The 576,716-nt window shown below is 43.0% G+C and overlaps 1 protein-coding gene and 1 long non-coding RNA gene across 13 annotated transcripts; one reads left to right on the plus strand and one right to left on the minus strand.

Moving 5' to 3' along the window:
* The first annotated feature begins 38,236 nt into the window (after positions 1 to 38,236).
* On the plus strand, positions 38,237 to 413,318 carry SLC4A4 (solute carrier family 4 member 4). Of its 12 annotated transcripts, none has more exons than XM_077276720.1 (29): positions 38,238 to 38,973; positions 46,153 to 46,226; positions 139,203 to 139,276; positions 219,071 to 219,253; positions 289,028 to 289,163; positions 319,888 to 320,048; positions 320,923 to 321,102; positions 322,877 to 322,918; positions 326,346 to 326,444; positions 329,148 to 329,224; positions 348,875 to 349,032; positions 354,202 to 354,289; positions 355,714 to 355,868; positions 356,129 to 356,242; positions 361,424 to 361,598; positions 365,819 to 365,952; positions 366,149 to 366,420; positions 373,882 to 373,961; positions 377,862 to 378,053; positions 381,013 to 381,126; positions 382,554 to 382,715; positions 388,817 to 388,995; positions 390,550 to 390,622; positions 395,796 to 395,864; positions 399,220 to 399,393; positions 400,892 to 401,053; positions 405,588 to 405,684; positions 408,816 to 408,895; positions 413,182 to 413,318. In XM_077276720.1, the coding sequence occupies exons 2-28, from the start codon at positions 46,168 to 46,170 to the stop codon at positions 408,860 to 408,862; spliced, it is 3,456 nt and encodes a 1,151-aa protein (XP_077132835.1). In that variant the 5' UTR covers positions 38,238 to 38,973; positions 46,153 to 46,167; the 3' UTR covers positions 408,863 to 408,895; positions 413,182 to 413,318. The 12 variants fall into 12 exon arrangements, with proteins under 12 accessions (XP_077132819.1, XP_077132825.1, XP_077132835.1 ...); XM_077276727.1 differs by having other exon boundaries at positions 408,819 to 408,895; XM_077276735.1 differs by having other exon boundaries at positions 405,588 to 405,678.
* Positions 198,924 to 260,312, minus strand: LOC143787775 (uncharacterized). The gene is made up of 4 exons (XR_013218463.1): positions 260,206 to 260,312; positions 230,534 to 230,713; positions 202,227 to 202,332; positions 198,924 to 201,418 (listed from the first exon to the last, which is right to left on the minus strand). It is a non-coding gene; the product is annotated as an uncharacterized LOC143787775 (long non-coding RNA).
* Positions 413,319 to 576,716: the final 163,398 nt, after the last annotated feature.

Below are 576,716 nucleotides of genomic sequence, written 5' to 3' on the forward strand. Positions count from 1 at the left end.
AGGATCAGGTTGCGGTCAATTCAGTTACCACTTCCCCAGAGTTTGTAGTCGGTTTAGTTACATAGCTAGTCCTACTTGTGATCCTTGCCACTAGGATCATAACAGTACAGCCGGCCGGTAAAGTGTTAATTGCATGGCAGAAGCAGGAGAAAAGAAGCCTTGAGAATTTTTTTTTTTGCCGTGTGTCTAGCTAGTGTGTGTCTAGCTTCTCTCCTCCTCTTAATCTTGGTGTGGCTCTGAACTCAGCTGCTGATATGGATATTCAGAGTTTGGCCTCCAGTGTAGATCATCTTGCTGCAAGGGTACAAAGTATTCAGGATTTTGTTGTTCACAGTCCTATGTCAGAGCCTAGAATACCTATTTCGGAGTTGTTTTCTGGAGATAGATCTAGGTTCCTGAATTTTAAGAACAATTGTAAATTGTTTCTTTCTTTGAAGCCTCGTTCCTCTGGTGATTCCGTTCAGCAAGTTAAAATTATAATTTCTTTCTTGCGTGGTGACCCTCAAGATTGGGCCTTCGCATTGGCGCCAGGGGATCCGGCATTGCTCAGTGTTGATGCGTTTTTTCTGGCCCTTGGATTGCTCTATGAGGAACCTAATCTTGAGAACCAGGCTGAAAAAGCGTTGTTGGCCCTCTCTCAGGGGCAAGATGAAGCAGAGGTGTACTGCCAGAAATTTCGGAAATGGTCGGTGCTTACTCAGTGGAATGAGTGTGCCCTGGCTGCAAATTTCAGAAAAGGTCTTTCTGAGGCCATTAAGAATGTCATGGTGGGGTTCCCTACGCCTGCAGGTCTGAATGAGTCAATGACTCTGGCCATTCAGATTGATCGGCGTTTGCGGGAGCGCAAACCTGCGCACTATTTGGCAGTGTCTTCTGAACAGACACCTGAGTCTATGCAATGTGATAGAATTCTGACCAGAAGTGAATGGCAAAATTATAGACGGCAAAATGGGTTGTGCTTTTACTGTGGTCACTCAGCTCATGTTATCTCAGCATGCTCTAAGCGCAAAAAAAAGGTTGATAAATCTGTCACCATTGGTACTTTACAGCCTAAGTTCATTTTGTCTGTTACCCTGATTTGTTCCTTGTCATCTTACCCGGTTATGGCTTTTGTAGATTCAGGTGCTGCCCTGAGTCTGATGGATTTGTCATTTGCCAGGCGCTGTGGTTTTGTTTTGGAGCCTTTAAAATTCCCTATTCCACTAAGGGGAATTGATGCTACGCCATTGGCTACGAATAAACCTCAGTACTGGACACAAGTGACCATGTGCATGACTCCTGTTCATCAGGAGGTGATTCGCTTTCTTGTGCTGCATAATTTGCATGATGTTATCGTGTTGGGTCTGCCATGGTTGCAGACTCATAATCCAGTCCTGGATTGGAAAGCAATGTCTGTGTCAAGTTGGGGTTGTCAGGGAATTCATGGCGACGCTCCTGTGGTGTCAAATGCTTCATCCACTCCTTCTGAAGTCCCTGCGTTTTTGTCAGACTACCAGGATGTATTTGATGAGCCCAAACTCAGTTCTCTACCTCCTCATAGGGATTGTGATTGTGCTATAAATTTGATTCCTGGTAGTAAGTTTCCTAAGGGACGACTTTTCAATTTGTCAGTGCCGGAGCATGCTGCCATGCGGAGTTATATAAAGGAGTCTTTGGAGAAAGGACTTATTCGCCCCTCCTCCTCCCCTCTTGGTGCGGGGTTCTTTTTTGTGGCTAAGAAGGATGGTTCTCTGAGACCTTGTATTGATTATCGCCTTCTAAATAAAATCACGGTCAAATTTCAGTATCCTTTGCCATTGTTATCTGATCTGTTTGCTCGCATTAAGGGGTCTAGTTGGTTCATCAAGATAGATCTTCGTGGTGCGTATAACCTTGTGCATATTAAGCAGGGCGATGAATGGAAAACTGCATTTAATACGCCCGAAGGCCATTTTGAGTACTTGGTGATGCCTTTTGGACTTTCTAACGCTCCTTCTGTCTTTCAGTCTTTTATGCACGACATCTTCCGCGAATATCTGGATAAATTTATGATTGTGTATCTGGATGATATTCTGTTTTTTTCTGATGATTGGGAGTCCCATGTTAAGCAGGTCAGGATGGTGTTTCAGGTCCTGCGTGCCAATGCTTTATTTGTGAAGGGCTCAAAATGTCTTTTTGGAGTCCACAAGGTTTCTTTTTTGGGTTTCATTTTTTCTCCTTCTACTATTGAGATGGACCCAGTCAAGGTTCAGGCTATTCATGACTGGACGCAGCCTACATCTGTTAAGAGTCCTCAGAAGTTCTTGGGTTTTGCTAATTTTTACCGTCGCTTCATCGCTAATTTTTCTGGTGTTGTTAAGCCTTTGACGGATTTGACCAAGAAAGGTTCTGATGTTACCTAACTAGTCTCCTGTGGCTGTGGAGGCCTTTCGGGAGCTGAAGCGCCGGTTTTCTTCGGCTCTGGTCTTATGTCAGCCAGATGTCTCTCTTCCTTTCCAGGTCGAGGTTGATGCTTCCGAGATTGGAGCGGGGGCTGTTTTGTTGCAGAGAAGCGCCGATGGCTCTGTGATGAAGCCATGTGCTTTCTTTTCAAGAAAGTTTTCGACTGCCGAGCGGAATTATGATGTCGGTAATCGGGAGTTGTTGGCTATGAAGTGGGCATTTGAGGAGTGGCGACATTGGCTCGAGGGAGCTAAGCATCGTGTGTTGGTCTTGACTGATCACAAGAATCTGATTTATCTCAAGTCGGCCAAGCGGCTGAATCCTAGACAGGCTCGTTGGTCGTTGTTTTTCTCTCGTTTTGATTTCGTGGTCTCGTACCTGCCTGGTTCGAAGAATGTAAAGGCTGATGCTCTTTCTAGGAGTTTTGTGCCTGACTCTCCTGGAGATTCAGAGCCGGCTGGTATTCTCAGAGAAAGGGTGATTTTGTCTGCCATCTCCCCAGATTTGCGACGAGTGCTGCAGGAGTTTCAGGCGGATAGACCTGACCGTTGTCCACTGGAGAGACAGTTTGTCCCGGATAGATGGACCAGCAGAGTTATTTCCGAGGTTCATTCTTCGGTGTTGGCGGGCCATCCTGGAATATTTGGTACCAGAGATTTGGTGGCCAGGTCCTTTTGGTGGCCTTCCTTGTCGCGGGATGTGCGTTCCTTTGTGCAGTCTTGTGGAATTTGTGCTCGGGCTAAGCCTTGCTGTTCTCGTGCCAGTGGTTTGCTGTTACCTTTGCCTGTCCCGAAGAGGCCTTGGACGCACATTTCCATGGATTTTATTTCGGATCTCCCTGTCTCTCAGAGAATCTCTGTCATCTGGGTGGTGTGTGATCGTTTTTCTAAGATGGTCCATTTGGTGCCCTTGCCTAAGTTGCCTTCCTCCTCCGAGTTGGTTCCGCTGTTTTTTCAAAATGTGGTTCGTTTGCATGGGATCCCTGAAAATATTGTTTCCGACAGAGGATCCCAGTTTGTGTCTAGATTTTGGCGGACCTTTTGCGCTAAGATGGGCATTGATTTGTCTTTTTCGTCGGCCTTCCATCCTCAGACGAATGGCCAAACCGAACGAACTAATCAGACCTTGGAAACCTATTTGAGATGTTTTGTTTCTGCTGATCAGGACGACTGGGTGACTTTTTTGCCATTGGCCGAGTTTGCCCTTAGTAATCGGGCTAGTTCTGCTACTTTGGTTTCTCCTTTTTTTTGTAATTCGGGGTTTCATCCTCGCTTTTCCTCGGGTCAGGTGGAGCCTTCTGACTGTCCTGGAGTGGATGTTGTGGTGGATAGGTTGCATCAGATTTGGAATCATGTTGTGGACAATTTGAAGCTGTCACAAGAGAAGGCTCAGCGCTTTGCCAACCGCCGTCGCAGTGTGGGTCCCCAACTTCGCGTTGGGGACTTGGTGTGGTTGTCTTCTCGCTTTGTTCCTATGAAGGTCTCCTCTCCTAAGTTCAAGCCTCGGTTTATCGGTCCTTATAAGATTTTGGAAGTCCTTAACCCTGTGTCATTTCGTTTGGACCTCCCAGCATCGTTTGCTATTCATAATGTGTTTCATCGGTCGTTGTTGCGGAGGTATGTGGTGCCTGTGGGTCCTCCGGTTGAGCCTCCTGCCCCTGTGCTGGTTGAGGGAGAATTGGAATACGTGGTGGAGAAGATCTTGGATTCTCGTATTTCTAGACGGAGGCTTCAGTATTTGGTTAAATGGAAGGGCTATGGTCAGGAGGATAATTCCTGGGTTGTCGCCTCTGATGTTCATGCGGCCGATTTGGTTCGTGCCTTCCATGTGGCTCACCCTGATCGCCCTGGGGGTTTAGATGAGGGTTCGGTGACCCCTCCTCAAGGGGGGGGTACTGTTGTGAACTCTGTTTTCAGGCTCCCTCTTGTGGTCACAGGTGGTATTGTGTGACTTTTGTTTTGGGCTCCCCCTGGTGGCTTTGTTTGTTATCCTGCGGGTCTGTGGCTGATCAGCTGCCTCGTTATTCACTTGGGAGTTTCCTATTTAGCTCTGTTTCACTTCCACTTGTTGCCCGCTGTCAATGTACTCAGTGCTATTCTGATTACTCCTGATTATCTTCGGTTTCAGTCTCTTCAGGAGAAGCTAAGTTCTGTTTAATTATTTTTTGCTCATCAGTCTGCAATATGATTTCTGTGTATGATGAGTTTAGTCCAGCTTGCTAATATGTGATTTCTTCTGCTGGTTTGCTCTGGGGTACAGAGTTGCTTCCCCCGCACTGTTAGTTGGTGCGGGGGCTCGAGCGATCTCTGCGTGGATATTTTGAATAGGGTTTTTAATTGACCGCACAGTTCCCTTTCTATTTTCTGCTTTCTAGTGTTAGCGGGCCTCATTTGCTAAATCTAATTTCATCTCTGCGTTTGTGCTTTCCCCTTAACTCACCGTTAATATTTGTGGGGGGCTATTCTATATCTTTGGGGTCATTTCACTGAGGCAAGTGAGGACTTTTGTTCCCTCTAGGAATAGTCAGTTTCTCAGGCCGTGAAGAGACGTCTAGGATTTTCAGGTAACGTTCCACGGCTGCCTATAGTTGTTTGCGGATAGGATCAGGTTGCGGTCAATTCAGTTACCACTTCCCCAGAGTTTGTAGTCGGTTTAGTTACTTAGCTAGTCCTACTTGCGATCCTTGCCACTAAGATCATAACAAGGTTGTGAGATTAGATAGGGAATAGAGGCAGGTGAAGATGTGGTCTAGTGTTTGCCTGTATGTGTGGGTGGATGTGGAGGACCACTGAGTAAGTCCAAAGGATAAGGTAAGGGACAGGAGTTTGGAGGCTGCTGGCTTGCGGTGTCAGTAGGGATATTAAAGTCGCCCATGAAGATGGTGGGGACATCAGCAGAGAGAAAGTGAAGAAGCTAGGTGGAATATTGGTCAATGAAGGCAGTGGCTGAGCCTGGGGACGGTATATGACAGCCATTTGGAGATTAGAAGGAGAGTAGAAACAGAGAGAGTGAACCTCGAAATAAGAGAGGATAAGGGAGGGTGGGGGTTGGATAGGGTTGAAGGAGCAGTTTTTAGAAAGAAGGAAACCCACGCCTCCACCATGTCTGTTGCCAGAGCAAGGAAGGTGGGTAAAGTGGAGGCCACCGTAACTCAGAGCAGCAGGGAGGCCATGTCGGGGGGCATCAGCCAGGTCTCAGTGAGGGCCAGGAAGGAAAGGTTCCGGGAAGTAAAGAGATCGTTGATAATGTGGAGCTTGTTGCAGATGGAGCAGACATTCCAAAATGCTCCAGAGTGAGGAAGCAGGGAGATGGGGATCAGTGGCACAGATTTTAAGTGTGAGGGATTGTGGTAGTTCAGATGTACTAGTTAGAACAGAGGAAAAGGAGTACATGGGATTCTGGGGTGCAGTGGGTATTCTGGATTAAGAGATAGTTCAGATGTACCAGTTAAAGCAGAGGAAGAGGAGTACATGTGATTCTGGGGTGCAATGGGTATTCTGGATTAAGAGATTGTTCAGATGTACCTGTGGATGAAAGCAGATGGATCAGGGCATGACAGCATGAAGGAGAATATACCATGGGTTACCATTCTGGTATATTTCTGATGTTACACTTGAAAGATGTCACACTTCAAATGATGTCACATCTAACCAATCAAAAAGACGGATATAAATAACCATGGTACCGCTGAAAACGTCATCTTGTCCCGCAAAAAACAAGCCACAATACAGCATCATAAGCAAAAAAATAAAAAAGTTATAGTCTTCAGAATAAAGCGATGCCAAAATAATTATTTTTTATATAAAATAGCTTTTATCGTATAAAAGCACCAAAACATAAAAAAATTATATAAATGAGATATCGCTGTAATCGTACTGACCTGAAGAATAAAACTGTTTTATCAATTTTACCAAACGTGAAACGGTATAAACGCCTCCCCCTAAAGAAATTCGTGAATAGCTGGTTTTTGGTCATTCTGCCTCACAAAAATCGGAATAAAAAGCGATCAAAAAATGTCACGTGTCCAAAAATGTTACCAATAAAAACATCAACTCGTCCCGCAAAAAACAAGACCTCACATGACTCTGTGGACCAAAATATGGAAAATGTATAGGTCTCAAAATGTGGAGACGCAAAAACTTTTTTGCTATAAAAAGCGTCTTTTAGTGTGTGACAGCTGCAAATCATAAAAATCCGCTATAAAAAACGCTATAAAAGTAAATCAAACCCCCCTTCATCACGCCCTTAGTTAGGGAAAAATAATACAATTAAAAAATGTATTTATTTTCATTTTCCCGTTAGGGCTAGGGTTAGGGCTAGGGTTAGGGTTAGGGCTAGGGCTAGGGTTAGGGCTAGGGTTAGGGTTGGGGCTAGGGTTGGAGCTAAAGTTAGGGTTAGGGTTGGGGCTAAAGTTAGGGTTAGGGTTGGGGCTAAAGTTAGGGTTAGGGTTGGGGTTAAAGTTAGGGTTAGGGTTTGGATTACATTTACGGTTGGGATTAGGGTTGGGATTAGAGTTAGGGGTGTGTCAGGGTTAGCGGTGTGGTTAGGGTTACCATTGGGATTAGGGTAAGAGGTGTGTTTGGATTAGGGTTTCAGGTAGAATTGGGGAGTTTCCACTGTTCAGGCACATCAGGGGCTCTCCAAACGCGACATGGCGTCCGATCTCAATTCCAGCCAATTCTGCATTGAAAAAGTAAACAGTGCTCCTTCCCTTCCGAGCTCTCCCGTGCGCCCAAACAGGGGTTTACCCCAACATATGGGGTATCAGCGTACTCGGGACAAATTGGACAACAACTTTTGGGGTCCAAGTTCTCTTGTTATCCTTGGGAAAAAAAAAATTTGGGGAGCTAAAAATCATTTTTGTGGGAAAAAAAAAGATTTTTTATTTTCACGGCTCTGCGTTGTAAACTGTAGTGAAACACTTGGGGGTTCAAAGTTCTCACAACACATCTAGATAAGTTCCTTGGGAGGTCTAGTTTCCAATATGGGGTCACTTGTAGGGGGTTTATACTGTTTGGGTACATCAGGGGCTCTGCAAATGCAAAGTGACGCCTGCAGACCATCTAGATAAGTTCCTTAAGGGGTCTACTTTCCAAAATGGTGTCACTTGTGGGGGGTTTCAATGTTTACGCACATCAGGGTATCGTCGTACTCAGGACAAATTGCACAACAATTTTTGGGGTCCAATTTCTTCTCTTACCCTTGGGAAAATAAAAAATTGGGGGCGAAAAGATCATTTTTGTGAAACAATATGATTTTTTATTTTTACGTCTCTGCATTATAAACTTCTGTGAAGCACTTGGTGAGTCAAAGTGCTCACCACACATCTAGATAAGTTCCTTAGGGGGTCTACTTTCCAAAATGGTGTCACTTGTGGGGGGTTTCAATGTTTAGGCACATCAGGGGCTCTCCAAACGCAACATGGCGTCCCATCTCAATTCCAGTCAATTTTGCATTGAAAAGTAAAATGGCGCTCCTTTCCTTCCGAGCTCTGCCATGCGCCCAAACAGTGGTTTACCCCCACATATGGGGTATCAGCGTACTCAGGACAAATTGTACAACAACTTTTGTGGTCCATTTTTTCCTGTTACCCTTGGTAAAATATAACAAATTGGAGCTGAAATAAATTTTGTGTGAAAAAAAGTTAAATGTTCATTTTTATTTAAACATTCCAAAAATTACTGTGAAACACCTGAAGCATTAATAAACTTCTTGGTGTCACACTTGGGTATTTTCTATCATATAGACCCCTCAAAATGACTTCAAATGAGATGTGGTCCCTAAAAAAAAAATGGTGTTGTAAAAATGAGAAATTTCTGGTCAACTTTTAACCCTTATAACTCCGTAACAAAAAAAAAATGTTGGTTCCAAAATTGTGCTGATGTAAAGTAGACATGTGGGAAATGTTACTTATTTAGTATTTTGCGTGACATATCTCTGTGATATAAGGGCATAAAAATTCAAAGTTGGAAAATTGCGAAATTTTCAAAATTTTTGCCAAATTTCCATTTTTTTCACAAATAAACGCAGGTAATATCAAAGACATTTTACCCCAATCATGAAGTACAATGTGTCACGAGAAAACAGTGTCAGAATCATCGGGATCCATTGAAGCGTTTCAGAGTTATAACCTCATAAAGGGACAGTGGTCAGAATTGTAAAAATTGGCCTGGTCATTAACGTGCAAACCACCCTTGGGGGTAAAGGGGTTAACATTGGGTATGCAGGTCATGCGAATGTGTGCAGATGCCTCTGCATGCGCCGTTTTGATGCTGTGCCGACCACAACAAAATGCAACATGTTGCGTTTGGCGCAGTTCGGTGCAGCCTCAAAGTGGCGCAAGCGGAGGCATCCACATACATTCACATGGCCTGCGTATCCAATGTTAAAGATAGGTGGATCACCCCCAGGCGCAGGGCAGTGGGGTACTCGGTACCGGTTCCCTTCTGTCTTGGTTCTGGGGATGTCACGGTGGCCCGACCCCGTCCATGGCCCTGCTAAGGGGCATCCAATTAAAGGGGTGATGAGTTTGTCAAGTGTTCGTGACGCCACCTGTGGTATTCGGTCAGGATGACCGACGCTGCTGAGGGGTCCGCTGGGGTAATGTTATGGCAGCTAGATGGTATACCTTCCCACAGGTGAAGTATGTCCCCAGGGCTTCCCAGTAAGGTAGATGATGATGGTGTAGGTCGCAGTGAATTATGAGGACACAGGGTTGCAATCTCTTTACCTTTTACTGTAGACTTCAGCATCCACAATCCAGAGCACTGCTAACAGGGCTGGCTGAATCCAGCTGGTCCGAAGGCACATCCAGAGTTCCCTTTGCAGGTGGAAATCAGTAGCCTTCCTACTTGCGCCTGTGTGTTGTAGTACTTCCCTACTGAGCACCACGGGATAGTCCTCACAACTGTCGTGTATGTTTCTGATATTCTCTTTCTACGTCCCCCAGATGATATGGCTAGGACGACCCGTATGACGGGGTAGGCCTGGAGCTATTTTATAGGGACCCTAGAGACGCCCCTCTCCCACAATTTGCCTCCATTGTCTTCATTAGGTTAAAGGTTGGACAGCCAACTTGGAATTCACTGCCCTGCCATAGTTTGAAGTAATGCGTAGAGCCTATTACTCCCTCGGTTGTTCCAGCCACCGGCTACGTGCCTCAGAAGGATGTTGCCGATCTTAAGGCAGAACTCCTCCCGGTATTGTCTCCTTGTGCTGTGATCTCGTTTCTCACTTCTCCACAATATACTCCACTTCTTGTCCTTTCTTAGGATGCTGCCGCAATGAGGTGCAGGTGCAGCTCCGTAACGTTCTATCTCTCGCTCAGTCTCTGCCAGGATCCACCCCTGACAGGGACCTCTGTCTACAGCTCAGATGTTCCTCCTTTTCTCCCTGTCTGCCTGACTGGTCTTTCCTGGGTCTCACCCAGTAGCATTCTCCCTAACTTCCTATCAAACCCCCAGTTTTACCCGAGTGTGAGGAGTGGCCTAATACATAGAACCCTTTGCTCCCCCTGGTGGTTGGAGTGTGAAGTGTAGTGTGTGACTGTGATACCTGGTCAGGTGAACTACTTTAGTGCCATCAGACGTACCATCACTCCCTCTGGTGGAAGAACAACAATACTGCAATGACCAGGACTCTGGGGCGTTAAATCCAGTACTCCCGGACTGGGAAAAGAAGAACAACAATACATGTTAGCAAAAGACATACAACATTTTTAGAATGCTGTAAACAATTAAATATAACAGTGCTTCCCTTTATGGGAGGTGAGGACACTTGAACGTTGCAAACAAAAACATATTTACATTGTGCTTAAGGTTTTAAATAACACTTATTAATTAACTAACTATAAATAACTGTTATTACCCAGCCGGGCATACTATCTACTAAGTGTAAACTTTTTCCTTTAAGGGCGTATACCCACTAAAGGCATGCTATGAAACTCACAAGTGCAAATTATCATTTTCTTTATTTTTCTCTTTTACTTTCACATATGCAGGACTATCTATCTACCCCTACGGGCCTACTGCATCTCTCTTCAGCTTTTCTCTCATAAAATTCTAATATTACTTTAACTTCAGTTTTATTCAAAGAACATTATCAACATTTCTATTCCTTATTACTATTTTTCTAACTACATACTACTACTATGTAAGAACATTATTACCTATCTATCTATTTAAGGCAACATTATCATGTTTTAAGCTAAGTGCAACAATTGAACATTCCCTTTAAGGGGAAACCAAGTCTTTTCTGAGGTAGTGCAAACTCTCAATTTGCAAGTCAGTTTAAAAGCAAGAACTTCTGCGCTGTAATCAGGAACAGTCTCTTCAAAAGCTCTTCTTTTTGTAAAACCAGTAGGGAGCACCTTTAAGAAGTTGCAAACTATATACAGCAACAGTTTGTGAATCAATCACCGTCCATGATTCGGCAGTCTTTTTAGAGCAATGATGAACTTGTGCAAACTGGAAACAATAGGGATCCCGGGTCAACAAAGGGATCCATTTAAGAATTAACCCTAAACGGGTTTAAAGCAGCAAAAATATGGAAACAAACAGTAAACTATTTACTGTACATACTCAGGTTTCCGAGGTTCATCCTCATAGTAGGTTGCAAGGCATCAGTTGGTAGGGAACACTTCCTGACTGGGAAAGCTGCGGTTCTGTGTTCTCATCTGATGCGGTGTCAATGTCGTTGGTTCGCTTTTCAAATGCGGTCAAGTCACTAGGAGTCTGGGTTCGAATGTCAGTTTTAGTGGCAGGTTCAGTAGTAGAAATGATGCACACAGTGGTGGTAGTGTTGGGATTCGCTAGTTCAGAGACTAGAGGGTTGATGTCATTAGTCTTAGTTGTGGCAGCAGGTAGCACTGCTATGGGACCTATCAGCAGTCCTTCGGTCACTGAGGCAGGGTCGGCATTCTTACCTGCCTCAGCGGTGTCCTCGATGTCGGCTGGCTCTGCTGGCGGCGGCGTCCGCGACGGTGTTGGCAGCGGCTCCTGTAGCGAAGTAGGGAGCGGTGGCGATGTTGAGGAATCCTCCACAGGTGTCATCCGGTATGCGGCCCTGGTGGTTACCCACATCTGCAGGAGCTGGTCAATCAACTCCTCCATTCCGGCCTGCAGAGAGTCGGTGTCAACGGTGGAGGCCTGGTTCCGGTGCCCTTCCGGGTAGCTGGGGGAGTCCTCTGCTCTGACCCCACGCTCTGGTCCTGGGCAGCTCGCCATGGTGTCCTCCACGTAGTTCGCCTCTTCCTGGTCCTTTTTCCGCTCTCTCCTCCGTGGGCAGTTTCGCTTTCTTTGTCTCCGCTCGCCATTGAGGATCAGGAGGTGGATCTCGGCTGCTGACGGACACGTCCTCAAGGTACAGAAATATTTAGACTGGGTGGCCATTGTTCTTTGTGCTTCTCAGTTTGTTCACACCCACAACTCCACGCCCTTCTTCTTCTCCTGCGCTCCTCGTGGCGCTGTAATGGTGGCGATTTTGCCGGGAATTTTTGGCGGCAAATAGCAATACACAGTCTTTGCAATAAATCACAGTTCCAATAAAGTTCTGACACAGTTCTTAGGCACACATGACCTGATTTTCAGGCTTAAGTAGATCCTGTTCGTGACGCCAAAGTTGAATCGCCCCCAGGCGCAGGGCAGTGGGGTACTCGGTACCGGGTCCCTTCTGTCTCAGTTCTGGGGATGTCACGGTGGCCCGACCTAGTCTGTGGCCCTGCTAAGGGGCGTCCAATTAAAGGGGTGATGAGTTTGTCAAGTGTTCATGACGCCACCTGTGGTATTCGGTCAGGATGACCGACGCTGCTGAGGGGTCCGCTGGGGTGATGTTATGGCAGCTAGATGGTATACCTTCCCACAGGTGAAGTATGTCCCCAGGGCTTCCCAGTAAGGTAGATGATGATGGTGTAGGTCACAATAAATTATGAGGACACAGGGTTGCAGTCTCTTTACCTTTTACTGTAGACTTCAGCATCCACAATCCAGAGCACTGCTAACAGGGCTGGCTGAATCCAGCTGGTCCGAAGGCACATCCAGAGTTCCCTTTGCAGGTGGAAATCAGTAGCCTTCCTACTTGCGCCTGTGTGTTGTAGTACTTCCCTGCTGAACACCACGGGATAGTCCTCACAACTGTCGTGTATGTTTCTGATATTCTCTTTCTACGTCCCCCAGATGATATGGCTAGGACGACCCGTATGACGGGGTAGGCCTGGAGATATTTTATAGGGACCCTAGAGACGCCCCTCTCCAACAATTTGTTTCCATTGTCTTCATTAGGTTAAAGGTTGGACAGCCAACTTGGAATTCACTGCTCTGCTGTAGTTTGAAGTAATGCGTAGAGCCTATTACTCCCTCGGTGTTCCGGCCACCGGCTACGCGCCTCAGAGGGATGTTGCCGATCTTAAGGCAGAACTCCTCCCGGTATTGTCTCCTTGTGCTGTGATCTCGTTTCTCACTTCTCCACAATATACTCCGCTTCTTGTCCTTTCTTAGGATGCTGCCGCAATGAGGTGCAGGCGCAGCTCCGTAACGTTCTATCTCTCGCTCAGTCTCTGCCAGGATCCCACCCCTGTCAGGGACCTCTGACTGCAGTTCAGATGTTCCTCCTTTTCCCCCTGTCTGCCTGACAGGTCTTTCCTGGGTCTCACCCAGTAGCGTTCTCCCTAACTTCCTATCCAACCCCCAGTTTTACCCGTGTGTGAGGAGTGGCCTAATACATAGAACCCTTTGCTCCCCCTGGTGGTTGGAGTGTGAAGTGTAGTGTGTGACTGTGATACCTGGTCAGGTGAACTCCTTTAGTGCCATCAGATGTACCATCACTCCCCCTGGTGGAAGAACGACAATACTGCAACAACCAGGACTCTGGGGCGCTGCATAGGTACGCAGGGCAACGCAGCACGCAAGGAGTATTAGGTGTAGCGTAGGCAGGATTTCAGGGAGGAAGAAGGGTGGAAGTATGCTGCCATCAGCAGCTCTCCCGTACGCTAGTGTGAAACCAGCCTAAGATCAAAGAATAGGGCTAGGTGTGAGGAGCATGTACATATCAATATGCATTCAGTAAATTTGAAGTATGATACATGGAATAAAAGTTAAGGAAAAAAGCAGCAGCATACCACTTAAAACAGAGGAAGAGGAGTACATGGGATTCCGGGGTGCAGTGGGTATTCTGGATTAAGAGATAGTTCAGACGTGCCAGTTAAAACAGAGGAAGAGGAGCACATGGGATTTTGGGGTGCAGTGTGTTTTCTGGATTAAGAGATAGTTCAGACATACCAGTTAGAACATAGGAAGAGGAGTACATGGGATTCTGGGGTGCAGTGGGTATTCTAGATTAAGAGATAGTTCAGATGTACCAGTTAGAACAGAGGAAGAGGAGTACATGGGATTCTGGGGTGCAGTGGGTATTCTGGATTAAGAGATCGTTCAGAAGTGCCAGATAAAACAGATGAAGAGGAGTACATGGGATTTTGGGGTGCAGTGTGTTTTCTGGATTAAGAGACAGTTCAGACATACTCGTTAGAACAGAGGAAGAGGAGTACATGTGATTCTGGAGTGCAGTGGGTATTCTGAATTAAGAGATAATTCAGACTTACCTGTGGATGAAAGCAGATGGATCAGGGCATGACAGCATGAAGGAGAATATACCTTGGGTTACCATTCTGGTATATTTCTGATGTTACACTTGAAAGATGTCACACTTCAAATGATGTCACATCTGATCAAGGTGATATCTGACCTGCTCCATTCCACTTATACCATTCAAGTGTCCATGAAATGAAGCCAGGTGAGAGAGGGAGAGGGGAGGAGGAAGGAGGAGGAGGACAGTTCACGGCAGGGAGCAATTAACAGATTGCAGTTATTAGAACATTTGACTAGCATCAAAGCTGAGAAAAGAGACAGAATAAGATGGAACGATAGGGCTAGGTGTGAGGAGCATGTACATATCAATATGCATTCAGTAAATTTAAAGTATGATACATGCAATTAAAGGGAACCTGTCACTCCCCCAGGCGTTTGTAACTAAAAGAGCCACCTTGTGCCGCACTAATGCTGCATTTTGACAAGGTGGCTCTTTTAGTTCGGGTCCTTGGCACTGCTGCAATAATCGCTTTTGAAATTTGTTCCTCATACCGTGAAATTGTCCTGGAGGCAGGTCTTTCCCCCGAATCTAGACGCCTCACAACCGTCAATCATGGCCTCTGCACGCCGGGCGCCGCCTCCTCTTCCTTCAGTAGCGTCCCCGGCGCCTGCGCTGTTGTTTTTTTTTCGGGCATGAACAGTTGCGCTGCTCTTTGAAATTACAGCGCAGGCACCGGGGACACTAGTGAAGGAAGAGGAGGCGGCGCCCGACCATTCAAGTGTAATATTGAGATCACATACATCCATGCACGCACTGTGTGATGCACGTTACACAAGTCTGGAATAGTGGCTCGAAAAAAGGTAAGGAAGCCTCAAAAAAGAAAGGTGGACAGTAGAAGATTGGAAATGGATGATTTGGAGTGATTAGATGAATGTCAATAGACTAGGCTCTAATGTGTGCAAATGCGCCTGGAAGAAACAAGAAAAAAGGGGGCTTACGGATCGAGAAATTGAACGAACTGTCAAGTTCAATGGAGGAAGCCGGGTGATATGGGGCTGATTAACAGCCAAAGACATTGGATACTTGACCAGGATCAACTGTGGCATCAGTGCTGAGCTATATGTGAGTATCTTACAAGATGAGTTACTTTGTACACTCAAGTGCTATGGGTATGAAAAAGGCGACATAGTGTTCAAGCAGGACTACGAACTGAGGCGTGCGTCGAGATTGGAGAAGAAATGGTTCATTGACAATGAAGTAGATGTGCTGGATTTGCCTCCACAGTCACCACATCTCAACCCATTCAAACAGTTGTGTGTAGAATTGAAGAAAAAACTGTATACATACTGCAGTGCGCAGGCGCCGGCCTCTCTGACCTTTCCCGGTGCCTGCGCACTGCAATACTTTGCTCTGTCCGCAACAGGGCAGACAAAGTACGCCTGCGCCGGAGCTGCGGCAAGAAGACAAGAAGAGGACGTCATCTGATGAAGATAGGAGGCACTGGACCCGGACCGCGCCGCCCATCGGACCCGGACCGCAGCGGGACCGCCCCTGGGTGAGTATAATATAACCTTTATTTTCTTATCTTTCAGGATACATCAGGAGCTTATCTACAGCATTACAGAATGCTGTAGATAAGCCCCTAATGCCGCTGGCCGCAGCTCATATACGATTTTTGGGGTGACAGGTTCCCTTTAATAAACATCAGGGAACATTTATCATTGAGTTTGCACCAAAATATAGCGCCAGCTGTTCTTATAACTTTAAGATGTGTACTTACTTATATTATACCCCCACTTTCCACACTTATAGAAACATACAGGCCATTAACACCCAGAAACTTATGAAGAACTTGCAGTCCTCATTGGCCCCAATCTCCTCCATCTCATGTCCTGATTCTGCTCTGAACCATTACAATGAAACCCTGCAAAGTGCCCTGGATGAAGCTGCTCTGTTATGACCCCAATGGCGAGGGTCTCAGAGGTACGTGGAAGTCTGCAGAATACAAAAATCCAGCTCATAGGGCAGTGGTAACTGGGTTGACCATATATCTACTCCTAACGCCAACACTAGAAGTAGCCGGGGATCATTCCTACGTTGATTCTAGATGACACGCTCCAGCCGGAGAATCTAGCTACCCCTAGTAGAGGAAAACAAAAGACCTTTCTTGCCTCCAGAGAAGGGGACCCCAAAGCTGGATAGAAGCCCCCCACAAATAATAACGGTGAGGTAAGAGGAAATGACAAACACAGAAATGAACCAGGTTTAGCACAGAGAGGCCCGCTTACTGATAGCAGAATAAAGAAAGGTAACTTATATGGTCAACAAAAACCCTATCAAAATCCACACTGGAAATTCAAGAACCCCCGAACCGTCTAACGGTCCGGGGGGAGAACACCAGCCCCCTAGAGCTTCCAGCAAAGGTCAGGATATAGATTTGGAACAAGCTGGACAAAAATACAAAACCAAAACAAATAGCAAAAAGCAAAAGGCAGACTTAGCTGATATAACTGGAACCAGGATCAGTAGACAAGAGCACAGCAGACTAGCTCTGATAACTACGTTGCCAGGCATAGAACTGAAGGTCTAGGGAGCTTATATAGCAACACCCCTAACTAACGACCCGGGTGCGGATAAAAGGAATGACAGAAAAACCAGAGTCAAAAAACTAGTAACCACTAGAGGGAGCAAAAAGCAAATTCACAACAGTACCCCCCCCTTAGTGAGGGGTCACCGAACCCTCACCACGACCACCAGGGCGATCAGGATGAGCGGCATGAAAGGCACGAACTAAATCGGCCGCATGAACATCAGAGGCGACCACCCAGGAATTATCCTCCTGACCATAGCCCTTCCACTTGACCAGGTACTGAAGCCTCCGCCTGGAGAGGCGAGAATCCAAGATCTTCTCCACCACGTACTCCAACTCGCCCTCAACCAACACCGGAGCAGGAGGCTCAGCAGAAGGAACTACAGGCACAATGTACCGCCGCAACAAGGACCTATGAAATACATTGTGAATAGCAAACGACACAGGAAGATCCAGACGAAAAGATACAGGATTAAGGATTTCCAATATCTTGTAAGGCCCAATAAAACGAGGTTTAAATTTGGGAGAGGAGACCTTCATAGGAACAAAGCGGGAAGAAAGCCATACCAAATCCCCAACGCGTAGTCGGGGACCCACACCGCGGCGGCGGTTGGCAAAGCGCTGAGCCCTCTCCTGTGACAACTTCAAGTTGTCCACCACATGATTCCAGATCCGCTGCAACCTATCTACCACAGAATCCACCCCAGGACAGTCAGAAGGCTCCACATGACCCGAAGAAAAGCGAGGATGGAAACCAGAGTTGCAGAAAAAAGGCGAAACCAAGGTGGCGGAACTAGCCCGATTATTAAGGGCAAACTCAGCCAACGGCAAGAATGTCACCCAATCGTCCTGATCAGCAGAGACAAAACACCTCAAATAAGCCTCCAAAGTCTGATTGGTTCGCTCCGTCTGTCCATTAGTCTGAGGATGGAAAGCAGACGAAAACGACAAATCAATGCCCATCCTACTACAAAAGGATCGCCAGAACCTAGAAACGAACTGGGATCCTCTGTCTGACACAATATTCTCAGGGATGCCGTGCAAACGAACCACGTTCTGGAAAAACACAGGAACCAGATCGGAAGAGGAAGGCAGCTTAGGCAAAGGAACCAAATGGACCATCTTGGAGAAGCGATCACATATCACCCAGATAACGGACATGCCCTGAGATAGCGGAAGATCAGAAATGAAATCCATGGAGATATGTGTCCAAGGTCTCTTCGGGACAGGCAAGGGCAAGAGCAAACCGCTGGCACGAGAACAGCAAGGCTTAGCTCGAGCACAAGTCCCACAGGACTGCACAAATGACCGCACATCCCTTGACAAGGAAGGCCACCAAAAGGACCTGGCCACCAGATCTCTGGTGCCAAAAATTCCCGGGTGACCTGCCAACACCGAGGAATGAACCTCGGAAATGACTCTGCTGGTCCATTTATCCGGGACAAACAGTCTGTCAGGTGGACAAGACTCAGGCCTATCAGCCTGAAATCTCTGCAACACACGTCGCAGATCCGGAGAAATAGCTGACAAGATAACTCCATCTTTAAGAATACCAACAGGATCAGCGACTCCAGGAGCATCAGGCACAAAGCTCCTAGAAAGAGCATCGGCCTTCACATTCTTTGAACCTGGTAAATACGAGACAACAAAATCAAAGCGGGAGAAAAACAATGACCAGCGGGCCTGTCTCGGATTAAGGCGTTTAGCAGACTCGAGATACATCAGATTTTTGTGATCAGTCAAGACCACCACACGATGCTTAGCACCCTCGAGCCAATGACGCCACTCCTCAAATGCCCATTTCATGGCCAACAACTCCCGATTGCCCACATCATAATTTCGCTCGGCAGGCGAAAACTTCCTGGAGAAAAAGGCACAAGGTTTCATAACAGAGCAACCAGGGCCTCTCTGCGACAAAACGGCCCCTGCTCCAATCTCTGAAGCATCCACCTCAACCTGAAAGGGAAGTGAGACATCGGGCTGGCACAAAACAGGCGCCGAAGTAAACCGGCGCTTCAACTCCTGGAAAGCCTCCACGGCAGCAGGAGCCCAGTTAGCTACATCGGAGCCCTTCTTGGTCATATCCGTCAACGGTTTCACAATGCTAGAAAAATTAGCGATAAAACGACGGTAGAAGTTAGCGAAACCCAAGAACTTCTGAAGACTCTTAACCGACGAGGGCTGAGTCCAATCAAGAATAGCTCGGACCTTGACTGGGTCCATCTCCACAGCAGAAGGGGAAAAAATGAACCCCAAAAAGGGAACCTTCTGTACACCAAAGAGACACTTTGAGCCCTTGACAAACAAAGAATTTTCACGCAAAATTTTAAAGACCAACCTGACCTGCTCCACATGCGAATCCCAATCATCAGAAAAAACCAAAATATCATCCAGATAAACAATCAAAAATTTATCCAGATACTTCCGGAAAATGTCATGCATAAAGGACTGAAAAACTGAAGGCGCATTGGAGAGCCCAAAAGGCATCACCAAGTACTCAAAATGACCTTCGGGCGTATTGAATGCGGTTTTCCATTCATCACCTTGCTTAATGCGCACAAGGTTGTACGCACCACGAAGGTCTATCTTGGTGAACCACTTGGCACCTTTAATCCGGGCAAACAAGTCAGACAACAGCGGTAAAGGATACTGAAATTTGACAGTGATCTTATTTAAAAGCCGATAATCAATACAAGGTCTCAAAGATCCGTCCTTTTTTGCCACAAAAAAGAATCCCGCACCAAGGGGGGAAGAAGACGGACGAATATGTCCTTTCTCCAGAGACTCCTTGATATATGAACGCATAGCGGTATGTTCAGGTACCGACAGATTAAACAGTCTTCCCTTAGGAAACTTACTGCCTGGGATCAAATCTATAGCACAGTCACAGTCCCTATGAGGAGGCAGTGCACTGGACTCAGACTCACTGAAGACATCCTGATAATCAGACAAATACTCCGGAACTTCCGAAGGCGTAGAAGAAGCAATAGACACAGGCAGGGAATCCCCATGAATACCACGACAGCCCCAACTTGAGACTGACATAGCCTTCCAGTCCAGGACTGGATTATGGGTCTGTAACCATGGCAGCCCTAAAACAACCAAATCATGCATTTTATGTAAAACCAGGAAACGTATCACCTCGCGGTGTTCAGGAGTCATGCACATGATAACCTGTGTCCAATACTGCGGTTTATTTGCTGCCAATGGCGTAGCATCAATACCCCTAAGAGGAATAGGATTTTCTAATGGTTCAAGAGTAAAACCACAGTGCTTAGCAAATGACAGATCCATAAGACTCAGGGCAGCACCTGAATCTACAAACGCCATGACAGGATAAGACGACAGTGAGCAAATCAAAGTTACAGACAGAATAAATTTAGGTTGCAAATTACCAACGGTGACAGGACTAACAACCTTAGCTATACGTTTAGAGCATGCTGAGATAACATGTGTAGAATCACCACAGTAGTAGCACAAGCCATTCCGGCGTCTATGAATTTTCCGCTCATTTCTAGTCAGGATTCTATCACATTGCATTAAATCAGGTGTCTGTTCAGACAACACCATGAGGGAATTTGCGGTTTTTCTATCACATTGCACCGAATTAGGTGTCTGTTCAGACAACACCATGAGGGAATTTGCGGTTTTGCGCTCCCGCAACCGCCGGTCAATTTGAATAGCCAGTGCCATAGTATCATTGAGACCTGTGGGAATGGGAAAACCCACCATAACATTCTTAATGGCTTCAGATAGGCCATTTCTAAAATTAGCGGCCAGTGCACACTCGTTCCAATGTGTCAGCACGGACCATTTCCGAAATTTTTGGCAATACACTTCAGCCTCGTCCTGCCCCTGAGACATAGCCAGCAAGGCCTTTTCTGCCTGAATCTCAAGATTGGGTTCCTCATAAAGTAAACCGAGCGCCAGAAAAAACGCATCAATATCAGCCAATGCCGGATCTCCTGGCGCCAGCGAAAAAGCCCAATCCTGAGGGTCGCCCCGTAAGAACGAAATAACTATTTTTACTTGCTGAGCAGAGTCTCCAGATGAACAGGGTCTCAGGGACAAAAACAATTTACAATTATTCACAAAATTCCTAAACTTAAACCTGTCTCCGGAAAACAGTTCAGGAATCGGTATTTTAGGTTCTGACCTAGGATTTCTGATAACATAGTCTTGTATGCCCTGCACACGAGTAGCCAGCTGGTCCACACTTGTAATCAAGGTCTGGACATTCATGTCTGCAGCAAGCATAGCCACTCTGAGGTAAAGGGGAAGAAGAAAGAAAAAAAAAAAAAAAAAAAAAAACTCAGAATCTTCTTTCTTATAATCCCTCTTCTGCAACGCATTAAACATTTAATACTGGCCTGGCAAACTGTTATGACCCCAATGGCGAGGGTCTCAGAGGTACGTGGAAGTCTGCAGAATACAAAAATCCAGCTCATAGGGCAGTGGTAACTGGGTTGACCATATATCTACTCCTAACGCCAACACTAGAAGTAGCCGGGGATCATTCCTACGTTGATTCTAGATGACACGCTCCAGCCGGAGAATCTAGCTACCCCTAGTAGAGGAAAACAAAAGACCTTTCTTGCCTCCAGAGAAGGGGACCCCAAAGCTGGATAGAAGCCCCCCACAAATAATAACGGTGAGGTAAGAGGAAATGACAAACACAGAAATGAACCAGGTTTAGCACAGAGAGGCCCGCTTACTGATAGCAGAATAAAGAAAGGTAACTTATATGGTCAACAAAAACCCTATCAAAATCCACACTGGAAATACAAGAACCCCCGAACCGTCTAACGGTCCGGGGGGAGAACACCAGCCCCCTAGAGCTTCCAGCAAAGGTCAGGATATAGATTTGGAACAAGCTGGACAAAAATACAAAACCAAAACAAATAGCAAAAGCAAAAGGCAGACTTAGCTGATATAACTGGAACCAGGATCAGTAGACAAGAGCACAGCAGACTAGCTCTGATAACTACGTTGCCAGGCATTGAACTGAAGGTCTAGGGAGCTTATATAGCAACACCCCTAACTAACGACCCAGGTGCGGATAAAAGGAATGACAGAAAAACCAGAGTCAAAAAACTAGTAACCACTAGAGGGAGCAAAAAGCAAATTCACAACACTGCTCCTCCTATACATAGAGCAACTCGACACAGACGGCGACAACCGTGGCACACGCTGCAAACACGTTTCCTGCAGCGGTGCTCCAGGTGCGCCGAACGTCTGTGGAGAAAATCTAATCTACCCGAAGATTTCATCCATTATAAGTTCATGCTAAAAACATACAACTCTGCCCTTCACCTCTCCAAACAAACCTATTTCAACACCCTCATCACCTCACTGTCCAATAACCCTAAACGTCTCTTCGACACTTTCCAGTCCCTACTCAACCCAAGAGAGCAGGCCCCAACCACAGATCTCCGCGCTGACGATCTGGCCAATTACTTAAAAGAAAAAATTGAGCACATTCGACAGGAAATTATCTCCCAATCTCTTCATACCAGGCACTGTCCTCCCTCCCCCACTGCATCTAGTTCACTCTCTGACTTTGAACCAGTTACTGAAGAAGAAGTAAGCAGGCTCCTTGCATCTTCTCGCCCGACCACTTGCACCAGTGACCCCATTTCGTCACATCTCCTCCAGTCCCTTTCCCCGGCTGTCACCTCTCACATAACAAAAATATTCAACCTTTCCCTCACTTCCGGTATTTTTCCCTCCTCATTTAAGCATGCCATCATACATCCATTACTTAAAAAACCCTCCCTCGACCAAAACTGTGCCGCTAATTATAGACCTGTCTCTAATCTTCCCTTCATCTCTAAACTCCTGGAACGCCTGGTCCACTCCCGTCTTACCCGCTATCTCTCAGATAACTCTCTTCTCGACCCTCTTCAATCTGGCTTCCGCTCTTTACACTCTACTGAAACTGCCCTCACTAAAGTCTCTAATGACCTACTAACAGCTAAATCTAATGGTCACTACTCCATGCTAATTCTCTTGGATCTTTCCGCAGCATTCGACACTGTGGATCATCAGCTCCTCCTCACTATGCTCCGCTCCATTGGCATCAAGGACACCGTTCTCTCTTGGTTCTCCTCCTATCTCTCTGACCGATCCTTCACTGTATGTTTTGCTGGTTCCTCCTCCTCTCACCTTCCCCTTACTGTTGGGGTTCCTCAAGGATCAGTCCTAGGCCCCCTCCTCTTCTCTTTGTATACTGCCCCTATTGGACAAACAATCAGTAGATTTGGGTTCCAGTACCATCTCTATGCTGATGACACCCAATTATACACCTCTTCTCCTGCTTTCACTCCGACCTTCTTAGAAAACACCAGTGATTGTCTTACCGCTGTCTCTAACATCATGTCCTCCCTCTATCTGAAACTGAACCTGTCAAAAACTGAACTCCTCGTGTTCTCTCCCTCTACTAACCTACTTTTGCCTGACATTGCCATCTCCGTGTGCGGTTCCACCATTACTCCAAAGCAACATGCCCGCTGCCTTGGGGTCATCCTTGATTCCGAGCTTTCATTCACCCCCCACATCCGATCACTGGCTCGCTCTTCTTATCTGCATCTCAAAAACATTTCTAGAATTCGCCTTTTCTTACTTTCGACTCTGCAAAAACTCTTACTGTTTCTCTTATTCATTCCCGTCTGGACTATTGTAACTCTCTACTAATCGGCCTCCCTCTTACCAAACTCTCCCCGCTCCAATCTGTCCTGAATGCTGCTGCCAGGATCATATTCCTCACCAAGCGTTACACCGATGCCTCTACCTTGTGCCAGTCATTACACTGGTTACCCATCCACTCCAGAATCCAGTACAAAACTACTACCCTCATCCACAAAGCACTCCATGGCTCAGCACCACCCTACATCTCCTCTCTGGTCTCAGTCTACCACCCTACCCGTGCCCTCCGCTCCGCTAATGACCTCAGGTTAGCATCTTCAATAATCAGAACCTCCCACTCCCGTCTCCAAGACCTTACACGTGCTGCGCCGATTCTTTGGAATGCACTACCTAGGTTAATACGATTAATCCCCAATCCCCACAGTTTTAAGCGTGCCCTAAAAACGCATTTGTTCAGACTGGCCTACCGCCTCAACGCATTAACCTAACTATCCCTGTGTGGCCTATTAAAAATAGAAAAAAAAACCAAAACACATAATCAGGTTCCTTGCATCGTGTTCTCATACACTTTATGCAGTTAATAGCACTCTGTGTCTGTACTGCTACATACTTAGGCTGTTAACTGGTTCATGCAGCTTTACATGAACACCTGAGCCTTACACTATGGCTGGTCCAAATAACTAAAGCAATTGTCACCATCCACCTCTCGTGTCTCCCCTTTTCCTCATAGTTTGTAAGCTTGCGAGCAGGGCCCTCATTCCTCCTGGTATCTGTTTTGAACTGTGATTTCTGTTATGCTGTAATGTCTATTGTCTGTACAAGTCCCCTCTATAAGTTGTAAAGCGCTGCGGAATATGTTGGCGCTATATAAATAAAAATTATTATTATTTATATTATTATTATTATTATACCCTGATGTTAGCATGTTTTACCACACAATTGGTGGTCTTGTATTTATTTCTATGTGGCTACATAGAGGGCCCTAAGAATGATTTTCTCTGGTGGGCCCAAGATTCTCTAGTCCTACACTGAGCACTAGTGACCTCTGATTTCTGACTAGTGATGCCAATAAAAGGTGAATATGGCGGCAGACAAGTACAAGACTACGGTCAGAGACCTTAGATTAGAAGCACCTCTCCAATGCTGGAAAAACAAACATAGATACAGTATATACAGTAATTTGGTGAACTTATTGTGTGCTCTATTGTATTTGACATAGTTCTGGTTTTGAGAATATCTTTCCCATGGATCTAGAATTGTATCCTACTTAGGGTACTGTCACACAGTGGCACTTTTGTCGCTACGACGGTACGATCCGTGACGTTCCAGCGATATCCATACGACATCGCTGTGTCTGACACGCAGCAGTGATCAGGGACCCTGCTGAGAATTGTACATCGTAGCAGATCGTTTGGAACTTTCTTTCGTCGCTGGATCTCCCGCTGTCATCGTTGGATCGGTGTGTGTGACACCGATCCAATGATGCGTTCGCTTGTAACCAGGGTAAACATCGGGTTACTAAGCGCAGGGCCGCGCTTAGTAACCCGATGTTTACCCTGGTTACCATCGTAAAAGTAAAAAAAAAAAAACCGTACATACTCACATTCCGGTGTCCGTCAGGTCCCTTGCAGTCTGCTTCCCGCTCTGACTGACTGCCTGCCGGAATGTAAGAGCAGAGCACAGCGGTGACGTCACCGCTGTGATCTGCTTTCACTTTACGGCGGCACTCAGTCAGAGCGGGAAGCAGATGGCAAGGGACCTGACGGACACCGGAATGTGCGAAAAGTTTGAATAGCCCCTTTTCGCAGCACCTTTTCTAAATCCAAAATAAAAAAAAGAAATAACATATGTGAAATTGCCACTTCTGATTTTTATGCATGTAAATATAAAGTTAATTAACAAATACTGTAAACTCGGTGAAGAACAAAAAAATTTTGCACCCCCAAATAATGGACTAAAAAGCAATCAAACGATATGCCACCCAATAAAAGATGAGCGAAACTTTTGAAATTAGAATTCAACGACTTCTCCAAATTTTCCCCATTTGCAGTAAACTAATCTGTGTGAATTTCAATACAGGAGAGGAGAGAGAACCCAGCTGAACATTAGAGTTAACAGGCGGGAAAGACTGGATCCCACTGACCATAAGAGCTTACAATTTACAAGCAAGAAACAAGACCACGCTGGCCATAAGAGGTTACACTGCACAGGAGAGAGTGGACCATAACAGCTTGCACTCTACAGGATAGAGAGTGACTTATCCAACGACCCTGGAGATGGAAAACGATTCTGCAGTTCTAAATGTGTTCTGCAGGGAATCACTGATCTGTGATGACCCAATTACTGACCACCACTGTACAAGGTATGATAACCCGAAATATGTCATAGCTGCAGGTCATTTTGGTGAAGCCTGTGCAGTAATGCAAAATGATGTTTGCTTGCTCTGTGTTGCTTCAGCAGTATGGGAAATGGCTACGGAGAATTTTATTTTTGTGGCCTGCGAATCATATTTCAAAATGTTCGAATTTAGATGAAACTGATTATTTCTTGAAATTCTACTTAAATTCGATCCTCTGTGAATCAATCCGCTCATCTCTTACCTCAAATGATACCAATAAATACTACAGCTTACCACTAGTGATGAGCGAGTGTGCTTGTTACTCGAGTTTTCCGAGCATGCTCGAGTCTCAACCAAGTATTGGCGGTGCTTGGATGCGATGCTCAGATCCCTGCCCCACATGATGAGTGGCTTAAAGAAAGATGCAGTGATTGCCTGCCATACACGGTTAAGCTGTAGTTATGTTTATTGGCTGTATTACAGCCACTCAACATGCATGGCAGGGATCCAAACATCGCATCCGAGCAGCGGCAATTAGGGTTGAGCGACCTTTACTTTTATAAGATCGGGTCGGGTTTCACGAAACCCGACTTTTTCAAAAGTCGGGTCGAGTGAAATCGGCCGATCCTATAAAAAAGTCGGGGTCGGGGTCGGCCGAAACTCGAAACCCAATGCAGTGCATTGGGTTTCCAATGGTTCCCAGGGTCTGAAGGAGCGGAAACTCTCCTTCAGGCCCTGGGATCCATATTTAAGTGTAAAATAAAGAATTAAAATAAAAAATATCGCTATACTTACCCTCTGACGGGCCCTGGTACTAACTGGGAACCTTCCTTCCTTAGAATCAGCCTTCCAGGACCTTGCGGTGACGTCGCGGTGACGTCGCGGCTTTGTGATTGGTCGCGCGGCCGCCCATGTGACCGCTGCGCGACCAATCACAAGCCGCGATGTCACCGTGACATCACCAAAGGTCCTGGAAGGGCTGATTCTTAGGAAGGAAGGCTGCCGGAAAGAAGCAGGGCGTGTCCGAGGGTGAGTATATACCTAATAGGAATATACTCACCCTCGGCTTCGTTCCGGCAGCCTTCCTTCCTAAGAATCAGCCCTTCCAGGACCTATGGTGACGTCACGGTGACGTCGCGGCTTGTGATTGGTCGCGCAGCGGTCACATGGGCGGCCGCGCGACCAATCACAAGCCGCGACGTCACCGCGACGTCACCGCAAGGTACTGGAAGGCTGATTCTAAGGAAGGAAGGTTCCCGGTTAGTACCAGGGCGCATCAGATGGTAAGTATGGCGATATTTTTTATTTGAATTCTTTATTTTACACTTAAATCTGAATTCCGATACCAATTCCCGATATCTTAAACATATCTGGAATCGGTATCGGAATTCCGATTCCAGATTCAGAAGATCGCCGACTTCATGGCCAACCCCAGACAGGGGTCGGGTCGGGTTTCATGAAACCCGACTTTGCCAAAAGTCGGCGACTTCTGAAAATTGCCGACCCGTTTCGCTCAACCCTAGCGGCAATACTCGGTTGAGACTCGAGCATGCTTGGAAAACTCGAGTAACGAGCACACTCACTCATCCCTACTTACCACATAAAAACAAGCCCTCGTCCAATTCCACCAATAAAGAGACTAAAAAGTTAGTGATTTCAGAAAATGGTGACACAAACAAAACTATTTTTTTTTACTGGAGACTGCAGTAAAATTATTCGACTTTGGCGTTCCCCTGCCATTTTTGTGCAGCTCCAACAAAGTGGGAAGAGCTGAGGCAGGATGAGGACATATTGCTCTAAAAGATGTTCAGAGCTTGGGCCTAACCCTGCTTTATTCTTCTCCACAAATCTATCCCTGACCTGTCTGGTGTGTTACTTGGTTTTCATGATGCTATTTGATCCCGAATGTTCTCCAACAAACCTCTGAGGTTTTCACAGAACAGCTGTGGTTATACTGAGAATAAATGACACATAGGTGGATTCAATTTACCAATTATAATGATGTGACCTCTGGAGGCAATGGGTCTATCAGGATATTATATAGGGGTATCAGACTACAGGAGGCTGAATGCAAATGCACATCACTATATTCAGATTGATATTTTTAAAATATTTAAGTTTGTTGGTGTAACGTGAAAAAATGTGGAAAATTTCACGGGGCATGAGTATTTTTTCAAGGCACTGTGTGTGTGTGTATATATATATCCTATAAATATACTTTAAAAGTTACTAGAAGTTCACAGATTTTTTTCAGTGTAGAGTTTTGTGTTTTCTTTTTAGAACAACTTTGCTTCCTTTTTAAACTTTGTCCGATGTTCTAGGACCACTAACCATCTCAGTGAGTACTTCCTTGGCAATAAGAGACGGAGACAAAGCAGAGGAAATGAGTAATGTACCAGCAGTAGACTTGCCTATGGATGCTCACAAAGGAAAGTGTTAATATAAATAATACATTGCTAAAATGTGAGCCAGATCATGGAGCTACACTTTCACCGTCAAATATTTCCGTATGGAACACCTTATTAACAGCAATCGTAGGACAGGAAAGTACACACATTTCAGCTCTTAATATACTTACTATTCTAAGTGGGCTATATTTATACAAAACAAATATACAGATAAAAGCCGCACAGCGCATCCTCTCAGTAGTTACTATATATGAGTAATGCATTAGTGATGGTGATGGCAAGCAAAAATGCATTATTACTTGTAGGTTTTCATCTAATACTTCTACTACTACAATTGCACTTGATATTTTCTATTTTTTGTATTATGAAAAACTTTCAAAACTCCCTTATTTCATAATTTACAGTGATAATGCTCTTCAGATTGAATTATAAAGAGCCAATTTTTTTTAACTTCCTGACGAAGCCTCGCGTTTTAACTTTTTTTTTCACTAAAGTTTAACTTTAGCCTCAAATTTTTCATTTTTCTAAGGAGTAATAGGAAAAAGAGGACATTAATATTTGTTAAACACTTTCTTATAGTTGTGGGGATATCCCATATGAAGTTCGAAGTTACTACATATAATTTTGTTCTACTCATCACTGTACCGCCGGCAGTGCAGATGTAACCCACTTGTCTCCAGCTTCACAAGAGGCTACTGTTTGGGCACACAGGAGGGCACAGAAGGAAAGAAGGAAAGGAGCGCTATTTGACTTTTGGAGAGTACATTTGGATAGGATACAGTGCCTTGAAAACACATCCATACCATGTGAACTTTCCACATTTTGTCACGGCACACCCACAAACTGGAATACAACTTATTGGGGCTTCATGTGACACACCAACACAAAGTAGCAAGTACTTTGTATGACCACTGTGGACTCAAACATATTCATCGTGCACGCCAAAGTCACTCACTTAGCACATGAGCATGCTCGGATAATACACCTTATCCATGCACATTTGCTCATAACTAATGACCACTTTTTGGGGTATGTCTTTACCAGCTTTGCACATCTACAGGCTGAAATGTTTAAAATCCAAAAGAAAATGTACTCCAGAACAAAAATTGAAAAAGGTATAATTTTTATTAAATAGAAAACACATGAGATCACATAAAAAGTCAAGGTTTTAAAAAAGTGGGAAAACCATTACCCACTATAAAGCCATAAGGAGGCTGCACATAATAAATACATCTAGTAATGGTCCTCTGTCCCCAATAGAGAGACCATGTAGTCATGGTGTCTCATCAGAAAGCACAAAAATAAATAAACTCTACAAACTAAACAAAAAAAGGTGCAGAAAGTATTACCACCTAGTGGGTGATGGTGCCAGCCCTAACGCACATTTCGGCATCAGCCTTCATACGGGGGTGAAATGTTTACCCATTCTTCTTTGCAAGTTAGCTCTAACCCAGTGAGATTGAATGGACAGTATCTGTTTAGGGTCGTTGTCCTGCTGGAAGGTCAACCTACACAACATTTCAAAGTCTTTTGCTGCCACAGATTTTACTCCAGGATGGCCCTGTATTTAGCTCCATCCATCTGCTCCATCCATCTTCACATCAACTCTGACCAGCTTCTCTGTCCCTGCTGAAGATGGTGTTTTCAAGGTGATGTGCAGTGATAGTTTTCTGCCTCACATAGCATTTTTAATTTAGAACTCTAAAAGTTCTACGTTAGTCTCATCTGACCAGGGCACCTTATTCCACATGCTAGCTGTGTCCCCTACATGGCTTTTTGCAAACTACAAGCAGGACTTCAAACATGATTTTCTTCTTGCCACCCTTCCATAAAGGCCAGATTTGTGGAGTATACAACTAAAGGTACCTTCACACGAAACGACATCACTAGCGATCCGTGACGTTGCAGCGTCCTGGCTAGCGATATCGTTTCGTTTGACACGCAGCAGCGATCAGGATCCTGCTGTGATGTCGCTGGTCGCTGAATAAAGTCCAGAACTTTATTTGGTCGTCCGATCGCTGTGTATCGTTGTTTGAAAGCAAAAGCAACGATACCAGCGATGTTTTACACTGGTAACCAGGGTAAACATCGGGTTACTAAGCGCAGGGCCGCGCTTAGTAACCCGATGTTTATCCTGGTTACCAGCGTAAAAGTAAAAAAAACAAACAGCACATACTTACATGCGTCCCCCAGCGTCTGCTTCCTGACACTTACTGAGCGCCGGCCCTAAAAGTGAAAGTGAAAGCACAGCGGTGACGTCACCGCTGTGCTGTTAGGGCCGGAGCTCAGTCAGTGTCAGGAAGCAGACGCTGGGGGACGCATGTAAGTATGTGCTGTTTGTTTTTTTTACTTTTACGCTGGTAACCAGGATAAACATCGGGTTACTAAGCGCGGCCCTGCGCTTAGCAACCCGATGTTTACCCTGGTTACCCGGGGACCTCGGCATCGTTGGTCGCTGGAGAGCGGTCTGTGTGACAGCTCTCCAGCGACCAAACAGCGACGCTGCAGCGATCGGCATCGTTGTCGCTATCGCTGCAGCGTCGCTTCGTGTGAAGGTACCTTAAGTTGTTCTATGGACAGGATTATCTCACCTGAACTGCGGATCTCTGCAGCTCCTCCAGAGTGACCACAGACCTCCTGGCTGCTTCTCTAATCACTGCTCTCCTTGCTGAGGAGGTCAGTTTAGATGGACAGCCATGTCTTGTTAGAGTTCCCACAGACGTCCCCAAAATCTTGTAAAAAGTCTCATTAAAGAGTCTAAGCTGTTATAGCTTCAAAGTAGCTATTAATGCCTATGGATTTAGAATGAGATGTCATAAAAGCTGTAGGTGTAATTTATAGGACTTGCCGTACTTATGTCTATATGGTGTAAAAAAAAAGAGAGTAATATTTACTCTGTTTTAACTAAGTATTTTCAAAGCATTTGTTTATCAGTAAACGTGTTTATATGCTGAGGTGGGTATTTAGCTATATACACACACACATATACCGTGTATATATATATATATATATATATATATATATATATATATATATATATATATATATATATATATATCTCTATATATATATATAATGTGAATATACAGTATATATATATATATATATATATATATAAATACTGCACTCTAGGCTATCTTCCATCAGTAAACGTGTTTATATGCTGAGGTGGGTATTTAGCTATATACACACACATATACCGTGTATATATATATATATATATAATGTGTATATATATATATATATATATATATATATATATATATATATATATATATATATATATATAAATACTGCACTCTAGGCTATCTTCACTCTGTGGCAACGGGATGTGACCTAAACCATGCCTGCATTGGTTGGCCTAAATCCTCACAAATTTTGAAGTAATACCTCAGTTTTACCATTCTTGGGTGTCAGGTCCGAGCATTCCTACATGAACAGTTTCCTGGAAAGTGGATTGGTCGTCATGGGCCAGTTGAATGGCCACCAAGGTCTCCCGATCTGACCTCCTTAGACTTTTATTTTTGGCATCATCTGAAGGCAATTGTCTATGCTGTGAAGATGCGAGATGTGCAGCATCTGAAACAACGGATAATAGAAGGCTGTGCTAGCATTTCTTCTGCTGTGTTGCTATCAGTGTGTCAAGAGTGGGAAAAGAGGGTTGCATTGACAATCCAACACAATGGGCAGCATTTTGAACACATTTTATAAGTGGTCATAAACTTGTAAATAACTCATGAAAGAATAAAGTTACATTAAAACCAAGCACACCACTGTTTTTCTTGTGAAATTCTCAATAAGCTTGATGCATCACATGACCCTCTTCCCATTTAAAAAAATATAGTTGGATCCAAAATGGCCAACTGCAAAATGGCCGCCATGGTCACCACCCATCTTGAAAAGTTTTCCCCCTCCCATACACTAATGTGCCGCAAACAGGAAGTTGATATCACCAACCATTCCCATTTTATTTAGTTGTATCCATATAAATGGCCCACCTTGTATATCCGTGTGGCACTTCACTACAGTGTATCTGTGTGGTACTTCACTACAATGTATCTGTGTGGCACTTCACTACAGTTTATCGGGGTAACACTTCACTACAGTGTATCTGTGTGGCTCTTCACTCCAGTTTATCCATATGGCACTTCATTACAGTGTATCTATGTGGCACTTCACTACAATGTTTCTGTGTGGCACTTCACTACAGTGCATCCATGTGACACTTCACTACAGTGCATCCATGTGAGGCACTTCACTACAATGTATCTGTCATGATCCAGACCGAGTTTTGAGTCTTGCCTTCCATTTTCCCTGTCTGATCATGTCAGGGGTTAACTTTTCTCAGTCTCAGCCTGGTCTCAGGTTTGCTATTTAGCCCAGCTGTGTCCTGCACAGGGGTGGATTAAGGGTAGCCAGGGCCCCGGGCTGTTCAGACACTGTGGGCCCCCCCGGTCATGTGACGGGGGGTCATGTGACGGGGGGTCATGTGACGGGGGGGCCATGTGACTGGGGGGCCATGTGTCGGGGGGCCATGTGTCGGGGGGTCATGTGACGGGGGGGTCATGTGATGGGGGGTCATGTGACGGGGGTCATGTTATACCCGAACCAGATTATTCCAGAAAAAGGGCTGGGCCCTACTCTACTGTAACCTATTAAATATTTGTTAAAATCTGCAATACAATTTAGGTATATTTTGACCAATAATATCACATACAAGGAACAAATACCACCGCACCATGACCAGACCACAAATTACAACCACAGTGATCGAATAATATCACATATAAGAAACAAATACCACCGCACCATGTCAAGACCACATATTACCACCGCTTGTTGACCAAATAGCACATTCAAGGGACAAATACCACAACACCATTTCCAGACCACATATTACCACCACATAGTGACTGAATACTACAATACTGATCAGTAATTAAAAAAAACAAAAACGAAAACCCAATACTATCACCATAAGTGGCAGTATTCACAGGATATCTGTACTTAGTATGCAGTGTCTGTGTAGAGGTAATACAGAGATCACTGGTGGTATTATACACAGGAGCTCTGTATATAATGTATAGGTAATACAGTGATCACTGGTCACATTGTACACAGGACCTCTGTATATAGTATACAGTGTATAGTGTCAGTGCATAGGTAACACTGACTCACCAGTGACGTCTCTAGGTGAAGTCCTTCATCTTTCATCCAGCACAGACCGCCATCATTTCTTCCAGCCAGGACTCGTTTCTGCAGGAAATAACACAGTTATCTCGAGCTCTGCTTGCAGAACACAGTACTTAATTTTTCACAACTTCTACATTGCACCACATGGAGAAAAAAAGGTGATATAGTGTCACTCTGCACAGTAACAGGACCGCCCCCCCCCCCCCATATAAAACAGTATACTCAAAAAATAAAATAAAAACATCACTGCAGTAATAATATCCCTTAATTAGCCCCTATGGTAATAATATTCCCCACCCTGGCCCCATGTGTCTCATTCCTGGCTCCAGCCATATGTTCTCCCATCCTGCACTCATGAGTATCCATTCTACACCATATGATCTCCCCATCCTGCCCCATCTGTCTCCATCATATCCATCCTGCCCCATGATCCTATCCTGCCCCATGTCTTTCATTCTGCCCCGTGTCTCCAAGCATGCCCCATATCTACATTCTGCCCATGCCTCCAGTCCTGCCCCCAGTGTGTCCAGCATAATACCCCCAGTGTGTCCTGCAATCTGCCCCAGTATGTCCAGCATATTGCCCCAGTGTCCAGCATTGCCCCCAGACAGTGTCTCCAGCAATCTGCCCCAGTGTCTGACTCCAGCATATTGCCCCCAGTGTGTCCAGCATTGCCCCCAGACAGTGTGTCCAGCAATCTGCCCCAGTGTGTCCAGCATATTACCACCAGTGTGTCCAGCAATCAGCCCCAGTATGTCTAGCATTGCTCCAGTGTGTCCAGCAATCATCTGCCCCAGTCTGTCCTCCAGCATTGCCCCCAGTGTCTCCAGCATTGCCCCAGTGTGTCCTCCAGCATTGCCCCCAATGTCTCCAGCATTGACCCAGTGTGTCCAGCAATCATCTGCCCCAGTGTGTCCTCCAGCATTGCCCCCAGTGTCTCCAGCATTGCCCCAGTGTGTCCAGCAGCATTGCCCCCAATGTCTCCAGCATTGCCCCAGTGTCTCCATCATTGCCCCTGTGTGTCCAGCAATCATCTGCCCCAGTGTGTCCTCCAGCATTGCCCCCAATGTCTCCATCATTGCCCCAGTGTCCAGCATTGCCCCAGTGTCTCCAGCAATCTGCCCCAGACTCCAGCATTGCCCCAGTGTGCCCAGCATTGCCCCAATGTGCCCAGCATTGCCCCAGTGTGTCCAGCTGCAGGCTGCAGCAATCATCTGCCCCAGTGTGTCCTCCAGCATTGCCCCAGTGTGTCCAGCAATCATCTGCCCCAGTGTGTCCTCCAGCATTGCCCCCAATGTCTCCAGCATTGCCCAAGTGTCTCCAGCATTGCCCCAGTGTGTCCAGCAATCATCTGCCCCAGTGAGTCCTCCAGCATTGCCCCCAATGTCTCCAGCATTGCCCCAGTGTCCAGCATTGCCCCAGTGTCTCCAGCAATCTGCCCCAGACTCCAGCATTGCCCCAGTGTGCCCAGCATTGCCCCAGTGTGTCCAGCTGCAGGCTGCAGCAATCATCTGCCCCAGTGTGTCCTCCAGCATTGCCCCAGTGTCTCCAGCATTGCCCCAGTGTCTCCAGCAATCTGCCCCAAAACTCCAGCATTGCCCCAGTCAGTGTCTCCGACTCCAGCATTTCCCCAGTGTGTCCAGCAAATTGCAATCATCTGCCCCAGTGTGTCACTGTCACTGACTGACTGCAGTGTCCAGCATTATAATCCGCCCTGGGCCCTGATTATTGCCGTTACTTAGTTAGGTCATGGTGGTTAGCAAAATAAAAAAAAACAAAAATCGAGTTCTCCTCACCTGACCAGCGCTCCAGCGGCAAGCTCCCTCCAACAGCGCACACTCGCCGGCGACTGACAATGATGTCAGATGCCAGCGAGTCTCGCGACTTGTGTGCTGCGCCTGCGGCCGGCTTCAGCTGCCAGCCTCCAATTGGCTGGCTGGCAGCTGTTGTTAACTATTGACGTGCGGGCGCGCGCCCGCACGTCAATAGGAAACCGCCGCAGCGGCGCCAGTAGCGGTAGGGGCCCGGTGAGCAGATGAGTCGGGGCCCGATGCGGGCCCCCTCTCTCTGCCCTCCAGGTCCGGGCCCATAATGATACTTACATATGCGGCGCCAGTCAGTCAGGGGGGCACGACCATGCACGGTGCACTGCAGACAGTAATGGCGGCGGCCGGCGGGCAATCTGTGCGGTAGCCCAGGGCCCCCCCACACCACTGGGCCCTGGGCTACCGCCCATATTGACCCTCTGATAATCCGCCCCTGGTCCTGCAGATCATGTCAGTTATTGTTTTTGCCTAGTGCTGCTGTAGCTGGCTCTGATTTGTCCTGCTACATTAGCTGTCTGAAGCCATGTCTCTGTTTTCCCCTGTTCCCGTCTTGACTCAGTGTCTCCCTTTAGTGTGCAGACTCCCTGGTTTGACTTGGCGTGTATCCTGACCCGTTTCTCTCCTTTGGCTTATCCAGTCCTGACTGTTACTGATCCCCTGGCTTGTCTCTGACTGCATGTTTGCTTATTCCTTTGGTACTGTGCTACAGTCTAGGATTTGACCCGGTTAGTTTTGACTATTCTGCTGCCTCCTGTGGTAGCCTCACTGTTGCACTGCAGGTAAGCTCTGTTTAGGTGCAGTCCTGCTTCATCTCTACTGCCATCTAGTGAAGCCTGCACCTTCCTGCATTGCAGCAGCATGACACTATCTGTGTGGCACTTCACTACAATGTATGCATGTGAAATTACAATATATCCATGTGGCTCTTCAGTACAATGTTTCTGTGTGGCACTTCACTACAATGTTTCTGTTTTGCACTTCACTACAATGTATCCATGTGGCACTGCACTACAGTGTATCCATGTGGCACATCACTACAGCGTATCTGTGTGACACTTCCTGCAGTGTATCTGTGTGGCACTTCACTGAAGTGTATCCGTTTTGCACTTCACTACAATGTATCCATGAAGAACTTCACTAGAGTGTATCCATGTGGCACTTCACTACAATGTATCCATGTGGCACTTCACTACAGTGTTTCCATATGGCACTTCACTACAATGTATCCGTGTGGCACTTCACTATTGTGTTTCCATGTGGCACTTCACTACAATGTATCCGTGTGGCACTTCACTACTGTGTTTCCATGTGGCACTTCACTACAATGATTCTGTGTGGCACTTCACTACAGTGTATAGATGCGGCACTGCACTACAGTGTATCTGTGTGGCACTTCACTACAGTGTATCCATGCAGCACTTCATTGAAGTGTATCCGTTTTGCACTTCATTACAATGTATCTGTATTGAACTTCACTACAGTGTTTCCATGTGGCACTTCACTACAATGTTTCTTTGTGGCACTTCACTACAGTGTGGCACTGCACTACAGTGTATCCATGTGGCACATCACTACAATGTATCTGTGTGGCACTTCACTACAGTGTATCTTTGTGGCACTTCACTACAATTTATTTGTGAGGAACTTCACTAGAGTGTGTCCATGTGGCAATTCACTACAATGTATGCATGTGGCACTTCAATACAGTGTATCCATGGGGCACTGCACTAGTGTATCCGTGTGGCACTTCACTACAATGTATTCATCGGGCACTTCGCTACAATGTATAGGTGTGGCACTTCCCTACAGTGTATCCATGTGGCACTTCACTACAATGTATCTATGTGGCACTTCACTACAATGTATCCGTGTGACACTTCACCACAATGTATCCATCAGGAACTTCACTAGAGTGTATTTGTGTGGCACTTCACTACAGTGTATCCATATGGCACTTCACTACAATATATCTGTGTGGCACTTCACTGCAATGTATCCATGTTCCACTTCATTACAATGTATCCATGTGGAACTTCACTACCATGTATCCGTGTGACACTTCACCACAATATATCCATGAGGAACTTCACTACAATGTATCCGTGTGGCACTTCACTACAATGTATCCATGTGACACTTCACTACAATGTATCCATGTGGCACTTCACTACAATGTATCCATGTGGCACTTCACTACAATGTATCCGTGTGGCACTTCACTACAATGTATCCATGTGGCACTTCACTACAATGTATCTGTGTGGCACTTCACTACAATGTATCCGTGTGGCACTTCACTACAATGTATCCGTGTGGCACTTCACTACAATGTATCCGTGTGGCACTTCACTACAATGTATCTGTGTGGCACTTCACTACAATGTATCCATGTGGCACTTCACTACAATGTATCTGTGTGGCACTTCACTACAATGTATCCATGTGGCACTTCACTACAATGTATCTGTGTGGCACTTCACTACAATGTATCCATGTGGCACTTCACTACAATGTATCTGTGTGGCACTTCACTACAGTATATCCGTGTGGCACTTCACTACAGTGTATCTGTGTGGCACTTCACTACAATGTATCCATATGGCACTTCACTACAATGTATCCATGTGGCACTTCACTACAATGTATCTGCAATGAACTTCGCTGGAGTGTATCTGTGTGGTACTTCACTACAATGGATCCGTGTGGGGAATGGGCTGTGTAGCACAAAAAAATCTTGAAAATGGAAAGGAACTGAAAGTTGTAGAATGTGCTATTTATACAGCAATTAGATATTTTTGTATAAAATTGGAAAGCCTCTTTAAGAAAGTATTGTGTGCCCAATTCTTCAATAATGGCTGTATGGTCATGTTGAAATAAAAAGTAAGCACAAAGTGATCTATTAGTAAACAGCACTCACTACTACCTTACCATGTATCCTTACCGTGTGACTTCATAAAGACACACTGTCTCCTAGCAACACCAACAGTTGGCACTACCCGCTCAGTATTTTGACACCTAAGTCCCTAAAGATGAAATAGAGGTGTGTGCTGAAAAGTGCCATCTGCTTCAATATCAGGAAGAAGCAAATATACAGGGAAAGAGTGAAGCAATAAGTGACTGCACCATGAAGCATTGGCACCGTGTCACCTTGCATCCTTGCTTTGTGACCTCACAAACAGGTGACACCGATGTCAGGTAGCAGAGAAACTTCCTGGCTCCCCCCAACACCACCTCCTCCATCCCTCCCGGCACCCACACTAAATAATTCATGGTTAATAAATACTAGATTGCCAAGGGAGGAGGAAAGGGAAGAAGAAACACTTGGAGCATTGATCCAGAACTGATACAACTTCTAGCTGTAGTAAAAAGTCTGAAGAAGTAGTAAGGAAGCCTGGGGTCCCATCAGTGACTCTACAGGCTTTATATCTAGATCCCTTTATATATTAAATGAGCAATAGAGACGAACCAGGAGCTGTGCCCATGTCACTACCCCCCAGCCCTGCCCAGGCCACTCCTTCCTAGCAATGTAACTCAAGAAGGGAGGGAATAGTGAAGGGAGGCAGACTCATGTCACTATTAAATGTGAAAGCACAGGAGTCTCAATAGCAAAGCTGTAGTGTGCAGCTTTCCCAGGGTTGTGCTGTCTTTCCTATACACCCTGATGCTTCTCCGTCTGTGTGTCCTCACCCTGCTGTACTACTCCTTCTCCTAGTATCCCAAGTGTCCGAGTCACTAGCCACCACAGACAGAACAGTAGTATAAGGATATCGGTGGGCTTCCCTTACTAACTCAGTAGCAGCTGGTCCTGCTTGCTCTTCTACTGAAGCTACTTCCATGAACAACAGGATCTAAACCTTTTACACAGCTTCATTTTTATTCCCTTATTACTTCCATCACTCGACTTGGAGATACAAGTGAATGTGAGGAGCGCAGCAGCTTGTAGGATTGTGGTGACACCATACCAACGTCAAGGTAAGAGTGGTCCTTTTAACCATTCCTGGAAAAAAGTTGTTTCCATCCTTCGGCTCTTTAGATGTTGCAAAACTACAATTCCCAGCAACGACTTGAAAGTTTTGCCAGTATTCCAGAAGTGGAAGTTTGTAACATCTGGAGAGCCACAGATTGGAAACAACTACTATCTTGGGGACGGCAGGTTGCTACGTTTCAGTCTTGACTGCTCCTTACGAGAGAAAGTGGTATGAAAGTTTGTGGAGTGATATAGTGCACCTTATTCATGTGTCATATTTGTGTTAGCATCGCAGGACCAAAATTTCTATTAACATGCATCATGCAACCTTCATCATTGCCGTCCGTCCTTAAGTTCTCAGACAATTCGCAATAGGGGGCGTTTTTTTCCAATGTTCGTGATAAAATAAAACTTAACGATTTTTAAATTTTTTGGGAAACTGAAGCAGGGTTGTCAACGTAACTTTTTTTTTTTTTTCAGGACGGCTTATCAAAAATTCATGGACAGGCGATATTTTTTAAGGCCATATTGGAAACCCATAATAAATCATTATGATTATAAGTGATCCATGTCTACAGCCCGCAATTATGAGATGAAGACATCAGCTGCATTCATTATAAACTGTAAAATAATGATGATTACAGTCAAAATAATCTGCATAAGCTTCTTCAGCTTTAAAAAAAAATCATGGGAGCCTTCAAATTATGGTACTGACAGGGCAAAAAAGTGCCCTATTTTTACGGACTGTCCTGGAATTTATGTACGGTTGGCAGTCTTGAGCTGGAGGAGCTTGTTCAAATCCTTGTGATTGTAGTTACTACCATCTTACAGTGAGCACTGCCAATGCGAGCAGGAGTTTGGGAAAGTTGTCCAGGTAGAAAGAAATAAACAGGTTGACAACTCTGCATAGAACGATATACTGTATTTTTACGTAAACTAACTCACTATCTCATGGGCTGATCAGTGTGACAGCATTCATGGGCTATCTTTATTATGACTAATAGACGTGTGACAGCTTTCAGTAGGCACTGTGCAGCCGGGCCGTCAGTACAAAGCACCAGCCACGCACCCTCCTCCTGGCACAGCAAGTGCAACCAGAGACCATGAGCAGCTTCTAAATGACATTCAAAGCATGAGTGCTTAAAGATCATGTGCAGCGTAATACAGCTTTAGGGATCATGTGCAATACACTGCTACCTAGCTCTAATGCCCTGTAAGGCTTTTTTAATATCAAAATAATACAAGATCAACATAGCTCCACCAGCAAACACAGCATAATGACAGACGCTGGCTTCCCCTCCTGATGAAATGGTTAAAAAATGGCTTAAAGAGATTGGTCACATTTTAATGCACAGGCGACCTACACAGGAATCCTATAGGTTAGAAGAAAAGGCATTTAAGAGGCATACATAGGTCATGTGCGAGCTACCATAAGACTGATGACTTCTGGTAATAAAAGGCTTCATTATATGTGCGCAGAGACTATATAAAAGCAGAGAACAGCTTCTCACAGATCACATGTAATACAAGTCCTGAGCTCAGAGTTCACTTAGTGCTACATTTCTCGGAGGTCAAATCTGCTCCATAAACTAGAAAAAGTTCCAATGTGCCTCACATTTTCTTAGAATCTGCAAACAACACCAAGTTTTTTAATGTACAGGTAGTCCTCGACTTACGACGTTGATCCGTTCTTACACAGCATCGTAAACCGAATTTCGATGCAAGTCGGACCATACATTCATACAGTACTGTACCATAATAACAGTACAGTACTGCAAATACTTAGCCTATCCAAACACCTATCCTAACATAGTACCCTACATAATTAGGGTGTTATGGTGTGCAGGAGATTCATTTTCCTCGTGTAACCGGGTACAGTGTACAGTACTGGACTCTATTCTTCTGCCACTGCACGTAGTTGCATGTAGTTCGACTTACGACGCAAAACCGTGTAAGTCGGAATGAGGCATCGTATAAAGCATTGTAACCACGAAACGATGTAACTTGAGACCGTTGTAACCCGAGGACTAACTGTATTAGTCTCATTGGAGATGTATTCCAGCAGAAAACATTCATTATCCATCCATTTAATATGTGGAAAATGTTCAATCAGTGGTGTCCAACCCTTCGGGTCATCCTTAATCCCTGTATAACTAGACAACTGATCCATGCAAATTTATCAACATGGGGACTTCTTAGTTTTAGTTAGAGATGGGTCCCGTAGTCCAACTTAAAACTATCTAACACATGTTAGCAGTACAACCCTTTGGCCCCTCCACAATCGCTACATAGCTAGGTGGTTGACCCATACAAACGTCTCACCATGGGGACTTCCAAGTTTAGTTGCAAATGATCCAAGTAGTCAAACCTACATCTCTCTAACCTTTTCAGGGGTCCAACCCTTTGCCCCCTCCATAATTGCTATATAGCTAGGTGGCTGAGCATACAAACTTCTTATCGTTGGGACTTCTAAGTTTAGTTGCAGATGATCCAAGTAGTTAAACCTACAGCTATCTAACATTTGCAGGGGTCCAACCCTTTGGCCCCTTCACAATCACTATATAGCTAGGTGGTTGACCCATACAAACTTCTCACCGTGGGGACTTCTAAGTTTAGTTGCAGATGATCCAAGTAGTCAAACCTACAGCTATCTCACATTTGCAGGGATCCAACCCTTTGGCCCTTCCACAATTGCTAGGTGGCTGATCAATAGAAACTTCCCACCATGGGGCCTTCTAAGTTTTAATTGCAGATGTCCTGGTAGTCAAACTTCCAACTATCTAACATATGTCTCCTATGTAATGGATAGTCTATATGTTTTCAGCTGAAGTACCCTTTAATAGGTAAGCCAGTGATTTATTCATAAAGGTTCACACATCAATCAGACTGGATCAAGGTGGTCACTCCACACCTGTGTTATAGAAGTGTCCTTCAGCAGTTTCACCGCTATACACATGACAGATTTCAGGCCATTTCAGTATGTACAAGTGATAATAGTGGTAAATGCCATCAGATTAGACTCACACAAACCTAGTGTTGCCCGATATAATTTATAGAAATAGCATTGAATGGTGGTCTAAAATTATCGTCATACGCTTTATTCCTATCTCCAGAGATTTATTACTGTTTTCCCCATGACTTATCTATTGTATATACACATGACGTACATTTCATCAGCCTCTGCCAGTACCCTATTCCCCATATGCATTCATAATCCAGTGGGAAAAAGCTATATTTTTATATCCCAGACATCAAAAACCTCACAAAACATTGCTGTATAACCTTTCATTAATGGAGACTTGCAGCTATACTTTCTTTTGGAGTCATTAAAGTAATGTAATCTGATGGCATAAATGTCTCATAGATTGCTGGTAATAATTCAGTCCTGATGACGATGCAAAACTACAATAGAAATCTGACTCGGCTGTTACATACATACACAGTGACACTATGGACGTCAATGGCAGATCAGGACGTCTGTAATCCTTATGTAGATAGAGAGTAATATTTCATATAGGTGTCAAAAACCTGTATCAGTGGTTCTGAAGTGCAGGCAGTGACGGCATCCTGGAAATTGTTATTCTTGCCCGTCACTGGTTTAGTTTATGTTATTGGAAAAAACTTTCCTGATAACTTTCCATATGATATTTGTTCCGTAGGGTTTGTGCACACAATATCTTTTTTCAGGCAGAATCAGCCCTAAATCTGCCTAAAAAATCACAGCAAAAGCGTTGGAAAAAATGACATAATGCACAGCAATGTGAAAATGACATTGCTGTGCACAAATTCCAATTGATGTCACTTCTTTTAGCTACTTCAGGGTTTGGAAACCTTCAAGAGGTTAGTAGAAGTGATGTTCATTCTTACATATACTTGAAAATGTGAGAACAAAAACAGTGGCAGATCCGCCACAAAAAACCAAGACACTTCAGGAAAATACACATTCCCTTAGGGCTTTTTTTTGTTCGTAAAAAATGCTGCATTTTACAGATTTGCCGCAATGAATGAGATTTCTGAAATCTCATGCACTTTGTTTTTTTTACCCTTGTACTTTTTCAAGTCTGCGACATGTCAATTCAGAGTTTTTCACCCATTCTACAGAATGTATCAAAAGCGCAAGTAAAAACACAACGAAAATGCAAGTAAAAACTCATCAAACGATGCACGATATGTACATTGTGTTATTCCTGAAAATAGACAAGTGTTTAGTGCAGAAACATCTGATGCAGTTTCACGTCTTCACATCACCTTAAGGAGAAATATAGCCAAGTTCTCCTAGTCCTGTTTTCCAACCATCTTCACCAGCTGGCCTATATCCCTAGCTCCCTAGCTACATTCAGGATAGACGTGAGCCATTAGCTTTCTTGTGATGTATCAATTACGTGGAAGCTAAAAGGTCTGTTGTATGTCATGTTAACGAATCTAGGCTGATATAATTAGCAAAAGCACCACAAATGTAATTCATAAAGGAGGATCTGTGTCGGTGCAGTCATATTTTAAGAACCCTTCCATGTCAGTCATGGAAAACCCTTTAGGTGACCAAAACGATCTTCCCAGATTGGCTCTTCTGATTAGGATAATGTAAAGGGTCCTTTTCTGCCTGCATCAGCAGTAAATCAGAGCCCATTCATGTAATGCAATATTCGTGAGGGTTTTGTGGCCAGCGTTCAGAAAAAACCCTTTATGTTTTTAATACCATTAACTATAGACAAGCGAATGATCACTGATCTTTCAGTCGCTAACCATGGATGGCATGGAACAATGACTGGGATCATGGTCAATTAATTATTCGAGAGATCATCATCCAGAGTAAAAGGTCCCATCTATTCCTGGATATTTTGAGGAACCCGCTTCATAATCATGGATTTTAGGATCTTTCACTGGTCAGATAAACATAATATTAGATATATGTAGAACATTTTTACCTTTAATCATGAAAAGCCACATGTAAATGGCCCCTAGACTGAAGAGCAGGCACTGCCAGATTGCATGGCAGCCATGGCCATGAAGAATGGTATGGCCTACAAGTTATGTTTTTAGGTACTGGGCACTAGGCTTAGAGTCTCTGATAGTGAGGGACGCTATATGTGATGACTTGTTAGAGATCACATGGCCCAGAATATAATTTTTTGCACTGTGATGTATTTTGCGGTGTGGGAAAATAATATAAGCTAGTTTTGGCAAGTTTTCAGCGCAATTCATTGTGTTGGAGTGATAGTCCTTTGTATGCCAACCATCTATTCCAGCCAGAAGATGACAATCTCTAGAGCTAATTGAACTAAGATGTCACTATATTTGCAGTATATATATATATATATATATTGTACATATATATTATGTATCTTAGCAGATCACAGTTACTATACTGTGTGTGTCCGCAGATGCTTGATTCTATCAGGATCCCATAAGCTGGTTGGCGGGTGATGCCTATGAATGTGATGTGAGGCTGAGGAGTCCCTATCAGTTACACCATTGAAATCAATATGGTGCTGTGTGTTCCTGTCACTAAGGAATACATGATCTCAGTGACACAAGCTAGTCCCTGTGTGAAAGACTTACCAACTTTGCTTTAGTAAGTCTCATCTTCACTACGACTGGAAGGGAAGATGCTAATCAAGGCCTTTATATCTGGATAGATTTCAACCAGACAGCACTCCGGTCCGTACCGAGTTCCTAGAGAGTTCACCCTGGTTTATTAATAGCTTGTGCATTTACTACATTACTATAATGTACGTTTAGACTCTGTGGCACAATATACTCCATTCCACACATGATAAGGAAATCCATGGCCCTCTGGGTAACCTATACATGAGAGGGACTACGTGGCCAGTACTCTATGACTTAGCATGTAGAGGCATATTCTTCACACATTATAAAGAAAGTATACATTGAATCCTTGATCTGAAAAGTACCCTTCCTCTAGATGTCCTTCAGGTGGCATCCGGTCATGGTAGCTTACGGGCAATGGTTGTAGTATACTTAGGTTATAGCTTGTGTATGGGCTAAAAAACAATTTACAAACTAATTATCACCTATAGATTCTTGAAAAAACCTTATCCCATTCACTCCAAAAGAACATAGTAAACCAACCAGGGTTGGACTTTGGCCACCATTTCCCTTACAACAGGACCAGCTTCCCACACGTATAAATACACACAACCAGCACTTCTACTGAATGTGTGTGACAACTAAAGGTCCGGTTACAAAGACTGACCATAAATCACAACAACAGAATAAAACTGTCGAATGGCAAACTTTTATCGTTTGGCGGTCATTAGAATGCCTGTTTAAACAGGCAGACCAAAAGTCAATGCTGCGCACTGAGCAATCTATACACGACCACTCACTGTGCCTTGGCTGCCATTGTTCTCATCTGTGTGAGTCCTATTTACACAAGACGATGCACTACCGAGAGTAATGATTTTTTATGCAGCATAAAAGATCGTTTCATCCTTTTTTTTAACAATCATTCACAATTATCTTGTGTTGCAGACGCACTTGACAAAAGAGATCTAAAAGTCACCTTAGTTATTTGTCCTCATGTGTCCTAACCATTAAAATAGATCAAAAAATGAAAATCGAAAAAAAAAATTCATTTTACACTGCAGATGACAGGAAAACATAAACACCTTATTTACATGCAAGTCATTCTGTAGAAACACCTAGTAGAAAAAAAGCACAAAAGGTGTAGATTATAATGACTCTTAAAGGGTATTCCCATCTCCAAGAGCCTATTCCAATATGTAGTAGGTGTAATAATAATAATATTAGCAAAAAGTAGCATAAAAATTTGCATATTGGGTGCACTAAATAAAAATACCCATATCTTTAAAAACAATATGGCAGATTTAAAAACAAACATACAACCGAATACTCAGAAGAGAGCAGTAGAAATAAAATAAGAGCAAAGACCGGTCACTTTTGGTAACAGGTCCTCATTAAGTACTGTTTGCCATGGAGATTCATAAGACATTTTTCGTGCTGGTTTCACTGGGCCACTGTCAACTATTATGTAGATGGAATTACTTTATTTCAATATGTAGGCATCTCCTGGCTTCATTCTGTCAAGTTCCACCCATTTATGATGGTATGAGTGCCTGAATGTTGTGTATGGACCTTCCGGAATTAGGGACACTTTCCATTGTTTTATCTGATAGCAAATAATGGAGAATTTTTCCATACAGGTGTCCAGGCTTAACATGACATCACTTCATGTCGGAGGAGAAGGAAGGCAAGCCAGGAGAACCCCTGAAATTGGGTAAGACTTTGGGTGTGTAGACCACCTAGCTAAAAACCAATGTATGAATAAACATAAGAAACTGTCAGGGAAGTTAGTGGTCAGTTATAGAGGACGGTATAGTCCCCAACCTCGCGGTGCATTAGTGACAGGCATTCCTGGAGATATTGTGTTTCAGTCCTATTGATATCAGTTGTCATTGTACATCCTGGGCCAGTTCCAGCTCCATCTGGAAAGCAAAAGGCTTATCTGGTATTTTATTCAGCTTATGAAGTGGAAATTTCATTGCTTGATAAATGTTTGAAGTCTGTTTAGTTGCATAATATCCTGAATCACAAGATGTATGCGGAGTAGTGACCTGAGTAGAAGTGTCAGATTGGATTGTGTTATTGTATCCAGTGTAATAGGCTGCATTATCCCATGAGAACATTTACTTTCTGTGAGGTCTAGGTTAGTTCTGGGGCCAAGGGAGATTAGTTTTTGATCATTAAAAACACTTTATGACTTAAAGGTGTACTGTCTGCTGATCACACATGCCAATTACTGGCTGATAAATCCTCTTCTAGAATCGTAGCTTTTGTGTTTAGATCTTGAATCAGCTAATCACAATATTACAGTTCTTACCTAATATTATTTTTTGCATATTAAAGGGAACCTGTCACCCCCCCCCCAGGCGTTTTTAACTAAAAGAGCCACCTTGTGCAGCAGTAATGCTGCATTCTGACAAGGTGGCTCTTTTAGTTCTGGGTGCTGTAACTGCCGAAATAATCAGTTTTGTAATTAGTCCCAAATACCTTTTCTTCAGTCAAGGAGGCAGGCCTTTCCCCCCTGCTGCAGACGCCACACCGCCGTCACTCAAATCTTCTTGGCGCCGGGCGCCGCCTCCTCATCGCTGTTTTGAAATGATCCGGTGCCTGCGCTCTTTTCTCCTGCCTTGGGCAGGCGCAGTGAGCGCTGCCCGTCTGTCCTCATATGTAGTCTAGCTGACTGCGCCTGTGCGGCCGCCCTGCCTGTGTATCCCAGCCCCGCAGTGTCTTCTGATTTATTCTCACTGCAGGGCTGGGATTCACAGCCGGACTGCGTCTGTCGCTGATTGTTCGCGGCTGGCCAGGCGTGACCAATCAGTGAAGCCAGGGCCGGCTCCAGGTTTTTGAGGGCCCCGGGCGAAAGAGTCTCACAGCCCACGTAGCATACAACACCGCCCACGCAGTATATCACACAGCCACATAGTATATAGCACAGCCACGTAGTATGTTGCACAGCCACATAGTATATAGCACAGCCACGTAGTATATAGCACAGCCACGTAGTATATTGCACAGCCATGTAGTATATTGCACAGCCATGTAGTATATAGCACAGCCTACGCAGTACATAACACAACCCACGTAGTGTATATAGCACAGCCCATGTAGTATATAGCACAGTCACATAGTATATTGCACAGCCACGTAGTATATAGCACAGCCTACGTAGTATATAGCACAGCCCATGCAGTATATAACATAGCCACGTAGTATATAGCACAGCCACGTAGTATATTGCACAGCCACTTAGTATATAGCACAGCCTACATAGTATATAGCGCAGCGATGTAATATATAACACAGCCCACGCAGTATATAACACAGCCCACGTAGTGTATATAGCACAGCCCACATAGTATATAACACAGCCCACACAGTATATAACACAGCCCACGCAGTATATAACACAGCCCACGTAGTATATAGCACAGCCCACATAGTTTATAGCACAGCCTAAATAGTATATAGCACAGCGACGTAGTATATAACACAGCCCACACATTATATAACACAGCCCACGCAGTATATAACACAGCCTACATAGTATATAGCGCAGCAATATAGTATATAACACAGCCCACGCAGTATATAACATAGCCCCGTGATGATGTAGCGGTCTCGCGAGACCGCTACATTATCTGGAGTCATTGCTGCAATGCATTCTTGGGACCAGAGCGTCACGAGGAGCGGGAAAGGCTGCCGCGGACACCGGAACGTGAGAATATAATGTTTTTGTTTTTTTTAATTATTTTTAACATTATATGTTTATACTATTGATGCTGCATAGGCAGCATCAATAGTAAAAAGTTGGTCACACTCACAGGGGTAATGGCAGCGTTAATGGACTGCGTTGCACCGCGTTATGCCGTGTTGTAGCGCAGTCCGTTTAACAGACTGCTAAAACGCTATGTGGGCGCTGACTGGAGGGGAGTATGGAGGGGGCACTGACTGGAGGGGAGTAGGGAGGGGCCAATTCGTGGCCGGACTGTGCCTGTCACTGATTGTTCACGCTCAGCCGGCCGTGACCAATTAGCGACGCGCAATTTCCGTGACAGAGAAAGTGCACGCCAGTAGTAATTGATAAAGGCTTTTTTGAGCAGATTGAGATCAGATGGTTGTTTTGCCTGATTCTTAAAAAAAAAGTAAGGCAATTACTTAGTCATGACTATATCAATGTCAGCAAATATCACCTCTTTATATTTTGTTGCACATTTTTGTTATATAATCTTTTTAATTGTTTGTGTGATTATCACATGTATCTTTTTTTTAGCTTTATTTGGGTTGACACATGTCTCTTCCTGTTGCCCCAGTGTCTAGCAGTCAGCAGAAAATAACAAGGTCTAGCTTGTTAGAATATTTTTTGACGTCTTAGCATTTTTTAGTGGTGACATTATGATGACACTTCATTTTGACTGACATGGCATAGGTTTTTTCCATAGAGACTTTAATGTTAGATTGCTGTAAATTGCTGCCATATACAATCTATCTATCTATCTATCTATCTATCTATCTATCTATCTATCTATCTATCTATCTATTATCTATCTATCGCATATCTATCTATTTATCTATCTATTTATCTAAAGTGGCATGTAACAGTTGGGCACCCCTGGTCAAAATTATTGTTGTGAACAATTGAGCAAGTTGAAGATGAAATGATCTCTAAAAGGCCTAATTTTAAAGATAAAACATTTCCTTTGTATTTTAGACCACAAAAAATCATCTTTTTACATTTTAAAAATTACAAAAAGGAAAATGGGCCAAAGCAAGAGTTTGGGCACCTTGCATGGTTAGTACCTAGTATCACCACTTGTAAATGCTTTTTGTAGCCAGCCAAGAGTCTTTCAATTCTTGTTTGAGGGATTTTCATCCATTCTTCCCTGAAAAATTCTTCCAGTTCTGTGAGGTTCTTGGGTTGTCTTGCATACACTGCTATTTTGAGGTCTAACCACAGATTTTCAATGATGTTCAGATCAAGGACTTTGAGGGCCTTTGTAAAACCTTCAGCTTGTACCTTTTGAGGTAGTCTATTGTAAATTTTGACGTGTGTTTAGGATCATTATCCATTTGGAGAAGCCATCCTCTTTTCAACTTCAGCTTTTTTTACAGATGATACTACAGGGTGGGCCATGTATATGGATACACCTAAATAAAATGGGAATGGTTGGTGATATCAACTTCTTGTTTGTGGCACATTAGTATAGGGGTGGGGGAAACTTTTCAAGAGGGGTGGTGACCATGGCCGCCATTTTGGATTCAACTTGCGTTATTTAGGTGTATCCATATAAATGGGCCACCCAAAGTTTGCCTCATCACTGAACATAATGTTCTGTTTAAACAGAGGGTTCTGTTCCAATTTTTGTTTTGCTCATTCTGAAAATTCAGCGCCCCTATCTGGGTCATCCTCGTTGAGATGCTGCAGCAGCTAGATTTTGTAAGGGTGCCATTTGTGAGTAGCTAATATCTGCCAAAAGGATGTTCGACTGATGCCAGATTGGCGCTCTGAATTTGCAGAATGGGCAAAACAAATATTTGAACAGGACCCTCTGTTTACACAGAGCATTATGTTCAGTGATAAGGCAAACTTTTTTGTGTGGCCCATTTATATGGATACACCTAAATAACATGGGAATGGTGACAGTTTTCTTGTGTAGGGTGTCTGTATGTGGGCCATGTATGTTCAAGAATTTGTTGAAATTTCATTGAATCCATTCTTCCTTCTCCCCTTGAAATATTCCCTGTGTCATTTTCTGCAACACAACCCCAAAGCATGATTGATCCACCCCCATGCTTAATGGTTAGTGAGAGGTTCTTTTCCTGAAATTCTGTGCCCTTTTTTCTCCACACATATCTTTGAACGTTGTGGCCAAGGAGTTCAATTTTATCCTAATCGGTCCACAGGACTTCTTTCCAAAATGCATCTAGCTTGTTTAGATGTTCTTTTGCATACTTCTGACACTGAATTTTATGGTGAGGATACAGGAGAGGTTTTCTTCTGATGACTCTTCCAAGAAGGCCATATTTGTGCAAGTGTCTCTGAAAACTAAAATAATTTACCACAACTTCAGAGTCTGCTAAATCTTTCTGAAGATCTTTTGCATCAAGGGGGTGGAGGGGTAGGGGCTCTGATTTGCCTCTCTAGCAATCCTGTGAGCAGCTCACACTGAAATTGTGCTTGGTCTTCCAGACCTTATATTGACATCCACTGTTCCTGTTAACTGCCATTTCTTACATTTTCAACTAAGGAAAGGGTAACTTGAAAATGCTTTTTTTATCCTCTTGTAGCCTTGTATACCTCCACCATTTTCAGCTTCTTAGAAGAAACCATGGCTGCTGTTTTTTGCATAAGGTCAGAGAAGGCTGGGTTTTTATAAAGCTGGGAAATTTGGATCACCTGGCCTTTCCTGACGATGATAGTGAACAGGCCATAACCCTGACAGGCTAATTAATGTCTGAAACCTTAGTCAAAGTTTCTCCAAGAGTGCCTAAACTTTTGCCCATTTTAAGGTGGTGGAGCAGAAGGGGGCATCATCCAGCCCTGAGAACTAGGATGATATCTTTGAAGTTCTTTTCACATTTCATGGTTTACCCACATTTGGTTGCTATTGACTTCCTCATCTTTACTTATAGACTGAACATGCGCAGCTCTATGCCAGACAGTTGCATATATAGATTTTATACTATATACAATGCAATAGACATATGTTTGAAGAATTCTCTTGTATTGAAAAATATGTACCATTAGAATTGAGCAATTTTTTTGAAATTCTAATTTTCTACCTTCAGTGAATTTTCCTAATTCACTGTGTATCAAATGTATTCAAAAGCATCCAATATCCCTGAAAAAAATGTATATGGAACTATTTTCTTTTCCTCACACACTAATCTTCACTGCTGTGATGCCACATCTATCTGTGCAGTTTCTTCATTGTTTTATGTTTTTTTCCCTTATCTTTATGGTTAGTTTTGATGTCCTATCCAGATTCACCATAAAATGGCTGCATTTCATGCTTCTTGTATTTGTATACAAGCTATGATCGTTCGTCCTAATTGGCTCTGTTATACCATGTGATGTGATAGCTGCAAGGCTTTATGATGAGGCCCACCCTCATGTGATTATTCCCTTGTTATTCCCTGGTTAATTCAATGTTCTATAATGTGCACAAAGGCGAATAACAAATTGCTCAAATTTGTGGGGTTTAGCAAATTCCTAAAAATTCAAAACAATCTTGATTTGCATCAAATTGTTTTACTCTTCAATACAGTAATAATAATAATCTTTATTTTTATATAGCGCTAAGATATTCCGCAGCGCTTTACAGGTTGCACACATTATCATCGCTGTCCCCGCTGGGGCTCACAATCTAAATTCCCTATCAGTATATCTTTGGAATGTGAGAGGAAACCGGAGAACCCGGAGGAAACCCACTCAAACACGGGGAGAACATACAAACTCTTAGCAGATGTTGTCCAGGGTGGGGCTTGAACCCAGGACTCCAGCGCTGCAAGGCTGCAGTGATAACCACAGTATACAGTACCAACATATACTGCCTAGATATATGGCATGATCTTGACTAAACATTATGGACACCTGTGACTTATACACAGGGAGAATTTCCAGACCTGTACCATGAGCATAAGGCAAACATGAGGAGTGAACATAGCCAAAACCAGTTTCAACTGTCAAAATAAATGATAAATTATACTTTAATCCTTAGAATCCTTCAGCCCTACAGTGAGTCAAGGTGTCTATTGTTTAGTCTAAGGTGGAACTAACCCAAGTTGACACCATGTATACTGATAGCATGATGGTATAATGGTAGTTTATTAGTTAAGATGAGCAAACCGTTCAAGGTTCGGCTTGGTTTGGATTTAACGAATGGACATCCGTTCGCCAAAACCCCATTAGGTTCAATGGGAGGCAAAAACCAAACGCATAGGCAACACCTTAAGGGGTGACAAAAAGCTTCCCAAACATCTAAAATTAGGGGCAGACACCAGGAAAAGTGGCATCAATTGACCTACAGTAGGAATTCGCAAATGGCACAGCAGCAGTCAGACATGGAGCTTGCATGAGGTATCAGGCTCTGGCCCAGCATTTACAGCTTGGAATTGGAAGTTTTAGTGAGGATCTATTGGTTAAATGAGCAGTATAAGCCTTCTTAGGTGGGAGACCTCACACCTCATGCAGCACCTCCAATTTTTTTTTTTTTATTCCAGCCACACTCAGATGGCACAAACATGAGTTTTATAGACTGCTATTGATAGAAAAATGTAAGAATAGTAACACAGATAGTTGACTGATCAATTGACCCACAGTAGAACCTGTTATAATGGCACAACAGCAGTCAGCCAGGGGCCATGCTTGAGGTATCAGGCTCTGGCCCAGCATTTACAGCTTGGAATTGAAGTTTTAATGAGGTCCTGGTGGTTAAGCGAGTGGTGTAAGCCTTCTTAGCTGGGAGACCTTACACCTCATGCAACACCTCTAATTTTTTTTTTTTAATTCCAGCTACACTCAGATGGCACAGACCTCAGTTTTATAAACTACTATTGATTGAAAAATGTAAGAATAGTAACACAGGTAGTTGACTGAAAGTAAGTGCAGGCCTGCCTGTCTTGGAGACGTTCTTACACTGGAAACCCACCAGATAGAGATCCAACTTGGAGTCTGACTCTCCACATTTCAAAAAAATAATTGTCACACAGAACTTTAGTGGCATCAATTTCCACAGAGTAGAAACAATATAATAGGCCTCTGACACACCTTCCACCACAGTCAACCCACCTGATGGAGACCAAACTTGGAGTCTCCACATTTCAAAACATAATTGTCACACACTACTAAAGTGGCATCAATTTCCACAGAGTGGGAACAGTATAATAGGCCTCTGACACACCTTCCACCATAGGCAACCCACTAGATGAAAACCAATCTTGAAGTCTCCACATTTTAAAAAATTGTTTGTAACATCAGCAGCAGTATCAACAGCAGGCACAAAAGACACCACAAAGATGGCAAAGACTGCAATAATGCAAAATCAATACATGACAGTAAAAATGACACCACCGCCTAGTCTGCCCAATGTGCGACTGGGGTGCAAAAGTCATCGGAGATCCATGACTTGTTCATTTGAATGAAAGTTAGGTGGTCTACACCTTGCAGGGACAGCTGGATGCCCTTTTCCATCAGGACACCAACAGCAGCGTTGAAAACATGTTCTGAGAGAACGCTGACTGCTGGACATGACAAAACCTTGAAAGCGTGACAGGTGAGCTCAGGCCACTCTTCCATTTTTGAAGAAAAAATGTCAATGGTCCAAACCCCCCTTGATGGCATTGATATTGAGCTCCAGATACTCCTGGACCATCCTCTCCAGTCATTCACAATGTGACAAACTTGTACTCTCTTTTGCTGGTGCACGGGCTGGTTTAAAAAAATGTGTTAAACAACTCACAGAAATTGCTTACGCCACTTACACTGCTGCTGCTGCTGATGTTTTGGCGATGACGACTTGATGTTCCCGGGGTTGGACATCTTCAACTGGGATGCACACTGTGTGCCTCACTGCTGTCTTGGGGAAAATCACTCTTAAGATTGTCTACAAGCGTATTTCGATACTCCAGCATGCGCGAGCCCTTTCCAGGATTGGAAGCATCTGGCTAAATTTACTCTTGTACCGTGGATCTAACAGAGTGGCAACCCAGTAGTCAACAGTATTTCTAACTCTAAGAATACTGGCATCATGTTGAACATAGTGCATCAAGAAGGTGCTCATGTGTCGGGTGCTTCCATGAGTTCCAAGTCCATGTTGTGTTGGTGACGGGGTAACACTCATGGTTGCTTCCTCCGTCCCCTCCCTCTAACTATGGAAAACAGAAAGCGTATCATTATCCTATTCATCTCTTGACTTATGCGTAGTGTTGAGCGATACCGTCCGATACTTGAAAGTATCGGTATCGGAAAGTATCGGCCGATACCGGCAAAGTATCGGATCTAATCCGATACCGATACCCGATACCAATACAAGTCAATGGGACTCAAGTATCGGACGGTATTCCTGATGGTTCCCAGGGTCTGAAGGAGAGGAAACTCTCCTTCAGGCCCTGGGATCCATATTAATGTGTAAAATAAAGAATTAAAATAAAAAATATTGCTATACTCACCTCTCCGACGCAGCCTGGACCTTACCGAGGGAACCGGCAGCGTTGTTTGCTTAAAATGCGCGCTTTTACTTCCTTCCGTGACGTCACGGCTTGTGATTGGTCGCGTGCCGCCCATGTGGCGACGCGACCAATCACAAGCCGTGACGTCACGGGAGGCAGGAGACGCGCGCATTTTTAAAATTACGTCACGTAATTTCAGGTCCTGAATGCAGAAATAGGCATCAGGACCTGAAATTACGTCACGGCTTGCTGTGATTGGTCGCGTCGCGGTCACATGGGCGGCACGCAACCAATCACAAGCCGTGACGTAATTTTAAAAATGCGCGTGTCTCCTGCCTCCCGTGACGTCATGGCTTGTGATTGGTCGCGTCGCCCATGTGACCGCGACGCGACCAATCACAAGCCGGAACGTAATTTTAAAATCATGAATGCCTAGAATTAGGCATTGAGGACCTGAAAATTACGTCACGGCTTGCTGTGATTGGTCGCGTCGCGGCCACATGGGCGGCACGGGACCAATCACAAGCCGTGACATCACGGAAGGAAGTAAAAGCGCGCATTTTAAGCAAACAACGCTGCCGGTTCCCTCGGTGAGGTCCAGGCTGCGTCGGAGAGGTGAGTATAGCAATATTTTTTATTTTAATTCTTTATTTTACACATTAATGTTGTTTCGATACCGATACCCGATACCACAAAAGTATCGGATCTCGGTATCGGAATTCCGATACCCGCAAGTATCGGCCGATACCCGATACTTGCGGTATCGGAATGCTCAACACTACTTATGCGTCCATCAACTCATCCTCATCAATTTGTTCCTTGGCTCCTGCATCTTAACTAACAGTTTGTCTGGTACTATGAGCCTCCTTGAACACTGTAAGCCACCCTCCCATGGCACCCCCCTGTGCGACGACAGTCTGGAAATTTGAGATATTGTTATCCCTTCCGATAACTGTTGTGAACTATACCTTTTGGCTCCCTCTTGTGGTCACTAGTGATTTGGCACTTGGATTGTCTTTTACCAGGTTGGTACTCACCTGCTTCGTTAGACCATGGGTGTTGCTATTTAAACTTCCTGGATTCTCAGTCCAGTGCCTGGCCTCGTTGTAATCAGTTCACTTCTGTTTGCTCCTGTCTTCAGGTCCTGGTTCTTTGCAAGATAAGCTAAGTCCTGCTTTCGTACTTTTGATCATTTGCATTGTTCTTATTTTTTGTCCAGCTTGTACAAAATGTGATTCCTGATATCGCTGGAAGCTCTAGGGGGCTGATATTCTCCCCCCACACCGTGAGTCGGTTTGGGGGTTCTTGGATATTCAGCGTGGATATTTTGCAGGGTTTTTTGCTGACCATATAAGTCTTCTTACTATATTCTGCTATTAGTCAGTAGGCCTCTCTTTGCTAAATCTAGTTCATTCTTACGTTTGTCTTTTCTTCTTACCTCACCGTTAGTATTTGTTGGGGGCTTGTATTACTTTGGGGTCTTTTCTCTGGAGGCAAGAGAGGTCTTATTTTCCCTGATAGGGTTAGTTAGTTCTCCGGCTGGCGCGAGACGTCTAGAATCAACGTAGGCACGTTCCCCGGCTGCTGTTAGTGTTTGCGCTAGGTTCAGGTATATGGTCAGCCTAGTTACCACTTCCCTAGGAGCGAGTATTTATGTTTTGCAGACTTTGCGGTAATCTCTGAGGTCCCCTGCCATTGGGACCATAACAGTATGCCAGGCCAATAAATAGTTAATGCATTGCTGAAGTGGGATTAAAAGAAAAGAAGTTCGGAGTTTTTTTTTTTTTTTTCTTCCTCCCCTTTATCTCTGAGTGGCTTGAAACTTTGCTGCAGACATGAATGTTCAGACCTTGATTACTAGTGTGGATCAGCTTGCTGCACGTGTGCAGGGCATTCAGGATTTTGTTGTTAGCAGTCCTATGTCAGAGCCTAAGATACCTATTCCTGAGCTGTTCTCTGGAGATCGATTTAAATTTAGGAATTTTAGGAATAATTGTAAATTGTTTCTATCTTTGAAACCTCGTTCGTCTGGAGATTCAGCTCAGCAAGTAAAAATTGTTATCTCCTTCTTGCGTGGCGACCCTCAGGATTGGGCTTTCTCGTTAGCGCCAGGAGATTCGGCATTGGCGGATGTTGATGCATTTTTTCTGGCGCTCGGATTGCTTTATGAGGAGCCTAATCTTGAAATTCAGGCAGAAAAAGCTCTACTGGCCATTTCTCAGGGCCAGGATGAAGCTGAGGTGTACTGCCAAAAATTTCGGAAGTGGTCCGTGCTTACTCGATGGAATGAATGTGCTCTGGCCGCAAATTTCAGAAATGGCCTTTCTGAAGCCATTAAGAATGTGATGGTGGGTTTTACAATTCCTACAAGTCTGAATGATTCTATGGCGCTGGCTATTCAGATTGATCGGCGTCTGCGGGAGCGCAAATGCGCTAAACCTCTGGCGGTGTTGTCTGAACAGACACCTGTCTCAATGCAATGTGATAGAATCCTGACTAGAACCGAACGACAAAATCATAGATGTCAGAATGGGCTGTGTTTTTACTGTGGTGTTTCTAAACATGTTATATCAGCATGCTCTAAACGCCTAACCAAGGTTGTCAGTCCTGTCACCATTGGTAATTTGCAGCCTAAATTTATTTTGTCTGTGACTTTAATTTGTTCATTGTCTTCCTACCCTGTTATGGCATTTGTGGATTCAGGTGCTGCCCTGAGTCTTATGGACTTGTCGTTTGCCAAACGCTGCGGTTTTGTCCTGGAGCCTTTAAAAGTTCCGATTCCTCTCAGAGGAATTGATGCTACGCCACTGGCGGAAAATAAACCGCAGTATTGGACACAAGTGACCATGTGCATGACTCCTGAACATCGGGAGGTGATTCGTTTTCTTGTTCTGCATAAAATGAATGATTTGGTCGTTTTAGGTCTGCCCTGGTTACAGACCCATAATCCTGTTTTGGATTGGAAGGCTATGTCTGTGTCAAGTTGGGGTTGTCAGGGAATTCATTGCGATTCTCCGCCGGTGTCTATTGCTACTTCTATTCCTTCAGAAGTTCCTGAGTATTTGTGTGACTATCAGGATGTATTCAGTGAGTCCAGGTCCAGTGCTCTTCCTCCTCATAGGGACTGTGACTGTGCTATAGATTTGATTCCTGGCAGTAAATTTCCTAAGGGACGATTATTTAATTTGTCTGTACCCGAGCATGCCGCGATGCGTTCTTATGTCAAGGAATCTTTGGAGAAGGGGCATATTCGTCCATCCTCTTCCCCTCTCGGTGCGGGATTCTTTTTTGTGGCCAAGAAAGACGGGTCTTTGAGACCTTGTATAGACTACCGGCTTCTGAATAAAATCACTGTTAAGTTTCAGTATCCTTTGCCACTATTGTCAGACTTGTTTGCTCGGATTAAGGGTGCCAAGTGGTTCACCAAGATAGATCTTCGTGGGGCGTACAACCTTGTGCGCATTAGGCAGGGAGATGAATGGAAAACTGCATTCAATACGCCCGAAGGTCATTTTGAATACTTGGTGATGCCCTTTGGGCTCTCTAATGCCCCTTCAGTGTTTCAGTCCTTTATGCATGATATCTTCCGGAAGTATCTGGATAAATTTTTGATTGTGTATCTAGATGATATTCTAGTTTTCTCGGATGATTGGGATTCTCATGTAAAGCAGGTCAGGATGGTGTTTCAGGTTTTGCGTGATAACGCTTTGTTTGTGAAGGGCTCAAAGTGTCTCTTTGGAGTGCAGAAGGTTTCCTTTTTGGGTTTTATTTTCTCCCCTTCTGCTGTGGAGATGGACCCAGTCAAGGTCCGAGCTATTCATGATTGGACTCAGCCCACGTCTGTTAAGAGTCTTCAGAAGTTCTTGGGGTTTGCTAATTTCTACCGTCGCTTTATCGCTAATTTTTCTAGCGTTGTTAAACCTTTGACGGATATGACCAAGAAAGGTTCTGATGTGGCTAATTGGGCTCCTGCAGCCATGGAGGCCTTCCAGGAGCTGAAGCGCCGGTTTACTTCGGCGCCTGTTTTGTGCCAGCCTGATGTCTCACTTCCCTTTCAGGTTGAAGTGGATGCTTCTGAGATTGGTGCTGGGGCTGTTTTGTCGCAGAGAGGCTCTGGTTGCTCTGTGATGAGACCATGTGCTTTTTTCTCTAGGAAGTTTTCGCCTGCTGAGCGGAACTATGATGTTGGTAATCGGGAGTTGTTGGCCATGAAGTGGGCATTTGAGGAGTGGCGTCATTGGCTCGAGGGTGCTAAGCATCGTGTGGTGGTCTTGACTGATCACAAAAATCTGATGTATCTCAAGTCTGCTAAGCGCCTGAATCCTAGACAGGCTCGTTGGTCATTGTTTTTCTCTCATTTTGACTTTGTGGTCTCGTACCTGCCTGGTTCGAAGAATGTTAAGGCTGATGCTCTTTCTAGGAGCTTTGTGCCTGACTCTCCTGGAGTCTCGGAGCCGGCTGGTATTCTTAAAGAGGGAGTAATCGTGTCGGCCATATCTCCTGATTTGCGACGTGTGTTGCAGAGATTTCAGGCTGGTAGACCTGACTCTTGTCCACCCGACAGACTGTTTGTTCCTGATAAATGGACCAGCAAAGTCATTTCCGAGGTTCATTCCTCGGTGTTGGCAGGGCATCCGGGAATTTTTGGTACCCGAGATTTGGTGGCTAGGTCCTTTTGGTGGCCTTCCTTGTCACGGGATGTGTGGTCATTTGTGCAGTCCTGTGGGACTTGTGCTCAGGCTAAGCCTTGTTGTTCTCGTGCTAGCGGGTTGCTTCTGCCCTTGCCCGTCCCGAAGAGGCCTTGGACACACATTTCCATGGATTTCATTTCTGATCTTCCGGTGTCTCAAGGAATGTCTGTCATTTGGGTGGTGTGTGATTGTTTTTCCAAGATGGTCCATTTAGTACCCTTGCCTAAGTTGCCTTCCTCTTCCGATCTGGTTCCTTTGTTTTTTCAGAATGTGGTTCGGTTACACGGCATTCCGGAGAATATCGTGTCCGACAGAGGATCCCAGTTTGTGTCCAGATTCTGGCGATCTTTTTGTGCTAAAATGGGCATTGATTTGTCGTTTTCATCTGCCTTCCATCCTCAGACTAATGGTCAAACGGAGCGAACTAATCAGACACTGGAGGCTTATTTGAGATGTTTTGTTTCTGCGGACCAGGATGATTGGGTGACCTTCTTGCCATTGGCGGAGTTTGCCCTTAATAATCGGGCTAGTTCCGCTACTTTGGTTTCGCCATTCTTCTGCAACTCTGGTTTTCATCCTCGTTTCTCCTCGGGTCATGTTGAGTCTTCTGACTGTCCTGGGGTGGATTCCGTGGTGGATAGGTTGCAGCGGATTTGGAATCATGTGGTGGACAACTTGAAGTTGTCACAGGAGAAGGCTCAGCGTTTTGCCAACCGCCGCCGCGGTGTGGGCCCCCGACTTCGTGTTGGGGATTTGGTTTGGTTGTCTTCTCGGTATGTCCCTCTGAAGGTTTCCTCTCCTAAGTTTAAGCCTCGCTTTATTGGTCCTTATAAAATTTTGGAAGTTCTTAACCCGGTTTCTTTTCGTTTGGATCTTCCGGTGTCGTTTGCCATTCACAACGTGTTCCATAGGTCTTTGTTGCGGCGGTACGTTGTGCCTGTGGTTCCTGCTGTTGAGCCTCCTGCTCCGGTGTTGGTTGAGGGCGAGTTGGAGTACGTAGTGGAGAAGATCTTGGATTCTCAACTCTCTAGACGGAGGCTTCAGTATTTGGTCAAATGGAAGGGCTATGGTCAGGAGGATAATTCCTGGGTGGCCGCCTCTGATGTTCATGCGGCCGATTTGGTTCGTGCCTTCCACGCTGCTCATCCTGGTCGCCCTGGTGGTCTTGGTGAGGGTTCGGTGACCCCTCCTTAAAGGGGGGGTACTGTTGTGAACTATACCTTTTGGCTCCCTCTTGTGGTCACTAGTGATTTGGCACTTGGATTGTCTTTTACCAGGTTGGTACTCACCTGCTTCGTTAGACCATGGGTGTTGCTATTTAAACTTCCTGGATTCTCAGTCCAGTGCCTGGCATCATTGTAATCAGTTCACTTCTGTTTGCTCCTGTCTTCAGGTCCTGGTTCTTTGCAAGATAAGCTAAGTCCTGCTTTCGTACTTTTGATCATTTGCATTGTTCTTATTTTTTGTCCAGCTTGTACAAAATGTGATTCCTGATATCGCTGGAAGCTCTAGGGGGCTGATATTCTCCCCCCACACCGTCAGTCGGTTTGGGGGTTCTTGGATATTCAGCGTGGATATTTTGCAGGGTTTTTTGCTGACCATATAAGTCTTCTTACTATATTCTGCTATTAGTCAGTGGGCCTCTCTTTGCTAAATCTAGTTCATTCTTACGTTTGTCTTTTCTTCTTACCTCACCGTTATTATTTGTTGGGGGCTTGTATTACTTTGGGGTCTTTTCTCTGGAGGCAAGAGAGGTCTTATTTTCCCTGATAGGGTTAGTTAGTTCTCCGGCTGGCGCGAGACGTCTAGAATCAACGTAGGCACGTTCCCCGGCTGCTGTTAGTGTTTGCGCTAGGTTCAGGTATATGGTCAGCCTAGTTACCACTTCCCTAGGAGCGAGTATTTATGTTTTGCAGACTTTGCGGTAATCTCTGAGGTCCCCTGCCATTGGGACCATAACAGATTACCATCTCTAAAACTGTGCAGAAGAGTGTTGAGGACCTTCACCTGTGCCCATTCCGAAAGCGTGATTTGCATCATATCCAGACTGCGTTGGCCCAGGCAACATATGCAGAGTGACATTCCACTGTGTCAGAACAATGCAGATCAAACGGTTATCCGGTAGGCTGAAAGACCTGTGTAGCGATGCAAGTCGATGACCAGTGGGGTACGATCGTCAGAAGTGAGCACACAACGATCCTGATTTCTGCAGCAGCACATCCAGGCTGGGATAGTGACATTGAGTATGTTGTACCACTAGGTTGAGGACGTGAGCCATGCAGGGCACATGTGTGAGGTTGCCACAGCGTAGGGCCGCCACCAGGTTTGCACCATTATCATACAGCCTTCCCGGGCTCCAAGTTTAGTAGACACAGCCATGGCTCTCAGCCTGGATACCTGTCCACAACTCTTGAACTGTGTGACTGCAATCTCCAAGGCATATTAATTTAAACACTGCCTGATTGGGATGATCCATGGCTGTGCAGTACGGAGGTGGGGGAGATTCTATCTGCACTGTTGAAATGAGTGTCTGACTAAGGGAGAGGTTGAGGGCACAGATGGAGTTCCTAAAGTAGGTGGAGGAGGCAGAAGCAGTGGAGGAACAGTTAGATACAGAGGTTTGTCCCGCAAGTCTTGGGGATTCAAAGACTTGTGGAGCAGCCCCTTGAACGCCAGCCCCCACTGCCACTAGAGTCACCCAGTGCCTAGTCAGCAAGATGCAACACCCCTGCCCATGTTTGTTCGTGCAGGTGTCAGGGGTGAAATACACCCTGGCAGACATATATTTTTTCAGGGAACGGGTGATGTTATCGGCGACATGCTGGTATAACGCAGGCACAGCTTTCCTTGAGAAGTAATGGTGAACGGGCAACTGGTACTGGGGGACTGCGATGGGATCAACTTTCAGAAACCATCTGTATCTACCAATCAGAAAGGCTGCATTTCGCTGGCCAACAGATTAGAGATGGTGGAGTTTAAGCTCTTGGCTAGGCTATGTGTAAGAGGAAACATTCTTTTATGTGACCACACCTGTGGGATGGAGAGCTGGCTGCTGTGCTTTGCTGCTGTGCTGACAGAGGGCAAAGTATGGAGAACAGGACAAACTACTGGACTATGAGCGAGGTGCAGGTGGAGATGTTATGGTGGATTGAGTAAGATGTGCTGTGCTAGGTGACACAAAAGCAGCAGTCATGTCTACTTCCGGCTGACCGGCACTCACTCACTCCGACTGTGGTGGGTAAACAATTGTACTTTCTGCGGCCAGAGACCAGTGTTTGAACACTTGGAATGGTGACGGAGGAGGAAGAAGCAGCAGATGGGGTTGCCGGGACGGCCGGTGGTTAGCGAAGCCCGTTAGTCTACATTTTAGTGCAGTGAAATTGCCACACTATGGCATGTTGATCACGCATTTGCCGGTTCATGCATGTATTTGTCAAATTATTGCAATTTTTGCCTCTACTGAGTTTTTTTTTGCCAGATAACGTGTGTTGGGTCATCCTTTGCGGTCTCAAAAAATTCACAGGCTAGACAACCCTTGCGCCCCTGCGAACTGCACACTTGCGACCGGTGTTGGCCACAGGCAGAGTTAGGGAGGAGGATGCAGTGCTTGTCGTGGTTGCGTCACTTTGTGTCTGTGTAAGAAGCTGCAACGTATCCTCCCCATCTGCCTCCTATTCCACCTCCTCTGCTGAGCTATTCAGCTGCATACCTCTGGATTCACTCCAAGTGGGATCTACAACCTCATCATCATCCTCTCTGTTCTCACACTCCTCACCCTGAGAGTCACCTTCCTCCTCTTCCTGCCCTGACAGCATAATACGGTTTGCATGCACCTCTTGTATCTAAGTCTAATCAGGATCACCTCTACCCTTGGTTGCTAATGTCTGGTGACAAGGGGCTGGATTCTGCTCAGACCCTACTTTGTCCAGCCCCAGATCCAGCATGAAAAAGTTTTGGGTATAGGTGCAAATGCTTTCCTCCTCTGGATTCTGTGATTCTTTGGAGCAGACCTCTGATGCCCATGGAATATAATATGTGAGCAGCTCTTCAGCATGGCCCTTCTGAGGTTCCCTACAGTCAGTTGGGCATTTGGACATTTTTAACGAGGTGGGAAACCTCGGGTTCCACCTCTGAAGATTGTACTATGTGCAATGTCTCCACGGTACGGATGGGCGGCGGTGTCGCCGCAGCGGCGAAGCCGCTCGGCGCTAAGCCCCGCCCCCTTTCTGGGATGCGATCATGCCGGATGTGTTAACTCTTCACATCCGGGATGATCGCTCTCTCCCATAGCGCCCTGTGATATGCCTTGCGGGGACGCTGCGTCCCCGCAAGGTGTACGGGCATGCTGCGATCTGAAAAGACGCGCAGCATGTCCGGAGTCACAGGGCCGCCGCGTGCGGGTTTCCATGCATAGTGGAGACGGGATTTCATAAAATCCCCTCCACTATGCTGGAACATCTGGACGCTGCTTGTTTGACGCTGCAGCGCTGCGCAGCGTCAAACAAGCAGCGTTTCCTGAACGTGGAAACATACCCTTAAGGTGTAGGAAGAGGAGGAGAGACTACTTGAAGCAGCACTTGTCATCCACTCGAGCACATGTTCTATCTGAGCCTCATTTACAAGGCGTACCGTTGTGAGGCTGCCAAAGAAAGGGAGTCGAATAGGTCAGCCAGTAACAGATAGGATGAGACGGTGTTTGTTCAGTTGAGCTTTCATTCACATTGACACCTAATCCACGTACACGTTGAACACCAAGCCTATTTATATAGCGCCAACATATTCCACAGCACTTTACAGTTTGCACACATTATCATCGCTGTCCCCTAAATAATCTAAATCCTCTATCAGTATGTCTTTGGAATGTGGGAAGAAACCGGAGGAAAACCACACAAACATGGAGAGAGCACACAAACTCCTTGCAGATGTTGGCCTTGGGATTTGAACCCAGGACTTCAGCGTTGCAAGGCTGCAGCACTAACCACTGAGCCACTGTGGTACCCATACTAAATGAACAATCACTATTTATTTTGTTAGATAGTATGCCTGAACAACACTGTTATGCCTAACGATTTTTAAGTTGAAATAAAGCTTTCTGATTTGCCACTGAAACACAGTTTTATCACAAATGATTTGGAGTAGCTAATTGGGCCTTGTGGCTGCACCCCAATATTGGGCCTAATGATTTTTACGTGGAAATCTGGTCTTCTGATTTGCCACTGAAGCACAGTTTTAGCACAAACGATTTGAAGTAGCTAATGGGGCTTCACACAGGATAAGTTCACTTTCAGCACCGCACTAGCGCAGGAACGACCACTCTGCACTTTGACACTAAGCAAATGGCACCAGCAAAACAAGATGTCTGCTTTTTATATGGCCAGGGATATGTGACTTTGGCAACGAATCACAGAAGACCTTGTGTTATGACATTGTGGATGTTTCTGCGCCCTAATTGGTTGCCGGAATCAACACACATAAGTTAAGGGAGCAAAAAAAAAAAAGCGTCTTCCACTGCTGTAACCTCTCCACATGCTCCTCGTCCCCCCGCCCTCATCATACAGCACCATTTTCATAGCCATAGTAACAAAAGCATTAGTGGAAATGTGATGATTTACCAAACTGTGACCGACTTTTGCTGACTTTGAGTAAAAATGCTCGTGAAAGCGAATCCGAATATGCTCCTTCCAAATTTGAGATTGGCGAACGTTTTCTGAACACGTTCGCTCATTTCTATTCATTAGTTCTCATCACTTTGCTACACAATGCAACTGGAAAGAGTTAATGTTATTCCATTTATCTAAGGCACATTTAGATTTCTTCCCATAATTATGAAAGTCAATAATTTAAAGGCTCAGCTGATACAGACAGTATAGGGACAAACAATTGTTAATGGGATCATTCTGCCTCCATATTAGTCTTATAATCACCTTCAGTTTGATCATGATGCTCCCGCCAACGCAGTCCACATAACCAAAATACATGATTTGCTGTCACCATCTACCAAGTTCTAGACTAATAAGTATTCAATACTGATATAAAGGTATCGAAACCCACCCCCGAGGTGTCTAAGGACACACTCTTATGCAGGGTCTTGTTACATATGTTAATGTAAATAAAGATGAGAAAAAATACAAAAGCATAAGAAAAAATCTAGACTAAAGACCTAAACAGTAGTCTTTTCTACTGCTCTTCAGGAAAAATATTCTGAGGAATACAATATATTATCCTGACAGGCTTACAGTGATGGGAACAATTTAAATGTTGTGACCCTATTACCTGATTGTAGCCTTTTGCATTCCTATAATAAAGGTTTAGAATTCTGATGCAGTGGTGTACCTAGAACAAGGAGGCTCAACAGCAAAGACTAATGGGAATCTGCCCATAGGATTTCTCCCTCACCCCCAAACTATTTAAATGTACATGTGGCTCCTGCTGTCCAACCATACCTTACCCAGTCAGTCAGGTCCTCAGTTACTGAGAAATCAATGTTTAAATAGATATGCAAATGAGGCTGAAGTGCTTTCAGCATTTGGAAGCTCTTCTTAAGGCTCTTCTCTTCCGAGCTCTAATCCTGTCCTGCGCTGCCTTCTTCTGCTTGACTGACAGCTCCTTTGCTGTATGGCTTCTAGAGAAAGAGCTGTCAATCAAGCCAAAGCAGGTGGAACTGGGTGCGGAACAGACCTAGAGTGACAGAGGCTAGAGAAGAGCTTCCACTGCACCGAAAGCTCTTTAGCCTCATTTTTACACCAATTTAAAGGAGTATTCCCATCTCCAAAATATTGTCCCAATATGTAGCAGGTGTAATAATAATAATATTAGCAAATGCCTCCAATTAGAAATGTAGTATACTTCTTCTGATTCGCTATGTCGCTTACTTCATGTGCGGGGCATTGCACTAGCCTGGGTATCCATGGTTATGACCACTCAAATAGTGAAATTTAGTTGCTAATTGTCATAACCATGGATACCTAAGCTACTGCAATGCCCTGTACATGGGGTACGCGACATAACAAATTAGAAGACCTACACTACATTTTTAGTTGGTGGTATTTGCTAATATTATTGTTAATATGCCTACTACATATTGGGGTAGGATCTTAGAGATGGGAATACACCTTTAACTGCATATTTCTGGGGAACTGAGGAACAAACTTTCCAGTTAAAGGTATGTGTGGACTTTGCAAGACCTACATGTTGTGGTGCAGTGACCCCTGTGGCAGCTAGGGGGCGCTGTGTGTGCTCTTTCGGATATGCATGGAGGCATATTTGTTGTTATAATGGTGGTGGAACAGAGTCTAGCAGTGTTGTGAATGGCCGATATGTGTCGCAGAGGGAGTCTGCGTAGTAAGTCTGATGTAACGTGGTTGTTCTGGGACCTGTAGTCCCTCAAGTTTGTGTAATGGTGTATAGTTAGTATGGGAGACTTACTAGGCTAGTTGTGTGAGATGGGCGGGACAATCTAGCCACACATCCACACTCCCATGGAGGGGTGTGGTTTCAGGGTATATAATGTGACCAGGGTGTGGGTCACATGGTCTCTGAAGGTCCTGGAAGTATGTGTTGGATTTCCTGGGAGGAGGAATCCTGAAGAGCTCATACCAGTGTGTTGGATTTCCTGGGAGTAGGAATCCTGAATAGCACCTGGTGGGACTTTGCTATTGGTGACCTGGGTATTGGACGGACCCAGCTGGGGATGGACGTCCTGAATAGTACCCGGGCTGGCCACCTGTGTGATCCTGAGTAACCTGGGTGTTGGGAGGTCCTGGGAGTAGGACCGGATCCCTGAATAGCACGAGGTGTGGACCGGGATCTGCAGAGCCAGTGACAGCTACTGTGTGGGGAAGCTACAGTCCTTCGGTGGGTCTGGACTGACTAATGTGTGCCGGCCAGGCAAGTTGGTGATCCCTGTGAGGCAGCTTACCCGGAGGAGTGGACTGACAAGGAGTCAGCAGGTGGAGCAGGAGCTCCCGTCAGGTACTATACAGACTGTTAGTGCTTGTGAAGTTCTATGAACTGTGTGGTCTCCCACGGCAACTGAACAGAGTGAGGTTCGGCGTGATTAGAGACTGCGACCCAGAGTCATATGTGCTGTTTGTGACTTGGGACATTGGTGAAGTGTACGGCGTACGGACACCCATGGTAACTGGGTGAAGTGAGAGGTCCAGCATGTTTAGTGTCCGTGAGTCAAAGCCGTAAATGAAGTGTTTAAAACTGCAAGTTAATATCACCAGTTGGTGCCTGTTGTGTTTCATGAGATGTACATAATGAACTGTGCATAACCCGGTTTATGAGGCTTAATAAACCGTATGGACTGCTTTGTTTAAAAAACCGTGCCCGTGTGCTTGAATCCCGTGCCAAGCGAGTGTCCCCCAATACACTCAGTAAGAGCAATCTTACAATGTGCATATAAATAATTTGGGTGGGGGTGAGATCCTGCTTACAGATTTGCTTTCAATTGGGCTCCCATAGTGGTGGCATGTTTTCCGTCTAGAATAGAGGACCCCAGTGTTTTTTGTTTCCCCCTGTCATGTACTTTTAGTGAACTCAAAACCACCAAGCCAATTTGTTTGCTATTGGTGCAAAGCCCAGGAAGGGGAACTCCTGCATCAGGTCTTTTACCAGATATCAAAGCGGGCAATAGGACCGACATAGGCTTAGAGTCATTGATCTTGATCTAGAAGTCACAGCGATCGCCGTTATCACCATCGCCCAAGCCAATGTGGCACATAGATCCATTCCTAATATATGTACCGCTTAAAGAAGCCCTCCTCCCATCAAAGTTTTTATCCTCTTAATAAATTACAATCAGCATATTATAGAGCACTGTGTACTTTCAGTTGCTCACTTTACCTTTCTACCCAGTTAATTCTTCTCTTTTCCATTAGGTCTATGACATCACATGATTAATGACTGGCCAGCTGAATCCTACCAAGCTCCATGTAGAAACAGGAAGTTTCTTTTCCCTGCATGAGTCACCTGGCTCTTTAACCCATTCACGACATGCGCCGTACTATTACTGCGCATGTCGCGTCTCCCCCCTTTGATGTGGGCTCCAGGGCTGAGCCCACATCAAAGTCGCAACATGTCAGCTGTTTTGTACAGCTGACATGTGCGCGCAATAGCGGCGGGTGAAATCGTTATTCACCCGCCGCTATTAACCTGTTAAATGCCGCTGTCAAACGCTGACAGCGGCATTTAACTACTGCTTCCAGCCGTGCGGCCGGAAATGAGCGCATCGCTGACCCCTGTCACATGATTGGCGGTCGGCGATGTGTCAGGACAGTAACCATAGAGGTCCTTGAGACCTCTATGGTTACTGATGCAGGCCTGCTGTGAGCGCCCCCCTGTGGTCGGCGCTCATAGCAAGCCTGCATTTTAGCTACATAGCAGCGATCTGATGATCGCTGCTATGTAGCTGAGCCGATCGAGTTGTGCCAGCTTCTAGCCTCCCATGGAAGCTATTGAAGCATGGCACAAGTAAAAAAAAAATGTTTTTAAAAATATTAAAAAATATAAAAAATATAAAAGTTTAAATCACCCCCCTTTCGCCCCATCCTAAATAAAACAATAAAAAAATCAAACCTACACTTATTTGGTATCGCCGCCTTCAGAATCGCCCGATCTATCAATAAAAAAAAGCATTAACCTGATCGCTAAACAGCGTAGCGAGAAAAAAATTTGAAACGCCAGAATTACGTTTTTTTTGTCGCCACGACATTGCATTAACATGCAATAACGGGCGATCAAAAGGACGTATCTGCACAAAAGTGATATTATTAAAAACACCAGCTCGGCACGCAAAAAATAAGCTCTCACCCGACCCCAGATTTTTTTTTTTTTTTTAAGCAAAATTTAGAATTTTTTTTCACCACTTGGATAAAAAATAACCTAGACATGTTAGGTGTGTATGAATTCGTAATGACCTATAGAATCACAATGGCAGATTAGTTTTAACATTTAGTGAACCTAGCAAAAAAGCCAAACAAAAAACAAGTGTGGGATTGCACTTTTTTTGCAATTTCACCGCACTTGGAATTTTTTTCCCGTTTTCTAGTAAAAGACATGGTAAAACCAATGGTGTCGTTGAAAAGTACAACTCGTCCCGCAAAAAATAAGCCCTCACATCACCATATTGACAGAAAAATAAAAAAGTTATGGCTCTGGGAAGGAGGGAAGTGAAAAACGAAAATGCAAAGACGAAAAAGGGCCGCGACTTGAAGGGGTTAACTCCTGAACCAGCTGCTCTGCTCTTCCCCCTTCCAAGGACTTTGCAGTCATGTAGAATTTAAATTCTAATGATAACTCCTAAAGGGAAAAGATATTTCCTGTTTGTACATAGAGCTTTGAAGGATTCTGCTAGTCTGATTTTAATCACATGATGTCATAGACCTAATGGAAAAGAGAAGAATTAGCTGGGTAGAAGGTCAAAATGAGCAATTGTAAGTAAACAGTGCTATATAATATGACTGCAATATAGTAAGAGTATAAAAATTTTGGTTGGAGGAGTGCTTCCTTAATGCTCCTACATTGTGGGGTCATTTATATTAGGGGGAATATTTCCCCTTACATAAAAGCCTCAAACATTTTTAACAGTAATATAACAATAATATATTGAATACAGCGGTGGCATTATGTGAAATAAGGGTCAGACATGACTGATTTTAGAGGTTATTTTAGAGAAACAGAAGAGTTTCTCAACAGCTTACAATCCTTCCCCTATGAAAATACATACACTGCATGGGCAGCATGGTGGCTCAGTGGTTATTGTGGCTTTACAGCGCTGGAGTCCAGGGTTTAAATCCCACCAAGGACAACATCTGCAAGGAGTTTGTATGTTCTCCCCGTGTTTGTGTGGGTTTCCTCCCACACTCCAAACACATACTGATAGGGAATTATATTGTAAAGTGCTGTGGATTTAATGGCACTATATAAGCAGGTAAAATAAAGAAATACATGACTGGCCAAGCTGGGTTTGCATTGGTATGGGGGAATTGGGAGGAATAGCTGTCAGCCAAGCAGATGTTCAGCCATCTAAATCCTGGTTATGATCTGTACATACAGGTCCTTCTCAAAAAATTAGCATATAGTCTTAAATTTCATTATTTACCATAATGTAATGATTACAATTAAACTTTCATATATTATAGATTCATTATCCACCAACTGAAATTTGTCAGGTCTTTTATTGTTTTAATACTGATGATTTTGGCCTACAACTCCTGATAACCCAAAAAACCTGTCTCAATAAATTAGCATATCAAGAAAAGGTTCTCTAAACGACCTATTACCCTAATCTTCTGAATCAACTAATTAACTCTAAACACATGCAAAAGATACCTGAGGCTTTTAAAAACTCCCTGCCTGGTTCATTACTCAAAACCCCCATCATGGGTAAGACTAGCGACCTGACAGATGTCAAGAAGGCCATCATTGACACCCTCAAGCAAGAGGGTAAGACCCAGAAAGAAATTTCTCAACAAATAGGCTGTTCCCAGAGTGCTGTATCAAGGCACCTCAATGGTAAGTCTGTTGGAAGGAAACAATGTGGCAGAAAACGCTGTACAACGAGAAGAGGTGACCGGACCCTGAGGAAGATTGTGGAGAAGGACCGATTCCAGACCTTGGGGAACCTGAGGAAGCAGTGGACTGAGTCTGGTGTGGAAACATCCAGAGCCACCGTGCACAGGCGTGTGCAGGAAATGGGCTACAGGTGCCGCATTCCCCAGGTAAAGCCACTTTTGAACCATAAACAGCGGCAGAAGCTGTTGCTAAGTGGTCCCAAGTACTTTTTTCTGATGAAAGCAAATTTTGCATGTCATTCGGAAATCAAGGTGCCAGAGTCTGGAGGAAGACTGGGGAGAAGGAAATGCCAAAATGCCTGAAGTCCAGTGTCAAGTACCCACAGTCAGTGATGGTGTGGGGTGCCATGTCAGCTGCTGGTGTTGGTCCACTGTGTTTCATCAAGGGCAGGGTCAATGCAGCTAGCTATCAGGAGATTTTGGAGCACTTCAGGCTTCCATCGGCTGAAATGCTTTATGGAGATGAAGATTTCATTTTTCAGCACGACCTGGCACCTGCTCACAGTGCCAAAACCACTGGTAAATGGTTTACTGACCATGGTATTACAGTGCTCAATTGGCCTGCCAACTCTCCTGACCTGAACCCCATAGAGAATCTGTGGGATATTGTGAAGAGAAAGTTGAGAGACGCAAGACCCAACACTCTGGATGAGCTTAAGGCCGCTATTGAAGCATCCTGGGCCTCCATAACATCTCAGCAGTGTCACAGGCTGATTGCCTCCATGCCACGCCGCATTGAAGCAGTCATTTCTGCCAAAGGATTCCCGACCAAGTATTGAGTGCATAACTGAACATTATTATTTGATGGTTTTTTTGTTTGTTATTAAAAAACACTTTTATTTGATTGGACGGGTGAAATATGCTAATTTATTGAGACAGGTTTTTTGGGTTATCAGGAGTTGTAGGCCAAAATCATCAGTATTAAAACAATAAAAGACCTGACAAATTTCAGTTGGTGGATAATGAATCTATAATATATGAAAGTTTAATTGTAATCATTACATTATGGTAAATAATGAAATTTAACACTATATGCTAATTTTTTGAGAAGGACCTGTATAATGCGTTGGTATACTATGTACAGTAAGTTACGCACAGGACCGGACTGGTGAGCAGGAGCATGAGTGGGCCCCTCACCCTATGTAAGCAGAAGCTGTCACAAGACACCCGAGTCACTAAATACAAGCAGAACTGTAATATTTGCTTGCTGCTGAACAGTGGGCCCCCAGATTCACTATTACTGGTGGGCCCTCACCTTTGCAATCTGACACCGGTTACATAACAGAATGAAATCTGACATAATATGGAATTTTGTATTTGAAGTCGTGTTCCCTCAAACATAGGTTTGTTTTCAATGGGTATCTTATATTTCTTCTTCCGCCTTCCACTAAAGGAATGGTATCAAGTTGCAGCCAGCATGATAAACTGCACTTTCAATTACAATCAAAGCCTGAGAGTCTCTGCCAGAATGGCAATTTCCAGTCTGCGGCAAAGAGCACAAAATATTCGTGGAGATATACCGGCCTTCTCTTGACTTTACTGGTTCAATGTGCTACCTCTGATAAGATACATGATATTACATTACACCGCTGGACTTCGCCTCCTACAAATGTTGGAGTGCCGGAATTGATATAGTTATAAAGTGTAGTTATCGTCGGTCCACAGCCTGCGCCACAAAGTCTAGATAATGCCATTATACTTAGTGTATCTACATGCCTTATAGAAGACATTTCACCAGTCCTAAAGGATCCAATATTTGGTCTTTTATTCCCGTTGCGCCCAAAGAGTATACCATTTTCATTTTTATTTTTTTTTTAAATCCATCATACATTTCCAGAGATATGGGCCTTTTTTTGCTACGTTTTATGATCTCTATGAATGGGGCATGTGTCACAGGATTCTCTAGGGGTATGTCTTTAGACTCTACCTTTTAGCCATGCCAGCTAAAAAGGCCCTTGACTTTTGAAACATATGGCTGATCAAAAAACAAAGAAAATATAACAAGATACGCAGTGGAAATAAAATATTAGTAAAAAATGGCGACTTTTGACCTGAAGACAGATCCACTTTGACCTACCGAATCACAAATTGTTTGGTTGAACTTTCCACATTTGCAAGACAGGTTTGTAAATGGTATAAGAACATTGGTAAGTGGCAATTCAGGTTACCTAACAGGTCACAATCCAGAATAACCAAGGTGGACGTTCCACAAGTACCAGCAGTGGAGATGCACAGGGTCCATAGATAAAGTGACCCATTGCTACACTAGGCTAATTTTACATATCTGAGTATGGACCTTGATAGATGGACTGGCAACGGGTCTCCTGGCCTAAATTTAAAAGCCTGATAGGCTTATATAGGTCTGTCAAATACCAGTTTGGAGGCCCATGACCAATTCATACATACTGATGTGTAAAACCAGCCTTACCATCAGCTTTCTAATGTGCTAGATTGAATGTATGCCCATTAGCTACGAAATTTTAAAAGTTAATTATTAGAGAGACATAATGGTAGTGCTCTATGATGAACGATATATAGTGCTTGCACAGGGGCCCCCCGTTGTCTATGTCTGCTGTTGGTCTGGTGTACACACTGTTGTAGTATGAATGTCCTTCAAATATAAAAAGCTACAATGTGTATAAAGGTGTTTTTCGGTTTCATAATAAGGATTGCTCCTTCCAATAGGTGGCATTTGAGTTCTAGTTCTCTTCCTCTCTGAAGAGACAATTTGCATATTTAATTTCCCAGACGAGCATGCATGGCTTCTAAGTCTCTTCACTCTGACATGCTAGGCCTGGCATGTCACTTTCCACAAGGACTACCATTACCCCTTAGATCCCTGTCTTAAGCCTTTATACCTAGCCAAATCAGATCTCATACTTTGCACTGATGAGGGGCAATACCCGAAACACTGTCTGAAAATTGAGATTTTGCTTAGGCTTTTTATCCTAAGTCATATGGCAAGGCTTGTTAAAAGGTCATTGACCTACTTCCAGTAGGTTACACTAGAGTTCTAGTCCTCTTCCTCGTTGAACAGGCAATTTGCATATCCAGTTTCAGAAAAAAATCTGTTCCCTAGTTGTAGTTTGTTTAAAAAAAAAACCACCCTCCCTGGGTCCAACACTCAGACTCCGCCACTGTATTGATATGTTATTGTCTTCAGTGCTGACGACTCTTTGACAGCGCTGTAGCCAATCAGTGAGTTCAGTGGCTCTGAATGTGTTGTGCTGTCAACAGAGCCGCTGAGCTCAGTTATTGCCTGCAACGCTATAGTGCTACAGACAATAACAAGCAATGGGAGCAAGAGCGGAGACTCAGCCCTGGACCAAAGAGAGTGCGTAAAGCATAGTTTGTTTGCTTTTAAGGCATGGGTTTTCCAAAATGGGAAGACTGATTTAATTTTGCCTGTACACATGAGCTTGGGGTGAGGATGAGAACCTTATGGTGACACATTCATTCAACAATTGTGTTCGATCAGGCATCTCAAAATCTAAAAGATTTGCTGGTACTTCCATGCTGTGTACAAGGAATGCTTTTACACTACTTTGATGGTCTTTTTTACATCTCCTTTTATGATGATCAATATCATTATTGATAGATATGCATACAGGCTCAGACTGCCACAGAGGGGAACAGGGGAATCCTCAGTTAGGCCCCTGTTGTGAATTTGCTTTTTGCTCCCTCTAGTGGTTACTAGTTTTTTGACTCTGGTTTTTCTGTCATTCCTTTTATCCGCACCTGGGTCGTTAGTTAGGGGTGTTGCTATATAAGCTCCCTGGACCTTCAGTTCAATGCCTGGCAACGTAGTTATCAGAGCTAGTCTGCTGTGCTCTTGTCTACTGATCCTGGTTCCAGTTATATCAGCTAAGTCTGCCTTTTGCTTTTTGCTATTTGTTTTGGTTTTGTATTTTTGTCCAGCTTGTTCCAAATCTATATCCTGACCTTTGCTGGAAGCTCTAGGGGGCTGGTGTTCTCCCCCCGGACCGTTAGACGGTTCGGGGGTTCTTGAATTTCCAGTGTGGATTTTGATAGGGTTTTTGTTGACCATATAAGTTACCTTTCTTTATTCTGCTATCAGTAAGCGGGCCTCTCTGTGCTAAACCTGGTTCATTTCTGTGTTTGTCATTTCCTCTTACCTAACCGTCATTATTTGTGGGGGGCTTCTATCCAGCTTTGGGGTCCCCTTCTCTGGAGGCAAGAAAGGTCTTTGTTTTCCTCTACTAGGGGTAGCTAGATTCTCCGGCTGGCGCGTGTCATCTAGAATCAACGTAGGAATGATCCCCGGCTACTTCTAGTGTTGGCGTTAGGAGTAGATATATGGTCAACCCAGTTACCACTGCCCTATGAGCTGGATTTTTGTACTCTGCAGACTTCCACGTTCCTCTGAGACCCTCGCCATTGGGGTCATAACAGGCCCCTATGAAGAAGTTCTAATGACTACTGCTATTACCAGGACTGCCACCAATTTTTGAGCCCCCTTGAGACTACGCACAGGCTCCACGCCAGTTCTGCCTCCACCCCTCGAACCTTCCACAGTCCCACCGACCACTCTTGGAAAAACTCCACTTCTGCCCCACATCCTCACCAATCACACATTAACAGTTCCCATTGAACACCATATCACATACATAGCCATCAGCTTTTGTTTTGTTTGGCCAAAAGATTTTTTAAGTCACCATAACGACAAGTTTCTTTTGGCAGGGCCCTATTCTAAAAAATTAAAAATTTCTTAAAATATCCAATACTCTTTTTAGGTATATTAGGGAATGTGTTGCATTATTTTTTTTTAAATTACCAATAATACCACATACAAGGGACAAATACTGTTACACTATGACTGGACCACATATTTCCAACCACATAGTTACTGTATAATACCACATACAAGGAATAAATACTGCTACACCATGGCTGGACCACATATTCCAATCACATGGTGACCGAATAATACCACATACAAGAAACAAATACCACCACACCATGACCAGACCACATTTTACCACAACATATTGACCAAATACTACAATACTGATCATTAATAAAAAAAACACATTTCTAGTATTACCATAAGTACAATTTTACACAGGAGCTCTTTATATATTGTAAGTAAATACAGTGATCACCAGTGACATTATACACTGGAGTTCTGTATATAGTGTCAGTGTACAGTTATCCAGAAATCACTAGTGGCATTATACACGAGCTCTATATATATTGTCAGTGTACAGGTAATACAGTGAATATGATGACATTATCCACAGGAGCTCTGTATATACACTGCTCAAAAAAATAAAGGGGACACTAAAATACCACATCCTAGATATCACTGAATGAAATATTTGAGTTGCATATCTTTAATCATTACATAGTGAAATGTGTTGAGAACAATAAAACATAAAAATGATTAATGTAAATCAAAATGAATATCGCATGGAGGTCTGGATTTGGAATGATACTCACAATCAAAGTGGAAAATCAAATTGCAGGCTGATCCAACTTCAGTGGAAATGCCTCAAGACAAGGAAATGATCTTCAGTTGTGTGTGTGTTGCCTCCATGTGCCTGTATGACCTCCCTACAATGCCTGGGCATGCTCCTGATGAGGCGGCGGATGGTCTCCTGAGGGATCTCCTCCCAGACCTGGACTAAAGCATCTGCCAACTCCTGGACATTCTGTGGTGCAACGTGACGTTGGTGGATGGTGTGAGACATGATGTCCCAGATGTGTTCAATCGGATTCAGGTCTGGGGAATGGGTGGGCCAGTCCATAGCTTCAATGCCTTCATCTTGTAGGAACTGCTGACACACTCCAGCCACATGAGGTCTGGCATTGTCCTGCATTAGGAGGAACCCAGGGCCAACCGCACCAGCATATGGTCTCACAAGGGGGTCTGATGATCTCATCTCATAATGGCAGTCAGACTACCTCTGGTGAACACATGGAGGGTTGTGCAGTACTCCAAAGAAATGCCACTCCACACCATTACTGACCCACTGCCAAACCTGTCATGCTGAAGGATGTTGCAGGCAGCAGATTGCTCTCCACGGCATCTCCAGACTCTGTCACATCTATCACATCTGCTCATTGTGAACCTGCTTTCATCTGTGAAGAGCATAGGGCGCCAGTGGCGAATTTGCCAGTCCTGGTGGCAAATGCCAAGCCTCATCTGTGGACGTCGGACACTCAGACCATCCTCATAAAGTTTGTTTCTAACCGTTTGTGCAGACACATGCACATTTGTGGCCTACTGGAGGTCATTTTGCAGGGCTCTGGCAGTGCTCCTCCTGTTCTTCCTTGCACAAAGGCTAAGGTAGCGGTCCTGCTGCTGGGCGTTGCCCTCCTACGGCCCCTCCACCTCTCCTGGTGTACTGGCCTGTCTCCTGTTAGCGCCTCCAGCCTCTGGACACTATGCTGACAGACACAGCAAACCTTCTTGCCACAGCTCGCATTGATGTGACATCCTGGATGAGCTGCACTACCTGAGCCACTTGGGTGGGTTGTAGAGTCCTTGTCATGCTACCACGAGTGTGAAAGCACAACCAACATTCAAAAGTGATCAAAATATCAGCCAGAAAGCATTGGTACTGAGATGTGGTCTGTGGTCCCCATCTGCATTACCACTCCTTTATTAAGTGTGTCTTGATAATTGACAATAATTTCCATCTGTTGTCTATTCCATTTGCACAACAGCACGTGAAATTGATAGTCAATTAGTCTTGCTTCCTAAGAGGACAGTTTGATTTCACAGAAGTTTGATTTACTTGGGGTTATATTCAGTTGTTTAAGTGTTCCCTTTATTTTTTTGAGCAGTGTAGTATACAGTGTATAGTGCAAGTGTACAGGTAACACACTGACTCACCATTGACTTCTCTAATTGAAGTCCTCTTCGATTCTGTTCTTCATCCAGCGTAGACCGCCATCACTTCTCCCAGCTAGGCTTGTCTCTGCATAAAATAACACACAGTTATCAAGAGCAACACTTCCAGAGCACATTTCCCACTTTTTCCCCAACTTCAACATTGACAACAGCTGAATACAGACATGCACCCACCATTAATATATAATTAGCTACTATGCAGTCCGCCATACCAAATATAAATTGTAATCCACCACTGTTCCCCCACTAACTATAAATAGCCACGTTCCTAACCAATAAATATACAAATTAATTAGAACCTGTATTCTTTCCCCGATTCATTAGCAGTTACAATCCTGCATCTTCAATGCCCCCCACTCTGTACCTCCCACTCCCCTGATTCTTTATATTTACATGCCTCCCTCAACCCCAATTCATTAAATCATGTCCCCTTTCTCTCCCACTCCCATCCTCAATACAGCATCATTTGCTCTCCCCACTCTCAATTCATTATCATTTGATCTCCCATACAATGGTAAGGGCAGTCATGCCCTGATGGTGGTCCTGGCTATTGTACTTGATTCACAATTTGCAGAAAAGGATATCATCTAATCATTCATTAAACAGGCTAGCCAAATTAACATTACATAGAAGCAAAAGTAAGTTTGTGTACCAGGGTCAGGTTATTTTTGCATGAAGCTGAACCGTGGGCCACAAGAATCAGTTACTGGAGGGCCTTTGCCAACCCAGTCCGATACTGTATGCATACAACCCATGCTAATGCCATCCAAGGCTGTCAATGTAACCACAGTGTCTGCCTTCCTTGCTGACTATGAAGCATGAGGCAAAGCTTCCAGCATTGACAAAGGTTGTGTAAAAGATTATGTATATTAAAATAAATTTTGGGTGGTGGTATGAGCCCCAAGATACCTGGGGCTTATAGATCTTTCTGCAGCCCATAAAGAACAGTTTATGTCATGTCTTATGTTCCACCACCATTACACCTCTATAGGATGACATTTCTAATGTTGTTTTCTGATGTGTAGAGTGCACATTTTATCAGTAGCAATTTATAAGGTGTATCTAGCATAGTTGATGCTCTCGTAACCCTTTCAAGACTTGGTGGTTTCATATTTTTGCCCTTTTTCTTCCTACCCTTCTTCCAAGAGACATACTTTCACATAACTTTCTTATTTCTTCATCAAAGGCTTGTTTTTGTGGGACAAGTTGTAGTTTTGTGTGACATCATTGATTTTTCAATATATTATGCTGAAAAATGTGAAAAGATGGGCTAAAATGAAAACAAACTTAACTATAATATTATTTTGGGGTTTTGTTTTTATGGTGTTCCGTCTGGCTTAAAAATGACCAGACAATATGATTTTCCAGGTCAGTAATATTACAGCGATACAAAACTTAGAAAACATTTTTTTATATTTTAGCCTTTAACAATTTTCTGAAGCTGGAAAAAATAAATTGGTTGTGTTGCCGTTTTCTGAAAACTGCATTGTTTTTATTTTTCTGTTGATGGAGTTGTGCGAGGGATTGTTTTTTTTGTGCTGAGCTGTAGTTTTATTGATACTATTTTGGAGTACATATGATGTTTTATTTGCTTTTAATTGTATTTTTGGGGTACTGAGGTGAGCAAATAAATGGTAATTCTGGTGTTTAATTTTTTGGAATATACTGTAGTGTTAAAATTATATATTTTGATTGGTCTTTTACAGACATGATGATATCAAATATTTTTTAACATTAATTATTGAATGGGGTAAAAGGTAGTGATTTGAACTTCAACTTAGTTTTACAATATTTTCAAGGGTTCAACATTGATTCCTTAGGAAACTTGAACCTGCGATCATTTCATCGTTCATACTGTGTACCACAATATTGCAATGCATGGTTTAGCTGACATTTCTCCTATGAATCCCAGCCCACAGCTGTGTTGTTGGGAGGAGAGGATAGGAGTTTGATGTGAGTCGATGTTTTGCATATGGGCAAACAAGCCTTTTAGGTGCTTTGATACAATTGGTTAGACTGATGATTGATCTTCATTAGTGTTGAGCATTCCGATACTGCAAGTATCGGGTATCGGCCGATACTTGCTGTATCGGAATTCCGATACCGAGATCCGATATTTTTGTGATATCGGGTATCGGTATCGAAACAACATTAATGTAAAAATGTGTAAAAGAGAGAATTAAAATAAAAAATATTGCTATACTCACCTCTCCGACGCAGCCTGCACCTTACCGAGGGAAGCGGCAGCGTTCTTTGTTTAAAATTTGCGCTTTTCTTTCCTTTACGTGAGTCCCGGCTTGTGATTGGTTGCGTGCCGCCCATGTGACCGGGACGCAACCAATCACAGCAAGCCGTGACGTAATTTCAGGTCCTTCAGGATTTTAAAATTACGTTCCGGCGTTGTGATTGGTTGCGTCGCAGTCACATGGGCGACGCAACCAATCACAGCAAGCCGTGACGTAATTTCAGGTCCTTAAGGATTTTAAAATTACGTCCCGGCTTTGTGATTGGTTGCGTCGCAGTCACATGGGAGACGCAACCAATCACAAGCCGGGAGGCTGGACACGCGCCCATTTTAAAAAGCGCGCGTGTCCAGCCTCCCGTGACGTCACGGCTTGTGATTGGTTAATGGCGGCCATGTTGCCGGGACGCGGACCAATCACAGCAAGCCGTGACGTAATTTCGTCACGGCTTGCTGTGATTGGTCCGCGTCCCGGCAACATGGCCGCCCTGACCAATCACAAGCCGGGACTTCACGTAACCAAGTAAAAGCGCGAATTTTAAACAAACAACGCTGCCGGTTCCCTCGCTGAGGTCCAGGCTGCGTCGGAGGGTGAGTATAGCGATATTTTTTATTTTAATTCTTTCTTTTACACATTTATATGGATCCCAGGGTCTGAAGGAGAGTTTCCTCTCCTTCAGACCCTGGGAACCATCAGGAATACCGTCCGATACTTGAGTCCCATTGACTTGTATTGGTATCGGGTATCGGTATCGGATTGGATCCGATACTTTGCCGGTATCGGCCGATACTTTCCGATACCGATACTTTCAAGTATCGGACGGTATCGCTCAACACTAATCTTCATACTTAATCCATATCTATTATGCCCATTATTAAAGGGAATCTGTCAGCATGTTTTTGTTATGTAATCTGAGAGCACCAAGATGTACTTACTGGGCTGTGTTTTGTTTTTTCAATACAATCATTGTTTTACCAGCAGGAGATTATTACTACAGGACTATGTATCACACGTCTCCTAGTCCAGCCACACCCCCAGCACTGATTAGCAGCTCTCTGTCACTATACAATGTACACAGAAAGCTGTGGTGTGGTTGTACACAGCTTAACAACTGAGCTCTGGTAAATCTGCAACAGAGAATCTGTGATTCTATTATAACCGCTGCACCCAATAAACTAACCGATGCATCGCTGGAATCAATGACTCCAGTTTGGACTTGGAAAATAGGCTTAAAAATGATGATATGGCCAAAATATTCACTTGCCTAATAATTCTGTGTGCAATGTGAAACACTGATATATGGTGCTGCACCTTACAGACATCACAATCTTCATTCCCTATCAGTATGTTTTTTTAAGTATGAGAGGAAACCAAAGAAACCCGCAAGAAAACCATGTAAACACAGGGAGAACATACAAACCCTATGCAGATGTTCTCCTTGGTCTGATTTGTACCCAGGTCCCCATTGCTGCTGACAACGCTGCTAATCATTGAAGAATCCATCAATAAATTTCCATCAGAGTCCAACAGTCATGCTTTTTCTAAGTGGCTTCTCTATTAGGAAGTTCCTTCTTTCATTGCTTGATGCTACATAAAACAGGAACTTCCAGATATAAACAATGACTTACTATTCGGACAGAGCAGTGCGGCAGTACTGTTTGCGATATTTTATTTACGAGGTGGAGATGAAATACTATGGACCAATTCATTAAGATTGGCATTTCATACATCAAGCCCTAAAAGCAGGGGCTGACTGGCCCAGGTGGCAAAGAGGCAAATGCCCCCCGGGCCGCTCCCCCAGCAGCTGTTCAGGGCCGGCTGCCTGGTGGTGGCTACAGCCACACAGCAAATTGTGCGCAGCCATGTCTGCTGTACTGTGACGTGGCTGGCAGCAGACACAGCCGCATCACAGTTAGCACACACGTCTGCGCTGGGGCCAGGAGCTATGCTTGGCTGTCACCTTGACGGCTGCACAGCTACTGCTCCCTTCATGTTCTCTTATACTTCCAGGTTAGCTGTTGGACATGCGCGATGGCGTCCTCACGCACACGCCGACATGACCCGAATGCTAGGAGCAGAGAGGCACTGCATGGGAGCGACTGGTGAGGTAAGTATGAAGAACTTTTTTGTTTTCTTTATAAAATAAATTTAATGGTGGGTAACTGCAAGTTATGAAGTGAGGGGTGTAAGGAGGCTGCACATGATAGAATTTGTGGGTTAAAGGAGACTGCACATGATGGAGTGAGGGGGTAAGTGGGGCTGCACATGAAGGTTGAGTGGGGCTGTACATGGAGTGGGGCTGCACATGATGAAGGGGAGTGGGGCTGCACATGATAGTTTAGTGGATAAAGGAGACTGCACATGATGAAGTGGGGAGAGCGGGGCTGTACATGATGGAATGGGGCAGCACATGAAGGGGGATTGTGCATGATGAAGGGGGAGTGGGGCTGTACATGAAGTGGGGGGTAAGGGGGACTGCACATGATGAAGTGGGGGGTAAGGGGGACTGCACATGAAGTGGGGGTAATGGGGACTGCACATGATAAAGTGGAGTGTAAGATGGACTGCACATGAAGTGGGGGGTAAGGGTGACTGCACATAATGAAGTGGGGGGTAAGGGGACTGCACATGATGAAGTGGGGGGTAAGGGGACTGCACATGATGAAGTGGGAGAAGGGGACTGCAGGACTGCACATGATGAAGTGTGTCTGATGTGGGACTGCTCATGATGAAATGGAAGGGGGATAGGGGGTTGCAAATGATGAAGGGTCACTGCAGATGAAGTGAGGGGGTAATCGGGGACTGCAATGAATGAAGTAAGGGGACTTCAAATTAAAGTGGGGGGACTGCAAAATTATAAATTCAGTGTGAGGGACAGGGGACAGCAATTTAATTGAAGGTGGGGAGAGCAAATGATCAATTGAAGAGGGTGGGGAGAGCAAATGATGATCTAGGGGAAGAACAAATAATGAATTTTAAGGGTGGGGAAGTAAATGATGTATTGAAAGGGGGGTAGAGCAGTTGATAATGAATAAAGAGTAGGAGAGAGAAAGACATGACAATGAATTGGGGTGGGAGGGGCATGTAACTATAATGAATCGGGGTTAGGGTTAGGGTGGTACATAGTGCAGGGCGTTGAGGATGAAGTGACTGGTAATGCATTGGGGGAAAGAGTACAGGTGCTAATTAATTTATATATTAAATGGGGAAAGTGGCTATTTATAGTTAGTGGGTCCACAGTGGTGGATTATAATTTATATTTCGAATGGTCAGTTAATAATAATAATTATAATAATTTTATTTCTATAGTGCCAACACTTTACATTTTAGAGGGGACTTGTACAGACAATGGACATTAAGCATAACAATAAACACATAGATCAACAGATACCAAAAGGAATGAGGGCCCTGCTCGCAAGCTTACAATCTATGAGGTTGCATAATAACCAATTATATATTTTGTGGGTGCACTCTGTATTCAGATGTCTAGTGTACACCATGTTCCAAATTATTATGCAAATTGGATTTAAGTGTCATAAAGATTTAATTGTTTTGTTTTTCAAATAAACTCGTGGATGGTATTGTGTCTCAGGGCTCAATGGATCACTGAAATCAATCTTAAACACATGTGATCATTAGTTTTCCAGGTGATTCTAATTAAAGAAAAACTACTTAAAAATTATGTTCCACATTATAAAGCAGACCACAGGTTTCAAGCAAAATGGGAAATAAAAAGGATCTCTCTGCTGCTGAAAAGCATTAAATAGTGCAATGCCTTGGTCAAAGTATGAAAACATTAGATATTTCACGAAAACTTAAGAGTGATCATCATACTGTGAAGAGATTTGTGACTGAAACAGAGCACAGACAGAGTTCATGCAGATAAAGGCATAATGAGGAAGGTTTCTGCCAGACAAATTCATTGGATAAAGAGAGCAGCTGCCAAAATACCATTACAAAGCAGCAAATAGTTATTTGAAGCTGCTGGTGCCTCTGGAGTCCTTCGAACCTCAAGGTGTAGGATCCTTCAAAGGCTTGCTGTGGTGCATAAACCTACTATTCGGCCACCCCTAAACAGTGTTCACAGGCCGAAACGGTTGCAGTGGGCCCAGACACACATGAAGACTGATTTCCAAACAGTCTTGTTTACTGATGAGTGTCGAGCAACCCTGGGTGGTCCAGATGGATGGAGTAGTGGATGGTTGGTGGATGGCCACCATGTCCCAACAAGGCTGCAACGTCAGCAAGGAGATGGAGGAGTAATGTTTTGGGCTGGAATCATGGGGAAACAGCTGGAAGGGCCCTTTAAGGTACCTGAAGGTTTGAAAATGACCTCGGCAAAGTATATAGAGTTTCTGACTGACAACTTTCTTCCATGGTATAAAAATCATCTTCATGCATGTCAATGCACCATCTCATGCTGAAAAGAATAAATCTGAGTCATTGGCTGCTATGGGCATAAAAGGAGATAAACTCATGGTATTGCCACCATCTTCCCCGGACCTCAACCCTATACAGAACCTTTGGAGTATCATCAAGCAAAAGATCTATGAGGGTGAGAGGCAGTTCACATCAAAACAGCAGCTCTGGGAGGCGATTCTGACTTCATGCAAAGAAATACAAGCAGAAACTCTCCAAATACTCACAAGTTCAATGGAGGCGAGAATTGTGAAGGTGATAACAAAGAAGGGTTCCTATGGTAACATGTGACTTGGCCTGTTAGGATGTTTTGGAGTTAAATAGCTTTTTTGTTCAGTGAATGTGACCTCCTAATGCTGCATATTCCACAAATTATCATTTTCAGTTCTTTAAAACAGATCAAATGTTTAGAAATTCTACTGTGCCTAATAATTTGGAACAGTGCATTTTGAGTTTTTATTCATTTTGGAGATTATACTGTTATCATTGGGAGGTTTCTCCAATAAAATTCGATGTATACTCTAACGGGTGATGACTTTTATTAGACTGACTGTCATTTGCACCGACCATTTAGGAAAATCTGAGAAAAATATAATTTGCATAATAATTTGGAACATGGTGTAGAAGAAAGGGAAAAAGTGGGGAATGTGGTCTGGAAGCCGTGCTCTAGGTAACTGTGTTATTTTATGCAGAGACGAGTCCTGGCTGGAAGAAGTGATGGCAGTCTGTGCTGGATGAAAATGAAAAGCAAAGATCAAGGACTTCAGCTAGAGACGTCACTAGTGAGTCAGTGTATTACCTGTACACTGACACTATACACTGTATACTATATACAAAGCTCCTATGTATAATGTCACTGGCAGTGGTGATCACTGTATTACCTGTACACTGACACCTTATACAGATCTCCTGTGTATAATGTCACCAGTGATCACTGTAATATCTTTACACTGACCGTAAATACAGAGTTCCTGTATACAATGGCACTTAGTGTTGTGCTTTTTTAAAATTAATGATCAGTATTGTAGTATACAAGTAGTAAAAGTTGTACACTCCCTGACAGAAGTAATGTCGCTTATCCATGTTATGTAAATAAAAGCTTATAACCAGAAGTTAAATTCATCCATTGGTTGCATAAATTATTCTTTTGAAAGCTGAAACCTTCCAAAATGTGGTTTAGGTTAAGAAAATAAATTGACATCAATGCAGAAATATTGATCAGTTAATGGACACAGAATGGTCAGATTTTAGCAAGACAAAAGTTTTGTCGCCTGGTCATATAATGCACCCAATCCTAGATTACATCCCCACCTGTGCTCAGTAAATGATCGGTTATTTAGTGTGTGTGTATAAAAAGAAACCCAGCACCCCAGACCTTCATTTGCACTGCAACTTGAGCTCTTGACAACATGCCAAAAATAAACCCTGCGACCAAAGCCTGGATTATCAAGAGGCTGAAGACCAGATCCACTGCAGAGGTGGCGGGCACCTTTAATGTGTCTCAGCGTCAAGTACAAAGAATTAAAAAAAAGATTTGAAGAGACTGGATGTCACGGGGGCACTGGGTAGACTACAGCTGATTACCCGGACCCCGCAAGACAACTGCTCACAAGGAATGTTTGTTGGTTAGAAAATCCAAAGCAAGCCCCTCTTCCACAGCAGTAGAGCTCCAACAGGTCTGGTCACCTCAAGTCCCTGTGTCAACTAGTTAAATTCACCGCACGTGACACGCCGATCATTAGCAAGGTGCGGGAGCGCCGCTTGTCATAACAGACACTGCAGGTCCACACTACTGGACAGGATCTTCCATAGGCGGACATTTAGATTACAATAGAGCTTATATTGCACCGCTGGGACTTTCCGCCTTCTCTGTGTATCACTATCTTAGCTGGAACAAGCGATTACGTGACAAAGGCTCTGGTTGAGCTGAAACGTTGTATATAAAAAATCGCAGATGCTGTAATATTCTGTTACACTCCCAGTTTATGTATACTAAATTTATACCAGACTTTGCATAAGAAACCTAGAGAGAGTGCAGTGAATTTAACTTTTACTGTTATTCTGGGCCATTGGTCCGTTACACCAGCACCTCACCATATTAAGGCTGAGTGCACACCTAAACCTTTACCTGTGTCAACTAGAACAGTTTGTAGGATTCTGTCTCAAAATGGCCTCCATGGTCGAATCAGTGCCCAGAAGCCAGCACTAACAAAAGGCAAATAAAAAACCGTGTGGCATTTGCAAACTCCCACAGCCTGCTAAATAGATGGACGCTGGAAAAGTGGCAGAAGATGGATTTCTCTTCAGTAGAATTACACCACAGCTGCCACAAACACTGCAGGAGACCTACTGGAGCCCGTATGGATCCAAAATACACCCAGAAGACAGTTAAAGGGAACCTATCACCCCGTTTTTTTCGGTATGAGATAAAAATACTGTTAAATATGGCCTGAGCTGTGCATTACAATAGTGTAGTTTGTGGACCCCGATTCCCCACCTATGCTGCCGAAATACGTTACCAAAGTAGTCATTTTCGCCTGTCAATCAGGCTGGTCAGGTCGGATGGGCGTGGCTTCTTCCCCCAGATATTGCGTAGTTTTCCGTTGGTGGCGTAGTGGTGTGCGCATGTCCAACGTCCCCAATCCTGCACGGGGGGGTGAAAATAGCAGCGATGTCCGTTATTCCATTGGTGGTCGGTGGGCGCGGCCATCTTCCTTTGGCCGCGCGTGCGCAGAAGCGGCGCTCTGCTGGCCGCAGCTTCAGGAAAATGGCCGCCGCGATCTCCATCTGCGCACGCGCGGCATCCCGCGGCCATTTTCCTGAAGCCGCGGCCAGCAGAGCGCCGCTTCTGCGCACGCGCGGCCAAAGGAAGATGGCCGCGCCCACCGACCACCAATGGAATAACGGACATCGCTGCTATTTTCACCCCCCCGTGCAGGATTGGGGACCTTGGACATGCGCACACCACTACGCCACCAACGGAAAACTACGCAATATCTGGGGGAAGAAGCCACGCCCATCCGACCTGACCAGCCTGATTGACAGGCGAAAATGACTACTTTGGTAACGTATTTCGGCAGCATAGGTGGGGAATCGGGGTCCACAAACTACACTATTGTAATGCACAGCTCAGGCCCTATTTAACAGTATTTTTATCTCACACCGAAAAAAACGGGGTGATAGGTTCCCTTTAAATTTGGTGGTTGAAAGATCATGGTCTGGGGTTACATTCAGTATGGGGGTGTGCGAAACATTTGCAAGGTGGAAGGCAATATCAATAGCCTAAAATATCAAGAAGTATTAGCTACCGCTTATATTCCAAATCATAAAAGAGGTCAAATTCTGCAGCAGGATGGTGCTCCATCTCATACATCCATCTCTACAACAAAGTGTCCTCCAGGCAAAAAAGATCAAGGTGCTCAAGGACTGGCCAGCCCAGTCACCAGACATGAACATCATTGAGCATGTTTGGGGAAGGATGAAAGAGGAAGCTTGGAAGACAAAACCAAAGAATGTAGATGAGCACCACAACTTCATTCATCAATGTTATGCAACATATATTTGTATTTTAAGTTAATTATTTGTCTGTGGGCAACAAAAATGTTGTCTTGCCAAAATCTGTCCATTCTGTGTCCATTAACTGATCAATATTTCTGCTTTGATAACAATTTATTTTCTTAACCTAAATCACATTTTGGAGGGTTCCAGCTTTCAAAAGAATAACTTATACAACCAATGGATGAATTTAACATCAAGTTATAAGCTTTTATTTACATAACATGGATAAGCGACATAACTTCTGTCAGGGAGTGTATGGTGGCATCATTGGTCTTTGTATAGAATGTAGTTTCATGTAGAGGTAATGGTGATATTATAATATTATGAATTCTCTGTGTAGTGGTGATAGTACTAGGCACTGTGTAGCTGTATTGTTGTATGTTTGTAAGTAAGCTCCGTTATGGCACCACATCTAAGCAATAAGCTTGGTTCTGGTACTCTATCAACGTAGTAATCTAGATTATGGTACTGTATGTATGTCGTAATCTCAGTTCTGCTCCAGTTTCTATGTAGCAGACTTGTTTCCATGTAGTAGACTTATTAAGCTCGGTTCAGCTCCTTTATCTCTGTAGTAAGCTCGGTTCTGCTCCCATATCTCTGCAGTAAGCTCGGTTCTGCTCCCATATCTCTGTAGTAAGCTTGGTTCTGCTCCCTTCTCTCTCTAGTAAGCTTGGTTCTGATCCCTTATCTCTGTAGTATGCTAGGTTCTGCTCCCTTATCTCTGTAGTAAGTTTGGTTCTGCTCCCATATCTCTGTAGTAAGGTCGATTCTGTTCCAATATCTCTGCAGTAAGCTCGGTTCTGCTCCCATTTCTCTGCACTAAGCTCGGTTCTGCTCCCATATCTCTGTAGTAAACTTGGTTCTGCTCCCATATCTTTGCACTAAGCTCGGTTCTGCGTCCATATCTCTGTAGTAAGCTCGGTTCTGTTCCCATATCTCTGTAGTAAGCTCGTTTCTGCTTCCTTATCTCTGTAGTAAGCTCGTTTCTGCTGCCATATCTCTGTAGTAAGCTCGGTTCTGTTCCCCTATCTCTGTAGTAAGCTTGGTTCTGCTCCCATATCCTTGTTGTTAGCTCGGTTCTGCTCCCATATCTCTGTAGTAAGCTCGGTTCTGCGCCCATATCTTTGCAGTAAGCTCGGTTCGGCTCCCATATCTCTGAATCTAGTAAGTTCAGTTCTGCTCCCATATCTCTATAATAATCTCTGTTCTGCTCCCATATCTCGGTAGTAAGCTCTGTTCTGCTCACATATCTCTGTAGTAAGCTCCGTTCTGTTCCCATATCTCTGGAGTAAGCTCGATTCTGCTCCCATATCTATGCAGCAAGCTCCGTTCAGTTCCCATATCTGTGTACCAGCCTGTTTTTAAAGCCTGTTATCTCTGCTACTTTAATGCAGTGGCCAGATATAAGCAGGGAAAAGGAGGGCCACCGCAACACGAGGGCCACTGCCTTGTGATTGCCCCCCAGGCTGAAAATTGCCAGCCAGCCCCTGCCTAAAAGGCATATGCAGGAGTAAGATGTGCCGATTTCATTAGGAGCCGTACACTACTTACAGAATTCCTCACCTCATATCAGGGGCGTGCACCTCACCAGAAATATTACTCCAGTCAGAGAATGCCACCTCTTTTGCAAAACTTACTTGGGGGGCACAGTCACTCCTGTCTTGCCCCAGCTCCTCCCCAGCTCTGCCCATTTTGGTGGACCTGCCCGAAGCTGGTGTGAAAACCCCCCAAATCACAACTTTTTGCACACCAGTGTGTTGTGCAAAACTTTTGCAACTTTTCAAAAATGTTTTACACCAGTTTCCTCAAAACTTTAATGTATCAACCCCTATGTGTTTCTACTATTATTTCTTTGGAGATACTAGGATATAGTACTAGGATATAGTACTATCTGTTTTTACTTTTTTTGATATCAGAAACAGGAATATAAAATTATCTGTGGCCACTTCATTTACTGGGGAAATAAAATAAGGCAGTACGTATGTGATTTCATTATTTACTGAAAGAGATAGAATTCTAGTACTATCTATATCTACATAATTTATAGTGAGAGACAGCGAGACCATTCTACTTAAGACAGAGATTATCAAAAGCCTTCCTCAACAATGAGCTGGTACCTCACAGTTTATAAAGCACTCATTTAAGATATATTGTTCCCCCTAGTAAGTCCACCCTGCTGCACTGAACCCCAAGAATTAAAGATATAGTCTTGCAGTTGCGTAAGCTTTTGCTGTGCAATGGTTCTCTGCTAAAACAAGAGCATATTGTTTTCATGTAATTATTGTTTTGTACATGTTCCAATAATATAGCTAATGGAACTTTTAAAGAAGCACCCCTCTCACCTCTCCTAAATGTGTCTTCAATGTAGTGCTGATGCATGATAATACTTACCGATTGAGGTGTTCCCCAGTTTCCAGCACCGCTTCAGTCATCTACTGGATCATGTGACCACTCCTCTTCTTTGCCGGTGCACACAGGGACTGTTGTGTGGTGCGGTGCTATTTCCACCAGTGCAATTCTATGGAGCCTTACAAGGAGACTTCATAGACTTACATTAAGAAATTGACTTCTCGTAGACACATACACCTCTGTGTAATTTAGAAGAGGAATGGTCTCACTGGAAAGATGGCGGTCAGTATGTATTTTTATTGTATCGGCACTACATTACAGATACATTTAGGGAGGGTTCCGAATAGTTTTTTGGCAGTGATCACTTTGTTACATCACTATTGAAGAATAGCCAAGTGGTCTTTCACCAAGGGAAATGATTCAGTTGAGACCCTGTTTCCAAATTCTAAAAAATGGTGGAATAATACCTCAAGTCCTGAAGCCGGGAAATATCCAAATAAACCAAGACTAAGTACAACATAGTCTACAATGTAGAGAAGGAGGCAGGACCTCAAAAAATTCTAAACAAAGAGTTGTATTGATGTTCACAAACTGACATGTCTCACTGCAACTCATTTTTTTCAAACATGCTTGAAATGCCAAAATGTTGCATCGTGTGATCTTCATTATTACTCTTCATATGTAATTAGCACTACCTTCGTCTGTACCTTATGAAGTACTGTATGTCTCCAAATTCTGCCAATTTCTTATTGTTATCTTTGGCATGGCGCAGCACTTGGTGAACTCACTCCTCACCCGTCCCCTAGATATGCTTTTGGTTAAGTTACATATGAAAAATGAGAATATGATAGTATTAAAAGAAAAAAAAATAGATCTGGACAACTCTACTTGATATCTTTAATAGACAAAGCAAAGAACACTGATATCGATAACTTACCAAAAATCTTTATGACAGCAACAGTCAGCATTACTATCTTCTTTTGATCTTCCAGACAAAGCTGAAGATGACCTTTTGACATTACGAATCTGAGGTCACATTATCCTGCAATTGGCCGACTACCATAAAAGTCCCTTATCCTGGCATAATGCCAGGCATGTCAGATTATATTATACTTCTTCTATTGCATTCACATTGTGTGATGAACACAAATAGGACTTCAGGGTTTCCTTCACTCGTATACTATTTGCCGTGGTCCAGCAGCAGGATTCTCATCATAGATTTTTACTCTTCTGATTATTCTGCTCTTTAATGACAACCATTTCCACTTTATCAAATTGATTCATTCATTAGTTTAGACTTTCACATTGGCATCAGTCCATAAATATCCGCTTTCATGAAAGCCGCACAAGCTCAAATGTCCATCTGATCTGTTATATAAGACAGAAGAGGCTTTCTGCCAAAAAGGTGAATTTTCAGTCACCCATATTTCAATATGAGTGACTGTTGGTAAAATATCCTATCATATCTCTGTCTACTTTCACTTGGCTAGTTTGGTATTTTCTCAGTCACATACTATGCAGCTTTTACTTGCTTCTTATGCCATATACATTTCTAAATTAAAACCTAAAACCAAATATTATCACAACATAGTAACTTAATAATAAATCCATGCAGTTACATAATAATACCGCTAATCAAGAATAAAATAATACCTCCACACAAAAAATCCATAATGCCTCTGTGAAGGATGGGAGGTTTTAAGGATATGTGCACACGTCAGGATTTCTTGCAGAAATTTCCTGAAGAAAACCGGAAATTTTCTGCAGGAAATCCGCATTTTTTTTTTGCGTTTTTTCCCATTTTTTTTCGCATCTTTTTTAGCATTTTGCAAGCGTAATTAGCTTGCAGAATGCTAAAGTTTTCCAAGTGATCTGTAGCATCGCTTGGAAAACTGACTAACAGGTTGGTCACGCTTGTCAAACATAGTGTTTGACAAGTGTGACCAACTTTTTACTATAGATGCTGCTTATGCAGCATCTATAGTAAAAGAATGTTTAAAAAAAATAAAAAAAATAAAAAAATGGTTATACTCACCCTTTGCAGACAGCCGATATCCTCAGCGGCGTCCGTTCCTATAGATGGTGTGGTTCAGAACCTTCGATGACGTCGCGGTCACGTGAGCGGTCATATGACCGGTCTCGCGACCAATCACAAGACAGTGACGTCATCGCAGGTCCTGAACCACACCATCTATAGGAACCGAAGCGGCAGCATGCAGCGGTGAGAGGCGGGAACACTCCGGGGGCCATCGAAGGTGAGTATAGGACTATTTTTTATTTTAATTCTTTTTTTTGACCAATTATATGGTGCCCAGTCCGTGGAGGAGAGTCTCCTCTCCTCCACCCTGGGTACCAACCGCATATAATCTGCTTACTTCCCGCAAGGTGTGCACAGCCCCGTGCGGGAAGTAAGCAGATCAATGCATTCCTAGGTGTGCGGAATTCCGCATTTTTAATGAACATGTTGCTTTTTTTTCCGCAATGCGATTTTTTCACGGAAAAAAATGCAACATTTGCACAAAAAATGCGGAATACACTGTAAATAATAGGATGCATATGTTAGCGTTTTTTTTCGCGTTTTTATCACGTTTTTATAGCGAAAAAACGCGAAAAAAACGTGAAAAATACTGAACGTGTGCACATGGCCTAAAGGTACCGTCACACTAAACGATATCGCTAGCGATCCGTGACGTTGCAGCGTCCTCGCTAGCGATATCGTTTAGTTTGACACGCAGCAGCGATCAGGATCCTGCTGTGATGTCGCTGGTCGCTGAATAAAGTCCAGAACTTTATTTGGTCGTCCGATCGCTGTGTATCGTTGTGTTAGACACCAAAAGCAACGATACCAGCGATGTTTTACACTGGTAACCAGGGTAAACATCGGGTTACTAAGCGCAGGGCCGCGCTTAGTAACCCGATGTTTACCCTGGTTACCAGCGTAAAAGTAAAAAAAACAAACAGTACATACTCACCTGCGCGTCCCCCAGCCTCTGCTTCCTGACACTGACTGAGCTCCGGCCCTAAAGTGAAAGTGAAAGCACAGCGGTGACGTCACCGCTGTGCTGTTAGGGCCGGAGCTCAGTCAGTGTCAGGAAGCAGAGGCTGGGGGACGCGCAGGTGAGCATGTACTGTTTGTTTTTTTTACTTTTACGCTGGTAACCAGGGTAAACATCGGGTTACTAAGCGCGGCCCTGCGCTTAGCAACCCGATGTTTACCCTGGTTACCCGGGGACCTCGGCATCGTTGGTCGCTGGAGAGCGGTCTGTGTGACAGCTCTCCAGCGATCAAACAGCGACGCTGCAGCGATCGGCATCGTTGTCGCTATCGCTGCAGCGTCGCTTAATGTGACGGTACCTTAATGGTAGCACTATCCTCGTGAAACGTGCCTAGCTGTAACAGGATATCTGGCTCAGCAGGGGGGGCAGCCTTCTCAAGCTTCAGGAAAGAAATTCACACCCCCACCAGCACGCTAGTCTCCATGATCCTACAGAAAACCCCCCTGCTGGATATCATGTGGTTAGACAGCTATGATTTCATAAGGAGAATGTGGATTTATCGTTCATCATACCTGCACACCGGGTACGTTTTCTAGATCTCTGGAATGGGCCAAACATCTTCCAGGGCCTCAATCCATTCTAGCACCACAGGGTGGGGAGATATATAGAATTGCTACTAAGAACCAGATAAAAAGATGTGTCTGGTGTTAACGAGTAGCAGTGGCTTGGCCGAATCTGATTTTGCCAAAACCGCTTCCTAGGATGATACATTAAAGGGTTATGACCCATTTTAGGTTCTGGAGTTTTTAGCTGCTAGAGGCAAGGGGAGGGGATTTAGGTTCAGCCCACAAACCAGTAGGGGAGTGACCCAAAGGGGATAAACACTAGTGTAAGGCCATGTCTTCTCTCTAGTGCTGTGGAGGAACAAGCTGGCAGCCCATGCCCTCTGTGGCACAGCACACACATGGTTTAACATCAAACCGGTAATTTGCCATAATCTATCTTTTTATATCTTTTGTTTCACGACTATTGTATTTGAATATCGGACCATTGTATATGTATAATCATTGTGTATATAGTGTATTGTCTAGTGTGCCCATAAGGCAATTAATATAATTAATATTAATATAATTTAACCTTGGGCTGCTCTTTTGTATCGTCCACAAATCCACACATCCATTTCTTGGTTTAACTTTATATGCAAATTGCCTCTTCTGAGAGGCAATTTGCATATTTAATTTCCCAAAGGAGCATTGCACGGCGAATAAGCCTCCTTACCTTGACAAGCCAGCTGGTATGTCACTCTCCATAAGGAGAAACGTTACCCCTTAGCTTGGAAAGTTAAACCAAGGGGTCTAACGGGGCTGGTTTCTGGCCCGATATAATCACATTAACAGACCGGTCTTATACCTAACAAAGGACAGAGGGAAGTCCTACCAGGTTGGCAGCATCCCCTTTTATTGGTGCTAATGAAAGGGGCCTCTCAGACTGTCAGAATTGTGAGCGAGTGTGGTGCCACGTCAGTGACTGTGTGGCTCACACCCTCTCACTCCCTGTGCCTCCCTGGTCCCATGTGGACAGGGGAGTGTCTATGTAAAACTGTTCCAAGCTGACCTTACATGTCCCTATAGGATGCTGAACATCACATTGGTGAAAGTGGGGAGGACGCACTATGTAATTCTTCTGACGTAATAGTGACGCCAGTGGTGAGGTGTGGGTTCATCATCTGTGGTGACAGCGGTGGGATTCTGCGTGATCTCTCCTTTGACATTCTTCACATGTTCCATTGCAGCACCACATATACCAGCACAATATAGCACTGATACGGTATAATCATGCTGTAGACCATATACTGTATAACTGAAAACAATGCAGTCACTAACACGTGACATCTCTGATTGTAGTCATTCACTTTCCATTGTCATCTCTATCTGGCCTAGACCGCCATGGCACAGAGTGCCTAACACAATATTATTGTCTCACACAGGAATAGTGACATCTACTACCATTATCGTAGTTTCGTCTTTTGTGTCCCACATAGTAAAAGTGCCCTCTTAGTGACTTCCACACTAGAATAGTGCCTTCCACACTGGAATAGTGCCACCCCTATGTGCCTCTCTGATTGCCCATTTATTTACCCTGCACTTGCATTGTTCCCACATACAGTAAAATGTCTGGCCCACGGCCATCTCCATGCTAGGAAAACACAGCCCCCATGATAACAATCCCTCTCCAACATCTATCCCAGGACATGTCAGCTGTTTTGAACAGCTGATATGTGCCCAGAACAGCCGTAGGTGGAATCGCGATCGACCCGTGGCTATTAACCCGTTAAATGCCCTTGTCAAAAGCTGACAGCGACATTTAACAAGCACTTCCGGCAATTGCGCCGGAAATCTGCCCAACGGCGACCCCCGTCACATGATAACTGGTCAATGGTGGATTAGCATGATAACCAGATGTCTCCTGGAGACCTCTCTAGTTGTCACTGCTGGTTTTCTGTGAGTGCTGCCCAGAGGTTGGCGCTCATAGCAAGTGAGTAATTCTGCTACATATAGGCGAACTGATCATTGCCTTTATGTAGCAGAGAGAATCGGATTATGGCAGCTTCTAGTCTCCCACATGCCAAAAGTAAAAAAGAAAAAAAGTTTTAAAAAATATAAAAAAAATTAAAAAAATATAAAAGTTCAAATCACCCCATTCAAAATAAAACAATTAAAAAATCAAACATACATATATTTGGTATCGCCGCCCTGAGAATCGCCTGATCTATCAATAAAAAAAGGATTAACCTGATAGCTAAACGGCGTAGAGAGAAAAAAATTCAAGACACCAGAATTCCTTATTTTTTTGGTCGCTGCGAACAGGCAATCAAAAGATCTTATCTGTACCAAAATGGTATCATTAAAAATGGCAGCTTGGCGCGCAAAAAATAAGCCCTCAATCAACCTGAGATCTTGAAAAATGGAGACCTTACGGGTATCGGAAAATGGCGAATTTTTTTTTAACAAAGTTTGGAATTTTTTTCATCACTTAGATAAAAAAGAACCTAGACATATTAGGTGTCTATGAACTCGTAATGACCTGGAGAATCATTATGGCAGGTCAGTTTTAGCATTTAGTTGAACCTATTATAAAAGCCAAACAAAAAACAAGTATGGGATTGCACTTCTTTTGCAATTTCACCGCACTTGGAATTTGTTTCCCCTTTTCTAGTACACGATATGGTAAAACCAATGGTGTCATTCAAAAGCACAACTCGTCATGCAAAAAAAAAAGCCCTCACATGGCCATATTGAAGGAAAAATAAAAAAAGTTATGGCTCTTTGAAGGAGGGGAGCAAAAAATGAAAATGCAATACCTCTGATTGTTAAGTGGTTACTTAGTCAGTGCACCCATGCCATATTACATCCGCTTTTCTTGCTCTTCTCTGAGAGCACTATTTATGGCTCCTGCCTCAAATTCTGAGCTGCTGCTTCTCATGGCATAGCTTTAGGAAAGGCTATAGCAACTCTAGCATCCACAACCTGTCCCCTCCCTATATCTCTGAGCTAATCTCCGACTATCTTCCCTCATGTAATCTTCGATCCTCCCAAGATCTCCTATTCTCCTCCACACTTATTAGTTCCTCACACAACCGCCTCCAAGATTTCTCACGAATATCCCCTATCCTCTGGTATTCCACACCTCAACACGTCCGACTATCCACCACCCTCAGATCCTTCAGACGGAACCTGAAAACCCATCTCTTCAGGAAAGCCTACAACCTGCAATAACCATTCTGCTGCCTCACCACCACCCGAGCTGCCACCTCACCACCACCCGAGCTGCCGCACTCCCGACCTTCTGTCTCTTCCCCATTATCCCATAGAATGTAAGTCCGCAAGTACAGGGTCCTCTCCCCTCTGTACCAGTCTGTCATTGTAAATTTATTTACTGTAAATGATATCTATAACTTTGTATGTAACCCCTTCTCATGTAAGGCACCATGAAATTAATGGGGCTATATAATAAATAATAATAATAATAATAATAACTAGCAATAGATATCTTGGTAAAAGGATTGGACCCTTTCAATGTAACAGGGCCAGTGGTTTTCCTAAAATATCAACTGCAGGAACTTTGGGACATCCCAGAATGAGGACCTTGAGCAACGTCCAAGTGTTAGTTTCTTATTTATTTTTGTTTAAAAATGGGTTTCATTACATTGCAGGGGATTTTTTCCAAATTAACCACCATTGGGGCCCTTGCCTAAAATGTGGTGTATTTTTCTTTGTACTGTATTTAGTAGTTTGTGGAGTGAGTGTAGTGGTTTATTCAAATTAAGGAACATACTGTATGTAGAAACTATTTGCCATCTTGGCACTTAAGTGGCCAGACTAGTCCTTAAATTCCAATAGTTCCTTTGAATTATTCCAGGGCCTTTGACCCGGCTGGCTACAGGATGGGGATTTTCTTTTTACATGACCTATTGATTAGTGGTCACTCCCTGTAGACACAGCAGCGGGAATATTCCGTACATACAGTCCTCTCATTCGTTTGCTGTGATTGCTTTCTTAGTTGTAATAAAATCAGACACACGTCATGTTAAGTGTATTTCTTCACTCTGATTGCTGGAAATAAATGAGGACTTTAATACACATGTCACACCACTTCCTTCCTGTCCTGTTAATGGAAATATATCTAATCCTCGACAGGAGTAGTTGAGTTCAGACTTGATTTAGACTGTATGCAGTCTGTGGCTATGTAACAGTATGAAGAATATCCTGGCTCCATAGGTTTGTGTTACACTTCACTACATTTCATAGGTGTCATTATGTTGCATGTTCATAGTGATCTCATTGAGTTTCAGTAATTATAGGTTTGCAGGAAAGTCTTAATTCTTGAGGATTCAGGGTAAATCCTTGATGTCACATACTACTAAAATAAAACAATAAAGCTTAATACACACAAAAAAGCAAAGGCACAGCTTTCATAGAAAGTATGGAAAAAAAATTAGGAGATAGTGGGAAGTAAGGGGCGAGTATACATTTACTGCTAAGAGAGTGTATATGAGGCCCATTGAGCTCTTCATGAAAGTGTAATTTAAATTTTTGAGTTTTGAGTCTCCTGTTTTCCTCTCCTTTTTCCTAACTTTTTCATTTTGTTCCATCAACATAGCCATATGAGGGCTTGTTTTTTTTGTGGGATGAGTTTCCGTTTCATTGACACCATTCATTTTACCACACCATGTACAAGGAAAATAAGAAAACAATTTCATGTGCACAAAATTTGATTTGTGACCCATACATTTTTTTATTTTTCCATTGATGGACCTCTGTTAGGGCCTGTTATTTGCTAAACAAGCTAATGTTTTTTATTAATTATATTTTGGTGCACATATGACTTCTTAATAGCTTTTATTGCAATTTCTTTGAGGCAGGTGAACGCAAATTTGCACTTGAATTCTTTTTTTTCTACTTCCACTATTTACCATACAAGTCAACTAATTTGACAGTTTTCAGTATGTATGTATGTATGTGTGTATGTATATGTATATATATATATATATATATATATATATATATATATATATATATATATATATATCAGTATATATCATTTCTTTTTCAAAACTCTTCTAAAATGTTTGACTTTTTTACTTTATTGTTTTTAGCCTCCTCAGGGGACTTGAATGTTTAATCACTCCGAAAAACTAACATGGCAGCCCCATATGTACTTTTAGTGGGCTATTGAAGTGCTGTCAGTGATTGACAGGAGCATTCAAGTGTTTACAAGTTCCATTCTCTGCTGTTACAGGAAGATGCTGGCTGTGTAATCATAACTGACATCTCCTGGTTATGATGCATGCTCAGCTCCTGAGCTTGTTCCATACACCTGCACCTCGACGTGTGATGTTCTACTTTTGCAGCAGAGAAAAACTGTTTCATTCATCTCAGTTTGATTGCTTTGGTGGCAATCACATGGATTTCTGCAAGTTCCCATCAGATGAATAGGACAATTGCCGAAATTTCTGCAACAGAAACTGCTACATGTGAATCTATCCTAAAAGGGAACCTGTTATCAGGTTTCCCATTATTTAACTGTTGCCAGCACATTATGTCCCAGTTAATTAAGATTATAATGACCCATTCCATGTGCCTTTTCATTCTGGCATACCTCTAAAAATTATCTTAATTCACGGCTCTTTTGCTTGGTATTCAGCACCAAGCGGTCTGATGGCTGTGCACTAATCAATCTCTGCGTCTGCTGTTACCTCGCAATCCCGGTGTCACCAGCATACCATGGCAGAGAGGGGCTAGAAGATCACAGCATCTAGTTACACGAATCCCTGCACTGATTAGAACTGCTTCACCTTCCTATTAGCAGTGCATGTTTTCCTTGCTATGTTATTGCAAGGGTTATTCAGTTCTGTTTATCTCCTGGAGCTCTCCATCCTGAACTCTAAGCTATTCTGTGTTGGTCACTCCACTCTGGTATATATGCTCACCTTTTGCACTATGGGACTTGCCAGTGATAGTTTACCACTACCTGGTTTGAAGTTGAAGGAGAAGTTCTGTGTTTGGAGTAGGTGGTTAGAATGTTTTTCAGGAGATTTCTGCGTGGAGTTAGTTTGTGTGTGTTTATCTCCCTATCATCTACCCATTTGGTTTGTCTTTCCTATTCCTCCCCTGATTCCCACTAGGTGGTTTGTTGAGTGTATTTGTATGATTGTAGTTTTCTTTTATACCTGTCTGATTACTTCTGTCTGTCAGATTTGTGTAATCCTATACACTTTGTCCCATACCTCCCTGGGGTGGGGAGAGGGATCAGAGAAGAGTTTTTTTTATTGGAGCATAGCAAAATAGAGCAGGAGATGAGAACATACAGGAGAGCAGTGAATAAAGATATTTCTGAGAGGTATGCTGAGATGCAGAGGTGAAAGCAATAAAACGTTATGACCCTAATTATGAAGGATATTATGTGCTGGCAGAAATGTAATGGGAAACCTGATGACAGGTTCCTGTTATGGTAAGTTCACACAACAACTTATTCAGGTGGATTTGAAGAATGTCCTCTATGTAATAAAAGCATTCTATGTAAAAAAAAAACAACAAACTGTTCATATACAGTACAGACCAAAAGTTTGGACACACCTTCTCATTTAAAGAGTTTTCTGTATTTTCATGACTATGAAAATTGTACATTACAATGAAGGCATCAAAACTATGAATTTACACGTGGCATTATATACTTATAAGCTCACCCCAAACCATCTCGATTGGGTTCAGATCTGGTGACTGTGGAGGCTAGGTCATCTGGCATAGCACCCAATCACTCTCCTTCTTGGTTAAATAGCCCTTACACAACCTGGAGGTGTGTTTGGGGTCATTGTCCTGTTAAACAATAAATGATGGTCCAACTAAACCGGATGAAATAGCATGCCGCTGCAAGATGCTGTGGTAGCCATGCTGACTCAGTATGCCTTCAATTTTGAATAAATCCCCAACAGTATCACCAGCAAAGCACCCCCACACCATCTCACCTCCTTCTCCATTCTTCACGGTGGGAACCAGGCATGTAGAGTCCATCCGTTCTCCTTTTCTGCGTCGTACAAAGTCACGGTGGTTGGAACCAAAGATCTCAAATTTGGACTCATCAGACCAAAGCACAGTTTTCTACTGGTCTACTGTCCATTCCTTGTGTTCTTTAGCCCAAACAAGTATCTTCTGCTTGTTGCCTGTCCTTAGCAGTGGTTTCCTAGCAGCTATTTTACCATGAAGGCCAGTTTCTTTGTAGCGCTTGATGGTTTTTGCCACTGCACTTGGGGACACTTTCAAAGTTTTCCCATTTTTTCAGACTGACCTTTATTTTTTAAAGTAATGATGGCCACTCATTTTTCTTTACTTAGTTGCTTTTTTCTTGCCATAATACAAATACTAACAGTCTATTCAGTAGGACTATCAGCTGTGTATCCACCAGACTTCTGCACAACACAACTGATGGTCCCAACCCCATTTATAAGGCAAGAAATCCAACTTATTAAACCTGACAGGGCACACCTCTGAAGTGAAAACTATTCCTGGATACTACCTCTTGAAGCTCATCAAGAGAATGCCAAGGGTGTGCAAAGCAGTCATCAAAGCAAAAGGTGGCTACTTTGAAGTACCTAGAATGTAAGACATAATTTCAGTTGTTTCACACTTTTTTGTTAAGTATATAATTTCACATGTGTTAATTCATAGTTTTGAAACCTTCAGTGTGAATGTACAATTTTCATAGTCATGAAAATACAGAAAAATCTTTAAATGAGAAGGTGTGTCCAAACTTTTGGTCTGTACTGTCCATTCAGGCTTTTGAGTATGTGTTTAATGACTTCAGGTTTCCAAAAATGTTAAGCAATTAAAAAAAGTGACCTGATCATTCTTCAGGCATTTTCCCCTTAGAAGACACTCCAATACAATACAAGTCATTGGGAAGGCTGAAAAGACACCATTGTCTTTTTGAGTGTTCTGCCAGCATTTTTTCTTGAAAAACCATTAGCGGTTTCTTCATTGTTGAATGCAGTTAAAAAAATCTCTACAAAATGCTAGTACAACAGATGCCTTCAAAACACTAAAAAAAACACTCAATGCTGTTAAAAAGCACTCGGTAAACTACCAAAAAACATTAAAAAAAAACCCTTCAGGAAAACAAAATGCCAGCATTTCCTGAAGCTGTTTTCAATCTTGTCATTTTTGTCAGCCTGAGGCTGGCGTCACACTGGCGAGTTTTAAGAAATGTATGAGCACAGAAAATACACTCGTAAAATACCGTATTTTCCGGCGTATAAGACGACTGGGCGTATAAGACGACCCCCCAACTTTACCAGTTAAAATATAAAATCTTCTTAAAAGTCGGGGGTCTTCTTATACACCCTATGTTGTCTTATAGGGCCGGTGAATATGTGCCTTTTGGGGGGGGGGGGAGTGATCCTGATGACGAGGGGGCGTCTCACAGGAAAGTGAGTATCCCCCATTACCTTATCGTAGCGGTGCAGCGTGGGGGTCTCAGTGCTGGGAGTGGCGGCGGCGGCGGCTGCTGTGCTCTGGTGCGGCGGCTGCTGTGCTCTGGTGCGGCGGCTCCTCTTCTGTGTGGGGCCTCTGTGCTGTGCGGTGGCGGTGGCGGCGGCATATCTTTATCCAGTTGGGGCTCCTCCGGCATCTCCTTAGCCCTGGAGGCCCCGCCGCAACTCCATGAGTGCAATGCAGCGGCCATTTTCCCGGAGGCAGCTCAATAGGTGCGATGCGGTGGCCTCCGGGAAAATGGCCGCTGCTCAGATTCAGATCTCGTCCCGAAATCTCGGGACACGAGATCTGAATCTGAGCAGCGGCCATTTTCCCGGAGGCCACCACATTGCACCGATGGAGTTGCGGCGGGGCCTCCAGGGCTAAGGAGATGCCGGAGGAGCCCCAACTGGATAAAGATACGCCGCTGCCGCCGCCACCTCACAGCACAGAGGCCCCACACAGAAGAGGAGCCGCCGCACCAGAACACAGCAGCCGCCGCCGCTCCCAGCACTGACACCCCCACGCTGCACCGCTAGGATAAGGTAATGGGGATTACTCACTTTCCTGTGAGACGCCCCCTCGTCATCAGGATCACTCCCCCTCCCCACCCACCATATACACCGGCGTACAAGTCGATTCCCGGCGTATAAGACGACCCCCGACTTTTAAGAAGATTTTCGGGGGTTAAAAAGTCGTCTTATACGCCGGAAAATACTACGCATAACACACGGCCCAATGATTCTCTATGGCCCAGTCTCGGTGAGGCGCCCTCTGCTGGATGTCCTCATATGAACTCGAGCGTGGGAACTTTTCCAAGGCTCCAGTTCATGAGGACATCCAGCAGAGGGCGCCTCACCGCAACTCAAGGTAACTTCAGGTCATTCCCCTGGAATCCATTCATTCCCGGGGGTTTTACAGCCACGAGCACTGCTTTAGCACAGCTCCTGGCTGTAAAATGGTTTAACCCCTTCAGATGGATTTACTTCATGGGACTTTGACCTGAGCGTCGGAAGGTATGTGATATTGTTGAGTTTTTATTTTTCCTTTGTTACAGGACGAGGGTCATCAGGTGGATTACCAGTATAATAAAATATTACAACAACCTGTGTCTTTATTTCATTAAAGTACTTGTAAAAAATGTGTGTGTTTTATTAACCATTTCGTACTATTGGATTAATAATGGCTAGGTGTCATAATTGAGACCTCTTCATTATTAATCTGGCTTAATGTCAGCTTACAATAGCAAGGTGACATTAACCCTTCATTACCCCATATCCCACCGCTACACGGGAGTGGGAAGAGAGTGGCCAAGTGCCAGAATAGGCGCATCTTCCAGATGTGCCTTTTCTGGGGTGGCTGGGGGCGATGTTTGTAGCCAGGGGGTGCCAATAACCATGGACCCTCTCTAGGCTATTAATATCTGCCCTCAGTCACTGGCTTTACCACTCTGGTGGAGAAAATTGCGTGGGAGCCCTCGCCAATTTTTTCCGCCATTTAACCCTTTATTTTACAAACTACAGCGCCCAAATTTTGCACATACACACTACTAACATTATTGGGGTTTTATTTCTCCATGACCCACTATATATCCAAGGTACTTAGCTTCTTCTTTACCCAAGGCACACGTCTTCGGGTTTATTGTAAACCCGGCCTCTCTTATAGCATCAAACACCGCTTGGACCTTTTCCAAGATGACTCTCCCAGTCTGGGCTAAAGATGACGATATCATCCAGGTACGCAGCAGCGTATGCCTTATAGGGTGCAAGGATTCTATCCATAGCCCTCTGGAAGGTCGCCGGAGCTCCCTGTAGGCCAAACGGCATCCGGACATACTGGAAACATCCATCTGGTGTAGAAAACGCCGTCTTCCCCTTGGCTTCCTCTGCCATGGGGATCTGCCAATACCCCTTCATCAAATCCAAGGTGGTTATGTACCTGGCGGGCCCAAGCCTTTCGATGAGCTCATCAACGCGGGGCATAGGATATGCGTCGAACTTGGAGACCTCATTCAACTTCCTATAGTCGTTGCAAAATCTCCACTCCCCATCAGGTTTTGGGACCGGGACAATTGGGCTCGACCAACCGCTCTTGGATTCCTCAATGACTCCAAGCTTCAACATACACTCCACTTCCTTGGAGATCACTTCTCGAAGTGCCTCAGGAATTCAATAGGGCTTCACATTCACCCGCACATGTGGCTCTGTCAGGACCTCGTGCTTTATGACCTTGGTGTACCCTGGCAACTCAGAAAACAGGTCCCTGTTCTTCTGGCGTAACTCCCGGCACTGCTGTTTCTGGGCCTTCGATAGCGTCTCCGCTATAGTAACCCCTCCAACTTCACCTTCTGGGTTGCTTAGCAAAGATGGAGTTACTGCCGGCTTTCTATCTTGCCACGGCTTGATGAGGTTGACATGGTAGACTTGGATTGGTTTCCGTCTACCTGGTTGGTGAATTTTATAGTTTACCTCACCAACCTTCTCTACGACCTCATATGGCCCTTGCCATTTGGCCAAGAACTTGCTCTCCACCGTCAGAACTAACACAAGAACTCGGTCTCCCGGTTTGAACTGCCTAACTCTTGCAGACCGGTTGTAGACCCTGACCTGAGCTTCTTGTGCCTGGAGGAGGTGTTCTTTCACGTTAGGCATCACCTTTGCAATCCTCTGCTGCATCAGGGCCACTTGCTCAATGACGCTTCTGTGGGGCGTAACTTCGGCTTCCCAAGTTTCTTTGGCTATATCCAGGAGTCCTCTCGGATGTCGGCCATATAGAAGCTCAAACGGTGAGAACCCTGTGGAGGCCTGTGGAACTTCGCGAATGGAAAACATCAGATATGGTAAGAGACAGTCCCAGTCTCTACCGTCTTTCTCTATAGCTTTTCTCAGCATGCTCTTCAGTGTTTTGTTAAATCTCTCAACAAGACCATCTGACTGGGGATGGTACACCGAGGTCCTCAACTGGGAGATTTTCAGGACTTTGCATAACTCCCTCATCACCTTGCTCATGAATGGTGTCCCCTGGTCAGTCAGAATCTCCTTCGGCAGACCTGTCCGGGAAAACACATGGACCAACTCGCGGGCCTCTTCGAGGAAGAATTTCTCAGAGGAATTGCCTCAGGATAGCGTGTGGCATAGTCCAGGATGAGTAATATATACTGATGGCCCCGGGCTGATTTAACTAAGGGACCGACCAAGTCCATGGCAATTCTCTCAAAAGGTACCTCAATAATTGGCAATGGCACAAGGGGGCTCCGGAAATGAGGACTGGGGGCAGTTAGCTGACATGTAGGGCAAGACCTGCAATAGTTCACTATTTCCCGGTGACACCCAGGCCAATAGAACCTCTGCACAACCCGTTCCTGCTTTTTTTCCACCCCTAGGTGTCCACCCAAGATGTGTGAATGGGCCATATCCAATACCTTCCATCTATATGGACCCGGCACTACCAACTGCTCTATCAACTCCTCCCTCATTTTCGTGACTCGGTACAACAACTCCCCATTCATGAGAAAATGCGGAAATCTTGTGTCTGCCCCCGGCTCCTGTGCAATCCCATTAATAACTGTGACATTATTAAAGGCTTCCCTCAGAGTTGGGTCCCTATGTTGGGCAGTCCCAAAATTTTCACCGGTTACCTCTAACTCCAGAATGTCAGATGCAGGGGACACTTGCTCCTCATCCCCAAGCAGGACACAAAAAGGAAACCTGTCTGTCTCTGGGTGTGGCGATACCTTTTTAGGGTTCATTGGTTCCCTACTCTTGCTAGTGACCTTAGAACCCTTACCCCACAAATCCCAAAACAAACAGAAATCCCGACCAATAATTATAGGGTGCAACAAGTCCCGAACGACACCAACTTCATGGGACTCAGTGCCACACGCCGTTTCAATATCCACCCTGGCCATAGGGTAGTCCTTGGCATCACCATGTATGCAGCGCATGCCGACCTTCTTTCCCGGGGGCAGGTGGAGAGGGAACGTGGCCATCAGCAGGGTCACTAAGCTCCCCGAGTCTAACAGCGCCGTTACTGCTCGACCGTTCACCTTTACAAAACACGCTTGAGGCCCCTCGTTGGGCGGGGGGTTCACACTGCAGGCTGGATATGCATAGTATGAACTACGGCATCCGATGCTGCAGTCCATCTGCTCAGTGGTCTGGGAACAACGGGCAGCTATATGTCCTGGCCCGTGGCACCTCCAGCAAATAATATCACCCGTAGGGACCTTGGGCACCACCTCCCCTGCCCTTTGTGACCTTGGACGCGCCACCCCTTTTTGGGACTCAGCACCTTTCTGGGACCCCCAGTACGGCATGGGCTGCCTCCCAAAGGAGCCTTCCATCCCTTGGTATCTCTCGACCAGTCCGATCAGTTTGTCGGCATTCTGGGGATCACCCTGGGCAACCCAAGTCTGTATGGACCTTGGGAGGGAATGCACAAACCGATCCATCATCACCCGTTCTACCATCTGTGCAGGCGTAGAGGACTCTGGCTGCAGCCATTTCTGGACCAGGTGCAACAGGTCAAACATTTGGGAGCGAGGCGGTTTGTCCCGGTGATAGGCCCAGCAGTGAACTCGCTGTGCCCTAACAGTCAGTGTCACCCCCAAATGTGTGAGAACCTCGGCTTTCAATTTGTGATACTCCTTGGCATCCTGCAAGGTCAAATCATAGTACGCCTTCTGAGGTTCCCCCGTCAGGTAAGGCGCCAATACCTCTGCCCACTGCTCTGGCGGAAGTTTTTCCCTCTCAGCGACCCTCTCAAACACCGTCAGGAAGGCCTCAACATCATCCCCGGGAGTCATTTTCTGCAATGCGCGTCTTACCGTCTTCCGGACGTGGGTGTCAACAGCCAAACCTGTGGTTGGGGCACTCGTCTTGCCCTGGATGGCGGTTGCCAGAAGCTGCATCTTCTGCCATTGCTCCTGCTGGTTCTGTTGCATCTGCTGCATCAACAGCTTGTTGGTCTCTTGCTGGTTCTGTTGCATCTGCTGCATCAACAGCCTGTTGGTCTCTTGCTGCCATTGCTCCTGCTGTGATTGCAACTGGACCAAGTGTTTCAGCAGGTCCTCCATTTTCCCCGGCAATGCTTGCTGGCTTACGACAGACTTGACCCAGGACATTCAATAACAGACTTACGTCTCCGCTGGGAACACTGCCCGCATGTCTACCACCAATTGTGGGGTTTCACTCACTCAAGTGCGACGGCTGAGACTTAGGAGGCATGTTCCATCAAAAGTTCAAAGGTTTATTCGCTTCATAAACCTCATAACAGAACAAAAAACAAATAGCTTTTAGCTTAGGCAAACAGGAGAAAACAAATGTTCAGTCCTTCAGGCTCAGTCCTGCAGCCTTAACACACTCTGGCGGCTAGCACCTCCACACCTATCTACTGTGTTAAGCATTAGGCTTTCTTTTATAGGTCTAACCACACCCAGAACCCATCACATGATCAGACATGTGGTTGTGACATCACAGCAGGTCCTGACACACATATAGGTAACTATGGCTACATCACAGCGGCAAGCCATCTATGTGACACATATCTCCCGTCGATTAGACACCCTTTAGCCATGCTACAATATATATATGTGTCTCAATAACATATAAATATATATATATATATATATATATATATATATATATATATATATATACATACTGTATATATGTTTTAATGAACATTTGAGCACATAAATCCATTAGATGTCGGTTTTGTAAGCCTGCAAGAAAATATCGCAGTACGGATGCCATACGGATTACATACGGAGGATGCCATGCGCAAAATAAGCTGACACACCCTGCCTACGGATGACATACGGATCAATATTTTGGGAACATTTCTCCATATTACAGCTGTAAAAAACGGACCGTATTGTCTTACGCTGAGTGTGACGCCGGCCTGAATAAGACGTCGGGTGAACATACTATACTGTAGATCCACTCTTCTCCTTGAGAACTGTTCATCTGCTGTGAACAGTTCTCAATCTTGACACAGGATGGAAAGAGTATAGGGAAAATCTTTCTTAAGGTGTTTGTAGGAGTGTTGTACATAACTACTAAAAGTGCAAACTAGGCTGGTTTCACACATTCGACTTTCACGGTCTCTGTATGGTGTAAATGAGGTTTGAGTCATGAGATCCACATCTGGTCCAGGCATTTCGGTTTGTACACTGCCCATACTCAAAGTTGTTCTCTTTAAAAATACTATCAAAATTTTTATTTTTGATCTCAATGATGTGCCTCCCGCAACTCAACGACTAAATGATCATAGAGTTCTACCTATCACAAAGCTGTCATATATTATTTAAACTTTTTGTAAAATTTTCAGGTTTATACATGTGAACTGCATAAACTAGAATCAAGATAATAACTAGTTAATGCCACAGTTTCAGTTGCTCATCTCCGGTGAATCACAGCTTGAGAATTAGAGTTTAGCATAAGGAGATTAGAAATGTGTATTTGTAGTGAAGTGCTTGGTACAGCAGTATAACTCATTGTACAAAATTGGAACCAAGGCTGCATTCGCACATCTGTGTGATACGTCCGTATGTTGTCTGTTTTTTTTCAGCTAGCATAGTGACTCATAGAGTTTCACTGATCTATTCACACATCCATAAAAACAGATCCGTATTTCCGGTCCATGAGACTCAGAGCATGTGCTACTCTCATCCGTTTTGTCAATCAAACTAGGCCATTAAAGTCTATAGGGATCATGAGACAAGGATGAAACTTGAAAACAGACTTTGCGCTTAAGAATTCCATCCTATTTTCATCTGTTTTCAACTGATTCATTGATAAGAGTCAATGGATAACAAATAGGGATGAGCAAGCACTAAAATGATCAAGTAACGAGTATAAATGGAATCAATGAGAAATCAGAGCATTTTTCCAGCAGATCCTATAAGGAGGTTTGGGGGTAGTGAAAATGTTGAAAAGGCTATACACTAAGGGCAAAGCCTGCCAAAAATAATAAGCAAGGTTTTCCTTATACTCTTGGCACCAACTGTAGTGCCTCATTCAAATACTAAGAAAGTGAAGTTGTGGTACTCCTACACTCAAAAAGCTCTGCACACAGTGCAAAGTCTGCCAAAAATTACCAGCAGGGTCATCCATACACTCTTGACTGCACCAAATGGAGTTCCTCATTCAAATACTAAGCAAATGTAGCTGTGGTACTTTTACACTCATAAAGCCTCTGTACACAGTGCAAAGCCAGAGAAAAATATAAGGAGGGTCATCCATAGATATATGAAAGCACCAATTTGAGTGTCTCATAAAAAATTAAGAAACTGTAGTTGTAGAACTTCTACACTCAAAAAGGCTCTGCATGCAGTGCAAAGCCAGAAAAAAGTTGTATGGCGGGTCATCCATACACCCTTGAAGGCACCAACTAGAGTACCTCATAAAAAAATTAAGAAAGTGTAGTTGCGGTACTTCTACACTCATAAAGGCTCTACCCACAGTGCAAAGCCACAAAAATATCTAAGAAGTATCATCTATACATCCTTGAAGGCCTCAGCTGGCGGGCCTCATTCAAATATTGAAGATTAAAAACACTTTCTGTGCTGCTGTTATCTGGTGGTGTGGAAATGTAGGGTCTAATCCAAGCTTTGTTCATTTTTATCAGTGAGCCTGTTAGCATTTTCTGTTGACAGGCGAAAGCACATGTCTGTTATGACCCCCCGGCAGCACTAAAAACCCGCTCATACAAAACGCTAGTGGTAGGGCACCACAACACCTCCAAGGCATAGAGGGATAGCTCATGCCAGGTGTCCAGCTTTGAGTCCCAATAGTTGATGTTTGAAGAGGAATTAGGGAGTACGCTGGTTTTGTCAGCCAGGTATTGCTTGACCATTTTTAGCATAAAAAATACCCGGTCATCAGGGCTTGGATGCTGGGAGGCTGTCATAAAATTGGCCCAGGCCTTTCACAGTGTACCTGTGCCTCTGTTGTACCTGGTGTGTTCTCCCTCACCTCTCCTCCTTGGTTGGACAAAGAAATTGCCTCCTGCCGCTAGTGATATCTGATGGGAATTCTTTCAACCTATTTCCCTCAATAGCCTTCTGGTATAGCACCATTTTAGTAGCCCTCTCTGCCTCAGGAATTCTTCTTGTAGTGTGTCTACCAGGGTGAACAACTAGTACTCTTTATTGATCAAGATTAATATAATGCGAGGGTTATGGGAAACACAGCGGTAAAAAAAGTTGGCCATATGTACCCAGCTCCCTACAGCCAACACTTCCCTGTCTTTCTGTCTCCTCTTTCTCCTCATTGCCATCCTCAATCCATCCATGAAAGAGAGACTGGATGAAGCTTGTGTGGATACTAGCATCTGTTGTGCTAGAAACTAGCTCCTGTTCTTCCTCCTCCTCTTCAGCCTCCACCTCCTCGTTGTTACCCAGTCCACGCTGAGCAGATGAGATCCAGCTGGGCTGGGTAGTATCTCCCTGCCTCATGTCTTCCTCGATTTTCATCTGGTTCGCACACAAAGCTTCAACTTTAAGGCCATGTGCACACGTTCAGTATTTTTCTCGTTTTTTCGCTATAAAAACGTGATAAAAACGCGAAAAAAACGCTTACATATGCCTCCTATTATTTACAGTGTATTCCGCATTTCTTGTGCAAATGTTGCATTTTTTTCCGCGAAAAAATCGCATCGCGGAAAAAAAAGCAACATGTTCATTCAAAAATGCGGAATTGCGGGGATTCCGCACACCTAGGAGTGCATTGATCTGCTTACTTCCCACACGGGGCTGTGCACACCATGCGGGAAGTAGGCTAAGTTCACACATTGCAGAATTGCCGAGGAAATTTCTGCGGCAATTCTGCGCCTCCTGCCGCGGGTATATCGCATGCAGAATTAGCATGCATATACCTGCAGAAAACTAGCGTTTTGCAAGCATAATTAGCTTGCAGAATGCTAGAGTTTTCCAAGCGATCTGTAGCATCGCTTGGAAAACTGACTGACAGGTTGGTCACACTTGTCAAACATAGTGTTTGACAAGTGTGACCAACTTTTTACTATAGATGCTGCCTATGCAGCATCTATAGTAAAAGATCGAATGTTTAAAAATAATAAAAAAAATAATAAACATGGTTATACTCACCTGCAGACCTCTGCGGCGTCCGTTCCTATAGCTGGAGTGCAGTGAAGGGCCTGCGATGACGTCACTGTCTTGTGATTGGTCGCGTGAGTCACATGAGCGGTCACGCGACCAATCACAAGACAGTGACGTCATCACAGGTCCTGAACCACATCATCTATAGGAACGGAAGAGAGATCATGCACTGGAGAGGCGGGAACACTTCGGGGGCCATCAGAGGGTGAGTATAGGACTATTTTTTTATTTTAATTCTTTATTTTTTACCAATTATATGGTGCCCAGTCCGTGGAGGAGAGTCTCCTCTCCTCCACCCTGGGTACCAACCGCACATGATCTGCTTGCTTCCCGCATGGTGTGCACAGCCCCGTGCGGGAAGTAAGCAGATCAATGCACTCCTATGGGTGCAGAATCGCCGCGATTCCGCAATTTTAATGAACATGCTGCGTTTTTTTCTGGAATGCGATTCCGCTCAGGAAAAAAATGCAGCATGTGCACAAAAAATGCGGAATGCATTCTATTACATAGGATGCTTAATGTAAGCGTTTTTTTCGCGGTTTTATAGCAAAAAAAGTGAAAAAAACACGAAAAATATGCTACGTGTGCACACAGCCGTAAGCAGATTATGTGCGGTTGGTACCCAGGGTGGAGGAGAGGAGACTCTCCTCCACGGACTGGGCACCATATAATTGGTAAAAAAAAAAAGAATTAAAATAAAAAATAGTCATATACTCACCCTCTGATGGCCCCTGAAGTGTTCCCGCCTCTCAGAGCTGCATGCTCTCTCTTCTGTTCCTATGGATGCTCTGTGTGAAGGACCTGCGATGACGTCGCGGTCTTGTGATTGGTCGCGAGACCGCTCATGTGACCGCTCACGTGACCGTGACGTCACCGATGGTCCTACAGATCGCTTGGAAAACTTTAGCATTCTGCAAGCTAATTTCGCTTGCAAAATGCTAAAAAAACGCGAAAAAAACGGGAAAAAAAAACGCAAAAAAAAAATGCGGATTTCTTGCAGAAAATTTCCATTTTTCTTCAGGAAATTTCTGCAAGAAATCCTGACGTGTGCACATACCCTAATTGTGAGCAGAGACTGTTTAAGTAGGCACAGGAATGTGATTGTTACGCTAATTATGGCATTATCACTGCTCACCATCTTTGTGGAGTCCTCAAAATTTTGGAGAACCACATAAATGTCAGACATCCATTTCCACTCTTTAGTTGTTATGTGTGGAAGCTTACAAGATTACAGACAGGCCTGTAGCTGACTTGCATTATCACACACAATCATGCTTGGTTGTAGGTTCAGCGGCGAGAACCACAGATTTGTCTGGTCTGTAAGGCTATGTGCACACATTGCGGATTTTGATGCCTTTCTGCTGTGTTTTTGGCCACACGGATTCGCATCAAATCCGCAGTGTAGTGCACAGCCAATGATAGTCTATGTTAAATTGACATTTGTTGTGGACATGCTGCAGAAAAAAACGCTCAGAATCGCGGCTTTTTTTTCCCGCAGCATGTCAATTCTTTTGGCGGATCTGCAGCATTTCTGCACCCATTGACTTCCATTGTGTCAGGCACAAACGCAGCAAACCCGCAGATGTAAAAAAGATCTGCTGTTTTGCAGTGGATAAAACGCTGCAGATCGGGAGGAGGGAGTGTGTGGCCAGAGTGTTGGCGTTGCTTTGTGCGTATATGTGTGTGTGTGCCATTGTCTGTGTGAATCTGTGTCTGTGTGCGGGTGTGCGCGGGTCTGTGTTTCTGTGTGTGTCTCTGTGTGTGTGCATGTTTGTGTAGGCAGCCATTGTCTGATAGGACTACTGCTCCCATCCCGCAATGAATTCTCACAGTGACAGCATTGCCAATGATGGGAAACTAGTCCCATCAGACAATGGCTGTGTTCATTAGTATAAAAAAAAAACCATACAGAACAGACAATGTTGGGTTGAACAATTAATAAATGTTCACTCTCTAGTTGCCTACTCCTGGCCTAATGGATATTGATCAGGTGCGCACCAAAAGAAATACACCACACAGTCAGATGTAAACTCTCCTTGATCAATCTATGGCTCAGCTCCAAGGGGCTTTGTTCAGTGAGAACACAAGTTTATATATCTCCTGTAATGGGGCTCAGTTAGGTCTAAAATGGGAGTGATCGGATGTATTCCATTGGTTAGTCGGTTGGGCAATGAGCAAGTCCATGGGAAGATCCATGAGGTCTTCAGGGTTGGTTGGTCCATGAGGTCATCAGGGTGGGCGTCACTGTGGGTGGATCCATGATGTCATCAGGGTGGGCGTCATCTTGGATATCAGCACATGGTATGGTGATACAGGAAATGGCAGCCATCTTTAGTGTCTCACTTCGATCTGAGAAAACTTATGTAAGGTTAAACAATACACGTTATGAGTTGCTTCTCTCAATCTCTTATGTCTTGAGGTTAATTAAATATTTAATCTTATGGCTCTCCTCAACAACAACATATAACATACAGGACATACACATAACATACAACACATAACATAGAGTACATACTCACCAATCACCTAGTCCCCGAAGCCCTCGATTCTCCTGTTATAAAAATAACATAATAAACCAACCTATATTTACCTTTCCGCCGTAGTCCAGTTAATAATGAGTGTCCCACGACGATCTCCCATGTAGAACAGTGACATCGGGTGATGTTACTGCTCTACAAGGGCCCCGCAATGAACTGACAGCGGGGGTAATCCTCTGTGATGTATATCACACTGCTGCCGGGAGAGAGGTCACTTAAGTTCATTCTCTCACCGGCAACGCTGTGTGAGAAAATTCCCACACAGCATTGCCGTAAAGCGAGAGAATGAACTATGGTAAACTCTTCAGTGATGCACTGCAGGAGCCATTGTCTCCCGTCAGTGTGTCACTGGAGGCCCTATAGAGCAGTGACATCACCCGATGTCACTGTTCTATAGGCTAGATCGTCGTGGGACACTCGTTATTAATTGGACTGCGTCAGACAGTGATTATATGGCTGGTTTATTATTTTTTATTTTTTGCAGGTGATCGATGGCTTCAGGGAATTAGATGTGGTTGGGTAGTATGGTGAAATTAAGAATATTAAAATAATTATTTCTGGCTGTTTTTTTTTACTCTTTCACTGCTGTAGGATTAGTAGGATAGGCTTCTTATTGACACCTCTCTATTACTAACCAGGCTTGATGTCACCTCAGAATTAAAATGAGACATTAACCCCTTATTACCCCATATGCCACTGCTACAGGGCAGTGGGAAGAGAGAGGCTAAGTGCTGGAATTGGCGCATCTTACAGATGTGCAATTTCTGGGGCGGCTGGGAGCTGGTATTTGAAGCCGGGAGGGCCAATATCGATGGCCCCTCTCTAGGCTATGAATATCAGCCTGCAGCTGTCTGCATAGCCTTTCTGGCTATAAATTATAAGGGGACCTCACGTCATTTTTTGGGGGGTCCCCCTATTTTAATAGCCAGTAAAGGCTAAATATACAGCTGTGGGCTGATATTCATAGCCTGGGAAGCTCCATGGGTATTAACCCCTTCCCAGGCTATAAACATCGGCCCCAGTCACTGGCTTCTCCACTCTGGACTTGAAAATTGCATGGGAGCCTACACAATTTTTTTTCCATTTAAAAAAAAATTAAACTGATATTGCTTTTAAGGCTGGGGTCACACTTGCGAGAAACTCGCATGAGTCTCGCACCTCAGTACCCGGCACTTTGGACTGGTGTGTGTGGCTGCATGTATTTCTATGCAGCTGAATGCTGCAGTGCCTGGTATTTAGGTGCGAGACTTGTGCGAGTTTCTCACAAGTGTGACCCTGGAGAATGCAGATTTTGTGTGTGTGTCTTTATTTATCTCTTTATGTACCATTTTACTATGTTTATTACTAAACATCGGGCTTGGTATTATCTATCTGTCTATCTATAGACATATCTATCTATTGATATATCTATCTATCAATATATTTATCTATGTATAGATAGCTCTATCTATAGATAGATACATCGATAGATGGATAGAAACACTACCGTTCAAAAGTTTAGGGTCATCCAGACAATTTTGTGTTTTCCATGAAAACTCATACTTTTATTAATCAAATGAGTTGCCAAATGAATTTAAAATCTAGTCCAGACATTGACAAGGTTCTGAAAAAGATTTTTATTTGAAATAATAATTTTCTCCTTCAAACTTTGCTTTGGTCAAAGAATGCTCCCTTTGCAGCAATTACAGCATTGCAGACCTTTGGCATTCTAGCAGTTAATTTGCTGAGGTAATCTGGAGAAATTTCACCTCTTGAATCCAGAAGCCCCTCCCACAAGTTGGTTTGGCTTGATGGGCACTTTTTGCGCACCATATGGCCAAGCTGCTCCCACAAGAGCTCAATGGGTTTGAGATCTGGTGACTGCGTTGGCCACTCCATTACAGATAGAATACCAGCTGCCTGCTTCTTCCCTAAATAGTTCTTGCATAATTTGGAGGTGTGCTTTGGGTCATGGTCCTGTTGTAGGATGAAATTGGCTCCAATCAAGCGCTGTCCACAGGGTATGGCATGGCTTTGCAAAATGGAGTGATAGCCTTCCTATTCAAAATCCATTTTACCTTGTACGAATCTCCCACTTAACCAGCACCAAAGCAACCCCAGACCATCACATTACCTCCACCATGCCTGACAGATGGTGTCAGGCACTCTTCCAGCATCTTTTCAGCTGTTCTGCATCTCACAAATGTTCTTCTGTGTGATTCAAACACCGCAAACTTGGATTCGTCTGTCCATAACACTTCTAATCTTCCTCTGTCCAATGTCTGTGTTCTTTTGCCCATATTAATCTTTTCCTTTTATTAGCCAGTCTCAGATATGGCTTTTTCTTTGCCACTCTGCCCTGAAGGCCAGCATCCTGGAGTTACCTCTTCAATGTAGACGTTGACACTGGTGTTTTACGTGTACTATTTAATGAAGCTGCCAGTTGAGGACCTGTGAGGCTTCGATTTCTCAAACTACAGACTCTAATATACTTGTCTTGTTGCTCAGTTGTGCAGTGGGGCCTCCCACTTCTCTTTCTACTCAGGTTAAAGCCTGTTTGTGCTCTCCTCTGAAGGGAGTAGTACACACCGTTGTAGGAAATCTTCAGTTTCTTGGCTCCAGATTCTCAACTAGCTCAAAGGAAGGTCAGGTTTATAGGTTCTCTAATCAGCCAAACTGTTTTCAGCTGTGTTAACATACTTGCACAAGGGTTTTCAAGGGTATTCTAACCATCCATTAGCCTTCTTACACAGATAGCAAACACAAAGTACCATAAGAACACTGGAGTGATGGTTGTTGGAAATGGGCCTCTATACACCAATGAAGAAATTGCATTACAGACCAGATGTTGGCTGCTAAAAGTCATTTACCACATTAACAATGTATAGAGTGTATTCCTAAATCATTTAATGTTAGCTTCATTGGAAAAAAACTGCTTTTCTTTTAAAAAAAGTGACCCTAAACTTTTGAACGGTAGTGTATATCTATAGATAGATATAGAGATAGATAGATCTATAGATAAATAGATATATCTATAGATATCTATCTATCTATCTATCTATCTATCTATCTATCTATCTATCTATCTATCTATCTGTGTGTGTAAACATTATTCTTCAATGGAGTATGTAAATAAAGAGGTTGGACAAGAAATGACATCACAATTCTTTTTTTTGTTCAATACTAGATCTTTATTTAGCTTTCAAAAATGCATACATATCTGCATGAAAAAAAATGCATCAAAAACGCACCTGCGTTTTCTGGCAAGAGAGGAGGAATCTTCACAGAAAACTCCACAGGCAAATCTGCAACGTGTGCACATACCCTAACTCCTTTCGATAACTCTGCGGCGGTGTGTAGTTTGTCACCTAGACAAATTAGGTTCAGCAGAGCCTGTTGCTGCTTCGCTGAGGCTGTACTGCAGAGCTTCCAGTTAATGACTGATGTGCTCTTTAATCATTAACCTCTTTAATACCTTAGATCACTGTGGATGTAAACATGAACCCCATCTTTGCTGTACACCACCCTTTCACTGCTCTGGACCTCCAGGGACTTTTTTTTTTCTTTTATATAGCGCTAACATATTCCGCAGCACTTTACAGTTACACATTATCATCGCTGTACCTGATGGGGCTCACACTGTTTCTACCCTTTTACTGGCAGGGGCCACTAAGGAGGGTGTCATTAGTCCTTTATCGGCTTAGGACAACCAGATATGTTTCAGATAATCCTGTTCTCTACCCTAGATTCATAGTCATTCTGAAAATCACTCCTTTTCTGTTATAGACCAAGGATGCAGAAATTAATGTCTGCACTACCCTAAATCATCTGAGTTGTGGATATTACCCTTCACCTAAATGTGCCCGATACAATGAGACCATGCTATGATGGATCTGCATACAATGTATGGCACTGTCTCGTATAATAACCATGATATTATCAAACCTATACCCCACTAAGGTCCATGCACCTGACAGGCAATGGTGCCATTGGCTATAATTACCCAGTGTAAAATGCTTTAGTTCTTCTCGCAGTGTCTGACACGCAGCAGCGATCAGGGACCCTGCTGAGAATCGTACGTCGTAGCAGATCGTTTGAAACTTTCTTTCGTCGCTGGATCTCCCGCTGTCATCGCTGGATCGTTGTGTGTGACAGCGATCCAGCGATGCGTTCGCTTGTAACCAGGGTAAACATCGGGTTACTAAGCGCAGGGCCACGCTTAGTAACCCGATGTTTACCGTGGTTACCAGCGTAAAAGTAAAAAAAACAAACCGTACATACTCACCATCTGATGTCCGTCAGGTCCCTTGCCGTCTGCTTCCCGCTCTGACTGTCTGCCGGCCGGAAAGTGAGAGCAGATCACAGCGGTGACGTCACCGCTGCACTCTGCTCTCACTGTACGGCGGCACTCAGTCAGAGCGGGAAGCAGACGGCAAGGGATCTGACGGACACCGGAATGTGAGTATGTACGGTTTGTTTTTTTTTACTTTTACGCTGGTAACTACGGTAAACATCGGGTTACTAAGCGCGGCCCTGCGCTTAGTAACCCGATGTTTACCCTGGTTACCAGTGAACCTCGGCATCGTTGGTCACTGGAGAGCGGTCTGTGTGACAGCTCCCCAGCGACCACACAACGACTTACCAACGATCACGGCCAGGTCGTATCGCAGGTCGTGATCGTTGGTAAATCGTATAGTGAGACGGTACCCTAACTCTGGCTCATAAATATGGACCCAAGATGTCAATGAATAATTGCATTGTGCAACACTGAAAAACACCTTTACCTTTTGAATGTGATGGTAAAGGAAGTTACTAGGTAAAAATTGTGTCAAGTGTTTACTTTGTGTAGTGGATTATAAGGGTAAATTCAGACACACCAGACTTCCACACATTTCTGTGATGGTCATAGCAGATGCAAATGCTGGAGATACCAAATCAAGCACATGAATGCAACAAATTATCGGAAATTTCTTCTGTTAATCTTTATGACAAAGGGTATTGATGAGTCATGCGTGATCCGCCCTTCACGTATACTTCCACCTCCTCCCATCCCAATCCCCTTAAATAACCAAACTACAGACCAGGATGGATTTTAATGGCCACAACAGCCTTTTTATAACAAATAACAATTATGACATTAAACTTGGAGGATGGCCCCTGATCTGTGACAGACAGTATGTATATAACCATATAACCAACTGCTGAGGCTGAATATTTTACCTCTAGTGGTTCAGCACCAGCTGTTGGCTATCCTTGCATTATTAACCTATACCACCACCACCGAGCCCTTCCACCCCCTTAACACAGAGTTTCCACTACCTGCCGCCACTTAAAGGATTCCACTTGGGAGTCCAGAACCTTGTGGGTTCCCCCACTGATCCACCATCTACAAGGAACCACCCCCCTTTTGCCACACTGCTGCAACATAATAAGGTTACCAAATAAAACTTTACAAGGAAGCAACCCACAATACAATACATTATTAGTAATTTTCTGACTCCTGTAGCTTCATATCAAAATATAAAATTAAAGGTAGGGTAGATGGGATTCCTAACTTGATCCAGTATGTGTCTAAGATGGTTGCTTTCTTCCTGGGCATCCCATTATATACCCCTTTTCCCTATTATCCCCTCCCCTACAGTCCCTCCACCCACCTTGGTGTTCACAATAGCTTCCCCTAAAAGATTAAACCCTTCCGTACCCCTCAACCACCTTCTCACTCAGATTTCCACCCCAACCCTGTCATGTCTGCCTCCCTTTTATGGCAGGGCCCCAGTATGGCCTCACTTTTTGAAAACACTATGGTCCTTTATACACATGAGACTAACGTTGGCCAAAGCCCCCTGATATTGACGAGTTTAGCACTCAGTGTAATGTGTATGGGAGCCAACAACTCTTGCCCAACAGATGATGTCAAGGAGATAAGGATTGGGCATTTCTGATTTTGGACTGTTAATCCTTTTGTTCTCTAAGAGATAAACAACCAAAAGAGACATCTGGCAACGGCTCTCTCAACAGAGTGAGAGCTCCTGTAAATGGAGGAGTCTGGAAAGATAGCTGTCAGCTGAACAATTGACCAAAATATGACAGCTATCTAAAGTGTGTGGGGGAGGAAGGCTGAAGGAGTTCACATTAAAGGGAACCTGTCACCACGTTTTTGGAAGATGGGATAAAAATAGCGTTAAATAGGGGCAGAGATGGGCATTACATTAGTGTGTTTGTTATGCGTTTATTACCCACCTAAGTTGCCGAAATACCTTTGCAAAGTCTCCGTTTTCGCCTGTCAATCAGGCTGGTCTGGTCAAAAGGGCGTCTTGTCTTCCCCCAGATTTTGCGTAGTTTTCCGTTGGTGGCGTAGTGGTGTGCGCATGCCCAAAGTCCTGAATCCTCTGCCAGGGGATTTAAAAGAGCGCGCTGTTCGTTTTCATTGGTGATCGGTGGGCGCGGCCATCTTCCTTTGGCCGCGCGTGCGCAGAAGCGGCGCTCTGCTGGCCGCGGCTTCAGGAAAATGGCCGCGGGATGCCGCGCGTGCGCAGATGGATATCGCGGTGGCCATTTTCCTGAAGCCGCAGCCAGCAGAGCGCCGCTTCTGCGCACGCGCGGCCAAAGGAAGATGGCCGCGCCCACCGATCACCAATGAAAACGAACAGCGCGCTCTTTTAAATCCCCTGGCAGAGGATTCGGGACCTTGGGCATGCGCACACCACTACGCCACCAACAGAAAACTACGCAAAATCTGGGGGAAGACAACGCCCTTTTGACCAGACCAGCCTGATTGACAGGCGAAAACGGAGACTTTGCAAAGGTATTTCGGCAACTTAGGTGGGTAATAAACGCATAACACACACACTAATGTAATGCCCACCTCTGCCCCTATTTAACGCTATTTTTATCCCATCTTCCAAAAACGTGGTGACAGGTTCCCTTTAAAGCAAATAGTTACCTCTGAATGTTTAAAACCACAAAAGACCCTAGTCATATCAGGTTTATGTACCATTTTGTCTGGTATTATCCAGATTTGCACCCCTAGACCAATATCCAGCCTCAGTTTGGTGATGGTAGTATATATTTCTTTGGAGTGTTGACCATTTGATTTTTTAAATATTTACAAATAAAGACATTTTAGGGTTGTTTTCTTTTGTGGTTTTAGGCTAAGTATACCTTTTTTTTTTTCAATTGGCTTTGGTTTTTCTACCTCTGAATGTCATCAGTAGATTGGTTTTACTCCAAAGCTGATCATATACTGTACATTTATTTTTATCTGCAGGCTATTAGCAGATTCAGCTAAGTTGGAGGAGATTTGCTTGGAATCTGATTTCTGTGGCGGCTAGGGTTGAGCGACTTTCATTTTTTTAAGATCGAGTAGGGTTTTGGGAAACCCGATTTTGTCCAGAGTCGAGTCGAGTGCAGTCGGCCGATTATCGCTAAAAGTCGGGGATCGACCGAAACACGAAACCCAATGCAAGTCAATGGGGAAGCATAGTCGGCAGTGAGTGGAGGCCAGGAAAACACCTACAGTGCCCATTTTAATGCCAAACACATCCATTCTTGTTTCTGAAGCTTGTCAATCTTAATTAACTTTATAATAATAGTTGGGCATAGGGAATTGGGGGTCATTTGGCAAAAGTTGTGGGGGGAGTAGGGCCGGCTCAAGTTTTTCGTGGGCCCAGGAAATGCGGACTACGTCACGGCGGTGTTGCAGGGAAAGGTAATTATTTAAAAGTTGCAAGTGCTGTGATCCTGAGCAAGCAGGGGGGGGGCCCACTCGTTCGCATTGCCACTGGCACAGGGCCCCTCAAAGTACGGCGGTGTGTTTGCATGGCGGGGGCGCCTCCCACCAGCAGCGACACTTTTGCGTACTCTGAGGGGCCCTGTGCCAGTGACGTCGCCAACGAGTATGCCCCCCCACCTGATGAAGGAACCTGCACTTTCATCTGCACCTTCCTCTTTGTCCCTGTGTAAGGTGGTATAACATGCGGGAAGGGGAACCTTACTTTCAGCAGGGACAGATTCTGGCTGTGTAGAGTACAAGGGGAATGTAGTGGTCTCGGTCAATGTACCAGCAGACTCATTTAGCAGTGGCTGGGCAATGGGCAGGATGAGGAGGAAACAGATATAGGGCCAAAGAATAAAGTAGGCTACATGCAGTTCAAAATTGGTAACAGGACTAAACAGGCGGCATTGCTTTGTTCAGTGGAGTAGCAAACCCAAGAGCAGCAGACACTGTTTCAAGGGCCTAACCACACTAGTAGGCCAAATGCAGTTTAATATCTGATAGTATAGGGCGAAAGCCAGAATGTGGAAGCTCAGCTTTGTTCAGTTGAGGACAACACCAGGGAGGGGCAGACACCTTTAGTAGGCCGGAAAAGCCTATTGCATTTTTTAAAATGGTAATTTGGAGCAGAAGGTTGAAGCTCAGCTTTATTTAGTTGAGGGCAACACCAGGGAGGGGCAGAAGCCGTTAGTAGGCCCTAACCACCATTTTTTTTTTAAAACCACTTAATGAGAGCCGGAAGGTTGAAGCTCAGCTTTATTTAGTTGAGGACAACACCAGGGAGGGGCAGAAGCCGTTAGTAGGCCCTAACCACCATTTTTTTTTTTTAAAACCACATAATGAGAGCCGGAAGGTTGAAGCTCAGCTTTATTTAGTTGAGGACAACACCAGGGAGGGGCAGAAGCCGTTAGTAGGCCCTAACCACCTTTTTTTTTTTAAAACCACATAATGAGAGCCGGAAGGTTGAAGCTCAGCTTTATTTAGTTGAGGACAACACCAGGGAGGGGCAGAAGCCGTTAGTAGGCCCTAACCACCTTTTTTTTTTTTAAAACCACATAATGAGAGCCGGAAGGTTGAAGCTCAGCTTTATTTAGTTGAGGACAACACCAGGGAGGGGCAGAAGCCGTTAGTAGGCCCTAACCACCTTTTTTTTTTTTAAAACCACATAATGAGAGCCGGAAGGTTGAAGCTCAGCTTTATTTAGTTGAGGACAACACCAGGGAGGGGCAGAAGCCGTTAGTAGGCCCTAACCACCTTTTTTTTTTTTAAAACCACATAATGAGAGCCGGAAGGTTGAAGCTCAGCTTTATTTAGTTGAGGACAACACCAGGGAGGGGCAGAAGCCGTTAGTAGGCCCTAACCACCTTTTTTTTTTTTAAAACCACATAATGAGAGCCGGAAGGTTGAAGCTCAGCTTTATTTAGTTGAGGACAACACCAGGGAGGGGCAGAAGCCGTTAGTAGGCCCTAACCACCTTTTTTTTTTTTAAAACCACATAATGAGAGCCGGAAGGTTGAAGCTCAGCTTTATTTAGTTGAGGACAACACCAGGGAGGGGCAGAAGCCGTTAGTAGGCCCTAACCACCTTTTTTTTTTTTAAAACCACATAATGAGAGCCGGAAGGTTGAAGCTCAGCTTTATTTAGTTGAGGACAACACCAGGGAGGGGCAGAAGCCGTTAGTAGGCCCTAACCACCTTTTTTTTTTTTAAAACCACATAATGAGAGCCGGAAGGTTGAAGCTCAGCTTTATTTAGTTGAGGACAACACCAGGGAGGGGCAGAAGCCGTTAGTAGGCCCTAACCACCTTTTTTTTTTTTAAAACCACATAATGAGAGCCGGAAGGTTGAAGCTCAGCTTTATTTAGTTGAGGACAACACCAGGGAGGGGCAGAAGCCGTTAGTAGGCCCTAACCACCATTTTTTTTTTTAAAACCACATAATGAGAGCCGGAAGGTTGAAGCTCAGCTTTATTTAGTTGAGGACAACACCAGGGAGGGGCAGAAGCCGTTAGTAGGCCCTAACCACCTTTTTTTTTTTTAAAACCACATAATGAGAGCCGGAAGGTTGAAGCTCAGCTTTATTTAGTTGAGGACAACACCAGGGAGGGGCAGAAGCCGTTAGTAGGCCCTAACCACCTTTTTTTTTTTTAAAACCACATAATGAGAGCCGGAAGGTTGAAGCTCAGCTTTATTTAGTTGAGGACAACACCAGGGAGGGGCAGAAGCCGTTAGTAGGCCCTAACCACCTTTTTTTTTTTTAAAACCACATAATGAGAGCCGGAAGGTTGAAGCTCAGCTTTATTTAGTTGAGGACAACACCAGGGAGGGGCAGAAGCCGTTAGTAGGCCCTAACCACCTTTTTTTTTTTTAAAACCACATAATGAGAGCCGGAAGGTTGAAGCTCAGCTTTATTTAGTTGAGGACAACACCAGGGAGGGGCAGAAGCCGTTAGTAGGCCCTAACCACCTTTTTTTTTTTTAAAACCACATAATGAGAGCCGGAAGGTTGAAGCTCAGCTTTATTTAGTTGAGGACAACACCAGGGAGGGGCAGAAGCCGTTAGTAGGCCCTAACCACCTTTTTTTTTTTTAAAACCACATAATGAGAGCCGGAAGGTTGAAGCTCAGCTTTATTTAGTTGAGGACAACACCAGGGAGGGGCAGAAGCCGTTAGTAGGCCCTAACCACCATTTTTTTTTTTAAAACCACATAATGAGAGCCGGAAGGTTGAAGCTCAGCTTTATTTAGTTGAGGACAACACCAGGGAGGGGCAGAAGCCGTTAGTAGGCCCTAACCACCTTTTTTTTTTTTAAAACCACATAATGAGAGCCGGAAGGTTGAAGCTCAGCTTTATTTAGTTGAGGACAACACCAGGGAGGGGCACACAGACAGACTCCTTTAGTAGGCCTGAAAAGCCTATTGCATTTTTCAAAATGGTAATTTGGAGCAGAAGGTTGAAGCTCAGCTTTATTTAGTTGAGGGCAACACCAGGGAGGGGCAGAAGCCGTTAGTAGGCCCTAACCAAAGTTGAAGGCCAAATGCAGTTTAATTTCTGATACTATAGGCCGAAAGCCAGAAGGTGGAAGTTCCGATTTAGACAGTGGAGCACAATTTGAATTAGGGACTGCAGACAGACTTAGTAGGCTGTCCCCTGTGGACCATGCATCCACCACATTAACCCATTGCGCCGTAATGGACACGTAATCTTCCGTGGCCATGCCTACAGGTCCATGCGTCTGTTGTCAGGTGCACCTTTGTACTCACAGATTGCCAGAGTGCATGGACAATGCGGTCTTCTACATGCTGGTGGAGGGTTGGGATGGCTTTTCTCGCAAAAGAAGTGTCGACTGGTTAGCTTGTAGCGTGGTACAGCGTAGTCCATCATGGCCTTATTAATAGTAAATAAAATATATAACTAGGCTCTATGAACTTTTAAATAGGTTCCAGGGGTACACGGGCAGCATTGGTGTGGTCAGTGGAGGAGTATTGCAAGTAGGGGCTGCAGACAGGCTATCAAAGGCCTAAAATAACAAACAGTAGGCAGTCATGGCAGTTTTACATCGGTTACATGGATACACAGGCAGGCACTCCAGGCAGCATTGTGGTCAGTGGAGGAGTATTGCAAGTAGGGGCCGCAGACAGGCTATCAAAGGCCTAAAATAACAAACAATAGGCTCATTGTAGTTTTACAGCGGTTACATGGATAGACGGGCAGGCAGCTTGGTGGTGGTGAGTGGAGGAGTATTTAAAGTAGGGACCGCAGACAGGCTTCAAAGGCCTAACATAAGAAAATGGGCTGGCTGTAGGCACTTTATAATTGGTTCCAGGGGTACACGGGCAGCAGTGGTCTGGTCAGTGGAGGAGTATTTAAAGTAGGGACCGCAGACAGGCTTCAAAGGCCTAACATAAGAAAATGGGCTGGCTGTAGGCACTTTATAATTGGTTCCAGGGGTACACGGGCAGCAGTGGTCTGGTCAGTGGAGGAGTATTTAAAGTAGGGACCGCAGACAGGCTATCAAAGGCCTAACATAACAAACAATAGGCTCATGATGGCAGTTTCACAGCGGTTACATGGATACACGGGCAGGCAGCTTGGTGGTGAGTGGAGGAGTATTTAAAGTAGGGACCGCAGACAGGCTATCAAAGGCCTAAAATAACAAACAATAGGCTCATGGCAGTTTCACAGCGGTTACATGGATACACGGGCAGGCAGCTTGGTGGTGGTGAGTGGAGGAGTATTTAAAGTAGGGACCGCAGACAGGCTTCAAAGGCCTAACATAAGAAAATGGGCTGGCTGTAGGCACTTTATAATTGGTTCCAGGGGTACACGGGCAGCAGTGGTCTGGTCAGTGGAGGAGTATTTAAAGTAGGGACCGCAGACAGGCTTCAAAGGCCTAACATAAGAAAATGGGCTGGCTGTAGGCACTTTATAATTGGTTCCAGGGGTACACGGGCAGCAGTGGTCTGGTCAGTGGAGGAGTATTTAAAGTAGGGACCGCAGACAGGCTATCAAAGGCCTAACATAACAAACAATAGGCTCATGGCAGTTTCACAGCGGTTACATGGATACACGGGCAGGCAGCTTGGTGGTGAGTGGAGGAGTATTTAAAGTAGGGACCGCACACAGGCTATCAAAGGCCTAAAATAACAAACAATAGGCTCATGGCAGTTTCACAGCGGTTACATGGATACACGGGCAGGCAGCTTGGTGGTGGTGAGTGGAGGAGTATTTAAAGTAGGGACCGCAGACAGGCTTCAAAGGCCTAACATAAGAAAATGGGCTGGCTGTAGGCACTTTATAATTGGTTCCAGGGGTACACGGGCAGCAGTGGTCTGGTCAGTGGAGGAGTATTTAAAGTAGGGACCGCAGACAGGCTTCAAAGGCCTAACATAAGAAAATGGGCTGGCTGTAGGCACTTTATAATTGGTTCCAGGGGTACACGGGCAGCAGTGGTCTGGTCAGTGGAGGAGTATTTAAAGTAGGGACCGCAGACAGGCTATCAAAGGCCTAACATAACAAACAATAGGCTCATGGCAGTTTCACAGCGGTTACATGGATACACGGGCAGGCAGCTTGGTGGTGAGTGGAGGAGTATTTAAAGTAGGGACCGCACACAGGCTATCAAAGGCCTAAAATAACAAACAATAGGCTCATGGCAGTTTCACAGCGGTTACATGGATACACGGGCAGGCAGCTTGGTGGTGAGTGGAGGAGTATTTAAAGTAGGGACCGCACACAGGCTATCAAAGGCCTAAAATAACAAACAATAGGCTCATGGCAGTTTCACAGCGGTTACATGGATACACGGGCAGGCAGCTTGGTGGTGGTGAGTGGAGGAGTATTTAAAGTAGGGACCGCAGACAGGCTTCAAAGGCCTAACATAAGAAAATGGGCTGGCTGTAGGCACTTTATAATTGGTTCCAGGGGTACACGGGCAGCAGTGGTCTGGTCAGTGGAGGAGTATTTAAAGTAGGGACCGCAGACAGGCTATCAAAGGCCTAACATAACAAACAATAGGCTCATGATGGCAGTTTCACAGCGGTTACATGGATACACGGGCAGGCAGCTTGGTGGTGAGTGGAGGAGTATTTAAAGTAGGGACCGCAGACAGGCTATCAAAGGCCTAACATAAGAAAATGGGCTGGCTGTAGGCACTTTATAATTGGTTCCAGGGGTACACGGGCAGCAGTGGTCTGGTCAGTGGAGGAGTATTTAAAGTAGGGACCGCAGACAGGCTATCAAAGGCCTAACATAACAAACAATAGGCTCATGATGGCAGTTTCACAGCGGTTACATGGATACACGGGCAGGCAGCTTGGTGGTGAGTGGAGGAGTATTTAAAGTAGGGACCGCAGACAGGCTATCAAAGGCCTAAAATAACAAACAATAGGCTCATGGCAGTTTCACAGCGGTTACATGGATACACGGGCAGGCAGCTTGGTGGTGGTGAGTGGAGGAGTATTTAAAGTAGGGACCGCAGACAGGCTTCAAAGGCCTAACATAAGAAAATGGGCTGGCTGTAGGCACTTTATAATTGGTTCCAGGGGTACACGGGCAGCAGTGGTCTGGTCAGTGGAGGAGTATTTAAAGTAGGGACCGCAGACAGGCTTCAAAGGCCTAACATAAGAAAATGGGCTGGCTGTAGGCACTTTATAATTGGTTCCAGGGGTACACGGGCAGCAGTGGTCTGGTCAGTGGAGGAGTATTTAAAGTAGGGACCGCAGACAGGCTATCAAAGGCCTAACATAACAAACAATAGGCTCATGGCAGTTTCACAGCGGTTACATGGATACACGGGCAGGCAGCTTGGTGGTGAGTGGAGGAGTATTTAAAGTAGGGACCGCACACAGGCTATCAAAGGCCTAAAATAACAAACAATAGGCTCATGGCAGTTTCACAGCGGTTACATGGATACACGGGCAGGCAGCTTGGTGGTGAGTGGAGGAGTATTTAAAGTAGGGACCGCACACAGGCTATCAAAGGCCTAAAATAACAAACAATAGGCTCATGGCAGTTTCACAGCGGTTACATGGATACACGGGCAGGCAGCTTGGTGGTGGTGAGTGGAGGAGTATTTAAAGTAGGGACCGCAGACAGGCTTCAAAGGCCTAACATAAGAAAATGGGCTGGCTGTAGGCACTTTATAATTGGTTCCAGGGGTACACGGGCAGCAGTGGTCTGGTCAGTGGAGGAGTATTTAAAGTAGGGACCGCAGACAGGCTATCAAAGGCCTAACATAACAAACAATAGGCTCATGGCAGTTTCACAGCGGTTACATGGATACACGGGCAGGCAGCTTGGTGGTCAGTGGAGGAGTATTTAAAGTAGGGACCGCAGACAGGCTATCAAAGGCCTAAAATAACAAACAATAGGCTCATGGCAGTTTTACAGCGGTTACATGGATACACAGGCAGCTTGGTGGTGAGTGGAGGAGTAGTGCAAGGAGTGTCTGTCCCAGTACTCCCAAAATATAAATAGATGTTAATGTCTCGCAAAACAACCAAAACAAAAAAAAAAGGTGGCATACTTAGGTACAGGGGTGGGCTCATCTACTGAGTTTCTGACATTGTAATTTGGCAGTAACTATTTAATGGTGCCAATATAGGACACAGACACAGACTACTTTAAGTTGCATCATAGATGTCTACAAATTTGTATTGTCAGTGCCAGACATTGAATGATGTCAGCGAATAGACTAAAGATTGGTGGAGCTGTGCGACATAATTTTGCACGTGGTAGAGCACATTTTGAGCTGGGGTAGGGGGGAACTCTCTTGAGGCCGGCGGGACCGCCCCAGGGCCCCTCATGTTACAACGGTGTGTCTGACGTTGGGTGCGCACCACCACCGCCAGAGACACTACATTGTACTATGAGGGACCCAGTAGCAATGCCGTCAACCAAAAGCGAGCACACCCACCTCTTCAGACAAACAGCAGTCTCACGGGTGCTTGCGCCAAGTCGCGATACCACGGCCCCGTGTGGGGAGTTTTGCCATTTAGGGAGGTGTAAACATGTCGTATGCTGTACAATCAGCTGCAGCAAATTAGACATTAGAAAAGTAATTCACAGGCAAGAGCTTTTCATAGGAAAGCTAGGTGTCGGCCGGGCAAGGTGGGGCAAAAGATTTCGAAATCCAGTTGTGGTTCATTTTAATGAATGTTAGATCGTCAACATTTTGGGTAGCCAGACGAGTCCTTTTTTCGGTTAATATTGAACCTGCAGCACTGAATACTCTTTCTGATAGGACACTTGCTGCCGGGCAAGCAAGCTCCTGCAATGCATATTCTGCCAATTCTGGCCAGGTGTCTAATTTGGAGGCCCAGTAATCAAATGGGAATGACGGTTGAGGGAGAACATCGATAAGGGATGAAAAATAGTTAGTAACCATACTGGACAAATGTTGTCTCCTGTCACTTTCAATTGATGCAGCAGTACCTGTCCTGTCTGCGGTCATAGCAAAATCACTCCACAACCTGGTCAGAAAACCCCTCTGTCCAACGCCACTTCTGATGTGTGCACCCCTAACACTCCTAGTCTGCTGCCCCCTGGAGCTTGTGTGAGAACGATCACGTGCGCTGTGTGCTGGGAATGCCTGAAGCAAACGGTCAACAAGAGTTGATTGTTTGGTTGCTAATATTAGTTCCAAGTTCTCATGTGGCATAATATTTTGCAATTTGCCTTTATAGCGTGGATCAAGGAGGCAGGCCAACCAGTAATCGTCATCGTTCATCATTTTCGTAATGCGTGTGTCCCTTTTTAGGATACGTAAGGCATAATCCGCCATGTGGGCCAAAGTTCCAGTTGTCAAATCTCCGGTTGTGATTGGTTGAGGGGCAGTTGCAGGCAAATCTACGTCACTTGTGTCCCTCAAAAAACCAGAACCCGGCCGTGACACGCAACCAATTTCCTGTGCCCCCGTGAAAGTTTCCGCATTAAAAATATACTCATCCCCATCATCCTCCTCGTCCTCCACCTCCTCTTCGCCCGCTACCTCGTCCTGTACACTGCCCTGACCAGACAATGGCTGACTGTCATCAAGGCTTCCCTCTTCCTCTGGTGCAGACGCCTGCTCCTTTATGTGCGTCAAACTTTGCATCAGCAGACGCATTAGGGGGATGCTCATGCTTATTACGGCGTTGTCTGCACTAACCAGCCGTGTGCATTCCTCAAAACACTGAAGGACTTGACACATGTCTTGTATCTTCGACCACTGCACACCTGACAACTCCATGTCTGCCATCCTACTGCCTGCCCGTGTATCCTCCCACAAATAAATAACAGCACGCCTCTGTTCGCACAGTCTCTGAAGCATGTGCAGTGTTGAGTTCCACCTTGTTGCAACGTCTATGATTAGGCGATGCTGGGGAAGGTTCAAAGACCGCTGATAGGTCTGCATACGGCTGGCGTGTACAGGCGAACGTCGGATATGTGAGCAAAGTGCACGCACTTTGAGGAGCAGGTCGGAGAACCCAGGATAAGTTTTCAATAAGCACTGCACCACCAGGTTTAAGGTGTGAGCCAGGCAAGGAATGTGTTTCAGTTGGGAAAGGGAGATGGCAGCCATGAAATTCCTTCCGTTATCACTCACTACCTTGCCTGCCTCAAGATCTACTGTGCCCAGCCACGACTGCGTTTCTTGTTGCAAGAACTCGGACAGAACTTCCGCGGTGTGTCTGTTGTCGCCCAAACACTTCATAGCCAATACAGCCTGCTGACGCTTGGCAGTAGCTGGCCCATAATGGGACAACTGGTGTGCAACAGTGTCATCTGCCGATGGAGTGGTTGGCCGACTGCGTTCTGTGGAAGAGCTGTAGCTTCTGCAGGAGGACGAGGAGGAGGAGGAGGGGGTGCGAACGCCTACAGCCAACTGTTTCCTAGACCGTGGGCTAGGCACAACTGTCCCTAAATTGATGTCGCCTGTGGACCCTGCATCCACCACATTCACCCAGTGTGCCGTGATGGACACATAACGTCCCTGGCCATGCCTACTGGTCCATGCATCTGTAGTCAGGTGCACCTTTGTACTCACAGATTGCCTAAGTGCATGGACGATGCGCTGTTTAACATGCTGGTGCAGGGCTGGGATGGCTTTTCTGGAAAAAAAGTGTCGACTAGGTAGCTCGTATCGTGGTTCAGCGTACTCCATCAGGGCTTTAAAAGCTTCGCTTTCAACTAAACGGTAGGGCATCATCTCTAACGAGATTAGTCTAGCTATGTGGGCGTTAAAACCCTGTGTACGCGGATGCGAGGATAAGTACTTCCTTTTTCTAACCAGAGTCTCATGTAGGGTGAGCTGGACTGGAGAGCAGGAGATCGTGGAACTTTTGGGTGTGCCGGTGTACATGGCAGACTGAGAGACGGTTGGAGACGGTATTGTTTCCGCCGGTGCCCTAGATGCAATATTTCCTCCTACTAAACTGGTGATTCCCTGACCCTGACTGCTTTTGGCTGGCAAAGAAACCTGCACAGATACTGCCGGTGGTGCGGAAAATGGTGGCCTTACAGTGACGGAAGGGATGTTGCGTTGCTGACTAGCTTCATTGGCCGAGGGTGCTACAACCTTAAGGGACGTTTGGTAGTTAGTCCAGGCTTGAAAATGCATGGTGGTTAAGTGTCTATGCATGCAACTAGTATTTAGACTTTTCAGATTCTGACCTCTGCTTAAGCTAGTTGAACATTTTTGACAGATGACTTTGCGCTGATCAGTTGGATGTTGTTTAAAAAAATGCCAGACTGCACTCTTCCTAGACTCGGATCCCTTTTCAGGGATTGCAGACTGAGCTTTAACCGGATGGCCACGCTGTCCTCCAACAGGTTTTGGCTTTGACACGCGTTTTGGGCCAGATACGGGCCCGGCAGATGGAACCTGTTGCGATGTTGATGCCTGCTGCGGCCCCTCCTCCACCTCCGCTTCTGAACTACTGCCGCCTGCACCCTGTTCCCCCAATGGCTGCCAATCGGGGTCAATAACTGGGTCATCTATTACCTCCTCTTCGAGCTCGTGTGCAACTTCGTCTGTGTCACTGTGTCGGTCGGTGGTATAGCGTTCGTGGCGGGGCAACATAGTCTCATCAGGGTCTGATTGTGGATCTGTACCCTGAGAGGGCAATGTGGTGGTCTGAGTCAAAGGAGCAGCATAGTACTCTGGCTGTGGCTGTGCATCAGTGCACTCCATGTCAGAATCTACTTGTAATGGGCATGGCCTGTTAAATGTTTCACTTTCTAAGCCAGGGACGGTATGTGTAAAGAGCTCCATGGAGTGACCCGTTGTGTCGCCTGCTGCATCCTTCTCTCTTGTTGTAGTTTTTGCTGAGGAGGACAAGGAAGCGACTTGTCCCTGACCGTGAACATCCACAAGCGACGCGCTGCTTTTACATTTACCAGTTTCGGAAGAGGAGGCAAAAGAGCTAGAGGCTGAGTCTGCAATGTAAGCCAAAACTTGCTGTTGCTGCTCAGCCTTTAAAAGCGGTTTTCCTACTCCCAGAAAAGAGAGCGTTCGAGGCCTTGTGTAGCCTGACGACGAAACTGGCTCCACAGCTCCAGACTTAGGTGGAATATTTTTATCCCCACGACCACCTGATGCTCCACTACCACTACCATCATTACCAGCTGACAATGAACGCCCACGACGACCTCTTGCACCAGACTTCCTCATTGTTTAAAAATCGTAACCAAACTAACTTTATTTGTTGCTGTCAAACAACTTACACGGTGAGCTATAACTTCAGTATGATTTCAATATCCCTTAACAGGTTGGTGAGACCACAAGGAAAATCAGGCACAATGTTACACACTCTGTTTTCTGTGACACCAAATCACAGAGATGACACACACGCAGGACTGTCACTCAAGCACTAATGTCAATATTAATCTCCCACCTAATTTATTTTTTTTTTTTTCTCTGTGAGACTTTAGAAACCAAATAATATTTAAAAAAAAAACAAAAAAACAAGGCTTTCTATGGCCCACTGAATGAGAGATGGCACGCACAGGAGTGGCACACAAGCCCTGACTGAGGCCAATATTTTTCTCCCACTGATTGATGTAGTGTTTTTGTGTTGAGGTTGATTTTAAAACACAAATGAAGGAAAAAAATAAAAAGGCTTTCTATGGCCCACAATTAGAGAGAGAGGTGGCACACCCAGGAGTCAAGACTGGCACACAAGCTGAAATGGCAATATTACTCTCCCACTGTTTTTTTATGTATTTTTTTTTTATTTTCAGGGAGACTTTAGAAACCAAATAATATTTAAAAAAAAAAAAAAAAACAAGGCTTTCTATGGCCCACTGAATGAGAGGGAGAGAGGTGGCACACCCAGGAGTCAAGACTGGCACACAAGCTGAAATGGCAATATTACTCTCCCACTGTTTTTTTATGTATTTTTTTTTTTTATTTTCAGGGAGACTTTAGAAACCAAATAATATTAAAAAAACCAAAAAATAAATAGGCTTTCTATGGCCCACTGAATGAAAGGGAGAGAGGTGGCACACCCAGGAGTCAAGACTGGCACACAAGCTGAAAGGGCAATATTACTCTCCCACTGTTTTTTTATGTATTTTTTTTTTTTATTTTCAGGGAGACTTTAGAAACCAAATAATATTAAAAAAACCAAAAAATAAATAGGCTTTCTATGGCCCACTGAATGAAAGGGAGAGAGGTGGCACACCCAGGAGTCAAGACTGGCACACAAGCTGAAAGGGCAATATTACTCTCCCACTGTTTTTTTATGTATTTTTTTTTTTTATTTTCAGGGAGACTTTAGAAACCAAATAATATTAAAAAAACCAAAAAATAAATAGGCTTTCTATGGCCCACAATTAGAGAGAGAGGTGGCACACCCAGGAGTCAAGACTGGCACACAAGCTGAAATGGCAATATTACTCTCCCACTGTTTTTTTATGTTTTTTTTTTTTATTTTCAGGGAGACTTTAGAAACCAAATAATATTAAAAAAAAAACAAAAAAACAAGGCTTTCTATGGCCCACTGAATGAGAGGGAGAGAGGTGGCACACCCAGGAGTCAAGACTGGCACACAAGCTGAAATGGCAATATTACTCTCCCACTGTTTTTTTATGTATTTTTTTTTTTTATTTTCAGGGAGACTTTAGAAACCAAATAATATTAAAAAAACCAAAAAATAAATAGGCTTTCTATGGCCCACTGAATGAAAGGGAGAGAGGTGGCACACCCAGGAGTCAAGACTGGCACACAAGCTGAAAGGGCAATATTACTCTCCCACTGTTTTTTTATGTATTTTTTTTTTTTATTTTCAGGGAGACTTTAGAAACCAAATAATATTAAAAAAACCAAAAAATAAATAGGCTTTCTATGGCCCACAATTAGAGAGAGAGGTGGCACACCCAGGAGTCAAGACTGGCACACAAGCTGAAATGGCAATATTACTCTCCCACTGTTTTTTTATGTTTTTTTTTTTTATTTTCAGGGAGACTTTAGAAACCAAATAATATTAAAAAAAAACAAAAAAACAAGGCTTTCTATGGCCCACTGAATGAGAGGGAGAGAGGTGGCACACCCAGGAGTCAAGACTGGCACACAAGCTGAAATGGCAATATTACTCTCCCACTGTTTTTTTATGTATTTTTTTTTTTTATTTTCAGGGAGACTTTAGAAACCAAATAATATTAAAAAAACCAAAAAATAAATAGGCTTTCTATGGCCCACTGAATGAAAGGGAGAGAGGTGGCACACCCAGGAGTCAAGACTGGCACACAAGCTGAAAGGGCAATATTACTCTCCCACTGTTTTTTTATGTATTTTTTTTTTTTATTTTCAGGGAGACTTTAGAAACCAAATAATATTAAAAAAAACAAAAAATAAATAGGCTTTCTATGGCCCACAATTAGAGAGAGAGGTGGCACACCCAGGAGTCAAGACTGGCACACAAGCTGAAATGGCAATATTACTCTCCCACTGTTTTTTTATGTTTTTTTTTTTTATTTTCAGGGAGACTTTAGAAACCAAATAATATTAAAAAAAAAACAAAAAAACAAGGCTTTCTATGGCCCACTGAATGAGAGGGAGAGAGGTGGCACACCCAGGAGTCAAGACTGGCACACAAGCTGAAATGGCAATATTACTCTCCCACTGTTTTTTTATGTATTTTTTTTTTTTATTTTCAGGGAGACTTTAGAAACCAAATAATATTAAAAAAACCAAAAAATAAATAGGCTTTCTATGGCCCACTGAATGAAAGGGAGAGAGGTGGCACACCCAGGAGTCAAGACTGGCACACAAGCTGAAAGGGCAATATTACTCTCCCACTGTTTTTTTATGTTTTTTTTTTTTTTTCAGGGAGACTTTAGAAACCAAATAATATAAAAAAAAAAAAAAAAAAAAAAATAGGCTTGCTATAGCCCACTGAATGAGAGATAGCACACACAGCAGTGGCACACAAGCCCTGACTGAGGCCAATATTTTTCTCCCACTGATTGATGTAGTGTTTTTGTGTTGAGGTAGATTTTAGAACACAAATCACGGAAAAAATAAATAGGCTTTCTATGGCCCACTGAATGAAAGGGAGAGAGGTGGCACACCCAGGAGTCAAGACTGGCACACAAGCTGAAAGGGCAATATTACTCTCCCACTGTTTTTTTATGTATTTTTTGTTTTTTCAGGGAGACTTTAGAAACCCAATAATATTTAAAAAAAAAAATAAATAGGCTTTCTATGGCCCACTGAATGAGAGGGAGAGAGGTGGCACACCCAGGAGTCAAGACTGGCACACAAGCTGAAAGGGCAATATTATTCTCCCACTGTTTTTTTAGGTTTTTTTTTTTTTTTTCAGGGAGAATTAGAAACCAAATAATATTAAAAAAAAAAAAAAAAAATAGGCTTGCTATAGCCCACTGAATGAGAGATAGCACACACAGCAGTGGCACACAAGCCCTGACTGAGGCCAATATTTTTCTCCCACTGATTGATGTACTGTTTTTGTGTTGAGGTAGATTTTAGAACACAAATCACGGAAAAAATAAATAGGCTTTCTATGGCCCACTCAGTGAGAGATGGCACACACAGGGATGGCACTGTAGCAGAAATGCCAATCTTAATCTCCCACAAAAAAAAACAACAAAAAAAAAAAAAAAACTGTCCTACAATTACTATCTCCCTGCAGTAATGTAAGCCAGGTATGGCAGGCAGCAATAGGAGTGGACTGATGCACAAATTAAATAAAAAGTGTGGAAAAACAGAAAAGATAGCTGTGCAGAAAGGAAGGAACAAGAGGATATGTGCTTTGAAAAAAGCAGTTGGTTTCCACAGTGGCGTACACACAGCAATACAGCTATCACGGAGCCTTCTAGGGCAGCCCAATGAGCTACAGCGCTGAGGGGAAAAAAAAATAAAAATAGCTTCCACAGTCCCTGCACACCGAAGGTGGTGTTGGACAGTGGAAATCGCTGCAGCACAAGCGGTTTGGTGGTTAGTGGACCCTGCCTAACGCTCTCCCTGCTTCTGATGAAGCGGCAGCAACCTGTCCCTAAGCTCAGATCAGCAGCAGTAAGATGGCGGTCGGCGGGAACGCCCCTTTATAGCCCCTGTGACGCCGCAGACAGCAAGCCAATCACTGCAATGCCCTTCTCTAAGATGGTGGGGACCAGGATCTATGTCATCACGCTGCCCACACTCTGCGTTCACCTTCATTGGCTGAGAAATGGCGCTTTTCGCGTCATTGAAACGCGACTTTGGCGCGAAAGTCGCGTACCGCATGGCCGACAAGCACAGGGGTCGGATCGGGTTTCATGAGACGCCGACTTAGCCAAAAGTCGGCGACTTTTGAAAATGATCGACCCGTTTCGCTCAACCCTAGTGGCGGCCATATAAGTACATTTTATAGCGTATGCATCCAAAATAAAGGAAGCCAGACACCGTAAATAGCTATTCATGCATGGCATACTGTAAATTCTAAAAGGGGAGATGGTATAAGCCACAAATCCCACTGAAATCTGCATAAATTAGGCAGCAGTGAAACAGAGAGTTACAGTCTGTTTATGTATGCCAATAGTCCTCTAAAGAGCAAGGTCCTTCTGCTCTATGGCCTCCATATCGATTAGATCAAACGCGATTTGTGGGCTTGGATGACTATCTAATGTGTATAGAGGCCTCCTGACTCTACCGCTACACATGATATAGGGGGAGATAAGGATCTGGCATGTCAAATTTTGGACTGATGATGCTTTTGTTTTCGGCAAGATAAACCAGAGGAGTCCAGTGCTCGGTATAGGCAGTAGATACTATAAACGCCAACCAAACAGTCGGCTGAACCATTGTTCCGCTGACAGTTATCTGCTGTGTATGGGATCCCATGCATTCAATATTTAGGATCTAGCTGGAACAATATGTATACAATTTACAGAATAGCACACAATATAGTTTTACTATAGTTTTGCACAATTTTTCCCAAGTCATAAGTGAGTGAGAGAATAAATGCATTGTGCTGTCTATTGTTTATGTGGTTTCACATCAGTCGATGACTTTATCGCAACTAGTTTTATGCCCGTAAAAATTATCAAATGGTTTCATATAAAGCAAGTATGTGAGCTATGTGGATGGATATCCTAACTTAAAACGTGACTCAGGTATTAGTCAATGCTAGATTATAAAACTCTACCCATTTCTCTAGTGCAAACACTTGTCTTCCTAATTTCCTTGTTCCCCATTACGAAATAATTTTTTTTTGCAGGTTGTGTAATGATTGTTAGAGGGTTCTTCTTTGATAGGCTTCTGATTTCTTGGTTAGGGTAAGGTCAGATGACCGTTCTCTCCACATCCGAGAAAAACGATCTGTTTATTCTGATCAGAGTTTAATCATAGTTTGATCAGAGAGGTATCAGTTATTCTCAGACATGGAGAAAAAAAAAAGATTCTCCTCCTTCTCTATTCTGGCCGCCCGCAAAAATCAGACTGAATTCAGATGCAGAATGCGGTTTCGAATAGCACTCGTCAGAGAAAATCGAGCCCTTAAAGTAATGCTTCACCATTGGTGTCATAACCAATGATTTAGTAATGTTATCTTAATCACTTCTATTGTGAGTGAAAAATATGTGACTTCCCAGGCTTCGTACTGCGGATCCATCAGGGGAACACAAATACTGTGTAAATCAGCCTCTTCATCGTGGGGCTGAGATCGGTCCTGATGGTGCCCACCAGTATATGTCTCTATCAGCAATGCAATTACAAAATATTATAAATGAAATAAAAATTTGTATGAGGTAATTGCTAATTATGTAGTTCTCTAATTAAATTAAGGTGGCACCAGTTCTCTTTCCTGTGACTTTTGGCAAAGCCATAGATTGTAAAGGTGATTGTCAAATACTTGAAAAGTGCCCATGGATGTTCTGCCCTGCTCTAAGTGTAGGAGCTGGGACAGCTCTGCCTAATCCTCAGATGTCAGCTTTCTGTCATCCCAGCATGTGACACAAAGCTTGCCTCTCAGCACAGAAGTATTAAGAGGCTGGAGTAAGCCAGGCTTCTTCTTGCATTCGTGTACGTTTGCTAGGGGACAATGCTTGCTGGATATCTTATTCTGCTGAGCAAAGAGGCCATGAACTACTACCAAGTAATTTTGGAAAAATGGAATCTGCTAAGAGTATGATTGCAATGTAAAAATGGCTTAAATGTCTTCTGATTGGGATTATGCTTTTGATACACCTGTCATCATCGCTAAAGCTCTAGGCCATCTTAATCGCAAGGCCTCCTGAGGTGGATATATCAGAGAGGGGATCCAGAATCAGGAGAAGAGGCCTCCTCGTAGAATATGAACAGCGGTGAACAGGTTAACCTGCCCAACAGTAGGGTATTGTCAAGCAGCTCGCTCAAGGAGAGGTCTGAGCACTCTTTTTTTCTGTTTTACTACTACAGGATGGAGGATGAGGCAGTTCTGGACAGAGGGGCTTCATTCCTGAAGCATGTCTGTGATGAAGAGGAGGTGGAAGGTAAGACTATGAATCTTTCTTTATGTAACATACTGCATATTGCTACCACTATGCTAAAGGGCATCCCTAAAATAAAATTAGAAGTAAATGCTATACAGCTGATTAATAGAAATATGAATTTCAGGTAACAACAAATAGAGCACTTAATGTCCTATAGTCCTAATTAGCAAATATGTTTTATATTGCAAACATATGACAGGCCTTGCAAACTATGGTATAGCGGTACTAAAACAAATATCAATAAATTATATTATTTGCTATTTCTATTTTTTATTTTTGTTGACTAATTCATAACTGTGATTGTTAGTTTTAGGGACCCACTTGTAGAGTGTCCTCTTAGTAATGCTCAGTTAATAAAATGCCACGCCCCACTGGAAGTCCCAGCAGCAGGACTTCTGGGAATCAAATGTAAAAGGGGGTTGATCAAACCTCTAAAGTCTGATTTTCTAAAAAATGGCTTCATCATGACTGTTAAAGGGGATTTCCTTTATGTAATTATTTGTGGCCTACTGTTAAGCTCTGGGCTTGCTTGAAATCATCGTTAAACGACAATTGCATTCATGTAACTAGTTCAAAGGTCTAAATCTTGCTGTCAGGTTCCTTTTAATTTAAGTCTGAGACCTTATTCTGAGATCTCATATACTTAAATAGAGAAATTGACTTCTGGTTCAAGCAGAAGATGTTGTGTGAGTCGGCTGGTCACAACTATGGTCACGTGATCCAGAAGAGGGATCGGAGCAGCACTGGAGATGGTGGAGGACATCAACTGGTAAGTATTCGAATGCATTAACATGCACAATGCCGATTGGTATCAGAGGCACAATTATCACAAACAAAATGCCGGATTGGTCCTTTAACTGTTTTGGAGCCATATTGAACAACACAATGTACACAATGTTAACAAAAAATACAAAGTAATGGAGTTTCCACGTTTAGATATTGGTAAAAATATATATTGCGTTCAAGTTTATGTTTCACAATAAATTGCTGCCAAAAGGGTCACAGTATAAAAATTGCTGATGTGCTTAGTAGGCAAAGTTCAATGTTTCCAGCCGACTTTTGTGATAGTGTTAGATTTCAGTAATGTTCCATATAAGTAAACGATGTGTCCTAAAGTCCTAAAAATGATTACTTCCAGCTGACTTGAACAATGGACATGGTGCAACCTGTTTGTACTACCTGACATGTTGGCTTGGTAAAAGGATTTAAGACATCTATGAAGTACTGTAGCTAGTGGTGTTTCTCCATGTAGGACATCTTGGCTTCTCATTCATAAAACACTCTGAAGAATCAATTTTTACACACATGTAGTACCACAAAGAGGTGACACCTCGTAAAATGCCCCTACCAGTATTACATGTAGTAACAAAAGCTAAGGGGTCACTCCCATGGCTGTTCGTACTATGATTCACATTAAGTGGGGACTGGGAATCACTATTTTCTGAAGGAGATTTATATCTTTAAAAGAAAATAAAGCTGTTCTTAAGCAGTTCTTAAGACTTGTCATCTGGCCCAGATAAGTTGTTGAAGCTCTTTTAATTAAGGACACACACACACATGAAATGTAGAACAAAAACACCGATAATATATTTTCTTCCTATACCAAACATTTTGTAAGAAACTAGTTATTCTCTGCATGAAACCATTTTAAAGGAAATATAAAGTTTTATATATGTCTCATATGTCAGAAGAAAAACTGGTTTTAGTCTGTAAAATACATCACATCAAGTTTTTTTCTTGGAGAACATGACTAGAGACTTTGGAATATTACAGTGCCTTGCGAAAGTATTTGGCTCCCTGGAACTTTTCAACCTTTTCCAACATATCATGCTTCAAACATAAAGATACCAAATGTAAATTGTTGGTGAAGAATAAACAACAAGTGGAACACAATTGTGAAGTTGAACAAAATGTATTGGTTACTTTAAATTTTTGTGGAAATTCAAAAACTGAAAAGTGGGGCGTGCAATATTATTCGGCCCCTTTAACTTAATACTTTGCTACGATTACAGCTGCAAGTCACTTGGGGTATGTCTCTATCAGTTTTGTACATCGAAAGACTGAAATTCTTGCCCATTCTTCCTTGGCAAACAGCTCGAGCTCAGTGAGGTTTGATGGAGATCGTTTGTGAACAGCAGTTTTCAGCTCTTTCCACAGATTCTTGATTGGATTGAGGTCTGGACTTTGACTTGGCCATTCTAATACCTGGATACGTTTATTTTTGAACCATTCCATTGCAGATTTTGCTTTATGTTTGGGATCATTGTCTTGTTGGAAGACAAATCTCCGTCTCAGTCTCAGGCCTTTTGCATACTCAAACAGGTTTTCTTCAAGAATGGTCCTGTATTTGGCTCCTTCCATCTTACCATCAATTTTAACCATCTTCCCTGTCCCTGCTGAAGAAAAGCAGGCCCAAACCATGATGCTGCCACCACCATGTTTGAGAGTGGGGATGGTGTGTTCAGGGTGATGAGCTGTGTTGCCTTTACGCCAAACATATCATTTGGCATTGTTGCCAAAAAGTTTGATTTTGGTTTCATCTGACCAGAGCACCTTCTTCCACATGTTTGGTGTGTCTCCCAGGTGGCTTGTTGCAAACTTTAAATGACACTTTTTATGGATCTCTTTGTGAAATGGCTTTCTTCTTGCCACTCTTACATAAAGGCCAGATTTGTGCAGTGTATGACTGATTGTTGTTCTGTGGACAGACTGTCCCACCTCAGCTGTAGATCTCTGCAGTTCATCCAGAGTGATCATGGGCCTCTTGGCTGCATCCCTGATCAGTCTTCTCCTTGTTTGAGATGAAAGTTTAGAGGGACGGCCAGGTCTTGGTAGATTTGCAGTGATATGATACTCCTTCCATTTCAATATGATCGCTTGCACAGTGCTCCTTGGGATGTTTACAGTTATGGAAATCATTTTGTATCCAAATCTGGCTTTAAATTTCTCCACAACAGTATCACGGACCTGCCTGTTGTGTTCCTTGGTCTTCATGATGCTCTCTGTGCTTTAAACAGAACCCTGAGACTATCACAGAGCAAGTGCAGTTATACGGAGACTTGATTACACACAGGTGGATTAAATTAATCATCATTAGGCATTGAGGACAACATTGGATCATTCAGAGATCCACAATGAACTTCTGAAGTGAGTTTGCTGCACTGAAAGTAAAGGGGATGAATAATATTGCACGCCCCACTTTTCAGTTTTTCAATTTCCACAAAAATTTAAAATAACCATTAAATTTCGTTCAACTTCATAATTGTGTTCCACTTGTTGTTGATTCTTCACCAAAAATTTACATTTGTTATCTTTATGTTTGAAGCATGATATGTGGGAAAAGGTTGAAAAGTTCCAGGGAGCCGAATACTTTCGCAAGGCACTGTATATGTAGATATGTGCTCTTTGTTTCTAAACTAAAGCAGTAGTGCTAGTAGGTTTTCTCTAACTACTGTAAAGCTTTTTTTTGGTTCCCAAGCTCTGTGTCTAAATGCCCTGGCCAAGGCACAATAGCTTGTTGGTGCCCCTCCTGGTACTCAGAAGTTGGTGCACGTAATTTATAAGCCCCTTCTTTCCTAGATATGCACCTATCTTTGTATAACTTTAAGGGCTTGTTTCCACATGCGAGAATCACGTCCGTGTCTCGCATGTAGAAACCAAGCTCTGGTGTCTGCACTCCGGAGCAGAGCGTGCGGCCGCATAGGAACACATGGAGCCGCACAGCTCCGCTCCTGAGTGCCGGCGCCAGAGCTTGGTTTCTACATGCGAGACACGGACGTGATTCTCGCATGTGGAAACAAGCCCTAAAACCCATTTTTTAATTACAGTTCTATACTAGGGATCTGTAAGAGTTTCCGTCTACTCAAAATCGGTGCAGATCATGTATACTGTAGTATATATACAGAAGGTTATTTCAAACATCTTGGAGAGCTAACCACAGATCTTCTGAGGATGTAGGCTTGCACAAACTCTTCTCCTACAAAAATTGTGTACAAGTGGACCTAGAAGAATTGATGGTGTGCTGCAGTTTTGAAGGCAAATGGAGGTCAATCCAAATCTAAATTTTTTGTCTCCCTCTTTTGTTCATTCACTTTGGATTTGATAATTGAGAAGAATAAAATATTAATACCGATATATATGTATGTATATATATATATATATAATATATACTAGCTGTACTACCCGGCTTCACCCGGGTTAATAACTGCTGTTAGCAAAATAGAATGTGTTAACAAACATGTATTTATGTTTGCAAGCCTTGCTTCCCTCTCCTCAGAAAGTTAATTGGCCCTTGAGGAAACAGCTCTTGTTCTCTTGTCTGAAAGCCTCTCTGCCCTCTCCTCAGAAAGTTTATTGGCTCTTGAGGAAGCAGCTCTTGTTTTCATGTCAGCAAGCCTCGCTTCCCTCTCCTCAGAAAGTTAATTGGCCCTTGAGGAAGCAGCTCTTGCTCTCTTGTCTTCAAGCCTCGCTTCCCTCTGCTCAGAAAGTTCATTGGCTCTTGAGGAAGCAGCTGCTGTTCTCATGTGTGTCAGCCTTGTTTCTCGGTCTTCACATTTTTCACTTAATGCAGCTTTTTTCGCATCAGCTGACATTCGTGCCATGGAATTCCTTTTCTTAAGAGGCATTATTGTGGTAAAATTAGTCTGTAACTGGCAGTTCCTATATCCTCTCACATAGCGGTAATGTGACTGACATCAGCCTTTCCACCAACACACCCTAACTGACATGTTATTACCTCACACAAGTTTTGTTATAGTGAGAATATCCTTTGTTGCCTATATTAACCAATCAGAGCTCAGATTAATTAATCCCCAGCCAACAGGAAGCCCTCCCACCTGGCAGTATATATTAGCTCACACATACACATAATAGACAGGTCATGTGACTGACAGCTGCCGTATTTCCTATATGGTACATTTGTTGCTCTTGTAGTTTGTCTGCTTATTAATCAGATTTTTATTTTTGAAGGATAATACCAGACTTGTGTGTGTTTTAGGGCGAGTTTCATATGTCAAGTTGTGTGTGTTGAGTTGCGTGTGGCGACATGCATGTAGCGACTTTTGTGAGATGAGTTTTGTGAGGCAACATGCGTGTAGCAACTTTTTGTGTGTCGAGTTGCATGTGACAGGTTAGTGTAGCAAGGTGTGTGCAGCAAGTTTGGCGACTTTTGCGCGTGGCGAGTTTTATGTGTGGTGCGTTTTGAGTATGTGCAAGTTTTGTGTGAGGCAACTTTTGCATGTGTTGCAACTTTTGTGCATGTGGCAATTTTTCCACGTCTGGAAGTTTTGCGAGTGGCGAGTTTTCTATGAGGTGAGTTTTGCACGTGTGGTTAGTTTTGCGTGAGCCTAGTTTTGCATGTGGCGAGTTTTGCATGTGGCAAATTTTGCACGTGGCAAGTTTTGAGCGGTGACTTTTGTGTTTTATGTGGCGAGGTTAGTGTATGTGTGGTGAAATGTGTGCTGAGGGTGGTATATGTGTTCAAGCATGTGGTAGTGTGTGGCGCATTTTGTGTGTGTGTTCATATCCCCGTGTGTGGTGAGTATCCCATGTCGGGGCCCCACCTTAGCAACTGTATGGTATATACTCTTTGTTACCATTACTTTCATTCTTTAAGTCCCCCTTGTTCACATCTGGCAGCCGTCAATTTGCCTCCAACATAGCCTATGACGTCCAGACGTGTGACTGTGCAAACTTTTGTGGCTGTAGCTGCGACGGTGCAGGTGCCAATCCCGGACATACACATATACATACATACATACCCATACACACACACACACACACTCAGCTTTATATTATATATATATATATATATATATGCAGCGCCCCCCCTCCACCGCCGCAGGGCCGAGGGGTACCCGGTACCGGGCCTCTGAGTCTCTGCTTCTGGGGTTGTCACGGCGGCTAGGCCCCGGTCCGTGACCCTGCCGTGGGGGGGGCGCACAGTAAAATGCAAGGTGTGGGTGTTGGTAGTAATGATAGCGATGTAGCGGTGCAGTTGTGGGGTGCAGGTCGCGGTAAATAACGAGGACACCAGGTTGCAGTCTCTTTACCTCTTTACTGGAGATCTCTGAGTCCTCAGTCCAGAACACGGTTCACCAGGCTACGCAAGTCCAGCCGGTCCAATGGCACCTCCAGAGTCCTCCTCTCAGGTGGAGATCTGTGCCTTCCTTCTAGCGCTATGTGTTGTAGTCCTTCCCTGCTGTGCTCACGGAAAGTGACCCCACAACGGTTGTGTCTGTTTCTTAAGTTCCCTCACAACTCGATTTGATGTTCCTCTGTAATCCACCCCTTCCCTGTATTCAGGTTGGAATGGCACCCGTTTGTCAGGTAGGCCTGGAGTTCTTCCGGGACCCTAGAGACGCCCCTCTCCCGCAATTGCCCCCCAAGACTTCATAGGTGATATGTGGTAGACAGCCCGCCTGAGACCGACTGTCCTGCCGCTGTTTGGAGTATGGCTTGAAGCTGTATTCTAATCCACTCCCTCGGCGTTCCGGCCACCGGTATTGCGCCTCAGCAGGGTGCTGCCTCTTTCAACAAAACCCCTGCTGGTATTCTCCTTCTGCTTGATCTCGTTTCTCACTCAGCACAATCTGCCTCGCTTCTAGTCCTTTCTTGGGCACCGCCGCTAAGCTGAGCAGGCACGGTCCCGTTACGTTCTCTCAATGCCAAGCCTCTGCCAGGATCCCACCCCTGGCAGAGACCCTACAGTCTCTCCCTTCACAACACCCTCTGCCACAGGGTGTTGCTCTGTTCAATCCCGTCAGCGTTCTCCTCTAACTTCCTGCCTGACCCCCAGTTTACCCACTATGGTGGGGAGTGGCCTAATGAATAGCACCCTTAGCTCCCCCCGGAGGCCCTGCTGTGAAACATATTGGTGTCTGTGATACCTGATTGGAGGAACTCCTTCAGTGCCATCGAACGTACCATGGCTCCCCTTAGTGGCAGAGCCACAGTACTGCAACGACCAGAACTCTGGGGCGCTGCATATATATATATATATATATATATATATATATATATATATATACACTGAGGAAAACCAGTATTTGATACACTGCCTATTTTGCAAGTTTTCCCAACTACAAAGAATGGAGAGGTCTGTGTTTTTATAGTAGGTGCACTTCAACTATGAGGGCTAGAAACCAGAGAATAAAAATCAGAAAATCATTGTATGATTTTTAAATAATTAAATTGCATTTTATTGCATGAAATAAGAATTTCATCACCTACCAACCAGCAAGAATTCTGGCTCTTACAGACCTGTTAGTTTATTTTAAGAAACCCTCCTACTCTGCACTCAGTACCTGTATTAATTGCAGCTGTTTGAACTCATTAGCTGTATAAAAGACACCTGTTCACACACTCAATCAATCACACTCCAACCATTTCACCTTGGCCAAGACCAAAGAGCTGTCTAAGGACACCAGGGACACAATGGTAGACCTGCAGGAGGCTGTGAAGGGCTACAGGACAATAGGAAAGCAGCTTGGTGAAAAGGCATCGACTGTTGGCACAATTATTAGAAAATGGAAGAAACACAAGATGACTGTCAATCTTCCTCGGTCTGCAGCTCCATACAAGATCTAGCCTCGTGGGCTAAGGATGATTCTGATAAAGTTCAGGAATGAGCCCAGAACTACACATGATGACCATGTCAATGACCTGAAGAGAGCTGAGACCACAGTCTCAAAAATCACCGTTAGTAACACCGTACGCTGTCATGGATTAAAGGTCCCCCTACTCACGTCAGCAGAAGTCCAGGCCCATTTGAAGTTCATCAGTGACCATCTGGATGATCCAGAGATGGCAGGGGTGTAGGTCATGTGGTCAGATGAGATCAAAATAGAACTTTTTTGCATCAACTCTACTCACCGTTTTTGGAGGAAGAAAAACGAAGAGTGCAACACCAAGACCACCGTCCCAACCATGAAGCATGGTGGTGGAAACATCATACTTTGAGGGTGCTTTTCTGCAAAGGGGACAGGACGACTGCACTGTATTGAAGGGAGGATAGATGGGGTCATGAATCATGAGATTTTGGCCAACAACCTCTTTCTCTCAGTAAAAGCATTGAAGATGGGAGATGGCTGTGTCTTCCAGCATGACAATGACCCGAAACACACAGCCAGCGCAATTAAGGAGTGGCTCTGTAAGAAGCATTTCAAGGTCCTGGAGTGGCCTAGCCAGTCTCCAGACCTGAACCCAATAGAAAATCTTTGGAGGGAACTGAAATTCAATGTTGCCCAGCGACAACCTCGAAACCTGAACGATCTGGAGAAGATCTGTATGGGGGAGTGGACCAAAATTCCTGCAGCAGTGTGTGCGAACTTGGTCAAGAACTACAGGAAATGTCTGACATCTGTAATTGCAAACAAAGGTTTCTGTACCAAATATTAATTTTTTGTTTTTCTATTGTATCAAATACTTATGTCATGCAATAAAATGCATATTATGTAAAAATCATACAATGTGATTTTCTGGATTATTTTTAATATTCTGTCTCTCTCACAGTTGAAGTGTATCTATGGTAAAAATTACAGACCTCTTCTTTCTTTGTAGGTGGAAAACTTGCAAAATCGGCCGTGTATCAATGCTTATTCTCCCTACTGTAAATGTATATTCACATCCTAATAGGAGTAAGAGTTTAGGAATTACTGCTCTTTAATATGTAGCTGCTAGTGATGAATGAGTGTGTTCAGATAAGGTGTTATCCAAGCATGTTCATGTCCTAATTGAGTATTTTTGGCATGCTTGAAAAAATGCTCTAGTCGAGTCGCCATGGCTGCATGTCTTGCAACACATGCTTGTCTTGTTAGACAGTGACTGCCAGACTGGTGGAAAGCATGCCAAGATGCATGAAAGCTGTGATTAAAAATCATGGTTATTCCACAACATATTGATTTCTGAACTCTTCCTGAGTTAAAACATTAGTATTGTTGTTTCTAAATGATTCTGAACATTTTTGTTGTATTATTTGAGGTCTGCAAGCAATGCATTTTTTTGTTATTTTGACCATTTCTCATTTTCAGAAAATAAATACAAAATTTATTGCTTGGAACTTCGGAGACATGTTGTCAGTAGTTTATAGAATGAAAGAACAATTTACACTTTACTCAAAAATATACCTAAAAAGAGAAAGATCTGACAATTTGAAAATGTTGCAGTCTTAATTGTTACACACACACACACACACACACACACACACACACACACACACACACACACACACACACACACACACACACTATATAAAGGCATGGCTAAAAGAGTTGGCACCCTTAAAATTGTTTTAGAAAATTAAGTATTTCTCCCAGAAAACTTTTGCAGTTACACATGTTTTGTTATACACATGTTTATTTCCTATGTGTGTATTGGAACAACACAAAGAAAACAGAGAAAGGAGGCAAATTGAACACAGTTTCACACAAAACCTCAAAAATAGGCTGCATATAATTGTTGGCACCTTCAACTTAATATTTGGTTACATACCCTTTGGAATAAATAACTGTGATGGACTAGTAACAGAAACTGTTGATATTTTTCAACAATTTTGGTTCTCACGTCCTCAGACAGTATTCTTATCCTCTGTCTGTTCTCCATCCTTGGTGTGGCACACACAGACACACAATGCAAATATTGAGTCAACTTCTCCCCTTTCTATCTGGTTTCAAATGTGATTTTCATATTGACCACACTTGTTACTTGCCACAGGTGAGTTTGAATGAGCATCACATGCTTGAAACACAGTTGTTTACCAACAATTTTAGAAAGGTGCCAACAATTTTGTCCGGCTCATTTTCGGGGTTTTGTGTGAAATGATGTCTAATTTGCCTTTTTTTTCTCTTTTTTCGTGTTGTTCCAATACACACATGTGTAATTGCAATAATGTCAACACTTTCGGCCAAGGCTGAGTACAGTGGGGCAAAAAAGTATTTAGTCAGTCAGCAATAGTGCAAGTTCCACCACATAAAAAGATGAGAGGCGTCTGTAATTTACATCATAGGTAGACCTCAACTATGGGAGACAAACTGAGAAAAAAAAATCCAGAAAATCACATTGTCTGTTTTTTGATCATTTTATTTGCATTTTATGGTGGAAAATAAGTATTTGGTCAGAAACAAAATTTCATCTCAATACTTGTAATCTATCCTTTGTTGGCAATGACAGAGGTCAAACGTTTTCTGTAAGTCTTCACAAGGTTGCCACACACTGTTGTTGGTATGTTGGCCCATTCCGCCATGCAGATCTCCTCTAGAGCAGTGATGTTTTTGGCTTTTCGCTTGGCAACATGGACTTTCAACTCCCTCCAAAGGTTTTCTATAGGGTTGAGATCTGGAGACTGGCTGGGCCACTCCAGGACCTTGAAATGCTTCTTACGAAGCCACTCCTTCATTGCCCTGGCGGTGTGCTTTGGATCATTGTCATGTTGAAAGACCCAGCCACGTTTCATCTTCAATGCCCTTGCTGATGGAAGGAGGTTTGCACTCAAAATCTCACGATACATGGCCCCATTCATTCTTTCATGTACCCGGATCAGTCGTCCTGGCCCCTTTGCAGAGAAACAGCCCCAAAGCATGATGTTTCCACCACCATGCTTTACAGTAGGTATGGTGTTTGATGGATGCAACTCAGTATTCTTTTTCCTCCAAACACGACAAGTTGTGTTTCTACCAAACAGTTCCAGCTTGGTTTCATCAGACCATAGGACATTCTCCCAAAACTCCTCTGGATCATCCAAATGCTCTCTAGCAAACTTCAGACGGGCCCGGACATGTACTGGCTTAAGCAGTGGGACACATCTGGCACTGCAGGATCTGAGTCCATGGTGGCGTAGTGTGTTACTTATGGTAGGCCTTGTTACATTGGTCCCAGCTCTCTGCAGTTCATTCACTAGGCCCCCCCGCGTGGTTCTGGGATTTTTGCTCACCGTTCTTGTGATCATTCTGACCCCACGGGGTGGGATTTTGCGTGGAGCCCCAGATCGAGGGAGATTATCAGTGGTCTTGTATGTCTTCCATTTTCTAATTATTGCTCCCACTGTTGATTTCTTCACTCCAAGCTGGTTGGCTATTGCAGATTCAGTCTTCCCAGCCTGGTGCAGGGCTACAATTTTGTTTCTGGTGTCCTTTGACAGCTCTTTGGTCTTCACTATAGTGGAGTTTGGAGTCAGACTGTTTGAGGGTGTGCACAGGTGTCTTTTTATACTGATAACAAGTTTAAACAGGTGCCATTACTACAGGTAATGAGTGGAGGAAAGAGGAGACTCTTAAAGAAGAAGTTACAGGTCTGTGAGAGCCAGAAATCTTGATTGTTTGTTTCTGACCAAATACTTATTTTCCACCAGAATATGCAAGTAAAATGATAAAAAAACAGACAATGTGATTTTCTGGATTTTTTGTTCTCAGTTTGTCTCCCATAGTTGAGGTCTACCTATGATGTAAATTACAGACGCCTCTCATCTTTTTAAGTGGTGGAACTTGCACTATTGCTGACTGACTAAATACTTTTTTGCCCCACTGTATGTGTGTGTGTATACATACAGACAGTATATACTGTACATGTATACACACACTTCTTTTTTTTATTTTTTTTTTATTTTGAATATGTAAAAGATAATATCAATATAAACCAGTGAATGGTGATAGCAAGAAGTGGCTATCACAGACTCTAATGATATATGGCTGCTGCATATTTCTGGTGAGTCAGTAACACTTTAGCCATGGTGAATGTGCAGCTGGAGAATTCTGTACAAACTCCCTGTATGAATGAACGCTCACTGCTGAAGCTACAGACAGAGCAGACAGCTGCCTTACTAACCTCAGGTCAGAGAAATGTGGATTCAGTGGGAGAAAATCACTACAGGTGAGTTTCAAGTCAACTATATCAACATGAGAAAATCTTAATAAGTGACTGACCAGACTAATATCATATTACTGAAAAATGGCATAACTAATCAATGTGTTCAGTGGAGTAAGAAAACCCTATTAACGATATTTTCCAGTTTTAAGGAAGTAATGCTTATTCACTGTAGAAATGAGCAGTTTTGCATCTTTCTAATTTATGAAGGGTGAAACTCATCAAAGTATTTACACCAGTTTTCAAAAATTTAGCAACTTTTTACATTTTCTGTAAATCGAGTGGGGGAACAGTCAAAGGGGCTTACCAAGTTTGGAAAAAAAAATGCCCTAATGGAGGAAATGCCATGAAATAAAAGAAGCACCAGCATGTACATTTAAGGGAATCTGTCACTAGGATTTTGCTGCCCCATCTGAGAGGAGCATCATATAGGCCAGAGACCCTGATTCTAGTGATGTATCACTTTCTACTCCGCTCGCTGTCATTTTGATAAAATCCCTGTTTTATCTGGTGCACATCCAGCAATGCTCAGAATGCTTAGCTTGCCACAACTCCGCCTACACCACTGATTGGCTGCTTTCTGCTCATGTGCAGTATACATAGAAAGCTGCTAATCGGTAGTGTGGGTGGGGTTATACAGAGCTCATGAATACGGAGGACTAAATGGCAGCAGGTTTACTAGTCCTCTAGTGATAATCTCCTGCTGATTATACAGTGATTTTATCAAAACTACAGCAAGCAGTTCAGTAAGTGACACATCAATGGAATCAAGGTGTCTGACCCCAGATTATGCAGCACTCATGTTAGGAGGCAAGAACCTGGTGATAGATTCCTTTTATATCCCCACCACTGATTCTTCGGCGGTCTTTGATTTTCCTACAGTGTTGATATATGACCGTTGCAGCCAATCACCGGCCTTTATGCTTATGTTCCCTGCACCTCAGCAAAAGTCATGAAATTGTGAAAAATGTTAAGATATTTGTCTCACGTTTTAGTAGGCCATTAACAAGCTGATTTACATACAATCAGAATGCCCCGAGCATTACAATGTGAGCTGTCTTCTTATAAATAATCTGAATTCCAGAACATTTTCTTATGTGGCATATTACAGTAAAGACAACTGCTGTTAGTCATGAGAATATAGTTAATATAAATATAAAGATTTCATCTTCTTGGTATCTAATGTAGATGCTATTTCTGCATAATATTTCCTACAATGCACTGGGGCGTAAGCAAGATAATGTTATTACTTATTATTAAGCCATGCTTTCTGGAAATGCTAACATAATGAATAATCCATATTACATTAGGCCTCTGTGTTACTTTAGTAAAATGTATTTTTCTGCAGTCATGTTTATTAACTCCTTCACTTAAAATATCGTGATTAGTACATTACTCAGTTCTGGAGTAAGAATATCTGTCATTGACCTCCGTAACCTACACATCGGGAGTTATATTCACAATCCATATAAAAATAGTTACATAGAGAAATACTGTAGGTAGATGTGAGATAGATACTGTAGATAGATAGATAGATAGATAGATAGATATGGGATAGATAGAGAGATAGATAGATAGATAGATAGATAGATAGATAGATAGATATTAGATAGATAGATAGATATGGGATAGATAGATATGGGATAGATAGATATGAGATAGATAGATATGGGGTAGATAGATAGATAGATAGATAGATAGATAGATAGATAGATAGATAGGCTTGAGGGTATCCAATACATAGATCCCGAGTACAAGATAAGAAAAAACGCTGCACTCACTGTTAGTCGGTAGTCTTCTTTATTGCGACATACAATTATGCATCTTCACGGCACGGGGGAGTGTTGGTGGAAAAGGACATGTGAGGCGGGACGACGGCCGTTTCGCGCTAGGTGATTGCGCTTCTACATAGATCCACTTCAATTCCCTGACAGGTGTACCCTATCTCCACCCCTTCTTTGTATTGAGATTGTAACTATAATTCTGAAACTTAATTGTTTTTCAGTCTGATTCAATTCAGTAAAGTGCTTTGAAAATGGGAGATCCAACCTTTTCTTCCTAATAGTGTATCTATGATGGTTTATATGAGTCTTAAACTCACAAGTTGTCTCCCCAACATACATTAAATTACAGGGACATTGTAACTTTGTAAATAAATAACGTGATCAGAATTGCATGTCAGAAAATAATTAATCTTAAATATTTTGGAAGTGTGAGGGTGTTGGAAACTCGCTCCTTTCATCATAAGTGAACAATTTATATATGTCAAGCAAGGAAAACAGCCCTTCCTTTCTCTACCTTTTAAGGAGATTTGCTGGGATTTCTTAAAATAACCTATGTCCGATTTTATAATATAATCCTTGACAATATAATCCTACTCCTCCTGTATGACAAAAAGTGGCGGCACCCTATATCCTTCTATCTGTGGGAGACACTTAGTTAACATCCCCCAATATTTATTTATTATATTTGCCACTACACCACTCTCTTCAGTAAATGTCGACACAAATGGAATCCTGGTAAATCCTTTCCTTTCCCTTCTAATTCTAATCAACATATTTATATCCTCATTAAGAATTCTGTCTCTATGTAAATCCAACAAACTTTTAGGGTATCCCCTATTCAGAAATTTCTTAACTAAAACCTCCAAAACCCCATTGACCTCCTCTCTATCACTTACTATACGACGTACTCTCAATAGTTGACTAAAGGTACCGTCACACTCAGCGACGCTGCGGCGATATAGACAACGAGCCGACCTAAACTAGATCGCTGGAGCGTCGCTGTTTAGGTCGCTGTAGAGATGTCAAACACAGCAACTCCAGAACGATGCAGGAGCGATCCAGTGACGTAACGGCGACTCACTTCTCGTTCTCGCTGGTTGTTAGCTCCATTACATCCATTGTTAGCGTCGTTGCTTTTGATGTCAAACATGACGATACACGCCAACCTGGCAACGAAATAAAGTACTGGACTTCTAGCTCCGACCAGCGATGGCACAGCGGGATCCAGATCACTGCTGCGTGTAAAACACAACAAGATCGCTATCCAGGATGCTGCAACGTCACGGATTGTTGTCGTTCTCGTTGCAAAGTTGCTGAGTGTAATGGTACCGTAAGTGGTATAGATTTCATCATGCTCCATTGGTGCTGACTGCTATACAATAGTAAATTGTTCCGGTCTGTCTCCTTTACAAATAAACTCGTTACCAATTTACCATCCACTTGTCTTATCAAAACATCTCAAAATTGTATGCTTGATTGTGAAGAGACCAAAGTAAATTTAATTGTATTATTCATTTGATTCAAAAATCCATGAAACAAATTTAGCTCCGCCTGGGTGCCCGCCCATAGGAGTAAGACATCATCTATGTATTTCCACCACACCAGCACATGCCGGAAGTGGTGGGACACATAGACAAGATCCTTCTCCAAGGCACCCATAACCAAATTTGCATACGCAGGGGCCATTTTGGCACCCATTGCGGTGCCGAGCTGCTGTAAGTGATATTTATCCTCAAACAAAAAATAATTTCGCCTCAAAGTTGTATTTAGCATTTTTAATAAAAACTCTCTTTATTCTCTTTTTAATTGTAATAAAAACTTTCAGCAAGGCGCGGGAGCGCTGCTCTATACAACCATCTAGGAAGTCACAGGCCCACCACGCAAGCTGAGGCCATCCTACCGATAAAACATCACCCAGCAAGGAGTTCAATACCCCTGCTTCACGCTGCATTAAGGCCCACCTCGCTAGCTGAGGCCATCCCTCCACACCATTATTACCCATCAAGGATTTCCATACCCCTACCTCATACTTCATTAAGTTACTATACTCTAAGGGAACTTTCCTCCTGCCTAACTTCTGCCTTCTTTACACATTTAATCAGGAATCAAGTAACCCCATGAATAAGACCCAGGAGGGCCAAAACATCGGGTTTCTATCTGCACGTAATTTCTCTCGGTGGCAACCTTGCTTGTTAACATAATAAAGTTATGAAATATTTTTTACATCAACTTTGAGTGTGCGGTAATTTTCTGACATACAAAAGTGGTAGTGCGCATGCATAACTCAGAATATTATTATTATGCCACACAGATATGAAGATTGGCTGGCAGACTATGATGGTGTGATGATGCACTGGAACATGTGCAGTAAACATATAGAAACGCTGGCTGTGGCGTTTTCTAGCGTCCTCCATGCGCTGACAAATCCTGACTGGATGAGTCACAATTACATGGTTACACAGATGCATACAATAGAAAATTATGGCTAATTAAGTAATAATGACTGTTGAAAACAATGTATAAGTCACTTTATTGCACAATGCACTTTATATGAGACACTTTGAGATGTAATTATTGCACAGTGAAATGAGATTGAAATATGTAGTTTTATACATTTTATTACACTTTACAATGAAATTATGTTAAATGAGGATTGTTAAAAATGTGTGTATATATACTCATCTGTGTGTATATCAATGCTTGAAAAAGGCTCAGTGTGATCCGAAATGTTGCCACACCATGTGGGTTTGAAATAAAACCACATCTTTTCACGTGTTTCAATAGAGTGCTGGCTTCATTTTTTTCTTTAACTGGATTGGGGCAAGTATTGGATGCTTTGCTGAGGAGGCTTGTGCACCCACTTATTGGTATTGTGCTGTGCGATTTTTGTGTAGATAGATAGATATGAGATAGATAGATAGATAGATAGATATGAGATAGATAGATAGATATGAGATAGATAGATATGAAATAGATAGCTAGATAGATATGAGAGATAGATAGATAGATAGATAGATAGATAGATAGATAGATAGATAGATAGATGTGAGCTAGATATGTGATACATGCTAGATAGCTGGATAACTAGATAGCTAGATTATTATTATACATTTTTATAGTGCCATTTATTCCATGGCGCTTTACATGTGAAAAGGGGGCAAATATAGACAAATACATTAAATATAAGCAAAAAACAAGGCACACAGGTACATAAGGAGGGAGGACCCTGCCCGCGAGGGCTCACAGTCTGCAGGGGATGGGTGAGGATACACTAGGAGAGGGTAAAGCTGGTTGTAAGAAGATTCAGTAGGTTGAGGATCACTGCAGGCTGTAGGCTTGTCGGAAGAGATGAGTCTTCAGGTTCTTTTTGAAGGTTTCTGTGGTAGGCGAGAGTCTGATGTGTTGGGGTAGAGAGTTCCAGAGTATGGGGAAAGCACGGGAGAAGTCTTGGATGCGGTTATGGGAAGAAGAGATGAGAGGGGAGTAGAGAAGGAGATCTTGAGAGGATCGGAGGTTGCGTGTAGGTAAGTACCTGGAGACCATGTCACAGATGTATGGAGGATACAGGTTGTGGATGGCTTTGTATGTCATTGTAAGGGTTTTGAATCAGCCAGTGAAGAGCTTGGCATAGGGGAGAGGCTGGGGAATAGCGGGGAGACAGGTAGATTAGTCGGGCAGCAGAGTGTACGATGGATTGGAGTGGTGCCAGAGTGCAAGAGGGGAGGCCAGAGAGTATGAGGTTGCAATAGTCAAGGCGGGAGATGATAAGGGCATGCACTAGTGTTTTTGTGGTGTCGCGGTCAAGAAATGCGCGGATCCGGGAAATATTTTTGAGTTTGAGACGGCAGGAGGAGGCAAGGGCTTGAATATATGGCTTGAAAGAGAGGGCAGAGTGGAGGATCACCCCGAGGCACCGGGCGTGGGGAATGGGGAAGTGAGCAGACGTTGGAGGGGTAGAGTTGGTCTGGTGGAGGGGTAGAGTGAGATGGGGGAAAGATGATGAATTCTGTTTTGTCCATGTTCAGTTTTAGAGAGCGAGCTGAAAAGAAGGCCAAGATATCAGACAGACAGTGTGGGATTTTTTTAAGTAAGGAGGTGAGGTCAGGTCCGGATAGGTACATCTGCGTGTCATTGGCATAGAGATGGTACTGCATACCGTGGGATTCTATGAGCTGTCCCAGGCCGAAGGTGTAGATGGAGAAGAGTAGGGGTCCTAGAACAGAGCCTTCAAGAACACTGACGGACAAGGGGCGGAGTGAGGAGGTGAGGAAATAGATAAATAGATAGATATGATATAGATAGACAGATATGGTATAGATAGATATGGTATAGATAGATAGATATTTGATACATAATAGATAGATGATAGATAGATAGATAGATAGATAGATAGATAGATAGATAGTTAGATATGGGATAGATAGATAGATAGATAGATAGATAGATAGATAGATAGATAGATAGATACTGTATGTAAAAGATAGATATGAGATAGATAGATATGTAATAGATAGATAGATAGATAGATAGATAGATAGGTATGTATAGATAGATAGATAGATAGATAGATAGATAGATAGATAGATAGATAGATATGGGATATATAGATAGATATGGGATAGATAATGATAGATAGATATTAGATAGATAGATAGATAATAGATACTGTAGATGTACAGTATATAAACATGTACAGAAGCAGTTACAAGAATTACTCACACCCTTACCTTTGGTCAGTGGTATATTGTAGGTTGTCAGTGCCCAGGGCAGCGCAAGTATTGCTCCTTCTTACTTATTAGTCTATGTTCACACTTTGCGTTTTTGCTGCTTTTTATGCACATTTTAAGCTGTGTTTTACAGTACCTGCAAAGCCTATGAGATTTTTGAAATCTCATGCACACACATTGGTTTTATTTTCCTGACCGATTTTGAAAACTGCAGTTTGTTGCTTCTTTCTGCATTTTTGTAGCATTTTTTACCCATAGGACACAATGGGTAAGGGCAAAAACACACCGAAAAACAAAGGTATCAGGTTTTGCTGCGTTTTTGGTGCAGAAACCTTATGGAAATTGCATCATGATTTTTTTGGGGGGCACTAAACTTTATCAGCATGCACAAAAGACAACAAAAATGCTGCAAGAAATGCAACAAAAACACAGCAAAACCTGTTTTTTTTGTAGCAGCTTCAAGCAGGTTTTGCCTGCAGAAAAAAAACACAGCAAAAATGCAACGTGTTAACATACTGTAGCCTTAATGAATAATATGCCCCTTTGAGACAAATAAAGCCACCTGAGTGACATCATAGAGGGAATCTGTCACCACATTTGACCTATCTAAACCATTAATATTTTAGGCAGGCTGAATCCTGCTGAAAACAGCCCTCCCTGTGTGTCTAATATCAGAGGCCTTGTTGTGGAGAAATCATCTTTTATCACTTTATATATATGCCCTTTCCCTGGCTTTGGGGAGGATGCTGCCTGGAAGATAAGATTATTTTACATGAAGGGGAGTTACCAGTGAGACAAGTAACTAACACAGAACACATTTTTGCAGTTCTCTGAGCTCTGCTATTGCCATAATATTACAACCCTGGCTGCCTGTGAGCTGGAGGCTGAGAGGAACCTGCAGATGTGTCAGTTATAATCACACGCAGCTCTGCAGTGAGATCAGGAGAGCAGAGGGCGGCCATTACGCATCACACTGGTAACTCCCCCTTCATGTAAAATAATCTCTGGAGGCAGAGTTATCTCCTGGGCAGCATCCTCCTCAGAGTCTGGAAGAGGTCATTTATATAAAGTGATAAAAGATGATTTCTCAGCAGAAATACAGCTGATATGAGACACACAGGAAGGACTGTTTTCAGCAGTCTATAGCCTGTATTCCCATATTAATTGTTTAGATAGGTCAAATGTGGTGACTAGTGTTGAGCGATACCGTCCGATACTTGAAAGTATCGGTATCGGAAAGTATCGGCCGATACCGGCAAAGTATCGGATCTAATCCGATACCGATACCCGATACCAATACAAGTCAATGGGACTCATGTATCGGACGGTATTCCTGATGGTTCCCAGGGTCTGAAGGAGAGGAAACTCTCCTTCAGGCCCTGGGAACCATATTAATGTGTAAAATAAAGAATTAAAATAAAAAATATTGCTATACTCACCTCTCCGACGCAGCCTGGACCTCAGCGAGGGAACCGGCAGCGTTGTTTGCTTAAAATTCGCGCGTTTACTTCCTTACTTGAAGTCCCGGCTTGTGATTGGTTGCGTGCCGCCCATGTGGCCGCGACGCGACCAATCACAGCAAGCCGTGACGTAATTTTAGGTCCTTCAGGATTTTAAAATTACGTTCCGGCTTTGTGATTGGTCGCGTCGCGGTCACATGGGCGACGCGACCAATCACAAGCCGTGACGTCACGGGAGGCTGGACACGCGCGCATTTTAAAATGCGCGCTTGTCCTGCCTCCCGTGATGTCACGGCTTGTGATTGGTCGCATCGCGTCGCGACCAATCACAAGCCAGAACGTAATTTTAAAATCCTGAAGGACCTAAAATTACGTCACGGCTTGCTGTGATTGGTCACGTCGCGGCCACATGGGCGACGCGACCAATCACAAGCCGGGACGTCACGGGAGGCAGGACAAGCGCGCATTTTAAAATGCGCGCGTGTCCAGCCTCCCGTGACGTCACGGCTTGTGATTGGTCGCGTCGCCCATGTGACCGCGACGCGACCAATCACAAAGCCGGAACGTAATTTTAAAATCCTGAAGGACCTGAAATTACGTCACGGCTTGCTGTGATTGGTCGCGTCGCGGCCACATGGGCGGCACGCCACCAATCACAAGCCGGGACTTCAAGTAAGGAAGGAAACGCGCGAATTTTAAGCAAACAACGCTGCCGGTTCCCTCGCTGAGGTACAGGCTGCGTCGGAGAGGTGAGTATAGCAATATTTTTTATTTTAATTCTTAATTTTACACATTAATGTTGTTTCGATACCGATACCCGATACCACAAAAGTATCGGATCTCGGTATCGGAATTCCGATACCCGCAAGTATCGGCCACACTAGTGGTGACAGATTCCTTTTTAACGACCTTGGATGTATAGGTACATCCAAGATCATTTCCCTGCAAATCCGTCTCTGGCACGCATCTTTTCCTGCACATGGCAGCTGATCTGATCAGATGTCATGTGCCTCTAACAGCCGTGGGTCGATCCCCCCTCAGATTTTAACAATCTCTGACAGCGGCACTTAACTGGAACCAGCAGGAATAGCATCATAAGATACGGCCAATGGTACCCCTGTCATGTGATCGCGGGGCGCTAACGGGTTGTCATGACAGCCAAGGGTCTGCAAAAGGCCCCTGTGCCTGTCATTGTAAACCTTCTATGAGTACTGGCCCATTGTCGGCGTTCATGGAAGATTCTGATCTATGCCACAAGTAGAAGGGTTGAAGCACTGCTTTGTGTAGCACAGGTGATCAGTCGATCCCAGCTTCAAGTCTTCTAAGCGGACTATTGAAACAATTAAAAGGTAAAAAATGTTTTAAAACAAATAACACATTTAAAAAAAAAAATAAGATCAAATCACCCCTCTTTTGCCCCATTCAAAATAAAATAATATATATAAAAATACAAATAATTGGTATTGCTGCATTCAGAAAACTCAGATCTAACGAATAAATTAATGCAATCTATAAATAACGAGAAAAATATCAAAAAGGCAGAAATACATTTTTTTTGTCACCGCAACATTGCAATAAAATGCAATAATAGGCAAGCAAAATATTGTATCTACCCTAAAATGGTATTGATAAAAATGTCAGCTCCGCACGCAAAAAATAAGCCCTCACCCAGCCTCAGATCACGGAAAATGGAGACGCTACAGGTCTCAGAAAATGGCGACATTTTTTTTCTTTTCTTAGACACTTTGGATTTTTTTCCTAGACATATTTGGTATCTGCGAACTCATAATGACCTGTAGAATCATATTGGCAGCTTAGTTTTAGCATTTTGTGAATATGGTAAATAAAAGACCCAAAAAAACATTGTGGAATTGCACTTTTTTCCAATTTCACTGCACCTGGATGTTTTGTCCCGTTTTCCAGTACAATCTATGGTAAAATCAATGGTGTCATACAAAAGTACAACTTGTCCCGCAATACACAAGCCCTCACATGGCCATATTGACAAAAAAGTAAAAAAAAGTTATTGCTCTGGGAAGCGCAAAAGACAAAAACGCAAAAAAGGAAAATCACAAGGTGGTGAAGGGGGTTAAAGCAAATAATGGTCCCTGAATTCCCCAATAAAAAAGCTTACAGGCCCTCTTAGGCTGGACTCACACTAGTCTGTAATACGAACGAGTGCTATGCGATAAAAAGTCGCAGATATGTTCTTCCTTTTCTTTTGGCCCAACATATCCTGAGATGAGTGGCGCAAGCTGACCAGCCTAAAAAAAAAACAGATTTTGTGATACTCTGTAATAAGATGTATATGCCATATAGGCCTCCATGTGGACTCCTATTGGTTGTGATGTGAAATGCAGCTTGTCAACATTTTGCTATTATGTTGCAATAACCCTAACCAATTTCATGAAAGGGTAAATGGTGATCTGCAGACCTTTAGCTGTATAAAAAGCAATTAATATTGTCACAGTTAGGCCGGCGTCACACACAACGTATACAAAAATCTGTCAATTTTTTATGGCCAAGATACGCAGAAATGTTCATGAACAGTGATCCGTATGTCATCCGTATGCAATGCGAGGATGCGATTTTTTCTCAAAAAAGTATCAGTGTGACATCCGTATTTCATCCGTATGGCAAGATTTTCTTGCTGGCTTGCAAAATGGACATATAATGGATTCATGGGTTGAATTATTCGTGAAAACATATATACAGTATATATGTATGTGTGTATATATATATATATATATATATATGTCAGTGAGACACATACAGTATATATATATATTTATATTTCATACAGAGCTAGATAGCCGAATAGCCGGTAATTCAATTGTCGGCTTTTGTTAAATCATTACGGAACCCGACAGGATATGAGACATGGTTTACATACAGTAGTTTACATACAGTAAACCATTGCATATCCGTTAGATTTTTAAATGTCCCTCACTAATAATGTCAGTAGTGTGTGTGTAAAATTTTGGATCTGTAGGTGTTAAATTAAAGGGATAATTTACGGAAAAAAACTGGATTGGGCTCCGGCGCAGTTTTCTCCACCAGAGAGGGAAAGCCAGTGACTGAGGGCAGATATTAATAGCCTAGAGAGGGACCATGGTTATTGCCCCCCTCGCTAAAAAACATCTGCCCCCAGCCACCCCAGTAAAGGTGCATCTGTAATAAGCGCCTATTCCGGCACTTAGCCTCTGTCTTCCCACTGCCCTGTAGCATTGGCATATTTGGTAATAAGGGATTAATGTCACCTTGCTATTGTAAGGTGACATTAAGCCTGGTTAATAATGGAGAGGCGTCAATGAGACACCTATCCATTATTAATCCAATAGTATGAAAGAGTAAAAAATACACACACACATTAAGAATAAAGTATTTTAATGAAATAATGAAACACGCAGGTTTTTAATATCTATATTGCACGCTCAATCCAAATGAAGCCCTCGTTCTTCTGTAAAAAATTCCAAAATAAAAAAGCAACAATATCCCATACCTGTCCACCGTACAGTCAAGTCCCACACTGTAAATCCATCTCAAGGGGTTAAATGACTGGGGAATGAATGAAATGCAGGGAGCGGAGCTTCGATGACTAGCAGTGCCGTCACCGAACCTGCGCCCCCTGGCGGCATGAACTCATATGAACTCTGTAGCGTAGGAAAATATTCAAAAACTTTCCCACGCTACAGAGTTCGTATGAGTTCAATGCCTAATGAGCCTTTTAGGCTGCATTCACACCTTCCGTTTTTGCAGTGTTTTTTTGTCTTGGCGGTAAAGAAGCTGCATACAAAAAACAAAGCTGATTATTGGATGCGTTCGTGCGTCAGTTTTTTTGTGGATTATATGTGTCATTTGTCTACATTACAAGTTATTTTTATTCACCAAAAACAAAGCATGGCTGCTTTTTTCCACATTCATATTGCTTTCTATGGGTGGAAAAAACATTGCAAAAAACTGTAAGAATTGACTTTGTGCAGATTTTAAAAATGCTGATGGTTTTCCATTTCAGTCAGGAAAAAAAAACAAGTGTGTGCATGAGATTTCTGAAATCAGACTGTAAAAAGCAGCTTTCCATTTGCATAAAAAAACAAAACAGACAAGATAATGCTGCAAAAAAGCAACATGTGAACATAGCCTGACGCCTAAATGAAGCTTAATTGATCCTTCATACTCTGCTGATGTTCTGAAATGGAAAGTTTACTATATGGTGAGGGTGATTCACATCTGTAATATTAGATTGTAAGAAGAAGTCGCTAAGCACCACCACCCCTTTTTTAAGTTGAGTCAGTTGTGACTTTCCTGTCCGGGCCGGAATGGCATGTCACTCCTGCTATTCAGAATGATGAGCTTTAAATCAAGTTTGACGAGTTTAGCTCCTCAGTGGAAGTTTCACTAAAGGGACAAAGGGTAAGTATATCTGTTTCTGAGGTGGCTCCTTAGAACTGGCACATCTCCAAGCGTTGTTATGAGCCCTGCGTCACAATAAGTGTACTTATTAAGTAAGCTAGATGCCTTGTATTGTTTCCAGGATTTGCTAAGCATCTGGCTCACTTGTAATGTTTGTTGTGTGTCAGTAGGAAGCAGGATCAGAAGCAATGAGGTCACAAGCAGCTGAGAATCTAATATACACAATGGTGAAAGCAGATTCATTAACATGCAGCTCTGAAGCTAATTATAATAACCCGTAGCATTATGACACCGGAGCAGAAGATTGTCCTATCTTTGCAGTCTGCCCCCAGGACTATTTGTTACTTTTAGTTTCTTAAAGCCGCACTGTCATAAAACAAAGACACCTTCAGGAAGAGCAATATTAAATGGTGTGTGCCCAGAGGACCCCCAGAAGAGAAATGTAGGGTGCTGTATGTTTTACCTAGCATACAACTGGAATGGACCTGGGAGGAGCAAAGTGAGTTCCTGTCTGTTGATCAGCTGCTAATAAGCCAATCAGCATCTGCCTTTTGAACAAGATTTATTCTCCTCCCAAATGTTCTTTTCAGTTCAATGCCAAGTTTGAGTTTGATTTAAAAGGGGGTCTCCAAACCTGCAATAGTGATCTTTAGATCACAAGTGTTCAACTGCATAACAGTCCCATAAAATAAATAGGTAGAAAAATACAATTTACAGTACAGACCAAAAGTTTGGACACACCTTCTCATTTAAAGATTTTTCTGTATTTTCATGACTATGAAAATTGTAAATTCACACTGAAGGCATCAAAACTATGAATTAACACATGTGGAATTATATACTTAACAAAAAGTGTGAAAGAACTGAAATTATGTCCTATATTCTAGGTTCTTCAAAGTAGACACCTTTTGCTTTGATGACTGCTTTGCACACCCTTGGCATTCTCTTGATGAGCTTTAAGAGGCATTCACTGGAAATGGTTTTCACTAAACAGGTGTGCCCTGTCAGGTTTAATAAGTGGCATTTCTTGTCTTATAAATGGGTTTTGGACCATCAGTTGTGTTGAGCAGAAGTCTGGTGGATACACAGCTGATAGTCCTACTGAATAAACTGTTAGCTGCTTTTTTCTTGCCATAATACAAATTCTAAGTAAAGAAGTAAAGAAAAACAAGTGGCCATCATTACTTTAAGAAATGAAGGTCAGTCAGTCCGAAAAATTGGGAAAACTTTGAAAGTGTCCCCAAGTGTAGATGCAAAAACCATCAAGCGCTACAAAGAAACTGGCTCACATGAGGACCGCCCCAGGAAAGGAAGATGAAGAGTCACCTCTGCTTCTGAGGATAAGTTTATCCGAGTCACCAGCCTCAGAAATCGCAGGATAACAGCACCTCAAATTAGAGAACAGGTCAATGCCACACAGAGTTCTAGCAGCAGACACATCTCTACAACAACTGTTAAGAGGAGACTTTGTGCAGCAGGTCTTCATGGTAAAATAGCTGCTAGGAAACCACTGCTAAGGACAGGCAACAAGCAGAAGAGACTTGTTTGGGCTAAACAACACAAGGAATGGACATTAGACCAGTGGAAATCTGTGCTTTGGTCTGATGAGTCCAAATTTGAGATCTTTGGTTCCAACCACCGTGTCTTTGTGCGATGCAGAAAAGGTGAATGGATGGACTCTACATGCCTGGTTCCCACCGTGAAGCATGGAGGAGGAGGTGTGATGGTGTGGGGGTGCTTTGCTGGTGACACTGTTGGGGATTTATTCAAAATTGAAGGCATACTGAACCAGCATGGCTACCACAGCATCTTGCAGCGGCATGCTATTCCATCCAGTTTGCACCTCCAGGCTGTGTAAGGGCTATTTGACCAAGAGGGAGAGTGATGGGGTGCTACGCCAGATGACCAGGCCTCCACAGTCACCGGACCTGAATCCAATCGAGATGGTTTGGGGTGACTGGACCGCAGAGTGAAGGCAAAAGGGCCAACAAGTGCTAAGCATCTCTGGGAACTCCTTCAAGATTGTTAGAAGACCATTTCCAGTGACTACCTCTTGAAGCTCATCAAGAGAATGCCAAGAGTGTGCAAAGCAGTCATCAAAGCAAAAGGTGGCTATTATGAAGAACCTAGAATATAAGACATATTTTCAGTTGTGTCACACTTTTTTGTTAAGTATATAATTCCACATGTGTTAATTCATAGTTTTGATGCCTTCAGTGTGAAAGTACAATTTTCATAGTCATGAAAATACAGAAAAATCTTTAAATGAGAAGGTGTTTCCAAACTTCTGGTCTGTACTGTAGGTGGCACTCGGGATGCACGGTAGAACGTGGTAGTTGTTAAATCAACTTCACTTTGAAGGTGACGGCACCAGGAGAGAACACGTCCAGGGACTAAGCGGGTTAAAGTTAGATAGAAGAATCGGCAAGGTGGCGTCAAGGATAAATACAGTATGTAGTGCATATATCATTACCTTTATTGAAGTCCACATACATATGTTCTGTCAATTTGTGAACTTCCATAAAGGTAATAACATTTGCTGACATATTGCACTGTATAATTTTCCTGGGCAGTGCGCTACAACCGCACCGATTCCTCTGTAAATTAGCGTATAGATTGGGCGAGTACAATCCGATAAAAAATGTTATTCAATGAGGCAGTACAGATCTGTGTATTTTTTTAGCTGTATTCAGCATGAAAAAAAAATCGCAGCATGCCGGTTTTTCACTCAAAAATTGGACAGTGTGACATAAAAAATTGTAAATGATCTTGTAAAAGATTAATAGCTGCTGAGTAAAAAAAAATGGATTATATATGGACAACACATGGATGATTAGTGAGAATAATCGTCCCATCTCCTGGAAGACCCTAAAAGTGAATAGGGCTGCAGAAGTAGGCAAAATACAATGAAAGGAACTTAGCCCTCGTTTGCACAAAAAAATCTGATACTCCTAAATGAAATATTAATGGCCTATCGAAGGATAAAACATCCATGTTACATTTCTTAAAGAGGATTTGCCATTCATATGTACATGTACTGTAGAGTCTAGATGTCACAATTTTCCAGAATCTGGCTGTTTTTATTTTTCGTTCTTGCTCCTCTCCTTTCCTGATTGATGGCCCCTCCTTCTTGTATGTAAATCGAGTCTTATTAGACAAGTGGGAGTGGTGCTTGAATCCTGTTAAGAGAAACAACAGTGGTTTAAATAGCAATCTTATTCTTGAACAAAAATAATTTTCAGATTTTCTTCACTATATGGGTAATAAGGACCTTTATTACTGTTTTTTTTAATATGAACCAAGTATCTATTCTAATTTCCACTGCTCACTGTTTTTTGAATAGTGTTTCTTCTTCTATGCCACTCCTTTCCAAAGTTCCCCCCATGGGAATAATGGTACAAATTTTCCCTTCAACCCAAATTTTAGGCCACACCCTTGACCACACCCATTTCACAACTAGTCACACCCGTATCCACGCCCCAACCACACCCATTTAGCACTGCTAATCACACTGTTTCATAAACAATAATTATAAACAGAAAAAAGTATGACCACACAGTGCTCCATACTGTATAATGGCCATACATGATGCTCAATACTGTATAATGGCCACACAGTGCTCTATACTGAATAATGGCCCCACATGATGCTGCGTACAGTATAATGGCCCTACATTATGCTCCATACTGTATAATGGCCACACAGTTCTCCATACTGTATAATGTCCCCAGATGATGCTCAAAACTGTATAATTGCCACACAGTGCTCCATACTGTATAATAGCCCCACATGATGCTGCTTACAGTATAATGGCCACACAGTGCTCCATACTGTATAATGGCCACACATGATGCTCAATACTGTATAATGGCCACACAGTGCTCCATACTGTATAATGGCCACACATGATGCTCAATACTGTATAATGGCCACACAGTGCTCCACACTGTATAATGGCCACACAGTGCTCCATACTGTATAATGGCCACACAGTGCTCCACACTGTATAATGGCCACACAGTGATCCATACTGTATAATGGCCACACATGATGCTGGGTACTGTATAATGGCTACACATAGCACACATAATGCTCCATACTGTATAATGGCCACACAGGGCTCCACACTGTATAATGGCCACACAGTGCTCCACACTGTATAATGGCCACACATGATTCTGCATACTGTATAATGGCCACACATAGCACACATAGTGCTCTATACTGTATAATGGCCACACAGGGCTCCACACTGTATAATGGCCACACATGATGCTGCGTACTGTATAATGGCCCCACATGATGCTCAATACTATATAATGGCCACACAGTGCTCCATACTGTATAATTGCCACACACTGCTCCATACTGAATAATGGCCACACATGATGCTGCGTACTGTATAATGGCCCCACATGATGATGCCAGTGTATAGTCAGGGCTGTGGATGTGTCCCAACAGCTCTGCTTACAACGCAAAGATTTCAGCACCTGTCACTGCCCACACTCCTGCCTCACAGATCCTGCACATTGCAATGTAGCCCAGCTCTGCGCACTCTACATGCTCTCAGACAACACCACTATCTACTGGTTCCAATCCATAACTGCTGTAGTATATAAAGTATAAATATATATATATATATATATATATATATATATATATATATAATGCCTATGACTAACATGCTGTATTGAATTGCTCTAACTGCTGCCACTACTCCTGGTTATAATGCCTTGTACTGTAAGCACAGCAGGGCCAGCTGCATGTATGTGTGCAGTGCAACATACGTACACACACACACACACACACACACACGTACCTCAGAATGTCCTCTCTGCCTCTCTGAACCACCGCACTGGAAGAAGATACGGAGGGGGCATGGCCTAACACAAGGGGGCGTGTCAGCTGCTTCTCCTGCTGTCTGTGCGGGAGAAGCAGTGTCCTGTGCGGGACTGCAGGGCACAGCCTTAAAATCGGGACAGTCCCGCAGTATGAGGACCAGTTGGGAGCTATGCATAATCAGTTCATTATAGTGCGCAAAGGTCACGTCTCGCCAGACCAGCTAATCATAAAGTAAGCCTGGACTGGACCATGGACTGGGGTTGCATGAAGTGATCCGCTCATTTCTACTGCTGACCATAAGAGCTTACACTCTACAGGTGAGAGAGACTTAACCAAGGACTGGAAATAGAAAACATCTCAGATGTACAAACTGCTTGCCTAGGTAATGCTGATCTGTGATGGCCACGGTACTGACTACCGCTGTACGTGCATGGTAATTATAGCTGTACGGTATTGTGGGGACGCAAAAAGACAGTAACCCGCTCTCTGATGCTTCAGCAGTGCAGGAAATGGTGCAAGGTGTTTTTTTTTTTGCTAACAACAAATTGAATCTCAAAGTGTTTGTTTCAATTCAAGCTTGATCCTCTGCGGATCGATCTGCTCTATATAATACTCATTTACGGTGCTTATTATTTATTTACTTGAACGTCTGCTTCCATTGCATTCTTTCAAGTATATAGTAAAACTGTTCCCTATCAAAAGTTACATGATAAACTTTGTCTCATTTGTGGTTTAAGTGCTCAGTTTATAACAAATCTAGTCTAGTCTAGAGAATTGATCCTGCTGAGCCTGTGCAGCCAATCGGAACAATCAAAACTGCAGAATAAAGCATCTGAGTTTCTGATCAGACATGAGCATTTCCCTGCATGCACAATTACTAAGCTACAGTCATGGACCATACCATAGTTGTGTCATAATGGAATACAGGTAAAATGAGGCAAATTGTAAATAGCAATATGGCCGAGTGAAAGGTGAAGCTGCACTTTGATGTAACAAGTTCATGCTTTCCGATAAATTTTCACCTCAGCGTTTTATAGTCGCATATCCCATGTTATAAAAATATTTTTGTTACAATACTTGTGTACTGCAGCGAATCACTGCGCTTTTCATTGCATCGAGTTACTATAAAAGTTAAAGACTAACTTCATTTCTCCTAGTATTTTTTGGGTTATGCAAGTAAAATAATTCGCATATTGTGACTGTAAACTTTATCCTATCAGTTATTACCATGTGATTTCTGGCGTGAAGGTTTTCTGGGTCACGTTACCAACCATTTTATTGGGTTTTATTTCAAATCATGTTATATGGTTATAATCTTGGCCAGATGAGACTATCAATTTAGATAAGAGAATGATTATTTAGCAGGCATCTTTACTGACTGTTCTGCTACCTCTGGTTGCTTGGACATAAATTATATTATACAGGGTCAAAAGTTCTATGAAAATGTGAGAGATATAACCTTAGAGAGGGTCAACTCAGTATGGAAAGATCTGTAATTGTTAGTTTACGTATGGCTGAATAATATTTTGACCATTGGTTTGTGTTTGAATTTGCATCCACTAACATTAGTATCTTACATCTGCTCACTAGCAGTTAAGGCCCTCTTACACTGGCCAATGTCGGCCTTTTAATGAGTGCCGATTGACTCTTTAAAAGTCAAACAATTGACCAGCACAAAATAATGGGCATAGAAATATCCTTAGCATGTTCCCATACAGCATTCTTGTTGTGGGCAGCATATCCCATTTACCCAGGGAAGCGCTCTTCTAGCAACAAGGATTGCCATGCCGTCATTAGAGCTAGTACGAATAAACATCAGTAATCTGTGGTCACTGGTCTGATGACGTTGTGCCCTGTATTAATAATGCCTTCCTAATGCCTGATTCCAGATCAAAATACAGCCCTTATATGCCACTGCATAATAACAATGTACCATATTCCATTCTCCATTTGGTCAAATAAAAAAAATTCTGAAATTCATCTAACCACACCTCCATGATTGGTGACAGGGCTACCTATCTTCTTCCTGCAGTTTTCAGCCCAGTACAAGTGGTGTGTTGAAATGACATCTACGTCCAACTGACTTCTGGTAGGCCCAGGGCTGGACTGCCATTTGGCATTTCTGGGAAATGCAGAAGGGCCTGTCTGGTCATGGGCTGCCTTGTCTGCTACGTTGTTAGCAGAATCTGTTCTCAAGACACCCATACTGTTAAGAGTTGTGACGGAGCACAAAGTCGCTCACTCCATCACTTACCCCAGCAGATCACTGGTATCAATAGAAATGCCGGTCTTGTAGGAAATCTTGCTTTCCTCCATCCAGGTTAATATTAGTAATATATTCCCATCTGGTGCTTGGGGACGGGGACAGCATGGGCCTGTGTGATTTCAAATGCCAGGGTTGAATTTCAGTCCCAGTCCGTACATTACTAGGCCAAAAGCCTAATGCAGAGTGGGACTTACCAGAGTATGTGTCCCAAGAATGCATATTCTGAGAGCAGTGACTACTTGTACATGTGAGTGGGTTACCTTCTACCACAGGCCTGATCAACGTCGCACCGTGTGCAACCAAGATTGTTTTTGTTTTGCTTATTCTTCAGTGTATCCGTGGCATGTATAAATAGACTGATGATTAGGAGCGTGTCTTCTCATGAACACATTCTCGCAGAATATCACCTTATATAAATATGCCTTTAGTTGTTTAACTACTGACAGATATAAACGGTAGAGATCAGGAGTTTATTTGGGCAAGCCTTTCATTTGGGTCTGTGGTGTGGCACACCTGTAAGGGGGTGACTTGGTATGTCACGTACCTCCCAGCCTTTGGACTATTACACATGTGTCTAGTGAGGCACTCTGTTTTAGCAATGCTAATTTAATGTGTGGTTTCCTGCTGTTTATTAATGTGCACTGTAATGTATTTGTCATGTACTGCAATGTGTTGTATTGTGCTTTACTTTAGGGATAGATTAGAATAAGGGAATTAGAATAAAGGGGGCACAGTAGAAATTGAGCATAGGATAGATAAGAGTGTTAGTTAGGGTACCGTCTCACAAAACGATTTACCAACGATCACGACCAGCGATACGACCTGGCCGTGATCGTTGGTAAGTCGTTGTGTGGTCGCTGGAGAGCTGTCACACAGACCACTCTCCAGCGACCAACGATGCCGAAGTCCCCGGGTAACCAGGGTAAACATCGGGTTACTAAGCGCAAGGCCGCGCTTAGTAACCCGATGTTTACCCTGGTTACTGTCGTAAATGTAAAAAAAAAAAAACAGTACATACTCACATTCCGGTGTCCGTCAGGTCCCTTGCCGTCTGCTTCCCGCACTGACTGACTGCCGGCCGTAAAGTGATAGCAGAGCACAGCGGTGACGTCACCGCTGTGCTGTGCTTTCACTTTACGGCCGGCAGTCAGAGCGGGAAGCAGACTGCGAGGGACCTGACGGACACCGGAATGTGAGTATGTACTGTTTGTTTTTTTTTACTTTTACGATGGTAACCAGGGTAAACATCGGGTTACTAAGCGCGGCCCTGCGCTTAGTAACCCGATGTTTACCCTGGTTACAAGCAAACGCATCGTTGGATCGGTGTCACACACACCGATCCAACGATGACAGCGGGAGATCCAGCGACAAAAGAAAGTTCCAAACGATCTGCTACGACGTACGATTCTCAGCAGGGTCCCTGATCGCTGCTGCGTGTCAGACACAGCGATATCGTATGGATATCGCTGGAATGTCACGGATCGTACCGTCGTAGCGACAAAAGTGCCACTGTGAGACGGTACCCTAAGATACAGGTAGCAAAGGAGTTAAGTAGATGGGACAGGCACAGAGCAGAGCAGCACACAGCAGGGGGGATATATGAGAAAGGCTTCCTGGTTAGTGGTTAGTGAGGAGTTCCCAGGCAGCTTGCCCAAAGGCAATATGCATGTAGAATACAGGATTTATATAGCTGGCAGAATGGAGTGGCTATAGCTGGAGGGAGTCCCAGGATAGGGACCAGTGTGGACGGCCACCAGTGATCAGAGATCAGCTCATGGAGGATTCTGGGTTTATGACCGGGGCAGGTGAAGCTGAGAGAGCTATCCTAGAACCTTTGCCTAAGGAAGCTGGACCTGGGACATGAGTAGAACTGGTGGGCCGGAACATGTGTGGAACAAAGTAAGCGCAGGAGATGGAAGAATTTGTCAGGAAGAATCAGGTCTGTCCGAAGGACAGAGAGAGTAAGGAGATGCCGCTCTGTGTGAACAGTGCAGCTGATTTGATGGATGCTTTGCTGTTTATTAAAGTTCAACTGCTGGAAAAAGACCTCTTCTTGGAAATGATTTGCAGAGCCTATGTAATAGCAGCCTAAAGGAATTTGGCAGAGCTTGAGAGTGTGCTGTGGTGCATGTTACACATGCTGTATAAGGAACTTTATTTGACTTTTCATGAGCAACGTGCCAGGGTGCTCACTGACTGTGGCTTACTGGACTCGCCCATGGCTGCCATCCCATGCCACCTTGTTACATTTTGGCGTAGTCGGCAGGATCCAGATGCCTTGCATATTGGAGGAGCCTTAAAAGTGACAGCCATGAGTAAAACCGAGATGGCGGCTGAGAGTGACTTTGTAATGGCTCCAAATATCACCAAGATGGCTAATGGCATGAAAACTGTGCGCAGTGCCGCCCATCATGGGCATTTCCCATGGAAAAGAGCATGAAGATCGAGGGCTGATGCCTGCCCAAAATGGGTGAGGCTGACGAAAAGACCCTGACCCCTGCAGCAGAATCTGAAGGAGCGAGTGGGGCAGCCGGAAGTAACTCCACCCATGAACGGGTGGAGCCCAGAAGAGCAAGATGTCATGCCCAGAAGAGGGATGCCATTGCCAAGCAAGTTACCTACTGAGAGCAGAGACCCCGCAGATGCAGGAGCCAGTGCCTGACTGGCACCAGGACGTGGTGTCAGGTATAGTTGAAAGACTTTTGTTTGTTCCCCCTTCCAAGTTTTTTTGTGCACATTTGCGTACCTCTTGCTGGATTACAGGACTGAAGCCCTGAAAAGGTTAATTGCCATGGACTGTGTATGTGGCTGTTTTAAGTGCTCGACTGCTTTGCCTTGAACTTTTATATAAACCTACCACTTTTTTTGTGATCCTGTGGTCCGCTGAAGGAGGGAGGGGGAAAACCCAAACAGGAGGACCCGAGGAGTGAGCCGGGTCAGGACTAAATGGACTGCTGTTTAATTGGCCACTGGCCAGAATGTTTGTTTGAAGTGACTTTCTGTGTTTTACTGATTCCTGTGTTTGGATACCTAGAACAGGAAAGGACTGCCCCATGGGCTTAGTGCTGGTGGTACCTTAGAGGTACGGATCCCATGAGCAAGGGGACCATGGTCTGCCAGACTCATGTTAAAAAGGAATTTGAACTCTTGTTCCAGGGCTCCAACCAAGTGGAGCCGGGGTCACGGATGACCCACTGAAGTTATCAGAGACTGTGTGAATTTTATTGATGTTTTATGTGCTATATTAAACAAAATGTGTTCTAACCATTTTACAGTTACAGGTGATGCCATGGTCAGGAACAACCATATTTAAGAAGGAAGGAATGTAAGGGGGTGGCTTGGTACATCACGTACCTCCCCACCTTTGGACTCGTATACATGTGTCTAGTGAGGCACTCTGTTTTAGCAGTGCTAATGTAATGTGTGGATTCCTGCTGTGTATTAATGTGCATCAGCCGGCAATGGATTCCGTTTTTTTTTAACTGAGCATGCTCCAATTTTTTTAGGATCCAATTAGTAGGATCAGCTAGTCGGATCCGTCGAAAAAACGGATCCGTCGCATCACTTTTTCACAATCTGCGACAGATCCCCTTTTTTTAACATTCGACAGACTGTACCTGACAGCAAAAAACTGATGTGTGAAAGCAGCTTTAGAGCAGGCTGTTAACAAGGAGCATGCAGAAAAATGAGTGATCTGGTTTCTAATACAGGAACAATGGCTGTTGTTCCCTTCACAGTGTCATAATAAGACCAGAATGCAACAGGAGCAATCCCACAATGCCCTAGGAACTTCCCATATTACATTGCAAACTAAACTGTATGCATCAAAACTGCCAGCAGATGGTGCTGCTACCTTACAATATAAAAATACAAGAATGATTAATATACACAGAAAATACATTGTCTGTGATAACTGAAACACACAAAAAAATAACTAAACTTTTAGACAGCAATTATATTGCTGGACAGAACATTCCCCGCTTGACGTCAGCCGACGTCGCTATTGTGTTTATAGGACGAGAACAGCAGAATGAGTTCCTGGCCTGAGGAACAATTTGGTCTTGCTTTGATCCCCTATATTTACTTCTACCTTACGTACGATTCTGTCCTTACTCGGAAATGTCTGAGTAATGAGACCTAATGGCAATTCATTTATCAGAGACTGACAATCTTTCATTAGTACTACAATCCCAGGGTGGACATTAGACTTGCTGATTTGCCACTTTCTCCTCTGTTGCAGAGTAGGCAGGTACTGTTTTTTCCACTTGTCCCAAAAAGCATTGGAAAAACTCTGTACTTGTCTCCATCGACTCTGTAATGGTCTTTAACATAAGGTTCGGTCTTCTGCGTAAGCAGCAGGGCTGGGGAGAGAACAGTTGGGTCATCAGTGTCACTGGAAATTGGAGTCAACAGTCTGGCGTTTATGATGGCTGACACTTTGGCCATGAATGTTGTCAACCTTTCGTGTGTCAGTCTTGCAGATCCTTCTTGCAAGAAGATTGAATAGAGGATCCTCCTTGCGACACCTATCATTCTCTCCCATAACCCTATCATGTGTGAAGAATGTGGTGGGTTGAAAGTCCAAGTACACCCTTGTATGGTTAGTTATTTTTCTATGTCATTCATATTCAAGTTGGAAGACAGCTGCTGTTCTCTTGCTGCTACGAGTTTCCTCAGAACACTATCTTTTGGTATTGGTTGTTGGTTGGTTACACAGCCAATTTCTTTGGCATAGTTTTCCCACTGTATAGCTTGGATAATTACATTCTTTGACTGCTCTAGCTTGAGAGCTGTGTGGACATTTTTACCATGGTGCTAGTGCTCTTTAGAGTCTTGAAGTGTAGGTGCTAACTCTGCATGACCGTTCTTACATATCTTCTCCATGAAGGTAAAGGAATGATCTTTCATCTCTGGTTTATTACGGAAGCTGAGCCTGAGGGAGACAAATTGTTTGTAAACTTGTTCTCTGTTGTTAGGCAAGCATTGTCTTTGAGGCTTGAAGAATAGAGGTGCAATCGAGCTCTTCATTTTGTCCTGCACTATTCCTTGCTCCATCATCTCTAGGAACAGTCTATCTTCAAATGACATTGCTGTATGATTATCTTCTTTCGTCTTGCGGAAGACTGTACACCCAAGGTGATCTTTGTCATAATTGAGGATGCAATTATCGTAGGCACGACTTGGTAAGATACTTGGTGCTGAAGTGCTGTGTGGCAACTCCTCTATGTAGTAGTGATTTTCACATGGTTGAAGGAAAGATGGATGTCCATTCTCGAGCGTACTGGTAAGCATGTTATTAACCATTGTCGGTTTGTGTGCACCTCCTAAACAGACCCACCCAAGTTCGTGTCTCTGAGCATATGGAGCATTGTGCGAGCCATTGATCTGTTGTCTAACTTTGTGGTCTTGTAGAATATCTCTCCCTAGGAGCAAGACTATTTCAGCCTCTGGGTCAAGGCTGGGAATCAGGTGTTCTATACACTTCAGATGAGGATGATGCGATGCCACTTCAGGTGTTTGTATCTCTGACCTGTTGTCAGAAATCTGGTTACATTCCAATATGGTTGGTAAGGGCAGACACATTTGGCCATCTATAGATTCGACTACGTAGCCTGTAAGGGTATGTGCACACGCTGCGGATTGGTGTGTGGATTTTTCTGTACTGATTTTGGTAAATCCGCAGGTAAACCGCACTGCGGATTTACAGCAGAATTACCACGGCTTTACTGTGGTTTTTGTGCGGATTCCACCTGCGGTTTTACACATGCGGATTTCTATTGTGGAGCAGGTGTAAACCCCTGCAGAATCCGCACAAAGACAAATTGACATGCTGCAGAAAATAAACCGCTGCGTTTTCGCACGTTTTTTTCTGCAGCATGTGCACTGCGGATTTTGTTTTCCATAGATTTACATGGTACTGTACTCCTCATGGAAAACTGCTGCGGATCAGCAGCGTCAAATCCGCTGCGCCATGTGCACACGTTGCAGTTTTTACTGCGGATCCGCAGCGTTTTTGACACTGTGGATCCGCAGCAGTTTTCCATGCGGTGTACAGTACCATGTTAACCTATGGAAAATAAAAACCGCTGTGCACATGCTGTGGAAAAAACACACGGAAACGCAGCGGTTTATTTTCCGCAGCATGTCAATTCTTTGTGCGGATTCCGCAGCGGTTTTACACCTGCTCCATAACAGAAAACCGCAGGTGTAAAGTAGAATCCGCACAAAAACCGCGGTAAATCTGTAGTAAATCTGCGATAAATCCACAGGAAAAACACAGTGTTTTTGCCCTGTGGAATTATCAAAATCAGTGTGGAAAAATCCGCACACCAGTCCGCAGCGTGTGCACATACCCTAACTCTCCTATCAGCTGTCTCTACTATTCCTGCACAAGTTTTGAAAGAGTAGGGGGCTCTTGGTCCTCTGACGTTAAAGCAATCAAAGAAGGCAGACTTGGCTAATGACCTGTTACTCTGATTATCTAAAATCGCATATACTTTGATGGCTTTGTCCTTTTCGTCTGCTGGGTAGACTCTCACTAGGAAAATTTTAGAGCAGGACTTGCCTCCTATGAGATTTCCACAAACTTCTGTACACTTAGAAGTAATTGCTGGAGTGTCAGTATTTGAGTCCTTCAGCTCCCCGCTATGCTCTTGGACTTGCAGCAAAGTATCCGATGTTGGTCCAGGGTGTAGAGCTGAGTTATGTTCAGTGCTGTTACATTCGGCACACCTTTCACTAACCTCATAGTCCCTGGCAAAGTGGGATGTTGAAGAGCAGCATTTATAGCAGATGTGGGTCTCCATAAGGAATGCCTTCTGTTCTTCCAATAACTTTTCTCTGAAAGCTCTGCACTTAAAGGGCCACTGTCACCCCCCTCCAGCCGTTATAAACTAGAAGAGCCACCTTGTGCAGCAGTAATGCTGCAGTCTAACAAGGTGGCTCTTTTAGTTTTTGCTTCTGTTATTCCCTCAATAAAGCGTTTTATAATTTTCCCTAAATACCTGTCTTTGTACCTGGAGGCAGGTCTGAAGCCTCCTCTGTGGAGCGCCCAACTGCCGTCACTCATCTCTTCTGGGGCGATGGTCGCCGCCCCCTGCGCGCTATTCTTCTTAAATCCGGCGCCTGTGCTGTGCGTGCCTGCCTGGGGCAGGCGCAGTGTTCATTCGCCGTCCTAGCGCTGATGCCGGGTTCCGTTCTGCGCCTGTGCGGGCAGTGCGGCCACCCTGTTGTTGAATCCCCGCCCCGCACTGTGTTATGCATTATGCATAGTGCGGGGCTGGGATTCCGGGGCATGCGCACTGCGCTTGTCAGACGCTCCCCCAGGTTCCCCGCCTTCCAGCGTCGGTCTGTGCAGGAATCTGCCCAGGAATCCCAGCCCGCACTGTGCATAATGCATAACACAGTGCGGGGCGGGAATTCAGCAACAGGGTGGCCGCACTGCCCGCACAGGCGCAGAACGGAACCCGGCATCAGCGCTAGGACGGCGAATGAACACTGCGCCTGCCCCAGGCATGCACGCACAGCGCAGGCGCCGGATTTAAGAAGAACAGCGCGCAGGGGGCGGTGACCATCGCCCCAGAAGAGATGAGTGACGGCAGTTGGGCGCTTCACAGAGGAGGCTTCAGACCTGCCTCCAGGTACAAAGATAGGTATTTAGGAAAAATTAAAAAACGCTTTATTGAGGGAATAACAGAAGCAAAAACTAAAAGAGCCACCTTGTTAGAATGCAGCATTACTGCTGCACAAGGTGGCTCTTTTAGTTTATAACGGCTGGAGGGGGGTGACAGTGGCCCTTTAAGTAAGAAATGTGGCTTCTTGTGTAAGGGACACTGTCTGCTTGCTTGGGTCTTTGGATTTGTCTTCTCCTTGATGGGAGCTGAACTCTTGGTGAACAGAACCTGTGGAGGAAACGTTAGCTATGTGGACCTCTACAGTTGTTCTACGAGGTTTACTAACAGAGGTATTGGCGAATGACAGCGTGAAATCAAAGCTAGGATCATTTCTAATTTTTGCTTGCTCTGAGACAAAATCTGCAAACACATTGAATGGAGGAAATGGTACATTGTAATTCTGTTTATACCTAGAACCATATGTAACCCACTTGTCTTGCAGGTTATATGGGATTTTTTGAACTATGGGGTTCACACCTCTAGCAGTGTCGAGGTATGTCAACCCCACAAGATCTCCTGCCAACCTACACACAACTCCATTAACAAGTCAGTTAATTCTCTGAGCTTTGAATAGCCCTTGTTCGCTATTCTAGGAAAGACTTCTATTCTTTTAAACAAGGCACTTTCTATAACCTCTACTGAACCATAGCATTCAAGTCTATTCCAAATTCTTTTGAGGCCGACATCTTGATAATTTACATTAATGTCTCTGATTCTCTTTGCATGCTCAGCAGACTCACTTCATAGCCATTTTACCAGGAGATCCACTTGTTCACTACACGATAGACCTATGTCTCTGATGGTATTTTTGAAGGATGTGTGCCAAGCTATGTAGTTTTCAGTGTGGTCACTGAACTTTACCAGGCCCTTGGTGACCAACTCACATCGAGCAAGGAACTTGGCAAAGTACACTGTTGCTTGATTGGCGCTAATACCAGCTGATGGAGTGTTGTCAGAGTACATGTGTGCTGTGTGGTCATACCTGTTAGATGTCTCTGGTTTGGTCCAACTGCTGAAGTACCTTTCTGAAGCGAAGGAAGTCTCTTTAAGTTGGGGCAGATTACGGATCTTGTGTTCTGGAGAAAGATTATTGTAGTTAGTCTCATCCCAATGTGTATTTTCTTGCTTGCAGTAGGGAGACTGATAGTTGGCTTTCTGGGGGTCCAAATCATCTGGTTGGCGTGACTTGTTGACAAAATGCTCTGTCTTCGGCTGTTGGACTGAAGCGTCATTTTATTTGGAATGTTGATGGACGTACTCTGCAGTAAGCTGTAATGGATAGCGAGTAACTTGCTGTAGGCCTAGCACACTGCTGTGTCTTCTGTGTTCGTCATCCAAATATATGGCAGCTTCTAAGGCTTCTGCTTTGGCAGCTGCTGTTTCTTTTTCAGTAGCAAGCTTCTGTAATGCCACTTCAAGGCGCACTTTCTCTTCATCCAGGCATGCTTGTTGGCGTGCTTTTTCTGCGTCCAGTGACGCTTTTTCCGCATCCAAGGATGCCTGCTGGCATGCTTTTTCTGCATCCAGGGATGCTTGTTGTAGTTTTAATTCTATCTCTTGCTCAGCAAAGGTGCTTCTTGCTTTTGCCGCTTCAGCTTTTACACTGGCAATGGTGGCGGCATTGCTGACAGATGATGTCTTAGAGGAACCACCTCGTGATCTCATCTTGACAGAGGATGCTCGTCCTTGAGAAAAGATTCAACGGTTAGGGGACCGCTACGATATTCTAATGTCGGCTCTGCATGGATAATGGCGGGCTCCAAATGGTCCAATTATTCGGTCTGACTGTTAGGAGGTTACTTCAATATCCGTATGCAATAACCGCATGCTTGGATAATTGCAGGCTACATATCATCAGATCTGAGCTTGTTCTCAACAGTTGTTTCACTATACTGTCCTCATACACGTTAGCAGGGTATGCAATGAGACATGTAGCTAAACCCCGTCTTCTTTAAGAAAAGGAGGCTGCAAAGTTGTAACCTTCTTTTATTGCTTTGAAACTATGAGATGCCATAACAGGAGCATTTCAGAATATACAGTGCCTTGCGAAAGTATTAGGCTCCCTGGAACTTTTCAACCTTTTCCCACATATCATACTTCAAACATAAAGATACCAAATGTAAATTTTGGATGAAGAATCAACAACAAGTGGAACACAATTATGAAGTTGAACAAAATGTATTGGTTATTTTAAATTTTTGTGGAAATTCAAAAACTGAAAAGTGGGGCGTGCAATATTATTCAGCCCCTTTAACTAAATACTTTGTTGACCCACCTGTATACGTTAATTTGTGAACCATTCCATTGTAGATTTTGCTTTATGCTTGGGATCATTGTCTTGTTGGAAGACAAATCTCCATCCGAGTCTCAGGTCTTTTGCAGGCTCCGACAGGTTTTCTTCAAGAATGGTCCTGTATTTGGCTCCATCCATCTTCCCATCAATTTTAACCATCTTCCCTGTCCCTGCTGAAGAAAAGCCGGCCCAAGCCATGATGCTGCCACCACCATGTTTGACAGTGGGGCTGGTGTGTTCAGGGTGATGAGCTGTGTGGCCTTTACGCCAAACATATCATTTGGCGTTGTTGACAAAAAGTTCGATTTTGGTTTCATCTGACCAGAGCACCTTCTTCCACGTTTGGTGTGTGTCCCAGGTGGCTTGTTGCAAACTTTAAACAACACTTTTTATGGATATCTTTGAGAAATGGCTTTCTTCTTGCCACTCTTCCATCAAGGCCAGATTTGTGCAGTGTACGACTGATTGTTGTCCTATGGACAGACTGTCCCATCTCAGCTGTAGATCTCTGCAGTTCATCCAGAGTGATCATGGGCGTCTTGGCTGCATCTCTGATCAGTCTTCTCCTGGTTTGAGATGAAAGTTTAGAGGGATGACCGGGTCTTGGTAGATTTGCAGTGGTATGATACTCCTTCCATTCCAATATGATCGCTCGCACAGTGCTCCTTGGGATGACTAAAGTTTTGGAAATAATTTTGTATCCAAATCCGGCTTTAAACTTCTCCACAACAGTATCACGGACCTGCCTGTTGTATTCCTTAGTCTTCATGATGCTCTCTGTGCTTCAAACAGAACCCTGAGACTATCACAGAGCAGGTGCATTTATACGGAGACTTGATTACACACAGGTGGGTTATATTTATCATCATTGGGCATTTAGGACAACATTGGATCATTCAGAGATCCACAATAAATGCCCCACTTTTCAGTTTTTCAATTTCCACAAAAATTTTAAATAACCAATACATTTTGTTCACCTTCACAATTGTGTTCCACTTGTTGTTGATTCTTCACCAAAAATTTACATTTGGTATCTTTATGTTTGAAGCATGATATGTGGGAAAAGGTTGAAAAGTTCCAGGGGGCCGAATACTTTTGTAAGGCACTGTATAACTGCACAATGCATAAAATACAGATAGTCTGCAATATACAGCAACATGAAGTAAAATGCAAGCTGATGATTACCTATTTAATACAGCAAACATTCTTACAAACACAGGACTTTAACATAAATAGTGACTCACCAACTATGCATAGAGCAGGCTGCTTACAAGGATCATGCAGAAAAACGAGTGGTCTGGTTTCTAATACAGGAACAATGGCTGGTGTTCCCTTCACAGTGTCAGAATAAGATCACAGTGCAACAGGAACAACCCCACAATGCCCTAGGAACTTCCCATAATACATTGCAAACTAAACTAAAATGTATACATTAAACCGCCAGCAGATGGTGCTGTTACCTTACAATATAAAAATACAAGAATGATTAACCCCTTCACCCCGAAGCCTGTTTTCACCTAAGTGACAGGGCCAATTTTTACAATTCTGACCACTGTCACTTTATGAGGTCATAACTCTGAAACGCTTCATCGGATCCTGGTGATTCTGACATTGTTTTCTCATGACATATTGTACTTTATGATAGTGGTAAAACTTCTTCGATATGACTTGCATTTATTTGTGAAAAAAACAGAAATTTGTGGAAAATTATGAAAATTTAGCAATTTTCAAACTTCTCGTTTTTATGCCCTTAAATTAGAGAGTTATATCACATAATATAGTTATTTCCCATTTCCCACATGTCTGCTTTACATCAGCACAATTTTGGAAACAAATTTTTGTTGTTAGGGAGTTATAAGGGTTAAAAGTTGACCAGCGATTTCTCATTTTTGCAACAAAATTTGCAAAACCATTTTTTTTACGGACCACCTCACACTTGAAGCGACTTTGAGGGGTCTATATGACAGAAAATGCCCAAAAGTGACACCATTCTAAGAACTGCACCCCTCAAGGTACTCAAAACCACATTCAAAAAGTTTATTAACCCTTCAGGTGCTTCACAGGAATTTTTGGAATGTTTAAAAAAAATTGAACATTTAACTTTTTTTTCACAAAATTTTTACTTCAGATCCAATTTGTTTTATTTTCCCAAGGGTAACAGGAGAAATTTGACCACAAAAGTTATTGTCCAATTTATGCTGAGTATGCTGATACCCCGTACATGGGGGGGAACCACTGTTTGGGCGCACAGCAGAGCTCGGAAGGGAAGGAGCGCCATTTGAAATGCAGACAGATGGATTGGTCTGCAGGCGTCATGTTGCATTTGCAGAGCCCCTGATATTCCTAAACAGTAGAAACCCCCCACAAGTGACCCCATATTGGAAACTAGACCCCCCCAAGGAACTTATCTAGATGTGTTGTGAGAACTTTGAACCAACAAGTGTTTCACTACAGTTTATAACGCAGAGCCATGAAAATAAAAATTCTCTTTTTTTCACAAAAATTATATTTTAGCCCCCACATTTTTATTTTCCCAAGGGTAACAGGCAGGGCCGTATTTAGAGCTTCTGCTGCCCTAGGCACTTTTAGCGCTGCCTCCCCCTTTGGTGAGTATGACACTATCGGCAGTGACTTTAGCAAGAATCGCTGATGTGAAAGTCGCCTTTTGCAGCAGATGGGGCAGTTTTTCTGCATCTGCCACGTAACGGATCACTTACGGCAACACTGCGGTCGGCCTCATTCATTCCCTATGGGATTTGCGGCACTTGCCATGATCTGGCAAATGTGGTACCATACCTCCCAACTTTTGAAGAAGGGAAGGAGGTACGAAGTGTGCGGCGCGCGTAGCGCGCCGCGGCAAATTTTAGGCCACGCCTCTGACCACACCCATTTCACAACTAGTCACACCCATATCCACGTCCCAACCACAGCCAATTAGCACTGCTGATCACACTGTTTTATATACAATAATTATAAACGAAAAAATATGGCCACAGTGCTCCATACTGTATAATGGCCACACATGATGCTCCATACTGTATAATGGCCACACACAGTTCTCCATACTGTATAACGGCCACACATGATGCTCCATATTGTATAATGGCCATGGGCCACACATGATGCTCCATACTGTATAACGGCCACACATGATGCTCCATATTGTATAATGGCCATGGGCCACACATGATGCTCCATACTGTATAACGGCCACACATGATGCTCAATACTGTACAACGGCCACACATGATGCTCAATACTGTACAACGGCCACACATGATGCTCAATACTGTACAACGGCCACACATGATGCTCAATACTGTATAATGGCCACACACAGTTCTCCATGATACTGTATAATGACCCCCCCTCCTGTATGCATGGCTCATATTCCCCCCTGTATGCATGGCTCACACTCCCCCCCCCCCCCTGTATGCATGGCTCACACTCCCCCTGCATGCATGGCTCATATTCACCTCCCCCCTGTATGCATGGCTCATATTCACCCCCCCCTGCATGCATGGCTCATATACACCCCCGCTGCATGCATGGCTCATATTCACCTCCCCCCTGTATGCATGGCTCATATTCACCTCCCCCCCCTGTATGCATGGCTCATATTCACCTCCCCCCCCTGTATGCATGGCTCATATTCACCTCCCCCCCCTGTATGCATGGCTCATTCACCCTCCCCCCCCTGTATGCATGGCTCATATTCACCCTCCCCCTGCATGCATGGCTCATATTCACCCTCCCCCTGCATGCATGGCTCATATTCACCCCCCCCTGCATGCATGGCTCATATTCACCCCCCCCCTGCATGCATGGCTCATATTCACCCCCCCTGCATGCATGGCTCATATTCACCTCCCCCCTGTATGCATGGCTCATATTCACCTCCCCCCCTGTATGCATGGCTCATATTCAACCCCCCCCGTATGCATGGCTCATATTCAACCCCCCCCCCGTATGCATGGCTCATATTCAACCCCCCCCCGTATGCATGGCTCATATTCAACCCCGCCCCCCCCCCGTATGCATGGCTCATATTCACCCTCCCCCCCCTGTATGCATGGCTCATATTCACCCTCCCCCCCTGTATGCATGGCTCATATTCACCCTCCCCCCCTGTATGCATGGCTGATGGGCCATCAGCCATGCGTACGGGGAGGTGGAATATATATATTCCCCCGTAGGACCAGGTATATACCGTGCCTGCAGCCCTGGCATACACAGGGGTGGCAGTGCAGGACTTGGATGGCGTGCCGGGAGTTTGCCAGTCAGCCAGACCGGGACCGCTCGGCTCTGCTACATCTGCGCAGCACTCACCTTCAGGTGCCCGTTCAGGTCCCGGTCCGGCTGACTGTCATACGATTTCTCCGGCGTCAGCATCTGGGCAGAGGAGCGGCTGAACTCCTCCATGAAAATGCGAGCGTCGGCTTCCTCCAGCCCCATGCCTCCTCCGAGCTGCAGCGCGGAGAAGACACTTCCTGGATGGTGCAGCTGCTCTCCACGCCCCCCGCCCGGTGTGAGTTGTGAGTATTGTCTTCAAGGAGGGCGGGTCGGACTTGGAGGAGGGGGCGGGAGGCGGGGGGGGAGGGGCGGTCGGTCGCTTGTGACCTGGGACTTTAAAAAAAAAAAAAAAAAAAAAAAAAACCTTGCTCAGGTGCCGCCCCCCCGCAATGTCGCCGCCCCAGGCACGTGCCCTCGAGTGCCTAGTGGGAAATACGGCCCTGGTAACAGGAGAAATTTGACCACAAAAGTTGTTGTCCAATTTGTGCTGAGTACGCTGATAGCCCGTATATGGGGGGGAACCACTGTTCGGGCGCACGCCAGAGCTCAGAAGGGAAGGAGCACTGTTTTAGTTTTTCAAAGCAGAATTGGCTGGAATTGAGATCGGACGCCATGTCGCGTTTGGAGAGCCCCTAATGTGCCCAAACAGTGGAACCCCCCCAATTCTAACTGAAACCCTAACCCCAGCCCCAACCCAAGCCCCAACCCCAACCCCAGCCCCAACCCCAACCCTAACCGGAAAATGGAAATAAATACATTTTTTTAAATTTTATTATTTTTCCCTAACTAAATGGGGGTTTGATTTACTTTGATAGCGTTTTTTTGGCAGATTTTTATGATTGGCAGCCGTCACACACTAAAAGATGCTTTTTATTGCAAAAAATAGTTTTTGTATCACCACATTTTGAGAGCTATAATTTATCCATATTTTGGCCCACAGAGTCATGTGAGATCTTGTTTTTTGCGGGATGAGTTGTCGTTTTTATTGGTACCATTTTCGGGCACATGACGTTTTTTGATCGCTTTTTATTCCAATTTTTGGGAGGCAGAATGAACAAAAAACAGCTATTCATGAAATTCTTTTAGGAGGGGGGCGTTTATAGCGTTCCACGTGTGGTAAAATTGATAGAGCAGCTTTATTCTTCAGGTCAGTACGATTACAGCGATACCTCAATTATATAATTTTTTTATGTTTTGGCGCTTTTACACAATAAAAACTATTTTATATAAAAAAATAATTGTTTTTGCATCGCTTTATTCTGAGAGCTATAACTTTTTTATTTTTCTGCTGATGACGCTGTATGGTGTTTTTTTTTTTTTGCGGGACAAGATAACGTTTTCAGCGGTACCGTGGTTATTTATATCCGTCTTTTTGATCGCGTGTTATTCCACTTTTTGTTCGCCTGTATGATAATAAAGCGTTGTTTTTTGCCTTGTTTTTTTTTTTTTGCGGTGTTCACTGAAGGGGTTAACTAGTGGGATAGTTTTATAGAGCGGGTCGTTTCGGACGCGGCGATACCAAATATGTGTAGTTTTATTGTTTTTTTTTAATTTACATAAATAAATGGATTTACTGGGAAATTTTTTTTTTTCCTTTATTTGGGGATTTTTATTTTTTTTTTTTTCAATACATTCTATTTTTTTTTACTTTCTACTATTGTCCTAGGGTGGGACATCACTGTATTAGATCACATCGTTGATCTGACAGTGTGCATAACACTCTGTCAGATCAACAATCTGACAGGCAAGATCAGGAGGCTTTCCGGCGCCTGCTCTCAGCAGCTCTCAGCAGGCGCCGGCTAGCCAGGTTATTTCATGACCCGGAAGGAGTCCCGCGGCCATCTTGGATCCAGGGACTCCTTCTGGATCACCGCGATCTCATCGCGTTGCTCCGGTGGGAGAGCGCAGGGAGCCCCCATCTCTGCGTGATCCCCCTCTATGCCGCTGTCACTACTGACAGCGGCATCAGAGGGGTTAAATGCCCACGATCGGCGCTAGCGCCGTTTGTGGGCATTGCTGCGGGGTGACAGCTGTCATATACAGCTGACACCCGCACCCGATCCCCCGCGGCGCTCAGCGTGAGACCGCGGTGATCGGTGCGCCGTACTAGTACTGCTGCTGGCACAAATGCAGTGCCGGCAGCGCAGTACTAGTACGGCGCATGGCGCAAAGGGGTTAATATACACGGAAAATACATTGTGATAACTGAAACACAAAAAAATAACTAAACTTTTAGACAGCAATTATATTGCTCAACAGAACAGTTCCACTCCTGGTTTTGGCTTACAAATACTGTGATATACTGACTCAATACTGAACGTGTAAATTTGGCCTAAAACTAAGGGCAGTTTTTAGTATTATAAAATGCCTCCCCATTTTATTTTTTATTTTGTCTTCTAATTGGAAGGTCAACAACTGTCTGCCATCAGTATTTGAATGAGCACTTAGTCCTAATCTTTTGCATTATCGTTATAAAATGCATACAGAATAGTTTAACGATTTGTTTCCGGTAGCGATCCTAAAGTGCTCCACACGCCATTCCCATGGATAGGGGTTTGCATCTTGTTAATTGTGCCACAGAGCTTGGCAGAAGGGTGTTCATTTGTAAGATGCAGATAACTAGATAATTACCGGGCGATTACACAGCACTTACTTTCTGCTTGATAATCCGTGTATAATAGACCTTAATTGCAGAACAGTTATGCGACTTCTGTGCGTCCTGTAATGCTGGATGTTCAGGAACAGCATCTCACATGAGGGCCCCTGAATGTGTCACGCAGCGGTGGGATTGGTCACACGTAGTAAGGACAGAAGCATGGCTACTATAGTACATATGATCACTAAAGCTTTTAGCCTTTGGTTAGTTTAATGAAGGCATTTTATACTATTTGTGCGGCTGATGACCTTGAGAGAAGCGCTGTTGGACCACTGACTGTAATGACTCAACACAGGTTTTTTACAGGCTAAGTATGTGTAACTTTAAAAGTCCTAAAATATTGTGACAAGCTCCATCTATTCCTACAATTACAACTTTCTCCAGTTTTTGCTCTTATTTTATCCCTGCTGCTCCACTGAGTAATATGCTTTTTTTAAAAAATTTTACCAGATATATGGATCTTTTTATTTTGTAGAGGGCAGGAAGACATCCGGCAATGGAAAGGACTATAACATCATTATTTATCAGTAACTATTAAAATATCAAAAGGGCTACGCGTTTCAAGCACTAAGTATTAAGAGCCTTAGTGCTCGAAAGGCCTAGTGTGTTTGTTTTCATTTCTTCCCATTTGATACTGTAATAATTGCTAATAGATTATTATTTTATAGTCCATTCCATTGCGGTTGCTGGATTTCTTCCTGCCTTCTACCCTATTAATTTCACCCAGTATCAGTCCCTAACTGTTTTTACGATATATTCTGTTTATTACAGTGTGTGCGGATATAATGGCTTGTATCTGGGCAACATCACCATCAGACACTAATAGAAAAGAATTAAAGTTTTGACATATTAAAGCCCGAGAAAAAACGCGATGTTATCAGACTTGACAGAAGCCGAAGCTTCAGAGCAGATGCTCCATTTCTATAGGCAAATATCAGTCAGCTGTTCCACTACTATTATGTGTCATTACATCTATTGTAATAGATCAGTGGGCATTAATAAACAGATTTGTAAAAAAAAATATATATATATAGATTATCATAAATGAAATCATCAATACAGCCATCATTATGAGAAATCAGTGGTTTAATATTTAATGTGTTTTTCTTCTCCATGTATTGTGTCTTTTACTAACCTTACATAGGTGTTAGCGGTTGGTCACTTATCCTGTAAATATTCCAGAAAATATTGTAAAACTGGACGAGATGGAAACGGACTACACTTTCGGTGTTTTCATCTCATTTGGCTGATGAAAACAGCAAGTGGCCTGTGTCTAAAAATTATTTCAATCCTAGGTTTGGAAATTGTATTCTATAGTTACAACAAACTAGCTATAAGGTGGAAGAGGTAGCAGTAGTTCCTGGTGCCTGAGGGGGCCCAAAGGCCACTCTGCCACAAGACAGCTGTAGTATGATTCCCCAGCCCCTCCGCCTGCCTACGGTCTGTGAATGAGAGGTCCCTGCTTTTTCAGTAAGCTGCCTCCTCTGTTTAACATCTCCTCTTTGATGGGGTCAAATCAATGCATTATGTGTATGCAATTCTACTTGTAGGTAAGGGCACTCAAACACAAGACTTGTAAAATGAACAGTCTCTAATCATTGACATAAGAAGTCATTCCTAAAATCCAATTGTAATGCAATACAATAGGATTACATAGGTGGTCAATGGAGTATGCTCTGCACAGAAGTATTCAACTGTGGAAATATGTAGAGGCAATCAGGGTAATGTCATTTCCCTCATGTCTTCTACTAATTTAATTTTATGCTCACCTTGTAAGTAAATATGCATATTTTTAGAGCTCTTCAAAAACTGCCTGACTTGACTTCCGACAATGGCATCAATTAAATGGCCACAGTGCTTTCAGGAATCTTTGCATAAATCAATAGTGTTAAGAAATTTAAAAATTTGTAATACCGCATATCTTATAAGAGGAATGTGCTTCTTTCACCATTTCTGAGCCACTTTTTCTCCTCCATTATTGCCTGCTGGACTCACCATCCACTCTGAACAACAGCGCAAATTTGCCCTGCTGAAAACATGATAGAGTACAAGCTCACTGAAGCTTGATATTACATCTGTCTACTGATGTTGATATACTTTCATAGCTAAAAACCTTGCCACTGGCACAAATTCTTTTATGGTTTCCCAAAATTTCAATGTTCACAGTTACTCAAAATTTTACCTACCAAATAAGCTATCACTTTTGCCCTGTGACGTGGTCTCCATCATGCTGGAAAAAAATATTGTTCATCACCAAATTACTCTGGAATTGTTGGGAGAAGTTGCTCCTGGAAGATGTCTAGATAGAATTCTTTATTCATAGTAACATTCTTTGCCATAATAGTGAGTGATCTCATTCCCTTAGCTGAAAATCAACCTCGCGCATGAATAGTCTTAGAATGCCTTATTATTGGCATGACACACGACTCATAGTATTGCTCACCTTTTCTTCTCCAGAAAATCATTCTTCGAAATGTCCCAAACAGTTTGAAGGGGCTTCTCTGATGAAGACCCATTCAGACTGGTTGGAACATCAAGAAGAAAGATTTATCTGGAGAAGAAAAGGTGAAGGTTACCATGAGTCCTGTTTCATGCCAATAAGCATTTTGAGATCAATGAGGCTATTTTTCATCCCAGGGAATGGGCTCACTTAGCATTTTGGCTAAGAACATTGTCATCAATAAAGAATTCCTTCAAGAGCAAAGTCTCTCAACTATCCTGGAGCTATTTGGTGATGAAAATGCTTTTTACAGCGTAATGGCGTGCTATGTCAGAAGGCAAAAGTGATAACTAAGTGGCTCGGGGAACTTAAAACATTGAAACTTTGGGTCCACAGCAAGAAAAATTCCCAGATCTCAATCCCATTGAGAACATGTGGTCAATACTCCATTGTGATAAACTCGAAGCACTAATTAGACAAGAATGGCTTGTCATCATTCAGAATTTGGCCCAGAAGCTGATATCCAACATATCAGGATGAACTGTAGACATCTTAAAAAATAAGTGACAACACTATAAATATTGTATCTTTGCGTAAACTTGATGTACTTCTCAATACAAGTTTAGAAACTTAGGAAATGCTTATAATTGTGCGTCAGTAACTATAGAAACATACAACTGAAAAAAACAAAAACCACTGAAGTAGCAGACTTTGTGAAACCAAAATTTGTGTAATACTCAAACCTTTTGCAGACTGTAGATAATAGTTGGATGAGCAAAGAGAAAAAACCTCATATGTATACTTGCTCAGTACTGCTTTATAATATGCTCAATGATGCTTTTGTTGGTATGCAACAGAGAGACAGAAGAGCAAAATTACCTGTATGTATGGGATACATTATAGTAGCCAGTGTCATCCCAGTAGCTCAGAGAGAACTGAAAATTAGAGGTAAAATGTGCTGAGGCGAAAGCTGGTGAAACATGCAAAATATAAGTAATTCAGATGCCTCACCCACAAGATTCCTATTTTGTTTCTCCCACTGAGAGCACTCTATATCTTTCAGAGGCCTCACAAACGTAGTAATTAGTGATGAGCGAGTGTGCTCGTTACGCGAGATTTCCGAGCATGCTCAGGTGTTCTCCGAGTATCTTGGGCGTGCTCATACATTATGTTTGTATCCAAATGTATAAGAAGAGAGGAACGCACTCACCGGGCAGGTAAAATCCAATCCTTTATTGCAGCATGGATAAACTTAGCAGGGAGGGGAGTAGAGGATGACGGACGACGGCCGTTTCACGCTGACGAGCGCTTCTACGGGTCCTCCGTCATCCTCCACTCCCCTCCCTGCTAAGTTTATCCATGCTGCAATAAAGGATTGGATTTTACCTGCCCGGTGAGTGCGTTCCTCTCTTCTTATACATTTGGATATTTATGGTCTTGTTTTCCTTGGATACTGCACCACTGGAGCTGCCGTGTGGGACTCAGCATTATTTGATTGTTATGCTAGGTGGTTAGTTTGGCTGCAGCTGTGCGGAGGTGATCTTTTTTCTTTCTTTTTTCCTGGATACATTATGTTTGTGTCACCGCAGCTGCATGATTTACAACTGCTGGACAGCCTGAATACATGTGGGGATTCCTTAACAAACAGGCAACCCCTGCATGTGTTCAGGTTGTCTAACAGCTGTAAATCATGCAGCTGCGGCGACACAAACATAATCTACGAGCACACCCAAGATACTCGGAGAACACCAGAGCATGCTCGGAAATCTCGAGTAACGAGCACAATCGCTCATCACTAGTAGTAATAGTAAGATGATAATCTCTTATATGCTTACCGTATGAAAAAGATAAAAAAGGAGGGTCACTTTACCAATTAGCCAACATATGTATTGTTACTGACTACATTGTGCCACTGAGTCAGTGCCTGGATGTGAACAAGCTACTCTAGTTCCGATGTACATGGTCCTACAATGTTGGCAATGTTTTTGTTTTTTTTTGTGGCTCCTTGCCCAGCCACTTACAATAAGCTTTAGGAAACCCAGTGCAAATCTCAGGGTGAACAATCGTACATGTCATCTTTGCTGCCAGCTCTGTTCAGGGCTTTGTAGGTCAATAGAAGGGATGGTAGAATACACGAAACTTCCCATATGGGTGTAACATTAGCATGTTTGTCAGTTCCTGTAATAACACTACCCCAGAATTATCTGCACAAACATCAGAGATCAGGAAGTATAGTAAACTGCCCACACAATAATTACGAGTAGATTAAATTAAAGCAATGGAAACTTTTGTATCTCAGTATTCAGATTGGATTTAGATTACAAAATGAAAGAAGGTCTTGGATGTAAAGAAGATCCAGTAGCTTCAGGAGAGTTGACCTCTGGAAGCCATTGCAGAAGAAGGTTGCACTATTATTTCCTGCACCGTTCTATATTGTACTCAGTGGAACAGTAAAATACTATTAAAATAGGGTACCTGCACTGCAAAAAAGGAGACAAATCAGTTTTTTATTTGAGTCATGGACCAAAACCTGCACATTTAAAGTTAGTGAAAAACGGACAGCACGCTGATGTCCTCCTTGTGTCTTCCAAGTGTTGTCAGTTTTTTACTGATTAATGGCTGGTAGGAGCTTGGATTTTATTTTTTTGCATATGAGAAAAAACAATAATAATAGACACATAAAAAATTGATAAAAATAGCTGTATCAGCACATGGATGAAAAACAGTAATTTTTTCTCAGATGCAAAAAAAATAACGTTTCAATGAGGAATTAGAGTGAGGCTTGGCAGCACCACCTCGTCTCACCATACCATAAAAAGGGCATTCTCAGGAAATCTCCTGCCTCCATATTATTACCTATTTGTGGGTCAGTTTATACTACAAAAGGAACAAATGTTGTTTTAATGGAATAGTATGTCTTGAGCATTTTTCTTTGCAATTGCATATTTCACTGGGATCCTGTGTAATTGAAGTCAACTTGTCATTACAATATTACACCTCAAACTACATGTACATACAGGGGCTTTCATGGTGCTTAAATCCATATATTGATTATTGAAATCCATTTTGCACTTTCAGAGAAATTCAGCATTGAAATCATATGAAAATGAGCTGCGAGTGCTTTGGGGTGGGACATTTTACTTGCAGCTCTCCTGCTGTCCCTTCCCTACTCCCCGCCTGCTGCCTGCCTCCTCTGTCTGACTGACAAGTCATTCTTGCTTCAGTAACCTGTCAATCAGAGACCAGAGGCAGGCAGTGACAGAGGAACAGGGATCAAGGACAGAGGAACGTCCCACCCCAAAGCACTTGCATCTTATTTGCATTCAATTTCAACTCTGGATTTGTCAGAAACTGCGAAACGGATTTCTACAATTAAGGATTGGATTTCATCAACATGAAAGCCCCCGTACATACAAGCCATTAAGTTCTCAAATCCTCATGACAGGCTCCCTTTAATGAGGTATCAACCTTTAATCAGGCAGGTCAGACAATAGCTTTAGTGGTGGTTTAGGCACTGGGACACTAGTAATCTTGAGAAAAAAGGGCCATTGCTCTCTTTTGTACCATATTCTTGGCTTTTATGTTCACACTTCATCTTTTTCCGATGTTTTCTGAACAGGTTTGCTAAGAAAAGGGGCAAAAAAATGCTTATATAATGATCAAAACAATGGCTCTATTAATTTGCATGAGAAAATTACTTGTTCATATGTGACAAAAAGACAAAATAAGCAGGGTCAAAAATGTGATAAAAAGTATGTTAAAAGAACCGCAATGAAAACATGCAAGTAAATTATTTTAAATACCGTAATAGGTGCAGAAATTTTGCGACATCAAAAACTCACCAAAGGCTCATCGTGGGAACATAGACTTCAATGATTCTTTTCTATGACATTACTAGGTTACTTTTTTACTAATAGAAATCTGTGCTTAAAAGTCCTGTCCAGCTCTTCAGTTACATAGATGTTGACTATGGCTGGTTTACACAGGGGAATTACATGGTTTCACCAAAATGATTTTGCACCTTTGCTAAGTGCTATAAACAAATTATTTTGTAATCTCTTGTCTTCACCTATGGGCACCTCCCATATTGCCTGTTGATACAAGATAAACTACTCTTTGTGTTGCAATATTCTTGATCTTGCTGAATATTTTCATGTGCTAAAAGACACATTACACTTTGATTCATTGTTTCATGTCAGGAAATTATTATTTGCTTTCTTCTTTTTAGCTATTATATTAATTTATATAATGGTCAACCCAACTGTAGAAGAAAGGGCCTGCTGGACATACCCTTCTTAACAGTCCATTGGGCTACTAAGTTTAATTTACCCCAATCAGTTTTTGATGCTGGAAAAAAAGGCAGTGTGCCCCAGTTCTTGACTCTTTTTCCAGTGCTTAGTCTCTGCCATTGCTCCCCGTGTCCAGTTTTGCTGAAGTGCTGACATCATGTTAACTGCGCCTCAGCCAGTAAGTGAGCTCAGCGGTTCTGAGTGAGGCACTCCGTCTTATCGGAGTAGAGCTCACTGATTGGCTGCTGTGCTGTCGACATGATGTCAGCCTCACAGCCAATACCGGACACCAGGAGCAGTAGTAGAGACTCAGCACAGGACTCATGGATAGTGAGTGAAGCTCGTTTTTTTTCCAACAAAGTTCACATGAGGACAAAGATTTTCTGAAAAGGACAACCCCTTTAAGTTAAGAGTAGTGAGACACTGTAAAATGTGGACATGGCTGTTTGTGTGCTTGTGAGGGAGGGCCAGGACCTTAGTATCTGCTTATTCATGCCCTGGCCTCCCGCCACATGAAAACAATGTCCTCTTTTTAGTGTACCTTCAGCTACATCATCTGCACCGTCAGGGTCCCATCTGAGCGGCCAAAGTACTTATGCTGGTGTAGTTGCACAAATAGAGACAGAGTTCATGTTCAACTTAAAACAGATAGCTTTACTGGTTTGTTCTCTCAGCACATCCATGTCTTTTGGAGCATCAACATTAGGTTCCACACAGCATGTTTCTTTTATTTCTTCAGTTACAACATCAACATGAGGTTCTACACAGGATATTTCCTTCTCTTTCCCTGTGCTTTTCCCTGCGTCCTTCAGGGGTGTTCCCGGGATGTCCCATCCCACACAGTATCGCAGCGTCCTGCCTGTCTGGCTTGATTACCCTTAGGAGTTCCCTCGTCCTTTTCGTCTCAGACAAGAGGGCATTTGCCCAAGTAGTAAGCTGCCACATTTTCTGAGCAACCTGCATACTGTCATGCTGTGACTCCTGTGATAGCTCCTGTTCTCACTACTTCTTTTCACTGCTGCTGTCTTTGCTTCTTTTCACTGCTGCTATCTTTGCTGCACTTCTGACCAGCTGACTCTGGACGGCTGGGCTTCTCTGTTAGAGTGTTGTGGGGCCCACTATGTTGCCCCAGGCTTTAGGGCCCTACGGGACTGCCTGGGCTCTCTGGCCCTCCTGGCCTGTCTCAGTTCCCAGGCTCCACTGACTACAGACATGAAGCTCACTACACTTATCCCAGTGGGCCCCTCCTACGTTAACTATTTACTAGGCCTATACTATGTGCTCCTAATGAGCCCCCTCTAGTGGCCCCAAAAGTTTACTACACATTCCCTTATTCACCATACACACAGAAACAATAGGTAAATAACGTTATGCACATTAGATAGTAAATATACGCAATTATCAACATTGAACCGAGAGGATGATGGGGATCTTTACATTCTTTGCAACCCCTTACATGCTCCATGTACAAGGGCTGCCTACTTACATGCACTGGTCTGGCCTGTAGATCAGACTAAACGAGCACATGCTAGTGTGGATTGGCATTAATTGGTCCTTGTGTTGTATGGCACACATGAACAAGACACAGATCGAATATATGATTGACTGAATATGGCACACATGGACAACACATGGATTGAATATACGATTCCCTGAATATGGCACATATGAACAAGACACGGATTGAATATATGATTTCCTGATTATGGCACACATGGACAACACATGAATCGAATATTTGATTCCCTTATATAGCACACATCGACAACACATGGATCGAATATATGATTCCCTGAATATGGCACACCTGGACAACACATGGATCGAATATACGATTGCCTGAATATGGCACACCTGGACCACACATGGATCAAATATATGATTGCCTGAATATGGCACACATGGACAACACAGGGATCGAATATACGATTCCCTGAATATGACACACCTGAACAACACATGGATCAAATATACGATTGCCTCAATATGGCACACATGAACAACACAGGGATCGAATATACGATTCCCTGAATATGGCACACCTGGTCAACACATGGATCGAATATATGATTGCCTGATTATGGCACCCATGAACAACACATGGATCGAATATACGATTGCCTGATTATGGCACACCTGGACAACACATGGATCGAATATACGATTGCCTGAATATGGCACACATGAACAACACATGGATCGAATATACGATTGCCTGATTATGGCACACCTGGACAACACATGGATCGAATATACGATTGCCTGATTATGGCACACATGAACAACACATGGATCGAATATACGATTGCCTGATTATGGCACACCTGGACAACACATGGATCGAATATACGATTGCCTCATTATGGCACACCTGGACAACACATGGATCGAATATACGATTGCCTGAATATGGCACACATGAACAACACATGGATCGAACATACGATTGCCTGATTATGGCACACCTGGACAACACATGGATCGAATATACGATTGCCTGATTATGGCACACCTGGACAACACATGGATCGAATATACGATTGCCTGATTATGGCACACCTGGACAACACATGGATCGAATATACGATTCCCTGAATATGGCACAGATGGACAAAACAGAGATTGAATATACGATTCCCAGAATATGGCACCCATGAACAACACAGGGATTGAATATACGATTGCCTGATTACAGCACACCTGGACAACATACAAATCGAATATTGCTGAAATGAAATACATTTTTTTTTTTATAAACAGTGAATTTGCTTTTTTATCTTTATGGATTTACTCTTACTTTTTATCAAAGCTGAAGTATCAGTACAGATCAAGCCTCATTTCTGTCTTTACCTTTATCAGAATCAGCGCACCGTAGAAGTAAAGCACACTGCAGTACCGCTTTGAATGTTTTGCATATATTGTACAGTTGTTTTCGCTCTCTCTTTATATTTTTAACACTCTTAGAAAAATAGAATTATGAATCTCAAAATGAACTCCCAGGAATAATATGATAGTTAAAGTATGTCAGCCAGATTACATAACATAAAGCAGTGGGTGGGTGGCACAATATTTTAACAATCGGTAATTTGAGGGTGGGGTGGGTGGCGAGCTTGCTGAGTCTGATCCAGCATGACTGAAATGCATGATCACTAACTTGCGTTACTGGAAGCTTTGAAGTGCAATTATTATCTTGAGTCCTTGACAAAACTTAAGGCATACAACCTTTCCTTAAACAAGATCACACTGAACAGTAAGTGATAATTATATGGCTATATCTATCGGTCTAGTGCCTACTACAGTTCTAATGAAATGTGCTAGTTTTGGATATTGCAGCCGTATTGTGGGCACCCATATTTTGCTCCTCTGAAAGCGGCCTTAGGCCACGTTCACACGTTCAGTATTTGGTCAGTATTTTACCTCAGTATTTGTAAGCCAAATCCAGGAGTGGGTGATAAATGCAGAAGTGGTGACGAGTCTCTATTATAATTTTCCTCTAATTGTTCCTCTCCTGGTTTTGGCTAAGGCTAGGGTCACATTGCGTTAGGGCAATCCGTTTAGCGCTAAGCGCTAGTGGATTGCGCTAACGCAATGTCTTTTTCGGGGTCGCGTTAAACGTCCCCGCTAGAGCAGATCCCCGATCTGCGAGAGCGGGGAACGGACCTCGGGCGCTGCAAGCAGCGTCCGAGGCGCGCTACAAAAGACCGGCACATCGCTAGCGCGTGCCGAAAATGACACGCGCTAGCAATGCGCTTTAACATTGTGTGCAATGGGAGCGCTAATGGACGCGTTGCACGGCGTTAATTTCCCCGTGCAACGCAGTCCGTTAGCGCTCAGCCATAAACGCAATGTGACCCTAGCCTTAAAGGGCCACTGTCACCCCCCTCCAGCCGTTATAAACTAAAAGAGCCACCTTGTGCAGCAGTAATGCTGCATTCTAACAAGGTGGCTCTTTTAGTTTTAGGTTCAAGTATACCCCCAAAAAAGCGTTTTGATACTTAGCCATAATTGGTGTCTCTAGCCACGTAGGCTGGTCCTCCCTTCCCAGCTCGAAACGCTCCTCTGCCGTCACTCACATCTTCTTGGTCTTTCTGCGCCGCCCCCTCAGCGCTGTTTACGTTTTCAAACCGGCGCCTGCGCTGTGTAGTACTGTTCTGCGCAGGCGCAGTAAGCTCTGGCCATCTGCCGTCCAAGCCAGGCTTTCACACTGCGCCTGCGTAGAACAGTACTACACAGCGCAGGCGCCGGTTTGAAAACGTAAACAGCGCTGAGGGGGCGGCGCAGAAAGACCAAGAAGATGTGAGTGATGGCAGAGGAGCGTTTCGAGCTGGGGAGGGAGGACCAGCCTACGTGGATAGAGACACCAATTATGGCTAAGTATCAAATCGCTTTTTTGGGGGTATACTTGAACCTAAAACTAAAAGAGCCACCTTGTTAGAATGCAGCATTACTGCTGCACAAGGTGGTTCTTTTAGTTTATAATGGCTGGAGGGGGGTGACAGTGGCCCTTTAAAGGGAACCTGTCACCCCGTTTTTTCAAGATGAGATAAAAATAGCGTTAAATAGGGGCAGAGCTGTTCTTTACATTAGTGTATTTTTTGTGCCTTTATTCCCCACCTAAGCTGCCGAAATACCTTTGTAAAGTCGCCGTTTTGGGCTGTCACTCACGCTGGTCTGGTCATATGGGCGTGGTGACATCGCAGTTTCTCCCCCAGATCCTGGTCATCTTTCCGTTGGTGGCATAGTGGTGTGCGCATGCCCAACAGGGGAATCCACTGCTCAGTTGAAGGAGAAGAGCGCGATCTGCGCTATTCAGCGGTTTATCGGTGGGCGCGGCCATCTTCCTGAGGCTGCAATAGAGAATCTGTGGAAAGAGCTGAAAACTGCTGTTCACAAACGATCTCCATCAAACCTCACTGAGCTCGAGCTGATTGCCAAGGAAGAATGGGCAAGAATTTCAGTCTCTCGATGTACAAAACTGATAGAGACATACACCAAGCGACTTGCAGCTGTAATCGCAGCAAAAGGTGGAGTAACAAAGTATTAAGTTAAAGGGGCTGAATAATAGTGCACTTTTCAGTTTTTGAATTTCCACAAAAATTTAAATTAACCAATACATTTCGTTCAACTTCACAATTATTTTCCACTTGTTGTTGATTCTTCACCAAAAATTTACATTTGATATCTTTATGTTTGAAGCATGATATGTGTGAAAAAGTAGAAAAGTTCCAGGGAGCCGAATACTTTCGCAAGGCACTGTATCTGTATTTTGCAGCTGCAGGGTGTTTTTCTCAAGAGTTTTTAAAAGAGTCTTTTGGAGCAAGTCCACTCCAAAACTTGCTTGAAAATAGCATTCAAAAACTTTTGAAAGACTTTTCCTATTCATTCGTTGGTGGTCATTTTTTCAGTCATTTGAGCATGTTTATTCCACTTTAAAAAAAAAAGCTGAGTAAGTGAAAAGAAAGTGCACATTCTGAATGAAAACACTCCAAACTAGGCACTGTCCAATCTAAAGGCTTTTGTTGCATTTTTTACGCAGAGTCAAAAACACAGTCTTCCAGTTCCACGCCCATACCTGCTGTGCTTCTTTTTTTACACAGAAGAAACTGACTTGCGGTGCGTGTTTCAAATTTGCAACGTGTCAATTGTGCTTTTTTTTGTTTTTTTTATGTGGATTTTCCAATAAAATTCTACAGGTAGAGAAGGCACAAGCACTTTAAAGGGGTTGACCTGTCCAAATTGAAAAGTCAGCAGTCACTCTGTGTGACAACAAACTTATGAATGTGTGCTGCTCTGAGTTGGGAATGGACGGTATGTTTGAGTTAGGCCTGCGTCACACTGGCATATTTCCTTCGATGCGAGAGCATCGGATGCGATATGCTAATGACACTCGGCTCCTGCTCGCAGCAGAGCAGGACCCGAGTGTCATGCGTCTGTGCTCCGATTCTCTCGCACAGGGAGGATCGGAGCACAGCTGTGGAGGAGGCGGAGAAATGAATTTCTCCATCTCCTCCAATGCTGGGGTCTGCTTATAACGCACATCACTCGGATGATATCCAAGTGATGTGCGTTGTCTCACTCGCACCCATAGGCTTATATGGGTGCGAGTGAGCCGAGAGTTTTCCTCGGTCCGAGACAATCGCAGCATGCTGCGATTGTCACGAACCGAGGAAAACGGTCGACAAAAAGTCGGCTGGTGGGAGCTGCCCCATAGCTTAACATTGGTTCGAGTGCAATGCGATTTTTTATCGCATTGCACTCGGCCGTTTAAAACGCCAGTGTGATGCCGGCCTTATACATACTCCAGGCCAGTAGGTGTGACCTCACTTCCATACACTTTCCATCTTGGTGGCCATGCCCACTGGACAGCCGCATCCCTAGTTGGGGCACGGCCTCTCTCCATACAAGTGTAAAGAGCAAGCCCATGCCAACTGCATGGGCTCTGGCCGGGAGTATGTATGACTCCTACATACCCTCCAGTCTTGGCTCGGAAACCGGTGAAGCACTGTGCACTGTGTGAACTCATAAGTCTGTAGTCACACAGAGTGACTACAGACTTATTGATTTGGACCGGACAACCCTTTTAGTGTTTTTCCGCTGAGGAAAAGCATAAAAAAATGTAATCTGTACCTAAGTATGTCAATAAAGTTTTGTCAAAGCCAAATACCATGAAGTTGCAAAAAACAAAGAAACTTTATTGAAAGCATGACACACCAACAATAGACAAAAACCACAGTGTCAAAAACGCGATAAAAACGCATGTTAAAGAAAACACACACAAAAACGCAATAAAAAAAAAACAAAAAACCTAATTGATATAATGAGTGTAGAAATTCTGTAACATCAGAAACTCACCAAAAGCTCATCATGGGAACGTAGCGTCACCGTATTGCCCTGTTTGGCCCTACACTCAGGCAGGTTTGTAGTATGGAGTGGACTATTGCACGGCTCTGCTTTGGGCTACATAAGAGACATGCTGTTGGATAAGCCCGGAGACTAATGCCCTAATGTGTTGCAAGCAGTACTAGACAATCTCTGTAATCTTCTGACCACATGTGCGCATTATAGATTATCAAAATAGGAAGCTTGACCCATTCACTGCCAAAAAGCCACAGGGGAACTGGAAGTCCGTGCTATGAAATCCATATTATGCCTATTAGAATAGAATGGAAAACATTGTAACTAAGATCAATGCATCTCTTACATGCAATGTATTTACAAAGCTTCATCTAGAAGTGGGCTCGCCTAAGTCACAGATGCTAAGCAGGCGTTACTAATATGCGGGCGGAACAGTTGTGGACAAGAATTGGTATTGGGTGCGGAGGGCAGCTGGAGCTCCGATTTAGGCAGCAGTATAAATACACTTAACTGTATTAGGAGATAGTTACAGCGTGACATGCGAGAGGCATGCTCGTTACCTGGAATATTTCCTGTATTACAATTAATATTTCTGTACTGTAATCATAGAAATCTGTTCATTCTGTTTCTTGCTAAAGGTAGGAGAACATCAGTATGATAGGCAATCTTATCTAGATGTATTCATTCTTGAAATCTTAAAAATAGTTACTCAATTTTCAACTGTAATTATAATAAAAACTGTCATGGTTGCATATTGCCAGTGCCCAAGTTTGGAATTCCTTGGCAAATATTTGATTGAATGTAAATATTGGAAATAATCTATAGATGATTGTGATATATATATAATCACCTATTTCATACATTCATTAGTTATCTTGCTCTCCAGAGCTAAATTCATAATTCTGCTGTCTTTATTGCTTTACATTTCTTGCAGTATCAGTATCTGTACAGAGCTTGCACTAATTGCTTACATTCTGGCAAGCATAGTTTTAGTAACATTAATAATTCAAGTTCACTATAAAGGTATGTTCACAATGACTATTTTCAGAAATTTTTAGAGCAAAAACTCTCCAATTCTCCAATCAATAAGTAAGATTTTATACCTTCTGTTTTTTTGAGTATGTGCATCTGTTGAGTGTTTGTAGCAGATGTTTGTGCAAAAGTCAGAGGGTTGGGAGGACCCTGAAAAAAGGCTTTGATGGTTCAAATCTGCAAAGAAAAAAATAAGCAGCATTATCATGAGATTTCAGAAATCTAATTTACTTTGCGCGTGCATTTGCTGAGTGCATTTTTTTTACTTGTGTTTTTATTGTGGTTTTAGGCCGAGGTCGGACCTAACTTATAAAAATATGGTCCGTTTTTTACAGCCGAGATACGCAGAAAAGTTCCTGAACAGCGATCCGTAGTCAATGTGAGAATGTGATTGGTTTTTTTCTCCTAAAAGTATCCGTGTGTCATCCCTATGGCATCCGTACGGCAAGATTATCTCGCCGGCTTGCAAAATGGACATATAATGGATCCATGGGATCAAATATTCGTGGAAACATAAATACAGTCTGTATATATATATATATATATATATATATATATATATATATATATATATATATATATACATATATATATATATGTCAGGTCCCATTTAAATATAAATATATATATATGTGTCTCACTGTCACCCCGCTTTTTCAGTATGAGATAAAAATACCGTTAAATAGGGCCTGAGCTGTGCATTACAATAGTGTATTTTGTGTACCCTGATTCCCCACCTATGCTGCCGAAATACCTTACCAAAATAGCTGTTTTCGCCTGTCAATCAAGGTGGTCTGGTCAAATGGGCGTGGTGACATCGCTGTTTCTTCCCCCAGATCTTGCTTATCTTTCCGTTGGTGGCGTAGTGGTTTGCGCATGCCCAACAGCCGAATCCACTGCGCAGGTGAAGAAAAAGAGCGCAATCTGTGTTTTTCCCCTGGTTATCGGTGGGGGCGGCCATCTACCTGAGGCCGCGCGTGTGCAGATGGAGTGCTCTGCTGCCCGGGGCTTCAGGAAAATGGCTGCGGGATGCCGCGCGTGCGCAGATGGAGATCGCGGCGGCCATCTTTCTGAAGCCGAGTTCGCATCTCGGCTTCAGAAAAATGGCCACCGCGATCTCCATCTGCGCACGCGCGGCCTCAGGAAGATGGCCGCCCCCACTGATAACCAGGGGAATAGCGCAGATCGCGCTCTTTTTCTTCACCTGCGCAGTGGATTCGACAGTTGGGCATGCGCAAACCACTACGCCACCAACGGAAGGATAACCAAGATCTGGGGGAAGAAACAGCGATGTCACCACACCCATTTGACCAGACCACCTTGATTGACAGGCGAAAACAGCCACTTTGGTAAGGTATTTCGTCAGCATAGGTGGGGAATCAGGGTACACAAAATACACTATTGTCCAGCACAGCTCAGGCCCTATTTAACGGTATTTTTATCTCATACTGAAAAAACGGGGTGACAGGTTCCCTTTAACCCCTTCACCCCCAAGGGTGGTTTGCACGTTAATGACCGGGACAATTTTTACAATTCTGACCACTGTCCCTTTATGAGGTTATAACTCTGGAACGCTTCAACGGATCTTGGCGATTCTCGTGACATATTGTACTTCATGATAGTGGTAAAATTTCTTCGATATAACTTGCATTTATTTGTGAAAAAAATGAATATTTGGCGAAAATTTTGAAAATTTTGCAATTTTCCAACTTTGAATATTTATGCCCTTAAATCACAGACATATGTCACGCAAAATACTTAATAAGTAACATTTCCCACATGTCTACTTTACATCAGCACAATTTTGGAACCAACATTTTTTTTTGTGACGGAGTTATAAGGGTTAAAAGTTGACCAGCAATTTCTCATTTTTACAACACCATTTTTTTTTTAGGGACCACATCTCATTTGAAGTCATTTTGAGGGGTCTATATGATAGAAAATACCCAAGTGTGACACCATTCTAAAAACTGCACCCCTCAAGGTACTCAAAACCACTTTCAAGAAGTTTATTAACCCTTCAGGTGTTTCACAGGAATTTTTGGAATGTTTAAATAAAAATAAACATTTAACTTTTTTTCAAACAAAATTTATTTCACCTCCAATTTGTTTTATTTTACCAAGGGTAACAGGAGAAAATAGACCCCAAAATTTGTTGTACAATTTGTCCTGAGTACGCTGATACCCCATATGTGGGGGTAAACCACTGTTTGGGCGTATGGCAGAGCTCGGAAGGAAAGGAGCGCCATTTGACTTTTCAATGCAAAATTGACTGGAATTGAGATGGGACTCCATGTTGCATTTGGAGAGCCCCTGATGTGCCTAAACATTGAAACCCCCCACAAGTGACACCATTTTGGAAAGTAGACCCCCTAAGGATCTTATCTAGATGTGTGGTGAGCACTTTGACCCAACAAGTGCTTCACAGAAGTTTATAATGCAGAGCCGTAAAAATAAAAAATCATATTTTTTCACAAAAATGATCTTTTCGCCCCCAATTTTTTATTTTCCCAAGGGTAAGAGAAGAAATTGGACCCCAAAAATTGTTGTGCAATTTGTCTTGAGTACGCTGATACCCCATATGTGGGTGTAAACCATTGTTTGGGCACAGGGCAGAGCTCGGAAGGGAAGGAGCGCCATTTGACTTTTCAATGCAAAATTGACTGGAATTGAGATGGGACGCCATGTTGCGTTTGGAGAGCCCCTGATGTGCCTAAACATTGAAACCCCCCACAAGTGACACCATTTTGGAAAGTAGACCCCTTAAGGAAGTTATCTAGATGTGTGTTGAGCACTTTGACCCAACAAGTGCTTCACAGAAGTTTATAATGCAGAGCCGTAAAAATAAAAAATCATATTTTTTCACAAAAATGATCTTTTCGCCCCCATTTTTTTATTTCCCCAAGGGTAAGAGAAGAAATTAGACTACGAAAGTTGTTGTGCAATTTGTCCTGAGTACGACGATACCCCATATGTGGGATTAAACCACTGTTTGGGCGCATACCAGAGCTCGGAAGGGAAGGAGCACTATTTTACTTTTCAATGCAAAATTGACTGGAATTAAGATGGGATGCCATGTTGCGTTTGGAGAGCCCCTGATGTGCCTAAACATTAAAAACCCCCACAAGTGACACCATTTTGGAAAGTAGACCCCCTAAGGAACTTATCTAGATGTGTTTTGATAGCTTTGAACCCCCAAGTGTTTCACTACAGTTTATAACGCAGAGCCGTGAAAATAAAAATTCTTTTTTTTTTTCACAAAAATGATTTTTAGCCCCCAGTTTTGTATTTTCACAAGGGTATCAGGATAAATTGGACCCCAAACATTGTTGTCCAATTTGTCCTGAGTACGCTGATATCCCATATGTGGGGGGGAACCACTGTTTGGGCGCATGACAGAGCTCGGAAGGGAAGGAGCGCCATTTGGAATGCAGACTTAAATGGATTGGTCTGCAGGCGTCACGTTGCATTTGCAGAGCCCCTGATGTACCCAAACAGTACAAACCCCCCACAAGTGACCCCATATTGGAAACTAGACCTCCCAAGGAACTTATCTAGATCTGTTGTGAGAACTTTGAACCCCCAAGTGTTTCACTACAGTTTATAACGCAGAGCCGTGAAAATAAAAAATATTTTTTTTCCCACAAAACTTATTTTTTGGCCCCCAGTTTTGTATTTTCCCAAGGGTAGCAGGAGAAATTGGACCCCAATAGATGATGTCCAATTTGTCCTGAGTACGCTGATACCCCATATGTTGGGGTAAACCCCTGTTTGGGCACACGGGAGAGCTCTGAAGGGAAGGAGCACTGTTTTCCTTTTTCAACGCAGAATTGACTAGAATTCAGATCGGATGCCATGTCCCGTTTGGAGAGCCCCTGATGTGCCTAAACAGTGGAAACCCCCCAATTATAACTGAAACCCTAATCCAAACACACCCCTTACCCTAATCCCAACAGTAACCCTAACCACTCCTCTAACCCAGACACACCCAACCCTATTCCCAACTGTAAATGTAATCCAAACCCTAACCCTATCTTTAGCCCCAACCCTAACTGTAGCCCCAACCCTAGCCCTAACCCTAGCAATAATCCTAGCCCTATCACTAGCCCTAACACTAGCCGTAACACTAGCCCTAACCCTAGCCCTAACCCTAGCCCCAACCCTAGCCCTAACCCTAGCCCTAACCCTAACCCTAGCCCCAACCCTAGCCCTAACCCTAGCCCTAACCCTAGCCCCAACCCTAGCCCTAACCCTAGCCCTAACCCTAGCCCCAACCCTAACCCTAGCCCTAACCCTAGCCCTAACCCTAGCCCCAACCCTAACCCTAGCCCTAACCCTAGCAATAATCCTAGCCCTATCACTAGCCCTAACACTAGCCGTAACACTAGCCCTAACCCTAGCCCTAACCCTAGCCCCAACCCTAGCCCTAACCCTAGCCCTAACCCTAGCCCCAACCCTAACCCTAGCCCTAACCCTAGCCCTAACCCTAGCCCCAACCCTAACCCTAACCCTAGCCCTAACCCTAGCAATAATCCTAGCCCTATCACTAGCCCTAACACTAGCCGTAACACTAGCCCTAACCCTAGCCCTAACCCTAGCCCCAACCCTAGCCCTAACCCTAGCCCTAACCCTAACCCTAGCCCCAACCCTAGCCCTAACCCTAGCCCTAACCCTAACCCTAGCCCCAACCCTAGCCCTAACCCTAGCCCTAACCCTAGCTCCAACCCTAACCCTAGCCCTAACCCTAGCCCTAACCCTAGCCCCAACCCTAACCCTAGCCCTAACCCTTGCCCTAACCCTAACCCTAGCCCTAACTCTAGTCCTAACTCTAGCCCTAACCCTAACCCTAATGGGAAAATGGAAATAAATACATTTTTTTATTTTTCCCTAACTAAGGGGGTGATGAAGGGGGGTTTGATTTACTTTTATAGCTGGTTATTTAGCGGATTTTTATGATTGGCAGCTGTCACACACTGAAAGACGCTTTTCATTGCAAAAAATATTTTTTGCGTTACCACATTTTAAGAGCTGTAATTTTTCCATATTTGAGTCCACAGAGTCATGTGAGATCTTGTTTTTTGCGGGACGAGTTGACGTTTTTATTGGTAACATTTTCGGACACGTGACATTTTTTGATCGCTTTTTATTCCGATTTTTGTGAGGCAGAGTGATCAAAAACCAGCTATTCATGAATTTCTTTTGGGGGAGGCGTTTATACCGTTCCACGTTTGGTAAAATTGATAAAGCAGTTTTATTCGTCGGGTCAGTACGATTACAGCGATATCTCATTTATATCTTTTTTTTATGTTTTGGCACTTTTATACGATAAAAACTATTTTATAGAAAAAATTATTTTGGTATCGCTTTATTCTCAGGACTATAACTTTTTTATTTTTTTGCTGATGATGCTGTATGGCAGCTCGTTTTTTGCGGAACAAGATGACGTTTTCAGCGGTACCATGGTTATTTATATCAGTCTTTTTGATCGCGTGTTATTCCACTTTTTGTTCGGCGGTATGATAATAAAGCGTTGTTTTTTGCCTCGTTTTTTTTTTTTTTCTTACGGTGTTTACTGAAGGGGTTAACTAGTGGGGCAGCTTTATAGGTTGGGTCGTTACGGACGCGGCGATACTAAATATGTGTACTTTTATTGTTTTTTTTATTTTATTTAGCTAAAGAAATTTATTTATGGGAATAATATATTTTTTTTTTCTTTATTTAGGATATTTTTTTTATTTTTTTTTTACACACATGTGGGGAATTTTTTTTTACTTTTTTACTTTGTCACCCCCATAGACTTCCATTGGTGTATTTTCGGAGGAATATGCTAACAATAGCAGCATGCTGCGATTTTCTCAGCCTGTTAAATACGGCCGAGAAATATACGGCTGATGGAAGCTTCCCCATAGAGAAACATTGGTCCGAGTGCAATGCGTTGTTGTTGTTCTCCCTCGTCGGTATTTCTCTCCAGTGTGACCCCGGCCTAACTCTGCGGTTTCTCTCTTTTTGGTGTGTTATGTTTTAAATAAAATTGCTTTGTTTTTTATACTTTTTGGTATGTGGCTGTGACTACTCTATTGATACAATCAAGTGCGGATTACATGCATTTTTTAAAGGGTTATCACAGTGGAAATGCTGCGAGCTTTCCGCACCTAATGTAATTTCTATGGAAGAAATCCACACAGAAAACTCAGCGTATACACAGGAGAAATTGACACGGTGAGGACTTCAAACACGTAGCACAGGTCAGGTTACACAGTGCGAAAAATAAAGCACAGTGTGCACGATGTTTCTATAAATCCCACCCAGTTTGCTGTAACTGTAAGGCTATGTTTCCATAGTCAGGAAATGCTGCGGATTGCACACTGCGTACAGCCGCAGCGTACAATCCGCAGCGTCCAGATGTTACAGCATAGTTGAGGGGATTTTATGAAATCCCATCTCCACTATGCGTTCAAAGATGCAGGTGGCAGACCTGCATAACCGGACATGCGGTGCGTCTTTATAGACTGCAGCACGTCTATTTATCTTGCGGAGATGCTTAGTCTCTGCAAGATATATTACACAGTCCAATGTATAGGATGCGGTGATTCCGCATGAACACATGTGGAATCACCGTGCGTGCAAAAGCTGGCAGCGCTTTGGACGGAGCGGGTATCTACTGAATTCAAAGTGTTGCCATTTCGGACCATGGAAAAATAGCCTAAGACGCTGTGTTTTTTTCACTGCAAAAAAAGGCAGCGTCACAACAAACTCATCAATGGAACTTATCCTTAAAACCACAACACAAAACTCCAACAAATCATGTTGAAATGGTGTGCTGTTTTATTAAATGTGGTTTTCATGGAGTTTTAACCACAACTCAAATGTAGTGTCTGAGTACATACTATAATGTAGTTAAAAAGATGCTCATTTCTCCTGCATGTTAGTTCAAAAGAGAAACTAAAATGGTATTCAATGGCGACACCTCAATGAAAATCTATTGATGGGCTCCGACAGTCCAGAGGAAGGTATTATAAAGGCCAAGGCATCATATGTTGCAATGAGGACCGGTATCATAGATCAGATGACTGTTTTTGTGAAGGAATTATGTCATCTGTAGAGATGAGCAGTTCTTTTGAAAACTGAATTTGATGAATTTCCCCTAAAATTTGATTTGCGGCAAATAAATTCAAGTACATTTTAATACTGGAAAACTTATAATTGCTCAGAAAATACACATGTGGGAGAGAGAGAGGAACCCATTAACCATAAGAACTTACACTCTACAGGAGAAAGAGAGAGGAACCCATTGACCATAAGAGCTCATACACTAGAGGAGAGAGAGAGGACCCTGCTGCAAATAAAAGCTTAAACTCTACATGAGAGAGAGAGGACCCCACTAACCATAAGAGCTTACACTCTACAGGAGAGAGAGGACCTCACTGACCATGAGAGCTCATACACTACAGGAGAGAGAGAGAGGACACTGTTGCCCACAAAAGCTTAAACTCTACAGGAGAAAGAGGACCCTGCTGATAAGAGCTTACACACAATAGAAGAGCGTAGACCCTGCTAACCATAAGAGCTTACACTCTACAGGAGGGAGAGAGGACCCTGCTGACTATTAGAGCTTATAATTTACCGCAGACAGAAAGGGGATCCTGTTGACCTTTAACAGCTCGTGCTACACAGGAGAGAGAGACTTAAGGCCCCCATTCACATTAGACTAAAGTTGGAAGAATCTGCATTCATTGACCGGATTGGCCGATGGTTTAATGTGTATGGGGGTGTTGGCCTACTGATGGTCATAAAGATGATGATCAGACTTAGTAACCGCAGACCTGTGATGACCCAGGTACTGGCCACCACCATACAAGGTATGACAACCAGTAAGGTGTCATGGCCGCAGAGCATTATAGAGAGCCCCCCCCCCCCCCACCCGCAACAACATAAAATGACTTAGCCTGGTCTCTGATTCTTCGGCAGTGTATGGAATGGTTTTTTTTTTACAAACAGAAACATCTCAAAATGTTCAAATTTTCATGAAAGCATGAGTTTCAGGAAATTCAATTAGAACTCGATCCTCCGCAGATTGATCTGCTCATTTCTAGTTATCTAAGAAGAAAACAGCTGCACTCAATCAATGATATACTTTGCAAAAATATTTTGTGTTTTCCGCACATGTAATAAACACAAAATATTTTTGCAAAGTATATCATCTATCGAGTGCGACTGTTTTCTTCTTAAGCTGGAGTCACACTAAACGACTTACCAACGATCACGACCAGCGATACGACCTGGCCGTGATCGTTGGTAAGTCGCTGTGTGGTCGCTGGGGAGCTGTCACACAGACAGCTCTCTCCAGCGACCAACGATCAGGGGAACGACTTCGGCATTGTTGAAACTGTCTTCAACGATGCCGAAGTCCCCCTGCAGCACCCGGGTAACCAGGGTAAACATCGGGTTACTAAGTGCAGGGCCGCGCTTAGTAACACGATATTTACCCTGGTTACCATTATTAAAGTAAAAATAAAAAAAACACTACATACTCACATTCTGATGTCTGTCACGTCCCCCGCTGGCGTCCACAGGGTTAAAACTGCTTTCGGCAAGAGCGCTGCTAATGCACGTGCTGCTGCCGAGAGCTTCCCTGCACTGAATGTGTCAGCGCCGGCAGTAACAGCGGTGACGTCACCGCTGTGCTCTGCTTTACGGCTGGCGCTGACACAGTCAGTGCAGGGGAGCTCTCGGCAGCAGCGCAGCATTAGCAAGAGCTCCTGCCGAAAGCAGTTTTAACCCTGTGGACGCCGGGGGACGTGACAGACATCAGAATGTGAGTATGTACTGTTTTTTTTTTAACTTTTACAATGGTAACCAGGGTAAATATCGGGTTACTAAGCGCGGCCCTGCGCTTAGTAACCCAATATTTACCCTGGTTACAAGTGAACACATCGCTGGATCGGCGTCACACACGCCGATCCAGCGATGACAGCGGGTGATCAGCGACCAAAAAATGGTCCTGATCATTCCCCAACGACCAACGATCTCCCAGCAGGAGCCTGATCGTTGGTCACTGTCACACATAACGAGATCGTTAGCGGGATTGTTGCTACGTCACCAAAAGCGCGACGTTGCAACGATATCTTTAACGATATCATTATGTGTGTCTCAGCCTTTAGGCCGGGGTCACACTTGCGAGTGTGATGTGAGAAACTCACATCAATATCTGGCACTGCCACCGGCACTCGGGACCAGAGTGTGCGGCTGCATAGAAATACATGCAGCTGCACACTCCGGTCCGAGTTTCGGCGGCAGTGCCGGGTATGAGACTCATGCAAGTTTCTCGCATCACACTAGCAAGCGGGACCCCGGCTTTAGTCTGATTTTGGGTCCACCCAAGTTCAGCCAGCACCTCTTTTTGAGCAGAGTGCGCATAATTTTTTCTCCTCCATTTCTAGTTATCAACTTTCTGACTGGAAAATAAATTTTACTATTATTTATATTTGATTTTCTAATTTGTCCATAAATAATTGTACTTGTCTGTGACTTTATGTTCTTCTGAAGAAGTTGGAGACCTTGCTTCAATCCCTGCAGCCAAGTCACTGTATCTAAGCTCAGGCTCTGGGTGGGAGCGAACTGATGAAAGATTTAGTTTATCTTCAGATCAGTTACTACCCTGTACTCCCCTCGGTGACTTGCAGGAAACAATCCACGCTACCTACTTTGCCTGTGTATTCCTAGTACACTTCCTATCTACAATATAATGTTTTCTCATGAGAACAATTTGCCTCAAATAGCAGAGCTCAAATTATCTGGATCCATTCCAGATATCCATATATCATTTTCATTGTTTTTTTTTTGTTCTTCACATTTATATTTACTAAAAATCCTTCCATTCTGGTACATAGGACTATTTGTAGAAAAGCATTGTTTGCACCAAAAACAATAATTCAATTTCTCATTATGGGTAGAATTAAGGGTGCTTCCATGCTGCGCTTTGTCCCATGTTCTCTGGTCTCGTTTGGGCTCATATCTGAACCCTCCGGAAAACGGGATTAGACTCAGGGTCCGACTCCAGTAGCGTGTATACCTGAAAATGATGTATGACAAAGCGCATTGTGACCTTATCCGCACTATTATAGTATATGGCCCTGTCGGCGCATACACCTGAATCCCATTTTGAAGGGGGGTGGGGTGGGTTGGACATAAGCCCAGACAGGACCAATGAAAGTGGGGATGAAAGGACCCTTAGGTGCCTCAGGAAGACGTAATATTAGGTGTCAAGGAAGAATTAACATTAAGCAGGGTTCTATTTTTCCTCTCTGATAAGCAGGATTCAGTATTTGGTCAGTTTATTACCTCAGTATTTTTAACCCAAAACCAGGAGTGGGACAATTGCAGGACAAGTATAATAGAAACACGTCACCTCTTCTGCATTTATCACCCACTCCTGGTTTTGGCTTACAAATACTGAGGTAAAACACTGAATGTGTGAACGTGGCCTAACTTGGGGTTAGCACTACTCAAGGGATAAATGTGGATTTGAAAATATATATTTTCTTTAGGTTATATAAAACTATGTTACTAAAACACGTCACTTCATCCCCTGCACAACGTGGTCTCACAAAATACGGCAAGATCTCGCTGCTTAGAGCCGAGCAAAAATGTTCAGTGCTGTGGAATAAAAGATAATTTAAACATAACTTTATTAGTACTCCTGGTTTTGACATACATATACTGATGTAAAATACTGACCAAATACTGAATGTGTGAATGTGACTTAACTGTCACAATACTCTCTACTCCAAGCAGTGTAAGGACTCATTCACACATCAGTATTTTCCACGGACAAGAAAAAAGAACTGATTTTTCTGATCAGACTTTGATCCGAGGGTGGTCCGAGTCCCATCAGTTTTTCTCATAAGTGGAGAAAAAAAGGACATTTCTTCACCTTCTTTCTGAAAGTCCGTGAAACTGGGAACGCATCGGATGACTTCTGACTGTGTTCAGAGTTTATTCATAGATCCTTACACTTACATTGCTGATTTTGATCTGACCCTCAGATCAATATCGGACATGTCTCCAATACTTTCTGCAGACCACATGGTAAAAGTAAAAACATCAGACATGTGCAACAGCCTCATAGAATAGCGTAGGTATGAGCGCGATCCATGAAAACTACTGGTAGCACTCATCTGAGAAAATTGTAAAATCAAATGTGTGAATGAGCTCTAATAGCTCGCTAATTACAGCATAGAAATGTGTGACATGCAAGCAAAGTAAAGCGCAGTGGAGCAATAGCGAAACCTTTTCTAAAGCTATGGCCCCAACAGCAATCTGCTTCCTATTCTCTGTCCTTATGCAATGCACTTCTCTTAGCAGCTTACTTGAAAAAAAAAAAAAAAGTTATATAAAATGTTTTTTTGATAGATACCAACTTTCTAAGCAATCAGTATCTTTCAAATAACAAGTAACTAAACAAATTTATGTAAATACATTTTTTAGTTTTTAATAAAAGTTGATTTTTGGTGATCATCTTTAAAAAGCACCGTAATTTTATTTTTGGGAATTCTCTCAAAAGACTAAAGCTATGTTCCCTTAGGGCAGTCTCACACATCCAGATAATTCCGGTACCGGAAAAAATCGGTACCGGAGTTATCCGTGTTCGTGTGCCCGTGAGCTCACATAGGCCATACGTGCGGCACACGTGTGCCGCCCGTGTGGCGAGTGGGTACCACACGGAGCATGCAGGAGACAGCGCTAAAGTTTAGCGCTGTCCCCTGCATCGTGCTGAAGCCGCGATTCATATCTTCTCTGCAGCAGCGTTTGCTGCATAGAAGATATGAATAATAGTGTTTAAATGAAAGATCTATGTGTCCGCCGCCCTCCCACCCCCTGTGCGCCCCCCCGCTGTTCAGAAAATACTCACCCGCATCCCTCGTTGGCTGTCGCTCCTTCCTGGTCTGGCCGCGGCTTCTACTGTATGCGGTCACGTGGGGCGGCCGATTACAGTCATGAATAGGCGGCTCCACCTCCCATAGGGGCGGAGCTGACTATTCATGATTGTAAATGAGCGGCCCCACGTGACCGCATACAGTAGAAGGCGCGGGGCAGAGAGGAAGCAGCGACAGCCAACGTGGGAGCGGGTGAGTATTTTCTGAACAGCGGGGGGGCGCACAGGGGGTGGGGGGGCGGCGGACAAATAGATCTCTCATTTAAACACTATTATTCATATCTTCTATGCAGCAAACGCTGCTGCACAGAAGATATGAATGGCGGCTTCAGCACCATGTGGGGGGGACAGCGCTTACTGTAGCGCTGTCTCCTGCACGCCACACGGAGAACTTCCGTGTGAGGTGCGTGTTTTACATGGACCCATTGACTTTAATGGGTCCATGTAATACGTGCGCTCCCACGAACACTGACATGTCTCCGTGTTTGGCACACGGAGACACGGTCCGCAAAAAATCAATGACATCTGAACAGATGCATTGATTTTAATGGGTCTACGTGTGTCAGTGTCTCCGGTACGTGAGGAAACTGTCACCTCACGTACCGGAGCCACTGACGTGTGAAACCGGCCTTAATGAGTATTTGGTGAGTTTTTGATGTTGCAGATTTTCTGCAGCATTTCAACACCTATTAGGGTATGTTTCCACGTGGCATATTTGCTGCGGATTGGATACTGCGTACAGCGGCAGCATCCAATAAGCAGTGTCCAGATGTTACAGCATAGTGAAGGGGAATTTATGAAATCCCGTCTCCACTATGTGCCCAGGGCCACATCCGGCTTCCCTGCGTATCCGGACATGCGGCGCGTCTTTATAGACCGCAGCATGTCTATTTATCTTGCGGAGACGCTCAGTCTCTGCAAGATAAATAGCACCGTTCTATGTATAGGATGCTGTGATTCCACATGGTTGAATGAACACATGCGGAATCACCGAGTGTACAAAAGCCGGCAGCGCTTTGGACGGAGCAGGGATCCGCTGCATTCAAAGCCCTGCCGGTACGCCACGTGGATACATAGCCTTAGGTAAACTAGGCCACATGCGTTTTTTTCATTGTGTTTTACGTGCCTTTTTTAAACTTTTTTTTAATCGCATTTTTGTCTCTCTTTGGTATGTCATGTTTTAAATAAATTTGCTTCACTTTTGATACTTCCTGGTATTTAGCTATGGCAAAGCATTATTGATATAGTCATTTATGGATTCTAGGCATTTTTAAGTGCTTTTTTTGCAGAGGAAACACACTAAAAACACATAGGTGTTTTTACCTGCAGATTTACTGCATCTAATGTAATTCTATAGGTAAAATCTGCACATAAAACTCAGTGTACCCGCAAAACAAATCGACACATGGCAGATTTCAAACACACACCTCAGGTCAGTTTACGCAGTGTAAAAGAAAAGCACAGTGAGCATGAGTTTCCTATAAATCCCATCCACTTTGCTGGGACTGTAAGATGCTGCGTTTTTGGCTCCGCAAAAATGTGCAGCATCAAAAACTGATGAAAAACTCATGGTGGGAAATTAACTTATGGTAATCTGAGATTTAGGAAACATATCAATTTGCATAATGCAATTACTTTATTAAGGACACTAGATGGTGGCCCGATTCTAGAATATGTATGTATGTATGTATATAGCAGCCACATAGTATATAGCACAGGCCACGTAGTATATAGGAGGCATGTAATATATAGCAGTCAAATACTACGTGGCCTGTGCTATATACTATGTGGCTGCTATATACATACATATTCTAGAATACCCGATGCGTTAATACAGGCCACGCAGTACATAACACAGTCCACGTACTATATAACACAGCCCACGCAGTATATAGCAGCCACGCAGTATATAACACAGGCGATGTAGTATATAACACAGGCTATGCAGTATATAACACAGGGCACATAGTATATAGCGCAGCCCACGCAGTGTATAACACAGCCCACGCAGTATATAACACTGCCCATGTAGTATATAGCACAGCCCCCGCAGTATATCACACAGCCCACATAGTATATAACACAGCCCACGCAGTATATAGCACAGCCCCGCAGTATATCACACGGCCCACATAGTATATAACACTGCCCATGTAATATATAGCACAGCCCCCACAGTATATCACACAGCCCACGCAGTATATCACACTGCCCATGTAGTATATAGCACAGCCCCCGCAGTATATCACACAGCCCTCGTAGTATATAACACTGCCCATGTAGTATATAGCACAGCCCCCGCAGTATATCACACAGCCCACGCAGTATATCACACTGCCCACGTAGTATATAGCACAGCCCATGCAGTATATCACACTGCCCATGTAGTATATAGCACAGACCACGCAATATATCACACTGCCCATGTAGTATATAGCACAGCCCCCGCAGTATATCACACAGCCCACGCAGTATATCACACTGCCCATGTAGTATATAGCACAGCCCCCGCAGTATATCACACAGCCCACGCACTGCTAGTGTGGGCACCATATCCCTGTTAAAAAAATAATTAAAATAAAAATAGTTCTATACTCACCCACCGGGATCCCCCGAAGCTCCGCCGAGCCGCGCGCGGCTGCCGCCATCTTCCATTCCTAGGATGTATTGCGAAATTACCCAGAAGACTTAGCAGTCTCGCGAGACCGCTAAGTCTTCTGGGTAATTTTGCAATGCATCTCTGGGAACGGAAGATGGCAGCAGCCGCGTGCGGCTCGGCAGACTACGGAGGGTGAGAATAGCAGGTTTTTTGTTTTTCTTATTATTTTTAACATTACATTTTTTTACTATTGATGCCGCATAGGCAGCATCAATAGTAAAAAGTTGGGGACACACAGGGTTAATAGCAGCGGTAACGGAGTGCGTTACCCGCGGCATAACGCGGTTTGTTACTGCTGCCATTAACCCTGTGTGAGCGCTGGCTGGAGGGGACTCGGGAGTATAGAGCGGGCGCTGGGCACTGACTGCGGGGAGTAAGGAGCGGCCATTTTGCCGCCGGACTGTGCCAATTGCTGTGCTCATTGGCCGTGGCCGTTTTGCCGCGACCAATCAGCGACTTGAATTTCCATGACAGACAGAGGCCGCGACCAATAAATATCCATGACAGACAGACAGACAGAAGGACAGACGGAAGTGACCCTTAGACAGTTATAAAGTAGATTGTCACAAAAAAATCAATGTACTTATTACTATAATTTAGGGGTGAGAGTGGAAACCAGAATACCAGGAGTAAATGAAGAATCCAGTTAAATTTGAGCCTAAAATCAAATTACTGCAAAACAGTGCGAACGACATAGCCACAGGTCTTGCTCCAGGTTTTCATGGGCCCTGGGTGAAATAGTCCTGGTGGGCCACCAGAGAGTGCTCCATACAGAATGAGCCGCATATATTGCTCCATACAGTATAGTGAGCCACATATAATTCTCCATACATTATATGATGGGCCCCATCTATTGCTCCATATATAATGGGCCTCATATTTTGCTCCATACAGTATATGATCGGCCTCATACAGAATACTGAGTCCCATATATTGCTCCGTACAGAATGAGCCCCATATGATGCTCCATACAGAATGGGCCCCATATATTGCTCCTTACAGTATATGATTGGCCCCATATAATGCTCTAAAAATAATTGGCCCCATAAGATGCTCCATGTATAGTGGGCCCCATATAATGCTCCATATATAATTGGCCATATAAAATGTTCCATATATAATTAGTCCCATAAGATGCTTCATATATTATTGGCCCCATATACTGCTCCATATGTAATTGGCCCCATATACTGCTCCATATAGAATTGGCCCCATAAGAAGCTCCATGTAGATTTGGCCCCATAAGATGCGGCATATAGAATTGGTCCCATAAGATGCTCCATATTAAATTGGCTCCATAAGATGCTCCCTATAGAATTGGCCCCATAAGATGCTCCCTAAATTATTGGCCCCATAAGATACTCCATATAGAATTAGCCCCATATAATGCTCCATAATGCCCCTTCTGATGGTCCCCATATATTGCTCCAAATATATATATAAAAAAATAATGAAATACTCACCTCTCGTTGCTTGACGCTGCTCTGCTCTGGACTCCTCAGCGTCGGCGTCTTCCTGCTCTCAGTGCTGCAACTGCTCAGGCAGAGGGCACACACTGGTGACGTCATCGCGCCCTCTGACCTGAATGTCACAGTCAGAGGATGGAAGATGCTGCTGCGCTGGAACTGGGAGAGGTAAGTATCGCAAGCGCCGGGGCATGGAGCGGCAGGGGGGAGGTCCACTCGCGGGGGCCGGCACCAAGCTCCCATAGCACGCCAGTGTCCTCGACGGCAAGTGGGCCCCCTGCCTGCTCAGAGCCCCGGCACTTGCCCGGGTGCTGACGCCGGCCCTGCATAGCCACATTGGTTAACCAATTTCCCAAAATTGAATTTTAAAGAAAAATTTCAGGCATAACCAAATACCGTAATTACTACACCTTTACCAACTGACCTTAATGGATGGCAATGACTCCCTTTTTGGCTCATAAACACGTGGAAGCTCAGTTTGATGTATTCATCTATGAATGGGTATATTCTTTACAAAAGATTTTGGGGTGGCACAAAGAACAATGAGAAAGTTATTCTCAATCATAAAAATTGAAATAGAGATTTAATATACATTTGTATCAAACTTACTGTATATTTAAACTGGGCATTAATACAATTACAAGTTATCTCTTAGTTTAAACTACTGTACTCAAAGTGTACACTCAGTCGAACTGGGCATGCACGTGTATGGGAGTATCAGTAGGTATCAGGTATTGGCCAGCTGAGCATTACACTTTTTTTTTTATAGATTTGAGAATGTATTATACAATATAATTCCAATATGATTTGCGTTATGATTTTCATTATTAACACTTTCTGATTTTCTTCCATAAGGTCATCACACTGTCTACATTGGAGTTCACGTTCCTAAGAGCTATCGGAGGAGGAGACGTCATAGACGCAGAACCGGCCACAAAGACAAAAAGGAAAAGGAGAGATCAGAAAATTATTCCGATGTCGACAAGTCTGATACAGAAAATGCTGATGACCACAGTTCTAACATCCTTAAGCCCCTCAGTAAGTACCGTGTGCAGTCACACAGCGGTCCTTTGGATCATTTGATTATACAAGTATTAATTGATGGCTGGAGAGTTAAAATACAGAGCATGTTGAATATAAATGGGTTCATTCTGTTTCTTGAATCATAAAGAATGACATAACGAATCCATTGACACGACTGGATGTCCTGTGGTAGTTGCTTCTAATGTTTTGAAAAATAAAATTGGAGCTGTTAATTATCTTAAGACATTGAGGTTGTTTAAAGCGTTATTCCAATCTTTTTCCATGGATAAAGTAAAATAAGCCACTTTGCAATTGGTTTGTTATTAAAATTCTTATCCGTTCTCAATAACGGAGTGACTTTTTATGTTATGGTTTACTACTCGTTGTATAGTGTACTGGACACCGCTGCAGTCAATCAGAGATGTGTGAAAATGTGCTGTGCTTGCACACTCTTTTATATTGAGCTTGTAAGCACTGTACTGATGTACTGTGTTGTGCCCTGAAAAGGTGTTGCGGAACAAACCCTTCCCCCGACAAGGCTGTTGGCACCTAAATGACCAGGCCAAATTTTACAATTATGATCAGTGGAATTTTATGATGTAATAACTCTGGAACACTCCAGCAGATCCCACCGATTCTGAGACTTTTTTTCGGGACATATTGCACTTCATGATAGTGGTAAAATTTATTTGATATGACTTGCGTTTATTTATGAAAAAAATGAAAATTTGGCAAAAATATAGAACATTTTGCAATTTTCAAACTGTTAGTTTTTATGCCCTCAAATCACAGAGTTTTGTCTCACAAAATAGTTAATAAATAACATTTCCCACATGTTTACTTTACATCAGCATAATTTTTGAACCATAATTTTTTTTAGGAAGTTTTAAGGGTTAAAATTTGACCAGCGATTTTCTTTTTATTCAACAAAATTTAGAAAAACATTTTTTTTAGGAACCACATCACATTTAAAGTGACTTTGAGGGATCTATGTGACAAAAGTGAAAAAAAATACCCCAAAATGACACCATTCTAAAAACTGCACCCCTCAAGGTGCTCAAAACCACATTCAAGAAGATTATTAACCCTTCAGTGGCTTTACAGGAATGTTTAGATTGTGGAAGGAAAAATGAACATTTAACTTTTTTTTAAAAAATGTTATTTAGACCTAATTTTTTTATTTTCACAAGGGTTACAGGACAAAATTGACCTCATATGTGGGGGAAAACCACTGTTTGGGCACATGGCAGGGCTCGGAAATGAAGGAGTGTTTTTTGACTTTTTGAATGCAAAATTTGCTGGAGTAATTAGCAGATGCCATGTTGCATTTGGAGTAACACCATTTTGGAAACTAGACCCCTCAGGTAACTTATTTAGATATGTGCTGAGTACCTTGAACCCCAGGTGCTTCACAATTTTATAACGTAGAGCTGTGAAAATAAAAAAATCACATTTTTCCCACAATAAATTTCTTTTAGTCCCAAATTTTATATTTTCACAAGGTAACAGGAGAAAATCGACTTTCAAATTTGCTGTGCAATTTCTCCTGAGTACGCAGATACCCCATATGTGGGGAAAAACTACAGCAGGGCTCAGAAACAAAGGAGTGATACATTGGAATCCAAATTTTGATGGAATAGTCTCCAGGTGTCATGTTGCATTTGGAGAGTCCCTGATGTGCCAAAACAGTGGAAACCCCCCACAAGTGACACAATTTTGGAAACAAGACCCCTCACGAAATGTATCTAGATGTGTGCTGAGCACCTTAAAAGGAACCTGTCACCCCCAAAATCGAGGGTAAGCTAAGCCCACCAGCATCAGGGGCTTACTGTATCTACAGAATTCTGGAATGCTGTAGATAAGCCCCCGATGTATCCTAAAAGATAAGAAAAAGAGGTTAGATTATACTCACCCAGGGGCGGTCCTGGTCCTGGTCCGGTCTGATGGGTGTCGCGGTCCGGTGCCTCCCATCTTCATCAGATGACGTCCCCTTCTGGTCTTCACGCTGCTGCTTCGGCGCAGGCGTACTTTGTCTGCCTGTTGAGGGCAGAGCAAAGTACTGCAGTGCACAGGCGCCGGGCCTCTCTGACCTTTCCCGGCACCTGCGCACTGCAGTACTTTGCTCTGCCTTCAACAGGGCAGACAAAGTATGCCTGAGCTGAAGCCGAAGCGTGAAGATCAGAAGAGGGCATCAACCTATGAAGATGGGAGGCCTCGGCCAGACCATGACACCCACCGGATCGGACCGCCCACCCAGTTGAGTATAATTTAACCTTTTTTTCTCATCTTTTAGGATACATCGGGGACTTATCTACAGCATTACAGAATGCTGTAGATAAGCCCCTGATGCCGGTGGGCTTAGCTCACCCTCGATTTTGGGGGTGACAGGTTCCCTTTAAAACCCCAGGTGCTTCACAGAAGTTTATATCATAGAGCCGCGAAAATTTAAAAATTACATTTTTCCCATAAAAATGTTATTTTAGACCCAATTTTTTTATTTTTACAAGGATAACAGGAAAATATGGAACCCAAGATTTGTTGTGCAATTTCTCTTGAGTACACCGATACACCATATGTGGTCAAAAACTACTTTTGAGACACAATGCACAGCTCAGGAGGGAAGAAGTGCCATAGTGGAGTTCAGATTTTTCTGGACTGGTTCGAGGGTGCCATGTCACATTGGCAGAGCCCCTTATGTGCTAAAACAGCAGAAACCCCCTTAAGAGACACCATTTTACAAACTGTACTTTTCAATGGATTCATCTAGGGGTGCAGTGATCATATTGACACCACCAGTGTGTCACAGAATTTTATACCATTGAAACCAAAATTTTGTTTTAGCCCTAAATTTTACATTTTCACACTGGGAAATAGGTAAAAATAGCATCAAAATTTGTCCCACAATTACTGTTGAATTTGAAAATATCCCATATTTGGCTGTACAGTATTACTTAGCCACACGGTGAAACTTGGGAGGAACTGAGTGCTATTTGCCTCCTGTAGTGCAGATTTTGCTAGAATAGTTTGCGGACTCCATATACAGAGCCCCTAAGTTCCAGAAGAACAGAATCCCCCCTCAAATTACCCCATTTTGGAAATTATACCCCTTTGGGAATTTATCTACAAGTGTAGTGATGATTTTGATTTCCATATGTGTTTTCCAGAAACAAGCAGCATTGAATGTTGCTTAATGAAAATTGCCAACTGCCATTGTAGTGATCAGTACATTGTAGTGAACAATGCATTGTGTTTCTGGAGACACGCACCCGTAAATTACGAGGGCTGTCATCACTACAGAAATGTCACACATACTACCACAAAATGAGTAACAAGTACCGTACTCATGGACCACTATGACACGGACGATATAAAATCAATAAAGTTTATTGAAAATTCATCTAAAAATACACATCATACCATATGAAGTTCTCAGAAAGACTCAAAGTGTCACACTCCCCTTGAAAAAGCACGTGGGCGAATCGCGCGTCAGGGCGTTCCTTGCGGTGGTACTCTAACTCATAATGGGTAAGCATTGATTTACTTTTATTATCTTTCAAGATGTCCCTAATTTTGAGTTCTCATCATCCGGGTAATAATACACTAAATGGTAACCTTAAAGGATGTTTCTGTGAGCCTCATATGGGATAAGTATTGACATACATAAATCTACAATGCTAGGTGATATGTGCTGACCTGTTATCACTGCTTCATATGGAACTTGGATTGAGTCTTTCTGAGAACCTCATATGGTATGATATGTATTTTTGGATGAATTTTCAATAAACTTTATTGATTTTGTATCGTCCGTGTCGTAGTGGTCCGTGAGTACTTGTTACTCATTTTGTGGTAGTATATATTTGTCCACTATCTTTTTGATTTTGTTGGATATTATTGATGGAGAAGTAGGCATAGCAATGTTTCTGGCTGAGATTAGTTATTTGTGCTTTTTGTATCTGTATTTTGAGAAATGTCAAACATGTGAACTCTAAAAGTGGTTAGGCACAGTATGGGGTTCAGAAGGAAGGGGGGCATTTGGATTTGGGAGCGCAGAATTTGCTGATTTTTTTTTTGGGTGGGGGGTGGGGGGCAGGAGCCATTTTGCTTTTCCAGAGTCTTTATGCTACCGGTAGCAAGGACTACCCCTGTATTTCCATTGACAGACGAGGGAATTGAGTGGGGACTTTTTAGTAATGTAGTAACATAGTAACATAGTTAGCAAGGCCGAAAGAAGACATTTGTCCATCCAGTTCAGCCTATATTCTGTCAGAATAAATCCCCAGATCTACATCCTTCTAAAGAACCTAATAACTGTAAAGGTACCTTCACACTTAGCGACGCTGCAGCGATACAGACAACGATGCCGATTGCTGCAGCGTCGCTGTTTGGTCACTGGAGAGCTGTCACACAGACCGCTCTCCAGCGACCAACGATGCCGAGGTCCCCGGGTAACCAGGGTAAACATCGGGTTGCTAAGCGCAGGGCCGTGCTTAGTAACCCGATGTTGACCCTGGTTACCAGTGTAAAATGTAAAAAAACAAACAGTACATACTCACCTTCGCGTCCCCTGGCGTCCGCTCCCTGCACTGACTGAGTGCCGACCCTAACAGCAGAGCGGTGACGTCACCGCTGTGCTGTGCTTTCACTTTATGGCCGGCGCTCAGTCAGTGCAGGAAGCGGACGCCGGGGGATGCGATGGTGAGTATGTACTGTTTGTTTTTTTACATTTTTACGCTGGTAACCAGGGTAAACATCGGGTTACTAAGCGCGGCCCTGCGCTTAGTAACTCAATATTTACCCTGGTTACCATTGTAAAACATCGCTGGCATCGTTGCTTTTGCTGTCAAACACAACGATACACGGCGATCTGACGACCAAATAAAGTTCTGAACTTTAACCAATGACCAGCGATATCACAACGGGATCCTGATCGCTGCTGCCTGTCACACTCAACGATATCGCTAGCCAGGACGCTGCAACGTCACGGATCGCTAGCGATATCGTTTAGTGTGAAGGTACCTTAAGACACAATATTGTTACGCTCCAGAAAGACATACAGGCCTCTCTTGGACCCATCGACTGAGTCCTCCATCACCACCTCCTCAGGCAAGGAATTCCAGATTCTTCTATTTTGGTGGAAAAACCTTCTCTCCTCCAGACGCAGAGAATGCCCCCTTGTGACCTTGTGTGGATTGATTTGAAGCTTTTATTGGGAACAGTATCCATAACATTTGGGATCACATTTATCCTGCTCTGTACGCTGAGCACTTACTTTTGTGTTTCCAACTAAATCTCCGAGTGACGTGATTCAGATGAATCCCCAAAGAATCCATTCACTATAGTGAGGTATCAGAGTTACCTCTGTACAACGGTGTCCTTTTTTCAGAAGTGCACAAAACTGTGGCCTACCGTGTTTTTATGTACAAACAGTTTAACTCTTGTACTTAGGCTATGTTTGGCATTGCTTAAAGGTTTTGTCCCATGAACCACATTTATCACCTATCAACAAGATAGATGTACATGTCATCAGTAGGGACCTGACCACTGCCCTATTCCTTGTCTAAGGGTACTGTCACACAGTGGCACTTTTGTCGCTACGACGGTACGATCCGTGACGTTCCAGCGATATCCATACGATATCGCTGTGTCTGACACGCAGCAGCGATCAGGGATCCTGCTGAGAATCGTACGTCGTAGCAGATCGTTTGGAACTTTCTTTCGTCGCTGGATCTCCCGCTGTCATCGCTGGATCGTTGTGTGTGACAGCGATCCAGCGATGTGTTCGCTTGTAACCAGGGTAAACATTGGGTTACTAAGCGCAGGGCCGCGCTTAGTAACCCGATGTTTACCGTGGTTACCAGCGTAAAAGTAAAAAAAAACAAACAGTACATACTCACATTCCGGTGTCCTTCAGGTCCCTTGCCGTCTGCTTCCCGCTCTGACTGACTGCCGGCCGGAAAGTGAGAGCAGATCACAGCGGTGACGTCACCGCTGTGCTCTGCTTTCACTTTACGGCGGCACTCAGTCAGAGCGGGAAGCAGACTGCGAGGGACCTGGCGGACACCGGAATGTGAGTATGTACGTTTTTTTTTTTTTACTTTTACGCTGGTAACCAGGGTAAACATCGGGTTACTAAGCGCGGCCCTGCGCTTAGTAACCCGATGTTTACCCTGGTTACCCGGGACCTCGGCATCGTTGGTCGCTGGAGAGCCGTCTGTGTGACAGCTCCCCAGCGACCACACAACGACTTTCCAACAATCACGGCCAGGTCGTATCGCTGGTCGTGATCGTTGGTAAATCGTTATGTGAGACGGTACCCTAAGGTGGTGGTCACACATGCACACTTCATCTCCCATAGACCCATAGTGAATGGAGCACTAGTCAGTCACACATGTGCTACCACTCCATTCTTATTTAGGGTCACAGGAACCCTGTTTATAGGTATGTGTATATCATATATGTATCATCTATCTTGTGTACACCACACTCATTATCTCCACTGGCAGCCTCGTACACAAGAATTCCTAATACTAAGCCGAGCCCATAAGGCCCGAATGTGGCTCCTTCTAATATTCTTCCACTATTGTGGATGTTCCTGCACGAAATATGGATTCAAGCTTCTGGTGCTGCTTGTATCAGCAATAATTACTGCATGTATTCGGCTCTGCAGGAGGGTTTGCAGTGGACCCCTTTCTGTGATCCCATTGGTGCAGTGTGCTCAGTTTCTTATTTTTTTTAAATGTTCTCTATCTATGTTCTTCATTGCTAAGAGGGAATAAGAGCCATTTAGTAAATGCTGGTGTAACCCCTAGGACCCTGTCTTAAAATTAAAAGCTGAAGCTTATGTTCTGTCCCTAACTTTGCTCTAAAGAGACATTATTGTTTCTTATTACTTGGCCTGAACACAGACTTTGTAGACGCTATGATTACTTCTTCCTTACATGTCTAGGATAATGATGTATTATATATGCACTGAACCATAAGAGGCGCATATCATCTAGACTTGTAGGTTCCTGTTTGTCTCTGCTCTTTAATCACATGTTGGGCTCTCTAAAGAGCGGCCGGTCTGTCTTAAAATATACAAGGATGAAAAATAGTTTGTGAAGATGGGTAAATATTATGTGATAATTAAAACCGGTGATATGTCTTCACTGTGAATTATACTAGAGGCAGTGGAAAGTTTTCATTCATCGCTGCTGCATTATCACTCATTGATTGTACTTCCCACCACCAAGGCTACCTGCCATATTTACCTAGATTTATGAATAAGTGCGGTCCAGAGTGGTTTCTATCTAAGTGTTTTCTCTTATAAATACTTTACAATGAATCCATTACTATACATTTCTGTTGGATTCAAAGATTACAGCTACAAGAGAATATCTACAACGGATATAAAAAAATCTACACTTCCTTGTTAAAATTGCAGGTTTTTGTCATGTAAAAAAAATCATACAAAAAATAATAATTTCAGAACCTTTTCACCTTAATGTTACTCGTAATCTGTACAAATCCATTGAGAAACAAACTGAATTTTTTTTTGAGGGGGAAAATAAAAATAATAAAACTTAAATGATGTGGTTGCGTAAGTGTGCAATTGGTGATGTGGCTGTGTTCAAAATTAGTCAGTCACATTCAAATTCATGTTACATAGTAGTCAGAACACAGCTGGCATCATTTACAGTGATTGTGATTAATCCCAGATAATGTTTAGCTGTTCTAGCAGGATTTTCCTGACATTTTTAGTTACATTTTGTACATCAAAAGCCATGGTCCATAACAAGCTTGCAACACAGCAAAGGGATCTTATTGTTGAAAGTTATCAGCCAGGAGAAAAGTACAACATTTTTTGCCTTAGACATTTGAAAAATGTTACGCCTTAGGCTGCCGTCACACTAGCAGTATTTGGTCAGTATTTTACATCAGTATTTGTAAGCCAAAACCAGGAGTGGGTGATAAATGCAGAAGTGGTGCATATGTTTCTATTATACTTTTCCTCTATTTGTTCCACTCCTGGTTTTTACTTACAAATACTGATGTAAAATACTGACCAAATACTGCTAGTGTGACGGGAGCCTTAGCCATTCCATGGAACACTGTGAAAATGGTCATCAAAAAGTGGCTTAACTTGACATAACTGTGACATTAGCTATAGCTGGACATACCTCAAAAACTGATGAAAAGTCAAAAAGAAAATTGAGCCAGTAGGCTGCCAGGATTTCCACAGCAACATTAAAGGAGTTGCCAGAATTTCTGGAAAGTACTGGTTGTGTACTGCCTAGGACAGCATTCTCCCATATTCTTCATATTTCTGGCTGGTGGGTTAGGCCTCTTTCACACTTCCGTCTGCTGGTGGGCGTTGTAATGCATTGTTGTGCCGCCGTATCGACGAAAATTGTGCTAATAGTGAAAAACGTGTGTAACGCATCCAGTGTTTTGACGGATGCGTTACAGACGTTGTTGCCTGAATTTCAATGGAGAAATTTTCGGGACGAGAGAGAGAGAGAGAGAAACTTTCCCTGGGTTGGAATATGCTTCCAAGCATGCTCAGAAGTAAAAACTGGATCCATCACTGGATTCCTGCGTTTCACAGTGTGCGCAGGATCCAGTGTCCATAGGCTCCCATTCTGTGGAACGACGTATGCTGCAGGAGGTGTTGGGGAACGTTTTTCCACTGCAGACAAAAAACGTTTCATGGAACTTTTTTTGGAAAAGACAGGCCGTCAAAGTCCACAGGATCCAGTGCACGACGGATGAAACGTGTGGCCATCCGTCGCAATACGTCGCTAATACAAGTCTATGAGAAAATGCAGGATCCTGCATTTCTCAAAAAACAACGTATCTCGACGGGACTACAAAGACAGAAGTGTGAAAGAGGCCTTAGGCTACTTTCACACTAGCGTCGGGCTCGGCCCGTCGCGGTGCGTCGGGTCGAGGTTCCCGACGCTAGCGTTGTCTCCGCCGCACAACGGGGGCAGCGGATGCATTTTTCCAGTGCATCCGCTGCCCCATTGTGAGTTGCGGGGAAGTGCGGGGAGGTGGGGGCGGAGTTCCGGCCGCGCATGCGCGGTCGGAAAAAGTGGACCGTCGGGAGCAAAAAACGTGACATGTAACGTTTTTTGCAGCCGACAGTCCGCCACAACACGGCGCAACCGTCGCACGACGGTTGCGACGTGTGGCAATGCGTCGCAATGCGTCGCTAATGTTAGTCAATGCAGAAAAAACGCATCCTGCAAGCACTTTTGCAGGATGCGTTTTTTCGGCAAAACAACGCATTGCGACGTATTGCAGTTAACGCTAGTGTGAAAGTAGCCTTAGGGTTGCAAGAAGGAAGCATTTTTCTTAAATAGTAAAACATTTATGTCCGGCTATGTTTTGCTAAAACCTACATCAAGTCTGCCAAAAGCATGTGAGAAAAGTGTTATGGGCTGATGAGACCAAGTTTGCACTTTTTTGCCATAGTTGCAAAAGGTATTTTTGATGCAAAGCCAACACTACACATCACCTAAAGAACACCATACATACAGTAAAGCATTATGGAGGCAGCATTATACTTTAGGGCTATTTTTCGACATCTGGAAATTCGGCTTTAATCAAGGTTGAGGGTTTTATAAACTGTTCCAAATATCAGTCAATTTTGCATTAAAACCTTCAGACCTCTTAAAAAAATCTGAAGATGAAGAGGAATTCCCTTTTCAGCACAACAATGACCCTAAGATTACCTCCAAATCAATAAAAGAATGGCTTTTCCAGAAGATCAGAGTTTTGGAATGCTAGAACCCATAACATAGCTTTCTATTGATGGAGTTTTGTGAGGTCTTGTTTTTTTTTGCTTTGTTAGCTGTAGTTTTTATTGGTATTTATTTTATTGGTGCATACAGTTTCTTTTTGCATTTTTGTATTTTTAATGGTTCACTTTTTTTTTAGCTCCCTTACGGACCTTAAATTTGCAATTGTTTTATTGCTTGTTCAATACTACTGTATTACAGTTAAAAATTAAATTCTCCTTGAAGCACCAAGATTACATTAAAGGGGACCTTCAGTTGTAGATGGCATCAATGGGGCAACCAATGAGAGCAGGTGCATTGGCAGCCAAGCCATTTAAATGTCACTTTCAGTGACTTACAAGGACAACTAAATGGATATACTGCATCAATCAATGCTAGCTCCAACCACTGTTGTTACTGTATAACAGATACGACATATGTGAAGCGTGGTCAGATTCTGAGCCCGCTCCATGTACCGGCACCATACGTGCATGGCGGATATCAGGGAGGTTAAACTGGTAACTGGTAAGTCTGCTAAACCTGATAAGGCAGGGCTGGCCACTATTCCCGAAATATAGATGTTAGGTGGTAGAAGAATTGAGCATGGTGGATCTCAGTAAGCCTGATCTTTGGTTTCCACTGCATTTTATACCCTTTAACCCTTTTATTCCACATTCTCAATGGAGCATACATGTCTATGGGGTGTCTTATATGCCAGCTCTGTGACCTTAGACCTTAAGTCCAATATTAGAAAAACGTGGTGGATGTCTTCCAAAAAACAGTGCTGCACCTATTTCCAAATTTTATCTAGTATTGCAGCTAACGTACATTGAAATGCTACTAAACTGCGATATAGCACGCAAACCTTGACACTATTTTTGGAAGTTAACAGCCAAATTTTTCTGTCATTCAAGACAGCTCCATTAAAAACCTATAAAAATTTCTTTCTGATATGACCTAAAACACATAAACGGAGATCTCTGCTGATATTCAGACAAAACACTACTGTAAATATCTTAAAGCCCTTGGAAAGTGCTCATAGGCTTCAAGTCATTGGTCCATTGTTTACAGCGCTGTCAGTAATCAAAATCTATGAATTGTGCCAAAGGGATTGATCTCGTTATGATAGAATTCTATGGTAGCTCAAAAATCATAGACTTCACCAATGGAATATTTGCATGTGTACCCACAGTATGAATCATCTTATACCCACCAAAGCCCCGGTACCATCCTGAGTGCACCCCTCTGTTGACAGCAGAGAGATGCCTACTCTGTAATGAGAACTGCCATGGGATTAGTGCATGCTCCATGATCGGAGACATGCCACCACTTTTCCTTTAGATCACTGCCAACATTAGCTTTCATTATTATGGTGCAGAATAGAAAATTGACTGTTTTTTATGGATTTATATGAACTTTTCATGGATCTATGTGCACCAATACATCTTGCCTATAATTCTTCATTTTACTGCAAACCACGACCAGTGCGCCCTGGCACATAGACGTAGACTACTGACCCATTTATGCCACTCACCCTCTCATGGGTCTTGTAGGTTTGGACTGCGTTACGCTGTACATGAGACATCCCACGGTTTTGACTCCTCCGCGATGAGCACATGCTTTAGGCTGGATGAGAGAGGAAGGATGTGAGTGATAGCTTCTTTGATGAGAGCCAGATATGAGGATGTTACATGTAGAGGCCTTGCAGGGGAAGCTGAGAAGAGAAAATAGGTTAATAAGTATTTTCAGATGTCTTACAGTGCCTGTCTTCATTCGGTGTATTTATATCATGCTGCTGAGAAAATCTTGTGAAATATGTTGTTGCCCTCACATATTACCGTCTACATTCCTGTCTATTGCTCGAAAACGGTATTGTGAATCTTACATTAGCCGGGGGAATGCGAATGGTGCTTTTAGCATTTTCACATCGAAAATCCAGCTTTCCCTTGAAAGTAAATTCCACGTAATCTTATTTGCAAAGTTAGATTTAACAATAGTCTTCTTTCACGATTTTAGCTTATGTAGCGGTTTTAGCCAGATATTGTGTTAACAAGTTTGAGCCAGTAGGATGGATCTCTTGTTGGCTGCATTGCGTTCTGATATTGTGGGCATCACAGTTCAGCGCCGAGGTCATTGTTCCAAAGCCATGTCTAGGACTGCTGAACAGACGTGAGATTTATAAGGAGCCAGTGTTTCTGAAGCAGTCAGATGTGACACTCTGCCTTTGCTCCAGGATTTTCAGACTGTTCTAAGTATATGCTGCTTGGTGAAATGGAACAGAGATCACATGTAATGAACTTGCGGTAGGAGCCAATATGCTTTACCTGAAAGTGGCCGAAGCTAAGAAGGCTTTCTGCAGATGTTGCAGACCCCTGTGCATCATGATGTTGTGTTACCTAGAGCCCTATTGTAAGTTCTTGGGATATCATGATGAACAATATCAAATTTTAGGAATTAAATTTCATAAATCAACTAGGCCAATGTACTTCTTTGACTATATTTAGTAATTCTCCGATATTTGCCATCTCTCCCAAAATAATTCCCGAGTCAACAAATTTTCAGATGAACGTGACTGAAACCTCCTAATAGCCATCTATACCAGGAGATTTCTTTGTTCTGAGAGGAAGGGAACAGGTCATAGAGAGATGGGGAATAAGTGTGAAAGTTATGGCTTTCGAAAGAGCCATGTATGCAAGTATGCAAAGGTATTTGGGCCCAGTATCCCAGAGAGGCCCAGTATCCTAGAGGGGCCCAGTATCCCAGAGAGGCCCAGTATTCCAGAGAGGCCCAGTATTCCAGAGAGGCCCAGTATCCCAGAGAGGCCCAGTATCCCAGAGAGGCCCAGTATCCTAGAGGGGCTCAGTATCCCAGAGAGGCCCAGTATCCTAGAGGGGCTCAGTATCCCAGAGAGGCCCAGTATCCTAGAGGGGCTCAGTATCCCAGAGAGGCCCATTATCCTAGAGAGGCCCAAAAGATCCTTTTGGTGTTATGACAAGACTAATAGTACTAAAAACCCTTGATCGTTAGGGACCCTGTTAGAGATTTCACAATGGGGTCCACAAGCTTCAAGTTATGTCATAAGGTGTAGCTATGACCAAAATTTGCCAACGGCATCACAATTAATGTCAACTCCCTTTTTATAAAATTAGAATAGCTTTGTCTGCCTCCAGAGTTGCCCAGTAAAAGTCTTTCGTTGGGACTTTCATTTAATTGATTGTTATCTAGGATTTATCATAGCTAGATTATAAAAAATTGGACTGCACTCAGATGTTATCCGAATGCAGTCCTATGTTTTCCACAGACTCATTAACTTGTATGGCCGAATGTGATCCGAATATCGGATCAAACTTGGTCAAGCTGCGATTTATTTTTTTTCCCCTGGACCGGTTCTATTTGAGAAAAAAAATCTGACATGTGCATGGCCCCATAGAATAACACTGGTCCAATTTCGATCCAATGGTTTGTCAGATCACACTCATACTGAAAATACAGTCATCTGCACCTGCCCTTGCTACCATTTTTGCTGTTCAACCTTCAAAATTGTGACATGCCTAGGCTAGGCAGCTTTCAAAAAACAAATGCATCAGAAAGAAGAAAAAAAACTATCGCCTTAAAAGTTTCAACACTTTATTATAATCAATTTTAAAATGTAAAATTTACAAACAACAACCATGTAAGTTAAAACTGTGAAGACACGATGTGCAAAATAAAGTCGATCTGACCAGTATAGAAAAGTGCCAAGGGTTATAAAAAACAAAAACAAATATGCGTTGTGGACTTATGGATTATCAATCAAAAAAACTTTGTTTTCATAAAAGGGTAAAAAAACATCTTTAAATGGTCCAAGTGACCTAAGTATCAAATAGAATCTATAAAAGATTAGTCCAATAAATAGTAGATGTAGCGTTTGTAATGGATAACAAACAGATATTGAAAAAAGGAGGTGTTATGCCGTCTATGTTGATAAAGTGTCCAAATGCAAGTGCAGCATGGTTAGGTAGAAGGACTCCTAATGAGATTGGCGGTGCATATATAATGAATTGGGGGCAGAGATTACATGAGTCATAGGAGAATCCAGGGGCAAAAGATGGATCAATAGTACAACATGTAAACATATCAGTAAGAGCCAGGGTCCAGAAGGCTCCAATGTACCCCCTTGACGCGCGTTTCGAAGGGGCGCATGCACTTTTTTTCTACATAGGTTTTTTGTTAGCATCACGGTCCTCCGTGTTTATTATGTAGGGCACTTTTCTGTTTTTATAATCATGTACAGTTTTATGAACTGTATGGATCATCTTATTTACAGCTATCCGTATCTTTGGATTGTAGAAGGGAAAGATTCATCCCAGAAAAGCCAACTGGAAATGTCTTGGATTGATGCCGGTATTCAACGTGTCTTGCTTGCAGGGTATTTGGTGCCAGTGTCTTGCAACATTTTAAAGGCCCATGAATCAATGTCTCAGAACAGAGCAGTTGACCCCTGTGCCTCCGGGACTGTTGCTTACTGTGAGAGCGGCACTGCTACAATACATACTTGGTGAGTGGCATTGTCCAGGTGATTTCTTTAGTCATTGTGCATTTTTGTATGCAATCGCCATATTATCACATGTTGGGGTAAGAGAAATATCGCGGCTTCACTTCCTTGTACTTGTCTATTCGACGTCTTTGTATGCCGTGGTGAAACTTTACTTAATGTTCATGGGAACAATAGCCGTCTGTGCAATTTTCGCACAGGAAGCGAGCACCAAGCTATTGGCGAGCAGTTTTTGTGCTGTCACACAGTGCTGCCTTTGATACTTGCCAAGTCCACTCATTCTTTATTTCCGCCTACTGTTTTCCACTTTTCCCCCTTTTCTCTTTAGATTTTTCTTAGCCTTTCCACATGAAGTGGAATCATTTATTTAGTAAATGTAAACTCTGTCTTTTACCAGAGAAAGAATCACCCAAGTGAAAAGATCTCTCATTCTTTGGCCTAGTGTCTTTGCTTAGCCAAGGGGCCATCGGTGATGGGAAAGCAAATTAGAGGGCTATGAATTGGTCTAGAACATACAAGGCACAGCTGATTCAATCGTCCTTCTCTAAGAAGTCTTCATTATATAGTGTCAGGTTTCAAATGAAGCTCTTGAGATATACTAAAAAAAAATGATGATAAAATATTGCAGTAGAAATGAACAAATATTAGAAAAATACTGCCAAGTATCTGCTATAGAGTTTTGAATTGGCCAAAAGTTAAAGGAAATCGGTCACCAGGTTTTTGCTGTCCCATTGAGAACAGCATGATGTGGGGGCACAGACCCTTATTCCAGTAACTGGGCTGCTTGCTGATATTTTGCTAAAATCACTGTTTTATCAATCGCAGATCTACCACTTCTCTGAATGCTCAAGACTATTTACAATGGCAAAGTTTGGGCACCTCTGGTCAAAATGACTGTTATTGTGAACAGATAAGCAAGTTGACGATGAAATGATCTTTAAAAGGGATAACGTTATAGATGACCCATTGCCTTTGTATTTTAGGAAACAAAAATACAGCTCTGGCAAAAAATTAAGAGACCACTGCAAAATGTCCAATGGGATGGCTTTTATGCTATTTTTGATCAAAAACAGTATAACTAAAAACTGTGTTATTTAGATGCACTTTTTGCTTTTTACTTATTTACAGTTATTTACTAAGTACCTGCCTGTAAGGTTATTAGAAGGGTTCACTTACTAAAATAAAACAAACATGACAATAGAACTACAAAATAACTGCGTCGCCAGCCCAAATTAGCTAATTACTATGTGGTTTCCCCAAAAAATGTAGAGTGAAGCCAACAGGAGCCATAGTGGCAAAGGGTTTATCCTGGGGCTGCTACATTTAGAGTTATTGGTCGGGGAACAGCACGTGGGACCCCACTGAATGTATATGAATGGTATGCCCACCTTAAGTGCTGTAAAAGACTCCTAATTTTCATAATTGATGCTCTCTATTTGGGCCCGAGTACTTTACTGCTTATTTGTATTTACTTATAGCAGATGCCGCTTCTAAAAATGGATTTGGGATTATCAAGAGTTTTGTGTTTTCGACAGGGGTCACGCACATTTCTGGGCTTGGCATAATGATTTACGAACAGTCCTTATGATCCAGTTATGTAAGTTATTTGGTGAGCAGAGCAAATCCTTCAGTAAGCTAAGGTTGTAGAGTCTGTCTTATCTGACACATACTTATGTGTGATTCCTAGTGGTTCACCTCCGGTGTCAGGGCAGTGTCACTGTGCAGCCAGTGGATGTCACTGTCCACACTACTACACAACCACTTTGTCCATCTAGGATTCTTATATACTGTCTGTCTACAGGAGCACATCCAAGTGTAGCAGTAAAACAAAGGGCTTTTTTACATATGTGGCTAATTTTCATGTCTTTGCTTTTGTTGTTTCCTCTTCACTTTCCAAGAGCCGTAACTTTTTTTATTTTTCTGTCAGCATAGCCGTGTGAGCGCCTGTATTTTGTTTTACAGAACGTTTTTTAGTTTTAAATGACACCATTTATTTTACCATACAATATAATGGACAGAAAAACTGGAAAAAAATCCAAGTGTGGTGAAATTGAAAATAAGTAGTGATGAGCGAGTATACTCGTTACTCGAGATTTCCCGAGCACGCTCAGGTGTCCTTCGAGTATTTTTTAGTGCTCGGAGATTCAGTTTTCATCGCCGCAGCTGAATGATTTACATCTGTTAGCCAGCATAAGTACATGTGGGGATTCCCTAGCAACCAGGCAACCCCCACATGTACGTATGCTGGCTATCAGATGTAAATCATTCAGATGCGGTGCAGAAAAACTAAATCTCCGAGCACTAAAAAATACTCAGAGGACCCCCGAGCATACTCGCTCATCACTAATAATAAGCACTAATTCCACCACTTTCTTTTCACAACGTTAAGTTTATGAAAAAAAAACCTGCAAAAAATGTCTTCAGTCACCATGTTCTGAAAGCAATGGCTTTTTTTAATTTTTGCAGTCAACATAATTATATGCAATTTCACATTTTGTGGGACAAGCTGTAGTTTCTATTGGTACTGTGGTATCGTATGACTTTCTGATATCTTTTTATTCTTTTTTTGGGGGATGGAGAGCGGAAGTGAAGCGACCAAAAACAGCATTCCGGAAATTTTAATTTTTTTAATTTTCAGATCTGCCCTTACTGTATGGGCTAAAAATTAAAATATTTTAAAATTTGGACAATTATGTATGCGGCATTGCCAAGCCCATTAATCATTTCCTATATTTTAGATTTAGCTGTTTATGATTTGTGAAAAGAAGTGATTTTAACTTATATATATTTATATTTTTATGTTATGCTAATTAGTTTTGATTAATTTTGTTAGTCCTTGAAAGTTCAGTCACTTGATCACTTAGACAATACATTGCAATAGTATGGTATTGCGGTGTATTTAATAATTACTGTCCTGTATCCTTCATAGGTGCACAAAATGTCAAATGTGGGGGCCTTCAGTAGGCCCCAGCTGCCATGACAATTCCATTCACCCTCCCTCCCCATTACAAGTGGGCCGATGGGAATAGAAATAGGAAGGGACATCGACCTTTTCTAACCTTTTAAAAGTTACTGTCGCGATTGACAGCAGCGTGTACTGTAAGTGATTGAACTGTTATGAAAGGAGCTAACTAATCATAGAATGTTAGAGTTGGAAGGTACCTCGAGGGTCATCGTGTCCAACCCCCCTGCTCAATGCAGGATTCACTAAACCATCTCAGACAGATGTCTGTCCAGCCTTTGTTTGAAGACTTTCATTGAAGGAGAACGCACTACTTCTCGTGGCAGCCTGTTCCACTCATTGATCACCCTCACTGTATCACAGTAGTTACTCCTGAGTGCCAGAGGTATAACACAGCAGGCACCCACAGGGCCACACTATAGATTTCTCCCAACTCCTGTCCCTCACATGTATGGTGTATGTCACCAAATGGCTAAAGTGGTTTTCCAAGACTTCGATATCAATGATCTGTCCTTAGGATAGGTGATCAGTGTCACATGGGTGGGGTATAACAGCCACACTGATGGCTCCTTGCAGGCCGGATATACACATCGTACAGAGCTGGGACAGCAGGGCACCATACACTTCATAGTGGCCATTTTCAGGAACTGCAACACCCTTCCTATTCACTTCAATAGATACATTGTATTAGTCCACGATACAGGAACTATTCATGTTCCTATTTTTTAATTTTCTACAGTATTTTTGTATAAATTAGTATTGGGCATCGAGGCCTGTTGTTTATTTATAAGTACTAATGTTCCAAGTACTAATGTACACAGGTCACTATATATGTAGAAATTTTCCATGAATGCGATGTGTTTTTATTTATTTGCTGATACTCAGATCCATGGAAGCTAGATTAAAAATTCAGATAATCCAAGTTCAAGGAATTGGATTGATGAGAAATAATTAGAGAAGTTGTAAAGTTAGAAGTCCTAAAGTGAACAGCGTCCTTTTATGAATGATGTAATTTCTAGGTTCAGATTCTCATCCGGATTTTATTTTTTATAAATATACTTTATTTTTCTGATACAGAATTCCAAATCGCCTGCATGGGTGCAGATTTCAGACAAGCTGTCTCCTTGCAGCTGCCACTAGAGGCAGCCTGTGCGTGCTGCAGAATATCAGGTGTATATTAGTATGCAGGCCACTGTGGTTCTATGGAGCATATTGTAATGTCAAACAGTGTAGGTTTATTTTTATTTTGGGTAGTTGGGGGACAAGGGAGCCTGAGAAAGGAGCCCTTTCATGCCATTGTTATGATCTCGGCATTGGTATGAAGCTACTATATGCTTATAAGGAAGCAAGATGTTTTTTTACACTATTTGGAAGACACAAAAGTCGGACGTTATGAGTGAAAGAGTGCCGGGAATTCTAATTCATTATTAACAGGACAGATATGAACATAAAATGTGGTAATATGCTTTATTTCTTATTTATGTTTGTTCTCAGTTGCTTATCATTGTATGAATCATATCGCAGCTAAGTGTGAAGTGGTGGAGGTCATCAATCCCTTAATTTCATGTTGCCAATCATAACTACCTAAATAGAAGAAGCATAGATTTTGATTTTCCTATTTTTTTGCATGTATTATTTTATATTATGGTAAATATATTCAAACATATCTATTTTCTTTCTCTTATGTCACAAACCAAGTAGCTGTGTAGGCAGTATGTGGCCAATATGGGGTTTTGGTCTTTGAATGTTCTGTATGTTTCTCTACAATGGGAGCAAGCAGATATCCTAATAAAAACTGTGGCAAAATAAATATTAGGAAGTTGTAGAACTTTTCCTTATACAGTAGTAATCAATCTTTCTTTACTAAAGACTAGACAACCCTTTTAGCACTTTATGTTTTATCTTCCTTTGTACAAAGTCATGTAGGAGGCAATGAATTCGCTCACTGTACATACAGCTGCCCACCACACACCACACTGGTGGTCATTTGGCTCCTTTTACTCCCTTTTGTCTATTCTTAGAGAATGTATGATAAGAACATACAATTTATATTTATGTTGGATGGAAAGTTATGCAGATATTGTATTATCATCAGTTACAGTAAAATGGAGGGGGGGAAAGAATAGTGAAGAATTAAATAGGTCTGTCATGGTCATTTCCTGCTTGTAGAAAATATACTTGTCTCCTATCCAACACTCTAGCAATCAATTGCCATTATTCCCCCCTCACACACAGTGTCAAAAAAATAAGCCCTCACTTGCCCATATTGATGTAAAAATAAAAAAGTTATGGCTCTGGGAAGAAGGGGAGCAAAAAACGGAATCTCAAAAATGGAAAAACCCAAGTTCATGAAGAGGTTAAAGGTAACCTGTCACATGAAAAAACGCTGTTAACCTGCAGCTGTAGGGTTAATCTGCAGGTTAATAGCATTCTAAAAACCATGCGGCGGCCGCACTGAAAGCTCAGCTGCTAGAAGAAAATTAACTTTATTCCTCCCGGTAGTCTCAGGTTCTCAGTCACAGAGGTATGGCCGGTGCGGCTTCAATAACCACTCAGTACACAGTGAGTGGCGACTTTACCCATGCCCTGACACTGACTGACAGCCAGCCCTGTTCTGATGCACTTCTGAGCTGGTTGTCAATCAGTACCAGGGCATGGTTACATCTGCCGCCCACTATGAATTATACACTCAAACAGCCACATAGGTGCGGGGCATCACGTGAAGCCATGACAGCACAGGATCTTACAGCCAATAACTTATGAAGTATTTCCTTCCTAAGAAATAATATTCCCTTGATCACAACAAGCGACTTAGTGAGAAAGACCCTGGCAGGGTCGAAACGTCTAACTTTGTCACACATTTAACAGCAGCTTTGTTTATGTTTGCCTTCACAAACAATTCAGAGTGAGTGGTGAATCTCTGTTGCTTTGGTCAAGGGGTTACATACCCCATTTCACCAGCACCTCGAAACACGACCGAGTGGACGCCAATCTTCTAAATATCCACTATGGACCAAAATAATACGTGACGGATCAATCCAAACTTTTGATCAGATTCGCTCTGGTTATGGCATTCCACATAGAGCCTTCTATCAGTATTTGCAGCTTCGTCATGCCTTCCAGACACAAATTAAGACTACCAACGTAAATATCACAAACCACAATATCTTAGATTTAATCGCTACAGCATCTAAAACGAAGGGCCTTATTTCCTCCATTTACAGGATATTATTACCCTTATACCTAGATAAGCATCCCATGTTGGTCAGATCAATGTGGGAGAAGGATGTTGGTCCCATATCTGAAGAATAATGGAATGAAATACTAGAAACAACACCTATATATCTCTATCTGAGTCCCAAAGAATGTCCCAAATTTTCCTTATCCACAGGGTATATAAGACACCTAATATATTGTTTCAAATTCGGTCTCGGACTGAAGACTCATGTCCAAGATGCGGTACAAATGGGGCCCATCTGATCCATATGCTATGGGAATGTGTTGATATAGGCCACTACTGGGTGGGGGTAATTTCTCTGATTAAACAAGTATTCGGGATACACATATAACTTGATCCTAGGGTGTGCATACTGGGCCTTCTGGGGGGTGGGGGTAGATTTGCGATCCCCTGTGACTTCTGCCATTCTGAGAATACTGTTTCTGGCCAGGAAATTCTTAACATTGCACTGGTTAGACCATAATCCCCCAACATTGGAGGAATTGAAAGCTAAAATTAATAATATCTGAAGAGAGGTACTTACATTAAAAGGAACTCAATAAAAAAGTTTATAAATATATGGGAACGGTGGCTGGTCACCCCTGGGGCGGCATCTGTGGACCTACTCAGAATAACTGTACTAGACCGGTTGGCTATTTTGGCTTTTTAAATATTGTATGTTGAGGACATATAGATACCAATTATTTTCTGTTTGTAAGCATGTTGTTAGTGAACATACACCAATACTACAGTAGTTTTGGTATAATCCCTGTATTTAATAACATGTCACCAGTCTTTGGGAAAATCTTCATTTGGACAAAATTGATAACTTTGTTTGGCATGGAATACCTTGGCAGGTATAGGATTATATAAACTTTAAGGGTTAAACTTGTGTAACCATACAATAACGGCCTACCAAACTAAAGCCTTATAATGTGGATATTGCTAAGCTTAGGTTCTTCAGGCTGTCTTTACTGGGATGAAGTACTTTAAAAGCTACACTAAAAAAATCAAGGTTAAATGTGGCATTAAGTAATTGCATTGAATCTGTGATTTTACCGCAATTTGCCAAATGATCGGTAGAGTAAAGGAGCAGAAAGAGAACGTGGATTTGGCAAACTACAATCCAATATACTTCTTCACCAAAACTTTGGATCTAAAAACAATTTAAGCTTGTTTGCAGACGGAATTTCTTAGATGCAGGGTAACCCACCGAGCTTTCCCAGGCAAAACCGCTTCACTGATAGCATTGCCAGTGTTGTTGCGGCAGCGCCATCTTTTTCTGTATACTGTCAAGTATAGCATGTGCGCCTTCCTAGCGGAACATGCCCTAAGAGTAAGCATGATACTTTTTTTTTAACCCTAACATACAAAAGATGGAGAATGTGCACAACAGTATCACTTTGACATATTAGCCATGCATTATAGTCATGTTTGGGTCGTTTTCAAGGCCTTTTCAGGTGGGTTTCAGGCACAATCAGACTAAAAAAGACACTATGTTCACATGCCCTAAATCTATGTTATTGCCAATAACCTATTCATGTTCATGAGAACTAGTAAGAGACTTGAAACACTGATTGTGCTTTAGGAAACACTAAGTAGTGGCATTTATGGTTTTGGAAAGCTTTTAGATGACTTAATGCTAAATGCATTAGGCATAATGTAAACCATTGTATTTAATTTAATTTAGCATGTGTCAGAGTCTACAGTCGTGGGATGGTGAAGTAGAGTGTTGATACAGAAATTTTGAATATTATTTCTTGCTCACAATAAGGCATAATCATTGTAATGGTAATTGGCACTTTGAGGAGTGCATAGTTATAATTAATGTCTGTGAATGCCTAGAGAACTGTAAGCCCCACAATAAATCCTCCAGGAGTAATTTAGGTGCTGCTGTGGTCTTAAGGGGTGCTACTTCCCCAGTGCATAACCCAATTTGATATTGTTTATGGGGCTACACAAGCCTCTTATATACTGGTGCACTGGCATGTCCTGGGTGCCACTATACCTGGTAGTCCACTATCATTGTCAGCAAAGCAATTGCTCTGATCACACACAGCTCCATGCTTGTTCTTTACAGACAATGAAAATTAGCGTAATAATATTGAGAATTGGCCTTAAAAATTCAGTCTGTAGTCTGTAACACAGTTACTGCTTCTTTCTGCTTACTTGTAGGAACATCATATTGCATGGGAAGAGTTACTACCATCTCTGGTAGCCTTATAGCATCCCACCAATGCACTCACTTTGGCCTTTATCGTGACTGTAGAGATATTAGTCCAAAAATCCAGCTTGTTTGGGGGCTTTTGCAACAATACATGGGTAATAGCCTCTCAGGCACACTAGCTGCTGCTGCTCACTTTCAATCTGTAAGCGATACCCCTGTGGAGTTCCAGTGGCTGGACATGTCGCACTCTCCCTTTCTGCCTGCCCTCACATGGTAGGATGTCTTGAACTTTGCTTCTCAGACTCCATCCACTCTCTCTGCCTCTCTCACGGCACTCCATTGTGCTGCTCTATGGCTGTCTAGACTAGGTCTATCTGTCCCTTATACGCTTACTGTGCTCACAATCTCCAAAAACGGCAAGCACACTTATAGCACTCCGATGCAACACCTTGTGTTGCACTATCAATTGCAAATTCACCATGGTGGTGAACTTTTCTGATTGACACCTTCTACAACTGCAAAATGAAATCCAGGAACAACTTTCACATCACATGGGACCATTGTTAAAGAGGTTATCCAGGACTTTACTTATTTTCTGGTATGGGGCTAAGATCTAACAGGCAGGTAGTTGCTAACCACATGCCTGTTCGGCCTGTTGCTGATCTCTGCTGGCTCAGGACATTCACTGACCACTACTGCAGGCAATTCTGCATCTTCTGCTGACATTATGTCAACAGAGCAGCTTCTTCTTTTTACCTCTACTCTGTTAACGGCTCATTTATGCCAATAACATGCTGATTGACAGCCAGATCCCCACCGCCTAACTGCGGGGAGCCAGCTGTCATTCACCATGATGTTGGTATTGATACGCAGTTGACAGAGCAGACTGTAAAAGTTGGTTTGTTGACGTGAGGTCAAATGAAGCAGTGCAATCGCTAGCAATTGTGGTCTGTGACTGCTCTGAAACAGCAGAGAGCAGTGCAGGGCAGAATAGCAAAGTAGTTATCAACTGCCTGGCTGTAAGATCTTAGCCCCATAGCAAAAAATAAGCAAAATCCCGGACAACTCCTTTAAGACAACATTTCTTCATCTCCTACTGAATGTGCCAGGAGGGACCCAAACTTTGAAAGTACTGTACATGACATATAATAATAAAGCAAAAAGTAAAAAATGTGAATTTGAATACAACAATGTCACTATCAGTGCAAAACATAACAGCTTGATTTGTAAAAGGGCGATTGCAGGCCACTTACAGTTCTCACACATATACTTAAGTGTGTTTTTTGTTCTGCTCCTGGTTCCATTTCATACTTTAATAGTCCCTTATTCTTTGTAATGAATGATGTACTTCAGCTATGAGGCGTGCATTTGTAAGCTACTCTTCATGTTGTTGGCTTAGGTCTGCTCTGTCCACGCTTGACCTAGTGTAATGAACTACAAGAAAGAATGAATCTAAAATCCCACACTGATAAGAGATCAGTGTGCACAGAGGAGAGGGGGGTAGAACGGTCTCTTCCAGCATGTAACTGCACACTGAGGCCATAGACACACCTCATTTCCCTTCCATTCATTGTTTCGTGTTCCCCTATGAATAGAACACTCAAAAAAGAAACAAGGGAGATGTAGTGCTACCATAGGGCTACACACAGATAATTAATATATTGACCAGCAAACACATTTTAAATATACATGGGGAAGCATGGAGGAAAATGCTGAAAAGATCCAATCACAAAATCACTAGTTTCCAGCTTTGACAGCTGTAGCTATAAATTAGATGTATTGCTGCAGACATTGTTATTTTTATTTTTTTTTATATATACAGTACCATTGACCAGTACCATGGTGCTGTACATGAGATGGGGGTTACATCTAATACAAATATCACTTACAGTAGACAAACTAACAAAGGTAGACTAGTACAGAGGGAAGAGAACCCTCCCCTTGCGGGCTTACATTCTACAGGATGATGGGGAAGGAGACAGTAGGTCGGGGGTTACAGCAGCTAATGTTGAGGTGACAGCGTCGTCATTGCAGGTTCTAAGCTTTCTTGATGAGATGGGTTTTTAGGTTCCGTCTGAAGGATCCAAATGTGGTGGATAGTTGGACGTGTTGGGGCACAGAATTCCAGAGGATGGGGGATATTTACAGTAGGAGAAGTCTTGGAGACAATTGAGTGAGGAGCGAATAAGTGTAGAGGAGAGAAGGAGGCCTTGGGAGGACCAGAGATTACACGACGGAAGATATTAGGAGATTAGTTCGGAGATATGCAGAGGAGAATGGTTATGGATGGCTTTGTAGGTCAGTATTAGTAGTTGAAGTGGATACGCTGGAAAATTGGGAGCCAGTGAAGTTATTTGCAAAGTGGGGAAGCAACAGTGTCGTGAGGAGAGAGATTAATTAGTCTGACAGCAGAGTTTAAGGATTGACTGGAGAGGTGCGAGAGTGTTAGAGGGTAGGCCACAGAGGAGGATGTTGCAGTAGTCGAGGTCGGAGATGATTAGGGCATGCACAAGCATTTTGGTAGAGTGAGGTTGAGGAAAGAACAGATTCTAAAAATATTTTGAGCTGGAGGCGACAGGAGGTGGTGAGAGCTTGGATATGCGGTTTGAAGGACAGGGCAGAGTTAAGGGTTACTTGAGGCAGCGGATTTCCAGGACAGAGGAAAGTGTGAAGTCATTTATTGTGATAGATAGATCAGGTAGAGAAGATATGCGAGATGGAATAAAGATAATTCGCTCAGATTTGTCCACATTGAGCTTGAGGAAGCGAGAGGAGGAGAAGGAGAATATGGCTGATAGACACTCTGGGATTCTGGACAGCAGAGAGGAGACATCTGGGCCAGAGAGGCAGATCTGAGTGTCATCAGCATACAGATGGTACTGGAAGCCATAGGACCTTAAGAGTTGTCCCAGGCCAACGATATAGATGGAGAAGAGTAGGGGTCCTAGGACAGAGCCTTGAGGGACACCAACAGAGAGAGGGTGAGATGAGAATGCAGTGTGGGAGTAGGACGCGCTAAATGTGTGGCTGGTAAGGTATGAGGAGATCCAGGATAGGGCAAGGTCTTTGACGCCAAAGGAAGAGAGGATCTGTAGTAGGAGGCAGTGGTCGACTGTATCGAAGGCAGAGGACAGGTCTAGAAGAAGGAGTATAGAGAATTATCTGTTAGCTTTGGCTGTAAGTAAGTCATTAGTAAGTTTGGTCAAGGCAGTTTCAGTGGAATGGTGGGGCCGGATGCCAGATTTTAGGTTGTCGAAAAGTGAGTTAGATGCCAAGTTCAGCTTAGACGTGCTGTTCAAGGAGTTTGGAAGCAAATGTGAGCAATGATATAGGGCGATAGCTAGACTTAGCACTCAAGTGATGGCTTTTTGAGGATAGATGTGATTGTGGCTTGCTTGAAAGCAGAGGGGAAGGTACCAGAAGTTAGTGATAGGTTGAAGAGATGGGTTAAAGATGGGATAAGTGTGGTGGTGATGTTGGGGAGAAGGTGGGATGGAATGGGGTCAAGTGCACAAGTGATGAGTTGTGATTTGGAGAGATGAGTAAGCTCTTCAGTGATTTTGGAGAGGGAAGTCATGGGGTTAGGGCACTGGTCTGGTATACAAATGGGTTGTGGTAGTCGGACAATAAAGACTTGCCTTGTTTGGTCTATCTTATTTTTGAAGTGCTTGGCAAAGTTCTAGGCAGAGATTTGGGAAGTCAGAGGGGGCAGTGGTGGGCGGAGGAGGAGTTGAAAGTGTTGAATAACTGTTTATGGTTGTAGGATAAGGAAGATACGAGGGATATAAAGTAGGCCTGTTTAACAGAGGTGATGGCTGATTTGAATGCAAGTGTTTCTTGTTTGCAGTTTGCATACTGTGAAGTCGTCTTCCGAATGTGTTTTCTTCCAACGCCGCTCTGCAATTCTGGATACTTGCAAAAGCTTTTTAGTGATTTTATTGTGCCAGGGATGTCTATTGATTCATCGCACTCTGCTATGCATGAGAGGGGCAGCCGAGTCGATAGCCAATGCAAGAGCGGTATTGTAGGAACTAGTGGTAATGTCTGTGTTGTGGAGTGAAGATAAGGAGGACAGTGGTAGAACAGAGTCAGAGAGTGTGCGAGTGTCTACATGTGCGAGATTTCTGTGGGAGGCACACTAGTTGTTGGACCTGAGTAACAGGTGAGGAGGACAGTGATGAGAACGTGAGAAAGTGGTGGTCAGATAGTGGGAGAGGAGAGGTTGTGAAGTTAGATAGGGAGAAGTGACCGGTGAAGACCAGGTCTAATGTATGTCTGTCTGTGTGGTAACATGAGGAGGACCATTGAGTAAGGCTAGGTTCACACTGCGTTGTGTGAACCCGTTTAACGGACTACGTTACACCGCGGCATAACACGGTGTAACGTAGTCCGTTATCGCCGCCATTACTTTCAATGGCGAACGCATCGCTAGCGCACGCCCACAATGGGCATGCGCTAGCGATGTGCTGTCATTTGAGTGACGGACCCGAGACGCGGGCTGCAGTGTTTCCGGGTCCGTCACTGCTAGCGCAGATGGAGCTAGCAGGAGCTCTATCTGCGCTAGTGCAGCGCCCCAGAGTTCTGGTCGTTGCAGTACTGTGGCTTCGCCGCTAAGGGGAGCCATGGTACGTTCGATGGCACCGAAGGAGTTCCTCCAATCAGGTATCACAGACACCAATATGTTTCACAGCTGGGCCTCTGGGGGGAGCTAAGGGTGCTATTCATTAGGCCACTCCCCACCATAGTGGGTAAACTGGGGGTCAGGCAGGAAGTTAGAAGAGAACGCTGACGGGATTGAACGGAGCAACACCCTGTGGCAGGGGGTGTTGTGAAGGGAGAGACTGTAGGGTCTCTGCCAGGGGTGGGATCCTGGCAGAGGCTTGGCATTGAAAGAACGTAACGGGTCCGCGCAGGCTCCTGGAAGCGGCGGGACTCAAGAAAGGACTAGAAGCGAGATAGATTGTGCTGAGTGAGAAACGAGATCAAGCAGAAGGAGAATACCAGCAGGGGTTTTGTTGAAAGAGGCAGCACCCTGCTGAGGCGCAATACCGGTGGCCGGAACGCCGAGGGAGTGGATTAGAATACAGCTTCAAGCCATACTCCAAACAGCGGCAGGACAGTCGGTCTTAGGCGGGCTGTCTACCACATATCACCTATGAAGTCTTGGGGGGCAATTGCGGGAGAGGGGCGACTCTAGGGTCCCGGAAGAACTCCAGGCCTACCTGACAAACGGGTGCCATTCCAACCTGAATACAGGGAAGGGGTGGATTACAGAGGAACATCAAATCGAGTTGTGAGGGAACTTAAGAAACAGACACAACCGTTGTGGGGTTACTTTCCGTAAGCACAGCAGGGAAGGACTACAACACATAGCGCTAGAAGGAAGGCACAGATTTCCACCTGAGAGGAGAACTCTGGAGGTGCCATTGGACCGGCCGGACTTGCGTAGCCTGGTGAACCGTGTTCCGGACTGAGGACTCAGAGATCTCCAGTAAAGAGGTAAAGAGACTGCAACCTGGTGTCCTCGTTATTTGCTGTGACTTACACCCCACAACCGCTACCATTACTACCACCTATTACACCGGACGTCCCCCACTGACGGACAGGGCCACGGACCGGGTCTAGCCACCGTGACAACCCCGAGACTGAGACCCAGAGGCCCGGCTCCGGGTATCCCCTCGGCCCTGCGGCGGTGTGGGGGCGCTCCAAATCTTGGCGTCACGAACAGGATCTACTTAAGCCTGAAGAATCAGGTCATGTGTGCCTAGAGACTGTGATTTGTTGTGCTTAGACTGTACTTTATTGCAAGACTGTGTGCTGTGCCATTTGCCGCCAAAATCCGCCGCCATTGCAGCGCTGAGGAAAGCGCAGGAAGAGAAGAGGGGCGTGGAGTGGGCGTAGACGAGCTGGAGAGCGCGAAGAATAATGGCCGCCCAGTCTAAATATTTCTGTGCAGTGAGGACGTGTCCGTCAGCAGCAGAGATCCGTCTCCTAATCCTTAATGGGGGGCGGAGGCAGAGAAAACGAAACTGCTCACGCAGGAGAGAGCGGGAAAAAGACCAGGAAGCGACCCACGTGGAGGACGCTATGGCCAGCAGCTCCGAACCCGACAGCGGGGTTGAAGTGGAAGTCTCCCCTGACTACCCGGCTGAGCCCAGCAGCTTGTCCTCCGTGGATAACACCAAATTCCTGAGAGCCGAGATGGAGGATTTATATAACCAGCTCCTCCAACTGCATGTAAGAGTCCAGGCCCCGCATCAGGTGGGACCGGCAGTGGATTCCCGGACGTCGGAAGAACCAGCGGGACCTGTCGCGGAAAGTGGAATCGTACCAGTGGGTGAGTCCGCCGATCCTACCCCACTAGCAGAGGGTGTGTTAGTGGGTCCCGTAGCAGCACCACCTCTCCCGGGGACCCATAGACTTCAGCGCCTGTTACCATGGGAGGAAGCCACGGGCATGGAACACCGTATGCGAGCCCCAATCACCCCTACTCCCTTGCCGTGTGAGGTCAGCGCGGAGCGCACGGTGTGCCGCTGGGTGAACCCTGGATCCAATCTCATGGGGTTCCCCGGGGTGGAGACCCAGAAGGGAGAAATGGTACAGGCCCTAAGCTGGGAGGAATACCAGATCCAGCTAGAACAGCGGTGGCGAGAGGAAGAGAAAACACATCAGGCTAAACGGGAGGCCTATCATCAAAAAGATTTGGCGGTCAAGGACCGGGCCCGTAAGGACCCCACCACTCACCAGGCCCCGCGCAGGCAGGGCATCATCACCGTCTTTAAACTCCAAGGAGGCTGGGGCTTCATTAAAGAACCGGGGCTATACGCAGAGGTCTTTGTTAACCGACGAGATGTCGAGTCACACCTTAGAGAGGGTCACCCCGATCGAGACCTCTATCCGGGAGACAGTGTTACCTACACCCGGCACCTTGGGGAAAAGGGGTGGTTCGCTCTGAACGTCTACAAGAAAGAGAAACCAGCCCCTGTGGCCAAAGTGCCGCCGTGTGACCGATCTGTAACCACCCTGGTCGGCCCCACCTGCCTGACCACAGAACTTGCGATCTGCCATCCGATCGCCGCCACCACCGTCGTGCCTAAGGAGGTGCCCCTTCGAGTGACCGATGTTCCGGATGTGCCAGCACAGAGAGAAGTGGGAACACAGACCTTGATCGCCGTGCACGACCTGGTCGTGCAACAGACCCGAACCCATGGGGTGTATCTGGCAGCGGGAGTGGACCTGAAACCTGGATTGCAGGGGTCCGCCCGCCAGGTGGCGCCTCATGGAAACTTCTGAAAGAAGAGTCACTTTGTGAAAATGTAAATAGTTACTATTTGTTCTTTTGAGTTGCTGCTAAACCCGCCCAGGGTTAATGGATCCCTCTGTTAACCTGGGATCCTCTTTGTTTGTTTTCCTTTTCTGAAGTTGTTGCACAAAAGTTACACAAACTGCAGAAATCATGGACTGTGCATGATTCGAACTTCCTTTGTAAATAGTTTGCACCTTCTTAAAGGTGCACCCTACTGGTTTTAGCCAAAGACACTTTGCGAAGATATTTGCCCTATTGGTTTGAGCCAAAGACACTTTGTGAAGATACCTTTCCTACCGGTTCTAGTTAAAGACACTTTGCGAAGATACCATGCCGGAACCTTTGCATGGGCTGGTAGGCTGAGAAGACGAGCTACCTTAGAAAGACTTGGTCTCCTCTTAAAGGGGATGTGAGAAACTGAGCTTGAGAGAGATACTGTTGCAGAACAGTAATGCCATAATGATGCTTTGAAAAGAAATGTAACTGTTTTACATGCTAAGTTATATGTGTTGAATTTGTTGAAATGTGAAATCTAAATAATGTTTTGCAGAAAGAAAAGATGCAGAGAGCCCGTAGGGGTAGAGTAGAGGTCTGCATAGTTGAAAGTAAGCGAAGTGATAATGAAGGTGAGGATAGAAGGTAAACCCCGCGTCCCCATTGAAAGTTACTTTGTTACTAAGGACAGAGAGTGAACCCGTAGGGGTTAGAGAGTGAGTCCTTAAAGGAGCCGAGTAGAGCTGGCTCAGAGTTCTTTAAACGAAAGGAATGTTATGTCTATACCATGTATAGTAGAGAAAGGCAGTAGGCCCTGGCTGAACGGGGCGGTCCTGTAAAAGAAAGGAGAGGCAGTAGGTCTGGTGCCATAGGGACAGGCGGTCCTGCAGGTTCAAAGTAGGAGAATGTGAAGTTACCTTGCCCTGTAATGTGATTATAGGAAGGCCTTTGGTAAACTAAGAGTGTATGTTTCTTAAAGGCAATGTTAATTTATTGTTCCAGAATTTGCACTAAGTAGAATACCCGGTTGGGTAACAGGAGTTATGCATAGCCTGTAATTTATAATGTTGACCATGTTTGTAACGTTAAAAGTGTCCTCACCTCCCATAAAGGGAAGCCTGTTCAAGTATACTTATTGTTTTGCACTCAACAAAATTGTATGTCTGTTTACTAATCTGTATTGTTGTTTTTCTTCCCAGTCCCGGAGTACTGTGTTTAACCAGGGGGGAGTGCAGCGCCCCAGAGTTCTGGTCGTTGCAGTACTGTGGCTTCGCCGCTAAGGGGAGCCATGGTACGTTCGATGGCACCGAAGGAGTTCCTCCAATCAGGTATCACAGACACCAATATGTTTCACAGCTGGGCCTCCGGGGGGAGCTAAGGGTGCTATTCATTAGGCCACTCCCCACCATAGTGGGTAAACTGGGGGTCAGGCAGGAAGTTAGAAGAGAACGCTGACGGGATTGAACGGAGCAACACCCTGTGGCAGGGGGTGTTGTGAAGGGAGAGACTGTAGGGTCTCTGCCAGGGGTGGGATCCTGGCAGAGGCTTGGCATTGAAAGAACGTAACGGGTCCGCGCAGGCTCCTGGAAGCGGCGGGACTCAAGAAAGGACTAGAAGCGAGATAGATTGTGCTGAGTGAGAAACGAGATCAAGCAGAAGGAGAATACCAGCAGGGGTTTTGTTGAAAGAGGCAGCACCCTGCTGAGGCGCAATACCGGTGGCCGGAACGCCGAGGGAGTGGATTAGAATACAGCTTCAAGCCATACTCCAAACAGCGGCAGGACAGTCGGTCTTAGGCAGGCTGTCTACCACATATCACCTATGAAGTCTTGGGGGGCAATTGCGGGAGAGGGGCGACTCTAGGGTCCCGGAAGAACTCCAGGCCTACCTGACAAACGGGTGCCATTCCAACCTGAATACAGGGAAGGGGTGGATTACAGAGGAACATCAAATCGAGTTGTGAGGGAACTTAAGAAACAGACACAACCGTTGTGGGGTTACTTTCCGTAAGCACAGCAGGGAAGGACTACAACACATAGCGCTAGAAGGAAGGCACAGATTTCCACCTGAGAGGAGAACTCTGGAGGTGCCATTGGACCGGCCGGACTTGCGTAGCCTGGTGAACCGTGTTCCGGACTGAGGACTCAGAGATCTCCAGTAAAGAGGTAAAGAGACTGCAACCTGGTGTCCTCGTTATTTGCTGCGACTTACACCCCACAACCGCTACCATTACTACCACCTATTACACCGGACGTCCCCCACTGACGGACAGGGCCACGGACCGGGTCTAGCCACCGTGACAACCCCGAGACTGAGACCCAGAGGCCCGGCTCCGGGTATCCCCTCGGCCCTGCGGCGGTGTGGGGGCGCTCCACTAGCGCTGTGCAAGCGCAGGCACTTGCGTTAGTGCAGTCCGTTTAACGGATATGTTGAACGTACTGCACTAACGCAGTGTGAACCTAGCCTAAGTCCAAAGGATGAAGTGAGCAACAGGAGTTTGGAGGCTGCTGATGGGCAGGTGTCAATGGAGATATAGAAGTCACCCTTGATTATGATGGGGATGTTGGCAGAGAGAAAGTGAAGAAGCCAGGTGGAGAACTGGTCAATAAAGGCAGTGGTCGAGCCCAGAGGTCTGTATATGACAGCCACTTGGATGCTGCAGGGAGAGTAGATGCGGACAGAGTGGACATCAAAAGAAGGGAGGATGAGAGAGAATAGGTGGGATTGGGCTAAAGGTACAGTTGGTAGAAAGGAGAGGGCTCACTCCTCCACCATGTCTGTTACTAGGGCGGGGAGTGTATGTGATATGGAGGCCTCGTAAAATAGCGCAGCAGGGGAGGCTGTGTCGGAGGGGGTCAGCCATGTCTCAGTGAGGCACAGGAAGGAAAAATTACAAGAGGTAAAGAGGTAATGAATCACATGGAGTTTATTGCAGATGGATCGGGCATTCCAGATTGATCCAGAGAGAGGGAGCAGGGGGGTGGGTGTCAAGGGCACGGGTTTTACGAAGGAGAGATTTTGGGTGTTTATATTAGGTTGGGAGCAATAGGAGGGAGAAATTATGGGAGGTATTAGCTGTGGGGGTCCAGGCTTGGGGGATATGTTGCCAGCAGTGAGGAGAAGCAGAGAGAGAGAGCAGGTGGGTGAAGGAGAATGGTCGGCTTGTTTTATGTTTTAGTAGGAGAGATCTGATGTTGAGGAGCAGTTCAGCAGAAGAGGTCAGGTGGGGAGGTAAGAGGGAAGGAGAGATTATTATTTGGTTAGAGGGTGCTGGAGTTTGTGGATAGCGAAGGAGAGTGAGGATTAATGGAGCAAAAACAGGACATAGCTAAGCATGGTGAGAGTAAGTGTGAGGAAAAAGAAAACATTTAATAACAGTGGTTTCTCATACCTTTTGTTCACTTGTGGTCCATTTCTCTCTTATTTCTGCTGCACACTTAAAGAGCCATTCTTATAGAGCCAGACCACATTTGGTGAATAACTCGCACATTTGGAGTCTTTTCCATTTTTTTGCATAGCTTTTGACTTTTCTGTATTTTATATTTATTACAAGTTATAATCGTTCTGTGAAAGCATTGCAGTGACTTTCTCTCTGTTGTGAGCATTGCCCTAAGGGCTGATACTCATTTATGAGAAAAACGGATGAGTGCAATCCGATGAAAATCGGATTGCACTCTGACCAATGTTATTCAATGGGTGACAACTCATCTGCATTTTTTTCAGCTGAAATCGTACTGCGATTTGCTGGGTATCTCGGATGAGACTCACCAATGCAAGTCAATGGGTGTGAGCAAAAAAATCGCACTGCTCTCGGACCTTGTGAGTGCTGTCCAATTTTTACACACCAATTTCCTTTAAAAATTCATCTGCCGTGTACAGTAAAATCACATTGTGACCTGACAGGAAAGAATAGATACCATATGTACTGTATATACTGTATAAGCCGAGCTGAGTATAAGCCGAGGCACCTAATGTTAACACAAAAAACTCGGAAAACTTATTGACTTGAGTATAAGCCTGGTATACATTGTCCCCTCATCCTCATCCTGGTATGCACGGCCTTCACATCCCCATCCTGATATGCATGGCTACTCATCCCTATCCTAGTATGCATGGCTCCTCATCCCTGTCCTGGTATGCATGGCTCCTCATCCCTATACTGGTATGCATGGCCCCATACCTATCCTGTTATGATTGGCCCCCATACCAATCCTTGTATGCATGGCCCCGTTCCTATCCTTGTCTGCATGGCTTCTCCTCCCTATCATTGTCTGCATGGCTTCTCCTCCCTATCATTGTCTGCATGGCTCTTCATCCCTATCCTGGTATGATTGGCCTCCATCTCTATCTTTGCATGCATGGCTCCATCCCTATCCTTGTATGCATGGCCCCATCCCTATCCTTGTATGCATGACCCCATCCCCATCCTTGTATGCATGGCCCCATCCCTATCCTTGTATGCATGGCCCCATCGCTATCCATGTATGCATGACCCCATCCTTATCATGGTACTATTGGCCCCCATCAAAAAACATATAGTTGTGCTCAAAAGTTTACATACCCAGGCAGAATTTTTGCTTTCTTGGCCTTTTTTCCACTCATACTGTAGTTTGTGGTTGGGTGAAGCCATTTATTGTCAAAAAATAATTATAATTACAACTTAAAGCATTCAAGTGACCCTGATCAAAAGTTCAAATACTCTGGTGATTTTGGTCTGATAACATGCACAGAAGTTGACACAAATAGGTTTGAATTGCTACTAAAGGTAACATCCTCACCTGTGACCTGTTTGCTTGTAATCAGTGTATGTGCATAAATTCTGAGTGAGTTTCTGGGATCCAGACAGACTCTTGCATCTTTCATCCAACCACTGACGTTTCAAAATTGTGAGTCATGGGGAAAGCAAAAGAATTGTCAATGGATCTACGGGAAAAGGTAGTTGAACTGTATAAAACAGGAAAGGGATACAAAAAGATATCCAAGGAATTGATAATGTCAGTCAGCAGCATTCAAACTGTGATTAACAAATGGAAAATCAGGGGCTCTGTAAAAACAAAACCACGACCAGGTAGACCAACAAAAATGTCATTCACAACTACCAGGAAAATTGATCAGTATGCAAAGAAAAACCCACAAATAACATCAGCTGAAATACAGGACTCTCTGAAAACTAGTGGTGTGGCTGTTTCAAGATGCACAATAAGGAGGCACCTGAAGAAAAATGTGCTGCATGGTTGAGTCGCGAGGAGAAAGCCATTACTGCGCAAATACCACAAAGTATCTTACCTATAATACGCAAAACAGCACTGAGACAGGCCTCAAAACTTCTAAAGGCCTATGATGAAAGGAAAACCATTCCTACTGTAAAGCATGGAGGTGGATTGCTGATGTTTTGGGAATGTGTTAGCTACAAAGGCAGAGGAAACTTGGTCAAAGTTGAAGGAAAGATGAATGCAGCACGTTAGCCGCAAATACTGGAGGCAAATTTGCACTCGTCAGCCCGGAAGCTGCGCATGGGACATACTTGGACGTTCCAACATGACAATGATCCAAAACACGAGGCCAAGTTGACCTGTCATTGGCTACAGCAGATCAAAGTGAAGGTTCTGGAGTGGCCATCTCAGTCTCCTGAACCAATATCATTGATTCACTCTTGGGTGACCTCAAGCGCGCAGTTCATACAAGACAGCCCAGGAATTTACAGGAACTGGAGGCTTTTTGCCAAGAAGAGTGGGCAGCTTTACCAACTTGAGAAAATAAAGAACCTCATCCACAACTACCACATAAGACTTCAAGCTGTCATTGATGTTAGGGGGGGCAATACACCGTATTAAGAAATGGGGCATGTGAACTTTTGATCAGGGTTTTTTGGATGTTTTGGGTTGTCGTTATGATTTACAAAGTGAAAACACAGTAGTTTGTCAATAAATGGCTTCACCCAACCACTTGCCATGAGTGGAGAAAAATGTTTTGGTGTTATCATTCATATTCTCTGAAAAAAGGCCAAGAAAGCAAAAATTCTCCCGGAGTATGTAAACTTTTGAGCACAACTGTATATAACTATGTGCTTGGCTTGTCTGCTCTGTGCTGTGCTTTTTTACAACTGTGTGCTTAGTTTGTCTGCTCTGTGCAGTGCCTCTATATGACTGTGTGCTTAGTTTGTCTGCTCTGTGTTTCTATATGACTATGTGCTTAGTTTCTCTCTCTGTGCCTCTATATGACTATGTGCTGACTTTGCCTGCTATGTGCTGTGCTGCTGTGTAACTGTGTGCTTAGTTCATTTTCAATGTGAGAATCCTTTATCATACCCTGTTCATTCATGCAGCATGGAGCATATACAGCTCCTCCAGCATGAAGCTCTCTATACAGCTTCTGTCACCACAGTACAGGCCTTGACAGACCCCGGTTACAGCATTAATATACAGAGATTGAAGTGTATCTCATCTGAGGCATACCAGGTACATTGTAAGGCTCATGCAACTACCAATTAGGAAGACAAAACACTCATCTACTTTTCCTTAATAGATCTATAAAAAGTTGAGCATATTAACTGATTTATAAAATTAAGTTACTGGTGGTTAGGTTACTCATCAGTATATTTTACACTTTGATGTAGACTAATGATAACAATTTGTAATGAAACTGAAAAAAAAAATAGAATTTAATTCGATATGAATACATAATATTCATTTTTACAAAGTAAAACGTATTTGGGTTCATTTGGTAGAGTAAGCTTAAAGTTCAGTATTTCCAAGAAACTGAGGTAGAGAAGAAGCATCTGAACATTGGCTGCATCTAGTGTGTATAAAGGACACCGTTCTCTGCCCGAAGCAACCCTTGAATGCATCCAGATGACCGGTGTAATGATAGTCATTACCTTGGTCTCATGAGTGCTCCACTAATAATTACCTGTTACCCTTGTACATCCATCATTGTTGGATGCAACATACTTGAAATACAAAAGTTTAAAACAGTTGTAGGCTTCCTAATGTAGCTTGTAACATCACAACAACATTTTTTTGCTATATTATTACTTATTTTCTATATGAAGTTATACAAGCATCTTTGTCTAATTGACATTGCAATTAGTAGTTTTGGTTAAATGTTAGGAGGATATGTTCCGGCTGGTATCATTGCCTCCTTTAATAATGGAAGCCATGATGCAGCACTTCAACTATCAAACTAAATGGCATTTTGTCCAATAATGAGGTCCCTCACAGTTAAAGGGGTTGTCTCGGACTTTTATATTAACCCCTTCATGGTCCGGGGTATTTTCATTTTTCCGTTTTCGATTTTCTCTCCCCTCCTTCCCAGAGCCATATTTTTTTTTTATTTTTCCGTCAATATGGCCATGTGAGGGCTTATTTTTTTGCATGACGAGCTGTATTTTTGAACAACATCATTGGTTGTCCCCTGTGTATTTGTTTCCACCTCCACCTTAATTTTATGGTATTAAACAAATAAAATACCATTTTTCTCACCTATTTGGGTTTTAAACTCGGTTTCTTCTTTTTCTATTGTTCATGATATATATTGCAGATATGCCCTTTAATATGTCCATGTTACATATGCAGTGGCAGAAATAGGAATGTATTGCATTATTCACCACTTTATATCATTATAGCTATTCCCCTTGCATGGGTATGGTGTTTTTTGAGACTGTTGTGATTAAATAGGGTAAGTGCAAGTTAGTGACGAGAACTATTAATGGGTTAATATAAAAAATGTGCAAGATCACACATTCTTAATTCAAGGAAATTGCACATTTTGCACATCACATTTGATGTAATGACTGCAGAGCTTTCTGTCTTCCCAGCAGATAACCATTTACAGATTGTCAAGTAATGGTTAATTATTGAATTGTTTTCCCAAAAACTACCATGGCTTATATTAGCAAAATGTGAAGATATGGAGTCCTGTATATTGATCATAATTGTATGAAAATCTCTGACATAACACCATGTTACAAAACTACATAGATGGATAGATATTTACAGTAAGTCTGTAGTATAGAAATAGAATAATTCAACTTATTTGTTAAATCGCACCTCTGTCCAAAACCAAGAAACTAAGTTTTGCTTGGAACTACATTTACTAGCTTACCTTCCTTTAAGTCCTACCAAAAGTAATATACGGTCTCACATTAAAACTTGACAATGCATTTAGAATTTGTATGATTGAAATATTTGTTGTCCTACTTATTATTATTTTTGGCATGGTTTCTTTGATTCCCAGTCATTGCCAGAAAAATGGCAGCTGGCCTCTGAAACTGCACACAGTACATTGGTAGTCTGAGACCCTCCCCCTGTTTTTGGTGAAAAGTCTGAGAAGACCTCTTGAATTTTCCAGAGGCTGCTTTGTACGGATTCCTTACATTAAAGAACAGTCCATAGCTCTTCATTTTCTCATCACTGAATGTCCGACTAACGTTTCTATAGACTAATGAGTGAAAAGCCAATTATACATGAAAACCAAGAATCCATGAACTGCTGCTCTTATATACTCCTTCATAAGTTCTGCATCCCCAACTTCAAATATGGCAGGCACGGTACTGCATAAGGAACGTGCCTCTGACTGTGGAGCCCATATGACAAACGCCAATAAAATACTGTCATTGTCAGTTCCCCCCCTTGCACCACTCCCCTTGGTGATGCACTAATTGGGATGCCCAGCCGGCCAATGGTTCTTAAAGGGGGAGGGTCCTACGGCCACACCTACAGGGGTTAAATCCAGGTGTCCGGGACAGTAACTTCCTCTTTCCCCCGGCGGACACCTCCATTGTTAACGTTACTAAGTCACAGCGGAAGAAGTGTAGGAGGGCAAAGATTCATAACTGCTCTTTGGCCAACTCGCCTGTCGATCATGGACAGGAGCTCGGTGTGAGCCACCCGTTATGAAATGTAATTGCCTTTTCTCTGCTTATGCAATTAATAAACTGTTACCGACCTGTTCAACCTACCTAGGACTGTGTGTGCTTCATTACGGGATTGGTGGGAAGGGTGAAGGCACTAGTTACGACACGCAGGTCTCCACAGTCTGGCTCCTTCCTAATGTTGACCCATTTTCTTCTTTAAAGGTGCAGAACACTTTTACCCTTCTACTGCTTAAATGTCTCACTCAGTTCTTGCTTCATTCTACATAATTAGTACTTCACCTGTAATTCTACTTTTTGCTCTATATCTTAATTGCCCACTACCAGCTTTCTAAATCTTGTCAGATTCTCGAAAATGACAAGATTTTTAACAATTCTTCCCACTGTTTTTCAAATGTACTAAGGGCTTTCCTCTTTATATATACAGCTCTGGCAAAAATTAAGAGACCATCACATCAAAACCCTCTGGAATGTAATCAAGATGATGTTGGATAGTCACAAGCCATCAAACAAAGAAGAACTGCTTACATTTTTGCGAAGAAGCAGTGTGAAAGACTGGTGGAAACTGGAAAGCATGCCAAGAAGCATGAAAGCTGTGATTAAAAATCATGGTTATTGCACAAAATATTGATTTCTGAACTCTTCCTGAGTTAAAACATTAGTAATGTTGTTTCTGAATGATTATAAACTTGTTTTTTTTGTATTATTTGAGGTCTGAAAGCACTAGGGTTTTTTTTTTTTTTATTTTGACCATTTCTCCTTTTCGAAAAAAAAGTGTATTGCTCGGAAATTCGGAGACATGTTGTCAGAAGTTTGTAGACTAAAAGAACAATTTACATTTTACTCAAAAATATACGGTACCTATAAAGAGAAAAATCAGACAAACTGAACATTTTGCAGTGGTCTTTTAATTTTTTGCCAGAACTGTATATCTTTCATTTTAGGTGTGTAGTAACATTCAGAGCATTTATTATTTCTTCTAATCTAGATGGTTTATCCTCCAACCAATGTTCCGATATAATTTTCCTAGTATACTAAAATAATTTTAGCAGCATCCAGTTGTTCGGCAGCTATACAAGATATCCCAACAATCCCACTTTAGGATTTCTATGCACTGTTACACCATGTATTCTATGAATTAATCATATTACCCCCTACGAAAGGTCTTGCAATGCCCCACATTCCCAAAATATATGCTTAAAATCTGCCTAGGTCACTTCACGTCAGTTCTTAGACCCATTTTCCATAATATTTTGGGGGAACTATACTCTCTGTGGATTGTGCATAACTGAACTTTTTTTGCCACATTCAAGGATTAAACTCATGGATAGTCCACTACTGTTTTTCTTCCCATGCTTTCGTATCTATTCTTCTTACATCCACCTTCCAATTTTTTTTTAAAGTCTTCATTGTGTCTCCAATGTGTCTAGACAGTTTTTCTTATACATTTGATATTATTGCCTTTGTGGATTTAGGTGTGACAATACGCTCTAGAATTGCTAAGCATCCTATATCTAAATTTGTTCTTCTAGCTTGGGTGTGAAGACCATGCTGAACTTGTAGAAACTAATAAAACAAGTTATTAGTAGGTACGAGCTATTGACCAAGGCAAGGACAGATTTAGACCAGTTATCTCATAAAGACAAGAGCTATCCATACATCCTATTAAGACCTGTGGATATAACAGAGTCTCCTGTTTGGGCTCTACTTTGTAATCCATAGTGGAAAGCTGTTTCACTGGTGGACCCAACCCTTTTTATTATTGTACATTGTCAGTCATTCTTTTGAAATAGCTGGCATGTATTACTAAATGTAAATGTAAGGCAAGGTGATGCTTCCAACTGATTACCAGGGTTGAATTTTATATTTCATATTGCTATTTAGATGCTGCCATAAGCATTTAATACAAAAAATGTGACCAGCCGCTTGGTCCTCCCCCCAAAAAAGTTATATTTAATAAAAATAGCTACAAAATATATTTAGAACTGCAATGCCTTTGAAACATATATGTGCAGCTTTATAGAATATGTAGCATTTCATCCATTCCCACTAATAATTTTTCACAGGTCACGGTATATGGAGTAACAATAGAAAACATAAAATACTGGCTAAAATGTAACATGCACCAAAGCAATACAAAAAAGCCATACTTACTAATAATCCCTATGGGAATACAGTCAGATTTTCCTTGTCCTTCATTCGTAGGTACTGAGGAATAAGAGATTTGCCAGCTCATGTCAAGCTATGCTATAGAAGGCAGAACGCAAGTAAAGGTCACAATCCAGAAAGTGCTCCTCACATTTATGACCTGCAAACACTATAATCTGCCTCCATGAACAAGTCATATGATATTCACCTACCTAACAGCAATTCATTTTACTAATTACAAGTAGTCCCTTGTTAGATTACTAGAATTAGTGAAATCACCCCAGGCTTTCTAAGTTTCTTCTGAGCAATTTAACAATAATTAACATAGGTTTTAATATATGTCTAACAGCTCCATTAGCCTTACTCCATTAAAACCATGTAAATGGCATGTTAGATGGTCAAGAAAAGGGTAAATGTGCATTAAACTGTAATTAAAGTTGTGCTTAGTAGAGAAGTTAGGATATTAACAAGTAAAAGTAGATTCTTCACAAAATTAGATTTGGTAACAAGTAACCACTAAGACGTTAAAAACAATGTTAAAATTAGGGTCAGCATAACTTAGTCACACCATCTAGGTGACTGTCATGTCCCTGAATGTAGGATTAATTCTAGTGCGTTTCAGTCTGTGTGATATTGTGTAACATATAGTGTTGCTTATTAAGTGATTGTTACATAAGGTGACCTAAAATAAGGGCAAATATACAGAAGAGATTTCCCATCTGAGCTCCTGCATCAAGGGGTCTTTTTTTCAAGGGGAAAAATGGAAGTTGTGCTAGGATATCTGTTCAAAGGAACTGCAACATTGGCAAAGGTCTTTTATAGTACCCAAAATTTAATCGTAATAAATAACATATCATTTATTATGTAAAACCAAAAGCAAGATAACTATATTGTTGAAGACATCAAGATCACACCAAAGCTGTCTTCCTTTTATAAGAGAATGTACTGTGTCAACCTTTGCTCATCAGAAATAAAATATTTAAGAGTCTTTGAAAATCTTGCATGGATTCGCCTAATGATGTCTGCTATATACTGTTTTTCTCTCCTGAAATAAAGGTTGCAAATAGTAATTGGAAACATTTTGGTCCTGAAAAGTGGTGTTCATTATGGAATATACAGAAATTACAGTAGCTTTTTAGGGGTGTAGACACAGAAAACCTATGGCTCCTGTGCAAAAAAAATCCAAGCTTGTTGACCTGTAGCCTATCTTCAAGTTACATTGCCTCATATTTAATATGCTGATTACATTTTTTTTTGTACTGGACTGTATTGAAGGCTACGAGACCTTGTTAGTATGACTTGTTAACACAACAGTAAATACAGTAAGTTGCTAATCAGTTGATGCTCAATCACTGAGACATCCATAAATCCAGAATGGGTCTCCAGAGTCCCTGTTCGTTTTAGATTTTTTTTAGATTTGTTGTTTCAGATGCACATTGCCGTTCTATATGTTGCCTATGGGAATGACAGAGTATAGCACTTGTGATTGGTGAAGGACCCAGCAGTCAGCAATTAACAACCATCGACTGGATTAATAATATAATGTTATAATGGGCCAACCCCTGTGACCATGTGGAAGCTCAATCAAACAGAGTATCTGGTATTGGCTGTCTAGAAGTCTAGAATGATGTAATGTCTATGTAATCTGTGTAAGACCCATAGAGATCATTGTCAGGGAAGGTAGTAGGGGCAGACAAAAGCTTTAGGAAGCTTGTTTTCAACTACCTGTGGCCGCCAGAATAAACTCCCTATAGTTCTCTGGACCATGGCAATTGAATTTGTATAGACTGTGTTTGTCCACCCTTGACTTCTATAGGCAATAATTCTAGCTTCACTGATCATGACTTCTATATTACTAATCAGCTAGCACACTTAATCCCTTGTAACCTGCAGACAGAAATCCTACAAATACATAGGCCCTGTTTCATCAAGCAATTTATGCCAATTTTCAAGTATAAAACTCCTTGAAAAGTCACAAAGATTTAGTGTAACTTGAAGTTGTAAAAAAAATCTTGCAACAGCAGCTCTGGCAAAAATTATGAGACCACCACATCAAAACCCTGTCATGGGCAGCCCAATCTTCAGACCTGAAATCCATTGAAAACCTCTGGAATGTAATCAAGAGGATGATGGATAGTCACAAGCCATCAAACAAAGAAGAACTGCTTAAATTTTTGCCCCAGGAGCAGTGTGAAAGACTGGTGGAAAGCATGCCAAGCAGCATGAAAGCTGTGATTAAAAATCATGGTTATTCCACAAAATATTGATTTCTGAACTCTTCCTGAGTTAAAACATTAGTTTTGTTGTTGCTAAATGACTAGATGGAGGCCTTCATGTCCTCAGAACTCCCAACCCTTATCCTGGGAGACTTCAACATCCCCATTAACAGCCTCACTTCCACATCTGCATCCCAGCTTCTTTCACTAACCACTCCTCTAGGCCTCTCACAGCTCTTAACCTTTGAAACACATAAAGATGGTAACACCCTTGACCTGGTCTTCGTCCGGCTCTGTTCAATCTCCTACCTAGATAACTCACCACTTCCCCTCTCTGACCACAACATTCTCTCCTTCACACTCACAATTCCACGCCCAACCCAGCACCCTTCTACCTACCGCACATTCAGAAATCTACACGCTATCAACCCTCACACACTTTCAGACTCCCTACACTCATCATTATCCCCAATCTCTTTTTCCTGCCCTGATCTCGCTGTACATCACTACAATGACACTCTTAGAAGCACCCTTGACCAAGTAGCGCCTCTCACCCTCAGAACCTCCAAGCACAGAGTTAAACAGCCCTGGTGTCATGTCAGACGCTGTTCAGACCAGGTCGTTCGACAGACAGCGGTAATTCCGCTTTTGACCACTATTTGCTCATTGGCGTCGGCTAGGTTTTGTCCAGCTGTTCCAGGGTTAATTTACCTGATCCTCGGATTGGAAGCTGGCCCATGCCCATGGCCTTTAAATAGTTCTCCGGATCATTGGGCGTCGCCGATTATAGCTTCTGTCTTGTGCGTTGTTATCTCGGTCCGGAGTGGAGAGCTGGTTGTTGGAGATTCGTTGCTGGTGGTGTATTTTCCTTAGTCTTATTTACTCCTTCCTATATTTGTATTTATTTTGCCCTGCACATTTATAGTGTATTCCTGAGTGACTGCGGCGTGGTGTATATTTTCCTTTATCCTTGTCTGTGCTAACTGTGGGTATTGGTGTATTACCTCTTCACTGGGTGGTGGGCAGTTGGTGTCAGCCTAGGGTTGAAACAGGAGACAGGGCAAGGATCGAGGCCTAGACATGCACACCATCAGTATAAACTCTAGGTAGAGGGTCAGTCAGGATTTCCCTAGTCTGAGGGAAATTGCAGGGGCCCGGGTTATTAGCTCTTGCTCACCTAGTCTCCCCGTGACATTATAATCGGCCCAACAAAAAAAAAAAAAAAGGGGGGTTCTCTTTTTTTTTTCTCTCTTGTCATGGATCCCATGACTTCCATAACCCGCCAGTTGGAGGCGCTGTCCCTACAGGTCACTGAGTTGAGGGGGGCAGTTCAGCAACAGGGACTAGCAGTATCTAATGTGCAAGCTGGAGCGACAGGAAGAGTTGCTGAGCCTAAATTCCCTTTGCCTGAAAAATTTGCTGGGGAGCGCAGTAAATTTGTTTCTTTTCGTGAAGCTTGCAAACTATATTTCCGTATGCGCCCGATCTCCTCGGGTAATGAGGCTCAGCATGTGGGCCTGGTGTTGACATTGTTAAGCGGGGATCCCCAAGCATGGGCGTTTTCTTTGCCATCTGATTCTGCTGCATTTGACTCTGTGGAGTGTTTTTTTTCTTCTCTTGGGAAAATCTACGATGAACCTGACAGAATGGCTCTAGCAGAATCTAAGATACGCACTATTCACCAGGGGGAGCGAGTTGCAGAGGATTACTGTTCTGAATTTCGTCGCTGGGCGATCGATACACAATGGAATGATCCAGCATTGCGGAGTCAGTTTATTCATGGGGTTTCTGGAAGGGTTAAAAAAGCCCTTCTGATGTACGAGACTCCTGCTTCTCTAGATTCCGCTATGAGTCTGGTTGTCCGCATTGATCGCCGTTTGCGTCAGGGGGAGCATGAGACACCGCCTATGGGAGAGGGTTTGGGTCCACGTGAGGTTGCTGCAGGTGAGCCCACGGAACCTTTGCAAATCGCAGGGGTATCACATGTTAAGAATCGAGGCCCTGAGCTCAGGAAGCAGGGAGCCTGTTTTTACTGTGGTAAAACTGGTCATTTTATTAACATCTGTCCTCTGCTGTCTAAGAAAAACGCAACGGCGGAAAACTTCTAAGCTCAGACGGTGTGGAGGAGACCAATCTGAGCTTATGTATATCCTCCATGGTGGTTTCTCAATGCATGCTCCCTGCTAAGGTTTTTATCGCTGGCAGTGAGCTGCCAATTACTGTTTTGTGGATAGTGGTTCAGCCACAAATCTCATTGATGAGGAGTTTGCGCGCACAGCAGGTTTTAGGATTGAAAAACTGTCTCATCCTATCCGTGTGGTCACCATCAATGCTGCTCCTCTCTCTCAGGGGGAGATTACTGAATTTGTGGCTGAGGTGAAACTCCACATTGGGGTTCTACATTCCGAGCGGGTTACATGTAAGGTGCTCAGGAATCTTCCTGCTCAGGTGGTTTTGGGTTTTCCTTGGTTATCCATGCACAACCCGGTAATTGACTGGAAAACTCAGGACATAATTCAGTGGAGCGAGTTCTGCCAGAAGAATTGCCTGGCCACATGTGTGGCTGCGGTGACTTCAAGCGTTCCGGAGTCACTTCTGGATTTTGTGGATGTGTTCTCTGAAAAGGGTTGCTCAGAGTTGCCGCCACATTGCCCCTATGACTGTTCTATCAGGTTTAAACCAGGGGCCAAGTTGCCTAAAGCAAGGATGTTTAACATCTCCGGTCCGGAGAGACAAGCGTTAAAAGATTATATTGCTGAAAGCTTGAGCAAAGGGCACATCAGGCCGTCATCCTCACCGGTGGCAGCAGGGTTCTTCTTTGTGAAGAAGAAATATGGCGGATTACGCCCATGTTTGGATTTCAGGGAGTTGAACCAGATTACGGTTCGTGATCCATACCCGATGCCACTGATACCAGATTTGTTCAACCAGGTGGCGGGTGCTAAGTGGTTTACCCAGATTGACCTCAGGGGGGCATACAACCTCATAAGACTCCGTCAAGGTGATGAGTGGAAGACGGCTTTTAATACCCCTGATGTTATGATCTGGTGGCCTAGGAGCAGCATGAGACGTACTCTGGAGAAGGTGGTACCTGTACTGACCGCAGACCCTGAACTTAACACCGCAACTAGAAGTAGCCGTGGAATGTACCTAACACTCCCTAGACATCTCGACACAGCCGGAGGACTAATTACCCCTAGAGATAGAAAAGGGAAAAGTATCTTGCCTCAGAGAAAATCCCCAAAGGATAGACAGCCCCCTACAAATATTGACTGCGAGAGGAGAGGGAAATAACATACGCAGACTGAAATCAGAATTTAGCAAAGGAGGCCACTTCTAGCTAAATAGAAAGGGTAGGACAGAGTACTATGCGGTCAGTATTAAAACACTAGAAAATATCCACCACAGAAAATACAAAATCTCCACATCTAACTAAAGACATGGAGGGTATATCTGCATCTCCAGAGATACAAGCTTGGCTGAACAAATCCTTATACAGCCCAAGCTGGACAAAACAAAACATGGAAAATAACTTGAACGATCAGGCCCACAGCATGTGGACTGCAAAAAACAAAGCCAGAACTTATCTTTGTTGAAATGAACAGCAAGCAAGAGAGACCAGGCAGGGAAGTGAATCCTCCAGGAAACAATGGACAACTGGCACTAACTAAAGGGTCAAGCAAGACTAAATAGCCCAGTCAGAATTGCAATAAGTGGACACACCTGATGAATGCTGCGATCCAAAGACAGCAGCGCTACCACTTATAACCACCGGAGGGAGCCCAAGAGCAGAATCCACAACACCCTGAGTGTTATGATCCGGTGACCTTGGAGCCGCATGAAACTTTCTCTGGAGTAGGTGGAAACTATACTGACCGCAGATCCTGAACTAACACCGCAACTAGAAGTAGCCGTGGGGTGTGCCTAACAAACCCTCGACACAGCCGGAGGACTAAATACCCCTATAGATGGAAATAGGAATACTACCATGCCTCAGAGCAGAACCCCAAAGGATAGGCAGCCCCAACGAATATTGACTGTGAGTAGGAGAAGAAAAGACACACGCAGGCCGAAAACAAGATTTAGCAAAAGAGGCCACTCTAGCTAAATAGGTAAGGATATGACAGAATACTAGCCTGTCAGTATTAAAACCCTTCAAAAAATATCCACAGCAGATAATACAAAAAATTCCACAATCTAACTAAAGACGTGGAATGAATATCTGCAACCCCAGAGAATCCAACAAGACTGAGAAAATACTGACACAATCTAAGCTGGACAAGAAAACACAAAAGAATAGCACTGAATCGTGAAGCACACAGCATGTGCGCCACAGAAACAAAACCAGACACTTATCTTTGCTGATTTGGCAGAAAGGCAGGAGGAACCAGGCAGATGTCCAACACCTCCCAACAACAATTGACAACTGGCAAGGACTAATGAATCCTGCACACCTAAATACCCCAGTCAGAACTGCAATCAGCAGAAACACCTGACCAGGACTGCAACTCAGGGACAACTGCATTACCACTTACCACCACCGGAGGGAACCCAAAAGCAGAATTCACAACACCTGAGGGTCATTTTGAAAATTTGGTGATGCCTTTTGGGTTGACTAACGCACCTGCAGTGTTCCAACATTTCATCAATGATGTGTTCTCGCATGTTTTGGGGAAATTCGTTATCGTGTACCTAGATGACATCCTCAGTCATATATTCTTGCGACCATGATGCTCATTTAAATCATGTCAGGCAGGTGTTACAGCTTCTCAGAGAGAATAAGCTGTATGCTAAACTTGAGAAATGTGTATTTTCTGTTCAAGAGTTGCCTTTCTTGGGTTATATTGTGTCTGCTTCTGGTTTTGAAAATGGATGCCGCTAAGGTGCAAGCGGTGCTGCATTGGGAACGTCCTGATAACCTGAAAGCACTTCAGCGGTTTCTTGGGTTTTCTAACTACTATAGGAAATTTATCAAGGATTTTTCCATCATTGCTAAACCGCTAACTGACATGACTAAAAAGGGTACCAATTTCTCCGTTTGGCCTGAGGCTGCTGTGCGCGCATTTGAATTTCTTAAGAAGAGTTTTGTTTCAGCCCCCATTCTTGTGCAGCCAGACGTATCAAAACCCTTTGTTGTGGAAGTCGATGCGTCTGAGGTTGGTGTGGGGGCGGTACTATCTCAAGGCTCATCTTTGAGTGGTTTGCGTCCATGCGCCTATTTCTTCAAGAAACTGTCGTCCGCCGAACGTAACTACGATATCGGCAACAGGGAGTTGTTGGCAATCAAGTTGGCCTTTGAGGAATGGCGACACTTCTTGGAGGGGTCGGTACATCAGGTTACTGTTATTACCGATCATAAGAATCTGCTGTATTTGGAGTCAGCCAAGCGTCTGTCCCCCAGGCAGGCTCGCTGGGCATTGTTTTTCACGCGGTTCAATTTTGTTGTCACTTACAGACCGGGGTCTAAAAACACTAAGGCGGATGCTCTGTCCAGGTGTTTTCCGGGGGGTGAACCTAGGGAGGATCCAGTACCCATCCTCCAAAAGGGTGTTGTGGTTTTGGCTCTCACTACCGAGGTTGAGGCTGAGATTGCCGAGGCTCAGGAGGAGGTACCATCTGAGCTTCCCATCAACAAATCTTTTGTACTGCTTCATCTCCGCCTAAAGGTTTTGGCGGAGCATCATGATGCTGTCCTGGCTGGCCACCCAGGGGTTAGAGGTACCTTGGAGTTGGTGTCACGTCGGTTTTGGTGGCCCAGGATCCGACAGGATGTGGTCTCATACGTGTCAGCTTGTACCACGTGCGCTAGGGCTAAGACGACCCGCTCCCGTCCTGTTGGCACACTACTTCCTCTTGAAGTACCTAGTAAGCCATGGACGGAAATCTCCATGGATTTCATCACTGATTTGCCCTCATCAGCTGAGAACACGGTCATCTTGGTGATTGTTGATCGGTTTTCAAAAATGTCGCACTTTGTGCCTTTGCCTTCGTTGCCTAACGCTAAGACTCTGGCTCAGGTATTTGTGCAGGAGGTGGTCAGACTTCATGGGGTTCCATCTGACATCGTGTCTGATAGGGGGTCTCAGTTTGTGGCAAAATTTTGGAGAGCATTTTGCTCACGGCTGGGGATCAAGTTGTCTCATTCTTCGGCGTTCCATCCTCAGTCAAATGGTCAGACTGAGCGTATGAACCAAAATTTGGAACAGTACTTACGCTGCTTTGTCTCTGATAACCAGGAGGAGTGGTCTACCTTTCTTCCTTTGGCTGAGTTTGCCATCAATAATCACCCCCAGGAGTCATCTGGGGAGTCTCCGTTTTTTTGTGTTTACGGGCTACATCCTCAATTTTGTACCTTGAGTCAGAGGGGCTCTTCCGGCGTTCCGGAGGAGGATCAGTTAGGAGCACAATTATCATCAGTCTGGAGGAGAGTTAAACAGCGCCTGTTGAGTGTGGGTGCTAGGTACAAACATGTGGCTGACAGTAGGCGTGTGCCAGGTCCGGACCTGAGTGTGGATGACTGGGTGTGGTTATCCACAAGAAACATAAGACTCAAAATACCATCCCTTAAATTGGGTCCACGGTTTATTGGTCCATTTAGGGTCACCGCCGTCATTAACCCAGTAGCGTACCGATTGGAGCTCCCTACAGTGTATAAGATACACAACGTGTTCCACAGGTCTCTTCTAAAGAAGGTGGTGGGTTCTGTGGACGCGGCGCCTATGCCACCTCCAGTCTTGGTGGATGGTAATTTGGAGTTTGAAGTCTCCAAGGTGGTTGACTCTCATGTAGTGCGTCGTACTTTACAGTACTTGGTACACTGGTGTGGTTATGGGCCTGACGAGAGGTCCTGGGTACCAGCCTCGGATATTCATGCGGATCGGCTGGTCAGGTTTTTTCATCATCGCCATCCAGACAAGCTGGGTCCTATAAGCCGTGAGGGCCCTGGGGTCCCTCGTAGAAGGCGCGGTACTGTCATGTCGGACGCTGTTCAGACCAGGTCGTTCGACAGACAACGGTAATTCCGCTTTTGACCACTATTTGCTCATTGGCGTCGGCTAGGTTTTGTCCAGCTGTTCCAGGGTTAATTTACCTGATCCTCGGATTGGAAGCTGGGCCATGCCCATGGCCTTTAAATAGTTCTCCGGATCATTGGGCGTCGCCGATTATAGCTTCTGTCTTGTGCGTTGTTATCTCGGTCCGGAGTGGAGAGCTGGTTGTTGGAGATTCGTTGCTGGTGGTGTATTTTCCTTAGTCTTATTTACTCCTTCCTATATTTGTATTTATTTTGCCCTGCACATTTATAGTGTATTCCTGAGTGACTGCGGCGTGGTGTATATTTTCCTTTATCCTTGTCTGTGCTAACTGTGGGTATTGGTGTATTACCTCTTCACTGGGTGGTGGGCGGTTGGTGTCAGCCTAGGGTTGAAACAGGTGACAGGGCGAGGGTCGAGGCCTAGATATGCACACCATCAGTGTAAACTCTAGGTAGAGGGTCAGTCAGGATTTCCCTAGTCTGAGGGAAATTGCAGGGGCCTGGGTTATTAGTTCTTGCTCACCTAGTCTCCCCGTGACACCTGGCTCACATCGCAAACCCAATTTCTCCAGTGATGCTCTAGGAGTGCTGAACGCTTATGAAGGAAAACTCGCACACCAGAAGACTTCATACACTTCAAATTTATGTTAAAAACCTATAACTCTGCCCTTCACCTCGCCAAACAGACCAACTTCACCACTCTGATCTCCTCACTATCCAACAACCCCAAAAATCTTTTTGACACCTTTCACTCCCTCCTCAAGCCAAAAGCACAAGCCCCTATCACAGACATTTGTGCTGATGACCTGGCCTCCCACTTTATAGAGAAAATAGATAACATCCGTCAGGAAATCCGCTCCCAGACTCCAAGCGCAGCAACTCCCATACCTCCCTGCATTTCCCCTCGCTCACTCTCCACATTCGATCCCATCACAGAAGACGAAATCTCCAGGCTCCTCTCTTCTTCTCATCCGACTACATGCACTGCCAACCCATTCCCTCACATCTCCTCCAGTCTCTCTCTCCAGTCGTCATAACTCACCTAACCACAATCTTTAATCTCTCCCTCTCCTCTGGCATTTCCCCTCCTCCTTCAAACACTCTATCATTACTCCATTATTAAAGAAACCCGCCCTCGACCCATCCTGCACAAACAACTGCAGACCAGTTTCCAATCTCCCCTTCATCTCTAAACTCTTGGAGCACCTGGTCTACTCCCGCCTTACCCGTTACCTCTCCACTCATTCCCTCCTAGACCCTTCACAGTCCGGTTTCCGCCCTCTACATTTGACAGAAACGGCACTTATCAAGGTGACCAATGACCTTCTGACAGCAAAATGTAATGGTGACCACTCTCTGCTCATTCTTCCCGACCATTCTGCAGCTTTCGACACTGTTGACCACCCTCTCCTACTCTCTAGGCTCCAGTTACTAGGCATTAAGGACACTGCTCTCCTGGTTCTCCTATCTTTCTGACCGCTCCTTCAGTGTTCTGTTCTCTGGCTCTACTTCATCTCTCCTTCCTCTCACTGTCGGGGTACCTCAGGGCTCAGTCCTTGGCCCCCTTCTCTTCTCCCTCTACACGGCCCCAATTGGACAGACCATCAGCAGATTTGGCCTTCAATACCATCTTTATGCTGATGACACACAACTATACACGTCATCCCCTGACCTTACTCCCGCTGTACTACAGAACACCAGTGACTGTCCGCAGTCTCCATGTCTGCTCTCTATCTGAAACTCAACCTCTCCAAAACTGAATTTCTTCTGCTCCCGCCATCTACTAACCTCCCTAAATCTGACATTCCCCTCTTTGTAGGTTACACCATAACAACACCCCGGCAGCAGGCACGCTGTCTGGGTGTTATGTTTGACTCCAATCTCTCCTTCACATCCCATATACAATCTCTTGCCCACTCGTCCCACTCGCCCGCTTACACCTAAAGAACATCTCTAGAATCCGTCCTTTTCTCACCATGGAAACAACAAAAACCCTCACTGTCACCTTGATCCACTCCCGCCTGGACTACTGCAATGCTCTACTAACTGGCCTCCTCCTTACTCGACTTTCCCCTCTCCAGCCTATCCTTAATGCAGCAGCCAGGGTTGTCCATCTGGCTAATCATTACTTGGACACGTCCGCTCTTTGCAGGATACAATTCAAAGTACACAGTGCGGCACCCCCTTACATCTCCTCTCTCATTTCGGTCTATCGGCCTAACCGACCTCTGCGCTCTGCAAATTACTTTTGATTAACCTCAGCACTAATCCGTACCTCCCACTCCCGACTCCAAGACTTCTCCCGTGCTGCGCCAATCCTCTGAAATGCTCTACCCCAAGATATTAGGACCTTCCACAATTTACATAGTTTTAGGCGCTCCCTCAAAACACATTTGTTCAGAGCGGCCTATCACAATGCCTAATCAAAGTCATTTTATGTTTGTGTGTAGCCTATTCACTATCCCCATCTATCCCCCACCCCCTGAAGATGGCTGGACCATCATTTTAAATACATCATTGTAAAAACACACCTGTACTTTGTATCTCCCCCACCTCATTGTAGATTGTAAGCTCTCACGAGCACTGTCATCTTATTTTGCTTTAATTATTGTATTGCTAACGTTATTACTTATGACTGTTGTGTTTGAAACTGTTAAGATATAAAGGGCTGCGGAATATGTTGGCGCTATAAAAATAAAGATTATTATTATTATTATTATGATTATTATTAATTGTCTGTGTACTGAACATACCACACCTCCTGGGCAGGGGAGGAAGCAAAAGACAATACTGACATTACAGCAGGAGATCGCAGAGGATACATTTTGTGAGGTAAAATATTTTTTAAAAACAGTCAGTGAAATATTTTACCTCACAAAATGAATCCATTGTGATCCCCTGCTGTAATGTCAGTATTGTGTTTTGCTTCCTCCCCTGCCCAGGAGATGTGGTTTGCTCCGTACACGGTCAGACACACTCACCCCTGTGTCTGACCATGTACAGAACATACCACAGCTCCTGGGCAGGGGAGAAAGCAAAAGTCAATACTGGCAATATGTTGGTACCAGCAGCAGTTTCCATATTGAGACACCCATTACTTGGGTGTCCCAATATGGCGGTCGGTGAACTTCCTCCGCTTGGAATTCTGGGATACGGTGACATTTGGACAGAACAGGAAATGAAAACATTGCAAGGCAATTATATAAATAGATTGTTAACTTGTTTTCTTTGCATTATTTGAGGTCTGAAAGCACTGGTTATTTTTCTTAATTTTGACCATTTCTCCTTTTCGGAAAAAAACTCCAAAATGTCTTGCTTGAAAATTCGGAGACATGTTGTCAGAAGTTTATAGACTAAAAGAACAATTTACATTTTACTCAAAAATATACCTATAAAAAGAAAAATCAGACAAACTGAACATTTTACAGTGGTCTCTTAATTTTTGCCAGAGCTGTATTTGTGCTTTTACCCCAATCCTAGCCAGCTCTGACAACTTTTTGAGAAGTGAGTAAAGCTTAGGTTGGACAGAGTGTTGTTAAGCATGCCAGACAAATTTAACAAAATTTTTACCCTGCAAAAGTGGCGTAAATTGAAACAGAAAAGTATGTCCCCGCTTGAAGTAACATTTCTAGCGGTGCCACATGACAATTGAAAGGTGCACAAAATTCAGTATGAGGTGCACACATGTCAATATATTTGGTGCATCCAGCGCTCCCATTTATTAGGACTGTGGTGCAAAACACGTGTCATAATAAATCATGGCCGTAATATTTTAGTATAGTTTATTACTTATCTTACACAGTGTACAGACATCGAGCTTGAGGACCATCGATCACACCTTCCTATAACTCTTTATAGCTGTCCACATCTTTACTCATTTACCTGTTAGTTGTATATTGTCTAGCTTTTACACAGAAGAGATTATGTTCCTCGCGTTATGGCATTTTAACAAGGTATGAAATGCAGCACAAATATTTCACAGACCACACTGTATAATTGTATATGGCAGTGGTGGCACGCCAGTCCTCACATAAATGGTGTCATATTCCTGGAAAGTGTAATAAGGGCAGCACTTCATCGGTACCAGGGCCGGACTGGGACTAAAATTCAGCCCTGGCATTTGAAGTTACACAGGCCCACTTGTCACATGGTGACTGTATAATATCTTTGTACACTTGTAGGCAGGGCCGGTTTTAGGCAAAGTGGGGCCCTAGGCAAAGTTTAAAATGGGGCCCCAAATGCTAACATATTGCACATCACACAGAAGCCTTTCTGTTGTATTTACGTGCGCTGAGTTCAGGCCGCTAAACGAGTTTGATCGACAATACTGAAGTTGTTCAACGCTTGTTTCCCGGCCTCTTTCCACCAGCTGAGGAATAATGATGAGACAGAACGATCACTAATAGATCACCATACAGTATCATGTTTTCAGCAGCACATCTACAGTTTACACTGGCAATGTGCTGCTGACAACAAGGCTTTTTGTTCCAGCAAAAACAATCCGAATATGCAGCATTTTACTTGTTTAGTAAAATACACCCCATAGTCCTCCATATATTATAATGTGCTCCATAGTCCTCCATATAGTATAATACACTCCCTATAGTCCTCCATATATTAAAATACACTGCTCAGTCCTCCACATAGTATAATACACTCCTCATAGTCCTCCATATAGCATAATACAATCCTCATAGTCCTCCATATAGCATAATACAATCCTCATAGTGCTCCATATAGTATAATGCACCGCCACAGTAATCCATGTAGTACAATTCACTTCCCATAGTATAATGCACCCCATAGTTCTTCATATAGTATAACGTATTCCCCATAGTCCTCGATACAGTATAATGCAGCCCACATATAGTATAATGCAGCCACCCCAGAGTATAATGCAGCCACCCCAGAGTATAATGCAGCCACCCCAGAGTATAATGCAGCCACCCCAGAGTATAATGCAGCCACCCCAGAGTATAATGCAGCCACCCCAGAGTATAATGCAGCCACCCCAGAGTATAATGCAGCCACCCCACAGAGTATAATGCAGCCACCCCAGAGTATGTAACCCCCATAGAATATAATACAGCCCACCTCCCCATAATATATAATGTAGCCCCCCATAGAATATAATGCAGCCCCCCATAGTATATAACGCAGCCTCCCCCATAGAATATAATATACCCCCACAATAGTATATAACACAGCCACATAGTACATAACATGGCCTCCCCCATAGAATATAATATAATCCACATAGTATATAGCAAAGCCCGCATATTATATAGCACAAACCGCATAGTATACAGCACAGCCTGCATACTATAGCACAGCTCGCGTAGTAGATAACACAGCCCACACAGCAGTATTCAGCACAGACCACACAGTAGTATACAGCACAGACCACACAGTAGTATACAGCACAGCCCACGTAGAAGTATACAGCACAGTCCACACAGTAGTATACAGCACAGCCCACAGAGTAATATATACAGCACAGCCCACAAAGTAATATATACAGCACAGCCCACAAAGTAATATATACAGCACAGCCCACAGAGAACTATATACAGCACAGCCCACAGAGAACTATATACAGCACAGCCCACAGAGAACTATATAAAGCACAGCCCAGAGTACTATATACAGCACAGCCCAGAGTACTATATAAAGCACAGCCCAGAGAGTACTATATACAGCACAGCCCAGAGAGTACTATATACAGCACAGCCCAGAGAGTACTATATACAGCACAGCCCACAGAGTACTATATACAGCACAGCCCACAGAGTACTATATACAGCACAGCCCACAGAGTACTATATACAGCGCAGCCCACAGAGTACTATACACAGCACAGCCCACAGAGTACTATACACAGCACAGCCCACAGAGTACTATATACAGCACAGCCCACACAGTACTATATACAGCACAGCCCACAGAGTACTATATACAGCACAGCCCACAGATAACTATATACAGCACACAGTAGTATACAGCACAGAGCACAGCCCACAGAGAACTATATACAGCCCACAGTAGTATACAGCACAGAGCACAGCCCACAGAGAACTATATACAGCACAGAGCACAGCCCACAGAGAACTATATACAGCCCACAGTAGCATACAGCACAGAGCACAGCCCACAGATAACTATATACAGCCCACAGTAGTATACAGCACAGAGCACAGCCCACAGAGAACTATATACAGCACAGAGCACAGCCCACAGAGAACTATATACAGCCCACAGTAGCATACAGCACAGAGCACAGCCCACAGATAACTATATACAGCCCACAGTAGTATACAGCACAGAGCACAGCCCACAGAGAGCTATATACAGCCCACAGTAGTATACAGCACAGAGCACAGCCCACAGAGAACTATATACAGCCCACAGCAGTATACAGCACAGAGCACAGCCCACAGAGAACTATATACAGCCCACAGCAGTATACAGCACAGAGCACAGCCCACAGAGAACTATATACAGCCCACAGTAGTATACAGCACAGAGCACAGCCCACAGAGAACTATATACAGCCCACAGCAGTATACAGCACAGAGCACAGCCCACAGAGAACTATATACAGCCCACAGCAGTATACAGCACAGAGCACAGCCCACAGAGAACTATATACAGCCCACAGCAGTATACAGCACAGAGCACAGCCCACAGAGAACTATATATAGCACAGAGCACACAGTAGTATACAGCACAGAGCACAGCCCACAGAGAGCTATATACAGCCCACAGCAGTATACAGCACAGAGCACAGCCCACAGAGAACTATATACAGCCCACAGTAGTATACAGCACAGAGCACAGCCCACAGAGAACTATATACAGCCCACAGCAGTATACAGCACAGAGCACAGCCCACAGAGAACTATATACAGCCCACAGTAGTATACAGCACAGAGCACAGCCCACAGAGAACTATATACAGCCCACAGCAGTATACAGCACAGAGCACAGCCCACAGAGAACTATATACAGCCCACAGCAGTATACAGCACAGAGCACAGCCCACAGAGAACTATATACAGCCCACATCTCTTCTCTTCCTCCCCTCACCTCCTCCGAGAATGGCCCCACAGTCCAGAAAAAAAACAAACTCTCCTCACCTCTCCTCGTGCCCAGCGTTGCTTCCTGGTTCCTGCTCCTGTCTCAGCAGCTGCAGTCTGCCCGGGACACAGCAGGTGTGCGATGATATGACATCATCGCGCACCCGCAGTGTCAGAGGCAGAGCGGGGAATGATGGGAGAGGAGCGTCTGTAGACGCTCTCTCCTCCATCATTGCATTCAACTGTACCGGGCGGCGTCTATACGCCGGTATAGTTGAATGCGACGGCGGGGGCGGCGGATTGAGCGGCCCACCACTGGCACCGGCCCTTCTGGCATTTGCCAGAAGTGCCCTATGGCCAGTCCGGCCCTGATCGGTACTGTTTGGGTACTATTGTAGACATTTCTCTTGTCTTCTGTATATAGCAGCCTTTTAGCTTTTGGTACATTACTTCTATTTTCTAAAGCAGAAGATTTCAAACTAAATTTTACAAGTCAAATATGATGGAGGCTAAGGTTGGGGACTATTGTATTGCTATAGGTTGCCCCAGGTCATAACAAAAATGTCAATGATGTCCAAAATTTAATGGGAGTGATAAGGATTGACAGCATCGGCCAAAGACCTGCACATCTGCCAATGATATATTATTTTCCGAGTGCTGTGCATAATTGCATGAAGTACGTGTTTCAGCAAATTGGGTTGGGAAGGGATAACCACTATTTATGTGGTTACTGATTGCTCAAATGTGTATGCTTTTAATGTAGTTGATAACAGTGTCAGGCCATGGAAATGCCATATTTATAGGGGTAATTTATTTAACTTATAGGTAAGGGCACTGATTGGGGGCTAACTAATTACCTTGTTGACAATGCTTTTTCAATGGCAGATTTTATGTCCAATTTTGTGTGGTGGGCACAATTATAATAGTTGTTCTCAATCAGCTTATTCATTCTATGAAACACTGAATAAGAGTTATTGCTGTATGTTTGCTTTGAACCCCTTCCCAAAATAAGCTGTATATGCGAGTCGGCAGCGGGTATGCGGTGCGAGCTCAGAGACGGAGCCTGCCCCATGAGCCACAACATGATGTGATCACAGAGTGCTGATGGGTTGTCATGTCAGCTGGGGGTTTGCTGAAGACCCCCATGCCAATCCTGATCCTACCCCGTTAAAATTCAGCCTGTGGCTGGGCTTCATCAGAGGCTGTTCTTCTTACTATATTCTCTAATACTTTCTTATTGTAGTATATAGGACAGAAAATCAAATTAGCAATTAGTGATGAGCAAATATACTCGTTACTCAAGATTTCTCAAGCACGCTCCGGGGTCCTCCGATTATTTTTTAGTGCTCGGAAATTTAGTTTTACTTGCCGGAGCTGAAAGATTTACATCTGTTAGCCAGCATAAGTACATGTGGGGGTTGCCTGGATGCTAGGGAATCCCCACATGTACTTATGCTGGCTAACAGATGTAAATCATTCAGCTGAGACAAAGAAAACTAAATCTCCGAGCACTAAAAAATACTCGGAGGACACCCGAGTGTGCTCGGGAAAAATCTCGAGTAACGAGTATATTCGCTCATCACTATTGGCAATGAATAAGAACCGCAAGGTTCGAAGCGAGTCTGCTTATTCTTACTGATACCTGGTAGGGCTAGTGACATTTATGCTGTTTGCTACTATGCTGTTTCTAAAGCATTTGCTTCAATAAATTATGGATTTTATGGGACAAAAAGAGCTGGAGCACCTCTTTGATCGATTGCTAATCTTGCTGCACTACAGACTTCCCGTGCTCTGGGTCCTGGGCGATCATTGGGTGAGCTTTATTTCCCCTTATATTTCTAAAAAAATCAAATAGTTGCAGGACATCGGTCCAAATCATCTAGATGTATTAAAAAAAAACTTTAGAAAAATCAACAAAATATTTAATTACCCGCCTTTTTCCTATATTAAAAATAAACATATCAGAAAATGTAAAAAATAAACGTAATTGGTATCACCACATCCATAAAGTCTAGTTCTAAAATCTAAGATATGATTTATCAAAATTTAAATTTAAGTCAACACCATAAAGAAAAAACTTGAAATACCGGAATAGCGGTTTTTTTTGGTCTCTGCAACTCCACAAAAAAGCATAAAATGAATTAATTCTGTGAAAACAAACCTCCTTAAAACATGGCATTAAGCAATACATTGTATTGTAAAGGAATGGTGTCATTAAAACTTCAACTTGTCCTGCAAAAAATCAAGCCCTTGTATGTCTATGTCAGCAGAGAAATGCAAACATCAAGGCTCTTGGAAGCAGGGGAGGAGAAGATATATAATTGAAAATTGGCGAGAAAGGGTTAAGATTAGTGATGAGCGAACGTGCTCCAATAGCACGCTCGGGTATTATCCGTGTATCTCGGGTGGGCTCGACTAATATGTTCGAGTCCCCACAGCTGCATGATTTGTGACCTTTAGGGTACGTTCACACAGGACTTTTTTGCTGCTTTTTTTTGCTGCTTTTTTTTATGCTAATTTAGGTGCGTTTTTTTGGTGCGTATTTGGTGCGTTTTTTGGGTACGTTCACACAGGACTTTTTTGCTGCAGATTTTTGCTGCAGTTTTTTTTTTTATGCCAATTTTCAGCTGCTAGGACACCTCACAATGGCTCTTCACACCTCACAATGGCTCTTCAAACCTTACTACCAGGAACTCCCTCACAATAGATCACAATCAGGACACCTCACAATGGCTCTTCACACCTCACAATGGCTCACAATGGCTCTTCACACCTCACTAACCACACCCCTAAGCTCTTGGCTGTGAGATCCCTTCCTGCTGGCCATGATTTTCTGCACAAAAAACGCAGCAAATAATGCTACATGCGTTTTTGCAGCGTTTTTGCAGCGTTTTTTTCATCACCCATTCAAGTCAATGGGTGAAAAAACGCTGAAAGAAGTGACATGCCCTATGTCCAAAAAAAGCAGCAAAGCAGAAAATACTGATCAAACAGAAAACCAACGTGTGTGCATGAGATTTCTGAAATCTCATAGGCTTTAATGGTACTGTAAAAAGCAGCTGAAAATTAGCATAAAAAAAAGCAGCAAAAAAAAGCAGCAAAAAAGTCCTGTGTGAACGTACCCTTAGAAAGCCTCAACACATGTGGGGATTCCCTAACAAACAGGCAATCACCGCATGTGATGTGGCTGTTTGACAGCCGCAAATCATGCAGACTTGAGCATAATATGCAAGCACGCCCAAGATACTCGGATAACACCCAAGCGTGCTAGGACAGCACGTTATCCGAGCACATTCGCTCATCAGTAGTTAAGGTTCTAAACATTTCTCTGACAGTTTCCAAATCCAGCATGATTAAACATTTTCTTTAATAGTCTATGCATATAACTTGGGTACAGAAGGCTTAAAAATATATTGCAAAATAAAAAAAATAAAAATAAAATAATTAATTTTTCATGTAAGGGTACGTGTCCACGTTCAGGATGGCTGGCGGTTTGGACGGAGCGGCAAACCCGCTCCGCCCAAAGCTCCACCCCCTTTTGCAGACGCGATGATGCCGGATGTGTTCATTGCACACATCCCGCATCATCGCACCCCACACATAGGGCCCTGTGCTTTACCTTGAAGTGGCGCAGTGTCGCCGCAAGGTATACGGACATGCTGCGATCTAAAAAGACGCGCCGCATGTCCGGAATCGCAGGGCCGCTGGGTGCGTGTTACCACGCATAGTGGAGATTGGATTTCATAAACTCCCCTCCACTATGCTGTAACATCTGGACGCTGCGTGTTTGACGTTACGGCTCTGCGCAGCATCAAACACGCAGCGTTTCCTGAACGTGGAAACATACCCTTAGAGATGACGTGACCTTGTTTAGATTTAGTAAACATGGGTAAAACACAAAAACATACTGTAGCAGATTTAAGATAAATTGTTGCTGCTGGGTTAAATTTTCCCTTAAATGCTGATGTCCCATTCATTAGTAGTCTCCATTACATGACATTTTGATCTTTGACCAGTCCATGGCTGTATTTTTAGCACAAGGCATGAGGCTGTGGTGTTCTTTAGCTTTAGCACATTATATTCAGCCTGTCAATGGCTTGTTGACCTGCAGACTCGCTAACACAATACATGAAATGTAACAGGACATATGTACATAGCAGACATATTTTAGATGTAATTTGTACCATATTATGTAAGAGTCTATCTCTGGACAACCAGTTATGTAGACCTGACCCCCAATAACAAACTTTCGGTTTAGACAGTTTTTCTCACAATTATAAGGCACATATCCTTAGGCACTTTCTACTCCAAACAGATGAAAACTAGGCTTTGCTCAACCTTTACATGGGTCAGTTACCTGCCTCAACTCTATATCTATATAGACTAACCACCTGGTGGTTTACCAACTGGCATGCAGCATCTGCAACACATGTAGCCACAGCCCTCCTTTAGCCTCATCTCTGCCTTAATAAATAGTCCCAAATATTACCATACACTTTGTAATTATAATAAATAATACTGATATAATTTGCTGAAATTGATGCTGGGTATCCAAACATTCTAGTCTTGTAATGCCTAACAAATACATCTATTCAGATTCCAATTAATATATTAAACACCTTCTTCTCCACGGTATTCATGGTGGAAAATAAAATGCTAGGTGAAATGCCGAGAGACAAAGAAAACCCTATATTAAGGGTCACCAATTTAACCCAAGAAGAGGTGCAAAACCGGCTAAATAAGATTAAAATAAATAAATACCTGGGTCCTTATTGCATACACCCACGAATACTAAGAGAACTAAGTAATGTAATAGACAAACCATTATTTCTTATTTTTAGGGACTCTATAACGACAAGGTCTGTTCCACAGAACTGGTGCATAGCAAATGTGGTACCAATATTCAAAAAGGGCTCTAAAAGTGCACCTGGAAATTATAGGTCAGTAAGTCTAATCTCTATTGTTGGTAAAATCTTTGAATTGTTTCTGAGGGATGCTATTCTGGATTATGTCAATGAGAATAGCTGTGTAGCTCCATATCAGCATGGGTTTATGAGGAATCACTCCTGTCAAACCAATTTAATCAGTTTTTATGAAGAGGTAAGCTACAGACTGGACCAAGACGAGTCATTGGACGTGGTATATGTTGATTTTTCCATAGCGTTTGATACCGTGCCACACAAGAGATTGGTACACAACATGAGAATGCTTGGTCTGGGGGAAAATGTGTGTAAATGGGTAAGTAACTGGCTTAGTGATAGAAAGCAGAGGGTGGTTATAAATGGTATATTCTCTAACTGGGTCACTGTGACCAGTGGGGAACCGCAGGGGTCGGTGTTGGAACCTGTTCTCTTCAACATCTTTATTAACGATCTGGTAGAAGGTTTAAACAGTAAAATATCGATATTTGCAGATGATACAAAACTATGTAAAGCAGTCAATACAAGAGAAGATAGTACTCTGCTACAGATGGATCTGGATAAGTTGGAAACTTGGGCCGAGAGGAGGCAGATGCAGTATAACAATGATAAATGTAAGGTTATACACATGGGAAGAAGGAATCAATATCACCATTACACACTGAATGGAAACCACTGGGTAAATCTGACATGGAGAAGGACTTAGGGATACTAGTTAATGATAAACTTACCTGGAGCAGCCAGTGCCAGGCACACAGGATCATGGGGTGCATTAAAAGAGGTCTGAATACACATGATGAGAGCATTATACTGCCTCTGTACAAATCCCTGGTTAGGCCACACATGGAGTACTGTGTACAGTTTTGGACACTGGTGCTCAGGAAGGATATAATGGAACTAGAGCGAGTACAAAGGAGGACAACAAAATTACTAAAGCGGATGGGGGACCTACAATACCCAGAGAGATTTGCAAAATTTTGATTATATAGTCTAGAAAAAAGATGACTGAGAGGCGATCTAATAACCATGTATAAGTATATAAGGGGACGATACAAATGTCTCTCCGAGGATCTGTTTATACCAAGGAAGGTGACGGGCACAAGGGGGCATTCTCTGCGTCTGGAGGAGAGAATGATTTTCTACCAACATAGAAGAGGATTCTTTACTGTTATGTCAGTGAGAAGCTGGAATTGCTTGCCTGAGGAGGTGGTGATGGTGGACTCAGTCGAGGAGTTTAAGAGAGGCCTGGATGTCTTCCTGGAGCGTAACAATATTGTATCTTACAGTTATTAGGTTCTTTAGGAGGATGTAGATCTGGGGATTTATTATGATAGAATATAGGCTAAACTAGAAGGATAAATGTCTATTTTTGGCCTTGCTAACTATGTTACTATGTTACTGTACATAGAGCTTACATATTATAGCTACTGGTGCGCAAGTAAAAAAATCAGTTACTTTATTAAAGCTCTCTAAAAAATTCCCATATAAAACTGTCATATTACCAGCTTAATACTGCAAATCAAATTCCGAATATAACCAGCATACAGAATGAAATCATAATGGATGGTGTTAGATTTCTTCTGCTATTTCAACCCTCATAGGTTAACTGGGAAGTTGGGCCCTTAACAGTTGCACAATTTGCACCTCCCTGAAACTAGTCCTGTAAGAAAGTTAAGAAGGCTTAAAGATTACCTTTCTGCACAGTTTTATAATGTAAAGACATGGCTGTAATTGTACTGCAATACTGATTACATTGATACCTTTAGTGAAGTATTGATGATCCGATAGCTGCTACTGCACAAGTGCAGGCGGCACCATCTTGATAGAGAAAAATGTCCTGCTCCAAGATGGGGCCACCAGAGCCTGCGCAAAAGCAGCTGTCGGCGATCGCCATATTGGAGGAAGAATTTTTTTCTCCAGCAAGATGGAGCCGCCGACACGTGTGCAGTAGCAGATATCGCATCGCCGATAATTTACTAACGGTACCAATGTAATCAGTATTACAGCACAATTACAGCCATGTCTTTACATTACAAACCCATGCAGAAAGGTTCTCTTTAAGTAATTGACTGATGAGGGCGGATGGAAGCCACAGCCGTCATTGTGGAACCCATAGTGAGCACATGGTACATACACCTCTGATTCCAGTGCATGGAATACACTGTTCAAAAAAATAAAGGGAACACTTAAACAACAGAACATAACTCCAAGTAAATCAAATTTCTGTGAAATCAAACTGTCCACTTAGGAAGCAACACTGTTTGACAATCAATTTCACATGAGTGTTCTGCAAATGGAATAGACAACAGATGGAAATTATTGGCAATTATCAAGACACACTCAATAAAGGAGTGGTTCTGCAGGTGGGGACCACAGACCACATCTCAGTCAGTACCAATGCTTTCTGGCTGATATTTTGGTCACGTTTGAATGTTGGTTGTGCTTTCACACTCGTGGTAGCATGAGATGGACACTACAACCCACATAAGTGGCTCAGGTAGTGAAGCTCATCCTGGTACATCAATGCAAGCTGTGGGAAGAAGGTTTGCTGTGTCTGTCAGCGTAATGTCCAGAGGCTGGAGGTGCTACCAGGAGACAGGCCACTACACCAGGAGACATGGAGGGGGCTGTAGGAGGGCAACAACCCAGCAGCAGGACCGCTACCTCAGCCTTTGTGCAAGGAGAAACAGGAGGAGCACTGCCAGAGCCCTGCAAAATGACCTCCAGCAGGCCACAAATGTGCATGGTCTGAGTGCCCGATGTCCACAGATGGGGTTGTGCTCACAGCCCAACACTGTGCAGAACGATTGGCATTTGCCACAGAACACCATGATTGGCAAATTCACCACTGGCGCACTGTGCTCCTCACAGGTGAAAGCAGGTTCACACTGAGCACAGGTGACAGATGTGACAGAGTCTGGAGATGCCGTGAAGAGCGATCTGTTGCCTGCAACATCCTTCAGCATGACCGGTTTGGCAGTGGGTCAGAAATGGTGTGGGGTGGCATTTCTCTGGAGTTCCGCACAGCCCTCCATGTGCTCGCCAGAGGTAGCCTGTCTGCCATTAGGTACCGAGATGAGATCCTCAGACCGCTTGTGAGACCATATGCTGGTGCGGTTGTCCCTGGGGTCCTCCTAATTCAGGACAATGCCAGACCTCATGTGGCTGGAGTGTGTCAGCAGTCCATGCAAGATGAAGGCATTGAAGCTATGGACTGGCCTGCCTGTTCCCCAGATCGGAATCCGATTGAACACATCTGGGACATCTTGCACCATCCACCAACATCATTTTGCATCACAGACTGTCCAGGAGTTGGCGGATGGTTTAGTCAAGGTCCTGGGAGGAGATCCCTTAGGAGACCATCCTCCACCTCATCAGGAGCATGCCCAGGCATTGTAGGGAGATCATACAGGCATGTGGAGGCCACACACACCACTGAGCATCATTTCCTTGTCTTGAGGCATTTCCACTTAAGTTGGATCAGCCTGTAATTTCATTTTCCACTTTGATTTTGAGCATCATTCCAACTCCAAACCCCCGTGCGATATTAGCTGTGATTTACGTTGTTCATTATTAGGTTTTATTGTTCTCAACACATTCCACTACGTAATGAATAAAGATTTACAACTGGAATATTTCATTCAGTGATATCTAGGATGTGGGATTGTAGTGCTCCCTTTATTTTTTTGAGCAGTATATATATATATATATATATATATATATATATATATATATATATATATATATATACATACATACATACATACATACATACATACATATACAGGGTGGGCCATATATATGAATACACCTAAATGGAAGTGGTTGGTGATATCAACTTCCTGTTTGTGGTACATTAGTATATGGGAGGGGGAAAACTTTTCAAGATGGGTGGTGACCATTGTGGCCATTTTGAAGTCGGCCATTTTGGAACCAACTTTTATTTTTTTCCAATGGGAAGAGGGTCATGTGAAACATCAAACTTACACCTCTGCATAAACAAATCTCAGTCTTGTCTTTTTCCTAGAGCAAATCTCCTGTTGTGATTAACTGGTCACTGCAGGAGGCCTTCAATGGAGGTGAAAGTGTAATCTCTCTCTCTCTCTCCCTTCCCCAGTTATTATTGGTTCCCAACTTCAGCCAAAATTAATCCCATATGTTCAATGTGAGGGTGATGTGTAACCCCTCTGGGAATGTCTGAATTTTAATTTTTCTCTACAACAATCAACATTTGAAGTTTTCTGCTAACTAGATTTCAGTGCACAGGGGCTGGGTTTTCTCCTCCCTGTCTGTGATTTCCTAGCTCCTATGCCTACCTCTGTTTAAAGGGGAGATTTTAAGCAGAGCAGGCAGGCCACTGGAAAAGCAGTGACCTTTCATTCAAGGACAAAAGTCATGGGCTGGGAAATCACAGAAATCACAGACAGGGAGGAGAAGACGCAGTGCAGAGTCCAGCCCCATGAGCATCAAAATCTAGTTAGCAGAAAAGTTCAAATTAAAATAAAGAACTACAAAGCAGATTTCTTCACCAAAGGTATCAATTTATTCTGTATTACAGCCATGTCTTTGCTTTACATTACAAAATCGTTCTGACAGGTTCTCATTAAAATGCAAACAACCAATTTACTTTACTATTCTAGTATGTGTCATATGTAAAACAACACAAAAAAAATCTGGCTCAGGAGAACTAAACCCTATCTAGGAAAGGTCTCATCCCTAGGAGCCTTAACCATCACACCTACTGTACATTTGATTTTTTTTTTGTAGATGTTTTTTTTTCATGTCTACATAGTTTTGTACACTAATGTTTTCTACAAAAACTTGGTGCATTAACATAGTGATGGGGCCTTCTTTTGCAAATAAAACAGCCTCCACAATTATGTAAAGATTTTGGAGTGTCTCTTGGAAATATTTGCTGTCGACAGGTAGTTGCTAACTATCTGCCAGTGCTGCCCTAGGCCAATCTCACCCAACTCAGAGTGGTCATGGACTGCTGCCTCTGGAATTCTCCAGCTTCCTGTGATGTCACATTAATACAGCAATTCTTTCTGTTTTGGCTCTGCTCTGTCAATGGGGTGTCACTGCCGATGTCCTGCTGATTGACAGCCAGCTCCGCCTAATGCAGAGGAAATACTGCTTTCAAGCAATATGACATCAGTGCTGATGCCCCGTGATGTCACTGGAAGCAGGAGAGTCACTGGCAGGAGTGGTCCTTGATTGTTCTTATCCAGGAGGGATCAGCTCAGGGCAGTACAGGCAAGCAGTGTGCAACTACCTGCCGACAAATGCGTAGCCCCACGGAAAAAAAATAAAACCCAAATATTCACTTTAATGTTGAACAAGAAGGTTTTTCTCACAGTTGCCATTCTAGTTCACCCCAAGAGAGTTTGATGGGGTCAGGTCTTCTTGCAGGTCACACCATATTTGTTAAACCCAATTTACCTTTATGGAACTTGTGTTCTGAACTGGTGGAATTGACCTTTCCTGAACTGTTGCCACAAAGTTGGAAGCATAAAATTGTCTAATATGTCCCTCAATGATGTAAAATTGCAATTATCCTTCACTGAATATAATGGGGCTAGCCAAAAACCTGAGAAACCACCCTCATACCAGTATTCATTTTCATCCAAAATATGTCAAAATCTTCTGTTTTGATCATCAGGTCTTTTAACGGAGTGTGATGAAGATTATTCTTTTTATTGTTAATTTTTGTATTTTTTTCCCAAGAAACTGGGATTTCACATATTACCGTGCAGTAAATAACTTTATACTTTTGCATAAATGTCCAAATGTCATAGAATGACATCTATCTCTGTAACTAAATAAATTATAATCACCAAACATTAACTACCTCTCTAATTTACTAATATTTTAAAATTTGTACATTATGGGTCAAAAACTTTGCCGAATAAAATCCCTCACTGCTAATCTTGTAAGTGTGAAGTGATCTGCCATGATGTCTTTCCCGTGTTTATTGCTGAGCGCTATAATCGTTTTTTGACGGCTGAATTTAGCGGCATCTTTCTATAAATCCTGGAATGCTTAAAGTCACACGGTAGCAATGAAATGTTTTGTGAGAGACTATAAACATCTTAAAATCTAAGAGGCAAGGTCATAAATAGAGCTGTAAAGGTGCGGAAATGAAAACAAAACTGATGTGCTGCTTTTAAATGCCCTTTTTTACATTTGATTGGTAAAATCATGGGCCATAAACCAATGAAACCTGATCACACATGTGACAGGAGAAATATAAAATATGAATATACTGGAAAGGTTAAACTTTATTATTCTCCTCTATGGACCTCCATCGCTGGTAACTAAAAAAGGATAAAGCTATCTGTTCTCTTGTGTTTTCAGCAGAGAGGACATTAATCCTGTGAGTACTGTCATACTGTAATGGACTAATAATTGGAGATTTAAAATGCACTTTTCTGGGAATTGTTTGATTTCGCAGATGAAAAAACTCAATCTTTTTATGATTATCTGATTTTAATTTTAAAACATTTTCTGCCACCAACGAATATAACCAAACGTGTCCCATATGTTAGTCTGGGTTGTAATATTCTCGATTACATTCCAAGTAGAAAGTCATGAAAGGTCTGAATTTCTTTACTACGGTTTCAAATATTTTATGTGCAAGTGTTACCTTCAAACCACCTAATCATTAGCTTCAACAGTTTATTTGCTGTTTTTATACTTTTATATTCCACCCTGAAATAAAGCAAATGACCTTATATTAACACAGTAGCGAAATAGCACTCACTACAGTCAATGATACAGGTCATTAGCCAGGGGAAGGACTTACAGAATAATTTAGCTGTGCAAATTATGTACTGTAGTTGTAACATTTTGGGAGTATGGTGATGGAAATACGAGCTACCGTGTTAGACGTAGGGGCTGAAGGTGAATAAAAGCTAGTTGTAACCTTTCCAAAATTGTGAAATAATAAATTCCAACTTTTCTAAAACCATAACAATGTTGAGTAGTAACACAAATAAAAGACCATATTAAAGAAAATGTTTTTTTTCTAACATACTGTATTATAAAAAAGAACTGCCGTCAGCTGTGTAGAAGTTCACCCCAAGGTGTTTTTCAAGTGCACTGATGCCTATCATAATGTATTCTGTCCTATTCCACATGTAAAGAGCAGGCTGTCTCTTGTTAAACATTGCTATATTGGTAATAAGTCCCTAAACCATCAGACCAATGAAAATGCCACTTTTTACATGGGAGGGTGGAGAGCCTTTAGATGGATGCTCCTATCCAGTCCCATTGCCCAAGCTGGTTTGGTTGGAACTGGTTTCTTGCCGTATAAATATTAAATTTGCTTACCTTAGCTTATTAAGTTGGTAAAATCTTTACTTACTGTATTCTGTCCTGTAGACTTTAGAGCTTGATTAACATTTTAAGACCAAGCCAAATAGGTCCAGGCAACTGAGTTGGTGTTCTTTATTATTATTATGTCCTCTGAAAAAGAAGATCTCCAGAACACATTAAATGCTTGTAGAGAAACAAAGAGGGCGCAAAGTCGCGTTTCATTTGTTATCAACCAAGCTGTTAATCGAAGCATTTTCACCTCTACAGTCTCCCCAGCTGCAGAGCGCATCCGCTTCATCTTGGGGGAAGATGATGATGGTCCAGCTCCTCCACAGCTCTTCACCGAGCTTGATGAACTTTTATCTGTTGACGGACAAGAAATGGAATGGAAGGAAACTGCCAGGTAAGACCTTTAAAAATGCCTCTACATTGTAAACTTTCCATATAATCAAATAAAAATCACAAATTGTTAAAGTCATTGTCTAATAGGGGTCCAACAACAACGGTAAGTCTTTAATTATTTTACTTTTTGACATGCCTATGGTAGGAGAGGAAACCTAGCACATCCATAGTTAGATAAAGAATAACTGATAGTATACTTAATAAATTCATAGCCAGTAATAGGATTATTGAAGCTCTTTACTTCATGGTCAAATGCCCAATTTACATGGAAGGGTCATGGTAGCTATTGGCCACTTTTGCAAATAGTTTCATAATATTTTAATTGTTATTACCAAAATAAAGCATTCTTGACTCAGTGGTTAAGTGCTCTATTTCACAGCGAGAATTGATAAATTAGCATGAGATTCTATTTCAATTTTTGAACTGCCCGAGCCTAGGATTAAAAACTTCTTTGGAGCTGTCTGTCATCTGTCATGAGTTACTATTGGAGATTTCCAATGCTGGAAATATATAACAGTTATAGTGCGATTGCATACTAAAAAAATCCAAAAAGAAAAACGTAGCACCACCAAGACCACTACATAGAACACAATCCAATATTTATGATCCCAGATAACCTTTTTATATTATATCATCCATGTAAAGCATATATACTGTTTTTATCCATAAATTGTTTGTATAAGATCATCTGTGCAGTACTCCAAAGTTATAAAGAACTAGATGGTGTTTCCCATATACTGGTGTAGATATGCTAAATAAAAACATTTTTAACTTAACATTTTCTCTTTTACATTCACAATTTCCTTGTTCAATAGCAGGATGTCAAATTGCTAACTTTTTAGTAATAATTGATATTGATATAAATTGTGGGTGCTAAGAGGTTGCAAGCTTCGTGAATTTGTTATGATTCTGAATCTTTGTCAGGGAAATCTTACATGTTTTTCAATCCTATTTCTGTAAAAATTTAATTTGTGGTATATAAGATGGTTTCTCTAACTTTACCTGTTCATCCTTCTTTAGTAGTTTCATTGCTGGGGGATGTATGATGGAGTGCTGTAATGTGAATATCTGTATTAGTCTACGTTTGGAACATTGATCCATACTTGGAAGGTCAACAATATCATGGTTTTTATTTTCTTCTGAGAATATTAGTAAACATTTTGGCACACAAATTGGTTGCTCTTCAAGCCCTTCTTGGACTCTGAGAGTAAAGTTCAGCAATTTCATTGCTAATCACATTCCTAAAATCGCGTGTTCTTATGTGCTGAGTATATGGGCATAGTTTCATGGGTACACAGGTACACTAGAGTAAGGACTAAAAAAAAACTATACATACTTAAAGCTTAGAAATGTGGTGTTGTAATAACTGATGTAAACCTTAAAGGCTCTGACACACACTAGAATAATGCCATCCAAACCTATTGATTTCGGGTCTCCCCACTCTTCCCAAACGGTTCATGTCAGAGATAAAAATTGTTGGGCATATGGACTTATCCAGAAGATAAGACACTGCACTCTTCCCATTGAGAACACATGCAGACTTGGGATAAACTAAACCTATATGTGTATGGTGATATTGGGAGGAAAAGTTGTTGGACTGAAAGCTTTTTAAGTCTGGATTCAGATGGCCTTTATAATAATAATGACTAGCTAAGTTCATCTCAATGTACTTGTCTAAAAGTGCATTAACTGCCTGCCATTACATGAACAGTTCTGAACTCTGATTAAAGCTTTCTGTGGGAAAATATAGCTCCTATACAATGAATGTTCCATAGTTTTTTTTCGATAGTGACTTTATTTGGTATCAACTTCAATCTGTGGGTGGACCCCCTGACGAAGGAAAGAGTCCGAAACGTGCGTAGGGGTACGCAGACACAGGACACGGCCACCCATAGGTATTTACCAGTCTAATCTCTGATTAAACCTCTCCTTATATTTTTGCACACAGTGTGTGGTTTTGAATCGGCTGATTAAAGCCGTAAGCACCTTGCACCTTTGCAATTTATTTGCTCATATAATCCTTCCGCACATTTTTGCACTTTTTTGATCCCTATATCACTGCAATATTTAGACCAAAAATAGGGTCTTTCATTATTTATTTTTTATTGTAATTGCTGCTAATTTTTATTTGCACCACGTTTGCACTTTTGGTTATTGGAGTATGTCCATATATAAGTTGTGAGGTTCTGGGATTTTTTATATAAATGTGGCCGGTATTGTATACTATATATTATCATCTTTTTGTCCTGTGCTATATATATATATTTTTTAATTAATTTTAATTTGTTTTTAATGTAATAAACTGAGTTATTTGTTTGTGTATTAAATAAAGTATCAACTTCTATACACTTTCTTGTCTTGGTGCTCTCTGGTGATCCATATTGGGGTGTCTGGGTTGTTAGAATCTGTGGGTGGATAGTGTGCACTAATAGCTAATATGACCAGCACCACAACTCCTGCCTCCTTCACATTAGTGCCTGCTCTGCCCTGTGTTCTGATTGTGTGCACCGATTGGTGAGTGCGTTATTCTATATACGGTGCCAGAGGGCTGTCTGCACTGCTCAGCAACAAGTGATGTGAAGTGAGTGCTTTCTCATCACCTGCTGCTGCCGGCTTCTATTGATCTCATTGCACTCACCACTCTCTCAGCTGCGGAGTGGTTGATGAGATGAAAAGAAGTCGGCAGCAGGAGGTGATGAGAAAGCACACACTTCACATCACTTCTTGCTGAGCAGTGCAGATGGCTTGCCGGCACCGGGTATGGAATAACGCACACACAGCAAAACCAGCACAATCTAACTGTGAGAACACACACACATACAAATTGGGCTCAGGATGCTGGAGTTCAGAGGAAGGAAATGAAGAGCTGCACCATGGAGCTGTGTGAGGAGAGGACTGAAGGGCTGCACAATGGATCCATGTACAGATGGGAATGAGTGTGAGGGCTCTGAGGATGTATTTTGGAAAGGGTTTATGTAACTTGAGTGGGGCTGCATAGGGAAAGTGATGATGAGGGGCTTTGTGGAGAAGGGTGACGATGAGGGCCTGAGTGGAGAAGGGGGGATGATGAGGGGCTGAGTGGAGAAAGGGAAATGATGATGAGGGGCTATGTGGAAAAGGGGGGTGATGGGCTTTGTGGAAAAGAGGGGGTGATAAGGGGCTTTGTGGAAAAGAGGGGGATGAGGGGCTTTGTGGAAAAGGGGGTATAATGAGGGGCTTTGTGGAAAAGGGGGATGATGAGGGGATTTGTGGAAAGGGAGATGATGAGGGACAGTATGGAGAATGGGGGTGATGGGAGGGCTGTGTGGAGAAAGGGGAGTGAGAAAAAGCCTCTCGGTGCAGCGGTGAGTTCACCGCGAGAAATTTCTCAAAGTGAACTGTGGTGAGCTCTCTGAGCTCAGTGCTGCACCATGATGCTTTCTCACCGAGGCCACTGCAGATCAGGAGCCAGGCTGCGAAAGCAGCCTCAATGACCGACGGTAACCTCGATGATGTCCCTGCTAGTCACTGATGCTGCTCAATCCTGATTGGTTCTTAGCCTGGATGGTCGCATCTTGGCGCCGTCCACGTTAAAAACTAATTATCCCCAGACATGGATTATGACGTGAGATACAATGACGGACAGGTGAGGGATATGGTTGTGTTTTACTTTTACAAAGTCCAATAAGAAGAAAAATTATATACCCGCACTGCTGTCGTACGCGATCACCTATGAGCGTGCTGAAAAATGCTGTACCAGTGCCTTTACCTCCTACTCATTGCATGGGCACTAGGGGTGCATAACCAAAAAAGTGCATGATATCCAAAAATAAGAGAGAAAAAGTAGTTAGCACTCACCACCAAGCCCGCTGCTGAAAACAAGTCTTTATTAGGACATGGACAGGGAGAACATGATGTCTAAAGGATGACAGCTGTTTCGCGCTACATGCGCTTCCACAGATCCCGATGATCATTGGGCTCTGTGGAAGCGCATGTAGCGCAAAACAGCTGTTATCCTTTAGACATCATGTTCTCCCTGTCCATGTCCTAATAAAGACTTGTTTTCAGCAGCGGGCTTGGTGAGTGCTAACTACTTTTTCTCTCTTATTTTTGTGTTTTATTTTTGTTTTATTACTGGGGATGGTGGATTCAACGGTATGGGCGATGACGTGAGTATGGTTTAATTTAGAATCATTAAAGGAGCCTGTGTCATTCTTTCAATTAAAGGGCTTTATTCTAGCTGTGTGTTTATTTACAATATAACTATAGGATTAGGTTAATGAGGTGTGTAATGAGGCACCGGGCTGTATGTTGTCAATTTATTTTTACCACCAAAGTTCATTTGTCACATGTACTCAAAAGCGCAGGCATCAGCGGGGGTGCTCAACATGGAAAAACAACACAAGTCCGTGGAAATTGAAAAAGAGATGTGGCACTCACCCCAAGGCACTGCTGAATTAGAAACCTTTATTCATCGTAAAATCAGACAAGCGTCATACGGAGAGGCGGCTGGGAGTGGGAGACGGTGCAAGGAGGAAAAAGAGAGGACGACGGCCGTTTCACGCCGATGCGCTTCCACGGGTCCACAGGTGCACATTAAAAACGTCATATCCTTTATAGGGAGTTGAATGACGCAAAATTTCACAGATGTGAAATAAAAACAATTATTAAAAGTTGTGTGCAAACAACAGTAGTAATAAGCATACAAGGAATATATTAATTAGAAGTATAAGGCAAGAGAAAAGAGTAGAAATATTAATCTTATCTTATATAAATGCATTTACAAAAAGACCGACATGTCAAGTTTGTCATTTAACCCTAGAGGTCCCTGCGCATTGGTATCCAATATCCATTTAGCTTCGTGTTGCAAAAGAATTTTATTACGATCACCACCCTGCACGGGGTTTTTGACCATTTCTAAACCCGCAAAGCGCAGTACATTTGGGTCGGCATTATGTTGATCGCGTACGTGTTTAATGAGTCGTGGACACCCTTTTCCAGAAGTAATAGAGGTGTAATGCTCTTTGAATCTAGTAACCATTGGGCGTATCGTCTTGCCAATATAGTAGAACCGACATGGACAAAAAATAATATAAACGACGAATTGGGTTTTACACGTGATTAATTGTTGAACAGTATGGCGTACTGGACCTATATGTATCGGGTTTTGTATATATCTCAAATTGCAAAATTTGCAGTTCCCGCATTTGAAGTTCCCTATTGGTTGCGCTCGTGAGAGCCAATTATTTACCGCTGTAGGGAGTCTATTTTTAACTATTAGGTCACCTAAATTTCTCGTGCGTTTATACCCAAAACGTGGTCTATTTGAAACTAGAGGCAATAGCTCTCTGTCATTTTGTAGTACATGCCAGTGCTTATTTATAGCTGCGTATACTGCTTTATCCATGGGACTATGTGCAAAGGTGAAGGTAAATCTTTTTTGACCACTTTTATTATTATGGGAAGATCGAGAATCATGTTTACGTGTTTTTAATAGCTCGCCCTGTGTGAGTTGCCTCACACGAGATTCAGCCTGTTCCAAAATATCTACTGGATATTTCCTGTCCAAAAAATCAGATTTTAATTCGGCAATTTGTTGATGAAAAGTTCCCTCATTATTGTTAATTTTCCTATAGCGTACCATCTGGCTATAGGGCAAGCCAGTTTTAGTGTGTTTTGGGTGCGCGCTAGAGAAATGAAGCAAACTATTAGTTGCACTAGGTTTTTTATAGACTTTTGTACTGAGCATTCCGTCTGATATATCTAATTTTACATCGAGGAATTCGAGGGAATTACCGCCGTAGCAAGCCGTGAATTTCATATTTTCACTATTTGCACTGTTGAGATGAGCCACAAAAGAGTCAAACTCATTTCGGGATCCATCCCAGACGATGAAAATGTCGTCTGCGAATCTTAAAAAAAGGCGAATGTGTTTTAAGAAAGGATTCGTAACATTAGTGATGTATTTTTCCTCGAAAACGGCCAGAAATAAATTTGCAAAAACGCAAGCGACGGGCGTACCCATTGCGGTTCCTGTATGTTGTAGGAACCATTTTTCTCCGAATTTAAATGCATTATGGGACAGTACAAAATGTAAGCTCTCCACGACAAACGAAATAAAATTATCGTCTTTCTCGGTGTTAGAAAGAATGGTTCTAATCGCTTCAATGCCTTTATCCTGAGGAATTCGTGTGTACAGACTGACAACATCAATCGAAGTTAATGAAAAGGTTGGTTGCCAGTCTATAGATTGGAGCGCTGACAGAAAGGCACCTGAATCCTTAACAAATGAGGGAATCTGGGGCAGCAGCGGTTTTAGCAACCAATCAAGGAATTGTGACAGGGGCTCTGTCAAAGATCCAATGCCTGATATAATCGGGCGACCCGGGGGTGCTACGGGATTTTTATGAATTTTAGGCAGACTATACCAATAAGGTATAGACGGATGAAGGGGGAACAACTTCTCTGCCCTATTTTTCGATAAAGTGCCATTTGATACAAATTTATTCAATAAACTTCGTAATTTTTCTTTATATTTCACCATTGGATTATGATCCAAGGGAATATAAGTATTTTTGTCATCCAATTGAGACATGGCTTCATTAACATAATAATTTTTATTGAGTAAAACTAAATTCCCCCCCTTGTCTGCTTTCCTGATGATTACATTATCCCACTGCTGCATCTCCCTTAGTGCCAATTCCTCCTTTTTAGACAGATTCTTTAACGGTTTATGGTACAAAAGAGCTTCAACATCTTTGATTACTAGATCGTGGAACAAATCAATCAAATTGCCCGGAGATATAGGGGGCATGTAGGTGGAACTTAAACCACCTCTGAATGGCTCAATATCACTATTGCTATTCACATTAGTGCCTGGAGAAGTCATCTCATCCATTGAGATATATACAAAACCCGATACATATAGGTCCAGTACGCCATACTGTTCAACAATTAATCACGTGTAAAACCCAATTCGTCGTTTATATTATTTTTTGTCCATGTCGGTTCTACTATATTGGCAAGACGATACGCCCAATGGTTACTAGATTCAAAGAGCATTACACCTCTATTACTTCTGGAAAAGGGTGTCCACGACTCATTAAACACGTACGCGATCAACATAATGCCGACCCAAATGTACTGCGCTTTGCGGGTTTAGAAATGGTCAAAAACCCCGTGCAGGGTGGTGATCGTAATAAAATTCTTTTGCAACACGAAGCTAAATGGATATTGGATACCAATGCGCAGGGACCTCTAGGGTTAAATGACAAACTTGACATGTCGGTCTTTTTGTAAATGCATTTATATAAGATAAGATTAATATTTCTACTCTTTTCTCTTGCCTTATACTTCTAATTAATATATTCCTTGTATGCTTATTACTACTGTTGTTTGCACACAACTTTTAATAATTGTTTTTATTTCACATCTGTGAAATTTTGCGTCATTCAACTCCCTATAAAGGATATGACGTTTTTAATGTGCACCTGTGGACCCGTGGAAGCGCATCGGCGCGAAACGGCCGTCGTCCTCTCTTTTTCCTCCTTGCACCGTCTCCCACTCCCAGCCGCCTCTCCGTATGACGCTTGTCTGATTTTACGATGAATAAAGGTTTCTAATTCAGCAGTGCCTTGGGGTGAGTGCCACATCTCTTTTTCAATTTCCACGGACTTGTGTTGTTTTTCCATGTTGAGCACCCCCGCTGATGCCTGCGCTTTTGAGTACATGTGACAAATGAACTTTGGTGGTAAAAATAAGTTGACAACATACAGCCCGGTGCCGTCCACACACCTCATTAACTTGGTCTCCATATTCTTAATATTTTTGGGACTGAGCACAGGCTGCAACAACCATTACTGCTAACAGTGTTATATACGCCATAATGGATGTAATCCAAGAAAGTTCTATGGACTCACAAGCAACTACGTCTATGGAGTGTGGTTTACTGGCTGGGAGGGAAGGTGCGGAGGATTTCTTTATGAGTTGTAACCATAAAGAGGATTTAGTACTAATAAGCACAAAAACTTTGGAAAGTAAAATCTATTTTTTGGCAGAACGAGAAATTAGGTTGTACTGGACAATTATGTCATTGAAATTATACGTGGAATGTGGCCGAGTTCCGCGTGGCCTACGTGTGTTTAAAGAAATTTCCCAGTTTGCAGATGATCCCACATTTCAGACGGCATGGGATGAAATACATCTACAATGCTCCAGGAATCTACTTGCGTTGGTGGTATCGCAAAACGAGAAGGAATATGCAGCTCTTTGTGTGCAATTGGAGAAAGCTAAACAAGAGCTAAAATCCCGGATTACAGACGCCCAAAATAATTCTTTTTTAAATAAATTGGAGAAAAAACTTGTCTTAATTCAAATTGAAACAAAACAACAAAAGAAAGACAAATTCCTTAGAGATAAGAATGACTTCGTTACGGGGCAAATTTTTACCTGGAATAAAAATAAAAACAGTATAAAACGAAATTTTCAAAGACCTCACCCTTCAAAGAAATTCAAGCGACGTAAGCCGCAAAAAGACGGTTGGATAACAGACTCCGATTCCAGCGGCGTGGAAGATCTGAGGAATGAAACTACCGCCCCTTCGCCAACATTAGAGGCCAACATCCCTTTAGGAAAAAGGTCAGAAGAGGGGGTCGAAAAAAGTCCGCAAAGGAAACGCAAACAGGTTTCGTGGAGGAAGTGAGGAATAATGAACTTCAGATTATCAATTTATCGAGTAAAATTTTGTCCCCAGAACAGAAAAAAGTGCTTTCTCTTGGGTTAAATTTCTGTATTCCAGACGACTTTAATTTAACAAACTTTAAAATTGAACTTTTTAGGGCTACAAGAAAATTACATCTGCATAAACATTTTTTCAGCAATAAAAATCAGAGTCACAGGCCAAGTATAGTTACTTCTGATATTCCAGCGTCCATTGGCCCACTGGGCTTTATAGCTCTTCCTTCAACAACTCCCCAAGACCTAGAGGACGTATGGTTACTTACCAATCTTGATACATCAATGGATGAGATGACTTCTCCAGGCACTAATGTGAATAGCAATAGTGATATTGAGCCATTCAGAGGTGGTTTAAGTTCCACCTACATGCCCCCTATATCTCCGGGCAATTTGATTGATTTGTTCCACGATCTAGTAATCAAAGATGTTGAAGCTCTTTTGTACCATAAACCGTTAAAGAATCTGTCTAAAAAGGAGGAATTGGCACTAAGGGAGATGCAGCAGTGGGATAATGTAATCATCAGGAAAGCAGACAAGGGGGGGAATTTAGTTTTACTCAATAAAAATTATTATGTTAATGAAGCCATGTCTCAATTGGATGACAAAAATACTTATATTCCCTTGGATCATAATCCAATGGTGAAATATAAAGAAAAATTACGAAGTTTATTGAATAAATTTGTATCAAATGGCACTTTATCGAAAAATAGGGCAGAGAAGTTGTTCCCCCTTCATCCGTCTATACCTTATTGGTATAGTCTGCCTAAAATTCATAAAAATCCCGTAGCACCCCCGGGTCGCCCGATTATATCAGGCATTGGATCTTTGACAGAGCCCCTGTCACAATTCCTTGATTGGTTGCTAAAACCGCTGCTGCCCCAGATTCCCTCATTTGTTAAGGATTCAGGTGCCTTTCTGTCAGCGCTCCAATCTATAGACTGGCAACCAACCTTTTCATTAACTTCGATTGATGTTGTCAGTCTGTACACACGAATTCCTCAGGATAAAGGCATTGAAGCGATTAGAACCATTCTTTCTAACACCGAGAAAGACGATAATTTTATTTCGTTTGTCGTGGAGAGCTTACATTTTGTACTGTCCCATAATGCATTTAAATTCGGAGAAAAATGGTTCCTACAACATACAGGAACCGCAATGGGTACGCCCGTCGCTTGCGTTTTTGCAAATTTATTTCTGGCCGTTTTCGAGGAAAAATACATCACTAATGTTACGAATCCTTTCTTAAAACACATTCGCCTTTTTTTAAGATTCGCAGACGACATTTTCATCGTCTGGGATGGATCCCGAAATGAGTTTGACTCTTTTGTGGCTCATCTCAACAGTGCAAATAGTGAAAATATGAAATTCACGGCTTGCTACGGCGGTAATTCCCTCGAATTCCTCGATGTAAAATTAGATATATCAGACGGAATGCTCAGTACAAAAGTCTATAAAAAACCTAGTGCAACTAATAGTTTGCTTCATTTCTCTAGCGCGCACCCAAAACACACTAAAACTGGCTTGCCCTATAGCCAGATGGTACGCTATAGGAAAATTAACAATAATGAGGGAACTTTTCATCAACAAATTGCCGAATTAAAATCTGATTTTTTGGACAGGAAATATCCAGTAGATATTTTGGAACAGGCTGAATCTCGTGTGAGGCAACTCACACAGGGCGAGCTATTAAAAACACGTAAACATGATTCTCGATCTTCCCATAATAATAAAAGTGGTCAAAAAAGATTTACCTTCACCTTTGCACATAGTCCCATGGATAAAGCAGTATACGCAGCTATAAATAAGCACTGGCATGTACTACAAAATGACAGAGAGCTATTGCCTCTAGTTTCAAATAGACCACGTTTTGGGTATAAACGCACGAGAAATTTAGGTGACCTAATAGTTAAAAATAGACTCCCTACAGCGGTAAATAATTGGCTCTCACGAGCGCAACCAATAGGGAACTTCAAATGCGGGAACTGCAAATTTTGCAATTTGAGATATATACAAAACCCGATACATATAGGTCCAGTACGCCATACTGTTCAACAATTAATCACGTGTAAAACCCAATTCGTCGTTTATATTATTTTTTGTCCATGTCGGTTCTACTATATTGGCAAGACGATACGCCCAATGGTTACTAGATTCAAAGAGCATTACACCTCTATTACTTCTGGAAAAGGGTGTCCACGACTCATTAAACACGTACGCGATCAACATAATGCCGACCCAAATGTACTGCGCTTTGCGGGTTTAGAAATGGTCAAAAACCCCGTGCAGGGTGGTGATCGTAATAAAATTCTTTTGCAACACGAAGCTAAATGGATATTGGATACCAATGCGCAGGGACCTCTAGGGTTAAATGACAAACTTGACATGTCGGTCTTTTTGTAAATGCATTTATATAAGATAAGATTAATATTTCTACTCTTTTCTCTTGCCTTATACTTCTAATTAATATATTCCTTGTATGCTTATTACTACTGTTGTTTGCACACAACTTTTAATAATTGTTTTTATTTCACATCTGTGAAATTTTGCGTCATTCAACTCCCTATAAAGGATATGACGTTTTTAATGTGCACCTGTGGACCCGTGGAAGCGCATCGGCGCGAAACGGCCGTCGTCCTCTCTTTTTCCTCCTTGCACCGTCTCCCACTCCCAGCCGCCTCTCCGTATGACGCTTGTCTGATTTTACGATGAATAAAGGTTTCTAATTCAGCAGTGCCTTGGGGTGAGTGCCACATCTCTTTTTCAATTTCCACTAACTATAGGATTAGTAATGCATAGGTGTCTTATAGATGCCTCTCCATTACTAATCCTTGGGCTTGATGTCACCAGCCAATACAAAGGTGACATCAACCCCACAAATATGAACCCCATTTTCCACTGCTACAGGGCAAGTGGGAGAGCCTGGCAAAGCACCAGAATTGGTGCATCTAATAGATGTGCCTTTTCTGGGCAGCAGTGAGCTGCTCTTTTTAAGCTATGATGGCCCAATATCAACCAGCCCCCAGCTTTCTGCTTTAGCAAGGCTGGTTGTCAAAAATGGGGGGGATCCCACATTGATTTTTAAAACTATTTATTTAAATAATTAAAAAAAAGGTTGGGGACCTCTTTATTCTTCAAGCCAGCCTTGCTAATGCTGATAGCGGAGGGTTGTAGTCCCCAGCTGTGAGTTTGCCTGACTGGTTATCAAAAATACAGTGAAACACACGCCATTTTTTAAAATTAATTATTTATTTAGAGCGCAGGCTGAACACTCCCATTAGCCGCTTCTGCTCTCGGAAGCAGTACTCCCATTAGCCAATGCCAGTGACCGGAGGCAACTTTATACCTTCGATCACAGCTGCAGGCTCAAGCTGTCATTTGACAGCTTGAGAATTGCGGCTGTCTGACCGTCGGTAATGATTTTAGCGCCTATCAGAAGCGGTAAGTGCCGCGCTGTCGTGCACATGACAGCGTGGCAGACACTGCATGTTCGGCCCCCTACTCAAGTGAAAGGGGTCCGGGTAATATTTTGGTACCCTAACCCAAACTTTTTTTTAACTGTTCGGCTGAGCCAGCCAGACCTGAACATCTAGGGGTATGCCCATCTGTAATCCTGTGAATGGTGTGAGTATGTCATATGTCTAGTGTGTGACTGGTGTGTATGCTGTGTATTGTGTGTATGTATCCTGTTTCTAGTGTGTGACTATGGTGTATGTATCCTGTGTCTAGCGTGTTACTGGTGTGTATGTATCATGTGACTGGTGTGTATATATCCTGTGTCTAGCGTGTGACTGGTGTGTATGTGTCCAGTTTTCGACTCATGTGTATGCTGTGGCTGATGTGTATGTATCCTGTGCCTAGTGTGTGACTGGTGTGTATGTATCCTGTGTCTAGTGTGTAACTGATGTGTATGTGTTCTGTGTCTAGCATCTGACTGGTGTGTATGTGTCTAGTGTGTGACTGGTGTGTATGATGTCTGGTGTGTAAGTATCCTGTGTCTAGTATGTGACTGGTGTGTATGTGTCATGTGTCTAGCGTGTGATTGGTGTGTATGTATCCTGTGTCTAGCTTGTGACTGGTGTGTATGTGTCCTGTGTCTAGCGTGTGACTGGTGTTTATGTGTCTAGTGTGTGACCGGTGTGTATGCTATGTCAGGTGTGTATGTATCCTGTGTCTAGTGTGTGCCTGATGTTCATGTTTCCTGTGTCTAGCGAGTAACTAGTGTGTATGTGTCCTGTGTCTAACGTGTGACTGGTGTATGTCTAGCGTGTAACTGATGTGTATGTTTCCTGTGTCTAACGCGTGACTGTAATGTATGTTTCCTGTGTCTAGCTTGTGACTGGTGTGTATGTGTCCTGTGTCTAGCATATGACTAGTGTGTATATGTCCTGTGTCTAGCGTGTGACCGGTGTTTGTGTCCTGTGTCTAGCATGTGACTGGTGTGTATGTGTCCTGTGTCTAGCATGTGACAGGTGTGTATGTGTCTGTTGTGTGACTGGTATGTATGCTTTGTCTGGTGTGTATGTATCCTGTGCCTATCGTGTGACTGGTGTGTATATGTCCTGTGTCTAGCGTGTAAAACTGATATGTATGTTTCCTGTGTCTAGCGTGTGACTGGCATGTATGTGTCCTGTGTTGGTAATGCAACGATGGAGGCAGGCTTTGCAGCATTGAGAATCTCTCCCCCATGTACTCACCCACCTATCCACTCTCTCTTTCCCCATGTGCTGACTTCTCCCATCTGTGCTCCCCTCTTTGACTTGTCTACCCTATGTGCTACCCCTCTTGTCTGCTGTCTCTCTCCTTCCTGTGCTGTGTTCTCCCCTCATGCGCTGTCCCTTTTGAGCTTTCTCCCCCTTGTGTTCTGTCTCTCTCACCCCTCTGCACTTTCTCTCTCCCCATCTGCTGTCTTCTCCTCTTGTGTCATCTCTTCTTTGACCTGTGTACCACATGTGCTCTCCCCCTTGTGTGTTCTCTTTTTCTCCACCACTGTGCTGTCTTCTTCCTTCATGTGTTCTCTCGTTTGAGCTGTCTCCCCCCTGTGTGTCCTCTTTCCTGTTGCTCTTCAAGAGTCTCATTTGCCCGTTGTTGTCTTCGACGTTGTGTCTTTGCTGCTTTCCTTTCATTGTCATACATTTTAGGAGGAGCCATGTTGGCCTTGATATTTGCTTTTTAAAGGGGTTTTCCCATGAACGAAAGTTTATTTAAAAAATTGTCTGTGTCTGACCATTTACAGAACATACAACAGCTCCTGGGCAGGGGAGGAAGCAAAAGACAATACTGACATTACAACAGGAGATCGCAAAGGATACATTTTGTGAGGTATGCATACACTGTGATCCCCTGCTGTAATGTCAGTATTGTCTTTTGCTTCTCCCACTGCCCAGGAAATGTGGTATGCACTTTCGTTTGTGGGCAAACCCCTTTAATGTGACTGGCTTCCTCTTCATGTAGACACGTCGTGCATCTGCTGCTGGGATCAGCCGAATGATTCACTGCGCCTGCGTGGAATTCATGCAGGTGCAGTAAATCAGACCGCCGCCATCTTTGTACAAATAGTGGTGGTCACATTAAAACTGCGCATGTGCTTCTCCTGTACAAAGATGGCGGCTGGCAGTGAATCATTCGGCTGATCCCGGGGCAGTGTGTTTGCGATGGTGTTCCACTTGTGGTACCGCGCAAGAGGCTGCGTATGGTGTATACAGTGTGTGTGTCTGTGTGTGGTGAATACGGAATATACAGTGTGTGTTTGTGTGTGGTGCATACGGCGTATACAGTGTGTGTGTGTGTATGTGGTGCGTATGGCACATACAGTGAGTGTGTGTGTGGTGCGACGGTGTTCCGCTGGTGGTACCGCGCAAGAAGCTGGTTCCATCCAGCAGTTTCCATGCGGAGACACCCATCACTTGGGTGTCCCAATATGGCAGTCTGTGAACTTCCGCCTCTTGTAATTCTGGAATCCAGACACATCTGGATGGAACAGGAAGTGACAATAGAAAGAGGAGAGAGAAATAGGGTTCCTGATCCCCCCTGTACCTCCCCGTATCCCTGGGTCCTCCTGCTTCCTCCCACGGCTGCCAGCATCTTCTTCCGGAAAGAAAATGGGGGCACATGCATAGTGCGCCTGCCGAGATCTGCCAGCCGGTATCCGGCAACAATAGGAGAATTTTCCTATTGGTTCATTTTGATCACTGTGATAGACCCTATCACAGTGACCAAAATGAAAAAATAGTAAATTAAACCCCACTTTATCACCCCCTTATTTAGGCAAAAATAATAAAATAAAATAAATGTATTTTTTTCTATTTTCCCATTAGGGTTAGAGTTGGGCTAAAGTGAGTTGGGCTAAAGTTAGGGTTAGGGTTGGTGCTAAAGTTAGGGTTAGGGTTAGGGCTAAAGTTAGAGGTTAGGGTTGGGGCTAAAGTTAGGGTTGGGGTTGGCGCTAAAGTTAGGGTTTGGATTACGGTTACTGTTGATTAGCGTTAGGGATGTTTTAGGGTTAGGTTTGTGGTTAGGGTTATGGTTAGGAGTATGTTGGGGTTAGGGTTGTGGTTAGGGTTGGGATTAGGGTTAGGAGTGTGTTGGGGTTAGGGGTGTGGTTAGGGTTATGGTTAGGGTTGGGATTAGGGTTAGGGGTGTGTTGAGGTTAGGATTGGAGTTTTTAGAATTGTGTCACTTTTTGGTATTTTCTGTCATGTACAACCCTCAAAGTGACTTCAAATATGACGTAGTTGTGATGTAGGGTGGTATTCTTGAGTCCTACATTGACTCTCTTTGACATGGTGACACATGGTTTACGTTAGAGACTAAAAATTAAAACTCCTTTAGGCCTGGTTCACAGCAGGGCATTGGGTAATCATCAACTATTATAATAAAAAAGCACTGAAATAGTGTCCTTGACTGTTGCGGAGGTCCGAAGCAATACGCTGAACTGAACTCTGCTCATTATTATTACTTTTATTATTATTATTATTATTATTAGCTAAAAATAATTTACCGGTAATCATTTAATATTAAGCAGAAATACGTGTTGACTAGCAGCTAATGCTAATACATGTTGTGATAGGGTTTATTGTAACGTGTATTCTTGCCAGTAGCATCTAATCAAAATTATACCCTCACTGTATGATAGCCCACACAACCCCTACACAGTAGGGTATGTCGCCAACATCTTCCCACACATTATGATGCCACCACAGCTACCCACACAAAATAATGCCCCTACAGTCCTCTAAATACAGTATTATGCCACCCAGCTCTCCACACAGTATGATGACCCCCCACACCCCACAGTATGAAAGCCCCCGCACATTGTAGTATGATGTTCCGACATCCTCCCCCACGCAACATGATGACCTTACAGTCCCCCCCATACTATTACTGACTCACAATAAAAGAGAAAAAAAAGCTACTCACTTAGTGCTGTTCCTATGATGCGCTTCTCCAGTCGATGCTGCGTGGACTGATGCTCAGTGGAGCTTGCACTAGTGGTGTCGTCGCACCTTTTGCACTGAGAGTCAGATATACAAGCTAAATGGTGGAACAGGGAGACCACGGCTCCTTGCTCTACCATTATGTTCAGCTGCATCTACATCTGGATTGTACATCATGGCCCTATGTGTGGGGATTATGGTGCCACTGGGCCTCCCCAACTCATTGCCCTCATGGTAGCTTTGTGGTTTATGCTGTTATTGGTGTGCCATTGTTTCCAGCCCTTTTACTGTCCCGGTCTGCGGGCCAGACAGAAACAGCCAAGGGGTCAGATGTGGCTTCTAGGAGCTGCACTTTGCCACTTCTGTCTTAGTTGATGCACTTTTTACTACCTCAGTGGTGCTTTCAATTTAAACAGTTTGTTTCTTTCAACATTTTTTTGTGATCCAAGAAGTATTGTTTCTCCTTGCGGAGAGTGACATGTTAAGCATGTCGAGATGATGAGACTTAAAGCCACAATGCTCCTCTGGGAAACATGGGAATATTTCCCAGAGGAGCATTGTAGCTTCATGTCTCCTCATCTCAACATGCTTAACATGTCACTCTCCACAAGGAGAAACAATACTTCTTGGATCCCGGTCAGATGCCTCTCACTCAGCCAAACCAGGTTATTATTTTTTATTATTATTATTTATTTATATAGCACCATTGATTCCATGGTGCTGTTCATGAGAAGGGGTTACATTCAAATTACAGATATCACTTAGAGTAAGCAAACTAACAATTACAGACTGATACAGAGGGGCGAGGACCCTGCCCTTGCGGATTTACATTCTACAGGATGGTGGGGATGGAGACAATTGGATGAGTGTTGCATGAGCTCCGGTGTTGGTGAGGCGGTAGCTTTGTTAGTGATGAGGAGGCAGCAGGGTCAGTGCAGGCTGTAGGCTTTCCTGAAGAGGTGGATTTTCAGGTTCCATCTGAAGGATCCGAATGTGGTTGATAGTCGGACGTGTTGGGGCAAAGAATTCCAGAGGATGGGAGATATTCTGGAGAAGTCTTGGAGGTGGTTGGGTGAGGAGCGAATACATGTGGAGGAGAGAAGGAGGTCTTGGGAGGACCGGAGATTACGTGAGGGAAGGTATTGGGCGATTAGTTCAGAGATATATGGAGGAGACAGGTTATGGATGGCTTTGTAGGTCAGTATTAGTAATTTGAACTGGATACACTGAGCGAATGGGAGCCAGTGAAGAGATTTGCAGAGTGGGGAAGCAGAGGGGTAGTGATGAGAGAGATGAATTAGTCGGGCAGCAGAGTTAAGGATGGACTGGAGAGGTGCAAGGGTGTTAGCAGGGAGGCCACAGAAAAGGATGTTGCAGTAGTCAAGGCGGGAGATGATGAGAGCATGCACAAGAATTTTAGTAGATTGACGGTTGAGGAAAGGATGGATTCAAGAGATATTTTTGAGCTGGAGGTGACAGGAGGTGGAAAGAGCTTGGATGTGCGGTTTGAAGGACAGGGCAGAATCAAGGCAGCGGACTTCCGGTACGAGGGATGTTGTTAATTGCGATAGATAGGTCTGGTAAGGAAGATCTATGAGATGGAGGAAAGATGATGAGTTCAGATTTGTCCTCATTGAGTTTGAGGAAGCGAGAGGAGAAGAAGGAGGATATGGCTGACAGACACTCTGGGATTCTGGACAGCAGGGAGGTGACGTCTGGGCCAGAAAGGTAGATCTGAGTGTCATCAGCATAAAGGTGGTACTGGAATCCATAAGACTTTATGAGTTGTCCCAGGCCAAGTGTATAGATTGAGAAGAGTAGGGGTCCTAGAACAGAGGCTTGGGGGACTCCAACAGAGAGATTGTGGGATGAGGAGGTACTGTCGGAGTGGGAGACGCTGAAGTGTGGTTGGAAAGGTATGAGGAGATCCAGGATAGGGCGAGGTCTTTGATGCCAAAGGAGGAGAGAATCTGTAGTAGGAGGCAATGGTCAACTGTGTCGAAAGCAGAGGACAGGTCTAGAAGGAGGAGTACAGAGTATTGTCCGTTTGCTTTGGCTGTAAGTAGGTCGTTAGTAATTTTGGTCAGGGCTGTCTCAGTTAAGTGATGGGGGCAGAAACCAGATTGTAGATTGTCAAAGATCTCCACTTTGCACTGACGAGGGGCAGTACCCCGAAGCACAGTGTCTGCAAATTGAGATTCTGGTTTGGCTTTTATCCTAAGTCATGTGACAAGGCTCATTAAAGGGTCAATATTGACTGTTGGGATTGCTACTTCCAATAGGTGGAGCTAGAGTTCTAGTTCTCTTCCTCTCTGAAGAGACAATCAACATTTATTTGTCAAATAGATGCCATAGAGACAATCTTCTGATGGTCATAGGCATTCCTTATCTAACCTGAACTGATGAAATGTTATCTCCAGGGAAGACAATTGTACAATTGCATGTTTTATATGAATATAAAAGGTCCTTTTACATTATTGCCCAATCTCCTGCAGTTCTTGGTACATTATACTTTATTGTGTATCGTTCTAAAAATTGTGCTGATATTGATTGTTAAAGAGGACCTGCTACTAGGTCAAAGGTGTCCAGCTCTTATTATATTCCCCTTGCTCCTCTGAATATTCCAGGTTTGTTTTTTTTAAATCTAAGATATGGACCTTTTTTTATTTATTGCAAATTTCTATGGTCGAAATCTCTGGGACTGTATGGCGGATTTGAAAAAAAAAAGCAAAAACAGACTACTCAGTAGAGCAGTGGGAATAAAATAAGAGCAAAAAGCCCACTTTTTACCTGCTGACAGGTCTTCTTTATACATGACAGCTGTGTGGGTTAATTGTCAGCTTATAACAAGTACAAGTTTAACCTTTGCACTGTTCTGCTGCTTGTTACACAAGTTTTCTCATCTTCAGTATTTTTCTGTCTTATGCCGAAGTAAATATTAAACTCTATAATGTATCAGTAACGAAACATCCTCCTGATTCTTCAGTATTACTGTACCTGATTGGTGTGAAGCAACAACTCGCAAAGTGTGGGTTTAATAATCAAAATAATATTGATATACAACACACGCACTGAGACATGTTCCACTGACATCTATGTAGAGAATATACCGTATATATCTGTAAAATAGATCCATAATCAACCTATTGGTAATGAATCCAAAAAATACAGATTTATGTTTTTTGACTTCTGCTGTCTGTGGAGGAGAATACTCATCCATTCACAATGTCCGTTAAATCCATATCTGTATTGTGAGTGAGAATACAGATCTACAGTATTATATGTTTCAGTATTTTATACTTTTATTAACTCCTATGGAGACAATAAGGATCTGTAGATGTTCACATCCACTGATGATACAGGAGAGTTATATATCTTTGTACCGTGTTAGCCAGTAGAGAGAAAAATATTTACGTGAGAATTATCAGTGGTTGATACCTTTTTGTCTATTTGTGAAATTTCAGCGGCAATTCTACATGCAGAATTGGCATGCATATTCCTGCTAAACACTAGCGTTTTGCAATAGTAAATACCTTGCAGAATGCTAGCGTTTTCCAAGTGATCTGTAGCATCTCTTGGAAAACTGTTTGACAGGTTGGTCACACTTGTCAAACATAGTGTTTGACAAGTGTGACCAACTTTTTACTATTGATGCTGCCTATGCAGCATCAATAGTAAAAAGACATAATGTTAAAAATAAAAATTAAAAAAAATTGTGATATTCTCACCTTCCGACGGCCCCTGCAGCTTTCCCGATCCTCGCGATGCTCCCGGCAGCTCCCTTTCCCAGTAATGCCTTGCGGCAATGACCCCAGATGATGTAGCATCACGCGAGACCGCTACGTCATCACAGGTCATTGTCGCAAGGCATTACTGGGAACGGGAGCATTGCGAGGAGAGGGAAGACTGCCGGGGATGCCGAAAGGTGTGAGAATATCACGATTCTTGTATTTTAATTCTTTTTTTTTTTCACAGGTATATGGTTCCCAGGGCCTGGAGGAGAGTCTCCTCTCTTCCACCCTGGGTACCAACCGCACATGATCTGCTTTCAATGCATTCCTACATGTGCAGAATCGCTGCGATTCTGCACAAAGAATGAACATGCTGCATTTTTTTCCGGAATGCGATTCCCCCGCGGAATAAAACGCAGCATGTGCACAAAAAAATGCGGAATGCATTAAAAATGATGGGATGCTTATGTAAGCATTTTTTTAGCATTTTTTCGTCGGAAAAAGGCCGAAAAAAACGCTAAAAAAGCTAAAAATCCGGAACGTGTGCACATAGCCTTAATGGCTAACTGAAAAGATGGTAACAAATTGCAAGCTTTCAAGACTACGCAGGTCCCTTCATCAGGCAAAGACTAATACACATTTTGAAGAATCCCATACTTATACACAGCACAGAGAGAAAGAAGGCAATGGATAAGACAAGTGATGTGAAGCAGAATTATCATTATGTGAGAGGGATTGACATAGATATTGGAACATGTGTGGGCACCCTTACTGAGCAGGTATCTGGATGGGTAGAGGGTGTTCTTAAACCCCTGGTAAAGGATTCACCCAGCTTCATTCAGGACACAACTGACGTATTGAATAAACTATCAGCAATAGGTCCTCTACCAGAAGGAACCATCCTGGCCACCATGGATGTGGAATCTTTGTACTCCAATATCCCACACCAGGTTGTATTAAATGCCTGCAAATTCTTCATGGAAAACATAGTGACTGATGCTGATTCTGTGGTGAAACCCACAAAATTCATCCTCACCCACAATTACTTTGTATTTGACAACAAGATTTATCTACAGGAGACTGACACAGCAATGGAAAGTAAAATGGCTCCACAGTATGCAAATCTTTTCATGGTCAAGCTTGAATGTGAATCTTTGTCCTCATGTCCCATCAGGCCTCTGGCCTACTACCGCTACATTGATGATATTTTAATTATTTGGACGCAGTCTGAACCACAGCTAAAGACATTCCACGAACAGTTTAATCAATTTCATCCCACCATCTACTTAACACTCACCTACTCCAGCACTGAAATTAACTTTTTGGACACCATCATTAAGCTAAAGAACAATGAAATAGAGACATCCCTGTATCAGAAGCCAATCAACCGTCCAACATACCTTAAATGGGACAGTTTCCATCCAAAACACATAAAAAACTCCATTGCCTACAGCCAAGCCATCAGATACAATTTTTTATTTTCCAACCCCATGGATAGAGACAAATACCTTGGTCACCTCAAAAAGACTTTTTTGAATCAAGACTACCATCCAAGAACAATTGAAAACCAAATTACAATAGCCACCAGAATATCAAGGAATCTACATTACAAAGCTAAAGAAGAAAATAACCGGGTGCCTCTAGTGGTCACCTACAATCCAAATCTGGAGGTGCTAAGGGGAGCTGCACGGAAATTACAACCTTTACTCCAAAAAGATGCCCACTTGCAATCCATTTTTCCAGACCCCCCACTACTGTGTTTTAGGCAGCCCCCAAATTTAAGAAGTATCATTGTCAGAAGCTCTCTGTCATCTCAAACAGCTGCAGGAACCCTTCCTTGCAACCAGAAAAAATGTAAAACCTGTCCATTTATAATGACCACGGACAAGATAAAGATCCCCAATTCACATCAGGACTACAAGATCCCAGGTACTTTCAGCTGTATAACATCTAATGTGGTGTATTTAATTATTTGTACTAAATGTCCAACTGGGGGTCTGTATGTGGGGGAGACAGAGCAGAAACTGAGAACATGAATGAATTCTCATCACCACACAATAAGAGAAAAAAGAATGGACCTACCGGTAGCAAAACATAGCATCATGGACATAAAATTACTTGTTTTAAAATGTAATTTCAAATCTTAAAGAGACAGAAGAATCTGTGAATATAAACTCATGAGGACCTTTGACACACTCAGTGCAGGAATGAATGTTTTACATGGATTTATGTCTTTTTACATCAGTTAAGGAATTTGCTCTTCAGACCTTCCTGGGTCATCACAACATAGAATCAGACCCATTCAGAGGACCATTAAACATTAAGACTTCCTTATCTATGAACTGTTCCAATATCTATGTATATCCCTCTCACATAATGATAATTCTGCTTCACATCACTTGCTTATCTATTGCCTTCTTTCTCTCTGTGCTGTGTTGTGTATAAATATGTGATTCTTCAGAATGTGAATTAGTCTTTGCCTGATGAAGGGACTTGCGTAGTCTCGAAAGCTTGCAATTTATCATCTTTTCAGTTAGCCATTAAAAGGTATCAACAACTGAGGACACTCAATTCTAAATATTTTTCACATCCACTGGATCATTCGTAGATCAATAATGCTATCCATGAGAGTGAGAATAGCATTGTGATATCTTTTGCTGTCTAAGAGGAATATCGACTTGTGTTTCCTCTACTGGCTTGATGAAAATGACAAATAATTGAGGTTATTCCCAATTCACAATATGCACAGTAAATCTAGAACCAGGCGATTTTATTTTGTACTGATTGCTCTTGGTGGTCAGTTTAATATACCGATGTAGAAGCCACCAACTTAATAGCTGTGGTGCGCTATGGACATAGCATATACAAATTAGCACTGTTCAAGAGGTAGAAAGCTTGTTGTTTGGTACTACCTTAATAAGTGACACCTATACCTTAAACTAGACCCTATAATAATGCCCCATAGGTGGCATTAGAGAATCAGCTATTTTCTTCGTGGTAGGGACTCATTTGCATGCCTGGCCTATAAGGCCTATAAACCTCCCTACGTCTGGGCGCTCTCCTCAAGGTGAAATTTTATCCCATAGGCCCACGGACTTGGCAGAGCATTGCACTCCTTCAAAGTGAATGAAGATGGCCGTAGCTACAGTACCACAGCACACTACATTATTAATTTACATTAATTACGTAATCATAAAGCACTGAAGTACACTGTGAGTGAGAGCGAAGTAACTCAGCTCTCCCAGGACACCCCCAGGGCATCCAGTTAATGGAGTCACCAGGACTGCTCCAAACAGAGATAAAACCAGAAAAATAGAGCAAAAAAGTCCACACATACATAATTATATAAAAGGTATAAACACTATTTTATTAATGTAATCCAACACTTAAAACAACAATGACATAAGTAACTCAAAAAAGATGCAGGGGTGTATTGTAAACACTCTGCAAAACAGGAGAAAAACAATAAGGAGGAAGCATAACGGAAAAAATGAGTGAAGAGAGGCACTAATATTACTTTCCCATCTCATATGAGTACGCCAGTCATAACACCTATAGTTAGGCAAGGGGTCCCAAAGGTATCCCACATTTTCTGAGGCCAATACATATCAGGTGAAACATAAAAACGGCTTACCCATGTTAGTAGTCATGAAAGGTGCCCCCTTCCTTCTCACTGTCCCCGAACGCACGTTTCGCTAGATAGCTTTTTCAACAGGGTTCAGTTTACAACCTGTCCCCTGGTATTTTTATAGTAGCAAAACCGGAAGTGTCGCCGGGCAAATGGCGCATGCGCGGTGGTGTCCGGTGCGCGTCATCGCCGAACCAGCCGCAGCTGGGCGTGTATGTAGATGGTAAACCACCATGTGACGTCAGGTGACACACACGCCCAGCTTGTAGCGGCCGGAGCGGCCAAAACGAGCGATCCGGACCACAGCGGGCATGCGCACTGCCGGCGGCCATATTGAAGGAGACCGCGGTGGCGGACATCTTTGGGAGGATCATTGAGGAACTACCAACTCACATAGTGCATATGTTGATGTAAGTGCACTTATACAAACTAGGTGAGCATATTATATATCAATACATTATACAAATATTATAGACATTCATAATAAATATAAGGTTTTTTTTGAGGGGACCCACAAATTATTAAAGTGACATAAAAATGGTACCACAGAAGGTACACATAGTGACTGAAAGTGACAAGTGCAATACACAGATTAATATACTCATAATACAAACAGCTTAATAATAACATAAGCAACCAAGAACAACAAGGTGATGACTTGATATTCCTCTTATGTGACTGTGGCATAAAGAAGTCCACTGTAGCCCATATGACATCCGGAACCGTGGTCAAGTTATTAGGAAAACTAAAATGAAAAACCAGGAAAACACACAAGACAATTAATAAACATATAATTAAAAAAAAATGGTGAGTAAACTCAATTTTTGAGAGAGAGCTGAGCACAGTAGTACCCACTATACTTCCAATGTCGCACAGGCACAACGGGTTATAAATAGTGGAGCAGAGCAACAACACAACTTTAAGGCCAGGTCAGTCAAAGGAATGGGGCGAAGCTCAATTTTTCATTGAGACCCTTCGGAGTCAAGGTATCAAGGGTGAAGATCCACTTACATTCTCGTTGTGCTAATAATTTTACTGTATCGCCACCCCTGATACCACCATGTATCCTATCGATACCTCTGACTTTAAGGCCTCGAGGATCGGATCCATGGAAAGTCCGAAAGTGTCTCGGTATAGTCTTAAGACTTACCACCTCTGTCATTTCTGTCACTTCCCCAGCAGCAATAATATCTCGTACATGTTCGCGTGTCCGAATTTTTAATTCCCTAGATGTGAGACCAACATAGATTAGGGAGCAGGGACAAGTGGCGTAATAAATTACGCATGATGTATTACACGAGATATAGTCTCGTATTTTGAATTCCCTGCTCCCGTCTGAGGTTTTAAATGTCCCACACCTGAGAATATTCGGACACGCGACACATGAGCCGCAGGGGAAGCACCCCTGTCTTGGACTAGTCGCACCCAGGAAATTTCTATTAATTTTTGCCACATAGTGACTCCTCACTAAGGCATCCTTCAGATTTTTTCCCCTCCGTTGTACCATCAGGGGAGACTTTGTTAAATGTGATGCCAAAATTCCATCAGTCTGTAAAACAGACCAATGTCTATTGAGTATTCCCTGGATGCGACTCCACTGACAGTTAGAGGTGGAAATGAACCTCACCCCAGACTCATTGTCCGACCTGGACCTCTTCGTTTGTAGAAGTAATTCCTCCCTTCGTGTGGATTTTGCCCTTCCATACCCTGCCCTGATGCACCTACGGCTATACCCCCGTGCCCGGAAGCGCTCTGTGAGGATGGCGGACTGTCTCTCGAAGCGGGTCTCTGTAGAGCAAACCCGCCTATTCCTCAAAAACTGGCCAACTGGGATGGCTTTAATGGTAGAATAATTATGTGCCGAGGAGGCGTGTAACAGTGAGTTGACGGATGATTCCTTCCGGTATAGGTCAGTCTCAATGTGGCCATCCTCGGCAACATATAATGTGATGTCCAAAAAATTGATTCTACTTGCATGCCAGGTATAGGTAAATTTTAAATTGAAGTTGTTCTTATTCAATTCCCGCATAAATTCGGATAGGCTGGCTTCGCCACCGTTCCAGATCATCAGAACATCATCAATGTAGCGAAACCAGCCCACCACTGGGTCTGCTGCATGTGCTCCATCCCCCTGGAATAAATATCTCTCCCAGTACCCCAAAAAAAGGTTTGCATAAGACGGAGCACACGCCGCACCCATCGCGGTACCCTGTAATTGCAAGTAGAATCTATCTTTAAAGACAAAATAATTATGATATAAAATAAATTCAAGTAGTTCCAAAATAAACTCAGAAAAATGTCCATCCCAGTTGGCCGATTCAAGGAAGAAGCGGGCAGCCCTTAGACCATCATGATGTCTAATAGATGTATATAAAGACTCGATGTCAATAGTGACAAGAATCATACCCGCCTCGAGAGACAGCCCATCAACTCTCCTAAGTACATCAGTAGTGTCTCTGACATAGGAGGGCAGCGTTTCCACTAAAGGTTTCAGATAGAAATCTACAAATTTGCAGATATTTTCACATAACCCCCCTATGCCAGAGACTATAGGACGCCCCGGTGGGTTCACGGCATCTTTGTGAATCTTGGGCAGGGCATAGAAGGTAGCAATCCTGGGGAATTTGGGTAAAAGTCCCTCAAGTATCCTTTTAGGGACAACACCCGACTCGCTCACCAAATCCAGGATGCGCGCCAGTTTTTCTACAAATATTCGGGTAGGGTCTTGAGGTAGTAAACGATAGGTATCCTTATTCCTTAATTGTCGTAAAATTTCTTTTTCGTACTTTTCAATTGGCCAGATCACTACATTCCCCCCCTTGTCCGCCGGTTTAATAACCACCATATCTAAAGCTTGTAGTTCTCCCAATGCTTTTCTCTGATTGGTCGTTAGATTATCATTATAGATCCCTCGTGGCAATTTGCCAAGATCTTCGATGACCAATCTACAAAAAATGTCTATCTGAGGACAAAGGGACAAGGGGGGGAATGTAGATGACCTGGGTGTGAGGGAAGAAGGAAATTTACCTATCGGATCTGTCTGCTGCTCCCTGAGTAGATCTTCCAGGGCCAACAAAGCAGTAGCCTCCGCCTCACTCAACGAATCATTACCAAGATTTTTTTGGCCATGCAATTTCTTAAGGAGCAGTTTACGACAGAACAGATGAGTGTCCTTTACAGCTGCAAAGAGATCAAATTGATTAGTGGGAACAAAATTTAAACCAAGTTTCAAAACCTCAATTTGTGTCTCTTCATACCCCCTCTCCGAGACACAAATTGAGGTTTTGAAACTTGGTTTAAATTTTGTTCCCACTAATCAATTTGATCTCTTTGCAGCTGTAAAGGACACTCATCTGTTCTGTCGTAAACTGCTCCTTAAGAAATTGCATGGCCAAAAAAATCTTGGTACTGATTCGTTGAGTGAGGCGGAGGCTACTGCTTTGTTGGCCCTGGAAGATCTACTCAGGGAGCAGCAGACAGATCCGATAGGTAAATTTCCTTCTTCCCTCACACCCAGGTCATCTACATTCCCCCCCTTGTCCCTTTGTCCTCAGATAGACCTTTTTTGTAGATTGGTCATCGAAGATCTTGGCAAATTGCCACGAGAGATCTATAATGATAATCTAACGACCAATCAGAGAAAAGCATTGGGAGAACTACAAGCTTTAGATATGGTGGTTATTAAACCGGCGGACAAGGGGGGGAATGTAGTGATCTGGCCAATTGAAAAGTACGAAAAAGAAATTTTACGACAATTAAGGAATAAGGATACCTATCGTTTACTACCTCAAGACCCTACCCGAATATTTGTAGAAAAACTGGCGCGCATCCTGGATTTGGTGAGCGAGTCGGGTGTTGTCCCTAAAAGGATACTTGAGGGACTTTTACCCAAATTCCCCAGGATTGCTACCTTCTATGCCCTGCCCAAGATTCACAAAGATGCCGTGAACCCACCGGGGCGTCCTATAGTCTCTGGCATAGGGGGGTTATGTGAAAATATCTGCAAATTTGTAGATTTCTATCTGAAACCTTTAGTGGAAACGCTGCCCTCCTATGTCAGAGACACTACTGATGTACTTAGGAGAGTTGATGGGCTGTCTCTCGAGGCGGGTATGATTCTTGTCACTATTGACATCGAGTCTTTATATACATCTATTAGACATCATGATGGTCTAAGGGCTGCCCGCTTCTTCCTTGAATCGGCCAACTGGGATGGACATTTTTCTGAGTTTATTTTGGAACTACTTGAATTTATTTTATATCATAATTATTTTGTCTTTAAAGATAGATTCTACTTGCAATTACAGGGTACCGCGATGGGTGCGGCGTGTGCTCCGTCTTATGCAAACCTTTTTTTGGGGTACTGGGAGAGATATTTATTCCAGGGGGACGGAGCACACGCAGCAGACCCAGTGGTGGGCTGGTTTCGCTACATTGATGATGTTCTGATGATCTGGAACGGTGGCGAAGCCAGCCTATCCGAATTTATGCGGGAATTGAATAAGAACAACTTCAATTTAAAATTTACCTATACCTGGCATGCAAGTAGAATCAATTTTTTGGACATCACATTATATGTTGCCGAGGATGGCCACATTGAGACTGACCTATACCTGAAGGAATCATCCGTCAACTCACTGTTACACGCCTCCTCGGCACATAATTATTCTACCATTAAAGCCATCCCAGTTGGCCAGTTTTTGAGGAATAGGCGGGTTTGCTCTACAGAGACCCGCTTCGAGAGACAGTCCGCCATCCTCACAGAGCGCTTCCGGGCACGGGGGTATAGCCGTAGGTGCATCAGGGCAGGGTATGGAAGGGCAAAATCCACACGAAGGGAGGAATTACTTCTACAAACGAAGAGGTCCAGGTCGGACAATGAGTCTGGGGTGAGGTTCATTTCCACCTCTAACTGTCAGTGGAGTCGCATCCAGGGAATACTCAATAGACATTGGTCTGTTTTACAGACTGATGGAATTTTGGCATCACATTTAACAAAGTCTCCCCTGATGGTACAACGGAGGGGAAAAAATCTGAAGGATGCCTTAGTGAGGAGTCACTATGTGGCAAAAATTAATAGAAATTTCCTGGGTGCGACTAGTCCAAGACAGGGGTGCTTCCCCTGCGGCTCATGTGTCGCGTGTCTGAATATTCTCAGGTGTGGGACATTTAAAACCTCAGACGGGAGCAGGGAATTCAAAATACGAGACTATATCTCGTGTAATACATCATGCGTAATTTATTACGCCACTTGTCCCTGCTCCCTAATCTATGTTGGTCTCACATCTAGGGAATTAAAAATTCGGACACGCGAACATGTACGAGATATTATTGCTGCTGGGGAAGTGACAGAAATGACAGAGGTGGTAAGTCTTAAGACTATACCGAGACACTTTTGGACTTTCCATGGATCCGATCCTCGAGGCCTTAAAGTCAGAGGTATCGATAGGATACATGGTGGTATCAGGGGTGGCGATACAGTAAAATTATTAGCACAACGAGAATGTAAGTGGATCTTCACCCTTGATACCTTGACTCCGAAGGGTCTCAATGAAAAATTGAGCTTCGCCCCATTCCTTTGACTGACCTGGCCTTAAAGTTGTGTTGTTGCTCTGCTCCACTATTTATAACCCGTTGTGCCTGTGCGACATTGGAAGTATAGTGGGTACTACTGTGCTCAGCTCTCTCTCAAAAATTGAGTTTACTCACCATTTTTTTTAATTATATGTTTATTAATTGTCTTGTGTGTTTTCCTGGTTTTTCATTTTAGTTTTCCTAATAACTTGACCACGGTTCCGGATGTCATATGGGCTACAGTGGACTTCTTTATGCCACAGTCACATAAGAGGAATATCAAGTCATCACCTTGTTGTTCTTGGTTGCTTATGTTATTATTAAGCTGTTTGTATTATGAGTATATTAATCTGTGTATTGCACTTGTCACTTTCAGTCACTATGTGTACCTTCTGTGGTACCATTTTTATGTCACTTTAATAATTTGTGGGTCCCCTCAAAAAAACCCTTATATTTATTATGAATGTCTATAATATTTGTATAATGTATTGATATATAATATGCTCACCTAGTTTGTATAAGTGCACTTACATCAACATATGCACTATGTGAGTTGGTAGTTCCTCAATGATCCTCCCAAAGATGTCCGCCACCGCGGTCTCCTTCAATATGGCCGCCGGCAGTGCGCATGCCCGCTGTGGTCCGGATCGCTCGTTTTGGCCGCTCCGGCCGCTACAAGCTGGGCGTGTGTGTCACCTGACGTCACATGGTGGTTTACCATCCACATACACGCCCAGCTGCGGCTGGTTCGGCGATGACGCGCACCGGACACCACCGCGCATGCGCCATTTGCCCGGCGACACTTCCGGTTTTGCTACTATAAAAATACCAGGGGACAGGTTGTAAACTGAACCCTGTTGAAAAAGCTATCTAGCGAAACGTGCGTTCGGGGACAGTGAGAAGGAAGGGGGCACCTTTCATGACTACTAACATGGGTAAGCCGTTTTTATGTTTCACCTGATATGTATTGGCCTCAGAAAATGTGGGATACCTTTGGGACCCCTTGCCTAACTATAGGTGTTATGACTGGCGTACTCATATGAGATGGGAAAGTAATATTAGTGCCTCTCTTCACTCATTTTTTCCGTTATGCTTCCTCCTTATTGTTTTTCTCCTGTTTTGCAGAGTGTTTACAATACACCCCTGCATCTTTTTTGTGTTACTTATGTCATTGTTGTTTTAAGTGTTGGATTACATTAATAAAATAGTGTTTATACCTTTTATATAATTATGTATGTGTGGACTTTTTTGCTCTATTTTTCTGGTTTTATTATTAATTTACAGCGGAAGCCATAATATTGGTGGCTGATATATCTGTACATGTTACATTTTTTGTGCAGCATCTTTAGATGGATGATTTGCAAACTCTTTAGGGTTCTATTGCATTGAGACATATTGTGAAGCAGAATTTTCATTATTTCCATGGATTTCCTACAACACGTGGCCATTACTTTCTTCATTGAAAAGACAGTCTGTATGTAAGCAGTATGCATGTAAAGAAATGGACTATTCTTGACAGTAATACCACTACTACTAATAATAATAAATATAGCTATATATGTGTATATATTTTTCAAATCAAAAGAGAAGATCAGTCATTTTATTAGACTGCTTGATATAAAATAATATTGTTTCTTTAAATTTTAGATGGATAAAGTTTGAAGAAAAAGTGGAGCAGGGTGGAGAAAGGTGGAGTAAGCCCCATGTTGCCACACTTTCCTTGCATAGCCTGTTTGAACTGCGGACATGTATTGAAAAAGGGACAATACTTCTTGACCTAGAGGCCAATTCCCTCCCACTAGTAGTTGGTAAGGAGCCCGTGGATTATTACGCTTTATCAGTATACTTTATGCAATAGCGCAATGTCATCATGCTATCAACTAGCAAAAAGACAACACGCGTGATATGTGGAGCATGTGGCTTTATCTTACTCCCCATTATGACATGATGCTGAGGTATATCTACAGAACAGGGATGGCTATGTCCTATATGAATGGAGTGGTAGTGTGTATGCATCACTACAGCACCCACAGACACTATATGGAGCAGTGGTCACACATGCACCTCTTCATTCACACGGAGAATACAGCATTCCAGTTCTTCTTGACATGATGTGGATGTCCCCACAACCAGTTTGCACCTGATAACACATTTATCCACTATCTATGGTTGTTGGTGGTAACACCTTTAAAGTAAAAAGGCACAATAGTGGTATTTGGCCTACATTACATTATCCTGTATGCTTTGCTTGACTATTGCTATAGTCTTGGGTGCAGCTTAATTCTTGCCTGCCTTAGGCTAGGGTCACACAACCATATTTTCTCTCATCTGACAAAATCAGGCCAATTCTGTTAATCGCACTCTGATTAGAGATTGATCAGAGTGTCATCATGGTGTGAGCCAATTTGTAGTAGAAGATGGCAAAAACTAGTCTTCATTTTCTCTATTCTGTCAGTTCGTGAACATCGGACTGCATTCTGATGTCATCCAAGTGTGGTCTTCCCAGAACTAATTCACTTGCATGGCTGAATGTGATCTGAATAGTGGATAAAACTCAGGCATGTTGCACTGCCCCATAGAATAACATTGGTCAAATTGTGATTTAGATGTTTTGTTGGCACTTGGACCGAAAGTATCGTCGTCTGCATGAGCCCGAAAAACACATTTTCCTTTTTTTTTCAGAAAAAATCCTTGATAACCAGATTGAGACAGGACTGCTGAAACCAGAGATGAGGGAAAAGATCATTTACACTCTTCTCAGGAAGCATCGGCACCAGACAAAGAAATCCAACTTGCGTTCCTTGGCTGACATAGGGAAAACAGTCTCCAGCGCAAGTAGGATGTTTACCAGCCCAGACAATGGTAATGTAGAGGCCGACCTTTGTGGCTGCCCTTCCATTATATTCAGTAGTAATATAGATGACATGTATCCTGTTACTACTATTATAGGAGAAGAATATGTAACCTGCCTAAACTTTTGGCAATTCACCTTAGCATAACGTCTACAGCTGATAAAAACCTTGCTGTTAATCTGCTAAAATTGAAAATTATTCCCTGCACAGAGACCCATGAGAATGGAAGCAAGAGCCCCTCTGCTTCATTTATTGTCCATTGTATTGCTGGTAGTAGCTGAATGCTGTATTCTCATTTCTTTGGCAATCCCATAGACAATAAATGGAGTGGAGCAGAGAGTCTCTATACTTTGGAAAGAGGCTAACTTTCAGTCTTGTAAAAACCTATTAAGGGAATGTGCATACATCTTTTCCAGGCAGGCGACTTCACCAAGTTTTTCAAGAGCAACATACTTCGGGAAACATTTCTTAACTAAACTGCCTTTTTAGCATTTTTTTTTTATTGTTTCCTGAATGCTTTTTTAACATTTTTGGCAGCCAGCGGTTTTTTTTTTAGCATTTTCCCAGCATGTTTGTGGTATGTTTTCAGTAGAGTTTTCAGGACCTTTTTCTTAACTCTATTCAACAATGAAGAATCTGCTTGCGTTTTTTCAAGCAAGAATAGTGGCAAAATGCTCAAACACTCTGGTGTCTTTTGAGCCTTCCTATTGACTTGTATTATAAAGTATAGAGCATCTTCAGAGCAGAAAACATCTGAAGAATGGTCAGCCTACATTTATTAACCGCTTGTCTTCTCTGGAAACCTGAAGTGGTTAAAGACGCTCAAAAGCCTGAACATGTGAACAGCAAGTCATTTTTACATATGCGAGAGAATTAGATCACATTTAGGCCACGGTCACACATTCAGTATTTGGTCAGTATTTTACCTCAGTATGGGTAAGCCAAAACCAGAAGTGGGTGATAAATACAGAAGTGGTGCATATGTTTCTATTATACTTTTCCTCTGATTGTTCCACTCCTGATTTTGGCTTACAAATACTGAGGTAAAATACTGACCAAATACTGACTGTGTGAACGTGGCCTTAAGATGACACTCAGGTCAAACTCTGACCGAGCATGAGCTGAGTGTCGTTTTCATAATCGGCTCGATTCTCTTGTAGGAAAGAATCTATGTCCGTCTTACCACAGCCTTAGGCTTCATATGCATTGTAGGATTCATTCCCACAAGAATGTTTTATAACCTATTAATATACTAGATAAAAAATCTGATTGTGGAAACCCACCAATCATGGACCAGTCAATCATGACTTTCCACCATAAACGGGACAGTGTAGCGCTGCTGTCAGCTGCATTTACTTGCACCGGATGAAGCATCATCAATGATGCGAAACGGCTGTCGTGCCAAATCAGAAGAAGAGAGTACGCTCCAGCCAAATGTTTTGTTACTCCCATGTGGATAAATAAAAAAGACATTTTTGATTGATGAGTGCCATGCTTATCTTTGTTTCTTGCTACATGACGCATAGCAGCAATAATGGGCAGATATAGATAATATTTATTCTTTCAGTGGTTTCCATGTCTCACACTAATTTCAATAGCAAGAGACTCTTTAACAGCATAATGACCCCCCTCTAAATCATAAAACAGAGTGATAAAATCTGATCACTGTACATTTTATCTTCTCAGTGTTTAGACCGGCTATCATTTTATCTAACGTGTCATTGTATATTAATTAAAGTTTTTTCTTTCCCTTCTTTAAACTTGTAAAATTGTGAACATTTTAGGAGGGAGAGAGGAGGGCTTGAGGAAAAACTCCTTCCTTTCAGGTGAATAGCATGGCCCTTCCAGGCTGTCTCATGTGTCTGTTCCATACAACGGTTTGCAACCTGAGCCCTTGCTTGTGCTTCTAGGGTGTCCGTCCAGTCTCAACCGCCTGGCATACACGTATAGCTGCATGTAGAAGTTGTAAGCCTCAGGTTGATCATACCCGTTTCCATAAATCTGTAAATACCATTAACCATGTTCCTGCCAAAGGGCCTGGCTACATTTACATGGCATGGCGTTATATAGTCCTCATATGATCTCATCGAACATGTTTATGTGCATACAGTACAAGTGTATGTATGATTGTTTATTTTACATTCGTGGATTTAATCATCTGTGCCTCGATCCTACTGACACTACCCTGATACTCATTCATTGACATGGCCTAATTGCAATCCAGGAGATGTATGTAATAGTGACCCTTCATATATGTCACCATTACATGTGGCTTGCTACAGATTGCTTATCTGGCATTGAACATGCTTTGCTTCTGGTTCAGTAAAATTGTAAAATGTGCAAGTATTTATCTTTATGGGATTTTCCATCAATCATTAGATTAAGTTATAATGCTCCCCAAAACAGTGCTGAGTGCTGTAAAGCATTAATACTGAGCTAGAAATGATCGTCTTGATCGAGAATTAAGTCCATTGGGTGGGAATTCCTCGTACCATCCAGATTTCGCCTGCCAACCCTAAACATTATTCTGCTTCTTGCCAACTTCAAAACTTATCTTAACCCCTTCTGGTTGTTAGTGTGGATCTGAAAGTAAAAGAGCTATATGATAATCATACGTTAAAGGGAATCTGTCATTAGATTCATGCTGCCCGAACCACAGGCAGCACAAATCAGAGCCCGGCTGCATGATTGCAGTCAGGTATGTTTTACTCTGAAGTGCCGCTACATTTCAGAGAAAACATAATTTGAAAGACGATGACATCCCCGGACGGCTTCTTTCCATCTTAAATATGAAACTGGGCGAGGAGAAGCCCGCTGAGGATCGGATCAGACTAGTCAGGTCTCTCTCTATAGTCCCGAATGCTTTTTAAAGCACCACATCTTTTTTTCTCAGCACTGGAGTGACGCTTTAAATGTAAGCCCCCTAAACCCCGTCATATACTCACCCTTCAGCGTCTTCATCTCTTTTCTGTGCCACTCCGGTCACGTGGCACCATCTTGTCACAGTAGCTTCTGACTGGCCGGAAGTCAGATGACACGTCACAAGCTCTCAATGAAAGGTAAAAAATTCCGCAGAGCTTTATTCTGCCATAGAAATATATAACGTTTCGACCTATAACAGGTATCTGCCATACTTGACAAAGACCTGTTATAGGTCGAAACGTTGTATATTTCTATGGCGGAATAATGCTCTTTGGAATTTTTCACCTGGACTGGACGCTGTTCTCATTTACTCTTAAAGCTGCTCTTTTTCCAAGTGGGTTCCTTGGTTTGTGAGTGGGCGTCCATACTTAGCTAGTGCTGTCAGCCCTTTCTTATGTGTCTAGGCTCTCAATACAAGTCTATGAGAGCCAGGACAAGGCCAGAATGAGACTCTCATAGACTTGTATTGAAAAGCAACGTCCGGCATGATCCATGAAACAGTGAAGCTTCAAGCAGGTAACTTTTCGCCAGAGACTAACAAGAGCGGTGTCAAAAACCAATGAAAACGCTGGAAAATGAGTATCAACCAGGGGGCAGGGGAATTATATTTAAAGCACCACTCCAGCGGTTCAATAAAAAACTGCACAGTATTTCATAGTAAACACACCTGGATGTAATAGGCTCTGGTTCATGTTACCTGTGCTTCTGACAGCATGAGTCTAATGACAGGATCCCTTTAAGAGGTTTTCTAGAAATAAAGCAAATTCATGTGTGCAACTTTTTTTTTTGTCTAAAGATTAGCTAAATTCATTGATTGCTTTTCTTAATATTTAGCAGGCCCTTGAAATGACTGCTCATCAGTGGGGGTCTGGGTTCTGAGACTGCCAGTAATTGCGCACTAGACCCCTGAAAAGTGCACACCTCAGGTCACACACAGTGTGGAGTATAGATTCACTAGAAAGCATTGGCTCTGATGCTGTACGCACCCGTTTGCAGTGCCGCGCACTTCCCAGAGGTATAGTGCACAGCAAGTGATGGGGGTCTCAAGACCTGAACCTCAACTAATCTGCAGGCAATTCTAGTGCAAGCTTAATATGAAAAATGGTTAGGAAAGTTTAGTTACTCATTAAAGTCCTTACCATTTTCAAAATATCTGCTGGCTGACAGTGAATGGAAACTGCTAAAAAATTGTCTTGAGAAAGTCTAATTGGCCAACTCACTGCAATCGAGAAGATTAATATACTTAAAGGGCCACTGTCACCCCCCTCCAGCCGTTATAAACTAAAAGAGCCACCTTGTGCAGCAGTAATGCTGCATTCTAACAAGGTGGCTCTTTTAGTTTTTGGTGCATGTATTCCCAAAATAAAGCGTTTTATAACTTCTCCAAAATACCTGTCTTTCGCCAGGGAGGCAGGTCCTCACCCCCATGCTTGACACGCCACACTACAGTCACTCAAATCTTCAGGGGCGCCGGGCGCCACCCCCTCCGCACTGTTTTCGCATGAAATCCGGCGCTGCGCTGTGTAGTACTGTCTGGTGCAGGCGCAGTGAGCTCTGGCCATCTGACCTCACATGCAGTCTTGCAGACTGCGCCTGCTCCAGCCAGTACTAAACAGCGCAGGCGCCGGATTAGAGTGGAAAACAGCGCGGAGGGGCTGACAAATTGTGGCAATGTGTGATGGGCACACTGACAGATGGGCACACTGACACGATTTCCCTGTATTCACCATGCATTCACGAGACTGCATGTTCTGTATGTGATTTGCATCCTTGGAGTCATATGTCGAATAGACTCTTACACTACTTTCAATTCTCATCTATTGAGAGAAGCAGGGCAAGACTAGTCAGCACATGACCACAAGTATGCATATCCCATTCATCCAGTCACATGGCCTCCCATCCACGTGTGTAATACAGGTGAATCTTAACTGTGTGAACACCGCTTTTCTTCTTAGACCAGATAACTCCTTTAAGAGTTTTTAGAGGAGTTCTGTACTTTAACATTATTGGCCTTTGATGGCGGGGGTCCGACCTTTAAACCCCTTGTTAATCAGCACAGGGAAGGGCACCTAATACAGGATATGTGTCTGATGCTGGACAGCTCGGTGACATTTCTTTACTGTGATGTTCTAATTTAAGTGAAGATCATTTATTGGATTGCGTCTAGAGCAGCCATTATTCCTGATGCATTTACTGTACTGTTAGTTCTCTGCTTCTTTTCAAGCCTTTAGTTTTCTCTCTCCCTTGTTCTTCTGACTTTTATTTTGCTTTCCTCATGCTCTTCCTGATGCCACTTCTTCCACAATTTCTGCTTTTTGCTTGCGAAAATAGCCCGCAGTCCTCTAGAGAACTCTGTGCCCTGCCTGGCAACCCGCATGTCGGATGATGACCTCCGAGTGCGGCGAAGCCCCAGCATGGGATGGCTCAGCAGTAAGTTGGAGGGGTAAATGTGTGTTGTGGGCAATTTGTCATATAACCAATTCACCATGACAATATTTAGAGTGAGTTTTCTAGATCTTGTAGAATTGTATTTATGCCCCCTTATCCATGCTGCCGTCTATGGACCACCTACTTAATTGGAACCAAGGATGGACTAGGAGGATTAATTCAGTCCCAACAGTCTATAGACAGGGCGAATAAAACTTGACCATCTTTAGAGATAAATGTCCATCTGCAATTACATCCCTTGTGTTGTCAATAAGCTTTTTCAACAATGTCTGATCAGCTGGGTGCGACATCCAGCACCCCCAACAATCAGTTGTTCCGATGTCGGCTGCACAACACAGTTCTGTTGATGGGATAGTGGCCGTGGCTGGGTACTGCACATCTGCCTCCCCACATGATTTGAATAGGAGGAGCATATGCAGTACCCACACTGGCCACTATCAGTAGACCGAGCAGCTCTGTAACTGAGCAGTTCCAGCTTCCGCCAACACTGGGAGCAGCTGATCGGCGGCGGTACCAGTTGTCACACTGCTGCTGTTCAAATGTGATGACCTATCCCAAGAATAGGCCAGACAACTCCTTTAATATCAATCCTGTGGACGTTGAGGTAGTTAAACCAGTTCTAATGTGCAAGAAGCTTGCAAACAACAGTTGGTAGGGGGTTCTGAGAATAACTAAAATAAAACATGGAGTAAAGTTATCATTTTCACCTTCTTTGCCAGGATGACTGTCAGTTCCAGCAAGCTATTTTTGGAGACCTACATTTTTACTAGTGACTAGAAAAATTTTTTGTCTCTGAAGTCTAATTTTCTTTTAGTTGAAAAAATAAGTTTTCTACTTGTCATCTTGTTTTCTTGCCAATTCTGTGGACCTTATAACAGATTGCTAGAAATAGCTTGAAATTTCAAGTTTTGAATTGAGTAGAATTTTAGTTTTTAACCTCTACTTCCAAGATGTGGCTTAACCTCCAGCAAGCATTACAATTTAATATTTATTACAATCTATTGAGTTATTTTTGCAGTAGTTCTAAGAGTTATTAGTTTTGCTTTTTTATTCTTGTACAAGAAACATTGTCGGTGGGTAACAACACTGGATCTCCTTGGTCTTGTGTGAATCCAGTGTTGTGGGAAGGTTTATATGTGTACTGATAGGGGAACAACCGGGAATAGCGATGACATTTAAAACGGAGAGGTGGAAGGGTGCAGGGACTTTTCTATAAAACCATAAAATAATATGATGCTTTTTTCTTTTGTGGCTGATTAATAGTCATTATTATGAAGAACCCTGGTGAATTAAGAACCGCTAATACTGTGATAAATATATTTTTATCTGTATATTAGCTATGTTAATGGATTTGATTTCAAAGTTATTTTGTCCTAAGTGCTATGAGCACAGCATACATACAGGTCCTAGGGGATGAAAAGCGTAAAATCCAGTACGGAAATAGTAGGACTGTGCTAAACGTGGGGTGTAATTGAATTGGGGGTTGAAGGGAATATAGCTGTTTATGTCAAGCCCTTTTATTCCTCACTGTTTCCTTTTACTTCTGTAGAATAAAAGCACAATTGGAAAAATTAGTATTTAAATCTGTAAAAATGCATATTGTGCCTGCCCTTGATAATTCTGAGGTGGGCGAGAAAAGCCCTCCCATCTTTTTACATGTAGTCCTAGACTATTTAGAAAAGCACGTTTTAATTTAATTAATTAATTTCCTGAAAACAATTATGCTTTGCCCATGCTGATATTCTTACTGTTAAATGTATAAGAGCGAAATGTTAAGGACGACGATTTAAGGTTGAAACCTCTCTCTCGACATGTTCATATGACAGATTTTCCCAGCAGGCCGACGGCATTGTTACTCTGTACAATAGACATTAAATCTGTAATTTATTACTGCGAGTACATTCTTATTTCTGTATTGAGAGCCATAGAAAGCTCCTTTTAGTTTAACAAATCCGAATGCGCTATGAGCAAGCATGGGGTCTTTCCACTGGATCCATGTCTGTACTTATGGAAACTGTTCTTTAAAATAGATTATGTCCTTGAAAAAATATAGTGGAAAAAAGGCAGCCATATTTACCAACACCAGGTCACAATACCAATGCTGTACGGGATATAGGAGACCCCCTAGATAAAGGTGGAGGGAGAAGAAGTGCAAAATACTGATGAGAGGATCACACGCCTACCATTCATGGAGAGAGTGGTCCCGAGTATTGGAATTGTACATAGATTAGACTTGTATAGGGCGCTGGTCACACACAGGTAGTGTACGGTGTCTGGTTTACAGCCCATTAGTGATGCCCATACTATTAGATTAGGTGGGCTGCCCAGCACTATATAAGTCACATGGTCACATAGGAGATTGATGAATCAAAATACTAGTAGAACCATATATATCATAAAATACCATCGGACCAATCAGATGTTGTATGGATGGGAAAGTATGTCCATGTATGTAGACGTACAATGGACAAAGGCTGTATAATATTTATAATACTGCGTAGAGTTTCGCGTTCTTGGCATATTTTTGTAGATTCTGCTTTATTATGTGTCCGGTAGAGCACAGTGCATTTCCCCATCTGTTTGTCTTGTGTAGATTTTATGTTGCGTCTCTTGTAGGTTCAATGTGCTGAATGTGCTTTTTTGACTCCTTGAGATGTGAGCTAATGTAACGTCTTGATTTTACAGGCAGCCCAACAATGACACACCGAGACATGACATCTTCTAGTCTGAATGACGTTTCAGACAAGCCTGACAAAGACCAAGTAAGTGTACAGACATAGCTCCTTGCATCGTGCTGGATATACTGTACATTTCATCCAGTTGCCTATTTTGTGTCTTAGCCGGCTTACAGATAAAGAGGTTTTCCAGTGAGATGACTTCCAGGTTATATGATTTCTAAGATATGCCATTACTCATGAGTGGGGTTCAATCTGTAGTGATCTCCATTGGTCCCCTAAATGAAGATAAAGCAGTTATGGTTACCCACTAGGCTCCATACCCGATTTTCTCTGCACAGAGGCACTCTCAACCATCCACTGTGCAAGAATCTAAAGGGAAAGTTTCACAAATTGACCAGCAACATTAAACATCAGCCGATCTGTAGGTATTTACCAATCGACGGTCCTTTAATAGCCTGTTTACACAGGCAGACAGTGGTAAAGGACATCTGAAATAGATCACACAGTGCTTATAGGTGCCCATTATTCTCGGCAGTGAGAGTCCTGTTTACTAGTATACTTGCTCATCACTACTGTTTACACAAGACCATGCACCACCGAGAACAATGATCTTTTGTGCTGCACAAACGATCATTGTACCCAAGAAATAAGCATTTTGCTTTTTTATAGGGTGATCACAGTCTGATTACTCAGATTATTGAAAAACGAACACTCTTCAGAACACTTCTTCACGATTAACTTTCAGTGTAAATGCATTATGATAAACATCCCCATTCACCACAAGGGCTTGACCTCCCATGACAAATGATGAACTATCTCCAGAATAAGTATAAGTTATGGCTTGTTAGGTGTCCGATCACTAGAATAGGACTGTGGAGTCCACATTTGAATGGAGAGATGGTTGAGTATGAGCACCACCACTACATTCATTGTCCTTGAGACCATCTCTCCTTTTAGATATGGAACTTCAGAACCTCATCCTTAGGATTGGTGGGATCCCAACGGATGAATCACTAGTGATCGTCAATGTATCAAGCTGTTACAATGAGAGGACCCCTTTAAATTAAGCTGTGTTGCAATTCCTCCCACAGTGAGTGGCTGGGGAAGCTTTGTGCAGGAGAACTGCTAAATAAATGTGTACCCCCTTTTCAATCACTGGAGGTCCTACTATCAATATGTCATTACATTAGATAGTTACACAGTACGGTTGGTAAGGGAGGGCGCGTCCATAGGTTTTACTTGCCATAGGTGTTACTGGAGGTGAAATGATTTCACCTTCAGAGATGAAGGCAGCTGCTGAAAGGCTGCTTGCCATAATCCGATTATGAGCACTGAGCAGCAGGCCTCTCGTATAGCGCGTAGCGAATAAAGCAGCCGGGAAGCTCATTGTGTATGGGCCAGCAGAGAGATGCATTGGAGAGTTTCCTGTACTGTTAACATGAGCCAAGGTGAAAACATAATGTCATCGTAACCTTATCATTCACACATAGCTGCAGAGATGGATCTGGACACTATGAGAATAAGGATATTTGTATTTCAAGGGAGTCTGTCAGCAAACAATGACTGTTCAAACCAAGCACAGCACCTTGTAGTGGGCATAGGCCTAATAAAAATAGCAAAATAGTTTTTCACATATCTGTATTAATAGTACAAAATGTAATTTTCCACACTGGCCAATGCGGCATTTTTTTAGATTTTTCGTTCCTCTTGTTCCAGCTAATTCACATACACATTAGCAGCATTGAACTTTTTTCTGTCCCTCTATGATAAAGCATCTAATGAGTGTGTGCAGAGAGCATTATAAAGGGAGGGGGGCAGGGTGAGCTGTGACATCGTCAGTTGTGATTGGTGGATCCTGTGTTATCGGCTGTGTATAGAGGACATTGAAATTCTGCCTCTGCTGATAAGGAGTCTGCTGAATACTCTTTCTCAAAGGACAGGAAATGTTAGATATAAATAGCCTTAGTATGAAAATTGCTAAATTAATTGAGTTTTTTTAATAAAGCCTAAAGAGCTCATTTTCTGGTGACCGCTTCCCTTTAATACCTAAAAGACTCACTCGTTATGTAAAATACTGTACTGCTAATAACTGTGGAGCTAAGTGGTTTGTCATCCTCACAGCATTTCTATGGCCTGATGGCAGTGATGATCCCCTACTGTACGTTATGTTGTTTTTTATACACGTGCATTTTCAGACAGCCGACATCTCTATTTCTACTGACCTCGTTGGTGAAGGGGGAGTGATCGAAGTATCCTGAAAACCCCTCCAAGCAGCGTTTTGAGAGGAAACACTGAGTGAAATGACAAAATTCTGTTGCCACTAGGTGGCGCTCATTATGTACCGATAGATCATTGGGTTCACCAACGGGTTGTATAAATATCAATGCAATGAGCACTTTATTTTTGCAGATGGGTGTAGACATATTTTTATAATTTACATGAATGGGGTGGAGAGCAATCACGGAATTTGAACATGTGGTTTCTTTAATAAAACATTATTATTCCTAAACAAACACCCTATATGATATAATATATATTATATGTGATATAATAATACACTTAGAAAGTTGGTCATTCCATTTGTCGTGCTGGTTAATGTTGCAAACAGGTTCAACAGCTTATCTAAACTTCTAAAATGCAGTGGGATGTGAGAACTGTCATGGTTCTCAATGGCAAGAGACCGTAGTAAAGCATACAAAAGGACTAGCTCTTGGAAGATGGGAACTCGAGCTGACTGTGAGCTAAACCTACCGCACAACTAACAGTGGCCGGGTAGCGTGCCTACGTTTTATCCCTAGACGCCCAGCGCCAGCCGGAGGACTGACTGACCCTAGCAGAGGAAAATACAGACCTGGCTTACCTCTAGAGAAATTTTCCCCAAAAGGCAGACAGTAGCCCCCACATATATTGTCGGTGATTTTAGAGGAAAATGACATACGAAGTATGAAGATAGGTTTAGCAAATTGAGGTCCGCTTACTAGATAGCAGGAAGACAGAAAAGGGAACTTCACAGTCAGCTGAAAACCCTTTCAAACACCATCCTGAAATTACTTTAAGACTCTAATATCAACTCATGACACCAGAGTGGCAATTTCAGCTCACAAGAGCTTCCAGCCTCAGAAATATTCAAAAACAGAGAACTGGAACAAAAATGCAAAACAATCTTAGGACTACAAGTCCAACTTAGCTGATAGTAGTCTAGGAGCAGGAACATGCAACAGAAAGGCTTCTGGTAACATTGTTGGCCGGCATAGAAATGACTGAGGAGCAAGGCTAAATAGAAACTCCCACATCCTGATGGAAACAGGTGAACAGAGGAGATGAAGCACACAAGTTCAGTACCACCAGTAACCACCGGGGGAGCCCAGAAACCAAATTCACAACAGTACCCCCCCCTCAAGGAGGGGGCACCGAACCCTCATCAGAACCACCAGGGCGATCAGGATGAGCCCTATGAAAGGCACGGACCAAATCGGAGGCATGAACATCAGAGGCTGTCACCCAAGAATTATCCTCCTGACCGTAGCCCTTCCACTTGACCAAATACTGAAGTCTCCGTCTGGAAACACGGGAGTCCAAGATCTTCTCGACAATGTACTCCAACTCACCCTCAACCAACACCGGAGCAGGAGGCTCAACGGAAGGCACAACTGGTACCTCATACCTGCGCAACAATGACCGATGGAAGACATTATGAATAGAAAAAGATGCAGGGAGGTCCAAACGAAAGGACACAGGGTTAAGAATCTCCAATATCTTGTACGGGCCGATGAACCGAGGCTTAAACTTAGGAGAAGAAACCTTCATAGGGACAAAACGAGAAGACAACCACACCAAGTCCCCAACACAAAGACGAGGACCAGCACGACGACGGCGGTTGGCAAACTGCTGAGTCTTCTCCTGGGACAACTTCAAATTGTCCACCACATGCCCCCAAATCTGATGCAACCTCTCCACCACAGCATCCACTCCAGGACAATCCGAAGACTCCACCTGACCGGAAGAGAAACGAGGATGAAACCCCGAATTACAGAAGAAAGGAGAAACCAAGGTGGCAGAACTAGCCCGATTATTGAGGGCAAACTCCGCCAAGGGCAAAAAGGCAACCCAATCATCCTGATCCGCAGACACAAAACACCTCAAATAAGTCTCCAAGGTCTGATTAGTTCGCTCGGTCTGGCCATTAGTCTGAGGATGGAAAGCAGACGAAAAAGACAAATCAATGCCCATCCTAGCACAGAACGCTCGCCAAAATCTAGACACGAATTGGGTTCCCCTGTCAGAAACGATATTCTCCGGAATACCATGCAAGCGAACCACATTTTGAAAAAACAGAGGAACCAGCTCGGATGAGGAAGGCAATTTAGGCAAGGGGACCAAATGGACCATCTTAGAGAAACGGTCACACACCACCCAGATGACAGACATCTTCTGAGAAACAGGGAGATCAGAAATAAAATCCATGGAGATGTGAGTCCAAGGCCTCTTCGGAATAGGCAAAGATAACAACAATCCAGTAGCCCGAGAACAACAAGGCTTGGCCCGAGCACAAACATCACAAGACTGCACAAAACCTCGCACATCTCGCGACAGGGAAGGCCACCAGAAGGACCTAGCCACCAAAACCCTGGTACCAAAGATTCCAGGATAACCAGCTAACGCAGAAGAATGGACCTCCGAGATGACTCTACTGGTCCAATCATCCGGAACAAACAGTCTACCAGGCGGGCAACGATCAGGTCTATCCGCCTGAAACTCCTGCAAGACCCGTCGCAAGTCTGGGGAAACAGCAGATAATATCACTCCATCCTTAAGGATACCTGTAGGTTCAGAATTACCAGGGGAATCAGGCTCAAAACTCCTAGAAAGGGCATCCGCCTTCACATTTTTAGAACCCGGTAGGTAAGAAACCACAAAATTAAACCGAGAGAAAAATAACGACCAGCGCGCCTGTCTAGGATTCAGGCGCCTGGCAGACTCAAGATAAATCAAATTCTTGTGGTCGGTCAATACCACCACCTGATGTCTAGCCCCCTCAAGCCAATGACGCCACTCCTCAAAAGCCCACTTCATAGCCAAGAGCTCCCAATTACCAATATCATAATTTCGCTCAGCGGGCGAAAATTTACGAGAAAAGAACGCGCAAGGTCTCATCACGGAGCAGTCGGAACTTTTCTGCGACAAAACCGCCCCAGCTCCGATTTCTGAAGCGTCGACCTCAACCTGAAAAGGAAGAGTAACATCAGGCTGACGCAATACAGGGGCGGAAGAAAAGCGGCGCTTAAGCTCCCGAAAGGCCTCCACAGCAGCAGGGGACCAATCAGCAACATCAGCACCCTTCTTAGTCAAATCAGTCAACGGCTTAGCAACATCAGAAAAACCAGTTATAAATCGACGATAAAAATTAGCAAAGCCCAAAAACTTCTGAAGGCTCTTAAGAGAAGAGGGTTGCGTCCAATCACAAATAGCCTGAACCTTGACAGGGTCCATCTCAATGGAAGAGGGGGAAAAAATGTACCCCAAAAACGAAATCTTTTGAACCCCAAAAACACACTTAGAACCCTTTACACACAAGGAATTAGAGCGCAAAACCTGAAAAACCCTCCTGACCTGTTGGACATGAGAGTCCCAGTCATCCGAAAAAATCAAAATATCATCCAGATACACAATCATAAATTTATCCAAATATTCACGGAAAATGTCATGCATAAAAGACTGAAAGACTGAAGGGGCATTAGAAAGACCAAAAGGCATTACTAAATACTCAAAATGGCCCTCAGGCGTATTAAATGCGGTTTTCCACTCATCCCCCTGCTTAATTCGCACTAAATTATATGCCCCACGAAGATCAATCTTAGAGAACCACTTGGCCCCCTTTATTCGAGCAAACAAATCAGTAAGCAGTGGCAAAGGATACTGATATTTAACCGTGATTTTATTCAAAAGCCGATAATCAATACACGGCCTCAAAGAGCCATCTTTTTTAGATACAAAGAAAAAACCGGCTCCTAAGGGAGATGACGAAGGACGAATATGTCCCTTTTCCAAGGACTCCTTAATATATTCCCGCATAGCAGCATGTTCAGGCACAGATAGATTAAATAAACGACCCTTTGGAAACTTACTGCCCGGAATCAGATCTATAGTACAATCGCAATCTCTGTGCGGAGGTAGTGCACCAAGTTTAGGCTCCTCAAAAACGTCACGATAATCAGATAAAAATTCCGGAATCTCAGAGGGAATAGATGACGAAATGGAAACCAAAGGTACGTCCCCATGAGTCCCCTGACATCCCCAGCTTAACACAGACATTGCTTTCCAGTCGAGGACTGGGTTATGAGATTGCAGCCATGGCAATCCAAGCACCAACACATCATGTAGATTATACAATACAAGGAAGCGAATAATCTCCTGGTGATCCGGATTAATACGCATAGTTACTTGTGTCCAGTATTGTGGTTTATTACTAGCCAATGGCGTGGAGTCAATACCCTTCAGAGGTATAGGAACTTCCAGAGGCTCTAAATTAAACCCACAGCGTTTGGCAAAGGACCAATCCATAAGACTCAAAGCGGCGCCAGAGTCGACATAGGCGTCCGCGGTAATAGACGATAAAGAGCAAATCAGGGTCACAGATAGAATAAACTTAGACTGTAAAGTGCCAATTGAAACAGACTTATCAACCTTCTTAGTACGTTTAGAGCATGCTGATATAACATGAGTTGAATCACCACAATAGAAGCATAACCCATTTTGTCGCCTAAAATTCTGTCGTTCGCTTCTGGACAGAATGCTATCACATTGCATAATCTCTGGCGCCTTCTCAGTAGACACCGCCAAATGGTGCACAGGTTTGCGCTCCCGCAAACGCCGATCAATCTGAATAGCCATTGTCATGGACTCATTCAGACCTGTAGGCACAGGGAACCCCACCATAACATCTTTAATGGCATCAGAGAGACCCTCTCTGAAATTCGCCGCCAGGGCGCACTCATTCCACTGAGTAAGCACAGACCACTTACGAAATTTTTGGCAGTATATTTCAACCTCATCTTGCCCTTGAGACAGGGCCATCAAGGCTTTTTCAGCCTGAATCTCTAAATGAGGTTCCTCATAAAGCAACCCCAAAGCCAGGAAAAACGCATCCACATTGAGCAACGCAGGATCCCCTGGTGCCAAAGCAAATGCCCAATCCTGAGGGTCGCCCCGGAGCAAGGAAATTACAATCCTGACCTGCTGTGCAGGATCTCCAGCGGAGCGAGATCTCAGAGACAAAAATAATTTACAATTATGTTTGAAATTCTGGAAGCGAGATCTATCCCCGGAGAAAAATTCAGGTAAAGGAATTCTAGGTTCAGATATAGGAGCATGAATTACAAAATCCTGTAAACTTTGAACCTTCATAGCGAGATTATCCAAACCAATAGCTAAACTCTGAGGATCCATTTTAATCAGGTGAAATCAGAACCATTCGAGGATTAGAAGGAGAGAGAGACGAAGGCTGCAGTAAGCAGAGATGCAAGTGAATCAACTAATGAGCAAACTCAGAAAAAAAAAAAATTCTCTGCAGACTTCTTTTCTCTCCTTTCTTCTGCCAATTATTTTAACTCTTGGCCGGCCAAACTGTCATGGTTCTCAATGGCAAGAGACCGTAGTAAAGCATACAAAAGGACTAGCTCTTGGAAGATGGGAACTCGAGCTGACTGTGAGCTAAACCTACCGCACAACTAACAGTGGCCAGGTAGCGTGCCTACGTTTTATCCCTAGACGCCCAGCGCCAGCCGGAGGACTGACTGACCCTAGCAGAGGAAAATACAGACCTGGCTTACCTCTAGAGAAATTTTCCCCAAAAGGCAGACAGTAGCCCCCACATATATTGTCGGTGATTTTAGAGGAAAATGACATACGAAGTATGAAGATAGGTTTAGCAAATTGAGGTCCGCTTACTAGATAGCAGGAAGACAGAAAAGGGAACTTCACAGTCAGCTGAAAACCCTTTCAAACACCATCCTGAAATTACTTTAAGACTCTAATATCAACTCATGACACCAGAGTGGCAATTTCAGCTCACAAGAGCTTCCAGCCTCAGAAATATTCAAAAACAGAGAACTGGAACAAAAATGCAAAACAATCTTAGGACTACAAGTCCAACTTAGCTGATAGTAGTCTAGGAGCAGGAACATGCAACAGAAAGGCTTCTGGTAACATTGTTGGCCGGCATAGAAATGACTGAGGAGCAAGGCTAAATAGAAACTCCCACATCCTGATGGAAACAGGTGAACAGAGGAGATGAAGCACACAAGTTCAGTACCACCAGTAACCACCGGGGGAGCCCAGAAACCAAATTCACAACAGAGAACGTTTAGATTTAGCTAAATCCCAGCAAGGAGCACTGGGAGATTTCAGCTCTGAAGACTGCAGAACTATGAATTCAGCTCTGGATTGTATCTGACAATCGATATAAAATAAGGAATTTACTCACCGTACCCAACAGATGCATTTTGAAAAGAGCTGTGTATGTGAGAACTAGAATTCTTTCTGCTACATATGTATATTACGGGAATTCTCTGGCTGACTGCTGGAGTTTCTTACAGATGATATTACCATAATCCTGCACTTTCCTTATCCTTCTGGCAGAAGACGTTCTTTTTCCACTCCGCTCTGAACAAAGCACAGACCGCTCTCATAGAGAAACTGAGGTTTTATTACCTGATACGGAGGCACAAATGAAGAAGGAGACCAGCGCAGATTAATGTCTTGCCGCATTCTTATACTGATATTTATAGTTCTGTTGGAGCTATATGGACCGGGACAATGATAATATTTGCTAGAGATACAAAACATCTCATTACCCAGTATTCCTATTTACAGGGTTTTTATGTAATGGAAAGTTTTTAACTTTCTAATTAACTTCTACGTATTTCAATTCTTCATAGCCTCCTTCATGTCATTGAGTGGAAACGCACATTTTCTATACATTGATTTTTCTGTATTTTTTTTTACTTACATAGTTCTGCTATATTCCACAGATATTCTCTGTCTATTCCATAGATAATGTCATGATCAGGATAGGCTCTGGATATAAATAGGAAGAGGCTTTCAATATAGTCATTAAATAGTGACAACCACATTTGTTCCATAAACAGTGTCTTACATGGTTGTCACTCCTTGCTCTCCATACTGGGTGTTGAATGAATTTTGGACTTTTTTTTAATCAGTGGTAATGCTGTAAAAATATAATGATGTGAAAATATGTGTACAGGGATGGCATTGACCGACTAAGAGCAAATTCAGCCACCTGTAAAACATGGTCCCAATACACACCGGCCGCAATGCACGGACCGATCGTGGGTCTCCCAACCTGAGCTCACCAGTAATATATGCCTATGAGGCTGCCAGGTTTGGGCCATGGCCGGTCCATGCATTGCGGTCTATACTCCAACAGCGTTTCACGGATGTATGAATGAGTCTTAAAGGGAACCTGTCACCATGGATAATGATAATAACCTGCAAATGTAGGGTTAATTTTCAGATTAATAGCATTACGTAGTTGCCCAGCAGCCTTACTGAAAGAGCAGCACCCTCAAAAAAATAAACCTAACTTCTCCCGGGAGCCACCGGCTTTCAGTCATGTAGGCCTACCTGGGGCAGCACTGAGAGCGACGGCTGTAAGTTTGCTCCGGCACTGACTAACAGACATCTCTGCAGTGCATCAGCGCAGAGCTTACAGCTGGCGCTCTCAGTGCTATGAACGGTGACTGTGATTGCTCCGAGCACGCCTGTATGACTGAAAGCCGGCGGCTCCTGGGAGAAACAAAGTTAATTTTCTCTCGGGGCTGCACTTTCTGTACAGCGGCCACTCTCCTTCATAACTCTATTATCCTGCAGATTAACTCCATATCGGCGTGTTACTAGCATTATCCAGCGTGACCGGTTCCTTTTAATAACTAGACCAACAGTGATGTATCAACTCGGCTTACTGTGTCAACAACCCGAAACAGTCCGGACTGCAAAGTAGTAAGATGTAGCAATTCATTCTTCATGGTGGCCTCCGAATGCTGACAGCTCAATAACAATTGGCAGACCTGTACAAATAGTGTATATCTCCGAAAAAAGGGAAGTACTACTCAAATGCATAAAATGTTAAATACTTTATTAGTATATTGTTTAAAAGAGAGAACAAAAATAATAATAAAATGTATGATACTCATAAACAAGAGGGCAAGGCAAAGTAAACCAAAGCAATCCAACACTTGAACAAAGGTTATATTTCAAAGTAAATACATTGTGCACACCAGCAGGTGTCGCTATAGTTTACATAGTAATATCAAAGTAGATGAGTCACAAAAGTATGATTTATGAAAAAAGTGTCAGTGCAATAATCGCTACAATAAATAAATGTAAAGTGTCACTGCATATATAGGACTGGGATTAGATAAAGAATTAATCAGTCAGGCTCCTAGAGAAAGTAAAGTGTCTGTGCATGTGCAGATTAAAGAGTCAAATAAACCAGTGCAAGGACCTATAAGGGTATGGCATAGCAGCAAGACTTCTAGCGCATAAATACCTGCTGGGAGATGGATTGCTGTGGACAGGGAAACCCCGACGCGCGTTTCGCAACGTAGCTTCTTCCTGGGGGTCGTGGACCACGACCCCCAGGAAGAAGCTACGTTGCGAAACGCGCGTCGGGGTTTCCCTGTCCACAGCAATCCATCTCCCAGCAGGTATTTATGCGCTAGAAGTCTTGCTGCTATGCCATACCCTTATAGGTCCTTGCACTGGTTTATTTGACTCTTTAATCTGCACATGCACAGACACTTTACTTTCTCTAGGAGCCTGACTGATTAATTCTTTATCTAATCCCAGTCCTATATATGCAGTGACACTTTACATTTATTTATTGTAGCGATTATTGCACTGACACTTTTTTCATAAATCATACTTTTGTGACTCATCTACTTTGATATTACTATGTAAACTATAGCGACACCTGCTGGTGTGCACAATGTATTTACTTTGAAATATAACCTTTGTTCAAGTGTTGGATTGCTTTGGTTTACTTTGCCTTGCCCTCTTGTTTATGAGTATCATACATTTTATTATTATTTTTGTTCTCTCTTTTAAACAATATACTAATAAAGTATTTAACATTTTATGCATTTGAGTAGTACTTCCCTTTTTTCGGATATATGCTGTATTTTGGTTGTACACCATATTCTACTTGTTGGTCTATTTATTTGGGTAACTGTACAAATAGTGTCTTGTAGATACAAAAGACACTTGGAAAGCTGTGAATACATTGGTGGAGTCAGGGTAGACAGTGCTATAAAAGAAGAGATGAAACATCTTTGTGCGTTTGTTTTGGGAGGCTTTTTCATTAAGTGTTTCCATATCAACGCTTATTTATAATTCAGCTAAAGTGCTCCTGTTAGTCTGGGAAGAATTAATCACACATCCGGAGTCTTTTAAGCAGTTACATTAATTGTGTGTGTATCTAATATGCTGAAATGTACTTTAGTGCGACCTGTATTTTAGTGAATAGTAACATAAGTATTAGCTCTCTTCCAGAAGTCTCGTGCTGTCACACTGAATGTTTTGGCAACAAAATCTAATATTAGACAAGGAAATAAGTGCTGAGATAAAACTACAGTTATGTAGAGAGGACCTGTCCGCTCTCCTCACGTGTCTGCTTTAGCATATGCTACCATGAATGAACAATTCTGGAGCATCTTTTCTATGTACCTATATTTTTGAATTAATGGGCTTCCACCATGCCTCCTGTCAGAGGGGTGTGTCTCTACACAGTCTGATACTGTCAGCACTGATTGGATAATATCAAACTGTCTAGGGACACACCTCTTTGACAACAGAATTGGTAACACCCAGTCATTTAATGCATACATTCTCGAGAGGAATACCATAACACAGGTCACAGAAAAGATGCTCCAGAATAGCTAAATGATGCCTATCATGATGTACCTGGATGGTCTGCAGAAGGAGAAGCTGAGCAGAATTATATATAGGTTTTAATGGAAAAGATTCAGTATTATTTGAATTTTATTCATTGGTGCTTGTGTACATGGGAGTCCAGTGGGCGGTCTTTCTAGTGATTAATGACTATCTCTGCATACACAGTCATACAGGTAGGACTGTCAATCATTAAATTAGACCACCCACTGGACTAATATACCTACAAACACCAAGGTGTTTTCAATGAATGAAATGCAAGGTTTACTGAAACATTCCCACAACAATGTATATCAATCTGATCAACTCCACCCGCTCTTTAGATCAGATACTATTTTCAACTTGACAGGTTACCTTTAATTTTTGGAGGACACATTTACTAAAAAACATGTCAGGCTATGTGCACACGTTCAGGTTTTTTCACATTTTTTTCGCGTTTTTTCACGATACAAACGCTATAAAAACTCATTAAAAACGCATACATTATGCATCCTATCATTTAGAATGCATTCTGCATGTTTTGTGCACATGGATGCGTTTTTTTCCGCAAAAAAAACGCATCGCGGTAAAAAATGAGCATGTTCATTAAGGCCGGCGTCACACTAGCGAGTTTTACGGACGTATGAGAGGTGCAGAAAATACGGATTGCATACGGTACAATGATTCTCTATGGCCCAGCTCCTATCTGCCGTATTTTACTGATCCGTATTATACGGGCTTGTACGGCCGTAGAAAATCGCAGCATGCTGCATTTGTCACCGTATTGCGCAAAAAAAAATCGCCAATGAAAGTCTATGGGGGCGAGAAAAATACGGATTACACACGGACCAGCAGTGTGACTTGCGAGAAATACGCAGCGGTGTTCTATAGAGAAGTCGGTAATTCAATTGCCGGCTTTTTCTTTCTCCTTCACAAACCCGACATGATATGAGACATGGTTTACATACAGTAAACCATCTCATATCCCCTTTTTTTTGCATATTCCACACTACTAATGTTAGTAGTGTGTATGTGCAAAATTTGGGCGCTGTAGCTTGTAAAATAAAGGGTTAAATCGCAGAAAAAATTGGCGTGGGCTCCCGCGCAATTTTCTCCGCCAGAGTGGTAAAGCCAGTGACTGAGGGCAGATATTAATAGCCTAGAGAGGGTCCATGGTTATTGGCCCCCCTGGCTAAAAACATCTGCCCCCAGAAAAGGCACATCTGTAAGATGCGCCTATTCTGGCACTTGGCCACTCTCTTCCCACTCCTGTGTAGCGGTGGGATATGGGGTAATGAAGGGTTAATGTCACCTTGCTATTGTAAGGTGACATTAGGCCAGATTAATAATGGAGAGGCGTCAATTCTGACACCTATCCATTATTAATCCAATAGTATAAAATGGTTAATAAAACACATTATTTAAAAGTATTTTAATGAAATAAAGACACAGGGTGTTGTAATATTTTATTATACTGGTAATCCACCTGAAGACCCTCGTCCTGTAAAAAAGGTAAAATAAAAAATCAACAATATCCCATACCTTCCGTCGTTCTGTCAGTCCCACGATGTAAATCCATCCGAAGGGGTTAAATCATTTTAGAGCCAGGAGCTGTGCTAATGCAGTCGCTCCTGTCTGTAAAATGTTGTGAATTAATGTAATGCAGGGGAATGTCCTGTAGTTACCTTGAGTCGCGGTGATGCGCCCTCTGCTGGATGTCCTCATATGAACTCGAGCCTGGGAAAGGCTTCCATGGGGGATTAATGTGTATTTATGCTCATATATAGGTGGTCCGCTGAGCTTAGTCTAAGATTATATGCTCTTGTGTTTTATTGGAATACTTCTATTACTGTATTATATACTATAGCTAAATTGTGACATTTTCTAGGCCTACAAATGTCAGCTTGTCCAGCAGAAACAGGTGAGAGGATATGCATGCTGGCACTGCATGGTAACCACAGGCAGGGTGAACAAGATGCAATAGGGTATTAGAGGGATTCTCAAAGACCCTATAAATAAAGGTTAGAAGGCACAAAGGACAAAGGCTTGCCACTCATTTTTATAGAAACAGTGCCACTCTTGTCCAAAGGATGTGCCTTTATCGAGATGAATTTCTATTCCAAACACAGCCCATGGACAATAGAGGGCTTTTCAGTTTAGTTCATTTAGCGTGTATCTATACTGGCCGATCATAGGGAACCAGTGTTCCTAGGAACGCTCTTCCCAAGTAATCCATATATTCCGGAGAGCCATTCCAATGCTGCTGACCGACCAGAAATATCCAATGCAAAAAAAAGGTGGACCGGCACATCCAATAATAAAAAATCCTCAAGCTTTTTTCCAAATAAAAAGAATGTGATTGTAGCACCTCAGATTCAGGCTCTGTGACGAAGGGCGCAGTAGGCGCCAGAAACGCGTCAGAGCAGTTCCTGTACCACATCATCCAAACAAAAGATATGTATTTGGAATAAAGCTTGAAGAGTTTGTTATTATTGGATGTGCCTGTCCACCTCTTTTTTTGCTTCCCAAATAATCATCTAAACAGGCTGACAATTGCCCAACAAGTGAGAAAAGGGCTTATGCGGATGACCACAAACATCGGACGAGTGCTATCCGTCATTTTGACGGATAGCACCCATCACCAAGTTATTCAGTGGCCCATGTAGAAGTCTGCTTTTTTTCCTTGGTCAGAGTCTCAGCATGCCTGAGTTTGATCCGATATTTGCATCGCACTCGGCCATACAAGTCAATCAGTGCGTTGAAATCATCGGACTGCACTTGGATAACATCTGAGTGCAGTTTGATTTCCACGGACTAACAGAATGGAGAAGATGGAGACGTTTTTTCAATATTTTCTCATCCGAGAGAATCATATTGCACTGTGCTCAGACTCTGATCACACTTTGATTTGCATAATCGACCTGATTTTCTCAGATGGGCAAACATACGGTTGTCTGCACCTAGCCTAATGCTCATTCGTCAAGTGAAATGCTGTTTAAGCTTGCATAAAAATCATCGTTTTTGACAGCAGAATAGTGATATTGTATGCGCACAGAACGATCATATAAACTACCATTCTGTGCCCTGAGAACTGCAGCCGGCCTGTCTAAGTAGGCTATTAAATGACTGCAGATTAGTTTCTCTGTGGCTGATCAGCAGTTGTTTGTCAGCCCCAGGTCGGCCAGTGTATGCGCACCCTTCGTTTTTGGATTATTGCTCTAGTGCTTTAGATTTCTATCTACCATTACTGTAACCAAGACCCTCCACATTGCAAGTATGGTATATATGGTGCTTTCTTTGCTAGACTTTATTTATAGTGTACTTGGGTAGCCCTTTATACTTTAGGTTTAGAATCACACAGATATACTCAGCGCCTCTAGTTATTATCACATATTTCATTTCCACCAATATCCCTATTTGTATAATGCTTGTATGTAGGGGTTCTGGTTAATTGCGTCAATGCTAAATACTCACTTTCTAGAACTTTTTGTTTCTCCCTTTTGTGGAGAACAATATCTATAGGGTTTTTTCCACTATTATTTATTCCATCCACTAAAAATACCTTCTCCATAGATTTGATCCCAGCACAATGATATGCAGTTAGGTCCAGAAATATTTGGACAGTGACAAAAGTTTTGGCATTTTAGGTGTTGATCAAAATTTATTCAAAATACATGTATATAATCAATATAGGTGTGCAGACTCTCAGCTTTAGGGCTCCTTCTCACTTGCGAGCAACTCGGATGAGTCTCGCATGTTTAAAACCCGGCTCTGCACCCACCAATCAGATCGGAGCATGCGGCCGCATAGGAATACATGCAGCCGCATGCTCTGCTCCTCTGTGCCAGGTGCAGTGCACCCGAGTCTCGTGCAAGTGAGAAGGAGCCCTGAATTTGAGGATACGCACATGGTAATTGAAGTAAGAGTTAAGCAATTACAGCTCTTTAATATGTAGCTGCCTCTTTTTAAAGGGACCAAAAGTAATTGGCAAATTATCTCAAAAGTTCTTTAATGGTCTATTCCATCATTAATCCACCATCAGTTAAGGAGGTAAGTGGTCTGGGGCTGATTTCAGATGTGGCATTTGTTTTTGGAAGCTATTGCCCTGAAACCCCAACATGCCGTCAAGGGGGCTCTCAGTGGAACAGAAACAGACAATCATTAGGATGAAAAAAAGAAGAAATTATTCAGAGAGATAACAGAAATGTTCAACAAAATGAAGAGAGAAGAACTTCCAGTGATGAACAGGTGACGGAGTAAAAGTTCACATTTATTTAGGTTAGTTAAAAATACGAGGTAGTAGATCCAGCAATTCCACAAAATACTAATAACCTATAATACATATTCCACCTATATCATGATTACGACAAAATGTGTAGGTTAATCAGGTTATTAGTAGATTTGCTGGATCTACTGTCGAGTATTTTTAACTAACCTAAATAAATGTGAAGTTTTACTTACTACCCTGTTCATTGCCGAAGTGTCTTCAGTCTTCATTTTGCTTGTCTGTGGTCCCAATTTGGGCAGCTCTTTGCAATGATTCCCTGAATACAGGTGCTTCGGTATCTGGTCAGCTGACCCTTCCTCTCCGTTGTCAGTAGAAATTTTAGGAGTGGTCAAAAAAACTGTTTGATACATTTTGCAAAAAAAGAGCTCACTACTGAGCTTGGGAACTCAAAAAGGCCTGAATGTCCATTGAAGACAACAGTGATGGATGATCACAGAATCCTCCCCATGGTGAAGAAAAACATCTTCAAAACATCCACCCAAGTGAAGAACATTCTCCAGGCAGGAAGTAGATGTTTCAGGATCTAAGTCTACCATAAAGAGAAGACTTCATTAGCCCAAATACAGAAGGTTCTGCAAACCATTAATCAGCCTTAAAAATAGAAAGGCCAGATTAGACTTTTGCAAAAAAATTCTAAAAAAAAAAAGCCAGTCTAGTTCTGGAAAAATGTTTTTTTGACAGATGAAAATAAAATCAACCTGTACAAGAATGATGAGAAGAATAAAGTTTGGAGAAGGCTTGGAACAGCTCATGATACAAAGCATACCGCATCCTCTGTAAGACATGGTGGAGACGATGTAATGACATGGGCATGCACAGCTTCCAGTGGCACTCGGTCACTATATACTTTCTGCTTAGATTCCACCAAATACAGCAAGGTTGATAGGACGGCACTTCACAGTACAGATGGACAATGGCCCAAAACATACTGAGAAAGCAATCCAGGATTTTTTAAAGGCAAAGAGGAGTATTCTGCAATGGACAAGTCACTCAGTCGATCTCAGCCCCATCGAGCATGCAGTTCACATGCTTAAGACAAAAGCTTAAGGCAGAAAGAACCACAAGAAAGCAACAACTGAAGTCAGCTGTAGTAAAGGCCTGGGAAAGCATCACAAAGGCGGAAACCAAGCATTAGGTGACATCCATAGTGCCCAGACTTCAGGCAGTCATTGTCTGCAAAGGATTCTCTACAAAGTATTAAAAATGAACATTGTATTTATGGAAAAGTTAATTTGTCCAATTACTTTTGAACCCCTGAAATTGAAGAGGCTTTGTTAAAAAATGGTTGCAATTCCTAAACATTTCACAGGGTATTTCTGTTTAACCTTTGTAATTAAATCTAAATTCAATAACATCTCATTTGTTGCATTTTGAATCCAAAATGGCGACATGCCGAGCACAAATCGCGAGGATTCGGTCACTGTCCAGATATTTCTGGGCCTAACTGTAGATCGAAAATCTTGTATAATGCATGAATATATTTTTATTGTATTTGTTTAGGCAATAGGTAAACAAATTATCATATATTCTCAACATTTCAACCTTGTTGTTGTTTTTTTTTCAAGATCTGTGTCAATATATACAGGAAAATAATAAAGTGCACTAAAATAGAAGTATAACATAAATAAGGAGAAGGTAAATAAAAGGATCAAATATAATTAATGTAGATAATGAAAGAAAAATGATGCACCAAATATGCAACAAAATAATAATATGGACATAGTTTAAGAACACACGGAAAACCTGATGTAATCTCACCAAGATCATCTCAGACCTCTGTAGTCACTTGTATAGTTTACCTTGACTATATATTCAGGGGAAAATCTGGGACCAGACATAGCATTGATTATTATTCAGATGAGAAACACTATTGCCAGAAAACTGTTGTATGCATGGCTCCCCCCTCCCATCCTTGTATGCATGGTTCCTCATCCCCATCCTTGTATGCATGGCTCCTCATCCCCATCCTTGTTTACATGGCTCCTCATGCCCATCCTTGTAAGCATGGCTCCTTATCCCCATCCTTGTATGCATGGCTCCTCATCCCCATCCTTGTAAGCATTGCTCCTTATCCCTGTCCTTGTATGCATGGCTCTTCATCCCCATCCTTGTATGCATGGCTCCTCATCCCCAATCCTTGTATGCATGGCTCCTCATCCCCATCCTTGTAAGCATGGCTCCTTATCCCCGTCCTTGTATGCATGGCTCCCCCCTCCCATCCTTGTATGCATGGCTCCTCATCCCCATCCCTGTATGCATGGCTCCTCATCCCCATCCTTGTCTGCATGGCTCCTCATCCCCATCCTTGTCTGCATGGCTCCTCATCCCCATCCTTGTATACATGGCTCCTCATCCCCATCCTTGTATGCATGGCTCCTCATCCCCATCCCTGTATGCATGGCTCCTCATCCCCATCCTTGTCTGCATGGCTCCTCATCCCCACCCTTGTATACATGGCTCCTCATGCCCATCCTTTTCTGCATCACTCCTTATTCCCATCCTTGTGTGCATGGCTCCTTATTCCCATCCTTGTATGATTGGACCCAATCCTTGAATGTATGGCCCCCATCAAAAAAACATACAAAAAAATAAACCATCCCACTTACCTTCCTGCGCTCCCTCTCAGTGTCTTGTTCTGGTGCCAGCAGCTGCTTTATAATTGTAAGCAGCGCAAGGCAGGGTCCCCATGCACTGCTTACAAGCAGAGCACAGCTGCCGGAATACTCACTGCTCCCCATGCCAGAACTGTGCGCATGGAGGGCAGTGAGTATTCATTGCTATTACAGAGAAATGAATATTAATTGCCAGCACAGTGAATATTCCTTTCTCTTTAGCAGCGGGCACCAGAGTTAGCCACATCAGACGGCTCCTGCCCCAGTAACCCGCTGCTCTGCCACTTCCACTTCATGTCCTGGACCCTCACTCGAGTATAAGCCGAGGGGGTTCATTTTCAGCACAAAACAAAGTGCTGAAAAACTTGGCTTATACTCGGTTATTTACGGTATACGCTTTTGAAACTGAGTATTGTCTAATTCACCTTAAGGCGCTATGATAATGTATGAATTGTCAATACAAGTTACATTAGTATATTGTGGCAACATTTAAGAAATTTTTGGTTTGTCTTTTCTGCAGTAGTAGACATTTCTTCTAAGCCTTTTTTTTAAATGACCTGAAGCACAAGTGTGATTCTTTGTCTTGTGACATGTTTGATCATTTGTGCTGGCATTTCACATGGTGTTCATTGTTGCATCTTTTTGTTTATGTTTTGTACACTTTTTTATAGATATTATTATAGACTGGATGGTGTAAATATGGGTATTTATGTGATTATATCTTTGCATGCAGCCATGCATGTTCAGAGGTTCATCACTTGTGTCCTACGATTTTAGTTTTTTCTTCCATTCTCTGGCATTGTGCTGACTTCATGTATGATGTACAGGCTCCCATTGTATGAAAAATATGCATGCAAACGACTTACGCCATGTCTGCTTATGTCTTAGCTAAAGAACAAATTCATGAAGAAACTGCCAAGAGATGCTGAAGCCTCCAATGTCCTTGTCGGAGAAGTTGACTTCTTGGAGAATCCTTTCATTGCATTTGTCCGGTTAAAGGATGCAGTAATGTTTGGATCTCTCACAGAGGTTCCTGTGCCCACCAGGTACAATAATACAGTTTATTTTCTTTCTTGTGTGGTCTGTTTAGGATCACAAATAACTGGTAAAAGAATATGTTTAGCAGCTGTGAAAAAAATGATAAATGTAATAGTGTATGGAACAAAGAGTGTGAAAATATTGGTCTGTATGTGTGAAGATAGGCCTGATCCACCTCCAAATCACCTATCAAGAAAACATGGATGTGAATAGTTTTTATTAGGCGCACATTAAAATATCCAAGTAAGTGTGCAGTTTGCCAATTTGAACATGGACTTGTGTGGCGCTCATTCACTCTTGCCTTTCGAAAGTCCGACATCCTAAAAATGGATCTCATCATCTCTCTTATCTTGGTATCCATCTCTTCTTTCACTTAGATGCCTTTATTCTTCTTAAGGTAACTTACAGTAATAGCTTTCAGATTTTCTATGAAAATATTAGTTTTAATATTACAATACCAATAACAGTGTATACATAATACCTTATAAGACTTTGTAGGTACAAGTAAAAAAATGATCCCCACTGCTAACTACCAACTTTCTGCTAATCTTCCATGACATCTGGTGTTATACAGCCAGCGGTTGCCTATAACAGTCTTGATCAAGTCTAAACACAGTTACGTCTTAAAAAACTCTGATGTAAAACTATTTTATGTTTCGTAGTTGTTTTTTTTTTTTCTAAGAAATAAAATCTGAAAAAAAACCACTATAAAAGTTTAGTACTGCAGAATTGCCAGTCTTGTCTACGACACATTGAATGCTATAAAAAGAAATGAAAAATAAGGGCAAAATACGCTTTTTTTCCACCATTTTAGTCAAATTTCATGTTTCTCGGTAAATAATAAGTTAAAATGAATGGTGTCATTAAAATCTAAAACTTGTCCCTCAAAAACGAGCCCTCATATGGCCTTGTAGGCAGGAAAACCAAGTACCGTATTTTTCGGACTATAAGACGCACTTTTTTTCCTCCAAATTTGGGAGGAAAGTGTGGGTGCGTCTTATAGTACGGATATAGCATGTGGGGAGGGGGGCAGCAGCGAGTGGGATCGCACTGTTATCCCACTTCAGGATGTCCCCGCTGCCCGGAATCAGCTGCTGGGGAAAGCACATGGCCCCGCTGATTAAGTGCAGTGAATATTTATTAGCTGCTCCCCGCCCACCGATCAGCTGAGCGGTGAGCCGGGAGCAGCAAATGAATGCTGCACTTAAGCAGGGACACACAGTTTCCCCAGCACTGATTCCGGGGAGAATCTGTGTGTCCGGGGGAGGAGGAGGCAGCAGCAGGGGCCAGGAGATCGCTGCATACCTGCCTGTGCTGGATGCTGAGCTGTCTGGTGCACAGGGAGGACCTGTGTGATGTCAGAAGTGGGCGGGCTGGAGCATCACATGGCAGCACAGAGCCCTCCCTCTTCTGACATCATCACAGGTCCTTCAAACTCCCACCTAGAATCTGCAGCTTCCTCTTATGTCCTGCGCTGTGGAAAGGCAACAACAACAGGGAGGGCTCTGTGTGTGTGCAGCCATGGGATGCTCCAGCTTTTACCTCACAACAGTGTGGCTGGCTGCCACAATTAAGAGGTCAGTCTTTACAAAACACAATAAAGCACTCTGTCACTCCTTTGGTGAACTATAACTCCCAGTATGTCATAGGATCTGCAGGACATGCTGGGAGTTATAGTTCTCCCATGGGATTTTAAAGCAGCACTCCAGTGTTATTTTGCAGTGCTGGAGTGGTGCTTTCACTATAAGCCCTGTGCACCCATTCTTAGGGCTCATTTCCACATGCGAGGCACACGTCCGTATCTCGCATGTGGAAACCAAGCTGTGGAGCCGGCACTCCAGAGCGGAGCGTGCGGCCGCATAGGAACACATGGAGCTGCACAGCTCCGCTCCAAAGTGCCGGCGCCAGAGCTTGGTTTCCACATGCGAGATACGAACGTGTGCCTCGCATGTGGAAATGAGCCCTTATCCTCACCCTCCAGCGTCTTCATATCGTACTTCACAGACACCACACTGGTCCCGCAGCTTCCAACATAATAACATACTATTATATATAATAACACCACATATAATAGTATGTTATTTATGTTATTAAATATTTTACCACATTTTTTTTGCTTCAAATATTTTTTTCCCTATTTTCCACCTCTAAAACCTGGGTGCGCCTTATAGTCCGGTGCGTCTTATAGTCCGAAAAATACGGTATTTCCTGGAAAGGTTCAGTTTTTTTTAGTGTAAACACATATTTTATATCTTTATTTAAATGTTCTTTTTTTGTTACTTTTTTAATAGATTTCTTTATAAAACCTCTGTTCAGGGGATTCTTAGACGTAATTGTTATAGAGATGTAACTTTTTTCGAAATATTATAGCAAAAACAATAAAACAGGAATAGGTTAATGCATAACATTAATGGAAATAAAGCCTTTTATGCGTTTTATGGATTTTTTTTCAAATATCCATTATGTATTTATTGTCTTTAGCACCAAGTTTTATCAGTAATTTAGCAATTCAATTAAATTTACATTTGTGAGAAATATGGAGTCATTCGCAGTGTCTGAATCCGGTGAAAATGCGATATGTGAATCCCTGGAGAGCAATGTGTTTAGTGGAACGTCTCAGCATTCTGCTAACAGCCGTTCATGTAAACTTCTCAAGCTCTCGTTTGCTGTTATAAATACCAACTAAAAGCAGAGGAGCACAATCCTCAATATCATATTGGCTAGAAAGACAAGCAAATTCAATCCAAGTATTATGAGCAGATAGATCCCATCATGACTGGTCTGTTTCAATGGGTTTGGTTTGTGCCATAAACAGTGACTGTTTAAACTTTATTTTAGCTTTGAGACTATCAACCTACAGTTAAATGAACACTCATGCCTCTCCCGGGTTTAGCCTACAATTTATATTTTTCAATGTTTTTCTGTGTTTTCACATGGCCTAAACTTATGCATAGTGCTGCTGTGTTTTCCTTTTTCTATATAATGCTGTCTCGCAGCTTGCACATGTTCACACTTAGGAGGTGTTGGTCAGGTTTTTTCTGTATATTTAACAGAAAATGGGTGTTGGCTGCCTCCAGACTGATTCTGCACTCTTCCCATTGACCTGCATGTGACCGTAATCAGTTCTACCTGCTCATAAATTGTAGGCTAAACCCAGGAGAGACACGAGAGAGACATTTAACTGTAGGTTGAGAGCCCCAGAGTGGCATATACAGTAGAATAGGGACCCATCAAAGGGAGGTCACCTTGCCGTGGTTGATGGGCATAAATGAATTGGCCAATTTATGCTCCAAAAACCTTCATTTTTATTCATTTTTGGAAGTACATATTTTTGAGTAGTAAAATCTGAGTTCAATGCTTTTAATGTTTTTCAGTGTTTTCACCTAAACTTATGCATAGTGCTGCTGTGTTTTCCTTTTCTAGATATGAGATAGATAGATATGGGATAGATAGGTAGATAGATAGATAGTCTTGTACGCAAAATTCTGCTCACATATTCATAAGAAGGTGGTGCCTTTAACCCCTTTCTGCCAGCTGAGGAATAGTACGTCAGCTGGCAGATCCCCTGCTTTGAGGTGGGCTCCGGCGGTGAGCCCACCTCAAAGCCGCGACATGTCAGCTGTTTTGTACAGCTGACATGTGCGCGCAATGAGCGCGAGCGGAATCGCGATCCGCCCGTGCCCATTAACTAGTTAAATGCCGCTGTCAAACGCTGACAGCGGCATTTAACTAGCGCTCCCGGCCGCGCGGCCAGAAGTGCTCACACCGCTGACCCCGTCACATGATCGGGGGGTCATCGGTGCATTGCCATAACAACCAGAGGTCTTTTTGAGACCTCTATGGTTGTTGAAGGCCGATTGCTTTGAGCGCCTTCAAAGCAACCCTGCATTTCTGCTACATAGAGGTGATCTGTGCTTCACCTTTATGTAGCAGAGCCGATCGTGTAGTGCATGCTTCTAGCCTCCTATGGAGGCTATTGAAGCATGACAAAATGAAAAAAAAATGTTTAAAAATATAAAAAAATAAAAAATATATAAAAGTTCAAATCACCCCCCTTTCGCCCCAATCAAAATAAAATAATTTAAAAAAATCGAACCTACACATATTTGGTATTGCCGCGTTCAGAATCGTCCGATCTATCAATAAAAACAAAGGATTAACCTGATCGCTAAATGGCGTAGCGATAAAAAAAATCAAAACGCCAAAATTAGTTTTTTTTGGCTGCCACGACATTGCATTAAAATGCAATAACGGGCGAGCAAAAGAACGTATCTGCACCAATATGGTATCACTAAAAATGCCAGCTCGGCGCGCAAAAAATAAACCCTCACCCGACCCCAGATAACCATATGGCTACATCCCCACGGTCAGTATTAGACAGCGCTTTGGACGCAGCACATGGCTTCCGGCTTTTCAACGTAGGTGATTCCGCATGTGTTCATTGAACCGTGCGGAATCACAGTGCCCAATACATTGTACGGGTGATATTTATCTTATGGAGGCTGAGCATCTCCGCAAGATAAATAGACATGCTGCGGTCTGGAAAGACGTGCCACATGTCCATCTCCGCAGGGACGCTGGAGGCGTCCCTGCACGCATAGTGGAGATGGGATTTCATGAAATCCCATCCACTATGCTGTAACATCTGGCCGCTGCTGGTTGGACACTGCGGATATACATAGCGTCCAACCTGCAGTGTTTACTGACCGTGGGACCATACCCTATTACTTTGTGCCACAAACAGTAAATATTAACTCAGAAAAAAGTTGATATTTCCACACACTGTATGCATAGTAATTAGAGTATCTTGAAAGATGAAGTTTTTTGTGCACTGAGCTAATCCTGTGCAATTTACCATACTCTTCCTTTATAATAATAATCTTCATTTATAAAGCGCTAACATATTCCTCAGCGCTTTACAGTTTAACAGTTCATATACAAGTCATAAGTAACAACGTTAAAGATAATACAATAATTAAAGGAAAAATAATGACGACCCTGCCTGTAAGAGCTTACAATCTACAATGTCCTTTGTCATATTACATTGAAAAGTATTCCGTACATATATACTGTATGTCTAATTATAATGGTAATTATTTGTTTCGATTTAATGTTGTTACAATGCTGTTTCATTTTTCTCTCTTCTCTTTTTTACTTACAATCTGTTTTGCATTCAGATTCCTTTTCATCTTACTGGGACCAAAAGGAAAAGCCAAGTCGTATCATGAGATTGGAAGAAGTATAGCTACTTTAATGTCTGATGAGGTAACACTGACGTATCTTTATTTATTTTTTACTAAAGATGCATATTTGTCAGGTCAAGGAATAGCCCTTAATACAAAAATATGTAATTTTAGCACCGTGAAACACATTGCTGTTACATTAGTAGTAGCATATATGAACAATTTTAGCAAATTTTGGGCTAATCATTGAGGGGATTGGCCACATGATATATTTGCTGTTGCTAGAGCCAATGATCAACTGTAACACAGGTCTGCAAAAAAATAAAATTTCAAGAGCTGTTTTGGTTATTCCACATAATCTTTATGTTTTTTGGTGCACTGAATCTGTAAATGACCTTCGTTTTGTCATAGGACGTCACGTTTCCTGACAATTTAGGTAACTATTTGAAATAAGGCAATACCACGAAATAATGAAAATAGACTTATAAAATTAGTTTTTTATTACAAATTTTTCATGAAAATAATTTTTTGAACTGAAATTAACTCACTAACACTCACTAAAATCGACCTTTCATTTCCTGTGAGACTCCTCTTAGTGCATTTAGGCTTGTGAGTAGCATCTGGAATGTCTGTCTGAAGCGTCCAACAGTAGTCTGCCATCATTGTAATGCTCCATTTTCCCTGGTATCTTCTCTACTCACTTGGGTGCAATGGGAGGAAAACAGGAGGCTTGTTCCTATAAATGTTCATGTGGGTTTATTGCTTCATAAACCCAGAAGCAAAACAAAAAACAAACAGCCTTTAGCTCAGGCAAACAAAATACAAATGTCCGTATCAGGGCTCTGCTCCGCCAGGCCTGTGGGCACACAGGCTGGGGCAGTGTCCGGCACTCAGGCTCGGTCTGGTGCCACACACACAGGAGGCCTTCTCCCTCCCAACATACAGACCATGTGCCAAACAACAGCCTCCATTATATAGGCTATAACCACACCCAGAGGTGATGTATGTGGGTAGCCAGACCCACCCATCTCTCATAGCTACCCGCAACCCAGACCCAGGTGCACCAAACGGCATCTTAGTGCTCCTGTGCACTAAAGAAAATACTCCAGGTTAAATGACAGAGAATAGCCATCTCTGCGACACATACCTCCCACCGACTACGTGACCATTAGCCACACTACAGCACCCTTCCTCAATTTCAAAATACACACATTTGAAGTGCACCACTAGCCCAACCTAGCCAGGTGAGAGGCTACTCTCCTATTACCATATTGATCTCCAACTTACTGTGCTCAAAAAGCACCACCTTTTCTCACTTTCCCACAGGAATAACCCATATTATACAAATAGGGTATTTGAAATCGTGTGCCTTTATAATGTATGTAATTTCATTTTTTCGCCTGCAATGTCCAATTATATGTTGTAAGGAATTTTTAGTTTGCTAGATGTATTTTGAAACATTTCTTTGGACTTTTTGTAAGAAATACTGTAATCATATCATTATAGGTATTCCATGATATTGCCTATAAAGCAAAAGACAGGCAGGACCTGATTGCTGGAATTGACGAGTTTCTGGATGAGGTGATAGTGCTTCCACCCGGTGAATGGGACCCTGCAATAAGGATAGAACCGCCAAAGACTCTTCCATCTTCTGATAAGAGGTACAGTTCTGATTTCTATATATTCCTTTTGTAAATTCAGTAACAAAGTTAGAAGATACATTAGAAGAAGATAGTGTATAACCTTTCCATGGAGCATTATTAGATTACATAAAACTGATTATAACATTTCTTGATGTATCTATTTAGAAATATTTGAAATATATATATGGTTTCCATTCTCCTTGAATATGATCTGGTCATTGCTACTGTATATTTCATGAAATATACTTTGACAGTTCCTATTATTGTTCTACCCACAGGAAAAACATGTATTCAGGTGGGGAAAGTGTGCAGATGAATGGAGACACTCCACATGATGATGGTCATGGAGGTGGAGGCCATGGTGACACCCCGGAGCTGCAGAGGACTGGACGGTCAGTGATACAATAGTATACAGTGTTCTAGACAAATATATCAGTTGTTGCATATATACTACTGTTCTGTCTAAAATGCCATTGAAAGGTTGTGCAGTTGACATTTTAAAGGTTGGACTGCAGGAAGGCCAAAAAAGAAAATTAAATGCTGAGACACTACAAACTAGGGATCTCCACAAAAACCCTGGACTTTGATGCTTGACTAGAAAACCCAGGATCTGAGTACTGCTAATTACTCTATAGTGCTGTGTACCCATATTATTGAGGTACTGTGTATTTCATTTATTTTATCACTATGCTGTTCTATGATTTTTTTTGCCTAATTCATCTCACCTAGTTTTCCCTCAGAAAAATGCAAAATGTTCTGCATAGGATTCGCAATAGTTTTCACTCAACTCATGGGAACAGTTGGTGATAGTTCACAAAATTACCAGGGGTGGATGATCGAAACAACATCATTGAGTATATGGTGCAAAATACATGAAATAATAGCAGGATATGAGTACAAGCTCATTTTCATTTGTTTGCCCTCATTCGGGTGTCCATTTTTCTCACATAGAAAAAATGGGCTAGTGATGAGCGAGTGTGCTCGTTAATTGAGATTTCTGAGCATGTTTGAGTGTTCTCCGTGTATTTTGAGTGTGCTCATAGATTATGTTTGTGTCTCCGCAGCTGCATGATTTATAGCTGCTAGACAACCTGAGCAAGTGCTGGGATTGCCTTTTTGCTAGGGAATCCCCACATGTATTCAGGATGTCTAGCAGACGCAAATCATGCAGATGCGGCGACACAAACATAATCTACGAGCACACCCCAGATACTCGGAGAACACCAGAGCATGCTCGGAAATCTCTAGTAACGAACACACTCTCTCATCACTAAAATGGACCTATTATTTTGATCAGGCATTGATCATAATGTAATCAGAGTTTGATCAGAGTGTGGGCTAGTGTCATCAGTTTTCTCGCACATGGAGAAAAAAAGTCTGCGAAAATCGGATCGCACTTCGATGGCACTGAAGCTTGCAATTTGTTTCATTACCCATACACTTGCATTGCCAACTTTGATCTGACCCTCAAATCAAAATCAGACAAGTCTCCGGGATTTTCTGCAGACCGTGCAGTCCGCAAAGAATCACCAACATGTGAATGGCTTTCTGTGAAAACCACAGGATAGCACTCATACTCAAAAATGGACATCTGAATGAGGCCTTAAAGGGAACCTGTCACCCCCCCCAGTCGTTTTAAACTAAAAGAGCCACCTTGTGCAGCAGTAATGCTGCATTCTGACAAGGTGGCTCTTTTAGTTGTGGGTGCTGTAACTAGAGAAATAATCAGTTTTATAATTTGTCTGAAATACCTGGTCTTCAGTCAAGTAGGCCGGCGTTTCCCCCCTGCTTCAGACAGCACACAGCTGTCACTCACATCTTCTTGGCATCGGGCGCCGCCTCCTCCTCACCACTGTTTTCAAAATAGCCGGCGCCTGCGCTCTTTTCTCCTGCCTGGTGCAGGCGCAGTGAGCGCTGGCCGTCTTTCCTCATATGCAGCCCAGCTGACTGCGCCTGTGCGGCCGCCCTGCTTGTGACTCCCAGCCCCGCAATGTGAATAAATCATAAGTCACTGCGGGGCTGGGAATCACAAGACGGGCGGCCGCGCAGGCGCAGTCAGCTGGGTTGCATATAAGGACAGACGGCCAGCGCTCACTGCGCCTGCACCAGACTAGAAAGACTAGAGAGGTTCGTATACCGTACATTTTCACACCTCACAACATAATCCTGTGAGTACTACCAATATTGCGTTGATTCATGAAATTCTATTTGTGGAGTTGCCCACATGATCTCGTCAGAGTTGAAGAATAGCGGCATAATGATCCATTCTGTACTGCAAGTGAAATTAGACGTCACATACCAAGCCTAAGGCGTTAAATAGTGTATACACAGACAATCAGAATGTGTTCACACAGCTTTGGGCTATGATCTCACGTCACTGCTGTCAATTGCCATCATAGTGCAGAGCAGGAGGGCAACGGAGACTAGAATGGAGGTCTATTCTCTTTCATGATGAGTTTAGCTTTTGTCTTGGATGCAATGATTAGTCTGAAGACAACATGGAAAATGCCATGCCGAAGCCTTCATGAATTAACGTTTCTCATTTTACTGTGAACAGCCATGTGCTACTATTGCATGCAGCATATCTGGATTTGCAAAGGCTTATTCCTGTACTTGATCTTGATGATTTGCATGCTATGTGTATTTGCAGCGCCCCAGAGTCCTGGTCGTTGCAGTATTGTCGCTCTTCCATAAGGGGGAGTGATGGTACGTCTGATGGCACTAAAGGAGTTCACCTGACCAGGTATCAGTGTCACACACTACACTTCACACTCCGGCCACCAGGGGGAGCAAAAGGTTCTATGTATTAGGCCACTCCTCCCACTCTGGTAAAACTGGGGGTTGGATAGGAAGTTAGTCAGAAAGCAGCCTGGGAGAGTTCCAGGGAGGACCTGTCAGGTGTGGGATCCTGACAGTGGCCTAGCACGAGACAGATTGTTACGGAGCTGCGCCTGCACTGCATAGCGGCAGTCTCCTAAGGAAGGACAAGAAGTGAAGTATATTGTGGAGAAGTGAGAAACGAGATCACAGCACAAGGAGACAACACCAGAAGGAGTCCTGCCATAAGATCGGTAACATCCTTCTGAGGCGCGTAGCCGGTTGCCGGAACACCGAGGAAGTAATAGGCTCTACGCATTACTTTGAACTACAGCAGGGCAGTTAACTCTAGGTTGGCTGTCTCACCTTTACACCTAATGAAGACAACGGAGGCAATTGTGGGAGATTGGTGTCTCTAGGGTCCCTATAAAATAACTCCAGGCCTACCCCGTCATACGGGTGCGTCCTATCCAAACCATCTGGGGGACGGAGAGAAAGAACAGAAACATACACGACAGTTGTGAGGACTATCCCGTGGTGCTCAGCAGGGAAGTACTACAACACACAGGCGCTAGTAGGAAGGCTACTGATTTCCACCTGCAAAGGGAACTCTGGATGTGCCTTCGGACCGGCCGGTCTCAGCCAGCCCTGTTAGCAGTGCTCTGGATTGTGGATGCCGAAGCCTTCAGTAAAAAGATAAAGAGACTGCAACCCTGTGTCCTCGTCATTTACCGCGACCTACACCATTACCATCTACTCATCAAGGGAAGCCCTGGGGACACACTTCACCTGTGGGAAGTTACACCATCTAGCTGCCATTCCATCACCCCAGTGGACCCCTAGCAGTGTCGGTCACCCTGACCGAATACCACAGGTGGCATCACGAACACTTGACAAACTCTCACCTACACCTTTATTTGGGCGCCCCTTAGCAGGGCCACGGACCGGGTCAGGCCACCGTGACACCCCTAGAACCGAGACCGAGGGACCCGGTACCGAGTACCCCGCTGCCCTGCGTTTGGGGGCCGCTCCATATTCAGCTTGGCAGAACATTCCTCAGACCAGCATTAATCTCATTGATAGCATGTCAATGAGCATTGAGCAAGGTGTTGGACATGATGACCCTGGAGGTCTATTCCAACTTTAACATTCAATGATTCTATGAAATGTTTGTATATTTGCTCATGACGCTCATACTCGATACACGGTGACTCAATTTTCCAAGGAAGAATGACTGAAAATCCTTCAAACAAGAATTGCAATACTCTTGTCTGGCTACAAAAACCATTTACAATCTGTGATACTTTCAAAAGGGGGTGCTACTAGGTACTAACCATGCAAGGTGCCCAAAATTTTGCTTCCGCCCATTTCCTTTTAGTAATTTTTCGATAGCTGAAAATATATATATATTTTTTGCCTAAAATAAAAAGAAAATGTGTCATCCTTAGCTTTAGGCCTTTTTGAGACCATTTCATCTTCAACTTGCTTAACTGTTAATAACTAGTGATGAGCGAGCATACTCCTTGCTCGGGTTTTCCCAAGCATGCTCGGGTGGTCTCCGAGTATTTGTGAGTGCTCGGAGATTTAGTTGTTGTCGATGCAGCTGCATAATTTACAGCTGCTAGCCAGCCTGAGTACATGTGGGGGTTGCCTGGTTGCTAGGGAATCCCCACATGCATTCAGCCTGTGTAGCCTGTCTAGCATCCACAAATCATGCAGACCACCCGAGCGTGCTTGGGAAAACCCGAACGCATACACTCGCTCATCACTATTAATAACAGTAGTTTTGACCAGGGGTGCCAAAAATTTTACATGTTTTGTAGAAATTCATTTTCAGCAACAGCGTAGCCATCTGCTGAGGTTCCCCTTCGTCCACCATAGTTGTAATCCAGGTTTGCATTTAGGGGCGCACTCAGATGCGCACCCCGAGCTGAACTCCTAGTTACACCTCTGCTTATCATAAACGATTCTCCCATTTTCATAAATAGAAACAGTTGGATAGTGCTTAAAAAGCATGCAAGTTTCCAATATACCCCCGCACTCCCCATGTTAATACTATTATTCTATATTTTACTGCTGATCACCATGGAGACCCGCCACCACTGCTACAACACCTTAAAAAAAGTATTCATACCCTGTGAACTTTTTCAAATTGTCATGTTACACTCACAGACTTAAATGTATTTTATTGGGGTTTTATGTGTGGTTAGCACGGCAGCCTTACAGCTCTGGGGTCCTGGGTTCATATCCCATCTGGAACAACATCTACAAGGAGTTTGTATGTTCTCCCCGTGTTTGTGTGGGTTTCCTCCGGGTACTCGGGTTTCCTCCCACACTCCAAAGACATACTGATAGGGAATTTAAATTACGGGGACAGTGCCGATAATGTCTCTAAAGCGCCATGGAATTAATGGCACTATGTAAGTGAGTAAAATAAATAATAATAAATTAAGATGTTTTGAAAATATTGCTGCTGTTGTTTCATCAGTTACATGTTATCACCATGTCTATCGATCCTGTGAATTCCATAACTACACAGCTTTTCCTTCTTGATGTTGCAATTTCAATTTTAAAGAGCGTATGGATATTCTGTACGTATTAGAACCATTATATATTATGATGATAGTTTTATGTTATTATTATAAGATTATTGTTATATCTTGCATACTATATTATTTTATTATTACAGTACTGATGTGTATCGCTCTGACAGACTCTTCACTTTATTTAATATATTAGCATTTTTATATTAACAGATTTTGTGGAGGATTAGTTGAAGACATCAAAAGAAAGGCCCCCTTTTTTGGCAGTGACTTTTATGACGGATTAAGCATCCAGTCGCTCTCAGCCATACTTTTTATTTACTTGGGAACTGTGACCAATGCTATTACTTTTGGTGGACTTCTTGGAGATGCCACAGAAAATATGCAGGTACTTACTTCTTTCCTAAGCATTGGTATCATGCTAGTTTTCTAAACAGTACAAGAAAATATACATAAGATTGAAATATAATTTGTATCGAATGTAAAAGATGAACTAACTGCAGATAAGTTTTGGTCTGATGCATGACATTAATATAGGCTTTCGTGTACAAAAATTAAACTGTACAAAAAATGAGGGGAAAATATTAATAGTACACTGTTGTGCAATATTCTGTACTCACTAAGGAAATACTCTCCTACTCAGGGCTCTTAAGGAACCTGTGACTTTAGGACAAGCCGCAGATGGAGACTGCTGCTCTAAGGAGTGGTTAAAGGGGTTTGAGATGACCCCACAACCAGCATGAAATAATTTACTTTAATGAACTTGTATATTATTATATATCGGCATTTCATTGGCCTTTATCTCTTTTTGAGGAAATTTACGTCTGTTTATATTCACCACCCTTTATAGGAACAGAGATATACTTGTGCCCATATATAAAAGTAGAGCAAGAGAATCAACTCAATGAGCTAAAAAAAAGAGTTAAAAATATTAGACTTTGTCATTTTTTCCATTGAGGAAAGTGATCCAATATAACATGTCTGTGAGGGGCAAAAGTATGTGAACCTTTGTTTTCTGTATCTGGTAGGACCTCATTGTGCAGCAATGTTGATTCGTTCTGCACATCGGCTTTGAAAAATTTAGCCCATTCCTACCTACAAAACTAGGTTGGTGGGCTTTATGTCGGTGGGTTTTCTCCTATGAACGGCCCGCTTCAGAACCTTCTACAATATTTCACTAGTATTAAGATCACGACTATGACTTGGCCATTCCACATTGTACTGTTCTTTAACCATTCTTTTGTAGACCGACTTGTGAGATTTAGGTCCTTGTCTTGCTGCATGACCCATATTCTCTTGAGATTCCACTCATGGACAGATCTGATATCTTCCGATAGAATTTCCATTAAAATTCTGAATTAATTATTCTGTCAATGATTGTGAGCCTTCCTGGTACCAGTTGCAGCCAAGCATACCCGAACCGTGATAATACCACCATCATGTTTCATATGTGGTATGAGGTTTGTATGTTTTTTATATCAGTCAGTGCCAGAGCATGGTTAAAGCCACCTCTCACTATGAAATGAACGTTGACTGAAGCCACGCCAGCCGTACCTCCATAACTTACAACTCAAGGCTGCCTGGAGGAATAAAGTTCATTTCCACCAGGTAGTTGTGCTTTCAGTGCGGCTGTAATCCTCAGAACACTATTAGCCTGTAGGTTTATCCCATATCTGGAGGTTAATAGTATTTTCTCACATGGCAGGTTCCCTTTAAAGGGGTTGTCCACTACTAGGACAACCCATTTTTTATCTGAATGTTTTCCCTCGTTAAAATTAAAATACTTATACTCCACCCCTGTGCTCCACAGCGCCATTCCAGCTGTGCCAGCACTTGCATTCTCACATGAGGTTTTTAAGTCACCCAGCCCTGCACCCAATCATCGCCAGTTTCACTATCACCGCTTTCAGATGAATAAGTAATCAAGAGGAAGTGAGAGCTTCAGCTGCTCTTTAAGTAATCAAGAGGAAGTGAGAGCTTCAGCTGCTCTTTAAGTAATCAAGAGGAAGTGAGATGTCCTCACCTACTGTATTCTCACCCATCCCTTGTAGATTGTGAGCCTTCGCGGGCAGGGTCCTCTCTCCTCTTGTACCAGTTATGACTTGTATTGTTTAAGATTATTGTACTTGTTTTTATTATGTATACCCCTCCTCACATGTAAAGCGCCATCGAATAAATGGCGCTATAACAATAAATAATAATAATAATAATAATAATGTGCTGCTGCTCTCTAAGTAATAAGTAATCAAGAGGAAATGAGAGCTACAGCTGCTCTCTAAGTAATCAAGAGAAAGTGAGAGCTGCAGCTGCTCTCTAAGTAATAAATAATTCACAGAATAATTCACGGAAGTGAGGAAGTGAGCGCTGCAGCTGCTCTCTATGTAATAAGTAATCAAGAGGAAGTGAGAGCTGCAGCTGCTCTTTAAGTATTCAAGAGGAAGTGAGAGATGCAGCTGCTCTCTAAGCAATCAAGAGGAAGTGAGATGTGTTGCTCCTCTCTAACTAAGTAATAAGTAATCAAGAGGAAGTGAGAGTTGCAGCTGCTCTCTAAGTAATAAATCATTCACGGGGAAGTGAGAGGTGCTGCTGTTCGCTATGTAATCAAGAGGAAGTGAGAGTTGCAGCTGCTCTCTAAGTAATAAATCATTCACGGGGAAGTGAGAGGTGCTGCTGTTCGCTATGTAATCAAGAGGAAGTGAGAGTTGCAGCTGCTCTCTAAGTAATAAATCATTCACGGGGAAGTGAGAGGTGCTGCTGTTCGCTATGTAATCAAGAGGAAGTGAGAGTTGCAGCTGCTCTCTAAGTAATAAATCATTCACGGGGAAGTGAGAGATGCTGCTGTTCGCTATGTAATCAAGAGGAAGTGAGAGTTGCAGCTGCTCTCTAAGTAATAAATCATTCACGGGGAAGTGAGAGGTGCTGCTGTTCACTATGTAATCAAGAGGAAGTGAGTTGCAGCTGCTCTCTAAGTAATAAATAATTCACGGGGAAGTGAGAGGTGCTGCTGTAATCAAGAGGAAGTGAGAGCTGCAGCTGCTCTTTAACTAATAGGTAATCAAGAGGAAGTGAGAGCTGCATCTGCTTTTTAAGTAATAAATAATCAAGTGAGAGCTAGGGTTACTCTCCCACTTCCTCTTGATTACTTATTACTTGTAAGTCTTAGCAGTGGACAACCCCTTTAAACAGAACTTGCCATATGAAAAAAAGGCTGTTATCCTGCAGATATAGGTTTAACTGCAAGGTGAGTGCCGACACCGCTGAAACAGCACAGGAGGTGAGTATAGGTGTTTTTATTTTAATGGGGGCAAACATTCAGATTGAGAAGGGGTTGGCCTAGTAGTGGACCATGTAATATTGGACCATGTAATATTAGACCATTTTCCTCATTTATAAAATTACAAATTATCTTATTTTTTACTTATTAGTTTGATTTGGGTCTCTTTCTCTACTTTTATAACTTTTGTAATAATATTATTCAGTTTAAGGTGAAAGGTATGCTGAAGTATGGAGAATTCAGAAGGGCTCTCAACCTTTCAAGCACCACTGTGTAAAATATGGACATGTTAGTACATTATACAGTACATACGTTAGCACATTACACATGCATGCACATAGTTCAAAACTGCACACAAGCATGCTGTATGTAAAATACGCACATGCACATAACGCAAACAGTATATGTATATGTACAGTATGCATAGTATGCATATACACAATGTCATTTTTGTAATGCAGCTGTTCAAGCAAATATACAGCTCTGGCAAAAATTAAGAGACCACCACATCAAAACCCTGCCATGGGCAGCCCAATCTCCTGACCTGAACCCCATTGAAAACCTCTGGAATGTAATCAAGAGGATGATGGATTAGTCACAAGCCATCAAACAGAAAAACGGCTTAAATTTTTGTGCCAGGAGCAGTGTGAAAGACTGGTGGAAAGCATGCCAAGATGCATGAAAGCTGTGATTACAAATCATGGTTATTCCACAAAGTATTGATTTCTGAACTCTTCCTGAGTTAAAACATTAATATTGTTGTTTTTAGATAATTATGAGCTTGTTTTCTTTGCATTATTTGAGGTCTGAAAGCCCTGTTTTTTTTAATATTGACCATTTTTCTCTGTCAGAAAAAAAATCCAAAATTTATTGCTTGGAACTTCGGAGATGTTATCAGAGGTTTATAGAATAAAAGAACAATTTACATTTTACTAAAAAATATACCTAGAAAGAGAAAAATCAGTCAAATTTTGCAGTGGTCTCTTAATTTTTTCCAGAGCTGTATATAATGTCCAAATATTCATAGTTACAATAATGATAAATATCTCTTTATTTTTACATTTGGGGCATTGCTCTTGAAAAATTATATATCCATGTAAATGTAAAATCTTTGTTACCCAGTATATTAAAGACTGCTATGCAGTATTTTTATGCTTATGTTTGCATTTTTAATGGCAGTAAATCAGAATTTGTAACATTCTCTTGTCGCTTAATTCAGAACTTGTCATACGTAAGCAAAGTACTTCTTTTCTTGAAAATGTATAGAATATTTCTTTAGAGAGTTATGTAATGAATTAATGTATGTGCCTTCAGATGATATTCTTCTTTCTCAGGGTGTGCTGGAGAGCTTCCTTGGCACTGCAGTTTCAGGTGCTGTTTTTTGCCTTTTTGCTGGCCAACCACTAACAATCCTGAGTAGTACGGGCCCCGTCCTTGTGTTTGAGAGGCTTTTATTCAACTTTAGCAAGTAAGTCACGGGTTTCACTCTCTTCAGCCATCTATAGAGAATACAGATTGTGATCGTGAGAAATGTCAAATTGATAAATGTCACATTTTACTAGTAATTTATAGTTATGGGCTTTTTCTGATTGTTATGCTCCATATCATCTTGCTTTATTGTGTTCTTCTTATCAGATGACCTCATTCATGGTTTCATTTTCCAGAGATAATGACTTCAATTACTTGGAGTTCCGCTTGTGGATTGGCCTGTGGTCAGCTTTCTTATGCCTCATCCTAGTGGCCACGGATGCTAGCTCACTTGTCAAGTACTTTACACGGTTTACAGAAGAAGGGTTTGCCTGTCTCATCAGCTTCATCTTCATTTACGATGCTTTTAAGAAGATGATCCACTTTGCAGATTATTACCCAATCAACTCCCATTACAGAGTGGGTGATGTCACCCTGTTTAATTGCGCTTGTCTTCCACCAGATCCAAGTAAGCATTAAAATCTTCTTGGTTATGAAATGCTGAGAGCTTAACTGGTGCCTTGTAATTATATTTTTCCAGCTACATAGTAATACATAATTAATTAAATGTACTGCTACTTATAGGAGTTGCTCAGAGTGTTTGAAACTGGGCTAGGGGTAACATATGTGTTTGTTCCAAGCTTTTTAAATAATGGGAAACTAATTGGATATGGTACACAGTAAAGAGACAGACATTAGTTACCTTTTGAATTGACCGATCTAGGTGTACAACTTTGGTGTTCCCTGCTTGAGCTAGAAGGAAAGATGCACCATTCATCATCAACCTGACAGCTGCAGCCAGTCACTGGCCTCAGTGGTCATGTGCATTACATCATATAAGTTTAAATTTTAAAGCCAGTGATTGGCTGTAGCAGTCATTTGAATAATGAATGGGATGTCATCACTTCCCAAACTGCCAGGAATCAAGAAATGGTCATCCCTTTAAAAGGGAAGCTGTCTCCAGGTTTATGCATCCTCATTTGAAATCAGAAAAATGAAGAAAAAAAGGCCCTGATTCCAACGATGTATCACTTAGCTTACTAGATGCAGCAGTTGTGCCACAGAGTTCTTAGATGTTGCATTAACCAAAGCCGAGAAAGCTAGCCCAGCCCACCCTAGGTTCTCTATGAACATTGTCTGTTGACAGTGAGCTGCTTATCACTTATAAATCTGGTATAAATGAAATCCCACAGTCATCTAATCACTTATACAGTGCAAAAAGTAAATAAAACCAACTCTTGACATAGGGTTGATTTGTTTAGTAGGTCTCCCAAAAATCGCAGTAAGGCTCAGCTCATATTTATCTTGCTCTCTACACTGAGCGCTTACACCAGGGTTTCTCTGTAAGGGTATGTGCACACGTTCAGGATTTTTTGCGTTTTTTTCGCAATAAAAATGCGAAAAAAACGCTTACATATGCCTCCCATTATTTTCAGTGTATTCCGTATATCTTGTGCAAATGTTGCATTTTTTTCCACGAAAAAATCGCATCGCAGAAAAAAAAGCAACATGTTCATTAATTTGCGGAATCGCGGGGATTCTGCACACATAGGAATGCATTGATCTGCTTACTTTCCGCATGGGGCTATGCCCACCATGCGGGAAGTAAGCAGATCATATGCGGTTGGTACCCAGAGTGGAGGAGAGGAGACTCTCCTCCACGGACTGGGCATGATATAATTGGTAAAAAAAAAGAATTAAAATAAAAAATAGTGATATACTCACCTTCTGATGACCCCAGAGTCTTTCCGCCTCTCATCGGTGCATGCTCTCTCTTCCGTTCCTATAGATGCTCTGTGTGAAGGACCTGCGATGACGTCGCGGTCATGTGACCGTGACGTCGCGGTCATGTGACCGCGACGTCATCGCAAGTCCTACACACAAAGCAACAGCTGAGGAGATCGGGGGCCATCAGAGGGTGAGTATAACCTTTTTTTAATTTTTTTATTATTTTTAACATTATATCTTTTTACTATTGATGCTGCATAGGCTGCATCTATAGTAAAAAGTTGGTCACACTTGTCACGCACTACGTTTGACAAGTGTGACCAACCTGTCAATCAGTTTTCCAAGCGATGCTACAGATCGCTTGGAAAACTTTAGCATTCTGCAAGCTAATTACGCTTGCAAAATGCTAAAAAAAATGCAGAAAAATGGGAAAAAAATGCGAAAAGAAGCATGCGGATTTCTTGCAGAAAATTTCCGGTTTTCTTCAGGAAATTTCTGCAAGAAATCCTGACGTGTGCACATACCTTAAATCTCTGAAATACGTGATTCAGACAGAGCTCCTGGTGGAAGATTCATGATAATGAGGCAGATGGAGACACTGAGGACGCTGTCTGGCCTATGATCCAGGGGTGTCTATCTTTTTAAGCATTCATAAAAGTGTGGCCAGCCATACTTTTTTGTGTCTTGGAAAAGAAGGACACCGCTGAAAAGAGGCCAGACGTAGTCCAGAGTAACTCTGCTGCCTCATTATAGTGAATGGATCATTCAGGGTTTACATCTTAATCATGTCATTCAGTTAGTGGAACTGAGTAAGTGGGGCTGGGCTAATGAGTATAAGGATAGAAAAGTTGCGAAACTTTGTGATAGACTGTGGACGGGAGGTAGAAGTGACTGTGGAGATGTGGTGAGAAGGACCAGGATTTGGAGAGATATCACCTGCAGTAAAGAGGAGCAGAGAAAGTGTTAGTAGGTGGGAGCAGGAGAGGTCATGAGGTGGCTGTCTCTGTTTGGAGACAGAGGACTGCAAATTGTCTGTTAAGAGAGGAAGAGGACTAGAACACTAGTACCACATATAGACCGAGACAGAGGATTGCATGTTGAGGAACAGTTCTGAGGAGTAGGTAAGATGGATGATGAGGATGGAAGGAGAGATGACCAGTTCGTTACTAGGCATCGGGATAAGGGGGGGTTAGTAGAAAGTGGAAAACTATAGGAGTGAGAGTAAAGACAAACAAAAACACTGTTTACTGTTAAAGTGGTTCCAGTTACCTTCAGTTCCAATTCTGGTCTAATTCAGTGCAGCACACTTGTATGACACAGCACGGTGGCTCAGTGGATAGCACTACAGCCTTGCAGCGCTGGAGTCCTGGGTTCTAATCCCACCAAAGACAACATCTGCAAGGAGTTTGTATCATCTCCTCGCGTTTGCGTGGGTTTCCTCCAAGTACGCCGGTTTCTTCCTACATTCCAAATACATACTGATAGGGAATCTAGATTGTGAGTCCCATCGGGGACAGCGATGATAATGTGTGCAAAACTGTAAAGCGCTGCGGATTATGTTAACACTATATAAAAATAAAGATTATTATTATAGTCATGCATACTGAGTGCTCGCAATATACAGGGTGGTCCAAAAGTAGGTGGACAGAAAATAATAACATTTATTTTTATTATTATTTATTTTGAAATTTTATTCTGTTAAACCAGAGAGATATGTGACACAAAATAGTTAAGAGATAACATTTCCCATATGTCTACTTTACATCAGCACAATTTTGGAAACAATATTTTTTTTTGTTAGGAAATTATAAGGGTTAAAAGTTGACAAGCTATTTCTCATGTTTACAAAATTACAAAATTTACAAAACCATTTTTTTGGGGACCAACTCATATTTGAAGTCAGTTTGAGGGTTCAATATGGCTGAAAATACCCAAAAGTGACACCATTCTAAAAACTGCACCTTTTAAACCACATTCAAGAAGTTTATTAACCCTTCAGGTGTTTCACAGCAGCAGAAGCAACATGGAAGAAAAAAATGAACATTTAACTTTTTAGTCAAAAAAATGATCTTTTAGCAACAATTTTTTATTTTCCGAAGGGTAAAAGGAGAAAGTGGACCACAAAATTTGTTGTCTAGTTTGTCCTGAGTACTCTGATACCCCATATGTGGGGGTAAACCACTGTTTGGGCGCACGTCGGAGCTCGGAAGAGAAGTAGTGACGTTTTAGAATGCAGACTTTGATGGAATGGTCTGCGGGCGTCATGTTGCGTAAAGCCCGGTGATGTGCCTAAACAGTAGAAACCCCCCACAAGTGACCCCCAAGAAACTTATCTAGATGTGTGGTGAGAACTTTGAACCCCAAAAACCATGTTTGATAAATCTCCCCCTTCATAACCCTATTACCCATACTGTAAACATACTTTTGGACCACCCTGTATTTGCCAACAAATGCATTCAGGTGTGAAGCAGAGGGGGAACTCTGCTTTCCTAGCACTTAGAAGCTCTTTATATGGAATTCGCAAACTATTCTAGAAAAATCTGGGCTCCGGGGGCAAATAGCGCTGTGTCCCTCCAGAGTCTCTCCATATGGCTAAGTAGTACTGCACAGCCACATATATGGTATTGCCACGTTCAGTAGAAATAGTGGGACAAATGTGGGTGTCAGTTTTACCCATTTTCCAGTATGAAAATGCAAAATTGGGGCTAACGCACAATCTTGGTGGTAAAAATGTAAGTTATTTTATCTTCACTGCTCAATTGTATAAAAGTCTGTGACACACTTGTGGTGTCAATATAATCACTGCACCCCTACATGAATTCATTGAGAGGCTTAGTTTTTAAAATGGGGTCACATATGGGGGGTTCTGCTGTGTTGGCATCTCAGACACTCTGCTAATGTAACATGACACCGTCAAACAAGTGCAGCAAAATCTGTCCTTTTTCAACCTTGCACTGTGCCTAAAAGTAGTTTTCAATGACATATGGGCTATCTGTGAGCTCAAGAGAAATTGCACAACAAATTTTGGATTCCATTTTCTCCTGTTACCGTTGTGACAATACAAAATTTGGAGCTAAAAAAGATTTTTGCGGGAAATGTGATTTTTTTTATTTTCATGGCTTAACATTATAAACTTCTGTGAAGCACCTGGGGGTTTAAAGTGCCCAATACACATCTAGATAAGTTCCCAAAGAGGTCTAGTTTCCAAAATGGGGTCAATTGTGGAGGGTTTCCATTGTTTAAGCACATCAGAGGCTCTCCGAACATGACATTGCATCTTCTAATTATTCCAGCAAATTTTACATTCAAAAAGTCAAATGGCGCTCCTTCCCTTCTGAGCCCTGCATTGTGCCCAAACAGTAGATTTCCCCCACATATGGGGTATGGGCATGCTCAGGAGAAATTGCACAACAAATTGTATTGCCCGAATAAAAACGAATGGATCCGCGCTACAGTGATAATAGACAAGCAAAGATACACCTGGATGTGTACTAAAATGCCTGGAAGGTGCTCCGCTAGATAGATACACAGTGTGTCAATAAATAGATAATGCAGGGGTAAAGGAAATGTGTGCCGCAGCACAGCACAACAGACACCATGGACCAACCTAAATTGAATAAAAATACAACTGGGACCAGAAATGTGTATGTGCCCAGAGGGCCAGAACAGTAAATGAATAGCGGACTCACCGTATTTAATGGGGACTCAATGTATGGTGGAGGGTGATGTCCGGATGAGATGGCGGGGTCCGTCTGGTGGGTGTGCAGGCAAGCACACGGACGCTACCGGCCGGAGTTGTCCCTGGCTCTACGCAGCTTCCGCAACGCACGCCACTCTGCGGTTACCTTCCCCTGCTCGCCCGTGTGCTTGCCTGCACACCCACCAGACGGACCCCGCCATCTCATCCGGACATCACCCTCCACCATACATTGAGTCCCCATTAAATACGGTGAGTCCGCTATTCATTTACTGTTCTGGCCCTCTGGGCACATACACATTTCTGGTCCCAGTTGTATTTTTATTCAATTTAGGTTGGTCCATGGTGTCTGTTGTGCTGTGCTGCGGCACACATTTCCTTTACCCCTGCATTATCTATTTATTGACACACTGTGTATCTATCTAGCGGAGCACCTTCCAGGCATTTTAGTACACATCCAGGTGTATCTTTGCTTGTCTATTATCACTGTAGCGCGGATCCATTCGTTTTTATTCTCGCATTGTTTTATTGACAGTATCAGCCCCTTTCTGTCCTGGTTCCTGCAGCTTAGTGATTTTTGTCAGGTAGCGCTGGTGTATTTTCCTATATTACACTCAAATTGTATTGCCCATTTTCTACTATTATCCTTGCAAAAATTGTTCTAAGAGAATTTTTTTCTGAAAGAAAAATAAATGTTTATTTTTTCCTTCCACATTCCAAAAATTCCTGTGAAGCACCTGAATGGTGCTTCTTCAATGTGGTTTTGAATACCTTGAGGGGTGCAGTTTTTAGAATGGTGTCACTTTTGGGTATTTTCTGTCATACAGGTCCCTCAAAGTCTTTTCAAATGTGAGGTGGTCCCTAAAAAAAATAGTTTTGCAAATTTTGTTGTAAAAATGAGAAACCGCTGGTCAACTTTTAACCTTTATAACGTCCTAACAAAAAAATTATGTTTCCTAAATTGTGCTGATGTAAAGTAGACATGTGGGAAATGTCTTGTGCATTTTGTGCATTTTGCATTTGTGCAGTGTGCATTTTGTGCGATATGACTCTCTGATTTAAGGGCATAAAAATTAAAAGTTTGAAAATTGCTAAATTTTCAAAATTTTCACCAAATTTCCAATTTTTTTCCACAAATAAACACAAGTCATATCAAATAAATGTTACCTCTATCATGAATTACAATATGCCATGAGAAAACTTTCTCAGAATCAGTGGGATCCATTGAAGCGACAGTGGTCAGAATTGTAAAAATTGGTCTGGTCAGGAAGGTGAAAACAGGTTTTGGGGCGAAGGGGTTAAACACAAAATAATGTTTGGAATTTTTATTTAAGTACCAAATCTAAATTATTTTTAAGTGCAGAAAAGATTTGTGTTTCCTGCTGTTTATTTTTAAAAATGATTATAATTATGGTTCATTATTCTAGAAAAACGAAGAGAACAATTCAGCTTTTCCTATTTATGGGAAAAAATGATTTGTTCCATAACAAAATTGAGTTTATTTAGATCAAGTCTGAGAAAAGAATAAGAATCCGATTACAATAGTCACTATAAATGATGTGTTTATTGCAACGAATGAAAGCAATTTAGACTGTGTATACACTGGAAAAAGCTTCCAATATGTGCACCAAGTACAAAGATATACCGTATATATTCGAGTATAAGCCGAGATTTTCAGCCCAAATTTTTGGGCTGAAAGTGCCCCTCTCGGCTTATACTCGAGTCACGGTCTGTGGCCGGGTCGGCGGGTGAGGGGGAGAGGGCGCTGAGGCATACTTACCTAGTCCCGGAGATCCTGACGCTCCCCCTGCCCGTCTCACTGTCTCCGGGTGTCGCAGCTCTTCCCCTGTACAGCGGTCACGTGGGACCGCTCATTAAACTTATGAATATGGACTCCACTCCCATAGGGGTGGAGCCGCATAGTCATTTCTCCAGCGGTGCCGGTGACCGCTGATAGAGGAAGAGGCTGCGGCACCCGGAGACCAGCTGTCCGGAGGAGGAGCGGGACGCCGGGAGCAGGTAAGTATCGCATAGTCACCTGTCCTCGTTCCACACGCCGGGCGCCGCTCTGTCTTCCCGGCGTCTCTCCGCTCTGACTGATCAGTGTGATTTATGTGGAGCATCTATGGGGCCATAATGAACGGTGCAGAGCATATATGGCACAGCTTTATATGGAGCATCTATAGGGCCATAATGAACGGTGCAGAGCATTGTATATGTGGCACAGCTTTATATGGAGCATCTATGGGGCCATAATGAACGGTGCAGAGCATCTATTTTTATTTTTGAAATTCACCGGTAGCTGCTGCATTTTCCACCCTAGGCTTATACTCGAGTCAATAAGTTTTCCCAGTTTTTTGTGGCAAAATTAGGGGGGTCGGCTTATACTCGGGTCGGCTTATACTCGAGTATATACGGTATATTAGCAAATGGCTGATTATGATTTGTTAATTATGATCTATAGTAATTTTATTGAATTATTGTAAAGCACTTCTTTCTTTTCAGGTAACAGTTCACTATTTAATGAGACAACAGAAATACCCCATGACTTCCTTTCCACCACCTTTGCAACCACAGAGGATCCCGTAAGTATTCTTACTGTAAGCTCTGGAAAACTGTGGTCGGAGTTAGCAATTGGCAGTACCCCCTGACAGTGTCTGTTTAGAAATCCTAGTAACACCCAATTGGTCTCTATCCTAACTTCTTCAGGTGTATTTACCCAGATTTCTAGATCATAGAATCATAGAATGGTAGAGTTGGAAGGGACCTCCTGGGTCATCTGGTCCAACCCCCTGCTCAAAGCAGGATTCACTAAATCATCCCAGACAGATGTCTGTCTAGCCTCTGTTTGAGGACTTCCATTGAAGGAGAACTCCCCACCTCTTGTGGCAGCCTGTTCCACTCATTGATCATGCTAACTGTCAAAAAGTTTTTTCTGATATCTAATATGTATCTTTTCTCATTCAGTTTCATCTCATTGCTTCTAGTCTTTCCTTGTGCAAATGAGAATAAAGATGATCCTTATACAATGTGACAGCCCTTGAGATATTTGTAGACAGCTGTTAAGTCTCCTCTCAGTCTTCTTTTTTGCAAGCTAAACATTCCCAAATCCTGTAACCGTTCCTCATAGGACATGGTTTGCAGGCCGGTCACCATTCTGGTCGCTCTTCTCTGAACTTGCTTGAGTTTGTTGATGTCTTGTTTAAAATGTGGTGCCCAAAACTGGACACAGTATTCCAGATGAGGTCTGACGAAAGATGAGTACAGGGTAATAATGGCTTCACGTGATCTAGACTGTATGCTTCTGTTAATACATCCCAGAATTGTATTTGCCTTTTTTGCTGCTGCATCACATGTTCAGTTTATGATCTATTAGTATACTCAAGTCTTTTTCACACGTGCTGTTGCTTAGCCCTATTCCTCCCATTCTGTATATGCTTTTTTCATTTTTAATGCACAGATGTAGTACTTTGCATTTTTCCCTGTTAAAAACCATTCTGTTAGTTGCTGCCTGCTGCCCTAGTTTATCTTTTTGAATCCTCTGTCTCTTCTCTAGTATTAGCTATCCTTCCTAGCTTTGTGTCATCAGCAAATGTAATGAGTGTACCCTCAATTCCTTCATAAAAATCATTGATAAAGATGCTGAACAATACAGGGCCTAGGACAGAACCTTGTGGTATCCCACTTGAGACATTCTTCCAACTGGATGTGCAGCCATTTACGACCACTCTTTGGGTCCGATCACTAAGCCAGTTATGAATCCACCTAACAGTTGCCTTGTCCATTCCATACTTAGTCATTTTTTCAATAAGGATGGTGTGAGATACATTGTCAAATGCTTTGCTGAAGTAAATATATACTATATCTACAGCATTTCCCTGATCCACCCAGTCAGTGATTCTGTCATAGAAGGAAATTAAGTTAGTCTGACATGACTTATTAGTTACAAACTCATGCTGACTCTGGTTAATCACTTTATTCATCCAGGTACTTACATACATGTTGTTTAATAATTTGTTCAAAGATCTTTCCTAGTATAGAAGTCAGACTCACCGGCCTATAGTTCCCTGAGTGCACCTTCTTCCCCTTTTTGTAAGATTGGAACATTTGTTCTTCTCCAGTCTACTGGATCTTCTCCTGTTCTCCAAGAATTTTAAAAGATTATGTAGAGTGGTTAAAAAATTTCTTCTGCTATCTCATTCAGTACTCTGGGGTGTAATTCATCTGGACATGGAGACTTGAATTTGTTTGTTAGCTTAGTGTTTCCTCACTATCTTTCTGTTTATAGATATCCTGGTTTATTTTATTCCTTTTATAGAACAGTGAAGATCAGTTGATGTTACATTTCCTTTCTGAGAGAAAACAGATGCAAAATAGGAATTTAACAGTTCGGCCTTCTCAACATCTTTTTTTACCATTTCATAATTTTGATCCTGTAAAAATCCTATAGCATCTTTGACTTTTCTTTTACTTTTGACATATCCCCCAAATCCTTTTTTATTGCTTTTGACGTCTCTTGCAAGCCTTAATTTATTGTCAGCTTTAGATAATCTGATTTGTGCCCTGCAGGTTCTGCAGACAGCATTATATTCTTCTTTAGATATGCCTCCCTCTTTCCATTTGATAAACATTTCTTTCTTCCTTTTTAGCACGTGTTTAAGTTCTCTGTTCATCCTTCCTGGTTTCCTTAAATGCTTTGTATTCAGCTCTCTTTTTGGAATTGTTAATGATTGAGCCTTGGGAATCTCATTTTTCAAGATTTCCCATTCTTCCTGGACATTTTTGTCCTTAAGGATATCCAGCCATTGGATCCCTCCAATTCTCTTTCTGAGCCCCTTAAAATCTGCCTTTCTGAAATCTAACCTTGAAGTCTGAGTCTTCACAGGTCTTCCTCCTCTAGTTATCCAAAATTCTAAAATAGCATGGTTGCTAGCTCCTAGGGGCTCAGCCACTCTTACCTCCTCAACCATTTCCTCCCTGTTTATAAGGATTAGATCCAAGGTAGCAGATCCCTTTGTTTTCTCCCCTACCTTTTGGAAGATAAAATTGTCAGCAAGAGAGGATAAGAATTTGCTTAGCTGGCCAACCATTCTGCATTGTTGCTTAAAGGACTTTTCTGATCTCCAAAAATGTTCTTGTATCCACTGGGTAGGTGACAGATGTAACTTCTGGGATCTCCATCCATTGCCATAACTGAGGACTCATGTCTTCTGGATTTCACTGACTGCAGCTATCATAGATTCATAGAATAATAGAATGTTAGAATTGGAAGAAACCTCCAGGGTCATTATGTCCAACCCCCTGCTCAATGCAGGATTCACTAAACTATCACAGACAGATCTCTGTCCAGCCTCTGTTTGAAGACTTCCTTTGAAGGAGAACTCACCACCTCTTGTGGCAGCCTGTTCCACTCATTGATCACCCTCACTGTCAAAGAGTTTTTTCTAATATCTAAACTGTATCTTTTCCTTTTCAGTTTCATTACATTGTTTCTCGTGTTTCCATGTGCAAATGAGAATAAGGATGATCCCTCTACACTGCGCCATCCCTTCAGATATTTGTAGACAGCTCCCCTTAGCCCTCTTTTTTGCAAGCTAAACATTCCCAGATCCTTTAACTGTTCCTCGTAGAACACACTTTGCAGTCCACTCACCATCCTGGTAGCTCTTCTCTGAACTTGCTCCAGTTTCTCAATGTCTTTTTTAAAATGTGGTGCCCAGAACTGGACACAGTATTCCTAATGAGCTCCTACCAAAGAGGAGTAAAGGGGGATAATTACTTCATGTGATCTAGACTCTATGCTTCTCTTAATACATCCTAAAAGTGTGTTTAACTTTTTTGCTGCTGCATCACACTGTTGACTCATGTGTAGGCTGTGATCTATTAGTATAAGCACGTCTTTTCATACATGCTGTTAATTAGTTCTATTCCTCTCATTCTGTAGATGTAATTTTTGTTATTCTTGCCCAGATGTAGCATCTTCCATTTCTCTCTGTTAAATATCATTCTATTAGTCGCTGCCCATTGTTCAGCTTATCTAGATCCTTCTGAATCCTTTCTCTGTCTTCTCTGGTGTTAGCTATCCCTCCTAGATTCGCATCGTCTGCAAATTTGTGTACCTTCAGTTCCATTATCCAGATCATTTATAATAATGTTGAACTAGGAGGCATTGGATGCCTCTTCTGCTTCAGTCTAGTTCTATGACACTGATGAAGATAGTCGAATGATGCTTTTGGAAATCTTAGTCAATCTTATAGACAATGAATAGCGTGGCAAGGCACAGAAGGACCCAAGTGGTACTATAAGTGATGTATGATATTTGGGGCCATGTTACACCTTTTACATTGGTGTTTGGAACTTGAAATTGCATTTCTGGTGACAAACCACTACAGCTAAAGTTTAGATATTGAGCTTCAGATAAAATTCATGGTGATTTGTAGGTATTTCATATTATATATCATATGAAACACGTTGTTTATTTGCAGCATCACAACGAAACAATTGTTTGGTCTTCCCTAACGAAGAAACAATGTGTGAAGTATGGTGGCCAACTGATAGGCAACAACTGCAAATATGTTCCTGATATCACTTTAATGTCCTTCATCTTGTTCTTTGGCACATACACCTGCTCCATGGCTCTGAAGAAATTCAAAACCAGCCGCTATTTCCCAACCACGGTAAGTATCTCGCTCCAGCAGTTAATAAAAATGTTAAGATAAGTCTGCATATAATAATATGTGAAGATTAATTGCTCTCTGATTACTATCATCTATGCTTGGCAAGAAAAAAAATCCCTCATCAGTTTAAGTCCAGACACAGTCCATAAAAAGGAGCTGACATATTGTTTTGTGTGCCTAATCTCATTCCTTTGAAGTGTACCTGTCACTTCTGTAGCGGAATATCTAACTCCCAGCTAGTAAGCCACAGAAGACTGCTTTTACAGCACACCTTTTATGATCACCTTATAGATGCTTCTGTTTAAAGTTCAGAAGGGGAATTTAAAATTGTGTTTGCTCCATTTGTTTGGCAGAACATTGTGGAGTTGTCTTTTTCTGGCAGATGTCACATGCTTTCATGTCCGTTTTAACTGCACGTCGGTTTGCTTGGCGAATGTAAGCACAAATATATTTGTTTTTTGTTTTTTTCTTTTAAAATCCCAAAACTTTTGCTCAACTCCAACTAAAAATTAAGGAAATAAACAGATATTGTTCATTGCACAACATATAACATTGTCTGTGAAATTGATAAGTTATGCACGAAAAGCACCCACATAAAACACGTTAACTTACAAGATGGCACACAGACAAATGCATTTTATAGATTCCATCCTTTGCATGTCTTTTACTGAAATATATACTTACAACCAAATAGAACATAATGAGCTAATTCAAGTAACATAACAAATAACTGAATAACTGAATAAATAATAAAAATATAAGATACTGATGATTTATCCTTAGATATCCTGCAAGTACTGCAGCTCAGATCACATTAATTTGAGCTGTAGTACCTTGTAATAGCAAATACACAATGTATGGAGCTGTAGCCTCTCGTGGCTGCAGCTGCAGGTGTCAGCTGACTGGTGGGGTGCAGAGTGTGGGACCGCCACCAATCCACAATTGGTGATGTGTCTTCTAAGGATAAGTCATCAATATCTTGATCCCTGAACAGCTCTTAAAGGTCCTACCATGACAAACCCTTTTTATAAGCTTTACTAAAGCATATGTATAGAATATTGTTGAATCCCCCACTTGGGACACTCATCTGCAAGCTAGCTCTACTTCTATTGGGCTTGGCAAATCAGCATTGCTCACCATTCATTTCATCGGTTTCTCCTTATTCGACCACTGCAGGAGAAATGTGTGACCACATGGCATTTTCCCTGATATTATTGTTTAACTAGAGTTACAGAACCCCAAAAATCTTACATTTACCTTTCTGAATTGGTTTTGACTTTTATCCTAGGTCACGTGGCAAGGCTCGTTAGAGAGTCGATATTGACTTTTAGGATTGCTACTTCCAATAGGTGACACTAGAGTTCTAGTCCTCTTCCTCTCTGAAGAGACAATGTACATATTTCCCAGAGAAGCATTGCAAGGCTTGAAAGTCTCCTCACCTTGGCATATCAGGCTTGACATTTCACACTCTGCAAGAAGAAACATTATCCTTTGGATCTCGGTCAGATGCCTCTCACCCATCCAAACTAGATCTCACACTTTCACTGACGAAAGGCAGTGCCCCGAAACACAGTAACTGCAATTTGAGATTTTGGTTTTGGCTTTTATACTAAGCCATGTGGCAAAGCTAGTTAGAGAGTCAATATTGAATTTTAGGATTGCTATTTTCTATAGGTGTGACTAGAGTTCTATTCCTCTTGCTCTCTGAAGAGACAATTTGCATATTTCCCAGAGGAGCATTGTAAGGCTTGAAAGTCTCCTCACCTTGGCATGTCAGGCTTGACATGTCACTCTCCAAGGAGAAATGTTACGCCTTGGATCCTGAGTTTATATTGGATATATATAAATCCAGAAAATTAAATGTAATCATTTTTAAGGTTCCGAGTTTAGGTAGTTTTTAGGTCTGTACTTCTCTTCTTCCCATCAGTACTAAAACTGCTTGCATATGCTGCCTGCATTAACAATAGCTTTCCTTGTAATGAGCTCGACCCTTTTAAATTGCACCAGTTCCTTCTTTGTGTGCGATCCCGAAAGCGATACCACAGTTTTGCCCGACAGAAATGTATGGGATCACTCAGTGCTATGCTGAGCTGTAGAAACAAAGCCTGCGTACAGACATTACTTGTAGCCAGTTCATTAAAGTATCAGGTAATAGACAGTTCACTCAAGCAAATTCTTACCAACATTAAACTTTTACTTTTGAGGTCACTTAAATAGAAATGTTGCTTTCAGAAGATGTGAAAGAAAAGCGAATGTTCTTCATTGACTCCAGCAATATGACTTCCTGTGGAGCGCTTATTTTCTCAAATAACGAAAACCCATATTGTAATATTAATGCTTAAAACATGTAGGATATTGTGTTAAGCATATAGGATAATAGGGAATGTTAGTGTTCAGAATTTTAATAACATATAGAAAATGTAATATATTTTTATTTCAGTTACAAAAATACATTGTGAAAATGAAAAATAAGGGAACAAAATAAAGTTATAGTTTTATAAATACAGTTTAATTTCCCGTTTCTACCTAAATATTGGTCTTCCTTTCTTATCTAGCAAATGGAAACAATAAACATCTTTTAATGTGAAAATCTTTGCAAAGTCATTTACAATAATTGCCTGTATAACTATTACACACAAAAATCGTCACTGACCAATTACAGAAAATAAGAAAAATGAAGTATATTAGTGTAAAAATTTAGATAAAGTTTGGTTCTGCAATACAATATGAGTATTCTTGAAGGAGTGAATACTTTTTAGCATGTACTGTATACTGGATAGATATAAATCAGGGCATTCTCCATTGATAAATTTCACTTCAGTTATTCGTAGAGGAGCATAAGAACATGGAAAAACAATGCCCTATGGACATTTCATGTGATCACATGCCTCATAATGGACATTTCAGTTGCTTATTTTATGATGACTGACCTCAAACTAGCATTTATCTTTCATTTTAGGCCAGAAAACTCATCAGTGACTTTGCCATAATTCTTTCAATTTTTATCTTCTGTGGAATTGATGCCCTGGTTGGAGTTGATACACCAAAGCTTATTGTTCCGAGTGAATTTAAGGTAAGTGGTATATCTGATGATATAGTATTATGGCATCACAAGCTTATAGCATTTTTACACAAACCACTCTAAGTTGATAAAAATGATTGGCTCTATATAGTCTGATCTGTGGTCTTTTAATGGCCTATTTAAATAGGCCAACAAAGATTGGGCCAGTTTCATCAAAGCTTTCATGTCAGAATTGTGGCTTAAAAACTTTGAAACATAGTAAAATTTTAGTGCAGCATTGTGCTTAAATTTTGCGACTGTTGGCATTTTCAGCCCAGTTTCTCCTTACTCCACCAAAATGCTGCAGAGCTGGGACAGGGCGGGGGACACGATGGGGGAAAGACACCATAGCTCATCTAATTCTTGATGGGCTGTGGCATTCCCTATATCAGAACTCACACTCCAGTACCTGACTGGAGTGAAATTTCTCGTGTAATGCACGTGAATCAGAGGTGTGTGACTCCAGTGTGAAGAACTCTAATCTTTATGATTAGGTCAACTTGCACACGATGATCGTTAATACTATCGTTCTTTGCCCATTTAGTATCATGTTATCTTTAGCACATTACCTGTTTTTTTTGGCCAATAATGATGTTTTTTGTGTGAGCATTTTGCTCATTCATCGAATGATTGACTGCCTGTTTAGACGATGCAATATTAGTGTCATGGTTAGGACATGGTTAATGTCCTGTTCTCTTAGGGTTAATTTTGCTGGCCTCCCTTTCGATCTGGGAGGGGTATTTATACTCACTCCAGTCTAGGATTCGCTGTCAGCTATACTTTCTGTTCTAGTCTGTGTGCCTAACCCCTTGAGTGTTTGCCCGGTTTGCAATTGTTTTCCTTGCTATCCGTGTCTCTGTTTGTTTGTTCTTCTGGATTTCTGACCTCTGGCTTCACTTCTGACAATCTGCTGTCTCTTTGGTACTTCGTGATCTCCTGGTTTAGATCTTGGCTTATTTGACTACTCTCCTGTGTTTATCTCTTCACTGCACCCCGGCATCTGGCTCCACTCCCGACCACCTCCCACTCTGTCACATGGTTCAGGTCCTGTTAGCTACCTGGTTAGTAACCCGGCCTTTTGCTAAGCTCCCTCGTTGCTGTGTGCAGCTCTCCCCACAGCAATAATACCCGGGAGTCGTGACAAGTAGGGAATGAGCATTCCTAAGAATTATGGTTCAACGATTACTGGCTCTTCTAAATTGGCTTTCTTTTTTGCTTGGACACACGTGTATTAAAATCAGTGCAAGGAGTAGAACAAGAAAATGTATAAACTGTATGTCCAACCATTTGCACAAGTACAAGTTCCATACTATATTTCATGAGTGACATGCAGACCTATGCAAAATACAGATGTCACACTGATATCTTAATAAGTGCTACACATGTACAATATCTGTGATATAAATTCCTATTTATACTGTTATTTCCTTTCCTTTTAGCCAACAAGCCCTCACCGAGGCTGGTTTGTGCCCCCATTTGGAGGAAATCCTTGGTGGGTATACCTGGCTTCAGCTCTCCCAGCTCTTCTTGTCACTATTTTAATCTTCATGGATCAACAGATTACAGGTGTCATTGTCAACAGGAAGGAGCACAAGCTTAAGGTTTGTCTACCAAGATTGGTTTTCTTTATTCCTCAACTACACTTCCTCACGTCTTTATTAGAGAGAGCTGAAACATTCATGAGGCTACAGACACCATTGACTTATTTATGCTTGGACACCGTACTGTTTCCATATATGCACTAGGCTTGTATTACTGGAGATTTCACCAGTAGTTTGCAATTTCATCCTCAGCTCCAGTAATGCTGCTCAAAGTTCTTATTTCATATGTTGAAAATGAGGTAGCGTCATGTGAAATAAACAATGACATTTTTATTTTGTGTTCTTAAATAAAACTTTACAGCTTGCTGTTTGAAGGCCATTGATGAGTAGTAGTGGGACACAGACTTCATGATCTATTCTTCTTTGTTTGTTATTGAATATAAAAGATAGGGAAGTCCAAATCCAAAACAATACATATAATTTACTAAATATATAAAAATGAATGCAGAAATAAAAAATAAATAATGAAGAGCTATATATTTAAAGAGTATATCAACATCTAAAAGCTTTGACAAAGCAACTGATAGTAATTTTCACATCTCATTACGTAAGTGACTTTATGACTTTTTTTGTGATTTTTTCATAAATCTAGCTAAAACTCCATTTCCAAAACTTAAATGGTGACCACAAAATAAAATCAAAGGATATTGTGGTGGGCACCAAGATGTCTAACTTTTTGATAATTGCCCCCCTCCATATAATTTCAAATAATAATTGGGTAGTATCCTACTAGTGTGGAGCAAAAAGCTCCGAAGGACCCTGGTCTAGATGTGAGGGAGGGCCAGGGTCGTAGTCATGGCTGAGACTATTGGTTTACATGCGCCCTGGTCTCCCATCACATGAATATAATGTCCCCTTTGCAGCATACCTTCTGCTTCACCTTCTGCACCGTCAGGGTCCCATCAGGCTGGCTGAAGTCCTGCTGCTGGCATTGTTGCATATAAAGAAACAGAGTCCATTTCAAACTTACAACGTAATACTTTACTTTCCTCTTTTCGCAGCACATCCTTTTCAGATACAGCATTAGCATAGTGCTCCATACAGGCCACATTCTCTACTTTTCCTGCACTTCATTCTATGTCCCTCAGTACGTGCCCGGGTCGTACCGTCTTTTGCGGTAACACATCATCCTCCCTGAGGGCATCAGCCCATGCGATGATCTGCCACATGATAAGTGACCTGTGACCCCATACTGTTTAGGACCTCTTCTCTCGCTCCTCCACACTGCTGGCACACGGCTGCTTCAGCTGAGTTTCTGTCCATCCAGACTCTGGGTGGCTGGCTACTTTGCTGTAATGTTGCAGAGCTATCTGCCCTACATGGGCACCCGGGCCCCTTGTGCCTTACAAAAGGAAGACTTCTCCTCTTAACCACGGCTAGCTCTTCCTGAATAACTATGTACACTAATGTGCCCCATCTAGTGTCCGATGTCCAATTTGGGGTACTACGCTTACCCTATCTCTACTCACATAGCAGGAAGACAAATATACACAGCAGTAAAACATTATACTCTACTTCAAGGGGTAGGGATGTGGAACAGTTTCTGTACCCCTTACATAGAGGAAATGTTGGTAGTCCTTGGCTGAAGCACTAGAGAACTGCCAACCTCCTATTATCTGCATCATGCCCACCACCTCTTTAGATTAGTAGACCTTTGCAAAGTCGTGATTCGCACCACAATATATTGACATCACACTGGGCCTGTTAATAGAAAGAGACGCAGAGAATGCCACAGACAGTTCTGTGGTCTGGCAACTGCAGGGTACTGGTGTGACTCCTGGACCAAGGTCTTGCCAACGTCTTTGTTCAACTTTTGAACTTTCATTCAAATGAAGAAAACCTGGCACGGTCATATGATGGATATGTGTACTCAATAGTTATCACAGCTCTGTCTTCTATCGAGCCAATAACCTGTACATGACTGGGAAAGATTTTAATCCTGTGGAAGAAAATAATGAAGGTTTCCAATCACTGAACACAAACAGAGGTTGGAAATCTACATTGAATTTCTACATTGTTTTTGGACCTTGTGGGAATACCTGCCGAGCTAAGCACAAGTTTGGTCAATGGTGCTTATGAATCTATTGGACTGCATAAATTGAAATGGGAAAACTAGAGAACTGATGATGTATTCAGAAAACATATTAGAAAAGTGCAGTACTTCTCACAAAATTAGAATATCATCAAAAAGTCAATTTATTTCAGTTCTTCAATGCAAAAAGTGAAACTCATATATTATATAGAGTCATGACAAACAGAGTAATCCATTTCAAGTGTTTAATTCTGTTAATGTTGATGATTATGGCTTACAGCCAATGAAAACCCAAAAGTCATTATCTCTGTAAATTAGAATACTTTATAACACCAGCTTGAGAAATGATTTTAAAATCAGAAATGCTGTCCTACTGAAACATATGTTCTGTAAATGTACTCAATACTTGGTCGGGGCTCCTTTTGCATCAGTTACTGCATCAATGCAGCGTGGCATGGAGGCAATCAGCCTGTGGCACTGCTTAGGTGTTATGGAAGCCCAGGTTGCTTTGATAGCAGCTTTCAGCTCGTCTGCAATGTTGGTTCTGGTGTCTCTCATCTTCCTCTTGACAATACCCCATAGATTCTCTATGAGGTTAAGGTCAGGCGAGTTTGCTGGCCAAGCAAGCACAGTGATACTGTTGTTTTTAAACCAGGTATTGGTACTTTTGTACTTTTGTACAACAAACTAATAGATAAGCAAAAAATGAAAAATCAGGCGCAACTCGTCGAAACGTGAAAGTATAAAAAGTCCAGGGAAAAATTTAATAAGCCATATGTACAACAGGGAACGTTGTACACATAGCCTTTCTAAAGCCAAGCGGATTGATTTGCAGGACTCCGTTCAGTGGTACCTGGTGGTTAGATGGCAGGTGCCCAAAATCACTTACTGTACCTTCCAGGCATCCACAGAACGGATTTTGATTAGCCAGGGCTAGTGTGACATCATCTGTGTGTCACGTTGTGGCAATGATGACTAATCAAATGCTGCCCCGAGGAAGGTAAGAAATTCACTGCCGTCCGGATCTAACCTTCAGGTACCACTAACCTGGATGATGGACAAGTCTCGTGAATCAGTCTGCTCATCTCTAAGGGCTCTTCCAGAACTGTGCTGGCTTTTTTAGACTTTTTTAGCAAAGTCCAGTCTAGCCTTTTTATTCTTGACTAGATGGTGGCCCGATTCTAACGCATCGGGTATTCTAGTATATGCATGTCCACGTAGTATATTGGCCAGCCACGTAGTATATTGCTCAGCCACGTAGTATATTGCCCAGCCACGTAGTACATTGCCCAGTCACGTAGTACATTGCCCAGCCACGTAGTATATTGCCCAGTCACGTAGTATATTGCCCAGCCACGTAGCATATTGCCCAGTCACGTAGTATATTGCCCAGTCATGTAGTATATTGCCCAATCACGTAGTATATTGCCCAGCCACGTAGTATATTGCCCAGCCATGTAGTATATTGCCCAGTCACGTAGTACATTGCCCAGCCACCTAGTATATTGCCCAATCACATAGTATATTGCCCAGCCACGTAGCATATTGCCCAGTCACGTAGTATATTGCCCAGTCATGTAGTATATTGCCCAATCACGTAGTATATTGCCCAGCCACGTAGTATATTCCCCAGCCACGTAGTATATTGCCCAGTCACGTAGTATATTGCCCAGCCACGTAGTATAATGCTTCATGCAGTTATGGCCCCATAGATGCCCCATATAATGCTCCATGCAGTTCTTTATGGCCCCACAGATGCCCCATACAGCATTGTGCCACATGTAATGCTGCTGCTGCTGCAATAAAAAAAAAATGACATACTCACCTCTCGTCGCTGCTCCTCAGCGTTCCATCTCTCCGCACTGACTGTTCAGGCAGAGGGCGGCACACACACTAATGCGTCATCGCGCCCTCTGACCTGCACAGTCACTGCAAGAGGACGGGAAGATGGAGCGGCGCCCGGCGTGTGGAACGTGGACAGGTGAATATGAAATACTCACCCGCTCCTGGCTTCCGGTCCCAGGGTGTGATGACGTCGCGGTCACGTGACCGCAACGTCATGGCAGGTCCTTCTCATCCAGGACCTGTGATGATGTCGCGGTCACATGACCGTGTCGCGGTCACATGATCGTGATGCCACGGCAGGTCCTTCGCGCACAGGCGCGCAGGACATGTAATGATGTCGCCGTCACATGACCGTGACGTCATGGCAGGTCCTTCTCCCAGACCATCCTTGCCACCGGAACATGCTGCTTGCATGGACCGGCCGGAGCCGCGGTGGAAGGTGAGTATCTAATGATTTTTTTTTTATTATTATTTTTAACATTAGATGTTTTTACTATTGATACTGCATAGGCTGCGTCAATAGTAAAAACTTGGTCACACAGGGTTAATAGCGGTGGTAATGGAGTGCGCTACCCGCGGCATAACGCGGTCCATTACTGTCAGCATTAACCCTGTGTGAGCGGTGAGAGGTGACCGGAGGGGTGTATGCGGGCGCCGGGCACTGAGTGCGGGGAGTAAGGAGCAGCCATTTTCTTCCGGATTGTGCGCGTCGCTGATTGGTCGTGGCAATGGTCGTGGGCGTTTTGCCACGACCAATCAGCAACTTGTACTCCATGACAGACAGAGGCCGTGACCAATGAATATCCATGACAGACAGAAAGACAGAAGGACAGACAGACAGACGGAAGTGACCCTTAGACAATTATATAGTAGATGCTTATGAGTGGCTTGCACCGTGCAGTGAACCCTCTGTATTTACTTTCATGCAGTCTTCTCTTTATGGTAGATTTGGATATTGATACCTCCTGGATAGTGTTGTTCACTTGGTTGGCTGTTGTGAAGTGGTTTCTCTTCACCATGGAGATTATTCTGCAATCATCCACCATTGTTGTCTTCCGTGGGCGCCCAGGTCTTTTTGCATTGATGAGTTCACCAGTGCTTTCTTTCTTTCTCAGGATGTACCAAACTGTAGATTTTGCTACTCCTTATATTGTAGCAATTTCTCGGATGTTTTTTTCTGTTTTCGCAGCTTAAGGATGGCTTGTTTCACCTGCATGGAGAGCTCCTTTGACCGCATGTTTACTTCACAGCAAAACCTTCCAAATGCAAGCACCACACCTCACATCAACTCCAGGCCTTTTATCTGCTTAATTGAGAATGACATAACGAAGGGATTGCCCACACCTGTCCATGAAATAGCCTTGGAGTCAATTGTCCAATTACTTTTGGTCCCTTTAAAAACAGGGTGGCACATGTTAAGGAGCTGAAACTCCTAAACCCTTCATCCAATTTTAATGTGGATACCTTCAAATGAAAGCTGAAAGTCAGAACTTCAACTGCATCTGAATTGTTTTGCTTAAAATTCATTGTGGTAACGTCTATAACCAAAATTAGAAAAATGTTGTCTCTGTCCAAATATATATGGACCTAACTGTATATATGAAACATTTATTCTCTTGTCTATAGGTGTAAATATGCTAGCAGTCCTTTGATGTACTTTCTGGTTAACTTTTTTTCCTAAAAGATAATAACACAAATGTCCATGTGTCTTAATCATTGTTAACGAAGCCCAACACAATAACTTTACTAGTGAGCCTTGTTCCTCATGTCACAGTAAAGAAAGGTGGATTGTCCTAGGCAAGCAGTGTGGAACTGACATATGTGCTCATAGTAGAGAGGAAGATTTCTCCAGCAGATCACTTTCCAGGTCATTTATTTAGCCTAGGTAGACTTTTGAAGTAATAGAGATAAAGAGCAATATAGGACCACCCGCCATTACTCATATTCTTTGTGTCCCAGTTAAGAGCTGCTTGCATCCTGTAAAAACATCTGTTCACCTGGGATAATTGTATGGATAATGTTACCTGCCGCTTCCGGAACGTTCAGATTTCCTGTATCTGTCGTACATAGTGGTATTTTATTCAGGGTACAATGGTTGGATGTTATAAGACCCTGTGTAATATGTTATCAAAGACATAGCTTTGTTTGCCAATGTTTATACCTTAAGAAAAAAAAGTTTTCTATTGATTAATTTTTTTAAATTCTTTTCTAACTTTCCTTTCAGAAAGGAGCAGGTTATCACTTGGACTTGTTCTGGGTCGCAGTTCTTATGATTGTGTGCTCTTTTATGGCTCTCCCTTGGTATGTAGCTGCAACGGTCATCTCCATTGCCCACATTGACAGCTTGAAGATGGAAACGGAGACATCTGCTCCTGGAGAGCAACCGAAGTTCTTGGGAGTAAGGTAAGGTGCCATATAGTGCCAAAAGAGCCATAAAGTGTCATTACTGGCTACAGCCTCTCTGGCTTTTAATCTATGAGTACACATAGATAACAGGTAAAATATTAGGGCATTGCATTATGAACTATTCCTTACAATTATGAAATCTCCTGCCATAAAAGTGACAAATCCTCCCATAAAAGCGTTGACCACCTTTCTAATTTTATTAAAATGGTCTTCAAATAATAAACTCTACATAGCTTGTAAGGACCCCCTCCTCCAGTTGATCAGCAGTAATCTGTGGGGGGGGGGGGGCACGTAGGCATACAATGCACAGCCTGATTGGATGCCCAAGAGAGAGGCATGTCCTAATAAAGTATTTATGCATATTTTTTTCTAAACAAGGCAGCTTTTTAGTTCCTTATCAAGGCCTTCAATCAGCTATTGTCTAGTGTTTCTTAAAGTCAAATACGCCTTACTAAAATAAATCTTGTGAATCATACACTATGCAGCCTATTGGCATGTTGACAGTGCAAATATCCTCTAGATATAGGGTACGGTAAGTTACATTTAGTTTACCCTAGTATACAGACCACAACCTGCTGAAAGTTTAAAGGTGGTCCTTAAATTGTCTTCAGGAGCATAATGCTCCCCTGCATTCCAGGTGCCTGCTTGTAAGGGTGTGGTGCACTCCTGCTTGATAGATTGGGCAAGTTTCATGGTTGTGCCTATCTCCTTTACTGTGCACTCTCTAATTCTTTTAAATGAGACAGCTTTGCCTCTTCAACATTGTTGGACAGAAGCTGGTCAGATCCAGTGAATTTCTGAGCAGCGCTTGTGAGCTCTTTAGCAAAGGGCTTTTAAGTGCTGCATTTCTTGGTAAGGAAATCAACCAGTTCTTATAGATTGCTGCTATGGCTGGTAACCTGGGCAATGAGCAGAAAACAATAAAATATCTATTCTCTTTGGTCTTGAGAACAGTGATGATTTAAAAGTACAAGTAAGGGTATGTGCACAGGTTAGGTATTTGCTGCATGTTTGTCAGGTTTTTTGTCTGTGCAGTTTTGTCACTAGAATGGAAACATTTCCTAGTACCAGCAAATTGAATGAGATTCTTAAAGTCTCATGTACAAGTTGCATATTTCTGCAACGTTTTTCACCCTTTCTAAAGTGTGGGAAAAACAAATAAAAAACGCAAGTTAAAAAACGTGGCAAAAACACTGCAAAAATCACATCTTTCATGCAACGTTTTTTCCTGCAAATATACCGTATAATATGTTTTCGGTGCAAAAATGACTGCAGCAAATACTTAATGGTTGCCCATGCACTTGATTGCAAAGTTCTTTGACAAGACAACGCATTTAAGCCATAAATGGCTTCCTACTGTATATGTACATAGTATGAAGTATGTAATATGTTTGCCCAAGCACCACCAAACCATATATTTCAAAATAGATTACATGTAAGGAAACTTTTTTCTATTCAGGCTTCAATTTTTTTGTTTGTAAATCACAAAAAGAAATGATCAGTTTTTAATGTTCAAGGTCATCATATGGTTAATATGTTTATTGGTTGCAGGGAACAACGAGTTACTGGAATTATAGTGTTCCTACTGACCGGTATATCTGTTTTCATGGCACCCATATTGAAGGTAAAGAAAGTATTTTTATACTTTATTATACCTATAAAGTGATATAGGGAATTTAAAAAAAATAATTCTAAGGGGATAACATATGAGTCACATACAGTATCTACTTTTAGGGTACATTTATACTGAATGATTATCAGGGAAGACCATTTCGAAGAACACAAATTTTCCGATAATCGAGCAGTGTAAACAGGCTGCCAATCACTTGATCACTTAAGCTTGTTTAAAAATCATCGCTCTCGGCAGCACATCTTCCTGTGTAAACTCGAACTGTGCTGCCTAGAACAATATCACCCTAAGCACACAGAATTATTGATCCTTCTGTGTGTATTGAAAGCACAGTAAACCTGTCTAAACCGACAAACATGTAATCGACCAGTTAACATCACAGAACTGGTGTAAACCAGCCTTTAGCCGCGGTCTTTTTTTTGCCATTGTACCAAAAACCACTCATGTTAATCAAACCAAAATGATTTAAAAGGGTTAACCACTGTCGGGGACTTTTTTCTTTTGTTATTTTGCTATTTAAATGCATGTATTTTAGGCTAAAATCATTTTTACATTTGAATTTCATTACAAATTTTGAATTGTTTTGCTTTTACAGGCCCTTTGTTTTCCTGCACATTCAGCTTTAACCCCTTAGGGACAGAGCAAATTTGGTACTGACCAAGCCAATTTTTACAATTCTGACCACTGTCACTTTATGAAGTTATAGGTCTGGAATACTTCAACGGATCCCACTGATTCTGAGATATTGTTTTCATGACCCTAGCCCCATCCCTAACCCCAACACTAACCCTAGCCCAATCCTAACCCTAGCTGTAACCCCAACCTTAACCCTAGCCCCAAATGTAACCCTAATTAAAAAATGGAAATAAATAATTTTTTTTATTTTATTATTTCTACCTAACAAAGGGGTGATAAAGGGAGGTTTGATTTACTATTTTTTTATTTTGATCACTGTGATATTGCCGAGTACCGGCCGACAGATCTCGGCGGGTGCACTGCGCATGCACCCGCCATTTTCTTCCCGGAAGAAGACGCTGAGGGCCGGGGGACACCGGAGGTATCGGGGGGCCCGGGAACTCCATTTCTCTATCCTCTGATGTGCTAGATCTTAGCAGAGGAGAGAGAAATAAATGGGAAACTTTTTTTATGGGGGGTTGCCGTTATTCGGTGAATAACGGCAATCACAACACTAGGGATGGTAAAAACCGACCTGAATCATGTTCTCTGGGGTCTCAGCTACCCCCAGTAGCCGAGACCCCAGAGATTTTCAGAAGCTGGGGGCGCTATACACTTATTTCTCTGTGCCGTTAAAAAGCGGCGCTGAGGAACAAGTACCCTTATTTGCCACCACTAAAAGGCATATCTGCAGTCGTTAAGGGGTTAATATCCTTTGTGGCCATAAATCAGTAGACAGGAGATCAGAAAAGATAGATAAAAGAGTTTCAAATTCTCCTGTCAAACCATCAAAATGAGCTCACTGGCAGATTCTCAGGTGAAGAGGTCGGCCACTTTCTCTTGTTAGTGCAATTTCTTCACACACTAAGCAGCACTTCTATCCATAAAATGGCTGCTGGTGTAGAAGCATGTGACCAGACCTGTCCATAAGCCTTCTCTAAGAGAAAAGCAGCCAGCTTTCTAACCTGAGGTGTCTTACAACTGGGGGAGGCTGATGGACTGGTCAGATGCTTCACCAGCAGCCATTGTATGGACAGAAGTGCTGGTCAATCTGTGAGGAAAGCTGCACTAACAAAGAAAATGTCCAACCTCTTTACCTGAGACTACAGTATTAGTGAGCACATTCTGATATGCTAAGAGGAAATTCTACAACTCTTCTTATGTCTTTTCTGAGCTCCTCTCTGCTAATTTATGGCCACAGACTACATTAAAGTTGAATGTGCAGGAAAACAAAGAGAGTGTAAAAGCCAAACAATGCAAAATGTGTAATAAAACCCAATTGCAAAAATTATTTTTTTTAGACCAAAATACATTTGTTTAAAGGGAACCTGTCACCCCCCCAGGCGTTTTTAACTAAAAGAGCCACCTTGTGCAGCAGTAATGCAGCATTCTGACAAGGTGGCTCTTTTAGTTCTGGGTGCTGTAACTGCCGAAATAATCAGTTTTATAATTTGTCCTAAATACCTTGTCTTCAGTCCTGGAGGCAGGCCTTTCCCCCCTGCAGCAGACGCCACACAGCCGTCACTCAAATCTTCTTCGGCGCCAAGAAGACTTGAGTGACGGCTGTGTGGAGTCTGCAGCAGGGGGGAAAGGCCTGCCTCCAGGAGTGAAGACAAGGTATTTTGGACAAATTATAAAATTGATTATTTCGGCAGTTACAGCACCCAGAACTAAAAGAGCCACCTTGTCAGAATGCTGCATTACTGCTGCACAAGGTGGCTCTTTTAGTTAAAAATGCCTGGGGGGTGACAGGTTCCCTTTAAGTAACAAAAAAATTCCTTTGAGGTGGACAATCCCTTTTCTCTGTAAATTAAAGGTGCCCACTCATCTTCAGTAGCTGTCGGTCAATTGTTATTTTAGCCAACAGTTATTGCTCCCAGCTCCTCCTCCATACACGTACATGCTTGGCTTGTGTTGGCAGCGTGGAGCGGACAATAAGCTACTGTCAAGGTATCTACCGTGGGAAGGAAAGATTGGACATGTTGAAATAAAACATGCCCAATTCATTTTTATAACTGGCTCTTGGTGAAATCAGTGGGCATGGACAATTTTCCTCTAGCGTATATTCGCACCATTATCTTGATAGATGCAGGGATAAAAGGATACAATCAATTTTCTTGGAAACTGATTTATATGGAACTAAGGTTACTTTTTAATAGATAGCATATCTCTTGCGTTATCTTTTGGCATTATGTCAAATACCAAGGTACAGTGTTCACTGCTAATATTCACAATGCTGCTTTTACCGGTCTTCAACAGCTAAGACGTCCATGTGCAAAATCTGTACCAAGGTCACGCTACTGAATACAAAATTTGTTACACATTTATTCTATGGGTTAACCCTTCATTACACTGCTTTTATGGTATAGAGGGGCTATGCCTCATTGTGGTGCTAGTGGAACTATGACCTCTGCATCCAGCTATTTAAGCGAGTGTTTCTCTTCAGACACTCAGCAACACACAGACTGCCTTTGGAGCCCAGCTCTTTAAGCCCAGACCATGTGACTCCTCACCTATGTGACTGATCACATGACTGTGACATTACACAGGTCCTGTCAGCACGCATCGGTGCCAACTCTGCAGGTGGAGATAAGGTGGACATCCTCCGACCCACACGTAAATCCAGCCCCTTTATGCAACCTTAGCTTAAGCCTCACAACACTTTAGTGCGCTGGAGGAAAATACTCTGGCTTTATATCACTGACGCCATTAGGTGTAGTGAAACATATCTCCCCTCCAGCACCTTTCCATATACACACACACATAACACTTGATAGATATAATATCGAGCATGAATGCCACATGCAGAAATACATGCACTTGCACCCTTTGTCATGACGTCATTGAGGTTGTTAAAGAGAACCTGATACACGCTGCCCAATCCGTGGGCACCATGAATTAGGTGCAGTGTTTATAATCTCAGCAGGGTATGTGTGACTCTAAAATGCTGCTGCATTTCAGGGAAAAACATAGTCTAGTCGAACAGTCCTTGTTGGCTTCTCCTTGCTCTCTGTCCTGGAATGGTAGGTATCTACCTACGTGCTTGTATGGGCCGAAATCTGTCACTCAGCGTGTGTGGAGATGCTGGTAAACATACCTGGCTGAGATCATGCACCCACCTCCTGATACATGCTGCCCACAGATTGTGTGTATCAGATGTTAAGTTCTCTTTAATGGTTGTCTGAGGATTGTTCTGCCATGTTGAATAGACTTGGCACACAAATCATCAAGATCCACTGCTGGCATTTTCCTTTACAATTGCTGACCAGTGACATCCTAGATGTGCTCGATGGGAGCTGCAGGCCATATTAATACCTGTAGGTTCCACAGGCTTCTCTCAGTATCACAAGCAACATACGGCCTGGAGTTGTCATGTTGAAAAACTGTGCTGGTGAAATGGCCGTATCACTGGCTCCACAACCAAATTAATATGATGCCAAGCTGCGAAAACACTCTAAAGATGCATGTAATCCACACGACTGTGTCAACAAAGATTTGTCAAAGCCAAATACAGGAAATATCAGAATTATTTATAATATGACATACCTAAAACCAGTGTCAATAGTAATAATAATAATAATAATGAAAAAAAACACTCAAAACTGCAATAAAAAAGGGAGCTAATCTAGTTTACCTAATAGCTGAAGAAATGCTGCTGAAAATCTACCGTAGCAAAAACTCCCCAAATACTCGTCATGGGAACTTAGCTTTTCAGTATAAGTTTTTACAAACTGGCCATTTACATGAAGTTTTGTCAGAATTCCAGTGGGGAGTTACTGCCACCCAGTGGTAGACCATATATATGCATGCTGCAGTCATGACCAAACACTAGGCTCCACTTTCTTCTAATGTTATAGGGTGGTGTAGCATTAAAAAAAACTTCATTTACTAGTAGTAAACATCATTATCAGCTTCTGACTCAAGCACTATACAGCTTTGTTGTCAAGGTCACACGGATTTGGCAAGTGGATTAATTAACTTATTGTGCAAAGTAATTTCTGCTCCAGCCCGGAGTTAGTGATCTCACCCAGCGCAGGGAGCAATAATGACATGCCTTGGAAATGAGATCTTGGCGATCAAAGACTAAACTTTAATAAGTTACTAAAGTGTTTAGCTTGTGATTTTGTGGTCCTTGGACTTTTCAATGTTGAACACAATGGAAAAAGAGTTTGTAATACATCTGTGTCCTACTTTCTGAAGCCGCAGCTCAGAACATCAATGTTAGTCCTTTGTGGTAGAAACACATTATCAACGGTCAATGGGGAAATGAGTGTGAAGCCATCATGTAAAGGTGCTGTGTCCACATATTACCTTTCTATGTGACCTTGTACAGTGTACGAACCATCAATGAAACTGCGGAAAACAGTGGCTTCTCCTTTAGATTACACATGCGGCTATGTCTTATATGATCGGCCATTCATGTCAGTAGGCACGGAGACATACAGTATGTGACTGCTGATCATTGATTCTGTGTTTTCTTTCTATTTTCTAGTTTATCCCTATGCCTGTTCTATATGGGGTCTTCTTATATATGGGGGTGGCATCCCTCAATGGCGTACAGGTATGAAATGATGTCACTGTTGCCCAATCACCCATCTACCAAACTATGAAGTAACATTTCCATCCAAATGTTGGTCACTTGATTGCTCTGCCTAGACAGATATTGCTATCCTCCAGTTTTGTTGCAGTTGTCATTTCTGCAGGAAGTACAACCGTAGTGATGTTGAAATAGGTTTTCAGACACTGATGGTAAGCTGTAGTGATGAGCGAACGTTCTCAGATAATGTGTTATCCGAGCATGCTCTGGTGTTATCCGAGTATCTTTGGCGTGCTCGAGTAATATATTTGAGTCCCTGCGGCTGCATGTTTTGCGGCGGTACACTGCCAAAACACATGCAGGGATTTCCTGTTTGCTTGGCAATCCCCACATGTGTTCAGGCTGCCTACTGCCTCAAAAGATGCAGCCACAGGGACTCGAATATATTTTCTGAGCACGCCCAAGATACTCGGATAACACCCGAGCGCGCCCAAGAAGCGGGAACCTACCGATATCATTGTAAGTAAAGGAGACGCAATAGCCAAGCCATGCTCCTGTAACACCTGATTTACTAGTTCATGAACATACTTTATTGTTTTGCTATTTTGCTTGTAAACCCCCTTTATGAGGGTTGTCCGATAGTTAAATATTTTTTACGCATGGATTGCTTAAAAACTATAAACGGATGCATACTCACTTCAAATGCCCCGTGGATCTAGTGCAGGCTCCAGAAGTAATGTCTACCCTGATTGGAAGTCATAGGACTGCTGCAGCCTGTGATTTGCTGCAGCGGTCAGGTGACTAGATGAGACATCATTAATTGCTTCTCTGATGATGTTGTGCACTTGACCGCTGCAGACGATTAGAGGCAGCAGCAGTGCTGTGACTTCCAACATTGCTTCCAGATGCACATTCTGGATTCTGGTATGCCTCCGCTTTATTACTTTCAATCAATTCATGTCTAAAAAAAAGTTCAACTGTCAGACAACCCCTTTAAAGTAAAAATGGACATATTTTAGCCTCACCTCTCCCTCAGTCATCCTGTTCGATTATGTTTCAAGACTGTGTTCACACATGCTTGGTTTTACTTCTGTTACTGTATTTTGAAATTTTCCATGTTCGCAATAATGGTGGTTTATCGTAAGGATACATAATCTACATCCGATCAATGGGGGACAGGGCTTCCAAACCCCACCGAATACTGAACAGGCTACTTCTACTCTCTTTACCTATATACCGTCTCCATTATATCTGCTCTCCTGAGAATGTGTTGTCTCAGTCACTTCAAAGGAGCAGCTCTGAAATATCAGCCATTAATATGTAGACAGCAAGCAGGTAAACAGAGCAGAAGAGGGCCGCAGCCTCGTCTAACGTCTTAATGGGTGGGTTGGCATCTAGTCGGAAACCAAGGACCGGATATTGACACCCTATTCCAAAAGATTAACCATCAACACGCTGAACCTGAATAAGCCCTTAAAGGGTGCATTCACACATGCGTGTGAAATCCAATGTGCCGCTCCATTTTTTTTATCGGACAACACATAGACCTACTGAGTACGTCCTTCTCTAATCCTCAAAGCTCAGATCAGAATAGAACATGAATCATGGATTTCATTCTCACATCTGTGATTTCCATGGATGTGTGAAATATTGTAGGAACTGACTGTGGATCATTTATCACAATTTTTCTCCTTTTGTTTTATTCATATCTGACTTTACTGTCTAATTGTCTTTTTGGTGCAATAATAAAATAATAAAATTAACCCCTTCAGACGCAGCCCTTTTTCATTTTTGCGTTTTCGTTTTTCGCTCCCCTCCTTCCCAGAGCCATAACTTTTTTATTTTTCCGTCAATATGGCCATGTGAGGGCTTATTTTTTTCGGGACGAGTTGTACTTTTGAATGACACCATTGGTTTTAACATGACACCGTTGTTTTGCCATGTCTTGTACTAGAAAATAGAAAAAAAATTCCAAGTGTGGTGAAATTGCAAAAAAAGTGCAATCCCACACTTGTTTTTTGTTTGGCTTTTTTTCTAGGTTCACTAAATGCTAAAACTGAGCTGCCATTGTGATTCTCCACATCATTACGAGTTCATAGACACCTAACATGACTAGGTTATTTTTTTATATAATTGGTGAAAAAAAATTCCAAACTTTGCTAAAAAAAATAAATAAATTGGGCCATTTTCCGATACCCGTAGCGTTTCCATTTTTCGAGATCTTGGTCGGGTGAGGGATTATTTTTTGCGTGCCGAGCTGAAGTTTTTAATGATACCACTTTTGTGCAGATACGTGCTTTTGATCACCCGTTATTGCATTTTAATGCAATGTCGCAGCGACTAAAAAAACAATTCTGGCGCTTTGAATTTTTTTCTCGCTACGCCGTTTAGCGATCAGGTTAATCCTTTTTTTAATTGATAGATCGGGCGATTCTGAAAGCGGCAATACCACATATGTGCATGTTTGATTTTTAATTATTTTATTTTGAGTGGGGCAAAAGGGGGGTGATTTAAACTTTTTTTTTTTTTTTTCATATTTTTTAAAACATTTTTTTAAAATTTTGCCATGCTTCAATAGCCTCCATGAATTACAGGCTTGCTATCACCGCCGACCACAGGGTGGCGCTCACAGCAAGCCGTCATCAACAACCATAGAGGTCTCAAGGAGACCTCTGGTTGTTATGCCGACGCATCGCTGACCCCAGATCACATGATGGGGGTCGGTGATGCGCGCATTTCCGGCCCAATGGCCGGAAGCGGTAGTTAAATGCCACTGTCAGAGTTTGACAGCGGCATTCAATTAGTTAATGCCGGCGGGTGGATTGTGATTCCACCTGCTGCTAATGCGGGCACATGTCAGCTGTACAAAACAGCTGATATGTCGCAACTTTGATGTGGGCTCAGCTCCAGAGCCCACATCAAAGGGGGAGACACGACATGGAGTTTTAAATAAGTGCTCCCATCACATTCCTTTTAATATATTGCAATTATCATATTACGTAGCACTGTGTACTTACAATTGCTCATTTTGCCTTTCTACTCAGTAAATAGTTCTATAATTATGCAATATAGAGGAAAACATTTTTGATGGGTGTGCTTCTTTAAAAGGGTAATCAACGGATATAATTCACCTCAATTACACTCTTAAGTGAAACTTTCTTCATTGATTAATATTTGGAACCTGTCAATTATTAATTTTTAGGATTATTAAATTGTATCTGTGAAGATGTCAAATCTGTAATGTGGAAAAGCCCAATGATAAAATAATGTCCATAACATCCGTTAGCAGTGTTTCACTTTATTTACAGTATATGAAAAAGTTTTCTGTGCTTGGGATGTGCCACCACTTACTAATGCTATTCATATTCTTTTTATCCAGTTCATGGATCGCCTGAAGCTGCTTTTGATGCCTGCGAAACATCAGCCAGACTTCATCTATTTACGCCATGTTCCATTGCGGAGGGTACATCTATTCACTTTCATTCAGATTGTATGTCTGGCATTACTCTGGATTCTGAAATCAACAGTTGCTGCTATTATATTCCCAGTTATGGTGAGTGAATTACACGAATTTTAGAATTTTATTGTATGAATGTATTACAGGTTGATATTTCACTCTTATAGTATACCTTATAGTCCCAAATAATACACAATAATTTAAATAATATTAATCACAGATACTTACAATGGATGTCTGATATTTACAACCGGCATAAGCAATAGAAGTAACAATTAGATAATAATAAAGCCTAATGTTTATTTCCATATTCAAATTTAAAAATATTTAAAATGGAGGAATAGGTACTAGAAAGAATTAGAAGGCAGCAATGTTATTTTTGGAGAGCAGAGGCCTTCTTCTTTCATTTCTGCCATGTTCACCTTTGTTGTTCAGTGTCCTTCTGATTTTGGACTCATAAACATTAACATTAGTTAATGTGAGAGAGGCCTTTAGTGGCTTAGACATTATCTTGGGTTCCTTTAGGACCTTGTAGAATATAATAAGCCTTGCTCTTTGAGTGATCTTTGTTGGTTATGCACTCCTGGGGAAGGTAATAATGTTCTTTAAGTTCCTAACTTTTTCTCAGAGGTCTTGACATACTTCCACAATGGAGTTCTAAAAATCAAACTTTTATAGATCCCTGTACTTTGAAAAACATAGGTCACTCACTTACATCTGATTGTCATTCTATTGATTGAAAACACCAGAATTTAATCTAACTTTGAAGTTATCTGTAAATCCACATGCCTGTGCCACTCATAGACGTGATTTTGGATGATTTTTTTCTTGTGTAGGAAATAGCAAAGTCTAATATTTTTGACTAATTTGTTTGAGTTGGTTCTGCTTATCAAATTTTAGGACCTGTTTGAAAATGTAATGTAGGTTTAGGTCAAGTTTATGCAGAAATATAGAAAATCCTGAAGGGTTTAAAAACTTTCAGGTTGCACTGTAACATTCCCAAATAACTAAAGTTGACTAAATAAATCTATTATGCACTAGATTTGCATATAGGATTGTTACAGAAAGTGTATTGGAGAAATGTTCTTTAATTTTCCCTAAAAAAAACCCTCGATAATAATAATTTGGTGTGAGCAGAATACCCATTCATGACTTATGAACAAACATACTAAAAGTATCTTTCAACTCTCTGACCTATCCATAAAGAAGTATCATTTCTCCTTGCGGAGATTGACATGCTAAGCATGCCAAGATGAGACTTAAAGCCGCAATGCTCCTCTGAGAAATATGCTAATTATGCAAATTGTCTCTTCATTGAGGAAGAGAACTAGAACTCTAATGCCACCTATTGGAAGGTAGCAATCCTACAAGTCAATGTTGACCCTTTCACGAGCCTTGTCACATGACTTAGGATAATGTGGCACTAGAGTTCTAGTTCTCTTCCCATAAAACCATCTTGATCAGCCTGTATCCATACAAAAATTCTAAAGAAAATATCCTATGCAATCTTTTTTTATTTCAGTTCACTGCTATTATCAGAGATGTGTAAAATAAAATTTTCAGAAATCCTTACAATGACACAATCCTCTTGCAGATTCTGGCTCTAGTCGCGGTGAGGAAAGCCATGGACTACCTCTACTCCCAGCATGATCTTAGCTTCCTAGATGATGTGATTCCCGAGAAAGACAAGAAGAAGAAGGAAGATGAGAAGAAAAAGAAAAAGAAGAAAGGAAGTGTGGACAGCGACAACGATGATGTAAGGAATACTTTTTCACTTCAACATATTCTGGCAAGGTCTGAAGGTCAAATTTACTCATAAAAAGAGCCATTGTCTACACTTACTTGGAAGGAGGGAGATGGTTCTTCAAGCCTGGGCAAAAAAAAAACTACCGTACTTTAGAATTTTGTTAAAAAACCCAACTCTTTAGACCGTAGTTGTTAATGAAATGCATTAATGGTCATAGAAACATTGATAAAAAGGGACCCGTTCTGTAGGCATATGTTGTAGTGTATTTCCTCAAATAATCCATGATTGTTCTCAGAATCAACCCTTTTTTTTTCTAAGTCTTATTAAGCACAAACACTTCACCTTAGCTTCGCTATCGTAAGATTTACCATAATGTTCCTCTAAAGTATATTACATTGCACACATTATCCATTCTGTGACAACCCCAACTGTTCGGATGATTATGAGATTTGAAATGGCATTTGATGCCTTTTATTATAATCCCAGCTTAACATTTAAGCTTTGTATATGTGTCTGTCCATAGTGGGACATGAGAACTAATCTTCATGTTTGCATCTAAGTAATGAACTCTAGCTTGCTAATGAAAGTATTAGATGGGATAATCTAACTTAATGGATACGGCATACATTTTTTTTCAGGTTTATACATAGTTTTATGATCTTAAATGTACTGTAATCAGTTTTACTGTACAGTTTTTGCAGTCACATTCATTTTCTTTACTATGTAAATAAGATGATATTTTAAGTGCTGTCAATGAAGTTTATGGAAGTCCTAGTAATCCCTGATGCTAGAAGAAATCACTTTCATTCTGGACAGTCAGCCGTATATTAGAGGACTCAGATAAGGCATGATGCCGGGCCTTTGAAAGCCCTTCTGGCAATTCTGATTTCCACTCATTTATTTCACAGATGCTTAGAGTAGTTGGAATATCCCTTTGATGATTGTGCTGCATTAGTACATGTAATTTTAAGTTTTTATCCTATCCCAATGGTATGTTACAGTGTTTATTAAGTTAAAAGCTTCTTCACCACCTACTACAATATGACATCCTTCAGCAAAGCATCGTTTATACAGTATATGATCCTCACCCAAACAATTTTATACTCTGTATTTATTGTTACATTATGGCTTCCACTTTAGAGCAACTCATGAATTTGTCATATTTTCGTACACCATTAAATATCTATCACTTATCACCTGTTACTTTTTAGCTCAGTTGACCCATAAGTTAGAAAAAAGGCAGAAAATTAGTTTTCGGAATAATATTAAGGAAGCCCTCCTAGAGACTTTTTTTCCTCAAAATTTGTGTATATACTGTAGTGTCAGTGTGTTAATATGCTCGCCTACTTCCGGGATCTCTTAGGGACCCGGTGCCATCTGCTCCTCTTCTCAGTGATGTCATCGCTCTCCAGAGTCTCTGGGTCATGCTACCCTCTGCGTGACCTGGATGTGGCTGTTACAATGTAAGCATAGCGGTGCTCCATAGACTTGTATTGCAAAACAGAATTCCAGCTCACGCAAAGAGCACAGAGTTATCCAGATGGCGTGAATAATGGTGGCGTCACTGAGAAGAGGAGCTGGATACTGGAGAAGTCAGTGGTAGGTGAATGTAATAACATGTAATTAGAGTGAAGACTGGTGATCGGCCCAGCTGTGATTTCACAGGGATTTGGTCATGTACTGTCTTAGAAATCTTGGGTGCCAACCCATATGGAATATGCAAAGTCAATGTCCATGTCCAAAGGAAAAAAGAAAAAGGTGGCACTCACCAGTCCCAATAAAATGTCCTTTATTTTTCTACGGGACCCGTAGAAGCCCATACCAGTGCAAAACGGCTGTTGTCCTGTGTTTCCACTCAGAACTCTCCTGCCTCTTTGTTTTAATGTAAATCAAAATAAAAGGACATTTCATTGGACCGGTGAGTGCCACCTTTTTCTTTTTTCCTTTGGACATGGAAAGTATTAACATACTGACACTACAGAATATCCACTCAGGGGAAAAACTGTTCATGGCAGTGCTTCTTTAATAATATGAGACATAAGTAAAATAAAATTCTTTACTCGTTTCTGTACTGCAATGTCCAAATATAATATAGTTATTGATATTCTAAAATCGAATTTTTCCACCATTAAGGAGTAACTTTTGTTTTAAATTATTTTTATAAATCAATAGTACATGTAATAAATGGAAACTTTGTGTTATATCTTATTATAGAAATTTGCTTCTGGATTGATCTATCATTCTCAAAATTCTCAATTCACGTGTGAAATCCGTCTTCCTGGAACACAAATGTTCCCATTACTGAGATAGGAGATGACAGTTGTGGCTTCTGCGGAGAGCTGTAAAGTCTGAATTCAGCAGAATGTCTGCATCTCCCGCTAGCTCTTCCCCTCTCCGTAGAATTCTAAAAGCACCAACTGTCATCTCCTGTCTCAGAAATGGGAAAATCTGTCTTCATTGCATCCAGTTTTTACCCCTGAATTGAGAATGAATGATCATTCCAGGAGGAGGAAAAGCAGATTTCTTTGATAAGGTATGTTATAAGGAAAGTTGCTTACTTTCATGCGTATTATTGATTTATGAAAAAAGATTAAAAAAGACAATAGCTCTAAATATGGAATTTTCCATGCATCCCTGGCATAGACTTATAACTATGGCAATAGAATGAACATAACAAAAAGTAACATACTGTACATATCATTCTTATTATCCTTCATAAAATACAAAGCTACCAAATGAAAACTGTCATTGGACAAGTGTGCTTTATGGCCCCACTCCTGTAAAGTTGTTCGTGAGAAGGCCAAGCCAAATCTACAGTTGTGGATAAGACAAGATGTGGAAGCCTGATATATGCGGCTTTTCTTTAGCTCTATGTTGGATGTTATTGTAATTACTTGACCTTAAAGAATTTTCTTGTGGTTGATGACCTGGTGGTAGAGCATAGTCCTCTGTGAGTCGTCAGGTCATCCACCTTCAACCCGGCGGCTTGTTTTTCATCTTACTGTTCTGGTCAATGCACTAAAATACATACACTCTTGTAAACGTTATTTTCTCTTTTTATTGAATTTCTGCAACATTGGTTTGTGCTAAAGGAATTCTCTTTATCTTGATGTTTATGATCATGATAAGGCTCATAATGGTTTGATGCTGACTGATATTGAGAGCAGGTGTCTACAGAGAACTTCGTATATGCTCAAGAACTCATTAAATGGCCGTATACAATAGGTATAAATTTAGCCGTCCATCCAACATTAATGGGAAGTTCTGACTTATGGTGAAGAGTCAGCTAGATTAGCTGAATTCATCATGGTTGGCTTTTTCTGTTAACAAATGTTAAATATGAAGATCAAAAGGCGGAAGACTATGTTGTCTGGTCTTCCAGTAGCCAAATAACTATACTGGAGGCCGGTTTACACAACAAGATTAGATACTTGAAAATTTGCTCTCATCCATCGACCCAAGTAAAAATGTCTACCAGTTATACCACAAATGTGCAAACACTTAATTGTTTATTGTTTATTCAGACACAAAAACGGTCATTGTCAGCAGCTTATTCCCTTGGGGATGAACAATTGCACAAAAAGTTTTTCCTACATTTCTGCTGATGATATTGCAGCCCCTTTTTAAGGGTAAGAAAACAATCAACTTGCTATATTCTCAAACAAATATTGTTATGGGCTGATGGGCCTTAAAGGGAATCTGTCTTCAGATGTTTGCTGCCTCATTTGAGAGCAGCATGATGTAGGGACAGAGACTCTGATTCCAACTATGTACAGTATCACTTACTGGGCTGCTTGCTGCAGTTTTGAAAAAGTTTTATGTGTAGCAGATATCCTGGCTCTCAGAATGCTGAGCTCTGTATAACCGCATCCATACCACTGATTGACAGTTTTCTGTGTGCACTGTGCATAGGCATAAAGCTGCCAATCAGTGTTAGGGGTGGGGTTATACAGACCTCATCAATTTAGATGACTACATGGCAGCAGGTTTACTAGACCCTCTTTCCTGCTGATAAATCAATGATGTTAAACTATAGCAAACAGCCTAGTAATTGAGGCATAGCTGGAATCAGGGGCTTTGTCTCTATATTATGATGTTTCCAGATTAGATGGCAAAGTCCCGGTGACATATTCCCTTTTAATGCTTTGGAGTTTTTTTTTCTATTTTTTTCCAGGTTTTTAGTGTGCTCTTTTTGAGTTCTTTGCTACATTTCCGGCTTTTACCAATCTGTGCCACAAATTGTATAAACAATCATACTTGGTTCCACGGTCACTGATTCTTTCTTTGTCATTGTTTTAAAATATTATGTTTGGATATCTGGAATGCTTTGTAGAAATTAAAGTAAGGAATTATGTTTCCTGTTTGGAGATTTCTGTTAATATCCACATGAAAATAAAAAGGGGGAAGCAATTAACATGTCAATAGTATGATTTCTTCCATGTAAGGTTGCCTGTACATCAACCATGCCACAGGAGGGACGGTCTGCTCTACCCGCAGAAGTCACAATGTTTGTTCTAAGATTTGTTACACATTTCTTTCACAGTCTGACAGCCCTTATTCAGAAAAAGTCCCCAGTATTAAAATCCCAATGGACATCATGGAACAGGAACCGTTCCTTTCCGATAGCAAACCTGGTGAGAGTGAGTAGATCTAACCACTTGCATGCCACCCGTGAGCAGTCCTTCTCACAAATCACTTTCCCGTCACTCATCTTCTAATTATCTTTTTGTCTTCACGTGTCCACTAAAGATCTTGCCTGAGCTTCTAACTTCATCCCTTACTGTGTTCTTCATGAAATAACCTTTGTAAAACCTATTAACCAAATACCGCATTAGGGTTTATAGAACTTCAAGCTGTGATTAATAAGACCAGTAAGCATTGTGGGATTCCATAAAAGCTTGACTTTTTTTTTTCAGATTAGTCAGTGGAAGAAAACAGTATACTATGGTAAATTTGAGTCCTAGGCAGAGTCCAGCCCATGATAGTGCTGACATTTGTATTGCTTGCTTGTTTTTTATCTTAACTCTTTGACCAGTAACCCACATTGATGATCCCAGAATGTTGGTAGTCTCGAAGGCCACATGGGCACCACACGTTTTAAGGCTACCAAAGTAAAAAGACATGGGATACTGAGGCCAAGGCTGGATTTTTATTATTAGTAATCATTTTTGTAATGTATTGTGGACCCACACAGTGGTTTACAAGAACAAATTCCCCATTTTTATTTACAGCTCTTGCTGTGCGTCCATCTTATGGTCCATACTCATTCAATTTGCATGTTTTTCCAAGTGGCTAACCCATATTGCATACATAACCTTTCACAGTCCAATTCTCCTGGTCCCCATTAGAAATCAGGGATGGAGAGTATGCACTTCCCTTGCCGTAGGCTTCTTTATATTGGCATGGCAGTAATAAATGCCAATATTAATTGTTATTATTTTTGTTTAATCCTTTGCTTGCAGATATTTGACCCTTGTGAGAGTCTTTACTAAATTCTCCAGCTCATATTAAACCAAAGTATTAATTCTAATCCTTGATTGCAAGTGACATGTTAATCCTGATCTCAAAAAAAGCTTGCGTATTACTGACCTTCGTTCCAGCGTAGCTAAGCACCGTGTACAAAACTACACTTAAACTTTGTCTTTTACATCATTTGTCTGGTGGTTCTTAGTAATATTAGGTTATCTAAGAAAAAAATCAACTTTTCCTCTAATTCTTTGTGTTCCCAACTAATTTACAAAACTATTAATGATCATGATTATGCTTGGTCAGTGATCCTCGTCATCTCCAGGACATCTTAATTCACCATCAACAGATGATTTGTCATTGTGTTTCATCTGTCATCTTCTGTGTTTCCTTCCATCTTCGATCACACCATGTAGACGTGTCAACAAATGTATTATACTGATACTGTAATGTCCACAAATCATTAGGTTTCCTTTCTTTGCGATTTATTGCATGTTGTTATTGCTTGAAGGTGTAGACGGGAGTTGTCTACAAGCTATTGGTTTCCATCTTTATTATAAGGATATTAGAACTTCTGCAAGGAGATCTGTGATGGGATTAAAGTATTAGCTGAGCTATGAGCTTATATGCATTGAAAGAATTTCACAGTAGGCAGAAAAATAATTGGCTACTATTACTTGGCTGCATGTTCCATTTACACTATAGGCTTTCATGTTAAGACATCATAGCTTACCAAAGAAATTACTTTTTTAGTACTTGGAGAGTTGTCAGGCGTAAGTGCCATTTAAGCCTTTTGCTGATTGAACCTAAAGTTCTTAAAGTTGTTACAATGTCTGATGCTTATTCTTAGGAAATAAATAGGAAACCAATACCTTTAAAAATTGAAGTAATCTACATCTTCTTAAGGATGGATATGCTGTTATTTCACTGTATCTTTTCTTTCAGGTGCCATGATTTGTCAGTAACTACTTGATATTAACCTCATCATTTCACTCCATGATTATCCATTATCCCATTCATGTATATTATACCTATGTGTGTTAGATGTTACCAAATGACAGCATACTAGTAAATATATACAAGATTTCAGACTCTACCTCTTTGAGAAGACCATTCCTAGCCAGATTATATTTCCTGTGCCACATGTTCTTTTTGAAGACCACCATCTGGAAGACCACTTTTCAATGTTATTTTGGTTGCCACTATTTTACATTAAATCTCTGAGTAATGTATATAAATCATGCTTCTATAAGCTAATATACAAATGTCCCCTTTCAGAGAGGAAAAGGACTTGAAATCTAGCGCCATCTATTGGATGTAGCAATCTTAAATGTAAATATCGACCCTTTAAAGAACCTTGTCACATGACTTAGGAGAAAAAGCCAAACCAGGCACTCCATTTGTAGATTTGTGTTCTCTTAGTGCAGCTCCTCAGTGCAAGACCAGAGATCTAATTTGGTTAGGTGAGAGGCTTCTAACTATGTCAATCACCTAGCCAATCAGATCTCCTGCTTTGCACTGATAAGGGGCAAAAAAAACAAAACACGTGCCTGTAAATGGGGTTTCTGGTTAGGTTTCTTATCCTTAGTCATGTGGTTAGGCTCGTTATAGGGTTGATATTGACTTTATGGCTGCATTTACTTGTTAGCACCAGAGTTCATCTGTGAAGATGCTAATTGCCATACATATGTTATTTCCCAAAGAAGCATTATATGGCCTATAAGCCTCCTTACAATGGCTTGATGCTCTCCAGAAGGAGAAACTTTCCCCATGAAGCTAATAAATGGTGGGCCACACTTTAGGGTATGGAATGAAATAGTCCTACATTATTCTCCTGAAATGTATGGATTTTAATATGATGGAATGCTTTCAGCCCTACTTACAGGTCAGTTGTTCTCCTGTGCTATATGTTTGTTTTAACACTTAGCACACAGATACATCATAGCCTTAAGCTGTTTTTACATGTCCTTTATTTTGGTGGGCAGGTGGTCTTCAGAAAACATAGAGGATACATGGCTGAGTTGGGCCGGATTCATGTACCAAACTCATACATTTCTCTGAATGAGTTTGTGATGTGGACGAACAGCTCATTGATTCCATCCACGACGCATCCATGTAACGTCCATTACAGACAAACACATGATTCTTTAGTAGTAAAAAAAATCCACAGTAATGTAGCCAACATTTAATGTCATCATTGTGAGTACCAGTTGTCACTATTTCACTAATATTGCATGTATTTCCTATAATATAGCCTGGCTACACGCATATAATTGATCTGTTTTCTTCTTTTATTAACTAAAAGCAGGAGAAAAGCCATTCACATTCCTTGAACGACACACATCTTGCTGAAAAGCATCCTTTTACTCAATCAACTATGCCAAGGTAAGCTGTCTCATATACCAAGATCTTACTGTATACCTAAGGGTGCGAATATGCACCGGATTTCCAAACTGTATCTTGCTGATGGGAAATCCACTGCATATTACAGTATCAGCATTGTAGATGAGATTTTATGGAAGTCCACAGTGTAAATTGACTGGTTCTGCAGATTTCCAGTCCAATTTCTATTGTGGATTTTCACTGTGGATTTCAAATTGCAGCAGTTCCACAACCAAATTTGCAACAAAATCTGTAGAATTTGGTATGGCTGTCAGTGCAGATGAGGCATACCCCTAATGAGGTTTGTTATCTTTTACCAGAAAATATATGATAACCACTACTTGGAATTGTATCTATTACTGCTACAAGAGACCAAAATGCAATGATAGCTCACTTCTATAAGGCTTTCTTCATTAATTAAAGAATAAATATCCTCCTTTTGGTCAATTATTCTGAAGTAACGACATTACATGGGGTCTATTTCTATGATTCATAGTCTGTGTAGTAATGAAGGGAGAGTATGTACTGTACAGTACCACAGCTCCATAGCTGTCGGCTCTGCCTGCCCATGCAGTGCACACAAATTAACCCAAGAAATTAATGGAAGTCTAAAATTACTATTGAAACCAAGCAGCACCCTTGGCATGGCTGAGTAGTTCAGTGCACTTATCCTCCTACATCTTTTGCTGAGTAGTTCAGTGCACGTTTCCTCCTACATATTTAGCTGAGTAGTTCAGTGCACTTTTCCTCCTACATCTTTGGCTGAGTGGTTCAATGCACTTTTCCTCCTACATCTTTGGCTGAGTAGTTCAGTGCACTTTTCCTCCTACATCTTTCGCTGAGTAGTTCAGTGCACTTTTCCTCCTACATCTTTCGCTGAGTAGTTCAGTGCACTTTTCCTCCTATATCTTTGGCTGAGTAGATCAGTGCATTTTTCCTCCTACATCTTTTCCATCTAACTCCACCCTCCCGTGGCTCCTGTAAATCCAGAACTGTCAATTAAGAAAGAGGTAGGCAGAGATAGATGGAAAACAAGTAGGTGGTAAGGTGCACTGAACTACTCAGCTATGTTAAGGGTGCTCTTGAGCTTGTTTAGAGCGGTCATTTTTTTACTGACACACTCCCTTTCAATAGGGCTCATGGTATTATGACAGCATACTGAAAGATCCAAGGGTGCACCAAGTGCGTGGACTCGGTTTAAACTGTGCTGACAGACTCCTTTTAAATATTACTATTATTTTTTATTATTATTTATATACAGTAGCACCATTAACATGTACATGAGAAGGGGTTACATCAAAATACAAATATCACTTACAGTAAACAAACTAACAATGGCAGACTGGTACAGAGGGGAGAGGACCCTGTCCTTGCGAGCTTACATTCTACAGGATTATGGGGAAGGAGACAGTAGGTCGAGGGTTGCAGTAGCTTCAATGGTGTTGAGGTGGCCGTGTGGTCATTACAGGCTGTAAGCTTTTTTGAAGAGGTGCGTTTTCATGTTTCTTTTGAAGGATCCAAATGTGGTGGATAACCGGACGTGTTGGGGCACTGAATTCCAGAGGAAGGGGGATATTAGGGAGAAATCTTGGCGGTTGAGTGAGGAGCGAATAAGTGTAGAGGAGAGAAGGAGGTCTTGGGAGCATCGGAGATTACGTGAGGGAAGATATTGAGAGACTAATTCGGAAACATATGGAGGAGAAAGGTTATGGATGGCTTTATAGTTCAGCATTAGTAGGTTAAACTAGATGCACTGGGAAATTGGGAGCCAGTGAAGGGATTTGCAAAGAGGGGAAGCAGGAGTGTAGCGAGGAGAGAGATTAATTAGTCGGGCAGCAGAGTTAAGGATGGACTGGAGAGGTGCGAGAGTGTTAGAAGGTAGGCCACAAAGGAGGATGTTGCAGTAGACGAGGTGGGAGAATAGCATAAGTAGTGTATAATAGGGATAATATGTATTTACATTACATTCACAGCCCGTATACTATGTGCCAAAAGTTTCAATTTTCCTGGTCTGGAATGCCAGAAGTGTCTTTTTAGTATTGGTCACTCCAAAACACCTTTGCATACCTTATTTTTTTTCATTAAGTGAAAATGCAATACAGTATTTAGCTTTACGGGACAAATCTACATTCAGATGAATGGAATAATAAAAGGTTGCCATCAAGATTCCAGAGTGCCGTGTAGAAGAGACATAATATAGTTTTACTTTCTATGGTCTCAATCAACATTGTTCAATTAAAGCACATAATCCTCAGAAATATGTTAGAAGGTAAATAGGATTAACTAAATCTGCATGGTGGTGTTAAAAACACTTCAACTGGCTTTTGAGTATGCTGCTGGTGGACTTCTATTACCAGCACTGGTGTGTGAGACCTGTAAGCCTAGTGGTCCAGGGAATAGTAGCATTTCAGTGGACGGGTACGTGGTAATAGGTACATTGTGTGGGGAATTTGGTGAGGAACATATAGAGATGTAGCATAACGGAAACAAGACCGTTTATACAAATTGTACAATTATTCCCAATTTTCTCCCTACAGTACATTTATTACATGGTTCCTGCCCCATTAGACCTATATCAAAAGCTGTATTTTGCATTGTTTTTATTTTATTGTAGGAATGGACAGCACATAGATGACAATGTGTTGAGCCACTGATATGCATGGCCCCATATACTTGCATGGGTGATTTTAATCTGTAACTTGAATTAAAAATATACATATCGCTGTGATTTTTCATGGACACACATTCTGCAAAAAATCACAGACATGTGAATAGCTTTTTATAGGTTATAATTAGCAAATGAAGGAAAAAGTCTGCTCAGCCACTAGGAGATCCGAGGCATAGAGACTTGTGGTTCAACAAGGTAGGGTAGGAAAATAGCAAAAATCCAGCATCAGGATCCTCTATAAAATCATATCTTTATTACAAAACAGTATTATAAAATGTCGCACTTATATTTCCCTAAAGATTATAATGAGTACTTATTCTATCTGTGAAGAACAATGATAGCACGGTACATTATGTGAAAAACAGAAGTTTCAATGAATCCTAATTAAAATGTACAATTTATTGTGCCGTTTTGAGTTTTTGAGATAGGGACTTGTAGTAGTTGTAGTATACTGCTCTTACATAGAGCTGCATATTGACTGCTTCCGGACCGCTTGTAGATGATAAACATCTGAGTGGTCCATTTTCTATTCTGCAATGATGTTCTAATACATTACTGCGTAGTAGAGGAGCCGCATCCAATCCTGCAACTGCAGGAGCTGGGATCTGGCAGTCAGGTACAGCCAGACTCCCCATATAGAAGACAGAAATCATTTGTTACTGTAGCGTTGTGTACGCAGTATTAGGAAGCACTAAATAAATTGAAAATGAATGATAAATGCATAAATGGGACACATTTTTAAATGTATTTCAGTGGCCATTTGTGATCCTAAAACATATACCGGTAATTAACAAAAAGAAACCATAAAAAACAGACACACTTCCTTTACCGTCCCCCCAATATCGTACAAAATTGGCAAAAAAATAAAAACAAAGAGTGTGACAATGGCAAAAATTGAAGCCCCATGTATCACAAAAAAATGCAATAACTATTTGAATACCTGAATTTTTATTTTTTTTTGCCGGCTCTTACTCCTCTCCTCATCCCTCAGTCCTAGGTTCCTTTCTCTTCTCTCTATATACCACCCCTACTGGACAAACAATCAATAGATTGGGTTCCAGTATCATCAGACATCACCCCCACCCTAATACAAAACACCCAGAATTGTTTGTCCACTGTCCCTAATATACTGTTCTCCGTCTATCTGAAACTGAATCTCTCCAAAACTGAACTTCTTGTGTTTCCTCCTTCTACTAACCTTACTCTATTTGATATTGAAATTACCTTGGAGGATTCAACCATAACTCCCCAGCAGCACGCCCGCTGTCTTGGGGTTGTATTTGACACACAACTTTCCTTTATTCCCTAAATCCGATCACTCACTCGCTCATGTCACCTGCATCTTAAATATTGGTCAGAAAGACACAGTATGCCAGGCCAGGATAAGTGAGTAAGCTGTCACATGTAGATAATAAAGTTGTTAGTCTCCATCTTAATGGAAAAAATGTTGAACTGTGCACAATCGTCATGTAAGTTATAGAAAAGTAATTGAAAATATTCTAAGGAGGTAGAGATCTTATAAGACGATATGCATATGAATGAAAAATGAAGTCCATGCTATACACAACATTTCAGAAGAGACATATAACAATTCTTGTTTTTTTTTTATTTCGCTTTCCAGCCCACCAAGAACTCCCATACGACTTGTGCCTCAAATTAGAATAGAGCTGGAGCCAGACGAAGACACTTATTTCTGGAGAAGCCGGGGAATTGAGACGACATTGTGAAACAATAAACCACTTTCTTTATCTTTTTGGACTTTTGCTAGCCAAAAATTAAATCTCCTACGCTCCATTGACTTTTAATGCTTGACAGGATAGCATTCTGTAAATGGCTTTTGCTGGATAAAGTGCTTCCACTGTGACATATACATCCCGGCTAGTATGCCAACCAGTCATATCATATAATATGTCATTTTTTTGCCTTTTTGACTGTATATTCCAGGACTGGATGGAAAAGAAAAGCGTGATGAACTGTCTCTATTTTACGCAGGAATTTCTGTCTCGATAAAAAGCAACTATGCAATATAATATAGAGCACTAGATACGTACACTCCGTCTGATAGATCTGCTAAGGTGTTTCTTACAAATCTAAAACCATAATATTAACCGAAGTAATTCTATATTGGTACTTGACTGATGATGTATTAATTATAAAGAACCAATTGCCATAAGGTAATATGCCCCATTGTTATGCATCTTACGCTATGAAAACGCTAAAGAGTATTTCATATTCTAGCTTTTGTCTTTAAATTATGGGGCCTAACCTTCAACTTATATATTGTTAATTTTTTTTAAGCTTTTTTAATGACTGTAAAAAAATGATTTTTTTTTCCTGCAGCAGGAAACCTATAGTGATAAGTCGTAGGTCTACCTCTCATTTGTAGAAACTGGCTTTTCTGTATGAATGTCTTGTATAAAATGTGATTTATATGATAACAATATTCATTCTATAGGGCTCAATGAAATCTTAGCATTTTTGTACTTGTTTTAAACTGATCAATGAAGTCATTTCAGAGGTAGAAGACAATTTTTTTTTAATGAGGGAGGCAAGGGTTAACTTATAATCCATTATTTTAAGTGGTGTGAAAAGTATTTATAAGTATATAGGCAATAATTGATCATAGTGACTGGTAACAGGGATCAATAGGCAACTCGAGATGCTGGTTGTTTTAAAGAAGAAACAATTATTGATGGCATTGACTTGTAAAGTGAAGCTCCACAATGCGTTATTATGCCTATATGGTAAGCCTGTGAAAAGTTTTACCTCTTTGTCACATATCCTTATTACGTATTTTTGCTGCTTTGACTTATTTTTGGTCATTTTGTTAAAAAAATACATAATTTCTGCCTGGAAACTATCAAGATGTTTGTTAGCTGCATGATGGGAGAATGTTCTCTTAAGGCCAGTGTCCCACTTGCAGTTGCAATGCGAGAAACTCGCGTGAGTCTCTCGCCTCAATTCCCGGCACTGAAAAAAATAAAAAAAAATATAAAAGTTTAAATCACCCCCCCTTTCGCCCCATTAAAAATAAAACAATAAAAAAAATCAAACCTACACATATTTGGTATCGCCAGAATTACTTTTTTGGTCGCCACGACATTGCGTTAAAATGTAATAACGGCCGATCAAAAGAACGTATCTGCACCAAAATGGTATCATTAAAAACATCAGCTTGGCACGCAAAAAATAAGCCCTCAACTGACCCCAGATCATGAAAAATGAAGACGCTACGGGTATCGGAAAATGGCGCAATTATTTTTTTGTAGCAAAGTTTGGAATTTTTTTTTTACCACTTAGATAAAACGTAACCTAGAAATGTTTGGTGTCTATGAACTCGTAATGACCTGGAGAATCAGTGGCAGGTCAGTTTTAGCATTTAGTGAACCTAGCAATAAAGCCAAACAAAAAACAAGTGTGGGATTGCACTTTCACAGCACTTGGAATTTTTTTCCCGTTTTCTAGTACACGACATGCTAAAACCAATATTGTAGTTGAAAAGTACAACTTGTCCCGCAAGAAACAAGCCCTCACATGGCCATATTGATGGAAAAATAAAAAAGTTATGGCACTGGGAAGGAGGGGAGCGAAAAACGAGAAAGCAAAAACGGAAAAGGGCAAGGTCGAGAAGGGGTTAATAGGTGAGTTTTTAAATTGCCATAGGGTTAGGTAACCTGGAGTTACTAATTATAACCTTTACTTCCAGAAGTAACCTAAAAAGGCACTAAAAGTACATTTCCATACAGCATTACCATTAAGTTATAACTAGTGTTGAGCATTCCGATACCGCAAGAATCGGGTATCGGCCGATATTTGCTGTATCGGAATTCCGATACCGAGATCCGATATTTTTGTGGTATCGGGTATCGGTATTGAAACAACATTAATGTGTAAAATAAAGAATTAAAATAAAAAATATTGCTATACTCACCTCTCCGACGCAGCCTGGACCTCACCGAGGGAACCGGCAGCGTTGTTTGCTTAAAATTCACGCGTTTCCTTCCTTACGTGAAGTCCCGGCTTGTGATTGGTCGCGTGCCGCCCATGTGGCCGCGACGCGACCAATCACAGCAAGCCGTGACGTAATTTCAGGTCCTTCAGGATTTTAAAATTACGTTCCGGCTTTGTGATTGGTCGCGTCGCGGCCACATGGGCGACGCGACCAATCACAAGCCGTGACGTCACGGGAGGCAGGACAAGCGCGCATTTTAAAATGCGCGCGTGTCCAGCCTCCCGTGACGTCACGGCTTGTGATTGGTCGCGTCGCCCATGTGACCGCGACGCGACCAATCACAAGCCGGAACGTAATTTTAAAATCCTGAAGGACCTAAAATTACGTCACGGCTTGCTGTGATTGGTCGCGTCGTGGCCACATGGGCGGCACGCGACCAATCACAAGCCGGGACTTCACGTAAGGGAGGAAAAGCGCGAATTTTAAGCAAACAACGCTGCCGGTTCCCTCGGTAAGCTCCAGGCTGCGTCGGAGAGGTGAGTATAGCAATATTTTTTATTTTAATTCTTTCTTTTACACATTAATATGGTTCCCAGGGCCTGAAGGAGAGTTTCCTCTCCTTCAGACCCTGGGAACCATCAGGAATACCGTCCGATACATGAGTCCCATTGACTTGTATTGGTATCGGGTATCGGTATCGGATTAGATCCGATACTTTGCCGGTATCGGCCGATACTTTCCGATACCGATACTTTCAAGTATCGGACGGTATCGCTCAACACTAGTTATAACTTATAGATCATTTTAATCCCACAGCTCCCTACATATTGATGGTTTCCCAGTAGCAACATTTTTTTACATACGATATAATTAAAAAATCAAGTAAAAAATAATGAAACAGAAGCAAGAAAAGGCAATATAGGTTTTCTACAACGTTGCTGCTGACCGTTTCCCAGTTTCCTGTTTCTCAATATTGTTGGAGTTTCACTTTAACTTAATTTTTGTAATTGGTTAAAGTTTATCAAATCTATGTGTGTGAAATAGAAAATGACATTGCTTTCTTATGCAACTGGCACAAAAAAAGATTTAAACAGTGTGCCATGTGCCTATCAAGTTTTCTCTTCTTTAACAATAGGAAGGAACAATGCAGATAGATAGTGCCACTGACATTCCATGCCCAATTCTAAGCTGCCTCCTGCTCACAGTAAATAGTTTACATTCGATACATAATGCATGGGCAAAATACCTGGTGTTCTCCTTTTTCTTCCTATGGGCATGGTTCCACAGATTCCCAGTCTCTTCTGTAAAATGACAGCCGGTTTCTGACGCTACTGTATGCACACTTTACTTTGGCAGTCTGAGACATACCCCCTGCTATACACTTATCCATTCAAGAATAGCAGAAGGTGTCATGCTATCCTATGCACACTTTGCTTGGACTGTCCAAGACACAACCCTTGATCTAGACATTCAGGAATATGGAGGATGGTGTCATACTATACCATACACAATTTGCTTTGGTAGTCTGGGACACATAGCCTGCTCTATCGGTATAGAACACGGCACTCCTATAAGTGGTGCTCAAGTAGGATCCTACCAGTTATACCGATGAAGGTCAATTTGACCAAAACATTTATTACTCATATGGATTGCCTGCACTAAAAAGCATAAATAAAAACTATTTATTCTACATATTCTTCTGGAATGTCAAGTCATCTATCCTACACCCCCTACTCTAAACTTATCCATTCAAGGATAGGGGAGGGTGTTATGTATCCTATGCACACTTTGCTTTGACAGTCAAAGACACCCTGCTCTAGACTGATCCATTCAAGAATATGGAGGATGGTGTGTTGTACTATCCTAGGCACAATTTGCTTTGGTAGTCTGATACACACCACTGTTCTAGACTTTTCAGTTTAAAACCAGAGGGCAGGGCATCCTGCTATCCTATGCACACTGTTTTTTTGTAGTCTGAGATACTCTCCCCTAATTATGGCTGATATAAACAAAAGCAGGAGGGGAATGTCTCGGAATAGGAAAGCACATTGTCTATGGATTAGTATAAAAGGCTAGTCGCAATTTTGCATAAGTGAAGAATGGACAGGGATTCAAAGGAACCTCACCAGAAAGGTTGTCTGTGATTCATGTTCATCACATAGATATCAGGTAACAAACATAGTTATGCCTACCCTCCCCAGGTTCGGCGCTACTCTGCACCACTGCCCTGGTCTTTCTTGACAGCCTGCAGCAGAGATGTCATGACTATAGTGCATGTAATTGCTGCAGCCAATCACTGAGCTCAGCAGTGTGACCAATGTGGACAAAGCAAGCTTCTCAGCCCAGTAATTACAGTGTGTGCTATGGTCATGATGTCACCACTACAGACTGTCAACAAAGACTGGGGCCGCAGCAGAGAGGCAGTGCTAGACCTTGGAAAGGTGAGCATAGCTGTGTTTGATATTCTTTACATTTGCAACATTATCGGATAATAAAAGTTAATCCTATACAAGCCTTTTAAAAAGGGGGATACTAAGTATTTTAACTATGTATAAGTCCATATATTGCAACCATTTTTATTGCGTACCTTTAAATTAACCTCCGCTTTGGGGACCTTTAATGGTTATATTTTAACTGATACAAAACTATTATTTGCATTTCTCCCTTTATAAGGTCTAATCTGTTGATAAACCTGCATGTTGCAGGTAATTATGGAATTGTCTCTGCTTACGTTCCTTACTACAATCATTAAAGTGGCTCCAAATGGAGTTACATTTTAATTTTCACATCAATACACAGGCTTTCATTTAATGGCAATTATTTCTTAGAATCACATATTAAAAAATATAGAACACAATTTGCCTACCATTCCATAAAGTTCCAATTGCAAAAAATTAGTAGGCAACTGGTTTCCTTAGCAATAACTGCCAGTATCAATGAGATCCCTCACAATTATCTTGTCATCCATAGTAGGCAGTCAATGAACATTGGGTTGTCCAATGTGGTTAACTCCTATTAAGTGGTAATTATATATTTACCATGTAGGGTTATACCCTGTTTGCCAGATGAGATACAGGTACTAAAGTATTAACAGTAACAGTATAAAAGTTTATCTAGGGTTTTATTGCCAAAGTAAAAAACAAATCAGTCCTGGCTCATGTCTCTTTTTCTAGATCACACACATAACATAGGCACACTGACAGATTTTCTATTATTTTATTACTAAGTCTTCCAATTGCAAAGTATTTAATTGTACTTGAATTGCATTAACTGCTGATTTTTATTGTATGTCTTATTTTAAAACTGAAAAGCAATGTGAGCTGTGTGGTGTTAACATTTCTAGCTATGGGACAAAGGTTTTATGTACTGTATATCTTTCCTATATTAGTTTTGAAGGATAACTTACTTAAATAGTTACGTAAAAGCCTCTTTACTATATATTAAAGATGTGACAGACCCATCATAGGGAATATAATCACCATCCAGTGAATTCCCACATTTTAGTGGCTTGAATAGACGTTATGATGCGAATATTGATGTACAGTGTGGGAAATCAGTAATTGATTCCTTGCTGATTTTGTAAGTTTGCCCACTGACAAAGATATGAACGGTCTATAATTTTAAGAGTAGGTTAATTTTAACATTGACAGATAGAATATAAAAAATAAATCCAGAAAATCACATTGTATAAATTATATAAATGTATTTGCATTTTGCAGTGAGAAATAAGAATTTGATCCCTCTGGCAAACAAGACGTAATACTTGGTGGCAAAACCCTTGTTGGCAAGCACAGCAGTCAGACGTTTTTTGTAGTTGATGATGAGGTTTGCACACGTGTCAGGAGGAATTTTGGTCCACTCCTCTTTGCAGATCATCTCTAAATCATTAAGATTTTGAGGCTGTCGCTTGGCAGCTCGGAGCTTCAACTCCCTCCATAAGTTTTCTATGGGATTTAGGTCTGGAGACTGGCTAGGCCACACAATGACCTTAATGTGCTTCTTTTTGAGCCACTCCTTTGTTGCCTTGGATGTATGTTTTAGGTCATTGTCTGGCTGGAAGATCCAGCCATGACCCATTTTTAATGTCCTCCCTGAGGGAAGGAGCTTGTCACTCAGGATGTTACTATACATGACTCCATCCATTCTCCCATTGATGCAGTGAAGTAGTCCTGTGACCTTAGCAGAGAAACACCCCCAAACATAACGTTTCCACCTTCATGCTTGACAGTGGGGATGGTGTTCTTTGGGTCATTGGCCGCATTTCTCTTCCTCCAAACATGGCAAGTTGAGTTAATGCCAGTGATCTCAATTTTTGTCTCATCTGACCACAGCACCTCCTCCCAATCACTCACAGAATCATCCAGGTGTTCATTGGCAAACTTCAGATGGGCCATCACATGTGCCTTCTTGAGCAGGGGGACCTTGCGGGCACTGCAGGAATGTGTTACCAATGGTTTTCTTGGTGACTGTGGTCCCAGCTACCTTGAGATCATTAACAAGTTCCCCCGTGTAGTTTTAGGCTGATCTCTCACCTTCCTCATAATCAAGGATACCCCACGAGGTGAGATTTTGCATGGTGCCCCACATTGATGTTGATTGACAGTCATTTTGTATTTCTTTCATTTTTTTCTATTGCACCAACAGTTGTCTCCTCACCAAGCGTCTCGCGTATCGTTTTGTAGCCCATTCCAGCTTTGTGCAGGTCTATGATCTTGTCCCTCACATCCTTATAAAGCTCTTTGGTCTTGCCCATGTTGTAGAGGTTAGAGTCTGACTGATTAATTGAGTCTGTGGACAGGAGTTTTTTTTATAAAGGTGACTATGTAAGACGGCTGTCTTTAATGCAGGGAACGAGTTGATTTGGAACATCTAACTGGTCTGTAGGACCCAGAACTCTGAATGGTTGGTAGGGGATCAAATACTTATTTCTCACTGCAAAATGCAAATACATTTATATAATTTATACAATGTGATTTTCTGGATTTTATTTTTGATATTCTATCTCTCAATGTTAAAAATTAACCTACCCTTAAAATTATAGACTGTTCATGTCTTTGACAGTGGGAAAAGTTACAAAATCAGCAAGGGATCAAATACTTATTTTCCCCACTGCATATGATCCACAAATGGTCCCTATGACAAACTCAAAATTCCCAAGTAGTATTTATGTAGTCTAAATTGGATGAAATTTGAACATAGAAATAAAGCCATGAAAAAAGTAGGTCACATTTCAATGTGAAGTAAACTGGTCTAGGGTTAGGTAACGCTTTGGGTGGTCGTTTCTAACCTCTTGACCATTCTTACTGTCTATATAGTTTATTTTTTATAAACACTGGAAAGCGATTATTTTTATGCTGCCTTTATCTCTAAAATTCCGTAAAAAATGCACAATTCATTCTTTAGTGACCTACTAATTTAAGAGAATCTGCCAGCAGTTTTTTCTATTTAAACAGCAGCATAATGTAGAGGCAACGTGCCTGATTCCAAGGATGTGTCACTTGCTCAGTAGCTTGCTATAGTTTCAAGACAATCAGTGGTTTATCAGCAGGAGATTATCACTGCAGGACTAGGTGTCACATGCCAGGCAGTCCAAATAGTCTGTGAAACTCCACCCCCAACATTGATCGGCAGCTTTCTGACAAGTGTACTGTGTACACAGGAAGCTGCCAATCAGTGTGGACAGGGTTATACAGAGCTCAGCTTTCTGACCACTGCTATATGTACAGCAGAGAAAATAGGAATTCTATCAAAACTGCACCAAACAGTCCAGTACGTGATACATTGCTGAAATCAGGTTCTTTATCCTACATCATGCAGCGCTCAGATTACATAGCAAAACCTGCTGACAGATTCCCTTTAAAGTGAACCCTCTGAGCAAATAAGTGTTATGGATGTCATCATGCTCAAGGTGGGATCAGCAATTTTGTCTGATTTTGTTTCACCAGAGGCGTTTCATTATCTTGATAAAATATTTTTTAAAAAATCACTATTTTATGTTCTAGTTCTTGGGTTATCTTCTTTTATCAAATTACAAATACCAAGTGAGCTTGTCAAATATTAGGTGAGCCTTCACAAATAGCTGTCACCATTGTGAATGAAGTTCTTTTCAGAGAACCTGCTTTTTCTTGGCTTGAAACCAAATTCGTTTTAGCTGATCCACGTCCTTAAAGAACACTTTCTAGGTACACTTAAGGAGGCCAGATGCTGGCTTATCTAACGAATGCTGCAAAGTAAACATACACTTTATGGTTGATTTTTTAGAAGCTTTTTTATACTGTCATCTTTCCTAAAGGATCTCTTAGATACAGTACTTAAACTTGTCCCATATGTTCACTTCTGATCTAGTGTTAACACAACTCTTAATTTATAGCCGTAAATATGGCTACTGTTTGTAGCAATTGTATTATTTTGGTAGAGGACGAGAGGGAAAGATTAAAAGGACTGAGCTGCATTTTCTTACTCTCTAACACCTTGTATATTGCCTGCGCGTCTTTCGTTAGACATGTCGGATTTTGGATGGAATGAGATTCGATCAAATACGGAGCAGATGAAGAAAGCAGCAGAGACTGTAGTGTTTTTTTTCAGTAACAAGGAACATTTATGATGACAATATAGTATTTTACAATTTTATGAAGCTTTCTATTGTGACTTTTATGGAATCAAGAGAATGAAGAAATTTAGCATTTATATTTTTCAAAATTAAATGTATATTGAAAATAAATTAACTTTATGCATCGCTGCGTATTGGTCCTTTTATTCTTTTGTGTCTATTCAATTTATTTAGAGAGGGTTATCCTGGCACCCGAGTGACATTATTATGCCATGTAAACACTGCAGTCTGTCAGCGGCCACTGTCGGGCTCCAGTGCCCTCAGACATCTGCCGGAAGTGTGAGTGTAGCCGCCCATGAACAGGCAGTGATTGGCTGCAGCACTCAGGTGACATAACAATGTCGTACGAGCGCTAGGAGACTAGGTGTGAACATTTCTGTAATGGCTTTGGTGCTAGGGGTGAGTATAAGGCTTTTTTTTTTTTAATCATAGTATTTAAGAATGGGGTGTCAAAGCACTGGACAAACCCCTTAAAGTGGACTTTACACTTAGAAATACGTATTTTTTACATGGTCCAAATGAGGCTGTTCTGCTGAATCCTGTGATGCTCTTCTTTTGTTCCGGCACTTCTCTATTTCCAAAATATGTCCACATCTTCATCGTATGCGAATCTAGTTTTGTTAGCCAAGGAGGCTTGATCCTCAACTTTTCTGTGTGCGGCATATTTATGACAAGTGAAAGGTCCAGTTTAATTCCCAAAAATTTAGTGATAGGGCAAAATTGGACCATTGTTAAAACCAAATTCACTGAGAGTGCTATTTGGTCGCTTGCTACCTATAAAATATTTTGTCATAATTTCCATGTGCTGAGTACATTAGCTGAACACTGTTACAGGAGACATCTGGACACTGACTGGCTGATCACATGCATCTCCAAGAAGAGGACTGTCAGTCAGTATTGATGGAAAAATTTCTTCATGAATTTAGGGCCACTGTATGTTAGGCATCTGGATTCTCCCCCTGCGCGGAATAGATCCCAAGCATTGCCTGATGCTGTGGTCTCCCATTCAGGTCCTGCCGAGGTGGGTGCTGCTCAGCACAGACATCAGTCCCAGCATCTTGCTCAGGCTCAAGATATTCACTTGGTTACTGCTGCCTCTCCAGCCAAGTCTATTTGAACCCGTGATATTCTGGTGCAGCCCTGTGCCCCGGAGTCTAAGTCCAGAGATCACCTTACTGAGCATGTCCGTGATGTGGCGCCTTCTCATTGGTGGTCAGATATTAGCTGCTCTGGTGATGAGGTGGCTCCGGATTGGCCCGCGGGCGATGTCATGGCAGGCTGGGTGTGAGTGTTTGGGGTGGAGCCTAGGGTTTAAAAGGCTCTCAGCAGTGCACGCGAGTGTGCTAGCATCACTTATGTGTGGTGTATGTGAGTGGATACTTTACCACTCTGTTTGCACATGTTGCTCTAAACCCTGTGAGTCCTTGCGTAGGCAGGTAGGGTCAGGACTGGGTTTCTATCCCTTGGCTTAGCATCTGTCTCCTTCAGTTAGCACAGTTGAGTTACAGAGCAACTCCAACCCTCAGGCTACTCCTTTCAGGGAAAGCGACAGGGCTTTGCGCCTAGCGTCATATGAGTTCTTCCTTTGGCTCAGCATGTGTTTCATTCTTGTGCACGATTGACACAGCTTAGTAGCAGAGCAAGCACAACCCACATGCTGTCATCCCTGTGACATTTAACAGGGTATAGTACTCAGCATAGTGTGTGCTGTACCATTCAGTGTAGTAACTGAGTTTGGTACTTCGTGTTCTGTTCATACTGCATGGAGTTAACGCAGTCTGATTTAGGTTACCGCTCGCTGCTTCGTTCTGCCCTTGTTCACTAGTAGAAGTTATCAATCTCTGCACAGTGGAACCTGGGTTGCAATTGCACTTTATTATTTATTTTTATTTAGTACAATCCGCCAACCCTAACACTGTATTTCTCAGTAAATGTAAAAACTTTAAGCTAAGGCTCTTATGAGGGGTATTTGTGACAGGTACGGTAATCGATACATTTATGACTTATAATACAGTTAGTTATATGCACCATTACTTGAAGCCTTAAAGGGCAGCTAATGTACTTTTCAGTAGGGTTGGGGTAATGTGGAAAAAACTATGTTCTATAAAGTTGTGATTTGCAATTTATAGAACCACTTGAACTGACTCTAATGTGAATCTCAACTGCTAAAGGCACTCGAAAGTAGGTATATACGCCTGACAATATAATGCACACTATTTTTTATATTATTATTTCGTTGCTGCCACTTTATGGGAGCAGTTTGTCTGCATTTTATGTGGGCACTTGTGCTAAGATTCTCATAAGGGGCATTTGAGACTGGCATGGTTATGCGTGCATTTATGACTGCCAGCATTGATGTAGGAATTGTTTCTGAAAGCCTTATAGGGTACCGTGATTAGAACTTTCTGGGTTATAACTTATTTTCGTATGCACTGGACAAAGTATTGGGATATATACACACTATACCTACAGGAGCTCAGGAGCTTTTATCACACCCCATTCTAAATCCATAGACATTACTATGAGATATAATAGCTTCCACTCTTCTGGGAAGATTTTCAACAAGATTTTAGAGTGTCTGTATGAATATTTATACATTCATCCAAAAAAGTATTTGTGAGGTCAGACACTGATGTTGGATGAAAGGCTGATTCATAATCTCCATTCTAGTTTATCCCAAATGTAGTCAATGGTGTTAAGTTTCAGGCTCTATGGGGCCAAACAGGCTCTTCCACCTTAAACTCAACCAACCATGCCTTTATGGACCTTACCGAGTCACTGGAACACAGTCATGCTAGAATAGAAAAAGGCCTTCCCCAAACTGTTCCCACAAAGTTGGAAGCATACAATTAGCCAAAATGTCTTGGTATACTGAAGTATTAAGATTGTTGCTCACTGAAACTAAAGACCTTTGTTCAAAGTCTGAAAAGAAGCCTAACAGCATTATCTCTTCCCCACGAAACGCTACAGTTTGCTCAATGCAGTCAGACTAAAGTTCTTATGGCATTCAAAAACAAACCTAGAATCATCCAAAAGACTGTCAGGTTGAGAGTTGTAATTTTTCACTTAGCTGAAAACTTTTCCCGGGCTCCAAAGTCCAGTGATGGTGTATGGTGTAACACATCATTTTGCTTTCTGATATAAGGCTTCTGTGCAATTTCTTGGCCATGGATACATATTCCATGCACTGTAACATTATCATAGAATGATAGAGTTAGAAGGGACCTCCAGGGTCATAGTGTCCAACCCCCTGCTCAATGCAGGATTCACTAAACCATCACAGATGCCTCTGTTTGAAGACTTCCAGTGAAGGAGATCTCACCACCTCTCGTGGCAGTCTGTTCCACTCATTGATCACCCTCACTGTGAAAAGTTTTTTCTAATATGTAATCTGTATCTTCTCCCTTTCAGTTTCATTCCATTGCTTCTCGAGTTTCCATGTGCAAATGAGAATAAGGATGATACACTACACTGTGACATCCCTTCAGATATTTGTAGACAGCTATTAAGTCTCCTCTTATCCTTCGTTTTGCATGCTAAACATGATCCTTTAACAGTTCCAGTTATGAATCCTAACCATAGCCTTGTCAATCCCAAACTTAGTCATTTTTTCAATAAGAATAGTATGAGATACTTTATCAAATGCTTTGCTGAAGTTCAGATACACTACCTATCTACCGCATTTCCCTGATCCCCACAGTCAGTGATTCCATCATAGAAGTAAATTAGATTAATCTGGTATGCCTTGTTTGCTACAAACCCATGGTGGCTCAGATTCATTACTGTATTTTCACCAAAGTACTTACATGTATGTTGTTTAATAATTAGTTCAAAGATCTTTCCTGGTATAGAAGTAAGGCTCACTGGCCTGTAATTTTATGGCTGCATCTTCTTTTCTTTTTTGAAGATTAGCCATTATGTGGTCACCACTTTGTAGCTGCTGTTCCTAAACGCTTCTACTTTTTAATGATACCACTCCCAGTTGATCGTTGAATATTCACCATTGAAGAAATTTCATGAAATGACTTGCTACAATGGTGGCATCCCATTACAGTAACACACTTGAATTCACTGAGCTCTTTAGGACAACCTATTCCATTCCAAATGTCTGTAGAGTTAGACTACATGGCCAGTGGCTGAATTTTATATACCTGTGGCAATGGGACTAAATCGAAAATCTGAATTCCACATATAGGAAGTGTGTCCTAACACTTTTGTCCTTTAAGTGTATCTGAGAAGCTATGTATCTTTCTTTTTGTTTAAAAAATATATTTTTGTAATCAATGAATGATGCCTTTAGATGGTAATGATTTACATTCTAATGTCTTTACAGTTTCAAATCATATGCATGTGACTTAGTATGCAAGTTTTTGCTAGGAAATTTCCACATCAGATCTGGGTTGGGCTATTGGCAGTAATATGGTCAAGTAATCTGCAGCGCGTCAACCTTTATAACCATTACATCTAATGGCACCAATCGAGCTGCCTTAAAATATAGCTCAATTATTACCCTTGAACCCATTTCTATAATTGCTTAAGAAAAATGTCAGCCTTGTTCTTTTATGTGTCAATTGTATTATTGATTTTATTTATTTTTTCTCCTCCACTTCTTGTTAATATTAAACCTCGAGGCTGGAAGTTGAGTTTTACATTGGATAGAAGCACTTGTAGGAGAGTTTTCCATGTCACATTATCTCTGTAGCAGTTTAGTAAGAATGTTCGTCATGGTGCTTTGATATTAGTAATGGGACAAAGTGCTCCACATAAATACTAGGATGTATTATGTAGTCAGGGAGCAATTGCATAGCTTCTACAGGAATGTCAATGTGCAAATAATGTATTATTAATATCAGAAGTTTAGTACAAAGTAAGTCATCAATATATCTCTTATAGACTTTGGACTACATGTTATTGAAATACTTTCACAGATAATGAATATCTATCTATCTATCTATCTATCTATCTATCTATATATCCCATATCTATCTATCTATCTATCTATCTATCTATCTATCTATCTATCTATCTATCTATCTATCTATTACATGCCTATCTATCTCTCTATCTATCTCTCTATCTATCTATCTATCTATCTATCTATCTCATATCTATCTATCTTTTACATACAGTATATATCTATCTATCTATCCCATATCTATCTATCTATCTATCTATCTATCTATCTATCTATCTATCTATCTATCTATCTATCTATCTATCTATCTATCTATCCAGGGCCGGACTGGGACTAAAATTCAGCCCTGGCATTTGAAGTCACACAGGCCCACTTGTCACATGGTGACTGTATAATATCTTTGTACACTTGTAGGCTACAAGAAGTGAGGGGAGTGTAACACGACTATATAACATATAATTACAGCTGTATCCAGCATTACAGCTCAGCCCCCATAGAATGTAATGCAGCACAGCCCCCATAGAATGTAATGCAGCCAGTTACCATAGAATGTAATACAGCACAGCCCCCATAGAATGTAATACAGCCAGTCCCCATAGAATGTAATACAGCACAGCCCCATAGAATGTAATGCTGCACAGCCCCCATAGAATGTAATACAGCGCAGCCACATAGAATGTAATACAGCCAGCCCCCATAGACTATAATACAGCACAGCCCCATAGAATGTAATGCTGCACAGCCCCCATAGAATGTAATGCAGCACAGCCCCCATAGAATGTAATGCAGCACAGCCCCATAGAATGTAATACAGCACAGCCCCATAGAATGTAATGCAGCACAGCCCCCATAGAATGTAATGCAGCACAGCCCCCATAGAATGTAATGCAGCACAGCCCCATAGAATGTAATACAGCACAGCCCCATAGAATGTAATGCAGCACAGCCCCATAGAATGTAATGCAGCACAGGCCAATAGAATACCATGCAGCACAGCCCCCCTAGAATGTAATGCAGCACAGCCCCATAGAATGTAATACAGCACAGCCCCATAGATTGTAATGCAGCACAGCCCCCATAGAATGTAATGCAGCACAGCCCCATAGAATGTAATACAGCACAGCCCCATAAAATCTAATACAGCCAGCCCCCATAGAATATAATACAGCACAGCCCCATAGAATGTAATACAGCACAGGCCCATAGAATGTAATGCAGCCAGCCCCCATAGAATGTAATACAGCACAGCCCCCATAGAATGTAATACAGCCAGCCCCCATAGACTATAATAAAGCACAGCCCCATAGAATGTAATGCTGCACAGCCCCCATAGAATGTAATGCAGCACAGCCCCCATAGAATTTAATGCAGCACAGCCCCCATAGAATGTAATGCAGCACAGCCACCATAGAATGTAATGCAGCACAGCCCCCATAGAATGTAATGCAGCCAGCCACCATAGAATGCAATGCAGACAGCCACCATACAATATAATGCAGCACAGCCCCATAGAATGTAATGCAGCACAGCCCCATATAATGTAATGCAGCACAGCCCCCAAAGAATGTAATACAGCCAGCCCCCATAGAATGTAATGCAGCACAGCCCCCATAGAATGTAATGCAGCCCAGTCCCCATAGAATGTAATGCAGCCAGCCACCATAGAATTGAATGCAGCACAGCCCCCATAGAATGTAATGCAGCAATGCCCCATAGAATGTAATGCAGCACAGCCCCATAGAATGTAATGCAGCAAAGCCCCCATACAATATAATGCAGCACAGGCCCATAGAATGGAATGCAGCACAGCCCCATACAATATAATGCAGCACAGGCCCATAGAATGGAATGCAGCACAGGCCCATAGAATATAATGCAGCACAGGCCCATAGAATATAATGCAGCACAGGCCCATAGAATGGAATGCAGCACAGGCCCATAGAATGGAATGCAGCACAGCCCCATAGAATGGAATGCAGCACAGCCCCATAGAATGGAATGCAGCACAGGCCCATAGAATGGAATGCAGCACAGCCCCATAGAATATAATGCAGCACAGGCCCATAGAATATAATGCAGCACAGCCCTATAGAATGGAATGCAGCACAGCCCCATAGAATATAATGCAGCACAGGCCCATAGAATGGAATGCAGCACAGGCCCATAGAATATAATGCAGCACAGGCCCATAGAATGGAATGCAGCACAGCCCCATAGAATGGAATGCAGCACAGCCCCATAGAATGGAATGCAGCACAGGCCCATAGAATACAATGCAGCACAGGCCCATAGAATGGAATGTAGCACAGGCCCATAGAATATAATGCAGCACAGGCCCATAGAATGGAATGCAGCACAGGCCCATAGAATGGAATGCAGCACAGGCCCATAGAATATAATGCAGCACGGGCCCATAGAATGGAATACAGCACAGGCCCATAGAATGGAATGCAGCACAGACCCATAGAATATAATGCAGCACAGGCCCATAGAATACAATGCAGCACAGGCCCATAGAATACAATGCAGCACAGGCCCATAGAATATAATGCAGCACAGGCCCATATAATGGAATGCAGCACAGCCCCATAGAATGGAATGCAGCACAGGCCCATAGAATGGAATGCAGCACAGGCCCATAGAATACAATGCAGCACAGGCCCATAGAATGGAATGCAGCACAGGCCCATAGAATGGAATGCAGCACAGCCCCACCCCCAATAGCTCCACAATCCAGTCATCACTCATTGATAAAAAAAAACAAAACACTCTACTCACCTTTCCTCCTGCCCCGCGCTGCTCTGGCTCTGGTCTCAGCAGTCACAGTCTGCCCGCCCGGTCACACAGCAGGTGCGCGATGATATGACGTCATCGCGCACCCGCAGTGTCAGCGGCAGGCAGAGCGGGGAATGATGGGAGAGGAAGCGTCAGCAGACGCTCTCTCCTCCATCATTGCATTCAACTGTACCGGCGTCTATGATGCCGGTATAGTTGAATGCGGGGCCGGGAGTGCACCGACAGCGGGGGGAGTGTGCCGACAGCGGCACACTCGAGCGGCCCACTACTGCCACCGGCCCTTCTGGCATTTGCCAGAACTGCCCGATGGCCAGTCCGGCCCTGTATCTATCTATCTATCTATCTATCTATCTATCTATCTATCTATCTATCTATCTATCTATCTATCTATCTATCACAGGAATAGATAGCCCAAGATTGTTGTATACAATGCACTGGTGAATACAATGAACTACAGATATGTGATAACAATAAAGACTAAAATTTCTCTATCCCCATGATGGCACCACGGAGAGAGGGGTCCGCCCCCAGGGACAGGAAACCTACAGGTGAAAAAGGGCGTACCTCTCTCCCACATCAGTTGGTTTCCTGTCCCTGACGGGGAACCTACAGCACGTACCTGAAGAGCCAGGGGCTGATCCAGTTCGGTTCCTGGCAAGGGGCGCCCTGACACGGCTGGGTTCAGCAGGTTTTTTCTCTCCCCTTCTTTTTTCACCTTCCCTGAAGCACCACCGCTGAGGTCGGCGGACCTGGAGGGTGAGTGAGGGGGGGGGGGGGGGGGGCAGTGAAGAGGATTGAGCCTGTCTCCCCCAAGGAAGACAAAAAAAAAAAAACAGGGGGAAGAAGGAGGAGGTGATGGCGGTCACCGTCATAGCCTCCGCATCGCTGTTTAAACAGCGCATGGGGGCAGCGGCGGCTACCTAACCATGGAGCCCCATACAAGTACCGCAGCCTGAGGCCGGACACAGGGCAGCTGAAAGCCGGCGCCACCATCGCCGGAGAGTGAGAGCGGGCGCCGGCAGGAGAATCCTGCCCTAAAAGAAAGCTGCGGCTGCAGCATTGAGGACGGCGGCAGCGGCCGCCGAAAAATGAATTACCAATAACAGCGGCGGCGCGTCCGACACCCCGGGAGCCGATGGCCAGCATGGCGCGCGCGCGCGCCTCTCAGCAAGTTAAAGCGCAGGCACGATGGGAGCACTTCCGGTTCGGCGCAGAAACCGGAAGTGAAGCAATATGGGCGGCAAATTTAAACAGCTGAGCAGCCCGGATTCGCTGCTCAGCTACCTTCACTAAACAGTGCAGGACCATGAGCGACCAGGAGCAGCAGGATGCCCAGGAGGTGATACAGCTATCCCCTGAGCAAGCGCAAGCACAGCGGCAGCAGCGCACACAGCATCAGCGCAAGGGTACTTCCTCTCAGCAGCGCAGCAGCAGCGGACTCTCAGGGTCACAACGCAGCCGAGCTTCTGCGAAAACTACGCGGTCTGTGGCGAACCCAGCAGTGGATATAGTTCCCAGGCCCGAGACGGGAAGGAAATGTGTAACCAAATTAAAACACAGGATATGTGCTATATGCCCAGAAGAGTTACCTTCCTCATGGGAGAAGAAGCTATGCAGCAATTGCATAGAGAAGACAATTCAGGAAGAGTCTCCGACATTTGCCTCAGACCTAAAAACATTAATAAGAAGTCAGGTGGAGAGTGCCCTCAAAGGCATTAAAACATCAAAGAAAAAACGTAAAACAAGTCATAAATCCCCTGAACCTAGTACGGAGGAGTCGGAAAGTGAAATATCCGACTCTGGTGATTCATCAGCCTCCGACACCTCGTCACTATCCTCTGAAGGGGGACACAGTTGCTTCCCTATCGAAGAAACTGACGCCTTGGTAAAGGCCGTCAGGAAAACAATGGGCCTGGTAGATGAACGTCCTAAAAAAACGGCGCAGGATATAATGTTCAGCGGGTTGGAGCAAAAGAAAAGAAGAGCGTTCCCAATAAATGAGAAAATTCACTCTCTAATTAAGAGAGAGTGGAAAAAAACGGACAAAAAAGTTCTCTTGACTCCCAAAAGAAAATACCCTTTTGATGACCCGGCCTGCTTATCCTGGAGTAAAGCACCAAAATTAGACGTGGCCATAGCAAAGGCCTCCAAAAAATTCGCCCTGCCTTTCGAGGACATGGGTACCTTAAAAGACCCAATGGACAAGAAAGCTGAGATTTTCTTGAAAATTTCCTGGGAAGCGGCAGGGGGAGGACTGAAACCAGCCATTGCGGCCACCTGCACGGCCCGTGCCCTGATGGTATGGCTCGAACACCTGGATTCTCAGGTAAAGGGGAAAGTGGCGAAAGAGACAATCCAAAAATCGGTGTCTGTGATGAAAGGTGCAGCAGCCTTTTTGGCTGACGCATCGGTGGATTCAGCCAGATTAGCAGCCAGGTCAGCCTCCTTCTCGAACGCCGCAAGACGTGCCCTGTGGCTAAAGTGTTGGCCAGGGGATCTGCAGACAAAAACGAAACTTTGCTCAATACCTTGCAAGGGCGAATTTCTGTTTGGATCCACATTAGATGACATCCTCGAAAAAGCCGGGGATAAAAAGAAGTCCTTTCCCGGGTTCCCCAACCAGTCTTACAGGCGTCCCTTTCGGAACAGAAAGTTCATGCGGAGGAGACCCCCAAAAGGGAATAAGGAGGCATGGGAAGACAAAGGGAATAAAAACAAAGGATTCTTGTTTAACAAAACTCCCCCCGATAACAAGAAAACACAATGAAGGTGTTCCCCAGGTCGGAGGGAGACTAGCCAGTTTTCTTCCAGCCTGGGAAAAAATTTCAAACAGTCCCTGGATATTAGGAATAGTACGAGAAGGTCTCAAACTAAAATTCCACAGGTCACCGAGCAATTCCTTCATGGTGACACCACAGAGTCAAGCGCACGAACAGTCAGCTCTCCAGGGAGAAATTTTGAACTTGATTCAGAAGGGAGTCTTACAGGAAGTTCCATATCAGGAAAGAGGCATGGGCTTCTACTCGCCCCTCTTCCTTCGGAGGAAACCAGACGGATCATACAGGATGATCATAAATCTCAAAAGATTAAACAGTTTCCTCGAGATTCCACATTTCAAAATGGAGACAATAAAATCTTGCGTGAAAATACTCTTTCCCTTGTGTTTCATGACTGTTCTAGACTTACGAGATGCATACTACCATGTGCCTATTCACAGGGATTATCAGAAGTACCTCAGACTTGCAGTGAATATCCAGGGGGAAGTAAAACACTACCAATTCCGGGCTGTCCCCTTCGGGTTAGCTATCGCACCTCGGGTATTCACGAAGATAATGTCAGAAGTGATGGCCCACATACGGTAACAGAATGTTCTAATAGTTCCCTATTTAGACGACCTCCTGGTGGTAGGGACCTCATTCCAACATTGCAAGCAACAGTTGGATCTGGTCATGACTTCACTGTCGAGTCTAGGTTGGCTGTTGAACATGCCCAAATCCAGGGTAGTGCCCTCCCAAGTACAGGAGTACTTAGGGATCGTACTGGACTCGACCGCGCAGACGTGCTACCTTCCTCAGGGGAAGATTCAAAAAATGACACAGGCTGTGTCACAGTTGACAATGTCTCCAGTCACCACTCTCAGAAAGGCAATGTCCCTGCTGGGCTCCATGACAGCTTGCATCCCGGCCGTGCAGTGGGCACAGTGTCATACCCGGGACCTTCAATGGGAGACTTTAGATTCAAGCCTATCTCTGCGCGGAAATTTAGACAGGCAGTTAAACATTTCATCAGGCACGATACACTCCCTAGGGTGGTGGGCAGACCCGGTCAATTTAACCAAAGGGGTTCCCTGGGCACTACCAACGGAGAAAATCCTGACGACAGATGCAAGCCCCTGGGGGTGGGGCGCACACATAGACGATCAAGTAGCACAAGGGAATTGGAGCGAAAGCCAGGAGCTAGTCTCTTCAAACATAAAAGAACTGTTAGCGGTAAAGTTGGCCCTAATGCACTTTCTAAATCTCCTTCACTCCCACCACGTAAAAGTCTTCTCAGACAACCAGGTAGTTGTAGCGTATCTAAACCGTCAAGGAGGCACCAGGTCTCGAGCCCTGATGGAGGTGACCCAATCCATCTTCCACTTAGCAGAACACAACCTGAAATCCTTAACAGCGCTCTACATAAAAGGCTCAGAAAACCAAACAGCAGACTTCTTGAGCAGGACGCGCTTGAAACAGGGGGAGTGGGAGCTAAAACAAACGGTGTTCAACCAGATTGTAAAACGTTGGGGACAGCCAGAAATAGATTTATTTGAGAGCAGTCAAAACCAGAAGGTAACAATATTCTGCTCAATCGATCCCCGGGGGGGCCCAGTAGCTCTGGATGCTCTTACAATTCCCTGGAACTATCGGCTCGCCTACGCGTTCCCTCCGATATCCCTTATCCCCTTAGTACTGAGGAAAATTCGGGAGGAGGGAGCAACAGTGATAGTAATAGCTCCATTCTGGCCCCGCAGAATATGGTTTTCTTGGCTAAGAAAAATGTCCATAGCAAGCCCTTGGGTTCTACCAGAACCCAGGGCCCAGTGTTTCACCCCAGTGTAAAGAGCCTACACATGACAGCTTGGCTTTTGAAAGGAAGTTACTGAGCGATAAAGGTTTCTCACCCAACCTAGTTTCTACTTTATTACAGAGTAGAAAACTCGTAACCACTAAAATATATGGAAAAGTGTGGAAAAAGTTCATGTCAGTATCAGGCACAGATCCATCTAGGGAAATCCCAATAGGGAAGATTCTTGAGTTCCTGCAGAAGGGGCTGGAAAAGGGCCTAGCTACAAGTACTCTAAAGGTTCAGGTAGCAGCCTTGGGAGCTTTGTATAATCATGATCTAGCCAAAAACCGCTGGATCATGAGATTCATTAAAGCCTCGGGTAGGTCCAGGCCTATCCCTCTTCATAATGCTCCCCCATGGGATCTAAACCTTGTTTTAAACGCTCTGACCAAACCTCCCTTTGAGCCCCTGGCGGATGTCCCTTTAAAGGTCTTATCTCTAAAAACCGCACTAGTGGCCCTAACCTCGGCCCGCCGCGTCAGTGATATACAAGCATTATCTGCATGTCCACCCTTTACTCAAATCCTCGACGATAGAGTCATCCTTAAAACTGACCCGGCTTACCTCCCTAAAATCGTGTCACAATTCCATAGGACACAAGAGATCTCTCTACCCTCATTTTGTCCCAACCCCAAAAATGAGGGGGAAAAAACACTGCATACCCTAGATGTAAAAAGATGCCTAGCCCAATATCTTTCAGCCACTAGGGAGTGCAGGAAGGATAGGGCTTTGTTTGTCTGCTTCCAGGGTCCGCGGAAGGGACAAAAAGCATCGAAAGCCACGTTGGCGAGATAAATATGAGATGCCATCGCACTATCCTACTCATCTAGCGGGACGGCCATCCCAGAGAATATAAAGGCTCATTCAACCAGAGCAGTGGCGTCATCCTGGGCGGAGAGAGCTGGCGCTTCAATACAACAGATATGTAGAGCTGCCACTTGGTCTTCCCAGTCTACATTTTTCAAACATTACCGTTTAGACTTGACCTCCTCTGATCTCACCTTTGGGCGAAGGGTTCTAGAGGCAGTGGTCCCTCCCTAAGAGTTACAATCTATGCAAATCTCTCCGTGGTGCCATCATGGGGATAGAGAAAATTGTAGTTACTTACCGATAATGGTATTTCTCTGATCCCATGATGGCACCCGTATATTCCCTCCCTATTCACACACAGGTGTGCACATTATAATATATTAATAATTAGCTTTAGTCACGGTGCCTCTGTTAAGTTAATTTAATTAAGTTTAATTTGTAAAACGTTGAGTTGCAGCTGAAAGTTCTGTATAAGGCTCTGTAAACCAACTGATGTGGGAGAGAGGTACGCCCTTTTTCACCTGTAGGTTTCCTGTCCCTGGGGGCGGACCCCTCTCTCCGTGGTGCCATCATGGGATCAGAGAAATACCGTTATCGGTAAGTAACTACAATTTTCTTAAATATATCTAGCCGTCTATGTATGTACACTGAGAGAAATAGATTGCCCTAGTTTGTTCTTAGCTGACTACAATGCACTGGTGAATACATTGACAGCAGTAACAATAACTACAATTTCTTACACCTAATATCCTTTGGTTTCTGGCAAATTTTAGCTGGTCATTCACTGTTCTTCAATCTTGTTTTTCTAGCAAAACAGCTAAACTCATAGTGATTTTTTTTAAGTGCTCAGTGTTGCTCCATCAGTGCCTTTATTATCTATGCTAACTTTGAATTTAGCTCCCCAAACACATTCAATGTTTGTTGGCTGAAATATGGTTCAGGCTATCTCCCATGCACAGGAGCATTCACTCAGTCGAGCATTCCGATGTTCTATATCTCTGAGAGAACAAAAAGATCGGGAGTCTGAAATTGGACATATTTAACTCCCCCAACAATCAATTGTCTAGGGCTCCTTTATACAGTTGTGTGAAAAAGTGTTTGCCGCCTTCCTGGTTTCCTATTCTTTTCCATGTTTGTCACGCTTAAATGTTTCAGATCACCAAACAGATTAAATTATTAAAAAAAGATAGCACAAGTAAACACAAAATGCAGTTTTTAAATGAAGATCTTTATAGTTAAGGGAAAAGAAATCCAAACCTACAGGGCCCTGTTTGAAAAAGTGTTTACCACCTAAACCTAATTATTAGTTTTGCCACCCTTAGCAGCAACAGCTGCAATCAAGCGCTTGCAATCAAGGCTGCCACTAGGAATTTCGGGGCCCAATACTGACAAAATTTTCAGGGCCCCCTTGAGACTACGTCCAGGATCCACCCCAGCCCCACCTCCACCCCTCCAACTGTCCGCAGTCAAAAGATTTTTTAAGCCGCCACCACGACAAAGTAGACTTTTTTGGCCGGGCCCTACTCTACTCTAACCTATTAAACATTTGCTAAAATATCCAATACAATTTAGGTATATTTTTATTTATTTTTCAATTTTTAAAATGACCAATAATATCGCATACAGGGCACAAATAACAACGCACCATGACCAGACAACATATTACCACCACATAGTGACCTATAATACCACATACAAGAAACAAATACTGACACACCGTGTCCAGACCACATATTACCACCACTACAGTGTCTGAATAATAGCACATACAATGAACAAATACCGCCACACCATGTCCGGACAACTGAATACTACAATATTGTTCAGTAATAAAAAAAAACCACAATACTAATATCACCATAAGTGCCATTATAAACAGGAGATCTGTATTTAGTATTCAGTGTCTGTGTATAGGTAATACAGTGATCACCGGTGACATTATACACAGGAGCTCTGTATATTGTGTATAGGGTAAAGGAAATACAGTGATCACTAGTGACATTGTATACAGGACCGCTGTATATAGTATACAGTGTATAGTGTCAGTGTACAAGTAACATACTGACTCACCAGTGACGTCTATAGGTGAAGTCCGTTATCTTCGCTTTTCATCTTCATCCCGCACAGACTGCTATCACTTCTTCCAGCCGGGGCTCATCTCTGCAGGAAATAACACAGTTGTCTAGAGCACCGCTTGCAGAACGCATTACTTATTTTTTTCCCAAATTCTAAACTACACCAGAAGAATCGAAAAAGGTGACAGTGTTGCTCTGCACAGTAACAGGACTGCCTCCTCAATTTAAAACTGTATCCTCAAAAAATAAAATAAATACATCAGTGCAGTGATAATATCCCTTAATTAGCCCCTATGGTAATAATATCTCCCATCCTGGCCCCCATGTGTCTCATTCCTGGCTCCAGCCATATGTTCTCCCATCCTGCCCCATATGATCTCCCCATCCTGCCCCATCTGCCACATGATCCTGCACCATCTGTCTCCATCCTGCCATATATTCCTGCCCCATCTGTCTCCATTCTGCCCCTGTGTCTGCCATCATGCCCCGTGTCTCCATTCTGCCCCGTCTCCATTCTGCCCCATGTCTCCAATCTTGCCCCATGTCTCCAATCTTGCCCCCGTGTCTCAATTCTGCTTCTTGTCTCCATTCTGCCCCTTGTCTCCATTCTGCCCTATGTCTCAATTCTGCCTCGTGTCTCCAATCCTGCCCCATGTCTCCAATACTGCCCCGTGTCTCCCATCCTGCCCCCGTGTCTCCATCCTGCCCCATGTCTCCATCCTGCCCTCGAGTCTCCACTCTGCCCCATCTCCATTCTGCCCCATCTCCATTCTGTCCCATCTCCATTCTGCCCCCTGTCTCCATTCTGCCTCTGTCTCCTTTCTGCCCCCATGTCTCCATCCTGCCCCATGTCTGCAATCCTGCCCCCTGTCTCCATTCTGCCCCCTGTCTCCATTCTGCCCCGTGTCTCCAATCCTGACCCCATATCTCCAATCCTGCCCCCGAGTCTCCAATCCTGCCCCCTGTCTCCATTCTGCCCCGTCTCCATTCTGCCCCATGTCTGCATTCTGCCCCGTGTCTCCAATCCTGACCCCATATCTCCAATCCTGCCCCCGAGTCTCCAATCCTGCCCCCTGTATCCATTCTGCCCCCTGTCTCCATTCTGCCCCCTGTCTACATTCTGCCCCCTGTCTCCATTCTGCCCCCTGTCTCCATTCTGCCCCTTGTCTCCATTCTGCCCCATGTCTCCTTTCCTGCCCCCTGTCTCCATTCTGCCCCCTATCTCCTTTCTGCCCCTTGTCTCCATTCTGCCTCGTGTCTCCTATCCTGCCCCCGTGTCTCCAGTCCTGCCCCTGTGTCCCCAACCCTGCCCCCATGTCTCCCATCCTGCCCCCGTGTTTCCCATCCTGCCCCCGTGTTTCCCATCCTGCCCCCGTGTCTCCAATCCTGCCTCCAGCCGCTTTCAATAAAAATTTAAAAAAAGTTTCTCCATACCTGGCCGTGCTCCTGCGGCGATAATCTCTCCAGCCGCACTCGCCGGCAAATGACAATGATGTCATACTTCGGTGACATGCACGCTGACGTCAGCTGCCAGCCTCTGATTTGCTGGCGGCTTTAACTGTTGCCGTCCGGGCCCACACGGCAATAGAGTTATTTTTTCTCAACTGCAAAACGAGAAAATGAACCACAAAACTTGTTGTGCAATTTGTCCTGAATACGCCGATACAAAATACATGGGGGTAAACCAATGTTTGGGCACATAGCAGAGTTTGGAAGAGAAGGAACGCCATTTGACTTTTTCAATGCAGAATTAGCTGGAATTGAGATTGGACGCCATGTTGCGTTGGAAAGGCCCTGATGTGCCTAAACAGTGGATACTCCCCACAACTTATACCATTTTGGAAACTAGACCTCTTAAGAAACTTATGTAGATGTGTGGTGAGCACTTTGAACCCCCAAGTGCTTCACAGAAGTTTATAACATAGAGCCATAAAAAGAAAAAAATTTATTTTTTCGACAAAAATGATAATTTGTCCCCCATATTTTTATTTTCACAAAGGTATAAGAAGAAATTAGACCCCCAAAGTTGTTGTGCAATTTGTTCTGAGCACGCCGCTACCCCATATGTGGGGATAAACCACTGTTTGGGTGCATGGCAGAGCTCGGAAGGGAAGGGGCGCCGTTTGACTTTTTCAATGCTGAATTAGCTGAAATTGAGATCAGACGCCATGTCGCGTTTGGAGAGCCCCTGATGTGCCTAAACTCCCCACAAATGACACCATTTTGGAAACTAGTGTTGTGAATTCTGCTTTTGGGTTCCCTCTGGTGGTAGTAGGTGGTAATGCAGTTGTCCCTGGGTTGCAGTCCTGGTCAGGTGTGTCTGCTGATTGCAGTTCTGACTGGGGTATTTAGGTGTGCAGGATTCATTAGTCCTTGCCAGTTGTCAATTGTTGTTGGGAGGTGTAGGACCTCTGCCTGGTTCCTCCTGCCTTTCTGCCAAATCAGCAAAGATAAGTGTCTGTTTTTTTTTTCCTGTGGCACACATGCTGTGTGCTTCACAATTCAGTGCTATTCTTTGTGTTTTCTTGTCCAGCTTAGGCTAAGTTCACACTAGCGTTGTGCGCCGCTGCGTCGGCGACGCAACGCACAACGCACGCAAAAACGCGGCAAAACGCACGCAAAAACGCTGCATTTTGCGACGCATGCGTCGGTTTTTGCCGAAAATCGGACGCAAGAAAAATGCAACTTGTTGCGTTTTCTTGGTCCGACGCTTGCGGCAAAAAAGACGCATGTGTGGCACAACGCAACAAAAAAAACCGCATGCGTATAGGGGGCGCATGACGCATGCGTCGCCGACGCAAACCCGACGCACATTAGCTTAACGCTAATGTGAACGTAGCCTTAGATTGTATCAGTATTTTCTCAGTCTTGTTGGATTCTCTGGAGTGACAGATATACATTCCATGTCTTTAGTTAGATTCTGGAACTTTTTGTATTATCTGTTGTGGATATTTTTGGAAGGGTTTTAATACTAACCGCCTAGTAATCTGTCCTATCCTTTCCTATTTAGCTAGAGTGGCCTCTTTTGCTAAATCCTGTTTTCAACCTGCATGTGTCTATTCTTCTCCTACTCACAGTCATTATTCGTGGGGGGCTGCCTATCCTTTGGGGGTCTGCTCTGAGGCAAGATAGCATTCCTATTTCCATCTATAGGGGTATTTAGTCCTCCGGCTGTGTCAAGGTGTCTAGGGTTTGTTAGGCACACCCCACGGCTACTTCTAGTTGCGGTGTTAGTTCAGGATTTGCGGTCAGTACAGGTTCCACCGACTCCAGAAAAAGTTTTCATGCGGCTCCAAGGTCACCAGATCATAACAATACAACTGGCCAGAACAAGCAAACTAATCAGACTTTGGAGACTTATTTGAGATGCTTTGTGTCTGCCGATCAGGATGATTGGGTGGCCTTTTTGCCATTGGCCGAGTTTGCCCTTAATAATCGGGCTAGTTCGGCTACTTTGGTTTAGTCTTTTTTTTGTAATTTTGGCTCGTTTTTCTTCTGGGCAGGTTGAGCCTTCTGACTGTCCTGGTGTGGATTCTGTGGTTGACAGGTTGCAGCAGATTTGGGCTCATGTGGTGGACAATTTGGTGTTGTCTCAGGAGGAGGCTCAAAGTTTTGCTAACCGTCGTCAGTGTGTTGGTTCCCGGCTTTGGGTTGGGGATTTGGTTTGGTTGTCTTCCCATCATGTTCCTATGAAGGTCTCTTCCCCTAAGTTTAAGCCTCGGTTTATTGGTCCTTATAGGATTTCTGAGATTATTAATCCGGTGTCTTTTCGATTGGCGCTTCCTGCCTCTTTTGCTATCCATAATGTCTTCCATAGATCTTTATTGCGGAAATATGTGGTGCCCGTTGTTCCCTCTGTTGATCCTCCAGCCCCTGTTTTGGTTGATGGGGAGTTGGAGTATGTGGTTGAGAAGATTTTGGATTCTCGTTTTTCGAGGCGGAGGCTTCAGTACCTTGTCAAATGGAAGGGTTATGGCCAGGAGGATAATTCTTGGGTTTTTGCTTCTGATGTCCATGCTGCTGATCTGGTCCATGCCTTTCATCTGGCTCGTCCTGATCGGCCTGTGGGCACTGGTGAGGGTTCGGTGACCCCTCCTCAAGGGGAGGGTACTGTTGTGAATTCTGCTTTTGGGTTCCCTCCAGTGGTATTAGGTGGTAATGCAGTTGTCCCTGGGTTGCAGTCCTGGTCAGGTGTGTCTGCTGATTGCAGTTCTGACTGGGGTATTTAGGTGTGCAGGATTCAGTAGTCCTTGCCAGTTGTCAATTGTTGTTGGGAGGTGTAGGACCTCTGCTGTTATGATCCCAGTGGCTGGGGATCACAGGAAATACTAGCTAAGTAACTAAACATAGACACGAGCTCTAGGGAGGTGGTAACTGGACTGACCGCAAAACCTGATCCTATCCAAACATACTAAAGGTAGCCGGTGAACGTGCCTAAAATCCTGGACGTCTCGACGCAGCCTGAGAAACTGACTACCCCTAAAGAGAAAGCAAGACCTCACTTGCCTCAAGAGAAATAATCCCAAAGATATAGGAAGCCCCCAACAAATAATAACGGTGAGGTAAGGAGAAAAGACACACGTAGGAATGAAAACAGATTCAGCAAATGAGGCCCGCTAATACTAGATAGCAGAAGACAGATAGCGAACTGTGCGGTCAGTAAAAAACCCTACCAAAATATCCACGCTGAGAATTCAAGAACCCCCACACCAACTAATGGTGTGGGGGGAGAAACTCAGCCCCCCAGAGCTACCAGCAAGCTGGGAAATCACATATTAGCAAGCTGGACAAGAAAAATATAGAACACTGATGATCAAAAAATGAACAAAATGGAAACTTAGCTTCTCTTGAAGAGACTGGGAGCAAGGTAGTCAGAAGGAATCAGAATAGCACTGAATACATTGACAGCAGGCATAGACTGAGAGTCCAAGTGAGCTTAAATAGAAAACCAGCCCACAGATAACGAGACAGCTGATGCCAGTCACAAAACTGCAGAAATACAGCACTCACACAGTACCACTTGTGACCACAAGAGGGAGCCCAGAAATAGAGTTCACAACAGTAGCCCCGCCTTGAGGAGGGGTCACCGAACCCTCATCAAGACCCCCAGGGCGATCAGGATGAGCCGCATGGAAGGCACAAACCAAATCGGCCGCATGGACATCAGAGGCGACAACCCAGGAATTATCCTCCTGACCATAGCCCTTCCACTTAACTAAATACTGAAGCCTCCGTCTGGAAATAAGAGAATCCAAGATCTTCTCCACCACGTACTCCAATTCGCCCTCAACCAGCACCGGAGCAGGAGGCTCAACAGAAGGAACCACAGGCACCACATACCTCCGCAACAAAGACCTATGGAACACATTATGAATGGCAAACGATGCTGGGAGGTCCAAACGAAAAGACACCGGGTTAAGGATTTCCAAAATCTTATAAGGACCGATGAAGCGAGGCTTGAATTTAGGAGAGGAAACCTTCATAGGAACATACCGAGAAGACAGCCATACCAAATCCCCAACACGAAGTCGGGGACCAACACCGCGACGGCGGTTGGCAAAGCGCTGAGCCTTCTCCTGTGACAACTTCGAATCGTCCACCACATGGTTCCAAATCTGCTGCAACCTATCCACCACAAAATCCACCCCCGGACAGTCAGAAGGCTCAACCTGACCCGAGGAAAAACGAGGATGAAAACCAGAATTGCAGAAAAAAGGCGAAACCAAAGTAGCAGAACTAGCCCGATTATTAAGGGCAAACTCGGCCAATGGCAAAAAAGTCACCCAATCATCCTGATCAGCAGAAACAAAACATCTTAAATAAGTTTCCAACGTCTGATTAGTTCGCTCGGTTTGGCCATTCGTCTGAGGATGGAAGGCCGACGAAAAAGACAAATCAATGCCCATCTTAGCACAAAAAATCCGCCAAAATCTGGACACAAACTGGGATCCTCTGTCAGACACAATATTTTCAGGGATGCAATGCAAGCGAACCACATTCTGAAAAAATAAAGGAACCAAATCGGAGGAGGAAGGCAACTTAGGCAAGGGCACCAAATGGACTATTTTGGAAAAACGATCACACACCACCCAGATGACAGACATTCTCTGAGATACTGGAAGATCTGAAATAAAATCCATGGAAATGTGCGTCCAAGGCCTCTTCGGGACAGGCAAAGGCAAAAGCAAACCGCTGGCATGAGAACAGCAAGGCTTAGCCCGAGCACAAATCCCACAGGACTGCACAAAGGAACGCACATCCCGCGACAAGGAAGGCCACCAGAAGGACCTAGCCACCAAATCTCTGGTACCAACAATCCCAGGATGACCTGCCAACACCGAAGAATGAACCTCGGAAATAACTCTGCTTGTCCATCTATCTGGGACAAACAGTCTCTCTGGTGGGCAACGGTCAGGTCTATCAGCCTGAAATTTCTGCAGCACTCGTCGCAAATCTGGGGAAATGGCAGACAAAATAACTCCCTCTTTGAGGATACCAGCCGGCTCTGAAACTCCCGGAGAGTCAGGCACAAAACTCCTAGAAAGGGCATCAGCCTTCACGTTCTTCGAACCAGGCAGGTACGAGACCACGAAATCGAAACGTGAGAAAAACAATGACCAACGAGCCTGTCTAGGATTCAGGCGCTTGGCAGACTCGAGATAAATCAGATTTTTGTGATCAGTCAAGACCACCACACGATGCCTAGCTCCCTCGAGCCAATGTCGCCACTCCTCAAATGCCCACTTCATAGCCAACAACTCCCGATTACCAACATCATAATTCCGCTCGGCAGGCGAAAACTTTCTTGAAAAGAAGGCACAAGGCTTCATCACAGAGCCATCAGAGCTTCTCTGCGACAAAACAGCCCCTGCTCCAATCTCAGAAGCATCCACCTCGACCTGGAAAGGAAGAGAGACATCAGGCTGACATAAGACTGGAGCTGAAGAAAACCGGCGCTTCAGCTCCCGAAAGGCTTCCACTGCCGCAGGAGACCAATTAGTCACATCAGAACCTTTCTTGGTCAAATCCGTCAAGGGCTTAACCACGCCAGAAAAATTAGCGATGAAGTGACGGTAAAAATTAGCAAAACCCAAGAACTTCTGAAGACTCTTAACAGATGTAGGCTGAGTCCAGTCATGAATAGCCTGGACCTTGACTGGGTCCATCTCAATAGTAGAAGGAGAAAAAATAAAACCCAAAAAGGAAACCTTCTGTACTCCGAAGAGACATTTTGAGCCCTTCACAAATAAAGCATTAGCACGCAGGACCTGAAACACCATCCTGACCTGCTTCACATGGGACTCCCAATCATTAGAAAAGACCAAAATGTCATCCAGATACACAATCATAAATTTATCCAGATATTCTCGGAAAATGTCATGCATAAAGGACTGAAACACAGAAGGAGCATTAGAGAGTCCAAAAGGCATCACCAAGTACTCAAAATGGCCTTCGGGCGTATTAAATGCTGTTTTCCATTCGTCCCCCTGCTTGATACGCACAAGGTTATATGCACCACGAAGATCTATCTTGGTGAACCAACTGGATCCCTTAATCCGAGCAAACAGATCAGACAATAATGGCAAAGGATAGTGAAATTTGACCGTGATTTTATTTAGAAGACGATAATCTATACAAGGTCTCAGAGAACCATCCTTCTTGGCCACAAAAAAGAATCCTGCACCAAGAGGGGAGGAGGATGGGCGATTATTGTTATGACCCCAATGGCGAGGGTCTCAGAGGAACGTGGAAGTCTGCAGAATACAAAAATCCAGCTCATAGGGCAGTGGTAACTGGGTTGACCATATATCTACTCCTAACGCCAACACTAGAAGTAGCCGGGGATCATTCCTACGTTGATTCTAGATGACACGCGCCAGCCGGAGAATCTAGCTACCCCTAGTAGAGGAAAACAAAGACCTTTCTTGCCTCCAGAGAAGGGGACCCCAAAGCTGGATAGAAGCCCCCCACAAATAATGACGGTGAGGTAAGAGGAAATGACAAACACAGAAATGAACCAGGTTTAGCACAGAGAGGCCCGCTTACTGATAGCAGAATAAAGAAAGGTAACTTATATGGTCAACAAAAACCCTATCAAAATCCACACTGGAAATTCAAGAACCCCCGAACCGTCTAACGGTCCGGGGGGAGAACACCAGCCCCCTAGAGCTTCCAGCAAAGGTCAGGATATAGATTTGGAACAAGCTGGACAAAAATACAAAACCAAAACAAATAGCAAAAAGCAAAAGGCAGACTTAGCTGATATAACTGGAACCAGGATCAGTAGACAAGAGCACAGCAGACTAGCTCTGATAACTACGTTGCCAGGCATTGAACTGAAGGTCCAGGGAGCTTATATAGCAACACCCCTAACTAACGACCCAGGTGCGGATAAAAGGAAAGACAGAAAAACCAGAGTCAAAAAACTAGTAACCACTAGAGGGAGCAAAAAGCAAATTCACAACAGTACCCCCCCCTTAGTGAGGGGTCACCGAACCCTCACCACGACCACCAGGGCGATCAGGATGAGCGGCATGAAAGGCACGAACTAAATCGGCCGCATGAACATCAGAGGCGACCACCCAGGAATTATCCTCCTGACCATAGCCCTTCCACTTGACCAGGTACTGAAGCCTCCGCCTGGAGAGGCGAGAATCCAAGATCTTCTCCACCACGTACTCCAACTCGCCCTCAACCAACACCGGAGCAGGAGGCTCAGCAGAAGGAACTACAGGCACAATGTACCGCCGCAACAAGGACCTATGAAATACATTGTGAATAGCAAACGACACAGGAAGATCCAGACGAAAAGATACAGGATTAAGGATTTCCAATATCTTGTAAGGCCCAATAAAACGAGGTTTAAATTTGGGAGAGGAGACCTTCATAGGAACAAAGCGGGAAGAAAGCCACACCAAATCCCCAACGCGTAGTCGGGGACCCACACCGCGGCGGCGGTTGGCAAAGCGCTGAGCCTTCTCCTGTGACAACTTCAAGTTGTCCACCACATGATTCCAGATCTGCTGCAACCTATCCACCACAGAATCCACCCCAGGACAGTCAGAAGGCTCCACATGACCCGAAGAAAAGCGAGGATGGAAACCAGAGTTGCAGAAAAAAGGCGAAACCAAGGTGGCGGAACTAGCCCGATTATTAAGGGCAAACTCAGCCAACGGCAAGAATGTCACCCAATCGTCCTGATCAGCAGAGACAAAACACCTCAAATAAGCCTCCAAAGTCTAATTGGTTCGCTCCGTCTGTCCATTAGTCTGAGGATGGAAAGCAGACGAAAACGACAAATCAATGCCCATCCTACTACAAAAGGATCGCCAGAACCTGGAAACGAACTGGGATCCTCTGTCTGACACAATATTCTCAGGGATGCCGTGCAAACGAACCACGTTCTGGAAAAACACAGGAACCAGATCGGAAGAGGAAGGCAGCTTAGGCAAAGGAACCAAATGGACCATCTTGGAGAAGCGATCACATATCACCCAGATAACGGACATGCCCTGAGATAGCGGAAGATCAGAAATGAAATCCATGGAGATATGTGTCCAAGGTCTCTTCGGGACAGGCAAGGGCAAGAGCAAACCGCTGGCACGAGAACAGCAAGGCTTAGCTCGAGCACAAGTCCCACAGGACTGCACAAATGACCGCACATCTCTTGACAAGGAAGGCCACCAAAAGGACCTGGCCACCAGATCTCTGGTGCCAAAAATTCCCGGGTGACCTGCCAACACCGAGGAATGAACCTCGGAAATGACTCTGCTGGTCCACTTATCCGGGACAAACAGTCTGTCAGGTGGACAAGACTCAGGCCTATCAGCCTGAAATCTCTGCAACACACGTCGCAGATCCGGAGAAATAGCTGACAAGATAACTCCATCTTTAAGAATACCAACAGGATCAGCGACTCCAGGAGCATCAGGCACAAAGCTCCTAGAAAGAGCATCGGCCTTCACATTCTTTGAACCTGGTAAATACGAGACAACAAAATCAAAGCGGGAGAAAAACAATGACCAGCGGGCCTGTCTCGGATTAAGGCGTTTAGCAGACTCGAGATACATCAGATTTTTGTGATCAGTCAAGACCACCACACGATGCTTAGCACCCTCGAGCCAATGACGCCACTCCTCAAATGCCCATTTCATGGCCAACAACTCCCGATTGCCCACATCATAATTTCGCTCGGCAGGCGAAAACTTCCTAGAGAAAAAGGCACAAGGTTTCATAACAGAGCAACCAGGGCCTCTCTGCGACAAAACGGCCCCTGCCCCAATCTCCGAAGCATCCACCTCAACCTGAAAGGGAAGTGAGACGTCAGGCTGGCACAAAACAGGCGCCGAAGTAAACCGGCGTTTCAACTCCTGGAAAGCCTCCACGGCAGCAGGAGCCCAGTTAGCTACATCGGAGCCCTTCTTGGTCATATCCGTCAAAGGTTTCACAATGCTAGAAAAATTAGCGATAAAACGACGGTAGAAGTTAGCGAAGCCCAAGAACTTCTGAAGACTCTTAACTGACGAGGGCTGAGTCCAATCAAGAATAGCTCGGACCTTGACTGGGTCCATCTCCACAGCAGAAGGGGAAAAAATGAACCCCAAAAAGGGAACCTTCTGTACACCAAAGAGACACTTTGAGCCCTTGACAAACAAAGAATTTTCACGCAAAATTTTAAAGACCAACCTGACCTGCTCCACATGCGAATCCCAATTATCAGAAAAAACCAAAATATCATCCAGATAAACAATCAAAAATTTATCCAGATACTTCCGGAAAATGTCATGCATAAAGGACTGAAAAACTGAAGGCGCATTGGAGAGCCCAAAAGGCATCACCAAGTACTCAAAATGACCTTCGGGCGTATTGAATGCGGTTTTCCATTCATCACCTTGCTTAATGCGCACAAGGTTGTACGCACCACGAAGGTCTATCTTGGTGAACCACTTGGCACCCTTAATCCGGGCAAACAAGTCAGACAACAGCGGTAAAGGATACTGAAATTTGACAGTGATCTTATTTAAAAGCCGATAATCAATACAAGGTCTCAAAGATCCGTCCTTTTTTGCCACAAAAAAGAATCCCGCACCAAGAGGGGAAGAAGACGGACGAATATGTCCTTTTTCCAGAGACTCCTTGATATATGAACGCATAGCGGTATGTTCAGGTACCGACAGATTAAACAGTCTTCCCTTAGGAAATTTACTGCCTGGGATCAAATCTATAGCACAGTCACAGTCCCTATGAGGAGGCAGTGCACTGGACTCAGACTCACTGAAGACATCCTGATAATCAGACAAATACTCCGGAACTTCCGAAGGCGTAGAAGAAGCAATAGACACAGGCAGGGAATCCTCATGAATACCACGACAGCCCCAACTTGAGACTGACATAGCCTTCCAGTCCAGGACTGGATTATGGGTCTGTAACCATGGCAGCCCTAAAACGACCAAATCATGCATTTTATGTAAAACCAGGAAACGTATCACCTCGCGGTGTTCAGGAGTCATGCACATGGTAACCTGAGTCCAATACTGCGGTTTATTTGCTGCCAATGGTGTAGCATCAATACCCCTAAGAGGAATAGGATTTTCTAATGGTTCAAGAGTAAATCCACAGCGCTTAGCAAATGAGAGATCCATGAGACTCAGGGCAGCACCTGAATCTACAAACGCCATGACAGGATAAGATGACAGTGAGCAAATCAAAGTTACAGACAGAATAAATTTAGGTTGCAAATTACCAACGGTGACAGGACTAACAACCTTAGCTATACGTTTAGAGCATGCTGAGATAACATGTGTAGAATCACCACAGTAGTAGCACAAGCCATTCCGGCGTCTATGAATTTTCCGCTCATTTCTAGTCAGGATTCTATCACATTGCATTAAATCAGGTGTCTGTTCAGACAACACCATGAGGGAATTTGCGGTTTTTCTATCACATTGCACCGAATTAGGTGTCTGTTCAGACAACACCATGAGGGAATTTGCGGTTTTGCGCTCCCGCAACCGCCGGTCAATTTGAATAGCCAGTGCCATAGTATCATTCAGACCTGTGGGAATGGGAAAACCCACCATAACATTCTTAATGGCTTCAGAAAGGCCATTTCTAAAATTAGCGGCCAGTGCACACTCGTTCCAATGTGTCAGCACGGACCATTTCCGAAATTTTTGGCAATACACTTCAGCCTCGTCCTGCCCCTGAGACATAGACAGCAAGGCCTTTTCTGCCTGAATCTCAAGATTGGGTTCCTCATAAAGTAAACCGAGCGCCAGAAAAAACGCATCAAGATCAGCCAATGCCGGATCTCCTGGCGCCAGCGAAAAAGCCCAATCCTGAGGGTCGCCCCGTAAGAACGAAATAACAATCTTTACTTGCTGAGCAGAATCTCCTGATGAACAGGGTCTCAGGGACAAAAACAATTTACAATTATTCACGAAATTCCTAAACTTAAACCTGTCTCCGGAAAACAGTTCAGGAATCGGTATTTTAGGTTCTGACCTAGGATTTCTGATAACATAGTCTTGTATGCCCTGCACACGAGTAGCCAGCTGGTCCACACTTGTAATCAAGGTCTGGACATTCATGTCTGCAGCAAGCATAGCCACTCTGAGGTAAAGGGGAAGGAGAAAAAAAAACTCAGAATCTTCTTTCTTATAATCCCTCTTCTGCAATGCATTAAACATTTAATACTGGCCTGGCAAACTGTTATGACCCCAATGGCGAGGGTCTCAGAGGAACGTGGAAGTCTGCAGAATACAAAAATCCAGCTCATAGGGCAGTGGTAACTGGGTTGACCATATATCTACTCCTAACGCCAACACTAGAAGTAGCCGGGGATCATTCCTACGTTGATTCTAGATGACACGCGCCAGCCGGAGAATCTAGCTACCCCTAGTAGAGGAAAACAAAGACCTTTCTTGCCTCCAGAGAAGGGGACCCCAAAGCTGGATAGAAGCCCCCCACAAATAATGACGGTGAGGTAAGAGGAAATGACAAACACAGAAATGAACCAGGTTTAGCACAGAGAGGCCCGCTTACTGATAGCAGAATAAAGAAAGGTAACTTATATGGTCAACAAAAACCCTATCAAAATCCACACTGGAAATTCAAGAACCCCCAAACCGTCTAACGGTCCGGGGGGAGAACACCAGCCCCCTAGAGCTTCCAGCAAAGGTCAGGATATAGATTTGGAACAAGCTGGACAAAAATACAAAACCAAAACAAATAGCAAAAAGCAAAAGGCAGACTTAGCTGATATAACTGGAACCAGGATCAGTAGACAAGAGCACAGCAGACTAGCTCTGATAACTACGTTGCCAGGCATTGAACTGAAGGTCCAGGGAGCTTATATAGCAACACCCCTAACTAACGACCCAGGTGCGGATAAAAGGAAAGACAGAAAAACCAGAGTCAAAAAACTAGTAACCACTAGAGGGAGCAAAAAGCAAATTCACAACAGATTATGTCCCTTCGCCAAAGACTCCTTTATATAACTCCACATCGCGGCATGTTCTGGTATAGACAAATTAAAAAGTCGTCCCTTAGGGAACTTACTGCCAGGAATCAAATTTATAGCACAATCACAATCCCTATGAGGAGGCAGGGCACCGGATCTGGGCTCATCGAATACATCCTGGTAGTCCAACAAAAACTCAGGGACCTCAGAAGGAGTGGAAGAAGCAATTGACACCAAAGGGACATCGCCATGAATCCCCTGACAACCCCAACTTGACACAGACATAGCTTTCCAATCCAGAACTGGATTATGGGCCTGCAGCCATGGCAGACCCAAAACTACAACATCATGCAAATTATGCAGCACAAGAAAGCGAATCACCTCCTGATGTACAGGAGTCATGCACATGGTCACTTGAGTCCAATACTGAGGCTTATTCTCAGCCAATGGCGTAGCATCTATTCCCCTCAGTGGAATAGGAAATTCCAAAGGCTCCAGAACAAAACCACAGCGCTTGGCAAACGACAAATCCATAAGATTCAGGGCAGCACCTGAATCCACAAAAGCCATAACCGAGTAGGATGACAAAGAACAGATTAAAGTAACAGACAAAATGAACTTAGGCTGTATAGTACCAATGGTGACAGGTTTAGCGATTTTTTTAAGCGCTTAAAGCATGCTGAGATAACATGAGTAGAATCACCACAGTAAAAGCACAACCCATTTTGACGTCTATGACTTTGTCGCTCAATTCTAGTCAGAATTCTGTCACATTGCATTGACTCAGGTCTCTGTTCAGAGAACACTGCCAGAGGATGCGCAGATTTGCGCTCCCGCAAACGCCGATCAATCTGAATGGCCAAAGCCATTGAATCACTCAGACTTGTAGGCGTGGGGAACCCCACCATAACATTCTTAATAGCTTCAGAAAGATCCTCTCTGAAATTTGCAGCCAGGGCACACTCATTCCATTGAGAAAGCACTGACCATTTCCGAAAATTTTGACAGTACACCTCAGCTTCATCCTGGCCTTGAGAGATAGCCAGCAAAGCCTTTTCTGCCTGGTTCTCAAGATTAGGTTCCTCATAAAGCAGTCCAAGCGCCAGAAAAAACGCATCCACATTCAGCAATGCAGGATCTCCTGGCGCCAGAGAGAAAGCCCAATCTTGAGGGTCGCCGCGTAACAAGGAGATAACAATTTTAACTTGCTGAGCGGAATCACCAGAGGAACGAGGTCTCAAAGATAGAAACAATTTACAATTATTCCTAAAATTCAGAAACCTAGATCTATCTCCAGAAAACAACTCAGGAATAGGTATCTTTGGCTCAGACATAGGGCTATGAACAACAAAATCCTGAATATTTTGCACCTTTGCAGCAAGATGATCCACACTAGAAGTCAGACTCTGAATATCCATGTCTGCAGCTGAACTCAAAACCACCCAGAGATTAAGGGGATGAGAGAAGCTAGACAGACTGCAGCAAAAGAGGAAAAAAAAAAAAAATTGTACTCAGGACTTCTTTTATCCCACTTCATGCGATGCATAAAACACTTTTTAGGCCTGCTGTACTGTTATGATCCCAGTGGCTGGGGATCACAGGAAATACTAGCTAAGTAACTAAACATAGACACAAGCTCTAGGGAGGTGGTAACTGGACTGACCGCAAAACCTGATCCTATCCAAACACACTAAAGGTAGCCGGTGAACGTGCCTAAAATCCTGGACGTCTCGACGCAGCCTGAGAAACTGACTACCCCTAAAGAGAAAGCAAGACCTCACTTGCCTCAAGAGAAATAATCCCAAAGATATAGGAAGCCCCCAACAAATAATAACGGTGAGGTAAGGAGAAAAGACACACGTAGGAATGAAAACAGATTCAGCAAATGAGGCCCGCTAATACTAGATAGCAGAAGACAGATAGCAAACTGTGCGGTCAGTAAAAAACCCTACCAAAATATCCACGCTGAGAATTCAAGAACCCCCACACCAACTAACGGTGTGGGGGGAGAAACTCAGCCCCCCAGAGCTACCAGCAAGCTGGGAAATCACATATTAGCAAGCTGGACAAGAAAAATATAGAACACTGATGATCAAAAAATGAACAAAACGGAAACTTAGCTTCTCTTGAAGAGACTGGGAGCAAGGTAGTCAGAAGGAATCAGAATAGCACTGAATACATTGACAGCAGGCATAGACTGAGAGTCCAAGTGAGCTTAAATAGAAAACCAGCCCACAGATAACGAGACAGCTGATGCCAGTCACAAACCTGCAGAAAGACAGCACTCACACAGTACCACTTGTGACCACAAGAGGGAGCCCAGAAATAGAGTTCACAACACTCTGCCTGGTTCCTCCTGCCTTTCTGCCAAATCAGCAAAGATAAGTGTCTGGTTTTTTTTTCCTGTGGCACACATGCTGTGTGCTTCACAATTCAGTGCTATTCTTTGTGTTTTCTTGTCCAGCTTAGATTGTGTCAGTATTTTCTCAGTCTTGTTGGATTCTCTGGAGTGGCAGATATACATTCCATGTCTTTAGTTAGATTGTGGAACTTTTTGTATTATCTGTTGTGGATATTTTTGGAAGGGTTTTAATACTGACCGCCTAGTAATCTGTCCTATCCTTTCCTATTTAGCTAGAGTGGCCTCTTTTGCTAAATCCTGTTTTCTACCTGCGTGTGTCTATTCTTCTCCTACTCACAGTCATTATTCGTGGGGGGCTGCCTATCCTTTGGGGGTCTGCTCTGAGGCAAGATAGCATTCCTATTTCCATCTATAGGGGTATTTAGTCCTCCAGCTGTGTCGAGGTGTCTAGGGTTTGTTAGGCACACCCCACGGCTACTTCTAGTTGCGGTGTTAGTTCAGGATTTGCGGTCAGTACAGGTTCCACCGACTCCAGAGAAAGTTTTCATGCGGCTCCAAGGTCACCAGATCATAACAACTAGACCCCTTAAGGAACTTATCTAGATGTGTGGTGAGCACTTTGAACCCCCAAGTGCTTCATAGAAGTTTATAACACAGAGCCTAGAAACCAACCCGAATCATGTTCTCTGGGGTCTCGGGTACCCCTGGCAGCCGAGACCCCGGAGACAATCCGACTCTTATCAGTGGTCATTAAGGGGTTAGGGGTCCCAATTTGCTCCAAGATACGGCAGCATGCAGTGTGAGAGTGACAAAAAACTTAAGCGTACACATGAACACACACCCAGGAACACCTGTATAGGGTGTTTTGGTTTCCCAAAGTGAACCTTGGCCAGGAAGTAATGCTGACAACTGCATCTAAGATTCTGTCAAGGCATGAAGAACATAATAGAGAGCAGGCAATGGCTGATAGGAGTATTCATCAGCTGGTGCCTGCACTCTAAATAAATAATAAAATTAAAAAAAATGGGTGGGTTCGCCTGTATTTTTGCAACACTCAGCTTTCAGCATTCACAAGGCTGGTTATCAAGAATAGATGAGTCCCCACACTGTTTTTTTAAATTAATTATTTAAATAAATAGTTTAAAAAATGGCATGGGTCCCCCCATTTTTGACAACCAGTCAAGCTAAAGCTGACAGCTGGGGGCTGGTATTCTCAGGCTGGTCAAGGGCCATGGATATTGGACCCCCAACCTAAAAATAGCAGCCTGCAGCTGCCCCAAAAGGGTGTATCTCTTAGATGCGCCATATCTAGCTCTTTGCCTGGCTTTTTACACTCACCATGTAGCAGTGGCAAGTGGGGTTCATATTCGTGGGGTTGATGTCACCTTTATATTGTCTGGTGACATCAAGCCCACTGGTTAGTTATGGAGAGGCATCTAGACGACACCTATCCAATGCTAATCCTATAGTTATATTGTAAATAAACACACAGCCAGAACAAAGTCCTTTATATGAAATAAAAAAAACACTTTTACTTTTTAATTTAAAAATAACAAACACAGTTATACTCACCTAACACCAACCATGTCTCTCACCTGTCCATCATTCTATACAACACCGTAATCCATGTCTGGGTTGAACTGACAGTGCGAGAAACGTCTGGTGTTCTAGGGGCTGAACCCGAACAGTAACAGACTTCCTTTTGAAGTCCGTGTTCGGAGTCTTTCCCGAACAGTAGGTGTTCGGTACGGACACCGAACTTTACTGTTCAGGTTCGCCCATCTCTATGAAGAGTGTCTCAGTACATTTGTCCATTTATCTCTCCTTCAATCTTATGAAATTTTCAACTGCCGTATGCAGAAAAACAGCCACACACCATCTTCCCATCTTCAAACGTCACTGATGGTATAGTGTTTTTGGGGTGATATGCAGTGCAGTTTGGCCTCCAAACATGGCGTGTATTAGAGACTAACAACAGAAAGCAGATAGTATAAGTGCTGTACAAATTATATTTTTATTGAATATTTCATTTTAAAAGCGAGATAAAAATGCATAAACAATATCAGAGGCTGCAATGCCAGATATTACTAACAGGAGACCCTACTTAATATTAGACCACATGAATACTTCTAGCAAGTCTGTATATGCATTTAAGATGGATATAAACCTTTTGTTACTAAAGTGTACATGGTACAAAGAAGAGATAAAGAAGAAAATGGCTTACATGATTGAAACAGGGTATAATGGAGGTACTCCTGCCTCCTGAGGAAGTGACTACACTTAACGTGCGTTGGGGAGGCGGGAATACCTCCATTATACCTTGTTTTTCTCATGTAAGTCATTTTTTTCTTTATCTCTTCTTTGTACCATGTATGCACGCTTCATAGCAGCACCTTAGATTCAATGTACTTTAGCAACAAAAGGTTTATGTCCATCTTATATACATATATAGGCTTGCTACATGTATTACTGTGGTTTATTATTAAGTAGGGTCTCTGGTTATTAACAATAGGCATTGCAGCCTCTGACATGGTTTATCTCGCTTTCTACATTAAATATTCAATAAAAATATAATGTTTTACGGCACTTATCTCTCTGCCTTCTGTTGTTTGTCTAAAATATAGCATTAGGGTTCGCGGATTGCACTAAATAAAATAAATAATAAAGTGCAATTGCAACCCGAGGTCCACTGTGCAGAGATGTAGAACTGCTGCTAGTGAGCAATGAAAGAACACACGGCAAGCGATTACTTGTACATAGAGTTGAGCGACTTTTACACTTTTCGGATTGAGTCGGGTTTAGCGAAACTCGACTTTGTCAAAAGTCGTGTCGGGTGAAATCGGCCGATTATTGCGTAAAGTCGGGGGCCGACTGAAACACGAAACCCAATGCAAGTCAATGTAGAATCAAAGCCGGCATTGAGTGGAGGACAGGAAAACACCTACAGTGCCCATTTTAATGCCAAAAACATCAATTCGTATTACTGAAGCTTGTCAATCTTAATTTACTTTATAATAATAGTTAGGCATTGAAAACTGGGGGTCATTTGGCTAAAGTTGTGGAGGGGTAGGGCTGGCTCAAGATTTTCTTGGGCCCAGGAAATGCGGAATACGTCACGGTGGTGGAGCAGGGAGAGGTAAGTATTTCAACTTTGCAAGTGCTGTGATCCTGAGCAAGCAGGGGGGGCCCACTCATTGGCATTGGCACTGGCACAAGGCCCCTCAAAGTAAGGCAGTGTGTTTGACGGCGGGTGGCGCCTCCCACCGGCAGAGACACTTTTGTGTACTATGAGGGGCCCTGTGCCAGTGACGTCGCCAATGAGTATGCCCCCCATCTGATGAAAGAACCTGCACTTTCATCTGCACCTTCCTCTTTGTCCCCGTGTAAGGTGGTATAGTATGCGGGAAGGGGAGCCTGATTTTCAGCAGGGTCAGATTCTGGCTGTGTAGTGCAAGGGGAATGTAGTGGTCTGGGTCAATGTACCAGCAGAGTCATCTAGCAGTGGCTGGGCAATGGGCAGGATGAGGAGGAAACACAGATATAGGCCCAAATAATAAAGTGGGCTAAATGCAGTTCAAAATTGGTAGCAGGACTAAACAGGCGGCATTGCTTTGTTCAGTGGAGGACAACTGTAATGATAGGCTGACACAGTTAGTAGGCCCAAAAAAGTAAGTAGGCTAAATGCAGTCCAAAATTGGTAACAGGACTAAACTGGCGGCATTGCTTTGTTCAGCGGAGGACAACTGTAATGAGAGGCTGACACAGTTAGTAGGCCCAAATAATAAAGTGGGCTAAATGCAGTTCAAAATTGGTAACAGGACTAAACAGGCGGCATTGCTTTGTTCAGCGGAGGACAACTGTAATGAGAGGCTGACACAGTTAGTAGGCCCCAAAAAGTAAGTAGGCTAAATGCAGTTCAAAATTGGTAACAGGACTAAACAGGCAGCATTGCTTTGTTCAGTGGAGGACAACTGTAATGAGAGGCTGACACAGTTAGTAGGCCCAAATAATAAAGTGGGCTAAATGTCTGCCAAAAAATTGTTCATAAATAAACAGGCGACATTGCTTTGCTCAGTGTTCGAAAATTGTAATGAGTAGCAGACTAAGTTAGTAGGCCCAAATAATAAAGTGGGCTAAATATCTGCCAAACAATTGTTCATAAATAAACAGGTGGCATATCTAGGTACATGGGTGGGCTCCTCTGCTGAGTAGCAGACAGTGGTAGTAGGTGCAAAGTATTACCTGGTCTAAATGGAGGCCAGGGCCCCTGTTTATTTTAACTATCATCTATCATTTCAACAAATTTGTATTGGCAGTGCCATTGAAGGATTTAACAGCACTGACTACACAGTGGTGGAGCAGGGAGAGGTAAGTATTGCAAGTGGTAGAGCACTGTTCGAGCTGGGGGGATACTCTCTCGTGGGCGGTGGTACTGGCACAGGGCCCCTCATATTACAACGGTGTTTCTGACATTGGTTGTGCACCACCACCGTCAAAGACACTTCATTGTGCTATGAGGGACCCTGTGCCAGTGCCATTGCCCAAGAGTGGGCACACCTACTTGTCCAGGCAAACGGCACTCGCACGGTGCTTGTGCAAGGTGGTGACCACGGCCCTGTGGGGGGAGTCAGCCCATTTAGGGAGGTATAAAAATGGCCTATGGTGGACATTCAGCAGCTGCAAATGGAGGAATTGGAGCAGTCAGTAAGAGTAGGCCAAAAGCAAGACATTTTTCAGGCAAGGTACGTGTCAGCAGGGGAAGGTGGGGCCAAATAATTGGAAATCCATGATTGGATCATTTTAATGAAGGTTAGATCATCGACATTTCGGGTAGCCAGATGTGTCCTTTTTTTGGTCAGTATTGAACCAGCAGCACTGAAGACTCTTTCGGATAGCGCACTAGCAGCAGGGCAAGCGAGCTCCTGTAATGCATATTCTGTCAATTCAGACCAGGTGTCTATTTTAGATGCCCAGAAATCAAAGGGGAATGACCTGTGAGGGAGAACATCGATAAGAGCGGAAAAGTAGTTCGTAACCCTACTGGAAAAATGCTATCTCCTGTCACTTTGAATCGATGCAGCAGTACCTGTTGTGTCAGCGGTCATTGCGAAATCACTCCACAACCTGGTCATAAAACCCCTCTGTCCAACGCCATTTCGGATTTGTGCAACTCTAACACCACTGCCATGTTGCCCACTATGGCTCGTGCGAGAACCATCACCGCCGCTGTGTGCTGGGAATGCCTGAACCAAACGGTCTACAAGAGTTGCTTGTTTGGTAGCCAATATTTGCTCAACGTTCTCATGTGGCATGATATTTTGTAATTTTCCTTTATATCGTGGATCCAGGAGGCAGGCCAACCAGTAATCGTCATCGGTCATCATTTTGATAATGCGGAGGTCCCTTTTTAGGATTCGCAAGGCATACTCAGCCATGTGGGCCAATGTTCCAGGTGTCAATTCACTGCTTGTGCTGGGTTGAGGAGCACTTTCTTGCAAATCAACATCACTTGTGTCCCGCAAAAACCCTGTACCTGACCTTGCAATGCCACCAGTTTCTATTGCCCCCTGAGAAGCATCCTCCTCCCATAATTATTCATCCCCATCATCCGCCTCCTCTTCGTCCGCCACCTCGACCAGGAGAGTTCCCTGAGCAGACAATGGCTGACTGTCATCAAGGCTTCCCAACTCCTCGGCTGCAGATGCCTGGTCCTTAATGTGCGTCAAACTTTGCATCAGCAGACGCATTAGTGGGATGCTCATGCTTATGATGGCGTCATCTGCATTTACCAGCCGTGTGCATTCCTCAAAACACTGAAGGACTTGACAGAGGTCTTGTAGCTTTGACCACTGCACACCAGACAACTCCATGTCTGCCATCCAACTGCCTGCCCGTGTATGTGTATCCTCCCACAAATAAATTACAGCACGCCTCTGTTCGCACAGCCTCTGAAGCATGTGCAGTGTGGAGTTCCACCTTGTTGCAACGTCGATTATTAGGCGGTGCTGGGGAAGATTCAGAGATCACTGATGGTTCAGCATACGGCTGGAGTGTACGGGCACCTGGCAGATGTGCGAGCAAAGTTCTTCGCACCTTCAGGAGCAGGGCTGGTAACCCCGGATAATTTTTCAGGAAGCACTGCACCACCAGGTTCAAGGTGTGAGCCAGGCAAGGTATGTGTTTCAGTTCTGAAAGGGCTATGGCAGCCATAAAATTTTTTACGTTATCACTGACTACCTTGCCTGCCTCAAGATGTACACTGCCCAGCCATGACTGAGTTTCTTGCTGCAAGTACCCGGCCAGAACTTCCGCGGTGTGCCTGTTGTAGTCCAAACACTTCATTTGTAACACAGCCTGCTGACACTTACCACTAGCTGTTCGATAATGGGACACCTCGTGTGCAACACTGGCAGCTGTGGATGGAGTGATCGTGCGACTGCGCTCTGTGGACTAGCTTTCGCTTCTGGAGGAGGAGGAGGAGGAGGGGTGGAGAACGCCTACAGCCAACTGTTTCCTAGACCGTGGGCTAGGCAGAACTGTCCCACTATGGCTGTCCCCTGTGGACCCTGCATCCACCACATTAACCCAATGTGCCGTAATGGACACGTAACGTCCCTGGCCATGCCTACTGGTCCATGCATCAGTTGTGAGGTGCACCTTTCCACTGACTGATTGCCTCAGTGCATGGACAATACGGTCTTTGACATGCTGGTGGAGGGCTGGGATGGCTTTTCTCGCAAAGAAGTGCCGATTGGGTAGGTCATAGCGTGGTACTGCACAGGCCATCAGGTCTTTGAAAGCTTCGCTTTCAACAAACCGGTAGGGCATCATCTCTAACGAGATTAGTCTAGCAATGTGGGCGTTCAAACCCTGTGTATGCGGATGAGAGGATGAGTACTTTCTTTTCCTAACGAGAGTCTCTTGTAGGGTGAGCTGGACTGGAGAGCTGCATATGGTGGAACTAGCGGTGGTGGTGGTGTGTTGTGAATTCTGCTTTTGGGCTCCCTCCGGTGGTTGTAGGTGGTAATGCAGTTGCCCCTGAGTTGCAGTCTTGGTCAGGTGTATCTGCTGATTGCAGATCTGACTGGGGTATTTAGGCTTGCAGGATTCATTAGTCCTTGCCAGTTGTCAATTGTTGTAGGGAGGTTTAGGGCCTCTGCCTGGTTCCTCCTGCCTTTCTGCCAAATCAGCAAAGATAAGTGTCTGGTTCTTTTTCCCTGTGGCACACATGTTGTGTGCTTCACAATTCAGTGCTATTCTTTGTGTCCAGCTTAGATTGTGTCAGTATTTTCTCAGTCTTGCTGGATTCTCTGGAGTGGCAGATATACATTCCATGTCTTTAGTTAGATTGTGGAACTTTTTGTATTATCTGCTGTGCATATTTTTGGAAGGGTTTTAATACTGACCGCCTAGTTATCTGTCCTGTCCTTTCCTATTTAGCTAGAGTGGCCTCTTTTGCTAAATCCTGTTTTCTACCTGCGTGTGTCTATTCTTCTCCTACTCACAGTCATTATTCATGGGGGGCTGCCTATCCTTTGGGGGTCTGCTCTGAGGCAAGATAGCATTCCCATTTCCATCTATAGGGGTATTTAGTCCTCCGGCTGTGTCGAGGCGTCTAGGGAGTGTTAGGCACACCCCACGGCTACTTCTAGTTGCGGTGTTAGTTCAGGATTGCGGTCAGTACAGGTTCCACCGACTCCAGAGAAAGTTTCATGCGGCTCCAAGGTCACCAGATCATAACAGTACAACTGGCCCATAATGAGTTAAATGCATCTCAGAAGAAGGGAAGAAAAGTGTTGAGCCATTTTTTTTTCTGCAGTCTGTTTTGTCTTTTTTTCCCTCTTTATTTATGGGTGGCTGAGGAGTCTTGTGCCAGCATGGATGTTCAGGAATTAGCTTCTCGTGTAGACCAGCTTGCTGCTAGGGTACAGGGTATTTCTGATTATATTGTTCAGACTCCAGCTTTAGAACCAAAGTTTCCTACTCCTGATTTGTTTTTTGGTGATAGGTCCAAATTTTGGGGTTTAAAAATAATTGTAAATTGTTTTTTGCTCTGAGACCGCGATCCTCCGGTGATTCCATTCAGCAGGTTAAAATTGTCATCTCCCTGCTGCGTGGTGATCCACAGGATTGGGCATTTTCCCTGGAATCTGGGAATCTGGCCTTGCTTAATGTAGATTCCTTTTTTCAGGCTTTAGGTTTATTATATGATGAACCTAATTCTGTGGATCAAGTGGAGAAAACCTTGTTGGCCCTGTCTCAGGGTCAAGAGGCGGCAGAATTGTTTTGTCAGAAATTAGAAAATGGTCTGTGTTGACTAAATGGAATGATGATGCTTTGGCGGCAATTTTCAGAAAGGGTCTTTCTGAATCCGTTAAAGATGTTATGGTGGGGTTTCCCACGCCTTCCGGTCTGAGTGATTCTATGTCTCTGGCCATTCAGATTGATCGGCGCTTGCGGGAGCGTAGAACTGTGCACGCTGTGGCGTCGTCCTCAGAGCCAATTCCTGAGCCAATGCAGTGTGATAGGATTTTGTCTAGAACGGAACATGTCATTTCAGTCTGCCCTAAGCGGACAAAGAGGATCGCTACCATCAGAACTGTACAACCTAAATTTCTGTTATCGGTGTCCTTGATTTGCTCATTGTCATCAGTCTCTGTCATGGCGTTTGTGGATTCAGGCGCCGCCTTGAACTTAATGGATTTTGAGTTTGCCAGGCGTTGTGGTTTTCCCTTGCAGCCTTTGCAGAACCCTATTCCTTTAAGGGGGATTGATGCTACACCTTTGGCTAAAAATAAGCCTCAGTTTTGGACACAGGTGACCATGCACATGGCGCCAGCCCATCAGGAAGATTGTCGATTTCTGGTGTTGGATAATTTGCATGATGTTATCGTGCTGGGTTTCCTGTGGTTGCAGGTACATAATCCTGTATTGGATTGGAAATCTATGTCTGTGACTAGTTGGGGTTGTCAGGGGGTTCATAATGATGTTCCTTTGATGTCAATCTCCTCTTCTTCCTCTTCTGAAATTCCAGAGTTTTTGTCTGATTTTCAGGATGTATTTGATGAGCCCAAGTCCAGTTCCCTTCCACCGCACAGGGACTGTGATTGTGCTATTGACTTGATTCCAGGCAGTAAGTTTCCTAAGGGTCGACTTTTCAACCTGTCTGTGCCTGAACATACCGCCATGTGGAGTTATGTTAAGGAGTCTTTGGAGAAAGGGCATATTTGGCCATCTTCTTCACCGTTAGGAGCAGGTTTTTTTTTTGTTGCTAAGAAGGATGGCTCCTTGAGACCTTGTATTGATTATCGCCTCTTGAATAAGATCACGGTCAAGTTTCAATACCCTTTACCTTTGCTTTCCAATTTGTTTGCTAAGATTAAGGGGGCTAGTTGGTTTACTAAGATTGACCTTCGGGGGGCATATAATCTTGTTCGTATTAAACAGGGTGATGAATGGAAAACTGCGTTTAATACGCCCGAGGGCCATTTTGAATACCTTGTGATGCCATTCGGGCTCACTAACGCTCCATCTGTTTTTCAATCCTTCATGCATGATATCTTCCGGACTTATATTGATAAATTCTTGATTGTATATTTGGACGATATTTTGATTTTTTCCGATGATTGGAAGTCTCATGTGGAACAGGTCAGGATGGTATTTCAGATCCTTCGTGACAATGCTTTGCTTGTGAAGGGGTCTAAGTGTCTCTTTGGGTGCAGAAGGTTTCTTTTTTGGGCTTTATTTTTTTTCCCTCATCTATGGAGATGGATCCGGTTAAGGTTCAGGCCATTTATGATTGGATTCAACCCACATCCGTGAAGAGCCTTCAGAAATTTTTGGGTTTTGCAAATTTTTATCGCCGTTTCATTGCTAACTTCTCCAGCGTGGTTAAACCCTTGACTGATTTGACTAAAAAAGGCGCTGATGTGGCGAATTGGTTCTCTGCGGCTGTCTCTGCCTTTAAGGAGCTTAAACGCCGATTTACTTCTGCTCCGGTGTTGCGCCAACCAGATGTTTCTCTTCCGTTTCAGGTTGAGATTGATGCTTCTGAGATTGGGGCAGGGGCCGTTTTGTCTCAGAGGGATTCTGTTGGTTCTTTGATGAAACCGTGTGCCTTCTTCTCCCGCAAGTTTTCGCCTGCTGAACGCAATTATGATGTAGGCAATTGGGAGTTGTTGGCTATGAAGTGGGCGTTTGAGGAGTGGCGACATTGGCTTGAGGGAGCTAAGCACCGTATTGTGGTCCTGACCGATCAAAAGAATTTGATTTACCTCGAGTCTGCCAAACGGCTGAGTCCTAGACAGGCTCGATGGTCCTTGTTTTTTTCCCGTTTTGATTTTGTGGTTTTGTATCTTCCGGGTTCTAAGAATATTAAGGCTGATGCCCTTTCTAGGAGTTTTTTGCCTGATTCTCCTGAGGCCCTTGAACCGGTCGGCATTCTGAAAGAAGGGGTGGTCCTTTCTGCCATTTCCCCTGATTTACGGCGGGTTCTTCAGGAATTTCAGGCTGATAGACCTGACCGCTGTCCTGTGGGGAAATTGTTTGTTCCTGACAGATAGACTAGTAGAGTGATTTCTGAGGTTCACTGTTCTGTGTTGGCTGGTCATCCTGGTATTTTTGGTACCAGAGATTTGGTTGGAAGGTCCTTTTGGTGGCCTTCGTTGTCACGTGATGTGCGTTCTTTTGTGCAGTCCTGTGGGACTTGTGCGCGGGCCAAGCCTTGTTGTTCCCGTGCTAGTGGGTTACTTTTGCCATTGCCGGTCCCTGAGAGGCCCTGGACGCATATTTCTATGGATTTTATTTCTGATCTTCTGGTTTTCCAGAGGATGTCGGTTATCTGGGTTGTTTGTGACTGGTTTTCTAAGATGGTTCATTTGGTGCCTTTGCCTAAATTGCCTTCCTCTTCAGAGTTGGTTCCGTTGTTTTTTCAGCATGTGGTTCATTTGCATGGTATTCCGGAGAATATTGTGTCCGACAGAGGTTCCCAGTTTGTTTCTAGGTTTTGGCGGGCCTTTTGTGCTAGGCTGGGCATTGATTTGTCTTTTTCTTCTGCATTCCATCCTCAGACAAATGGCCAGACCGAGCGAACTAATCAGACTTTGGAGACTTATTTGAGATGCTTTGTGTCTGCCGATCAGGATGATTGGGTGGCCTTTTTGCCATTGGCCGAGTTTGCCCTTAATAATCGGGCTAGTTTGGCGACTTTGTTTACGCCTTTTTTTTGTAATTTTGGTTTTCATCCTCATTTTTCTTCTGGGCAGGTTGAGCCTTCTGACTGTCCTGGTGTGGATTCTGTGGTTGACAGGTTGCAGCAGATTTGGGCTCATGTGGTGGACAATTTGGTGTTGTCTCAGGAGGAGGCTCAAAGTTTTGCTAACCGTCGTCGGTTTGTTGGTTCCCGGCTTCGGGTTGGGGATTTGGTTTGGTTGTCTTCCCGTCATGTTCCTATGAAGGTCTCTTCCCCTAAGTTTAAGCCTCGGTTTATTGGTCCTTATAGGATTTCTGAGATTATTAATCCGGTGTCTTTTCGATTGGCGCTTCCTGCCTCTTTTGCTATCCATAATGTCTTCCATAGATCTTTATTGCGGAAATATGTGGTGCCCGTTGTTCCCTCTGTTGATCCTCCAGCCCCTGTTTTGGTTGATGGGGAGTTGGAGTATGTGGTTGAGAAGATTTTGGATTCTCGTTTTTCGAGGCGGAGGCTTCAGTACCTTGTCAAATGGAAGGGTTATGGCCAGGAGGATAATTCTTGGGTTTTTGCTTCTGATCTCCATGCTGCTGCTTTGGTTCATGCTTTTCATCTGGCTCGTCCTGATCGGCCTGGGGGCTCTGGTGAGGGTTCGGTGACCCCTCCTCAAGGGGGTGTACTGTTGTGAATTCTGCTTTTGGGCTCTCTCCGGTGGTTGTAGGTGGTAATGCAGTTGCCCCTGAGTTGCAGTCTTGGTCACGTGTATCTGCTGATTGCAGATCTGACTGGGGTATTTAGGCTTGCAGGATTCATTAGTCCTTGACAGTTGTCAATTGTTGTTGGGAGGTTTAGGACCTCTGCCTGGTTCCTCCTGCCTTTCTGCCAAATCAGCAAAGATAAGTATCTGGTTCTTTTTCCCTGTGGCACACATGTTGTGTGCTTCACAATTCAGTGCTATTCTTTGTGTTTTCTTGTCCAGCTTAGATTGTGTCAGTATTTTCTCAGTCTTGCTGGATTCTCTGGAGTGGCAGATATACATTCCATGTCTTTAGTTAGATTGTGGAACTTTTTGTATTATCTGTTGTGGATATTTTTGGAAGGGTTTTAATACTGACCGCCTAGTTATCTGTCCTATCCTTTCCTATTTAGCTAGAGTGGCCTCTTTTGCTAAATCCTGTTTTCTACCTGCGTGTGTCTATTCTTCTCCTACTCACAGTCATTATTCGTGGGGGGCTGCCTATCCTTTGGGGGTCTGCTCTGAGGCCAGATAGCATTCCCATTTCCATCTATAGGGGTAATTAGTCCTCCGGCTGTGTCGAGGTGTCTAGGGAGTGTAAGGCACACCCCACGGCTACTTCTAGTTGCGGTGTTAGTTCAGGATTGCGGTCAGTACAGATTCCACCGACTCCAGAGAAAGTTTCATGCGACTCCAAGGTCACCAGATCATAACAGTGGTGGACATGGCAGATTGAGAGAGGGTTGGTGATGGTATTCTTGATGTTGGCCTACATACAGTGTTTCCTACCAAAAACCTTGTGATTCCCTGACTGCTTTGGCCTTGCGACGATACCTCCACATTTGCTGCTGGTGGTGTCCTAACCGGTGAACTTACAGTGAGGGAAGCAATGTAGCCCAGGCTTGCAAGTGCACTAACATGCACGTTGTATTTAAATTTTGGAGACTCTTCCCTCTGCTAAAGGTCTTTGAGCATTTCTTACAGATAACTTTGCACTGATCATTCGGATCTTGGTTAAAAGATTGCCACACTACACTCTTCCTACTATGGAATACCTTTACAGGCATTGCACGCTGTGCTACTTTCACCGGATGGCCACGCTGTCCTAAAACTGTTTTTGTTTTTGACAAACGTTTTTGGCCAGATACGGGCCTGCCAGATGAAAGCTGTTGCGATGTAGATGGCTGCTGCGGATCATCCTCCTCCGCTTCTGAGCTACTGGCAGCGGCCCCCTCTTCCCCCAATGGCTGCCAATCTGGGTCAACAACTGGGTCATCTATCACCTGCTCTTCAGTGTCCTGTGCACCTTCCTCTGTGTCACCGTGTAAGGTGCTATAGCGTTCAGGACGGGGGCACCATAGTCTCATCAGGGTCAGATTCTGGCTCAGTACACTGCCAGGGCAATGTAGTGATCTGAGTCAATGGAACAGCATAATAATCTAGCTGTGGCTGTGCATCAGTGCACTCCATGTCCGATTCATCTTGTAATGGGCTGTTAACATTTTCCCTTTCTAACCCAGGCAAGGCATGTGTAAAGAGCTCCATGGAGTAACCTGTAGTGTCACCTGCTGCATCCTTCACTTTTGATTTGGGTGAAGGACACAAGGAATCTACTTGTTCCTGACCGGGAGCATCCACTGATGACTCGCTGCTTATATATTTGGAACTTTCTGAAGAGGAGGCGAAAGAGCTAGAGGCTGAGTCAGCAAGGAAAGCCAAAACTTTTTCCTGCTGCTCCAGCTTTAAAAGCGGTTTTCCTACTCCCAGAAAAGGGAGCCTTCGAGGCCTTGTGTGGCCAGACGATGACACTGGCTCAACACCTCCAGCCTTAGGTGCTATTTTGCTTTTCCCACTACCACCAGATGCTCCACCACCACCACCACCATCAGTACCAGCTAGCAGCGACCGCCCATGGCCTCTTCCACCAGACTTCCTCATTTTTGGGAAAATCTAACCAAAATAACAACCGTTATATGGTACTGTCAAACAAGGTAGAAGGTGTATATAAACTTGTTGAGAATTTAAATCTCCCTTTTTTTTTTGTGCGACTCAACCAAGGCTCAGGCCCAGTGTATAACACAACACAATGTAAGCGGCAGAATGTTGCTGGCTGATATACCACCAACTAACAGAAATGACGTATATCCACTTTGTGACAATTTGAATCTCCCTTTTTTTGGGGGGGAGACTGCGCCACAACTCAGGCCCAATGTATAACACAACACAATGTAAGTGGCAGAACGTGGCTGGCTGATATACAACCAACTAACAGAAATGACGTATATCCACTTTGTGACAATTTGATTCTCCTTTCATTTTGGGGAGACTGCACCAAAACTCAGGCCCAGTGTATAACACAACACAATGTAAGTGGCAGAACATGGCTGGCTGACATACGACCAACTAACAGAAATGAAGTATATCCACTTTGTGACAATTTGAATCTCCATTTTTTTGGGGGGAGACTGCACCAAAACTCAGGCCCAGTGTATAACACAACACAATGTAAGTGGGAGAACGTGGCTGGCTGACATACGACCAACTAACAGAAATGACGTATATCCACTTTGTGACAATTTGAATCTCCCTTTTTTGGGGGGGAGACTGCACCACAACTCAGGCCCAGTGTATAACACAACACAATGTAAGTGGCAGAACGTTGCTGGCTGATATACGACCAACTAACAGAAATAATGTATATCCACTTTGTGACAATTTGAATCTCCTTTCATTTTGGGGAGACTGCACCAAAACTCAGGCCCAGTGTATAACACAACACAATGTAAGTGGCAGAACGTGGCTGGCTGATATACGACCAACTAACAGAATTATGTATATCCACTTTGTGACAATTTGAATCTCCCTTTTTTTTGGGGGGAGACTGCACCAATACTCAGGCCCAGTGTATAACACAATACAATGTAAGTGGCAGAACGTGGCTGGCTGATATACCACAAACTAACAGAACTGACGTATATCCACTTTGTGACAATTTGAATCTCCCTTTTTTTGGGGGGAGACTGCACGACAATTCAGGCCCAGTGTATAACACAACACAATGTAAGTGGCAGAACGTGGCTGGCTGATATACGACCAACTAAGGCTACTTTCACACTAGCGTTAACTGCATTACGTCGCAAAACGTCTTTTTTCATAAAAAACGCATCCAGCAAAAGTTTTTGCTGGATGCGTTTTTTCCCCATAGACTTGTATTGGCGACGTATTGCGACGTATTGGCATACGTCGTGTCCGTCTTACGACGTATGCGTCGAAATTTGGCGACACGTCGTCGGCAAAAAACGTTGATTGTAACGTTTTTTGTCTCTGCCTAAAAAACGTGTCGCGACGCATCCAGCGGCATACGTCGTTGGCTGCAATGGAAGCCTATGAGCGACGGATGGGTCGGGACACGTCGTACGACGCAATGCAGCGCTGCAATACGTTTTTTTTAAACTGAGCATGCTCAGAAGCAGGATTTTGTTGCCAATTGGCCAGACACCCCCAAATCTATATAAACCTGGCCTGGGCCTTCAACCCCACATATGCCTGCAAGACCCAGAGGAGAGAAGAAGCCTGCAAACAAGACCCCAGCCAGCCACAAGACCCCAGCCAGCCACAAGACCCCAGCCACAAGACCCCAGCCTGCCACAGGAGCCAGCCACAGGAGCCAGCCACAGGACTCCAGCCACAAGACTCCAGCCACCATAGAGCCAGTGTGAGTATTGCAATTTTTGTGTGCATCTGTGTGCCTGTGCATTTCTGTGTGTATGAGGTACTGACTACAGCAAGAGCTTAAAACCTGAAGAGAACCAGATGCCTGCCATCGTCCTGCAACAGCCAGTGCCATGCTAGAGTCCAGATCCACCCTGATGCCAGCCACTGTGAAGACATGCAGCTCCAGCCGGAGGATTGTCAGCCTTTTTTACGTGTGTGTAAAAATGTGTGTGTGTGTATGCGTCTTCTGATTGGGTTCACCTTTCTGCCTTTGTTGTACATATGTGTATTTGCATAAAGCTTATGTGCTTGTGTGTGTGTGTGTGTGTGTGTGTGTATTTTTGTACAACTGTGTGCTTTTGTAAGTATGTCTTCATGTGCCTGCACCTTATTATGCCTTTGCCAATCTTATGCCTGTTCATGTGGGAGGGTATGTGTCCACGTTCAGGATTGCATCAGGATTTGGTCAGGATTTTTCATCAGTATTTGTAAGCCAAAACCAGGAGTGGGTGTAAAATGCTGAAGTGGTGCATGTTTTTTTTTATTATACTTTTCCTAAATTGTTACACTTCTGGTTTTGGATTACAAAAACTGCTGGAAAATCCGGACCAAATCCTGATGCAATCCTGACCGTGGACACATACCAAGCATGTTAGTGCGCATCTTGTTGATTGCATGTGCATTTGTCCATGCCTTAATTGGTTAATTGCCTTATCCTGATGTGTTTACTAAGTATAGTGGTCTGTGCAGCATGTGGTTTATGTGTTTTTTTTTTTTTTTTTTTGTAATCGGATGTATTTTTGCAAAGTATAGTGGTCTGCAGCTTGTGGTTTGAACGTGTGAGCGTGTTTTTTTTTTTTTTTTCTTTCTATTTCAAAGTGTTGATTTTATTATTACTGTTGAAACCATTCGCAGTTGATGTACCGTACTTGTATTTAAAATAAAGAGCATTTCAGCTCCTAATTGTGATAGGAAAAAAAAATAAATAAATAAAAGAAAGTAATAAAATCTTTTTTGAAAAATTGTCTGTAGTATCATTTCATAAAGGTAAATTTAAAACTGGTGTATGTACCAATGGTTACACATGCAATACAGAGTTGGTTGCGGGCTCTTTTTTTAATAAAGGTTACACTTAAAGGTTTTTTGGGGGAGGTGATTTTTGAAAATAAAATGGGGTAAATATATGTTTACATGGTGGGTTCACATTTAAAAATATTTTTTGGGGAACATGGAAATGAATGGTATACCGTGCACCTGTTTTTGGGTTTTGGTCTTCACATTTAATGAACTTTTCTCACATCATTAGCAGGGTGTTTATTAAAACATTACCTAGTTTAGGGGGTGGTCTAATTATAAATCCATTATACTTATTATAGATACACCAGGGACCAGGTCCATATCACCCGCCTGTGTTCCATACCAGGACCGGCCCACCAGGCAAGCCCACCAGGACCACAGCCACAAATCTTGAAAAGTAAGATTTGAAGACCCCCAATCTGCTACTTCAATGTGTAGAGCAGATTGCAAGTGTCTTTTTAACTTACAGATACACCAGGACCACTGCCGCTGCCTGCCTTGCCCACCAGGACCACAGCCGCTGCCTGCCTTGCCCACCAGGACCACAGCCGCTGCCTGCCTTGCCCACCAGGACCACAGCTGCTGCCTGCCTTGCCCACCAGGACCAGGACCAACAATTGTTAAAAGTAAGTTTTGTAGACCCCCAATCTGCTACTTCAATGTGTAGAGCAGATTGCAAGTGTCTTTTTAACTTACAGATACACCAGGACCACTGCCGCTGCCTGCCTTGCCCACCAGGACCACAGCCGCTGCCGGCCTTGCCCACCAGGACCACAGCTGCTGCCTGCCTTGCCCACCAGGACCAGGACCAACAATTGTTAAAAGTAAGTTTTGAAGACCCCCAATCTGCTACTTCAATGTGTAGAGCAGATTGCAAGTGTCTTTTTAACTTACAGATACACCAGGACCACTGCCGCTGCCTGCCTTGCCCACCAGGACCACAGCCGCTGCCTGCCTTGCCCACCAGGACCACAGCCGCTGCCTGCCTTGCCCACCAGGACCACAGCTGCTGCCTGCCTTGCCCACCAGGACCAGGACCAACAATTGTTAAAAGAAAGTTTTGAAGACCCACAATCTGCTACTTCAATGTGTAGAGCAGATTGCAAGTGTCTTTTTAACTTACAGAAACACCAGGACCACAGCCGCTGCCTGCCTTGCCCACCAGGACCAAGACCACAGCCGCTACCTGACTTGCCCACCAGGACCAAGACCACAGCCACTGCCTGCCTTGCCCACCAGGACCAAGACCACAGCAAGACACATCAACAATGTCCTCTTCTGACAGCCCTCCTCCACAGCAACAGCGTGTATCGGTAACTTAACACAAAAAATGTTTTTGTTTTTGTTTTTTTAAATTTACATTTTTGTGGATCACTACATGCATAAATTATGTTTCAACAGGAAGCTGAATCAGATGAGGAGCTGTCAGAAGGGAGCGAGACGGGTGGAGAGATGCAAGTGGAGGAGGAACCAAGTGTAAGTAGTGGTGAAACAGTTGCTTCGCACATCACACTGCACCATACACAAAACAGATTTTCATACATAACTAAACACAGAAAATATATGCCTACATTACTGAGAATTTGTTTCCTTTATTTCAGTCTCCTGCTGCTGCTCCTGCTGCTGCCACTGAAGGTTCTCCCAGACGCTCCCAGAGTCGGCGGAATCGTCGCCGCGGTCGGCCATCAGTGAGTTTTTTTTGTTGGGAGGGGGATTCTATTGGTACTTTAGTGTTTCAGTGTACTAATTTGTTTGTTTTTCTTCTTTTTTTTGGCACAGGCTTCACAGCGTGCTCCCGCCGAAGATGATGACGACATGGACATCGATTGTCTCATCGAGGAGGTTCGCGAGCGGGAGCCGCTGTGGAACATGGCTGACCGCAAGCATTCCGATACTTGTGTCACCCGCCGGCTCTGGAACGAAGTGTGTCACAACCTATTTCCAAGGTGGGAGAGCCTTCATCCTCAGCAGCTGAGCAAACTAGGTAAGTATTCACTTTCCAGTGATGTTTTGAGCTGACTGTAATGTATTGCATTTACCAATTTTTTTTTTTTCTTTTGATTCTTGTCTTCACAGGTCAAAAGGTTAGGAAGCGGTGGCGGTCACTGAGGGATCGCTTTAAGAGGGAATTTAACGAGGAGATGCAGGCCCCGAGTGGCTCTGCAGGAAGGAAGAGGAGCAAATATAAACATGGCCAGGCCCTCTCCTTCCTGAGGCGAACAATGCTGAGCAGAGTGTAAGTATTCATCAGCCCACTAATAACCATTAACCTGTCTACTTAGTTTGCTTTCAGTCAGGGCTTTTTCATATCAATGTATTAATTTCTTTTGTTTTTTCTTTCACAGCACCTTCTCCAGCCACCGTGCGCCTGCATCTTCCTCTGCGCCCTCTGGAGCGATCCCTCCTGAGTCCGCCACTGAGGGCCACGTCGGTAGGCCCCACACCACTGACCCCCTCCTCTGACCCCTCTGTCCCCTCCTCTGACCCCTCTGTCCCCTCCACTTCATCCGCCCCAAGCAGTGGAGCATTATTGCAGCCTTCATTGCTCGCATCTGATGCTGAACAGATAGCGTTCCCTTTAGGCCGGAGACACACTGGTGCGAGAGACGGCCGAGTCTCGCTGGTTAAAAGCAAGCTGTGGCACCTGCATTCCGGAGCTGAGCGTGCAGCTCCATGTATTGCTATGGAGCCGCACGCTCCGCTCCGGAGTGCAGGTGCCACAGCTTGCTTTTAACCAGCGAGACTCGGCCGTCTCTCGCACCAGTGTGTCTCCGGCCTTACCCCACCCCTCTGATCCTGCCACCTCTAGAAAACCATTAGGTTCTTGGCGGCAGCGACAGAGGGGTCAGGAAAGGAGCTATGCTCCTGAGTTCTTACACCTGAATGCATCCTTCCAAGGCTCTTTCAAAATTTTGGGAGAGCAAGTGACTGCTGGTTTCAACATGGTGCAATCACGCATCAGTGAAACAAGCCAGGAAACCAGCAGTCGCTTGGATAGGCTGCATTCAGCTGTAAGTCCAGATCCGGCCAATCTTTTTTTTCAATCCATGCTCAGGAGCATGGAAAAGCTTTCTTTTGAGCAACAGATGCGGGTAATGAATACCTGCCATAATGCTCTACTGCAGGCCATTAACGAGCCCCAATCGACCCACACACCTCCCCACACATCCACTACAATTCCACCCCAGGCCCCATTTCCATCCCAGGCCCCACCCCAGGCCCCATTTCCACACCATGCCCAACCCCAGGCCCCATTTCCACACCATACCCCCCATTACCAAACCCAGCCCCAATACCCACACCAGTCCCATTACCAAACCCAGCCCCAATCCCCACACCAGCACCATTACCAAACCCAGCCACAAACCCCACGCCAGCCCCATTACCCAACCCAGTCCCACTACCCAACCCAGTCACAATACCCAACCCAGTCCCAACACCCAACCCAGTCCCCATACCCATCCCGGCCCCAAAACCAAATTCCTTCCCCACTGTTTTCTTCCTTGCCCAGCTTCCCTTCCCCAGTAAGTATTCCCCCTACCCCAACACCACCCCCCTCTGGTCAGTCTCCTGGTTTTACCCCTCCTTCCACTGCACCCCAAACAAGTAGGGTTTCCCCACCTATCGACATGGTCCAACCTTCCAGCCCCTCCTCCCCTCGTATCTCCACCCCCCACTTTCAAGATTTGTAAATTATGTAAAAAAAGTTATTTTTAATCCAAAACTTTGAAAATGTTTTCCAAAAAATTTTGAACATAAAAAATATCTGTTTTTTGGGAAAAAAAAAAAAACATTTTGAAAAAAGAGTTCAAATAAAATTCAGTTTGATTAAAATGTTACTCTGTGTGTGTGTGGATTTATTAAGGTCATATGTTAACTAATAACAAAGGTAAAATAAAAATAAACACCAGACGTGTGAAAGGTATAAAATATTGGTTTTACTAGCAAGAAAACCACGCTTTTGTATTTTTTTTTTTTTTCAATTTTTTTTTTTTCTGAAGAAACACATTTTTCACATAAACAAACACATGGAAAACAGGTTACACAATCATGTCTTGCCATGGGATCCGCCCGACCGGTGACACAAAATAATCGGCAAACTGGTCCCTCATCCTTGTAACAGAACCTGTAGAGCGAACCGAGCTGCTGCGGTAGTCCCACAAGGTGGTCTCCAACTCTTCGTCATCCAAGGAAACGGGCTCCTTTGAAAGGACAAAGTTGTGGAGCACCACACAGGCTTTAATTACCTTGTCTATAGTTGTGGTTTTCAGTTTGATAGCCGTCAGCAGAACTCGCCACTTCGCCGTCAATATGCCAAAAGAACACTCCATTACTCTTCGTGCTCTAGTAAGCCAGTAATTAAAGACCCGCTTGGTATGGGTTAAGTTCCGGCTACTATACGGTTTCAGTAGGTGCGGCGACAGTTGAAAGGCTTCATCACCTACACAAACATATTCCATGGCTGGTTCACTTGTTCCTGGCAGTGGTCTGGCTGGCGGGAAATCGTAGGTCTCTCCATAAAGGCAACGACCCATTGGTGAGTTTTTAAAAACTTGCGAATCGTTGGACCGTCCATACGCTCCTATGTCCACGGCAAGGAACTTGCAGTTGGCATCTGCAATAGCCATAAGAACGATGGAGAAGTACTTCTTGTAATTATAGTACTCCGATCCTGTTCCTGCCGGTTTCGCAATCCATATATGTTTCCCGTCAACTGCACCCACACAATTTGGGAAATTGCAAAATTGCTGAAACTGTTCGGCACTTCTCAACCAGATTTCCATGGATGGTTGGGGGATATACTCTGGTTGCAAAGTGGTCCAAATAGCCCGACATGTGTCCTTCACTATTCCTGAAATAGTGGAAATGCCCAGCCTGAATTGGTAATGGAGCGAAGTCATAGATTCACCCGTAGCTAGGAGACTTTAAAAAAAAAAAAAAAAAAAAATGTTAGAAAAAATTGCACAGACCAACAAGTTTCAATATGGCACTGTTAAATAAAAAAAAAATAGCAGTGGAATGGCCGCCAAGAAAACCAAAATTACATGCTGCAGAAAATAGTGCGCAATATGTCAGCGCAGTATTGTCTGCAGCATGTAATATAACATTAAAAATGACCAATGACAGAAAAAAAAACAGTGGAATGGCCGCCAAGAAAACCAAAATTACATGCTGCAGAAAATAGTGCGCAATATGTCAGCGCAGTATTGTCTGCAGCATGTAATATAACATTCAATATCAGCAATGAAATAAAAAAAAAGAGGCTTACCGCAGGGTCACCATCAGCCGCTCCGCCGGTGTGATGGCAAGCCTCATCCTTGTGTCCTGTCTTCGGATGACATCCTCCAGTTTTTGAAGCAAAAAGTCGAAATGTTCCATCCTCATCCACACGTAATTGTAGAATTTGTGTGGATTGTGCCGCAACTCCAGGTACAGAGTGGACTGGACACCCCGGGTCATCCGTAGTTCATTAATCGGATGAATCCACAGTCGTCTCCGTCTCCGTTGCTGCAGAAGCATCCTACGCCTTTCCGCTGCCGCCTCCTTCTCCCGCACTATGATATCCAGGCGATTCGTCTCAAAGATAACATCGGTAACCAAACTAGCAATCCTCACAAGAACACCTTCCATCGCTGCCACAAAACTAAAACCCTCAAAGATGGGCTGTAAAAACAGTAACTATATAGTTTTCCATATTTTCCAGTAGCCAATCAAATTTGGGAGCCTCCCATTTTAAAAACGGATCCGTCGTAAAAACGGATGCAACGGATGGTAAAAACGGATGCAACGTATGCAACGCATCCAGTATTTTCGACGGAAACGTTTAGCGGATTTGCGACGTATCCGTCGAAATGCTGTATGTGTGCCATACGTTTGTCAACGTTTTTCACTTTTTTGACGCATCCGTTTTTTCGGAAAAAAAGACGTTTTGATACAGTTTACAGTTAACGCTAGTGTGAAAGTAGCCTTACAGAAATGACGTACATCCACTTTGTGACAATTTGAATCTCCATTTTTTGGGGGGGAGACTGCACCAAAACTCAGGCCCAGTGTATAACACAACACAATGTAAGTGGGAGAATGTGGCTGGCTGACATACGACCAACTAACAGAAATGACGTATATCCACTTTGTGACAATTTGAATCTCCCTTTTTTTTGGGGGGAGACTGCACCAATACTCAGGCCCAGTGTATAACACAACACAATGTAAGTGGCAGAACATGGCTGGCTGATATTACGACAAACTAACAGAACTGACGTATATCCACTTTGTGACAATTTGAATCTCCCTTTTTTTGGGGGGAGACTACACCACAACTCAGGCCCAGTGTATAACACAACACAATGTAAGTGGCAGAACGTGGCTGGAAGATATATGAAAAAAAAGGACTGTAGTACAATTTCAATCTCCCTACAATGATCTCAGAACAAGTATGGCAGCAATAAAAAGGACTGCTGCACACAAAAGTGTGGACAAATAAACAAAACAAGATAACTGTGCAGAAAGGAGCAACAGGATTTTTGCTTTTAAAAAAGCAGTTGGTTTGCACAGCAGCGGTGCAAACAGCAATGCAGCTATCGGGGAGCCTTATAAGGCAGCCTAATAAGCTACAGAGCTGATGCACAAAAATATAGCCTCCACTGTCCCTGCAAAGAAAGGTGATGTTGGACAGTGGAAATCGCTACAGCACAAGCGGTTTGGGGGTTAATCTTCCCTCCCTAACAATATCCCTTCTTCTGACAAAGCTGCAGCAACCTCTCCCTATGCTGAGATTGGCAGAAGTAAGAAGGCGAGCGGCGTGCACGCCCCTTTATAGCCCCTGTAACGCCGCAGAAAGCAAGCCAATCACTATCATGCCCTTCTCTAAGATGGTGGGGACCGAGACCTATGTCATCATGCTGCCCACACTCTGCGTCCTCCTTCATTGGCTGAGAAATGGCGCTGAACGCATCATATGAAACACGACTTTGGCGCAAAGATCGCCGACCTCATGGCCGATCCCACACTAGGATCAGGTCGGGTTTCATGAAACCCGACTTTGCCGAAAGTCGGCGATTTTTTGTCCGATCCGTTTCGTTCAACCCTACTTGTACACACAGAGTTGCCACCACTCAGTGTGAACAGGAAGTTGAGTTCCAAGCTGTGTTACTCCATAGAGAGGAACAGTACAGACGAGTATGGAGTGCTAAGTCCAGTTAAACATCACAGGATAAGCACATGGACTGACCTCGCACTGCAACTGAACCGTGTCACTCGCACACAGGAACGAAACAGATGCTGAGCATAATACCCTAACTAGGGTTGTGCTTGCTCTAGAACTCTACTGTGCTAACCGCACACATGTAGGAACCAGATGTTAAGCCAATGGCTAATTGCCCCCACTGATGCTAGCTGCCTGCCTGCGTGCACAGACCCAAGATAGAGAGACACACAACACTTACAATCTCACGTAGCCATACATAAACTATACTAGCGCGCCTGTGGGCGCCATTGGGGATCTTTTATACAAAAGGCTCAACGCCAAACACTTACAATCCGGACAAATCCGGAACTGCCATATCGCCAGAGCAGGATACGCCCGACCACCAATAGGAAGATGCCACATCACGGACATGCTCAGCAAGGTGATTTCTGGACTTAGACTCCAGAGCGTCAGGATTCAGCTGCCTATCACTGAATGCCATAGACTTGGCTGGAGAGACAGCAGAAGCCAAACAAACACTGTAAGCCTGAGCAAGATGCTGAGACTGATGTCTATGCTGAGCAGCGGCCGAGCTGGAATGAGAGACCGCAGAGGCAGATCAGGCTTGGGATCAATCCTGTGCAGCGGGAGAATCCTGACGCTTAACATATAGTCCTTTAGAGTTGTGCATACTTGCTATTTCTCACTATTTTTTGTGTGCTTGTTGATACTCTATTGTGGGTATTATGGCAGATAAAGAGTTCAATTTTGGTCTCATCTGACCACACTACATTCTCCCTCTATTTCACAGGCTTGTCTAAATGTTAACGAAACTTTAAACGTGCTTGAACTTGCTTTTTATTACGCAATGGAGTCTTGCATGCTAAGCACAGATACAGGCCTTGAAAGTTGAGTTTATTACTTATTCTTTTCTTTGAAACAATTGTACCTGCTGACTCCACCTCTTTTCTAGCTCTCCACAGGTGGTCCCTGACTCTTGGACAACTCTTCTGATAATTCTTTTTACTCCTCTGTCTGACATCTCGTGGGGAGCACCTGGTTGTGGTCTGTTTATGGTGAAATGATGTTCTTTTCACTTCCAGATTATGGCCTCAACAGTGTTCAGTTGCACCTTCAGTGGTTCCAAAATTGATGTGTAATAGATGCCATCAGTATGTTTTGCAACAATAAGGTTGTAAAGGTCTTGACTCTTGAGAAAGCTCACCGGTTTTACCCATCATTAGATATTTCTTATGTGGCACCTTGTTAATGAGACACCTTTTTTACAGGCCATCAGTTGAACCAGATGATATTATTTTTCACTAAGTGGCAGGATTTCTTTCAAATTTTTGACAGATTTCAGTTGGTGAATTCACTGGTGATTTCACTTAACATGGCCTTTTTTACCTCTTTTTCTTCATGCGTTCAATGCTTTTCCCTGTGTCATTTCTCATTGCACAGAACTTAAATTATAGACTTCTATGGTTTGATTTATTTGCCTGTGTGTATTGGATGGGTTGTTATCAACATCTGGCGAGAATGTCATGTCAATGACACCATTAGAAATATATTTACTTAGAACATGTTCAATACTTATTTCACCTGAGGTAAATGAGTCTATTCCTGATGTGCAAAGTTTTTTTAAATGGAAGTATTAATAGCATTTTCAAACATCACACATGTAGCCTGATGTACAAGATATATCAACAAACTTGCCATGGCTAATGGCTTGCGCAGTTTTAAGTCTCAAGTTATCAATTTATGCCTCATGCTATCTTTCTGGATGTTCGTATTTATAATAAGTTAGATGTTAGGTTAGCAAATTGTCAAGCTGTGACAGTCTTCTTTGGTAAGGGAGAAGGGCCTCAAACTGTGCCTCCCAGTACCATTGGAGACTAACCCTGTCTTTGAGGGTACTGTTAAAGGTAGAGAGGCCCAAGTCTCCGACCTTGCTTTGCTCCTGCTAAATAGAGATGAGCGGTGTTCGAGTCGAACTGTTCGCCAATTTCAAATTCGAGCTGTTTTGGGCGGTGTTCGAGCCGTTCGACGAACCCGAACAATTTGCTTAAAATTCGGCTGTTCGAGTTTCTGTTCGATAACTGTTTGTTCACCAAAAGCCTAGCTTGATTTGCACATTAAAACTGTTTATCATTGTTAATGGACTGTTTCAGTGTATAGTGGGCGGGGGATAGATCTGTGCTGAAATAACTCCGATCTCCATTTTTTTTTCTTTCCCGCATTTACAGAGGGGCGGTGCAGTCTCTCAGCCTATCAGCAGTGCGCACACACAAAGCAATGTGCATGTGATGCAGACAAGGAAGGGCATGTGTCATTGGCTGTGTATGTCACATGTCACTCCTTGCCCAATGAGAACCAGCCATTTGCCCCGTCGTCACCATTTCCTCACTGCTGCAGCTTAGTGTTAGATGGCACCGCTGCTGCTGTGGGCGCTATACAGTCAAAGAGTCTTTTTTTGCCAGCAAATTTTCTGCGAGATAGGTTTAGGGAGTCGGGAGTTGGGACTAGTTGTAATATCAGCCCTTTTCAGGGTAGGTTACAGCAGTCCATAGCACTGTTTGCAAGGCAGGTCTGAGCCAGTGCTGTGCAAGTGTTAGTCACAGCATTTGGTGTAATCTAGCTCAGCCAATCCTTTTGGTCATTTTGGGGTTTTGGGCTTAGTAGCAGTGCCTGCACGTCAGCAGAGTAGCCCGCCTGTGAAGTTAGCTACACCGCCTGTGTATCTCTATTTTCACTGCATCTAATCCAGTTGATAGTTTTGGGCCTAGTAGCATTGTCTGCATGTCAGCAGAGTAGCCCGCCTGTGAAACAAACTATACCACCTGTGTGTCTCTATTTTCACTGCATCTAATCCAGTTGATAGTTTTGGGCCTACTACCACAGTTTGGCCACTCAGTTCTGCTCATTTTTCATCCATCGGTTGTTGTGCCAACAACTTCAGATACAGAGTTGCCAATTAAGCACTAAAATGAGTGGCAAAAGGCCTGCTGCTGGTGGAAAGGGGAATAGGCGTGTTGGAAAGGGAAAAAAGGTTGTGTCCGTGGGGTAGGTGGGAAAGCAACAGTAACATCTGCAGAAGAAAGACCATCTTCCAGCCAAAGTAAGATGTCTACTTCTTTTCGTGGACAATCTGATATGATCTCTTTCTTACGACCATCGCTACAAGCATCGCCAAAAATTCCAGATGAGGCACAAAAACAGCAGGTGCTTGAACGGATATCAAGTGCTCGTCAACTTCAACATCACAACTACTCCAGTCCTCAGAGTTGTCACCCCAATCGCACTTGCTTCCTCACAGCTCCCAAGTCTCCAGCTGCCCATCTGAGCATGGGGTAGCACACATGGTTGAGTCTGTAGAGCTGTTTACGCATACTATAGCCTGGGAATCAGAGGTCTGCTCCAGAGCTTCTGTGAATCCAGACGAGGAAATGATCTGCACTGATGCCCAGAATCTTTGTGAGTCGGATCCAGGCCCAGATGAAGAAGGTTCTGAGCATAATGTAGACCCTTGTTCCCAAACTGTAACTCCTGTTGGTGGAGACAATGAGGAAGATGATGATGAGACTGAGATACCTGATTGGAACGAAAAGTTGACTTTTCGGTTGGGGCAGGAAGAGGTTGGCTCTGAGGACGACGGGTGTGAGAACACACAGGATGATGATGACGAGGTTGTAGACCCCACTTACTGTCAATCCCCAGCCCGCCAGTCCATGAGGTCAGCAGGGGAGGTGGAGGAGGATGCTAGTGATGAGTCTGACGACGAGGTAATGTGCGCCTTCCTGGACAGAGACAGAGTACTGGAAGCACGTCAACAACTGTATCCTCAACCCCAATTGTGCCTCAGACCAGAAGTTGTGGTGGCTTTTCAGGTCGCACAAGCTCTAAGCCTTGCATAGCCTGGGCATTTTTTGACATCACAAAGGATGACCCAACTCATGCTGTCTGTAAGATTTGTCAAGAAAATCTCAGTAAAGGCCAAAAAATCACTAGCTTGAGTACTTCATGCATGAACCGTCACATGGATATGAGGCATAAGTTGCAGTGGGAAGCTCACTGTGCTACAATGCGGCCTAGTGGGCCGGGTCAACCACCGTCTGCCCCATCAAGTGCATCCACGTCCTCTTCATCCTCTGTGACTGTGGGGACAGCAGTCGCACATGGTTTTGGAAGCAGACCTTCCACCTCTTTACCCACAACAGCCAGTGTGATTGGCAGGTCATCAGGACATCTGCAAGTGGAAACACCTGCTGGTGTTGAGTGCTCTCCGACATCGACACCACATTTTGATCAAGGCAACATAACATCTCCGCCTGCAACTTCCTCACAGACCAGCAGTTTGCCGGGGACACCCTACTCAACTCCGTCTAAGCACGGCAGCCAGCCCTCAGTCCCTCAGATGTGGACAAGTAAAAGACCATTTCCTCCTAGCCATGACAAAGCTAAGAGGGTGAATTTCTCCATCTGCAAGCTGTTGGCTACAGAAATGCTGCCTTTCTGCCTCGTGGACACAGAGGATTTTCGAGACCTTATGTCCGTCGCAGTGCCCCAGTACCAGATGCCCAGTCGCTACTACTTCTCAAAGAAAGCTGTGCCTGCGCTACACCAGCATGTCGCACACAACATCACCGCTTCCTTGAGAAACTCTGTGTGTGATAGGGTGCATTTCACCACAGACACTTGGACGAGTAGACATGTACAGGGGCGTTACATGTCAGTGACTGGGCACTGGGTAACTACGGCGACATCAGGAGAAGGGGCTGCTGTCCAAGTCTTGCTGTCCCCACGAGTTGCTCGTCGATCCTCTGTATCTAGAAGTTCCTCTACTGCTTCTGCCTCCTCAACCTCCTCTCGGTCCTCCACCTGCACCCAAAGCCTGCCTGGTAATGCCACCCGCGTTGTAACTGCGCAGAAGGAATCCTGCAGACCTCCTCACTATGCTGTCGCCAGGTCTCAACGGCATCAGGCAGTATTTACATTGAAATGTCTGGGAAATGTGAGTCAAACAGCTGAGGAGTTGTGGTCAGCTTTGGAGACCGAGTTCCATCAATGGTTGTCTCCACTCAATCTGCAGCCAGAGAAGGCCGTGTGGGACAATGCTGCAAACCTGGGTGCGGCCCTTCACCGGGGCAATGTCACACACGTGCCTTGTATGGCTCACGTTTTGAACCTGGTTGTCCAGCAATTTTTATCCCACTATCCCGGACTAGATGGGCTTCTGCAGAGGGCACGGTCGCTGTGTGCTCATTTCCGCTGTTCGCATCCTGCAGCTCGACGACTTGCATCTCTACAGAAGTCATTTTGCCTGCCAGTTCACCGGCTGAAATGCGATGTGCCCACACGGTGGAATTCAACTCTGCACATGTTGCAGCGACTGTGGCAGCACCGACACGCCCTGGTGCAATACGATATGACGTATAGCCTGGGCCAACTAGATCAAGAGGTGGGGCAAATCACGCTGCAGGAGTGGTCTCAGATCAGGGACCTATGCACCCTTCTGCACAGTTTTGAAATAGCAACGAAGATGTTTAGTGCTGACGATGCCATTATCAGCTTGACCATTCCGGTGATTTACATGCTGGAGCACACCTTACACAGTGTTCGGAGTCAGGTGGTGGAACAAGAGGAGGAGGAGGAAGAACAGGAGGAGTCGTATGCGGAAGGGATCATATCTCCAAGGTCAAGGCGGCTGGCATTGGAGTCTTGGGGAGAGGGATTGCCGAGGGCGCATGGTAGCAGCCAAACTGTTGAGGAAGGTGCAGGAGGCGAGGAAGAAGTGGAGGACGGACTGGCGCTGGGCATAGAAGACTCATCAGATGAGGGAGACCTTGATCAAATTTCTGTTGTGCGAGGTTGGGGGGAGAGGGCAGACGATGGAAGCATCATTCTCACCTCGCCACCACCAAGACAACAAGGACTTGGTCCTCCTGGATGCGCAAGACACATGAGTGCCTTCTTGCTGCACTACCTGCAACATGACCCTCGGATTGTCAGAATCCAAAGTAATGCCGACTACTGGGTTGCCACACTCTTAGATCCCTGGTACAAAAGCAAATTTGGCGAAATAATTCCTGCCATAGAAAGGGATTCACGCATGCAGGAGTATCAGCAGAGACTGTTACAGAATCTAACATCTGCTTTTCCACAAAACACCAGTGGTGCACGTAGTGAATCTCGGAGTTCTAACTTGCCAACCGTGGGACTATCGAGTCATCACTCAAATCGTAACAGTAATATCGTATCTGGTGGTAACAGCAATTTTTTCCAATCGTTTCAAGATTTTTTTAGACCATCCTTTGCAAGGCCACAGGAGACAAGAAGTCTGACGCACAGCCAACGCCTAAAGAGGATGGTACAAGAGTATCTCCAAGTTAACATCGATGCCATGACTGTGGAACTGGACCCTTGCTCATTTTAGGCGTCCAATCTTGACAAATGGCCTGAGCTCGCCACTCATGTCTTGGAGATCTTGTCATGCCCCGCAGCCAGCGTTCTCTCTGAACGTGTGTTCAGCGCTGCTGGTGGTGTGCTGACAGATAAGCGCACACGGCTGTCCAGTGACAATGTAGACAGACTAACGTTCATCATGATGAACAAATCTTGGATCCGCAAGGACTTTTCTACCCCTGTGTCATCTTGGGGAGACTAAAAGCTTGATGATTTTTTAAAATCACCGCACCAACCGTTTTAAAAAACTCTGGCGAAATTGATGCCACTTAAGTGGTGTCTGTGGCTGAATTTTTGGAAAAAATGGAGACTCTTTGATTTAGTCTCCTTGCTTAGTTTTACTTGATGTTGCCATCGTCAATTCCAGGTGGGTGGGGTCGTCTGCAGAGTTGTTTACTCATACTATGGCCTGGGATTCAGAGGTCTGCTCCAAAGCTTCAGTATCTGCTAGTCAGCAGAGTAGCCCAGCCACCCACCGCCTGTTTACCTAAGTACTCTTTATAACAGCATCTGGCCCAGGAAATCCTTTGGGGCCTGGTAGAATTTGGTGCTACTCAACAGCGTACTTCACCCATGAAGCAAGCTACACCGCCTGTTTACCTAACTTATATTTTTGTAACGGCATCTAGCCTAGGAAATCCTTTTGGGCCTAGTAGAATTTAGTGGTACTCAGCAGCGTACCCCATCCATGAAGCAAGCTACACCGCCTGTTTACCTAACTACTATTTTGTAACGGCATCTAGCCCAGGAAATCCTTTTGGGCCTAGTAGAATTTTGTGCAACTCAGCAGCATACCCCACCTATGAAGCAAGCTACACCTCCTGTTTACCTAACTACTATTTTGTAACGACATCTAGCCCAGGAAATCCTTTTGGGCCTAGTAGAATTTAGTGCTACTCAGCAGCATACCCCACCCATGAAGCAAGCTACATCGCCTGTTGATCTAATTACTAATTTTTAACTGATCTAGCCCAGGAAATCGTTTTGTACCTAATAGCATTTTGTGCTACTCAGCAGAGTACCCCACATATGAAGCAAGCTACACTGCCTGTTTACCTAACTACTATTTTTTAATGGCATTTGGCCAAGGAAATCCTTTTGGGCCTAGTAGCAATTTCTGCTACTCAGCAGAGTACCCCACCCATGAAGCAAGCTACACCGCCTTCTTTCTTTCTCAGTCTAACCCCTCGGCTCTGGGGTGTCCACTCTCCCTCCAGCTCTCTCCTTCTCACAGGTGGACTACCGCGTATTTTCACACTGTGGCGAATCTTTTGGGCCCAGGCATAAGAAATCGTCAAGATAATGGATAATATGTGCCGCCTTACAAACGTCCATGACGACACATTCGAGGAAGCAACTAAATGCCTCAAATAGTGAGCAGGATATGGAGCACCCCATGGGCAAACAGCTATTTATGTAGTATGCTCCTTCACAGAAGCAGCCCAATGGGAGGACACTATTCGGAGGCACAGGTAGTAACCGGAACGCCCCTTCAATGTCTGTTTTGGCCATTAGGGTGCCCCTTCCCAACTTCTTGACCCACCTGATTGCCTCGTCAAAGGAGGTACAGTACATAGTACTGTACTTGGTTCCGCGTCGATGTTGTCGTTTACTGACCTGCCCCTTGGATATGACAAATGTTGGATTAGTCTGAATGTATTGGGTTCATTTTTTGGCACAACTCCCAACGGGGGTACCACTACGTCTTCTAAGGAAAGTGTTCTGAATAGACCTGCCGCCATTCTACCTAAAGATATTTCTTTTTTTTTTTGTCAAGACGTCTGCGTGTTGGTAGAGTGAGTTTAGATTTTTACTCCAGCCTTTCTTAACTTTAGAAGGGCATGACATGCCTATATCTGTGTCTCCTCCTCCTTTTACTCCTCCACCTCTTTTCTTTTCGCATGACTATGTGTAGTTGTGACTTTTCCATGTGTTTGTTGTGTCTTCTGAGCAGTTTGTAAGCTTTTGGACACCTTTTAAGGTGTTTTCTATGTGTTTTCCATGTGTTTGTATGTGTTTGTGTTTGCCTGCCATTGGTTTCAATGGGGTTCGACGGTGTTCGTCGAACAGTTCGTTGGACAGTTCGGCGAACATCTCCCTGTTCGCCGAACCGAACTGAACCGAACCCGAACACTAGGGAGGTGGCTCATCTCTACTGTTAAACCTTAATCCCCTTCCCCACCCCCATGAGGCATGGGTTAGAAACGTAAGGTAAACAAGACACAAACAAAAAACAGGGATAACAGAAAACCTCTATAACAGAAAAGCACAAGCCATCAATATGGAGGAGGATAGGGACAAGGAGGAATTATCTAAATGGGAATAGGGACCATTAGATAAATGCACAAGTACTACAGCAAACTGCAGATCACTACAACAAATCCACTCCAACCACTTAGCTTTAACACTCAGCACAGGAAGAAGAATCTTTCACCAGCAGGGACTAAATGCCCAGAGCCCATATATACAGAGTGAGTAAATGATCAGCAGTTGCAGCTGAGAACAACCAGGCTGTATGGTCTCAGCCAGCATGGAAATAGTCCTTAACTCTTTCAGCAGCGAAGGAAAGAAAATCCATTTAAAATAGGACATGAATCACACCATTTCTAAAGAAGACCTGTGATTCATTACCCAACGTGACTGTCTAACTCCAGGTCTTCCAGGTGGATGTGACACCCTTGTGACACAAATACCACATCTATAATTACCAATATTTACAATACAAACTCAGAACATTTAAGCCTTGCTCCAATAACACCTCCATATACAGCAATGCCCCCAAAATGCTCACTACCAGAAATGTGTTTTGTAAAACTACTTATGTGGCCTGGTTGACTGTAATATTATGGTAAACTGAAGACTGTTGGAAAGAATTAATATTGTGCATCCTATAAGGCAACCTAAAATTATTACAGGTTAGTCTATGGACTACATTAGGCACACGTCTACATAATTTACTGTTAATGGGTATGACACCAAATGTTGTCAATGTCTATTATATCTAGACCGTGTACTAGGGTAGGCTCCGCAGGATTCAGTGAAGCCGTTAACAAGGAAAGCAGCCTACACCAAACTTGCCAGATGGACTTTTATTACCAAATTGGGTATTCTGTAAATCGTTCAGTCATGGCCCAGAGCAGGGTCAGCAGTTCTAACTTGAAGGAGCTGTAGTTTTCGGGATTATACTATGGTGAGTGACTCCATGAGCGATCACTCTTTCCTGATCGTCTTGCACTTATAACAACACTGCTCATAGACCATGCAGACCTCCCTTCCATGTAGAGCAGAAATGGAATGTCAAACCAGGTATAAGGTAGAATCGGTATACGGGTTAGGGTAGCTTGCACATGCTCAAAGACCTTCTGTTCTCGAGGGCCCCACTGAATGGGTGGTTCTTGGGCCCGCTGGCTGTTCTCTGCAGCAGCTCATTCATGAGACTGATCAGATCGGCAAATTTTGAAATAAAATATTGGTAGCGTTCAGCCAGCCCCCAAAATATACCTGCCACTTATGGATGACTTGCACCTTGCTGATGGCTGGCTGTACCCTTTCGGGAGTCACCTTTTGACCCATGTTTCTATACAGTCTCTGAACAATTGGCATGTCTTGGGATTAATACATGATCTTGGAGTCGCTGCAAGACCTGCGTATTTTCTGAAGATGGTTCTCTAACAATGTCCCAAACACCACCAAATCATCCACGCAGATCAGTACGGACTAGAAATTCAGGTCGCCCAGACAATGTTCCATTAGCCAATGAAATGGTCCTGGTGCAGTTGAAAGAACAAACAGCATTCTGTTGAACTCATAGAGTTCCATTGGGAGGATGAATGCCATCTCTGCCTTGTCTTTTTCTGCTACTGGTACCAGATTAGTGTCAAAATCACTGGGATCCGTTGAAGCGTTCAAGAGTTATAGCCTCATAAAAGGACAGTGGTCAAAATTGTAAAAATTGGCCCGGTCATTAAAGTGCAAACCACCCTTGGGGTAAAGGGGTTAAGGACTGACAATAAAACTTTTGAAATCGAAGATAAATTGGAGTTGACAAGAAAAAAAATGTTACAGCCTCTGCTGTACCTAGTGTGTGTCTCCCTTACCTCTGCTCTAGCAGGGTGACCAACCAGTACCCTTTTTTGCCCAAGATAAACGTGAGGGTCACGGGAAAGGCAGCGGTGCATAAAGTCGGCCATATGTGCCAAGGTCCCTACAACCAACACTTCCCTGTCTCCATCATGATGACGACTCTCCATCTCCTCCTCCCTCTCTTCCTCCTCATTCCTCTCCTCAGTCCATCCATGTAGGGCTGGTTTCACACTTGCGTTTTTGTCTGCAGCGTTTTTTGCACAAAAAACGCATGCGTTTTTTCCCCTATATTTAACATTGAAAACGCATGCGTTTTTTTGTACGCGTTTGGTCGCGTTTTCAAACGCATGCATTTTTTTCTGCATGCATTCATTTTCAAAAATGCAACCTGTAGTATTTTTTTGCGCATTTTTTTTTGCCGCGAAAAAACTCATGCATTTTTTGCGGCAAAAAATGCATTGCTGTCTATGTAAATGCATGCGTTTTTAACGCAAAAAAACAGAAAACACACTGAAAAACCACCCACCACCATCAAGGTGATAAAGGGATCCAAACCCTAACCCTAACTCTACCCCTAACCTCACCCCTAACCGTTTAATGAACATTTTCTGACAGTCATAGTGCCACGTATTTAAGTGCCACGTATTTAAGTGCCACGTATTTAAGTGCCACGTATCACGTATTTAAGTGCCACGTATTTAAGTGCCACGTATTTAAGTGCCACGTATCACGTATTTAAGTGCCACGTATTTAAGTGCCACGTATTTAAGTGCCACGTATCACGTATTTCAGTGCCACGTATTTAAGTGCCATGTATTTAAGTGCCACGTATCACGTATTTAAGTGCCACATGTTTCAGTGCCACGTATTTAAGTGCCACGTATCACGTAGTTCACTTAAATACGTATTGCACTTAAATACGTGATACGTATCACGTATTTAAGTGCCACGTATTTAAGTGCCACGTATCACATATTTCAGTGCCACGTATTTAAGTGCCATGTATTTAAGTGCCACGTATCACGTATTTAAGTGCCACGTGTTTCAGTGCCACGTATTTAAGTGCCACGTATCACGTATTTCAGTGCCACATATTTCAGTGCCACGTATTTTAGTGCCACGTATTTAAGTACCACGTATTTCAGTGCCACGTATTTCAGTGCCACGTATTTCAGTGCCACGTATTTCAGTCACGTTTAGGGTTAGGGGTAGGGGTAGGGTTAGGGTTAGGGTTAGGGTTTTCTTGTGTTTTCTTGTGTTTTCTTGTGTTTTTCTATAAAAACGCATGCGTCTAAAAAACGCATGCGTTTTACCGCGTTTACATGCGTTTTTTCACACATACGTTTTTTAAAAAACGCATGCAGATAAAAACGCAAGTGTGAAACCAGCCTAGGAGAGATGGGGCAACGTTTGTACCATCATTTCTGTCAAGGCCTATTTCATGAGTTTTATTTTTTTACATTCCTGTGGAAAAGCAATGTCTGACTTTCATTTGTTCATTTTCATAGATTTTTTTTTATTATTACTTTTGTTGGATTCAAGTTATTTCTGTTACCATTGTGTCATTCAATGAGGGGTACCAACAATTTTGACCACATATGTAGTATGTCAATCCTACACTGGCCCTAAAAGGTCCCTTTAAGCTGTGATCCTACCTAACCATAGATGTTGGCACCCTAATATTTTATATGGCGCCCCCGCTCAACGTTGGCAATCCCTTAAAGTCCCTGCATGCCCCTATTTTAGAGCTATCACAATAAATCAACATGCATCCAACATACAGTTAAATTGTCTGGTACCTCTAGGCTGTATTACTATAATTGTTGTATTACTAAAGATGACAGTCTAGTATTTTTCTGGGCTAGTATCAGCTAGGGAAAAAGTACCAATTTACACATATTTTGGAACAGTACCTCTAGCCTTCATCCTCAATGGAAATCCCTCACAGTAGCTTAATCATAGCCATACGTCACATATGATAAGGTGCACAAGTGCACAAGTGCTTAGGATAGATCTAATGGCAAACCCTCACAGTAACTTAACCTTAACCCCAGGTGTTTTGCACGTTAATGACTGTGCCAATTTTTACAATTCTAATCACTGTCCCTTTATGAGGTAATACATTTTGAATGCTTCAATGGATCTGGGTTATACTGAGAATGTTTTCTTGTGACATATTGTACTTCATGTTAGTGGTAAAATTTCTTTGATATGACTTGCATTTATTTATGGAAAAAACAGATATTTGTTGAAAATTTGGAAAATTTCACAATTTTGCAACTTTGAATTTTCATGCCCTTAAATCACAGAGATATGTCACACAAAATACTTAATAAATAACATTTCCCACATGTCTACTTTACATCAGCACAATTTTGGAACCAAATTTTTATTCTGTTAGGAAGTTATAAGGGTTAAAAGTTGAACATCGATTTCTCATGTTTACAACACCATTTTTCTTTAGGAACCACATCACATTTGAAGTCATTTTGAGGGGTCTATATGATAGAAAATACCCAAAAGTGACACCATGCTAAAAACTGCACCCTTAGAGGTGCTCAAAACAACCTTCAAGAAGTTTATTAACCCTTTAGGTGCTTCACAGAAATTTTTTTAATGTTTTTTTAAAAAAATGAACATTAGATCCACACAGTAGATGTGTGGTGAGCACTTCAAACCCCCAAGTGCTTCACAGAAGTTTGTAATGTAGAGCCGAGAAAATAAAAAATCATATTTTTTCCACAAAAATGATCTTTTCACCCCAAATTTTTATTTTTTACAATGGTAGCAGGAGAAGTTGGACCCCGAAGTTGTTGTGCAATTTGTCCTGAGTATGCTGATATCCAATATGTGGGGATAAACAACTGTTTAGGCGCATGGCAGAGCTTGGAAGGGAAGTAGCACTGTTTGACTTTTTCAGCGCAAAATTGTCTGGAATTGAGATTGGATGCCATGTCGCATTTAGAGAGCATGTAGCTTCCCTGTCCACAAGCACTTGTCCATGTGTCAGTTGTTTAGTGGACAATCCCAGTAAGTGCCAAGGTAAGGGCACGGGTGATGTTCCTGGACACATGCTAGTACAAGGCAGGGACAACACACTTTGAGAAATAGTGGGGATCGAGTACCGAGGGACAACTGCCGCCATGAGCCGGCAGAAATCTTCCATGTCTACCAGTCTAAATAGCATTATTTCCATGGACCGCAGCCTGGAAATGTGCCCTTTTAGTGTTAGGGCCTGTGGGTTGGTGGCTTGGAACTTTATTTTTCATTCCAAGGCATTGCATAGGGACAGCTGAATGCTGTGCTAGGACAAGGATTTGGACGTGTCTGATGATGGTGCCTCAGAATGTGGAAGGACAGGTGCAGGGTGAGAGGCCTCTGCATCAGTGTCATGCACAGGGGATTGGCCAACACGTAGCACAGAGGAAGGGGCAGTGGTGTGACCCTATGGAACTAATTGTGGACCCAGTAGTTCAGACCACCGAGTAGGTTGCTTGGTAGAGATTAGTGAAGGTGCTCGGATAACTTCTTATCCAAGCATGCTCGGGTGTTTTCCGAGTATCTTGGGTGTGCTCGTATATTATGTTCGCGTCCCCGTGGCTTCATAATTTGCGACTGTTAGACAGACTGAACATATGCAGGGATTGCATGTTTGTTAGGGATTCCCCACATGTGTTGAGGCAGTCTTACAACCACAAATCATGCAGTCACAGGGATGCAAACATAATATAGGAGCACACCCAAGATACTCGGATAATACCCAAACATGCTCAGATAAGATGCTATCCGAGCACGTTTGCCCATCACTAGTGCTTAGATGACATGTGCTTGATCATGCTGGTGGTCGTTAGGCTCTTAGTGGTCAGGCCCATCCTGATCCTGGCATGGTACAGGTTGCAAATGCCCATTTTTTTGTCTCAGAACTCTCTTTAAAAAAAGTTCCAGACTGGGGAACACCTAATTCTTTGACCAAGAAATTCATGAGTGTCGGTGCTCTGCTGAAAAGTTGCCCTCCTTTTCTCTCTGTTCACCCCACTGCTTCCTCCTGCCTGTTTTGGTGCTACCAATCCCTCCCACTCAGCACTGCTAGCCTCGCTCTGCATGCCCGCATTTGTCATTCACCACCTAGTCTCCCACCGCCTGCTTGTAATTGTTAGGTCTCTGATTACCAAGTTTCCTTGAATAATTGAAACAAATTTTGTTTAATAAAAAAAGTGGTCATTTGTAGCAGGCTAAATGGTTTTTAACCCCTTCATGACCCAGCCTATTTTGACCTTAATGACCTGGCCACTTTTTGCAATTCTGACCAGTGTCACTTTATGAGGTAATAACTCAGGAACGCTTCAACAGATCACAGAGATTCTGAGAATGTTTTTTCATGACATATTGGGCTTCATGGTAGTGGTAAATTTAGATCAATAATTTTTGCGTTTATTTGTGAAAAAAACAGAAATTTGGTGAAAATTTTGAAAATTTCGCAATTTTCAAATTTTGAATTTTTATTCTGTTAAACCAGAGAGATATGTGACACAAAATAGTTAATAAATAACATTTCCCACATGTCTACTTTACATCAGCACAATTTTGGAAACAAAATTTGTTTTTGCTAGGAAGTTATAAAAGTTAAAATTTGACCAGCGATTTCTCATTTTTACAGCAAAATTTGCAAAACCATTTTTTTTAGGGACCACCTCACATTTGAAGTCAGTTTGAGGGGTCTATATGGCTGAAAATACCCAAAAATGACACCGTTCTAAAAACTGCACCCCTCAAGGTGCCCAAAACCACATTCAAGAAGTTTATTGACCCTTCAGATGTTTCACAGCAGCAGAAGCAACATGGAAGGAAAAAATGAACATTTAACTTTTTAGTCACAAAAATGATCTTTACCAACAGTTTGTTATTTTACCAAGGGTAAAAGGAGAAACTGGAACACAAAAGTTGTTGTCCAATTTGTCCTGAGTACGCCTATACCCCATATGTGGGGGGGGGACCACTGTTTGGGTGCACAACAGGGCTTGGAAGGAAAGAGCACCATTTGACTTTTTGAATGAAAAGTTGGCTCCAATCTTTAGCGGACACCATGTCGCATTTGGAGAGCACCTGTGTGCCTAAAGATTGGAGCTCCCCCACAAATGACCCCAACTAGAAACTAAACCCCCCAAGGAACTTATCTAGATGCATAGTGAGCACTTTAAACCCCCAGGTGCTTCACAAATTGATCTGTAAAAATGAAAAAGTACTTTTTTTTCACAAAAAATTTCTTTTAGCCTCAATTTTTTCATTTTCACATGAGCAACAGGATAAAATGGATCCTAAAATTTGTTGGACAATGTCTCCTGAGTACACGATACCTCATATGTGAGGGTAAACCACTGTTTGGGTGCACGGCAGGGCTCGGAAGGGAAAGAGCACCATTTGACTTTTTCAATGGAAAATTAGCTCCAATCGTTAGCGGACACCATGTCGCGTTTGGAGAGCCCATGTGTGCCTAAACATTGGAGCTCCCCCACAAGTGACCCAATTTTGGAAACTAGACCCCCCATGGAACTTATCTAGATGTGTGGTGAGCACTTTGAACCCCCAAGTGCTTCACAGAAGTTTATAGCCGTGAAAATAAAAAAATAATTTTTCTTTCCTCAAAAATGATTTCTAGCCCACAATTTTTTATTTTCACAAGGGTAACAGGAGAAATTCGAACCCAAAAGTTTTTGTGCAGTTTGTCCTGCGTACGCTGATACCCCATATGTGGGGGTAAACCACTGTTTGGGCACACGTCAGGGCTCGGAAGGGAAGTAGTGATGTTTTGGAATGCAGACTTTGATGGAATGGTCTGCGGGCGTCATGTTATGTTTGCAGAGCCCCTGATGTGCCTAAACAGTAGAAACCACCACAAGTGACCCCATTTTGGAAACTAGACCCCCAAGGAAGTTATCTAGATGTGTGGTGAACACTTTGAACCCCCAAGTGCTTCTTTCCTCAAAAATGATTTTTAGCCCACAATTTTTTATTTTCACAAGGATGACAGGAGAAATTGGACCCCAAAAGTTGTTGTCCAGTTTGTCCTGAGTATGCTGGTGTCCCATATGTGGGAGTAAACCACTGTTTGGGCACACTTCGGGATTCGGAAGGGAGGGAGCACCATTTGACTTTTTGAAAGCAAGATTGGCTGTAATCAATAGTGGCACCATGTCGCATTTGGAGACCTCCTGATGTGCCTAAACAGTGGAAACCCCTCAATTCTAACTCCAACGCTCACCCCAACACATCCCTAACCATAATCCCAACTCTAACCATGACCCTAATCACAACCCTAACCCCAACACACCCCTAACCCTAATCCCAACTCTAACTACAACCCTAACCCCAACACACCCCTAATCCCAACCATAACCCTAACCACAAGCCTAACCCTAACCCCAACACACCTCTATCCCTAATGTTAACCCTAATTCCAACCCTAACCCTAATTCCAACCCTAAGGTTGTGGATTTGTGTGTGGATTTTTCTGCACCGTTTTTGAAAAATCCGCAGGTAAAACGCACTGTGTTTTACCTGCAGATTTACCGCAGATTTCCAGTGTTTTTTGTGCAGATTTCAGCAGAGGATTCCTATATAAGAACAGGTGTAAAACGCTGCAGAATCCGCACAAAGAATTGACATGCTGTGGAAAATACCGAGCGGTATTTTCCGCACCATGGGTACAGTGGATTTGGTTTTCCATAGGTTTACATGGTACTGTAAACATGATGGAAAACTGCTACGAATCCGCAGCCCAATTCCCACCGTGTGCACATAGCCTAATTCTAACCCTAACCCTAATTCTAACCATAACCCTAACCCTAATTGCAACCTTAACCCTAACCCTAATTGCAACCCTAACCCTAATTGCAACCCTAACCCTAATTGTAACCCTAACCCTAATTCTAACCCTAACCCTAATTGCAACCCTAACCCTAATTCTAACCCTAACCCTAGTGGAAAAATAGAAATAAATATATTTTCTTTATTTTATTATGTTCCCTACCTATGGGGGTGATAAAGGGGGGGTTTATTTACTATTTTTATTATTTTGATCACTGTGATATGACCTATCACAGTGATCAAAATGAATGAACGAATCTGCTGGCCGGCAGATTCGGTGGGTGCACTGCACATGTGTCCACCATTTTGGAAGATGGCTGTGCCCATACTAAAAGCCGGATGGACACCGGGAGAGACCCCGGAACTCTGGAGGTATGTGGGATGGGATCGGACAGTGGGGGGTGCCAGACAGGACGGAAGAGAGAGGAGGGGAGATGATTGCAGCGGAGGACATAAGGGAGGGTGGGGAACATTGGCGGCGGCTGCAGATCACCACCGTCAGTTGGTGGCTGGGGCAGATCGTGGTCTCCAGCCGTGGCCGATGATATTGCAGCATTGGTCATGGCTGGATTGTAATATTTCACCAATTTTCATTGGTGAAATATTACGATTGCTCTGATTGACTGTTTCACTTTCAACAGCCAATCAGAGCGATTGTAGCCACGGGGGGGCAAAGATACCCCCCCAGGCTCAAGTACCAGTCCCCCTGTCCCTGCAGGTCTGGTGAAAATTTCAGTTAACCCTTTCACCCGATCTGCAGGAACGCGATCCTGCGATGACGCCACATAGGTGTCACAGGTCAGATTGGTACCGACTTTCATGGCGCTTATGTGGCTTCACAGGTCGGGAAGGGGTTAAAAATTTATAACCACAGTAATTTCACACAAAGCACGTTAGAATATATGAATGATAATAGTCAATTTTTCGAACAAAAAATGTTGTCAACTGTAGCAGGTGGTTTTTGAAAATTTCAAACCACCGTCATGTTACATTATGCACATTAAATTTTGTCACCTGTACCACCGTAAAGCATGTTAAACTATTTGAATGATAATAGTCAATTTTTGGAACAAAAAATGTTGTGAAATGTAGTAGGACAATCATTTTTTAAACTTTTTAAACCACAGTAATTTAGCTTCAAGTCGGACTTTGCACCCAACACAGAGAACCAGTCCCAGCCACAGAGGCCAAGCGGTTTTGCTCTCAACTGGAAAACTTCAAGTCAAAGGTCTTTCAATTCTGCTCGCATGGCTTGAACCATCTCCTTTAAGGACTCCAAGTTTTTGAGCCCAGTCCGGCCTCCCATCACCTGTCTGCTACTCATTGTCTTTTCATGTGCTCCTCCTCTCACTATCTCACTATGGTGGCCATGTAGAAACTGTAAAATGTCAGGTCAGCCATCGTTTGCAACTTGCTCTGTAAGAACTTGTTGGCTTATTCTGATTTGAAATGGTTTCGCAACAGCCTGTCCACTTTCTGGAAGGCCCCTTTGGCCTTTGGATCTCGCAGCTGTACTTCAACGTCTCCTGCAAAACATTGGAGTATGGCATTAAAATATTTCTTTCTTGTTGTGGCTGGTTGGAAATTAATCTTCTCAATTGGGTCACTTTGTCATGGCCTACTTAGACTCATTCGAACAATGCGAATATTTTTTCTAGGCTGTCCGTCTTGGTGTTAGCAATTACCTCCAATTAGAAATGTATAGAAAAATTAGAGCAATTATTCAAAATATACAGTGTTTGAATTTCAAATTCACAAATAGAACAGGAAAACTTCCACGAATATATGAAAAATTAGAATATTTGGAGTCATAGAGTCTGTCATAAAGGTATATGCAAAATATTTTTATTAGTCCATAAACAAAATATCAACAACAAACTAGTCAATAAAAACAATCAATACAGAAATATATTATATGGATAAAAGTTCAATGCAAAGGACACAAGGCAAAATATATAGTCAGGAGAGCATCACTAATCTCAGCATGTGACCGGTAGGATCACGTTCTTAGGGCTAATAAGCCATACTATGCAATGTAATGAGCCAATAAAAGGCAAACAGTGTAATGATAAGTTCAGGACTGATCGTGATGTCTCCTGATTGCCAGCCCCTACGCGCATTTCGCGTAGGCTTCTTCTAATTTTCAATTAGAAATATAGTATAGTTTTTCTGATTTGCTATGTGTCTTTCCTCATGTGCAGGCATTGCAGGACCTTAGTTGTCCATGGTTACAACCACTATCAACTAGTTAACTGTCACTGTATCAGTGGTCATAACCAAAGAGACATAGCGAATAGTGATGATTGAGGGTCTTCATCACTGCTCATTGATCGCTCGAGCATCAGTGTGCTTGAGATGCTCGTTTCTCGGCGAGTATTTTTGAATGCTCATGCGCAAGCTCGAATCCCTGCCCCACATGTTTGGTGCTTTTAAACAGCCAATAAACATTCAGGCATTGCCTGCCAGTCACTGTAAAGCCATAGCCATCTTGGTTGTGGCTTTACTGTGATTGGCTGGCCACATAGCGCCATCAGGTCTCTGTAAGACAGAATAGGGATAGGTGCTGCTGAACTAGGGACAGAGTTGTAGCTGTGTATAGTCAGGAATTAGACACATCTAATCTTTTTTTCAACTGCAACAACAGCCTTATTAGGGCTAATTATAATCAATATTCATACTACTGTTAGCAGCACTTAGCATTGTCGTGAAGGGATAGTAGGAGAGGATAAGGCTAATTCCACGCTCTTTCTGCTGCAACTCATACCACAAACCCTTCTCAGGGCTAATAATATTCTTTTTGCTCTTAATATTGCACATTTTTTTCAGCAGGGAAATATTATTCACCATTTAAACTGCGCCAGTTGTGCAACAAAAGTATACAGCAAGACTTGGCTGCAATAGCATTACTTTATATTACTCCTGCACTGTAACCAGTCCTTCTGAGGTGGGCACATTTTCCCATGCTAGTATTCCTGCAATTTTTTTTCATCAGAGAAATATTTTATGGCATTTATACTGCGCCAGTTGTGCTTAAAAACAAAAAAGCCTGTGTTGGTTGGTTAGAAATTCCATTGCAATATTGCTCCTGCACTGTAACAAGTCCATCTGGGGTGCAAATTTTCCTGCAATACTAATCCTTTTTTAGCAGGGAAATATTATATTTAATTTATACTCAGCCGGTTGTGCATAAAAATAAAAAAGCTAGACGTGGTTGGTTAGAAATAACATTACTATATTGCTCCTGCACTGTAACAAGTCCATTTGAGGTGGGCAAATTTTCCTGCGATACTAATCCTTTTTTAGCAGGAAAATATTATATTTAATTTATACTCCGCCGGTTGTGCATAAAAATAAATCCTGTAAAGCTTTCTCAACAAGGATATATCATATGTAATTTAAAAAGGGCAAGGTGCATGGTAATGGACAGGGAAGTGGACATTATGCTGATGGTGAGCGCAGAGGCACATTGGATGAACGTTGCGAACCCAATCGGAACCTGTGACGGAACACGTGCTACACCAAGGATTGCGGGCCCTGCTTAGGTGACAAACCACACATCGCCGCAGAGTTGTTGAAAGGTCTAATGGACCAGGCTGATCTGTGGCTGTCACCCCTGAACTTGCAACCAGGCATGGTCATATGTAACAATGACCTCAATGAAGCTTGGCAACCTCACACACATACCATGCCTGACCCAAGACACATGCCATGTTACAACATGTTGTAACTCAGCATTACATATGTTGGCAAGGGTTTGTGAGCAGTAGAGGACAGTAGTTGAATACTAGCTGTAACATGCCCTTTGGTATTATGGTCAGCCTACGCAGATAAGAGCTGTTGTGTGGGCATGGATGTCTGACAACTGTATGGTTCTCCAAAGCTTTGAGAACTTGACCAAGATAGTGAGCGGCAATGACGCCATAATCAGCATAACCACCCCGCTTCTCTGTTTTCTGAAACGCTCGCTGCTCACAATTAAATAGGAGGCTTTGCAGGTGGAGAAAGTTTAGATGCAGCAAGAAACTATACAGGATGATGCTACACAGCCCAGCCCAGGAAGAGAAGTAGGAACAGGAAGCTGGTTGCCTGCACCACAGATGGTACTACCCACACACTTTCATCCCGTCTGTTCAACGTGGATAGCCTGAAGACGGTGAGGAGAGGGAAGACGAGGATGAGGAGAAGATGGACAGTCTTCCTGTTGGTGGAGACAGGGAAGTTTTGGCTGTTGACAGTCTGGCACACATGGCTGAGTTTATGTTCTGCTATCTTTCCCTTGACCCTCACACTACATGCATTTTGGCCAACACTTATTACTGGTTGGTCAGGATTCTAGACCCATGCCACAAGGACAACTTTCCATCGCTCATTCTCGTGGCAGAGAGGTCTTATACAATGTTGCAGTAACAGAAGGTCCTAGTTGGTGAATTATTAAAAAAATTTCCCATCTGACAAAACTGGCAGCAGAGGCCACAGTTCCTTGGACAACCAAAGAGTAGAGATGAGGAAGACACACACCAGATGCAACAGAGGCAGGGTAAAACTATCAAAGATCTGGAACAGTTTTCTCAGACCCTCCTATCTCCCAGGCCCTGATACGTGGGGTACTCTGACACGGAGGAACAAGTTTTGGAAGATGCTGAAGGAATACCTTACGGACAATGCCAACGTCCTCCGTGATTCCTCTGTGCCTTACAACAATTGGGTATTCTAGATAGACATGTGGCATGAACTCTACACCTTGGAGGTCCTGGCCTGCCCTGCCACTAGCGTGTTTTCAGAGCAGGTTACTAATGCCTCCAGGGGTATTATAAACAATATGCACATCTGCCTTTCAACTGAAAATGCTGACATGCTGACTCTTATCAAAATTAATAAGGGTTGGATTAGCCCAGACTTTTCTGGTCTATTCCCATGCACCCCTTCCCACCCAAACAAGGGTATACGCTTCAGGATTTCATCTTTTTTGTGTGTTCCTCCTCCTCCTCCAGGACCATATCAACAGAGTGATCATGCTACCCTCACTATAAATTTTTAAGGGTGTTTATGATGCCTGCATTAAAAATTTTGAGAGGACTGCCTTGACCATTCTTTCATATATATGTATACCCCCCAGGGGTAAATATTTTTCAGCCCATGCACTTAGTGTATGCGCATTACCAGTCTAGGATACCCACCTCTTAATAATGGAAAAAAATGTTCCCTGAGGCCCTCCATTACGTGTCTTCAAACGGCTATTGGAGTGCCTCCTCCTAATTTTTGTAATGCCTTGCACTTACAGTAGTTCATACACTTTACCAGTTTAGATGGCCCACTCCTTAGTAATAGGAAGAAATACTTTTTTGGTTCTCCACCTTCTAGTTGAGGGAAATTTTTTGGAAACCAAAAGAACAGGTAGGTTATATTAGTATATGATCCAGAACCTTGTTGTGGGCTGTCCAGTATTGAGTTCTCACACTGCATACAGGATTTCACAGTTGGGAGAGGAGAATTTGTACAGTAAGTAATTCAGGGTCTAGGGTTAGGTCAGGCAGTAGGGATAGCATACTACAGGCATCTAGTCAGGGATTATTGCCTTATAAATAATAATCCTTGCTGCAGCTTTTTTCCATGCACTTATTGACAGATTTATGTTTTTACTGTGATCTGTACCCAGAAATTCATCAAAGCAGGCAAAATTAACTGATTTAATGTGCCCATTCGCAGTTTCACTGTAGCAGCTGTATGTAAGAGGTAGTAGTGGGATACCTTACACTTCTGGAGCTGGAATTACCACTTCTGAACTCTCCAGTGCTTTGTTTCCTTCCATTTCTGGGTGCTTCTTGAAGTATCTTTGGGGTCATTGTCTTGCTGGAAGACCCATGACCTAGGATGCAAACCCAGCATTCTGACACTGGACACTTTATTGCGACCCTAAATCCTTTGTGAATCTTCACATTTCATGATACCTTGCACACAGTCAAGGCATCCAGTGTCAGAGACAGCTGAACAACCCCAAAATATCTTTGAACCTCCACCATATTTGACTGTAACTACTGTGTTCTTTTGTTTTTTAGGCCTCATTCAATTAACAGTAAACAGTAGAATGATGTGCTTTATACCAAAAAGCTCTATCTTGGTCTCATCTGTCCACAGATGCTGGCCCTCTAAAATGAGTGGGGGCCACCTGCTTGCCCTCTACAAAATGTGAGGGCCGTCTGCTGGCCCTCTACAAATAGAATGATAGCCACCTGATGGTCCTCTAACAATAGTGAGGGATGACTACTGACCCACTAACAATAGTAAGGGCTATCTGATGGCCCTCTATAAATAGTGAGGGCCGCCTGATGGTACTCAGAAAAAAATGTGACTTTCAGGGTATGTGCACACGTCCGGATTTCTTGCAGAAATTTCCTGAAGAAAACCGGAAATTTTCTGCAAGAAATCCGCATTTTTTTTTTTGCGTTTTTTTCCGTTTTTTTCGCGTTTTTTTAGCATTCTGCAAGCGTAATTAGCTTGCAGAATGCTAAAGTTTTCCAAGCGATCTGTAGCATCACTTGGAAAACTGACAGGTTGGTCACACTTGTCAAACATAGCGTTTGACAAGTGTGACCATCTTTTTACTATAGATGCTGCCTATGCAGCATCTATAGTAAAAGATAGAATGTTTAAAAATAATAAAAAAAATGAAAAAAATGGTTATACTCACCTGCAGGCGTCCGTTCCTATAAATGCCGGTGTGGTTCAGGACCTTCCATGACGTCGCGGTCACGTGAGCGGTCACATGACCGGTCTCGACCAATCACAAGACCGTGACGTCATCGCAGGTCCTTCACCGCACACCAGCTATAGAAACCGAAGCGGCAGCATGCAGCTGAGAGGCGGGAAGACATCGAAGGTGAGTATATGACTATTTTTTATTTTAATTCTTTTTTTTTGACCAATTATATGGTGCCCAGTCCGTGGAGGAGAGTCTCCTCTCCTCCACCCTGGGTACCAACCGCACATAATCTGCTTACTTCCCGCATGGTGTGCACAGCCCCGTGCGGGAAGTAAGCAGATCAATGCACTCCTAGGTGTGCGGAATCCCCTGCAATTCCGCATTTTAATGAACATGTTGCTTTTTATTCCGCGATGCGATTTTTTCGCGGAAAAAAAGGCTACATTTGCACAAAAAATGCGGAATACACTGAAAATAATGGGAGGCATATGTTAGCGTTTTTTTCGCGTTTTTATCACGTTTTTATAGTGAAAAAACGCGAAAAAACCGCGAAAAATACTGAACGTGTGCACATGGCCTCAGAGTCTCTCTTTCACAGATTAAACAGGATGTGTCTGATCGTGTCTCACACACCACATGGCCTGATAAGGTATTAAAATGTTAAAATTACATTTCCCAGTAAATGTTTTTTTCACCATTGAAAGCAATTCAAATGTGTAAAAACGCAGTAGAAACATTACATGTGAACATAGCCCAAGGTGTGGAGGAACATTTTTTCTCTTATTTACTTTTCCTTATATAGAAGATATTAACCTGGAAAGCTTGGTTTTGGATGTTTTATTGTCAGTCTGTAAAACTGAAGTAATATTCTGACAACGTTGTTCCCAGCAGTGACCTGGGATTTAGAGATGCTTGCAGAGGTCTTCCCAGTGCTTTTCCCATGCCATTTCAGCCCTGTTTCCATCGATTTCAACAATTTTTAGACCCCCCCCCCCTAGCCCTCCGGGGGGGGCTGCTGGAAAAATGATCGAGCACCTGGGCATTTTAGTGCTCTCTTATCAATAATAGCAAACCAGAAAAACTATACTATAATTCTAATTGAAGGCATTTGCTAATTGGAATACGATCTTGAAGATAGGAATAGCCCTTTAAGTCTGAATAACTTGCCAACAGTAACATTCCCTTACTTGGAATAAAAAAATGCCAATATAATATATGCCTATCCAGTAACAAAGGACACTCAATGGTTCCGCTACTAAAGTGTCAAACGTTGTCAGAGAGTAGAAACTTGCCTCGAACAACCGCTTCAATTCAGGCCCATTGGGCCTGAACTCTACTACCCGCTAGTCTGTGGCTTCAACATTACTAAGTACATTACTAATTTAGAATCCGAAATTGGCTTTGTACTATTTCTAGTAAATACTAAAGTTAAATCCTTAAAATACAAAACTTGGGGACATTGCAGGAAATGAAAAGCATTCTTCGAGTGCCAGAGGAATAATGACAACTGACAAGAAGAACACATTGTACTGCATATTATCTGAAAATACAGATAGGCCCTGGAGGATCGCCTTAGATTATTCTGCAGCAGGTTATTGTTCATCTCTTCAAACACCATATTTTCTGCCAAATGCATTTCTCTTTATTCTGTAGTTTTCTGCCAAATGTGTTCCATATAGAATACAACTTGATAAAAATATTTAATAATGCATAATTTGAAAAGGCACTTAAGCATAGAAATTTGTTTTGACAAAAGTAGTGATACTTGTTGAACCCTACATCTGTGAACTCTACATTTTTCTCAGCAACATCACTAACTGAACTTTTTCATGTTTGGAGGTTTTGCATAAGAAACTTTTGCAAGCATCTTTATCACTATGTGTACGCACCATATGCAGATATTAACAATTCTTTGGCATTTATCATTATAGCTCCTATTCTAGAAGCTTAAGGTTGCTTTCTTATTGTAGATACATACTGCCATCTGTTGTTTTTTTTTTACCTGCACCAAAGATAAGCAATTTGCAAAAAAAAAATTAGTTTTTTTTTACGCAGAAAAAAATTATGCCAGTGATAACAGACAATAAAAAAGGTAGGCAGTAGTGTTGAGCATTCCGATACCGCAAGTATCGGGTATCGGCCGATACTTGCGGTATCGGAATTCCGATACCGAGATCCGATACTTTTGTGGTATCGGGAATCGGTATCGGATCCATATTACTGTGTAAAATAAAGAATTAAAATAAAAAATATTGATATACACACCTCTCCGGAGGCCCCTGGACATCACCGCTGGTAACCGGCAGCCTTCTTTGCTTAAAATGAGCACGTTTAGGGCCTTCCATTGGTCGCGTGCCGCTCATGTGACCACCACGCGACCAATCACAAGCTGTGACGTCATTCTCAGGCCCTAAACTCCTCATTCTAGGAATTTAGGACCTGAGAATGACGTCGCGGCTTGTGATTGGTCGCGTGGCTGTCACATGAGCGGCACGCGACCAATCAGAGTTTCCTCTCCTTCAGACCCTGGGAACCATCAGGATACCTTCCAATACTTGGTGTCCCATTGACTTGTATTGGTATCGGGTATCGGTATCGGCGATATCCGATACTTTTCGGGTATCGGCCGATACTATCCGATACCGATACTTTCAAGTATCGGACGGTATCGCTCAACACTAGTAGGCAGTTTTTTATCTAAGGTACTGGATTAAAATAAAAAATAGGTGGGCTCTTTATTTACCCATAAGTGCAACATATCAACCAAAACTGATGGCATTTCTTATTGGACCCGATATGTTTAGCATCATAGGTCACATACATGGATAAAAGAAAACACTTTATTACCTTGGAGTGCTGTATATTTTGTAGTGTACATGGTCAGTGTATAGTAGATAGAATTATAAAACTTTTCTGAAGTACATGTTGCAGCACCCCAGAGTCCTGGTCGTTGCAGTAATGTCATTCTTCCACCAGGGGGAGTGATATTACGTCTGATGGCACTAAAGGAGTTCACCTTACCAGGTATCACAAAACACACACTACACTTCACACTCCAGTCCACCAGGGGGAGCCTTGCTCCTATCTATTTAGGGCACTCCTCACATTAGGGTAAAACTGGTGGGTTGGATAGGAAGTTACTCAGAAGCTGACTGGGCTCGGCCCAGGCAACACCTGTCAGGCAGACAGGGGGAAAGGAGGAACATCTGAGCTGCAGACAGAGGGTCCCTGTCAGGGGTGGGATCCTGGCAGAGGCCTAGCACGAGACAGAAAGACACGGAGTTGCGCCTGCCCCACGTGCGGCAGCATCCTAAGAAAGGACAAGAAAGGAATTGTATTGTGGAGAGTAAGAAACGAAGTCACAGCACAAGGAGACAACACCTGGAGGAGTTCTGCCCTGAGAGAGAGGCTGCCTCCTTCTGAGGCGCGTAGCCAGTGACCGGAACACCGAGGGAGTAATTGACTCTACGCATTACTTCAGAGACCGGCAGGACAGTCAATTCCAAGTTGGCTGCCCGACTTTAATACCTAAGAAGACACAGTGGCAAATTGTGGGGGTCGCGGCGTCTCTAGAGTCCCTATAAACAAGCCTCAGGCCATCATTCATATGGGTTTGTCCTATCCATACCATCTGGGGGACAGAGAGGAAGAAATAACATCTAGAACATCTACAAAGGTTGTGAGGATTATCCCGAGTTGCTCAGCAGGGAGGTACTACAACACACAGGCGCTGGTAGGAAGGCTACTGATTTCCACCTGGATAAGGGAACTCCGGATTTGCCTTCGGACCGGCCGGACTCTGCCTGCCCTGTGGTCTGTACCCTGGACTGTGGATGCTGAAGCCCTCAGTAAAAGGTAAAGAGACTGCACCATTTGTGTCCTCGTTATTCACTGCGCCTTACACCATCACCATCTACACCTCTGGGAAGCCCTGGGGATACACTTCACCTGTGGGAAGGTATACCATCTAGCTGCCATTCCATCACCCCAGCGGACCCCTAAGCAGTGTCGGTCACCCTGACCGAATACCACAGGTGGCGTCACGAACATTATCCCATTAAAGACCTTTACCTTTTAATACGGACGTCCCTAGGGCCACAGACCGGGTCAGCCACCGTGACATCCCCCTTGAGAACTGAGGGGCCCGGCTCCGAGTACCTCATTGCCCTTACGTGGGGGCGATCCAACTTGGCGTCACGAACAGGATCTCCATAAGCCTGAGAATCGAGTCATGTGTACCTAGGAACTATGCCAGAATTGTGTTTGAACTGTGATTTATTGCAAAGACGGTGTATTGCCATTTGCCGCCAAAATTCCTGCCAAAACCGCCGCCATTACAGCGCCACGAGGATTGCAAGAGAAGAAGATGGGCGTGGAGTTGTGGGCGTGAACAAACTGAGAAGCGCGAAAAAAAAAAATGGCCTCCCAGTCTAAATATCTCTGTACCTTGAGGACATGTCCGTCAGCAGCTGAGATCCACCTCCTAATTCTCATTGGTGGGCGGAGACAAAGAAAAAGGAACCGCCCCAGAAGGAGAGAGCGGGAGAAGGATGAAGAAGTCAGCCACGTGGAGGACGCCATGGTGAGCTGCCCGGAACCAGAACGTGGGGTCGGAGCAGAGGGCTCCCCCAGCTACCCGGAGGGGCACTGAAACCAGGCCTCCACCGCTGATGCTGACTTCCAGGCCAGAGTGGACAAACTAATTGATCAGCTCCTGCAGCTGCGGGTGAAGGCCCAGGCTCCACACCAGATGACGGCCGCGAGGGACCCACCGACACCGCTCTCTGCACCGCTCCAGGAGCCGTCGCCGACACCATCACGGACGACACCACTGGTGAAGCCAGCTGACGTGGAGGACGCCGCTGTGGCCGGTAAGCACGCCGACCCTGCCCCGGTGACAGAAGGTCTCCTGATAGGCCCTGTCGCAGCGCCGCCTCCCCACGGGACCCATAGACTCCAGCGCCTTGAACCCTGGGACCAGACCACGGGTATGGAGCAGTTCTTAAAGGCCCCGATAGCGCCCGTCACCTTGTCGGGAGAGGTGTACGCCGAACGGTCTGAATCCTGGGTCTGACTTTATGGGGTTCCCCGGGGCCGCAACTCAGAAGGGAGAGACAGTGGAGGTTCTCAGCTGGGAGGACTACCAGACCCAGCTTGCCCGTAAGTGGGAGGAGGAAGATGAGAGATACCAGGCCCAACGTGAGGCTCATGACCAGCGAGACCTAGCCGTCAAGGCCCAGGACCGCAAGGACCGCACCACCCACCAGGCCCAGCGTAAGCAGGGCACAGTTGTAACCTTCAAACTCCGAGGGGGATGGGGCTTCATCAAGGAGCAAGGGCTGTATGCGGAGGTCTTTGTGAACAGGAGGGATGTGGAGTCCCACCTCTGGGAAGGCCACCCAGACCGAGACCTTTACCCGGGAGACACCGTTAATTACACCAGACATTTCGGTGAAAAGGGCTGGTTCACCTTAAATGTGCACAAAAAGAGAGACATTGTGGCACATCCTGCAAAAGCCCCAGCTAAATTGTCTCCTGTGGCAACGGTGCCACCTTGCGTCCAGACCACTGCTACGACTACCACGACCACTGTCACCCCCACATATACCGCGACTCGGATTACCACTTTCACTGTCACCACGACTGAAACTGTTGTGGCTACTGAGCCAACACCCGTGGTGGCCCATGCCAAGATTACCCCTGAGAGGAAAACAGTGGGTACTCAGACCCCCAAATGGAGCGAGGGACCTCCTTATGTAGTACCAGGCGGTAGCCAATACCCAAAAGGACTACCCCTGCCGGTACTACCTCCACAGAGGTTTAAATAAACCTCGAAACCACGGCCTGTAAATAGTTAACTGTTCATTCCTTCTTTGCTTTAAAACCCGTCCAGGGTTAACTCTTAAAGGGATCCCTTTGTTTACCCGGGATCCCTATTGTTTCAAGTTTGCACAAGTTTGTCATTGCTTTTAAGGAACATTGGAATCATGGACGGTGAATGATTCACAAACTGCTTGTACATAGTTTGCACCTTCTTAAGGGTGCTCTCTACTGGTTTACATAGGAGGCTTTTACAGAGACTGCCTCTTAACAGAAACTGCTGTTAATTATGCTGTGAAAATAACTGCTTTGCTTCACAGACCTGAAGAAAAACCCATTGGTGCGGCAGAATTCCGGGTCAGGATTACACGTCTTGTAGCCCACCGAAGACCAACGTTTGGGGGTTCGTAACGGGTCCCTCATATCACATCATACCGCTTTAAACAAACTTGGAAATTAATGATGTGATTATTTGCACTACCTCTGAAAAGACTTGGAGTTTCATCTTAAAGGGCATGTTTACTTATTGCACTTGGATAATGTTGCTTCAAGAAGTTAGCCAGCCATAACGTTTTACATAGTGATAGTATGTAGCCAAGAATAGTAAAATGTTTGATAAATGTTGAGAGTGAAATGTTTAATGATGTACTTTGAATAAAATTGAGGACAAAATAAATTGGAAGAAAGATACGGTGAGCCCGTAGTGGGGGTGGAGCCTGTTCTGCATTTCAGTAAAGTGAACCCATAGGGGTTAGTGAGTCCTCTAGAGAGCCTTAGGAAGTGAGTTAAAAGACTTTGCACTTAGAGAAGAATAATGATTTTATGCTTGAGTAAAGAAAATGTTAATTTATTGTTGTGTAAATGCACTTAGTAGATAGAATACCTGTATGCGTAATTGTGTTTCATAGATAGATAATAACTGTTTCCCATTTGCCTTATGCACAATGTAAATATGTTCTTGTTTGCAACGTTCAAGTGTTCTCACCTCCCATAAAGGGAAGCACTGTTAAATTAATTTGTTTTATAGCATACCAAAAATTTTGCATGTCTTTTGCTAACCTGTAATTGTTGTTTTCTTTTCCCAGTCCGGGAGTACTGGATTTAATGGGGGTGGGGGGTGGGGGGAGTGCAGCACCCCAGAGTCCTGGTCGTTGCAGTAATGTCATTCTTCCACCAGGGGGAGTAGTATTACGTCTGATGGCACTAAAGGAGTTCACCTTACCAGGAATCACAAAACACACACTACAATTCACACTCCAGTCCACCAGGGGGAGCCTTGCTCCTTTCTATTAGGGCACTCCTCACATTAGGGTAAAACTGGTGGGTTGGATAGGAAGTTAGTCAGAAGCTGACTGGGCTCAACCCAGGCAACACCTGTCAGGCAGACAGGAGGAAAGGAGGAACATCTGAGCTGCAGACAGAGGGTCCCTGTCAGGGGTGGGATCTGGGCAGAGGCCTAGCACGAGACAGAAAGACACGGAGCTGTGCCTCCCCACGTGCGGCAGCATCCTAAGAAAGGACAAGAAAGGAATTGTATTTTGGAGAGTGAGAAATGAAGTAACAGCACACGGAGACAACACCAGGAGGAGTTCTGCCCTGAGAGAGAGGCTGCCTCCTTCTGAGGCACGTTGCCGGTGGCGGAACACCGAGGGAGTAATTGACTCTACGCATTACTTCAGAGACCGGCAGGACAGTCAATTCCAAGTTGGCTGCCTGACCTTAATACCTAAGAAGACACAGTGGCAAATTGTGGGGGTCTGGGCGTCTCTAGGTTCCCTATAAACAAAAGCTAAACCACTAAAAAATAGTGCAATAGTCCAAATACATAGAAAAAGGTTATTGGATAAATACAAAAATAAATAAAGTCAGCAAAGTAGGGAGCATGAGACAACAAACCTCATGGAGCCAAAGAGCAAGGAAGTGTTCCCCAAACAAAAATCAATAAATAGAACCATAAATGGTGCATATAAAATATAGTGGGCTCACATATAAACCTAACACACCGTCTGATAATTATATCAAGATCATATTATAAATAGTACAAAGTAACAAACCACAGACGTGTGTAGATACAGATAGTACACATATAAACATGAGAACATACCACTATGGAATGGGGAAACACACCAGCTCCTGCCCACCCCGACGCGCGTTTCGGTAAAGTCTTTCCTCAGGGGGTGTGCCATGTATTGAGGCAGGTGGAATATATAGCTGCCAGATCGCCAGGTACAGCCAATAGGTTTCCGCATCACCGCAAAACGGCCACACATGTCACCACCGGACATACACGGGCCCATGTATGCCAGCGTGAGATCGCGGACCGGAAGCAGTAAGATGCAGACTGCGCATGACCGGAAATACCCCAGCGGCATTGGCTGCCCGACCTTAATACCTAAGAAGACACAGTGGCAAATTGTGGGGGTCGGGGTGTCTCTAGGGTCCCTATAAACAAGCCTCAGGCCATCAGTCATACGGGTTTGTCCTATCCATACCATCTGGGGGACAGAGAGGAAGAAATAACATCTAGAACATCTATAAAGGTTGTGAGGATTATCCCGAGTTGCTCAGCAGGGAGGTACTGCAACACACAGGCGCTAGTAGGAAGGCTACTGATTTCCACCTGGATAAGGGAACTCCGCATTTGCCTTCGGACTGGCCGGACTCTGCCTGCCCTGTGATCTGTACCCTGGACTGTGGATGCTGAAGTCGTCAGTAAAAGGTAAAGAGACTGCACCATTTGTGTCCTCGTTATTCACTGCGACTTACACTATCACCATCTACACCTCTGGGTAGCCCTGGGGATACACTTCACATGTGGGAAGGTATACCATCTAGCTGCCATTCCATCACCCCAGCGGACCCCTAAGCAGTGTCGGTCACCCTGACCGAATACCACAAGTGGCGTCACGAACATTATCCCTTTAAAGACCTTTCCCTTTTAATATGGACATCCCTAGGGCCACAGACCGGGTCAGCCACCGTGACATCCCCCTTGAGAACTGAGGGGTCCGGCTCCGAGTACCCCATTGCCCTTATGTGGGGGCGATCCACATGTGCCTTGTCCACAAAATTTTTAATCTATTCAGCTAGTTTTCTCATACATTTACTTAATCAGATTCACAAAGATAGTAAATTATTTTATTTATGCATGACAATAAACAGTGATTTAGTGAAATACATATTAAGTGAAAATTTTGCTTACCTCTTTGCCAAGAGCTTCAATTTTACTGAAGAATAGAGAATATTTTGATTATAACAGTCATGTTATAAAATCCCTGATGTATTATGCAGTCCTGTTAAAGAGGACATAGCTACTTCTAAAGTTTTATTTTGAAGGAGTATAATATTGCTGTTTCTATAGCATTAAACTACTTAAAGGGAACCTGTCACCCAAAAAAACCTATTAACCAGCAGATATTGTGTTAATCTGCAGGTTAAAAGTGTTATTAATCCTTCCAGCACCCACATTTAGACGAACGCTGAGCAGCTGGCCCCAATGCAGAGCAAGTGTCAGTTAAGGCTGGGGGTGCGCCTACAACCGCTGCTCTGTATACTCTGCTCTGAGTGGTGGCTAAGCCTGTGTCAGCACTACCCTCATCACTGAAAGCAGAATGTTGCCTTGGGAAAAAAGTTAACTTTCTCCCCGCAGTATCCGGCTAAATGCGGGTGCTGGGCACTTAGATTAATAATGCTCTTAACCTGCATTTTAACCCCATATCTGCAGGTTAATAGCTTTTTTTCTGGTGACAGGTTCACTTTAACCCCTTCATGACTGGAGGTATTTTTGGTTTTGCGTTTTTGGTTTTTGCTACCCTTCGTCTCAGAGCCATAACTTTTTTTATTTTTCTGTCAATATTGCCATGTGAGGGCTTGTTTTTTGCTGGATGAGTTGTAATTTTGAACAACACCATTGGTTTAAAGTGCGGTGAAATCTCAAAAAGTGCAATCCCACAGTTGTCTTTTGTTTTGCTTTTTTACTATATTAATTAAATGCTAAAACTGACCAGCCACTATAATTCTCCAGTTCATTACAGGTTCATAGACACCAAACATGTCTAGGTTCTTTTTTTTATCTAAGTGTTGAAAAAAAATTCCAAAGTTTGTTAAAAAAAAAGTGCCATTTTCCGATACCTGTAGCGTCTCCATTTTTCATGATCTCAGTTCGGATGAGGGCTTATTTTTTGCGCGCTGAGCTTACATTTTTAATTATACCATTTTGGTGCAGATACAATCTTTTCATTGCCCAATATTGCAATTTAGTGCAATATCACGGCGACCAAAAAACCGTAATCGTGGTGTTTTGACTTTTTTCTCACTACATCTTTTAGCGATCAGGTTAATCCTTTTTTTATTGATAGATCGGGCACTTCTGAACACAGCAATGCCAAATATGTGCATATTTGATTTTTTGTTATTTTATTTTGAATGGGGCAAAAGGGGGTGATTTGAATATTTATATATTTTAAAATATTTTTAAAAATGTGTTTTTTCACTTTTGGAATGCTTCAATAGTCTCCATGGGAGACTAGAAGCTGCCATAACCCGATCAGCTCTTCTACATACAGGCCAGGCGATGATCAGATCATCTGCATGCAGCAGAATAACTCCCTTGCTATGAGCACTGACCTCCGGGTTGTGCTTATAGCAATCTGGCAGTGACAACCATAGAGGTCTCCAGGAGACTCGCAATCACGTGATGGGGTCACTGATGGGCGGATTTCCGGCTCGATTGCCGGAAATGCATGTTAAATGCCTCTGTCAGCCTTTGACAGCGGTATTTAATGGGTTACAGGCACGTCAGCTGTTCAAAATAGCTGACATGTGCCGGAAAAGATGTGAGCTCACCACCGGAGCCCACATCGGAGGGAGGGAGTCCGACATGGGTGACATGGGTGAAAGGGGTTAAAGTATGACAAAGGGATCCATTTTCATAGCATTTTATATTATTTCATTCACCATCAAATAAGGCAACAGCTCAGATCCAGAACCCTTGGGTCAGCAGCTGCAGTATCGGGTTCTGACTAGGAGAGGTACCTGGTGGCTACCTGCCGCACAAGCCTAACTTCACCACTAGAGACTCCATTGAACACCATTTAGCTGCTTAGCCATGCCCGTTTCTTGGGAGGCCTGGTCCTGTGGCACAGTGGGTCCACTAATCCATGTGCGACACCACTGGGCATAACACAAGTGACCAATTTTTTTGCTCCAAAAATTGACTATGTCATCCATACAGTTTAACGTGTTTTGTGTGAAATTATGGTGGTTTGACATTTTTAAAAACTGCTTGTCCTTCTACAATTCTCAAATTTTTTTGTTCCAAAAATTGACTATTGTCATACATATAGTTTAATATAGGAGGAGAATGGTATATAACAGCATTGTTTCAATCACTATATTTATCTACTTATCATAGACTTGATATAGACTAGTCGTCATTTAATATACATACGGGAGTGTGGAAACCACAGATACGACCAACACAGTCACAAAATGATATACAAAAAAATTATTATTACATAAAAACACAATACACTAATACAAGACAGGTGAGAATAATGGAAGGTATAGTATGTGCAAGTAACGGGCATAAAGTGCAACTGTGCAAGAAAAAGACATGCAGACCAAAAGGAAACCACTTGGAGGTCTATTCATCAAGTATCAGTGTATAATAGGGCACACTGACCCTGGGGGATGTACCATTAATCATAAGGACAACTGCCATAAGTATGGTAAAAGAAACACACTATCAGTATGGTATATTATCCTGCGCTGAAATCTCTGCTGCCAGGAAGGATATTACCCTTAGACTCAAAAAATAATAGTTCCACCTGCCAGAATATATAACCAAAATGGCCACAGTATCTATTTAATAAAACAGTCCCCAAGAGACATCTCTAGTGCGAGTCAGGCACATCCGTAGTGGGAGTCCAAAGCCATACATATTGGGAATCCAAAGCCAAGCATATTAAGTTCTAAGTTGGCGCTCACACTGTTGTGGTTCCTCGGTCTGCACGTCTGCCCGATGGGCGTTTTGGAGACTAGCTCCTTTGTCAGGGGGTGTGTCAGAGAAGTCTAATGCCGGGTTTAAATGCCGCTATAACGGAAGTAGCGGTGACGCTTGCCGGAAGCGACGTGCCCGCTACCACGGCAACCCGCGACTCTCGATAGCATCGGCGTTATGCGAAGGCGTCACCACAATCATGGCAACCGCCTCAACATAGAGACGCCAACAGTCACCCAGAGTGCAGGGGCCGAGTGCGCGCGCATGCACGGCATCGCCACCGATAGCTCCATCTAGTGGAAATAACTTGCTACATAGTGAAAGGGGAGGGAAAAGGAAAAAGGAGGGGGATAAACAGAACATATACATAACCTGCCAGAATATATATCTACTAGATGGTGGCCGGATTTGAACACATCGGGTATTCTAGAATATGCATGTTCACGTAGTATATTGCCCAGCGACGTAGTATATTGCCCAGTAACGTAGTATATTGCCCAGTTACGTAGTATATTGCCCAGCCACGTAGTATATTGCCCAGCCACGTAGTATATTGCCCAGTCACGTAGTATATTGCCCAGCCACGTAGTATATTGCCCAGTCACGTAGTATATTGCCCAGCCACGTAGTATATTGCCCAGTTACGTAGTATATTGCCCAGCCACGTAGCACATTGGCCAGCCATGTAGTATATTACCCAGTCACGTAGTATATTGCCCAGCCACGTAGCATATTGCCCAGCCCTGTAGTATATTGCCCACCCACGTAGTATATTGCCCAGTCACGTAGTATATTGCCCAGCCACGTAGTATATTGCCCACCCACATAGTATATTGCCCAGTAATGTAGTATATTGCCCAGCGACGTAGTATATTGGCCAGTCACGTAGTATATTGCCCAGCCACGTTGTATATTGCCCAGCCACGTAGTATATTGCCCACCCACGTAGTATATTGCCCAGTAACGTAGTATATTGCCCAGCGATGTAGTATATTGGCCAGTCACGTAGTATATTTCCCAGCTACGTAGTTTATTGCCCAGCCACGTAGTATATTGCCCAGCAATGTAGTATATTGCCCAGCTACGTAGTATCTTGCACAGCCACGTAGTATGTAGTATATTGGTCAGCCACGTAGTATATTGCCCAGTAATGTAGTATATTGGCCAGTGACATAAAATAAAAAATAAACATATACTCACCTTAGTCCTGGCTCCTGTGTACGGTGCACGCGGCAGCTTCCGATCCCAGGGTTGTCACATGTGACCGTGACATAATGGCAGGTCCTTCTCGCACAGGCGCGCAGGCCCCGTGATGACGTCACGGTCACATGACCGTGACATCATGGCAGGTCCTTCTCCCATAGCATCCTTAGCACCGGAACCTGCCGGCGGACAGGACGCGACGTCGGAGGGTGAGAATAACGTTTTTTTTTTTATTATTATTATTATTTGTAACATTAGATCGTTTTACTATTGATGCAGCATACGCTTCAATAGTAAAAACTTGGTCACACAGGGTTAATAGCTGCGTAACCGGAGTGCTTTACACGGTGCTCCGGTTACACTGGCATTAACCCTGTGTGAGGGCTAACTGGATGACTGGAGGGGAGTATGGAGCGGGCACTGACTGCGGGGAGGAAAGAGCGGCCATATTGCCGCCGGACTGTGGCCGTCGCTGATTGGTCGTGGCAATGGTCATGGTCGTTTTGCCACGACCAATCAGCGACTTGGATTCCATGACAGACAGAGGCAGCGACCAATGAATATCCGTGACAGACAGAAGGACAGACAGACAGAAGTGAGCCTTAGACAATTATATAGTAGAATACACCAGAGTTGTTTATCATAGAATAATTATAACCATATTGGTAGCAATAACAATGATAATATTAGAACTAATACTAATAATCCACCCACACCAAACTCAAAAAGACCACTTGTAAAGTTGTAAATAATAACCACCTCATAGTAATAGCATATGAAAATTACAGCCACATAGTTCTACACTTAATCATCCCCCAGCCACATACATAAGTTGTTAATGTACACATTATCAATTATAGCAGAAAAATACAAAATAAGAAAGATAATGATCAAAACAAATATATATGGGTAGAGACATTGCATACACACAAGTATATATACATATATATACATATATATATATATATATATATATATACACACACACACACATATATATATACTGTATAAGTAAGAAAAATGCTGCGCTTTGCTTCAATCTTCATAGAGGGGTAGAAACGAGCAGATTTCAGGTCGAATCCCGACACCAATCCAACATTAATTACATATCCAAAATGATAAAAACATATTAAAACCAAGCACAGATCCACAACTGCACAGCCTATTTAACGGAATCGTAATCACAAAAACGGCACATAGCTGATAGTCTCATTGAGTCCATGAGGGTAGACAGTGTTTAAGGTCCAGATCCCACGAGTTTCTAGTTGTGCTAGGCAGGGCCGGCGTCAGCACCCGGCGCACCCGGGCAAGTGCCGGACCCTGGCGAGACTGGGGGGCCCATAACGCCTGTAAGACACTTATTATGCCGGCATTGCCAACACTGATGAACAGCGCATCATGCGCTCCTGGGGGGCCCCCCGAAGCCGGACTACATCATCCCCGAGTCCGACCCTAACTCCCTCCCTCCACTAGTGTGCTGTCACTGTGTGTGACTGCAGCCAGGACTCGGAGGCGGAGCTGGAGCAGATATATGATTCCCGGCAGCAGGAGGCGGGACTCACTGACTGGGACTCACTGCAGCAGGAATACTCACCAATCACCGTCCATGGGGATAGAAGAGTCACTTCCGGTCCGGCGGTCGTCACTTCCGGGTGAGAGTGAAGAGCTCGGCATCCTAAGAAGAGCAGCGGCGCTGACAAACAGATCGCGTCGCGACACTGTCCGGGACCCGGGTCCACCGTGCAGTTCCAGCGCAGCGAACAGCAGAAGACCAGCAGAAGATGAACAGCACAGATCCTGTGCCCACAACGGTCGTCGGCGACGGGTGGCGATGGCGTGGTGGTGGGTGAGCTGGGCTGCCTGTGTTATGTTATATACTACGTGGGCTGCCTATGTTATATACTACGTGGGCTGCCTGTGTTATATACTACGTGGGCTGCCTGTGTTATATACTACGTGGGCTGCCTGTGTTATATACTACGTGGGCTGCCTATGTTATATACTACGTGGGCTGCCTGTGTAACACAGGCAGCCACGTAGCATATAGCACAGCCACGTAGTATATAACACAGGCAGCCCACGTAGTATATAACACAGGCAGCCCACGTAGTATATTATACTATGTGGGCTGCCTGTGTTATATACTACGTGGGCTGCCTGTGTTATATACTATGTCGGCTGTGCTATATACTGCGTGGGCTGTGTTATACACAGCGTGGGCTATGCTATATACAGTTAGGTCCATATATATTTGGACAGAGACAACCTTTTTCTAATTTTAGTTATAGACATTACCACAATGAAATACAGAGGGTTCACTGCACGGTGCAAGCCACTCATAAGCATCAAGAATAAAAAGGCTATACTGGACTTTGCTAAAAAACATCTAAAAAAGCCAGCACAGTTCTGGAAGAACATTCTTTGGACAGATGAAACCAAGATCAACCTCTACCAGAATGATGGAAAGAGAAAAGTATGGCGAAGGCGTGGTACAGCTCATGATCCAAAGCATACCACATCATCTGTAAAACACTGCAGAGGCAGTGTGATGGCTTGGGCATGCATGGCTGCCAGTGGCACTGGGTCACTAGTGTTTATTGATGATGTGACACAGGACTGAAGCAGCCGAATGAATTCTGAGGTATTCAGAGCCATACTGTGTGCTCAGATCCAGCCAAATGCAGCCAAACTGGTTGGTTGTCGTTTCATACTACAGATGGACAATGACCCAAAACATAAAGCCAAAGCAACTCAGGAGTTTATTAAAGCAAAGAAGTGGAATATTCTTGAATGGCCAAGTCAGTCACCTGATCTGAACCCAATTGAGCATGCATTTCACTTGTTATAGACTAAACTTCAGACAGAAAGGCCCATAAACAAACAGCAACTGAAAACCACTGCAGTGAAGGCCTGGCAGAGCATCAAAAAGGAGGAAACACAGCGTCTGGTGATGTCCATGAGTTCAAGACTTCAGGCAGTCATTGCCAACAAAGGATTTTCAACCAAGTACTAGAAATGAACATTTTATTTACAATTATTTAATCTGTCCAATTACTTTTGGTCCCTTTAAAAACAGGGTGGCACATATTAAGGAGCTGAAACTCCTAAACCCTTCATCCAATTTTAATGTGGATACCCTCAAATGAAAGCTGAAAATCTGAACTTCAACTGCATCTGAATCGTTTTGTTTAAAATTTATTGTGGTAATGTCTAGAACCAAAATTAGAATAATGTTGTCTCTGTCCAAATATATATGGACCTAACTGTACTACGTGGGCTGTTATACACTGCGTGGGCTGTGTTATATACTACGTGGGCTGTGCTATATACTACGTGGGCTGTGCAATATACTACGTGGGCTGTGTTATACACTGCGTGGGCTATGCTATATACTACGTGGGCTGTGCAATATACTACATGGGCTGTGTTATACACTGCATGGGCTATGCTATATACTACGTGGGCTGTTATACACTGCGTGGGCTATGCTATATACTACGTGGGCTGTGTTATATACTATGTGGGCTATGCTATATACTACGTGGGCTGTGCTATATGCTACGTGGCTGTGCTATATGCTGCGTGGGCTGTGCTATATGCTACGTGGCTGTGCTATATGCTGCATGGGCTGTGTTATATGCTACGTAGGCTGTGTTATAGGCTACTTGGCTGTGGTATATTTCTCTGCTGTATCTGTACATCATGAATCGTGGTATGTGTTAAAGTGGGGGCCCACTGAGACTCTTTTGCCCGGGGCCCTCAAAAACCTGGAGCCGGCCCTGGTGCTAGGCGTTGTGAGATCTTACCACATCTAATCCCCAAATCAATCATGTCAATGCCCTTAATACGCAGGACACTACTATCACAATTGTGATGTAGTTTAAAATGTCTTGGTATTGCTTTAAGTATACTAGCATCTTTATCCTTAGCAGCTGCCTCAATCCCTAATACATGTTCTCTGACTCTAATTTTTAGTTGTCGAGTGGTCAGACGTATGTAAATCAGTGGACAGGGGCAGGATGCGTAGTATATGACATTCCTAGAAGTACATGTAATAGATTTCAATATTTTAAACCTCTTTAGCCCTGAGGAATCCACAAAAGTCTCATCTCTGACAATGTTCGTACATGCCACGCAATGGCCACAGGCCTTACAGCCAGCTCTTATTCTACCACCATGATCATTTAAAAATGTCCTAGGCGGGTCATACTCGTAATGACTACGCACCAAATGATCGTGTAGGTTTTTGGCCCTTCGGTACGTAATTAGTGGTCTGCCAGGTAATAATTTAGCTAAGGCGGGATCTGTTTTTAGAATGGGCCAGGACTTCTCTAGTACTTTGCGTATTTCAATTGCTCTGGAGTTAAAGTTTGTCACAAACCTTACCTCATCTGATTTTTTTATCACATTATCTGTCCGATATAATAATGAATCCCTATTACTATGATTTGCCCTAAAATAGGCTTTTTTAATAGTACGATTGCTATACCCTCGTTCTCTAAAGCGGTTCCCGAGATCCCTAGCTTGTATCTCAAAGTCCTCATTCGTTGATCAAATGCATCGCAACCGCAAAAATTTACCTATTGGGACTGATCGGACCATATGGGCTGGATGGGAAGATGACGCATGGAGTAACATATTTGTTGAAGTGGGTTTCCTGAATATCGTTGTCTGAATAGTACCCTCCCTATCTCTGGTTAATGTTACAGTCAAAAATTCAATTTTAGTTCTATCAAATGAGGCAGTCAATTATATATTCCTATCATTGTTGTTTAGAACAGTCACGAAATTCTCAAAGAGCTCTTGACTACCCTGCCAGACCAAAAAAATATCATCTATGTAGCGCATCCATAACAGGACGCGCTCCATAGACGACTGTTGGCCAGACAGTAGGAGGTCCCTCTCCCACAGCCCCAGGAACAGATTAGCATAGGAGGGCGCAAAAGGCGCTCCCATGGCTTTCCCCTGGAGCTGCAGGAAGAAGGACCCCCTAAAAGTAAAAAAATTGTGAGTAGACGTAAATTCAAGGACCTCCAATACGAAGGCCCTTAACCCTGAAGAACAATTGGACGTGGAGAGAAAAAATTAGGAAGCATCACTGTTTGACAAACAATTTCACATGCTGTTGTGCAAATGGAATAGACAACAGATGGAAATGATTGGCAATTATCAAGACACACTCAATAAAGGAGTGGTTCTGCAGGTGGGGACCACAGACCGCATCTCAGTACCAATGCTTTCTGGATGATGTTTCGGTCACTTTTGAATGTTGGTTGTGATTTCACACTCGTGGTAGCATGAGATGGATTTGACTCTACAACCCACACAAGTGGTTTAGGTAGTGCAGCTCATCCAGAATGGCACATCAATGCGAGCTGTGACAAGAAGGTTTGCTGTGTCTGTCAGCATAGTGTCCAGAGGCTGGAGGCACTACCAGGAGACAGGCCAGTACACTAGGAGATGTGGAGGGGGCCATAGGAGGGCAGCAACCCAGCAGCAGGACCGCTACCTCAGCCTTTCTGCAAGGAGGAACAGGAGGAGCAGTGCCAGAGCCTTGCAAAATGACATCCAGCAGGCCACAAATGTGCATGTGTCTGCACAAACAGTTAGAAACCAACTCCATGAGAATGGTCTGAGTGCCCGACATTCACAGATGGGAGTTGTGCTCACAGCCCAACGCCATGCAGGATGCTTGGCATTTTCCACAGAACACCAAGATTGGCAAATTCGCCACTGGCGCCTTGTGCTCTTCACAGATGAAAGCAGGTTCACACTGAGCACATGTGACAGACATGACAGAGTCTGGAGATGCCATGGAGAGTGATCTGCTGCCTGCAACATCCTTCAGCATGACCGGTTTGGCAGTGGGTCAGTAATGGTGTGGGGAAGCATTTCTTTGGAGAGCCGCACAGCCCTCCATCTGCTAGCCTGAGGTACCCTGACTGCCAGTAGGTACCAGGATGAGATCCTCAGACCCATTGTGAGACCATATGCAGCTGCAGTGGGCCCTGGGTTCCTTCTGATGCATGACAATGCAAGGCCTCATGTGGCTGAAGTGTGTCAGCAGTTCCTGCATGATGAAGGCATTGATGCTATGGACTGGTCTGCCCATTCCCCAGCACTGAATCCAATCGAGCACATCTGGGACATCATGTCTCGTTCCATCCACATTGCACCACAGACTGTCCAGGAGTTGACTGATGCCTTAATCCAGGTCTGGGAGGAGATCCCTCAGGATACCATCCACAGCCTCATCAGCACAATGCCCAGGCATTGTAGGGAGGTCATACAGGCACGTGAAGGCCACACACACTACTGAGCATCATTTCTTTGTCTTGAGGCATTTCCACTGAAGTTGGATAAGCCTGCAATTTGATTTTCCACTTTGATTTTGAGCATCATTCCAACTCCAGACCTCTATGGGATATTAGTTGTGATTTACATTCGTCCTTTTTAGGTTGTATTGTTCTCAATGCACTCCACTATGTAATAAATAAAGATTTTCAACTGGAATTTTTCATTCAGTGATATCTAGGATGTGGAATTTTAGTGCTCCCTTTATTTTTTTTGAGAAGTGTATATAAAAAAACCACAATACTGACCTCTCTTCCTCGCTCTCCCGCGTATTCTGGCAGCGGCTCTGCTCCGATGTCAGGGATGTTAGGAGCTGCGCTGCAATTGGTCTGGCACACAGAAGGTATGTGATGAAGTGACGTCATCGCGCACCCGCTGTGTCAGAGGCAGAGGGGAATGATGGGCTAGGGAGCGTCATCTGACGCTCTCTCTTCCATTAGAATGCGGTGCGCACTGGGGGCGGCACTGACGGCGGGTCCCCCTGGCTTACAGCCCCATAGTGGCCTGCGGCAAACACTGCCTGCTATTAAGGTGAAATGAAGTCACTCCTCTCCATGCCCATGGGGGCGTGGGGAAGCGTGAATATTGATTCCTGTCACCCGCTGCTGCTCCGCTGACTCCGGTGCCATTTTGTTGTAGTGTAAATTTTTTTTGACTGCAGCACCAAGGGGCAGGCGGAGGCGCAGTAGCATCTCCCGAACCGAGATACAGTGGGGCAAAAAAGTATTTAGTCAGTCAGCAATAGTGCAAGTTCCACCACTTAAAAAGATGAGAGGCGTCTGTAATTTACATCATAGGTAGACCTCAACTATGGGAGACAAACTGAGACAAAAAAATCCAGAAAATCACATTGTCTGTTTTTTTATCATTTTATTTGCATATTATGGTGGAAAAGAAGTATTTGGTCAGAAACAAAATTTCATCTCAATACTTTGTAATATATCCTTTGTTGGCAATGACAGAGGTCAAACGTTTTCTGTAAGTCTTCACAAGGTTGCCACACACTGTTGTTGGTATGTTGGCCCATTCCTCCATGCAGATCTCCTCTAGAGCAGTGATGTTTTTGGCTTTTCACTTGGCAACACGGACTTTCAACTCCCTCCAAAGGTTTTCTATAGGGTTGAGATCTGGAGACTGGCTAGGCCACTCCAGGACCTTGAAATGCTTCTTACAAAGCCACTCCTTCATTGCCCTGGCGGTGTGCTTTGGATCATTGTCATGTTGAAAGACCCAGCCACGTTTCATCTTCAATGCCCTTGCTGATGGAAGGAGGTTTGTACTCAAAATCTCACGATACATGGCCCCATTCATTCTTTCATGTACCCGGATCAGTCATCCTGGCCCCTTTGCAGAGAAACAGCCCCAAAGCATGATGTTTCCACCACCATGCTTTACAGTAGGTATGGTGTTTGATGGATGCAACTCAGTATTCTTTTTCCTCCAAACACAAGTTGTGTTTCTACCAAACAGTTTCAGTTTGGTTTCATCAGACCATAGGACATTCTCCCAAAACTCCTCTGGATCATCAAAATGCTCTCTAGCAAACTTCAGACGGGCCCGGACATGTACTGGCTTAAGCAGTGGGACACGTCTGGCACTGCTGGATCTGAGTCCATGGTGGCGTAGTGTGTTACTTATGGTAGGCCTTGTTACATTGGTCCCAGCTCTCTGCAGTTCATTCACTAGGTCCCCCCGCGTGGTTCTGGGATTTTTGCTCACCGTTCTTGTGATCATTCTGACCCCACGGGGTGGGATTTTGCGTGGAGCCCCAGATCGAGGGAGATTATCAGTGGTCTTGAATGTCTTCCATTTTCTAATTATTGCTCCCACTGTTGATTTCTTCACTCCAAGCTGGTTGGCTATTGCAGATTCAGTCTTCCCAGCCTGGTGCAGGACTACAATTTTGTTTCTGGTGTCCTTTCACAGCTCTTTGGTCTTCACCATAGTGGAGTTTGGAGTCAGACTGTTTGAGGGTGTGCACAGGTGTCTTTTTATACTGATAACAAGTTTAAACAGGTGCCATTACTACAGGTAATGAGTGGAGGAAAGAGGAGACTCTTAAAGAAGAAGTTACAGGTCTGTGAGAGCCAGAAATCTTGATTGTTTGTTTCTGACCAAATACTTATTTTCCACCATAATATGCAAATAAAATGATAAAAAAACAGACAATGTGATTTTCTGGATTTTTTCGTCTCAGTTTGTCTCCCATAGTTGAGGTCTACCTATGATGTAAATTACAGACGCCTCTCATCTTTTTAAGTGGTGGAACTTGCACTATTGCTGACTGACTAAATACTTTTTTGCCCCACTGTAGACGCTAATGCGCAGGCACAGCCGATGGCACCATTTTGATGGTGACTTTTTTTTTCTTTTCAACACAGCAATGTAATTAATTCACTAACTGACAAGTGATAGTGCACAGTTGCTGCCATTTTGATGAAGTTACATTTTTTTTTCAAATACACACATTAGTATATTTATTATGCAAACTAGGGGGCAGGTCACTGAGGAATCAATGACCGGCCAGCAGTCTGCATCATGAATATATGATCAGAGCACCACATATACCAACCTCGACTTAGGACTTGAGCATATCATTAACTACAAACTCAAAGTAAGGATTAAAAAAGAAGCACAAGACGGATTTCATCAACCAAGGTATCATTTTAACGGCGCTGACCTGACACTGTCTGTAGGTTACTATGCACAATCCTGCTGACAGGTTCCCTTTTAGTGCAGAGTGAGGCCAGCAGCACTGAGGGGGAAGGATAGGGAGAGGGGTGGTTGATGAATGTATGGGGAAGGGGGAGGGATCGGCATTCTGTGAAATTACTGTGGTTTGAAATTTTTAAAAACTGCTTGGCCTACTACAGGTGACCGCATTTTTTTTGTAGTCAGGGACTCTATATTTCCCTGACGGCACACTGGGTTAACATTGTGGAGGCTGGGGCTGAGTCTCACACTGGCACAGCACATGTGCTACTGACACAGTGGATTACCTACTTCTATTAGGGTTTCCTCCAGGGCCAGACTGGGACTGAAAATCAGCCCGGGCATACAAGCCAAAGTAGCCCACATTCATATCAATTAAATAGGAGTGTATCTTTTCGACACAGCCTTTTCTGTACAGTTTGTGGGTGAGAACAGTAAGGGAGTTAAATAGGTAAAAAATGACAATATATGTCCCTCCTTGTCTTTAAAACTTGGGAGATACGGCATTGTGTGACTGCACCTATTCCCTGTGACCCTGCTGACATTTTTGGTTTTGAAAAGGAAAAAAAAATTGCAGCATGCTGCAAGTGGCTCCCAAATTCGTATCATGCGCAATCACGCACACTCCTACAAGTCTATGGGTGCATATGACACATCGGACTACAGTCTGATTTAATCAGACACAGAGAATGGAAAAGATGGAAATACTTAGATTCTCCATCCCATCTCCTCCGCACCTGTGATACCATTACCTCATGCGAGCGGATCAGATCACAGTAAAATGACACTGATCAAACTCAGATAAGAGTGTGAGCAATATCATTACTATAATCAATCTGATTTTCTGGCAATAGTCAATCTTTTGAACGAGTTCTTAATGATACCACCACATAAAGAAAAAATTAAAAGGGTTGTCCATCTACTAAAAATGTCAGTCCTCCAGCCAGGCCTTCCCCAGGAGCTTATTTGGCCAAGAAGATCTGATTTATATAGGAACTGATTGTCCAGCACTGATCGAAATCAAATATTCTTGGCTAAATAAGTTGCTGGTGCAAGACTGACTGGACAACTGGGATAAAATGTAATTATCATCAGCCCCAAAGGTCAGCCACCGGCCAGTTCTGGACCAGAGGAGGGAAACATGAATATTTAAAGGGGTTGTCCACTATTTCATGTAACATCCTGCTGGCATCACTGCATGGCTTTCCATCTCCCATCTGGCTTATACACCGACTTACTCACCACTCAGGGCCATGCTGTGAGTTCTGCCCTCTGCCTACTCCATGCTGTGAATCCAGGAACAAGATGTGCACACTGTCACTGGGTTGGTGCAGGCATGAACAAAATAGTCCAAGTATAGGAAAGAATCAGCCGCACTCAAATGGTTGAAAGTTCAGCAAACTGTGTAGTTTCTTTAATAACATATACAATAAACACCACCAGGTGCTTTTTTAGGAGGTAACTGGGTGGCGGACTATTCAATTCGGGTAACGTTTCGACCCCAGCGGGTCTTTATCAAAACCTCACTTATGCCGAAGAGGTAGAGGAAAGGAGAAAGAGCCGAGTTCCCCATAGGGCAGCTCTGGTGGAGTTGTGTGGAAGCGCATCCACCTCATGTCCTCTGCCTGCTTTGTGCATACTTCCTGGCTGTGTGCTTAGGGCGGCTGTGCCTTCTCTTCCTGAGTCTTATAAAGACAGTATGCACATTCCTAATGTGTCCCCAGCCTATTGCCAAGAGGTACTGGGTACTTAAGGCATCTCAACCAATAGGGAGATGCCTGAGCCACAAACTCTATCAGTCTGCTTTCTGCTACTGAGTTGCCAGGTCCTGTCCTGTTTCTGCCACCCTGGGGGCTGTATATTCAGGCCCGTATCTGTATTATTTGTGTCTTGTTCCCGACTTCCTGGGGGCTGCATACCCAGGCCAGAATCCTTTGTCCTGAACTTGTTCCCGTGTCTGTCCTTGTCTGACCTTTGCCCTATACTTGTAACTGTTTGTATCCTTGTCTGTTGCCTTCCCTACTCAGCTGTGTGCATCCTTGTGTCCACTCCTTCTGCTCTGCTCCCATCCCGCATCCCGCATCCTGCAGCTCTGCTTTGCACCCTCTCCGCATGTTGCGGTTCTGCTCAGCTCCCACCCGCATCCTACAGCTCTGCTCTGCTCCCGCACCACACCTTGCGGTTCTGCTCAGCTCCTGTTCCACATCCTGCAGCCCTGTTCTGCTCCTGCTCTGCATTTTGTGGGTCTGCTCCCGTTCTGCATCCTGTGGCTCTGTTCTGCTTCCGCTCTGCACCCTGTGGCTCTGCTCCTGTTGTGAATCCTGCAGTTCTGCTCTGCACCCGCTCTGCAACTTATAGATCTGCTCTGCTTTCGCTCCGCACCCTGCGGTTCTTTGTCCTTCAAGTTTGAACTGCTTCCTACCTGTTCTCATATCCTATTCGCGCCTGCCTTTGTTCCTGTCCAACCTGGAATGGTTTTGATTCCTCCAGTCTGAGCCCTGCCTACCAGAATGCCAGCCGTGCCCGCCTGCCTGCCATAGTGCCAGCTGTGCCCAACGGCCTGCCAGAGTGCCAGCCATGCCCACCTGCCTGCCAAAGTGCCAGCCATGCCCGCCTGCCTGCCAGAGTGCCAGCCGTGCACACCTGCCTTTCAGAGTGCCAGCTGTGCCCGCCTATCTGCCAGAGTTCCAGCTGTGCCCTCCAGAGTACCCGTTTTGCCCATCAGTACTTTCCCGCACCTGTCATTAGTTTTCTGTTTCCCTGTGGGATCAGCTGCTACTGCCAGACATTGTGGTACCTGGCAGCTAACTGCTGCACAAGCCTGACCTCGCCACTAGAGGCTCCATTGAAGACCAAGGTAACTGCTTAGTCACGACCCTCCAGGGTAGTCTAGTTTGTGGCACAGTGGGGCCACAATCCTTGCTCGTGCCATCCAGTCTGGGAGCGAGCATTACACTTTATCACTGATGATCTATCCTTAGGATAGGTCATCATGTCTGATCGGTGTTGGTGCAACACCTGGCACCACCACAGGTCAGCTGTTCTCAGGGCCGGCGGGAACTGCTCAGTTACAGAACTGCACAGCACAGCTCAATCTACTGTATTATGGCCACAACTGGGTTCTGCACATCCGCCCCTTTATTTGAATAGATAATGAATGTGCCAGTGTCTGGCCACTATACAGTAGGTACAGCTGTGCCATAACTGAACAGTTCCCGCCAGTACAGAGTACAGCTGATCTGTGGTGGTGCCAGGTGTCACTGTGGTGCCCCAGGGTCCTGGTCATCACAGTGGCATTACTTTCCTCATGGGGAGGGTGATGTCACGCTTGGAGGCAAGGAAGGATAACTTTCACCAGGTAAACACAAGCATGCAACATGATCACACTCCAGGCCACAAGGGGGAGCTTTTGATCCTATTCCTTGGTGACTCCCCTATATATATTGTGGTTTGGAGGGAAAGTTAGTTGAATTCCTGACAGACAGAGGGGAAGGAATCAGAGGGGCCGTGCAGCTACGAGAAAGTGCTGCAGCTCCTGGACAGAGATAACACTGAAAGAAGAACAGATTGTAGTGAGGGTGTAGGAGAGAGAGGCACAGGCGAGTGACACCTGGGGAGGACTGCAGTGATTGTACTGTCTCCCTGGCAAAGCGCAGACACCAGTAGCCAGAAGACCAAGGCTTTTGTGTGACTCTAAGACACATAGCAGAAACCGTCAGGACAGCTGGATTATACATCACCTGTTCGCTCCAGAAGACACAATGACACATAGAGCCGGGGTCGTGATAGAGACCCTGTAAAAAGGCTCGAGTCACCTGTCATATGGGTTTGTGTTCTAACCTATGTGGGGGACAGAGATAGGAACTGTGAGGACCTTATCAGAAGCCATAGGCAGTAAGGGACTACATTACCACTGCGCTAGAAGGAAGGCTTTAATCTCCACCTGGAAAAGGGGACTCCCAACTTGCCTCCAAGCGGCCGGACCCTGCCTGTCCTGTGATCTGGTGCCCTGGACTGCGGTTTCCTGAAGCTACAGTAAACCAGGTAAAAGACTGCAACCCTGTGTCCTCGTTCTTCACTGCATCTCTCACCATCTTCACCTATACACTGGTAGCCCAGGGGACCTACTTCATCTGTGGGAAGTTATACCATCTAGCTGCCATACCATCACCCCAGAGGACCCCTTTAAGCAGCATCGGTCCCTACTGACTGAATACCACAGGTGGAGTCATGAACAAACTTTATTCTCAAAACCCCTTTAAAGACATTCCCCTTTAATTGGGCGCCCAGGGCCACGGACCAGATCGCAGCCACCGTGACATCCCCTTTAAGCACCGGACCCGGTACTGAGTACCCCACGGCCCTGGCAGGCGAGTCATCACTCCCACACATATCAGACATTGATCACCTAACCAAAGGAAAGGTCGTCAATGTTAACGTAGTGGACAACCTCTTTAACCCCTTCCCGACATGTGACGGAATAGTACGTCACATGTCGGGACCCCCGCTTTGATGTGCGCTCCGGCAGTGAGCGCACATCAAAGTCGCGACATGTCAGCTGTTTTTTACAGCTGACATGTGCGCGCAATAGCGGCGGGTGAAATCGCGATCACCCGCCGCTATTAACTAGTTAAATGCCGCTGTCAAACGCAGACAGCGGCATTTAACTACCGCATCCGGCCGTGCGGCCGGATATGAGCGCATCGCCGACCCCCGTCACATGATCGGGGGTCGGCGATGCTCCTCCATTGAAACCATAGAGGTCCTTGAGACCTCTATGGTTACTGATTGCCGGTGGCTGTGAGCGCCCCCCTGTGGTCGGCGCTCACAGCACACCTGCATTTTAGCTACATAACAGCGATCTGATGATCGCTGTTATGTAGCAGAGCCGATCGGGCTGTGCCTGCTTCTAGCCTCCCATGGAGGCTATAGAAGCATGGCAAAAGTAAAAAAAAAAAGTTTTTAAAAATGTGAAAAAAATAAAAAAAATATAAAAGTTTAAATCACCCCCCTTTCGCCCCAATCAAAATAAATCAATAAAAAAAAAACCCAACCTACACATATTTGGTATCGCCGCGTTCAGAATCGCCCGATCTATCAATAAAAAAAAAGCATTAACCTGATCGCTAAATGGCGTAATGAGAAAAAAATTAGAAACGCCAGATTTACGTTTTTTTGGTCGCCACGACATTGCATTAAAATGCAATAACGGGCGATCAAAAGAACGTATCTACACCAAAGTGCTATCATTAAAAATGCCAGCTCGGCACGCAAAAAATAAGCCCTCGCCTGACCCCAGATCACGAAAAATGGAGACGCTACGAGTATCGGAAAATGGCGCAATTTTGTTTTGTTTTGTTTTTTGCAAAGTTTGGAATTTTTTTTCACCACTTAGGTGAAAAATAACCTAGTCATGTTAGGTGTCTATGAACTCGTAGTGACCTGGAGAATCATAATGGCAGGTCAGTTTTAGCATTTAGTGAACCTAGCAAAATAGGCAAGCAAAAAACAAGTGTGGGATTGCACTTTTTTTGCAATTTCACTGCACTTGGAATTTTTTTCCCGTTTTCTAGTACAAGACATGCTAAAACCAATGATGTCGTTCAAAAGTACAACTCGTCCCGCAAAAAATAAGCCCTCACATGGCCAAATTGACGAGAAAAATAAAAAAGTTATGGCTCTGGGAAGGAGGGGAGCGAAAAACGAAAACGGAAAAACGGAAAAAGCTCCGGGGGTGAAGGGGTTAAATTTATTACATTTGTCCCTGGGTTGAGATAGACACTAACTCACCCAGTGACTCAGATAGCGGCAGATTGGGGCAGGAACGACAACACACCAAGGCTGACTGCTGTTCTGTAGCTAATTAGGTGGAGGATAGGGGTGTACAAAGAAATCATGGGGCCGAATAGCAAATTGCCCACCTACAGTCCTGCACATAATACAATGGCCCCACATATAGTCCTTGCCATAATATAATGGCCCACATACAGACCTGCACATAATACAATGGCCCCAGATTCAGTCCTACCCATAATATAATGGCCCCACATTCAGTCCAGCACATAATATAATGGCCCCACATTCAGTTCAGCACATAATATAATGGCTCCACATTCAGTCCAGCAACTAATACAATGGCCCCACATTCAGTCCAGCACATAATATAATGGCTCCACATATAATCCTGCACATAATATAATAGCCCCACATACACTCCTGCAAATAATATGATGGCCCCACATACAGTACTGCACATAATATAATGTCCCCACATTTAGTCCTGCACATATATAATGGCCCCACATACTGTATAGTCCTGCACATAATATAATGGTTTATTCACAATAGGGTGCCCAAAGTAACTACAGCCTTCAACATTGAGGGTAATGTACTACCATATTAAATGATATTCACTATAATGGTGACCAGACATCAATAAAGAATGATCTCCAAAGTAGTACTTTTCATTAAAATATTGCTTTATTTATAAACATTAAAAACCAAAATGTACATTATCAGAAGGGTACTGGATCCTAAGCAGAGGGACTCAATTACCATAGGGTATTCCAAAACATTGGCCGCATATACAATGAAGTAAACATCTCTTTGTAGTTAAAGATAAAGTTCAGCCTCTAGTAATTACCCTTAATAAAATGTAAGTTAGTTTCACACTATGTAAGGGTTAATTCCTTATGCACTTTTGATATATGTGAGGGCAAAAAATCAACTATTAGTACACTTCCTTGCTAGGTTAGATCTATATTTATCCCCCTATGCCTATATGCATGATGTAAAGTAATTTTACTCAAAGGTAATCACTATGAAGAGGTTATGTTACCTATTGTGCAGCCACGTGCAGATCCCTCGGCGTCCCTCTGCCCCAACGCGCGTTTCACACTGCTTCTTCGGGAGGCTGAGAAGGTTTGTGGTCTGGAGTACCTTTCATTGGTATATAACACTCAAAAAACTTGTTCAAAATGTATTGGTATTATATTGCTCATCCACAGAATATTAGATATTCTTGGGCACATTTCATCTTGAGTACATTTTGTTTGTATATAACCCTCAAGAAAATTGTTTAAAAATGTATCGGTATGATTTTTCTCACCCATAGAGCATTACAACTTCTATGGTCCATTTTTGTTGCTATAAAAACCTCAAAAAACTTGTTCAAAATGTATCGGTATTAAATTCATCACCCATAGGTTATTACATCTTCTTGGATACATATCGTTGTTATAGAAGCCTCAAAAAACTTATTCAAAAATGTATCTGTATTATATTGCTCAGTGCTCACCTATAGACTATTCCATGGTCTGGAGGTCATTTCATTGGTGTATAATGCTCAAAAAAATTGTTTAAAAATTTATTGGTATTAAATTGGTCACCGATAGAGTATTACATGTACTTCGGTACATTTCGTTGCTGTAAAAGCCCCCAAAACGTGTTAAAACTTAATCAGTTTTATATTGCTTAACCAAAGGGTATTACATCCTTTTGGGTACATTTTGTTGCTATAAAAGCCTCAAAAAACTTGTTCAAAATTAATTGGTATTATATTGCTCATCAATAGATAATTTCGGCATCTGGAGTATATTTAGTTGGTATACAATGCTCAAAAAAATCAGTTCAAAATGTTATTGGTATTATATTGCTCATCCTTAGACTAATCCATTGTCTGCAGTACATTTAGTTAGTACATAACTCTCAAAAACCTTGTTAAAAAAATTAGTCTGCTTTATATTGCTCACCTATAGACTATTCCATGGTCTGGAGGACATTTTGTTGGTATATAACCTTATAAAATGTAAAAAAAATTATTGATATTGTATTGCTCACCCATAGGTTATTACATCTTCTTGAGTGCATTTTTTGCTATAAAAGCTTCAGAAAACTTGTTAAAAAATGTGTATGTATTATATTGCTCACCGTAGTCTAGAGTATATTTCATCGGTATATATCCCTCAAAAATCTTGTTGAAAATGAATTGGTATTATATTGCTCATCCATGGAATATTATAGGATGTACATTTTGTTGGTATATAACGCTCAAGAAACTTGTTAAAAAATGTATCAGTATTATATTGCTCACCTATAGACTTTTCCGCAGACTGCAATACATTTCGTTGGTATATAACCCTCAAAAAAATTGTTTAAAAATGTATTGGTAAAATGCTCATCCTCATGGTATTACATCTTCTTGGGTACATTTAATTACTATAGAAACTCAAAAAACTTGTTTAAAAATGTATCTGTATTTTAGTGGTCACCCATAAACTATTTGGTAGTCTGGAGTTCATTTCATTAGTATATATTCCTTAAGAAACCTGTTCAAAATTAATTGGCATTATATTGCTCATACATAGACTATTCCATTGTATTAGCACATTTCATTCAAATATCACCCTCAAAAATCTTGTTCAAAATTTTATCAGTATTATATTGCCCATCAATAGACTACTCTGTGGTTTGGCGTACATTTCGTTGGTATATAACCCTCAAGAAACATGTTAAAAAATTTATTTGTATTCTAATGCTCATCTATAGACTATTCCATGGTCATGGTCTGGAGTACATTTTATTGGTATATAGCTCCTTATAAATGATTTAAAAATGTATCTGTATGACATTGCTCACCTATAGGCTATTCCGTGATCTTGAGTACATTTAGCTGGTATATACAGTAACCTTCAAAAAAATTGTTTAAAAATGTACGGGTATTGCTCACTAGGGTTGAGCGACTTTCATTTTTTTAAGATCGAGTAGGGTTTTGGGAAACCCGATTTTGTCCAGAGTCGAGTCGAGTGCAGTCGGCCGATTATCGCTAAAAGTCGGGGATCGACCGAAACACGAAACCCAATGCAAGTCAATGGGGAAGCATAGTCGGCAGTGAGTGGAGGCCAGGAAAACACCTACAGTGCCCATTTTAATGCCAAAAACATCCATTCTTGTTTCTGAAGCTTGCCAATCTTAATTAACTGTATAATAATAGTTGGGCATAGGGAATTGGGGGAAAGTTGTGGGGGGAGTAGGGCTGGCTCAAGTTTTTCGTGGGCCCAGGAAATGCGGACTACGTCACGGCGGTGTTGCAGGGAAAGGTAAGTATTTAAAAGTTGCAAGTGCTGTGATCCTGAGCAAGCAGGGGGGGGTCCACTCGTTCGCATTGCCACTGGCACAGGGCCCCTCAAAGTACGGCGGTGTGTTTGCATGGCGGGGGCGCCTCCCACCAGCAGCGACACTTTTGCGTACTCTGAGGGGCCCTGTGCCAGTGACGTCGCCAACGAGTATGCCCCCCCACCTGATGAAGGAACCTGCACTTTCATCTGCACCTTCCTCTTTGTCCCTGTGTAAGGTGGTATAACATGCGGGAAGGGGAACCTTACTTTCAGCAGGGACAGATTCTGGCTGTGTAGAGTACAAGGGGAATGTAGTGGTCTAGGTCAATGTACCAGCAGACTCATTTAGCAGTGGCTGGGCAATGGGCAGGATGAGGAGGAAACAGATATAGGGCCAAAGAATAAAGTAGGCTACATGCAGTTCAAAATTGGTAACAGGACTAAACAGGCGGCATTGCTTTGTTCAGTGGAGTAGCAAACCCAAGAGCAGCAGACACTGTTTCAAGGGCCTAACCACACTAGTAGGCCAAATGCAGTTTAATATCTGATAGTATAGGGCGAAAGCCAGAATGTGGAAGCTCAGCTTTGTTCAGTTGAGGACAACACCAGGGAGGGGCAGACACCTTTAGTAGGCCGGAAAAGCCTATTGCATTTTTTTAAAATGGTAATTTGGAGCAGAAGGTTGAAGCTCAGCTTTATTTAGTTGAGGGCAACACCAGGCAGGGGCACACAGACAGACACCTTTAGTAGGCCGGAAAAGCCTATTGCATTTTTCAAAATGGTAATTTGGAGCAGAAGGTTGAAGCTCAGCTTTATTTAGTTGAGGACAACACCAGGCAGGGGCACACCGACAGACACCTTTAGTAGGCCGGAAAAGCCTATTGCATTTTTTAAAATGGTAATTTGGAGCAGAAGGTTGAAGCTCAGCTTTATTTAGTTGAGGGCAACACCAGGCAGGGGCACACAGACAGACACCTTTAGTAGGCCGGAAAAGCCTATTGCATTTTTCAAAATGGTAATTTGGAGCAGAAGGTTGAAGCTCAGCTTTATTTAGTTGAGGGCAACACCAGGCATGGGCACACAGACAGACACCTTTAGTAGGCCGGAAAAGCCTATTGCATTTTTCAAAATGGTAATTTGGAGCAGAAGGTTGAAGCTCAGCTTTATTTAGTTGAGGGCAACACCAGGGAGGGGCAGAAGCCGTTAGTAGGCCCTAACCACCATTTTTTTTTTTTTAAACCACTTAATGAGAGCCGGAAGGTTGAAGCTCAGCTTTATTTAGTTGAGGACAACACCAGGCAGGGGCACACAGACAGACACCTTTAGTAGGCCGGAAAAGCCTATTGCATTTTTCAAAATGGTAATTTGGAGCAGAAGGTTGAAGCTCAGCTTTATTTAGTTGAGGGCAACACCAGGCAGGGGCACACAGACAGACACCTTTAGTAGGCCGGAAAAGCCTATTGCATTTTTCAAAATGGTAATTTGGAGCAGAAGGTTGAAGCTCAGCTTTATTTAGTTGAGGGCAACACCAGGGAGGGGCAGAAGCCGTTAGTAGGCCCTAACCACCATTTTTTTTTTTTAAAACCACTTAATGAGAGCCGGAAGGTTGAAGCTCAGCTTTATTTAGTTGAGGACAACACCAGGGAGGGGCAGAAGCCGTTAGTAGGCCCTAACCACCATTTTTTTTTTTAAAACCACTTAATGAGAGCCGGAAGGTTGAAGCTCAGCTTTATTTAGTTGAGGACAACACCAGGGAGGGGCAGAAGCCGTTAGTAGGCCCTAACCACCATTTTTTTTTTTTTAAACCACTTAATGAGAGCCGGAAGGTTGAAGCTCAGCTTTATTTAGTTGAGGACAACACCAGGGAGGGGCAGAAGCCATTAGTAGGCCCTAACCACCATTTTTTTTTTTAATACCACTTAATGAGAGCCGGAAGGTTGAAGCTCAGCTTTATTTAGTTGAGGACAACACCAGGGAGGGGCAGAAGCCGTTAGTAGGCCCTAACCACCATTTTTTTTTTTTAAAACCACTTAATGAGAGCCGGAAGGTTGAAGCTCAGCTTTATTTAGTTGAGGGCAACACCAGGCAGGGGCACACAGACAGACACCTTTAGTAGGCCGGAAAAGCCTATTGCATTTTTCAAAATGGTAATTTGGAGCAGAAGGTTGAAGCTCAGCTTTATTTAGTTGAGGGCAACACCAGGCAGGGGCACACAGACAGACACCTTTAGTAGGCTGGAAAAGCCTATTGCATTTTTCAAAATGGTAATTTGGAGCAGAAGGTTGAAGCTCAGCTTTATTTAGTTGAGGGAAACACCAGGCAGGGGCACACAGACAGACACCTTTAGTAGGCCAGAAAAGCCTATTGCATTTTTCAAAATGGTAATTTGGAGCAGAAGGTTGAAGCTCAGCTTTATTTAGTTGAGGGCAACACCAGGGAGGGGCAGAAGCCGTTAGTAGGCCCTAACCACCATTTTTTTTTTTTAAAACCACTTAATGAGAGCCGGAAGGTTGAAGCTCAGCTTTATTTAGTTGAGGACAACACCAGGCAGGGGCACACAGACAGACACCTTTAGTAGGCCGGAAAAGCCTATTGCATTTTTCAAAATGGTAATTTGGAGCAGAAGGTTGAAGCTCAGCTTTATTTAGTTGAGGGCAACACCAGGCAGGGGCACACAGACAGACACCTTTAGTAGGCCGGAAAAGCCTATTGCATTTTTCAAAATGGTAATTTGGAGCAGAAGGTTGAAGCTCAGCTTTATTTAGTTGAGGGCAACACCAGGCAGGGGCACACAGACAGACACCTTTAGTAGGCCGGAAAAGCCTATTGCATTTTTTAAAATGGTAATTTGGAGCAGAAGGTTGAAGCTCAGCTTTATTTAGTTGAGGGCAACACCAGGGAGGGGCAGAAGCCGTTAGTAGGCCCTAACCACCATTTTTTTTTTTAAAACCACTTAATGAGAGCCGGAAGGTTGAAGCTCAGCTTTATTTAGTTGAGGACAACACCAGGGAGGGGCAGAAGCCGTTAGTAGGCCCTAACCACCATTTTTTTTTTTTAAAACCACTTAATGAGAGCCGGAAGGTTGAAGCTCAGCTTTATTTAGTTGAGGACAACACCAGGGAGGGGCAGAAGCCGTTAGTAGGCCCTAACCACCATTTTTTTTTTTAAAACCACTTAATGAGAGCCGGAAGGCTGAAGCTCAGCTTTATTTAGTTGAGGACAACACCAGGGAGGGGCAGAAGCCGTTAGTAGGCCCTAACCACCATTTTTTTTTTTTAAAACCACTTAATGAGAGCCGGAAGGTTGAAGCTCAGCTTTATTTAGTTGAGGGCAACACCAGGCAGGGGCACACAGACAGACACCTTTAGTAGGCCGGAAAAGCCTATTGCATTTTTCAAAATGGTAATTTGGAGCAGAAGGTTGAAGCTCAGCTTTATTTCGTTGAGGGCAACACCAGGCAGGGGCACACAGACAGACACCTTTAGTAGGCCGGAAAAGCCTATTGCATTTTTCAAAATGGTAATTTGGAGCAGAAGGTTGAAGCTCAGCTTTATTTAGTTGAGGACAACACCAGGCAGGGGCACACAGACAGACACCTTTAGTAGGCCGGAAAAGCCTATTGCATTTTTCAAAATGGTAATTTGGAGCAGAAGGTTGAAGCTCAGCTTTATTTAGTTGAGGGCAACACCAGGCAGGGGCACACAGACAGACACCTTTAGTAGGCCGGAAAAGCCTATTGCATTTTTCAAAATGGTAATTTGGAGCAGAAGGTTGAAGCTCAGCTTTATTTAGTTGAGGGCAACACCAGGCAGGGGCACACAGACAGACACCTTTAGTAGGCCGGAAAAGCCTATTGCATTTTTCAAAATGGTAATTTGGAGCAGAAGGTTGAAGCTCAGCTTTATTTAGTTGAGGGCAACACCAGGGAGGGGCAGAAGCCGTTAGTAGGCCCTAACCACCATTTTTTTTTTTTAAAACCACTTAATGAGAGCCGGAAGGTTGAAGCTCAGCTTTATTTAGTTGAGGACAACACCAGGCAGGGGCACACAGACAGACACCTTTAGTAGGCCGGAAAAGCCTATTGCATTTTTCAAAATGGTAATTTGGAGCAGAAGGTTGAAGCTCAGCTTTATTTAGTTGAGGGCAACACCAGGCAGGGGCACACAGACAGACACCTTTAGTAGGCCGGAAAAGCCTATTGCATTTTTCAAAATGGTAATTTGGAGCAGAAGGTTGAAGCTCAGCTTTATTTAGTTGAGGGCAACACCAGGGAGGGGCAGAAGCCGTTAGTAGGCCCTAACCACCATTTTTTTTTTTTAAAACCACTTAATGAGAGCCGGAAGGTTGAAGCTCAGCTTTATTTAGTTGAGGACAACACCAGGGAGGGGCAGAAGCCGTTAGTAGGCCCTAACCACCATTTTTTTTTTTAAAACCACTTAATGAGAGCCGGAAGGTTGAAGCTCAGCTTTATTTAGTTGAGGACAACACCAGGGAGGGGCAGAAGCCGTTAGTAGGCCCTAACCACCATTTTTTTTTTTTAAAACCACTTAATGAGAGCCGGAAGGTTGAAGCTCAGCTTTATTTAGTTGAGGACAACACCAGGGAGGGGCAGAAGCCGTTAGTAGGCCCTAACCACCATTTTTTTTTTTAAAACCACTTAATGAGAGCCGGAAGGTTGAAGCTCAGCTTTATTTAGTTGAGGACAACACCAGGGAGGGGCAGAAGCCGTTAGTAGGCCCTAACCACCATTTTTTTTTTTTAAAACCACTTAATGAGAGCCGGAAGGTTGAAGCTCAGCTTTATTTAGTTGAGGGCAACACCAGGCAGGGGCACACAGACAGACACCTTTAGTAGGCCGGAAAAGCCTATTGCATTTTTCAAAATGGTAATTTGGAGCAGAAGGTTGAAGCTCAGCTTTATTTAGTTGAGGGTAACACCAGGCAGGGGCACACAGACAGACGCCTTTAGTAGGCCGGAAAAGCCTATTGCATTTTTCAAAATGGTAGTTTGGAGCAGAAGGTTGAAGCTCAGCTTTATTTAGTTGAGGACAACACCAGGCAGGGGCACACAGACAGACACCTTTAGTAGGCCGGAAAAGCCTATTGCATTTTTCAAAATGGTAATTTGGAGCAGAAGGTTGAAGCTCAGCTTTATTTAGTTGAGGACAACACCAGGCAGGGGCACACAGACAGACACCTTTAGTAGGCCGGAAAAGCCTATTGCATTTTTCAAAATGGTAATTTGGAGCAGAAGGTTGAAGCTCAGCTTTATTTAGTTGAGGGCAACACCAGGCAGGGGCACACAGACAGACACCTTTAGTAGGCCGGAAAAGCCTATTGCATTTTTCAAAATGGTAATTTGGAGCAGAAGGTTGAAGCTCAGCTTTATTTAGTTGAGGGCAACACCAGGCAGGGGCACACAGACAGACACCTTTAGTAGGCCGGAAAAGCCTATTGCATTTTTCAAAATGGTAATTTGGAGCAGAAGGTTGAAGCTCAGCTTTATTTAGTTGAGGGCAACACCAGGGAGGGGCAGAAGCCGTTAGTAGGCCCTAACCACCATTTTTTTTTTTTAAAACCACTTAATGAGAGCCGGAAGGTTGAAGCTCAGCTTTATTTAGTTGAGGACAACACCAGGCAGGGGCACACAGACAGACACCTTTAGTAGGCCGGAAAAGCCTATTGCATTTTTCAAAATGGTAATTTGGAGCAGAAGGTTGAAGCTCAGCTTTATTTAGTTGAGGGCAACACCAGGCAGGGGCACACAGACAGACACCTTTAGTAGGCCGGAAAAGCCTATTGCATTTTTTAAAATGGTAATTTGGAGCAGAAGGTTGAAGCTCAGCTTTATTTAGTTGAGGACAACACCAGGCAGGGGCACACAGACAGACACCTTTAGTAGGCCGGAAAAGCCTATTGCATTTTTCAAAATGGTAATTTGGAGCAGAAGGTTGAAGCTCAGCTTTATTTAGTTGAGGGCAACACCAGGCAGGGGCACACAGACAGACACCTTTAGTAGGCCGGAAAAGCCTATTGCATTTTTCAAAATGGTAATTTGGAGCAGAAGGTTGAAGCTCAGCTTTATTTAGTTGAGGGCAACACCAGGGAGGGGCAGAAGCCGTTAGTAGGCCCTAACCACCATTTTTTTTTTTTAAAACCACTTAATGAGAGCCGGAAGGTTGAAGCTCAGCTTTATTTAGTTGAGGACAACACCAGGGAGGGGCAGAAGCCGTTAGTAGGCCCTAACCACCATTTTTTTTTTTAAAACCACTTAATGAGAGCCGGAAGGTTGAAGCTCAGCTTTATTTAGTTGAGGACAACACCAGGGAGGGGCAGAAGCCGTTAGTAGGCCCTAACCACCATTTTTTTTTTTTAAAACCACTTAATGAGAGCCGGAAGGTTGAAGCTCAGCTTTATTTAGTTGAGGACAACACCAGGGAGGGGCAGAAGCCGTTAGTAGGCCCTAACCACCATTTTTTTTTTTAAAACCACTTAATGAGAGCCGGAAGGTTGAAGCTCAGCTTTATTTAGTTGAGGACAACACCAGGGAGGGGCAGAAGCCGTTAGTAGGCCCTAACCACCATTTTTTTTTTTTAAAACCACTTAATGAGAGCCGGAAGGTTGAAGCTCAGCTTTATTTAGTTGAGGGCAACACCAGGCAGGGGCACACAGACAGACACCTTTAGTAGGCCGGAAAAGCCTATTGCATTTTTCAAAATGGTAATTTGGAGCAGAAGGTTGAAGCTCAGCTTTATTTAGTTGAGGGCAACACCAGGCAGGGGCACACAGACAGACACCTTTAGTAGGCCGGAAAAGCCTATTGCATTTTTCAAAATGGTAATTTGGAGCAGAAGGTTGAAGCTCAGCTTTATTTAGTTGAGGACAACACCAGGCAGGGGCACACAGACAGACACCTTTAGTAGGCCGGAAAAGCCTATTGCATTTTTCAAAATGGTAATTTGGAGCAGAAGGTTGAAGCTCAGCTTTATTTAGTTGAGGGCAACACCAGGGAGGGGCAGAAGCCGTTAGTAGGCCCTAACCAAAGTTGAAGGCCAAATGCAGTTTAATTTCTGATACTATAGGCCGAAAGCCAGAAGGTGGAAGCTCCGATTTAGACAGTGGAGGACAATTTGAATTAGGGACTGCAGACAGACTTAGTAGGCTGTCCCCTGTGGACCATGCATCCACCACATTAACCCATTGCGCCGTAATGGACACGTAATCTTCCGTGGCCATGCCTACAGGTCCATGCGTCTGTTGTCAGGTGCACCTTTGTACTCACAGATTGCCAGAGTGCATGGACAATGCGGTCTTCTACATGCTGGTGGAGGGTTGGGATGGCTTTTCTCGCAAAAGAAGTGTCGACTGGTTAGCTTGTAGCGTGGTACAGCGTAGTCCATCATGGCCTTATTAATAGTAAATAAAATATATAACTAGGCTCTATGAACTTTTAAATAGGTTCCAGGGGTACACGGGCAGCATTGGTGTGGTCAGTGGAGGAGTATTGCAAGTAGGGGCTGCAGACAGGCTATCAAAGGCCTAAAATAACAAACAGTAGGCAGTCATGGCAGTTTTACATCGGTTACATGGATACACAGGCAGGCACTCCAGGCAGCATTGTGGTCAGTGGAGGAGTATTGCAAGTAGGGGCCGCAGACAGGCTATCAAAGGCCTAAAATAACAAACAATAGGCTCATTGCAGTTTTACAGCGGTTACATGGATAGACGGGCAGGCAGCTTGGTGGTCAGTGGAGGAGTATTTAAAGTAGGGACCGCAGACAGGCTTCAAAGGCCTAACATAAGAAAATGGGCTGGCTGTAGGCACTTTATAATTGGTTCCAGGGGTACACGGGCAGCAGTGGTCTGGTCAGTGGAGGAGTATTTAAAGTAGGGACCGCAGACAGGCTATCAAAGGCCTAAAATAACAAACAATAGGCTTATGGCAGTTTTACAGCGGTTACATGGATACACGGGCAGGCAGCTTGGTGGTGAGTGGAGGAGTATTTAAAGTAGGGACCGCAGACAGGCTATCAAAGGCCTAACATAACAAACAATAGGCTCATGGCAGTTTTACAGCGGTTACATGGATACACGGGCAGGCAACTTGGTGGTGGTGAGTGGAGGAGTATTTAAAGTAGGGACCGCAGACAGGCTATCAAAGGCCTAAAATAACAAACAATAGGCTTATGGCAGTTTTACAGCGGTTACATGGATACACGGGCAGGCAGCTTGGTGGTCAGTGGAGGAGTATTTAAAGTAGGGACCGCAGACAGGCTTCAAAGGCCTAACATAAGAAAATGGGCTGGCTGTAGGCACTTTATAATTGGTTCCAGGGGTACACGGGCAGCAGTGGTCTGGTCAGTGGAGGACTAGTGGAAGGAGGGACCGCAGACAGGCTTCAAAGGCCTAAAATAACAAACAATAGGCTCATGGCAGTTTTACAGCGGTTACATGGATACACGGGCAGGCAGCTTGGTGGTCAGTGGAGGAGTATTTAAAGTAGGGACCGCAGACAGGCTATCAAAGGCCTAAAATAACAAACAATAGGCTTATGGCAGTTTTACAGCGGTTACATGGATACACGGGCAGGCAGCTTGGTGGTCAGTGGAGGAGTATTTAAAGTAGGGACCGCAGACAGGCTATCAAAGGCCTAACATAACAAACAATAGGCTCATGGCAGTTTTACAGCGGTTACATGGATACACGGGCAGGCAACTTGGTGGTGGTGAGTGGAGGAGTATTTAAAGTAGGGACCGCAGACAGGCTATCAAAGGCCTAAAATAACAAACAATAGGCTTATGGCAGTTTTACAGCGGTTACATGGATACACGGGCAGGCAGCTTGGTGGTCAGTGGAGGAGTATTTAAAGTAGGGACCGCAGACAGGCTTCAAAGGCCTAACATAAGAAAATGGGCTGGCTGTAGGCACTTTATAATTGGTTCCAGGGGTACACGGGCAGCAGTGGTCTGGTCAGTGGAGGACTAGTGGAAGGAGGGACCGCAGACAGGCTTCAAAGGCCTAAAATAACAAACAATAGGCTCATGGCAGTTTTACAGCGGTTACATGGATACACGGGCAGGCAGCTTGGTGGTCAGTGGAGGAGTATTTAAAGTAGGGACCGCAGACAGGCTATCAAAGGCCTAAAATAACAAACAATAGGCTTATGGCAGTTTTACAGCGGTTACATGGATACACGGGCAGGCAGCTTGGTGGTCAGTGGAGGAGTATTTAAAGTAGGGACCGCAGACAGGCTATCAAAGGCCTAACATAACAAACAATAGGCTCATGGCAGTTTTACAGCGGTTACATGGATACACGGGCAGGCAGCTTGGTGGTGGTGAGTGGAGGAGTATTTAAAGTAGGGACCGCAGACAGGCTATCAAAGGCCTAAAATAACAAACAATAGGCTCATGGCAGTTTTACAGCGGTTACATGGATACACGGGCAGGCAGCTTGGTGGTCAGTGGAGGAGTATTTAAAGTAGGGACCGCAGACAGGCTTCAAAGGCCTAACATAAGAAAATGGGCTGGCTGTAGGCACTTTATAATTGGTTCCAGGGGTACACGGGCAGCAGTGGTCTGGTCAGTGGAGGACTAGTGGAAGGAGGGACCGCAGACAGGCTTCAAAGGCCTAAAATAACAAACAATAGGCTCATGGCAGTTTTACAGCGGTTACATGGATACACGGGCAGGCAGCTTGGTGGTCAGTGGAGGAGTATTTAAAGTAGGGACCGCAGACAGGCTTCAAAGGCCTAACATAAGAAAATGGGCTGGCTGTAGGCACTTTATAATTGGTTCCAGGGGTACACGGGCAGCAGTGGTCTGGTCAGTGGAGGAGTATTTAAAGTAGGGACCGCAGACAGGCTATCAAAGGCCTAAAATAACAAACAATAGGCTTATGGCAGTTTTACAGCGGTTACATGGATACACGGGCAGGCAGCTTGGTGGTGAGTGGAGGAGTATTTAAAGTAGGGACCGCAGACAGGCTATCAAAGGCCTAACATAACAAACAATAGGCTCATGGCAGTTTTACAGCGGTTACATGGATACACGGGCAGGCAACTTGGTGGTGGTGAGTGGAGGAGTATTTAAAGTAGGGACCGCAGACAGGCTATCAAAGGCCTAAAATAACAAACAATAGGCTTATGGCAGTTTTACAGCGGTTACATGGATACACGGGCAGGCAGCTTGGTGGTCAGTGGAGGAGTATTTAAAGTAGGGACCGCAGACAGGCTATCAAAGGCCTAACATAACAAACAATAGGCTCATGGCAGTTTTACAGCGGTTACATGGATACACGGGCAGGCAACTTGGTGGTGGTGAGTGGAGGAGTATTTAAAGTAGGGACCGCAGACAGGCTATCAAAGGCCTAAAATAACAAACAATAGGCTCATGGCAGTTTTACAGCGGTTACATGGATACACGGGCAGGCAGCTTGGTGGTGGTGAGTGGAGGAGTATTTAAAGTAGGGACCGCAGACAGGCTATCAAAGGCCTAAAATAACAAACAACAGGCTTATGGCAGTTTTACAGCGGTTACATGGATACACGGGCAGGCAGCTTGGTGGTCAGTGGAGGAGTATTTAAAGTAGGGACCGCAGACAGGCTATCAAAGGCCTAAAATAACAAACAATAGGCTCATGGCAGTTTTACAGCGGTTACATGGATACACGGGCAGGCAGCTTGGTGGTGGTGAGTGGAGGAGTATTTAAAGTAGGGACCGCAGACAGGCTATCAAAGGCCTAAAATAACAAACAATAGGCTTATGGCAGTTTTACAGCGGTTACATGGATACACGGGCAGGCAGCTTGGTGGTCAGTGGAGGAGTATTTAAAGTAGGGACCGCAGACAGGCTATCAAAGGCCTAAAATAACAAACAATAGGCTTATGGCAGTTTTACAGCGGTTACATGGATACACGGGCAGGCAGCTTGGTGGTGAGTGGAGGAGTATTTAAAGTAGGGACCGCAGACAGGCTATCAAAGGCCTAACATAACAAACAATAGGCTCATGGCAGTTTTACAGCGGTTACATGGATACACGGGCAGGCAGCTTGGTGGTGGTGAGTGGAGGAGTATTTAAAGTAGGGACCGCAGACAGGCTATCAAAGGCCTAAAATAACAAACAATAGGCTCATGGCAGTTTTACAGCGGTTACATGGATACACGGGCAGGCAGCTTGGTGGTCAGTGGAGGAGTATTTAAAGTAGGGACCGCAGACAGGCTTCAAAGGCCTAACATAAGAAAATGGGCTGGCTGTAGGCACTTTATAATTGGTTCCAGGGGTACACGGGCAGCAGTGGTCTGGTCAGTGGAGGAGTATTTAAAGTAGGGACCGCAGACAGGCTATCAAAGGCCTAAAATAACAAACAATAGGCTTATGGCAGTTTTACAGCGGTTACATGGATACACGGGCAGGCAGCTTGGTGGTGAGTGGAGGAGTATTTAAAGTAGGGACCGCAGACAGGCTATCAAAGGCCTAACATAACAAACAATAGGCTCATGGCAGTTTTACAGCGGTTACATGGATACACGGGCAGGCAGCTTGGTGGTGGTGAGTGGAGGAGTATTTAAAGTAGGGACCGCAGACAGGCTATCAAAGGCCTAAAATAACAAACAATAGGCTTATGGCAGTTTTACAGCGGTTACATGGATACACGGGCAGGCAGCTTGGTGGTCAGTGGAGGAGTATTTAAAGTAGGGACCGCAGACAGGCTATCAAAGGCCTAAAATAACAAACAATAGGCTCATGGCAGCTTTACAGCGGTTACATGGATACACAGGCAGCTTGGTGGTGAGTGGAGGAGTAGTGCAAGGAGTGTCTGTCCCAGTACTCCCAAAATATAAATAGATGTTAATGTCTCGCAAAACAACCACAACAAAAAAAAAGGTGGCATACTTAGGTACAGGGGTGGGCTCATCTACTGAGTTTCTGACATAGTAATTTGGCAGTAACTATTTAATGGTGCCAATATAGGACACAGACACAGACTACTTTAAGTTGCATCATAGATGTCTACAAATTTGTATTGTCAGTGCCAGACATTGAATGATGTCAGCGAATAGACTAAAGATTGGTGGAGCTGTGCGACATAATTTTGGACGTGGTAGAGCACATTTTGAGCTGGGGTAGGGGGGAACTCTCTTGAGGCCGGCGGGACCGCCCCAGGGCCCCTCATGTTACAACGGTGTGTCTGACGTTGGGTGCGCACCACCACCGCCAGAGACACTACATTGTACTATGAGGGACCCAGTAGCAATGCCGTCAACCAAAAGCGAGCACACCCACCTCTTCAGACAAACAGCAGTCTCACGGGTGCTTGCGCCAAGTCGCGATACCACGGCCCCATGTGGGGAGTTTTGCCATTTAGGGAGGTGTAAACATGTCGTATGCTGTACAATCAGCTGCAGCAAATTAGACATTAGAAAAGTAATTCACAGGCAAGAGCTTTTCATAGGAAAGCTAGGTGTCGGCCGGGCAAGGTGGGGCAAAAGATTTCGAAATCCAGTTGTGGTTCATTTTAATGAATGTTAGATCGTCAACATTTTGGGTAGCCAGACGAGTCCTTTTTTCGGTTAATATTGAACCTGCAGCACTGAATACTCTTTCTGATAGGACACTTGCTGCCGGGCAAGCAAGCTCCTGCAATGCATATTCTGCCAATTCTGGCCAGGTGTCTAATTTGGAGGCCCAGTAATCAAATGGGAATGACGGTTGAGGGAGAACATCGATAAGGGATGAAAAATAGTTAGTAACCATACTGGACAAATGTTGTCTCCTGTCACTTTCAATTGATGCAGCAGTACCTGTCCTGTCTGCGGTCATAGCAAAATCACTCCACAACCTGGTCAGAAAACCCCTCTGTCCAACGCCACTTCTGATGTGTGCACCCCTAACACTCCTAGTCTGCTGCCCCCTGGAGCTCGTGTGAGAACGATCACGTGCGCTGTGTGCTGGGAATGCCTGAAGCAAACGGTCAACAAGAGTTGATTGTTTGGTTGCTAATATTAGTTCCAAGTTCTCATGTGGCATAATATTTTGCAATTTGCCTTTATAGCGTGGATCAAGGAGGCAGGCCAACCAGTAATCGTCATCGTTCATCATTTTCGTAATGCGTGTGTCCCTTTTTAGGATACGTAAGGCATAATCCGCCATGTGGGCCAAAGTTCCAGTTGTCAAATCTCCGGTTGTGATTGGTTGAGGGGCAGTTGCAGGCAAATCTACGTCACTTGTGTCCCTCAAAAAACCAGAACCCGGCCGTGACACGCAACCAATTTCCTGTGCCCCTGGGAAAGGTTCGGCATTAAAAATATACTCATCCCCATCATCCTCCTCGTCCTCCACCTCCTCTTCGCCCGCTACCTCGTCCTGTACACTGCCCTGACCAGACAATGGCTGACTGTCATCAAGGCTTTCCTCTTCCTCTGGTGCAGACGCCTGCTCCTTTATGTGCGTCAAACTTTGCATCAGCAGACGCATTAGGGGGATGCTCATGCTTATTACGGCGTTGTCTGCACTAACCAGCCGTGTGCATTCCTCAAAACACTGAAGGACTTGACATATGTCTTGTATCTTAGACCACTGCACACCTGACAACTCCATGTCTGCCATCCTACTGCCTGCCCGTGTATCCTCCCACAAATAAATAACAGCACACCTCTGTTCGCACAGTCTCTGAAGCATGTGCAGTGTTGAGTTCCACCTTGTTGCAACGTCTATGATTAGGCGATGCTGGGGAAGGTTCAAAGACCGCTGATAGGTCTGCATACGGCTGGCGTGTACAGGCGAACGTCGGATATGTGAGCAAAGTGCACGCACTTTGAGGAGCAGGTCGGAGAACCCAGGATAAGTTTTCAATAAGCACTGCACCACCAGGTTTAAGGTGTGAGCCAGGCAAGGAATGTGTTTCAGTTGGGAAAGGGAGATGGCAGCCATGAAATTCCTTCCGTTATCACTCACTACCTTGCCTGCCTCAAGATCTACTGTGCCCAGCCACGACTGTGTTTCTTGTTGCAAGAACTCGGACAGAACTTCCGCGGTGTGTCTGTTGTCGCCCAAGCACTTCATAGCCAATACAGCCTGCTGACGCTTGGCAGTAGCTGGCCCATAATGGGACAACTGGTGTGCAACAGTGTCATCTGCCGATGGAGTGGTTGGCAGACTGCGTTCTGTGGAAGAGCTGTAGCTTCTGCAGGAGGACGAGGAGGAGGAGGAGGAGGGGGTGCGAACGCCTACAGCCAACTGTTTCCTAGACCGTGGGCTAGGCACAACTGTCCCTAAATTGATGTCGCCTGTGGACCCTGCATCCACCACATTCACCCAGTGTGCCGTGATGGACACATAACGTCCCTGGCCATGCCTACTGGTCCATGCATCTGTAGTCAGGTGCACCTTTGTACTCACAGATTGCCTGAGTGCATGGACGATGCGCTGTTTAACATGCTGGTGCAGGGCTGGGATGGCTTTTCTGGAAAAAAAGTGTCGACTGGGTAGCTCGTATCGTGGTTCAGCGTACTCCATCAGGGCTTTGAAAGCTTCGCTTTCAACTAACCGGTAGGGCATCATCTCTAACGAGATTAGTCTAGCTATGTGGGCGTTAAAACCCTGTGTACGCGGATGCGAGGATAAGTACTTCCTTTTTCTAACCAGAGTCTCATGTAGGGTGAGCTGGACTGGAGAGCTGGAGATCGTGGAACTTTCGGGTGTGCCGGTGTACATGGCAGACTGAGAGACGGTTGGAGACGGTATTGTTTCCGCCGGTGCCCTAGATGCAATATTTCCTCCTACAAAACTGGTGATTCCCTGACCCTGACTGCTTTTAGCTGGCAAAGAAACCTGCACAGATACTGCCGGTGGTGCGGAAAATGGTGGCCTTACAGTGACGGAAGGGATGTTGCGTTGCTGACTAGCTTCATTGGCCGAGGGTGCTACAACCTTGAGGGACGTTTGGTAGTTAGTCCAGGCTTGAAAATGCATGGTGGTTAAGTGTCTATGCATGCACTAGTATTTAGACTTTTCAGATTCTGACCTCTGCTTAAGCTAGTTGAACATTTTTGACAGATGACTTTGCGCTGATCAGTTGGATGTTGTTTAAAAAAATGCCAGACTGCACTCTTCCTAGACTCGGATCCCTTTTCAGGGATTGCAGACTGAGCTTTAACCGGATGGCAACGCTGTGCTCCAACAGGTTTTGGCTTTGACACGCGTTTTGGGCCAGATACGGGCCCGGCAGATGGAACCTGTTGCGATGTTGATGCCTGCTGCGGCCCCTCCTCCACCTCCGCTTCTGAACTACTGCCGCCTGCACCCTGTTCCCCCAATGGCTGCCAATCGGGGTCAATAACTGGGTCATCTATTACCTCCTCTTCGAGCTCGTGTGCAACTTCGTCTGTGTCACTGTGTCGGTCGGTGGTATAGCGTTCGTGGCGGGGCAACATAGTCTCATCAGGGTCTGATTGTGGATCTGTACCCTGAGAGGGCAATGTGGTGGTCTGAGTCAAAGGAGCAGCATAGTACTCTGGCTGTGGCTGTGCATCAGTGCACTCCATGTCAGAATATACTTGTAATGGGCATGGCCTGTTAAATGTTTCACTTTCTAAGCCAGGGACGGTATGTGTAAAGAGCTCCCTGGAGTGACCCGTTGTGTCGCCTGCTGCATCCTTCTCTCTTGTTGTAGTTTTTGCTGAGGAGGACAAGGAAGCGACTTGTCCCTGACCGTGAACATCCACAAGCGACGCGCTGCTTTTACATTTACCAGTTTTGGAAGAGGAGGCAAAAGAGCTAGAGGCTGAGTCTGCAATGTAAGCCAAAACTTGCTGTTGCTGCTCCGCCTTTAAAAGCGGTTTTCCTACTCCCAGAAAAGAGAGCGTTCGAGGCCTTGTGTAGCCTGACGACGAAACTGGCTCCACAGCTCCAGACTTAGGTGGAATATTTTTATCCCCACGACCACCTGATGCTCCACTACCACTACCATCATTACCAGCTGACAATGAACGCCCACGACGACCTCTTGCACCAGACTTCCTCATTGTTTTAAAATCTTAACCAAAGTAACTTTATTTGTTGCTGTCAAACAACTTACACGGTGAGCTATAACTTCAGTATGATTTCAATATCCCTTAACAGGTTGGTGAGACCACAAGGAAAATCAGGCACAATGTTACACACTCTGTTTTCTGTGGCACAAAATCACAGAGATGACACACACGCAGGACTGTCACTCAAGCACTAATGTCAATATTAATCTCCCACCTAATTTATGTATTTTTTTTTTTCAGGGAGACTTTAGAAACCAAATAATAAGAAAAAAAATAAATAAATAAATAGGCTTTCTATAGCCCACTGAATGAGAGATAGCACACACAGCAGTGGCACACAAGCCCTGACTGAGGCCAATATTTTTCTCCCACTGATTGATGTAGTGTTTTTGTGTTGAGGTAGATTTTAGAACACAAATCAAGGAAAAAAAAAAAAAAAGCTTTCTATGGCCCACTGAATGAGAGAGGTGGCACACCCAGGAGTCAAGACTGGCACACAAGCTGAAAGGGCAATATTACTCTCCCACTGTTTTTTGTATTTTTTTTTTTTTTTTCAGGGAGACTTTAGAAACCAAATAATATTAAAAAAACCAAAAAAAAAATAGCCTTTCTATGGCCCACTGAATGAGAGAGAGAGGTGGCACACCCAGGAGTCAAGACTGGCACACAAGCTGAAAGGGCAATATTACTCTCCCACTGTTTTTTTATGTATTTTTTGTTTTTTAAGGGAGACTTTAGAAACCCAATAATATTAAAAAAAAAAAATAAATAGGCTTTCTATGGCCCACTGAATGAGAGGGAGAGAGGTGGCACACCCAGGAGTCAAGACTGGCACACAAGCTGAAAGGGCAATATTACTCTCCCACTGTTTTTTTAGGTTTTTTTTTTTTTTTCAGGGAGACTTTAGAAACCAAATAATATTAAAAAAAATAAATAAATAAATAGGCTTTCTATAGCCCACTGAATGAGAGATAGCACACACAGCAGTGGCACACAAGCCCTGACTGAGGCCAATATTTTTCTCCCACTGATTGATGTAGTGTTTTTGTGTTGAGGTAGAATTTAGAACACAAATCACGGAAAAAATAAATAGGCTTTCTATGGCCCACTGAATGAAAGGGAGAGAGGTGGCACACCCAGGAGTCAAGACTGGCACACAAGCTGAAAGGGCAATATTACTCTCCCACTGTTTTTTTATGTATTTTTTGTTTTTTAAGGGAGACTTTAGAAACCCAATAATATTTTTTTAAAAAAATAAATAGGCTTTCTATGGCCCACTGAATGAAAGGGAGAGAGGTGGCACACCCAGGAGTCAAGACTGGCACACAAGCTGAAAGGGCAATATTACTCTCCCACTGTTTTTTGTATGTTTTTTTTTTTTTTTCAGGGAGACTTTAGAAACCAAATAATATTAAAAAAACCCAAAAAAAAAAAAGCCTTTCTATGGCCCACTGAATGAGAGAGAGAGGTGGCACACCCAGGAGTCAAGACTGGCACACAAGCTGAAAGGGCAATATTACTCTCCCACTGTTTTTTTATGTATTTTTTGTTTTTTAAGGGAGACTTTAGAAACCCAATAATATTTAAAAAAAAAAATAAATAGGCTTTCTATGGCCCACTGAATGAGAGGGAGAGAGGTGGCACACCCAGGAGTCAAGACTGGCACACAAGCTGAAAGGGCAATATTACTCTCCCACTGTTTTTTTATGTATTTTTTGTTTTTTAAGGGAGACTTTAGAAACCCAATAATATTTTTTAAAAAAAATAAATAGGCTTTCTATGGCCCACTGAATGAAAAGGAGAGAGGTGGCACACCCAGGAGTCAAGACTGGCACACAAGCTGAAAGGGCAATATTACTCTCCCACTGTTTTTTGTCTGTTTTTTTTTTTTTTCAGGGAGACTTTAGAAACCAAATAATATTAAAAAAACCAAAAAAAAAATAGCCTTTCTATGGCCCACTGAATGAGAGAGAGAGGTGGCACACCCAGGAGTCAAGACTGGCACACAAGCTGAAAGGGCAATATTACTCTCCCACTGTTTTTTTATGTATTTTTTGTTTTTTAAGGGAGACTTTAGAAACCCAATAATATTTAAAAAAAAAAATAAATAGGCTTTCTATGGCCCACTGAATGAGAGGGAGAGAGGTGGCACACCCAGGAGTCAAGACTGGCACACAAGCTGAAAGGGCAATATTACTCTCCCACTGTTTTTTTATGTATTTTTTGTTTTTTAAGGGAGACTTTAGAAACCCAATAATATTTTAAAAAAAAATAAATAGGCTTTCTATGGCCCACTGAATGAAAGGGAGAGAGGTGGCACACCCAGGAGTCAAGACTGGCACACAAGCTGAAAGGGCAATATTACTCTCCCACTGTTTTTTGTCTGTTTTTTTTTTTTTTTCAGGGAGACTTTAGAAACCAAATAATATTAAAAAAACCAAAAAAAAAATAGCCTTTCTATGGCCCACTGAATGAGAGAGAGAGGTGGCACACCCAGGAGTCAAGACTGGCACACAAGCTGAAAGGGCAATATTACTCTCCCACTGTTTTTTTATGTATTTTTTGTTTTTTAAGGGAGACTTTAGAAACCCAATAATATTTAAAAAAATAAATAAATAGGCTTTCTATGGCCCACTGAATGAGAGGGAGAGAGGTGGCACACCCAGGAGTCAAGACTGGCACACAAGCTGAAAGGGCAATATTACTCTCCCACTGTTTTTTGTATGTTTTTTTTTTTTTTTCAGGGAGACTTTAGAAACCAAATAATATTAAAAAACCCCCCAAAAAAATAGCCTTTCTATGGCCCACTGAATGAGAGAGAGAGGTGGCACACCCAGGAGTCAAGACTGGCACACAAGCTGAAAGGGCAATATTACTCTCCCACTGTTTTTTTATGTATTTTTTGTTTTTTAAGGGAGACTTTAGAAACCCAATAATATTTAAAAAAAAAAATAAATAGGCTTTCTATGGCCCACTGAATGAGAGGGAGAGAGGTGGCACACCCAGGAGTCAAGACTGGCACACAAGCTGAAAGGGCAATATTACTCTCCCACTGTTTTTTTAGGTTTTGTTTTTTTTTTCAGGGAGACTTTAGAAACCAAATAATATTAAAAAAAAAAAAAAAAATAGGCTTGCTATAGCCCACTGAATGAGAGATAGCACACACAGCAGTGGCACACAAGCCCTGACTGAGGCCAATATTTTTCTCCCACTGATTGATGTAGTGTTGTTGTGTTGAGGTAGAATTTAGAACACAAATCACGGAAAAAATAAATAGGCTTTCTATGGCCCACTGAATGAAAGGGAGAGAGGTGGCACACCCAGGAGTCAAGACTGGCACACAAGCTGAAAGGGCAATATTACTCTCCCACTGTTTTTTTATGTATTTTTTGTTTTTTAAGGGAGACTTTAGAAACCCAATAATATTTAAAAAAAAAAATAAATAGGCTTTCTATGGCCCACTGAATGAGAGGGAGAGAGGTGGCACACCCAGGAGTCAAGACTGGCACACAAGCTGAAAGGGCAATATTACTCTCCCACTGTTTTTTTAGGTTTTTTTTTTTTTTTCAGGGAGACTTTAGAAACCAAATAATATTAAAAAAAAATAAAAAAAAATAGGCTTGCTATAGCCCACTGAATGAGAGATAGCACACACAGCAGTGGCACACAAGCCCTGACTGAGGCCAATATTTTTCTCCCACTGATTGATGTAGTGTTTTTGTGTTGAGGTAGAATTTAGAACACAAATCACGGAAAAAATAAACAGGCTTTCTATGGCCCACTGAATGAAAGGGAGAGAGGTGGCACACCCAGGAGTCAAGACTGGCACACAAGCTGAAAGGGCAATATTACTCTCCCACTGTTTTTTGTATGTTTTTTTTTTTTTTTTCAGGGAGACTTTAGAAACCAAATAATATTAAAAAAACCAAAAAAAAAATAGCCTTTCTATGGCCCACTGAATGAGAGAGAGAGGTGGCACACCCAGGAGTCAAGACTGGCACACAAGCTGAAAGAGCAATATTACTCTCCCACTGTTTTTTTATGTATTTTTTGTTTTTTAAGGGAGACTTTAGAAACCCAATAATATTTTAAAAAAAAATAAATAGGCTTTCTATGGCCCACTGAATGAGAGGGAGAGAGGTGGCACACCCAGGAGTCAAGACTGGCACACAAGCTGAAAGGGCAATATTACTCTCCCACTGTTTTTTTATGTATTTTTTGTTTTTTAAGGGAGACTTTAGAAACCCAATAATATTTTTTTTAAAAAAATAAATAGGCTTTCTATGGCCCACTGAATGAAAGGGAGAGAGGTGGCACACCCAGGAGTCAAGACTGGCACACAAGCTGAAAGGGCAATATTACTCTCCCACTGTTTTTTGTCTGTTTTTTTTTTTTTTCAGGGAGACTTTAGAAACCAAATAATATTAAAAAAACCAAAAAAAAAATAGCCTTTCTATGGCCCACTGAATGAGAGAGAGAGGTGGCACACCCAGGAGTCAAGACTGGCACACAAGCTGAAAGGGCAATATTACTCTCCCACTGTTTTTTTATGTATTTTTTGTTTTTTAAGGGAGACTTTAGAAACCCAATAATATTTAAAAAAAAAAAAATAGGCTTTCTATGGCCCACTGAATGAGAGGGAGAGAGGTGGCACACCCAGGAGTCAAGACTGGCACACAAGCTGAAAGGGCAATATTACTCTCCCACTGTTTTTTTATGTATTTTTTGTTTTTTAAGGGAGACTTTAGAAACCCAATAATATTTTTAAAAAAAAATAAATAGGCTTTCTATGGCCCACTGAATGAAAGGGAGAGAGGTGGCACACCCAGGAGTCAAGACTGGCACACAAGCTGAAAGGGCAATATTACTCTCCCACTGTTTTTTGTATGTTTTTTTTTTTTTTTCAGGGAGACTTTAGAAACCAAATAATATTAAAAAACCCCCCCAAAAAATAGCCTTTCTATGGCCCACTGAATGAGAGAGAGAGGTGGCACACCCAGGAGTCAAGACTGGCACACAAGCTGAAAGGGCAATATTACTCTCCCACTGTTTTTTTATGTATTTTTTGTTTTTTAAGGGAGACTTTAGAAACCCAATAATATTTAAAAAAAAAAATAAATAGGCTTTCTATGGCCCACTGAATGAGAGGGAGAGAGGTGGCACACCCAGGAGTCAAGACTGGCACACAAGCTGAAAGGGCAATATTACTCTCCCACTATTTTTTTAGGTTTTGTTTTTTTTTTCAGGGAGACTTTAGAAACCAAATAATATTAAAAAAAAAAAAAAAATAGGCTTGCTATAGCCCACTGAATGAGAGATAGCACACACAGCAGTGGCACACAAGCCCTGACTGAGGCCAATATTTTTCTCCCACTGATAGATGTAGTGTTTTTGTGTTGAGGTAGAATTTAGAGCACAAATCACGGAAAAAATAAATAGGCTTTCTATGGCCCACTGAATGAAAGGGAGAGAGGTGGCACACCCAGGAGTCAAGACTGGCACACAAGCTGAAAGGGCAATATTACTCTCCCACTGTTTTTTTATGTATTTTTTGTTTTTTAAGGAAGACTTTAGAAACCCAATAATATTTAAAAAAAAAAATAAATAGGCTTTCTATGGCCCACTGAATGAGAGGGAGAGAGGTGGCACACCCAGGAGTCAAGACTGGCACACAAGCTGAAAGGGCAATATTACTCTCCCACTGTTTTTTTAGGTTTTTTTTTTTTTTTCAGGGAGACTTTAGAAACCAAATAATATTAAAAAAAAAAAAAAAAAAATAGGCTTGCTATAGCCCACTGAATGAGAGATAGCACACACAGCAGTGGCACACAAGCCCTGACTGAGGCCAATATTTTTCTCCCACTGATTGATGTAGTGTTTTTGTGTTGAGGTAGAATTTAGAACACAAATCACGGAAAAAATAAATAGGCTTTCTATGGCCCACTGAATGAAAGGGAGAGAGGTGGCACACCCAGGAGTCAAGACTGGCACACAAGCTGAAAGGGCAATATTACTCTCCCACTGTTTTTTGTATGTTTTTTTTTTTTTTTCAGGGAGACTTTAGAAACCAAATAATATTAAAAAAACAAAAAAAAAAATAGCCTTTCTATGGCCCACTGAATGAGAGAGAGAGGTGGCACACCCAGGAGTCAAGACTGGCACACAAGCTGAAAGGGCAATATTACTCTCCCACTGTTTTTTTATGTATTTTTTGTTTTTTAAGGGAGACTTTAGAAACCCAATAATATTTAAAAAAATAAATAAATAGGCTTTCTATGGCCCACTGAATGAGAGGGAGAGAGGTGGCACACCCAGGAGTCAAGACTGGCACACAAGCTGAAAGGGCAATATTACTCTCCCACTGTTTTTTTATGTATTTTTTGTTTTTTAAGGGAGACTTTAGAAACCCAATAATATTTAAAAAAAAAAATAAATAGGCTTTCTATGGCCCACTGAATGAAAGGGAGAGAGGTGGCACACCCAGGAGTCAAGACTGGCACACAAGCTGAAAGGGCAATATTACTCTCCCACTGTTTTTTGTATGTTTTTTTTTTTTTTTTCAGGGAGACTTTAGAAACCAAATAATATTAAAAAAACCAAAAAAAAAATAGCCTTTCTATGGCCCACTGAATGAGAGAGAGAGGTGGCACACCCAGGAGTCAAGACTGGCACACAAGCTGAAAGGGCAATATTACTCTCCCACTGTTTTTTTATGTATTTTTTGTTTTTTAAGGGAGACTTTAGAAACCCAATAATATTTAAAAAAAAAAAAATAGGCTTTCTATGGCCCACTGAATGAGAGGGAGAGAGGTGGCACACCCAGGAGTCAAGACTGGCACACAAGCTGAAAGGGCAATATTACTCTCCCACTGTTTTTTTATGTATTTTTTGTTTTTTAAGGGAGACTTTAGAAACCCAATAATATTTTTTTAAAAAAAATAAATAGGCTTTCTATGGCCCACTGAATGAAAGGGAGAGAGGTGGCACACCCAGGAGTCAAGACTGGCACACAAGCTGAAAGGGCAATATTACTCTCCCACTGTTTTTTGTCTGTTTTTTTTTTTTTTCAGGGAGACTTTAGAAACCAAATAATATTAAAAAAACCAAAAAAAAAATAGCCTTTCTATGGCCCACTGAATGAGAGAGAGAGGTGGCACACCCAGGAGTCAAGACTGGCACACAAGCTGAAAGGGCAATATTACTCTCCCACTGTTTTTTTATGTATTTTTTGTTTTTTAAGGGAGACTTTAGAAACCCAATAATATTTTTTAAAAAAAATAAATAGGCTTTCTATGGCCCACTGAATGAGAGGGAGAGAGGTGGCACACCCAGGAGTCAAGACTGGCACACAAGCTGAAAGGGCAATATTACTCTCCCACTGTTTTTTTAGGTTTTGTTTTTTTTTTCAGGGAGACTTTAGAAACCAAATAATATTAAAAAAAAAAAAAAAAAAAATAGGCTTGCTATAGCCCACTGAATGAGAGATAGCACACACAGCAGTGGCACACAAGCCCTGACTGAGGCCAATATTTTTCTCCCACTGATTGATGTAGTGTTTTTGTGTTGAGGTAGAATTTAGAACACAAATCACGGAAAAAATAAATAGGCTTTCTATGGCCCACTGAATGAAAGGGAGAGAGGTGGCACACCCAGGAGTCAAGACTGGCACACAAGCTGAAAGGGCAATATTACTCTCCCACTGTTTTTTTATGTATTTTTTGTTTTTTAAGGGAGACTTTAGAAACCCAATAATATTTAAAAAAAAATAAATAGGCTTTCTATGGCCCACTGAATGAGAGGGAGAGAGGTGGCACACCCAGGAGTCAAGACTGGCACACAAGCTGAAAGGGCAATATTACTCTCCCACTGTTTTTTTAGGTTTTTTTTTTTTTTCAGGGAGACTTTAGAAACCAAATAATATTAAAAAAAAAAAAAAAAAAGAGGCTTGCTATAGCCCACTGAATGAGAGATAGCACACACAGCAGTGGCACACAAGCCCTGACTGAGGCCAATATTTTTCTCCCACTGATTGATGTAGTGTTTTTGTGTTGAGGTAGAATTTAGAACACAAATCACGGAAAAAATAAATAGGCTTTCTATGGCCCACTGAATGAAAGGGAGAGAGGTGGCACACCCAGGAGTCAAGACTGGCACACAAGCTGAAAGGGCAATATTACTCTCCCACTGTTTTTTTATGTATTTTTTGTTTTTTAAGGGAGACTTTAGAAACCCAATAATATTTTAAAAAATAAATAAATAGGCTTTCTATGGCCCACTGAATGAGAGGGAGAGAGGTGGCACACCCAGGAGTCAAGACTGGCACACAAGCTGAAAGGGCAATATTACTCTCCCACTGTTTTTTTAGGTTTTTTTTTTTTTTTCAGGGAGACTTTAGAAACCAAATAATATAAAAAAAAAAAAAAAAAAAAAATAGGCTTGCTATAGCCCACTGAATGAGAGATAGCACACACAGCAGTGGCACACAAGCCCTGACTGAGGCCAATATTTTTCTCCCACTGATTGATGTAGTGTTTTTGTGTTGAGGTAGAACTTAGAACACAAATCACGGAAAAAATAAATAGGCTTTCTATGGCCCACTGAATGAAAGGGAGAGAGGTGGCACACCCAGGAGTCAAGACTGGCACACAAGCTGAAAGGGCAATATTACTCTCCCACTGTTTTTTGTATGTTTTTTTTTTTTTTTTCAGGGAGACTTTAGAAACCAAATAATATTAAAAAAACCAAAAAAAAATAGCCTTTCTATGGCCCACTGAATGAGAGAGAGAGGTGGCACACCCAGGAGTCAAGACTGGCACACAAGCTGAAAGGGCAATATTACTCTCCCACTGTTTTTTTATGTATTTTTTGTTTTTTAAGGGAGACTTTAGAAACCCAATAATATTTAAAAAAATAAATAAATAGGCTTTCTATGGCCCACTGAATGAGAGGGAGAGAGGTGGCACACCCAGGAGTCAAGACTGGCACACAAGCTGAAAGGGCAATATTACTCTCCCACTGTTTTTTTATGTATTTTTTGTTTTTTAAGGGAGACTTTAGAAACCCAATAATATTTTTTTAAAAAAATAAATAGGCTTTCTATGGCCCACTGAATGAAAGGGAGAGAGGTGGCACACCCAGGAGTCAAGACTGGCACACAAGCTGAAAGGGCAATATTACTCTCCCACTGTTTTTTGTCTGTTTTTTTTTTTTTTTTCAGGGAGACTTTAGAAACCAAATAATATTAAAAAAACCAAAAAAAAAATAGCCTTTCTATGGCCCACTGAATGAGAGAGAGAGGTGGCACACCCAGGAGTCAAGACTGGCACACAAGCTGAAAGGGCAATATTACTCTCCCACTGTTTTTTTATGTATTTTTTGTTTTTTAAGGGAGACTTTAGAAACCCAATAATATTTAAAAAAAAAATAAATAGGCTTTCTATGGCCCACTGAATGAGAGGGAGAGAGGTGGCACACCCAGGAGTCAAGACTGGCACACAAGCTGAAAGGGCAATATTACTCTCCCACTGTTTTTTTATGTATTTTTTGTTTTTTAAGGGAGACTTTAGAAACCCAATAATATTTAAAAAAAAAAAATCTATAGGCTTTCTATGGCCCACTGAATGAAAGGGAGAGAGGTGGCACACCCAGGAGTCAAGACTGGCACACAAGCTGAAAGGGCAATATTACTCTCCCACTGTTTTTTGTCTGTTTTTTTTTTTTTTTCAGGGAGACTTTAGAAACCAAATAATATTAAAAAAACAAAAAAAAAATAGCCTTTCTATGGCCCACTGAATGAGAGAGAGAGGTGGCACACCCAGGAGTCAAGACTGGCACACAAGCTGAAAGGGCAATATTACTCTCCCACTGTTTTTTTATGTATTTTTTGTTTTTTAAGGGAGACTTTAGAAACCCAATAATATTTAAAAAAAAAAATAAATAGGCTTTCTATGGCCCACTGAATGAGAGGGAGAGAGGTGGCACACCCAGGAGTCAAGACTGGCACACAAGCTGAAAGGGCAATATTACTCTCCCACTGTTTTTTTAGGTTTTGTTTTTTTTTTCAGGGAGACTTTAGAAACCAAATAATATTAAAAAAAAAAAAAAAAAATAGGCTTGCTATAGCCCACTGAATGAGAGATAGCACACACAGCAGTGGCACACAAGCCCTGACTGAGGCCAATATTTTTCTCCCACTGATTGATGTAGTGTTTTTGTGTTGAGGTAGAATTTAGAACACAAATCACGGAAAAAATAAATAGGCTTTCTATGGCCCACTGAATGAAAGGGAGAGAGGTGGCACACCCAGGAGTCAAGACTGGCACACAAGCTGAAAGGGCAATATTACTCTCCCACTGTTTTTTTATGTATTTTTTGTTTTTTAAGGGAGACTTTAGAAACCCAATAATATTTAAAAAAAAAATAAATAGGCTTTCTATGGCCCACTGAATGAGAGGGAGAGAGGTGGCACACCCAGGAGTCAAGACTGGCACACAAGCTGAAAGGGCAATATTACTCTCCCACTGTTTTTTTAGGTTTTTTTTTTTTTTTCAGGGAGACTTTAGAAACCAAATAATATTAAAAAAAAAAAAAAAAAAAGAGGCTTGCTATAGCCCACTGAATGAGAGATAGCACACACAGCAGTGGCACACAAGCCCTGACTGAGGCCAATATTTTTCTCCCACTGATTGATGTAGTGTTTTTGTGTTGAGGTAGAATTTAGAACACAAATCACGGAAAAAATAAATAGGCTTTCTATGGCCCACTGAATGAAAGGGAGAGAGGTGGCACACCCAGGAGTCAAGACTGGCACACAAGCTGAAAGGGCAATATTACTCTCCCACTGTTTTTTTATGTATTTTTTGTTTTTTAAGGGAGACTTTAGAAACCCAATAATATTTAAAAAAAAAAAATAAATAGGCTTTCTATGGCCCACTGAATGAGAGGGAGAGAGGTGGCACACCCAGGAGTCAAGACTGGCACACAAGCTGAAAGGGCAATATTACTCTCCCACTGTTTTTTTAGGTTTTTTTTTTTTTTTCAGGGAGACTTTAGAAACCAAATAATATTAAAAAAAAAAAAAAAAAATAGGCTTGCTATAGCCCACTGAATGAGAGATAGCACACACAGCAGTGGCACACAAGCCCTGACTGAGGCCAATATTTTTCTCCCACTGATTGATGTAGTGTTTTTGTGTTGAGGTAGAATTTAGAACACAAATCACGGAAAAAATAAATAGGCTTTCTATGGCCCACTGAATGAAAGGGAGAGAGGTGGCACACCCAGGAGTCAAGACTGGCACACAAGCTGAAAGGGCAATATTACTCTCCCACTGTTTTTTTATGTATTTTTTGTTTTTTAAGGGAGACTTTAGAAACCCAATAATATTTTAAAAAATAAATAAATAGGCTTTCTATGGCCCACTGAATGAGAGGGAGAGAGGTGGCACACCCAGGAGTCAAGACTGGCACACAAGCTGAAAGGGCAATATTACTCTCCCACTGTTTTTTTAGGTTTTTTTTTTTTTTTCAGGGAGACTTTAGAAACCAAATAATATTAAAAAAAAAAAAAAAAAAAATAGGCTTGCTATAGCCCACTGAATGAGAGATAGCACACACAGCAGTGGCACACAAGCCCTGACTGAGGCCAATATTTTTCTCCCACTGATTGATGTAGTGTTTTTGTGTTGAGGTAGAATTTAGAACACAAATCACGGAAAAAATAAATAGGCTTTCTATGGCCCACTGAATGAAAGGGAGAGAGGTGGCACACCCAGGAGTCAAGACTGGCACACAAGCTGAAAGGGCAATATTACTCTCCCACTGTTTTTTGTATGTTTTTTTTTTTTTTTTCAGGGAGACTTTAGAAACCAAATAATATTTAAAAAACCAAAAAAAAAATAGCCTTTCTATGGCCCACTGAATGAGAGAGAGAGGTGGCACACCCAGGAGTCAAGACTGGCACACAAGCTGAAAGGGCAATATTACTCTCCCACTGTTTTTTTATGTATTTTTTGTTTTTTAAGGGAGACTTTAGAAACCCAATAATATTTTAAAAAATAAATAAATAGGCTTTCTATGGCCCACTGAATGAGAGGGAGAGAGGTGGCACACCCAGGAGTCAAGACTGGCACACAAGCTGAAAGGGCAATATTACTCTCCCACTGTTTTTTTATGTATTTTTTGTTTTTTAAGGGAGACTTTAGAAACCCAATAATATTTTTTAAAAAAAATAAATAGGCTTTCTATGGCCCACTGAATGAAAGGGAGAGAGGTGGCACACCCAGGAGTCAAGACTGGCACACAAGCTGAAAGGGCAATATTACTCTCCCACTGTTTTTTGTCTGTTTTTTTTTTTTTTTTCAGGGAGACTTTAGAAACCAAATAATATTAAAAAAACCAAAAAAAAAATAGCCTTTCTATGGCCCACTGAATGAGAGAGAGAGGTGGCACACCCAGGAGTCAAGACTGGCACACAAGCTGAAAGGGCAATATTACTCTCCCACTGTTTTTTTATGTATTTTTTGTTTTTTAAGGGAGACTTTAGAAACCCAATAATATTTAAAAAAAAAAATAAATAGGCTTTCTATGGCCCACTGAATGAGAGGGAGAGAGGTGGCACACCCAGGAGTCAAGACTGGCACACAAGCTGAAAGGGCAATATTACTCTCCCACTGTTTTTTTATGTATTTTTTGTTTTTTAAGGGAGACTTTAGAAACCCAATAATATTTTAAAAAAAAAAATAAATAGGCTTTCTATGGCCCACTGAATGAAAGGGAGAGAGGTGGCACACCCAGGAGTCAAGACTGGCACACAAGCTGAAAGGGCAATATTACTCTCCCACTGTTTTTTGTCTGTTTTTTTTTTTTTTTCAGGGAGACTTTAGAAACCAAATAATATTAAAAAAACAAAAAAAAAAATAGCCTTTCTATGGCCCACTGAATGAGAGAGAGAGGTGGCACACCCAGGAGTCAAGACTGGCACACAAGCTGAAAGGGCAATATTACTCTCCCACTGTTTTTTTATGTATTTTTTGTTTTTTAAGGGAGACTTTAGAAACCCAATAATATTTAAAAAAATAAATAAATAGGCTTTCTATGGCCCACTGAATGAGAGGGAGAGAGGTGGCACACCCAGGAGTCAAGACTGGCACACAAGCTGAAAGGGCAATATTACTCTCCCACTGTTTTTTTAGGTTTTGTTTTTTTTTCAGGGAGACTTTAGAAACCAAATAATATTAAAAAAAAAAAAAAAAAAATAGGCTTGCTATAGCCCACTGAATGAGAGATAGCACACACAGCAGTGGCACACAAGCCCTGACTGAGGCCAATATTTTTCTCCCACTGATTGATGTAGTGTTTTTGTGTTGAGGTAGAATTTAGAACACAAATCACGGAAAAAATAAATAGGCTTTCTATGGCCCACTGAATGAAAGGGAGAGAGGTGGCACACCCAGGAGTCAAGACTGGCACACAAGCTGAAAGGGCAATATTACTCTCCCACTGTATTTTATGTATTTTTTGTTTTTTAAGGGAGACTTTAGAAACCCAATAATATTTAAAAAAAAAATAAATAGGCTTTCTATGGCCCACTGAATGAGAGGGAGAGAGGTGGCACACCCAGGAGTCAAGACTGGCACACAAGCTGAAAGGGCAATATTACTCTCCCACTGTTTTTTTAGGTTTTTTTTTTTTTTTCAGGGAGACTTTAGAAACCAAATAATATTAAAAAAAAAAAAAAAAAAGAGGCTTGCTATAGCCCACTGAATGAGAGATAGCACACACAGCAGTGGCACACAAGCCCTGACTGAGGCCAATATTTTTCTCCCACTGATTGATGTAGTGTTTTTGTGTTGAGGTAGAATTTAGAACACAAATCACGGAAAAAATAAATAGGCTTTCTATGGCCCACTGAATGAAAGGGAGAGAGGTGGCACACCCAGGAGTCAAGACTGGCACACAAGCTGAAAGGGCAATATTACTCTCCCACTGTTTTTTTATGTATTTTTTGTTTTTTAAGGGAGACTTTAGAAACCCAATAATATTTAAAAAAAAAAATAAATAGGCTTTCTATGGCCCACTGAATGAGAGGGAGAGAGGTGGCACACCCAGGAGTCAAGACTGGCACACAAGCTGAAAGGGCAATATTACTCTCCCACTGTTTTTTTATGTATTTTTTGTTTTTTAAGGGAGACTTTAGAAACCCAATAATATTTAAAAAAAAAAATAAATAGGCTTTCTATGGCCCACTGAATGAAAGGGAGAGAGGTGGCACACCCAGGAGTCAAGACTGGCACACAAGCTGAAAGGGCAATATTACTCTCCCACTGTTTTTTGTATGTTTTTTTTTTTTTTTTCAGGGAGACTTTAGAAACCAAATAATATTAAAAAAACCAAAAAAAAAATAGCCTTTCTATGGCCCACTGAATGAGAGAGAGAGGTGGCACACCCAGGAGTCAAGACTGGCACACAAGCTGAAAGGGCAATATTACTCTCCCACTGTTTTTTTATGTATTTTTTGTTTTTTAAGGGAGACTTTAGAAACCCAATAATATTTAAAAAAAAAAAAAATAGGCTTTCTATGGCCCACTGAATGAGAGGGAGAGAGGTGGCACACCCAGGAGTCAAGACTGGCACACAAGCTGAAAGGGCAATATTACTCTCCCACTGTTTTTTTATGTATTTTTTGTTTTTTAAGGGAGACTTTAGAAACCCAATAATATTTTAAAAAATAAATAAATAGGCTTTCTATGGCCCACTGAATGAGAGGGAGAGAGGTGGCACACCCAGGAGTCAAGACTGGCACACAAGCTGAAAGGGCAATATTACTCTCCCACTGTTTTTTTATGTATTTTTTGTTTTTTAAGGGAGACTTTAGAAACCCAATAATATTTAAAAAAAAAAATAAATAGGCTTTCTATGGCCCACTGAATGAAAGGGAGAGAGGTGGCACACCCAGGAGTCAAGACTGGCACACAAGCTGAAAGGGCAATATTACTCTCCCACTGTTTTTTGTATGTTTTTTTTTTTTTTTTCAGGGAGACTTTAGAAACCAAATAATATTAAAAAAACCAAAAAAAAATAGCCTTTCTATGGCCCACTGAATGAGAGAGAGAGGTGGCACACCCAGGAGTCAAGACTGGCACACAAGCTGAAAGGGCAATATTACTCTCCCACTGTTTTTTTATGTATTTTTTGTTTTTTAAGGGAGACTTTAGAAACCCAATAATATTTAAAAAAATAAATAAATAGGCTTTCTATGGCCCACTGAATGAGAGGGAGAGAGGTGGCACACCCAGGAGTCAAGACTGGCACACAAGCTGAAAGGGCAATATTACTCTCCCACTGTTTTTTTATGTATTTTTTGTTTTTTAAGGGAGACTTTAGAAACCCAATAATATTTTAAAAAAAAAATAAATAGGCTTTCTATGGCCCACTGAATGAAAGGGAGAGAGGTGGCACACCCAGGAGTCAAGACTGGCACACAAGCTGAAAGGGCAATATTACTCTCCCACTGTTTTTTGTATGTTTTTTTTTTTTTTTCAGGGAGACTTTAGAAACCAAATAATATTAAAAAAACCAAAAAAAAAATAGCCTTTCTATGGCCCACTGAATGAGAGAGAGAGGTGGCACACCCAGGAGTCAAGACTGGCACACAAGCTGAAAGGGCAATATTACTCTCCCACTGTTTTTTTATGTATTTTTTGTTTTTTAAGGGAGACTTTAGAAACCCAATAATATTTAAAAAAAAAAAAAAAATAGGCTTTCTATGGCCCACTGAATGAGAGGGAGAGAGGTGGCACACCCAGGAGTCAAGACTGGCACACAAGCTGAAAGGGCAATATTACTCTCCCACTGTTTTTTTATGTATTTTTTGTTTTTTAAGGGAGACTTTAGAAACCCAATAATATTTTTTAAAAAAAAATAAATAGGCTTTCTATGGCCCACTGAATGAAAGGGAGAGAGGTGGCACACCCAGGAGTCAAGACTGGCACACAAGCTGAAAGGGCAATATTACTCTCCCACTGTTTTTTGTCTGTTTTTTTTTTTTTTCAGGGAGACTTTAGAAACCAAATAATATTAAAAAAACCAAAAAAAAAATAGCCTTTCTATGGCCCACTGAATGAGAGAGAGAGGTGGCACACCCAGGAGTCAAGACTGGCACACAAGCTGAAAGGGCAATATTACTCTCCCACTGTTTTTTTATGTATTTTTTGTTTTTTAAGGGAGACTTTAGAAACCCAATAATATTTTTTAAAAAAAATAAATAGGCTTTCTATGGCCCACTGAATGAGAGGGAGAGAGGTGGCACACCCAGGAGTCAAGACTGGCACACAAGCTGAAAGGGCAATATTACTCTCCCACTGTTTTTTTAGGTTTTGTTTTTTTTTTCAGGGAGACTTTAGAAACCAAATAATATTAAAAAAAAAAAAAAAAAAAAATAGGCTTGCTATAGCCCACTGAATGAGAGATAGCACACACAGCAGTGGCACACAAGCCCTGACTGAGGCCAATATTTTTCTCCCACTGATTGATGTAGTGTTTTTGTGTTGAGGTAGAATTTAGAACACAAATCACGGAAAAAATAAATAGGCTTTCTATGGCCCACTGAATGAAAGGGAGAGAGGTGGCACACCCAGGAGTCAAGACTGGCACAGAAGCTGAAAGGGCAATATTACTCTCCCACTGTTTTTTTATGTATTTTTTGTTTTTTAAGGGAGACTTTAGAAACCCAATAATATTTAAAAAAAAATAAATAGGCTTTCTATGGCCCACTGAATGAGAGGGAGAGAGGTGGCACACCCAGGAGTCAAGACTGGCACACAAGCTGAAAGGGCAATATTACTCTCCCACTGTTTTTTTAGGTTTTTTTTTTTTTTTCAGGGAGACTTTAGAAACCAAATAATATTAAAAAAAAAAAAAAAAAAGAGGCTTGCTATAGCCCACTGAATGAGAGATAGCACACACAGCAGTGGCACACAAGCCCTGACTGAGGCCAATATTTTTCTCCCACTGATTGATGTAGTGTTTTTGTGTTGAGGTAGAATTTAGAACACAAATCACGGAAAAAATAAATAGGCTTTCTATGGCCCACTGAATGAAAGGGAGAGAGGTGGCACACCCAGGAGTCAAGACTGGCACACAAGCTGAAAGGGCAATATTACTCTCCCACTGTTTTTTTATGTATTTTTTGTTTTTTAAGGGAGACTTTAGAAACCCAATAATATTTTAAAAAATAAATAAATAGGCTTTCTATGGCCCACTGAATGAGAGGGAGAGAGGTGGCACACCCAGGAGTCAAGACTGGCACACAAGCTGAAAGGGCAATATTACTCTCCCACTGTTTTTTTAGGTTTTTTTTTTTTTTCAGGGAGACTTTAGAAACCAAATAATATTAAAAAAAAAAAAAAAAAAAATAGGCTTGCTATAGCCCACTGAATGAGAGATAGCACACACAGCAGTGGCACACAAGCCCTGACTGAGGCCAATATTTTTCTCCCACTGATTGATGTAGTGTTTTTGTGTTGAGGTAGAATTTAGAACACAAATCACGGAAAAAATAAATAGGCTTTCTATGGCCCACTGAATGAAAGGGAGAGAGGTGGCACACCCAGGAGTCAAGACTGGCACACAAGCTGAAAGGGCAATATTACTCTCCCACTGTTTTTTGTATGTTTTTTTTTTTTTTTTCAGGGAGACTTTAGAAACCAAATAATATTAAAAAAACCAAAAAAAAATAGCCTTTCTATGGCCCACTGAATGAGAGAGAGAGGTGGCACACCCAGGAGTCAAGACTGGCACACAAGCTGAAAGGGCAATATTACTCTCCCACTGTTTTTTTATGTATTTTTTGTTTTTTAAGGGAGACTTTAGAAACCCAATAATATTTAAAAAAATAAATAAATAGGCTTTCTATGGCCCACTGAATGAGAGGGAGAGAGGTGGCACACCCAGGAGTCAAGACTGGCACACAAGCTGAAAGGGCAATATTACTCTCCCACTGTTTTTTTATGTATTTTTTGTTTTTTAAGGGAGACTTTAGAAACCCAATAATATTTTAAAAAAAAAATAAATAGGCTTTCTATGGCCCACTGAATGAAAGGGAGAGAGGTGGCACACCCAGGAGTCAAGACTGGCACACAAGCTGAAAGGGCAATATTACTCTCCCACTGTTTTTTGTCTGTTTTTTTTTTTTTTTTCAGGGAGACTTTAGAAACCAAATAATATTAAAAAAACCAAAAAAAAAATAGCCTTTCTATGGCCCACTGAATGAGAGAGAGAGGTGGCACACCCAGGAGTCAAGACTGGCACACAAGCTGAAAGGGCAATATTACTCTCCCACTGTTTTTTTATGTATTTTTTGTTTTTTAAGGGAGACTTTAGAAACCCAATAATATTTAAAAAAAATAATAAATAGGCTTTCTATGGCCCACTGAATGAGAGGGAGAGAGGTGGCACACCCAGGAGTCAAGACTGGCACACAAGCTGAAAGGGCAATATTACTCTCCCACTGTTTTTTTATGTATTTTTTGTTTTTTAAGGGAGACTTTAGAAACCCAATAATATTTAAAAAAAAAAATAAATAGGCTTTCTATGGCCCACTGAATGAAAGGGAGAGAGGTGGCACACCCAGGAGTCAAGACTGGCACACAAGCTGAAAGGGCAATATTACTCTCCCACTGTTTTTTGTCTGTTTTTTTTTTTTTTCAGGGAGACTTTAGAAACCAAATAATATTAAAAAAACAAAAAAAAAAATAGCCTTTCTATGGCCCACTGAATGAGAGAGAGAGGTGGCACACCCAGGAGTCAAGACTGGCACACAAGCTGAAAGGGCAATATTACTCTCCCACTGTTTTTTTATGTATTTTTTGTTTTTTAAGGGAGACTTTAGAAACCCAATAATATTTAAAAAAAAAATAAATAGGCTTTCTATGGCCCACTGAATGAGAGGGAGAGAGGTGGCACACCCAGGAGTCAAGACTGGCACACAAGCTGAAAGGGCAATATTACTCTCCCACTGTTTTTTTAGGTTTTGTTTTTTTTTTCAGGGAGACTTTAGAAACCAAATAATATTAAAAAAAAAAAAAAAAAATAGGCTTGCTATAGCCCACTGAATGAGAGATAGCACACACAGCAGTGGCACACAAGCCCTGACTGAGGCCAATATTTTTCTCCCACTGATTGATGTAGTGTTTTTGTGTTGAGGTAGAATTTAGAACACAAATCACGGAAAAAATAAATAGGCTTTCTATGGCCCACTGAATGAAAGGGAGAGAGGTGGCACACCCAGGAGTCAAGACTGGCACACAAGCTGAAAGGGCAATATTACTCTCCCACTGTTTTTTTATGTATTTTTTGTTTTTTAAGGGAGACTTTAGAAACCCAATAATATTTAAAAAAAAAATAAATAGGCTTTCTATGGCCCACTGAATGAGAGGGAGAGAGGTGGCACACCCAGGAGTCAAGACTGGCACACAAGCTGAAAGGGCAATATTACTCTCCCACTGTTTTTTTAGGTTTTTTTTTTTTTTTCAGGGAGACTTTAGAAACCAAATAATATTAAAAAAAAAAAAAAAAAAAGAGGCTTGCTATAGCCCACTGAATGAGAGATAGCACACACAGCAGTGGCACACAAGCCCTGACTGAGGCCAATATTTTTCTCCCACTGATTGATGTAGTGTTTTTGTGTTGAGGTAGAATTTAGAACACAAATCACGGAAAAAATAAATAGGCTTTCTATGGCCCACTGAATGAAAGGGAGAGAGGTGGCACACCCAGGAGTCAAGACTGGCACACAAGCTGAAAGGGCAATATTACTCTCCCACTGTTTTTTTATGTATTTTTTGTTTTTTAAGGGAGACTTTAGAAACCCAATAATATTTAAAAAAAAAAATAAATAGGCTTTCTATGGCCCACTGAATGAGAGGGAGAGAGGTGGCACACCCAGGAGTCAAGACTGGCACACAAGCTGAAAGGGCAATATTACTCTCCCACTGTTTTTTTAGGTTTTTTTTTTTTTTTCAGGGAGACTTTAGAAACCAAATAATATTAAAAAAAAAAAAAAAAAAATAGGCTTGCTATAGCCCACTGAATGAGAGATAGCACACACAGCAGTGGCACACAAGCCCTGACTGAGGCCAATATTTTTCTCCCACTGATTGATGTAGTGTTTTTGTGTTGAGGTAGAATTTAGAACACAAATCACGGAAAAAATAAATAGGCTTTCTATGGCCCACTGAATGAAAGGGAGAGAGGTGGCACACCCAGGAGTCAAGACTGGCACACAAGCTGAAAGGGCAATATTACTCTCCCACTGTTTTTTTATGTATTTTTTGTTTTTTAAGGGAGACTTTAGAAACCCAATAATATTTTAAAAAATAAATAAATAGGCTTTCTATGGCCCACTGAATGAGAGGGAGAGAGGTGGCACACCCAGGAGTCAAGACTGGCACACAAGCTGAAAGGGCAATATTACTCTCCCACTGTTTTTTTAGGTTTTTTTTTTTTTTTCAGGGAGACTTTAGAAACCAAATAATATTAAAAAAAAAAAAAAAAAAAATAGGCTTGCTATAGCCCACTGAATGAGAGATAGCACACACAGCAGTGGCACACAAGCCCTGACTGAGGCCAATATTTTTCTCCCACTGATTGATGTAGTGTTTTTGTGTTGAGGTAGAATTTAGAACACAAATCACGGAAAAAATAAATAGGCTTTCTATGGCCCACTGAATGAAAGGGAGAGAGGTGGCACACCCAGGAGTCAAGACTGGCACACAAGCTGAAAGGGCAATATTACTCTCCCACTGTTTTTTGTATGTTTTTTTTTTTTTTTTCAGGGAGACTTTAGAAACCAAATAATATTAAAAAAACCAAAAAAAAAATAGCCTTTCTATGGCCCACTGAATGAGAGAGAGAGGTGGCACACCCAGGAGTCAAGACTGGCACACAAGCTGAAAGGGCAATATTACTCTCCCACTGTTTTTTTATGTATTTTTTGTTTTTTAAGGGAGACTTTAGAAACCCAATAATATTTAAAAAAATAAATAAATAGGCTTTCTATGGCCCACTGAATGAGAGGGAGAGAGGTGGCACACCCAGGAGTCAAGACTGGCACACAAGCTGAAAGGGCAATATTACTCTCCCACTGTTTTTTTATGTATTTTTTGTTTTTTAAGGGAGACTTTAGAAACCCAATAATATTTTTTTAAAAAAATAAATAGGCTTTCTATGGCCCACTGAATGAAAGGGAGAGAGGTGGCACACCCAGGAGTCAAGACTGGCACACAAGCTGAAAGGGCAATATTACTCTCCCACTGTTTTTTGTCTGTTTTTTTTTTTTTTTTCAGGGAGACTTTAGAAACCAAATAATATTAAAAAAACCAAAAAAAAAATAGCCTTTCTATGGCCCACTGAATGAGAGAGAGAGGTGGCACACCCAGGAGTCAAGACTGGCACACAAGCTGAAAGGGCAATATTACTCTCCCACTGTTTTTTTATGTATTTTTTGTTTTTTAAGGGAGACTTTAGAAACCCAATAATATTTAAAAAAAAAAATAAATAGGCTTTCTATGGCCCACTGAATGAGAGGGAGAGAGGTGGCACACCCAGGAGTCAAGACTGGCACACAAGCTGAAAGGGCAATATTACTCTCCCACTGTTTTTTTATGTATTTTTTGTTTTTTAAGGGAGACTTTAGAAACCCAATAATATTTAAAAAAAAAAAATAAATAGGCTTTCTATGGCCCACTGAATGAAAGGGAGAGAGGTGGCACACCCAGGAGTCAAGACTGGCACACAAGCTGAAAGGGCAATATTACTCTCCCACTGTTTTTTGTCTGTTTTTTTTTTTTTTTCAGGGAGACTTTAGAAACCAAATAATATTAAAAAAACAAAAAAAAAATAGCCTTTCTATGGCCCACTGAATGAGAGAGAGAGGTGGCACACCCAGGAGTCAAGACTGGCACACAAGCTGAAAGGGCAATATTACTCTCCCACTGTTTTTTTATGTATTTTTTGTTTTTTAAGGGAGACTTTAGAAACCCAATAATATTTAAAAAAAAAAATAAATAGGCTTTCTATGGCCCACTGAATGAGAGGGAGAGAGGTGGCACACCCAGGAGTCAAGACTGGCACACAAGCTGAAAGGGCAATATTACTCTCCCACTGTTTTTTTAGGTTTTGTTTTTTTTTCAGGGAGACTTTAGAAACCAAATAATATTAAAAAAAAAAAAAAAAAAATAGGCTTGCTATAGCCCACTGAATGAGAGATAGCACACACAGCAGTGGCACACAAGCCCTGACTGAGGCCAATATTTTTCTCCCACTGATTGATGTAGTGTTTTTGTGTTGAGGTAGAATTTAGAACACAAATCACGGAAAAAATAAATAGGCTTTCTATGGCCCACTGAATGAAAGGGAGAGAGGTGGCACACCCAGGAGTCAAGACTGGCACACAAGCTGAAAGGGCAATATTACTCTCCCACTGTTTTTTTATGTATTTTTTGTTTTTTAAGGGAGACTTTAGAAACCCAATAATATTTAAAAAAAAAATAAATAGGCTTTCTATGGCCCACTGAATGAGAGGGAGAGAGGTGGCACACCCAGGAGTCAAGACTGGCACACAAGCTGAAAGGGCAATATTACTCTCCCACTGTTTTTTTAGGTTTTTTTTTTTTTTTCAGGGAGACTTTAGAAACCAAATAATATTAAAAAAAAAAAAAAAAAAAGAGGCTTGCTATAGCCCACTGAATGAGAGATAGCACACACAGCAGTGGCACACAAGCCCTGACTGAGGCCAATATTTTTCTCCCACTGATTGATGTAGTGTTTTTGTGTTGAGGTAGAATTTAGAACACAAATCACGGAAAAAATAAATAGGCTTTCTATGGCCCACTGAATGAAAGGGAGAGAGGTGGCACACCCAGGAGTCAAGACTGGCACACAAGCTGAAAGGGCAATATTACTCTCCCACTGTTTTTTTATGTATTTTTTGTTTTTTAAGGGAGACTTTAGAAACCCAATAATATTTAAAAAAAAAAATAAATAGGCTTTCTATGGCCCACTGAATGAGAGGGAGAGAGGTGGCACACCCAGGAGTCAAGACTGGCACACAAGCTGAAAGGGCAATATTACTCTCCCACTGTTTTTTGTCTGTTTTTTTTTTTTTTCAGGGAGACTTTAGAAACCAAATAATATTAAAAAAACCAAAAAAAAAATAGCCTTTCTATGGCCCACTGAATGAGAGAGAGAGGTGGCACACCCAGGAGTCAAGACTGGCACACAAGCTGAAAGGGCAATATTACTCTCCCACTGTTTTTTTATGTATTTTTTGTTTTTTAAGGGAGACTTTAGAAACCCAATAATATTTAAAAAAAAAAATAAATAGGCTTTCTATGGCCCACTGAATGAGAGGGAGAGAGGTGGCACACCCAGGAGTCAAGACTGGCACACAAGCTGAAAGGGCAATATTACTCTCCCACTGTTTTTTTATGTATTTTTTGTTTTTTAAGGGAGACTTTAGAAACCCAATAATATTTAAAAAAAAAAAATAAATAGGCTTTCTATGGCCCACTGAATGAAAGGGAGAGAGGTGGCACACCCAGGAGTCAAGACTGGCACACAAGCTGAAAGGGCAATATTACTCTCCCACTGTTTTTTGTCTGTTTTTTTTTTTTTTTCAGGGAGACTTTAGAAACCAAATAATATTAAAAAAACAAAAAAAAAAATAGCCTTTCTATGGCCCACTGAATGAGAGAGAGAGGTGGCACACCCAGGAGTCAAGACTGGCACACAAGCTGAAAGGGCAATATTACTCTCCCACTGTTTTTTTATGTATTTTTTGTTTTTTAAGGGAGACTTTAGAAACCCAATAATATTTAAAAAAAAAAAATAAATAGGCTTTCTATGGCCCACTGAATGAGAGGGAGAGAGGTGGCACACCCAGGAGTCAAGACTGGCACACAAGCTGAAAGGGCAATATTACTCTCCCACTGTTTTTTTAGGTTTTGTTTTTTTTTTCAGGGAGACTTTAGAAACCAAATAATATTAAAAAAAAAAAAAAAAAATAGGCTTGCTATAGCCCACTGAATGAGAGATAGCACACACAGCAGTGGCACACAAGCCCTGACTGAGGCCAATATTTTTCTCCCACTGATTGATGTAGTGTTTTTGTGTTGAGGTAGAATTTAGAACACAAATCACGGAAAAAATAAATAGGCTTTCTATGGCCCACTGAATGAAAGGGAGAGAGGTGGCACACCCAGGAGTCAAGACTGGCACACAAGCTGAAAGGGCAATATTACTCTCCCACTGTTTTTTTATGTATTTTTTGTTTTTTAAGGGAGACTTTAGAAACCCAATAATATTTAAAAAAAAAATAAATAGGCTTTCTATGGCCCACTGAATGAGAGGGAGAGAGGTGGCACACCCAGGAGTCAAGACTGGCACACAAGCTGAAAGGGCAATATTACTCTCCCACTGTTTTTTGTCTGTTTTTTTTTTTTTTTCAGGGAGACTTTAGAAACCAAATAATATTAAAAAAACAAAAAAAAAAATAGCCTTTCTATGGCCCACTGAATGAGAGAGAGAGGTGGCACACCCAGGAGTCAAGACTGGCACACAAGCTGAAAGGGCAATATTACTCTCCCACTGTTTTTTTATGTATTTTTTGTTTTTTAAGGGAGACTTTAGAAACCCAATAATATTTAAAAAAAAAAATAAATAGGCTTTCTATGGCCCACTGAATGAGAGGGAGAGAGGTGGCACACCCAGGAGTCAAGACTGGCACACAAGCTGAAAGGGCAATATTACTCTCCCACTGTTTTTTTAGGTTTTGTTTTTTTTTTCAGGGAGACTTTAGAAACCAAATAATATTAAAAAAAAAAAAAAAAAATAGGCTTGCTATAGCCCACTGAATGAGAGATAGCACACACAGCAGTGGCACACAAGCCCTGACTGAGGCCAATATTTTTCTCCCACTGATTGATGTAGTGTTTTTGTGTTGAGGTAGAATTTAGAACACAAATCACGGAAAAAATAAATAGGCTTTCTATGGCCCACTGAATGAAAGGGAGAGAGGTGGCACACCCAGGAGTCAAGACTGGCACACAAGCTGAAAGGGCAATATTACTCTCCCACTGTTTTTTTATGTATTTTTTGTTTTTTAAGGGAGACTTTAGAAACCCAATAATATTTAAAAAAAAAATAAATAGGCTTTCTATGGCCCACTGAATGAGAGGGAGAGAGGTGGCACACCCAGGAGTCAAGACTGGCACACAAGCTGAAAGGGCAATATTACTCTCCCACTGTTTTTTTAGGTTTTTTTTTTTTTTTCAGGGAGACTTTAGAAACCAAATAATATTAAAAAAAAAAAAAAAAAAAGAGGCTTGCTATAGCCCACTGAATGAGAGATAGCACACACAGCAGTGGCACACAAGCCCTGACTGAGGCCAATATTTTTCTCCCACTGATTGATGTAGTGTTTTTGTGTTGAGGTAGAATTTAGAACACAAATCACGGAAAAAATAAATAGGCTTTCTATGGCCCACTGAATGAAAGGGAGAGAGGTGGCACACCCAGGAGTCAAGACTGGCACACAAGCTGAAAGGGCAATATTACTCTCCCACTGTTTTTTTATGTATTTTTTGTTTTTTAAGGGAGACTTTAGAAACCCAATAATATTTAAAAAAAAAAATAAATAGGCTTTCTATGGCCCACTGAATGAGAGGGAGAGAGGTGGCACACCCAGGAGTCAAGACTGGCACACAAGCTGAAAGGGCAATATTACTCTCCCACTGTTTTTTTAGGTTTTTTTTTTTTTTTCAGGGAGACTTTAGAAACCAAATAATATTAAAAAAAAAAAAAAAAAAAAATAGGCTTGCTATAGCCCACTGAATGAGAGATAGCACACACAGCAGTGGCACACAAGCCCTGACTGAGGCCAATATTTTTCTCCCACTGATTGATGTAGTGTTTTTGTGTTGAGGTAGAATTTAGAACACAAATCACGGAAAAAATAAATAGGCTTTCTATGGCCCACTGAATGAAAGGGAGAGAGGTGGCACACCCAGGAGTCAAGACTGGCACACAAGCTGAAAGGGCAATATTACTCTCCCACTGTTTTTTTATGTATTTTTTGTTTTTTAAGGGAGACTTTAGAAACCCAATAATATTTTAAAAAATAAATAAATAGGCTTTCTATGGCCCACTGAATGAGAGGGAGAGAGGTGGCACACCCAGGAGTCAAGACTGGCACACAAGCTGAAAGGGCAATATTACTCTCCCACTGTTTTTTTAGGTTTTTTTTTTTTTTTCAGGGAGACTTTAGAAACCAAATAATATTAAAAAAAAATAAAAAAAAAAATAGGCTTGCTATAGCCCACTGAATGAGAGATAGCACACACAGCAGTGGCACACAAGCCCTGACTGAGGCCAATATTTTTCTCCCACTGATTGATGTAGTGTTTTTGTGTTGAGGTAGAATTTAGAACACAAATCACGGAAAAAATAAATAGGCTTTCTATGGCCCACTGAATGAAAGGGAGAGAGGTGGCACACCCAGGAGTCAAGACTGGCACACAAGCTGAAAGGGCAATATTACTCTCCCACTGTTTTTTGTATGTTTTTTTTTTTTTTTCAGGGAGACTTTAGAAACCAAATAATATTAAAAAAACCAAAAAAAAAATAGCCTTTCTATGGCCCACTGAATGAGAGAGAGAGGTGGCACACCCAGGAGTCAAGACTGGCACACAAGCTGAAAGGGCAATATTACTCTCCCACTGTTTTTTTATGTATTTTTTGTTTTTTAAGGGAGACTTTAGAAACCCAATAATATTTAAAAAAATAAATAAATAGGCTTTCTATGGCCCACTGAATGAGAGGGAGAGAGGTGGCACACCCAGGAGTCAAGACTGGCACACAAGCTGAAAGGGCAATATTACTCTCCCACTGTTTTTTTATGTATTTTTTGTTTTTTAAGGGAGACTTTAGAAACCCAATAATATTTTTTTAAAAAAATAAATAGGCTTTCTATGGCCCACTGAATGAAAGGGAGAGAGGTGGCACACCCAGGAGTCAAGACTGGCACACAAGCTGAAAGGGCAATATTACTCTCCCACTGTTTTTTGTCTGTTTTTTTTTTTTTTTTCAGGGAGACTTTAGAAACCAAATAATATTAAAAAAACCAAAAAAAAAATAGCCTTTCTATGGCCCACTGAATGAGAGAGAGAGGTGGCACACCCAGGAGTCAAGACTGGCACACAAGCTGAAAGGGCAATATTACTCTCCCACTGTTTTTTATGTATTTTTTGTTTTTTAAGGGAGACTTTAGAAACCCAATAATATTTAAAAAAAAAATAAATAGGCTTTCTATGGCCCACTGAATGAGAGGGAGAGAGGTGGCACACCCAGGAGTCAAGACTGGCACACAAGCTGAAAGGGCAATATTACTCTCCCACTGTTTTTTTATGTATTTTTTGTTTTTTAAGGGAGACTTTAGAAACCCAATAATATTTAAAAAAAAAAAATAAATAGGCTTTCTATGGCCCACTGAATGAAAGGGAGAGAGGTGGCACACCCAGGAGTCAAGACTGGCACACAAGCTGAAAGGGCAATATTACTCTCCCACTGTTTTTTGTCTGTTTTTTTTTTTTTTTCAGGGAGACTTTAGAAACCAAATAATATTAAAAAAACAAAAAAAAAAATAGCCTTTCTATGGCCCACTGAATGAGAGAGAGAGGTGGCACACCCAGGAGTCAAGACTGGCACACAAGCTGAAAGGGCAATATTACTCTCCCACTGTTTTTTTATGTATTTTTTGTTTTTTAAGGGAGACTTTAGAAACCCAATAATATTTAAAAAAAAAATAAATAGGCTTTCTATGGCCCACTGAATGAGAGGGAGAGAGGTGGCACACCCAGGAGTCAAGACTGGCACACAAGCTGAAAGGGCAATATTACTCTCCCACTGTTTTTTTAGGTTTTGTTTTTTTTTCAGGGAGACTTTAGAAACCAAATAATATTAAAAAAAAAAAAAAAAAAATAGGCTTGCTATAGCCCACTGAATGAGAGATAGCACACACAGCAGTGGCACACAAGCCCTGACTGAGGCCAATATTTTTCTCCCACTGATTGATGTAGTGTTTTTGTGTTGAGGTAGAATTTAGAACACAAATCACGGAAAAAATAAATAGGCTTTCTATGGCCCACTGAATGAAAGGGAGAGAGGTGGCACACCCAGGAGTCAAGACTGGCACACAAGCTGAAAGGGCAATATTACTCTCCCACTGTTTTTTTATGTATTTTTTGTTTTTTAAGGGAGA

Source organism: Ranitomeya variabilis, chromosome 1 (genome assembly GCF_051348905.1).
Source record: "Ranitomeya variabilis isolate aRanVar5 chromosome 1, aRanVar5.hap1, whole genome shotgun sequence".
NCBI lineage: Eukaryota > Metazoa > Chordata > Amphibia > Anura > Dendrobatidae > Ranitomeya > Ranitomeya variabilis.

Coding starts and splice junctions, on each gene's coding strand:
- SLC4A4 (XM_077276704.1), top strand. CDS start 46,168: ATGACATCACTTCATGTCGGAGGAGAAGGAAGGCAAGCCAGGAGAACC. Junction 356,243..361,423: donor GAGCTGCAGAGGACTGGACG/GTCAGTGATACA, acceptor TTATATTAACAG/ATTTTGTGGAGGATTAGTTG. Junction 382,716..388,816: donor GGAAGGAGCACAAGCTTAAG/GTTTGTCTACCA, acceptor CTTTCCTTTCAG/AAAGGAGCAGGTTATCACTT.